At 38.5% G+C, this 576,716-nt stretch overlaps 2 protein-coding genes and 2 pseudogenes across 2 annotated transcripts; 2 read left to right on the top strand and 2 right to left on the bottom strand.

Annotated features, from left to right (window-relative positions):
• Positions 1-140,345: 140,345 nt before the first annotated feature.
• Positions 140,346-140,798, top strand: LOC149153458 (uncharacterized). Its single transcript, XM_089443824.1, has one exon. The coding sequence runs from the start codon at positions 140,346-140,348 to the stop codon at positions 140,796-140,798; it is 453 nt and encodes a 150-aa protein (XP_089299950.1).
• Positions 140,799-142,169: 1,371 nt separating this feature from the next.
• On the bottom strand, positions 142,170-156,206 carry LOC149153457 (26S proteasome non-ATPase regulatory subunit 8 homolog A pseudogene; annotated as a pseudogene).
• A 62,530-nt stretch (positions 156,207-218,736) lies between these two features.
• On the bottom strand, positions 218,737-479,093 carry LOC149153456 (30-kDa cleavage and polyadenylation specificity factor 30-like). The gene is made up of 7 exons (XM_089445456.1): positions 478,189-479,093; positions 401,256-401,666; positions 337,333-337,495; positions 336,783-336,893; positions 292,441-292,509; positions 220,211-220,297; positions 218,737-219,830 (listed from the first exon to the last, which is right to left on the bottom strand). The coding sequence occupies exons 1-7, from the start codon at positions 478,545-478,547 to the stop codon at positions 218,778-218,780; spliced, it is 2,253 nt and encodes a 750-aa protein (XP_089301582.1). The 5' UTR covers positions 478,548-479,093; the 3' UTR covers positions 218,737-218,777.
• Positions 479,094-576,178: 97,085 nt separating this feature from the next.
• Positions 576,179-576,628, top strand: LOC149153455 (inositol-3-phosphate synthase pseudogene; annotated as a pseudogene).
• Positions 576,629-576,716: the final 88 nt, after the last annotated feature.

Genomic DNA, 576,716 nt, shown 5'->3' with positions numbered 1-576,716 from the left:
AGCAGGTAAAGAAACATGTTAAGCAAATATGGAGGAAGAAGATGTATTGCAGTCATTGTGATAGAAGTGGCCATTAAAGAGCCACTTGTTGGAGGCTCCATCCAGAGCAGCGCCTTAAAGACAAAGTGTCGGTGCATGAACCAGGAAAAGCAGTTGTTCGAATATCGAATGTGCCACAAGGAGGCGACCCATTCACCTTGATAAGTGAAAAAATGGTTTTTAGACATGTTGTCGTTTCATGGTCATGCCTTTGTAAATCATTTGTTGCATTTTAAAATGTAAAAGTGATGATGTGTTTTCCATCACTTTTTCGGCAACAATGATGTCTGGTCTTATTTTGAGTTGCATGATAAATTGTGAAAGTGATATCATGTTTCCATCATGTGTCAAAGAAAATAGTGTTTGGCCTTATTTTTGTAAATCATGTGTTGCAGTGATGATGTGTTTTCCATCACTTGTTGAAGTAACAATGATATGTTGGCCTTATTGTCATAGCTGGGGTATCGTGTCCATATTGATGTAAACTTGACCACTGAGTATGTGTTATAAACTAGTGACAAGTGTGGGATGCTTGGGTCATTAGATGGTCATGAAAGTCAAGCATGTAATTTGCAAAACAATGTACTAAAGGTTGCAAGTGTCGGCTCATCGCTTGAGGCTCTGAAGAAAAAAGGTGAAGGAGATGGGAGTGAGATATTTTTAGGATGCTTGTGATGCAGACAAGGTACATAGAAGTTACAGATTATTTTTCATGCTTTTGGAGGACCAAAAGCTCCTTAGTGGGGAGGATTGATCCAGGTGGCTCTAGAGATACATAGGACAAAGAGGGCTTATGAATGCTCGAAAATAAAAGTGCTCAGAATGATTTCAACCCAGGACTAGAGCATAGATCTCGTCATCCTGATCGCGGCGGTGCGAATGGTTCGTCAATCCAAGCTCGTATGAGGGAGAATGATCCAGTCAATTTTTTGGTCAAAGTTGGGTTGTGGGCCAGGTTTAAGTGCCCTACAATTTGACTGCTTCGAGGCATGAAACCTGGCCCCCGAAATCGGTCGAAATGGTGGCTTCTTTAATTTTCCTAATATCCCTTATTTCCGAAAGATATGAAAATCACCTATATGTTAAATAAAAATTAAAAAAAATATTATGGTGGCGGGCCACCACCCCCGCCACCCCCAAAAACCATTGCATAACGAATTTTTTTTTTATTAAAAGGCCGACGGGCCATAACTCTCGCCGGCCTAATTGCAACCTATTGAAAATAGCAACAAGAAATGCTAAATATAGAAGTGATAAAAATAACACTGCCATAAATAGCATTTCGGGATACCTTCCTATTTTAGTTAGTCCCTGAACTAAAATAGAGAAGTAAAATTCGGATTTGATCTTAGCAGTTTGTAAAATAATTAATTAATTCATCTTGAGTTAACTAGTTGTAGAAAATCAAACATGAAGTTTATGTGAGGACATGCAACAGTTATCCCATTAATTGAGGAATTTATCCCTTAGTTAAGGAGATAAGGATGAGTTGTAATTAGTTAGTTCAGTTAACTGAGTTAAGTCCAGTTAGATTAGTTCAAATAGTTTTTTGAACTAATTGTGAGTTCAGTTAGTTAATGCATGCATGCATGTAACTGCTGCACTTCAGATAACTAAATATTATCTCATAAATAACTCATGCATGTCAGTTCAGATAGAGACCCAATTGAGATCAGATGATGGGATAGTGTACTATCAGTTGCAGGAATATTCCATGGAGGATATCTCTTGCATGCAGAAGGAATTCATTCCTTGGAGATTGTGCAGTTACTTCTTTAGTTTAGTGAGTGTGTGATGAGGCCAATCACACAGGTGGCATCATTGGACCCCAAGAAAAATTGCGCAAGGAAATAGGAGGCTTGGAGGGCTGAGGGAAGGCATATCTAGTGTCTATTCAGTCTGTGAGCTGTATTGTTTGATTGCAGAGAGAGCAGGATAGCTTGTGAGCTGATTCTTTTTGTAATTTGAACATATTTTCCACTTGTATGATAATACAAAGATTGGGGTTTTAGGCTGAGGCTTTCCCTGGGTTATTCTTCTATGTTCATGTGTGATTGATTTCTATTCATCTGTTATATTTGTTCTATTTGATCTTGCTCATATTCGATTAAGCTTCTGCAAGTTTGTTGTAGAAGTAGATCTTGTATTTTGCTTTAGTATATTGCATAATCTGTTGATATATAGTGGTAATTTCTACATGGTATCAGAGAAAAGGTGATCAAAGGAGAGAACAATGTACAAGAAGTTCGAAGTTCAAAGTTTGAGGTTCCTGAATATAGAAATCGAGTTCTTATCACATCTCAATTTCACCAATGGTGTTCAACGGTTTAAGACTTGAGTATGTCCTTGATGGTAGCTTGAATTATATAACCTGGAAGGATCACATGGAAGCAGTATTAGAGGATAATGGTATAAAGGAATTCATTGATTAAGAAGTCCCCAAGCCAACAACAACTGATGCTATAGAATTGGCAGAATGGAAGAAATGTGTGGCTAGATCAAGGAGAATCCTCCTGGAGGGAGTTCGAGACCACATTGTCTTGAGCCTCCATGGGAAGGAGACACCGTTTTCGATGTGGAAAATATTGAAAGATCTATATCAGAAAAACAACGATCAGAGGAAGATGGCGCTGAAAGACAAGCTTCGAAAAATCAAGTGTGAAAAGGGCGACACGATCTCTACATATCTGAACAAGCTCACCACCTACAGGGATGAGCTTGGAAGTGTAGGGATCATGACAGCCGATGATGACATGGTGAGTATTGCACTCCTCGGTCTTCCTAAGAGCTGGCATAGCTACCAAGACTCGGTCAATGGAAGAGAAATACTACCAGATTGGGAGTGACTTTAGTCAGATCTGATGCATGAGGAGATAAGAAGAAGCACCAGAGATGGATCCTCATCAAAACAACATGATGAGGAAAATCTAGCCGTAGTGAGTAAGGTGAGGAAGGGGAAAGGGAAGGCGTCTCATTCCAAATCTAGTTCTTCCCATGGTGGGAAGAATTTTGATAAATCGAAAGTGCGATGCTTTCATTGTCATGAAGTGGGCCATTATGCTACGAATTTTCCACAGAAGAAATCCAAGAAGGGATCCTTGAAGGGATCTGATGGTGAGGCACTGGCCTCACAGTTTGATTTGGATTTCTCTCTTATCGCATGCATGGTTTCATCCATGGTGGGATGTGTGTGGTACCTAGACAGTGGAGCCTCTTTCCACATGTCAGGTGACAAGAATCTTTTCAGTACCTTGGAGGAGAAGGATCTCCAAATGTGGATCGAGATGGGCGATGATGGAAAGTACTATGTTTCAGGTGAAGGTACGATTGTGTTTCAGAGGGAGCATGGAGCTCCTCTCACCCTCACTGATGTAAAGTATGTACCATGTCTGAAGAAGAATCTTGTGTCCATTGCTATGATAGAAGATAAAGGCTATGATGTAGTGTTTAGTAAAGGAAAGGTATTCCTGAGGCATATCGACATTGGATAGACTAAGCGAATCAAGATTCGAGTAAAGAATCTCTACAAGCTGGAGATAGACGACTATGCTGCATTGAGTTCCAAAGCTGAGATGGTGAAGAGCTAAGATGTTGGCGAGTTATGGCATAGAAGATTGGGCCACTTGCACCATGGAGCCCTGAAGATCATGCAGTAGATTTCTACTAGAATTCCCAAGGGAAAACTGGAGCAGACAAATACATGCAAAGGTTGTACCTTGGGTAAGTATGCAAAATCTTCCTTTCCAGTTCGAGACAGTAGAGCTAGAGCAATCCTAAAGCGAGTTCAATCAGATGTTTGTGGACCATTCTCTACAGCCTCCACCGCTAAACAAAGGTACTATGTTATTTTTATTGATGATTTTTCTCGTAGATGCTAGATCTAGTTTATGCAAAAGAAGGATCAACCCTTCTTGAGGTTTTGTGAGTTTAAAGCCTTAACAGAGAAAGAATTTGGAAAGAAAATAAAATCCTTGCGTAGTGAAAATGGTGGAGAGTATGTCTCCCAACAGTTTAAGGAATTGTGCGTTGCAGAAGGAATTAAACGGGAGTTGACAACACCCCATAACCCACAATAGAATGGGGCAGCCGAAAGGAAGAACAGATTGATTGTGGAGAAGCTCGAGTGATGTTGCATGACCAAAGCCTACCACTGCATTTGTGGGCCGAGGCATGCAATACAACAATATACTTGCAGAACAGGAGCCCTCACCGTATATTGGGAATGAAGACACCTATGGAGGCCTTTTCTGGGAAGTGACCAAATGTGAGTCACTTCCAAATATTTGGATTATCAGTTTACTGTCATGTGACCAAAGATGCTCGGAAGAATCTAGATCCAACAGTTGAGTTGGGAATACTTGTGGGGTACACTGATACACCACACAACTATCGGGTGTACTTGCCTACCAGTCAGAGGACAATGATATGCAGGGATCTGAAGTTCAACGAGCAGAAAGCCATGCGAGTATCACTTGAGAGGGAGCTTAAGTTGCATGTAGAGGAGGAACTTTCAGTTCCTAAGGAGGAGGAGCCTCAGATTGATGTGGACCAGCTACATGCAGAGGATCCGGGAGTGGAGACACCCACTCATGCTGAGACTTCCAGAGATGGGCGGAAACACTCAAGGGAAGCTGACAGGTTGATGTTGGATGCGCGGGAGAATGTGGGACAACCATCTTCTCAGCGCAGACAGAGGAGGTCGCTCGAGCGGTACAATGGGTACATGGCCCTAGTTGGGGAGTGTGTAGAGTCCGAACCTTCTTCATTCGAGGTCACAAGGCAACAACTAGTCTAGGTTGATGCAATGGTATAGGAGTACGACTCTATCATCCGGAACAGTGTGTGGGATATTGTCCCAAGACCTCAGGACAAGTCAGTGGTGAGTTCTAGATGGCTTTACAAGGTAAAGCAGGCAATTGATGGCAGTGTTGAGAAACATAAGGTAAGGTTTGTTGCCCGTGGTTTCTCATAGGTCGAGGGGATCGACTACGATGAGACCTTTTCTCCTGTAGCAAGGTACTCATCTATCAAATCGATGTTGGCACTATCAGCTCAGATGGGTTGGAAGATCCATCAGATGGACGTGAAGACAACATTCCTCAATGGGAAGATTGAGGAGGAGGTGTACATTGAGCAGCCAGAGGGTTTTGAGACCTTCGATCATGAGTCGCATGTGTGCTGACTCAAGAGGGCTTTGTATGGGCTGAAGCAAGCACCCCGTGCTTGGTACACCAAGATTGACAGCTATTTCACCGGGTTGGGCTTCACCAAGAGTGAAGCAGATGCGAACCTTTACCACATCATGGTAGAAGGTAAGCCATTGATCATTGTTCTTTATGTCGATGATCTGATTTTGACAGGTGATGATCAGATGATCCAGTCTTGCAAGGAGGACCTTGCAAGAGAATTCAAAATGAAAGACATGGGTCTTATGCATTACTTTCTAGGCATGGAGGTGTGGTAGAAAGATGGTGAAGTATTTGTGTCTCAAGGCAATTATGCCAATGAGATACTCAGGCGCTTTCACATGGAGAAGTGCAAACCCATGCAGACTCCTCTAGCTGGGAACTGGAGGAAGGAGGATGCTACTTCAGGTGAGGTAGTAGCTACTACTATTTATCAGTAGCTTGTGGGTTCACTTATGTATCTAGTGAACACATGACCAAACTTATGCTTTGCGGTGAACCAACTGAGTCAAGCTATGGTTCAGCCTACTAAGCTGTTTTGGAAGGAAACGAAGCATGTGCTGAGATACCTTAGAGGCACATCTCATTTCGGATTGTGGTACAGACAGACAGAGGGAGTGAAGCTTCAGGGCTTCACAGATGCAGATTGGGGAGGGAGTCCATCAGACCAGAAGAGCACTTCTGGAGGAATATTCAACCTTGGTTCAACTGCAGTTTCTTGGTACATCCGGAAATAGAGATTAGTTGCACTTAGCTCAGCAGAGGCTGAATACATGGCTGCTAGTTAGGCTGCATGTGAGGCCATTTGGATGCGGAAGATTCTAGTGGGATTGTTTGGTTAGAGGATGGATCCAATTGTGATCTACTTTGATAATTAGAGTTGTATCAAACTCTTTGAGAATACAGTTTTTCATGATAGGTCCAAGCACATTGATATCCGGTATCACCATCTTCGAGACTGTGTGGTCAATAGGATCATGTTGTTGCTGTATGTTTTGACCAAGGAACATGATGCAGATATTTTGATGAAGGCATTGTAAAAATGCAAGTTGGAGTTCCACAGAGACAAGATTGGGGTTACTGATAATCCCTTTCCTGTTGAGAGGGAGTGTTGAAAATAGCAACAAGAAATGATAAATATAGAAGTGCTAAAAATAGCATTGCCATAAATAGCATTTCGAGATACCTTCCTATTTTAGTTAGTCCCTGAACTAAAATAGAGAAGTAAAATTTGAATTTGATCTTAGCAGCTGTTTGTAAAATAATTAATTAATTCCTCAATTAATGGGATAATTGTTGCATGTCCTCACATAGACTTCATGTCATCTTGAGTTAATTAGTTATAGAAAATCAAACATGAAGTCTATGTGAGGACATGCAACAATTATCCCATTAATTGAGGAATTTATCCCTTAGTTAAAGAGATAAGGATGAGTTGTAATTAGTTAGCTTAGTTAACTGAGTTAAGTCCAGTTAGATTAGTTCAAATAGTTTGTTGAACTAATTGTGAGTTCAGTTAGTTAATGCATGCATGCATGTAACTACTGCACTTCAGATAACTGAATATTCTCTCATAAATAACTCATGCATGTCAGTTCAGGCAGAGACCCAGTTGAGATCAGATGATGGGACAATGTACTATCAGTTGCAATAATATTCCATGGAGGATATCTCTTGCATCCAGAAGGAATTCATTTCTTGGAGATTGCATAGTTACTTCTTTAGTTTAGTGAGTCTGTGATGAGGCCAATCACACAGGTGGCATCATTGGACCCCAAGAAAAACTGCGCAACGAAATAGGAGGCTTGGAGGGCTGAGGAAAGGCATATCTAGTGTCTATTTAGTCTGTGAGCTGTATTGTTTAATTGCAGAGAGAGCAGGATAGCTTGTGAGCTAATTCTTTTTGTAATCTGAACATATTTTCCACTTGTATGATAATACAGAGATTGGGGTTTTAGGCTAAGGCTTTTTCCGGGTTATTCTTCCGTGTTCATGTGTGATTGATTTCTCTTCATCTGTTATATGTGTTCTATTTGATCTTGCTCATGTTCGATTAAGCTTTCACAAGTTTGTTGTAGAAGTAGATCTTGTATTTTGCTTTAGTATATTGCATAATCTGTTGATCTACAATGGGAATTTCTACACAACCTCACACAACAAATTTGAAACGGGCTCGAATCCCTCCAACCGTCACCCACTATGATACATTGTATTAATGGGGTGGGCACAGGTCACCTCCGGTGGATCCGACCCACACCCCGAAACCCATATGACATATCCATATTTAGTTCGGGACCGGTGGGGGTCGAACCCACCCGACCCACGTGGCCGGTCCCCAAGCAGGCGGCCCCATAAAACAATACTGCAGCCCATAAACAGTAGACAACCATACCATAAAACAAAACGCGCCATAAATATTAACCAACCACCAAGTTAATGCGCACAGACCACTATGGGTTTCGGTTAGTGTGGGGGACATGGGGCGGGCCGCCCAATGCGGACTTGACCCCTTTAAGAAAAATAAATTTCATTTAAATATAACAAACAACGCATTAAAATGGAGGGGGCGGGGTTTGACCACCCGACCTCCTCCTTACTATTCAGTATGTATACCAATCTGCCCAAACCGTCTCTTTGTTAAATTCATAGGAGAAAATTTATATAAACCTCATTTTTTGTAGTGCACCGGAAGGTGGAGGAACCAAGAGCGGGCACGGATTTCGAGACAAGAGGAGGCGGTGCACGCAATTCAAGGCATAATTTTGCATGGGGGCCGAATTTTCACTTTGTCAGATTTTGACAAATTTTATATGGTTTAAACACTTCTCGACGCCACAAACGCAATGGCATTGTCTTTTTCTCCATCAGAATTCTGCAATTTTAGCCATTTTTTAGTATGCAGGTGGAACCATGACTATTGCAAAAACAGGGAGCAAAACCATGATCCCTGAAATTTTCCCAAGGAGGTAATTTTTCTCCATGTCGGAATATAGTCAAGTTTACAGTCATTTTTCATGGTTTTCCGTAGGTATCACAATGGCGAGGTCAGATTCGCCTTTTGAGTTACAGATTTCCAGTCCACCCATGGAGCAGAATCTTTGAGGAATCGAGGGGGAATCTAAAAGATTCCTTGAGCCCCAGATTCTCAATTTCTCAGAATTCAAAAATTGAACAATCAATTTTGCACTATTCGATGCCAAAAATCTGATGGTGTGTTCAGATTTCTCATTTTCTTATTCTATTCTTCAGCCACTTTTCTAAGTGGAATGCAGGTGCTAGTATTCATGTGCGAGCAGCAATTTCCATGCGATTGATGCCGTGAGATCGATGGCACGAATAGCTTCAGCAGTTTGACATATGATTCTTCAGATGGCCCTTGGTTGTGAGGTATATGCAGTGTGTACATGTACTTCTTTTGCTATGCATTGTGTTGCAAAGATCCCCGTTTGATGTGGGATCTTGTTTATTACTTGTTTTCATGATTCCTGCTTGATGTGACGTGGAATTGTCTATGTGATGTACTTGTGTCATGATTCATCATGTTATGTTTTGAGATCCCTTTGTTGTATGTTGATGGGATACTCATGTTGTCGTCATGCATGTTTGCATTGAGATCCCTTTTATGCCATGTTGGCGGGATGCTCATCATGCATGAGTTTATGTCATACTGATAATTGTCCTTTGACTGAGAGTTCCTGTAGCGGAACATCCCTTAGAGCCACTCCTGCGAGAGGGTATTTTCCTTGTATGACAACGACATCACCTTTACGTACATCATCACTATTGACAACACTTAATGCAATGGCCTACACCATCTTGACACCGGGGCCTAGAGACGTAGTCCCTCCTGGGCGAACTCCGTTATCAACGACTTATGTTTTCATGTGTTGATGTTTGACATGTTCCTCTTCTTTACAACATGTAGATGTATTCACTTATGTTCTTTTAAAAATGAAACTTAAAACATAACGAAAGTAAAAGGTCTTGGAAGGGTCCTTTCTCACACGTAGACCTAGATCATCTGGAGTGGCATGCCAAGTCATGATATCGATGTGGCACTGAATAATAATGTCATGATACAACCCCAAACTAAAGTGGAGACCATCCTCATTCAACGTGGAAAAGGGATCAAATTTACTTGTGTACACAAATCAAACTATATTTATGTGAGTAAATGAAAAAGTTGCGTAGTTGTTGGGTTCTTACCATGTGGTGTGACCATAGGATAAGTATGAAGCGTCATATGTGATCTCCACAATGCTAACATGATAGGAAAATTGTAGGGATTGCAATGTTCGTAACATGGAAAGACCCCTTTGGTGAGAAACGAAAAAATTAAAAGCATGGTCACAATAGTAATAGTAGTAGCAATGATGGTAAGCATAGTAATAACAAGTTGGAGTAATCACATTTCAAGTAAGAGGAGTTTGGTGTAGCAGCAACATGTGTAACGACAGCTACAATAACAACAATCGAGTGTAACCATAACTAGTCTAACAATGACTATAGTAACAACAATAGGGGTAACCACAATCATAAATTAGGAATATCATAGAATATCCAAATAAACAAAGAATGTCATAAACCACCTAGCCCCTTTACATTTAGCCACTAAGTTAGAAGAAGAAGGCGTTCGAGAAATAGCATTATGAAATTGGAGGAAGTGTACCCCAAACTCAAGAGGATCCACCATGTTCCAATTTTCCAAAAATATGAAGGTAAAGAAAGCAATAATGAAATGTGCAAAGAAAAAAGAAAGAGAAAACCTAAGGGAATCAATATAAATAGTAAATCAAATTATAGACTTGATTGAGAAAATTGATAAATGTTTATTAATTGAAGAAGAAACTCTAGAACTAAAAAAGCTAGAAAAATGCCAAACTAAAGATTCCAGAAGAGGCAGAGATATAGCGGAGGCCAAAGAGAAAATATATCTACTTAGTAGAGGGTGAAAAAATATAAATATGTGATTATAGATTTACTCAAGTTTTTTCTTTTAGATATGTGGTTCACGGTCCCCGGATATTGGTGACTGTTATGTCCATGACATATTTTTACCAGGAAGATCAACTTGAAGGGCTCACTTCCTGTCGGCTCATCCTTAGAGCTTGATCCCAAGAGTGTCGAGAGAATTGAACTTATCACCTTTCAATAACAGGGGTGCTTTAACAACGGGGGACTCAACCAACTTAACTAACCCTTGAGGCTAAATTTACTCAAGTTATTTGATAATCAATAAAAATATAAATAAGAAGATGAATAAGGGTGTTTATTTTAGAAAGAGGTTTGTGAAGGGGGTTACTTGGTACATGATTATTAAAGGTCCTCTCTCTTTATTAACTTATTAACTTTATTATGTTCGTTTTATTATTTTCTATCATTGTATTAAAATATTTATTATTTGTATATCTATTGTTTAGTGTAGAATTTTTGTATGTAACATTGTCTTCCTCTTAGAAATGCTTTGTCCTTAAAGCAATCATGAATGATTTCTTCTTCCATTGTAAAGAGACATTTTGATTTTGGATTTGTTTTTGAGTATTTGTGATTTCTTTTAGCATACAATTTTTGTTGCCTCATCATATAATTTGTAGTTATTCCCTTGGCATTTGAATTCCATGACTTGTTCTTGGGGGTTTGTGGCATAGGTTCCCAATGGAATCAACCATTTTTCTCCTAACACTATGTCCATCCCATTGAATAGTAGAGCATAACATCCAGTTTGTAGTTTCGATCTTTGTATTTGTACAAAAACTTTATGGCACCTTCCTATTTCTTTGATTTATCCAGCTTTGATGACATTAACAATGATATCCTTCATATGATATACAAAAAAGTTTAGTTGTTTTGCAAAATTGTTATTTGTGAAGTTGTGTGTGATTTGAGAATCTACAATGACAACAATATTTTTATTCTTTATGTTTCAGTTGAGTTTTAATGTCCTTGGTTCCATTTTTCCTATACTTTTCACAAGAAATATTGTGGGGTTTTCATCCTAAAGGTTCTAGTATCACTCTTGTTTCTTAGATGAGGTGGAGTATATCTTATTGTGTATAGTTGCACTTATTCCTTTTGGATTATAACTTCATATGGACTTTTGGTGCTTCTTCCTTGTGAGTTTTGATAATGCATGCGATTGAAGTCAATCACACATTTGATGAATGATCATCCTCATTAAATTCTAATATTCAATTGAAACCTCTATTGCCATCCCATTTATATTTTTCAATGATTTAAGTGATTAGATGCACATTTATAAATTTGAGCCCACTTATTTTTTTGTAAGCTTGGCAGGAGTACATCTTCAACATGTCCAATATATCACGTCGATTGGGACAGGGAATTGAACCAGTGACTTCACATCAAGGAGTGCCTTAACAAAGCACCTGATCACCGTCTATCCAAGACCCCGTGGACAACTTGTAGCCAACTTTTTACTAAATCTATGATAATTGATGTATTTTCCTTTTACTTCTTCATTAGAGTTGTTACCAAAGGTTTCCAGTTCACTTTAAGCTTTATATCTATATTGTTTTTGATTGATGCATTTGTGTCTAGACAACCAATAATTTCCAAAAAAAGTACATTTTCTCTTCTTTTGCTAATGGGATTCCAAATTGTAGTTATTTTCCTTTCTTATATACATGGATGGGGTAGCTTCCATCATGAACAAGCCTTCTCGAATTTTTGTAATGATAATATTTTGAATTTATCTTCCACAACTTTTCCTTGCATTGGGCCTTTTCCATCCATGTAATACAATTCATTTTAACTTGTTATGATATGTGGATTTAGTTTGCTCACATGGGATTAGATTAATTATTTTTTGATAATCTGGGTACATAGGTAGGCAATGTGTCTTGTTCATGTGTGAATTCATCCACATAACCTTTTTGTTGAATTCTAGTGAGTTACACAAAAAAGTCATCATGGAAGGAACTTGGAATCTTCTAAGAAAATAAATTTTGAACTTATCCCACTCATATGAACAAATTTATTTTTTCCACCACATGTACCAACAATGTGCATTTCCTTCAATATGCATCGAGGCATGCTTATATTACAAAAAAATAGGTTGTTAATGCCTATTTTAACACTGAAACATACTATTTTCTTTATAATTGGCATGTTTACATAGTGCTAAATCTAGTACTACTAAAAAATTCAATTTTTAACTGAATTTTGCACCAATTTTAGTTGTTAGAGTAGCACCTATTTGGTGCCTAGAATAACAACAAGTTTAGCACTTATAATAGCATTGATTTTTTGTTGCACCATATCTTGAATCTAGCTTTAAGTAAATTTTAATATTGACTCTAAAATTTGTGCCAAACATCACAATGACACCCCTGTGTTAATTATGTCCTTTATAGACATTTTGTGTAATTGATAATCTTAGTAAAATATCTAATTTCTAGTAGAAAACTCAATTTTAATATAATGAAAACCATTACTAGTGAAATTTGTTCTTATATTGATCATGGTGCCAATTGTATGAATACTCTGTTTAATCTTTGCTTTAACACTCTAATTAATGTCACTAACTGCGGATTAGTATGTTGATTAAATATAAGTAATTGCATTAATTATATTAGTGTTTTGATTAAATATAATTACATATAAAATCAAGATAACTAAACATGCATGTACATAAAACACATGGAATCACTCGCATCATTGTTGTAACACACCCATAAGTAACGACCAAAACACATATGTATATATGTAAAATATAGTTTGCATACATCATAACATATATTTTGGTACAGTGCCAAAAATTGGGCTCATTTGAATCGTCTTGGTCCACTAGTTGGCTCCACCTCTCTCACCGTTCTTCAACGAATATAAATAGATTCTACTTCAGGTTTATGTGGTGTGACATCTATGTTGTAACAACCCCAGTTAAAAATACATGTAATAAAGTTAATAAAGGCTAAATAAGACCAAGGTCATGGGACACATATTCCAAGTTGAATGTCGGGAAAACCATCCTAGTGGTTGTTCATTTGGGAAAAACATCTCTGTATTCTCTCTCTCTCTCTCTCTCATACTCTTGCACACATAGCATTCTTGGATCACTCTAGCATTGGAGAAAGGAAGGCAAAGGGAGGAAAAGAAAGCAAAGGGAATCAAGGGTTAAGCATGGAAGAGTTGGATCAAGCAGCTATAGCAGGATTACTTGCAGGTATCAAGTTGCATGTAAGATTTCCTAGCTAGTTTTGGCATGCATTGTTATGAAACCAGCTCACAAAAAGATAGAAAAGAGAGATAAACGCCTTAGAATTCAGCCTCTTCGAGAGGGCAACCTCCTTTACATTACACAAATGAACAATTCTTGGATGATTCAAATGACAAAACCTCCTTTCTATATATAGGAGTCTAAGGGGTCACAATATAACCAAGCCAACCTAACAATAGTAATATAAAGGCACAAAAATAACAATAGAGGGATTCTATGGCGCACAATAATAAAAATATGGGGACAATAGGGGCACAACAATATTAATAAGGGATACAACTACAATAGTAATGGGGGCATCACTAGTATTATAGGGACCTAACATGCCCCTCTCCTTCAAAAAAGTGTTGTCCTCAATGCTTGAGTAGTTTTGGATGCTTCTGTATAAAATTCTCATCCTCCCATGTGGAATCTTCTGTGGATAAGTTCTTCCACTTGATGAGATACTCCAAAATGGATCGATTTCGTAACTGTCGAGTTCTTGTTTCTGTGACTGCTTCTGGTTCCAATATAATTTTTCCTTCCTCGTCAAGTTCTAGCAATATTGTTTGAACCGGGAGCTTGTCGCCTATAACCTTCTTTAAACATGAAATATGGAAAACTGGGTGCACTCAAGAAGCTGCAGGAAGCTCCAATTTGTATGCCATAGTACCAATCTTTTGAAACACCTTGTATGGACCATAATACTTTGGTGATAATTTATTATCCTTCTTAGCTTGCTTGAGGGACATTTGTTTATATGGTTGTAGCCGTAGGAATACCCAGTCACCTACATCAAAACTTCTTTCACTGCGATGTTAATCTGCTTGTTGTTTCATTCTATTCAGCGCCAACACGAGGTTACCCTTTAAGAGTTGGAGAACTTGTTGTTGATGCTCGATGTGATGTTCCATTGCTTGAACCTTAGAATTTTCTCTTAAATATGATGTGATGGATGGTGGTTGATATCCATAAAGTGCCATAAATGGGGTCATTTTTGTTGCAGTATGGAAGGAAGTGTTATACCACCATTCAGCCAGAGGAAACCATTTGACCCATTGTTTCTGTTTATCAAATACAAAGCAACAGAGATATCCTTCCAAACATTTGTTTACTATCTCAGTTTTCCCATCAGATTGAGGATGATAAGATGAGCTATGAGCTAACTGAGTACCAAGACAAGAAAATAATTATGTCAAAAAATTTCCATTAAAAATGGGATCTCTGTCACTTACAATAATCTTTTGGTTTCCATGTAGCTTTTGAATTGTTTCCATAAATGCAGTAGAAACTGTACTGGCTTTAAATGGATATGATAATGCACAAAAGTGTGCATACTTGGTAAGTCTATCAACTACCACCATGATGACACTCTTTCCCTCAGAATTGGGTAAACCTGTGATAAAATCCATAGAAACCTCCTCCCAACGTTGGCCTGGAATGGATAAAGGTTTTAATAGACCCGATGTCTTAATTGTTTCAACTTTACTTTGTTGGCAAACCAAACATTCCACGACAAACTTTTGAATATACAATTTAAGGCCATCCCAAAAAAATTCCTTCTTAACCCTGTGGTAAGTTTTTATTAATCTTGAGTGCCCTCCTAAGGGAGAAGCGTGCAATTCCAGAAGAATCTTTTGTTTGAGTTGGGAATTCTTACAGAGGTATAAGCGATCTTTGTACCATAACGAATCATTTGTCCAGCTAAATGTATCAGATGTGCTGGAATCGTGTTGTAACTTTCGAATAAGTGCCCACACTTCTTCGTCATTCTTCCATTCCTCCCTTGCTTCGTTTATCCAATCTGGTTGGATAATAGAAATGGCACACAACAATGCTTCCACATCCTCATCCTTCCTTGACAGTGCATCCGCCACAACATTTTGCTTCCCTTTTGTTAGCGCTTGAAATTTCACCTCAGGCTGAAAAAGGTAAACCTCAAGGCAACATCAAACCATTTAGCCTCGTAGCTAGCCCTATGGGGCAGGAGAAGGCTCTCTCCGGTCAATCTCGGTAGATCTTCGATGGATGAGATGACCAACAAGGTAACACAGATATTAGGCTAGTAAACTGATAAAAGGGTTTTTAATAAAATGACGGGGTTTTTCTGGGCTGCATGGGAAAAATCACAACTTGAACAGAGAAATATAATGAACAACATAGATTATCGACTGAGGCAAGGTAGGCAAGAAATTTAACACCAAATCTATATTTAAATGGGATGGCAAGACTGGTGAGGAGCTGACAAGGGCATAAGAGTTGAATCCTTGTCAAACAGAGGAAAACATTAAATATGAACAAACTTATAGGTAGAGCATGGCAGGCATGAATTCTTACCTAAACACTTCATTTGTTCAATTAGAAATGATCATGTAGTGAAATGAAACATAACAGATTACATATGAAACAAGAGAAAAACGTATGCTAAATTATCATACCACAGGAATCTCAGAAGTCAGAGTTGTGAAATTTCATTAAACTCTCTGCCAAAAACTGTACATGGTAAGCTCTGTTCTCCACCAGCTCTCAGCACTCAGAACTCTCCCCTCTCTTCTCTACTCTCTCTCTCTCTCTTTTACAAAAAATTATTTTTATAAACTATTCTAAAACAAAAACAACAGATCGACCCAACAATCAGGGCGCTGTTTGAACTGCAATTACAATAATAGGAAAAAGCGTTTTCTTCTATTCTAAAACAGAACCGTGTCCCTAAAAATCCTCTGATCATTGGCTAATTAAAAGATAAATACTGGAGCGCAGATCTCCACAGGATCAGAACTTAAGACATTAGTAAAGGATCGGTTGCTATATTTGGACCATTACTTCAGTGACAAGCTGTGCATTGCTTGTATTTGTGAAATCAATTGGATGCAGAGCGATGCCTTTGAAATTATCATTTATGTAACAACCAATGACTGCAAGGCACTCGGACGGAGCCTTTGGATCCCATTCGGCACGAAAGCAGGTCAAGTGACCATTAAAATCATGGCTATCGACGATCTCATGGCTTGTACAGCGCAAATCACCAAAGATAGAATCCTATACACATATCCGGTTAGCTTGGCGGGTAGTTATGATTTTACTGCCAGTTGTTGGCGAAAAATAAGCAGAGTATCCATATGAGGTGAATATCTGGGCCGGAATCGGAAATACCATATTCCAATTAAGAACATATACAGGAAAACTGTGGGCAGTATAAGCTCCGGATACCATACCGGAATGAGGAATAGCACATGCGCTAACACGGTCTGCATAGGATTCTTCCAGTGACATATTTGATCAAACCATTTTCCAACTGCTATCACTCCAGCTAGCAGAGTCATTATGCGGAAAAAGTTAACCTTACTGCGGCGCATACTCCACATTCAGCGAATCTAGCTCATACAAAGGTGATCCTTTCATAAAATAAACGTCTTCAAACATTCCAACACAACCTGAACATTGCAAACCAACAATGCAAACCTGTTGTCGGCCATCTAATTGGTACATCGTGACACCTTTCATAACGCTCGACTTCTTATGACCTGAGCAATTTTTGGACTGTGTATACCTCAGCGCCAATCCAAATTGACTGATTGAGCGCCAGTGGGAGAGGGATATCACAACAAAGCAGGTTCAAGGGTTCGAACATCCAGAAGGCCCATTTGGCTTTACAACTTCTTCAGCCATGGAAGCCCTTGATCCCCATGTAGATGTTCATTCCGATTCCGAAGATGTTCATTCCGATTCCGAGGAAGAGGACGACCAGTGCGAGGATCCATCATTTGAATTGCCCCAAGGCCAAATATCCGACGATGATGAAAGCGGAGAAACGAGCGATGGTGTATTGGAAGATCCAGATGTGCAAACATCATCTCTCTGAAAGCATGGGCTAAGAGTAACAGGTCGAAAGTCAGTTCTTCTTGAACGAATTCAGGAGCACATTTTCCTTGTAGGAACTTGCGCCATTTCTGGGGTGATACAAATTGCTCGAATTGCAGCTATAAAGGATAATCTGATGTCATCTTGTTCCTTAACACCAATAACATCCAGAAGTGCCATGATATTTTCCTCAGGCAATTGTTGTGGTCTAGATCTGGTACCATTTAGATATCCCATTGCTTCTCGATTTCATCCTAATGCCCGGAAAATGTTTTGATAAGGTGATTTTCCCTGAATTTACAAACATATATCATCTTGTCTGTGGAGCATGCGGCAAAAGAGACATCATTGCAGCAATCAACATCAATAATGGGTCCTGAATGAAACTCAAACTGTTGCGTTGATACCCCTATCTTGGCATCCCATATAATCGCAGTTTTATCTGCGCATCCAGTAAGAATGACGGTCTCCTTTCTGGAAATGGGTTCCCCATGCTTGTAAAATGTGTTCCTCGATTCCCACACGACCTGCATAAATCCAGTACCGAACTAAACTCATTAAGTATGAGCTGCCAACCATAGATTTCTTGAGCTGAGCTTTTCCTGCATGGGCTAGAACTATAGCTGTGTGAACGAGCACTGTAAGATTGTTTGATTGACGAATCATGCTAGGCATGCTCGGTTGTATAAAACCATAGCAACACTTCGCAGGCTGATATTAGAGATTATTTGTCCTCTCATACAAAGTCATCTGGCGCCTTGAAAAATGGTAAATTGCCTTGAATAATAACAAATCCATTTTTACATAATGACACAGACCACATTCCTCCAAGAATATGCCTTCTTTCCAAAGTAGAATTATGTTGGGAAACACCTATCCCATACATCCTTCCAGAATTAGATGCACCCAAAAGCACCCGTAGCATCTTGTGCAAGTTCAGCCCTTCGGTTTCATCACAGCTGCCTTCTAGCTGGCTTTTCACCTTTATTCTTAGGTTTCACAAGCATAGTTTGAAACTTATTAACTGTACTTTGTAGAGAGCAGAAGATCATCTTAAGGAACACCCTGAGCTTAGTAAAAGTGAGAGAAAAAGTATATGCCGGTTTCTAGATTGCAGATGATGTTTTGTTTTCTTTTGTTTGTGCAGGGATAGGAGCTTGAAGTCGCTGCTGCCTTTTGAAGAGCTGGAGCATAAATTACATAATGTAAAACAACACATTTAACAATTTCTTCTTCAAAACAGGGTTTTGAAGAAGAATCAATCTCTGACATGAGACGGAGTCTAACATCGGCTCCACTTGGGATGGCAGCTGCCGCTTCGTGGAGGTGCCAAGAACCGCAGAACTTTGGGAGAGCAGACAGTGCCTCCACCCATTGGGCAATGGAGTCATCATCAACACAACTCTTGACTCATTTTCAAACTGAAACTGAACTCAAACAATCTTCAAGCAAACTAAAACAAGATGCTGCCCTTATGGCTGCTTATTTATTTACAAAATCTACTCTAATCTGCTGTACAAACAATAGATCAGGTAATACTAAAATGCCATATTAACCATTCAAGTAAACCTGAGAATGACGCCGGTTGAGAAAGCTTCCACCAGGTCACAGATGCAATTGCTGGCAGCCCTTCATGCACGTACTGAGCCTGGTCACGGAAAATACAGCCTGATCTATCAATCAAACTAAAAAATGTGTCCATATATGCCGCAATAGGATCATAGAAGCCAGACTCTGTTGGCTGCCCCAACTCTGCAACACATACTTCCAGCTGCACATCGTCAATGTATACATCTATGGGCAAGTCTGTTATTTCTTGTTTCAATGGAGGAACGATTTCCAAAAACTTTTTAGGGTCTTGGAAATCATATGACTGGATTTGCTCATCGAGACATTGAATCTCCTTTTTGATTCTTTTAACAACTAACTCACAAGCAACAGTTTTAGCTTCAGAAGAAAACTCTAGCAATTTCAAACCTTGAAGGAAGGTACTGAAAAAATCTTCGTTAATTTCAATATCCACGAACCACTCTCTAACTTTGTTTAGAGCTTCACAAAATGCAGGGTTTACCACATACCCTACCATTGCATAAATGGATCAGCGAGCACTGGACTGTCTGGATCGAGTTGGAGTCGCCAGGTGAATGGTTCAGCCTGCATAAGTGTCTGACTGCTGTCCACCATCAGCATCAGATCTGCACCTTGATTGCATGTACTGGGACAAGACAATCAACCAGTTGAATGTTCTCCCCAGTATGGTCGCCAGTATGTTAGCGCTTGAAATTTCACCTCAGGCTGAAAAAGGTAAACCTCAAGGCAACATCAAACCATTTAGCCTCGTAGCTAGCCCTACGGGGCAGGAGAAGGCTCTCTCCGGTCAATCTCGGTAGATCTTCGATGGATGAGATGACCAACAAGGTAACACAGATATTAGGCTAGTAAACTGATAAAAGGGGTTTTTAATAAAATGACGAGGTTTTTCTGGGCTACATGGGCAAAATCATAGCTTGAACAGAGAAATATAATGAACAACACAGATTATCGACTGAGGCAAGGTAGGCAAGAAATTTAACACCAAATCTAGATTTAAATGGGATGGCAAGACTGGTGAGGAGCTGACAAGGGAATAAGAGGTGAATCCTTGTCAAACAGAGGAAAACATTAAATATGAACAAACTTATAGGCAGAGCATGGCAGGCATGAATTCTTACCTAAACACTTCATTTGTTCAATTAGAAATGATCATGTAGTGAAATGAAACATAACAGATTACATATGAAACAAGAGAAAAACGTATGCTAAATTATCATACCACAGGAATCTCAGAAGTCAGAGCTGTGAAATTTCATTAAACTCTCTGCCAAAAACTGTACATGGTAAGCTTTGTTCTCCACCAGCTCTCAGCACTCAGAACTCTCCCCTCTCTTCTCTACTCTCTCTCTCTCTCTTTTACAAAAAATTATTTTTATAAACTATTCTAAAACAAAAACAACAGATCGACCCAACAATCAGGGCGCTGTTTGAACTGCAATTACAATAATAGGAAAAAGTGTTTTCTTCTATTCTAAAACAGAACCGTGTCCCTAAAAATCCTCTGATCATTGGCTAATTAAAAGATAAATACTGGAGCGCAGATCTCCACAGGATCAGAACTGAAGACATTAGTAAAGGATCGGTTGCTATATTTGGACCCATTACTTCAGTGACAAGCTGTGCATTGCTTGTATTGATGAAATCAATTGGATGCAGAGCGATGCCTTTGAAATTATCATTTATGTAACAACCAATGACTGCAAGGCACTCGGACGGAGCCTTTGGATCCCATTCGGCACGAAAGCAGGTCAAGTGACCATTAAAATCATGGCTATCGACGATCTCATGGCTTGTACAGCGCAAATCACCAAAGATAGAATCCTATACACATATCCGGTTAGCTTGGCGGGTAGTTATGATTTTACTGCCAGTTGTTGGCGAAAAATAAACAGAGTATCCATATGAGGTGAATATCTGGGCCGGAATCGGAAATACCATATTCCAATTAAGAACATATACAGGAAAACTGTGGGTAGTATAAGCTCCGGATACCATACCGGAATGAGGAATAGCACATGCGCTAACACGGTCTGCATAGGATTCTTCTAGTGTCATATTTGATTGAACCATTTTCCAACTGCTATCACTCCAGCTAGCAGAGTCATTATGAGGAAAAAGTTAACCTTGCTGCGGCGCATACTCCACATTCAGCGAATCTAGCTCATACAAAGGTGATCCTTTCATAAAATAAACGTCTTCAAACATTCCAACACAACCTGAACATTGCAAACCAACAATGCAAACCTGTTGTTAGCCATCTAATTGGTACATTGTGACACCTTTCATAACGCTCGACTTCTTATGACCTGAGCAATTTTTGGACTGTGTATACCTCAGCGCCAATCCAAATTGACTGATTGAGTGCCAGTGGGAGAGGGATATCACAACAAAGCAGGTTCAAGGGTTCGAACATCCAGAAGGCCCATTTGGCTTTACAACTTCTTCAGCCATGGAAGCCCTTGATCCCCATGCAGATGTTCATTCCGATTCCGAAGATGTTCATTCTGATTCTAAGGAAGAGGACGACCAGTGCGAGGATCCATCATTTGAATTGCCCCAAGGCCAAATATCCGACGATGATGAAAGCGGAGAAACAAGCGATGGTGTATTGGAAGATCCAGATGTGCAAACATCAGCTCTCCGAAAGCATGGGCTAAGAGTAACAGGTCGAAAGTCAGTTCTTCTTGAACGAATTCAGGAGCACATTTTCCTTGTAGGAACTTGCGCCATTTCTGGGGTGATACAAATTGCTCGAATTGCAGCTATAAAGGATAATCTAATGTCATCTTGTTCCTTAACACCAATAACATCCAGAAGCGCCATGATATTTTCCTCAGGCAATTGTTGTGGTCTAGATCTGGTACCATTTAGATATCACATTGCTTCTCGATTTCATCCTAATGCCCGGAAAATGTTTTGATAGGGTGATTTTCCCTAAATTTACAAACATATATCATCTTGTCTATGGAGCATGTGGCAAAAGAGACATGATTGCAGCAATCAACATCAATAATGGGTCCTGAATGAAAATCAAACTATTGCGTTGATACCCCTATCTTGGCATCCCATATAATCGCAGTTTTATCTGCGCATCCAGTAAGAATGACGGTCTCCTTTCTGGAAATGGGTTCCCCATGCTTGTAAAATGTGTTCCTCGATTCCCACACGACCTGCATAAATCCAGTACCGAACTAAACTCATTATGTATGAGCTGCCAACCATAGATTTCTTGAGCTGAGCTTTTCCTGCATGGGCTAGAACTATAGCTGTGTGAACGAGCACTGTAAGATTGTTTGATTGACGAATCATGCTAGGCATGCTCGGTTGTATAAAACCATAGCAACATTTAGCAGGCTGATATTAGAGATTATTTGTCCTCTCATACAAAGTCACCTGGCGCCTTGAAAATGGTAAAGTGCCTTGACTAATAACAAATCCATTTTTACATAATGACACAGACCACATTCCTCCAAGAATATGCCTTCTTTCCAAAGTAGAATTATGTTGGGAAACACCTATCCCATACATCCTTCCAGAATTAGATGCACCCAAAAGCACCCGTAGCATCTTGTGCAAATTCAGCCCTTCGGTTTCATCACAGCTACCTTCTAGCTGGCTTTTCACCTTTATTCTTAGGTTTCACAAGCATAGTTTGAAACTTATTAACTGTACTTTGTAGAGAGCAGAAGATCATCTCAAGGAACACCCTAAGCTTAGTAAAAGCGAGAGAAAAAGTATATGCCGGTTTCTGGATTGCAGATGATGTTTTGTTTTCTTTTGTTTGTGCAGGGATAGGAGCTTGAAGTCGCTGCTGCCTTTTGAAGAGCTGGAGCATAAATTACATAATGTAAAACAACACATTTAACGATTTCTTCTTCAAAACAGGGTTTTGAAGAAGAATCAATCTCTGACATGAGACGGAGTCTAACACCTTTTTTGTAGTTGATTTCAAAGTCATAACCCAACATCTTTGTGACCCATTTTTGTTTCTCTTCAGAGGATAATATTTGTTCTAAAAAGTATTTAAGGCTATCATGATCCGTTTTTACCTTGAAGTGTCTTCCCATTAGGTAGGGTCACCATTTCTTAAGTGCATGTAGTATTGCCAACATTTCCTTCTCATAAATAGCTTTGTGTAAATACTTTCCCTTGAATGGGGGACTTTCGAAAGCAATGGGTATTTCATCTTGCATTAAAACAACACCAATTCCATTTCTTGAAGCATCACATTCCATAATAAAGGTTTTTGTGAAGTCTGGTGTAGCTAAGACCAGTACTTGGCACATTGCCTCTTTAAGATGTTCGAAGGCATTGTTGCTTCTGGAGTCCATGAAATGCATCTTTCTTCAATAATGTTGTTAGAGGTGCTGCTATTTTCCCATAATTCTTAACAAACTTTCGATAATACTCAGTCAACCCGAGAAATCCTCGCAGATTCTTTATGGATGTGGGGATTTTCCATTCCTTAATGGCTTTAATTTTTCTAGGGTCTACCTTAACTCCTTCATGAGATGAAATATGACCCAGATATTCCACCTCTTGTACTCCAAAGAAACATTTGGATCTTTTTGCATATAATTGTTTCTCCTCCAATAGTTGTAGCACCCTGTCAACATGTTCAACATGATCCTTCCAAGACTTGCTGTAGATTAGTAAATCATCAAAAAATACTAACACAAATTTTCTAAGGAAGGGTTTGAAAATGGAATTCATTAAACCTTGAAATGTAGAAGGTGCATTGGTAAGGCCAAAATACATGACCAAACATTCATAGTGACCCTCATGAGTTCGAAATGTTGTTTTTGGAATGTCTTCAGTCTTCATTCTGATTTGATGATATCCTGAATGAAGATCCAACTTGGTGAAGTAAATTGATCCATGCAATTCATCCAATAATTCATCAATGACAGGAATGGGAAACTTATCTTTAATAGTGAGATTTTTGAGCTCCCTATAATCTAGACACATGCGCCATGATCCATCCTTCTTGTGCACCAATACTACTAGAGCAGAGAAAGAACTTTGGCTAGGTTGAATTATACCAGCCTCTAGCATTTCTGCAACCATATGTTCAATTTCACTCTTTTAGGCATAGGGATATCTGTACAGCCTGATGTTTGGAGGAACACTTCCTGGAATCAAATGAATAGCATGATCATGATCACGAATAGGTGGGAGACCTTTGGGAGTCTCAAATACCTTGGAATGATTGTCCAAGACTTTTTGGAGATCTGGAGAAATAGATGATTTTGATGTGGAAACATCTAGCGAACTTAATTGTGCAATTACACCTTGTTGTTTCTTTTTTAGAAGCTTTGTCATACTGTTAGAGCTGATTATATTTCCTGGTTTCCCTACAATACCCTTAGTTCAACTTCCTTTCCTTCTGCAGAAAATTTCATGAAAAGTTCTTGAAAGTTAAAAGCTATTGTACCCAAGGATTGTAGCCATTGGACTCCTAGTACAACATCAGCACCTCCCATTGGAATGGAAAGCATTGGGCTATTCAATACATATTCTCCCATGGATAGCTTGATATTATGACACTTTCTAGAGAAATTTATGGTTCCTCCACTTGCAACCATCACTTGACACTCTGGTGCTGGATATAGGAAGCAATTCAATTCTTTTGCTATCTTACAATGAATAAAATTGTGGGTACTTCCTGAATCGATCAACACTATTACCTTTTTCTTCTTGATATGTCCTTCTATCTTGATGGTTTGAGGAGTGGTAATTCCAGCCAATGCATTACAAGATATGGTCAGATTCATTTCTTCTTTTTCTAGGCTTTTTTCTTGGAGTATATCCTCTTCTTTTGACCTTTCTTGTTCCTTTTCTTCCTCCTCTTCACAATCTATGTAGAATAATTTCTTCTCAGCACACTTATGACCTTTAGTGTATTTGCTATCACAACTGTAACAAAGCCCTTTTTCTCTTTTTTCTTCCAATTGTTGTGGTGTCAACCTTATAGGTTGTGGAAGGCTAGGGGAAACAACACTTCCATCTTTATAGTTGTGAGTGGTAGGCTTCCTGGTTGCCATAATTTTTCTTTCCATTTTTCTTGCTAACCTGAATGCCTTCTCCAATGAATGAGGTTCCCAAATGTGAACCTCATGTTGGATATTATCCTTTAAAGTCCCTATGAACACATCAATCCTATGCTCCTCTGGAATATATTTTACCCTTATGTTCAATTTTTGGAACTCCTCAATGTGCTCCATCATTGAACCCTTTTGTTTGAGACTTATCAATTGACTAAAAAAAGTGTTGCTTTTTGTATCCTCATAATGTGCTGTCATTTCTTTCGTAAAAGTTGCCCAAGTGACAATTTGTTTACGAGAGCGAAGCCATCGATACCATACAAACTGATTTGGTTCCAAATATAAAGTTGCAATACGTACCTTTTGTGTGTTTTGCACATTATGCAGATCGAAAAATTGCTCCATTTGTAGTATCCATGTTGTGGGATCCTTGCCATCAAACTTCCTCATATCGATTTTTGGAATATGGTGGGTCTTCAATCCAACATTAGAGTCTATGAAATCATGATTAACATTTCTTTTATTCTCATCATGAGTTTCCTTTACTACCCTTTCACCATTAGTGACCATTTCTTGTAGCAACTTATTCAAATTCATCTTCAATTCTTCCATCTTATCATCCATGCGATCCATCTTAGCATCCATGCCATTCACCTTAGCTTCCATGCCATTCATCTTAGCTTATACTCCTTTCTTTAAACCATCCATCTTAGCTTCCATGCCATACATATTAGCTTCTACATCTTTCTTTAAACCATCCATCTTAGATTCTGTTACTTTTTGTGTGAGTGACATTTGTTGCACTTGGACTCGTAATTTTGATATATCATGTTGCATTTCTTCCTCTTCTTCATGAGTCATGCTAGAGATTTCAGGTTGCTTACTAGGTGTTTGCATTTTCTTTCCTCGGGGCATCAATTACCGATAATAATGCTTTACTATGCCTTTTGAATTCCTTCAAACTAATTTTTCAAGCCAAGCTTACGCAAAATTAAAAAAAAAAACTACACACCTTTTTTTTCACTTTGTAGGAGCTCGATATTGAATCTGAAGTATCTCTGTAACGTCGGATCATCCAGTTTTGAAATTGCGACCTGCAGTAGCCCTCCATGTCCTCTTTCTATTGCCACCAGTCTGATCGAATTTAGATTCTCCAAGGCAGAGTTATGCACAATCTCCCAAGATGACTTGATTATATCCCTTTCTAGAAGAGAGAACTTGTATGAAGTTCCACGTGTCATTGTTTTGACCTTCGGATCTAAAAAATATGCACATGAAACTACAGTCTGTCCTCTTTCTATAACTTCTTACAAAATTTCAATCTGATGCTCAAAACAAAAGTTATGACGCTTTTCCCCAGGTCACCTGTTTGGAATGAAATTTGAGAGTTTGCAGAGAGGCCAACTTCCTTAGATCATACCTCCGCAAATATAGCACGAAAAGCTTTGAAATTCGGACCCGATGTTCATCATGACTTCGGCCCAAATGGGTTTTTTTTTTAGCGTCTGAAACATCGTAGAAAAAAAAGTTATAGCGCAAATTCCACGATGACCTGTTTGGAGCAACGAAACCCTAGAATCCAAACCTTTGATACCAAATGTTATGAAACCAGCTCACAAAAAGATAGAAAAGAGAGATAAACACCTTAGAATTCAGCCTCTTCGAGGGGGCAACCTCCTTTACATTACTGTTATAGACATATTTGGGCACATCAACCCCAAACTTATATGTCGATGTATTAGGGCTCATCAACCCCTAAAAGAGTTGTTTCATACCCTAAAGGAACATAGTCATCTGAATACATCATTCCCCAAAAGTTCCATCTGAGAAGCCATCCAGAAATTGCCTAAATTGAACCATATTGATTGCTCCACTGGCAAAGTGCGATGCATACTGAGTGGTACATTGCCAGGGTGCGATGCATACTGTTTAGGCCTTCTATAGGGTGCGATGGGCGAGGATGGACAAATTTCCAGGACAGTTTGTTAGTTGGTTGCTCATGGAATCTTCTAGAAACTTCTCCTGTGCCACTTGCCTCTCTGAATTTGCCCAAGGATGAACAAGGGAACTAGGAAACCATCTCCAATCCCTTCTCTTATGGAACCAATTGTAACAAGTGGAATGACACTAATCAAACCCCATGGATGACTCACACCCTTGCAAAAATCTATAAATTGATCTCCCATCCAAGAGATCAAGGGGTTGGAATATTGTGAATTGCAAGTAAGTGCTGATAGTTTGTAATTGAGGAGAGAGCATTGTATTCTTGTTGGTGTGATCTTGCTATTTCATGAGGTGAAGAAGGATTGAAGCTGGGAGGATGCCGCTGGATCAGACAACTAGGTTGTAATTCTCCTTTCTATTAATAAAGCTCTTCAAGTTTTCTCCCATATGATTGTGAATGCTATCATTCTGTTTATTATATATCTGATTCTGTAATGTTTATGTTGTAATAGATCACGATGCTTTGACGGTTCTCTGTTGTTGTACTTGTGCAGGTACTCTCCAAGCGTGTTAAGTACATGGAGGAGTTGCAGGATCTGCCAAAGGAGAGAGAGATCAAGCAAGGGATTAAGCGGAAGTTCCAGGTTGGTTCCATTATCTTTCTCTTATCTAATACACATAGAAGAAATCATTGAATTTCTTTAAACTGTTGTTTCTAGGGTAGCTGCCAAACCTAGAGGGCCAGCATTCTTGGGAATACTAGTTTTCCCAGAAACAAATTGGTGACTCCGCTGGGGAATGAACATATGTTTGTTTGTTTTTATTGTGTGTTTTATGTTCAATTTGATAAACTATAGATAGAGTCTGAAGCCAGCCAGGTAGCTTTCGAACTGCTCTTGCTTTGCAATTGCATAGTAGATGAATGCTGCTTCAATCAATCTCTGGTTTAGTTTATGAATTAAACATTTGACTTGCAAGCACATCTAGATGCCCTTTTGGTAGCTCAGTAACCTCTCAAGACATTCCATCATACTTTGCTCATCATTGTTCATCAAAACCAAGCTTGATTTCATTGAAAACTGCTCCACATTTGAGCCAAAAACCTTTTCAGTTGCGCTCCCTGGACCATCACACTGTCTTCCACTGTGACTCAGTATGCATCTCACTTCCAGAATGGGTAGGGTGAGATGCATCTCACCCTGTTCAAAGACCAGGTACAATGATCGTACTGTTGTCTCCAAAGGCCAGGTGTGATGATTGATTGAACTCAATTTCCATCTAGGAGTTGAGAGTTTTTGACTTGTTTTCAGATTTGTTTGGTTGTTTTGCTGAATATGAACAATGTCTCTTCGATATGACAAGTGCTAGCATGGACTTGTGGTTCCTGTACCATCGCGTATATATTGGGAGACCCCAGTAGGCTTAAATCCTTTATCCATAGAAAACCGAGTCTGCCGCCTTATCGATCACAATGCATTTAACACAACATTCGGGAAGATTGACTGCCGTACATAAGTCCTTGGTAATTTATCTTTAGTTTATCACCAAGGTGTATATTGCAGTTTTGCGATTGGTCTGGTAAAACTTTTTGTCTAGATTCTCTAGAGTAGTCACTTTCATTCCTTTTCGACTCTTTAAAAGAAAAGGTCCATCTGAGCACTTGTCCTTTCAGGCTCATTAAAAATCGAAGGTGACTAGAGTCATCTTTAGCTTTTTCTCGACTCTTTAAAACTGAAAAAGAAAAGTTGCGTCTAAAGTGTCGTTAAAATTAATTAACTGCGAATAACATCCCTTTTCCTTAGTTGATCTTAGGTTGGAACATATGGCGACAAATTCGGAGTCCACCGATCAAGGAATCCCTTTTGATGGAAATCCTAGTCCTTTTCCTTCTTTCGGAAATATTGGTGCTCCTTATATGGCTACATTGTCCCTTCCGGGATTTACCATTGGCCTACCAGTATGGCTGTTTTCAACCTCTTTGGTTCAAAATGTCGTGATTTCTCCGCAATCGAGTACACCTCCAACTGGACAAAATCAACCTCTAGTTGATCCTAGAGTTGACCCTTTGCCTTCTTCCTCGGTTGTTTCTTCCTCCCCTTCTTCCTCTTCACTTGATGAAAGTATTGGTACTAGTAACCAGGTGGCTAAGAAGAAGAAGAAAGGGAAGAAGAAGAAGAAGAAGCAAATTCAACAGAGGGGCAACCAAGCAGTCATTGCTTTGAATGCAACCACTGATGAGAAACCATCCGTTAAGCCACACAAAGTTCGATATCCATGCATAATTTGTGTGGGAGACCATCTTCATCGAAATTGTCCTTACATTCCTCGGATCTTGGAAGAATGGTCTTCCCGTTCACACCATCCCGTGTCATCAACCTCTGGAGATCATGTTGGTAACACACCATCAACTAGTGATAGTAAAGTTCATGGACAGAAGGGAAAGGTCAAGTTTCCATGTAGGTTATGTGAAGGGAATCACCCCATTCACCTTTGTCCCTATTTGGATGAAGCCAAGAAAGTGTTGGATAACTGTCCTGCTTCACTGCAGCGACTTCCATCTGGTTACAGGAAACTCTCCCTAAATCCTTCATTAGCTGATGAACTGACTGACCAAAATCAACTGCTGACCAAAATCAACTGTCAGTCAAAAGCACTCTCTCTAAAAGTGAATCCTATGAGTCTATACCAGATCCAAATCAACAAGTCGAGGTAACGGTTGACCCGATTTCACCTTCAGCTAACCATACCTTTCCTGAAGAGAGTGAAAATCATACCACTCAAGTTCTTTTTGTTTCCTCAGATTCAAATGAACTTGGGGGCAGTCCACCTGTTCCATAAAGACAGGAGGAAAATCCTCTAGTTCTTGTAACTTAAGGGGTTAATTCTCCCATTTATACGGTACCCCCTCCAAGTAGTCTAGTCACTTCCTTTGATTGGAATCGACTGGCAGGATTCCGCCTTCCTTCTTATGTGCCTTTCCAGATCATAGTACAAGTTTGTAAAATGATTGTATCTGGCACTATTATAGATGAAGGTGCATCAGTGAGTATCCTTTCCTCAACTGCTTGGCAAGCGCTTGGTTCACCACTGCTTATGCCTGTTACACAAAATCTGTTGGGCTTTAACAAAGGAACCAGTCGACCGTTAGGGATCCTTCCTCACGTACCTATCACTATGGGAGGAAAAACTGTTTATCTGAACGTGATGGTAGTCCCAAGACCTTTATATTATAATTTACTTCTTGGGCGTGACTATGTTTATCACATGGGAGCTATTGTTTCAACACTCTTTCAAGTGATTTGTTTCTCACATGAAGGCAGGATTGTCAATGTTGACCAGCTTTCATTTCTCAGTCAAAATATGGCTCCTAGTCAACCATCTTCCCTAAATGGTCCTTTTGTACCAATGGTATCATCCCTGCCACGATTTAATTATGTGGCAACCTGTTCCATACCTACATCGACTGACGATCAATTCAGTGATGTTGTACATTATGTACTGGGGGCATTGGAACCAGATCTCTCCTTCATGACCTCTTATGAGTTGTGATAGGGTCCATGAGGATAGTTCTTTTACTATGTCAACCTCGTTAAAAAATGAAATAGGCCCCCGAGGATAGTTCGTTGTCTTGTGTCAACCTCGTTAAGAAATGAAACCAAGGGTCTTTGAGGATAGTTCATTGTCTTGTGTCAACCTCGTTAAAAAATGAAACCAAAGATCACCGAGGATAGTTCGTTATCTTGTGTCAACCTCGTTAAAAAATGAAACTAAGGGTATGAGGAAAGGTCGTTGTCTTGTGTCAACCTCGTTAAAAAATGAATCAAGGAATCTAAGTAGAGTTCCTTGTCTTGTGTCAAGCATGTTAAAAAATGAAACAAGGAACCTTGGAGCAAAGTTCCAAGTCGAGTCTTTGATTAGATCTCGTAAAATCCCAGTCAAGTCTTTCACTTGATCTCGTAAAAGAACCTTCATTCCATCCACCTGATAACCATGAGTAGTCTACTTAGGTGAATGTAATGAAGCTTGGGGGGCATGCACCTAATGATAAAGATAAGTTTCCCTGTAGGTTATGTGATTGGTCTATCACACCATTCACCTTTGTCTATTTGGACGAAGCCAAAGAGGTGTTGGATAACCGTCCTGCTTCATTGCAGTGACTTCCATCTGGTTACAAGAGACTCTCCCTTTCATCAAAGCTGAGGGCATGCAAACCAACTCAAGCATAATTTTTCGTTTCAAGCTTGTGTAAACATTAAACTGAATCCAAGCATAGTTCCCTATGGTTCAAGCTTGTCTAAAAATGAACCGATTTTCAATTTTTAACCCTTGTGATTGCCATTCTATTAGCCTTTTGAGCCTTGGTTGTGTTCATCCCATCACCACCATCCCTTTGGCCGATCATACGCTTTCACTTGGTTGTTTTACCCTTTTTTAGGAACAGTTGCAATGAGTGGTCTTATTAGCCAACCTCTTCACATAAATCAACATGTTTTGAGAAGTTCCAGAATCATCGGAACTAGTTGCTACCCTAGACACCACTCGTTCCTCAAAATAGAGTCCTCTTTAAACCCTTTTCAGACTCTCTAAACATGAAAAGATAGTCGAGCGCTTTTCTTTTCTGGCTCGTTAAAATATTGGAAACGACATCCCTCTTGTATTATTTTATCCTTTTTCACACCTGAGGGATTATTTTACGAAAAAGAACTTATGGAGTTTCCTTTTCGTCCCATTTCAAACTCTCTAAACATGAAAAGGACCGAGTTATCCTTGTCATTAAACTTGTTTAAAAAAATAGCGACAAACTTGTTCATCTAGATGAGACCGAGTTTCACTGTCGCTAGACTCGTTAAAATATTAAATAGCGACAGGTTTTCCTGAAGGGAAAATTATAGAACAAGCATATGTTATCCTCCTAAAGCTTGACAAAAATAAAGAGGTACTGGTCAGCAATGACTGGGGAAAAAGGGCAAAAAACTTGAAGAATTTATGGTAGCAAGTCGCTCTTGAACATGACTCTTTCACTTCATCTCCATGATTGAGTTGGGTTGGATTATTCCATTCACTGGTCATCATACCATTGGTCTTTCATACCATCCATCTTTTGAGTTAATGTTACCAATTCATCTCAGTGTCGCCGACATGTTCAAGAGAAGTCATCCAGTTAATGTCTCATACATTGCAATACCTCCAACCTTCATTTTTTCATGACTACCATTCCTGAACCTTGTGTCGTCAGTTCATTTTCACCTCTAGAAATCATTTGCTTCATTTCATGTCGTAGATGTGGGATACATCAAGGCCCTCCTACGACGAGTTGCTTCTTGTTAACATCAGCTCATTATCCAAGAAGTTGACTTAGAAACAACCCTTTCAGTGCTTTGAATCTTGCATACATCAATGGAAAGTTTCTCACTTCCAGCGACAAGTTGACATCAATGGCCTTCGACCGAAAGATTTTGCGTGGTGTTCGACATCGGATCATGTATTCACACCATGTGAATTGTACTGTAGTACCTTGAGGATCATTATCATTATCGGTGATTCCTCTCGCGTCTGTTAACAACTCACATCATTGGCTGGTAATTAGACGATGTCTTTCCATGTTCGACTTCAGAACATCTCTTCACATGGTTTGACTTGTACATCGAGCGAAGATTGAACGAGTTTGAAGACCCCGGATCTAGTTTCATCCATCCGGGCTGTGATATATTCAGGGATATAAAAACATCAAATGTACAAAGGCTCTACACAGATGGTCATCCTAATCATGGATTGCGACTCTATATCTGTAGAATCACGAGTCTGTATCTGCAGACGAATATCTTATCTATGTACATGAAATGAAATTTATAAAGTTGAGTATGGGAATTCCTCCCTCAGCTAGATCAAGAAAATCATATTATGATGATGTATTGTATTGTAACTTATGCTGGTCACCTTCCAGTTCGAAACTTCGAATCCTCATGATAAAGCATTTCACCCGACATGAATATTTATGACCTCATGCTTTAGGGGGCAATTGTTATAGACATATTTGGGCACATCAACCCCAAACTTATATGTCGATGTATTAGGGCTCATCAACCCCTAAAAGAGTTGTTTCATACCCTAAAAGAACATAGTCATCTGAATACATCATTCCCCAAAAGTTCCATCTGAGAAGCCATCCAGAAATTGCCTAAATTGAACCATATTGATTGCTCCACTGGCAAAGTGCGATGCATACTGAGTGGTACACTACCAGGGTGCGATGCATACTATTTAGGCCTTATATAGGGTGTGATGGGTGAGGATGGACAAATTTCCAGGACAGTTTGTTAGTTGGTTGCTCATGGAATCTTCTGGAAACATCTCCTGTGCCACTTGCCTCTCTGAATTCGCCCAAGGATGAACAAGGGAACTAGGAAACCATCTCCAATCCCTTTTCTTATGGAACCAGTTGTAACAAGTGGAATGACACTAATCAAACCCCATGGATGACTCACACCCTTGCAAAAATCTTTAAATTGATCCCCCATCCAAGAGATCAAGGGGTTGGAATATTATGAATTGCAAGTAAGTGCTGATAGTTTGTAATTGAGGAGAGAGCATTGTATTCTTGTATGTGTGATCTTGCTATTTCATGAGGTGAAGAAGGATTGAAGGTGGGAGGATGGCACTAGATCAGACAACTAGATTGTAATTCTCCTTTCTATTAATAAATATCTTCAAGTTTTCTCCCATGTGATTGTGAATGCTATCATTTTTTTCATTATATATCTGATTCTGTAATGTTTATGTTGTAATAGATCACGATGCTTTGATGGTTCTTTGTTGCTGTACTTATGCAGGTACTCTCCAAGCGTGTTAAGTACGGGGAGGAGTTGCAGGATCTGCCAAAGGAGAGAGAGATCAAGCAAGTGATTAAGCAGAAGTTCTAGGTTGGTTCCATTATCTTTCTCTTATCTAATACACATAGAAGAAATCATTGAATTGCTTTAAACTGTTGTTTCTAGGGTAGTTTCCAAACCTAGAGGGCTAGCATTCTTTAGGAATACTAGTTTTCCCAGAAACAATTACACAAATGAACAATTCTTGGATGATTCAAATGACAAAACCTCCTTTCTATATATAGGAGTCTAAGGGGTCACAATATAACCAAGCCGACCTAACAATAATAATATAAAGGCACAAAAATAAAAATAAAGGGATTCTATGGGGCACAGTAATAACAATATGGGGACAATAGGGGCACAACAATATTAATAAGGGATACAACTACAATAGTAATGGGGGCATCACTAGTCTTATAGGGACCTAACATGCATGGTACATGCATGTGTGTATTTGGTTTTCTTTCTGTCATTGGCACGGGGTTTTCCTAGTGTGACAATGGTTTCATCTTTTCCTTTCCATTTCCGGATAGCCATGGCGTGACGGGTTCTTTAATTTGGTTGAGATTTGGATTTCTAGATGGTTTTGGAAATGGGTGAGGTGGTCTTAGAAAAATTCCCAAAGGCCTAGGAATCCCTTGACCAGTAATGGAGGGATACACAGTAAAGTTTGAGGTTGGAGATGATAAATTTACTCAAGGTGAATAAATACAAAGGAATCCATGCTTATTTAGGGCCTAGTGATCCCTTGACTTGTTTTGGCGAGATTGCGGTAAATTCTTGTAGTGTATGTTTCTTTTTTTGGGCCAAGAAATCCCTTGAACGGTAATGGCGAGATTATGGTAAAGCCTAGTTGTATAGGTGAGGGTATCGGGCCGAGGAGTCCCTTGACCAGTTTTTGCGAGATTATGGTAAATCTTGAGGAAGCCTTGGTTGTTTTGTTGTGAGTCCCACATCCATGCTTAGAATATGACACAGGTGTGATTGACTGACAGAAAGATTTGGTTGATCCCAATAAATGGTCAGGTGGTACGTGGAAGTCCCTGACTTGGTTGTATTTTCACATGTTAATAAGAGCTCATTTTCCTCATGTATTTCATGAGTACATACTTTTTATTTTGTGGCTTTAATGATTGTTCTATCATTGTTATTATTCTAGTTATATGCTGGGTATAAGCCTAATTTTATGATAGACTCTAGTTATGGATCTCAACATGTTTTGATTAGTAAATGAATGGTTAATGAATGCATGACATAATATATTTTATTGCATCTATTGTGAGAGGGCATCAAACCTTCATGATGATTTTCAGATAAGTATGAGACCCATATGTTCAAATATGCATTTATAACCTGGAGATCACATGTTCACCATGTGTTTGACGAAATTTATGTCATGGTTAGGCCTAGTTAGGTCAATTCCTTTATCAATTTTTACATTAATGGCCTTGTCCTTGTGTTATTCATCATTCTAGAAAGTTATATCAAGTTCTGGGAAGAGGTATGGATCCTAGCCTTAAAAAAGTGGCTCAAATCTTGGGTTGCATGCATAGAACTGGGTAATTTATAATACAATCACAGGGAGGCAAGGTTATCCATGTAACTATATTCTTACAATTGTTGGCTTGCCTTGTTATGCAAGCGAATGGGAGTCCAGGTAAGTGAAAAAGAAATCTATCTTAGGGTGTGGGCACATGGAGTGGTTGTTTAGCTTCTAGGGGTCTTGTAGCTCCTGAGGGAGGTCAATAAAGTTTTGGTTGGATGATTCCATTTCCTTAACTATACCTAGGAGGTTGAGTCATATCATAATGAATATTCATCACATATTTACCCCGGTGGACTGGTGAACTTAGGTAAGTGTGGGAGCAAGGTGTTACATGGTGGTATTAGAGCATGGTTCAACACTTGGACTGGATGGGCGAAATGTGTTTTTCATGCATGCATGTCAGTTGTATATGTATTTTTTATGCATGTCAGTGTCTATATGTTTGTTATCCATGAATTTTTGTGGTCATGGTTGTTGTGCATGAGGTCATGGTATGCAGATGGTATTATCATGCATGAGGTTGATATATTATTATGGTTATACATATATCACGCTAGTTTAGTTGATCTTGCAGACAAGATAGCCTCCGCTCAACTTCACTAAGGTATGTTGAGTATGTTTATATTTTGGTTTATCTGACATGATATGTTTGCAGGAGAAGAAGATCAAATATAATAAGAAAAATGGTGGACTATAATTCACATGATTCTCCTTATAGATCATATGAACAACATGGTGATGAGTACTCCCCTCACACAGTAGACACATTGAAGATTTTGAAAGAAGAAATAAGAAGTTGCAAAACAAATAATGACAGGATCATTTAGTCACAAGAGAGACTTTCCAAGGCATGGGACAAATAAGTAGGGGTTAATGCAGTTATCCTTCAGAGTTTTTCAGACTTGCAGAGACATGGACAACCACATATCAGTTATGGTTCGAAGAACAAGACTAATAGAGCATATGGTAGCAGATCTCATGGTGCGCAAAAATCATATAGAGATGACACGACTAGTGATGGAAGGTTCTTGGATACACCTGATAGGAGAGGTAGTGGACATGGGATTTACTCTAGTTCTCGTTCATACATGCATCATGGTCATCATCGTTATCATCCTTACAAGAGGAGTGATAGGGGATATTTTCCAGATGAGTTCAAGAAAGCCAAGCCACCTACATTTAATGGAGAGTAGAAGAATTTGAAGGATGCAGAGGCATGGTTTCTTGGGACAAAGTTCTTTAAGTTGCATGATTACACTGAGAACATGAAGGCCAGGATAGCTATTTTCAACCTCAAAGGGAAGCATAAATTTATTGGGAATATGTGAAGCATGTCAGAGAAATTAGGACAAAGGAGTTGAGTTGGCATGAATTCAAGAGACTTTTATGAAATAAGTACTTTCTAGAGAGGTACTATGGCAATAAATACAAGGAGTTCTATGAGATAAAGATGGGATCAATGACAGATGATGAGTACAAGACTAAGTACCTGGAGTTATTGAGCTATGTACCTTATCTTAAGGATGGGAAATCCAAAGTTTAGAGATTTTTTAGTGGATTACCGTTAGAATTTAAGGATCAAATTGAGTATGATGAGCCTCGATCGCTAGAAGGAGTCATTGGGAAATTAAAGCATTCTTATTAACAATCGAAGCACAAGAGAGAGTCTCAAAAGGTTTGAAAAGGGAAAGAAAAGACTAAAGGTAAATGGACACCGAAGCGAACAAGACCTCAGGTTTGCAGGTTTGTAGGTTAGGTTGTTTACAAATATGTAGGTTTGCAAGTTTGGTTGTTTATAGGTTTGTAGGTTTGGTTGTTTACATGTTGTTTATAGGTTTGCAGGTTTGGTTGTTTACAGGTTATAGGTGTAGTTACAGGTTACAATGTAGTTAGCTACATCTACTAAGAGAAGAGTTCATCATTGGGTAAGAGCTTGTGAATTTGAGTTAAATTGTATGCCTACATCAACACATCTAAATGTACTTCGATTTAGATCATACAATATTCTTCTTGGCATGGACTGGTTATATCTTCACACGACTAAGGTGGATTGTTATGAAAAGGCTATTGAGTGCTTGGATGATAATGCAAAACAAATAATTCTCCAGGGTAAGAAGAAGGCAACATCAGTCAGAATGGTTACAACTATGCAGGCAAAGCGTAGTCATAGGAAAAGATGTGTGTTATTTACAGTTCATATCTCCAATGATAAAGGTAAGGATGTTGAGGATGTAGAAGCCTTGAAGAGATACCCTATCTTGCAACCGTTTTAGGACGTGTTTCCAGAAGAGATTTCAGAGTTGTCGCCTCACATGGAAGTGAACTTTTCTATTGAGTAGGTACTAGGAGAAACACTCGTATCAAAGGAACTGTACAGGATGAGCACACCAGAGTTAGTGGAATTGAAATTGGAGTTGAAGGAAATGCTTGAAAACGGATACATAAGGCCAAGTGTGTTGCCTTGGGGTGCACCAATGTTATTTGTTAAGAAGAAGGATGACACTCTCTCATTGTGTATTGATTATAGGCAACTGAACAAGGTGATGATCAAGAACATGTATCTTTTGCTGAGGATCGATGATTTTTTTAATCAGCTAAAGGGAGCAATGGTGTTCTTGAAGATTGATTTGAGATCAAGTTATCATCAGGTACACATCAAAGAAGAGGACATATACAAGATTTATTTCTAGAATCAGTATTGGGATTATGAGTTTGTTGTAGTCATTTCGGTTTGACTAATGCTCCGACTACCTTCATGCGTTTGATGAATAGTGTGTTGCATCCTTATTTGGACAAGTTTGTGATTGTATTCATTGATGATATATTGATATATTCTAAGAAGGAGGAAGAGCATGCTGAACACTTAGCAACCATGTTGAGATTGATAAGAGAGCATCAGTTGTCGAAAGGGCCAGTAGTGTAGGGTTTTGTTGGTTGGTGCAACTAACTCTGAACTTGGGTCAGGACCCCCTAAGACAACACCCCAACATTATTTTTCCCTTAGTGCCTTGGTGCAATTTTTCCTCCAAAAACTGCGTTGGGTGCATTTTCAGCCCTTTTTATGTGCCCTAAGGCCCAAAAGGTGTGTTGCGACCGTGAGGGAGAGAAAGGGTTTCCCTTGGCCTAATAAAACCCTATTATGGAAATCTAATCCATAGAAAATGAGGAGTAGGGTTAGGCCACCTACTGAGAGTTGCAGATATGAATTCCAATGGTGGTTGGTTTGTTTGCTATGAGCTTGCTAAGATTTAGGGCCTTCTCTTCCCTTCCAAATTATCCAACAAATCAATGTGCAATGAATTGGATTTGGGGGCAAAAATCCCTTTTATAGGGAAAACCTTAGTTTTTATATTGACCATTACGAGCAAACTGTAGCTCAGTTTAACGAATCGTCGATACCATTGGAAATCTCTCACCGAGAACTATAATGGGTTTCTCTTTGTTTTTGGTAATCTGAATCTTGGCCAGGAATCCATTTTTTCCATGAGGTCTCATTTTGCTACCTATTAAAATCAAATCTCTTCATATGAGTCACCTTTACTTTGGCACCACTTCACCTTTGAACTTGTTGACTTAGGCGTCAAGTTTTGTCGTGAGTTACCATTATTTATTCATGTTTTTGTGGCTCCTTTGGGCTTTTCCCATGGGAAAACATCATTGGGTCACCCTTATTCAGAGCATCAGAGATGAATCACCCTTTCATCCATGGAGTCTATTCAGAGTCCCATTGAGTCCTGTTATAGTACATCATACACTTTCACATCATGTTCATCCCATTTCACTCACATTTGGCCTCCAACTATTCTGACCTATCTTTGAAAAACCTTCGTCCAAGTAATTGACCATCCCCTCTGGAATCTAGTCAATTGCTGCCAGGTCAACCATTCATATTATTCTGTGAAAATGGAATTCATCAATCAACCACTTATATTATTCCTCCACCATCATTCCTGGCGTTAGTTTATCATTCACATTACTATGATCCTCATGCCTTTGTTTAGGAATCCTCATTGCCTCAACTTTGGTGGGCCCTCCTTTGTCGACTTCAACAGATTTATTCCAGGAGAGTGGTTTGGAGGGAAGTGTACCTTGGTTCCAACCTTCATTATTGTTTAGTGCCTTAAATAAAGCAAATGGAATCATCATTTCCATTTGACTTGGTTGTTTCTCGTGTGCTTGACTCCAACCCATTATCGCATAATCGAGAATCGTACACTTGATGGTCCAATGGTCCAACAGATTGTACCAACCTTTACTGGGTATGTGTGAGATGTTCTAGACCTCATGAGGGGGTGGTCGTTCAAGTAGCCCCCCACATGCCCAGATGACAACAGATTATGATCCAACCTTAGGTGCAATTATGTAGGTTTGACTAGCTCAGTTTCCGCCGGTTGCAGTGCCCACAACGTGCATGTCTCCTTCAGATAGTCCATTTAGATCTTCACAGCCCTTTAATATTTAGAAGGGCTTCTTTGGTTGTGATCTTCCCCCTCCTCTTATTTTGGGGGGGAATTATGTCTCATATACTCAGATCAACAAATATTATTGTATCTAGTCCTGGTCTCTTTTTTCCAGGCACATTATGTATATGGGACTCACTATATCATTGTATCACTTTTTGGCACATTGATGCTAACATATCATGTCTCATGTACTTTTTTTCTTAGACCCACATTGTTGGGCACATCATTATTATTTGTACTTAGTTATCTCAGTAGGTATGGGTATGCCTCCCCTACCTCATTTGAGATTATGTACTTACCAGTAAAAGGAGACTTCTATAAGCTAAGTAGGTCTCGCCCCCTCCATTCTCAATCCTTCCTTACCTCTCTCCCTCTCTTTCTCTTTCTCTCTCTCTCTCTCCATGACTCCCCTTTGGTGTCTCGTAAAAGTGCAACCTACAATGTATTTCGGTCATACAATTTTCTCTTGACACTCTTACACTGGGGGTAAATCTATTATCACCCGAAAGATGTTCACCTAGCCATTTCTTCCTAGGTGGATCAAAATACACCATGTAGGATTATTTTTTCCATGGTAAAACCCACTTTCACCATAGGAAATAATTTAGTAAATCATTTTTCTAAATTATTTCTCATTAAAATCCAAAAACCCCATGAAAATAATTAAATAAATCATTATTTATTTAATATTCTCTAGAAATAATTATTAAATCATTATTTGATAATTATTTCTTATCACTTTTGAATCAATCACATTGGAATAATTAATTAAATATTTATTTATTTATTTATTATTCCTTATTTATTCCCAATTTTCCTTTTGAGATATTTTTTAAATCATTATTTAATAATTATTTCAAATTCATATTTTTCTTAATTCTCACAAAGTGATTAATAAATCATTTTTATTTGTTAATTACTTCAACTTATTTGACCATTTTGAATATATTTTCCCTCTCAATAAATATAATAAAATATCCACAACGACTATATTTTGATTTAGTCAATAATATTTTATTATTTTCTAATTCTCAATCTATTCCAATATTTTGTTATAAATAAAGGGTTTTTTCTCCATTCTTCATTATGACCATTTTCATCATCGCCATTATCATCTCATAGCATTTTAGCTCCTACTTGAGTTGAAACATCTTTTCTGCCCATTGCATATCACATATTGAGAGTGAGAAGCACATTGTTGAAGAACAAGGTCAAGAAGGACCCATCCCACGGAGGGGGATCTATATAACCACGTTTATAATTTATCCTCACTAAGTGTATCATTTTGATTAATAAAATTGCTTATTCATATTATCCATTGGGTTGCTACACTTTTTTTCGCTGTTGTATGTTTATTTTTGCACATTATTTTTTGTTGTAGGGTTTTTCTTATGTTTTTTTGCGGATCTGAAGCATAGACACAACCATATTTTGTTAGGGTTATAAGTCACCTATAACTTAAGTAAGGGATTTTTGCTCAGTTGCAGAAAAACTTTACACTAATAGGTGATATTTTTTCTCCTGTTCCCAAGTTAGTTTCTATTAGATTACCTTTATTTGTTGTTGCTACTTTTGATTTGAGGTAGAATATATGGATGTGAAGACGAAATTTCTTCATGAGGATCTGGAATAAGAGATATACATGAAGCAACTAGAAGGGTTTGCAGTGAAGGGTAAGAAAGAATTGGTATGGAGGTTAAAAATGTCTCTGTATGGTTTAAAGTAGTCACCAAGGATGTGGTATAAAAAAATTGATACATATATATGGGGACTTGGCTTCACAAGGAGCAAAGTGGATCACTACGTGTATTTTAAATTAATTGGTGTCTGTTCTATTTATTTGGTGTTGTATGTGGATGATATGTTGTTGTTTCGAAATGACAAAGAAATTATCCATGAATTGAAGACCCAATCGTCCTCTAAATTTGACACGAAGGATCTTGGTGTTGCAAACTATATTTTGGGCAAGGAAATTAAAAAAGATCGAGCAAAGAGGAAGCTCTGGTTAAGCTAGAGGAAGTATGCCGAGAGAATATTCCAAAAGTTTAATAAGCAAGATAGTAAACTAGTAAAGGTTCCTACTCCTCTAGGTGTAAAGTTATCTACTCAACAATGTCCCAAGACACAAGAAGAGGAAGAGGACATGTCCCATGTTCCATATGCGAGTGTAGTTTGTAGCCTAATGTATGCAATGGTCTATAGCAGACCAAACATTTCGGATCATGCAGTGGTATTATTGATCAGGTTTATGTCAAAACCAAGGAAGGAGCATTGGACAACAGTGAAGCAGGTGTTCAGATATTTGTGTGGCACTAGTGATTATGGATTGTGCTACCAAGGAAGACTAGGGTTGGACAGAGTTTTGGACATACATGGCTTTGTTGATGCATATTGGGCTAGAGATCCAGATCAGACAAGATCTATAAGTGTGTATGCATTTAACCTATTTAGAAGAGCAATTAGATGGATGAGCAAGAGATAGTCTGTGGTGGCACTTTCAACTACAAAGGATGAATACATGGCAACCAATCACGCAAGCAATGAAGTAGTTTGGTTGTAGATATTGTGTTCAAGTATGGGGTTCGTACAACGAGCTATAAGGATAGATTGTGACAACCAAAGTGCAATTTTCTTGGCGAAAAACCTTGCTTATCATTTGAAGAAAAAACACGTTGATGTTTAATATCACTTTGTAAGGGATATGGTTGAAGAAAAAAATGTGTTTCCAGTAAAGGTTAACACTTTGAAGAATGTTGTAGATGCATTGGAAAATTTTGTGAGCACTGAGACATTATCTTGGTGTAGAGAAAGAATGGGCATTGCAGCTCAGGAGCAATGATTGCGCACTCCTATGACCCCTTGTGTGGAAAGAAAAATAGAAGTGGGAGAATGTTGAGTATGTGTTATATTCATTACATGACTAGCTGCAGGCAATGTTACATTGTGCCGAGTGCAGTGGGGGTGCACATAGGGGGTTTGTCGGGGGGAAGTAGCCCCCCCTGGATGGGGTCTAGGGAAGAACCCCAAGATTTTATTTTTTATGCAGACCCATGGATGGTGGTTGGACCTAGCCATAGTTTTACACATGGTTTTCGCGTATGGTTTTGGGCATTATGGTTTTTTCCCATGGTATTTTGTAGATACAATAAAGGGAACTATGATTATGTTCTAATATAGGGTTAATGGATTGGGGTTTATGAATGCTACACAACTCTTGAAGATAAGAAAAGCACTTTTGTGAAAACAATCTAATTCTTGCCTTGATGACACTGATTACATGTATTTTTTTGAGGGATTGCGCAACTCTATTGGGTATGTGTTATATTATTTCCACAACTAGCCCTAGGCACTGTTACATTGCGCCAGGCGCACTTGGGGGGGTTTCCCACCCTATTAGGGGGTTTTCATGAGGGAAATAGCCCCACTACATGAGGTATAGGGCAGTGCCACATGAATTTTTTATTTTTATTTTTTTATGCAGACCCAATAATAGTTGGGCGGACCCAAGGATGGGGGGCGGACCCAAGGATGGGGGGCGGACCCAAGGATGGTGGGTGGACCTACTGATGGTTTTGTGCATGGTTTTGGGCATGATGGATTTTTTCCATGGTATATTGTAGATTCGGTAATCCAGGGTTAATGGATTGGGGTTTATGAATGCTTCAACATGTATATAATGTATTGTAACATTGAAAGGAATATAATGAAAAATCAATCTGGTTTTCCCAGTTTGGGTTCCAGGAGAAAATATTTGTGTATATTTTATGTTCTCACCATTGTTTATTTTTCAGTTTTAAGAATTCGTTAGCAGGTAATTTATATACAGGGTTAAAAACTATAAACCCTATATCACATAGAACTACACAACCCCTTTTCAGAGTGTATTGTGCAACCCTTTGAGTCAGAAAACTACATAATCAGCTATGGAAGCAAACTACGCAACCCCTTGTGGTAGTAAACTGCACAATCCACTAAGATAGTGAACTGCATAATCTTTCAAGCCAGTCAACTGCACAGATCCCATAGTAGGCCAACTGTACATTCCTTGAAAATAGGAAGCGGGCACTTTTGGAGGACAACCATGCACACTTATAATTGAAAGTGTGGCACATGTTTCTAAATTCATCATCTTACATGTGTTAGTTAACTACGAGTTGCTCCTTGATTTTAGGCATGTATATTCGAAACCCTAACCCTAATATCATAAGTGCTCACCGATATAAGAAAACCATAATAGAAATACTTTTCAAACTCATCTTTGGATCTCTATTCATTCTTGTGAGCACAAGGAGATTTTGGTCGCAATTGTGTTGCTTTTCCGGGTAAGTTTCTCAACTGTCACTTTTTGCTGCTTTTTCTTTCTCTTTTCTCACTTTTACTTTCGCAAGTTTCATTTTGTATTTATGTTCTTATAAAAAGTGTTTTTTTATTCTATTATTAGCTTCTACAAGTGTCGTTTCAGTCTTTTGAACTTCTTTTCAAGTGTTGCATCGCATTCCTTTTCTTTTAGCCTACTAGTAATTATTGATGCTGGGTGGATTTATGCATGCATGTCCTTTTCCTTTCATCATATTGTTTTCTCGATGTGAGTGACCAGTTTAGATGAATATCGGGTCGATCCACATCCCTCCTCTCTTCAGTCAATAAATCTAGAGCCTGCCCTTCTACCAGAGAAAAGTACGCAATTTTCAGAGTCTTCTTCCCTCCTCAACTGTGCATTGTGAAATCTCTTCCAGTAGTGACTCCCCCTTTCCATTTGCAACTATTCTTTACACAATCGCTAGGCCCCCATCTATGCATTGTGTAATCCCAGTCTGCAGTGAGGTCTCCTTGTCCCTTGCAACTGTGTAGTATAATGCCTCTCTCCATCAACAACTACACATTGCGCAATTCTAGTCCCCAAGCTCTCCCTCTTGTAGTCAAGATCCATGCAATCCTCCCTAAGGCATTATGTAGAAAGCATTTCCAGTGACCAGTGAGGTCACTCTGCGTCACTTGTGCTCCAGCATTGTGCAATCCTCCTTCTCAACAATTTTCTTCTACTTGTGATTGATTAGATTAACTAATCTTTGTAGAACTGATTTTTTGTTGCCATGAGTGATTTTTTTTTTATCATGTACTGTAGATTTGAAACATATCAATATTTCATCATCTACCAGCACTATGCCTCCAAATAAAGGATCATCAAAGGAGGTTATCAAAGTAGTATTGAAGAAGCCATTGACAATAACTTGACATGAGTGCCTATCTTGTCAGAAACCCAATGCTTCATTGATAAATATTCTACTATTACATGGATCACCATCAAGGATGTATTTAGTGAAAAGGAGTTTGCAGAGGATTTGGAATATAGGGATGTTTATGAGAATATCAAGGGATCAGGGTTCCATAAAATTTCTTGCAGATATCTTGTGTTACCTTGTGCTGATGTCATCAAATGGATACTAGAGGGATTAGACACCAAGACCATGGTTCTCAATAGCGTTAGTGGGCAACTAATCCGGATCTTCGGAGGAGGCCCCCAAGATCTGAAGAATTGAAATGCTATAAATAAAATGACAGAACACACAGTAAATAAATTCACAAAGAATTTTTTTATTAAAACAGATAATAACTATAAAGGCTACATTGTGGCGGACAATCTGTCCTTTTACAAATTTGACTTGTTACTTATAGTCTTTTTCAGTTACAATACCACGGGTCAATTCCATGGGTGAATGAATACCATAGGTGGATGTCACAATACCACAAGTCAATTCCATGGGTGAATGAATACCATGGGTGGATGTCATAATACCAAGGGAAAATACAATGGGTGAATGAATACGATGGGTGGATGTCACTTACAATACCATGGGTAAATTCCATGGGTGGATGAATAACATGGGTGGATGAATACCATGGGCTGATGCTATTTACTATTCGGATCATTACTCCCTCCTTAAGAAGTGATGGTCCCCATTGCGTGAAGTTCCCTCCTGTGAATACTTTGTTGAATATGAAGAGCCACTGAAGAGAAGGGTTTTATTTTGTTAACCTATAACCATGATGAACAAAGATCCGAGGATAGAGATACCCTGTAATGCTTGTGACCAACTGTGATACTGACAGTGTGCGACCTAGCAAATGGACTTTGATGAAGTGTGGGTTTGTGGATGACCCATAACCATGATGAATGAAAATCTGAGGATAGAGATACCATGTAATGCTTGTGACCAACTGTGATACAGATAGTGTGAGGCCTAGAAAATGGACCTCGATGAAGTGTGGGTTTGTGGATGACCCATAACCATGACAAACGAAGATCCAAGGATAGAGATACCATGTAATTCTTGTGACCAACTGTGATACTAACAGTGTGCGGCCTAGCAAATGGACTTCGATGACAAGGATTTTGTGCGGTTGACCCATAACTGTGATGTTGGTTGTTGATGAAGTAGCAGGTGCCTACATAGCCTGGGGTGGGAGGGAACGTCTCCAAAGAAGCCAAGCTGAATGCTACTATGATGAAACTGATGAATGTGAAGTAGGTGCCTACTAAAGCGGGGTGGGAGGGCATGTCTCCAAAGGGAACCTGCTCCGAATGTTGCTTCAAAATTAAAATGGACATAACTTGGTCAATATAACTCAGAATATTTATTGTAACCTATTTTTGGAAATAGAAGGACCATTTTGAATCTTCCCATATATTGGAAATCCTTATCTGGACACTCTAGAATCTCATATTCGTGCTGCAACTTTTCTGATGTCACAAAAGTTCTCAAAAAAAACTGATTTTAAATCAACGATATCTCCCACATCCAAACTTCGATTCGAACCACTTTTTTATGAAATGGAGCAATTTTTCGAGAGGAGCTCAGATCTACAATCACTTTTCTAAAATTATGCACCAAAATTGAAAAAAAAAATATAGGAGAGCCGCCGTCCACGAATTGCTGTCAGAAACATTTCTGCAACATAATTGATTTTAAATCAGTGATATCTCCCTCATTCGGACTCCGATTCAGCCGATTTATTTTTTGAATTTGGGTATTTTTTCACAAGGAATCTAGATATGTTATTTATTTTTGTAAAATTTGCACCAAAAATTTCAGATATGATCTGCAAATTCGCTGCCCAAAAACATTCCTGCAAAAAAAATAAAAAAAGAAAAATTCTTCCCGCTTGGCCCAAGAAAATGCTCTGTGGAGGACGTAGCACATTCCTGAATTTTTTTGAATATTGCTACAGAATTTGAAACTGAAATATGCATCAAACCCTCATTCCCATGGAATCGTAGCCTGCTCTGATACCACTGATTTGGATCTTGGGAGGAGACCCCAAGATCTGAAGAATTGCAATGCTAGAAAGAAAATGACAGAACACACAGTAAATAAAAATACAAAGAAACTTTTTATTAAAACAGATAATAACTATAAAGGCTACATTGTGGCAGACAATTTGTCCTTTTACAAAATGCGACTTTTTACTTATAGTCTTTTTCAATTACAATACCACGGGTCAATTCCATGGGTGAATGAATACCATAGGTGGATGTCACAATACCACGGGTCAATTCCATGGGTGAATGAATACCATGGGTGGATGTCACTTACAATACCATGGGTAAATTCCATGGGTGGATGAATAACATGGGTGGATGAATACCATGGGTTGATGCTATTTTCTATTCGGATCAACAACAACTTGCCTCCTACCAACCACATGAATTTCACTCATATTATAGGTTTCTCAAACCTGAGTAGCACTTGGATTATAGGTTTTATGTATCACGAAGTTATTTGAACACCAAGGAAGTGATGAAGTCATGGTGGTGGGAACCAACTAAGTTTCACTAGAAGTATGATAATACCTACAAGACCAAGTCTCTCAGAGTACTTTACCAGTACTTGGTGGCTATGTGTTGCAAGATCTATGGATGAAAGGATACTAAATCCTTCACCAAAGGTTGGATATTCATGATTTACACGCTAATCACTGAAGGGAAAGTATTCAATTGGGTAATTCTCTTATCCCAACATCTGAAGATCAATTTGAAAAAGGCGAAAGAACCAAAACAAGGTAAGAAACCATATTTCTACATGTCTACTTACTTACTGGATGGTATTTATGCTCGCCATGAATTTCTGAGTCTAGAATGGAGGTGCAACCCAAGCGAACTCCCTATCAATATACATTACAAAGCGTTTCCAGAGTACAACTACATAGGAGTATATGACAAGCTTACTGAACACTTCTTCATGGTTTTGTATTAGATGATATTTGAGGAAGAATCCCCTTGCATGTCCCATGATGCTAGGAAAGTAGTAGCATAGATAGTATATTGGTTTTCCTCACCTTAAGGCACATACCTTAGAGTGTTCAGTTCTAAAAAACCTCCACATCTTTTTCCAAGGTATATGACCGATAAAGTGGTCATGCAGGAGGTTACTTATAAACTTAGCATAGGTATATCTTAGCTTCTACAAAAAAAGATTAAGGCACCTTGGCCTTCCTTTCCTCTGTAGGTGGGATCCTATGAGCTTAAGAGCTTGAAGGCCGTATAGACAAAAGTTGAAGAGCTTACTAGCCTTAGGTTTGGTGAGATGAACTTTCATAGATATGATCCAAGAGGAGTATGTAAAAGACATTATGCCAAGTTACATTTTACCTAGGCTTATGAGTCTTATTACTGACCAGAGGAGGATAAGATAAGGAATTGGTATAATTCCTCCCGAGCACATGCACCAGACAGTGAGATAGGCCCTTCCAATATAGTTCAAGAGCAGGTTACAGTACAAGAAGGAAATCAATAGAAAGTGCCCACTCAAGTCAATATTGTTAAGTATAAGATGAATTTTGTGCATAATCCCGAATCAGAGAGGAGCCTCAAGTTTAGAGTAGATATTATTATTCTAAGAGTGGCCATGGTAGCAGAAAAGGAGAGAAAGAATTAAAAAGAATCAAAGAAGAAGCAAAAGGAAGAAGAAATGGGACAGGAAGAGCAACAAAATTAAGAAGAGGAATGGATGTATAAAGAGGAACATGAAAGAAAATAAAGAGAAGACATGCAAAAATACGAAGAGTCACAAAGTAAGGAAGAAGAAGAAACCTCAAGGAAACACCAAGATGAAACATTGCAGAAACAAAGAGAAGAAGAAGAAAGAAAAAATAAGTTTGAAGAAGAAGAACAACAAAAACTATTAGAAGATGAAGAAATAAAGAAAAACCAAGATGAGGAATTTGTAAGAGAAATAGAGGATCAAATACAAGCCTAAGATATAGAGGTTGAATGAGATCAACATAACCAAGAGGCTGACATTGTGCCTATTTATGAAAATATCAACAATCAACCTTCACCTCCCCTTACTAGTGGTGACATCCCATTTAGTGAAATGGGAATATCTCCTCCAGAAGATGACATGGTAACAAATATTTCCAACCTTACCTTTGATCAGTTAAAGAACAAAATTGTGTAGGAAATGTAGAAGTATTTTCCTAATGACCTAGTTCATCCTGTTTCCATTCACACTGAGAGGGTAATTATGCCCAATAACAAGAAGGAAATGAGAACATTTGCAACAACAAATGCAGATTTTGTAGGGGCTACAAAATTAAACAATGATTTCTTGATGGAGGAAAAAAAGCAATTGGCAAAGGATTTAGCTACTGCAAGGCAAAAAATTGATCATCCCCTAGTTGAGAACCAAAGGTTGTCTCTTATTGATTCCAACATGAGGGAGTTTCAAGTATCTATATTTGAGGAGATCGAAGCATTGGGAGACACTATGAGACAACTATATGAGGAGATGATCACCCTTCATAAGGTAGTGGTTCCCTTGCATGCAATGCAAAAGTGGTCATGGGAGAATGTGAAGGTTTTGAAAGTAATTTATGTAGCTATTGATGCAATCCAAGAATGGGGCACTAAGTACATAAATGCACCATCAAAGTTGGTCAAAAAAGTAAGACAATAAGCTAAATTGGAAAGGGCTGAGGTTAGAATGCTTATACAGGGGAATAAACAACTCAATACCTATGTGGCCAACATCATAATTGCCTACTCATGACTATACCATCGGTTGGAATCCTTGGTGAGGGTGCACAAGATACCTTCCATTGGAGCATTTGTAGAAACAAAAGGGATAAATTTTATCAGGCAAGAAATTGAAGAATTCTTGAACAACCTAAGGCATGTGGTCGATAATGAAGATCTAGAAATCACAAGGTAGAATATTCAACAATTTGTAGCCAAACCTACCAAGTTGAATACGAATTTGTTCTTATAATGGAACAATTTCCAAACAGGTTCCAAAAACATCTATCCAGATGAAATGGAGGAAAGAGTTATATATAGGCTAAATCTTCCATCAAAGTTTGAGGACATAGCAACACAGTACATGCCTTGGTACAATTATATTACATCAGAGCTACAATTAGAAGTTGCAAAGCTATAATTTCCTCAAGCGCAAGCGTAATGTATAAAGTTTTGTCTTATGAGGGTCTAGCCACATTTTTTCTTATGTGATTTTGTATTTAGAAAATAATGAGTAATGTAAATGCAATTGGAAGTCCAAGAGCCAAATAGAGAATATGAAGAGTCATTAGATAGAATTAAAAAAAAAGAAGCTCAAGAGTCATGAGGGGGCTCAAAGGTCCCAAGAGGATGTGAAAGGTCACTTCATTTGTTATAAATAAACCCTCATAACTCAAAAAAATGGCTTGGAACTTGGGATTGGTAGCCTTGGCTTCTCTAGTCTAGCATAGGAGTTAATATCTTTTGTTGGGGAAGCAAGTGGTCACTTCATGTTCCACTATTGGGGTTAGTGTCATATCATTGTATTGTATACTTGAAACTTTCACCTAATTATCAAAAGCTCTTAGATCCAACACACTTTCATGCACGTATCGTGGATGTTTTAATACTATTATTTAATGTTTGTGGTATATGTTATTTCATTTATGCTAAAGTCAATGAACTATTTCATTAGCTTTGGTATGTATCTTATTGAATGTGTATTGTATTTTATTTCATGATCATTATTATATTTTGAATTATTTTGCAAGATAACTAACGATTATTTCATATGTACGTGTGTCTCTTTTAGGATAATGCTACTACTTTTCTTCTAGAGTCTTGATGAAAATACCAACAATAAATGTTAAAAATAGCATCAAGAAAAATCCTAATTTAATTTGTCCTTGAATTAAATTAGGAATTAAATTGTAATTCCACATCTCATGACAACTTGTAATAGTTAACTAAGTTAATTTGACTTAGTTAGCTTAGTTAATTCAAGTTGAGGTTCTAACTAGAGTCATGTAGAGTGTCTCCTACAATTATGAGAACTATTTGAGTTATAATTATTTAATTCAGTGCAACTGAGTTAAAATCAGTTAAAATAGTTCCAACTAATGGAGGAATTAGTGGGAGATCAGAAGCAGTGGGGTTTAACTGTTGAAAAGTGTAGCTATATTTGGTATTCATAATGACATATAATTATGATTTTATGTAATGAGATGTAAAGAAGAAAAATAAAATTATTGCATTGACTTGCTTAATGGGTTTCATGAGGAAGAGATTTTATTTTTGAGTCAAGACTCCCATTGAGAGTCTTTAGGATTTATTTGCCATATAGTGATAAAATGTGTAATGAATTCATGTTACACTTTGTAAAAGGTCAATCTTGTCTATGTAAAGTATCCTCCAAGACCTTCTCACTTATCCTCTTCAAGTCAGCCTACAACGATGGAGGAACATGCTAGACGAATTCAGCCTAACTATAAGTAATCATGTCAGCTTAAAGGACATGAGGGGAAATGTATATATAGCCTTTCAGCCCCACTTGAAGGTGAGAAACTCGACAAGATTTCGGTCAAGAAGAAGTGCAAAGAACGGGTGAAGAAGGAGTGTTAAGAAGGGGTTGCAAAGAGAAGTGCGAAGGAAGGACAAGAAGGTTTCTTTTGAGATCAACGAAGGAGAGATTCTTCTGAGATCAGTTAATGAGAGATTCTTCTGGGGCAACAAAGAGAAAATGTTTCTTCTAGGCAAGCAAAGAAGAGGTTTCTTCTGGGTAGGTGAAGAAGAGGTTTCTTCTGGGAAAGCGAAGGAAATGTTTCTTTTGGGGCAGAAAAATAAGGATTCTTCTTGGTCACCGAGATAGAGATCTAGATACTGAGTTTCTCTAGAGAAGTTAAGTGAAATCCTAGAGACTGATATTCTCTAGAGGAAGCCAAGAAGGAGGAGTAAGAAATATAGATACCGAGTTTCTCTAAAAGGAGCCAAGGAGAGTAGTTTGAAGGAAGTAGAGAAAGGGAAGAGGTAGAGCATTAAGGTTAGTGACAAGGTTCTTTGGAGGATACAAGAGTCAAGGGTCTGTGTCATGGTCTTGGTACTCATCAATTGAAGATCTAGAAGAATAATTTTTATCGAGTTTTCCTCTCAAGAGGTGAGAGGTTTTGGCCCTAGCTAAGAAGCCTACATATTGTGTCACTTGTCTTTTATTATTGGTAATTGTGTTGATGAAAAGAACAAAATAATAACATAATGAAGAAAAGATCATAAGATAATAAGTAAAAGTATATCACAAGCAATTATCAAGCAGATAAATCTTTTAACTATCCATGCCCTAGATTTATCAACATGGAATCAGAGATTAGGTGCTGAAGTCAATAAGGGGCATTCAATCAAGAAGACATCAAGCAATGATCGTATCAGATTCAAGGGACACTAAGGACAAGATCTTCAAAACCCTAGATTGAAGAAATCTACACCAACAAGAGTCTTGAAATTATCTTCAATAAGGAAGCAGGAAGAAATATTGAAACCCTAGAAGTACTCCAGGGATAATACATCACCAAATAAATGGAATATCTTCAAATCTAAGGAAGGTTAGATCGAAAGACAATCTTCTCTCTATTAAAACAAGGATCTCATTTGGAAGAAAATCATCCTTTAGAAGGCAATTTTCCCTCGTCGAAGAAAGAATCCTCCTAAAAGGATCATCTGAAGCAACAAGTTCATCATCATCAAGTTGAAGATTCTATCTTCACAAGTAAGTACCTTTTATTATAATCTAATCTAGTAAAAATGACTTCATGTTTCAAGAAGAACCAAAAGTTGGTTGGGGTATCAAACTTCCTTGTATGGAAAAGAAGGATAGACATAGTCCTCGACGTAAATGAAGTCATTGATCATGTCCATGGAAATGTCTCTAAGCCATCTGAGGAACAAGCATTATGTGAATATAGGGAAAGGGATCTCAAGGCTTAAAATATTCTTAAGGAGTCTATCAAAGATACTCTCATTCCCTATGTAGTCGAGTTGGAGACATCTAAAGAAATATATGACAAGTTGATAGAACTTTTCTCTAAGATCACGATAGAAAAAATCATATCACTTAGATATGATCTATATAGATTGAAGGTGTCTAAGGATGAAGGGATATCATCGTGTATTTAAAAAGTATCTCAAATAAAAGGGAAATTGCAGGATCTAGGAGGGATGGCATCTAATAACGAAATAATCTACGTTATTCTAAATGCATTGACTGATGAACAAGGTGACCTCATATCTACTAGGGAAGAGGAAGTTATCCCATTCATAAATTTATGGTCTCTCTGCAAGGCAAAACAAGACAAGTTGAAGAAATAAAGTAACAAAAGATCAGGTAGAAGGGAACAATCAAGAAAAGGGAAATTTGGAAAGTTTTATCCTCTAAAGAAAAATAAGAACACGACTGAGGAAAGATGTTATGGTTGTTAGAAACTTGGGAATTATAGAAGAGATTGTCCTAAATGCAAGAGGGATAGGGAAGAAGACCATATTAAGGAAGTGAAAGAACCTGAGACAAAGAATCTTAAGAAGGAAGAAGCGAAAAGATCTCTATGACTGAGATAATATTCTTCACTAGAAGGTACTTCTCACTTGTAATTTATAGAAAGGAAGAAATGCAAATAAGATAGGATGCATCAGATTAGAAAGTAGCATCGTGATAGAAGCATTAGAAGTAAGAGCTCTTGACATGGGAAGCAGAAAGAATGTATGGAATAAATTTTATTGATTATAAAGAATAAGGACTCTTGAAAACCTCATTGAAACCTCCAACGATACTTATATAAAGAAGTAGAAGTCATCATCGAAGGAGATCATCATAAGAAAACATCTGTTGAGTGAGGATATGAAATATCTTCAAGGTTTATCTAATGGAATCATCGTCAAAGGATTCACCGATCTAGAAAGAAATCAAGAAGTTTCATCAAGAATTCCAACTCGTGGGATTCAAGAGATGATGGTATCATGACATATTGGGAAATAAGGTCTAAAGAATATAGTTCTTTCATTCAAATGAAGCTTCTACAAGAAGTTTAGATGACCAAAAGGAAAGATGAGGTATGTATGCTTACATATATTATTATGAAAGTCATGTCATATGGTTGCAGATAATATAGATCACTATTTCCATCTTGGGAAATATGAAGAAAGGATTTCCTCCTCTGAAATATTGCAGAAAAGCATAAGTCACACTAGATGAAATAAAAATAATATGTTCTCATATGAATCATGATGAAATTGACTACAATTGAGGAACTCTGATTGGAAGCTCCTAGGAATGAAGTGTGAAAAGAAAGGAAGAGATCATATGTAAAAAAGGTAGAAGGCATTCAACATCTGAGACCAAGAAGAGTTGACTGGAATATCTCCCCAAAAGATATGAAGACTCTAATGAGAGTCAGAAAAGGATGGAGACCCTTGAAAATGAATATTCTTGAGAAATGTGTCAATCTGCATGCAGGATGTTGATGCCTATAGGAAGATGTCATCATGAAAGACCATATCAAAGGTAATTTTGACTTAAGTGTTCATTTGTTATTTTTGATCTAATTTCTTTATGGGCTTATGTAGGTCTGCAAAGGGAATATATGTGGATGACTTCCAAGAAGAGCATATTGAGGGATGTAAGATCCTTTCAGAAAATATGGCATGAAAGAAGAATGACATAAAGTAAATCTAGATGGAAAATCTGATGGATCACTTTCTGATGAGATGAGAACATAAATAAATCATGGATGAAAGCGATGGATGGTTTGTTCCCTATGAAGAAGTCCCCAAAATAAGAAGATTCCATAACAAAATAAATTGATGACATTGAATAAGAGAGGAGTTATTCAAGTATTTTGTTGTTCCACATGAGGAGCTACTGAAAGTCCCTAGTTAAAAGGGAGCCTGAAAAGAAGTTTTTTACTTGGAAGAAACTTGGAAATTCCTAAGCCAAGAGGGATCTTAGGTACATTCCTTTTTGGTAGGAATGATTAAATTCCTTATTGGAATATGGCTTGCCTATTTGAGAGGGAGATATAGACATGACATTCTGGTATTCACTTGGGAAGACAAAATGGAGGATTGGGTAATCATTTGGAATCCTATGCTCTTTGAGGATGAGATAGGGCATCCAATAGAAATAGCATTCGTGGAGGACCGATATTATTTGAGGGATGGGGAGTCAAATATAAGAATAGTCCTCATGGAACATACCTTGAGAGAATCCAAGCTGGGTATGTTCTGAGAGAGACAATGATGAAGGTGTCTATAGATCATTGGTCTCACCAACATTGAGCTCATATCTTGTGGAGAGAAGGAGCTGCTAGTCAAGGCCTTGCTATGTAAAAAATTTGGTTGATATGATGCTATACAAATGAGTTACCAATCCGAATTCTTCTTATGAGAAATTCTTCAGATTGAGAAAGTCCAAGTACCATTATGAATACCTCCCTAAATGTGAGGGAGTGTTGAAAAGTGTAACTAGGTTTGGTCTTCATAATGACATATAATTATGATTTTATGTAATGAGATGTAAAGAAGAAAAATAAAATTATTGTATTGACCTGCTTCATGGGTTTCATGAGCAAGATATTTTACTTTTGAGTCAAGACTCCCATTGAGAGTCTTTAGGATTTATTTGTCATCTAGTCATAAAATGTTAGAGTCATTGTCATGTAATGAAGTCATGTTACACTTTATAAAAGGTCAATCTTGTCTATGTAAAGTATCCTCCAAGACATTGTCACTTATCCTATTCAAGTTGGCCTACAATGATGGAAGAACATGCTAGATGAAGTCAGCCTAACTACAAGTAATCATGCTTCCCTAAAGGACATGAGGGGAAGTGTATATATATCCTAAATAAACCTCACTTATAGGTAAGAAACTTGACAAGATTCCAGTCAAGTAGAAGTGCGAAGAAAGGGTGAAGAAGGAGTGCGAAGAAGGGGTTGCAAAGAGAAGTGCAATGGAAGGATAAGAAGGTTTCTTCTAGGATCAATGAAGGAGAGATTCATCAGGGGTAGCGAAGAGAAAATGTTTCTTCTAGGCAAGTGAAGAAGAGGTTTCTTCTGGGGCAACAAAAGAATGATTCTTCTTGGTGACCGAGATAGAGATCTAGAGACCTAGTTTCTCTAGAGAAGATAAGTGAAAAACTAGAGATTAATATTCTCTAGAGGAAGCCGAGAAGGAGCAGTAAGAAGTATAGATACTGAGTTTCTCTAGAAGGAGTTGAGGAGAGAAGTTCGAAGGAAGTCGATAAAGGGAAGAGGCAGAGCATCAAGGTTAGTGACAAGTTTCTTGGGAGTCTACTAGAGTCAAGGGTGTATGTCATGGTCTTGGTACTCATCAATTGAAGATCTAGAAGAAGAATTTTGATCAGGTTTTCCTCTCAAGAGGTGAGAGGTTTTGGTCCTGGATGAGAAGCCTACATACTGTGTCACTTGTATTTTATTATTGGAAATTGTGTTAATGAAAAGAACACAAAAATAAAATAATGAAAAAACTATCATAAGCTAAGAAGTAAAAGTATATCACAAGAAATCATCAAGTAGAGAAATCTTTTAACTATCGATGCCCTAGATTTCTCAACAGTAACCAGTAGTAGTGGGGTGTAACCAACATTAGTGGGGTGTAATGTACTGTAGTGGGGTGGGAATTACTGTAGTGGGTTGTAGTTTACTATAGTGGGGTGTAACCTACAGTAGTGAGGTGTAACCAACACTGATCAATAAACTAAATATTCACTCATAATTAACTCATGCACGTCAGATTAGAGAAAGACCCAGTTGAGATTGGAGTTCAGGGAGAATGTAATATCAGTTGTATAATAATATGAATTTTATAGGTCGTGCATGCAATCAAAGGAATGCATATGAGGATTGCGCAATTCATACTTGAGGAATTTCCACATTAAATAGAGGTTAATTCATAAGGGAACAACGCAAGGAATTAAGAGCTTGACAGACTGCAGAGTTGGCTAAGTACTGGCCAGAGTCAGCTTGTGAGGAAGTGGATAGAAAATACTTGTGCACATTGAGCTCAAGGTTGACCAGTGAATATTTTATTCATCCAGATTCTTTGATTAATGCAATATACAAATAGAAAGGGTTTTTAGCTGTGCCTTTCCCCAGAAAATTATTGTGTTATGTGTGATTGAAATCTTTCTCTTCTATGATTCGTGATTTCATCGATCAATTATTGTTTCCACTAATGGGTAGAGTAGATTCAAGTCATTTTTTTTAGCATATTATAATTTTCAATTTAAATCTACAAGCAATTTATACATGGTATTAGAGCTATATTTGTAGAAATTTCTACATGGTATCAGAGCTAGATTTGTCGAAATTTCTACATGGTATCAGAGCTAGATTTGTGGAAATTCCTACATGGTATCAGAGCTAGATTTGTGGAAATTCCTACATGGTATCAGAGCTGAAATTATGATAGAAGATAAGAATTAAAAGTTTCCCTTGCAGATTGATGGAGCTCTAGTTTAGGTCATATCCAGAAGACCCTATGTGCAGACTTGTTAATGGAGCTAGAAGGCTACTAGTGGGCAGATTAGTGAGCCAATGTTTAGTGACACAAAAAGGAGTTGTGATCATTGATATTGGTATATTGAGGAGCAGAGAGATTTCCCACAGGGAGATCGAGACTCAAAGGGAGTCTAGTTTCAGAGGGATCATCCTTATGGAAGCTAGTACTTCAGGATCTGGGGAGACTAGACTCATTATTGCAGTAGTTGCAGCAGCAGCGCAGAATCAACAACAGAGCAGTAGCAACAAAATTATGAGTAGATCAGATTTAGCTCATGTATGGAAAGCGTTGAGGAGAAAGGGAAAGGTTATAGATTTGGTGGTTGAGAGGGAGCATAAATTACCTCTCAACATGCAGCCTCAGAAGCAACCTCAACAAGTTGTGGAGTAGCCACAATTGGAGAAGTAGAGAAGAGACCGAGTGGAGACATCCACTCAAGCAGAGACCTCCTGTAGGAGAAAATTTTAAGCCAAGTGGGAAAAGGGATCACATGAAACCATACCTCCAGTTGAGAGGTGGGGCGATGTGAAACAATAGTCCCAAGAGTGCAAAAATTTGGGCAAGATCCATTGAGATTTTTTGGATCATTACCTTGCTACGGGGGCCCACAATATTCAGAAGCAGGAGGATCAATGTGAGTCATATACTGAGGAGTGCAAAGTAGTTGTTGAAATATGGCAACAAGAATATTCCAATTTAATTTGTCCTTGAATTAAATTGTGAATTAAAATCGAATTTAGTCTTAACAGCTACTTGAAAATAATTAATTAATTTATTTTAAATTAATTAGTTGGATAAATTCAAGTTATAAGTCTTTCTGAAGTCATGCAAGAGGTATCCCTTAAATGAAGGAGATAAGATTGAGTTATATTTGAGTTGTAATTAGTTAACTCAGTTTACTGAGTTAAGTCCAGTTAAATTAGTTCCAAACTGTTTGAGGAACTAATAGTGAGTTAATAGTCAGTTGATGCATTAATGCACTCAACTAGTGCTACTCTAGTTAACTGAAGATTCCCTCATTAGAAACTCATGCATGTCTATTATGAGAAATACTACTTTGAGATTAATGTTCAAGGACAGTGTACTATCAGTTGCATGTGTTTTCTCATCGAGAAAACTCATGCATGCAGTCAAAGATTCATCCTTGAGGATTGCGTAGTTTTGAAGGCTTGTTTTTCCACTTGGTAATAGGCTAATCATCCACAAGGAACAACACAAGGAAATAGGATCTTGGAGGGCAGAGAGGAAGGCTAGAGAGAAGCCAAGATTTCCTATGAGCATCTGTGAGGATTGTATTGAAAGCTGGCTAGCTATGAGAGCTAAGGCTTTGTATAATTCCTATGTATTTCCACCATGTATGATAATACAATAGTGTGTGGTTTTTATCTGAGGATTTCCCCAAATTATTTTCATGTGTATTGTGCCATTGATTCTTCTTCTTCTGGTTATATTGTTCAGCTCAATCTTTAAGCTTCCGCAAATTGATAGTAGAAGTAGGTTATAGTATTATGCTTTGATTTATATTGCATTATCGGGTTAACCTATCATAGATTTTCTACATGGTATCAGAGCTATGAACAGTATACTGAGAAGAGATTTCGAAGTTTGAAGTTCGGGGTTGTAGATGCAAATCGAATTCATATCATACTTCAAGGTTGGCCAATGGCGTTCTATGGCTTAAGACTCGAGTATGCCTTGGAAGGTAGCTTGAATTACATAGCATGGAAAGATAGAATGGAGGTTGTATTAGAAGACAATGGCTTGAAGGAATTCATTGATCAAGAAATCCCAAAGCCAGCTTCAACTAATGCACAAGAGTTGGCTGTGTGGAAGAAGTGTGTGGCGAAGGTGAGACGGATCATCCTTGAGGGAGTTCGAGACCATATTGTCTCGAGTCTCCATGGGAAGGATACTCCATTTTCAATGTGGAAGAAATTGAAGGACCTCTACCAGAACAGTAATGACCAGAGGAAATTGCCGCTCAAGGATAAGCTTCGAAGAATCAAGATGGAGAAGGGCGATACTATTTCCACATATCTGAACAAGCTCACCACCTGTAGGGATGAGCTTGGCAGTGTGGGAATAACTGCTGCCGATGATGATATGGTGAGCCTCGCTCTCCTTGGCCTTCCAAAGAGTTGGAATAGCTACCAGGACTCTATGAATGGAAGGGAGAAAATTCTGGGTTGGGAACGACTGTGGTCGGATCTTATGCAGGAGGAGATCAGGGGAGCACACGAGATGGTTCTTCATCCAAGAATGATGATGAATAAAATATGCCCTTGGCAAGTAAGGCAAGGAAAGGGAAGGGGAAGGCTGCCCATTTCAAATTGAATTCTTCTCATGGAGGGAAGAAGGATGACATGTCTAAAGTAAGATGCTTTAATTGTCACAAGATGGGACATTATCCAAGATGATGTCTATCTGCTAGAGAAATCGACGAATACGGGATTCATCAATAATCGAATCCCACCTCTGGTTGTTATAGAGAATCACAGTGGTATCCAATGTAAATCCAAACAGCTCACTGAAGAGCTTTCTCAACCAGACTACCTCACACGAGGTTATGCTAGCAACAATATATCCTGCTTCGGCGGTGCTCAAAGCCACCGACTTCTGCTTCCTGCTCATCCAGGATATCGAAGCAGATCCCAAGGTGAAACAGCACCCGGAAGTACTCTTACAGTCCACCACACTGCCTGCCCAATGAACATCAGTATATCTCACATCTCCGGTAGTGTATCTTAATCCATGAGAGATTGTGTCCTGAAGACATCTCAGAAGATTCCTGGCATCAATCCAGTGAGGCTCAACCAAATATGAGCTCACAATGCTAACTGCAAAAAATATGTTCGGACGGAGGTTCACCAAGAACATCAATGCGAATGAGTTTATGAAACTCAGAGGCATTTCCCAAATCTAGTCCGACATCACTACCATATAACTTCTAAAAGTTAAGATCCTCAAGGTAGTCACAGGCTTGCAGTCCATCATACCAAATCTTTCCAATATATTTACCACATATTTCCCTTGAGATAGGAAAATTTCCCTTGGCTTCTGCCATACTTCAAGTCCTAGGAAGCAGTGCATTAGTCCTAGGTCTTTCATTGCAAATTCAGAGGCCAGCGCCCTCTTACATTTGTGAATGAGAGGGTCTGCACCTGTTAGAAAGAGGTCATCCACATATAATACCAGTATGAGAGGCTTGTTATCTTCAACCTTAAAGTAAAGGTTAGGATCGGCTTCACTCCTAGCGAATCCCAGCTTCATCAAGTAGGTATCGATCCTCTCATACCATGCTCGAGGTGCTTGCTTCAGCCCATAGAGAGCTTTCTTCAACTTGCATACATGAGATTTTCGATCATAAATCTGAAATCCTTCGGGTTGCTCCACGTAGACCTCTTCTTTGATCGAGCCATGCAAGAACGCAGTCTTGACATCCATCTGATGTAGGTTCCATCCTTGTGAAGCGGCAAGGGCTATGATCAAGCGGATGGTCGTATATCTGGCAACAGGTGCAAATATCTCATCATAGTCTGTACCTTCCTTTTGGGAGAAACCTCGAGCAACAAAACGAGCCTTATATTTTTCTGTGCTTCCATCTGTTGCATGCTTTATCTTGTAAAGCCATTTTGAAGTAACAATTGTCTTGTCCAGGGTCTGGGAACTACTTCCCAGACATCATTCTCCATAATAGACTCATATTCTACGGTCATAGCATCCTTCCATACTTGATGCTTGACGGCATCTGAGAATGACGAAGGCTCATTTTGTATGATCGTGCTCATGATGGTCAGGTATCCTTGATACCTATTAAGTTTTTTACTTTGACGGAAGGTTCCTCAGGGTGCATCATGTCCTTTAGCATCATCAAGTATCCCCCTAAGCCATGAAGGCCTCTTCCTAGAAGAGGAAGGCTCATGTGGATGAGAATCTATCAGATCCATGGGTTCTTTTACATTAGGCATTGATTCATCATCCTTTTCTTTCGGTTCCCTGGTGTTGGCTTCTTGAGAGCTCCTCAAAGTCGAAAGATTGTTCACCTTGCGGTGAACTTTTCTTTAGGAGTCTTGGAACCCAATGCTTGATGAGGGCATCAATTTTGTACATATACGACGGTGATTGTAGTTTCAGCCCATAGAAACATCAGAAGTCTTTGATCATGTAGCTTGGCCCAGACAGCTTCCATCATCGTGCGGTTCTTCCTTCCCACCACACCATTCTGCTCAGGAGTATGTGGTGTAGTAGTCTCCCTCTTAATGCCAACCTACAGTATGCCTGAGTGAACCAATTGTAATATATCAGAGGTCTTGCTTTGGCTTGAGGGGAATGGTCCCCTTTTGAGCTTTCCTTCAGCACATCCTGGACATACACCTTCATTCTCTATTCAGAATTCGGGCATCCCTATCACCATTTGTCTTACACCGAGTATAGCTTTATAATGAAGGGGGGAAAATCTCTAATGCCAAAGTTCGGACTGAAGAGATGTGTCATAAGACATGACACCTAGCAGACTTCCATCGACCTGATATAATGAATCAATACTAAACCCAAGAGTAAAGGCATCTTTAACATTATTTTTCCATATACATACCTTGCCCTCGCTGAAGGTTACCTTGTAGCCTTTGTCTTCCGTTCCTGAGATGGACACTAGGATCTTTTTGAGGTCAAGTGCATTTAATACATCCTGGAATTTCTGGCCTTCTTGAATGCTTGTCCTCTTCCTTGATTCCCAACTCTCCTCTTACCTTTGATGTTGAATTTGTCATTCCTTTGATTGCCATTAGAGGGATTTTGATCATCGTCCTAGAGTGAGTCCTTTCTATCAGGGCACTCCCTTGCATAGTGACTTGCTTTATCGCAAATGTAACATCGTCATTTTCTTCTAGCCTTAGGTCCAGCCTTTCCTTTTGATTTAGTACCGGAATTATTTCTTTTCTTTGCATGAAAGGAAAAGGCAGCAGGAGGACCTTTAGGCATGGGCATTTCTTACACTTCTTCCCTTGTTTCTTCTTGAATGCATCTAGCCATTAATTCCTTGAAACTAGGAATTACATTATTGTTCAGAAGAGTAGTCCTGAACACATACCATTCAGATGGTAACCCTCCGAGAGTTGTGAGTGCCATTTCTCTGTCAGTAATGTTTTCCCCAATAGATAAGAGATCGTTCTTGATCTCGGTGATCTTTAAGAAGTATGCTTGCATACTTTCATCTTTACCCTTCTTGATTTCCCTCAACTTATTTCTAAGAAACAAAACTTGATTTGCATCATTAACTTTAAATAAACTCACCAGTCTGTCGTAGATTTCCTTGGAGGTGTCTAGATCAGAGATGTAGGCCACCAAGCGCTTGTCGATAGAGTCCCGGATGATCTTCTTTGTTTTGACTTTTCCATTTTTCCATTTGTTCCAGGCAACAGCAGATGCATTTGATGAAGGCTCAACAATATTGCCTCTTACATGGTCCAGCACTACTTGATCTTCAAGGGTTAGATCGATAGACATATTTCATCCGTGATAGTCAGCTTTCTCACGGAGCTTGTCTTCGGCAGGAAAGAGTGTTGAGGAACCCATAATTCTTTTAGGACAGCCTTGCCAATCTTCTCTTCAATGATTGCTCTTGCTCTTGCTCGGGCTTTGTCTTCACCTCAGCTCTGATACCATGTTAAGTTATGGTATGTTCTATGCTTATAACATTTTACTTCTTTTTCTTATTATATTCCACCGATTAGCAATCACATGTACATAAAGTAAAGTGCAGATAGAACATTAAACGATCGACAGAAAACAAGCCAAGACAAGAGACACAAGATGTGGCGGCTAGCTAGGGACAAACCCCACAATGTGTGGGGAAACCCTTTGATCAAATCTTCTTTTATCTTCAATAATTCAGCAGAGAGAAATAGTACAATAAATCAGATTCATATCAGCAGTAGCAAACCCTAGATCAGTACCATCAACATTAGCGGCTTCATTACCAAACTAGGGCAGACCATATCTCACAAACCGACAGTCGGATTGACTTCATTCCACCACCAAAAGTTTCGGCTTTCAAAGGAGGTTCAGATGAACCTACAGTGCAGTTCAGATGAGGAGATCTTCTAGGCCACGCAAGTCAATCTTTACTTCTGCAGTTGCAGCTTCAGTTTCAGCAGTTTCCGGCTTCAAACTAGGGCAGTCGATATCTTGCAAACCGTTCGTCGGATTGACTTCATTCCACCACCAAAAGTTGCGAATTTCAAAGGATGTTCAGATGAACCTACAGTGTAGTTCCAAAGAGGAGATCTTCTAGGCCACGCAAGTCAATCTTTACTTATGCAGTTGCAGCTTCAGTTTCAACAGTTTCCGACTTCACATGTGTGAGAGAGAGAGACCCATTTCAGCGCAGTAGAGAAGAGACTCATATCTGCGCAGTAGAGAGAGAGAGAGATGTGATGAGATGAGTGAGTCTAAATGAGGAAAAGTCCTCTTATATTTATACACAACGTTGGTGGGTGAATAGATGTGACTGTTGGGCTTCTGAGCCTACATGAGTTGTAGGTCGACTTGATAATAATTCCATAATCAAAATAAATTCATATCTCCATGAATACTTATCGGAATTGGATGATCTTTATATCAATCCTAAACCTCTCGACGAGAGGAATCTAATAAAAATATTATTAGCCATGAATAAGATGACCCACATGAAGTTTTGCCTTGGTTGCCAATTTTAACACTCCCTCTCAACCATGGAGAACTTCATCTGCAATCTGTCTATCGGTTGTTACTATTCATCCATCAAATGCACTGCCTTGTACAGCCTGACCCTTGCCCTGCTATGCTCTATTTTGCCTGTTCTGCTTTGTCTTGTTCTGCCCTGCACTGATCTGCACTCTTTTGTTCTGTTCTGCTTTTCTCTTGCATTGTTCTGTTCTACTATGCTTTTGTCCGAATTATGAAGAAGAAGAAATGATCGAGGATGTATCATACTGACTCAAAGTCAGTCTCAGAGTATGTACCACTGGTCCCAGACCAGTCTCAACCAACCCAAATTCAGCGTCATAGTGAGTACAACTCCAATGGTCCCAGACCAATATCATCCTCCACTGGCTTAAAGTCAGTCTCAGAGTATGTACCACTGATCCCAGACCAGTCTCAACCGACCTGAAGTCAGCGTCATAGTATGGTACAACTCCTACCACTGGTCCCAGACCAGTATCATTGATCCCAGATCAATGGAGGTCATCCTAGCGTAGGGAGTACGGTAGTTACAACGATGCGTCCATCGGTACTACTATGGTCCCTAACTTCATTTCCCTACTCATTGATCAGATGAGAGGTACTTCCCATGAGTCCCAGACTGCATGGGTAGGATGCCTCGACAAGAGAACTAATCAATCCTGTCCTCACAGGAGAACACATCAATCCTGCTACAATTTCCATGGAGAACACATCAATCCAAGCCTCACAGGAGAACACATCAATCCTGCTACAATTGCCATGGAGAACACATCAATCCAGGCCGCCATGGAGAACACATCAATCCAGGCCTCACAGGAGAACTAATCATTCTACTACACAGGAGAGCGAATCATCCTGTTCCACAAGAGAGCGAATCATCTTGTCCCACAAGAGAGCGAATTATCTTGTTCCAGTGTGCACCACCAGGGGAGGGTGAGTCACCCTGTGGTCGTATGTTGCTTTAGTAATAACTGCAAGCCCTCAGAGTTCCCAGAGCTCAATGTATGCAACATGCAGGACCCTTGTACAAGGGTTTCTTACCGACACCAAGTCGTTTGGGAAAATCACAGATTAGATCTTTCCTCGGGGCTTTGACAAGGTGTATCAACCTGTACATCATCTTAATGCGATGGAGCCTCCTTGCTCATCAACTTACCATATCCAAGATGATGTCTATCTGCTGGAGCAATCGACGAATACGAGATTCCTCAATAATCGAATCCCACCTCTGGTTGTTATAGAGAATCACAGTGGTATCCAATGTAAATCCAAACAACTCACTGAAGAGCTTTCGCAACCAGACTACCTCACACGAGGTTATGCTAGCAACAATATATCCTGCTTCGGCGGTGCTCAAAGCCACCGACTTCTGCTTCCTGCTCATCCAGGATATCGAAGCAGATCCGAGGGTGAAACAGCACCCGGAAGTGCTCTTACGGTCCACCACACAGCCTGCCCAATCAACATCAGTATATCTCACATCTCCGGCAGTGTATCTTAATCCATGAGAGATTATGTCCTGAAGACATCTCAGAAGATTCCTGGCATCAATCCAGTGAGGCTCAACCAAATATGAGCTCACAATGCTAACTGCAAAAAATATGTTTGGACGAAGGTTCACCAAGAACATCAATGCGAATGAGTTTATGAAACTCAGAGGCATTTCCCAAATCTGGTCCGACATCACTACCATATAACTTCTAAAAGTTAAGATCCTCGAGGTAGTCACAGGCTTGCAGTCCATCATACCAAATCTTTCCAATATCTTTACCACATATTTCCCTTGAGATAGGAAAATTTCCCTTGGCTTCTGCCATACTTCAAGTCCTAGGAAGTAGTGCATTAGTCCTAGGTCTTTCATTTCAAATTCAGAGGCCAGCTCCCTCTTACATTTGTGAATGAGAGGGTCTGCACCTGTTAGAAAGAGGTCATCCACATATAATACCAGTATGAGAGGCTTGTTATCTTCAACCTTAAAGTAAAGGTTAGGATCGGCTTCACTCCTAGTGAATCCCAGCTTCATCAAGTAGGTATCGATCCTCTCATACCATGCTCGAGGAGCTTGCTTCAGCCCATAGAGAGCTTTCTTCAACCTGCATACATGAGATTTTCGATCATAAATCTCAAATCCTTCGGGTTTCTCCACGTAGACCTCTTCTTTGATCGAGCCATGCAAGAACGCAGTCTTGACATCCATCTGATGTAGGTTCCATCCTTGTGAAGCGACAAGGGCTATGATCGAGCGGATGGTCGTATATCTGGCAACAGGTGCAAATATCTCATCATAGTCTGTACCTTCCTTTTGGGAGAAACCTCGAGCAACAAAACGAGCCTTATACTTTTCTGTGCTTCCATCTGCTGCATGCTTTATCTTGTAAAGCCATTTTGAAGTAACAATTGTCTTGTCCAGGGTCTGGGAACTACTTCCCAGACATCATTCTCCATAATAGACTCATATTCTACGGTCATAGCATCCTTCCATACTTGATGCTTGACGGCATCTGAGAATGACGAAGGCTCATTTTGTATGATCGTGCTCATGATGGTCAGGTATCCTTGATACCTATTAAGTTTCTTACTTTGACGGAAGGTTCCTCAGGGTGCATCATGTCCTTTAGCATCATCAAGTATCCCCCTAAGCCATGAAGGCCTCTTCCTAGAAGAGGAAGTCTCATGTGGATGAGAATCTATCAGATCCATGGGTTCTTCTACATCAGGCATTGATTCATCATCCTTTTCTTTCGGTTCCCTGGTGTTGGCTTCTTGAGAGCTCCTCAAAGTCGAAAGATTGTTCACCTTGCGGTGAACTTTTCTTTAGGAGTCTTGGAACCCAATGCTTGATGAGGGCATCAATTTTGTACATATACGACGATGATTGTAGTTTCAGCCCATAGAAACATCAGAAGTCTTTGATCATGTAGCATGGCCCAGATAGCTTCCATCATCGTGCGGTTCTTCCTTCCCACCACACCATTCTGCTCAGGAGTATGTGGTGTAGTAGTCTCCCTCTTAATGCCAACCTCAGGTATGCCTGAGGTAACCAATTGTAATATATCAAAGGTCTTGCTTTGGCTTGAGGGGAATGGTCCCCTTTTGAGCTTTCCTTCAGCACATCCTGGACATACACCTTCATTCTCTATTCAGAATTCGGGCATCCCTATCACCATTTGTCTTACACCGAGTATAGCTTTATAATGAAGGGGGGAAAACCTCTAATGCCAAAGTTCGGACTGAAGAGATGTGTCATAAGACATGACACCTAGCAGACTTCCATCGACCTGATATAATGAATCAATACTAAACCCAAGAGTAAAGGCATCTTTAACATTATTTTTCCATATACATACCTTGCCATCGCTGAAGGTTACCTTGTAGCCTTTGTCTTCCGTTCCTGAGATGGACACTAGGATCTTTTGAGGTCAAGTGCATTTAATACATCCGGGAATTTCTGGCCTTCTTGAATGCTTGTCCTCTTCCTTGATTCCCAACTCTCCTCTTACCTTTGCTGTTGAATTTGTCATTCCTTTGATTGCCATCAGAGGGATTTTGATCATCGTCCTAGAGTGAGTCCTTTCTATCAGGGCACTCCCTTGCATAGTGACTTGCTTTATCGCAAATGTAACATCGTCATTTTCTTCTAGCCTTAGGTGCAGCCTTTCCTTTTGATTTAGTCCCGGAATTATTTCTTTTCTTTGCATGAAAAGAAAAGGCTGCAGGAGGACGTTTAGGCATGGGAGTTTCTTACACTTCTTCCCTTGTTTCTTCTTGAATGCATCTAGCCATTAATTCCTTGAAACTAGGAATTACATTATTGTTCAGAAGAGTAGTCCTGAACACATACCATTAAGATGGTAATCCTCCGAGAGTTGTGAGTGCCATTTCTCTGTCAGTAATGGTTTCCCCAATAGATAGGAGATCGTTCTTGATCTCGGTGATCTTTAAGAAGTATGCTTGCATACTTTCATCTTTACCCTTCTTGATTTCCCTCAACTTATTTCTAAGAAACAAAACTTGATTTGCATCATTAACTTTAAATAAACTCACCAGTCTGTTGTAGATTTCCTTGGAGGTGTCTAGATCAGAGATGTAGGCCACCAAGCGCTTGTCGATAGAGTCCCGGATGATCTTCTTTGTTTTGACTTCTCCATTTTTCCATTTGTTCCAGGCAGCAGCAGATGCATTTGATGAAGGCTCAACAATATTGCCTCTTACATGGTCCAGCACTCCTTGATCTTCAAGGGTTAGATCGATAGACATCTTTCATCCGTGATAGTCAGCTTTCTCACGGAGCTTGTCTTCGGCAGGAAAGAGTGTTGAGGACCCCATAGTTCTTTTAGGATAGCCTTGCCAATCTTCTCTTCAATGATTGCTCTTGCTCTTGCTCGGGCTTTGTCTTCACCTCAGCTCTGATACCATGTTAAGTTATGGTATGTTCTATGCTTATAACATTTTACTTCTTTTTCTTATTATATTCCACCGATTAGCAATCACATGTACATAAAGTAAAGTGCAGATAGAACATTAAACGATCGACAGAAAACAAGCCAAGACAAGAGACACAAGATGTGGCAGCTAGCCAGGGACAAACCCCACAATGTGTGGGGAAACCCTTTGATCAAATCTTCTTTTATCTTCAATAGTTTAGTAGAGAGAAATAGTACAATAAATCAGATTCATATCAGCAGTAGCAAACCCTAGATCAGTACCATCAGCATTAGCGGCTTCATTATCAAACTAGGGCAGACCATATCTCACAAATCGACAATCGGATTGACTTCATTCCACCACCAAAAGTTTCGGCTTTCAAAGGAGGTTTAGATGAACCTACATCTCAGTTCAGATGAGGAGATCTTCTAGGCCACGCAAGTCAATCTTTACTTCTGCAGTTGCAGCTTCAGTTTCAGCAGTTTCCGGCTTCAAACTAGGGCAGTCGATATCTTGCAAACCGTTCGTCGGATTGACTTCATTCCACCACCAAAAGTTGCAGCTTTCAAAGGAGGTTCAGATGAACCTACAGCATAGTTCCAAAGAGGAGATTTTCTAGGCCACGTAAGTCAATCTTTACTTCTGCAGTTGCAGCTTCAGTTTCAGCAGTTTCCGACTTCACATGTGTGAGAGAGAGAGACCCATTTCAGCGCAGTAGAGAAGAGACTCATATCTGCGCAGTAGAGAGAGAGAGAGATGTGATGAGATGAGTGAGTCTAAATGAGGAAAAGTCCTCTTATATTTATACACAACGTTGGTGGGTGAATAGATGCGACTGTTGGGCTTTTGAGCCTACATGAGTTGTAGGTCGGCTTGATAATAATTCCATAATCAAAATAAATTCATATCTCCATGAATACTTATCGGAATTGGATGATCTTTATATCAATCCTACACCTCTCGATGAGAGGAATCTAATAAAAATATTATTAGCCATGAATAAGATGACCCACATGAAGTTTTGCCCTGGTTGCCACTTTTAACACTCCCTCTCAACCATGGAGAACTTCATCTGCAATCTGTCTATCAATCGTTACTATTCATCCATCAAATGCACTGCCTTGTATAGCCTGACCCTTGCCCTGATCTGCTCTATTTTGCCTGTTCTGCTTTGTCTTGTTCTGCCTGCACTGATCTGTATTGTTTTGTTCTGTTCTGCTCTGCTCTTGCATTGTTCTGTTCTACTCTGCTTTTGTCTGAATTATGAAGAAGAAGAAATGATCGAGGATGTATCATACTGACTCAAAGTCAGTCTCAGAGTATGTACCACTGGTCCCAGACCAGTCTCAACCAACCCAAAGTCAGCGTCATAGTGAGTACAACTCCAATGGTCCCAGACCAATATCATCCTCCACTGGCTCAAAGTCAGTCTCAGAGTATGTACCACTGATCCCAGACCAGTCTCAACCGACCTGAAGTCAGCGTCATAGTATGGTACAACTCCTACCACTGGTCCCAGACCAGTATCATTGATCCCAGATCAATGGAGGTCATCCTAGCGTAGGGAGTACGGTAGTTACAACGATGCGTCCATCGGTACTACTATGGTCCCTAACTTCATTTCCCTGCTCATTGATCAGATGAGAGGTACTTCCCATGAGTCCCAGATTGCATGGGTAGGATGCCTCAATAGGAGAACTAATCAATCCTGTCCTCACAGGAGAACACATCAATCCTGCTACAATTGCCATGGAGAACACATCAATCCAGGCCTCACAGGAGAACACATCAATCCTGCTACAATTGCCATGGAGAACACATCAATCCAGGCCGCCATGGAGAACACATCAATCCAGGCCTCACAGGAGAACTAATCATTCTGCTACACAGGAGAGCGAATCATCCCGTTCCACAAGAGAGCGAATCATCTTGTCCCACAAGAGAGCGAATCATCTTGTTCCATTGTGCACCACCAGGGGAGGGTGAGTCACCCTGTGGTCGTATGTTGCTCTAGTAATAACCGCAAGCCCTCAGAGCTCCCAGAGCTCAATGTATGCAACATGCAGGACCCTTGTACAAGGGTTTCTTACCGACTCCAAGTCGTTTGGGAAAATCACAGATTAGATCTTTCCTCGGGGCTTTGACAAGGTGTATCAACCTGTACATCATCTTAATGCGATGGAGCCTCCTTGCTCATCAACTTTCCATATCCAAGATGATGTTTATCTGCTGGAGCAATCGACGAATACGGGATTCCTCAATAATCGAATCCCACCTCTGGTTGTTATAGAGAATCACAGTGGTATCCAATGTAAATCCATACAGCTCACTCAAGAGCTTTCGCAACCAGACTACCTCACATGAGGTTATGCTAGCAACAATATATCCTGCTTCGGCGGTGCTCAAAGCCACCGACTTCTTCTTCCTGCTCATCCAGGATATCGAAGCAGATCCCAAGGTGAAACAACACCCGGAAGTGCTCTTATGGTCCACCACACTGCCTGCCCAATCAACATCAGTATATCTCACATCTCCGGCAGTGTATCTTAATCCATGAGAGATTGTGTCTTGAAGACATCTCAGAAGATTCCTGGCATCAATCCAGTGAGGCTCAACCAAATATGAGCTCACAATGCTAACTGCAAAAAATATGTTCGGACGGAGGTTCACCAAGAACATCAATGCGAATGAGTTTATGAAACTCAGAGGAATTTCCCAAATCTGGTCCGACATCACTACCATATAACTTCTAAAAGTTAAGATCCTCAAGGTAGTCACAGGCTTGCAGTCCATCATACCAAATCTTTCCAATATCTTTACAACATATTTCCCTTGAGATAGGAAAATTTCCCTTGGCTTTTGCCATACTTCAAGTCCTAGGAAGTAGTGCATCAGTCCTAGGTCTTTCATTTCAAATTCAGAGGCCAACTCCCTCTTACATTTGTGAATGAGAGGGTCTGCACCTGTTAGAAAGAGGTCATCCACATATAATACCAGTATGAGAGGCTTTTTATCTTCAACCTTAAAGTAAAGGTTAGGATCAGCTTCACTCCTAGTGAATCCCAGCTTCATCAAGTAGCTATCGATCCTCGCATACCATGCTCGAGGTACTTGCTTCAGCCCATAGAGAGCTTTCTTCAGCCTGCATACATGAGATTTTCGATCATAAATCTCAAATCCTTTGGGTTGCTCCACGTAGACCTCTTCTTTGATCGAGCCATGCAAGAACGCAGTCTTGACATCCATCTGATGTAGGTTCCATCCTTGTGAAGCGGCAAGGGCTATGATCGAGCGGATGGTCGTATATCTGGCAACAGGTGCAAATATCTCATCATAGTCTGTACCTTCCTTTTGTGAGAAACCTCGAGCAACAAAATGAGCCTTATACTTTTCTGTGCTTCCATCTGCCGCATGCTTTATCTTGTAAAGCCATTTTGAAGTAACAATTGTCTTGTCCAGGGTCTGGGAACTACTTCCCAGACATCATTCTCCATAATAGACTCATATTCTACGGTCATAGCATCCTTCCATACTTGATGCTTGACGGCATCTGAGAATGACGAAGGCTCATTTTGTATGATCGTGCTCATGATGGTCAGGTATCCTTGATACCTATTAAGTTTCTTACTTTGACGGAAGGTTCCTCAGGGTGCATCATGTCCTTTAGCATCATCAAGTATCCCCCTAAGCCATGAAGGCCTCTTCCTAGAAGAGGAAGGCTCATGTGGATGAGAATCTATCAGATCCATGGGTTCTTCTACATCAGGCATTGATTCATCATCCTTTTCTTTCGGTTCCCTGGTGTTGGCTTCTTGAGAGCTCCTCAAAGTCGAAAGATTGTTCACCTTGCGGCGAACTTTTCTTTAGGAGTCTTGGAACCCAATGCTTGATGAGGGCATCAATTTTGTACATATACGACGGTGATTGTAGTTTCAGCCCATAGAAACATCAGAAGTCTTTGATCATGTAGCTTGGCCCAGACAACTTCCATCATCGTGTGGTTCTTCCTTCCCACCACACCATTCTGCTCAGGAGTATGTGGTGTAGTAGTCTCCCTCTTAATGCCAACCTCAGGTATGCCTGAGTGAACCAATTGTAATATATCAGAGGTCTTGCTTTGGCTTGAGGGGAATGGTCCCCTTTTGAGATTTCCTTCAGCACATCCTGGACATACACCTTCATTCTCTATTCAGAATTCGGGCATCCCTATCACCATTTGTCTTACACCGAGTATAGCTTTATAATGAAGGGGGGAAAATCTCTAATGCCAAAGTTCGGACTGAAGAGATGTGTCATAAGACATGACACCTAGCAGACTTCCATCGACCTGATATAATGAATCAATACTAAACCCAAGAGTAAAGGCATCTTTAACATTATTTTTCCATATACATACCTTGCCATCGCTGAAGGTTACCTTGTAGCCTTTGTCTTCCGTTCCTGAGATGGACACTAGGATCTTTTTGAGGTCAAGTGCATTTAATACATCCTGGAATTTCTGGCCTTCTTGAATGCTTGTCCTCTTCCTTGATTCCCAACTCTCCTCTTACCTTTGCTGTTGAATTTTTCATTCCTTTGATTGCCATCAGAGGGATTTTGATCATCGTCCTAGAGTGAGTCCTTTCTATCAGGGCACTCCCTTGCATAGTGACTTGCTTTATCGCAAATGTAACATCGTCATTTTCTTCTAGCCTTAGGTCCAACCTTTCCTTTTGATTTAGTCCCGGAATTATTTCTTTTCTTTGCATGAAAAGGAAAGGCAGCAGGAGGACCTTTAGGCATGGGCATTTCTTACACTTCTTCCCTTGTTTCTTCTTGAATGAATCTAGCCATTAATTCCTTGAAACTAGGAATTACATTATTGTTCAGAAGAGTAGTCCTGAACACATACCATTCAGATGGTAATCCTTCGAGAGTTGTGAGTGCCATTTCTCTGTCAGTAATGGTTTCCCCAATAGATAGGAGATCGTTCTTGATCTCGGTGATCTTTAAGAAGTATGCTTGCATACCTTCATCTTTACCCTTCTTGATTTCCCTCAACTTATTTCTAAGAAACAAAACTTGATTTGCATCATTAACTTTAAATAAACTCACCAGTCTGTCGTAGATTTCCTTGGAGGTGTCTAGATCAGAGATGTAGGCCACCAAGCGCTTGTCTATAGAGTCCCGGATGATCTTCTTTGTTTTGACTTCTCCATTTTTCCATTTGTTCCAGGCAGCAGCAGATGCATTTGATGAAGGCTCAACAATATTGCCTCTTACATGGTACAACACTCCTTGATCTTCAAGGGTTAGATCGATAGACATCTTTCATCCGTGATAGTCAGCTTTCTCACGGAGCTTGTTTTCGGCAGGAAAGAGTGTTGAGGACCCCATAGTTCTTTTAGGATAGCCTTGCCAATCTTCTCTTCAATGATTGCTCTTGCTCTTGCTCAGGCTTTGTCTTCACCTCAGCTCTGATACCATGTTAAGTTATGGTATGTTCTATGCTTATAACATTTTACTTCTTTTTCTTATTATATTCCACCGATTAGCAATCACATGTACATAAAGTAAAGTGCATATAGAACATTAAACGATCGACAGAAAACAAGCCAAGACAAGAGACACAAGATGTGGCGGCTAGCCAGGGACAAACCCCACAATGTGTGGGGAAACCCTTTGATCAAATCTTCTTTTATCTTCAATAATTCAGTAGAGAGAAATAGTACAATAAATCAGATTCATATCAGCAGTAGCAAACCCTAGATCAGTAGCATCAACATTAGCAGCTTCATTATCAAATTAGGGCAGACCATATCTCACAAACCGACAGTCGGATTGAGTTCATTCCACCACCAAAAGTTTCGGCTTTCAAAGGAGGTTCAGATGAACCTACAGCGCAGTTCAGATGAGGAGATCTTCTAGGCCACGCAAGTCAATCTTTACTTCTGCAGTTGCAGCTTCAGTTTCAACAGTTTCCGGCTTCAAACTAGGGCAGTCAATATCTTGCAAACCGTTCGTCGGATTGACTTCATTCCACCACCAAAAGTTGCGGCTTTCAAAGGAGGTTCAGATGAACCTACAACGTAGTTCCAAAGAGGAGATCTTCTAGGCCATGCAAGTCAATCTTTACTTCTGCAGTTGCAGCTTCAGTTTCAGCAGTTTCCGACTTCACATGTGTGAGAGAGAGAGAGACCCATTTCAGCGCAGTAGAGAAGAGACTCATATCTGCGCAGTAGAGAGAGAGAGAGATGTGATGAGATGAGTGAGTCTAAATGAGGAAAATTCCTCTTATATTTATACACAACTTTGTTGGGTGAATAGATGCGACTGTTGGGCTTCTGAGCCTACATGAGTTGTAGGTCGGCTTGATAATAATTCCATAATCAAAATAAATTCATATCTCCATGAATACTTATCGGAATTGGATGATCTTTATATCAATCCTACACCTCTCGATGAGAGGAATCTAATAAAAATATTATTAGCCATGAATAAGATGACCCACATGAAGTTTTGCCTTGGTTTCCAATTTTAACACTGTTGCACCAGTGCAGGATAGCACATAGAGGTGTTCAACAGTGCGAGATGCGTGGAGATGTTGCAGTAGCGCAGAGGTTAGAGAGGGAGCACTTGTCAGCAGTAGGTAGAGCTTCAGCATCAGAGTATGTTTCTAGCCCAACAGAGAGGTCAATTGGGAGTTTTTTTGTTCCGAGAGTTGCTGGAGCAACCACACTTGGTAGAAGTGTTGCATGCAGAACATTCCGAAGGTACAGGATTGGGTTCGAGAGGAAGCCTTTCTTGTTGAGAGGGAGTGTTGAAAATGGCAACAAGAAATGCTAAAAATAGAAGTTCTAAAAATAGCACTGCTAAAAATAGCAGTTTGAGTACCAGTGTTGGATTGGGAAATAGGGAATGAAAAATGGAAGTGCTAAAAATAGCATTCCATTTTTAGCAGTTCAGGATGGATTCCTATTTTATTCAGTCCCTGGACTAAAAATAGGAAGTAAAATTCGAATTTGATATTAACAACAGTTTGTAAATTAATTAATTAATTCATCTTGAGTTAATTAGTTAAGGAAATCAAACTTGAAGTCTATGTGAGGACATGCAACAATTTATCTATTAATTGAGGAATTTATCCATCAGTTAAAGAGATAATGATGAGTTGTAATTAGTTGGCTTATTTAACCAAGTCAAGTCCAGTTAGATTGATTTAAACAATTTGTTTAAATTAGTGAGAGTTCAGTTAGTTAATGCTTGCATGCATGTAACTACTATATTTCAAATAACTGAGTATTCACTCATAGATAACTCATGCATGTCAGTTCAGATAGAGACCCAGTTGAGATCAGAGAAGGGACAGTGTACTATCAGTTGAATGAATATTTTTCCTAGAAAGGAAGCTTATCCATGAGAAGGATTTATCTCCTTTAGGACTGTGTAGTTGGATCAGAGGTTAGTGAGTGTGTGAAGAGGCCAATTCACACAAGTGGCTGCACTTGACCCCAATCAAAATTGTGCAAAGAAATAGGAGGCTTGGAGGGCAGACCAGAGGTTGGATAGAGGCCTTTTACTATATATGAGTAGCAGAGGTATTGCAGAGAGAGTAGGATAGCTTTTTTCTTTTTATAATACTGGTTATATTTCCACTTGTATGATAATACAGAGATGGGGTTTTAGGCTGGTGCTTTCCACTTGATAATTCTTTTGTGTTATGTGTGATTGATTCCTTCTTATCAGTTATATGTGTTGTTATTGATGTTGCTCATGTTCGATTAAGCTTCCGCTAAATTTTTTGTAGAAGCAGAACAAGTGTTTTTCTTTAGTACATTGCATTACCAGGTGATCTACAGGTGGAAATTTCTACATCATGCATTACTTCCTTGGCATGGAAGTGTGACAGAAGGATGGGGAGTTGTTTGTGTCTCAGGGCAAGTATGCCAACGAGATACTTAGGAGATTCCACATGGATAAGTGCAAGCCCATGCAAACTCCTCTAGCAGGTAACTGGAGGAAGGAGGTTGCTGCTTCAAGAGAAGTGGTAGAGGCTACTATGTATAGGCAGCTTGTGGGTTCACTGATGTACTTAATGAACACATGACCAGATTTGTGCTATGTGGTGAACCAGCTGAGTCAAGCGATGGTTCAACCTACCAAGATGTTTTGGAAGGCGGCAAAGCATGTATTGAGATACCTCAGAGGCACATCTTAGTATGGATTATGGTACAAATGGATAGATGGAGTGAAGCTACAGGGCTTCATTCATGCAGATTGGGCAGGGAGTCCATCAGATTGGAAGAGCACATTAGGAGGGATTTTCAACCTTGGGTTAGTGACAATTTCTTAGTATAGTAGGAAACAGAGGTTGGTTGCACTTAGCTTAGCAGAGGCATAATACATGGCTGCAAGTCAGGCAGCATGTGAGGCCATCTAGATGCGGAAAATCCTAGTTGGTTTGTTTGAATAGATGATGGATCCAACTGTGATCTATTGTGATAATCAGAGTTGTATCATACTCTTTGAGAATCCAGTATTTCATGATAGGTCCAAGCACATCGACATCCAGTATCATCATCTTAGAGACTGTGTAGTGAGGAGGATCATGTTGCTGCAGTATATTTCGACAGAGGAGCAAGATGCTGACATTTTGACAAAGGCATTGTCAAAGTGTAAATTCGAGTTCTATAGAGACAGGATTGGGGTGGCAAATAATCCCTTTCTTGTTGAGAGGGAGTGTTGAAATATGGCAACAAGAATATTCCAATTTAATTTTTCCTTGAATTAAATTGTGAATTAAAATCGAATTTAGTCTTAATAGCTACTTGGAAATAATTAATTAATTCATTTTAAATTAATTAGTTGGAGAAATTCAAGTTAGAAGTATTTCTGAAGTCATGCAAGAGTTATCCCTTAAATTAAAGAGATAAGATTGGGTTATATTTGAGTTGTAATTAGTTAACTCAGTTTACTGAGTTAAGTCCAGTTAAATTAGTTCCAAATTGTTTGAGGAACTAATAGTGAGTTAATAGTCAGTTTATGCATTAATGCACTCAACTAGTGCTACTCCAGTTAACTAAAGATTCCCTCATCAGAAACTCATGCATGTCTATTCTGAGAAATACCTAGTTGAGATTAATGTTCAAGGACAATGTACTATTAGTTGCATGTGTTTTCTCATGGAGAAAACTCATGCATGCAGTCAAGGATTCATCCTTGAGGATTGCGCATTTCGAAGGCTTGTTTTTCCACTTGGTAATAGGCGAATCATCCACAAGGAACAACGCAAGAAAATAGGATCTTGGAGGGTAGAGAGGAAGGCTAGAGAGAAGCCAAGATTTCCTGTGAGCATATGTTGGGATTGTACTGAAAGCTGGCTAGCTGTGAGAGCTAAGGCTTTGTATAATTCCTATGTATTTCCACCATGTATGATAATACAATAGTGTGGGGTTTTTATTTTAGGATTTCCCCAAAGTATTTTCATGTGTATTGTGCATTGATTCTTCTTCTTCTGCTTATATTATTCAACTTGATATTTAAGCTTCTGCAAATTGATAGTAGAAGTAGGTTATAGTATTTTGCTTTGATTTATATTGCATTATCAGGTTAACCTATCACAGATTTTCTATAGCAGTATTGACAATAGAGAAGGAGGCTGAGTAGCAGAGTCAACGATAACACAATTTCTCCTAGTAGACAGTTGCAGACATAGTTGTTTCAGTTTATTTTGTTTGGGTTCTTTTTTGGGTTTCAGATGTTGCAGTAGCAACAACAATAGTGACAAGTGTTGCATGCAGAACATTCAAAAGGTACCAGATTGGTATAGAGTTGAATTCCTTTCTTTTTGAAAGGAAGTGTTGAAAATAAAAACAAGAAATATTAAAAATAACATCAAGAAAAATACAAATCCTAATTTATTTTTTCATTGAATTAAATTGTAATTCCACATCTCATGACAACTTGTAATAGTTAACTAAGTTAATTTGACTTAGTTAGCTCAGTTATTTCGAGCTGAGGGTCTAAATATAGTCATGTAGAGTGTCCCCTATAATTAGGATCACTAGTTAAGTTTATTTTGAGTTGTAATTATTTAATTCTGTCCAATTGAGTTAAAATTAGTTAAACTAGTTCCAAATGATGGAGGAATTAGTGGGAGAACAGAAGCAGTGGGGTGTAACCAACAATAGTGGGGTGTAAGAAACATCAGTGGGGTGTAACTTATTGTAGTGGGGTGTGATTTACTGTAGTGGGGTATGACTTACTATAGTGGGGTGTAACTTACTGTAGTGGGATGTAACTTGCAGTAGTGGGGTGTAACCAACACAAATCAGTAAATTGAGGATTCAATCATAATTAACTCATGCATGTCATATTAGAGAAAGACCTAGTTGAGATTGGATTTTAGTGACAATGTACTATTATTGTACAGGTTGTGCATGCAGTCATAGGAAAGCCTATGAGGATTGCACAATTCATAATTGAGGAATTTCCACATTAAAGAGAGGCTAATTCCCAAGGGAACAACACAAGGAATTAGGAGCTTGGCAGGTAGCAGATTTGGCTAAGTATTGGCCAGAGTCAACTTGTGAGGTAGTGGATAAAAAATACTTGTGCAGGTTGAGCTCAAGGTTGAGAATATCATATTATATTCATCCAGATTCTTTGACTAATGAAATATACAGATAACAGGGGTTTTTAGCTGTGGCTTTCCCTAGAAAATTATTTTGTTACGTGTGATTGAATTCTTTCTCTTCTATGGTTCGTGATTTCATCAATCAATTATTGTTTCCGTTGATGAGTAGAGTAGATTCAAGTCAATTGTTTTAGCATATTAAAATTTTCAGTTTGAATCTACAAGGAATTTTTACATGGTATCAGAGCTAGATTTGTAGAAATTTCTACATGGTATCAGAGCTAGTTTTGTCGAAATTTCTACATGGTATCAAAGCTAGATTTGTAGAAATTTCTACAAGTTTCACCCTCTTTTTCCTTTACGTGAAATAACCTCTTATGCATTACAATTGATATCACACCAAGTTTACTCATTGTCACCAAAGTTATGTGTATGTCTTATTATGTGTTCATTATAGCCAAGGCACATATTTAAGATCATTGTTATGGAAAATGACTGTATTTCCAATTGGGGCTCCTACTCCAAATGGTGCGGGGTATAATTGGGACTTCATACTGGTCAGACCCCCTTCCCTGTTGCGACATCCAACACCGTCAACAACTTGTTTGACCTTGATCTTAAGAAATGTATTAAAGATAATTTCCTAACAAGAACTCCTTGTTACTAACATATTTTTCATGTGATAGTATAATCTAGTTTGGTTTTATGGCCTGGGGAGTTACTCTTCAATTGCACCAAGTCCCACTACTATTAGTTCTCTAATAAGAAAAGAGACTAGTCAATTTTAGATTAATTATTTATTTTATGAGCTATTTTTTACTCAAGGAATTTAAGTGCAACTTATGATGTTTAAGACTCTTGCAATTAGAAACTTAAGAATATTGATAAATTCATCTCTATAATCTTATCCTTTGGTGAACTTAGTTTCCAATAATAAAAAAACATGAACACTTTCTTTTGGTAATTAAAACACAAGGAAAATTCAAACACTAATGTATTTATGTTCTTTTGAAATTGCAACAATGCAAACCTACCAAACAAGCAAGCTAAGAGAGAAATGAAACCAAAAAACACTACTTTAAAATCCAAAAAAGAAAATTAAAAAGCAAAGAAACACAATTATTTTCTTTTCTATAAGAATGGACCTCAAATGCATGAAATAAATCATAAACATATAACAACCCCTTACTGCTTGCATATTGTAATCCTTAGAAAAATTTAAAAAATAAAGAGAGGAAGGAAGGAAGGAAGGAAGGGAAGAAATCTTGAAATTTTAAACCCTAGGATGTAAATGTACTTCCTATAAATGCAACAAGTGTGTACACACACTTCCTATAAGTGCAATATGCATGTACACACTCCTTTTGTAAGCGGGAAGAGCATGTATATTACCAAGGAAGTTATTTAGGTGGTCTTTTTAGTGATCAAAGTCATAAATATTGTGTGTACCATCGCTAATTGGGCATATAGGACTAGGAAGTGTCAAATGATGCTATAACAACAAGGCTAAAAGTCATTATTCTTTGTGGTGCAATAAGTTGCAATTGAAAAGGGAGTATGATGGAAAGGAGAAGATTAAAACTTGAAACATAATGGTAGCAAAGTTGAAAATATTTTTTTTACATGCATATTGTGCTTTTAATATGTAAAGAATATTGTAGAATTTGAAACAAGTGAACATGGTTGTGAAGGAGTACACTGAGGAATTCTATGAATTTATATAAGGTTTTGAAAATATGAGGAGACTTTGGAATACATTGCTAGGTATGTGAATGGTTTGGACTATGCCATTCAAGATGATTTTGATGTGTGAATTTTTTATTCAATTGTAGAGGTGTATTAAGAAACCTTGAGAATTGAGGAGAAATTGTACTTAAAGTAGTATATCATAAAGAGAGGTCTAGTATTTGGGAGAGGGTAGCATAGAGAAAAGAAAGAGGAAAATTAAGCAAGGTCGAAATCTATAGAGAAATACACTAGACGAAGATTTGATGATGGAAAAGGAAGAGAGTCAACAAGAGGTAGAGGTCAAGGAGGCACATTTGAAGTCATTTTCTTTAGATGTGGAGTGAAAGGCCAGATGGCGTTTAAATGCTAGAATTTCTAAGGGAAGGAATAATATAAGAGTGAAGAACTCATATTGTTGAAGCAAAACTAGGAATAAAAACAAGTGAAGTAATTGCTATGGGGTCAAAGCAAGGGGAGAATTTGATGTTGGGAAAAATATTGTTGCAACTTGAAAAAGAGGTTAACATATAACTATTATAGAGGAAAATTATTTTAGAAGTAAATGAAAAATAGGAGGTAAGTGTTATATCTTGTTATTGATGGTGTTATTTTGGAAAATCTAGTATTTACTAAAGTTGTTTATAAATTGAATTTAAAGAATACACCTCATCTAGAAGAAAATAGAGTGTCATGGCTACAAAATGGGAAGAGGGTAACTATGAGACAACTATGATTAATCAATTTTAATATTGAGGGTTATAGTAATAATATTATACATGATGTTTTACCCATGGTTACTTGTCACATATTTTTGGGAAGGCCATGGTAGTTTGATAAAAGGGTTATGCACAACGGGAGGAGAAATAACAACCCATTTGAGAAATATGGGAATAAATTTAACTTAGATCCTTCAAATGAAGTAGAGAATATTGGGAAAGCGATGTCTAGTATAGTGTCAACATATGCGAAGCAATCATATTAAAGATATATTAGAGTAGCAAGTTGAAAAAATGGAGAGTAGAGCATTGGTGTTACATCAACACTGATTTTGAAGGTGGAGAAGATGTGAGTTTTCCATTTTTGTACGATTTAGTGTGTTGGTATATTTTCAATAAATGCAATAGAGAAAGTGAAAAAAGTAGCCATGAAGAGGTGAACCAGAAAGGAAAGATATGATAGTGCTGGAAATGTTGATAGCAAGAAGAATGGTGTATTTATGCAGTCAATGCAATAAGCGTTAGGAATGGTGCTTAAGAGGGAGGATGGAAAGAAAATGAGAATCATTGCATGAGAGTAGTGTAAGGAAACAAGCACTACTAGGTTAAATAAAAAGGGAGTACTGAAACCTTGTGGATTAGAGCTACAAAGAGTGGAAGAATATGGAGTATATGCAAAGAAGTGTGAGGTTAAAATATTAAAATAAGTGTTATAGATATTAGTAGTAGAGACCAATAAAGGATAACGGTCATTATATAAATTTTGTTCACCTACCTTTTGAGAAAGAAGTTTGTATTTTTCCAACCAATGAAGTTTGATGTAGTATAATCCTTGGGGCTTTGGGAAGCTTGTACACCAAAAAACACTCCTCCTTGGTTATGCATTTTATTTATAGTTTTGTTCAAATTTTTAGCTACATTAAGGGTCCAATATTTTGATTAGCACATCCACATATCTTAGAATCAGATGCTAAATTTTGCATATGTTTTTTAAGATATCATATTATACATTCATACCAAACTTAAGAAGTACAAATGGAGTTTCGATCCTACATCAAAATTTAGAAAAATGGAGTTTCGATCCTACATCAAAATTTAGAATCAATGCGTAATGTTTTCTCAAATTGATTTTTTCATTGATAAATGCCTAGTATTTTATTCAATGGGTTCTCGTGCTTTGATTTAAGGTGTGAAATTTGGATATGTTATATATGCCACCTTCCTCTATATCATCATAAAATTTCATCAAAATTAATTGAGTTTATATACACACCTAGTTTACATGCTCTATATAAACCTTCCTAGAGGCAAGGGTCTAGTACTTTGTCTTATGTGTAACCAATATTTTGAGTTAAGGTTACAACTTTTTATAGGATGTAGAGACATAATTTTATCTTCCATTCATTAAAAAATATTGAGTTCAAAGGGTGCAATTAATATAATTACAAAGCATGACATAAAATGATAAAATTTCTTCCATGTAGTTATTTTTCAATTTGACTTTGAATATTCGAACTATAGCACTTAGATTTGTAAGTTAAAGAGTTAATTATTATCCATTTACTAATTATAACACTATTTGAATTACCCAAGGAAATGAAAAGTATCTAAAATTGAATAATTATGGCATCTTGCATAAATATGAGATATGTGATTTAGCAAAGGGCCTTTGGCTCTCCATTGGTTTGGTCTCCTATAGTTGCTAGTGGTGTTGTCTGATCTAGACATCTCTATATAGGATTTGTAAATTCAATAATCCCTAAGATCATTGGACATTGAGTTAATAAAGTTTACAGAGATCGTGGGTGAAACTATTAGTTGTAATTTTGTTTTTTTATATTGGACAATGTGCATGAAATGTCTATTTAATCTAAGGCATTTGCAATTTTGTCATTTTCTAAGAGTTATTTCGTTGTGTGACAATGATTGTAGAACTTTAGATATTACATCACTAGAGAAATATTATTATGTATAAAATATATCTAAAATTTATTTGATAACAATTGTAAATACAATAGAAAATATTAGATATATTCTTCAAGATTGATGTTAATTAACTTAACCATTTCATCCTGAAATTATGTCAAATCACCAAGAAACACAAGTGAAGAAATATATGGCTAAAAATGAAATACGCAATAGAGACAATTTTGAATAGATAAAAACTTCACATATACACATAAGGATAAATTTCATGTACATATCATAGCCTTATCCCAAGGCTATTGCAATCATCTATCTCTGTAGGTCCCTAGCTACGGAAAATAATGGAAACCCTAGTTCACACCAAGGAGCTCCAATAAGTAAGCATCACACAAGCATGTTCTCTAAGGCAGGATGTGTCTCTCATTCTTCTCTTCAAGAAGTGAAACCTAAGGCTTCATCTCCAAACTCTAATTCATGTCTCCAAGGGATGAAAGCCCAACCCTAACATTCAATATGCTCCAAAATCTCCAACATATCCTATTATCTCCAAAACAAGAGAGATAAAGTACAAATTAAGATGCACAAGAGAGAGGAATACTAATATGCTCCTCTTAGTCACATATCTAACGTAAGATAATGAATAAGAATACGAATCATGAAATACTCTCTCTCTCTCTCTCTCTCTCTCTCATATTCATATATTTATATTTACCTCATATCTATCTATCTATATATATATATATATATATATATATATATATATATATATATATATATATATGAGGTAAGGGATCCCAAAAATACATATATGGGCCTAATTCCTTCTAAGAAATGTATAAAGCCATAAGTAGGCTCACACATGTGGAACACTACACTCCAATAGTACACATGTTAATATTTAAGGTGATTTCATATACAAGTAAGGATTGAGTCCAAGGGAACTCCCTGAGATGTGTCTAATGTTTGTCTTCCAAGCCTTTAATTAATTAAACACTTCTCATAAGCCATGTGCTATAATGGGGTGACTCCCCCTTCATAAACACAATAAAAAGTTGTTAATCCCTAAACAAGCTCCATGTCAACCTTAAAACCCTTTATTAAATCATGTATATTGAGTTATTAATTTTCTATTGTTATTTTGTTATGTCAGCTAGAACCTTTCATTGTACCATTTCATTATAATTGTACACTTTGTCGCTCATTTATATACCAAGGATACCTAGTCATAGGATCATCAAACATTATCTTTTACATTATATTCATTGTAAAAGGAGGGTTACCCCTTAAAGTAGACTATAATTATTGGATTTTTATCATTTTTAAGGCACATCATTCATAACACAACCCAAGCATCCACTAGTCAACTCCAAGCCTCCATGTTGTTTAGGGTTCAAATCCATCCACTATAATGCAAATTAATCATTCTCTAATGAAAGGAATTGTTTAAGTAAACAACCTCATCTATGTGGCCATTTTGTAGAATTTAATCATGTTGCATGACAATCTCCAATGCCCAAAGGAATAATTCCATGTGAGCACCAAATTTATGTCAAGCAACCAATGAGTAAGACATCTCCAATGTGTAAATAAATCACAAACCATTTAGGGGTTGGTCATACACCACATACCTTGAATCTCATGAAGCAACCCAAAACATGGTGTAAACACTTTCATAGTAACTCTGAAAGCTAACATAAATCATATTAAACACTTTCAAAGTAACTCTGAAAGCTAACATAAATCATAACACACACACATATATTCATCACATTATTTATGAAGCTCTATACTACCCTCATGTTAACCATAAAGCTCCTTATTAAGCCATAGATATTGATTTATTACATTTTTATAGTTATATTGTTATGCCAAACTTTCATTGTACCTCATTTCCTACATATACTTCCAAGGGAAACCTTATAATAACATTATCAATTATCATGAAAATTCTTATCATAAATTCATAAACTACATTTTTTATAATCTATTAATTTATATACATTCAATTTGACATGTGACATTGAAGTACTAATAGGATGATATATGGATGAAGCTAGATTTAAATCTATATATAATAAGTATAACGAGAATGAAAATTAATTATGCATACATAATATTTAACCAAATACATATTGAGCAGAAGATGAACCACAAGACTGCTTTGAGTTCCTATTAGACGAGGAACTACTTGATGTTGAACTAGAACCCAACATAAGAAAAAACATAAATGCAATACTTATGAATGAGAAGTAAAAGTATTATAATAATGAAATACTTATGAATGAGATTCAAAAGTATTATAAAAAATATATGATTTTTTCTCAATGACATAGATGAAATTTAGGTTATTTCTAGATTAACTTTTCAAGCGAGATGATAAATACAATGAACTCACCATTATTTATACAATATTGTTATGCAGAATTTATGATTGCAGACAAAAATAATTTCCCTAGACCCGGTGGATTGGTCTAGAACAACAAAAGGCAAAGAATATAGAGTTTTCCTTAAAGAAATTTAAGAATGGGAAATAAGCCTACTTGGAATCTGTCGCAAGATTTACTCTCCTCCTTGCTTGTAAGCTCCAATCGTAGCTCCAATTGCTATAGTTAGAACCTGTACATACAACTAAAACAAGTGAAGGATCCACAACATCTATGTAGCATAATTCAATTACTCTATTCAATGAATGAACAAGGCATTCAAATACATGAATGTAAATTTAGCACAACAAATATAGGAAAACAAGATACTCTTTATATTAATAGAAATAGGAGAAAGTTTACAACCAAGAATAGTAGCTGATCTTGTAGATATCTCCCCAAGTTGACTTGTCCTTCCTTGTCACAAAGCACACCTCAATATCACCCTAATCCATGAAGATGATGTCCCCTTTATATTTAAGGCAACAACAAGAGGGTATAATCAATATCCAAAAGCCAACCCTAATGCTATGGATGACAATAAATTTATAGGAGATGGATGGTAGTTTAGGATTTACCATAATGAGCTTGAGATCCACTTATGATGAGAGGATGAGATCAAGGAATAATAGGTGAAATATCCAAGGTAGGATCAGATAGGACTTGAGCTTCTTATCCAAGGTAAATGGTTAAAATAACCCCTGGAAGCTTCTGGAAGGGGAAGCTTCAGAAATCTTTTTAATTTTCTCGAATTTCTAGAATCAACGCACCCTTAGCAAGGAGAAACTAGTGCTGACCAGTGCTGGTGCAGAAGGGAGCAACTGGCGCTGAACACAAGTGGCTAAAGGGGCAGGGTGCGCTGGGGATAAAAACATTGATTTTGAGAAGTTAACCCTAGAAACTTAGACTTTTTGGAAAGGTCATGCTTAGGGCTTTGTGTAGGGATGATGACAACATGTTCACGGATGTGGATTGATCTGGTTTGTAGGCCTATTTACCAGATGTGACAAAATTTCCTATAATAAATATGAAAACATTAAAAACATTTTTTTGTAAAGTAAATGCTTTTATTTTCAAGATATGAAGAAAAGATGACCATACATGGAAATGTTCATCTTGGACTACAACTACAGAAAATAGATTAGAGAAATAACTACAACTTGAGGAGAAACCATTTAAAAAATTTACTAATGTTCAACAAGGTACTTAAAAAATTTGTTGCACAACTAGGCCGTAGGGTTCATTATCTAAGTGAAAAAAATAAACTTTAAAAATGAAACCCAAAATAGAGTACTGGAGAGGAACCATCATTTGGACTTATTAGAGTTTGAGGCTTCCATTACAATGGGCTCATTTCTTCTACTAGGAGAGTAGCCAGAGCCAAGAGGAATTCCTGGATTCACCTCCACATGACCACGCCTTCGATCTAGGGACTACATAGTGAGTTGTAGTTCTTCCAACATCAATAATATTTCTTCTTTGGCCTCATTCCTATCCAGGATGAATCAACCCAACAAAAGATTGAGGTTCCACTATATATCCATTGTATACATGTATTGGTTTTATTTTCCATGGGTATGACCTATGTCAGGTACCTAGTCTCCAACATCTGCTAAAATCTTTGAATCAATGAGTTTTAGTATGGAAACACATATCATTTGTTATCTCATGTTCTTCCTATTCAATTTCCACCTATATGGGATGCCATCTACTAGGCATGAGAGCCACTATGATCATGGACACATGCCACTCCTCTTTTTCTACATGCTCATTGATGTGACATGCTAGCTAGGAATTGACACTAAGAGTTTTGTCTCATGCCAAGGGGAAGTTCACACATGAGGTTGTAAATTGTAAAGAAAAGGAAAGAAAAAAGAAAGTGGAAGGTTGTGGGGACGAGTAAGGGAGGTTGGCAGAGTGGAATAGGGGTGGTGCAAGTGACAATGAATGGAGGGGAAGATCGAGGAGGCTACCCAAACCTGTTAAGGAAAAAATAAGAGAGGTGAGAAGGTCACCTAGAACTATAACCATTGAGAAAAAGGTTGAAAACGATTGCAAGAAACAAAAATAACATTAAAGATATAAATGAGCTAAGGATAAAAAATCACCAGACTGAAAAGAATAAATATAAATATTGAGAGGGAACTTACCAAAGAGCAAGAAAGATTGGTTGAAGAAGATCTATAAGGTGTGATAATTCTTCCCATATCATGCCCTAAATATGAAAACAAAAACTTCCCTCATGTAGAATGAAGTCACTTATTCATTTGAGTACCATCCTCCATATGAAGTGACAAGGAATCATGAGTAGGATAGCCATGATTGTGGCATTTAGTGGCCATGATCCTTCACAAAATCAATTTAGATGTATGCTAATTCTCCTTCTGCATTGAAACATTAACTCCAGACCAAAGATTGGAGAAAATGGAATTAGATTCAAATGAACTAACATGGTTTTCCATGAGGTTGATACGAATGTTGTGATTTAAGCTTGGGGGTGATGCTTTTTGATGTCCTTGTCCATGAATGCATGGTGGAAAAATGACATTTTCCCCTACACCTATCTAATATTAAGAACCCCATTTAGGGAGCTTTAAAATTTGGTTAATTAAAATAATAAAATGAAATTATTATATGGGTGAGGGTACACAATGTTGAGGGATTAGGGTTATAAGGACCAAGAGACATTTATAGGTTAAGGATTTTAGGTGTTAAGGGTTAAAATAACTAGGGGTGTCAGATATTAGTTGTTAATGATTATGGGATAAGGGGAATCATAGTTCAGTGTCGTTAGGGGAATTTTAAGGATGGACCTCCTAAGGAAAATAATTTATGATTTTTTAAATAAAAAGAAAGGAAATTGCTTTTTTATTGTATTTTTGGCTTATCTACTCATAGGTTTACTCAAATTTCAAGTGTATAAACACGTTGGATGTGAAATTAAATTCCACACCCAATGAGTACCCACTTTGCATACTTTTGAGTAGACTCACATTGAAAAAATGAAAATACATGAAAAAGCATGTTGAACCTGCCTTTTTCATGTATTTTCACTTTTTTATGTGGGTCTACTCAAAAGTATGCAAAGTGGGTATTCATTGGGTGTGGAATTTAATTTCGCATCCAAAGGTTGTCTACACTAGAAATTTGAGTAAACATATAAGGAGATAAGTCGAAAACACAAATAGAAATGTAGTTTTCTTCTTTTCCCTAAAAAATATTTACCCATAGGGATGATATCATCATCTTGAATCCTATTATTTCTTTTAAAGTTAATTTTGTTACTACATTTTTTGTTTTGAGGCCCATTTTTTACCTCAAAATTTCCCTAATTGTTGGCTTGAGGGGGCCTGACCCAGGTTCAGAGTTATTTAGCCAAAAAAATCCCTACATTACTGGCCCTTTTGACATCAACCCACAGAGCGCAGACTGAAGTCTCACCCGAAGTAGTATGGGGGGATGTTGGAACCAAGTTTCCGCACCCTTGAGATGTCTGTGGTGTCGATTTAGTCCAACTATGCCTATCTTCACGTAGGTTACTTCGCGCACTATTCTAACCTTCAATACCTTCGCAATCTGTTATAATCACCTTTCGTGCAGCTCTCAGCCCCAGCTATGGCAGCGAACTGCACTATTTCCCCAAACTACACCGCGAATCTTACTTATCTTCTTACAGATGTTAGTCAACTTTGCGTAAACATATATTCTATCTTGTATTCACTTAATCAGTACCATCATATATATTTGCGCATCTTATAAACAATAGAAGTGCAATTTATACCCAATATATTCAATGCATAAAACAGGAAATAAATACACAGAATTGATATGAAACTTCTCTTTATTAATGCTTTCAACTATTACAAATTTGACTCACCCTACGCACTCAGCTGCAGGGGTCCGCGCACTCAGTTGTGGACTACTAGGCCTTTGCACACTTAGCTGTAGATCCTTCTCCTACTCTACGACCCAAACTAAGCTTTATACTTTCGTTCTTCCACTATGCTTCTATTCCATGTTTTTATTAGATCATTCTTCAATGTCCTAACTACTTAGAGCCTCACTCTATTTATACAATCCCATGGTCCGCGGACCATGGTTAGGTCTCTACAGTCGACATTACATTACAAAATTGTGGGTAGACAACCCTATGACTCTTTTACAAGCTATGCGTTTCGCGCCCATAAAATGCGGAGTATTTACATCGGAGTTACAATTTTTGACCAAAATCTGGGCTCTAAGCCCAAAAACTTCCCTTGGGGGATCCTGCGCCCAACATTAATGGAGGCATTACAAATATAAGGAGTGTTATCTCCCAAGGGATAACCATCTTAGAGGAACACTTACAAGGGTGTATTATTTTTGATTCCATGATCTTTCTAATAATTGTTAGGATATTCCGACACATAGGAAATAATTAAGTACAACTTGGTCTATTGTATAGTTAGGTAAAGTGTGTTTATTTAGTATGTACTTTTTGTAACTTACAATCCGACAGTCACGATATGTTCTAGACATGAAGTGATCTGACAGTTCATTCTCTCCTCAGTATTATTGACACTTGATATGTGGCTTAACACCCAATTGGTCCATGATCTCTATTTAAAGAGCATGGAGGGTCATTTGTTAGGTTACCATTCATGAGAGAAGCTTATGCAAATTTTATTTATTTTACATTAATAGAGTGTCTGAAGTGGCTGTGTTGGCTTAGGCCATGGACTGTTTCCCTCTTTGAGGGTTTTAACCATGTCAACAATACTTGTGTACTAATTTGTGATCTATTTGTGAGAGACGTCCTTTGGTTTTCTATCTAAGGAACTTACCCTCTAAATTCCTACATGGTGTCAGAGCTATTCGAAGGCCACATCTGTTGGTGATCCAAATCTAAAGTTGGTACAACTGCATCTGACTCTCATTTCCTAGATCTATTGTTTATGACCACATTCGGGTTGAGAGGACTACTCTATTGTGTTAGGAGCATTTGTTCCAGTGACGAACCCCTTTTGTTTCACGCGAAAAGGTTTCCAGTAGCCCTAGCTACATCATTTTTAAGATCTGGAGGTACACAGTATTTATTTGCAGTTATACTTAGTTATCTCTCTGCTTATTTTGGTTTATAGTCCTCTATATTTTTTATTACTGGATCTATACCTTTCATTTCTGCGTATTCTCTTTTCCTCGCGACTCTGTGCAATCTAGGCAAACCAGAAACAGAAAGAATTTTATTTTTCTCATGCGTATGCTTTTTTCTGTTGCACCTTAGTGTGATCTCAGAAAATCATAAACATTGAGGAAAATATTTAGTTTCTGGCCAAATCTAACTTTAAGCCGTAAGACTTAGATTACTTTTGCTTGTTCGTTTTGGGTTGTGTGGTCATTTTTTTTGTTTTGTAGGCAAAAAGAGGTTTTCCAAGTAAGCACACACTCCAAAGCTTCAATGAAGAAAAAAATTCTTCCTCCTTTCCCAAAATTACTAACCTTTTAAACTAGCTCACTTGGTCCAAAGTTACTTTATGAGAATAGAGGTCTTGGGTTCAAGTCTTTCATTTTGTTGAGTTACTTTTTCAAAAAACACATGTAGCTTATGTTTTAAAGTTAGTTCATGTAAAAGTATTCTCACCCATTATTAAAAGTGGATCACTTATAATTCTAAAGTCACTTTATCTTTCATTTAAGTTACAATTTAGCGGATAGTTCATAAAGTACCATTGTAAAAGCGACTTCACTTATTTATAAAAGTGGGTTACATAAAGTAATTCTTTTTTTTAAAGTGAGCTAATAAGATTAAGTTTGGAAAGGGGGTATTTTTTTTATATAACATTATCATTCACTTCCCAAAATTCACATAGTTCGTCGGAATCTTCAACAACGTTTTTTCAAAAATCCATAATTTCTTCATCTGGAAGCCGTTTTCAGAGCCTTTTTTTTAATCGGCCTAATTTTTCGAGATCTTTCCATTAGAACACTTAGTTTCAACATCTACAACTTCTGTTTATTTGAAAATGGAAATTCTATGCCTAGTTATTCTTGACAACACCAACTACTTCCAATGGCTATCCTACATTGTGGATTTACTTAGAAGTAAAGGTATTTATAGAATAGCCTCATGCCAAGAGTTTAAACCTAAAAATGAAGATAAGCAAGCCAAATGGGAAAATAAGCAAGATCAAGCATGTGGGTTGACAGGGATGTCTATTTCTCTAGACCTTAGATTCCATATCGCAGAAATTGATATCCATGATGAAGCAATGAAATAACTCAATAAAGTTTTTGGAATTAAAAACTAAATTAGAGCCCATCAACTCAAAAATTAGTTGCTTACGTTGGACCCCAATAATTTTTCTTCCATTGAATATTTTTTGTCCGAGTTCAAGACCCTTAGGCTTCTCTTGGAAAGTGTCAAGGTTAAGAAAGAATATGGTAGCCTTATCTATTCCATTCTTACTAAGTTAGGAACAACCTAATCTATGTTTGTTTCCACCTTCCATTCTACTAGAGAAGCCTTTATTTCTCAAGGACAAGACTACAAGTCCCCCTCTTTTGATACATTTTGTGATTATTTAATAAGAGAGCAAGAAAAAACTCTTACATCTTGGTCTCCTTAATTATGGGAACTCTTCTAAGAAAGCCTTAGCAACCCAACAACAACCAATTTCAAAGAATCCTAAGAAGAAGCATCCTAAAAAGAATGGTCCTAAACCAAACAAGGGTCCTAAGCAATTTCAGTCTCACAATGGAAAATCAACTCAACAAAATGATAAGGCAACTAAAAACAAAGGGAAGAATACTGATAGACATTGCAACTTTTTAAATCGTGATGGCCACTTAGAATCCAAATGCTTTAAGAAGATGGAATCCTTGGAAGCAACAATGAAGAAGCATAACATCTGTTTGGAGCATTCTTCAACTTCAACTTCATCTTCAGGAATAAAACTTTCTGCATGTGGTTGTCAAGCATCTTAGTTTGGTTATGCACTAAATATATCTTCTTCTTCTCATTCTCATGAGTGGCTCATTGATTTTGGAGCTTCTTATCACATGGCCAAAAACAAAGCCATGTTTTCTTCTTTAAATGATTGTAACACCAAAAATATATATGTTAGTGATGATAGATCTCTTAGCATTGTAGGAACTGGAATTATTCATCTAGAAAATGGTCAATTTAATGATGTATTATGTGTTCCTACCTTATCCTATAACCTTATATCTGTATATCAGATAACTCATTCAAGTGAAAGTAAAACCATTGAATTTTCACCTCATGATGTTGTAATTAAGGACCTAAGAGATCCTAGATAGATTTTAGTTACTGGCATTGCTGATGATTCTACAAGGTTGTATACGTTTAACAACTTTGGGTCATCAACTCTTCCCTTGGTATTTCTTTCTCATAATGATGAAGTGAGCAAACTTTTCCATGAGCGATTTGGTCACTTAAACTATCACTCCCTTCAAAATCTATGTAAAGAAAATATGGTGACATGTCTTCCTATGGTATCTTGCAGAGATGGTGCTTGTTCTGGATGTGTACCTAAAAAACATCATTGGGATAATTTTGAAAAATGTGCCTCTTGGCACGCCTCAACCCTTTACAACTTGTGCATAGTGATTTATGTGGTCCACTTCCAGTTGTTTCATTCTCTAGCTACAAGTATTTCTTAATTTTCATTGACGATTTCTCCTGACGCACTTGGCTATACTTCTTAAAACTCAAGAGTGAAGTCTTTAACATGTTCTTGGCCTTTAAGACCTTTGCTGAGAAATAATCTGGACATCAAATTCTTAAGCTAAGATATGATAATGGCGAAGAATATGTTAACAACAAATTCATCAACTTTTGCACTGAGCATGGAATTCAATTGCAACATACTGTTCCATATACTCCACAGCAAAATGGTGTAGTTGAAAGGAATAATCACACCTTAAAGGAAATGACTAATTGTATGCTTCAATCTAAAGGACTTAGACTTAATTTTTGGGCAGAAGAAATTAACTGTGCAAATTACATAGTAAATCACACTCCTTTGTAGCGGCTACAACCACCATCCAAAATTTTGCCTTAGCTTTGTTTTGGAGCCTCCCTCCCAACCATCCTCAGAAGCGTGTCTTGCACTGTTAAGTACACAAGCTTCAGTGGTTTTCTAGTAGCATGACAGCCCCTGCATGATATATTGTTGCATTCCCCTCACAGGCTGCTTCCTTGGACTTGGTCCCACTGCATGTTGAACAACTCCCTCAAGAAATTGCGCAATTCTGGAGGGGAACCAACCTTCCCTCTAGAAATTGCACAATATTGACTGGAAGCCTGCTGGCCTCAGGAATTGCGCAATTTTTCCTATCAACCTTCCCTGGAAAAATTGCGCAATCTAGCCCAGCATGACTGCTCAGCCTAGAAATTCCACAATCCTAGGCAACAGTCAGCTTCTCAGCCCAGAAATTGCGCAATCCTTCTAGGTAGCCAGCCTGGCTTCCTCCCAGAAACTACACAAAAGCTTCCCTCAGTCAGGTAGGCTGATGCATGTACCATCGGATTGATCGGTTCCACTCGGGACCGAGAAAACTTGACTTGCATGCATGGGATGCTTTTTCCCGAAATAGCAAAAAGCAACATGAAAAAAATATCCCTAGATTTTAGGGAGCTATTTTTTGTAGCTGGAGGTTACATGCAAAGATCGCTTTAGAATCTTTCCTCCAAGTGTCTCTTTTTCCTAGATTTGTGGCATGCGTGTCATGAGCCTCAAACTTATTTATTCGATGCTTCAGAGCTCACTTCTTCACATCAATCTTGGAGCTCTGACATCCCACAACACATCCATCTCAGCTATTTACAGGTAAGTCCTCTCAATTTGTCTTTTGTAACATTTATGTCGCTTTTTGTATTTTGGCCTATGTGAGTGTTGTCTGCTTGATTTCTGTGAACGCTTGTTTTTATTTGCATGCATATTAGCTTGTACTAGCATCGTTTCACTTTTTGTTAGCATCTCACTGTTGTTGCATGGATGAGATTGTTTTGCACGAATGGTCGCCGATCCGGTGGCTCCCTTCACCTACATGCATGATGTTCCATTTTCTGAATCTTTCATTCACTGTTTGCATGAATGATCATTCCCTTCTATTTACACTCAGTATCACCATGCATTCACATTCACATCTGCTTTCGGTTTCCCATTGGAGGGTCTGGGCAGCCTTGGCTCGGGCTCTGCCTCACCCAGACATCATTGTGTAATCCTGAGAGGGAAGGTTCTGCCTTCCTCTTAGAAAATGTGCATTTCTTCCCAGTGACTGTCATCTAGTATTGCATTGCACACTTATAAGAGGCAATGAATATCCTCCAGTCTTGCATTGCGCAATTCTAAGAGGCAGTGACTGTTGACCCAGAAAATTGTGCAATGTAGTCACTGGGCCTGCAACCCATGTCAGTTGGAATTGCGCATTGCGTAAGCCCAGCAGGCAGCAGGCCAGTCTGGATTGCGCATTGCGTAATTCCAGCAACTAGCCAGCCTCCAAGCAGCCCAGACTTCCTTTTGCGTTGTTCTGGCAGCTAGTCTCCCAGCCTTCCAGGAAAAATTGTGCAATCCTTGCCAATCAATCCCTAGGTATGTTGTATGTTGTTCCTCAAGTTTGCTTTAGTTTTAGTTGACAGATTTATTGCCATGCATGTCACTATTCTCCAGATCTAGTAGGTGTTCATCTGCCTCTCAATAGTTTAGGATCAATGGCCTCTAAGAGATCAGGATCAAAGGACACTGATAGAAGTGCAATTGGAGCAACAGTTGAGCGAGTGTCTACATTTTTGTCAATCTCTGAAGACACCAAGATGATTGTAGACAAGGACATAAAGTTGAAATGGAAAGAGGTCAATGATGCATTTGAAGGCACATTTGGGTAAGACCTCAAACACCACCAAGTCTATGTGAACATTCGCAAGTTCGGTTTGTACCAGATTGCATGCAAGTATCCCGTGTTCCCATGCGCGGACATGATACATTGGATCAGATCGCACACTGATACCAAGACGATGACATTGAGTAGTGTCAGCGAGATGGAGATTTCTACCTTTAGGGCACAGTACTATGAACAAATGTACCACATGTCGAGGCCCGTGGTCACCATGGAGACACCCTTAAGCTTACCCAGCAACAATTCCAACTCCAGAGATATCTTGCAGAACTCAGAAAAGAAGCCGGGCAAATTTAGGATGACACCCAACCAAATCTACAAGAAGAAGATATTACGGAAGGCGTATCAATACTTGTCATATTTTCATGTCGCTTGTATGGCCAAGAGAGCACGAAAACCTTACCACAAAGTTGGGTGATCATGTTGGACCAACTGGCTAGAGAGGGAAAAGCATGCAATTGGTCCGACATTTTGGATCATTGGCTGAAGGAACGGGTAACAAGAGCTTGACAGCCGCCCAAAGGTCAACAAACATAAATCTACATGTCCAATTACATCTTGGATGCAATCTCTGCATGTCAGGAGTTCTCGATGTACAAAATGATATTTGAATAGGATCCACCCTGCATGTCAAAGGCAGCAGTGGAGGCACTGATTGATATAGAATATTGGTATGCCTCACTATCTGACACCTTCATACGGATGTATAGCATGGAGAAGCCTCCGCATGTTCTACCGAAGTTTTCCTTGGACAAGCTCGTCATGCAGGAAGTATCATACCACATCTCAGTAGGACTATCATCTAGGCTACACCGGAAGAAGAAGGCACCTTAGCTCACTCTTCTGTTGTGGATCGGGTTATATGAGATAAGGAATTTCAAGCATGAGGATGTCAAAGCAGAGGAGATCAAGAAATATCCATTCGAAACCCGAAGCTACAATCCATATGACCCACATTGTCTTGTAAAAGATCATTGCACGAGAGTATAGTTTCAATGGATCCACGAGGCATGTCATTAGGCAGAGGAGGACCCATGGAGATATTGTTATAACTTCTCCAGACCCAATGAAGTAGTCAACATCGATGTGGAATGGTTAGTGAAGTAGCATCCTGGATAGCACCAGCAGCAGAGGTGAACATACCAGTGTGCGACAAAGGAAAGAGGAAGATTGTCGATAGCGTGGAGGAGGAACAAAGCTGCAAGTTTCGAGCATACCCACTTGTGTAGAAACCAGCTTTGGCAATAGAGGCGAAGAGGAAATAACGTGAAAAGAGGAACAAAAAAAGGCAGAGGGAAAAATGGAGAATGGAGGAAACAGAGAAGGAGTTGCATGAGTTGAAGGAGAAACTTCGGAAGGAAAATGAGTTGCGCAGATAGGAGAAGGAAGTGCAGCAAGAACAGGTACAGTAGGGGGAAAAACATGTTCATATGGATGAAACTGCACCTATATAGGTAGTCGACTCATCCGAATAGTTGGCACCAAGCAAACAGGGTGAGCCATCATAGGAGCAGGACTTTGCTCAAGAGGTTGAATAAGCACTTAAGCAGATGGATACGAACATGGAGCAACATGAGTTAGAGTAAGACATTGACCACATGCCTCACCACCAAGAGGTCAATCCACTAGCTTCACCGGATCCAGAAGCAAAGCAAGTCCCAAGCGACCAAGAAGACATAGAGATCCTTGGAGACAATCCAGAGGGAGAGATGCACAACATCTCATTCGATGAGTCCCAACATAGAGTTGTGCAATCTCACAGAGTGTCAACTTTGGAAGATCACACATCTCCTGCACAGTTTGAGGAATGAGTGATCATGTCTGACGTGCGCAAGCATCCAACAACATTGGCCGATGATGCGATAGCATATGTCAAAGCCACTAGCTCGAGTGTTCACTTCCTGATAGCAGAAAACAAGCGCATGGCTAAGAGTTACAGATGGACAAGCAGGGATGAGAACTAGTTACAACATCCTCCCTAGTAGAATTGAAGAAGGAAACACTGGATGAAGTATTGTCCCTCAACATAGTCATGCAGGCGTTGTATTCCAAGTTTAGTATCGTGCATAAGGTAGTTTTCCATCTCAACAGTTGGCAGCAATGATGTGCAAGGAGAGCATGTATCTTGTCGAACATGCATACTGCCGTTGATTACATGCAAACATGGACAATGAGATACAAGGGAGCCTTGTTACACTTGCCAAAGATGATGAAGCTAGAGAAGTTGAACTGAAGGCACGCATCCGGAGTCAGATTCAGAACTATGAAGATATCTCGCATCTCATCACTAGTCTACAGGCTTCCCATGCATGGGTATTTAGGAGTATGGATGTTGTTATGCATGCACATGCAATCCCATCTATTGGGACACTCACCCAAGCAAAGACAAAGGCATAGTTTTGACTAGAGCTTGACTCGTACTTTTACGAGTTGATGCGCATATCTACCAGCCCAAACTTGGTGATCAGTGCAAACACCTTGCATCAGTATGTCATCGGTCTGGCTACACTCAAGATAATGATGCACATGTTATCAGAAGAGTTGGACAGAGGAGCTTGAGTAGTGTGCCTGGATGCTATGGAGTCAAGAGTTGATTTCCAGAAAGATGTCACCTTAGAGTACATAGACACCATCGCGGACTACCAAGGTTGGCATCAGTTTGCTACTATCGACCACCAAGAGGATGTCGAAGAGTTGTTCTTCCCACAGCTATCTGAGTCATAGTGATGTCTTGCATGGCTTGCTCAAGCCTATTTTCTCTCACATGGGTACATGTTCAAATTGTATGTAATGTCTTGTCAAGTGTAAGTTCAAGTGTCAATATTTGGATGTAACAGCCATAGAGTAGATGAAGAGTCATGAGGGTAGGGGAACTGTCACAAAGGGGAATGTCAAGGGTCACCCCACCCTTTTCTATATATAGTCCCTCACAACTCATTGTAAAGGCTTTTGGTAAGCTAAGCTTTCGATAGGAGTATCTTAGAGAAAGCTTGGATAGTATTGTAACAAGCCTTGGCTTCTCCACTACACAGAGCTAGTATATCTCTTTGGAGGAGTAGGTGGCACTGACTGTAACATTTCACTGTCAGAACTAGTGGTTGGTCATGGATGTATTGTATGACTGGAACTTACGCTTCTTAATATAACAGAGCCATCACGTTTCATGCATATGTTGTTATTGTATCTTAGCTAACTTTGTTACTCTAATGATATATGTATTTTTTTCTTACGCATGCATGTATGGACTCATTCTGTATAAGTATGTATGAATCTTACTGTAATGTGTTGTTGGTTGAATCATCACTTTGGATTGTTAGCTAACTTGTTTTCCAGTTTGTGATGCATCTTCGCTCGTGTGTTCCCTTCCAAGCCACATGCTATCACAGGTTTCCAAGGGGTGCACTCACCCCACCCTTCGTGTGTTAGAACCTCTCATGCACCTTCCTTGACTTGCCACATAAGTCACACCCTTGCTACCAATAGGGACATCTTACTTGCCTCTGTACAAAACAACAGTAAAGGAGATACCATACGAACCACTATTGGGACTCCTACACCAAATGGTTTCAAGTCTAATTGGGACTTCTTACCGGGGAGATCTCCTGACATGTTGGCGGGTCCAACACCGTCAACATTTCTGGCGCTAGAAGGAGGGCCAGAAGACAAGTTGTGTTCTCTCATCCTGTTTTGAACCTTTGCACATCTATCATGGAATATGTTACTCTCATCCCTCCATGATGTATTTCGCATGTAAAACCTATCAACATCATGAGGGAGTTTTTGATCTCTTGTCCGAATTCATGTATGATGGTGAAGGTGAAGTGGCCTGGCCTGTATTCTTACATGACTTCCTTGCCATGATTGATGAGGAAGATGGATGTTCTGACAAACAGACCAGTTTGCTACTTGCACATGCACTTCGTGAATCCCCATGAAGATGGTGCTGCAGCCTACTAGCTAACATCGTGCACTCACTTGAGCATTTTTATGATCTCATTGAAGATACTTTCCATCATTTTGATCCAGAGCATCTTGACCGAAAATTGTTATAACAACGGAAGGCCCCGCATGAATCGCCTATGGATTTCTGGCATAGCTTTCATGTTTTGTTGTATGAAGCTCTGAAGAGACAGATGAAATTTCCTTATCTTTGGGATAGATTCAAGTTTTGTCTTAACAAATCAGTCCATCCCAAGAAGAATTTTGAGCCTAAGCCTTGCTCAACATACTTCAGTGATGGAGCTAGCTGTCACAGACAGATATGGTCACTGTCACAAGTGATTTTCCACTGTCCCCTCATAAAATATCTCCACCATTGCAGAGTGATGTGGGAGAACATGCACACACCTTTGTTCAGCTATCACATCCTCCCAACATCACTTCGCTTAATTTTTGCGCAGATTTGGTTGTGAGTCCTTTGAGTTGTCACATGGATTTTGAACCACAACCTTCGTCTTCGTACTCAAATGATCCTCCGGATGATACTATCTTGTGTTCTTACATGCCGGACTCTACACTTGTTGTGAATGAGGATCAAGCCATTGACAGAGTTGATGTTGCACAACCAACATGCACTATCATTCAAGAAGAGTATGACTAGGAGCTTGAGCATCAACACTCAGCGAAGGATGACTCCCTTCTGTTTGAGCCTCCTCCATTCTTTCCTGACATCTTTGGTGAACCTGCCATCCATGATTTTGCATGTGTATCTTTGTCTATAGATGCACCCATTGTTGATCATTCGCAGGACATACCAGATGCCAGTCCTTCATCTGACAATGGAGAGGATAAACTATTCATTGAAAATCCACTTGAATTTTCATCTGCCTTTTCCAGAAACACAGAGGGTGAATTTGTCCGCTTCTCATCTACCCCTCTATTTGATTCATTATATCATGAGGATGCAGATGAAATCATTGATTTTACTGATTGTAGCTTTCGTGATCTATTTACTCCCGTATCTGATCACAATGATGATTCTATTGCCGTTGATTTTTCGAAGCCACCTATTTATTTATGATGTCGATGAAGTCAAAACCGCCCAGAATATCGAGGCACTTCAGCCTGAGCTGATGGTTATGTTAGGCCCTCGTTTTCCTGAGGTTGGTTCCACTTCCGATCAGGAAATTGTTGAAACACCTAAGACTCCTCATCACTCATCTGTATGCATTGAAGATCAATCTCACACATAGATCATGCTTCCTCCACTCGAACTACACTATCCCATTGCTCATGCATTGGAGGAATATTACATTGCAAGCACACGTGCACAACGCAAGTTGTCTTTGTTCCTTTCATTTGCTTTCATGTCACAGTTAAGAGTATGCGTATGATTCACAATTGCACGTAGTGTCACACATCACCATGACAAGTCCATGGATTGCATGTCATGCACTTGCACTCACTTATGTTCTGTGGACACATTTAAACATGAAGTGTGTTTTTCTTCATTGTTATATCTTTCTTGTTTGTTGGTTCGCACAATCGGGTTGCTCGCGGACCATGCCTTCACCAACATGGGTCAACCAATGCGCGGGTGGCTGCATTGGAAGTATCACTTCACGTGATCAGATCCATACACCATTAGCTTAGGAGTAGGAGTAGTGTTTGCTTGCATGCTTGTTTTCTTACTTACCTCGCATGTTTGTTTTTTTTCTTACTTGCTTCTCTTTCGCACTTACTTCTGCTTCTCTTTTATTTTATTTTATTTTGCTTGGTTTATGCTCGTAGGTTAGTTTTGCATGAACCCATGTGTGACACTTGAAACAAGTTGGGTGAAGTACAAGAGGCCTTGTGCAACTATCACTCCTTGGTTATTTGTCGTCTTGCCTCTTTATGAAGAAATTGTTATCTTTAGTCCATAATACGCCAATGGAAAATACGTACTGATTGAAGTGAACCTTGGTGAAAACACAATGCTTGTGCACTAACTAGTGTCACCTACTCTAGTCGGTTGTTTTTGGGTTAACCCTTGGCATCTTAGTCAAGTAGAGTAAGGTGAGGGGGGAAACCTTAACAAGCACATCAGAGGTACGTATAAAACTAATTATCTGAAGGAACAACCTCTTCTACTCTCAATAAGTCAGGATCCCTCTTCTGCCTCTGAAATGAATAAGTGCTATGCACAGTTATGAAAAATGAAAAAAATGAAAAAATGAAAATTGAAAATGAATAAGGCGAAAGAATAGAAAGGCTTCTCATGTAGAGAGGTGATGCAAGTAACTCTGCCGGGGTACTGACCAAGTTCGCTGGCAGCAGAGTGATGCTTGTGTTCCTGCGTGACTCCATCAGGGTATTGTCCAGGCTTGCTGGCAGTGGAGCAACACCAGAGATGAAACTAAAACTCTGACGACCATACTGCTTGTGTACCAATATACCCCTCAACCCCAATCGAAACAACTGTGTTGACTTGGCTTGGAATGTGTGTCAATCGACCAAGAGCTTGGCATATGCTACATCTTACAATCAAGTAAGTGTGGAAACCAAGACAAACAGAGAACTGAACAATACTTCTGGATGTGTTAGAGTTGATTTTCACGAACAAGATCCATCATAGACCTGGAGTTCTTCTAGTGTGTCGCCAAGTGTTGTAGCGGCTACAACCACCCTCAAAAATTTTTACTTAGCTTCATTTTGGAGCCTCCCTACCAACCAACCTTAGCAGCGTGTCTTGCACTGTTAAGTACATAAGATTTAGTGGTTTTCTAGTAGCATGACAACCTGTGCATGATAGCTTGTTGCATTCCCCTCATAGGCCTCTTCGCCGGACTTGGTCCCATTTCATTTTGAACAACTCCCTCAATAAATTGCGCAATTGTGGAGGGGAACCAACCTTCCCTCCAAAAATTGTGCAATCCTGACTGGTAGCCTGCTGGCATCAGGAATTGCGCAATTTTGCCTGTCAACCTCCCCTGGAAAAACTACTCAATCTAGCCTATCAGGACTGCTCAGCCCAGAAATTGCGCAATCTTGGGCAACAGTCAGCTGCTCAGCCTAGAAAGTACACAATCCTTCTGGGCAGCCAGCCCAACTTCCTCCCAGAAACTGCACAAAAGCTTCCCTCAGTCAGGCAGGCTCTTGCATGTGCCATCGGGTTGACCGGTTCCACCTAGGACTGAGAAAACTTAACTTGCATGCATGGGCTTCTTTTTCCCGAAATAGCAAAAAGAAACATGCAAAAAACATCCCTAGATTTTAGGGAGCTATTTTTAGCAGCTGGAGGTTACATGCAAATATTGTTTTAGAATCTTTCCTCCAAGTGTTGCTTTTTCCTACATTTGTGGCATGCGCATCATGAGCCTCAAACTTATTCATTTGACGCTTCAGAGCTCACTTCTTCACATCGATCTTGGAGCTTTGACATCCCACAACACATCCAGGAGTCTTTGACACATCCAACCCAACTATTTACGGGTAAGTCCTCTCAATTTGTCTTTTGCAGCATTTCTATTGCTTTTTGTGTTTTCGCATGTCTGAGTGTTGTTTGTTTGATTTATATGAAAACTTGCTGTCGTTTGCATGCATATTAGCTTGTATTATCACCGTTTCAGTTTTTGTTAGCATCTCACTGCTGTTGCATGCATGACACTGTTTTGCATGAACGGTCGTCAATCCGTTGTTCCATTTTCTAAATGTTTCATTCACTATTTGAATGAACGATCATTCACTTCTGTTTACACTCAGTATCACCATGCATTCACATTCACATCTTCTTTTAGTTGCCCTTTGGTGGGTTTGGGCAGCCTTGGCCCAACCTCTGCCTCACCCAGACAACATTGTGCAATCCTGAGAGGGAAGGCTCTACCTTCCTCTAAGAAAATGCTCATTTTTTCCCAGTGACTGTCCTCCAGTCTTGCATTACGCAATTCTGAGAAGCTGTGACTGTTGGCCTAGAAAATTGCGCAACACAGTCACTGGGCCTACAACCCTTGCCAACTGGTATTGCGCATTGCGCAAGCCCAGAAGCCAGAAGGCCAGTCTGGATAGTGCATTGCGCAATTCTAGCAACCATCTAGCCTCCAAGCAACCGGGACTACCTTTTACATAGTTCTGGCAGCTAGTCTCCCAGCCTCCCAGGAAAAATTGCATAATCCTTTCCAATTAATCCCCAGGTATGTTGTATGTTGTTCCTCAAGTTTCTTTAGTTTTAGCTGATGGATTTCTTGCCATGCATGTCACTATGTCTCCAGATCTAGTAGGTGTTCTTCTGCCTCTCAGCAGTTCAGGATCAATGGCCTCCAAGAGAGTAGGATCAAAGGACACTGACAGAAGTGCAACTAGAGCAGCAGTTGAGCGAGTGTCTACAAGTTTGCCGATCTATGAAGACACCAAGCTGATTGTAGACAAGGACATCAAGTTGAAATGGAAATAGGTCAATGATGCATTTTCAGGCACATTTGGGGAAGACCTTGAAGACCGCCAAGTCTATGTGAACATTCACAAGTCTGGCTTGTATTGGATTGCATGCAGGTATCCCATGTTCCCATGCGCGGACATGATACATTGGATCGTCTTGCACACTGATCCCGAGACGATGACATTGAGCAGTGTTAGTGGGATGGAGATTGCTACCTTCAGGGCACAGGACTATGAACAGATGTACCACATGTCGAGGCTCGTGGTCACCATGGAGACACCCTTCAGCTTACCCAGCAGTAATGCCAACTCCAGAGATGTCTTGAAGAATTGGGTAAAGGAGTCAGCCAAATTTAGGATGACACCCAATCAGATCTACAAGACGAAGATATTGTTGGAAATACTGAGGGGGGGTGAATCAGTATTTCTTTTCAATTGTTACTTTTACCATTTAGATCACTTATATTTATAACACATAATGAACAATAAGAATAAATTCTTTTATTAATTTCCTCTTTACAATAAATCAAGTACAATATATGTAGGGCTCGAACCCTAGATGAAGACACCAATCTTCAATTCCCCAGGCTCCAACCTGTATTCTTCCAAGCACCAACTTGGACTTCCTAAGGCTGCAACCTTGTCACTTTGAGGCACAACCTCTAGGGCTCCAACCCTATCTCTGGTACAGGCACCAACTTGGTCTCTTGAGGACTCCTATCCTCTAAGGATCCAACCCTATCTTCCAAGGCACCAACCTTGTCTCTTTGAGGCTCCAACCTGTAGGTCTCCAACCCTATCTTCCAAGGCACCAACCTTGTCTCTTTGAGGCTCCAACCTCTAGGGATCCAACCCTATCTTCCAAGGCACCAACCTTGTGTCTTTGAGGCTCCAACCCTTAGCTTTACTTCATCAAGATATGTTTGGTTATACTTCACGGCTCCTAATGTATTCTTCAACAAACCCTATCAATCTTTAGCTATGCCTTCACTTAGTCTCCACGTCACATCATCAATGACAACCTTGTTCTTCACATGAAGGTGTCACCACTGCTCTTCATGTTACCCAAACAAAACTTCTTCAAGGTCACCTCATGATGGCTTCAATGCATCATGGTCTTCAATGATCTCCACAAATCTTCAATATGTTGCTTCACAAAGTTCTCAAACTCTGCCCTATTTTGTTCTCAAGAGAAGACTTCAACAAGCTCTATTTGTCCAATCTTAATAAATCAACACTTCGACCACGACAACTATGAAAACTTCGACCACGACAACTATGACAACTTCGACCACGACAACTATGGCAACTTCGACCCCGGAAACTACGACAGCTTTGACCATGGCAACTAAGGAAGCTTTGACCACGACAACTACGATAGCTTTGACCATGACAACTACGGCAGATTCAACCACAGCAACTACGGCAGCTTCGATAATGGCAACTACGACAGATTCGACCATGGCAACTATGGCAACTTCGACCATGACAACTACGGCAACTAAGACCAAGATTTTATGCCCAAATGGAATTATCCTTTTTTCGTCCTAAACAATAGTCTCCTTGTTCTCCTTGTCCTTTTGTCTTCTCTTGTTCTTCATATCTCTAAATTCTTTCCTGAATTACTGATCAAAATGAAGTGTTTAGACATTTATTTATAGATATTTCATTTATAATTGAAGGGACATGTCTATTTGAAGTGAGGCCGACTTGTATGACTGAGTGTAGGTCGGCTCACTATTAGGAATAATTTCCTTAACTTAAAAATTCAATATCTCACAAACTATTGGGAGTTTCGGGGCAAATAAAGGCTCGTTAGGAAGAGGAAGAAATCCTCTTTAAGATGATCTAGGATCCATTTTGAAAGGATGCCTCCAAAGTTTCCAAAATAATTTTTCTTTGTGATTGTCCTTAAATTTTATGCATAAAAATTTTGGGACAACATGAAGAATGTTTGGAATAACGTGGCTTCTTCATTGTTATCAATGTCATAATAGGATCATAGAGTCATTATGTAGGAGTGAAACATCCATGTAGCATGACACAAGAACAATGTCATCATATACTAGTGCAGTCATAGTGCAACATCATTAGGAGAACTCGAAAATAATCTTCCAACCATCAAATGATCTCCAACCATGTTATCAAGACCTCATCAAGTGCCATCATCAGTTGTGGTCACTATCAAGAATATGACATCATCAAATGTAGTCCTCCATATGTCATCAAGGGATTATAAATACTTGGCACTTCTTAAGACTTCTTCATTAGTGACTTGACATATTAATTGATGACATTCTTATGAAACAAGAGTTATGACATCATCATTTGGAACTAGGCATCTCAACAATATTTGCCATCTCAGCTAGTGCCATATTGACATCAATGACAACCTATATTAACAATCTCCCCCTTTTTCATTGATGGCAATATTATTTCCATTTCAACATTCTCTCCCCCTTTGACATCAATGGAAAACGGGGTGCCCAAGTACTCCCCTTGTCAAGCTGCTTCTTTTCTTTACGAATAGTAGTTCTTCATAGGTATGTTACTCCCCCTGTCATCGTGCTCTTCTTTCTAGCAATGTGGTCCATGATAGATGTGCTCAAATTCCTTCATGTGATGAACCAACTCCCCTTGTCTGCACAACCTCCTGTAGCTCATGAAAGATTACCTGTTTAGTGATCAAGTGGAAGACATTTTCAATAGTAGTTCATGGATGAATAAGGGATCATGTTCTTCAATGGAAATTCTCCCAAGAGACGATCTATCAAAGGGTGATTGTCCATGTGGCTCATCAAGGATTTCATAGGGCCCATTCACAGATAGCTTCTGCAAGAATGCTTAATCATCATAAGCTCCCCCTAATTGTATGCATGGTCTTCCTTTTGGCATAGTCTCCCCATCAAATACTTGGAATATCAAGGATGACTTCATCAAGTCAACAACATGTGTTGTTGGCTAGAGTGTTCAAGGGACTTCCGGATTCAATTTGCTTCCTTCTCCATACTTGTATAACTTTCTTCTCTGGCATGGTTCTTCCTTCTGTAGGGGCCCAAGTCAAGTTACAATCACGTGACATATGTCCAATGTTATGACACTTGAAGCACTCTATGTTGTTCATGAATAAGAATTCATGACTTCTTCTTGAAAAATTGCTTCTCGAAGATTGACGGGGACCATTATATGCCCTACAATCTTTTTCCATGTGTCCAAAGTTTGTACAAGCATAACGATAACCAAGAAATATACTTTGGTACTTGGGAGAAGAAGGTTTCCATGATGTACTTATGAAGTCTTTTTTCCTTGGGATTCTTTGATGATAACCATTTCTTCTTGCATCCTTGACACCATCTGCATGTCTTCTTGGAGGAGGGTTTCTTCCATAGTTGTCTTGACTCTTCTCCTTGCCTTTGCTAGAATTGGGAGCATCAACATTTCTTCCAGGCTTCCTCACATCCTTGTTGTTTGAAACATTAGGGTTTGTATCATTCTTGCTTAAGTATTCACCTGCATAGCCAAGACCTGATTTATCGAGGGGAGACCTTTGATGAATGTTGGGTGCGGGATCCCCCAAGGGAAGTTTTGGGGCTTAGAGCCCAGATTTTGGTCAATTTTGTAATTCTAATGTAAAGACTCCACATTTTGTGGGCGTGGAGCGCGTAGTTTGTTAAAGAGTCATAGGGTTGTCCGCCCTTAATTTTGATAATGTAATGTCGACTGTAGGGATCTACCCATGGTCTGCAGACCATGGGATTGCATAAATAGAGTGAGGCTCTAAGTAGTTTGAAATGATAGTCGAAGAATCAATATGAGGTATGCGAGATAGATCTGAGGGGTAAAGTCTAGTTCTGGGTCGTAGAGTAGGAGAAGACTCTGTAACTGAGTGTGTAGAGGTCTAGTAGTCCGTAGCTGAGTGTGCGGACCCCTGTAGCTGAGTGTGCAGGGTGAGTCGAGTCTGTAACCAGTTGAAGTATTAATAAAAAGAACTGTTCTATCAATTCAACGTATTTATTTCTTGTTAAGATAGTCTTCGGCAAAATCACATAACCAATCTTTTGTCGACGCGTTTCGAACCAACCAGTGTGGTTCATCGTCAGGACAAGTTGAAGAACCAATCTGGCTTAGCTAGATTAAATAGAGCGTGCAGAGACTCCAACAGCTATAATGCTATTAGCCGTTAGCATTATAGCTGTTGGAGTCTCTGCACGCTCTATTTAATCTAGCTAAGCCAGATTGGTTCTTCAACTTGTCCTGACGATGAACCACACTGGTTGGTTCGAAACGCGTCGACAAAAGATTGGTTATGTGATTTTGCCGAAGACTATCTTAACAATGTTATGGATCACAGAAGTCTAAATTCCTTAGTATTTATTTCTTGTTTTATGCATCTGCTATATTGGGTATGAAATTCACTTCTAATACTTATATGATGTGTGAATGTGTATAATTGTGTTGATTAAGTGAATGCAAGATAGAATATCTGTTTACATGAAGTTAACTAAGATAAGTAAGACACTTAGCGTAGATTGGGAGATAGCGCAGATCACTGCCCTAAGTAACGCGAAAACATCTCAGCCCCTGGTTAGGGCTGCGCGAAAGACGATTGTGAAACTTCACGAAGGTATCGAAGGTTAGAACAATGCATGAAGCGACCTGTGTGAAGGTAGGTCTAGTTGGACTAAATCGACATCACAGACATCTCAAGGGTGCATAAACTTGGTTCCAACATCCCCCCATACTGCTTCGGGTGAGACTTCAGTCTGCGCTCCGCGGGCTGATGCCGAAAGGGCCAGTAGTGTAGGGATTTGTTTGGCTAAATAACTCCGAACCTGGTTCAGGCCCCCATAAGCCAACAATAACTTAGGATTTCATATAGGGTTTGAGAACTTTTCAAGTTCTTATTCAGCAATTCAACTTCCTTTTTAAGAAAGACAATTTATTCCTTCATTTTCTTGCATTCTTCATCCTTCTTTGATAGAATGATCTCTATTTCTTCCTTCATCTTGGTTACTTCACACGATTGGGACTTAAGCAAAGTGATTTCTGATTTTAACTTGGTGATGTCATCATCCTTTCCTTCTAGTTGGCATATCATGGTGTTTCTCTCCTTTTCTGCTTCATCAACTTGTCCTTCTATGAATGTAAAAGCTTCCATCACCTTCTCACCTCCTTGTGCTTGTTTCCTTGCTTCTTCTAGTTAAGATCTAAGGGAGGAGATCTCTTCCTTGTATTGACCAATCCCTTCTTCAAGTTTCTTCAAACTCTTGTGCCTTTGTTCAAGGTGGCTTGACAAGATATCTTCCCATTTCTTTGCCTTATCCAATTGATTTGTCATAGATATTAATCCTTCATGATGCTTTCTCTTGTTCTGATGAAATTATTCTTTAATCTTGGCGAGATCCTCATCTCTTTCTTGTACTTGAAGCTTAACAAGGTCAAATTCCTTCCTTGTCTTGTCCTAGTCAACAACTTGTGGTTTCTTCTTAAGTTCCTCATTTTCCTTTTTCAAATTGTTAATCTCTTCTATGGTAGCCATAAGTTTAGTGAGGAGATTTTCTTCACAATCTTCTTCATTTTCATCGCCTAGATCTTCTTTAGCCTTGATGTTATCAGTCTTATCTTCAGCTTCCTTGATGGGCTTTGGATTTCCTTCTTGTTTTCCATCATTTTCTTGACTAGAGATCATTGTCAATGCTCCTTTTGAGTGAAGATCATGAAGTTTATCCCATATGCCTTTAGCTAACGAACAGTTTTCAAATTGACCTTCATAGAATCATATAGCCCATTCAAGATTGCTTTCATTACTCTTGTATTATGTTCCTTGGATTCTCCATCCATCATGATATCAACAATCAACGATTTCCAGACTTTGATGCTTTGAGTCTTTAAGAAATTCCTCATTCTTGCTTCCCATATATCAAAGTTTCCATTGAACAATGGAGCCTTCACAAATTGATTGACTTCAATTTCGGTGGTTGAGGGAGACACATTTTTAGGAGGATTGGAGACATTCTTCCTTGGCTTCGCCATTTGTGTTCTAATGATCAACCTTCAAGCTGTTAGGCTTTGAGTGAAGGTACTGGCTCTGATACCAATTGTTGGAAATACTGGGGGTGGGGGTGAATCAATATTTCTTTTCAATTGTTACTTTTACCAGTTAGATCACTTATATTTAGAACATGGAATGAACAATAAGAATAAATTATTTTAGTAATTTTTTCTTTACAATAAATCAAGTACAATATATGTAGGGCTCCAACCCTAGATGAAGACACCGATCTTCAATTCCATAGGCTCCAACCTGTATTCTTCCAAGCACCGACTTGGACTTCCCAATGTTCCAACCTCTAGGGCTCCAACCCTATCTCTAGTACAGGCACCAACCTGGTCTCTTGAGGACTCCTATCCTCTAGGGATCCAACCCTATCTTCCAAGGCACCAACCTTGTCTCTTTGAGGCTCCAACCTCTAGGGCTCCAACCCTTAGCTTTACTTCATCAAGATATGTTTGGTTATACTTCACGGCTCCCAATGTCTTCTTCAACAAACCCTATCAATATTCAGCTATGCCTTCACTTAGTCTCCACGTCACATCATCAATGACAGCCTTGTTCTTCACATGAAGGTGTCACCACTACTCTTCATGTTACCCAAACAAAAATTCTTCAAGGTCACCTCATGATGGCTTCAATGCATCATGGTCTTCAATGATCTCCACAAATCTTCAATATGCTGCTTCACAAAGTTCTCAAACTCTGCCCTATTTTGTTCTAAAGAGAAGACTTCAACAAGCTCTATTTGTCTAATCCCAATAAATCAACACTTCGACCACGAAAACTATGACAACTTCGACCACGACAGCTTCGTCCAGAGCAACTATGGCAACTTCGACCATGGAAACTACGACAGCTTTGAACACAACAATTATGGTAGCTTTGACCATGGCAACTATGACAACTTCGACCATGGCAACTATGGCAACTTTGACCACGGCAACTACGACAACTTCGACCATGGAAACTACGCCAACTTCGACCACAAAAACTTTGACAATGGCAACTATGACAGCTTCGATCACGACAACTACGACAACTTCGACCATGAAAACTACAATAACTTTGACCAAGATTTTATGCCCAAACAAAATTATCCTTTTTTTCATCCTAAACAATAGTCTCCTTGTTATCCTTGGCATTCTCCTGTACTTCGTATCTCTGAATTCTTGCCCCAATTACCGATCAAAATGAAGTGTTTAGACATCTATTTATAGATATTTCATTTATAACTGAAGGGACACATATATTTGAAGTGAGGCTGACTTGTATAACTGTGCGTAGGTTGGCTCATTTCTAGGAATAATTTCCTTAACTTAAAATATCAATATCTCACAAACTTTTGGGGTTTTAAGGCAAATAAAGGCTCGTTAAAGAGGAAAAAATCCTCTTTAAGATGATCTAGGATCCATTTTGAAAGGATGCCTCCAAGGTGTCCAAAATAATTTTTCTTTGTGATTGTCCTTAAATTTTATGCATAAAAAGTTTGGGACAACATGAGGAATGTTTGGAACAACGTGGCTTCTTCATTGTTATCAATGTCATAATAGGATCATAGAGTCATTATGTAGGAGTGCAACATCCATGTAGCATGATGCAAGAACAATGTCATCATATACTAGTGCAGTCATAGTGCAACATCATTAGGAGAACTCCAAAATAATCTTCCAACCATCAAATGATCTCCAACCATGTTATCAAGACCTCATCAAGTGCCATCATCAATTGTGGTCATTTATCTAGAATATGACTTCATCAAATGTAGTCCTCCATATGTCATCAAGGGATTCTAAATACTTGGACTTGGCACTTCTTAAGACTTCTTCATTAGTGACTTGACATATTAATTGATGACATTCTTATGAAACAAGAGTTATGCCATCATCATTTGGAACTAGGCATCTCGACAATATTTTCCATCTCGGCTATTGCCATATTGACATCAATGACAACCTAGATTAATAGATATTGTGGAAGGTGTGTCAATACTTGGTCATCTGTGCATGTCGCTTGTATGGCAAAGAGAGAACGAAAATCTTTCCACAGAGTTGGGTGATCATGTTGGACCAACTGGCCAAAGAGGGAAAAGCATGGACCGGTCCAACATTTTGGCTCAACGGCTGAAGGAATAGGTAACAAGAGCTCAACAGCTACCCAAAGGTCAGCAAGTAGAAATCTGCATGTCCGTTTACATCTTGGATGCAATCTGTGCCCATCAGGAGTTCTAGGCTTGAAGTTGGCATGGAAATTGGTGGAGACCTCTGTGAACACTTAATGTAAAATTTTGTCTGAATGCAGCTTCAGAGGAGTTATCACATAGTTGTCCGATCATTTTGTCACCCCGTTGTACAAGATGATATTTGAACAGGATCCACCCTGCATGTCAAAGACAATAATGGAGGCACTGATTGATATAGTAGATTGATATGCCTCACCGTTTTACACCTTCATATGGATGTACAACGAGAAGAAGCCTCCACATGTTCTACCAAAGTTTTCCTTGGATAAGCTCGTAATGTAGGAAGTATCATACCACATCTCAGCAGGACTGTCATCTAGGCTGCACCGTAAGAAGAAGGCACCTTGGCTTGCGCTTCTGTTGCTGATCGGGTTATACGAGATAAGTAATTTCAAGAATGAGGATGTCGAAGCTGAGGAGATCAAGAAATATCCATTCGATGCCCGAAGCTACAATCCGTATGACCCGCATTGTCTTGTAAAAGTTCACTGCACGAGAGTACAGTTTCTATGGATCCACAGGGCATGTCATTGGGCATAGGAGGACCCATGGAGATATTGTTATAGCTTCTCTTGACCCAATGAACTGGTTGGCATCGATGTTGAATGGTTAGCGAAGCAGCATCCCGGGGAGCAACAACAACATCAACAGTAGAGGTGAACATACTAGTGCATGACAAAGGTAAGGGGAAGATTATTGATAGCACGGAGGAGGAACAAAGTTGCAAGCTTCGAGCAGACCCACTTGTGCAGAACGCAGATTTTGAAATAGAGGTGAAGAGGCAACAACGCGACAAGAGGAATGCACAAAGGTAGAGGGAAAAACGTAGAATGGAGAAAACAAAGAAGGAGTTGCATGAGTTGAAGGAGAAACTTCAGAAGGAATAGGAGTTATGCAGATAGGAGAAGCAAGCATAACAAGAATAGGTACAACAGGGGGCACAACATGTTCAGATGGATGAAAATGCACCTGTACAGGTAGTCGACTCATCCAAACAGCTGGCACCATGCAGACAGGGTGAGCCATTGCAAGAGAAGGACTTTGCTCAAGAGATTGAACAAGCACTTGAGAAGATGGATACGGACATGGAGCAACAAGAGTTAGAGCAAGACATCGACCTCATGCCTCACCACCAAGAGGTTGATCCACCAGCTTCACCGGATCCAGAAGCGGAGCAAGTCCCAAGCGACCAAGGAGATACTGAGATCCTTAGAGACAATCCGGAGGGAGAGATGCACAACATCTCATTCAATGAGTCCCAACATAGAGTTATGCAATCTCACAGAGTTTCAACTCCAAAAGATCACACATCTCATGGGCAGTTTGAGGACTAAGTGATCATGTATGATGTGTGCAAGCATCCAACAACATTGGTTGATGCTATCAGAGCGTATGTCGAAGCCACTAGCTTGAGGGTTTGATTCTTGATAGTAGAAAATGAGCGAATGGCTAAGGAGTTACAGACGGCCAAGAAGGGAGGAGAACTAGTTACAGCATCGCTCGAGCAGAATTGAAGAAGGTAATACTGGATGAAGTATTGTCCCTCGACGCATTCATGCAGGCATTGTATTCCAAGTTTGGTACCTTTCATAGGGTAGTGTTCCATCTCAACATTTGGCAGCAACGATGTGCGATGAGAGCACGTATCTTGTCGAATGTGCATACTGCTGTTGATTACATGCAAACATGGACAATGAGATACAAGGAAGCCTCGTTACACTTGCCTAAGATGATGAAGCCCAGAGCGGTCAATTTGAAGGCATGCATCCGGAGTCAGATCCAGAACTATGAAGATCTCCTGTAGCTCATCACTAGTCTACAGGATTCCATGCACGAGTATTCAGGAGTATGGATGTCGTTGTGTGTGCACATATGATTCCTTCTATTGGGACACTCACCCAGGAAAATACATAGGCACAAGTTCGACTGGAGCTTGACTCATACTTTGATGAGTTGATGTGCATTGCCACCAGCCCAGACTTGGTGATCAATGTAGACACCATGCATCAGTATGTCATTGGTCTGGATGCACTCAAGACAATGATGCACATGTTATCAGATGAGTTGGACATAGGAGCCCGAGAAGTGTACCCAGATGCTATGGAGGAAAGAGTTCATTTCTAGAAAGATGTCACCTTAGAGTACACAGACACCATCGTGGACTACCAAGCTTGGCATCAGTTCGCTACTGTCGACCACCATGAGGATGTCAAAGAGTTGGTCTTCCCACAATTGTCTGAGTCATAGTGATGTCTTGCATGGCTTGCTCAAGCCTATTTTGTCTCACATGGGTACATGTGCAGATTGTATGTAATGTCTTGTCAAGTGTAAGTTCAAGTGTCGATAGTTGGATGTAATAGTCATAAAGTAGATGAAGAGTCATGAGGGTAGGTGAACTGTCACAAAGGGGAATGTCAAGGGTCACCCCACCCTTTGATATATATAGTCCCTGATAACTCAATGTATGGGATTTTGGTCAACCAAGCTTCTGATAGGAGTATCTTAGAGAAAGCTTGGACAATATTGTAATAAGCCTTGGCTTCTCCACTGCATAAAGCTAGTACATCTCTTTGGAGGAGCAGGCTACAGTGACTATAACGTTTCGATGTCGGAACTAGTGGTTGCTCATGGATGTATTATATGACTGGAACTTACACTTCTTAATATAACAGAGCCATCACATTTCATGCATATGTTGTTATTGTATCTTAGCTAACTTGGTTACTCCAATGATATATGTATTGTTTTCTTACGCATGCATGTATGGACTCATTCTGTATAAGTATGTATGAATATTACTGTAATATGTTGTTGGTTTAACCATCACTTTGGATTGTTAGCTAACTTGCTTTCCAGTTTGTGATGCATATTCACTCATGTGTTCCCTTCTAAGCTGCGTGCTACCAAAGGTTTCCAAGGGGCACACTCATCCCACCCTTCGTGTGTTAGAACCACTCATGCACCTTCCTTGACTTGCCGCATAAGTCACACCCTTGCTACCAACAGGGACATCTTACTTGCCTCTATGTGAAACGACAGTCAAGGCGATACCGTACGACCCACTGCTGGGACTCCTACACCAAACGGTCTAAGGTATAATTGGGACTTCTTACCGGGGAGATCCCCTGACATGTTGGCGGGTCCAACACTGTCAACACACTCCTACTAAGGTTTTAAACAATATTGCTCCAGAAGAAGCATGGAGCTCAATTAAACTAGATGTAAGTCACTTTCGTGTTTTTGGAAGTGAAGCATGGGCCCATATTCCAAATGAGAAACATAAAGCCTTAGAACCTAAGAGTGAAAAATGTTTTTTTGTTGGATATTATGATGATGTCAAAGGATATAGACTTCTTCAACCTAAATCGAAATTTTTTATCATTGGAAGAAATATAAAGTTTGTTGAAAATATATCGGCCTATGAGCCTAGTTCGGCGAATGTGCCACCTCTCTCTATCCCTTCTACTTGTAAAAATATTTCTCCTTCAGATGATGAAAGTGAGGATAAAAATCCTCCCCCACCTTCTTGGGATCCTCATTCAACTCCTCATCTTCCAAACTGGGTCTGCGCTACTCGGGAGCAGTAGGTTCTCTTGCAAGTGATCCGACAAATCAGCGTCGTACCCATTGTCAATTTGATAGAGCCTCTTCTTTACTGGCTCAAGCTTCAACGAATTATGATCTTGACACCGTTGAAGAAGCTTCATGCCATCTAGATTGGAACAAAGCCATGAATGAAGAATATTGTTCATTATTGGCAAATGATACATGGGACCTTGTTCCTCTTCCAAAGGGACGAAAACTTGTTAGATGCAAATGGGTTTACAGAACCAAGTTTGGAACAGATGGAAAAGTTGATAAACATAAAGCTCATCTTGTTGTTAAGGGTTTTTCATAAGTTGAAGGAATTGACTATACTAAAACCTTCTCCCCTATTGCCAAAATGAACTCTATCTGCCTTGTTCTTTCCCTTGCTGCCTCTTTCAAATGGGAAGTCCATCAGATGGATGTTAAATCCACCTTCTTACATGGGGACTTGCATGCAGAAATCTACATGGAACAACCTCTTGGCTTTATACAAATAGACTCCAACCTTGTATGTTGGCTTAAGAAATCCCTTTATGGTCTCAAGAAAGCCCCTCAGGCTTGGTATGCCAAAATGGATAACTTTATTTTAGATATTTTCTTTTCTAGGTGTCATTCTGACAATACTGTCTACACCAAGAAAGTGGGTAAGTCTCTTATCATTCTTGTTCTTTATGTTGATGATCTTATCCTTACTGGTAGTGATCCCAACCTTATAAACCATGTGAAATCCAACCTTAAAAAGAAATTTGAAATGACATACTTAGGACACTTGCATTATTTTCTTGGTCTTCAAGTCTTGCAATCCAAAGAAGGTATTTCCCTTTCCCAGTCCAAGTATGCCTTTGATCTTCTATGCCGCTTTCACATGGAAAACTGTAAGACAACCCCTTCTCCCTTTTAGTCTTGATCCAAACTTTCAGTCACTTGTACTTCCCCTAAAGTTGATGCTACCTTATACCGTCATCTTGCTGGAAAAATTTTGTATCTAACACATACTTGTCCTGACATTTCCTTTGTTCTTGGCCTTATTGCTTGGTTTATGAAAAACCCACATGAAAGTCATTGGAAAGTAGCTAAAATAATACTTCACTATCTTCAAGGTACAGTTTAGTTTGGGATTCATTACAGTGTAGAAGCATCTCCTTTGTTGGTTGGTTTCACTGATTCTGATTGGGCTGGTGACCTCAATGATCAGAAGTCTACTGCAGGTTATGTCTTTACTCTTGGTTCTGGACCTATTACATGGGCTTGCAAGAAAAAATTTACATTTCTCTTTCTTCAGCATAATCAGAGTATCATGGTATCATTGAATCTAGTAAGGAATCCCTATGGCTTCGTCAGATCCTGTCAGAGTTTGGTTTTCAGCAGCAGCATTCGACTGCACTTTGGTGTGATAATCAAAGTGCCATTCAACTATGCAAAGATCCATTCCAACATTAGTGCAACAAGCACATTGAAATACACATGCACTTCATCAAAAAGCTCATTCATGACCATATTCTTGAAGTGCAGTATTGTTCAACCGATGATCAAGTTGCAAACATCTTTACAAAGGTTCTCATAGAAGTGAAGTTTACTAAACTTCGATTTATGGTTGGAGTTCAGGAAGTTGTCCCTAAGGGGGATAGGTTCTAATGCATCCTCCCTTCTCCTATTGTGTCATATTTGTACATCCTTCAATCCTATCCCTAGTTATTCTTAAAGGGGGATGTTAGGATATTTTGACACATAGGAAATAATTAAGTACAACTTGGTCTGGTGTATATTTTGGTAAAGTGTGTTTCTTTAGTATGTACTTTTTGTAACTTACAATCCGACGGTCATGATATGTTCTAGACATGAAGTGATCTGATGATTCATTCTCTCCTTGGTATTACGACACTTGATCTGTGGCTTAACACCCGATTGGTCCATTATCTCTATTTAAAGAGCATGGAGGGTCATTTGTTAGGTGACCGTTCATGAGAGAAACTTATGTAAATTTTCTTTCTTTTACATTAATAAATTGCCTAAAGTGGCCGCATTGGCTCAGGTCGTGGACTGTTTCCCTCTCTGAGGGTTTTAACCACATCAAGAATACCGGTGTATTGATCTATGATATGTTTGTGAGTGATGTCCTTTGGTGTTCTATCTAAGGAACTTACCCTATAAATTCCTACAATAATGCAAAAGTATCCAACCATGCATCCCACATCGTATGAAGCAACCTTAAGAAAGATGTAAGAAATTTCAAAGTAACCACAAAAGCTAACATAGTGGAGCTTGTTTTATGTTCCAAATACTTTAGTTTGTAGTATATCTTTAGTATTTGAGGTGCACCGCAATCTATGAGTAGCTGTAAAATGATATAGCAAGGGGAAGAATGCATGAAGTGTAAGCAATAAATCATCATTACCATTGTAACTTGATGCATGAAATAAATTTATTTGTGAACTTGATCTCATCACAAGTTTCAATACATAATGAGATGTCAAGCTAATGGCTGTTTGACACATATTAATCATGATGTATTGATAAATGATTTATGGGGAAAACTAAACATTCTATGTTTTGTACTTTTTCACTAAAATTCAAAAATAAAATTCTTGGTGAGATTGTAATTTTCCATTATTTAAATTGCATTTTTGAATGTGTAAATAGATTTAATGCTACAAAATAACCTAAAATAACTAGATTGTGTAAACTCAACAACTCAAATTTATAATTCTTATAAATTCTAATAAAATGTTAAGAAAAGTTAATTCAAAAATATATTTGGACAACATTTGATTTATCATGAGAATAATCATCATTCTCCAAATGATTTAAGACATATAAATTATTTGCAAGTGATACATATCACTCTGAAAATGTATCTTTATCATATGTGATAGTTGTTAAGTGAAATCATGGGAATTCACATTGTGCATGACATAGATTACTACATGTTATTCCATCCATGTTATAAGACCTTAAAATGCACATTCACTTAATTAACGATGACATTTAATTTAGTTGTCATGCATTTCATTAATATGTTATATATTTAATAAATGTTTGTGACAATGTCTAACTATACTCATTACAATGGCCCAAGATGTATAACTACCTCCTTCCCAATTGTTAAGTGTTGAGAGAAAGTTGATGGGGCAAAATGCACTGCCAACGGTAAGGGGAATTTCCAGGTGTGAAGTCCCAATTAGACCTCACCGTTTTGAATAGGAGTCCCATATGGAATGTAGGCCCAAGTGCCACCATGTTTGTGTCTTTTTATTGGGCCTTGAATGAATAAATGTTAATGTGAGTCAAGTGTGAAATACCCAAAGAGTGAGGACAAATCAACCCACAAACGTTAAACTTTAAATACAAAGTACAAGAGTATAAAAACACATAAATAAGATCAAGTATATCTCAAGAGGAGTTAGTTAGCTAAAACCATCCAAGGCATACAAGAGTAAGAGAGTACTAGAAAATAATTGCAAATTAGTTCTCAACTAATAACTAGTAGAAGGTGTGGAATGAAAGAGAAAAGATTCAACAAACACATGAGAAATAATCCATGAATTAGTTAATCAACCTATAAATCATGTTAAAAAAAACATGAAAACATAATAGAAGTACTAGATAACCATTACAAGCACCATGAAAGTGCACGAGAATCTATGCGAAGAGTGAAGAGCTTCTCATTGATAATGTTGTAATTTCAAGTACATGTACCACAAGTCCATCAAAATCTGAGAGTGCAAGGTGAACTACTCATATCATCTCCAAAAATAAGTCCCTAGCCTCACCATAACTCAGTCTAAAATTTCCAAGACTAAGAGTGATCCCAACTACCTAAGTGCTAACGACTATCTCAATGCCAAAAGACTTGAGTGCTAAAATCCCCTCCCTTAGAGGCATGAGGATATATTTATATTAATGGGTGGTGACTCTTCATCTTCCCATCACCTTTCAATTTCCTTATGACTAAATTTCCATATTCTTATTAACTCCTACATGACTTTTAGCATTTACTATTTTTATAATTATGTCAAAAATATTTACACAAGACCAAAAAAAAAATTATGAGGAGAAACAAAGATCATCGGTGGATATTTTGAGATGACTATTGTTGGTTTTGTTGTTGCAAAATTACAGAATTTTGTATGGGTTTCTAAACAACAATTTTTCCATTGAGTTGCTATAATTGATGTCCATTTTCTTGTTGCCACATTGGTTGTTGAGTATATTGATCCTTGATCACCATCCACACCCCACATCTTAACTGACATGGTGAGATACATAATATAGCTCCGTACAATGTGGGTAACCATGTAAAACTACCCTATAACATCTTGTCCAACTACTGCATAAATAGGCAAGCCATCGTTGTGAACTCCTTTGGAAAAATAACATGATATTCTTGCTTTATTTTCAGATCATGTTATCATAGGGACTTTAAATGCTAAATAAGGGAGGTTTTGCAAAGACATGTTTCTAAGGCTTTAACTTCCTTCTTGATTGTAACCTTGGTCCTTCAACATCAAACAAGCAATCACCCTCTACAATAAATTCCCTCAATCTTTCTGCATTTGTAGCCTCAGTCACTCAATCAAACATTGCATTAAAAATAAAGATGTTCCCAAGTGCTTAAATCAAGGTCTTTCTCTCTATCTTTCCAATGAATACCAATGAAAGCCTTAACTTCTTCACTTTTGATCTAATACTCAACCTTCCCAGTTGGTTCAATTTTTAGTAATCCAATAAATTATTGACTATAGAGGGAGTTAAGGAGAAGGTATGGCTCTTGAAAAACAAGTTCAAAGCTCCAAATCCAAATTTTCCACTATGTGGAAAATGGCGATTTCATCAAGTCGCTATTGCGGAATATTGCATACTCCTGTGAATAAAACTGCCTATGTTGAATCCCAAAAATGTCTCCATATTGTCACTATATTGAGTCAAAGCATCCTTAAATGAAATTTCCAAATTGTGTCCCATGCATTTCTCTTACAAGGCCACTAAAACCTAGGAGACACAATACTTGATTTTATCCTCACGAATTGTCCAACTATGAAAATTTTAGCCATTTGGAGTTCAAAACAATTTCTTGTCCAAATATTCTCACACCCTTGAAAAGTCACTTCAACTTCTCATCACACCTAATTGAATGTGAATACCCACAAAGGATTGTTTCTACCCAAAATTCAAACAATAACTTGATCCATTCATTCGAACCCAATCTCCAACAACAAATCTTAGAGAAACTCTCTCTAAATTAGAAGCATGTATACTTAATGGGTCATGTAATCCATGCACCCTCACAAGTGCATACATATCACTATTTATTCCCACTACTGTTTTAATTTTACAAAGTGCTCTATGTTGCAATAATTACTTAAAACATTTTTGTTCAATTTCAATCACCCCAATAATAGTTAAGCAATTATAGATGAAACAGTAAACAATAATTCACAATAGAAAATAGCCAAGCACAACGAGACACATATAATTTTTGTCAAAGACAAGGGTAAAACCCCACAAGGGGGAAAACCCAAATCAACTCTTCTTCTTCTTCTTAGTCAATCAATGTTCAACATGAGATACATAGTCCGATAATACAACCATGAACTAGTTAAAGTCAAACCTTTGACTACCAAGTCAACCAAGACAAATTCAATCAAATGAGAGAGAGAAAGGTCAATGTTGATAAAATATTACAGTCTCTAACAGAGGGCCAAATTTAGACCTATGGAAGTTCGGTCAACCTCTTGAAACTCTCGGTCAAATACCTCGGTCAAACTTGCAGTCATCTCCTAGTCAAACCCTACGGTCAACACCTAAGTTTTTTCAATGTAGCAGAATATTCAGTCTCTTTCCTTAGTCAAAATCTTGGTCAAAATAGCGTCAAAGTTTCCTGTAATTCTCGGTCAAATTCCTGCAGTCAAATCCCAATCAAAGCATGCAATCAATGAGCTCAGAATAAGGATGAAATCTCAGTCAAAGATAGTCAATAAATCCTACAATTTTTGTCCTCCTTTCACAGTTAAAAATCTCGATGAAAGTAGAATAAAATAGCCCAAGTAAATGTAGGTCAAAGGAGACAGAAGTTGTTGGTCAACTTAGAACAGAAAATACTCATTACTCCTTTGCATGTGTGAACTCCTATTAGGAATTTCATATTAGATGTATGATGATGTGATGGATGGAAAATGAGGGTAAACAATGCCCTATTTATATGTGATGGAGGACGTGGCATTTCACCTTATGGGGATGACATGAACATATTTAGGCCAACTTGGGAAAATTGACAAATATGAATTTTCTTCATGATTTTCCAATGGAAATGCTGACCGAATCTATCATTTTCAACACTCCCTCTCAACTAGGGAGTAATTTTCGGTTGCACCATAAGTCTAATCTTGGATGTACATGTATCAACATAATAGAAGCTCATATAATCTCATCTTATTTGAATAATGATGACTCGACCCATAGAATAAGAAGAATGATCCACACTGACAATAAGTGAGATCGATTTACCACAACCATGTCCATGGTAGTCATAAATGACCTTGGTAAAGATCACACACACCCTATGTCCTTTAACTGATCTTGACCCAACTTGATCCTCATGATCAAGTGGTGGAAAAACTACATTCAATACTTAGGGAGATAAATTTACCTTAACCAAGTCCATGACAATCACATATGACTTTGGTAAAGAATACACACACCTAAGTCTCCTCACCCTCTGGCCAGATGGGTGGAAATCCTTACAAGCTTAGCCATCTGAATATGGCCCTTGTTCAATAATCACATGAAGTTGACTTTCAGTTAGGATGCATATTGAGGTATGTACTCAACCAATTCCATGGCTTCAAGGGGTACCTCACACCTAAGAGCCTCGTTGCTAATCCCCCCCACCAAGTCCATGGCTAGTCGAAATATTGGGGGAAGAGCATATGATCAGTTTTCTTGATCAACAATGTTCCCTCTTAGGGAGGGATACATTCTCCTACACTCTAAGCTACTTTATGAAGAATAAGAACTTCACTTCCGATAAATGCTTGGTGAGAATGTATTGGAGCCTCACTACTCCTCTCTATGCTATATCTTTGATGTAGTAGTACTTAATCTTGATGTGCTTCGACCTGTCATGGAATAATAGATTGTTAATTTGGAAGCTCAATGACAAATTCAAACAATTGCATTAAATTCCACTTTTCGAGAGGACCAAAATTGACTTTTGAAGCACTCAATTCGGATAAGGGAAAGTGGATTTTTGAAGTCAAGCAGAGATCTACAAAATTGTCAAGGTTAGCTTTGGGTAAAATGGCACCTCTCAAGGACAATATGGCACCCCTCAAGTTGCATATAAATACAAGTGACCTCAACTTCATTTTGCAACTCATCAACTCAAAATATATCTTATCTCTCCTCATTTGATTGGTTCGTACAACTCATAATTGTAGGGAATCTCTAACACACGTGAAGGGACAAGTGTCTATTTTAGATTAGTCAAATTTCAGACCTGTTGCAGGGTGTTGAACAACATTGACTTGGGTGTGTTTGGCATGTTTTGACTACGTTTTTAGGTGGAATATCTCTGTCTCTCTAGGCCGCATTGGAGGGCACACAGATTGAGGAAATTTGATTAGTTTGACTGCGATGACTTCATGGATGACTGCAGGTTTTACCATAGAGATAAGTGCATAATTTGACCGGATGTTCTTAGAATTTGAACAACATTCAAGGCCACATTCAATTCTTCTTTGACCGAGCTATTTGGAGGAGTTGACCATTAACTTTGTGGACTATTTAGGGTCACCTTTTTGCTGTTGACTTGGACAAATTTTTAGTTGCTCAAGAATTGAATTTTGTTGCCTCTCTCTCTTGTATCTAATTTGAAAAATTGCTTGGCATTTGGATTTGACTAGTTATTGGATATTGGATTTTTTATATTGGCTAGTTAAAGCTTTACTTTGACTCTTGATGATGTACTCTCTCTGCTAAACATTTGAAGACAATCTAATAGAAGAATATTTGCAAAGGGTTCTCCCCCCTAGTGGGTTCTTTCCCTGGTCATTAACCAAATATTGTGTCTCTTGTCTCTTGATTGTCTTTCATTGTGCATTTGTATAATTTTTCTATCTATTATTACTCTACTGTCATTGGCTAATTGAAGAAGTAAAATTGTTAAATTGGATGTTATTGGATATTATTGTAGTAATAGTTGCACCATAGAACAATTGATGGAAAAATTAACATGGTATCAGATCTGAGGTGAAGACAAGCCCAAGAGACATAGAGCAAGATCATCCATCTTCTAAGCAGTTGATTGAAAGGGGAAAATATTTTGGTAAAAATGTCTACCTATTATTTCAAGAACAATGAAAAGCTAGTTGACTCATATGGATTTGCAGCATGGAAGACCATGATCAATGTCATGTTATATGAATATGATGTCTTGGAGTACATGGACGGAAAAATTTCACCACCACCAAAAAATGCTCCTCAAGCTGCTAAATACAAGTATAAGAAAGGTGAGATTAAATCTAAGAATATTATTATTGATTCATGAAGAGATAATCTACTTTTTTATATTTCATCCTTGAAGAATTCCAAAGAAATGTATGTTAAGATTGTGGGCATGTATGAAGTGAATAATTTGAGCCACATTATGGATTTGAAAAATCAACTCAAGGAGTCTAAGTTGCATAAGGGAGAAATGTGAAATCATTCTTCATAAGAATCATTGAGATTAGGGACCAACTTTGAAATACTCAAGAAACTATACCTGACAGGGAATTGGTGATTATTGCCCTTATTGGCCTTCCTTCATCATGGGATATGTTCGTTAATTCTATCAACAATAGGGAAAGTATCCCTTATTTTGATGAGCTAATATATCTATGCAATCAAGAGGAAATATTAATTATATCTAGAGGGAGAATTCAAATGCCAAATGAAGGAGAGCCGACTACCTTCATTGCTCAAGGGAAGAAGAAGAATGTGAAGAAAGGAAATTGAATGCCATCTAAATCAAGAATACCTCCTCAAACCAATTGAGATTCCAAGGATTCAAGAAGGTGCGATAAATATGTTGAATGCTACAATTGTCATCGAAAGGATCACTATGCTTGAGATTATCCCGAAAAGAGAAATGATCCAAGAAGAAACTCTTCAAGGTCCTACAACAATAATCATGGTTTCAACAACAATAGGTCACATGAAAGGAAAGATGATAGAAGAGATGGAAGAAGGAATGATAGTAGAAGAAGAGACTCTCTCAATGATCATGAATATAACTATCATCCACCAAAGAGGTCAAGAAATTCCAGGTATGAAAGTAATGCTACTAATCAATCCGAATATATTGTTATTTCCGCCTTATCTAATTCATCTCCTTCAGATACTTGGGATAGTTAGTTCGTTGATAGTCGGGCCTCTCATCACTTCTTCGAATATAAGGAGGTTCTCTCTAATTTGGTAGAGAGGGAGTCCAATTTGAAGATTATTCTTTGAGACAACTCCACTCATCTTGTTAAGGGATTTGGTTATGTCAAATTTCATTTATACTCTAGGGACTTTGTTTTGCTTCATGATGTGATATATGTGTTTAGATTAAAGAAAAAATTGATATCAATATCTTCTTTGGAGGATAAATGAATGAGGGTTGCATTCATCAAAGGAAAAATTACTCACTTGGCATGTTGGATCCTATATGCGTATTTCCTTCACATTGGGATATATTTTTGAAGGAATTTATAGAGTGACTGGAAGATCTCTTCTAGCTATGGTCCTGTTGTAGCTTCTACAACTCCCCTCCAAAATTTTGTCCATGCTTTGATTTTGGAGCCTACCTTCTATCCACAAGGACCCATCTTTCACTTTCGTCAAGTATTTCGTCTGATTTTGAAGACTTATCTTTACATGAAGAGCTTGTGATGACTTGATTAACTTGATTTGATCTTAGCTAAGTATTTTCGAACATAAGCCATCTCCCATCTTGATCTCACATCAAATGTCAGTCTTCCCTCTTGAAATTGTACAATTCACTGTATCTGGAAACTGCACTAGGCCTTGAGGATTAGAACTGCACAATCCTTGAAGACAATCAACCCTTGAGTATAGAAATTGCATTGAGCCTCCTCCTCCAGTTAGAAACTGCACAAATCACTGAGGAATTGAATAACATAATCCCTTGTTGCTAGGAATTGCATAGTCCTTTCTGTCAATGTGAATGGACAGTTTCCCAGAAAAAGTTGAGTTGTCATCCCTAGAAAATAAAGATTGCATAATTAATGTCTGGCAAGTGATACTAAGTTGCTAATTTTGATCTTAAGATAAGTGTTGCTTTTTCCTTTATTTTAGGCATGCACGTCATAAAACCTAACCCAAATAGATCTATATAATAGACACCTCTAGATTTCATTTGCACATTTGAACTTGGAGCTCTAGCCTTACCAATGATATCAAGGAGGTTTCAAATAAGTTTGTGATGCTTTTCCAAGAAAGTTTTGCATGTGCCGCTTTTTCTATCGCTTTTGTTGTTTTTTCTTCTATGAATGCTATTTTTCCTGTTTCTTTTCATGGTAGCTAGTGTTTTAACTATTATTGTCTTGTACAAGTGTTGGTTTGGTCCATCATTCATATTTTACTAGTGTCGCATCGACTTCTTGCTTTTTTCCCACTAGTAGTTGGCGCTGCATCATTCTATGTGTGTTCATTTTTCATTTTGCATGCTTGTTTTTGGCACTTAATTTTCACCGATCTAAATACCTCTCACCCAAATATACATTCATTCCTTCCCAACACTCAAATTTCTCACTTTTCTCTCTTCTTCCAAGGTAGATCTACACAACCTTGGCTAGCAATTTCCTCTCACAACTGTGCAATTCACATTCTCAAGGCTCAAGCTTCATGCTTGGACTCTGAGACTGATTTGTATTCACTATGAGTACATATTGTGATACAGGTACTACATCTTTTTTAGCCTATCTCTCTTTTGTCAGTTGTTGTCATCATGCCACCAAAGAGTTCTGCCTCAAAAGACACCACAAAGAGCAGCACCAATGAAGTAGTTGAGAGTACCCCTGTTACCATGATAGTTGTATCAAACACTAAACTCTTCATTGAGAAAGATTAATATATCACATGGAACATAGTAAAATATGCATTCACGATAACTAGTTACGAATCAGATCTTGAAGACAATCAGGTTTATATCAATGTCTAGAAGTCAGGATTGCATAAGATTGCATGTAGGTTTCTGGTCTTCCCTTATGCATACATTATCAAGTGGATCCAATCACACACATATGAAAAGAACATGATCTTCAGCAGTGTCAGTGGAAAAATGCTTGCCTTATTCATGGCACATGAATATCAATTGATATATCATTTTCCCTTGCTAGAATCTTACATGGATTTTCACTTTTACGCAGTTACTAGCTGCACAAGCACTAAAGATGTCGTCAAAGGTTGGGTGAAATATACATCTAACTTCCACGAGACACCCAAAAACAATTATAAGACCAAATATCTCAGAAAATAATTCCAGTACTTGATATTTATATGTTTCCATATCTATGGTCAAAAGAGTATTGCGACCTTTCCCAAAGGTTGGGAATTTTTACTGCATCATCTTGCGAATGAAAGGAAAGCATTCAACTGGTCATATTTATTGGCCCAAAATTTAAATATCCATGTGACTAATGCCAAGAAACCTCCTAAGGGTAAGCAATCCAGGTCATATATGTTCACTTACTTGTTGGATACAATATGTGATCAAAATTATTTTCCTGGCATGAGTTGGACATGGAGACCAAAGGAGTCTGTTGTACATATTTACTACAAGTTTCTTTCAGGGAGTAGCTACAGAGGAGTCATGGAGAATCTAACTAAAAACATCCCCATTGTGCTATAAAATATTATATTTGAGAAATAGCCACCTTGCATGTCTCATGAGGCAATGGAAGCAATAGCAGAACTTGCTGACCAGTTTGCCTCACCGGATGCAACTTACCTCAGGGTGTTTGGTGGTCAGAAATATTCTCATCTTCTATCAAGGCATGCCATCAACAAATTGGTCATCAAGAAGTAGCTTATCATCTTTCCACAGGTTTATCAGGATTCTTGCAGAGCAAGAAGAAAGTGCCTTGGACCACTCTTCCTTTGTAGATTGGATTGTACGAGATTAAGAATCTAAAGGTTGTGGAGACCGAGGGAAAAGAGTTAGATAAATTCAGGTTCCATATTATGGAATACCACCTATACGATCCCATGATTTTTTACAAGCAACATTATGCAAAGATACATTTTAGTTGGCCAAGTGAGACTTATTCCAGACTAGAGGAGGAAAATATCAAGAATTGTTATAATGTCTCTAAGCCTCGTACCTAGTCAACTTTGCAGGTACATCGCTGGTCACTCCTCAACAAGAAGCCACTCAGGAAGCAAAATCATCAGAAAGGTTCAACCCAGTGCGCTAGAAGGGAAAGAGGAAGGTTGTGCATAGTCCGACAGAAGAGCAGAGCTGCAAATTCAAAGAATATCCCATCATCTTGAAAGAAGCTATAGCAGTAGAAAGAAGGAGGAAGCAGGAGAAGTCGGAGGAAGAATTAAGGTAGAAGGAGGAACAAGAACAAAAAGAACAAGAATAAAGACAGAGACAAGAAGAGGAATAAACAACATGGAAACAAACCAAAGAAGAAGAACAAAATCAACTACTTGAAGAAGAAAGCAAGCAGTTGCAAGACAAAGAACTTGTCTAGGAAATCGAAGACTTGATAGTGATCCAAGACATGGAGGTAGAGTTGGAGCAGTAGAATAAGGATGTTGATATCATGCCTTGCATGCAATAAATCACATTCATCTCCCCCTCCTCCTATAGAAGGGAAATCTCTAAGTGAGGAGGAGGAAATTGCTCCTCTTAATGAAGGTATGGTGATGGATATCTATAGTTTAACCTATGATGAGTTGCATAAGAATATTGGACATGAAATAAAGAAGAACTTCCCAAATAACCTCACACATCTTGCTTTTATCAAAAGGAAGGTGATTGTGATGGACACTAGGAAAAATCTAGAAGTTGTTTCCACAACCAACTTGGCTTTCGCAAGAGCCTCCAGGTCAAGGAAAAAATATTTGATGTTCGAGAATAGACAAATGGAAAATAACTTAGAGGTTGCAAGGAAATAGATTGAACAACTCCAGGCAAAGGTTTAGAAAGCCAATACCACACATGTGTACCTAGAAGAACTCAAAGCAACCATACTTGGTGAAGTATCAATATTGGGAGAAACCATGAGGAATCTCTATGAGGAGTTGGTCACCGTTCACAAAGTAGTTGTTCACTTGTATGACATGCAACAAAAATCTCGAGAGAATGAAAAATCACTCAAGGTTGTTCATGCAGCTATACTGTTGTGCATGAATGGGGAATGCAGTATATAGGTGCACCTCCTGACTTGGTGAAGAAGACAAGGCAACAAGCTGAGTTGGAGAAGGCTCAAGTTTGGATGCTTATCCAAATAAACAAATAGATCGACACTTTCATTACCAATATTAAATACTCTTATGCATGGTTATATAACAATGTGGGTTTCAAGGTGAAGTCACACAAGATCTCTTCAGTCGACACACTCACAGAAGCTAAATGCAAAAAAAAGGTTAGACAAGAAGTTGATGAATACTTGGACCAGTTCAGGAAGATTGCTGCCAAGGGGAACCTAGAGGTCAATAGACATGATATGCAAAAGTATATTGGTGGCCCTTCCAAGATCAACACCAAGTTGTTCATGTTGAAGAAGGAAACATAAACTAGCTCCAAGACTGTGTATCCAAATGCAATGGAGACTAGAGTCTACTTCTGGCCTAATCCCATCACAAAGTTTGAGGAAATCATCACACAGTATAAAGCTTGGCATCACTTTGTGATTGAAGAGCTACAAGTTGAAGCAAATGAGCTAGAGTTTCCCCAAACTCAAGCTTGACATGTTGTTTTTCCTATTAGGATTGTTTAATTTTGTTCTATAAGGGCATTTATAATATTTGTATTTAGATATTTTTTTAAGTGAAATTCCAAGTATCAATTTTGGAATATCAAAGGCCATTATATAAAAGGAAGTCAAAGAGCCATGGGGGAAGTCAAAGAGTCATAAAAGAAGATGAATATTCATCTCATATGTTATAAATATACCCTCATAACTCATGTAAAGGGATTTTGGGCGGTATTTTGGCTTAGGATTGAAAGCTTAGGAGTATTGTTGAGAGCCTTGGATTCTCCTTTAGCATAGAAGGATTATCTCTCTTTGGAGGAGAAAATGTTGGCTTCATGTTCCACTATTGGGGCTAGTAGTTTGTCAATTGTATATGTATGTTTGGAACTTTCACTGCTAATAAAATCTCAGAGCCAACACATTTTCATGCATATGTTGTGGATGTAGTAAGACTATTATTATAATGTTTGTGATATGTGTTATTTCATTTACGCTAACACTTATGAACTATTTCGTTTTCCTTAGTATGAATGTTGTTGAATGCATGTTGTTATGTTATTTTGATCATGGTTATCTTCTGAACTATTTTGCAGGTTAACTTATGATTATTTCATTGCTCGTGTGCCCCTTTTAAGCTAAGTACTATTGCATGCTTCTAAGGAGCCCACTCTCTTTCCCTTTGATGTGATGGAACTTCTCATGCATTTCATTTGACACTTCACAAATACCATACACTTGTTTTTACCAAAGTTACATATACATCATTCTATGCGGTTATTGCATCCAAGGCACACTCTTAAAACCCACCACTTTGGCAACCAACCGTATTCCGATTGGGACTCCTACTCCAAACAGTGTAGGATCTAATTGGGACTTAACAATGGGGAGACCCCTTGCACTTGTTGGCGGCTTCTAGCACCATCAATAGGTTTTTGGTACTAGAACATAAACTGTCAACATAACCTATCCATCAAGGTGGTACTTATGTGTGAGACCATTCGATGAAGGTATCATCTAATCATATGTTGTAATAGGTATAACTACACTAATAAAAAACTCCACATACTGAAGCATTGTTCCATGGCATTTTCCAAACTCCTTGCTAACCATCTTTATATTTGATGCATTAGCCTTGGTGACAACAATTGATCCATGTCGAGATATAAGACACAACAAAGGAACTACCAATTTTGGCTCATCTTTTGGGACTAAAGAATCTCTTAGTCTGCTGCTAGACTTGATTAAGGCATCTCAACTCCATTGATGGATTTTTGGCATCATAATGTCAAGACTATCCTTGTGTTCATTTGATACAAATAATTGCTTGCGTATTCAATTAGATATGATGATTTGCTAAATTCTTACTGATCTAGTAGTGTCAACTTTCCTTAAAGGACAATGCCTGATAATGGATAGTTTTCTAGTCCAATTAAAACTTCGCCCAAACCTTGGACATATAAATACGTGAATAATTATAAGGTGAATGTGTACTATATGTTCTCACTGGCTTCCTAAATTAAAGTATTTGCATTGAAATTGATGTCCAATGATGAATAAGAGTTTTAGATTTTATATAGGTTCAAGAATAAAAGAACAAAGCATCGAAAGGTAATGCACACAACCTGGACAAAAAGAAGAACCTTTATGACCATGCTTCATTTGTGAATAGAAATCAGAGATGATTAGAACATTTTGAAGAGTATGTCCATGTAATGCAACAAAAATATCCATGAAGAATTTTAAAAGCAAAAGGTACCCAAACTTTTGAATCTATAGGGTGAAATTTTTTGGGGCGGTGTCATAGTTGCTACAACAATTAACGAACCACTAGTAGAATACAACATCTCTACCTTTGTTTTTTCAAAAGATAGAGTTTTAAAAGTGATGTGAGGAATTATTAAGAATTTGAATGGATAATGTGAGTACCGCTTTGAGCTACTTAACCATTTATAGATGTTCCATTTGTCTATCTCACAGTTAGGACCTATTAGTCTTTACACACCAAACCCAGAGTTCACACACGTAAGTCTTTGAAAATGACACAAATAACATGACAGAGGGTTTATAATTTATAGAACTTAAAAATGATTTTTTGGTGTTGCTCCGCTACCAACTAGTGTCCATAACCCCGATGAGTCACTCAAGGAATCACAAGCATTGCTTCATTGCCAACAAGTGTCCATATCCCCGATAAAGTTGCTTACAAGAATTATTTCTCATGCCTTTACCCTTTTGTTTGTTTTTTCTTTACATGCAATTTTGCATTATTTGGGTTTTCTTTACATTAGGGCAGATGAGTGATCCTGACTTATTTTACGGGTAGAGAGGTTGTTCCTTTTTTTATAGAAGCCAAATATTTTTACTTAGGTTTTCCCTCTTTCCGTATCTCCACATCACGTCTCCAACTCACGGGTGGACATTAAAACACACAAAATCAAACATTCAAGACTAGACCAGAAATGGAGTTTACATTATAGATGCATGTCCTACGATCTTTTAACAATTCCCCATGAGTATTGAATTGTCTTTTCCTCGTTAAAATATTAGACTCGTGAAAAAAAATGTCTAATATGGAGTTCAATACTAGGGTCTACAAGCAATTGCCTCTTGGAGCAACCATCACAACCACACATAATCACTTACAAGATTTTAGCATTTGGGAAAGGCGGGTATGTGAAGATATTTTAGGGTTTTATTTATGTATAGGCTTAGAAGTGAAAAATGATGTAGGCAAGCAATGTTAAATGGAAAAGCAAATGATCAATGCAACATAAACATAAGTTAAGTGTGATGAAAGGGAAAAACAAGGTTGAAAAACAGAGCTAAATGAAAAATAAGTGAACATAACCATGAAAGGAAACAAAAAATAAATGCAATGGAAATAAAAGCAATGCTAGGAAGAAAGGATAAATAGAAAAAGAAAATGAGTAAGGCAAAGGAAATAACTACATGCAAGGAAAAATTGAAACTACATGCAAGGAATGAAACTTTCTACAAAAGTAAATCAAACATGCATAACTATCCTAGTAAGTAAACAAACTAAAACTAGTCCTAAACCTAATCTAACTCAAAAGGAGATCAGGATCATGTGAAATCGAATTTCTAGTGGACCCATTTGAGTTTCTCTTGACCTGCAAACACATAGACATAAATGATTAGTGCCAGTATGAAGTAATGTGCAAAAGTATATATATTTACCTTAATAACATGCACAAGAGCATGAATGTCTTGTTTACTGGTAGAAGAGTTTTCTAGAAAGGATTGTTTTAACCAAGCCACAATTCTATCATGGTATATAAAATGATTAACTTGGGAACCCTGAAATTTTTTCAAATATGAGCATTCATTCAGTGAAGCAATGCTATGATGATAATCTTGTGGAAAAATCCTAATATGATCTACTTATCAATATCATGAGGTCTTGAAATAATCATCAATGACAACTAAAATGCCTCATTCACCTAAAAAGTCTCCAAACCTTCAAATGTTGGATAATCAAATTTTGGTGGATTAGTAAAATCAACAAATGTATATGGACAACAATCATCAAATATATCAACGAGGTCATTGTTAACAATATTACAATTGTTAAATCCATTAGATGCTTGGATTTCCTTGGACTAATCATTCAAAACATGATATTCTTTATTGACCAACAATAGAGATGAATCAACCATAGGGATTTTCATGGATGGCGTAAGTGGTGGAATTATCTTCTTCCCATGCCGAGGGCTGTAAACCAAAAGAAAAATAGATAATGTTTATATTATTTTACTCTTCCAAATGTAAGAACCTATTGCCTTGTACCTAATTACAATCTAACCCAGGAAAATAGGAATATAGAGGATTCAAAATAACTTCTTGGGTCGTTGATTCATCAATCGAGGGTATAAGGAGTAATGAGTTGAGAATGAAAGATAATGGAAAGAATATTTTGAAGAAACCTCAATTCCCATAGGAAAATCTTCTATAATGAGATCTGATTTTAATCCATGATCTTGCACATTTAAATCCTCCCATGGAATCGACAAATCAACATGCATAATATGCTCCATCGAACCATGTGAAATTTCACTATTATCCAAGACAATGTCTTGGTCATGGCAAGGAGGTAAATCACATATCATATCATGAGCATATTTACGGATGATTTCTGATGGAAGATTAATCAAATCAACTTGAATTTCATGAGCATCATAAAGAAGAAATGGTTTACCATTTCAATTTCAGATTGTCCCACTTATAAGGAATTTATCATAGTTGCGAAATAATACAACTTTGCTATTTTTCATTTAAAATTTCCTCATCACCTAGTTTACTGATAACAAAGATTTCACTGTTTGTACAAGAAGTGGTTTAATCAGGTGATGAAGATGAAGGGGAATGAGAGATGTTATAGGTTGAAATTTCCCCTTCCAAGGCTTCATATTTTTCTTGGATCACATCTAAAAATGATGGAAAATTTAGCACGACAAAAGTAGGCATAGGATATTGCTCATTGTTAACTTGTGGAGTATTAGAATCATCTAGTAATTGATTGTCAATATTTAATTCAAATTCAAATTGTTCCTCCGAAATGTAAACCAATCATGGAAACTTTTTTTGCAAATGATCCCAATCCACATCTCTTTCAAGAATTATATAACAAATATTGAGAAATATATTCCAAAAATCTTCTAGTGATTCATTCAGTTTCATTATGAGCTCACTAATTTCCTTAAATAATTTCTCAGGATTGTACCTTTCAAAAGAAGATTGAAACTAATCAATGAATTGTTCCAATGAATGGATAGATGTGGCTGGAAATGTTTCACACTAGGATTTGACACGACCTTCAAAAGTAAGGGTGAAAATTTTGCACATGACATCTTGACCACACACATTATTAGAAACACAATTTTGAATAAATTGAAGAATATGTTCAAATGCAAACATTTCACCATCGCCATCAAACTTGTTTTATGACAAGAGATTAACTGTCTTGATGGGGATTGCGATATCTACTCTAGGGGAAAAAACCCCAAATAAATATTTGGGAAGGACTCATTTAAAACATAATTTTAAGATATATGATCCATAGGGTCGGCTTGTCATTTGGCCCTCCTTCTCTATTTGATGGGGGAAAAATGCACTGCCAACGGTAGGGGATCTCCTCGGTGTGAAGTCCCAATTATACCTCACACCATTTGGGATAGGAGTCTGGTCTAGTATGTGGGCCCAACTTCCACCATGTTTGTGTCGTTTGTCTTGGGTCTTGAATGAAGAGATGTTAATGTGAGGTGAGTGTGAAATACTCTAAGAGTGAGGACAAATCAGATCATAAATGATAAACCTGAAATACAAAGTATAAGAGTATAACAATATAATAGTAAGAACAAGTATATCTCAAGAGGAGTTAGTTAGGTAAAACCATCCAAGACATACAAGACTAAGAGAGTACTAGAAACTAATTGTAAATTAGTTCACAACTAATAACTAGTGTAAGACAGGAATGAAAGAGCAAAGATTCAAAAAACATATGAGCAATAAGCCACAAATTAGTTGATCAACCTATAACTCATGTGAAAACGAACATGCACACACAATTTCAAGTACCTAATAACCATTACAACCACCATGAAAGTGCATGAGAATCTATGCCAAGAGTGAAGCGCTTCTCATTGATAATGTTTTCATTTCAAGTACATGTATCATAGGTCCATTACAATCCAATAGTGGAAGCTGGGATGCTCATATCGTCTCCCAAAATAAGCACCTCACCTCTCCACAACTCAATCTAAAATTTCCAAGAGTATGAGTGCTCCTAAATACCTAAGTGCTAATAGCTATCTCAATGTTAAAAGACTCAAGTGCTAAAAAACCCTCCCTTAGAGGCATGAGTATATATTTATACTAATGGGTGGTGATTCTTCACCTTCCCATGACAATTTCCTCATGATTGACTTTTGGTATTCTTATTTACTCCTACATGACTTTTAACATTTACTATTTTTATAATTGCAACAAAAAATATTTACATAAATGATTAGTGCCAGTATGAAGTAATGTGCAAAAGTATATATATTTACCTTTATAACATGCACAAGAGCATGAATGTCTTGTTTACTGGTAGAAGAGTTTTCTAGAAAGGATTCTTTTAACCAAGCCACAATTCTATCATGGTATATAAAATGATTAACTTGGAAACCCTGAAATTTTTTCAAATATGAGCATTCATTCAGTGAAACAATGCTATGATGATAATCTTGTGGAAAAATCCTAATATGATCTACTTATCAATATCATGAGGTCTTGAAATAATCATCAATGACAACTAAAATGCCTCATTCACCTAAAAAGTCTCCAAACCTTCAAATGTTGGATAATCAAATTTTGGTGGCTTAGTAAAATCAACAAATGTATATGGACAACAATCATCAAATATATCAATGAGGTCATTGTTAACAATATTATAATTGTTAAATCCATTAGATGCTTGGATTTCCTTGGACTATTCATTCAAAACATGATATTCTTTATTTACCAAGAATAGAGATAAATCAACCATAGGGATTTTCATGGATGGCGTAAGTGGTGGAATTATCTTCTTCCCATGCCGAGGGCTGTATACCAAAAGAAAAATAGATAATATTTATATTATTTTACTCTTCCAAATGTAAGAACCTATTGCCTTGTACCTACTTACAATCTAACCTAGGAAAATAGGAATATAGAGGATTCAAAATAACTTCTTGGGTAGTTGATTCATCAATCAAGTGAGGGTATAAGGAGTAATGAGTTGAGAATGAAAGATAATAGAAAGAATATTTTGAAGAAACCTCAATTCCCATAGGAAACTCTTCTATAACTAGATCTGATTTTAATCCATGATCTTGCACATTTAAATCCTGCCGTGGAATCAACAAATCAACATGCATAATATGCTCCACCAAACCATGTGAAATTTAACTATTATCTAAGACAATGTCCTAGTCATGGCAAGGAGGTAAATCACATATCATATCATGAGCATATTTAGGGATGATTTCTGATGGAAGATTAATCGAATCAACTTGAATTTCATGAGCATTGTAAAGAAGAAATGGTTTACCATTTCAATTTCAGATTGTCCCACTTATAAGGAATTTATCATAGTTTGCGAAATAATACAACTTTGCTATTTTTCATTTAAAATTTCCTCATCACCTAGTTTATTGATAAAAAAGATTTCATTGTTTGTACAAGAAGTGATTTAATTAGGTGATGAAGATGAAGGGGAATGAGAGATGTTAGAGGTTGAAATTTCCCCTCCCAAGGCTTCATATTTTTCTTGGATCACATCTAAAAATGATGGAAAATTTAGCATGACAAAAGTAGGCATAGGATATTGCTCATTGTTAACTTGTGGAGTATTAGAATCATCTAGTAATTGATTGTCAATATTTAATTCAAATTCAAATTGTTCCTCTGAAATGTAAACCAATCGTGGAAACTTTTTTTGCAAATGATCCCAATCCACATCTCTTTCAAGAAATATATAACAAATATTGAGAAATATATTCGCAAAATCTTCTAGTGATTCATTCAGTTTCATTATGAGCTCACTAATTTCCTTAAATAATTTCTCAGGATTGTACCTTTCAAAAGAAGATTGAAACTAATCAATGAATTGTTCCAATGAATGGATAGATGTGGCTGGAAATGTTTCACACTAAGATTTGACACGACCTTCAAAAGTAAGGGTGAAAATTTTGCACATGACATCTTGACCACACACATTATTAGAAACACAATTTTGAATAAATTGAAGAATATGTTTAGCACCCCTCCATGCAAAGAAGGTGAGAAAGAAAAGCAGGTCGAAGCCACACAGGGCAGCCCGTCCAACCCTTCATATGCAGAAGTTACAAGGAAAAAAACAATAGAAAGCTCAGGATCTTCGGAGGATGAAGTCTATGAGCGTCCTACTAAAAGAGCTGGAAGAAAATCCCGTAAAGAAATGAGAGAAGAAGAGGCCGAAAGACTTAAAACCCAAGGGAGCCAAGCCACAATAGAAATGTCCATTGGGCGGAATACCAGGCCGAGACCTTCCAAGGGAGGTCCCACCCCTCCACTAAGTAAATAATGAAGTTTGTCTCTTGGAATTGCAGAGGTCTGGGGAGCCCTACAAAACTAGAAGTAGTCAAGGATCTTCTTAAAGCTGAACCCTCAGACATCCTCATGCTCCAAGAGACCAAAATTGAAGGGCATTCCCTTCTAGATATTAGCAAGCTAAAGTGGAATAAAAATACAGGCAAGGCAGTTAGTGCAAGGGGCACCTCCAGAGGATTGGATAATCTTTGGTCAGATAGCACATTCCAGCTCAATAATTATCAAGAAACCCAGCATTGGATATACATTGAATTGACGCACAAAGTTAGTAAGTTGACTGTCTCTCTTTTCAATTTGTATGTTCTGGTAAATTATGCAGAAAAAAGAGAATGCTGGTACTCTCTATCATCTTATCTAGAACAGCATTCCCCAAATAATATTATCATAGCAGGAGATTTAAATATAGTTCTGAAGCCAAAGGAGAAGAGGGGAGGCTCTAGTACCAGAGACCCCATGCTAGCCACGGTGGAGGAGCTTGTTCAGAGCTGGGATCTCTTAGACTTCCCTCCAATCCATGGGTTGTATACATGGTCGAATAATCGTGTTGGGTCGGAACAAATCTCCGCCCGGTTGGACATATTTTTGGTCCAAAGCGGCCTGTTGTTGAACAAAAAGATCGTCAACACAAAAATCCTGCCCAAATTGACTTCGGATCATAAGCCAATACAGCTTCTATTGGTAGATGAAGAAGATCTGGGCCCTATTCCCTTCCGATTCAGCCCTCTTTGGATCGAGAAACCGGGTTTTATTGAGACAGTGAAAGTTGCATGGGTCAAACCCATCACAGGTTCCCCTAGCTACATCTGGGAATAGAAATTGAAGGCTACGAAATATGTGTTGAAGGAGTGGATAAAAAAGCCAGACCCCAATCCAACCAACCAAAGAAAAGAGGCAGTACAGAGGTTGCACTCAATGCAAACGGAAATGGAGAATAAAGATATTACAACAGAACGTCTGGATGAGGAAGTCAAAGCGCAACAATCCACCTACCAGGCCTTCCAAACTGAAGAAGAATACTGGAGATTAAAGTCCAGAAGTTTCTAGTTAAAGGCAGGGGACTGGAACACTTCCTACTTCCACAGACAATACAGAGCTAGACTGTCCTGGAACCATATAGCGGAAATTAAAACCTTGGAGGGACATGTCTGCAAAGGATTCGATCAGGTGAAAGGTGCTGCTGAAGCACACTTCAGGAATCTATACAACAAAGGAATCCAAGGCGATGAAGAGGAAGTCTATGACTTTCTATCTAATATTCCCCAACTTGTTAATGCAGAAGAAAACACAGCCCTATGCAGACCAATCACAAATGAGGAGGTTATCCAAGTTATCTGGTCAATGGAAGCCGATAAGGCCCCTGGGCCTGACGGATTCACAATCCATTTTTATCAATCATGTTGGGAAGTTATCAAAACTAATCTCCTCAAAATGATCAGAGGTTTTATGAGAAAAGCTAAGATAGGAGGTGGCATCAACTCCACCTATCTAGCCTTAATCCCCAAGGAAACCAATCTAGATACCTTTGCAAGATTCAGGCCTATCTCGCTGTGTAATGCTTCTTACAAAATCATAGCCAAGCTCCTAGCAAATCGACTCAAGCCTCTGCTCAAAAAGTTGATTTCCAGCACTCAAGGTGGATTCGTGGAAGGCAGATATATTATGGACAATGTCATTCAAGTTCAGGAGACCATCCATTCAAGAAAACAGCGGGGAGAGAAAGGTATGTTGATCAAACTTGATATGGCGAATGCATTCGATAGAGTGAATCGTTTGTTCCTATGCAAAGTCCTACTTTCTTTTGGTTTCTCTCAGCATTTTGTCCAGCTCATTAAAGCATGCATAGAATCCCCGTGGATTGCCCCTCTCATCAATGGTCGTCCAACCAACTTCTTCCAAGCTTAGAGAGGTATCAGGCAGGGATGCCCTCTCTCTCCCTTCCTGTATATCCTCATGGCCGACTCTCTCAGTAGAAAGCTAGCAGCTGAAAAAACCGCTGGCTCCCTCCCGGGGCTCAAACCTTCTAATGTAGCAACTTCTCTAAACCATGCCCTCTTCGCGGACGATTCTCTGCTCCTTGGAGGCGTTTCCACCAGAATAGCGAAAGCCTTCGACAATGTGCTGAAAAGTTACTGCAGGGTGACTGGTGCTCTTATCAACGAGAGCAAAAGTGAAATCTATAGTTGGAACACTGAACAACAAGAGATCATCAATATTTCGAGGATCCTCGGGTTCAAAGGTCAAGCCAAATGGGACAGCTTCAGATATCTTGGTCTTCCCATTTCCTCAAGGGTGAACAAGAGGTCTCTATGGACTCATATAATCAGCAAAATCAAATCCAAAATCGCTGCCTGGGGAGGATATTGGTTAACAAAAGGCGGCAAATCCATTCTAATAAAATTGTAGTTGTCAGCTTTGCCAATTTATCAGGCAGCGTTTCTCCTTTCCCCCAAACATGTCACGGGTCAGATTGCTACCCTTCTCAGGAATTTCCTATGGCAAGGCGGGAAAGGTAACGATAAAAAGTTGCATTTAGTTAATTGGGACACGGTTAAGAGGCCAATTGAAGAGGGCAGACTTCAAATTCGGGACCCCTCCCTAGTCAACAAATCGCTGGGCGGCAAACTGTTGTGGAAAATAATCAGCGATCCCTCCCATCCAATCAGCATAACTTTACACTCAAAATACACAGATAAAGAAGCGCTAAGCAAAATGCAACTACAGTCTACAACGTCCTGTTCGTAGGTATGGAGGCTCTGTTGTAAGAGCAGTGAGTTCTTCAAAAAACACATGTACAGAATTCCCGGAAATGGCAAGTCCACACACTTATGGAAAGATCGAATTATGGGAAAAGAACCATTGGCGGAAAGGGAGGATATCACTGAGCTCAGAAATTGGCTGGAACGAGCAGGAGTAAATAGAGTTTATGATCTGGCAAGCTGGGACAACCGTGGAGAATGGATAAGATGGGACTTCCATGGAGTCCCAGAGCGCCTAAGAGACCAATTGATTCAGCTCGAGAACCTGCTCGAAGATGCCACCCCAGTCAGCAGATTCAAAAAGGATAGATGGGGATGGGGAAAGTCTGGAGTATACACCTCAGCAGAGGGATATAGGACTCTTCAGGGACACAGGAACAACCACCATACTCCCGCCTTCTGGAAGCAGGTTTGGGAGCCATTAGCTCTTCCAAAAATAATTTTTTTCTTTTGGACCTTGGTACACAACCAGTTATTTACAGGGGACAATCTGACAAAAAGGAAGTTTGAAGGGCCTCATAGATGTGCTCTCTGCAGATGTCATTTAGAAACTGCCCAGCACTTGTTTCTAGATTGCACCTTTGCCAAGGAGGTATGGGGGCTTCTTCTCCATGAATTCCAGATCTCTCTCCCTCAGCAAACCTCTGTATTGGATCTATTTGCGACATGGAGTGCTAGCTACCCCAAAAGCATCCCTCCCAAGTCCTTTTGGCACAGGATCTGGATAGCGCTGCCCAAATTTGTATGCTGGCAACTGTGGTTAACTAGAAATTAGCAGGTATTCAAAGATGTGCAGCACTCCCCGTCTCAAGTTGCTGCAAAAGCTAAGGCCCTTCTATTGGAAGCGGCTCAGCAGCAATATTTCAAGGAAGACCCCCTGCTCAGGCCGGAAGAAAAGAGGTGGCTTGCCCTGGAACCGCATCCCTGAAAGTATAGAATATCACCCCTGAAAGCAAACCCGGATTGGAGAAAAAGAGAGACTAATGACATCTTTCAAAGCTGGTGGAGGGCACAAAATCTAACTACTATTTTCTTTGACGGAGCGTCCAAAGGGAATCCTGGAGCTGCAGGCGCTGGTGGGATCATCTACTTCACGGAAGGGCTCTCCACTGTTTCTTTTGCCTGGGGCCTTGGCGAGAAAACAAACAATCAAGCGGAGATTCTGGGGCTGCTTAAGGCCTGCCACATTGCCAAAGAGAAAAGAGCCAAAGATATTCAAGTTTTTGGAGACTCAGAAATTTTAATCAAAAAACTAATCAGTGAGGAATATTTCAACAATGTTGGGCTCAACAAAGTAATGGACAGACTGAAGATGGTCCTACAGAGTTTTGATTCATACAAATTTTATCATATTCTCATAATTTCCAACAAGGAAGCAGATCGCATGGCGAACTTAGGCAGCACTCTCATGAAAGGGATCTTAAATGTAAATGGCGAAAGTCTTTATCATAATTTGTGAAACTGTCTCTTTCCAAAGGCAACAAAAGTAGGATTACAGCCATGTATGCAGGGCTGCCTCGGCAAAGTCCCTCATTGTTTTTAACATATAAATAAAATTCACAACCGTTTTAGTTAAAAAAAATAAAAAAAAATTGAAGAATATGTTCAAATACAAATATTTCACCATCGCCATCAAACTTGTTTTTTGACAAGAGATTAACTATCTTGATGGGGATTGCGATATCTACTCTAGGGGGAAGGAGTCATTTAAAACATAATTTTAAGATATGGGATCCATACGGTCGGCTTGTAATTTGGCCCTCCTCTATTTGATGGGGGAAAAATGCACTACCAACGGTAGGGGATCTCCTCGGTGTGAAGTCCCAATTATACCTCACACCGTTTGGGATAGGAGTCTCGTCTAGTATGTAGGCCCAACTTCCACCATGTTTGTGTCTTTTGTCTTGGGTCTTGAATGAAGAGATGTTAATGTGAGGTGAGTGTGAAATACTCTAAGAGTGAGGACGAATTAGATCACAAACGATAAACCTGAAATACAAAGTATAAGAGTATAACAACATAATAGTAAGAACAAGTATATCTCAAGGGGAGTTAGTTAGGTAAAACCATCCAAGACATACAAGACTAAGAGAGTACTAGAAACTAATTGCAAATTAGTTCACAACTAATAACTAGTGTAAGACATGGAATGAAAGAGCAAAGATTCAAAAAACATATGAGCAATAAGCCACAAATTAGTTGATCAACCTATAACTCATGTGAAAACGAACATGCACACATAATTACAAGTACCGAATAACCATTACAACCACCATGAAAGTGCATGAGAATCTATGCCAAGAGTGAAGCGCTTCTCATTGATAATGTTGTCATTTCAAGTACATGTATCATAGGTCCATTACAATCCAATAGTGGAAGCTAGGATGCTCATATCGTCTCCCAAAATAAGCACCTCGCCTCTCCACAACTCAATCTAAAATTTCCAAGAGTATGAGTGCTCCTAAATACCTAAGTGCTAATAGCTATCTCAATGTTAAAAGACTCAAGTGCTAAAAAACCCTCCCTTAGAGGCATGAGTATATATTTATACAAATGGGTGGTGACTCTTCACCTTCCCATGACAATTTCCTCATGATTGACTTTTGATATTCTTATTTACTCCTAAATGACTTTTAGCATTTACTATTTTTATAATAGCAACAAAAAATATTTACAAGAAGACAAAAAGAAATTATGAGGAGAAACAAAGATTGTTGTTCGAGATTCTTAGATGACTGTTGTTGGTTCTGTTGTTGTTGCAAAATCATAAAAGATTGTATGAGATTCTAAACAAGGATTTTTCCATCGACCTACTGTAATGGATGTCCATTTGCTTTCCATTTCATTGGGTTGTTGAGTATATTGATCATTGATCACCATCCTCACCCCCACATAGTAGCTGACATGTTGAGTACATTATATAGCTCCGTACACTATGGGTAACCATGTAAAACTACCTTGCAATATCTTGCCAAACTGTTGTACAAAATGGCTAGCCATTGTTGTGAAGTCCTTTGGCAAAAGAACAAATATTCTTGCTTTAATTTGTGATCATGTTATCACAGTAATTTTAAATGCTAAACAAGGGAGTTTTTGCAAAGACATGTTTATAAGGCTTTAACTTCCTTCTTAATTGTAGCCTCGATCCTTTAACATCAAACAAACAATCACCCTCTGCACGCAATGTTGGAAATAATACTGAGAGGGGGGGTGAATCAGTATTATTAAATTAAACAATTTTCATTTTCATAGATATATATACGCCACTTCAGTTATGGGAACCCGCGTATATACGCAACTGTGTCTAAAGCAACCAGCGTATATCAGTGAACTTATGATTAAGTTAATCCATTAAATGTTGATATTTAATTAGTGCATCAGAACTTCATTAACCATAAGAACAGTAAATAGGTGCAGTAAAACAGAACAGATCATCACACACACGAACACAAGATATAAGGTGGAAACCCAATGTGGGTGAAAACCACTTGCTGCAATTCGTCTCTATCTCCTTTTAATAAGAAACTTATTTTTACAATATTTCTGTATTGGTGCAGTCTTATACTAGTACACAGGCTTCTACCTGCAGAAGGCTACAACCTTCTCTCGTTCTCTAGCTTCTCCTGGAAGGGAGCTACAACCCCATTAGCTCTTGTACTAGCTGATGTACTAGTACGTAGGTGCTGACCTACAGAAGGCTACAACCTTCTCTTTTCTTCCAGGGACCACGTTTCATAAATTTTTAGATCGGATCCATAAACAACATCAATCAAACATCAAATGTATCTACATCAACCAATCCCCTTTGCACCAACCAAAACTGAATCAATCAATCACTTCTCTGAATGTTGTAACCAGAATACAGTAACAGTAACTAGACACCAATCCTGAACCCAAAATACTGCAACAATAAACAGAAGTAGCTAAAACATATTTTATGAGACGTACGCTACTTCAAGATGAAGAACCTGCATGCATACGCTTCTGTATTAAGGCAAACTAGTGTATACGCTGTTTTGAATTATTGAACCAGCGTGTATACGCGCCTTTGCTGTGTCGAACCTGCGTACAGATCTATAAAAGACAAATTTCCCTTTTCAAATATTCAGACATCAGTTATACCCATATTATTAGATTTATAGATCAATTCATGTGCCAAATAAAATCACACAAAGATACTACTATTCAAGCCTTGAGATCTTGACCCATCAATAGAACTTATCCTTCTTCTAGCGCTCAGGTTCCTCCTTGGTTCAGATCTAGCTATGCACCATAACCCAATGACCAGTATTCTAGATCTTACTCTTCATAAGATATTCAATACTTGAGTGAATGCCTTTGCCTAATGATCTCCTTCCCCTTTTATAGTCTTAGGCCTTACTCAAAACCATGGTATAAAACCACTTAGAACCAATACTTGGGACCTAATACCGAGGTTCAACACTTCGGACAGAATACCATGGTCCAAAAACCATAGGTCCAAATACCAGGGACTAGATACCATGGACTAAAAACAAGTTTTCCCACATGTATGCGCTTTTCCTTGCATGAAAGTGCATGCATACGTATACGCACCTTTTGATCGGTGATCCTGCGTGTATACGCACCTTGGTTAAGTGGAACCTGCATATATCTCTTTTTCTTTTATTCTGAGAGCCTGAACTGTGATCTATCATCTGAGTGAGTTGCCATCAAGGACAACACCTGTGTCATAGTTCCAAACCTGTGTCATAATGCCAACAATCTCCCCCTTTGGACTTAATGGCAACCCCAAGTAACTCTCCCCCTTTGTCATCAAGGGCAAAGGGTTATGCTCCCCTTGAGTACATGCTGAAATCTCTGCTCTCCTGTGCTGTGCATGCTCCCTCTGACTGTAGGCAAGGGCTGTAAAAAGATGTTCTACAAGAAATACATGACTCTATACATTATAAATGACCTTCTTATCACCAAGGACTCATACATACATCCATCTCCCAACCAAGTGGGTATATACCAATATTGACTCATCCACCCAACCAAGTGGGGATACACCAAAAGTTTACACATGATAAAACAAGAACATTACATCATCCATCCCAGGCATAGTGGGGAAACCAAAATAGGTTGTTACATGACCTTGATAATAAAAAATATATGGATGAAATATCTAAAACAAGACTATGATAGTCATCAACAACTATCATCAGCAGCATCTGTCAATCATCATTCAAACCAACAACCATGTTCTCCCTCAACACCTGTTCCACCTGAAACCAAACAACTGTGAAATTGAACCAAGATCTTCTAAGATAATGCCAACAATGCATTATTAGAAGTATATGCTCCCCCTGAACCTGTGCCAGATGGTCTCTGTCAGACCCATGTCAGACTCTTTTCATCCTAAGTCTGGCCCACTGTTTTTCTTCAAATCAACATATATGCGACTGTATCCACAGAAACTGGCATATGTACGCGGATGCTCCTCATGAAACTCACGTACAACCACTTTTCTCTGAAACAGATAAGTTTCAACAGCAAAATGATGCATCCACTACTCCCAGCTTCTATCTGAGGTATTCAAATGTCTCCCTAGGTAGTGGTTTGGTGAATATATCAGCAACCTGTTCCTTGGAGGGAACATACTCCAATTTGACCTTTTGTTCAAGCACTTGTTCCCGGAGAAAATGATATTTGATAGGTATGTGCTTGGTCTTTGAATGCATGACTAGATTATTTGAAATACTGATTGCACTTGTATTATCACATAAAATGGAGATAGGTGGAGTACAAATGATTTGAAAGTCTTGCAAAATTTGCATCATCCAAAGGAGTTGTGTGCAGCAAGATGCAGTAGCCACATATTCTACTTCAGCTGTAGATAATGCAATTGAACTTTGTTTCTTGCTGAACCAAGATACTAATCTGGAACCCATAAAGAATGCACCACCACTAGTGTTTTTTCTGTCATCCACGCTTCCTGCCCAATCTGCATCTGTGTATGCATGAAGTGTGAGATTTGTATCTCTAGGATACCATAAGCCATAATTTTTTGTTCCTTGTAGATATTTGAAAATCCTTTTAACCGCCTGAAGGTGTGCTTCTTTTGGATTTGCCTGGAATCTTCCAACTATTCCCACTACATGCATGATGTCTGGTCGGGTACCTATCAGATAAGGCAGATTACCAATCATGGATCTATAGGTTGGTTGATGTACTACTGCTGAATCATCATTTGCGCGGAGCTTGCATCCTGTTACCATAGGGGTACATACTGGTTTCGAATCTTCCATGCCATATTTCTTCAAGATCTGCTTGAGGTACTTGGTTTGTGATAGAAAGATACCGTCTTTATTTTGTTGGACTTGTAAACCAAGAAAATATGTCAGCTCACCAAGCAGGGACATTTCAAATTCTTTCTGCATCACCAAAGCAAAGTTTTTACTCATGGCTTCTTCATTGCTACCAAAGATGATATCATCAACATACACAACAAGTATTAGCAATTTATCATTATCAATTTTCATATATAGATTGCTATTTGCCGATCCTTTTGAAAAACCTTGTTGATGGAGGTATTTGTCTAGACGATAATACCAAGCCCTTGGAGCCTGTTTAAGACCATAGAGTGCCTTCTTAAGTTTGCATACAAGTTTTGGATCATTTCCAAGGATGAATCCATCTAGTTGCTCAATATACACTTCTTCTTCTAAGTCTCCATTTAAAAAGGCAGATTTCACATCCATTTGATATACTTTGAACTTCTAAAAGATAGAAAGAGCAAGGAACATTCTTATGGCTTCAAGTCTAGCAACCGATGCAAAATTTTCTTCAAAGTCTATACCTTCTTGTTGAGCATACCCTTTACAAATAATTCTAGCCTTGTTTCTAATAACATCTCCATTTTCGTTTAGCTTGTTTTTGAATATCCATTTGGTCCCTATGACATTCTTATCATTAGGTCTAGGAACCAATTCCCAAGTGTTATTCTTTTCAATCTGCTCAAGTTCTTCATTCATGGCCTTGACCCAGCATTCATCTTTGCATGCTTCACTTACATTTCGTGGTTCAGCGGAGGAGAGTAATGCTAGATAGCTTGAAGCTTCTGTTATAGTTCTTCTTGTTTGAACACCTGCCTCTTTCTGCCCCAAAATTTGAGTCTCTGGATGGTTCTTCTGAACATACCTGGATGGAGTCTTTTCTTCTATTCTTATCTGTTCTTCTGGTGCCTCATACATTTCTTCTTCAACATTAGTCTGGTCTGATGTTGAAGGATAGTCCTCTTCGTCTTCAAAATCTTCAGTTTTTATCTGTTTTGAATTGTTGCCTTCTTCATCAACCACCACATCAATACTTTCAACAATTTTTCCAAGTCTTTTATTGTAACACTTATATCCTTTACTTCGGGAAGAGTAACCAAGGAGAATGCCTTCATCTGCTCTAGGTTCAAACTTGCCAAGATTTTCATTAGTCCTTTTGATGTAACATTTGCTTCCAAAAACCTTGAAGTATTTTACCGTAGGAGTCTTACCATACCAAAGTTCATGAGGAGTTTGAGTGTTGTTTACCCGAACGTTTGTTTTGTTGAGAATAGTAATGACAGCAAATGCAGCTTCACCCCAGAAGGTTGCAGGAGTTCTAGATTCATCAAGCATAGCACGAGCCATTTGTTGAACCATTCTATTCATCCTTTCCACTACTCCATTTTGCTGAGGGGTCCTTGCAGTAGAGAATTCCCTTCTTATTCCATGTTCTTCACAAAAGTCGAAAAATTCATCCGAGGTAAATTCCCCTCCTCGATTAGACCTGAGGCATTTGATTATACGATCTTATTCATTTTCAACCAAGGCTTTGAAAGCTTTGAACTTTTCGAAAGATTCGTCTTTATGCTTCAGAAGTCCTATCCAACACATCCTGGAAAAGTAGTAAATGAACAATATAAAGTATTCTTCTCCTCAAAGTGACTTTTTCCTCGATGGACCACATAAATCAATATTGACAAGTTCAAGTGGCTTACTAGTTTATCCTTCCTTCTCAGGGAAATTAGTTCTGGTTTGCTTACCAAATTGACATGATTTGCATATTGTATTGTCTGGAATTCTGATGTCAAGGAGATCACGAACCGCCTGATATTTGCATGCTTTCCTTATCTGCGAGAAGCTTAGATGCCCCAATCTTCTATGCCATAGCCATTGTTCATCATTCTTTCTTAGATAGAATTGTTGTTTTCCTCCCTTGAGTATGTATAAATTATTTTGAGTTCTTATGCCTTTGATCACTATTTCTCCTGTATCAAGCTCACGAACAATACATCCATTTGATCGAAATATTACCTCATTTCCTTGATCACACATTTGGATAACACTCAATAGATTATGCTTTAAGCCATCAACATATAAAACATTTCCAACTTTGACTTTTTCTTTCAAAAGAACATAACCTTTACCTTTTATGAATGCAGGTGCGTCATTTCCGAATGAGACCTTCCTTTCCTTTTCTAAGGCACTATATGACTGAAGTTTTTCTTTATCACCTGTCATATGTTTCGAACATCCACTGTCGATGTACCACTAATTTTCCTGTCCTTCCACACATAAGGCTATACCACATCTTTCTGGTTGTGGTTCTTTCTTTCTCCAAGTTTTGGGACCCAATGAAGGTTGCTCCTTCTGAGATGTTTGCCAAAACTTACTCCTACATTCAGAATCTTCATGACCGAAGTTGTTACAAATAGAGCATTCTATTTCATTTTCAAGAGCAGAAAATTTATTGTAGGTCCTCTTCATGATCCCAGTCATGCTCTTTTGATTTCGTGCTTCTCGAGTCATGATGGTCTTGTAGGCAACACATTGTGCAGCTTTGTGTCCAAAGTTATGACATGAAAAGCATTGGCCATTAAAGAAATTCCTGCGATTATCAAATCTACCGTCCAGGTGATTGTAGTTTCCATTGACATTCATTCTTGAGGCAAATTGAGAATGATTTACCTGCGGTTGGTTCTAGCTTCTGTTCATCCTTGAAGTAGATTGACCTTGATTTACCTGGTGATTTGCTTTATGCCTTTGTTGACAATTGTCAACCTGTTCACTTCTCCTTGCTGCATCAAGATAACTTTTGGAGATGGATGGCTTCTGTGCTTGAGATGCTTCTTCAATATATCCAAGACCTGTCTTGATTAGAGGAGAACGCTGCACTTTGATAATCTCATCTAAAGTTTCAAATCCTTTAGCAAATCTAAGATTAAGAGCTTTTGTTTTCTCAATATCTTTTCTAAGTTCCACAATTTCACATTTTAACTTTTCATTGTGTTTTTCCGTTTCAGCAAGTTGGAATGTCAGAGTATCTATGATCATATTCTTTTCTTCTAAACAGATTTGAAGTTTAGAAATTTCTTCATAGAGATCATCTTCATCTATAGCATCCAAGAAATCATCATCTTCAAAAGCCATCAAAAGTCTATAATCATTACCATGTTCATCTTCATCACTATTTGAAAGTCCATCGTTGTCTTCATGTGTATAATAACTCTTCTTATTTACGTTCTGTTTTCTGTTCCATTTAACTGGTTCCTTACCTTTATCAAGCTTATCTTTATGAGGACATTTGGCTGCACAGTGACCAACTTTTCCACAAGCAAAGCATTTGAAAGGTAGCTTACCTCTGAATCTTCCAGAACCCCATTGAAGGTTCTTGACGAAGTTTGATTCTTCCTCTCCTTCTGACGTATGCCTTGACTCATTGTATTCTCCTTTGAATGCGGATTCTCTCATGTCTGATGGCCCCATTTTTCTCATTTCGAAAGCAGTTAGGATTCCGTGCAGCTGTGACATCGTAATACTCTGAAGATTCTGCTTTTCTTCTATGGCAGAAACTTTTGATTCAAACTTAGAAGACAAGGATCTTAGAACCTTTTCAACTAAAGTAACTTCTTTTATTTCTTCACCCAAATTTTTCATAAGATTAACAATCTCGTCTATTCGTAAGAAATAATTAGCCAGACTTTCATCATTGTGCATTCTGAGAGTTTCATATTGAATTATGAGAGATTGTAGTTTTGCACGTTTTACCTGAACGTCTCCTTCATAGCTTAGGATGATCTTCTCCCATATTTCCTTGGTGGTTTTGAGCTGCATAACCTTGACGAATTCTGATTGAGATAGACTCCCAATAGAGTATTGACAGCCTTTGCATTTGTTTCATACTACTTTTTACCAGCTGTATCTGTAGGAGTTGCTGATGGAAATGTGTATCCTCCTTCCACTATATCCCAAACTTCTGCACCAAGAGATTGAAGATAGGCTGTGGTTCTTACCTTCCAATAGACGAAGTTGCTCCCATCAAAGATTGGTGGCCTAATGGATGCCTCTTTTTCATAGTTGCTCATGATGATAGATCTTCCTTCAAGCAATCAAGCTTCTTCTGAAGGACCTACTCCGATACCAATTGTTGGAAATAATACTGAGAGGGGGGGTGAATCAGTATTATTAAATCAAACAATTTTCATTTTCATAGATATATATACGCTACTTCAGTTATGGGAACCCGCGTATATACGCAACTGTGTCTAAAGCAACCAGCATATATCAGTAAACTTATGATTCAATTAATCCATTAAATGTTGATCTTTAATCAATGCATCAAAACTTCATTAACCATAAGAACAATAAACAGGTGCAGTAAAACAGAACAGATCATCACACACATGAACACAAGATATAAGGTGAAAATTCTTTTTACAATATTTCTGTATTGGTGCAGTCTTATACCAGTACGCAGGCTTCTACCTGCAGAAGGCTACAACCTTCTCTTGTTCTTCAGCTTCTCCTGGAAGGGAACTACAACCCCCTTAGCTCTTGTACTAGTTGATGTACTAGTACGTAGGTGCTGACCTACAGAAGGCTACAACCTTCTCTTTTCTTCTAGGGACCACGTTTCATAAATTTTCAGACTGGATCCATAAATAACATTAATCAAACATCAAATGTATCTGCATCAACCAATCCCCTTTGCACCAACCAAAACTGAATCAATCAATCACTTCTATCACTGCTGTAACCATAATACAGTAACAGTAACCAGACACCAATCCTGAACCCAGAATATTGCAACAATAAACAGAAGTAACTAAAACATATTTTATGAGATGTACGCTACTTCAAGATGAAGAACCAACGTGTATACGCGCCTTTGTTGTGTCGAACCTGCTTACAGATCTATAAAAGACAAATTTCCCTTTTCAAATATTCAGACATCAGTTATACCTAGATTATCAGATTTATAGATCAAGTCATGCGCCAAATAAAATCACACAAAGATACTACTATTCAAGCCTTGAGATCTTAACCCATCAATAGAACTTATCCTTCTTTTAGCGCTAAGGTTCCTCCTTGGTTCAGATCCAGCTATGCACTATAACCCAATATCCAGTATTCTAGATCTTGCTCTTCATAAGATATTCAATACTTGAGTGAATGCCTTTGCCTAATGATCTCCTTCCCCTTTTATAGTCTTAGGCCTTACTCAAAACCATGGTCTAAAACCACTTAGAACCAATACTTGGGACCCAATACCTAGGTTCAACACTTCAGACGGAATACCATGGTCCAAAAACCATAGGTCCAAATACCAGGGACTAGATACCATGGACTAAAAACAAGTTTTCCCACATGTACGCGCTTTTCCTTGCATGAAAGTGCGTGCATATGCATACGCGCCTTTTGATCGGTGATCCCGTGTGTATACGTGCCTTGGTGAAGTGGAACCTGCGTATATCTCTTTTTCTTTTATTCTAAAACCTTGAATTGTGATCTGTCATCTGAGTGAGTTGCCATCAAGGACAACACCTGTGTCATAGTGCCAAACCTGTGTCATAATGCCAACACGCAACTCCCTCAATCTTCCTACAGTTGCAGCCTCAATCACTCCATTGAACATTGCATTAAAATAAAGATGTTTACAAGCACTTAAATCAAGGTCTTTGTCTCTGTCTTGGCAATGACTCTCAGTGAAAGCCATGACTTCTTGATTCTCGGCCCAATACTCATCCCTCCTAGTCAGTTCATTTTTTGGTAATCTAAGCAACGATTGACTATATAAGGAGATAAGGAGAAGGTATGACGCTTGGAAAGCAAGTTCAAAGCTCCAACTCCAACTTTTCCACTATGTGCAAGATTAATGGAAATTTCATCAAGTTGTTGTTGTAGAATATTGCATACTCTTTTGAAAAAACATGCTCATGTTGAATCCCAAAAATGTTTCTAGCTTGTCACTATATTGTAGTGGTCGAAGCCTCCTTAAATGAAACTACTAAAATGTGTCCCTTGCATTTCTCTTGTGAGGGCACAATACCAGATTTTATCCTCACAAGTTGTCCAACTGTGAAAAATTTAGTCATTTGGAGTTCAGGACAATTTCTTGTCCAAACTATCTCACTCCCTTGAAAAGCCACTTCAACTTTCTCATCATGACTAATTGAATGTGAAATACCCACACCCATAATTTAAACATGTACTTGACCCATGCAGCTAAACCCAATCTCCAACAACAAAGCTTAGAGACACTCTCTCTAAATTAGAAGCATGTATCCTTAAAAAGTCTGCAAGCCATGTAACCTCATAAGTACATATATATATATTAATATTAATAATAACCTCATAAGTGCATATATATATTAATATTAATATTAATATCTATTTCCACTAATGTTCCACCCACAACACTCATATTCTTAGACTTAATTAAAGTTGGAACTTTTCTTGACCGCAATTAATCCCCAACTTCAAGTTGATCCTTAAAAACAATGAATTTCATTTCAAAGCATCATTTGCTTCAGTCTTGTCTCCAACACAAACACAAACCCAACCACTATCTCCAAAAATCGCATTAGGGTTTTGAAATGTAAAGAGCATATTTACAAATGAGTGGCGATTTCAGAAATCATATTCAAAGCATCCTTTTATGACACTCACAGCAACATGAGGCAATCCCCTTGGAATTTTTGGCTTTTCATGCCTAAGAACAAATGCATTATAAAAATTGAACTGTCGATTTCCCATACCAAGGGATGACTCCTGTGAGCATTTCTATGATGCTACTTCCAAATCCCCAACAATCTGTTTCATATGGAACTGGATCTCTAACATCTGCCCCCCCATTAGTCAGGTGCCATGTAACTTGGTATTCCCAATCTTAATGTCAAATCGGAACTTGACAATGGTATCCCCAGTAGCAGCATTGGTATACCACAGTCTCCTATAACGGCTGCATCATGTTCATATGGCAAGAAATTAAAAGGTTTAATATTAAGAACCTGGATCCCTTTAGAATGCAGCCCTATTACATGAGGAATTCAAAGCAGTTCACTTTCTCGTTGATCGGTCATCTTGTGCTGTGGCACAAGAATTTGTTTGGTTGATGCTGCGACACAAGTAATGTGATGAGTCAGCGTTGTTCGCTAGAGATTATGGGTAGTGGGACTACATAGTGGAGTTGTGTTTAATGAGTTTTTTTGACTTTCCTGTGTTAGAATTTGGTGGAAAAATTTAAGGTGAAATTTTAATTTGTGTTATTTAAACTGGTTTTTTCACTATATAGATGGAAATTAGTCAATGTTAAAGTAGAAAGAAAATGGTCAGCTAGAAGAAAGACATTGAGCAATCAATGTTGTCTTGGATGATTCCATATCCTATTGAAGACCATAAAACATATATCCATCTGTGGAAATAAAACATAATCCTGTTCTCTCCATGAGGTCGGAGGAGTTCAAGTATTGCAATTCGTCTACAGATTATCACCTCTAGCATGCCTGTAAACCTTCGATGGTGTTCACCAAACTGCGGAGGGTGTTGTTTCCAAGTCGTTACGCCTTGACTCATGCCCTTCTACCTGAAGTCTTCCGGCCACAACTACCTTTTTTTTCCTCCTCTTCCACTATAATTTTTGACCAAATTTGAGCCATCTGACCAATCCTCTTTCGCTAACTGTATTTGTAGTGTTTTGGAATTTGATAGAGCATGGAACCTCATTGTTAGTTCCAAAATATGAGCTGAGATTTCCACTGGATGGAAAACCAGTTGTTACAACATCTAGCAGGTTTTCCTTTGATGTTGGAGAAAATTCTTTCGCTTTTTGGAAATACACATAGCCATTCCTTATCTCCCACTCTGGATGCTCCTCAAATACATATTCCTCTAATTCCAAATTTGTGGAGAACATCAAGATTTGCTTAGCATCCTGTGGTGACAAATAATCATTTTCCTTCTCACTATAGCCTATAATTCTGTCTCTGACAGGTTTTTGCAAGAAGGTCCATAAACTAAACATAAGTTTTATGTGAAACTGCCTGCTTAGAAATGATAACACGATTATAGGAATCTTCCATGAATGATTGCTGTAATTCCACAACATGCTTAATGCATGGATTCTCAAGTGCCTCGGGTGAAAGGAGCTCCAACGCTGTGTGAAATTTTGTAATTCTTTTTTGCACCAAAAGACAAAGTAAATTGAGTCCCAGGATCAGATATTCCTGAGAAGATGGTAGAATAAGATCCCTTGTATCTGTGTAATATGACTTTAGCTATAAGTAATCCTTCTTAAATTCATCTTGATCTTCAGTTTTTACATTAAGAACAATAACATGCTCAAAAATATCCCTTGCTAGCATTAGTCTACGGTGATTCACAGTACAAGGGAGGAAGGCCTGGAAATCCTCTGGATCAAGGTGGTACTTATGTGCGAGATCATCTGATGAAGGTATCAATGGAGCATATGCTGAAATAGGTATAACTGCACTAATTAAAAACTCCACATATTGAAGCAATGTGCCATGGAACCTATCAAACTGTTTGCTAACCATCTTTATATGTGATGCATTAGCCTTGGTGACAACAATTGATCCATGCTGAGCTATAAGACGCAACAGAGGCACTGTCAATTTTGGCTTATCTTTTGAGAGTAAAGCATCCCTTAGCCTGCTCCTAGACTTGATTAAGGCCTTGTTATGTCTCATAATCCCAAAAGATGTGGCTTGATATTGAAGAGTTTCACCACCAACCATTTCATATAGATGTTCTTCTGTCATATTCTCCATCTAATGGGCATTTTCAATTTGTTGGATTAATTCTTGCAGGAGAAAAAGATCAATACCTTTTCCCTTCTTAAGTTGATTAATGAGATATTGTAAAGGACTCTCAACTCCATTGATGGATATTTCTTGCACCATGACGTGAAGACTATCATTTTGTTCATTTGATGCAAAGGACTGCCTGCATATGCACTTGGAGATGATGATCTACTAAATGCCTGTTGATTAAGTAGTGTCAACTTTCCTTTAAGGACAACACCTGATAATGACAATCTTTCTAGTCTAATTGCAACCTCACCCAAACCGACATAGAAAGAGGTGGAGGAGTATAAGGTGAATGTGTACTATATGTTATAGGTAGAGAGACATCATTAGGATACTTTTTGAGAAAGTATAATTTATAGATTTGTTTATTCAATGTTTATTGTTAATTGCAATGTTAAGAGAACTAAATTTTAGGTAATTCATGAGTAAGTTATTGGTTCAAATCTTAGGAAGATAAAAGTGAGAGTAGCCACCTTAAATTATCCCAAAGTGCATGTAAATTTTATTGAGCCTCACACAATCCTGGCAATAGCAAGATATTCTTCCATCTAATATTGATACTAACCTTGGCCTAAATTTAGTTCGGCTAGAAAAAAAAGAATAAAATTATAAAACTGTAAAAACATTAACTTCAATAACGTACTATATTTTTATTACTTTGTTTTCCAAATCAACTTCATTATTAGCCAACACATCAACGTTATATTGACCAATATGTCAATGTTAATTATCTCTTAATTTCATAGAAGACATGATTTTAAAACATTTAAATATCCAACATCCATGACTATAGCTTTGTAAATCAGTTAAGTGGCGTGACATAACATTTTTAGAGTCATTATGATATTTATTATTCCTCATATTTAGAAGTGTAAAGGAAACTACATTTGAACATCATTGTTATTTCCCCATGTTTCAATCTTCTTAAGGATGATTATGAGGAGATGTGAAATGTAGAGGTTTAGAATCTTGACTTTATTTTTATGGTTAATTTTTTGCCGTAGTTTTATTGTTAATTTGAATTATTTTTTATTTTAATTTTTATTATAAAATTAGATTTCGGTAAAGTTTAAAGTTATTATTTAATATTAAAAAGTTTTAAGAAATGGAATGTAATTAATTTAATGATGATATTTTAAGAATGTTGTTTGATGCAAGAGTAATAAAAAAAAAATTAAAGTTTTGGAAGATTAAGGGATGTAGCAAAAAAAAGAGGGGTTTAAATAGACAAAGCATTTTTTTCTCGATCCATCACATTGAATTTTTTCTTTCCGACTTTTCGAATCATCAAGTGTGATTCATCTTAAGGACCATACTTGATGATTCGAAACCAGCAAGAAAATTTTCAATGTGATGGATCCAGAAAAAGAAACTCAAATTCATTTGAAAATCAAAGGAGTTGTTGAACCTATCCATGAAATGTAGAAAATTATCCATGAGTCAAAGCCATCCACACATATTGTTAGTTAGTAAGATGCATCAAAATATTTGTTGAGGCACAACTTATTCTTTATAATAATTTCATGAAAATAATCAAATTTTGTTTATCATTAGGTTTCTTATTTGGATTTCTACCATAAACAATTATCTTGATTCTATGGTGCACTTAAATTCCTAGTGGTTAATGAACTTCCATTCCCCGGATATTCCTATTCATTTTCCATTTGATAGAGATGTATACACTATTATACTCACCGATTCATTAATTTTATTATCGGCATAACATAAAATGCTTTTCCTAATATATTAGACTAGGAATTTAATTAATGGGTTAGCTACAATTTATGGGTAATTGATTGGACTAGTGGTTCTTTATGTTTTATGGTACTCCATCTTGTTCAGAGACTTTGGTTGTTAACGTGGGGATAATGTATAGTGATATCTCTTAAAAAATAATTCACACATTTTATAACAAAGACGTTTTTAGGATTTTAATTTTCAATGTGAAAGATAATGAAAAAGTGATATTTCCATTTTTTTTCTTCATCAAATAAATTTATAATAATGACATTCTTTATAACAAAATGCAAGTACAATGTGGTGGTGAGATAAATTATCCTTTATATATCTTCTAAATTATGTTTAAAAAAATATAATATTTAATATAAATCTCTAATTTATATATCTTCTAAATTATGTTTAAAAAAATATAATATTTAATATAAATCTCTAATTTTTAAGAGTTTTTCATTTATAATTAATTACTTTAATAGTTATTGTTCTCTTAACCTTGTAATTTTAAAAGTAAATCTTAAAACTATAATTGATGAAACTTTAATATCTTTGGAATACACAATACAGACATTTCATGCACATGCACGATACGATAACATATCTTAAGTGAGTAAAATATAACTAATGATTTTGTTGTATGTTAATTTTTTGGAATTCTATTGTATGCAGAATTTGGATTTGCCCAACATTTTTGGTGGGCTCATTTTTTTGGACAGATGACATCATAATGGATTAGAAAAAAATGCACATAAAAGGTTATAGTGAATATGAAAAGAATGCACATAAGAGATTATAGTGAATCAGAAAATAATGCACAAAATGGTTAAAAAGAATTTAAGAGATGCCAATTACTGTAGTATGAACGTTAACCCACTCCTCATTTCATTGAGTTAATAATAAAAGAATCTCAACCCAGGTCGTTCAAGAGAACACCTCTCGTGCTTTTGATTTTTTTGGTATACTGAATTGGAGGCAGTGTTCAAAGATGTGCCCTTAATCCACTTCTATGTATCTGCATCGCTGGAACAAATATAATTGGACTTTTGTGACCTCAATTAAGGCCCTACTTAATAAGTCACCAATTTATGAAGCATATAGGGTATTGTGAAAAATTGCATTAGTAAGCCCATAGACATTTTCTTTTAAGAAGTAATTTAACCTTATTGACTGCTATGCATATGCAATACACAAAACAATAAAGCTCTATGTTCATAAACAATTTCTTTCCATGATTAAGAGCTAATGATGGGGAAGATGCTAAATATATCTTTCAACAGCGTAATGATGATGTTGTATTTTTTATATGTTTTTCGAGATATTATATTAAAAAAACAAATGATATTGATAGTATACCTTTTTTTCAAATGTTGTTTGCTACTAATGAACTATTTTCTCTTAAATTTGAGAAACATACCAAAGGTATTTGGTCTTTATGTGGTTGGATATACAAGTGGTGGACCACTAAATTCACTCAATGAAACTATAACATAACATGTTTATTAGTGAAATATACCCCTACATTCACTAGACATTGAAAAACACATCTATCCAATTTAAAAGCCACCTAATTTTACTATATATTATAGTTATCCCTTTTTCTCATAGTATTTTTTTAATATCCCTTTTTATTTTTACCCTTATTACTTAGAGGGGACAAAACTCTTATAAGTCCACAAATCACAAATATAAGCCCAAGATAAATGATCAAGTGTAGTGACATCCCAACATAGAGATAAACCAATACAATATAGGCTATGGTTCAAGGGCTTTGTGTTATACTGCATGTATTTGATGGAGAAGGGGTTTATCATTTATGTATATGGATTTCTACATGCATGTGTTGGAGAAGGGGTTTATCATTTATGTATATGGATTTCTGCATGTATTTGTTGGAGACGGGGTTTATCATTTATGTATATGGATTTCTTTCTATAGATGAAAAAATATGAGTCACATCAATTTGTAACTCTTTGTTCCTTATATCTAAGATCTCATGGTTATTTAAAAAAAAATATCTATCTATCTATCTATAAAACTTGTCTTTGTAGTAATCTTTAGGCAAGTGATATACTACATAATCCATTCTTGTTTTGTTATCATTCAGATTTAAAGGCACTTTTATTAGGAAAGATGCAAGAGAATGTGGCAAAGGGTTCAATTTAACTTAGGGGTATTTTTACTATCCTTTAGGTAGAAAACGGATACCTATAAACTTACATCAACTAAAAAATGCATCCCCCCCTTTAATATTTGTTTTGTTTACTAGCTTGCTTGTGGCTTGGGGGACTAGCTTTAGACTAAGAAATCGCGACCCAAGATCATTGAGGCCATCAAAATCACTCGAGGATCACACTTTGCCCAATCCACACCAACCCTTAACATGGATGGATTTTTTCTACCCATGGGGTTTCAAACTAACAACCTTCACATAAGGAGTGCCTTAACACAACACCCTGTCGTTCATTGTTATACATCATCTCCCCACCTTAATATGAAACAATATATTGATTTGATTTTTCAAAATTTTAAAACCACCTTTATCAATAAACAAAATAAGATATTCACTGACAAGTTAATCCCCCATGTGGTGGACTTGGGAAGAGTATATAAGGTATTGTTATTTCTATTGAGCTTAGGTGGGATCCTTGATATTAGAGCTCAGATAGGGTGAGACACTATTCTCAAATTGAGATCATTCTACCATTGATTTCTAGAAGATGTTGATGGTGCTAGAACCGCATTCATGGGATCACCCCAGTATGAAGTCCCAACTAGACCTCACTCCATTTGGTGTGGGGGTCCCATCCGGTATGATGACCCGATTTCCATTGTCTTAAGGATTTGCCTCAACTCTTGCTTGTCAGCACAAGAGAGTGGTTCGCTTTGTCTTAGAGAAGTGAGGTTCGTGTGCTTGGTGAGTGTAAGTGTACATGTGTCAATGGTTATTTCATTGTGAGCGGAAAAAGGTGAAGTTGAGCTGTAGGTTGAAAGGGATTAGTCCCAACTCGGCTAGGAACACACAACACAAAGGACATACACAGCTTCCGATGGAGCAGTCCACTAAGATGCGGCAATCACAACATACAAGGTAAGATAACATGTACATCACTCATGGATCAGTTCGATATGAGTGCAACGGTTGTTACAGCAAGGTTCATGTGAAAGGTTTGTCTGATGTTCGACAGAGCAGTCGACACAGATGGGATAGCATTAACAACATATACAACACATTTCCATTAATAGATTATGCATTATAACAAATGAATCAGTTCATATGCAGAACACATGGTTAAAGAAACATGCATTACAAGTGTTAAAGATCAGCCTTACAAAAAATACAATACATGTGTGAAAATGTGTTGGCTTGTTGACAGGCTTCTGAATTAAGCAAAATTTCCAAGACACATTGCTACACCATACATCACTAACCTCGTCAGTAGGGCGTTGGAGCAACTAATTACTCCTCAAAGAAAATATTATAGACTCTCTTGGCTATGTGGGAGGAGCTGAGGTGAAAATACCCTTCATGTACAAATGAGGGGGGTATTTATAGCCAAGGGTGAAACTGACCCCTGTGGTTGTTCGACTACCTTCATGATTGTTTGAATTCCACGACTTTCTGACTTACATGACTCTATGTTCACAAGTGGGTCTCTTGGACTTCCACGTTACATCACATTGATTAACAACAAGCCCATAGTTGAGATGTGGGAAACATGACTCATGACTTGACTCGACATGACTTGACAAGACAATGATGGTACATTTGTGCTGCTGCTGGAGTGCATGTTGAGCTATAGTGCTGCTAAGTGAAGGATATCTTCATGGTGTATCATAGCTTCACCTCCCCATGGCGAAGTGCATAGAGCCTTTGATGGTCCTTGGTTCACCTGATGAAGCTCTAACATGTTGTTCCTTGCTTTCATGTTGGAAGGCTTGACAGGCTCACTTATTCGCGAAGGTGCATGTTCGTCACGTTTGTCCGCTTCGCATGCTTCATTCGTTCGTCCGCTTCACATGCTTTGTTTGTTCATCTGTTGGTGAACCTATCCATTTGTATGTGCTCCCTTCTTTCATCTTGTTCGTCGTCTTGACATGTTTGTGGATGTACCTGTACCTGCATTCACTCATGATGAAACAACATCAAATCCAAAACCTCCTAGTTTACCATGACACATGATCATTCGGATGCAGGTGACCGGGAGACGCAACAGGGCTGTGATGCAGGATGATGGCTCTGGGAAACTGCTAATGAAAACTGCGCAAGAGTCACTGAGGGATGGAGACAGACGATTTGAATCAACAGTGATTGTCTGCAAGGTCTTGCTCAGCTAGGAGGCACAATTGCGCAAATTTTAGGAGGGACAGTCCAGGGTACAGGAGGGCAGGGCAAGCATGCTTTGCACATTTTCTGGAATGAACAGTCAACAAGGGTTGAACAACCAAATTTGCGCAATTTTCCAGAGGAATGGGTGGAGCTGCATGAGGTGTCAGTAGGCAAGGATTGTGTAATTTTTCTGGGGAACTGCCCTGAAGACTGATAGCCAGATCTATGCAATTCCCAGAGGGAACTGCCAGTTGGTTGTTGGGGTCACTGGAAACCAAATCTACGCAATTCCCAGAGGGAACTATCAGTTGGATGCTGTGGTCACTGGCAGCGAGATTTATGCAATTCCTAGAGGGAATTGCCAGTTGGCTATTGGGTCACTGGCAGCCAGACTTGTGCAATTCCTAAAAGGAACTTCCAGTTGGCTGTTGGGGTGACTGGTAGCCAGATATGCATAATTCCCAGAGGGAAATTCCAGTTGGTTGCTCAGTCACTGGCAGCAGAAACTGTGCAATTTCTGGAGGGAACAGGCAGTCTACTGCTAGGAGATGCTGGCTAGGAAAATTGCATTAAGGCCGGGAGGTCGACCTGCTGATCATCTTTACGCAATTTCTGAGCTGAGCTTACTAATGGGCAGCGAGAGGCCTGCTCATGAGCACTACGCAATTTGTGAGATGAAAAGTCGGTCGACTGTCCGGGTGGCCAGCATGAGTGCTGATTGAAATGCCTGCGGGCAACACAACTTGAAAGAACTAGCTTGGTGCTTCTGTTTTGTTTTGGTTAACTGTTGATCAAGTCGAAAGTAGGGTGATGGTCTGGCTTTCAGTGAGGAGTCTGGTCGTCAAAACTTCAGCAAAATTGACTAAGTGTGTGAACAGTTGAAAGATGGATAGGTGATCATACAGACACACACTCGCATGACTTGATGACGAATCGACCAAACCATCCGAACACACATGTTCAACATGACTGACCGAGGGTGCAAGCAACAAGCACGACACTCGTGATTGATCGTTCATGATAGAGATGACGCTTGTGTGACAGTGAATATGACTTTGTGTGTAAGTGCGACAGATGCCTTCATGGTGAACACAACAAACACATACGAAGCAAAGACTTTGAGCATAACCAGAACACGGTCACAAGCATGACTTAGACATCAGCATGCAGAGACTTGAGTGCAATAAGCAAGCAAATAAAATGTAAAGACTCACATGAGCTCATGGAGTGAACCTGAGTGTGTGCAGTAATCAAGTGAAACTCTCCAAGGGAGGCTCCGAAATTGGTGTAGGCCAAAATTTTGGAGGGTGGTTGTAGCCGCTACAACACTTGGCGACACACGATAGAACTCTAGCTTCTTTGTTTCAGTTCATTGCTAGCACAGGGCATTGGTATTTCAGGAAGTATTGAATCGTTGTGTAGGTTACTTTAGTTTCCCCACTTACCCCATGGACATACATGGTTCACCCTTTTCCAACTCAGTCAAACACAATCAAAAGTTCATCTTAGATCTCAGTGTTTCGAATCTGGGAAGGGTAGTTTAGCTCGCGAGTTGAAGATTTTCAGAGTATAATTTTTCATCTTTGGTGTTGCTCCGCTGCCAGCAGGCCTAGACAGTACCCCGGCGGAGTCACGCAAGAACACACACATTGCTCCACTACCAGCGAGCCTGGTTAGTACCCCGGTGGAGTTGCATGCTTCACCTCTCTCCGCATGAAGCCTTTCTCTTCTTTCGTCTTTGTATTTTTTAAGAGAACTATGCACAAGCATTTCTTTATTTTTTGGGAGGAAGAGGTATCCTGACTTATTGAGAGCAGAAGAGGTTTTTCCTTCAGAGAACAATGTAAGACCTTTGACATAGGTTTTCTCGTTTAGATTTTTCCCCTTCTTTGTTTCTACTAATTGGATTAGCTTCAACACATAGAGCAGAAGGTTGAGTATAGGCATGGGGTTTCCTAGTGTGGACACAGGTTCACGGTTGGACCAAAGATTCCCTTACAGACGGTTCGTATTTTCCATCAGGACTTCATTGGCCGAAGGTTATAACCAAGCACCGAGAAAATGGACACACGACTAGCCAAGTGCTGCAATGTCACAACCCTCTTCAAATTTCAACCACATACTCTATTTAAAAGCTAAAATGTAGTAGTTGGCAACACTTATTTCTAGAAATGAAAATAGTAATATAGCAAACAAACAAAATGCATGTGAACAAAAATAGTAATCATAATAAAACAAAGCAAAATCAAAGATAATAAGAAAAACAAACCGAATGAAACAACAAGCAGCAAGCAGACTATGTACAAGGCACGGGCGCGGCCCGACCTACTAAACTAATGTTTGAGGACTTGGCCGTTTGACAGGAATATTATCAATCCTCCCATCGAGTGATTGCAAATGATAGGTGTGTGAGCCAAGTGTCTCATGGACTAGTGCCAATCCACCGGGCTCCTCTACCGGAACCTAGTGGCATTCCAGAAAATCTTCAAGTGAAGAAAACACTATTGTCTCATGTATTGTGTGCAACATGGGCTTGGATGATGGCATGGGGTAATTGTTTTTACTCCGGGAAGGGTTCAAGTTTATGACGTCAATGCGTAAGCGTATCTTCCCAGATTTCTTATGTGGAGGATTTAAATCAGAAAACCGAGTGTGATGACGAACTTTGCAAGTAATCCAAACACTTAAAATGTTAATCAATCTATTCGGTGAAAGGAGTACAAACAACGTGTATGTGTTACCTATTCTTTGTTGTAATGGCTTATCTTCTCCTTTACCTGGAGTCTCATGTCGGATTGTTCGCATATAGTGGGTACTCAGGTCATCATCTACTCGTGCAGGCCCATCTTGGTACTGTTCGATCAAGCAGTCAACGATTGGTCGCCACTGCATTGTGTAACTTGTACCGATATTAACCATCTTCGGATCATAGTAGATCCCCAAGTTTCTCTGTTTGTTCATAGTGTTGGTCTTTCATGTGTTCAGCATGAGTGCTTCAGCATCATTGTTTGTGACTCCGAACTTAAAACAACTTGAAATCGTGCATGTTTCCTTGTTTTGGATGACTGAGATGCACTCGGTCCTTGAGTCATCATGTGTTCCTGATTTATCAAGACTCATGGTCCACAACTTGTCTGTACATGGACCATTTGGCGTGCTGATACTGTTGCTACTACTGCTACTATTAGAAAAACAAATTGTACAAGTTTCATTACCATCAGTTGGGCGAGGAAGGAGTCCTAACTGCTTGTCTGATGAGGTTGGGGCTAGTCGTGTAAGATAACCCTCCAATGTCTTTTCCAGGAAACAATTGCCAAACATGAGATGGGAAGGCCAATGATTTGTTTTCATCGTTAAGGGGAGTGACATTGTGTTACATATACCTCTCGGATAACACTTGGATTTGGTTGCATTTTCCCTTGTACGGAAGCCACAGGTGAGACTAGTCTATAGCAAAGTATCCATCTAGCTTGTTGGACCAGTCTCTATTGAGCAGCAGACCATATGCTTCCGGTATGTCCACAACAATTATGTTGATGCACTGGTGGACTCGACTATCATGGGATAGTCGGATGATCACGTCTCGTAGTTCACCAATGGTTGGTACTGATGTTCTATCAAGTTGGATGATTCTCGCGGATGTTTCGCTCCATCATGCATTGATCTTCTTAGCAATGGAGAGTGGCATGACATTGGCTGCCGCACCAGAATCAACCAAACAGTTGTGGACATTGTAGTTGAAAAATTCGAATGAAAGCAGGAATGGGGGGAAACCTGAGTTTTCTTCTTCCATCCGAAGTGTATTGAGCACAATGGATAGTGATCCGGGAGGTGTGCATGCTCCCTTGCTGGTAGAGGCCACGTTGTCTGTTTTCTTTTGTCCCCATGCATGCAACATGATGTCTCACTGGCTCTAGACTTTGGTTAACTCGAAGAGACTGATGTTCACTCGAGTTTTCTTCATGTCATCAACTATGTTGTAATCCAGAGGTGGTAGACTCATCGAGGTATCTGGGATGGGATGGATGCTCGTGTTGTCTGGTGGATTATTTTGCAACATGTTGCTCATGAATGTGTTCTTATCCATCGTTGTCTTCCCAGACTTGCTTTGCATTTGTTTCTTTGAGGCAGCTGGTGGGTCGGTCTTCTTTATCAGTTGTCTCACTTTCTATTACATCTACTCAAGTGTAGGGGGAGCCCCTTTACTCCTAAGATGGTAGCGATCATTTTGCTTTTGGGGTTGCTTCTCAGTGTTAGTCTTCGAGACTACTTGCGAGCACTGGTATGCATTCACCACATGCCCCGAACTTGGTTCTTCATCAGGTGCAACCTCTTTGTTATCATCAATGTCTTCCAACTACTCCTGCATATCGCCATCTACATCGAGTGTATGAGTACATACAAAGGTAACAACTCGCTTCCAATCTGAACAAGAGTTCTCGGGGTGAAATTCTTCATGGAAGGAACAGTACTTAGGATCAGTGCATTGATCAAGTTGGAATATAGGCTTCTACATAGATTTGGAGCCGAACTGGATGTTGCTTGATGAGCTGGTTGATGAACTACTTGCATATCTCTATCTGGACGGATGACTGTTCGTGAATGTGTTCGTCTTCCTTTGCTTGAGTTCAGACATTTCAGTGGTCAAGTTCTTGACAAGGCGAGTGAGGGTCTCAATGTCAGCTGCTTCCTTGTCTTTGCCTTTGCTCGCCGTTGCTTGGGGCTTTCTGCTCACATCCTTAGAGTATTTCATTGATTCGTCATCCTTCATGACTCCAATGGTGCGCATGTCATTCTCAACAGTGATAGCCTCTTCGCAGCTTTCTAAAAGTGTTGGATTCACAGCTCGCTTAACGAACTACGCACTGGTGGTTGGCAGTGTAGATGTGTAATAGTTAATAGTGATGGGGTCATGAGGTTTGGTGTCTGCTACAAACTTGTTCAAAATACGCATAAACCTTTGATTGAAATCTTTCACTTTCTCTTCCATCCTAAGGCTTCTTAATTCTTTGAGTAGCATCACTGGGGTCTTATCATCAGAAAAATTTTCAACGAACATATGTTTGAAAGAACCCTAGTTCTGTATAGAGTTGGGTGGAAGGCTGTGATACCAAGTAGCTACTCGGTCGTCCAAGGTACATGGAAACAATCTGCATGCTACATTGTCATAACGTACCTCAAGGGTCTGCAGCTATAGGTATAAGTTGTCTAAGTGGTCTTCTGCCTTCACCACGCTGTCAAGGTTGAACTTGATGTTCATTCTCTCTGCTCGCTTCGACATCTTGTGGAGAACATCCAAGAGAGCCAATGGTCCCTGAGTCATCCATTCAAGATTTGGGTCAGCCATCTCTTCGTCCTCTTCGTCTTCTTCCTCTCCTTCAGAATCTGATGGTTCTGTATCTGAGTATGTTGGTTTGTCTCCCCCTCCACTTCCTCTGTTGCCTTCACCTCCACCTCCTATACTGGAGTTTGATCCCAAGACTATAAGAGTGCCTTGTTCGTCTTCAAAGAAGATTGTAGATTCCTCTTCGTCTTCAATAGCTTCTTCCAAACATTCAAGAGCAGCAAGGACTACTTTTTCCACTGCTAATACAACAACCCCTGTGGGATTGGTTTTCGGCTTCTTAGATGCGTGTGGAAGATACTATATGCCTGGGATCAGTCCGACTGCTTTCACGAACTAGCGAGTGATGGGACAGACGGAGCGAAGGTGTTGATATGAAATCTCATGTTCAATTATGGGAGGTGAGGAGTAACCAATTGTTGAGTCATGAGAGAGGGAGTACGAGTTACTTTCTTGACTAGATGGTTGATGAGTGAGTGTGAGGGGAATTTCAACCATGTATAACTGGCTACCCTCCTTCTAGCACCAGAAATGTTGACAGTGTTGGACCTGCCAATATTCAAGGAAAAACTCCGGTATGAAGTCCCAACTAGACCTCACACCGTTTGGTGTGGGAGTCTCATCCGGTATGATGGCTTGATTGCCATTGTCTTAAGGATTTGCCTCAACTCTTGCTTGCCAACACAAGAGAGTGGTTAGGTTCTTCTTCAAGAAGTGAGGTTCACATGCCTGGTGAGTGTAAGTGTACTTGTGTCAATGGTTCTTTCACTGTGAGGGGAAAAGGGTGAAGGTGAGTTCTAGTTTGAAAGGGACTAGTCCCAACTCGGCTAGGAACACACAACACAAAGGACATACACAGCTTCCGGCAGAGCAATCCACTCAGATGCGGCAGTCACAACATACAAGGTAAGATAACACATACAACACTCATGGATCAGTCCATGACAAGTTCAACGATTGTTACAGCAAGGTTCATGTGAAAGGTCTGTATGATGTCTGGCAGAGCAGTCGACACGAATGGGACAACATTAACAACATATACTACACATTTCCATTAAGATATTATGCATTACAACAAATGAATCAGTTCAAATGCATAACACATGGTTAAAGCAACATGCATTACAAGTGTTAAAGACTAGTCTTACAAAAAATATAATACATGTGTGAAAACGTGTTGGCCTGTTGACAGGCTTCTAAATTAACCGAAAGTTCCAAGACACATTGTTACACCATACATCACTAACCCCATCAGTGGGGAATTGCAGCCACTACTTACTCCTCAAAGAAAATATTACAGACTCTCTTGGCTATGTGGGAGGAGCTAAGGTGAAAAGTCCCTTCATGTACAAATGAGGGTGGTATTTATAGCCAAGGGTGAAACTAACCCTTGTGGCTGTTCGACTACCCTCATGACCGTTCGACTTCCATGACTTTCCGACTTACATGACTCTATGTTCACAAGTGGGTCTCTTGGACTTCCACATTACATCACATTGATTGACAACAAGCCCATAGTGGATATGTGGGAAACATGACTCATGACTTGACTCGACATGACTTGACAAGACAATGTTGGTACATTTGTGTTGCTGCTGGAGTGCATGTCGAGCTATAGTGCTGCTAAGTGATGGATGTCTTCATGGTGTATCATAGCTTCACCTCCACATGGCGAAGTGCATGGAGTCTTCAATGGTCCTTGGTTCACTTGATGAAGCTCTAACATGTTGTTCCTTACTTTCATGTTGGAAGGCTTGACAGGCTCACTTGTTTGCAAAGGTGCATGTTCGTCGCGTTCGTCCGCTTCACATGGTTCATTCATTTGTCTGCTTCACATGCTTCGTTCGTTCTTCCGTTGGTGAACCTGTCCATCTGCATGTGCTCCCTTTGTTCATCCCGTTCGTCATGGATTACCTATACCTGCAATCACTCATGATGAGATGACATCAAATCCAAAACCTCCTAGTCTACCATGACACATGATCATTCGAATGCGATTGACCGAGAGAGGCAGCAGGGCTGTGACACAGGGTGATGGTTCCAGGCAACTGTTGATGAAAATTGTGCAAGAGTCACTGAGGGATGGAGACATATGATCTGAATCGACAGTGACTGTCTGCAAGGTTTGGCTCAGCTGGGAGGAAAAATTGCGCAAATTTTAGGAGGGACAGTCTGGGCTGCAGGAGGGTAGGGTAGGCATGCTCTACGCATTTTCTAGAATGAACAGTCAGCACGGGCTGGATAGAAAAATTTGCACAATTTTCCAGAGGAACAGGCCGGGTTGCATGAGGGGTCAACAGGCATGGATTGTACAAGTTTTATGGGGAACTGCCCGGGAGACTGGCAGCTAGATCTGCGCAATTCCCAGAGGGAACTGTAAGTTGGCTGCTGGGATCACTGCTAGACAGATCTACACAATTCCTAAAGGGAACTTCCAGTTGGATGCTAGGGTCACTTGCAACCAAATCTGCGAAATTCCCAAAGGGAACTACCAGTTAGTTGTTGGAGTCACTGGCAGCCAGACTTACATAATTCCCAAAGGGAACTGTCAATTTCTTGTTGGGGTCACTGGCACCCAGATCTACACAATTCCCAGAGGGAACTTCCAATTGGCTGCTCAGTCACTGGCAACAGAAACTGTGCAATTCCTAGAGGGAACATGTAGTCTGCGGCTGGGAGCTGCTGGCTGGGAAAATTGCATTAAGGCCGAGAGGCCAACTTGCTGATCATCTCTGCGCAATTTCTAATCTGAGCTGACTAATGGGCATCGAGAGGCCTGCTCATGAGCACTGTGCAATTTCTGAGATGAACAACCGGTCGACTGTCCGGGTGGCCAGCATGAGTGCTGATTGAACTGCCTGCGGGAATCACAGCTTGAAAGAACTAGCTTGGTGCTTCTGCATTGTTCTGGTTGACAGTCGATTGAGTCAAAAGAAGGGTGATGGTCTGGCTGTAAGTGAGGAGTCTGGTCATCATAACTTCGGCAAAATTGACTAAGTGTGTGAACAGTCAAAAGATGTGTAGGTGATCATATGGACACACACTCGCATGAATTGATTATGGATTGACCAAACCATCCAAACACACATGTTCAACATGACTGACCGAGGGTGCAAGTGACAAGCGCGACACTCGCGATTGATTTTTCATGATCAAGATGATGTTTGTGTGACATTGAATATGACTCCATGTGTGAGTGTGATAGATGCCTTCATGGTGAACACAACAAACACATACGAAGTAAAGACTTTGAGCATAACCAGAACACAGTCGCAAGCATGACTTAGACATCAACATGCAGAGACTTGAGTGCAATAAACAAGCAAGGTGAATGTAAAGACTCACACGAGCTCACGGAGTGAACCCGAGTGTGTGCATTCATCAAGTGAAACTCTCCAAGGGAGGCTCCAAAATTGGTGCAGGCCAAAATTTTGGAGGGTAGTTGTAGCCGCTACAATAGAAGCTTATTCTATACCATTTGTTGTTGTTTATTGTCAAAGGTCATTTTAATGAGTTGTAAAGAGCATTTAATGCACTAACTGTTGGTTTGGTTGATGACAATATCTTTTGTTAGAAAATTATATATTACGGAGCAATGGAATACATAAAATATTGCAGAAATATAAACACAGAAAACGCACAAAACAAGAAAGACACAGATATACGTGGTTCACCCAGTTTGGGCTACGTCCACCCCGAACAGCCAGTCCTTCCTTTCTATTATCCAGCAAAATGAAGAGATACAACCTACAGCAAAACTGCTGTAATATCCTCTATTTTCTCTCACAGTCTCACCTCTATGTTTCTCGCTCACCGAATACACATCTATCTCACAGCCTCAAATACAATGCCCTCATATAAAGAGAGGGGTTGCCTTCTAGGGCAAAAAACCCTAAAATAAACATAAGTTCTACCATCAGATCATCCGCCTAATGAACGGCCCAGATTGACTAGAAATTACTATACTTTTACAAGGCAATTTTACAGCTGTTAGCGCCCCCGAAACCCCCCGCCAGGGGGGGGCTCCCAAAAGTCGTTGCCGCCCCCCCTGGACCCCCCACGGCAGCGATTATTTTACGGGCGGCGTTGCTGCCCCATTTTGAACTGGGGTCCAATATGCCGGTACTATAGAAGATAATCAGGCTCCACACCCAACATCTTTGAGTTGGGGGGGCAATCACAATTATGTTGATTTGTGGGGTCAAATTGCACCTTTGATTGAGCAAATATTACAACCTTCTATTAGTGGGAACAAGAATCTATTTCATATTGACATCCTCATCATAGAGATAGAATGAAACCATCTAAGAGTTAAAAACATTAAACCATATAAGAGTTAAAAATCTTGATATGGTGCTAGTGATGCTTACTTAGGCTTTGTAAAAGTGGTATAACAGGTAAAAACTTAAACCAATGTTAACAACTAGAAATGGTTGTGGTTAGGTTGATTATTGTTCATGGAAACGTTTGAACAGGCGCATGCCAGAGTATCATATATAGTGCATCATTCACTATACACTCATATAAATATCATATTTATTATCATTGATTAATTGTTGTTTTAGTCATTGCGGGATTCTTTTATAGAACAATGTTGTTGATCTTGTTGGGATGTATATGCCAAACTTAATGTTGTTGAGAAACCATAAATGGTTTTTATTGGCCCACAAAAATTAACATAGTTTTTTATGATAAGACAATGAGGGGAAGTTGAATAAGTAGTAGGGAAGGCCTAAGGACTTCCCGAAACGATGATGGACCAATGAACTACTTTTTAATACACATTGGGAAATTAAAAGGATTTTGAGGAAATGAATTTAAGTTTGTTTTGTTTTTTGTTTTGTGATATATATATATATATATATATATATATATATATATATATATATATATATATATATATATATATATATATATCACAAAACAAAAAACAAAACAAACTTAAATTCATTTCCTCAAAATCCTTTTAATTTCCCAATGTGTATTAAAAAGTAGTTCATTGGTCCATCATCGTTTCGGGAAGTATATAAAGGAAACAATTATATATTGCATTAAAAAATTATGGTTTGAAGGCCAGAACCTTTTACATCATATGCCAAAAATTCAACTTCTAATGTCCAAAAACCCCATGAAAAATTGACACAATTAACTCTTGGACTACTGATAACTATTATAAACTGGTTTTCTCCATGCATTCACCAAAAGACTCCAAAAAACACTACAAATTTACAAAGCATAGCAAAAAAATATTAACTATTGGGAAAATCACTACATGTCCTTCATGTTTGGGGCGACCTAGACTCCCTGTTCTTCAAGCTCGAGCTGGAAAGAGACAATATCATGTCTGTCACCATAACCAAGGTTGCGCCTGCTTTACTTTTTCTACTCAAAGTTCCCACACTGCTCCATATTGTCCTCAAATACTCCAAGATTAACCTCTTCATCATTAACGCCTTCTGCCTATGCTAGATTTCCCACACAAAATCTTAACATTTCATTATCTAAATGCAGATAATCCATTTTAACCTCCAATATGCACATTGTCAATGTTAAAAGATCACTCTATCAGGATCATCTCTGCATGCCTTGAAATCGATTCACTGAAAAATTCCAAGGCACCTGCCAATTTAACTAGCAAATTGTCGAGCTCCTCCTTTGTATCATTGATGCCACGCTCCATAATCATAATCCTATGCTAGACCTAATGACAAACTTGACGAAAAGTGGTTTAGATCACGTACTCTTATCTTCCATATATGTGTCGATTTTCTATATATATCGAAATGCTAACCTTTCTTGATTTGAAGCCTTTGCATTCATATTTAGTTTTGCCTTGTTCTACAAGTACCAATCAACTAAGGAAATCAAGATCCACAATGGAAATATTTCCTTCGAAAATAAATTCCATTGTAGGATGGAATGCTTCCCCCATTTGAGGTTTTCCTTTATTTAATGTTGGAGAAATTACAATTTAGCAAGGAGTTTATTAGATGGATCTAAGTGTGTATTGGATCTCCTTGGATAGCCCCACTAGTAAATTTTTGGCCCACATCTTTTTGCTCAGGTTCCAGAGGGATACGACAAGGATGTCCCTTATCCCCTCTTCTCTATATCATCATTTGAAGCCTTTTCAATTCGAAATAAATTCCATTGCAGGATGGAATGCTTCCCACATTTGAAAGGTTTTATTAACCTTAATAAAACTAGTCCATTTGTCATGTTCCCAACACATCATGACGAACACTGCCTAGGTGTTTGCAATTGCATGCCCGTCCATGATATACCAAAGTCACCACCAAGTTGGGGGAATTAATGTGTTTTCTATATAATGTTTTTTCAGATCATACGATGAGACTTGATGCCTTAATCTCGATTTAATATTCATAATTGTCAAAGACAAAGAAATAATATTGTTCCTCATGGGGTTGCCTTGATTTGTAGATCCCCTTCATCAATATTTAAGACTCCTTGTTCTAAATGAGTTCCATAGTTAGCCAATGAGTCAGCCACTATGTTAAGGTTTCTCTTAACATGATAAAGTTCAATCAAATCAAATTTATCCAATAATAGTGTATCAACCCCTGGTTGATTTTCCATGTAAATAAAATAAGACTAAGGTCATGGGACACATATTCCAAGTTGAATGTTGGGAAAAAAACATTGTAGTAGGCATCACTCATGATTAATAATGGCTGGAAATTAGCAAAGGAAAAGAGGTAATAATTGACGATTATTTATGAAAATAAAGGAAAATAGGAGAAAAGGAAGGTGAAGAGACACAAATTTGCATGCAAGGGAAATTAGAGGAAAAATGAAGTAAACTGAATAAAATATAGACATCAGTGATCAAAAGGCTTCAGAGAAATAGGTCGTAGCTTTTGGCTTAGCTTTTGCTAGTTTAGCTTCTTAATAGTTTTGTGGTGGAGCTCTAGTTCACTCTCATTCTCTCATACTCTTGCACACTTAGATTATTCTTGGAGAATTCTTGGAGAATTTTGGTGTTCACTTGGATTTGGAGAAAGAATGCAAAGGAAAGAAGGGAGCGCAAGGAAACAATTGGATCAACAACTACAACTGGATTTATTTGCAGGTAACAAGTTGTACATGTCATTTCCTTGTTGATTTTCGGATGCATGGTATATGCATGTGATTCATTGGTTATGTGTTATCATTGGCATGTAGATTTTCCTATATTGACAGTGGTTTCAGCCTTGCCTTGCCATTTCTTGGATAGCCATGGTGTTGTGGGTTTCCCACTTGTTTTTCTGGTTGGTGCTAAGGCTCCCTATGGCTGTGGGTTGGAACTAATGCTCCTGAAACCTTGGAACAATTTGGGTTGAGTTACTAGTTCCTGGAGTTGTAGGTTGGGAAAAATGCTCTAGAGCCCTTGGTGGGTTGAATTACTAGTCCCTAGAGTCACGTTTGGAGCAAACACTCTGAAGCCTTGGAAGCATGTGAGTTGAGTTACTATTTTCTGGATCCTTGGACAACTTGGGTAGAGACCGATCTAGTTGATGTTAGTGATTTCTGGACCGTAGAGGTGGAATCATTGTGATTGAGGGTTGAGGTGTTTTGGCCTCTGGAATCCCTGGTTTGTTTTTGTTTGGTTTATCCCATAATATCCCACATTCATACTTGGAATATGGTGTAGGGATTGAACCCAATCTATGGGCGGGTGGAAAGTGGAAGTCCTTGACTTGGTTAGCATTTTCATAGGTGAATAAGAGCTATTTTCCTACTATGATTTATGAATACTTGCATTGGATATGATGTTGATATTATGGTTGATTTTCCATGATTTCTATGTTGGTTATATGATGTAATCTATATATGTCTCTTGACATGTTTTGATAAGTTATTGATTGGTTGATGAATGCATGGACTAACAAGTTCTATTGCAACTAGATAGAGAGGACTTAGAGCCTTCCTAGTGAATCTCAAATGAATTTCAGAAGTTTACAATCAGATATGCATTCATGACCAGTAGCTTACATGTTTATCATATGTTTGATGAAATGTATGTTATGGATTAGGCAATCTAAGTCAAGTTCTTGCCTTAAGTTTGAATGTTTGGCATTATCGTCATGTTAATTATAATTCTTGAAAGTTATAGGCAGTTCTGGGCAGTGAGGAGGCTAGCCTGAAAAAGTGGCTTAGATCTCATAATTGTTGGCATTGAACTGGGGATTTTAGGTCATAACCGCATGGAAGTAGGCTTGTGCATGCAGTTTGGGGCCTCATAACCAAAATCTTGCCTTGTTGCGTGTGTGGTTTGGGTGCTAGGTCAGAGAAAAAAAGGTTCCAACTCAGGGATTGATCACCTGGGGTGGTTGTTCATCTCCTGAGTGATTTGTAGTCCCTTGTAGGATGTTAGTAATTGTTCAGTTTGTAGGCCCCACTTCCTTAACTGGAACTGGGAGGTTGGTTCATGTCATAGGAACATTTGTCTCATGTTTACCTCGACGAGCTTGTGAATTTGGATAAATGTGGGAGGAGGCGTTACAGGTGGTATTAGAGCTTCCAGGTTCAAACACTTGGACAAGATGGGATTGATGTGATTGTTATGCACGCATGTTAGTTGTTGATATGGTTTCTCAGGAGGCACAAACAGTTGGAGATTTTGGACAAAGTATTCCTTGGATTTATACAATAGTGGATAATGGGGAGGTTGATAATCATGCATCCATTATTGATATGGAAGGTAAGCTTTGTGATGAAGTTGTTTCTATTTTGATTAACCCTTGATCTAATTATAGTTATAGTAGTCCTAACCTGGTCGATAAGAATTGCTTGAATAAATAAGTACATGCAAAATCTTGGTTGGTGCATTTGGCTACAAGGAACAAGAGAAGAGTTCATCATTGGGTGAGAGCTTGTTCATTTGAACTAAATGGTATGCCTGCATCAACACATCTAAATGTGATTCCTTTGGCCTTATATAGTATGTTGTTGGGCATAGATCAGCTGCTCATTCACAGGACCAAGGTAGATTGTTATGAGAAGGATATTGAGTGCTTAGATGATGATGGGGAAAGAACAATATTGCAAGGAAAGAAGAAACCAACATCGGTGAGAATGGTTACAACTATGCAGACAAAGTGCAGTTGCAAAAAGGGATGTGTATTGTTTGCATTTCATATTTCTAGTGAAAAAGGGATGGATGTTGAGGATGATGAAGTATTGAAGAGGTATCCTATTTTTCAAAAATTTCAGGATGTGTTTCCTGCAGATATTTCAGAGTTACTGCCTCATAGGGAAGCGAACTTTTCTATTGAGTTGGTATCTTGAGCAACATCAACATCAAAGGCACCTTACAGAATGAGTACTCCAGAGTTGGTGGAATTGAAGTTGCAGCTTAAGAAAATTCTTGATAAGGGATACATTAGGCCAAGTGTATCCCCTTGGGGTACACCATTGTTGTTTGTGAAGAAGAAGGATGGTACTCTCAGATTGTGCTTTGATTATAGGAAACTGAACAAGGTGACCATCAAGAGCAGGTATCCATTGCCACAGATTTATGAATTGTTTGATCAGTTGAAGGGAGCAACAATATTCTCAAAGATTTATTTGAGATCGAGATATCATCAGGTGCGCATCAAAGAATAAGATATTTACAAGAGTGCATTTTGTACCAGGTATGGGCATTATGAGTTTTTAGTGGTTACTTTCGGTCTTACTCATGCTCCAACTGCTTTCATGTGTTTGATCAACAATGTGCTGCCTCCTTATCTAAACAAGTTTGTGATAATTTTCATTAATGATATATTGATATATTCTAAGAATGAGTAAGAGCATGCAAAGCACCTAGAAGCAGTGTTAAGATTTATGAGAGAGCATCAATTGTATGCCAAGCTCAACAAGTGTAGTTTCTTTCAAGATAAAGTTCATCACTTGGGACATGTTGTTTCCAAGGAAAGGATAGCAATGGACCAAGAAAAGATTAAAGCTATCATCGAATAGCCAACTCCTAGGAATGTGGATGAGGTCATATCATTCATGGAACTAGCAGGTTATTACAGGAAGTTCATCAGGAACTTCTCAAATATTCCCTATCCTATTACATCTTTGCAGTGAAAAGGAATGAAGTTTGAATGGATGGCAGAGTGTGCAGTTAGTTTTGAGAAATTGAAGCATTTTCTTACAAATGCTCTGGCTTTGAAGATTGCATATCTTGATAAGGAGTTTGTGGTATGTAAAAATGCTTGAAAGAGAGGAATTGGTGGAGTCTTGTTGCAGGAAGGACAAGTGGTATGTTATGAGTCAAGGAATTTGAATGAGAATGAGAAGAAATATGTGACTCATGAGCTTGAGTTAGCAGGTATCATTCATGTCTTGGAGATGTGAATGCACTATCTTCTTTGTAGGAGGTTTATTCTAATGAGTGATCACAGTGGGTTGAGGTACTTGTTTGACCAACCCAATATGAATGCCAAGAAAGCTAGATGGTTAGCTACTCTTAGTGAGTTTGAATTTGATATTAGATACATCAAGGGAAAGGAGAACTGGGTTGCAGATGCTCTCAGTAGGAGATTGTAGGTTAATCATATTGAAATAGTAAATTCTTATGGGACAAATTTGTAGGAACAAATCTTGTAGGCAAGGAAACATGATGACAGGTACCAGCAGTTGAAGCAGAGATTACAATAGTAGGGTGAAGGTGATAGGGATGAGGAGTATCACCTCAAGGTAGATGGCTTGGTAAGATTCAGGAACAAGATTTATGTGTCAGATAATAGTGAGTTGAAGAAGCTTATATTGAGGGAGTTTCATGTCAAGTTGTATTCAAGTCACCCAAGATATTAGAAGACATTGACAACAATTAAGAATTTATTTCATTAGTTGAACTTGAAGAAATAAGTAGATGATTTTGTCGCTAGATGTTTGGACTGTCAACAAGTGAAAACAGAGTGTAAGCATCCAACTGGTTTGTTACAGCTGATTCTGATCCTAGAGTGGAAATGGGAGGTCATTTCCATGGACTTCATTACATGTTTTCCAAGGAAATCTAGGCAACATAATTCCAGCATGGTTGTGGTTGACATGTTAAGTAAGGTGGCTCACTTCATTACAATTAATTCTATTAATTCAACTAGTGAGGTAGCTCAGATCTTCATCAGGGAGATAGTGATATTGCATGGTGTTCCTAATAAGATTATATTAGATATACATGCCAAGTTCACTTCCAGGTTTTGGAAGGAGTTGTTTGTAGGTTTGGGGACAAAGTTAGCTTTCAATACAACTTGTCATCTATAGACAAATGGAAAGACAGAGAGGGTTAACAATATTCTTGAGGACATGTTGAGGATGTATGTCATGCATCAATGAAAAAGTGAGAGGATTATCTTCAACTAGTGGAGTTTGCATATAATAATGGGTATTAGGATTCCTTAAGGATGAGTCCATTTGAGGCCCTTTATAGGCAGAGTTGTAATACTCCTATCAGTTGGAGTGATCCAATGAATACGGTGTTGATTGGACCAGATATGTTAGCTGAGATGGAACATGAAATGCAAGTTAATAAGAGGAATTTGAAGGAAACACAAGACGGATAGAAGAGTTATGCAGATAAGCATAGAGAATTCAAGGAGTTTCAGGTTGCAGAGCATGTGTAATTATGCATCAATCCAAAGAGGAGCTCCTTGAGGATTGAATCATGTGCCAAGATGACACCTTGGTATTTTGGGCCTTTTGAGATCCTTGAGAGGATTGGACCAGTGGCCTACGGACCTGCACTATCACCAACAGTTAAAATCCATGATGTTTTCCATGTTTCATTGCTTAAGAGGTATGTCCAGGATGTTGATCACGTGATTGATTGGTCTATATTGTAGGTGGAACTAGAGGGATAATTCCAGCTAGAACCACAATGCATATTGCAATGGAAACAACTCATGCTTTGAAACCGAGCAATCGGGCAAGTCAGAGTGCAGTGGAAGCAGTTTGGGTCTGATGAATCTACATGGGAGATAGATGATCAAATGAAGGCTTTGTATCCTTATTTATTTTCTAGTTGAGCAGATGTGTTTGGTATATACATTTTTTTTATGTTTATATATGCATATGTGTATTGTATATACTATAATGAGTGGTGTTATAAATCTCCAATGAGAATTGTGTTGTAAATATTGCATCAAGTTGTGTTATAAAGATCCAATAAGTAGTATGGTGTTCATGGTTTCAACAATTTAGTATGATGTAAATGTTGCATCGAGTTGTGTTATAAAGCTCCATGGGAAACATGTTTTGCTGGTTATAAGCATCATTAAAAAATGAGGATGGTGTTACTCCAAGGGGGAGGGGTTTGTAACAACCCCTGGTGTATTTTCCCTATAAATAAAATTAGACCAAGGTCATGGGACACGTATTCCAAGTTGAATGTTGGGAAAAAAACATTGTAGTGGGCATCACTCATTATTAATAATGGTTATGGAAATTGGCAAAGGCAAAGAAGAAATAATTGACATTTATTTATGAAAATAAAGGAAAGTAGGGGAAAAGTAAGGTGAAGAGACACATATTTGCATGCAAGGTAAATTAGAGGAAAAGTGAAGGAAAATGAATAAAATAGAGGCATCAATGAAAAAGGCTCCAAAGAACAATTCACAACTTTTGGCTTAGAATTTGTTGGTTTAGCTTTTTTACAGTTTTGTGGTGGAGCTCTAGTTCACTCCCATTCTCTCATTCTCCTTCACACTTAGAGTATTATTGGAGCATTCTTGGAGAACTTTGGTATTCATTTTGGTTTGGAGAAATAAGGAAAAGGAAAATATGGAGTGCAAGGAAACAATTGGATTAGCAACTACAACTGGATTTCTTTGCAGGTAACAGGTTGCATATGTGATTTCCTTGTTGATTTTTAGATGCATGGTATATGCATGTGATTCACTGGTTGTGTGTTGTCATCGGCATGGATATTTTCTTAGATTGACAATGGTTTCAACCTTTCCTTTCCAGTTCTTGGATAGCCATGGTGTTTTGGGTTTCCCACTTGTTTTTTTTATTGGTGCTCAAGTTCCCTATGGCTTTGCATTGGAACAAACACTCTAGAAGCCCTAGAATAGTTTGGGTTGAGTTACTAGTTCCGAGAGTCACAAGTTGGGACAAATACTCTGGAGTCCTTGGTGGGTTTAGTTACTAGTACTTAAATTCGTTGTTGGAACAAATGCTTTGGAGCCTTGGAAGGTTGTGGGTTGAGTTACTAGTTCTTGGAGACTTGGACAACAATGTTAGTGATTTCTGAACCATAGAGCTGGAATAATTGTGGTTGAGGGTTGAGGTGGTTTGGCCTTTAGAAGCCCTAGTTCGGTTTTGTTTATTCTTTCCCATGAGATCCCACATTCATACTTGGAATATGGCATGGGGGTGATCGACTGAAAGAGAGATTTGGTTTAGCCCAATCTATGGTTGAGTGGTATGTGGAAGTCCTTGACTTGGTTAGAATTTTCATATGTGAATAATGAATACTTGCACTAGTTATGATGTTGATATTATGGTTGATTTTTCATGGTTTCTATGGTGGTTATATGATGTAATCTATCGATGGATCTTGGCATATTTTCATCAATTATTGATTGGTTGATGAATGAATGGAATAACAAGTGCTATTTCATCTAGCTAGAGAGGGATTACAATCTTCCTAGTGAATCTCAAATGAATTTCAAAAGTTTATAACCAAATATGCATTCATGCCCTGTAGCTTACATGTTTATCATATGTTTAACAAAATGTATGTTATATCCTAGGCAGTACGGGTCAATTTATTGCTTCAAGTTTGAATGTTTAGCATTGTCATCATGTTAATTATGATTCTGGAAAGTTACAAGAAGTTGTAGGTAGTGATATGGAGGCTATCTTGAAAAAGTGGCTCAGATCTTAGAACAAATAGCAATGAACTGGGGATTTTAGGTCATAACCATATGGAAGCAGGCTTGTGTGTACAGTTGAGGTTCTAGGTGAGAGGAAAAAGGTTCCAAATCAAGGATTGATCACCTGGGGTGGTAGTTCAGCTCCTGAATGATCCATAGTCTCTGTAGGGTGTCAATAAGTGTTTAGTTTGTAGGCCGCACTTCCTTAACTAGACCTATGAGGTCGGATCATGTCATAGTGACACTCGTCGCATGTTTACCCTGACAAGCTTGTGAATTTGGGTACATGTGGGAGGAGGTGTTACAAATAGTTTAATTCTATGCACAATATAAGTTAAAGTCTACTCATCATTGCCTTTAATTTTATTCACCTACTGAATAACTTTCATGGAATCACCGAAAACCATCAATTATCGAAGTCCTCTAGAGAAGGCCAACTCCAATCCTTGCCATATGGATAAATATTTAGCCTGCTTATTTGTAGAGGTCCCAAGTCCTCTATAAAATTGAATCTTCCTCTCTTCATTGAGGTGAAATATAACCCCTGATGCTCCTGCCTCCCCAAGATTTCCTTTTAATGCTCCATCAAAGAAAAATAGATAATATCCCAAACTCTTCTTCCATGTGTGAAATTCATCAGGTTATAATCTTATTGAGAATGATTTTTTAATCAAAATTTTAAAATTGAAGTTGCCAACATGATCGAAAGGCTTATCTAACTTAAGCCAATTCTTTTATGTCAGATAAATATCATCAATTTCCTTCAAATCACATCTTTTAGTTGGAAACATCTCAAAGAGCATTGGTAATGTTTTTTATGCAAAGGAGGATGCAATTGGTTTTTCTTCCTTGAAAATTGAATGATTCCTAGTGATCCATATTGTCCAAAAGAGGTATTTCGATAGGGCCATCCAACATCTCATAACTACCAAATTCACCTTCCTTTTCCATGGGATTCTATGCTTCCAAGTTTCAAAAATTTCTTCCCAACTCTTCGGGATGTAGGAAAGATTAAGGACCTACATCAAGGTCAATTTCAAAACCTCCAAAGCAAATGGGCACCGATGAAAGAGATGAGGAATATCCTCTTTTGCATCATGGCATAACACGCATCGGGAAGGACCCTGGATGTTTCTTTTCTTTATATTCTTAGCAGTTACGACTTCTTCGTGAACCAATTCCCAACAGAATAAGTTTATTTTCGACATCCCATAAGTATTCCATATTCTTCCACATATATTGTTATTATATGAAGGGGGAACCTTTTGAATAAGCATATTATATCCTTATTTTATTGAATAATTACTTGTTTTTTTGCTTCGCCATATCCTGCGATCCATCCTCGATGTTATTACTAGTGCATACCCCTTTAATGCTTTAATCAACAAATCCCAAGACTATTGAAGGCTAGGAGGAATATTATCGCAATTCCATCTGACCCAATGACCTTGGGGGTCCCACTGAGAAATGTTGGCAAGCCTCCTAAGTCCCGCATCCTCCATCCATTTTATTAGATCCTTTAACTCTTCATTGTCTCTTACTAGTCCTGCCACTGGGGTGCAATCCTTCGACAGATGGATACACACTCCATTCCTTGTTTTCCAACCTAGATTTTTGATGATAATAGGAGCCACTTCTTTACATAACCTCCATATCTTCAATCCCTACTCCTGTCAATTCTCTTGCTCTGGCTTGAGAAGCTTGTTCTTTTGAAAAAAAATTAGATGAAGGCATGTTTCCACCATTCATTTGAATTTGATAGGATTTTCCATATTATTTTTGCTCCTAATTCCAAATTCATTAACTAAGGCTCCTTGATTGCTAATCCTCCAAATGTTTTAGGAAATCACACAATGTTCCATTTTACGAGATGAAATCTATTTTCATTATGTTTTCCTCCTTGCCACAAAAAAATTCCTCAAGAGACCACTAGTTTAATGGATGACATTTTTGGGGCTAACAAACCTGATCCCATATATATTGGAAGAGAGGACAATATAGATTTAATTAATACCACTTTCTCGGCGACATTTAGCCATTGAGCTCCCAAGGAATGGATTCTCCTTTTTAACTTTAGCAATACTTCCTCTCACTCCTCTAGATTAGATCCTCCTAGAGAGATGGGAATACCCAAATATTTGAATGCCCTCCAATCAGGGATGGTTGGGAATTCAAATATTTTCGCAATCTTGAGTATAGTTGATTATGCACAGTTCCATCCATAGACTTGACACTTCCTCTTATTTACCAACCCATCAGACTAGGAAAAATAATAGTCCAATACTTTCTTAAATAGTGTTGCAACTATCTTCAATGCTCCCCCAATAGAAGAGTGACATATATGAACTTAGAATGGTTTACCCCCTTCACATTTCACGCTATAATTAAACCCACTAACTTACCTTCCTGCCTAGCTTGCTCCAAATTTTGACTTAAACTCTTTGCCATGATGATATAGAGAAGAGGGGGATAATGGACATCCTTGTCGTATCCCTCTGGCAAGGAAAATTTTAAGGATGGAAACTTTTCTTGAAGTTTAAAAACATTGGCGAATCTCAATAATCCCTAATATGAAAACTATAAAATTTTTATTGATATATTTGTAAAATTATTCAAATTTATAATGATTTTATATAGTCTCTATATAAAGTTGGCAATTTTTAAGGTAAAATAATGTTATATTCTAAAATTTGGGTGAATCATCTTTTATAAAAATTGGAAATTGGCGAATCTTTTTTGTGGAAAAATCATGGAAAATTAGCCAACTGGGCGAACATTAGCCCCTAAAATTTTCCATGCCCTCTGGAACCTGAGCAAAACGATGTGGGCCGAAAATTTTCCAGTGGGGCTATCCAAGGAGATCCAATACACGCTTAGATCCATCTAATAAACTCCTTGCTAAATTGTAATTTCTCCAACATTAAATAAAGGAAATAATGTTGCACCCAATCGAAGGCATTTTCCATGTGTCTAATTTGATTACCATTTCCTACTCGCTTGCTTCCTTTCTTAAGTGTATTACCTCCAAAACTAATATGATATTGTCCAAAATTTGCCTATGTTGCATGCAACCCCTTTGATTCTCAGAGATAAACTCTAGAAGCACCTTCTTTAATCTTGATGTAATGATTTTGGTGAGGATTTTATACGCTGAGTTACAAAGGGATATGGGGTGGAATCTAGAAAATTTTGTAGGATTAGATTCTTTAAGAACAAGGGATAAAAAATATTAGTTGGTGGCACCTCCCAGCTTGTCCTTTACTTCTGAGTTATTAAACATCCTTAACAAATCATTTTTTATCAAGGTCCAAAACTCCCTGAAAAAACTAATAGAGAATCCATTCGATCCCAGTTCCTTATCAGGATCCAAGCTCCAAATTGCCTCAATTGCTTCTACTTCATATATCTCTCTCACTGGGGATGCATTCATAAAATTTGTAACTATAGTGGGGATGCATTGAAGGAATTTCTATGCTAGAGCCTAATCACCCTCACGATATTCTTGATAAAGAGCTCGAAAATGTCGATAAGCTTCTTGTTTTATTTCCTCAAAGGAGGAGATTTTTGCCCTTTCCTCTGGGACAATCTCCTTCACTCTATTCCTTAGCTCTCTTTCTTTAGCCTGCTTATGGAAGAAGGAGGTGTTTCTATCCCATCCCGAAGCCATAAACTTCTTGACTTGAGACACCTAAACTCCTCCTTTTTTCGGCTAATCACAAAGATTTATTTTGTTAATCCCATTTCTCTTTCAAAGTGCCACGATTCTACCTTACTCTCTTCAATTACGCTTTGGTGATGTTCTAATTTATATACTAATTCGTTTTTCTTATGTACCACATGCACATACTTATACTTGGGTCAATTCCTCAAAGTCTGGTTAACCAATTTTACTTTGGATTCCTACACGTGCGTTGGCCATCCAGTCACCGAAGTTACCCAAGTTCACTTGATTAGATCTACCACTCCCTTTATTCATATAGGATTGTATTTGAATGGAATGGGACCCATATTTTCCTTTTGGACAAAAGGCAAGGAGATAGGATGATGATCTGACTCCCCTTGAGTGAAAATTTAGGAAGTGCATTTATCCCCTGCAGCAACCAATTGTTATGGATAAGGAACTTGTCAAGGTGAGAAACAATATGATTGTCCCCAGTTCTACAATTTGACCATGTAAATTTTTGAATTTTGGGAGGAATATCCACCAAGTCCTAATCACTAATGAGGTCTTCCATCCTCTCAAGAAAGGGATCATGAACATGGGATCCTCCTTGCTTCTCACCAGATCTAAGAATCATATTAAAGTCACCCCCCCATGATGCTATTGGAATACTGAGAATTGGATTTAATAGAATTGAAAGTCCCAAAAATAAGTGTTTTCTCCATACAACACAGACCCAGATAGATTTGCTCTAGTGAGATGGCACCATTTCTACATATTGAAGCACCTCAAGGGCTAGGGTAAGCCCTCATGGGACCTGCGGTTGTCTCTATCTTCCCCTCTTTCACTACTATCCTGCATTTTTTTCTTCACGGTTGCAGTGTGCGGACAACCTCTTTCCCTGTCGATCGACCGTTACTACTCCATTGACCTCGTTCGCTGCTGTCGGAATGGACTCAGAAGTTGTCAACTATTCAGCCGATCTAAATCCCTACGAGGATATTTGGACACGCACACACGTCATGTTAGATTTTGGCTCATTTTGTTCATCGTCTTTCTCGCAGTTTGCTCAGATACCTGTCACGGACCTCCCTGGGCCATATGTGCCCTACCTGCAGGAATCAACCACTTTGGATGCATCTTTGGGTTTGGATTGTCCCCCACTCTCCCTTTCTACTCTCAATCTCATCGTGGCATGCATCCCTCCCTCTCCATCCTTTGACTCCCCTCTCCCTGATTTCCCTCACCCTTCCGCTCCATCCGGCACCCCCCCATCCATTGGAATATCTATGTCTGGGCTCACATCCCCCTATTTCACTTCTTCGATTAGCACTCCTAACCCTAACCCTAAATGTCCACCGATCAGCTTCCCCATACCCTTGATTTTATTTAGTATACCTGTACCTAATCCTAAGAGTTCTTCTCTATCTCCGCAGGCGGCATAGCAAGGTAGCAAGGGTCCCTTCCGGGACCACTCGACGACTCCTAGGTCCAACAAGGTAAAGAAAGGGAAGTGTGTCAAGGCGATAGACAAGGACATCAACCTCATGTTGGGGGAAGATCTCGCGATGGGAGAGGTGGTGGATACGGCCAACAGGGTTTTGGTGGGATGAGTCCGAGGACAAAACTACACAGCGGAGCATCTTTGGCTCTGGACTATGGAAATTTGGGGATCCCTTATTAAAGAAATGCCCTCGATTACTGTTCTCACTCGTGGGTGGTTTTCTCTCAGATTCCACAAGAAGGAATATATAGACTAGATCCTCTCGTGATATTGGCATATCAAACTTGCCCCGATGTTGCTAAAATGATGGAGCCCCCTTTTCGACCCATAAAGGGAGCAGCTTGGCGCAAGACTGATTTGGGTTCGTCTACCGGGGTTACCACTGCACTACTGGTCGGACGATATGTTTATTCACATTGGAAACACAATGGGCACTTATCTGGATCATGATGAGACATATGAATCTTCGGGAAACAAGTCCATGGCATGAATCCTTGTCCATTTGAATACTTGGGAAGGATTGGAGGAGAAGATCACCCTTCACTGGAGACATTTTTCTCACAAGCAAATCCTTGATTACAAAGGGGTTCCCTTCAAGTGCTGAAGATGTCACAAGGTAGGGCACCTGTATAAGGAATGTCCTCTTGTTTCGCCATCATCTCCTCCTATAACAAAGGGCAAAAAGCATCTGCAGCCAGATGATCCACAAGTGGAAGATCAACCTTCACTCTCTGCTAGTTTGAAGGATGTGGAGGGGGACTCAGCTTGATCGTCTTGTTCTGTCAAAGTTTTGCCTATATCCCCGCCCATGATGAGATCCTGGACTGCTGCAGTGGCTGCTCCTTCCACGGGTACATCTCCTCCTCTCAATTCCTCTATTTCACATTTTGGTAATATTTTGCATTCTTTGTCTGCATTTGCATCCATCCCTTGTATGATCTCCACCCCTATCAATTGTTCGCTAGATCCCCCGCCGGCTATCTATTCCACCACCCCTCCTACTGTCTATAGCTCGGGGCCGTCCATTCCATCTAAGCCACCCACTTCTTCACGAACTCATTCATATAACCTCCGATCCTGAGCCCCTGATCTTCATGAATCAATTGGATTAGGTATCTCATCCTCGACTATGGAGACCAAACCCTCTCGGGGGCATCCTTCTATGATTTCTAAAGCCATCATGCTTGTAGGGGTCAATGTGGCCCATGGAAGACAGAACACTATTGACAGGGTACTTAGAGCAAAGGATACCCTAGCTTCAGTTCCCCCATGAAGTGGTTATCTTTTAATTTTATGGGTTTAGCTAGTCCCTCTAAAAAACTAGCTCTCGAGAGGCTCTTGGACTCTGATCCTTGTGACATTATCTTTATATAAGAGACCTTAGGTTTGGTTGAGCAAATTATCCAGATTCTACGCTCCTTGATGCCCGGTTGGGGTTTTCATGCATCATATGTCAGTGGGTGATCGGGGGGTATCACTCTGGGTTACAATTCCCGTACCATTAACCCTATCTCTGCTTGGGGGGGCCATGGGTTCATGGGAATGGACATTTTCTCCTCGGAGATGGGCAGGAATATCCACATTATCAATATATATGCACCTAATCACAATAGGTTGGAATTCTAGAATAATCTATTAGGGCTCTCTCTGATCAACAATATCACCATATTGGGGGGAGACCTTAATTTCAGCATTGGCCATGAATAATCCTAGGGTCATCACTCCCAATCGGATCCCCTCTCTGATCAACTAGATCTATTATTGGAACAACATCACCTTATTGATATCCCTATGAACCGAAAGATTCCTACTTGGCATAACAAAAGGATTGGAGATGCGGCATTAGGAAGAAGATTGGACCGATTTCTCATTAAAGAAGAGTTGTTAGCTTCCTTTACGAACTACAGGCAATGGGTGGGGTTTGGTGGGATCTCAGATCACTCCCCCATCTATCTAGAACTGGCTAGAACTTCTCATAAGCCCAAGGCTCATTTCAAATTCAATTCGACCTGGCTAAAGGACTCGGATTACCATAGATTAGTTACTGAGTATTGGAGAAGCCACCCACCTTCAAATGATCATTGTGTGGCAAAGGGATTCTGTCGAAACCTAGTGAATCTTAAAAGACTCTCCATAAATTGGGCTAAAGCCAAAAAATCCAGGGATGATCAGACTCTCTGTGACATTGAATGCCAGATTGATGAGCTGACTAATGACCAAGGCAGGGGGTACACTACCATTGAAGCAAAAGCCACATTAACGGAGTTGGAGGCACAGAGATCCAAGATTGTACTGGAACGAGAATAGACATGGAGACTCAGAAGTAGAGCTATCTGGCTTCAAGGAGGGGATGACAACACAAAATTCTTCCATAATTTTTTCAAGGGGAGGTGGGCTAGCAACACTATATGGCAGATGTCGAATGAACACAGGCAGCCAGCACATACATTTCATCAGCTGGCACATATGGGGAATACTCACTTCCAGCAGCTCTTCAAAGCCCCCATCGGTGCATCACTTGCAGAAACCATTCGAGTTGCTGGAAATTTCCCTAGATTTGTGGAGCCAGACTTAGTTGAGGATCTTATCAAACATGTATCTATGGGAGAATTGGAGAGCACATTGAAATGGTTCAAGAAGGATAAAATCCCGGGTCCAAATGGATGGTCAGTGGAATTATATCTATCCTTCTTTGAAACCATTGGACCAGACCTTCTAAATGTTATTGAGGAGTGCAAATCTTCTTGGAGATTATATGAAGCCATTAATACTACTTTTATTGCCCTGATTCCTAAGGTGGACTCCCCACAATCCTTCAGTGATTTCATGCCCATCTTTCTCTGCAACTGTTTGTACAAAATCATTGCTAAGATCATTGCAAACTGTATCAAGTCAATCCTCTCTGATAATATATCCTCTGAACAATTTTCCTTTCTCCACAACTGTCAGATACACGAAGCCATCGGTACTAATCAGGAATCCTCCCACTCCATCAAGCTGAAGAACCTGAAAGGAGCCATACTCAAAATTGATCTTTCAAAGGCTTTTGACTGTGTTAGATGGCTCTACATCAGGATGTTATTAACACACCTTGGGTTCCTTGTCCCCTTCATCCGATGGATCATGTGCTGCATTACATATGTCTCTTTCAGTGCCCTCATTAATGGCTCTGCTTCCCACTTCTTCCATGCAGAGAGGGGACTCAGACAGGGATGTCCACTCTCCCCTCTTCTCTTCCTGTTAGTCATGGAAGGATTAAGCAGGCTTATTTCTTTTGAAAAAAGGGCTGGGAGATTACAGGGTCTCAAGATCATGAACCAATGCATCCTTTCTCACCTCTTGTTCGTGGATGATGTGCTTATATTCCTCAACGGAGGCATTCAGGATTTCAACACTCTATCTGATGTTCTACGATTATTTTGCACAACAATGGGGATGGAAATCAATAGACCTAAATCCACCATTACTTTTTCAACCTGCTCTGCACAGGAACATCGTCATGCATACCAAAATTTTCCCTTCCAGAGGCTACAGCTGGAGGATGGACTGAAATACCTGGGCTTTCACATAAAATCACATGGATACAAAATTGCAAATTGGACCTGGTTGGTGACCAAGGTGGAAAAAATGCTGAACAACTAGAGCCATCAATTGTTATCCAGGGCAGGGCGTCTGGTGCTTATTAAATCAGTTCTTGAAGCCACCCCAGTTTATTGGATGTCACTTGCCTGGATTCCTTAAGGAATTATATCCAGAATACAAAGGATTTGCTACAACTTCTTATGGAAGGGAAATAAGGAGGGTAAACCCTTTGCCTAGGTCAAGTGGAGCCACATTGTTGTGCCTAAAAAATGGGGCGGTCGGGGTCTCAAAGACCTACCAGCCTTTGCACATGCATTGGCGGCCAAATTGGGATGGCTTCTCCTCAAGACCAAGAGCTTATGGACTGAAGTCGTCACTCATAAATATATTTGGCCTCAACATATCATGGATTGGGTTTGATTACCTTCTTGGAACAAACATGGCATATATGTCATCTGGAAAGTTTTCTTACAAACTCTCCCTACCATTCGGAGTGGACTTACTCGGCGAATCTGCAATGGTTTAGTGGTTCGCATTGGGGTCAAGCCTTGGATTTGTCGCAGCAATCTGTACCAACTTCCCCCGGATCTAATTGCTTTTCTTAACAACAGAGGCATCGTCACAATGAACCATATCGTGGATCAGCTGAATACAACTATTTTTCAACAAGCAGGAAAGTTTGCAGCGATTCTCGGGCATCCCTGAACTATGGACTCAGGAGTGGAGGCAATATACAATTCCATTATCAGAATCTCATGTGAGAATTAGGGATGACGAGGATGAATTGATTTAGGCCCCAGAAGCTCATGGACCATACACACCCAAAGAGGGATACCCCATAATCCACGCTGCACATAAGCCCATTGTTCTGGAAAATTGGTGGTGCATGATATGGAAACTTAAGGCACCGCCCCGCACTCACCTGTTCATGTGGAACACGATCATGAATAAGAAACACATAGGCTCTAACCTCATGAAAAGATATTTTCATGGCCCAACTTGGTGTGTTATTTGTCGCCAGGAGGAGGAAACGAATGAACGTTTATTTATGTCTTGCACTTCGACATAGAAAATATGGGAGCAGATTATGTCCTCATTAAATATTACTCAGAGATGGGAAGGGCACGACATAAAGGAAGCATGGAACAATTGGTGGATTTCATCTCCCACTATGAAAAATCACAATCTCCCTTTGATCCTTTGTTGGAATATCTAGTTATGCAGGAACAAAATCATTTTAAAAAACATGCAAATTAGGTGGTCGCTGATTATTTCAAGGATATGTTACTGCTACAATGAAATCTCAGAGGATGACCAACCCACCTTGATCTGATTTATTACCCCTGAAGTTATTGATCAGTCTCACCCCTAGGCCTATTTTGATGGTTCAGCTCAAGATCACAGGTGTGGGGGGGGACTCCTTCACCTATCTGATTCCCATTTTTTCCATATCTACATGGGCCTGGGTGTGGGCACAAACAATTATGCCGAGCTCATCTCGCTTCGTCATCTTTTCTAATTTGCACTAAGCCGAAATTGTAGATACTTACAAATTTTTAGGGATTCTAAGATTGTCATAAATTGGTTCAATTGCACATCTCCATGCCATATTCATTCACTCTGAAACATTTTGGATGATGCATTGCTTTTAAAATCACAATTTGATCATATTACATAAATACATATTTACAGGGAGCGCAACCAAACTGTGGATCAGCGTTCAAAAGAGGCAGCGCATCAACCTAGAGGTGAATGGTTGATTTAGGAACAAAGACAGGGATATGCCTATCAGTACTATCATAGGCCGTACATGGATCAATTGCAGTAAAGGGCTGATAGGCCTAATTTATCATAGACTTTTTGATGCAGCAGCCATCAGAAGATCTACAGCAAACATTTTTGAAATTTTGTAATATTTTTGTATAAACTTTTTTTGAACTTTGAAGATCCACCCTATTCGGGTAATATGTACAGACTTATATACTCTCCGGTGACTACGGTCACACTTATAACATATGTCGTAGGCATCTACAACATGTAATTTTCCATATATAATAGAAAATTATGATTTTTCCCTGGGAAAAGAAATCACAGAACCATATAAGTTAATCATATTAATTCGTTATTTTGTATCCTTTCATTCAATAATGACTGCTATCTAGTATTGTGGTTTCATACTATCAATTATTTGTAAGTGCATATCAGACCAATGCATACCAAGTCCTCCTGATGCTACTCTTGAGTCTTGAGCTATTCCTATGTAACCTTTCCAAAACGATTGTGTTGCCTTGTTTACTTTTTTCTCTTCAATTTGTATCTCCTACAATAGGAGTACCCAAGGCTTTTCTTGCTGCAAAAGTTCTCAGTTCGCCTAGGTTTTAATGGGGATCCCTAGAGCCCTCATATTCCATGATATGACTATCATTTAGTAGGAGGATTTTGAGATGAACCCCCTATTTTTTTCTAAAATATTCGATCCTTTAGGGCCTTTCAATTTTAAAATATCTAAGATGACCGTCTAATTTCCCATTTTCTTATTTTGTTTTGCTTCTCTCTCTTAGATCACTTTTTTTTAGGTCTTCCTTGCTTCTTCTTGTTGCTTTCTATCTCATGATCGTTTCCATCCTCAACCTAGATTAGGATTTCAACCATACTTTTGGTGATTACCCCTAAAGGGCGAGGGCCTCCTTCTGCATCACTGAATCTGGGGGGTAGGACTCTCATTGTTAGTTGATACAAGTGGGGAACTTCATGTGGTAGATTTTATTGAGGATGGATTGCATGATCTTCAATAATAGGCTCTTCCTTGTCCTCATTTAATTCTCGTTCTTCATGCTCTACAGAATTTGGCTTTGCGTTTTGTAAACCATGATTAGGTTTCACTTGATCCAGAGGTATTAAATTTTTCATTTGAAGAATCTATAAGAAGAGAAGGATTTTGTAGGTTTTCCTCTCAAGAGATTTTGGCCCTAGCTAGCAACCTACATCTTGTGTCTTTGTGTACTATTGATCATCATGTTTTGGTAGGTCTTTGATGATAATAACAACATAATAATAAGAAAAGGAGAAGGTAATAATCAAGAAAAGTAAAAGAACATCACAAGAAGTTATCAAGTCTAAGAGAAATCGCGTCATTTGTTTCCATATATTTGATTTCTCAACAGCTCTGTTCTTGGATTTGGGCCTTTTATAGCTGGAGCCTTTTTGCAATCTCATGCAAAGTGGTCGTATTCATGGCAATAGTGACACTTGAACAAGATTTTCTCATAGTCTAAAGTTTGGCAGTGTGTCCACCCCCTGAGGGTAAGATTAATTTTTGAAGGCAACCCCTTTTCAAGATCCACTTCTACATAGATCCTGGCACAAGAAAATTGAGATCCCTTTGGTTCAACTCTGTCTAGATATCACCCTACCCCATTTCCTATAGCTCTTAAGAAATCATCACTCCAACAAGAAAGGGGTAGTCGGGGAAGTTTTACCCAAAAAGGGATCATTGTTGGAATATCCTCATCTGGATTAAAATCCAATGACCACTGATTCAAGTACATACCCCTGGATTCAAAGAAATATGGACCAATTCTGAAATAACATCTCTATCTTCCTTTAATTCAAATAGAAAAGAAAAAAAAACCATTGCCACATGCATAGAAATGAATGTTTCCTTTGATCTTTGATCTGCAAGTTTGCTCGACCCAAGTTTGCATTGAGCACGGAGATGGCTACATTCTCGTGAATTTCCCAACGAGAGCATGCTCTAAAAATGCCAACATTGTTCTTATCGCTCCTTTAGGAAGGGCCACCGACCGAATGGATTCAACTCTTTTAACAAATTTGGTCCGCAACTCCTTGCTTCCAGGACTGTTTGAGGAGCGGCCTTAGTGATAAATCCTAAAGTTTTTTTATTGGTGATGCTATAGCCTCACATGACATGCACAATATGTACATTGCATATGCCCAACACATTTTGCATTTTGCAATCTTCTTATAAATGGGTGCTTCATTTTTTAAGGGTGTTTTTTAGCACCACTCTTCCACTCAATGACAATAGGCTCATCTTGAAACCTTAATGAATGTAAAATCTATGTAAACCCCATATTTTTCTCCGCCCATAATGCAATCCAAAAATTTGGGTCTTACATACCATAATTTTCCCCCAATGTTTGGATTGTCCCTTGGAACTCAAGCCCAAAATAGAGCACCATGATAGCATAATGATGTACAATAAAAGAAATCACTACCACTCTTACAAGTGCTTTTCCCAAATCCAAGGAAGCATAAATATGGGAAAATGTTTTTCCCAAATAGAAAAAAACATAAATGTTTACATTAACCCATTACTTACATAAGAATATCAAACACGATTATAAATTGAACTTGTGTCCCTATCCAAGATTCCCCATAATCACACATATCTTCCTCCTCCATCCCCTTTATAGTTGCATGTTGAATTTCCACAAGTGAATTTCAAAGAAGAAGAAGGCTTACTTCCTATGGCTTTAGATGAGACATCTAGATAAAACCAACTGTAAAAAAGTAACGAAATACAAGTAAAAATAAATATGAACCATAATAATCCTACTTAACTATTTAAGATTTTTCAATACTTATTATTCTTTATTTTAGAATATGAACCTAATTGAAAAGTAAAATATAATTCTTTCAAAATCGATTTCACTATTAAATTTACTTCAAAAACATCATTTAACCTCCAACCTACAGAGAATAGATACTTCCTAAACATGACATAAATGTAATTATATACATAGGAAACTAAAAGTTCCATTTAATTATAATAATTAGAACAAAAAGATAAAGAAATTTATTTGATAACCTATATCATTCTAATTCAAAAGCCATTGATCAACTATATTTGAAGAACATTTGACCCATAACAAATTTGTAAGTTAGTAGATAAGATACTAAACTCTAATGTGTACATCATACAATGATGTTTTACATTTATGTATCTATGATATAATGGTAAGGTAGAAGATGCTTTCACATTGTTTTTTGGTTACCCATGTTGGAAGGTTATCCTTTTGGAGAAAACATTGAAAAATATAATAAATTTTAAAGTATAAATGAGATATGGATCAAATCTATGTCAAATTTTATTGGTGGCTTGTGTGAATGATTGAAAATTTACAACATGGGTGAGCTACAAAGAAGTGATGCTTGTTAGTAAATGATGTATTCACATCATTTACTCAATTGCATTTTGTTATGAATGTTGGAAGGTTGTGATTTTGGAAAATCCCTTCGAAATATATATATATATATATTCATTATTTTTGGATGTATGTGAAAATAATTGAATATTTACAACATACGGTAAGCTAAATGACAAATAAACCATCCTTACATTATTCTTTTTAATGAAAAAAGTGTATTGTCGTAAAAGATTATAATATATAATCATAGTGTATTCCAAGATAGTGAATAACCAAAACATTTGAAGGTACCTGGGTTTATCTCTCAATAATGGATAGATTAAAATATATTATTAAGGCACATGTATGTTGGGAATAATATTTACCAGTAATTTAGGGACATATCCCAATATAAAGTAAACAACTAATTTATATGTATTCTTGTTGCAAGTTGAAAGAATACTACTTATTATTTTATTAGAAAAAATAAAAAATGTAATAAAATTATAAACAATACAATATAATTTTAAGGTTATAGTCAAGCTAGATACTAAATTGGTGAATCAAACCTTCTTGTTTGTAGGACAATGGACACCCACCTCCACTGCCCACACCCATCTCTCAATAATTTGATTACTAAAGTTTATGAAGGTGTACATACTCTACCCTCCTATGAATTTGAACTTGTGACCACTTGGAAGGAAACACATGTTCCTAACAATAGACCCACTTAAGAATGTCATGGATTAAGACATGCAATATCAATGAGATTGTTCTTCATTATAATCCCCACAACAAGGCACAGAATAGACAATAGGATGTTGAGATCTAGATCAATCAAAGAAAATATCAAATTTCCATGTCACATTTTCACTCATAAACGTGAATTTATCTTCTTATTCTTTGTAATGAAATTTATTGGAAAGCGGAAGCATAGATCTGTCTTTTGTTTTCTTTCCATATATAATTGATGGACAACGATTTAAAGTATTTAGGATATTTCTTGAAACCCAATGATTACAAGTCAATTGGTTCTAAATTTTTAAGAAAATTGAAGACAAGATTAACAATTCATGTTTCAAATGCTTTTCTATAGGAGGCAGACAAATTTTGCTCAAAGCAATGCTAGAAATCATCTAGATATATTCGATGTCTCTTGCACATGTCACTGAAAAGTATAATGGACAACATTAGAAGGAAATGTTTTAGTTACTTATGGTCTGGCCAAAACATGAGGAGAGCATTTCTTTGGTGAAGTGGAAAACTGTTGAGAAATGGCAATAAGAAATTCCAATTTAATTTGTCCTTGAATTAAACTGTGAATTAAAATAGAATTATTTTCTCATAGCAATTTGAAAATAATTAATTAAGTTTAATTAACTTAATTAATTTAGGAAATTTGAATTGGAAGTCTTTTAGAAGACATGTATACGTTCTCCCTAACGTATAGGAGTTAAGGATGAGTTATGAATGAGTTGTAATTAGTTAACTCATTTTATTGAGTTAAGGCCAGTTAAATTAGTTCCAATCAGTTTCAGGAACTAATAATGAGTAAACAAAGAGTTGGGACACTAGTGACCTAATTAGTGCTACTCTAGTTAACTGAAGATTCCACCATCAGAAACTCATGCATGATGATTCTAAGAAAGACCCAGTTGAGACTGGAGTGCAGGGACTGTGTACTATTTGTTTTAGATTTTTCTGAGTTGCATTGATAGTGCATGCATTCAGGAATTGATCCTTGAGGGATTGCACTATTCTTAGAGGCTTTATTTCCCTTTAAATACAAGCTAGTCTCCATAGGAATTACACATTGGAATAGAGACTTGGAGAGATTGTGAATTGGCTAAGCTTTGGCCTTGAGCTTGCTTATGAGTTTGACATTGAATTTGCTGAGTGTTGGGATTGTTCTAGAGAGAACAAGCATTGTAATTTCATCTTGATTTTCTGGATTAATACAAAATAGATAGTGGGGTTTTGAGTTGTGGCTTTCCCCGGATATTTATTGTGTTATGTGCCTTTGATTCTCTTCCTCTATTGATTATTGTTTGCTCGATGTTTATGGGCTTCCACTGTAAAGAGTAGAAGTATATTCTTGTCTCTTTTTTTAGTAGATTACATGAGCTTGTGAATCTACAGGTTTTTCTACAAAAACCTTAGCAAAACCATAAAAAGGTAGATGGGCATTAAAGATTTTTTATTTGTTCAGAGAAGCCTCAGTAGCGAAAATTTTATGGTAGCTTTTGTTCTTTGAAGGAACATGGGGGGGAATTATGAAGAAAAAATAATTAAGCTCTTATTCTCCGGAACAATGGATTAGAGTTGATCCAAAGTTCATCGGTGATGCCTCGAACATCTAAAAGGGCTTGATCTGAGCCTTTTCGGTTCTTGGATGTTGGGTGGCTTGGGAAAGTAAGCAAGGGTGACCACATACATGTGGGAGAGGACCCATGGGTTAGTGATGCAGATAACTACCTTCTTTATCAAGATTTAAGAAATTAATTAAGAGAATTTGGTTTGTTTTAACTTGTAGATATAAGTAAACAGGATGCTCAACCTTGGCTCTAAGAGATTTTGGTTTATTATGGGATTTGGTGCAAGGATGAACGGTATATATTCAACACCTAGTCCATAATGTAGTGGTTCTAAACGAAGAGTAAGATTAGCTGGTCTAGATGTGGAATAAGGCCACAAGTATCATTACTGCACAATTGGGGTATGAAGCTCTCTCTGCCTCTAATGATTAGTCGACAATCTTATGGAAATGTAAAAGTCCTGTAAAGGCCCAAATTTTTATTTGGACGGTGATGGAAAACAAGGTTTTGATAGGATATTATGGGAAAAAGTGTCATTTGCAAGGACCAAATAGATGCTCATTGTGCAAGGTCGAAGAAGAACTAGTGAACCATCTTTTTGTTTCTTGTTTTTTCTTTTTGTTGCTTGTTCTTTTGTTATGCAGGTGTGCCAAGAGGTATTTTAGACATTTAACTATCTAAAGTCATGGAATCTTCAGTAGATTAAGCAATATATGTGGCACTGGTTAAAGGATGCAAAAGGTTAGATCTTTCAAGGAGCTACCTTATTATGTTATATGGGGTTTATGCTTATATAGAAATTGTACTTTCACTGAAGTAGAAAAAAGTAGCCCAATTCTAATGGTGCATGTGGTTTGGGTTACTTTCACTGAAAGAAAGAAGGATGTTGTGGCTCTTATGGCTAAGCCTCGGCATGGTCCCCTTTAAACAAGATTTACCATGGTAGTTTTTTAATAGGGCATGTCAACGATTTCTACGTCTTTGTGGAGTCGGTATAGCATTTGATCTCAACTCATATCACAATTTCTTGTTTTAGCTAGGAGCTAGTAGTGGAACAAATCCTTGAGCTAAACATGTTGCTCTTTGGGTTCTTCTATAATTTGCAAAAAACAAACGTATATGATCTCTTCAGGTGGTTGGAGATTCTAGAGTCATAGGAGACTGGTTCAAATGTACAACACAATGGGACAACCTAGTCGCATGACCTTGGCAACAACAAATAGGGGAGTTACAAGAGTCCTTTGATTTGGTCATTGAACATATTTATTGAGAATTTAATCATCATATAAATGTTCTTTTGAAGGAACTTATTATACTATCTAAAGGGTTTTTGGTTTGTAAAGTGCAATGACAAGAAGTGCTTCATGAGACTCAACTCTTATTATTCTGATATATTTAGATAAGCATGAATATTTGACCGGTATTTTTGTATTTTGATATCATAAACGAGCAAGGAATGATAGTCTATATCTTTAGGCCATATTGAACAGTTGGTTATGTTGTGAAGGTTAATAGCCAAAAAGTATGGCAAATAGCTTTCAAAGGGATTTGGATTTGGGTGCTCTGTCTGAGTAGATCAATCAATGTTGATTTCTACTTGAAATACCAAATATATGGAAAAATGGGTGATTTAAATGGAAAGTAAACCACCTTTACCTTACCATTTTTGAGCTGAGAGGCTCATTCTACAACCCAGTGTGAAGCAATCCTTCTTAAAATAAAAATAAAATATTCTCTAAATAAAAAAGCAATGTTCGCTATAATAAAAAAGAAAAAAATAATGCTATTCATATTTAATTGGTTGTCCATTTTACTTAATATAATTTAATATAAAGTAATTAGAAGTTTAAACCTTATACTTTTCAAAAATATTTTAACATGTGATATCAACTTCATATAGATTATATATTTATATATACAAAAAATGTTAAAAGAAAATATGTTAATGTTGTATAGAATAAAATACCCAATGTGGTTATGAATAAAATATTTTAATATGAATTAGTATTGACATATACTTAAAAATATACTAATAATGATGTTATGTAATCTCTATAACATTCAAAAATACAATTTAAACAATAAAAAATTACACATTGTTTTTTGCACTCTAAAATAAGTTTACACCTAAAGAAATTTGATCCCTCTCAGCTCATGTTAAATCTGTGGTTAATGTGGATCTATGTTGGTAATTAAAAAATTATATTGCTTGAAAATATTATAATATATAATCATACTGTATTGCAAGATAGCAAATAACCAGAGTATTTGAATGAACCTCAGTGTAAATAAAAGATTGATTAACATAAGTTATTAAGACACACATATGATATGAATAATGCTCACCAGTAATTTAGAGACATGTCCCAATACAAATTAAACAACCAATTCATATGCATTGATTTTGCAAAGTTGAAAGAATAGCAGCTACAAGTTCATTAGAAAAATTATGACACAATAGAAGACTGTAATGCATTGATACTATATAATATAGTATCAATGAGATTATTCTTCAATATAATCCATAACAAGGCGATGAACAACCAATTGGATGTTGAGATTTGGATAAATAAGAGCAGTATCAAATGTCCATGTTACATTTTAGTTCATAAATTGTTCATTGGCGTTGTCATTGATGTCAAAAGTAGTCATTGACAATCAACATAAAGAGTGCATCTTCTTTGGAAGTAGTGAAGGGAAGAAGGAAAGTCTTGACATCTACACTTTAACTTGAACACTTTTAATATACATAAATGGACTACAACAATAGGAAGTACCAATGGAGAAGAAGCCCTGGAAGAGATGGAAGCCCAAATCCTAGAAGCCCCAACAGTGTGATCAAGATGCCCCACATTTTTTGTGGTAAATGAATGGGAAGAGTTGTGAATTTGCAAGCAATACCATCATAGGTTGATAGTACTCGTCATGTCAGTTCCAACGATAGGTGGCACGTCACATGGTTCCTCACAGTTGACAAGATATTCCCCCTCAAAATATGAAGCCTCACAGTGCTGGTCAAGCTGCCCAAAACGAATAATAAAAATTCCACAATCAACACCAAATTTATGAAAGAATGTGCATATTCGATGTGATATAGATAGCATGGTCACGGAACAAACTTTAAGCAACAGCAGCATAACTAAAAGTCTCTCTCGTTGATCACCTAACGTCTTTTAGTTTTCCTTTTTATTATAGGACGTTTTAGGCATAAATTTGGGTTTTGACATCAACTTTGCACAAATTTTAATATGGATATGTTTCGTTGGTTTAATTTGTGCTTGGTGGCAATGGTCAAATTTATTAGCAAGAAAGTTGAGGCCAAGTCAACCTCCTATGATCTCAAACCACCCTAGAGTATAAATATCCATGCTAGCATGGCAGAGATTAAGAAACAACTTGTGTAAGTGAATACAACACATGTTCTAATATCAAGTTCGAGGTTAGCGAGGAGTTTTTTCTATTCATTTTCTGAGGTCTGAGTCTCGAAGAAGGAAAGGGGTTCTATTTATAAGTCAAAGATGCATGGTGAAGTATCAATACAGATTTGATTATGGTTGTTAAAATTGAGTTTGTATCAATATAGTTTTCTATTCCTCAATTCATTTGTGTCTAGGCCGAGAATATTCAACACACGGACTAAACTGAACATCACGAAACCATAGTGCTTGGCCTCTACTATAATTGAATTAATTCGAATCTCATATTTTCGACCAAACGCATGCAAATGGCCTTTTAGACTATTTCTTAGGTCTACGAAGGTTCCCCAGCTTGGGTGTGTCAAGTAGCCGTAAAACACACACAAATGGCCTTTAAAACGAAATTCCACTTCGAGATCATTGTAATAAGGTCGACACAAATCATGCAATTGATTGTAGTCAAGGACACTAAGTGGAGCAAGGTTGTAGAGGTTCGATTCGGTTGAGGTACTAGCAATGGTTGAACTCTTGAATACAATCAATTGCATGATTTGTGTCGACCTTATTACCACGATCTCGAAGCAGTTGAAAATATGAGATTTGAATGAATTCAATTATAGCATAGGCCAAGCATTATGGTTTCATGATGTTCAGTTTAATTTGTGCGTTGAAGATTCTCGACCTAGACACAAATGAATTGAGGAGTTTGGACTAGCGATAAATTTTGGCTAAGTTACATATCTACTTAAACTACACCTAACATGTTGCTCTAACGATAAGTTCAGTTGGTATGCTCCACAAATGTTGAACATCACCATGAATAGAAATTGAACAACACATTGACTAACGCTCGGTTCTTATATCATGGATAGTCACACACCATTGTATATAGTGTAAGCAGAGTCATAGGATTTTGAAATCAAGTCGCTACAAAGTTATCTTCTCTCTGGTGGGTTACAGTTTTGGTTGACTTCATTGTTTCTTGGCTTATGAGTCTATGTATGCCAAGATCGAACAAACCAGAGTTGTTGTGATGAGAAGGCCAACTGGTGATGAATCCAACTTGATGTGAATGGACATTGTAGGCACCAATATTGAATAGTGATAGCACACTAATTGGTAGGCTTGGTTACAATAGTATGGTTGGTGCTTCACTTTACAGAGGTCACAATGCAGAGATAGGGAAACATCAAATGGCTGACATGACGTGGAAAATATATTATAAATTGGCCTTGAATGTAATTCACATGCAAAATATACACAATACACGTGAATGGTGATTGGCATGAGTGATATGGTGAGTTGGAAAATACGACAATTGATATGAGTTAAGTTGTCCGCAAAATTTGACTTGTCGATTTGGAATTAAAATTTGATATAGGACTGTATCGTTGAATACTTTTAGGAGATTTGTCGGGCGTGCATGTCATGTAATATAATACACATTTGGTTGTTGTATGGATTGGACATGGTTGTTGTATGGATTGGACATGATACATTGGCCTAGGAAAAATTGCCCACGCTCAATTGGAGTTAAATTTATAAAAATGAAAGGGATGTGAAAAAATTGTTATGCAAGCATCATTGGATAGTTGAGTTAGTTGTTGGCGCATAGCTGGTCACCAGAGGTCTCGAGTTCAATTGGTATTGATTATAGGTCTTAAACATATTATTTTTTTGTTATGGAGTATATTTTATTAAATAGATTAGTAGACCAACAGTCTACATCTTGTAGCTCTAGTGTAGGTGTTTGACCAATTTGTATGACACGCTTGAAAAGGGGTATTATATAGAACATTCAAGTTTTATATAGTTTATTATGGTCATTCTTGATTTATGGGAGCATAACTTATCCAATCGAGATCTGGAAGATGTTGTACGATCACAATTTAGAGACGGATGCAACTAGAAGGGTTTGACAATGTTATGTCAGCATATTAGTAAGTGGATATTGGATAGAAGCAGAGGCAATGCAATGACAGTGTGTGTTTTCGTTAGTAATGATACCAAGACTATTGGCAGGAGTAGTTGGACAATGATCAATGAAATGATTGAGCAGGGTGTTCAATGTGATATATCATATTCATTTATCTTTCTTTCTCAAGGGTGGTAGGGTGGTGCAAGGCGGAAATTGAAGTCTCCTTCAGGTTGGAGTTTGAGAACACTTTAGGGTGGCACAGTGGTGCTAGGGTAGGTTGGTGTTGGTGCAGCGGGTTGATGCTTGTAGGGTGTTGGTGCATCCTTTTAGTGGGAGCTAATAAAAATAAAGGTTTCGTGCCTCCTTGATCCAGGTGGATATTGGTGGCCACCTGCCAAGTCCACCTGGACCCCCACCATTGTCTTTCTCAGCATTTTCAGTTTCCTTAATTGTAGCACAACTTACTATTTTTAGCAGTTTTTCGGGTCCTGAACTTCCGGAGCCGTTTTGAGGCCCTAAACAACGTTTTTTGGGGAATCCGGGGGCAACACGAGTCCATGTAATGGACTGGTGTTGCCCGTTCCAACAATGATAGTGCTCGGATAGATCTTTCTAATGAGCTATTGTACGCGTCAAACGAAGATCATATGCCAAAGTTACGACCCCGGGAAGTTGATGTACCAACTTACCCCCAAACGGGGCCCACAGTTTGGCGTTTCATCTCCTAGGGTTAGGTTTTGGAATGTTAAGGGTTTTTCCATTGTTTCTCAACAATAAACAGGCCTTCGAGCCTCATTGTAACACAGTTCAGAGACATGTAGCCATCACATTTCTTCTCAGAGATAAGCTACCATCGCCCTAGCTAGTTTATTTCCATTTCTGTTTGTAAGCATATTTCAGTATTTTCCATTAATGAAATGAAGGATTATTTCCGCTGCATGTTTGTGTATATGGTTATCTCTGTAATTTGTTGCGTTCCTGTTTAAATCTGGATCAGTGGTGTCAGAGCGGTCTGCTTTTTCTCTGTTTTTCTTTGCATGTCCCCAACAAGGTCGGGATATAAGGAGTTAGGGCTTGAACTAGTTGAACCTTTGCAAGACCAGCCTCGCAAATCCCGACGGCCTCCCATGGCGGACGAGAAGAAAGACGAGGGGGCAGGAGATCCCATCAAAATCTTGCTCGAAGAAGCGCTCGAGCGACAACGGAACGCGATGATGGACAGCTTTGCGCAGATCCTTCAGCGGCTACCCAGAAGCGGCGCATCGGCTTCCAGCAGCTCCTCTGGAAACGCCACACCCTTTAAGGTACAAGTTAATTTTGAAATCCCCATATTCGAGGGTCAGATAGACGCCGATGCCATAGATAAATGGTTAAATCTGCTAGAGGGTTATTTTTCTGTTCATGAATTTTCGAGTAGGGAAAAGATTGTTTTTGCTCTTCTCAAAGTAGCCCCCCACGTCAAGGACTGGTGGGAAACCTACTGCGAACAGAAGGATGAAAGTACTGGCTCACTATTTTTAGCCGCACCCACCTGGGATTCGTTCCGGGATGCCATCAAGGAGCAGTACTACCCTGTCGGAAGCTATGAGGATGAATACATAAAGTGGACCACGCTGTGGCAGGGAAGGGACCAAGATGTGGCGGAGTTCACCAATCTTTTCCATACCCTTTGCACAAAGTTGGGTATCAAGGATTCGGAGCAATAGTTGATACTCAAATACCGTGGTTGCCTGCACAAGTACATCCAGGAAGAAATACAGTTCCTAAACATCCCCTCGCTCGGCGCAGCATACTGGTATGCCGTCAAGGTCGAGTAGAAGTTTAAACAAAAGAAGCGAGACTTTGGATCTGCGAATCCAAAGCAGGGGAAAGGTGCCCCTAAACCACAGAACAAAGGACAAAGCCAAGGCGGGACAGCCCAAGACAACCAGCCGAAGCTACAAGCAAAGAGCAACGCCGCGAAGCCGAGAAAGGACACTGGAAAATGGTGCGAGTTCCATAAGAGCTCCACTCACAACACAAGTGAGTGTCGGGCCAAGCAGTCACTGGTGGCTGAGCTAAAGGTTTCAGAATCAGATGCATGTTCCGACTCTGAGTCAGAACCTGATAAGGGGTATGAAAAAGGGAAGCAGATCATTGATGCGGATCCCAGCGCCACTGTTGCTACCGCAAAGATCCAGAAAAATGAACCCGAAGATCCAGAGGAGGAGGAGCGTCTCTTCCACTCCCAGATGTGGGTAAAGGGCTCCCCGATACAGTTCATTGTTGATAGCGGGAGTCAAAAGAACCTCATTTCAGCAGAGGTCGTGAAGCGGTTGGGCTTACCGACCACAGCACATCCACAACCATACACCATTGGGTGGCTTCACCAAGGGCGAGATCTTCGCGTGAGCCAGCAGTGTCGCCTTCCATACAACATCAAGCCCTTCACAGATGAGGTATTGTGTGACATTGCTCCCCTTGAAGTTTGTGATGTATTACTAGGACAACCATACTTGTGGAAGCGACATGCTGTGTATGAATCAAGGCCCCGTGCTGTTATTATTACATTGGGAAATAAGTTGTTCAGGATACCAGAGGTAGCACCACCTGCCGCCATCTCTTTGATTACTGCGAAACAATGCAGTAAGATCATTTCCAAAACCAGGAAATTTGTTTTCCTGATGATACGCCCTCAAGGGAAGAAGAAGACAGTGGCCGCGGCCTCCAAACGGGGTCCCTCTGCACGGCAGCTACAGATGGACAAGATTGTGGAGGAGTACGAAGACATCTTCACCTCCCCGGCAGGGGTTCCTCTGCACTGTCAAGTCAAGCACTCCATCGATCTGACCCCAGGTGCGCCGCTACCCAATGGACCAATTTATCGGTGCTCCGTTCTGGAGAACAATGAAATCAAGAGGCAGATTCAAGAGCTCCTGCAGAAAGGTCACATCCGTCCGAGTTCTTCGCCCTGTGGGAGCCCGATAGTGTTGGTACAGAAGAAGGATGGGACATGGAGACTCTGTATTGACTATCGGGCGCTGAACAAGATCACTGTCCATAATAGGTACCCGATCCCGCGGATTGATGACCTCCTAGACCAACTAAAGGGGGCGAAATATTTCAGCAAGATCGATCTGAAGTCAGGATATCACCAGGTACCAATTGAACCCTCAGATGTGTGGAAGACTGCCTTCAAATCCAAGGAGGGCCTCTTCGAATGGTTGGTCATGCCTTTCGGATTGACGAATGCTCCTACAACCTTTATGAGGCTAATGGATGACATCTTGCGGCCATTCACCAACTCCTTTGTAGTAGTATACTTGGATGACATTCTGATCTTCAGCCAGAGTTGGGAAGAGCACCTCCAACACATCCGACAGGTTCTCCAAACACTGCGGCAACACAAGCTATGTGCCAATTTGGAGAAATGCACTTTTGGCATGACCGAGGTTCAGTATCTGGGATACATCATTGATGAACAGGGGGTGCATGTCGATCCAGCCAAGGTCCAAGTCATTCGGGATTGGCCCTCTCCAACCACTCTAACAGAGCTCCGCAGCTTTCTAGGTCTTGCCAACTTCTACCGCAGGTTTGTGTTGGGATTTTCTCATATTTCTTGGCCCTTGAGTCAAGTCACCAAGGGCGGGGCGAAAGCAAAATTCTTTTGGTCTGAATCTCAACAGAAGGCATTCAGGGAGTTGAAGGATCGCCTCTGCACGGCACCAGTGCTCGCGTTACCAGATTTACAACAACCATTTGAGGTCGAGACAGATGCCTCTGACTATGCTATTGGGGCAGTCCTTACTCAACATGGACATCCAGTGGCATATCACAGTGAAACACTTTCAGACACAGTCCGGAAGTACCCCACTTATGATAAAGAGATGTATTCCATTGTACAGGCCTGCCGACAATGGAAGCATTACATTTTGGGGAAGGAAACGGTCATCCACACAGACCACCGACCTCTGCAGTTCATACAGACCCAAGGGAAATTGCAGAATGATCGCCATCAAAAGTGGTCTACATACCTGCAACAGTTTCACTTGAATATCAAGTATAAAAAGGGCAGCACCAATAATGTTGCAGATTGCCTCAGTCGACCACCGATCATGGCGCTAACCACCGTGCTCAACTCTTGCGGGCACGAGACTTCTGATTGGCCACTTCTCTACAAAAGCGACCCAGAATTTGGCCACACATACCAGACACTCTTGGAGGGTCGGCAGGTTGCAGATTTTCACCTCCAAGATGCCCTATTATGCCACCTCGGTCACCTTTGTGTTCCTTCAAGCGAGCGTGCCAAGATGATTTGGGAAGCACACTACAGTCGGGCTGCTGGGCATTTCGGGGTCGAGAAAACAGTGGCAGTACTGCAAAACTATTTCTATTGGCCGAATCTTCGACAGGATGTTGGGAAGTACATCCGATCATGTACTGCCTGTGCCATTGCCAAACCGACCATTAAGAAGCAAGGCCTCTATACCCCGTTGCCTACCCCTAGTCGACCTTGGGAATCCATCTCCATGGATTACATGTCAGGCCTTCCTTCCACTAAGCATGGAAATGACTGTGTTTTTGTGGTCGTCGACAGGTTCTCAAAGATGGCCATTATGATGGCCTGCAAGAAGAATATCACAGCAGAAGCCACTGCTAAACTCTTCTTTGAACGAGTGTGGGTGCACTTTGGGATCCCACAGTCTATCATCTCAGATCGGGACAGTCGGTTTCTCAGCACCTTTTGGTCCAGTCTCTGGTCAATGCTGGACACCAAACTCACGAAGTCCACAGCCTTCCATCCTCAAACTGATGGCCAAACAGAGGTTGTCAATAGGATGATTGTGCACATTCTGCGCATGTATAACTCAAAGCATCCACGCACATGGGACGAGAGCCTCCCCTACGTTCAGCACAGCTACAACCGAGCTCTTCACAGCTCCACTGGCCATAGCCCTTTTCAGGTGGGTTTGGGATTCCAGCCACTATGCCCCATTGATGTGGCCATGCCACTTGCAGCTACTCACATGAATTCAGCTCATGTCCAGTCCGAAACAGATAAGGCCACCAGCTTCATTGAGCGCAACCAACATATTCGCCAGCAGGTCCATGACATTCTTGAGAAATCAAATGCCAAGTACAAGCAGCGACATGATCAACATCGGGTGCCACACAAGTTTCAGGTGGGCGACAAAGTCTGGTTGCATTTGCAAAAGGAACGCCTTACTGGAGCCTATCGGAAATTGAGACCACTCCGATATGGTCCTTACACCATTACTAAGGCTATGGGAGACAATGCATTTGAGCTCAGCATTCCCCCATTCCTTGGCCTGCACCCAGTATTCAATGTGGACCGCCTTCGGCCATACTTTCCATCATTGCTGGACACATCCGACATTGCAGAACAGCTCAAACCCACAGAATTAAATCCAGATTGCATGGAACAAGCTGCAACTGATCAGATCATGGACACATAGATCAAGAACACTCGCCAACAGAATATCCAACTGTATCGAGTTGTCAAAGCGGACCAACTCCTTCAGCAGGGCAAGTGGCTCACCAGGGAACAAGTTCAGCAGAAGTTTCCTCATCTCATGGAGGAGCTCAACGCAATGGGGACCATTGCTTCCTAAGGGGGGAGGAATGATCCAGGTGGATATTGGTGGCCACCTACCAAGTCCACCTGGACCCCCACCATTGTCTTTCTCAGCATTTTTAGTTTCCTTAATTGTAGCACAACTTACTATTTTTAGCAGTTTTTCGGGTCCTGAACTTCCGGAGCCGTTTTGAGGCCCTAAACAACGTTTTTTGGGGAATCCGGGGGCAACACGAGTCCATGGAATCGACTGGTGTTGCCCGTTCCAACAATGATAGTGCTCGGATAGATCTTTCTAATGAGCTATTGTACGCGTCAAACGAAGATCATATGCCAAAGTTACGACCCCGGGAAGTTGATGTACCAACTTACCCCCAATGATGTACCAACTTACCCCCAAACGGGGCCCACAGTTTGGTGTTTCATCTCCTAGGGTTAGGTTTTGGAATGTTAAGGGTTTTTCCATTGTTTCTCAACAATAAATAGGCCTTCGAGCCTCATTGTAACACAGTTCAGAGGCATGTAGCCATCACATCTCTTCTCAGAGATAAGCTACCATCGCCCTAGCTAGTTTATTTCCATTTCTATTTGTACGCATATTTCAGTATTTTCCATTAATGAAATGAAGGATTATTTCCGCTGCATCTTTGTGTATATGGTTATCTCTGTAATTTGTTGCGTTCCTGTTTAAATCCGGATCACTCCTTCCAGTCATTGCTAGTAAATCATGGAAGTTGGTGCTTCTTGTTGATGTAATATTTAAGATATATATTAAAATCACTCCATGGTTTTCTCCCATTTTGGTTTCCATGTAAAAATCTCGTGTACTGTGTGTGATGTTTTGTAGTGTTGAATGGTGTTGTTAACTATTAATGTTTACATGATATAATTAAAATTGTTAAAAAGTGTTTAATACTAATTCACCCCCCTCTCAGTATTGGTGAACATTACAACCATTGCTATCAGAGTGGGTTCCTTCAATTGTAGCCTAACAGTTGGAAGGAAGATCTTAGGAGAACAGAGATGGGAAAGTCAAGGAATCATGCATCCAATTGATCAAAGCAAGTCATTGATATTGCACTAGTTCCAGAATATGGTATAAATGATGAAGAGAAATAGGTTGGTCTAGCTCCTTTGTTTGATAGAACAAAATATGAAATATGGGAATCCAAAATGGAATTCTATTTGAAAGCTCTTGGATATGATGTATGGGATTCTGTTATTTCTGGAAACACATCTACAGATGAATCAAGAAGGTACAATACAAAAACAATGAATGTCATTCTAAATTCTTTCCCAAATATTATGAAAACTAAAGCAGATCAATGCTCATCAGCCAATAAGCTTTGGAAGAAGCTTCAAAATCTTTACTTAAAGAAGAATGCATATCAAGATGCAAATGATGATGATAATAATAACGATTCAGATAGAGCATTCGTCATGGAATCAACATTGGAGAAATTTTGAGGTCTAAAATGGGTCTCCTAAGGAATATTATAAATTACCAATGGAAATAATAAAATAAGATTAGATGACATCATCAAATTTTAGAGGGAAAAAATAAAAAACTATTTTTTCAACTCGTATTTTCAACTTATCTCCCTATGGTTTTATTCATATTTCGAGTAGGAGAATTCGTTGGATACATAATTTAATTCCTCGTCCAAAGAGTAGCCATGTTGCATACTTTTGATGGACCCTGCTACACGAAAAATCAAAAATACATGAAAAAATGTGATTGCAATCCAAGGAAAATTTTAAGGATGGAAAATTTTCTTGAAGTTTAAAAACATAGGCGAATCTCACTAATCCCTAATATGGAAACTATAAAATGTTTACTGATATATTTGTAAAATTATTCAAATTTATAATGATTTTATATATAGTCTCTATATAATGTTGGCGATTTTTAAGGTAAAATAATTTTATATTCTAAAATTTGGGCGAATCATATTTTATAAAAATTGGAAATTGATGAATCTTTTTTGTGGAAAAATCATGGAAAATTAGCTCACTGGGCGAATATTAGCCCTTAAAATTTTCCATGTTGCAATCACATTTTTCGTGTATTTCTCATTTTTTCATGTAGTAAGGTCCATCGAAAGTATGAAACATGGGTACTCCTTTGATGAGGAATTAAATTTTGTAACCAACGAGTGCTCCAACTTGAAATTTGAGTAAAATTGTAGGGAGATAAGTTGAAAATACGAGTTAAAAAAAAAAATAGTTTTTTATTTTTAAATCTTTTCACTTTTTTACTCCAAAAATGGTGAATGATGTCCATGGTTGACATAATCATCTTGAATCCTATTGGTTCTTATAAATTTGATTTTGGTTGTACATTTTTGGTTTGTTTTAGACCTCAAAATTTCCCTAATGATACTAAAAACAAACAACCTAGTGAAGAAGAAGAAGAAGAACCAGAAGTGGACATGGAGAGAGAATTGATCAATGCCTTGATCATAAGAAAACAAGGAAAACCAAATAGTAGAAGTAGAAGTTATTCAAAAGAAAAAGGAGCTTGAAACAACTCTAGTTGCAATAAACAAGCTCAAGGAATGACAGAAGAAGTAAATGCAGGATGCTGAAAAGAAAAATCGCATCATTAATGAAAAGGAACAAGAAATTGTTCACTTAAAAATGAAGGTAAAAGAAGCAGGTGAAGCTCCATCCAATGAAGGCACAATTTCCAATCCCCCAAAGAGAAAGGTTGAAGAGAAACCTGAAAGCAAAGTCATTGTCCTTCAAAGGACGAATCAAAGTGAAAGCTTGAAGAAGATTGAAAATGTTGCCACTCCAAGGAGTTATCATAATCAATAAAGGACTGACCCTCCTCTAAGGAATAATGTCTTCAAAGAATGAACGTCATCAATGCAAGCCCTCTCATCTAGGTACCCTAGTATATTTTTTGGTTATTGTTTTTCATGTACAAATTTTGGACATAAGGCTAGGGATTGCAAAGCTTATGACATGGATGATTATCAAGGTCATTATCAAAACCCTAGAAGCAAGTTTGCAGGAACACAAGACAGATGCTCAAATGGCCTCATCAACAGAAAGTATATGCCAGTTGCTTTGTCATTCAAGCATCATAGAATGCTTCAAATGCCATAACTATGTACACATAGCTCGTGATTGCAGAAGCATGATGAAGTCTTCCATGAGAGAAAACATTGATATCAAGTATAAGAAATTTTGGAGAAGAAAACAAAAGCAAGAAGAACATGTGAATGAAGAAATCATAGAGGTCATGCTCATAAGATTTGTAAATTCGCAAGACCATGATGAATCCACAGATGAAAAGGAAGATATCAAGATTAAGAATGATGATCTTGGAGTAGAGCATGTTCATACATTATTCTGAACAATCTAGCTCAAAACTCCCAATCCTGTGAATGTTAAAAAAGGGGATTCTAGGTAGCAGCGATTACAAATTTGAAGATCTATTCTTTGGTAGTTTGATTTGGAAAGGCAAACTCACACAGTTTGATTGCAAATGTGAAGAAGTCATCAAAACAATGATCAACATTATGGATAAATTAATCAGCATTGTGTATAATGGAGTAGTAGACTTGAAAAGCAGAGTCATGGACAATTTTGTGGCACTTCAAGATCAAGCTCGAAAGAATTGCATAAGGACTCGTTGTCATTATCATAGAGGTAAATTTTCAGTAAAGCATATTGACAAGTGGAATCAAAATGGCAAGCTGTGAGAGGCACAACAAGACAGGGGGAGAGACACTGTTAGGGGAAGAAAGACAAACTACATGAAGACAGAGGAAGATACTTCATCAAAGGGAGTTACCCTTTGCCATTGATGTCAAAGGGGGAGGAAAATCAGGGGAAGATCATAATCATGGAGACAGGGGGACCAATTATCGTAGGGGGAATACGAGTGTTGTCATCAATGACAAAGGGGGAGATTGTTGAATAGTGTTGTCATTGATGTCAAAGGCAACCAATTGTGATCAACATAAAGAGTGCATCCTCTTTGGAAGTAAGGAAGGCAAGAAGGAAAGTCTTGACATGAACATTTTTAATATACGTAAATGAATTACAATAATTGGAAGTACTAATGGACAAGAAGCCCCATAAGAGAAGGAAGCCCAAAACCTAGAAGCTCCAACATTGCGATCAAGATGCCCCACATTTGTTGTGGTAAATGAATGGGAAGAACTACAAATTTGCATGCAAGACCATCATAGGATGATAGTACTTTTCATGTCGGTTCGAACAGTCAGTGGCACATCACGTGGTTCCTCATGGTTGAGAAGATATGCCCTCTAAAGATGAAGCCCCAAAGTGATGGTCAAAGTGCCTCAAATGAATAATAAAAATTCCACAATTAGCACCAAATTTATGAAAGAATATGCATATTTGATGTGATATAGATAACATGGTCATGGCACAAAGGCTTTAAGCAGCGTGAGTAACTGAAAGTCTCTTCCATTGGTCACCTAGCGCCTTTTAATCGCCCTTTTTATTGTAAGAGGTTATAGGCATAAATTTAGGTTTTAACATAAGCTTCGCATAAATTTTAATATGGAAACGTTCTGTCAGTTTAATTCATGTTTGATCACAATGGTCAAGTTTATTGGCAAGAACGTGGATGTCAAGTCGGCCCTCCTATGGTCTCGGACCACCCTCAAGTATAAATATCCATGCTAGCATGGTAGAGATTAAGAAACAATTTGTGCAAGCAAATACAACACATGTTTTGATATCAAGTTCGAGGTCAGCGAAGAGTTTTGTTTCTATTCATTTTCTAAGGTCCAAGTCCCAAAGAAGGAAAGTGGTTCTATTTATAAGTCGAAGATGTGTGGTTAAGTCTCAATATAATTTTGATTATGGTTGCTAAAATTGAGTTTGTAGTGAAGGACGCCAAGTGGAGCAAAGATTGTAGAGGTTCGGCTGAGGGGAAATTCCTGAAGTGGCTAAACATCTGAATACAATAAGCGGCATGATTTGTGTCGACCCTACTACCATGACCTCAAAGTGGACAAAAAAACTAAGATTCAAATGAATTCAATTACAGTAGAGGCCAAGCACTATGGTTCCGTGATGTTCATTTCAATCTGTGTGTTGAAGATTCTCGTCCTAGACACAAATGAATTGAGGAGTTTGGACCAACGATCAAGTTTGGCTAAGTTACACATCTGCTTAAACTACGTCTGACATGTTGCTTTGATGATAAGTTCATTTGGCATGCTCCATAATTGTTGAACATTGCCATGAATAGAAATTGAATAGCACATTGACTAATGGTCAGTTCTCATAGCATGGATAGTCCCACGTCGTTGACTCTAGTGTAAGCAGAGTCGCGGGCATTTGAAATCAAGTCATTGTGAAGTTATCTTCTCTCTAATGGGTTACGATTTCGGTTGACTTCACTGTTTCTTGGCGTACGAGTCTATGTATGCCAAGATCGAATAAGCCAAAATTGTTGTGATGAGAAGGTTAAATGGTGATGAATCCAACCTGATGTGAATGGTCAATGTAGACACCTAAATTGAATGGTGATAACACGCTAATTGGTAGGCTTGGTTACAATAGTGTGGTTGGTGCTTCAATTTGCATATGTCACAACGTGGAGATAGAGACACATCAAATGTTTGATATGATGTTGACAATATCAAATTGGCCTCGGAGACAATTCACATGCAAAATATACACTACATGTGAATGGTGATTGGCTTGAGTGATATGGCGAGTTGGCAATTCTGATAATTGATACGAGTCAAGTTGCCCACAATTTGACTTGTCAATTTGGAATTAGAATTTGACACGTGATTGTATCGTTGGATGCTTTTAGGAGACTTGTTGAGCGTGCATGCCATGTAATATAATACACATTCGACGATTGGTTGTTGTATCGATTGGACATGATACGACGACCTTGCGAAAATTGTCCACGCTTAATCGGAGTTGAATCTATTAAAATGAAGGGATGCAAAAGGATTGCTATGCAAGTATCACTGGATAGTTGAGTTCTCATAGTTGGTCACCAGAGGTCCCAAGTTAAATTGGTATTGATTATAGGTCTAAAACAAATTTATTTTATTTTATTTTTGTTATGGAACATATATTTTGTTGAACAAAGTAGTAGACCAATGGTCTACATTTTGTAGCTAATATAGCTCCAGTTTTGATGTTTGACCAAGTTGTATGATACACCTGAAAAAGGGGTATTATGTAGAACAATTAAGTTTTATATAGTTTATTATGGTCATTCTTGATTTTTGGGAGCATAACTTATCCAAATCGAGATCTAAAAGATGTTGGACGATCGTAGTTCAGAGACAGATGCAACTAGGAGGGTTTGGCAACGTTATGTCAACATACTAGTGACTATTGGACAAAAGTGGAGACAATGCAGTGACTGTGTGTGTTTTTGACAACAGTGATAACCAAAACTATTGACAACAGTGGTTGGACAATGATCAACGCAGTGACTGAGCAAGGTGACCAATGTGATATATCGTATTCATTTATCTTTCTTTCTCAACAGTGGCAAGGTGGTACAAGGTGAAGATTGAAGTCTCCTTCAAGTTGGAGCTTGAGAACACTTCAAGTTGGCAGGGTGGTGCTAGGGTAGGTTAGTGCCGGTGCAACAAGTTGGTGTTTGCAACGTGTTGGTGTTTATAAAACCAGAGGGTTGGTGCCTCCTTCCAATCATTGTTGGTAAATCTTGGAAGTTGGTGCTTCCTGTGGACGTAATCTTTAACATATATATTAAAAGCATTTCATGGTTTTCTCCCATTTCGATATCCACAGATTTTTTGTGTATTGTGTGATGTTTCACATTGTTGAATGACGTTGTTAACTATTAATGTTTACATTATATGATTAAAACTGTTAAAATGTGCTCAATATTGATTCACCCCCCTCTTAGTAATGGTGAATATTCCAATAATAAACATGAATTTATCTTCAACTATCGTAATCTGGTAATCTATCTAGGCTGTTGAAATTTTTTAAAACATGGTATGTTGGAAATATCTTGCATGAAGAGACAAGCATTTTTCCCTATCTCACAGTTTTGGGAAATTCTAATGCACCAAGCATTGCTTTTATACTAAAACAAACACTCAAAAATAAAATTTTAAGAAAACCACATCATGTTAATTTAATATCATGTATGGGCTTGGGAAATTCTAATGCACCAAGTATTGCTTTTATACTAAGACAAACAAACATCAAAAATAAAATTTTAAGAAAACTAACATCACGTTAATTTAATATCATGTACGGGGATAGATTCTTCAAGTTGCTTTAATGATCACTTTGTTAATTTAATGGGTTGAGATAGATTATTGAAGTGATTTAATAAAAGCACAAGCAGATTTGTTGTTAAAGTGATTTAATAAGAATGTATTAATATAGCATCATAAAGCCGGAATAGACTGTTAAAGTGATTTAAGAAGTAATCAATTGGACATGGCCATCGAATTTACAACATCTTCTCTGCAGCTAATCATGGTTGGCATGTCTGTCCCTATACACAGTCCTATTTGACAACTTCTAAGCTCTTTCCTAACTAGTTTTGAACCTGAAAGAGGATGGTGTAAAAAGCATTTCCAAAGTAGTGCTTCCAACTTTTATGGCCAATCCAAAGTAGCCTTTACTTTTAAGACTGGGAGGTATGACGAAGGGTATTCTATTCTGGAAGTCCATAAACAACCATTCTGCAAATTCAGTGAGATGGATTCTTGATCTCCCAATGCAACTCTTACTACCTTTGGGCAATCCAATCTATACTCCTGTTTGACACCAAAGTGTTGTGGTGGCTATACTCATGTTTGACACCAAAACGTTGTGGTGGCTATAAATCACTGGCAACGTTGGATTTGATTGGTTCTCATGGTTCCACTTTATGATACATGTTGCCCAACGCTGTGCTGAAGATGTCGACTGTAGAAAATGCATTTTTAATGAAAGGATGGAAGCATGCTAGTGTAGTCCATAAATGAAAGAAGAATCTTTCTTGTCACACTGCTAGTAGTCATTGGCTAAATATCTAAAATGGCTATTTAACCTGTGCATGTTTTGAACTTGCAATTTTCACTGGTTTGATTGATCCTCAACCCTTTATACCTACGTAGATCTTTGCTATCTAGCACAATTTTAAGGTCAGTCCATGCATCAAGTTTAAAGCCCTTCTACTGGTATTGCAGAAGAACCTGTACTTTCTCAGAATTGTAATTGTACAAAAGGAAAAAGTAAGCTACTTTCCAAGTCTGCATCCATCTCCTACTGGCTTGCATCGTAAGCACAACAAAATGTCCAGCATTTATGAAGTTCACTGTTCAGCAATCCTAATTCAAATACCACAATTCTATCTTTGTCAAGAATGTTAAATGATGACGTCATTGAGTGCCTTGGGATGAATCTAATATAAGGTTTGGGAGTGTTATGATTCCTTAAAGGAACCAACGGATTGAGACTACTTTGAACAGAACCAATGAATTCATATAATAGGGAGTTGCGCATGAAGGCAGCAGGCCTAGTGTTTTAGGTTGATGTACTAAAATAATTTGTACCTGATGCATATGGAACACTGCAGTCTGCACTTAACTTAAAGATTCTCCTGTAAAGATAATGCCAGAGGAGGAGCAGAGAAAGTATAGAAACAGCAAATCGCAGTTCTAGACTCCAAAATTCTAAGAGAAGCAACGCTGGAGTATAGAAAGAAATAAGATTGTAATCATCACAGATGGGATATTATTATAGCTCTTAAAAAGAGAGAAGAAAAAGGCTTGGAAGGTCACTAGCAATGCCCAAAAAAGTGTGGGTTCTCTTATGCAAAGATTCTACAAGTAAAAGCAGCTCAATATGTACTTGTGACTATTAAAGGGCCATAAAGATGAGGATTATGCACATCAGAAGTGTCCTAAACATGCAAGCTACTAACATTTATTGATTGCCTTGGAAAATTCTCTGTTTCTCCACACCTTTAGTATTTAGTTTTACCATAAATAAATGGGACATACTCGTACAAGGAATGCCAGATAAAAATGAGGATAAACAAAATCACACAGAAGGCAAGAGTGGTAGAAAGTGACTTTTACCATTACATGTTATGATTTTTCATTGAAAATGTTTGAATTATAAAAGAAAACAGTGTAACCTAACATGAAGAGAATTGTATTTTTAACTTATGAGCCACCAAATTTGGTAGAGATATCAAATTCAACTCTTTAACTTTACAATCACTATTTATACTGAGAAACAAGAGGAAAAATGAAAAAATAATAAATATTCCACGACTGAATCAAAAAAATATAGAGTATAACTACCAGATTAGCATCAGATAGCTATGACATCCTTCACCTCCTGTACACCTTGTCGAGTCAAAGTAAAACAATAGACCAGAGAAAAATGACATATCTTTCTTCACAACAAGGGAAGAACTTTCTTCAATTTTTTAGTACAATAATATAATGGGATCCATAGGAAAGTGGATGCCCAATATCTTTGTGTGGTTGAGCTCCCCATCCATTTACCCAGAGTGTGAACTCTAATGAAGGGATAAGAATGCGTTCCAATGTGGCAATTTTGGCCATCAGCTACTTTTCCATGTTACACATTATTTGAAATTTTCAATTCTCAAAAGAAGATTACAAAACTGTACAGCAGATCACAGGAAGTGAGAACACGTTCTCAATTAATGAGCAACACTTTTCCTTCCATCATGGAGAATTACATCTAGAAAATCCACCTGATTATAACCTGCTATAAATAGCAGAATATAAAAAAGTAAAAATATGACCTTTAAATCGCAATTCCCAATTTGCCAACTTTGGCCATGACCTACTTTTCCATGTTACAAATTTGAAATTCTCAATAGAAGATTACAACCGTACAGCAGATCACAGGAAATGAGAATAAATTCTCAATGACTGAGCAACATTTTTCTTCCCATGGTGCAGAATTTCATTTAGAAAATTCACTTGATTATAACCTGCTATAAAGAGTGGAATATAAAAATGTCAAAATATGAGCTTTAAATCTCACTTCCATACTGGCAGGAGGGTATGTCAAATTATCAAAGACACTATTGGGTGCATTTCTGACAAGGTCAACCTTACATCTGAAGTAACTGCAATGAAGAATCGGAGAAATAATGAAGTGGCTAGTATCCAGAATCCTCAGCATTTCCTGGTGCCACAGGCAAGTCACAATTATCACCTTGATCTGCCTCTTCTCCATCCCAATCACGTCTTCTCTTCTTGCCCTCACCATGCCTGGACCTTCGAGGGGCTTCATCTTCGCTTTCGCTTTCATCATTATTTGCAGTGTAACTATTGTTCCCATACTCATATCCATCACGATGGTGAGTCCTTGAAGGACCTTGATACTCTGGTTCCCTATCAACTTCCAATGAAGTTTGTCTCTGCCAAGCCTTTCCAGAAGTCCTTTGATCCAGCCCTGAAATTACCCTATCACTACCAGCATTATTCTCAGCCTTGCGGCGTCTCTGATCTTTCCTTCCTCTCCCACTATTTCCCCCTTGAGGTGGTCGATATGGCATGCCTTTTGCCCTATTAGGACGTCCAATTGACCCTGGTCCACCCATGAAATTGGACCTTCCAGCTCCCACTGAAACATATTGACTGCTTCCGGCCAAGAGTGGTGCATGAGTAGCACCAGAAGGCATCATCACTGGTCCACCATGAGAAAATATTCCATTTGGTGGGTGGGGTCTTGCCTGGAAGACCATTCCAGGTGTAGGTCCTGACCCATCCATTGGTGCAAACATCATCCCTGAAGCTGGGCCAAATCTGGGACCTGGTTGGCCATAAGGAGGAAATCCTCTGCCTTGACTCGCTGGAGCAGTAAACATATCTGGCATTGCAAACCCATCAACAGGGCCCATTCCAATCCTGTCAAAGCCGTAAGTATCACCAGGAACCATACCTGGATGAAAGCCCAAAGCCTTTGATCCTGCCATTCCCCTGCTACCCCTTGACATTGTCCCACGCCACATCATTCCTCTTCCCTTGCCTCTTCCTTGGCTTGCACTCCAAGTCTGGCTTGAGCTTTCTTGTTCATCACTCTCTTCATCATCCTGATCATCATCATTGTCTTCAAAGGGAACGATATTAGGATCTTCGCTCTCATGGGCTGAAACTGCACCATGTGCTTTTTCATCCTCACGTTTTGATTCAGCAGCACATGCTACGGCCTGAAGAAATGGTCAGGTGAGAATCGATTACTACAGTGGAATTATGATTTCATGTCTCATAGGAGAAGATGCAAATTCAACATCTCAGCATAATGCCATTCTTGAGCATAGTGCAAGAATGCAACAAACACTAGTCATTCAACAAAGCTATGTAGAAGGATGGCTGCATGTATACATGCATGCAGGCATTTGACAAAGAGAAAATATGAATGTCAAACAAAAAAACAACTGCACGTAGCTTTAATGAGTAAAATCCTCACAGGAAAGCAATTGGACAGAAGCCATAAAAAATAAAGGTTCCTTTTCACAATCAATCATACTGATAAAGATATTAATTGTCAATTTTCTCGAGTCTTGATTGAATATCACAGAAAGCATACCATGAGTTCACTATCTGGTTCAAGATAAAGAAGTGAAACAAGCTGCTCCCCAATGGAAACCTCCAATTCCTGACAGTCACGGCTGATCTGCAGAAAATTTAATGATATATGTTGAATTTTGTAATGTTAAAAAGGAAAAACCATTAGCAGTAATGAAAATTTTATTTTCGACCCTTGCAAATAACATCCACTAAAAGAGCCAATGGGGTGTAGCTCAATTGGTAATCGTCTTGTTATGAAGTAATATGTAAAGCATGAGATTCAGAGTTCAAATCCCCGTGGTTAGACCAACAAAAAAAACATCCACTAAAAGCATTAGAAACTGCACTATGTTAACAAGAGAATCTAGAATGTTTCTTTAAAATGGATTTCTTAATAAGAAAATCCTACACATTAAATACTCACCCACTTGCTTCAAAAGGTGCCAAAAATAAAATAAATGTAATATAGCTTATATTCCTGAATGATTGGCAACCTTACATAAAGGCATATTACACATCCATTCGGAGATTTTAGGAATATATTTCAGTAAGGATGTCTTAAATATTGAACATAGACTAGCTTACTTTAAAAGTACTACACATAAGATGAGCATGATTTATTCTTATTCATTGCAAGTAAGGCCATCCCTAAACAAGCTCATACCTCTGGGGCCTGAACAATAAGGAACCTATAAATAGATGTAACTCCATAAAAAATGGGCAGGTAATGTACTGGGATGTCATCTCTATACCAAAACATTCCAAGTCTATAATACAAATCAGTTTGATTGTTTGATGCAAGATCAACAAAATTACTACATTATAAATCTCGCATCCACAGCATGGTTGCTGTAAAATATTGTAAGATGATCCAACAGTTCTGTTACAACTTGAAAAAGATGAGAAGATTCAGGTGGCTTTCAATATGATCTATCAATGATGATCACGGATTAGGAAATTCAATAACATCAAAACTATACCAACACAACTCCAAGAGTATGAAATTCCTATATGAAAGCACATAATAATGTTGCATTAGTCAGTTGAGGGTGACATGCTGATGTATATGCCACTAAAATACTAAGCAAAACAATGCGTCACAAGAACCAAAAGCAGGAAGATTATAAAGCCTGAAAAAATGATCAGAAAACACAATTTTTCAGGAAGGAAAATAAAATTATGAAAAAAGCTATAAAATCCCCAATTAAATTACGAAGATAACAACATGAACTGACACATACATCATCAGACATTAAGAATGGACTGGAATAAAAATCAAAAGAATAAAAATAAACTCACAGAATCCTGGATTTAGATAGCTAGATTAAAGATCTAAATAATATTATAATCACCAGCTCCACTTGAGATATCACTTCTTTGCTAGTATGTTTTCTCTATATTCCCATATATCATTGTCATTGCCAGCTCTTTCCCAACTTCTAAGATTTCCATCTGTTGTTAAATGCATAATCAACAGAGGCCTCAGTGCAGATCATGTTACACCAGAGCATGCTTTGCTCTGATAACATTTGCTAAAACATAATACATTATTGAGATGCTCTAATATCATCTAGTTCAACATCAGCATTAGAACATCATATCTACATAGTCCTATGTATGCAGTGGAAATAAAGGTAAACATTGGAACAGAGATATGCAACAGTAGTTAAATGCCAAGAGCATGCCACCACAGATACAAAGATGATTTCAGTACAATTCCTTGCCATTAATATTCTATATCAGTGCCGATATGCCGATTGAGAAATATACTACATCTTGTTACGTCTTGACTTCAAGACATCAAGACACACTTGCATACAATTCAGACCATGCATTAAGAGTATTTATACAGCAAGGCAATCTAAACACCTTATCAATCCCCTGTCAGCTATAGTGGGTGGTTCGAGTCCTGAATATCTAGATCAGGATCTGAACACGTTCCTCTGGACACACTCTCCTGGACCTTTTGGGATCTCTGTGATCAATCATACCAACCAAAATTCCATCAAATGTGTTGACTTGTTCAACATGTGTCGACCAAAGTCAACTTGTTGCTTCCAAGTCTTTCCTCACCATCTGTATCCATCAACAGCCACTCAACAGTTAAATTTGTCAACTCCCATGAAGTCTTTGCGCAACTAGAACTTATTCAGAGCATAGTTTTAAAAACCAGAAATGGGTTTCGAACTGGCCACCTATCTAACCGGTATTCGAACCAGAACCGGATCAAGCTGGATTCAATAAACCGAAATTGAAAAAAATACATAAAATAATTAATTTTTAATGAAGAAAAAATATTAGGATTACAAACCATGATTCCAAACCATTAGAGACAAAATATGCAAATTCTTCTCATCTATATACCACATAAGGGTGCATATATCAAAATAGCAACAAGTGCAATACATATCATCAACAAAATACATAACCAAAGAGGAGGCTCTAAATGGCCTCTAGAGTCCAAAAACAATGCTACAACTCAAGCTACTAGGCCACTAGCCTACTACAAATCACTGATCAACATGATCACTCATCAAACTTGTTACCGCTCAAACTAGCAGGGGACCTAAAGGGCAAATGCTAGGCCAAGGGCAACAAATGGAGACTTAGCCCATTGTCACCTCAGCTAAGACTCCCTTCTAATTATGAGCTTTCACCGATGGGAGGAGACCCGGCGCATTATGGAGTCACCGATGAAGGATAAGTCAATGAAATGATGTGGAGTGACCCAAATAATCCCTTTCCTGCAAGAGTTAGAAAGATATTGTCTTCTAGGGAAAGGAAGGAAGGATTTGAGGGTTAGGTTTATGGGATATGACTTATGAAGGAATTTTTCAATCCCTAAAATCCTTATTGAAATTGGTATCCCGGATGGCTCTTGAAGAATTGTCTTTTCAAAGGAACGGGACCACACAAGACCAAGTGGACCCAGCTTAGGGTAGGGGAGAAGCGTATGGCAACCAATGATTATCCCTAACCTGGACAACATATGGAAATGGATCAAAGAAGGAAAATTCACTTAAAGGTTTGAATTGATCCAGTAAGGTACTAGCCTTTGGGGATGCAAGGGCCAAGTTTGATCTCGAAGCTAGGGCTTCTCTTTTCTCACAACTCACCGTCGAAATGGCCTCAAATTTGGAGGAGGTCTTGAGGAAACACCAACGCAGGAGACCCTAAGAGATCGAACTTTTTGGATGAGTAGTTTATCAGGAAAATGATGCCCTAGGTGACCCAATTTGGCTAGACCAGGGAAAAAGTGAAAAATATGTGATTTTAGGCGACCACCTCTTGGTAGATCAGTGCCTTAGTCTTGGGACAATGGATTGTATGATGAATACAAGTGAGGACCTTTGGTTCTTGGTCAAGGAGGCCTCAAGACTACTTCGTCAGCCTTCTAGGTCAAAGAGAAGCAATCTTGCAGCTTTTATACTTCGATGCACAAAGGAGATGGTTTATAAAGGTCAATTCGTTGTTAGAACTACCCCTAGGAGATTTCGTTCATATTAAATGGCCCATACATTGAGAGAGGATATGATAGAGGCAAAATTCCACAATTTAAAGCAGTAAATGCATGCAACAATTAGCCATAAAAATAGCGAGAATCCCAATCCAATGTATATGACAAAGTAAAACAATAATGACATTAAAAGCATGTACTTACATGTAACAGAATATACCTAACCATCCACAATTGACAAGAAAGAAGCTACAAGATAAGATAGACCAATATCCACACATCAAAATTCATCCATAAAGCTCTAATTCATCCTCTAGAAAAAGTGTGAAATTCTCAAGAGAGAAAAGATCCAATCCAAAGTGATGATGAGAAAATGAACTCATCTCACTTGTATTTATACACTAATTAGGAGTTTGAATTAGCCTCCTTAGCCTACATGAGCCCCAAAAATAAAATAATGTTCTAATAATTGAACTTTTGTTAACAAGCCCACCAAATTTTCTCATAAATGAAAAAATAAGCCTCTCAAAAGGTCAAATAATAATCTATGCATGTCATAGGTCCCTCTAAGAGGCCTAATGAGGTCCATGGGTGCCACAATGAAGAGTAGAACCCTCAAAAGAAGTGGCCAAGGGGTTAGCCCCTTATAATAACCTGTGGTGCTCCAAATGACATATGGGGGCACACAAGTGTCCTCATGGGTCTCCAAACAAATCGAAGATGCATGTAGATTGCCTGCAAGGGCTAAGATGATGGTGTAGGTGATGCCACATCATCATGCAAGTCCTGGATCATTTGCCAAGTGTATGGTGCAAGTCTAGGGTCAGTTGGGCATGATGGATCAGGTGCATCTTCCTCGTCCAATAAGTGAACCACGAGCAATCTCTGAATGGTTGTGGGGATCCATGGAGTGTTGTTTGTTGCTGTGGAGGCCCATGGCCCTCAACGCATACCCTACATGTGCCAATGTAGCCCTCTAGAGGATTAGGACCCTATATAGGGCGACCAAACCCAAAATGGAAACCCTCTGCAATCTTGCATAAGATCCAATGCGTCCCCTAGCCTTCTAGTACAACAAGTCATTTGAGAAATAGAGTAAATGAGCTTACCAATCATGGACCGTAGGTGGGGACTTCATAATGGCCTTCCCTTCCATAATGGGCTTCAAGATGTGCCAATGTCTCCTAAACTCCAAATGGGGTTAACCAAAAATCCTATTAGGTGGTTTCTACTTCTAAAGGGGATAATATATTCAAGGTACATCCTTTTAAAGGTGGTGGCATGTGACAGATAGTTGAATGAGGTCACATGTTGGGGTACAAGGGTAGCTAATAATGTATAGGAGGGAGCAATCGTGGTACATGAGGTGCCTCGGCCTTGATTTTTCCACCCTTTTTTATATGTCTTCTGCCTTTTTATGATTTTCTTTGATTAACTGCTCGGGGCTCAAAGGGTAAGAGCATAATGTATAAGATATAGCAGTGAATACCCCCTTTAAAGGTAGGGCGATTCATTACCCACCAGGGGGGTGGGCCAATCATGGGTTCATATATAATGAAGTAGGTTCATAGAACTTGTAGGAACCAGGGTGATGGCCATGATGATGGGGTAGAGCTCATGTATTGGCTTTTGCCCACATGCTAAATGTGTCTGTCCCAGCCATATTCTGCATTTTGTCATACATTTTCCTGTTGAATGTGGCCAAATATGCTTTTATCTTTTCTTTTTAACTGCATCAACCTCCGAACTTCATTCCAAGTCATGACCCAAGGTGTGGGCAAGGGGAAGGGGCAAGTTAATCCTATGTGGACCCAGTGGAGGAATGTGGACCCAAGTGGGAGAAATGATGAATGGAGTAATAATGAGTGGAAGGAGGGTAGATAAGGGAGCAGGACCACGCAACCAAAATCAGGGTTTCCCATATAATACCATACCTAGAGCCAAATGGTCAGTAAAAGAGATCCCATGGGACTAGAATGCAAGGTTAATATCAAAAGGGGTCTAGGGGACAAGGGCACAGACGTAACCCATTCTTTCTACCAAATCCCCCCATTAATCCATGCCTGTAAGTGTCCATGATAAGCAAACTACAATACTCAATTACCAAATGACAAGGCATACCTTTAGGTTCGGGAGGCCCACCTTCAAACATACGATCATGGCAGATAGGCGAGGGACCACATGGTTGTCTTAGGTGGTGGAGAAATGGCACAATATGCTATCTGGTAGCTGCAAGGGATTGTCGGTTGAGGACCATCTTGGAGAAAAAAAATCTCCTATGAATATCCCCCTCAAAATGGTGGGTAACAAAATTCATCACCACTACTACACATGGGATCATCACCAGGAGCTACATAAACATAATCTAGTTGAGGACTCCTCAAACTCTTCTCCAGCCTCAATAGCAGTACTAGCAGTAGCAAGAGCAACAACACCATGGCTAGGAGAACTAGAAGCACGAGTTTGCCGAGTTGCACGACTACTTCTTCCTTCACCATGTGCCATGCTTGGTCATGTTGGTTCACTTCCTTCAACTCTTGGTTGAACTACCAGATCTGCATTAGGATCAACACCCCCCAACTCCATGGCATCAATATCAAAATCAAGATCAAACTCAGCTAGTTGAGTCTCCTCCACCCATTCTGAAGTTGGATCAATATCATCCAACACAATAGGATTTGTATCAAGTCTTCTATTCATCAACTAGTTGCGCATTAGTCGAAGGTTGTACTACACAAAGACAAGATCATTTAACCATTTTTGTTCCAAACGATTTCTTTTCATGTGAATCCGTTCAAAACTAGACCAATTGCACTCACACCCAAAAGCACCACAAGTTTGGCTAAGAACTCTAACAACAAACTTTTGAAAAGGACATTGATTGGCAAACGATTCCCACCAATGTGCTACAAAGACAAAGACTAAAGTTAGTTCATTGTTCAACAATTTAGATGGTAAGGTTGAACTTTGGCTAACAGTATTTACAAATTACAGTTTGAATAACAATTAAACTTCAAAAAAAAAAAAATAGAATTACTTACATGGTTCATCCACACCTCTTGCAATCTTTGCCAGCTTTTTGCCAAATGTACTTGTGGCTTGTTACCGCTCAAACTAGCAGGGGTCCTAGGAGGGGATCCTATAGAGAAACTACTAGGTTAAGGCCAACAATGGAGCGATAGCCCACTGTCACCTCAGATAAGGCTCCCTGCTCTTTACGGACTTTCACCGATGGGAGGAGACCCAGTATAAGAGGAATCACAATAATGGATATGTCAATGAAAGGATGAAGGGTGATTCCCAAGGCGTATTCACAAGAGAGACTCAATTATATGGCTTTTTTGCTTGAAAGCAAGGTGATAGGCTCTCTAGGAAGGGCTAAGAGGATTCTCAAGGCTAGGGTTTGGGGATGTATCTTGTAAAGATGATTCCTAGGCCTAGAAATCCTTATGGAGAATTGGTATTTATGTGATCTTTGTGGAATTGGAGTTGTAAAGTTGTGGGACCACACGGGACCAAGTGGACCCAGAATTAGGTCAAGGATGTGGAGTTGATCAACCAAGGAGGGGCTTGACCTAATTGTGGAAGGGAAGAGGATCAAAGGACAAATATTCTTAAACTAGAATGCAATGATCCAAATGAGGACACTAGCCAAGGGAAACCTAGTGCAAGAAATGATCCTTGAGCTAGGGCTCGCAATATCTTGAGATCCCACCGTCGAAATTTCTTGAAATTTGGATGCCCTCTAGAGGAAACCCTAGCTCAGTAATGGACAAGAGATCGAAGTCTTTTCATGTCTAGAACGTGAAATAAGTGATGACTTATGGAGGCTAGGCCTAGAAATAGGAGAGGTGAGAGAAATATTCGTTTAAAATGACCACCTATGGAAGGACCAATGCCTTGTCCCTTGGGAGAGAAGGAGTCAAGAATTTATGGTTTGGAAGATGTTTACCGAGTCAAGGATGTCTTCAAGCAACTTCGCACAACATTAGGGCAAGAGAGCAGCCATTTGAGATCGGTATACTTCGATATGCAATAATTGATGACTTGTCAAGATGTATTTCAACAAAACAATCTCTAGGAACATTCACCTATTCATACATGACCCATGCAATGATGAAACGCTATAAAAGATCAAGATTTCTACAATTTCACACAGGAAAGTAGTAAAATTTAGACTTGTATAGCAAAAATCCCAAGAACATTCATGTGACAAAGTAAATAACAAGAATAAGGATGAAAAGATTAGTTACATGTACAAAAAAGTATATCCAATCATCATATTATGCCAATAATGAAGCTCCAAGACAAGATAGAGATCCAAACATCAAAATTCATCCATAACATCCAAAACTAGTCCTCCAAAAGGGAATGTGAAATTCTCAAGAGCTACTAAATCCCAATCCAAGTGATGATGAGAGAAATGAATCACCTCTCAACAATTTATATGATCTCTAAAGAGTTTGATTTTCCTAATTAGGCCTAATTAAGCCCCAAATAATAAAATGATGTGCAATAATAACATCCCTGGGTGACAAGCCCACTTAGATAGCTCAATAACATAAAAATAAGCCTCTCAAGAGGGAAAAATAATCAATATAATGAGTTGTTGGCCTTTGAGGAGGCCTAATGAAATCCTGAGAGTGCCATGATGTGAGAATGGGCGGGGTTGGCCCCTTGTTTTCCAAGCAAATCCATGTGACGCCCCCAAATGGGTTTGAGGGGCACAAGGACATCCTCATGGGTCTCCAAGTGGATCGAAACTGTCTGTAAATCATCTGTAAGGGCTAGGAAGATGTCATAAGCCCTCCTCTGGACCCCGGATCATCTGCCAAATGTATGGTGCAAGTGTGGAGCCGATTGGGCATGGTGAACCAGGTGCATCATCCTCATTCAAAAGGTGTAACACAAGTAATCAATGAGTGGTGTTGAGGACCCATGAACTACTCTCTGCAATGTTGGAGGTCCATGGCTCTCAACGCTCACCCTACAAGTGCCAACATGGCCCTCTAGAGGACCAAGACACCATATAGGGAGACCAAGCCCCAAATGGAGACCCACCTGCAATCTTGCATAAAATCCAATGTGTCCCCTTGCCTTCCAATACAACAAATCATTAGAATAATCAAGTAAAAGAGCTTACAAATCATGAGATCAATGGCGTATTTCATGGTGGCATGCCCTTCCATAGTGGGATTTGGCATGTACAAGTGTCTCCAAGCTCAATAGGGAGGTTAATCAAGGACCCTATTAGGTGGTTTCAACCTTTAAAGGGGGTGGCATGTCCATGGTACATCCTTCAAGTGGTAGGTGGAAAATGATATAGTAATGGAACAAAGTGGGGATCAAGGGAATCATCCAAACCACATGTCATGCTACAAAGGTAGCTTTAATAAGGGAACCCCACACTTGGGTATATGAGTGTAGGAGGGAGCAAAATGTGGTACATGAGTTACCCCAACCTTTGTTTTTCCACCCTTCTTCATATGCCTTTTGCCTTTGATTGATTTTTCTTCATAACTGCTCAGGGCTCAAGGGGATGAGAGCAAGTTGTGTAATATATAGCAGTGGACACCCCATTAAGGTAGGGCAGTTCATTGCCCACAAGGGGTTGGGACAATCATGGGTTCCTTAGTGATGGAGGGGCTCATCTAGGGCCCATAGGAACCAGGGTGATGGCCATGGATGAGGGGTAGAGCTCATACTTGGATTTTGCCCACATGCTAAATTTGTATGTCCCGGCCATATTTTACATTTTGTGGTACATTTCCTATTGAGAGTGGCCAAATTATGCTATTTCTTTTCTTTTTAGTTGCATCAACCTCCGGGTATTGTTTCAGGCCCGACCCAAGGTGTGGACGAGGGGAGGGAGAAGCTAACCCTATGTGAACCCGGATGGGAAAAGAGATGAATGGGGATAAAATGAGTGGAAGGGAGTGATGTATATGGTGTCGATAAACGGGGCCACGCAACCAAAATTGGGATTTCCCATGTAATGCCAACCCTAAAGCTAATGGTCGGTAAGGAGATCCCATGAGGACTAGGATACAAGGCTAACCACAAAATCAGGCAGTGGAGACAAGAGTACAAACCTAGCCCACTCTTTTCGTCAAATCCCCCCACCAATTCATGCCCAAAAGCGCCCATGATAAGTAAGGAAAATTACTCAACTATACCAATGAAAAGCCATACCTTCGGGGTCGGGAGACCCACCTTGAAACATACAATCATAACAAGTGGGTGAGGGGCCACATGGTTGGCTTAGGTTGCAGAGATAATGGCACGTCGAGCTATCTGGTGGCTGCAAGGGGTTGCTGGCTACCGGCTGAGGACCATCTAGGAGAAATTTTTTCTCCTATACATAGTATCCACTGGTGGTGGGTAACATGGCCTTAGTGAAAGTAGTGAGTTGTCGATGTATTTCCAAATGGTGTGACTCTTTAAGTACCATGCTCTCCCAACACTTATACAACCCATCTCTGACCTCCCCATTTTGATCTTCTCCTAGGTAAGTTTTATAATGATACTTTTGGTTTAGGAAATACCCAGCTGCATATATAGGGCGATGGAGTTGATTGTTCCATATGTTATCAATAATCTCCCAAATAGGCCCATATTTACTTACTCTATCCTTGTAGGTTGCATATATCTGCTCCTTTGCATGATCCATAGCCTCTTAAATGTAGCCCATGGCCAATTTTTCCCCATCCATAAACCACAACACCTTAACAAGGGGCTTACCAATTTTCACAAGCTCTACTACTTTTTTCCAAAAAGTGTTCTAAAAAAATTTCTTTTTTGTGTATTTTCCATCTACTCTGTGAGCCTACCGAGATGCATTCCAATCATCATTGGAAAACATTTTCTGCAAGTTTTGTTGTTAGAAAGTGAGAGATTGCAATGTGAGGAAGTGAGTTGCAAATCTCGTGATGGCAAGCCTAACAAGCTCCTTGCCCCCAATGTTTTTCCTCATTAGGCTCAATACTGTAAGAGGTTGTAGACGTATTTTGTGATACACTTAGCATACTCTACAATGTTCTTTACCACTCCACCTTTCTTATGTCCGGATGAAGTTGGGCCGCTATTCAAAAGGTACTTTGATAATTTTGAAATTGGGTGCTTATACTTGTTTGTCTTGGGCATTTAATATGGATAATGAGATGATCTAATAGATTGACAAATCTTGACCATAATTTTGTTCTCTCACCTTACTTGGGGGGTTAATGTTTAGCCCTAGTCCAGTGAGATCTCCCTTGAGGCCTTGGGGTTTAAGAGGGGCATTACTGGGAAAGCCAGGATTGAGATAACGAGTTCCATTTTCCACTATACCATACTTAACATTTTCCATGCTACATTACAAGCCCCATATCTCACATCCATTCTTCGGGTACAACTTGTCACTGGTTCCTTGGGATTTAGCACTCATATGTTCACATACCTTAAGTAGGGCCAGAAAACTTTGCCCTAGAGGTTGATGCAACTAAAAGAAAGGAAAAAGCATATCATGGCCATAGCAAAACAAAAGAAGAAAATCAAAATGCAAAATATGGCCAAGGACATAAAATTAGCTCATGGCTAAAGGCCTAGCATGAGCTCTACCTCCTCATTAACCATCACCCAGTTCCTGAGCACTTGATGCTCCATTACATCAAAAGGAACCCTTGCATGTCCCAACCCTAATGAGCGATAAACTAACTCATCTTAAAGGGGTAATAAAACCGCTACATCATAAAAAACAAGCTGTAACCCTTGAGCTATATGTGCTAATACAAGGAATAATCAAGAAGTAAAAGGCGCAAAAGAGGAGTGGAAAAATCAAACTGAGCAGGGTAACTCATGCCTCCATGAATACTTCCTCCTTACATCGATACACTCGAGATGTGGACACCCCCATCAGCTGGTCCCTCTGACCATGAAGTCTTCTCCCCTCCATTACCACATCATTGTACACTAACACCTATCAATTGAAAGGGTGGACCCAAGAACTGTCACTTCCCCTTAAGGGTTGGAAGCACCTAACAGGGTAGACCATTAGCCACCCCTACCAAGGGAGAAAACACGTTTGCAAGGACTTGATCCTAATATTGGAATGTGATCTTTGTTTGAAGTATTAACTTGCCCTTAACATTCAAGTTTGGTTCACTTAGAAGCATTATTGATCTTAGTCTGTGATGGATGGTTGCTTTCGCTAGAATCCATGTTTTTGTTAGGTGGTTCAGTAGCCCAAGCCTTGAGGGCACCCACTCCACAGGTACCCAAGCCCTCAAAAAAGTACATGGCCTAAGCAAATGCAGCATTGAGAGACTGCAACCTCCTAACAACATTAGTAGATGACACACGTCCCAGAGTACCTCTAGAACCTAGAATGTTTGTCGAATTTGACCTAGCTTTGAGGACTCTTCATGATGACAACAACATAACCGCAGGTCGACCTTGACGCAACTTGATGGACAAGAATTGATTCATGGCCCAGATGAGGATGGTCTCCCATTGAGAGACTAGGAAGGGCTTGTTACACTAGAGGAAGCCCCAACGCTAGAGAGGAGGAGGCCTTGTTTGAGAGTTGGAGACCCATGGAGACCACTTGATGGTGTCACCGCCGCTCTTGGGACCCTAGAGGAGGATTTAAGGGCCATCCCTCAAAATTAGGATCATCCAAGCACCTACACCCATTTTGACACCTCAACATACCTTGACATGGCATTTGGAGCCTTAATTAAGCATGACATCAACACTTAGAGAGGCTACGACTCGCACATGGGCTAATTTGGCTTATTTTGTCATTAGCTAATGGGTTGGCTTGTAACCCAAGTTCATTTGAGATCAAACTTGTTTTTAGGGGCTTCATTAGGCTAATTTAAGTGAGATAAACCTCATATAAATAGAGGTTACTCACATTTCATTTTCATCATCACTTGTGATCTAATTCAGCCCTCCCATAGATTTCAACCTAGTTGAAATGCACCTCGTATCTTGTGGAGATGTGATCTATTGAGGCATTTTGCTTATGGACTAAGTCACCTGACACGGGGATTCAGGATTCGTAGGATTCGGGATTCGAGTGTCGGATTCGGACACATTGACCCGCCGAAACAGGACACGTAGGATTCGTTATATATTATTTTATTAAAATATATATATATATATATTAAAAATTAGATATTTTTTACACAAATTCTAATTAATGATACAAATTCATTGATTTCAAACATAGATCTTCATCTATAGCATGCATAGTACATACAAAATTCAAATACATGTCAGTGGTCACATAAATCATGAGTCATAATTCATAAATGAAAGACAACTTACAACTACAAGATAGTAAGATAAAGACACTGACAACTGTAGTTTTCTCATTAAGTCATCAAATCAAAATGTGTTACATAGGTAGTGTTGGTGCAATGCCAATGGCAAATAGAAATAGAAAATATAGAACAACTACAGGTATACAAGCCTCAAGGCAATAGGTAGTCATCAATCGTCAGAGTCATCATTAGAATCAGCATCAATGTCCTCATCATCATGGTCACCACTGCTCTCCTCTGCACCCTCCTCCTCCCCTGTATCCATAGTTGCCTTTGCATCTGCTGGTGTGGCGGATGACCCCTCTATGTCATCAAATCTAACAAGCTCTAGCACTGGATCATTGAGATCCATGTTGACCAATGCCAACTCAACACTGTTGTCCAAACCCATATCATCAGGAAAAACATCCCACATCTTTGTCTTTCCCCTCAACCACTCTTCCCTCTGCCTGTAAATAAGACGAAGGTTGGTGTGCACATACACCATTGTCTCTGCCCTGGACTGCTCAAGCCTACTCTTCTTCACACTATACAAATTCCCATATGTACTCCAATTCCTCTTGCAACAAGAGGATGAAGTCACCTGAGAGAGGAGCCTCATGGCTAAACGCTGAAGAGGAGGGCTTGTTGCCCCATGATTTTCCCACCAAGAATAGGGCTTCTTAGCCCCCTGTCTCTAATCACATCATATTCTGCAAATCAACCAGTGCCAGTGGAAAACTCTGCAAAGGCATCCTCCACCTCATCAAGCATGCTCTATCCTGAAAAACCCGCCTAAATGCATCTTTCCTCCCCTATGAGATTTCACCATCCATGTGAGGAGGGAATTTGCGAGAAGGTCCACCATTCAGCCACTCATGGTTGTAGTATTTTGGCTTCAATGAGTGAGCCAAACAATGTAAAGGTGTACAATTCTTGTCCCATCTGCTGACAAGAATATCCTGTATAGTATCACAGAAGGCCTCTGGTGATGTCTCATACTCGGGGCACTCACTCTGTAGACTAATGCTCCTCACAAACTCAATCATGGAATCCCATCCCTCATAAACCTCTCCTAGGATGGGTTTGTCTGTATCTGCAAATATAAGCAAAAAAATGATAGGGTCCATGATCCGAATAATTAGATGTACCCTCTCCCACCAAGCATCATCTAGCACTGTGTCCTTCACTCTTTTAGAGGCTACCTGATCTGTCTTTCTCCAAAAAGACCAAAACTCAGAAATAACCATGGACCCAAGAGCGGTCTTGACCTCCCTCAACCTCTTCAACATCATGAATGAAGAGGCAAACCATGTATCAGCAATCTTCAACAATGATAGATTAGTGTACTCCTTGTAGATAGTGAGGGAATTTGTATGATTTTGCACAAAGTTACGGATATGTCGTGCATCCTCAATAATGTTACCAATCCCAAGCACATCAGAAGCAATGGATTTCAATGCTAAGTTCAATGAATGGACAATGCAAGGTGTCCAAAACACTTGTGGATATTTAGCTTCCACAATCATGCCAGCAGCTTTGCAAACAGGGGCATTATTTGTAATGATTTGCACACAAGAATCAACACCTACATCTTCAATAACTTTAATAAATAACTCACCAATAAATTGTGCATCCTTGTATTCTACAAATGTATCCATTGGTTTCAAGAAAACTGGACCATTCAAGGAAGACACCATGAAGTTGATGATTGGGTGTTGTGCTGGATCTGTCCATCCATCAGAAACAATGCTAACCCCAGATGTTGGCCATGATGCTACAATAGGCTCAAGCATTTTTTGCACCTCTTTTTTTACCTTCGTCAACAATGTGGTTCTCAGCTTCTCTGACCTAGGAGGCACATACCCTGATGGAGCCGCTTGAGTTAGAGCTCGGCACATCTCAATAAATAGAGGTGAGCGTGCAACATTAAATGATATGAAGTTTTGATAGAAGAAGAAGGCAATGGTGAGATCAAGCTCTTCCCGTCTCTCTTTTTGGAAAATCTTGTCCATTGGACCAAGTGCAATTGCTCTTCTTTTTGTTGCTTGTCCCCCAACAGAAGTAGAACTCTCAAATGGAAATTTGGTGGTGCCTTTCCTCAAAAATGGAAGGGGGTCTTCATTCTTGGTTTTTCTTGATTTTGCAGCCACATTTTCCATACCAACATTGGACTCCTTGTCCATTTCTTTCCTCTTTTGTAAAGGAACAGCTTTACAAGCTCCAATTCCACAACCTGGTAAAGCCAACAAATGGCCTTTCACATGGAAATATGTGCTTTTGAAAGAAATGTGACAAAAGTTGCATCTCCATTGCACATTGCCTCCTCCCTTCCCCTTGGTGCTTGTCCCATCCTCTCTTGTGACATATTTCCACAAGGGATATTTCTCAATGTTGTCTTTAGGTCCTCCTCTTCCCTCAACATTACTTGCAGCAAACTCTGATGATATTGGGGGAGGCGAGGCATCTCCAATGGAGACATTCTTCCCCTTCCTTTGCCCCCTAACTGCTGCCTTTGATTGAGCCATGAATACTATAAAAAAAATGAACAAAACATGCACAAATTTGTAAACAAAAAATCATATACAAACTGTTGTAATAGAATAAGAAATGCAAAAAAATTGAGCTGAAATGCACTTACCTGGTGCATGAATCTCCTTGCTAAACACTCTACTAGCTTAGCTCCTTGCCCACAGCTCAAACTATGCAAAATGAAATGAGAAACAACATGAATGAATAAAGGAACACCGTGTTTTAATACCCACGGAGGTCGTTTTTTTGGAATACGAATCCCAAAATCGGGATTCGTTGTGCCCGTACAGGATTCGTATGGGATTCGTACGAATCCTGTACAGACACGTCAAATCTTGTACTGGGATTCGAATTCCCAGCGAATCGAGATTCGAATTCACCAGGGGTTTTCAACAAACCCAGTTACATAGCTTATGGATCTATTCTTTGGTATTGTAGATGTCATTTTGGAGGAAGAAAGGATTGATTCATGCATTCTATATTGTAAGTTTTGCTTGTATTACATAAATCTTTGTATTTTATGGCTATTGCATGGAATGGTTGATTATCTAGCGTTTTTATGTGCTAGTTATTGCTGAAAATTATTCTATGGAATCTTCGTAATGGTATTGTATGTGTTACCCAGTGATAATATCTGTATGACAATCCCCTGAGTGAATCTTTCAACTAGCTCTCCTCATTCCCTTTGCTCCCTCACAAAAATGTAGCGATGGTTTGAAACCTAGGGTTTGATATTCCCTTACTCCTTGCAAGGTTTAGTATTTTCTCCTAAGTAGGAATCCCTTAGACTCCATCACACAAGTTCAAGGCACTGGCCTTGGTCACATTGTTGATCACACCAAAATTCTTTTGAAATCACAACTTTCTTCCCAAACCTAGAATTTTGGCCTCTTAAGGAAAGCCACTAGCTAGGGTTAGGGCATCTATTTCAACTAGGGTTTGCAACGTTCCTTATTGGAGGGATTCAACACTTTGTTGTGAGCTATTTGCCTCAAAATCAACCTCTTTTAGTGGTTAATTCCTCCATTTTAAGGTAAACATACCCTAGGTAAACTTTGCCCTAGAAAAGCCCTAGTTTGCCTTAGGCTTCAACTTGAGGCTTATTGAAGGTTTATTGTGCCATAAATTGATTGTTTACATCCATTTTAAGCATGTTTCTGGCCTTGTGACTCTAGATAAGCATGTTTACCTTGCTTATTATCAAACCCTAGGTCACATTGTGCCCCGATTAGGTCTCTTGAAGAATGTGCATTGCCCTAATTGTTTCTAAGAAGAGCATCTCTCCTTGGCCTAATTTGTCACCTTCATCCCTTGGACTAGACATATCCTTTAGGTGACCTAATATAGGGAAGCCTCCCTTGTGGTGAAAGTCCACTAAAGAGTAGGAGGTACTAGTGGTGGTGGCAATGGGCCACACCTCATAGTGTTGGCTCTTAGTCTAGCTTATGTCTTATGATCTCCCCTCACAAGACCTCTTAGATTTTAAGGCAATAGGTCCATGACTCTTTAAACTCATTCAAATATTCTCCAATGGAGGAAACCTCTCTTTGCAAAAAAGCTCCCCTCAAGCCATGCATATTAGCGCCTTTGAAACCCTTTCCTGTAGCTATAGCAACATCCCACATAGCTTGGCAATAAGGTGAGTAGGCAACATTAAAGGGGATATCTACATCATACCACCATCTGGCAATGTATTCAAAAGCAACTTGTTTGCATTGCTTTTTCCAATGAGCATCCAAGGTGGGTTGAGTTAGACTTGGTTGGGAGGCAGCAACACTAGCAGAGGCAGAGGTGGAGGTGTAATGTCCTCTCCAAATTGAGGACTTATGAAGGACGTAATAGTCTATCTGACCTCATCGGCTATAGTCTTCATAAAGGGGTTACAACCCAATTTTTTCCAAATTGGGGCAAAAGTTGGGCCCACTAGGGCAAAAGAACTCAAAACTAGGGGTTGCATCCACAATCCCTCACATTTTGAAGCCCATGGAGAAATCCATAAATAAGAGGGGAGTTGAAATCAAATCATCATCCTTTGTAGATAAAATCATTTGTTTCTTGAGCTTAGCTCTAAGGGTTTTAAGACCCCTTTTCTCTTCTATCAATTTCGGTGGTGAAAGTTTCCACCCTAGTTGATATACATAAGTTTTATCTCTATCTTTCATTTGTTTTTCTAGTCAAGCACAACAAGGATAAATTGTGTTTGAGGTTTCGAACCCTAAGATTGTCATCTGAAGTATTGAAGATCAAAAAGGAGGGACAGACAAAGTTTGTGGCATACTACGCATTTTCATAGCAATTGAGTCATTTGGGATTGAAGTCTAGAAATCGCAGCGTCCATAGTAACATTTGTGGTAAAGGATCCAAATTTCTGAAGTTAGGAGAGGCCTTTTGCAATAGAATCCTTATATTTTTTGTGCAACTCAAGTACCCTTTTCTGTGGAAGTGACATTTCTATGCACAACCTATGTTAAATGCAAGGTCAGGAGAGAGCTTTCAAAGTCCAAACATAAACTTTTGTGTGGTACAAATGCCCCTTCGGTGGAGAAGACAAATTCTATAAATTTTGTGTTGAATGCAAGATCAAAAGAAGCTTTTCGAAGTGCAATCATAGACTTCTGAGTAGGTCGGATACCAATCAATGGAGGGGACGTCTGCGGTGCAAGCTTTGTGACATATTAGAATTCCTTTAAGAAGCCTTGAATTTCTTTGAGGCTCAAATCCTGCAACAAAGATAGGACTAGCATCTTTAACAAACTCGAGATCACCACAACGGTTGGAATAGGGGGCACGAGAGCAGCATCTGAAGCAGTTTATCTATACAAGTCTTACATAAGGTTTCCCGATTATGGACAACTATTTGGCTTAAGTATTATGTGCATTCAATCAATTTTGTTTTTTCTCTACTGTATACAACGATATTACGTGTATAGGAGGATATCCACTAAGTGGAATTACTATTCTTCCTGTTGAGAACAGAGTTTACTGTATGACCGAATAGTGGTTTTGTTGCACATTGGCATTGCATTGTTTATTGTATGAAATCTATTTATTTACTGTACTATTGAAGAATTGCACTGTCAAAGGAAGAGTATATCTTAATTCGATCAAGGAAGAATTTTTCTAAAACCCTAGAATCCTAAGAAACCCTAGGGCAAAATTGACCTAGATCACTACAGTGGTACTAAACCATAAGCATCCTGCCAACTTGTGAGTTCATGAGCGATGTATGCTTCTAATAGACACCAACAACGTCGCAGTAAGAAAGAAAAGGAACACACATCGTCCAACCATGTAGGCAGAACAGGGTAAGGAGAACAGGATCCTAGTGTTCTACTAGTTGCAATACTCCATGGTCAGCAACAAATGACCGACATGTTGATGCAAGGGAAACAACAAAGTCAACAATTAATTCAAGGGAAATCAGAATTAACACGAGTGTTAGCTCAAGGACAACAACAACTCACTCAACTGATTGCTCAACTCATAGGAAACCCAAATGTTGCTGGCAACAATAGAACCACTACTGAAGGTACCGGTAACCATAACCCTGGTCCAGTTGTTCACACTAAAACTAGGGCAACCAATGGAAAAAGTCACTAACCATTACTATCACAATTTACAAATAATCCAAAATGGCAACCCAACAAGCACTGGATCTGAATAGACTTCTTCATGAATACTTTCAGGAGTATGCAACACTAGAAGAAAACACTCAGGCAACCATGACTTTCAATGAATACAGTAACTTCATATTCAGAAATAGACCCCGGGGGCAACTTAACTCTGATCTAACACACAAGGTGAGTAAACTTTCCCTTCGCTCATTTGATGGCACATCTAATGTTCAACAAGAATGTGGGTGCAAAAATTGGACACCTACTTCAGGCTCAACCTTATGTCAGAAACATATGCCATCCAATTTGTCACACTACATTTAGAAGGAGAAGCACATGAATGGTGGTATCATGGATTTGGTCACGCTGGGACATGCAAACATCACTTCGTATGTAGACTTTACGCAAACGTTGATGAACAGATTTGATCAGAAGAATCCAGATATACACTTCAGAGAATTGGCATAGCTTAAACAAATCAGAGCACACGAAGAGTTTATTGCAGAATTTGAGTGAACCGCAGTAATGGTGACGGACATATCTGAAGAACGGTTAGTCATGCTTTTCATGGAAGCATTAGACGAACCCATACAAGGTTGGGTCAAGGCATTCATCCCTGCCACCCTTTAGCAAGGCATCAAGAAGACTCGGGATATGGGAAATAAAACAACTAAGTCTAAAGCTCCATCTAAGCCCTTAATTCGCCAAAAAGATAAGGAAAGGAGGCCCTTTCAACATGATTGGCCCAAAAGGAAAAATTAGATGATGAAACCTGATGTGAACTAAGGAGGAAGAAGCTATGTTTTACTTGCAAGGAACCATGGGAACCTAGACATCGTTGCTTAGATAAGGGGAAGATTCACTACATTGAAGTGCTCTCTGACGAGGAGGAAGGAGAAGAACCCACACTCGACAATGAAGAACACGTTGAACCTAGGAGTCCCAAGGAAGAACAACCACGGGTAGAAACTAAAGAGGAGGAAAGACTTCGTGAAGAAAAAAAATCTCGACCACAAGTTAGAATGAGACTCTATCAAGAACACCTAGATATGACACCATTAGGGTCAGGGGAGTCGTCAAGGGACAACGCATCACAACTTTGATTGATGGGGAAGCTACACATAACTTCATTGATGTAGCATTAGTAGCGAAGAGAGGGCTTCCTATAGAAGAATTCGAAGGCCTTGATGTGATAGTAGAAAATGGGTACAACTTGGATTGCACATGGATGAATCCAGGTTTGAGTGTAACACTTGGCAATTACACTTTCACTAGTGACTTTTACATAATAGATCCTCTAGATATTAATACGGTATTGGGGGCTAAATTGTTGTATTTGTTAAGAAAACACACTATGGACTACCAAGCATTGGAAATGGAATTTCAAGCACCCAATGGAAGTAAGGTAGTTTTGAGAGGTGTGGCAAATGGTGGCCCACAAGTCGGTTCTGCCAAAAGAACGGAAGCAATATTTAGGCATGGAGATGTAGCATATGCATTAGAATGTAGGTTTACGAGCCAACAAACTCCCAACAATCGCAAACCACAGTATATAGCAAAGATTCAATGAGTGTTGGACATGCATGGTCATGTATTTGGTGATATTCCCCCAGGATTGCCTCCTAAAAGAAGGTTTGAACATACTATAGAGATGGAAGAAGGGGCCAAGCCGATAATCACCCCACTATATCAACGCCCAAAGAAATTTAAGGATGAGATAGAAAAGACTATATAGGAATTGGTAGCAATGGGACACATTAGGCCCAACTCAAGTCCATTCGCCTCATCAATGGTTTGGTGAAAAAGAAGGATGGCATGTGGAGAATGTGTATTAATTGTCGAGCTCTCAATAAAAAAAACCATCGAGAATAGGTACTCTACTCCTAGGATCGATGTTATACTAGATGAGTTATATGAAGGAGTATACTTTTCAAAGATTGACATACGATCAGGTTATCATCAAATCCAAGTTCGAGAGCAAGACGTGCCAAAAACAACATTCTGGTGCCACTATGGACACTTTGAGTTTTTGGTCATGCCATTTGGGCTAACCAACACTCTTGCCACTTTCCAATCTTGCATGAACAATATTTTCAACAAGTAGTTGAGGAAGTTCTTACTAGTATTCTTTGATGATCTTCTCATATACAACAAGACATGGGATGATCACTTGGGGTATTTGGATGAAATTTTGAGCATAATTCGGAATTGTCCCTTTATGCCAAGGCATCAAAATGCGAGTTTGGAATGACAAAAATTATTTATTTGGGACATATAATTAGTGCAAAAGGAGTACAGGTGCATCAAGAGAAGATTTGGGCAATATTGGACTAGCCCACACCTAAGAATTTGATGTAGTTACACGGATTTTCGGAATTTGCAGTTATTACTGTGATTTGTCAAAGCATTGTCTCAATTAAGTGCACTATTAACATATTTGACGAAGAAAGAAACATTTAGGTGGACAGAAGAATCTGACAAGATGCTCAACAAGATCAAAACACTGATGAGCTCATCTCTAGTCTTGGCCCTTCCCGACTTTAGTCAACCTTTCGTATTAGAGTGTGATGCATCAAGGGAACGAATAGGGGTTGTCTTAATGCAAAAGGGTTACCCCATTGCATTAGAAAATGAAGCTCCAAGATACAGAGAGACTTTACTCCATATACGATAAGGGGATGCTAGCTATCATGCATGCATTGGCAAAGTTCAAACAATATTTGGTGGGTAACAGGTTCTAGTTAGGACAAACCACAACAACCTGCGTCACTTCTTGGAACAAAATGACCTAAATGAACTACAACAGAAATGGGTAAGTAAGGTCCAAGCTTATGATTTTGATATTGAGTATGTGAAGGGAAAGAAGAATATCGTCGTCGATGCACTCTCCAGGAAACCGACAACATGTTCCCTCATGGAACTTGCAGAAGACTGGAAGGCTCACCTCTCAACGAAATATGCCAAAAACCAGTTTGCCTATGCATTGATCGACAAACTCATAAATAATGACAAGTACAAAATAGTCAATGATACTATTTATTATAAAGACAAAATATACTTGGTTGTTGAATCCACACTCAAGGAAAAGATTTTGAAGGGTACACACAATATTTCATCAATTGGACACTAAGGGTTCTTCAAAACTTACCGGCAAATTGTTGGAAAATGTAACTAGGTTCAGTCTTCATTTAATGTATTTGAGTCATCTTGTAATGTACTTGTAAAAAGAATAAAGAAAAGAATTATTATTATTATTATTATTATTGTGACTTATTAAAGCATGGGTTTCATGCTTAGGTCACCATGTTTTAGGTCAAAATCCCCATTGAGGACTTCTAGGATTTATTTTGAGTCAATAGTCATTGTACTCTTAAAGAGACCCTTCTTGGCTTTTGAATCATGTAAAAAGGTTAAGTATTGAGTCAAATATAATTTATGTATCCTCCACATCAAGTCGTTCTAGAATAGATCAAGTCAGCCTAAGGACCCTAATTCGAACTCACATGGAGCCTATAAATACAAGCAAATCGAATTCATTTGGAACACACTCTCTCACAAGAAGTTCGATATCTCTTGTAGCTAGGAAAAGTGCAAAGTCAATTGTCGAGAAGCCAAAGTAAGTGCGAGTTTGGGGACGTCTAAGAAGAAGAAGAAAATCGAAATTTTGGTGCCTCTCTCTCTTTGTTTCGTGCCCTAGATTGGGAGATCCAAGTTTTCCAAGTTTCACTGTCGCGGGACGCTGCATATTGTCAGAAGTTGTTGCCTAGTCAAAGTTGTTGGAAAGGGGTCGGAGATCTAGGAGGTTGACTTGGTGTAGAGGGAAGGTCTGGTCTTTGTCTAGGGTGAAGAGTCTCAAAGAATACTATTGAGAGGAAGAATTTCTTGACCGGGTTTTCCCCTTGAGGGGGGTTGTGCCTTGGCATAGCACCTACATCTGGTGTCTCTATTGTTTTATGTGTTGTTGCTTTGGTAATTGCTTGAAGAACTAAAAGAATGAAGATATAAAGAATTGTAATAACAAGAAACATCACAAGTAATTATCAAGAATAAGAAAATATTTATGCCTTTCTAATTTTCTAACCATTCAGAAGGATTATCTCAGGGAAGGAGTCTATTATAATCAAGGAAGATGTCTAACACAATCAAGGGAGAGAATAAACTTGAAGGAGCATCAAACTACAGGTCCTAGAAGAAGAGGATTGACCTCATCCTTGAAAAGAACAAGGTACTAGACTTGGTCAAAGGAAAAGTAAAGAAGCCTAAAGAGGATTTCAATGACGCTAACAAAGTGAAATTCAGGGAACTAGAATAGGTGGCCATGACTCTAATGGTAGAAGGAATAAAGGACAACCTTGTCCCATTCATAGCGAACATCGATCATGCTCAGGAAATGTATGAAGTCTTGTCAAATTTATTTACTATTAAGAACATTGGTCAAGTAGCAAGTTTGAAAAATGAGCTAAGGACCACAAAGATGACTAAAGAAGACACACTGGCCTCCTTCTTTGTGAAGATAGAAAGAATCAGGGACAATCTTTTGGCCATTGATGAAATTGTTCCAGACAAAAAACTCGTGATCACTGCCCTATTAGGATTGGCACCTACTTGGGGTGCATTTACTGTAGGACTTAATAGATGGAAGGTAGCTCCCACCTTTGAAGAACTATGGATTGCCTGCAGTCAGGAAGAATTGAGGATCTCATTAGTTGTGAATCCTGAAGGAGTGCCAAATGCCTACATTGCTCAACATAAAGGAAAGAAATTGAAAGGACCAAGGAAGAAAGTTGACATGTCTAAGGTAGAATGTTATTAATGTCATAAGAAGGGTCACTATAAGAGTGACTGTCCCAACAATCCAAGAAACAAGAAGAGAGAAAGAGGTCAAGCCAACATTGTTGAAGAAGGAGACACAAAGAAAGTCAAGCCCAAAGAATTTGACATTAGGGACTTACACTACTAAGTCCTTTGCTTTTAGTCTTAGATATACTATTTTTTGTATTTTTGATGTTTAGGATTTATAGGTTTTAACATATTTTGGAAAAGATATTTTTTGTTGTTTTTGTAAGTTTGTAGGTATCCCTCAAGCTTTGGAGGGAGACCCCAACAACTACCAAAGATAAGTATCTCATTCCCTTTCAATTTTTGGTTTCTTGTACTCATTTAAGTTTTGATTATATTAATACTAATCACCATTCTCCCTCTATAGTTTTGATTAGGAAAACATCTAATATATTCTCAAAGAGTATGAAAGAGGACCTCTTAAGATAAGGTTTATAAAGGAACAAAGGTATGCTTTAAAACATTAATTTCTTTATAATAAATGTCTATTCATTTGACAATCTATTACTAACATTGTTGTGACTACCTAAAGTGAATCATATTGATTCTTATTTTGGGTGATTCATCACTTCATAAATCTACCCCTCCTATTCTTAACATATTTTATATAACCCTAGAAAGGCTCTCTAGAAAACCCTAACCTAAGGGTATGCTAATGTGAATGTCTGAAACCCAAAGGTATGCTTTAAAACATTAATTTCTTTATAATAAATGTCTATTCATTTGACAATCTATTACTAACATTGTTGTGACTACCTAAAGTGAATCATATTGATTCTTATTTTGGGTGATTCATCACATGATAAATCTACCCCTCCTATTCTTAACATATTTTATAGAACCCTAGAAAGGCTCTCTAGAAAACCCTAACCTAAGGGTATGCTAATGTGAATGTCTGAAACCCTAAACTGCTTAGGGATATTGTGAAATGCTATTTGAAATTTTATTGATGATATCATGTTTCGGATTTCGGTATGATCAGAAAACCTAACTTGTTAGGGTTGAATGATAAGGTCTAAAATCCCAAACCTTTGAAGTATTGGTAATTTTTTGGTTTGCTATGTTCCTATATTGAAACCCTAACTCATTAGGGTTTGGTGGAATATGTAAGCAAGACCCTTATAATGTCTTAGAAATGATTTCCTTGGTATGTGTGTGTTTGTCTGATCAAACCCTAGTCTAATCAAGTTTGTTGTATGTCTAACTCTTATTGATATTTTGTGAAGTTGGGTTTGACTATCACATGATATGAAATGCCTTTGCATGATGATGAAACCCTAGGTATATATAGATATGTCCTTTTGGTTGAAACCCTAGCTTGGTCTAGGTCAGTATATGTCTAATGTATTAATGTTGTCGAACATATGATATGCTTATGCATGGTAATGATTTCCTAGATACATGTGTTGACCTAGTTATTGATGGTCATAAGTCTTAGGATTTAATATAAGTCCTGTTTGAGATTCTAGGATGATGATATTTAGAAATCTAGGGTTTTGCAGCTAAACCCTAGAAGGAATTAAATTCTCTAGTATGTGTGATATAACATTCTGAGATCTATTTATATAATGATTGTTGAGATTGTGAAAATGAAATTTTAGGGTTTTGGAGTTAAACCTTGGTAGAAATGAAAATCTCTGATGTATAATGACAAAATTATGATTTGAGATTTGTGTAAGCTTGTTGAAATCTGAGTTTTGGTTAAGATTGATGGTTGATTGAAAATCTAGGGTTTGCAACTAACCCTAGTGAAAGTTGGTCGTGTCACTGACTAAGTTGTGATTGGTTTTTATTGATTCTCTTGTATGAAATCTAGGATTTGTATGAAACCCTAGTGGAAAATCTAACATATGAATTCAAAAAGTTGTTAGATGCCTTGTAGATCTTTATTTGTTTGAATTGTTTCTAGGGTTTGCTATATGTTTGTAGTAGGGTATATTACACCTTTGAAAGAAACATTGAACCCTGGATGGAATGAAAGTTGTTATGAAGTAGTTTAGGGTTTAAGACAAAGCCCCTAGCAAGATGTTGAAAAGTATGTCTCTTGCTTTGGTATCTGATATATGTAAGGTTGAAATGCTTCCCTAATCTGATATGGCTAACTTCATGCTTCTATAGATTTGGTTGTACGTGCTATCTAAGTTGTGCAGATACACAATCTTCAATATGGTGAAGATGTTCGTTGATGTGATAAGCATGATGAGGATGAGGATAGCTCTGAAGAAATGGTTGGAATCCACGAAAGATTCCCCAATGACGAAAAGAAGAAGTTGATCTCTCTGATGAATCCTGAATAGAAGAGATCTACCTAAGATTAAGAGGGAGTCTTGAAAAAGAGATGATCCCTGATTGAGAGGGAGGGCATAGCTGCGCTTTTGATTGAAGAATGAATTTCGGAGGATATGTTGTTGCTTGAGTAGGAAAATAAAGTGTATGATTGAGGAATCTTCTATCAGAGATTCAGTTGATAGTCCTACTATGAAAAGTTGAAAAGCAACATTAAGTTTTCTGGACCCTAGAGGTTTATATTTAATTATGTACATATGAAAGCATATTATCGATTGGGGTTATGTTTGTACAAGTGAATCTCTAGAAGGATTTGATAGCATGCTTGTTTGATTAGGAGACATTGGTCATCCACCCAGGCACGTTGTGTTGATGTCTAGGTCCCGAAGCTGTAAAGGTGGTGTTGATTATAGAGCTTTGTTTTGGATACACGCCTGGATCTTTGGGTTGGTGGTTAACAAGTAAGCTTGATGGTACCTAGAGGGGCTGAAAGATTGAGTCCACCTTATTCCCAATTGGATAGATTTCCTGGTCAGGAATCTAGTCTATGGCATTACAGTGCCTAAATTGTTAAGAGACCAATGGATAGATTGCCCTGGTCAAGAATCTAGTCCATGGCATTGGTTCATATAGTTTGAGATCTTCCATTGTACTTGTATATGATGAATACCTCCCTAGTTAAGAGGGAGTGTTGGAAAATGTAACTAGGTTTGGTCTTCATTTAATGTATTTGAGTCATCTTGTAATGTACTTGTCAAAAGAATAAAGAAAAGAATTTTATTATTATTATTGTGACTTATTAAAGCATGGGTTTCATGCTTGGGTCACCATGTTTTAGGTAAAAGTCCCCATTTATGACTTCTAGGATTTATTCTGAGTCAGTAGAGTCAGTGTACTTCTAAAGAGACCCTTCTTGGGCTTTTGAATCATGTAAAAGGTTAAGTATTGAGTCAAATATAATTTATGTATCCTCCACATCAAGTCGGCCTAGAAGAGATCAAGTCGGCCAAAGGACCCTAATTCGACCTCACATGGAACCTATAAATATAAGAAAATCGAATTCATTTGGAACACACTCACAAGAAGTTTGATATCTCTTGTAGCTGGGAAAAGTGCGAAGTCTGTTGTTGGGAAGCCAAAGTAAGTGCGATTTTGCGAACATCTAAGAAGAAGAAGAAAATCAAAATTTTGGTGCCTCTCTCTCTCTGTTTCATGCCGAAGATTGGGAGATTGAAGTCTTCCAAGTTTCACTATTTCCAGAAGCAACCTGTTGTCGGAAGGTGCTGCCTAGTAGAAATTGCTGGAAAGGAGTCAAAGATCCAGGAGGCTAACTTGGTGTGGAGGGAAGGTCTAGTCTTTGTCTAGGGTGAAGAGTCTCAAAGAATACTATAGAAAGGAAGAATTTCTTGGCTGGGTTTTCCCTCGAGGGGGGGTTTTGCCCTAGCATAGTGCTACATCTGGTGTCTATTGTTTTATGTGTTGCTGCTTTGGTAATTGCTTGATGAACTAAAAGAATGAAGATATAAAGAATCATAACAACAAGAAACATCACAAGTAATTATCAAGAATAAGAAAATCTTTCTGCCTTTCTGATTTTCTAACACATATTAGGGAATGGTTTTCATGGAAAGGTCTCAAGGATGATGTGATGAAATACGTCAAGGAATGCATGACATACCAACAAAATAAGGTTGAGCATACACACATGGCAAGTCTTCTCCAACCTTTGCCAATCCCAGAACAAAAATGGGAGAGCATTTCAATGGACTTCATCATAGGGCTGCCTAAAACGAAAGTCAAATATTGTATCTATACTGTGGTTGATAGATTGACGAAATTCACACACTTCCTTGCAATCTCAACTAACCATTCAGTGAAACAAGTAGCATAACTCTTCTTCAAGGGAGTGTTCAGACTCCATGGACTACCTAAAAATATAGTCAACGATCGTGACAACAGGTTTAAGGGTGCATTCTGGCAGGAGCTTTTTAGGCTAGTAGGGACAAAACTAGCCCTTACCACTAGTTATCACCCACAAACAAATGGATAGACAAAAATCGTGAATAAATGGATTGAAGGATACTTACATAATTATGTGACAGGTTAGCAAAAAGCATGGATCAAATGGTTGTACCTTGGGGAGCATTGCTACAATACCACTCACCATTTATCCATTGGGATGACATATTTCAAAGCGCTATATGGATATGATGGACCATCCTTTATTGACAGGATTTTTGGAGACAATAGGGCACCAATTGCTAAAGACGGGATACAAGAGAGTCGGGACATTCTCAGGGTACTCAAGGAAAACATGCAAGTTGCTCAAAATCGGCAAAAGATGTATGCAGAACAACATCAAATAGAATGCAGTTTTGAGGTAAAAGACCTCGTCTTCTTAAGATTGCATCCCTATATACAATCTACACTCAAGAAAAGCGATGCAAAAAAGATAAAACCAAGGTTTTATGGGCCTTACAAAGTTCTTCGAAGGAATGGCAAAGTAGTATATGAGTTAGAATTGTCGAGCAACAACAAAATCCATAACGTCTTCCATGTGTCACGTCTTAAGAAGGTTGTGGGACAGCAACTCACCACCTCTATCGAATTGCCTCCATTAGACTAAGGACAGCTAGAATTGATTCCAAAAACAACCATGGTTGTAAGAGAAAATAAGTTAAGAAGACGAGTAATTCCAGAATACCTTATCAAATGGAAAAATTTACCAAAGGAGGACGCCACTTGGGAAGGACAACAAATTTTATAGCACCCAAGTTCGCAATTGCTTGAGGGAAAGCAATTTCGTGAAGGGGGGACTGTAATGTCCTCTCCAAGTTGAGAATTTATGGACGACGTAATAGCCTATCCGACCTCGTAGGTTGTAGTGTTGATAAAGGGGTAAAAACCCAATTTTTTCCTAATTTGGGGAAAACGTTGGGTTGACTAGAGCAAAAGAACCCAAAACTAGGGGTTGCATCCACAATCCCTCACATTTTGAAGCCCATGGAGAAATCTATAAATAAGAGGAGTTGAGATCAAATCATCATCATTTGTGGATCAGATCATTTGTTTCTTGGGCTTAGCTCTAAGGGTTTTAAGACCCCTTTTCTCTTCTATTAATTTTGGTGGTGAAAGATTCCACCCTAGTTGATACACAAAAGTTTTATCTTTATCTTTCATTTGTTATTTTGTTCTGGAACAACAGGGATAAATTATTTTCTGTATTCAAGCTTCTGTGATCCATAATGAATCAAAGTCTTTCAGTAGAAATGACATAAGAGAATTAATTTTTTTTGGCCGAGGAGTTTTGAACCAACAAATGTGGTTCATCATCAAGACCAGATTGGCGTCTAAAGTATTGAAGGTCAACAAGGAGGGATAGACGAAGTTTGTGGCTTACTACACATTTCCCGAGCAATCGAGTCATTTGGGATTGAAGTTTGGAAACTACAGCTTCTATAGTAACATTTGTGGCAAAGGATCTGAATTTCTGAAGCTAGGAGAGGCCTTTCGCAGTAGAATCCTAATATTTTTGTGCATCTTGGGTACCCTTCTCTATGGAAGTGACATTTTTGTGCACATTATGTGTTAAATGTGAGGTCAAGAGAGACCTTCTGAAGTGCAAACATAAACTTTTGTGTGAGATGGATACCCCTTCTGTGGAGAAGATGAATTTTCTAAATTATGTGTTGAATGCAAGATTAGAAGAAGCTTTTTGAAGTGCAATCATAAACTTCTGAGCAGGTCGGATACAACCGGTGGAGGGGACATCTGTTGAAAAGTGTAACTAGGTCCGGCCTTCATAATGACATGTAAATTGTGATTTTGTGTAATTGATGAAAAAGAAGATAATAAAATTATTTTTGTATTACTTGAATCATGGAATTCATGATCAAGGAATTTTATTTTAGTTAAGGTTCCCATTGTGAACCTTTAGGTTTTGTCATCACGGCATAAAAATCTATAGAGTCAATGTCAAAGACCCATGTGGGCATGTTACACATTGTAAAAGGAAATTTATTTGTGTCATAAACCATCCAAGACCTTGTCACGAAGGCCCTAAGATGTTTCCAAAAAGGCATGTCGGCCCAGACACATGATCAAGTCAGCGTATTATGAATGCACTTACTACTATAAATAGGCAGCTCGGCCTTCATTTGGAGACTCACGATTTCGGTCAATTTGGAGTAGCAAGAAGTGCGAGTAAGAAGAAGGAATACAACAATATAACTAGCATTAAGAAGGAAGGAAAAATCGAAGCATTTGGCACTGTCTTTGGGCTAGTAACCTCACACGTGTGGCTAAACAGCTAGGGTTTCTGTAGTGGTATCATAACAGTCCAAGAGAAGGTTATCTAAAGGTCTCCAAATCAGCTCTACAGCTATCCGAGTTCATCTAGAGAAGTCTCCAAATATAGCGAAGAAGAGAAATACCTCCAAACTTGTTCCTACTCCTCACACCTATGAAATTGCTGTAGTATGAACTGCAGATCTATGGAAAAGAGGTCGAAGTTTCAGGGTAGCCAAGAAGTACAGTGAAGGAAGAAGTTTTGCGTTGACTTGTGTAAGGAGAAGCAACAAAGAAGGATTTTGTGACTTGGTCTTGGAGAGGTCATTTTGTCAAGGGTCTAGGTCATGGTCTTGGTGTTTGTCAATTGAAGTTTCTATAAGAAGAAGAATTCATTTGGGTTTTCCTCTCAAGTGGGAGAGGTTTTGGCCCTGGTTGATAGCCTATATTCTGTGTCTCTTGTCTCTTTATGGTTTATGTATTAGTAGTTGTTTGATGAAGAAGAACACTATAATAACATAAGTAAAAGAAAATCCTAATCTAAAAAGTAAAAAGCATTCACAAGTAGTTCTCAATAGAATAGAAATCACCTAATCCTAATGCCTTAGATTTCTCAACAATGTCTATAGTGCAAGCTCTATGACATATGCAAATTCCTTTCAAAAGCCCTGAATTTCTCTGAGGCTCAGATCCTACAACAAAGATAGGACTCACATCTTTAACACTCTAGAGGTCACCATAGAGGTTGGAACAGGTGTTGCGAGGGCAGTGTCTGAAGCAATTCATCTATACAAGTCTTACATAAGGTTTGTCGATTATGGACAACCATCTGGTTAAGGTATTTTGTGTATTCGATCAATTTTGATTTTTCTTTGCTGTATACAACTATATTATTGTGTATCAGAGGACATCCACTAAGTGGATTTACTATTTTTCCCATTGGGAACTAAATTTATTTTATAATCGGATTGGCATTTTGTTGAACATTGACATTGCATTGTTTACTGTATGAAATCTATTTCTTTATTTATTGTAATATTGAGAAATTGCGTTGTCAAAGGAAGAGTATATTTTAATTGGATCAAGGAAGATTTTTTCTAAAAACCTTGAATCCTAAGAAACCCTAGGGCCAAATTGACCAAAGGTCACTATATGACGAAGGTGTGAAATAGCTCTTAATGTTCATTCTCTTTTACCTTTGGCTTGTATTTGAGACTGAGAGTGAGACCCAAGAGGAGGAACATAATAGAAGGGGTCATGGACATTGGTGGAAGGGATAGAGGAGTAGTCTTCAAGGTCAAAATCATCAAACCCACTTGCTTCTCTTCTAGCCATAGGTTCTACAAGTTCCTTCTTCCTTGCAATTTTTTCTTGTATAGCATTTTTCCTAGTCTTTGCCTCCTCAAACTTCTCAAACTTTTCAAGGTATTAAGCCCTAATAGACCGTATCACTTTATATGGGCATCACAAGGGGTTAGTTGACCTCTTATACCAACCAAGTGTTGTTTCAACCTATAAATAACCCCATAGTCCCCCCGCCCCACCCCACCCCACTCCACCCCGCTACCTCCCCTCCCCTCCCCTAATGGGTGGTTGCAATATTTGCACAACATTTTGCCATCAACATCATAGTGAACCCATGCAACATCTTTGGCTTTTAGGGCCATGGTGGATGATGAAATTGTTGAGAAATCTAGGGCATTAGCATTAGGTGATTTCTCTTCTATTAGTGACTGCTTGTGAATGCTTTTTACTTGTTTATATGTCTTCTTCTTTAGATTATTAGTGTTCTTCTTCATCAAACACTAACCAATGCATGAACATAAATAGACACGAGACATAGAATGTAGGCTATGAGCTAGGGCCAAAACCTCTCACTCTTTGAGAGGAAAACCCACACAAATTCTTCTTATAGAGATTCCAATTGATGAATACCAAGACCATGACCCTTGACCTATTAACCACCCCAAGACCAAGACACAAGCTCTCAAGATAGTCAGCCTTCTTCTCAACTCTTCTTCCATCTCAATCGTCCTCAATACATAGCACTCAAACTGAAATCATCTCTACCATAGCAACGAACTGTCATATCAGTGTCTCCATGCATATGAACTTCAAAGATACATCTAACTTGTCTCTTATTTTGTGGTCCGAATTCTGGGAGAGATCTGAACTTCATCTTTTACTATGATCACCCTTAAAACATATCCTTGCTACCTACATCATCTGAACTCATTTCAGTACTGGAGATATGAACTTTTGTTTAGCCCATCTAAGAACTTTAGAGAGATATGTCCTCGTTGTCCTTAGACATATCCTCGCTTTCACTTAGATGTCTCTTCAAAATTTGTCTGAACTTTCCTCCTTTCTGTGGTATATATGAACTTATTACTGCCTCCGAAAATCTTAGACATCTGAACTTCTTTTGTGTGAAATCTCAGAGATATACAAAGTCTGAATTGTCCCTTCTATGTTGACCCTAGCTATGTATATAGTGGTTGGACTATATAATAAGCCGGAGTTAGCATTTGAATGGGTGTCTCCTTGAGTGAGCCGACATGAGCCATTACTTCATCTTGTGGGCCGACATGAAGAGAGGATTGTGTACTTGTCATTGGAGGGCTACATAGACTTATATAAAATTCACACATGCTCAAGAAGAGCTCTTCATACATGACATTGACTCTTTGACTCAATGATAAATCCCAAGGCTCTCAATGGGAGCCATCTAAATAAAATCTCTTGCTCGCGAAACCCATGAAGCAAGGCATTACAAAAATAATTTTATTTACTATTTTTCATCATTTACAAATATCATAATTGCATGTCACTATGAATGAACAAACCTAGTTACATTTTACAACACTCCCTCTTAACGAGGAAGGTATTCATAATGCTACTTGGTCATTTTCAATCTAAAGAATTTCTCCTAAGAAGATTCAGATTGGTAACCCATCTTTCTAGCATCATATTCATCGACATTGTTACATAGCAAGGCCTTGCCTAACAACTCTATCCACATGATCAGAGCACAATGTTGGCGAGACCAATGATTCATAGACACCAAAATTATTATCTCTCCAGGTACATACTCCACACGGGTGTTCACAGAGTATGACCTTCCATTGGACTATTCTTATCTTGGGTAGCTAACCCTCAAAGAATATCGGTCCACGACTACTCTTGCCTTGAATGCCCTACCACATTCTCAAAGTGTATTGAATGCCACCAGATGGTTACCCAATCCTCCATTCTTTCTTCCCAAGTGAAGACAAGAATGTAGTGTCTATCTCTCCCTCTCAATTAGGGAGGACATATCAATTCCAATAATGGAATGTACTCATTCCTATGGAAGGAATGTACCTAAGCTCCCTCTTGCTTAGGAATTTCGGGCTCCCTCTTAATTAGGGACCTATAGCAACTCCTCAACCTACTGCATGAAGAGCTCTTTCCTTTGATGTCATGAATTTCTTTGTCAAGGAGTCTTCATCTTTCGTAGCTTCTTCATAGGGCACATACCATCCATTACTTTCATCCATGGGTTAGTCATGTCGTTATTCCTTTCATCATAAGTCTTCATCTGGCTTTGCTTCATGTCATGTTGCCTTCTTCATTTCTTTTGGAAGGATCTTACATCCTTCTACATGGTCCTTGGGGAAGACATCCACAGTTATTCCTTTGGCAGTTCCGCATAAGCCCATCGAGTGATTTGTTCAAAAATAAAGAAATGAACACTTAAATCAAAATTACCTTTGTGATAGTCTTTCATCATGACATCTTCCAGTGTGCATCAGCATCCTGCATACATGTTGACATATCTCCCAAAGATATCCATTGTCAAGGGTCTCCATCTTTTTCAGACTTCCATTAGAGTCTTCATATCTTTCTAAGAAATTTCCTAGTCAAATCTTCTTGGTCTTTCAGATGTTGATTGCTTTTACCATGGTTGCATATCTCACGATCTCTTCCTTTCTTTCTTCACATATTTCATTCCCAGGAGCTTTCAATCAGAGTTCCTCAATTTTAGTCAGTCATCTCATACTTCATATGAGGACATATTATGTTGATTTCATCTAGTGTGACCCATGCCTTCCGGCAGCCTTTCATAGGAGGAGATTCCTTTCCTTTGATCATGCTTCTCAAGATCGAGCAGTGATCCATGTTACCTGCAACCATACAACATGACTTTATAAAATCAAATATAAGCATACATACCTCATTTACCTTTAGGTCATCTAGGCTTCTTTTAGCAACTTCCTTGATTGACAAGATCTTCAACCCCTTGATCTGCTTCATCTCTTATGTCATCATACCATCATCCATGAATTCCACAAGTTGGAGTTCCTAATGAAACACTTGCTTCCACTCTAAATTGGTGAATCCTCTGATGAGGATTCCATCAAAGAATCTTGAGGATCTTGCATATCCTTATTCAACAAATGTTTCCCTTTTGACTGATGTATGATGAGACTTGTCCTAGATGACTTCTTCCTTTGATCTTTCAATGAGGTCACCAAGAGCTATATCCTTCATATTTGATTATCAGACATCCTTCATATTTCCTATGGTGATGTCATGAGATCTTACTTCTAATGCTTTTCCTCTTACTTGGACTTCCTTCTTTCAGCTTCCTCCACTTCTTCAGTGAAATGGACTTCTTCCTTGTTATTTCCCTTGAACTTAGGACAATCTTTCTTGTAGTGCTCATAGCATTGAATCTTAGCTATGTTCTTCTATCCTTTCGACAAATGCCTAAATACTTTTGCCCTCAACCTATCTTCTTCTATCTTGCATAGAAACCACAAGTTGAATGGGATAGCTTTCTTATCCTCATAGACATTGTTACCTTGTTCATTAGTTAGCGCACTTAGAACAATGAGGATTATCTCTCCCAGATCTTGCAATTGAGATCTTATGAAGATAACCCTTTATCCTTTGATTCCTTCAATTTGAGTAGATCAGATCTAAGTGATGTGACCTTCTTTATCATGTCTTCAAAGAATAGCTCTACCATCCTATCATATATACCTCTTTGATGTCTCCAATAGTGCTATAAGGGGGCCTTTCATAAGAATCCCTTTCCATGTATTCAGATTTCAATGACTTCACTTTCTTCGAGGACTATACCTATCCTCATTTTCCATGCAAGGAATTTCGATGGCCCAACCAGCTTATAGATCACCTTGCAAAACAAAGTCATTTTACCAAATTTGATTATAGAATGAAAGATACTTACTTGACAAGTGAAGATGAAATCTTCAATTTGATCACTTTGGTGGTGGATGAAGAAGATGTATTAGTGCTCCTTTTGGATGATCTTCTTCCAAACAAAATGCCTTTCTTCAATAAAGGAGATTGCTCCTTTTATGATGTCAACGCCTTTAGATCTAGCTTCCTTTGTTGATGGTGATTGATGAGGATGTTTTTATGCTTCCTTGGATGACCTTCTTCAAGGATAAGGATGAGATCCTTGTTGCAATGATAGGGAGCTTGCCTTATAGCTTTTGAAGATGATAATACCTTCTCGCCTTCAAGATACTTCGACTTCTTTGGTGGTGAATGAGTGTAGATCAGAAATGCTTCTAGGGTTTTGACTCTCCAAGATGATGTGATCTTCGTCTTTAACTTTGAGCTACCTTGCTTTATAGATAACTTGATGAGGGTCTTCGTGGTCTTTTAATGATGACTTAGAGGATACAAAACTTTTGTTGGTGTAGACTGCTTCTTCGATCTTGTTGATTTAGGGTTGTTTCTTCAATGAGATCTTCAACTTTCACTTTGATATCCTGCAACTTTCTTTGATGCCTTTCTTGAAACTCGATTCTAGAGTGTCTCTTTGATTGCATGCCATTTTCTTAACTTTGACACCTTAGCTCTGATACCATGTTGAGAAATCTAGGGCATTAGCATTAGGTGATTTCTCTTTTATTGGTGACTGCTTGTCAATGCTTTTTACTTGTTTAGATTAGGATCTTCTTCTTCTTTAGATTATTAGTATTCTTCTTCATCAAATAGTAACCAATGCATGAACATAAATAGACAAGAGACATAAAATGTAGGCTATGAGCCAGAGCTAAAACCTCTCACTCTTTGAGAGGAAAACCCAAACAAATTCTTCTTATAGATATTCCAATTGACGAATACCAAGACCATGACCACTGACCTATTAACCACTCCAAGACCAAGACACAAGCTCTCAAGACAATCAGCCTTCTTCTCAACTCTTCTTCCATCTCAACCTTCTTCGATACATAGCACTCAAACTGAAATCATCTCTATCATAGAAACGAACTGTCATGTCACTGTCTCATACGAACTTTAGAGATACATCTAACTTGTCTCTTATTTTGTGGTTAGAATTTTGGGAGAGATATGAACTTCATCTTTTACTGTGATCACCCTTGAAACATATCCTTGCTACCTAGATCATCCAAACTCATTTCAGTATTGGAGATCTGAACTTTTGTTTCTTCAATAAAGGAGATTGCTCCTTTTATGATGTCAATGCCTTTAGATCTAGCTTCCTTTGTTGATGGTGATTGATGAGGATGTTTTGATGCTTCCTTGGATGATCTTCTTCAAGGATAAGGATGAGATCCTTGCTGCAATGATAGGGAGCTTGCCTTATAGCTTTTGAAGATGTTAATACCTTCTCGCCTTCAAGATACTTCGACTTCTTTGGTAGTGAATGAGTATAGATCAGAAATGCTTCTAGGGTTTTGACTCTCAAAGATGATGTGATCTTCGTCTTTAACTTTGAGCTACCTTGCTTTGTAGATAACTTGATGAGGGTCTCCGTGGTCTTTTAATGATGACTTAGAGGATCCAAAACTTTTGTTGGTGTAGACTGCTTCTTCGATCTTGTTGATTTAGGGTTTGATTCTTCAATGAGATCTTCAACTTTCGCTTTGATATCTTGCAACTTTCTTTGATGCCTTTCTTGAAACTCAATTCTTGAGTGTCTCTCTGATTGCATGCCATTTTCTTAACTTTGACACCTTAGCTCTGATACCATGTTGAGAAATCTAGGGCATTAGCATTAGGTGATTTCTCTTCTATTAGTGACTGCTTGTGAATGCTTTTTACTTGTTTAGATTACGATCTTCTTCTTCTTTAGATTATTAGTATTCTTCTTCATCAAACAGTAACCAATGCATGAACATAAATAGACAAGAGACACAAAGTGTAGGCTATGAGCCAAAGGCCAAAGCCAAAACCTCTCACTCTTCGAGAGGAAAACCCAAACAAATTCTTCTTATAGATATTCCAATTGACGAATACCAAGACCATGACCATTGACCTATTAACCACTCCAAGACCAAGACACAATCTCTCAAGACAGTCAGCCTTCTTCTCAACTCTTCTTCCATCTCAAACTTCTTCGATACATAGCACTCAAACTGAAATCATCTCTATCATAGCAACGAACTGTCATGTCACTATCTCCATACATACGAACTTCAGAGATACATCTAACTTGTCTCTTATTCTGTGGTCAGAATTTTGGGAGAGATATGAACTTCATCTTTTACTGTGATCACCCTTGAAACATATCCTTGCTACCCAGATCATCCGAACTCATTTCAGTATTGGAGATCTGAACTTCTGTTTAGCCCATCCAAGAACTTCAGAGAGATATGTCCTCGTTGTCCCTAGACAGATCCTAGCTTTCACTTAGATGTCTCTTCAAACTCTGTCCGAATTTACCTCCTTTCTATGGTATATACTTATTATTGCCTTCGAAAATCTCAGTCATCCGAACTTCTTTTCTGTGAAATCTCAAAGATATGTGAAGTCTGAACTGTCCCTTCTGCATTGACCCTAGCCATGTATATATAGTGGTTCGACTGTATAATAAGCCGACGTTAGCATCTGAATGGGTGTGTCTCCTTGAGTGAGCTGACATGAGCCATTACTTCATCTTGCAGGCCGCCATGAAGAGAGGATTGTGTACTTGTCGTTGGAGGGCTACATAGACTTGTATACAATTTACACATGCTCAAGAAGAGCTCTTCATACATGACATTGACTCTTTGACTCAATGATAAATCCTAAGGCTCTCAATGGGAGCCATCTAAATAAAATCCCTTGCTCATGAAACCCATGAAGCAAGGCATTACAAAAATAATTTTATTTACTTCTTTTCATCATTTACAAAGATCATAATTACATGTCATTATGAAGATCGAACCTAGTTACATTTTACAACAGAAATTTCATATTTGAAAGGAAAAAGATCTACAAATAAAAAAGAAAAATGCAAAACCTATGATAAATTTCAAAATAAAAAATGAGACATATTTAGCCTATAAACAGGGGTTTCTTTTTACTTGAAAAGGGGGAAAAAATAAAAACAGGGGACAACAATCAAATCTGAAAAATTTTAAGAGAAAAATCATACCTGGGAATGAAAACCAATTGATAAAGCTTCCCCCCAAATATGCTAACTCCACTAGATAGCTCCAAACCAGGTCCAAGATGACAAAGAACCTCCATACTTGCTACTGTTGCTCCAAAACTCAATGTTGTTGCAGAACTATCCAAGTTTTCATATGCTCACAAACACTAGAAATCAGATGTGAGACAAATAGGTGGTTAGGCATCCCTTTTACAAGCTTAGAGGGGCGTATTTAGGAGGGAACCTGACCATGGTTTGCAAAAAAGCACCTACAAAAACCACCTATGGGTCTCATCTAGTCGCCCATGTTGAAATTTGGCAGCTCAGGTAGAAATTCCCTCCTTTGGTAAGCCCCCCTCATCCTCTGGAGACCCCACAAGCCCTTGGAAGAATTTAATTTGCAAAAGGAAAAATATTATTTTTGATGTGAAACCCACATCTACACAAAAGGAGGCAACTTGAGAAGGAAAATCGACCTCTTCAACCACATAAATACACATCATGTCACATCACTTGGGGGATCATCAACACATCACAACTTCTCTTGATATGTTTGTACAACTTTGAAATTGCAGTTCCAAGTTCACACGTGCAAATGAGAGGCATTTTTTTTGTCCAGTGTTGACTTTCTGTTTGGCACTGTTTTGACCAGCATTGACTAAGGAGGAATTGACTTTATTTGACTTGGATTTTGACCTGTTTTGGGAGGCCGAGTTGACTAGGTTTTGGACCAACATTTTCTAGGCATGTTGACTGCCTTTGATCGCAGACTTTGACAAGGTTTGATCGCATACCCTTCTCTCTCTTTTGACTGAGGTTTTGACGCTACTTTGACAGGGTTTGACTGAAGGAAGAAGGCCGCATACTTTGACTGGTTGACCGAGTTCTTGGAGGTTGATTTGACTGTTTACTGTTGACTGGTAGGGTTGCTTTTACTGCTGTTGACTTTGACCAAAATTCGGAGTTTTGACTTTTTGGCTCATCTTTGATTGAATATTGGATTGTTGGTTTGGATAGTCAAGGCTTTGACCTTTGACTCATTGATGCACTTGGATTATGTATCTCTCTACTAAACATTTGATGACAATCTAATAGAAAAAGAACTTGAAGAAAGGGTTTTCCCCCTTGTGGGGTTTTTCCTTGGTATTTGACCAAATTGTTGTGTCTCTATTGTTCTTGGTTGTCTTCTAATGTGCATTTGGTTTACTGTTCTATCTGCAATTGCTTATTGTTGTTGGAAGATTGAATTTATTGGATGAAGTGATAGCTAATTGAAGAAGATAAGTAGTTGTGTCAGCATAAGAACATTGAAAATTAACATGGTTTCAATGTTGAGGTGAAGGCAAGCCCAAGGAGACAAGCACAATCATCTTTGAAGGAATTTGATTTGAAGAAGTTTATTTGACTTGGTCAAGATGTCTACCTAATACTTCAAGATTGAAGAGACGTTGAATGACTCATCTAACTATGTTGTTTGGAGAACCAGGTTGGATGTAACTTTAGATGAGAATGATGTTTGGGAATATGTGGAAGGAATGGTTACCTGAGCCTCCTGGGAATGCTTTTGCTGCTATCAAAGCCAAGTACAGGAAAGGTGAGATCAAAGCTAAGAATATTATTATTGATTCATTGAGAGATCATTTGATTATTTATATTTCAAAGTTGAAGAAGTCCAAAGAGATGTATGATAAGCTAGTTGAGTTGTATGAAGTCAACAACTTGAGCCACATTCTTTCTTTGAAGAATCAACTCAAGGATATCAAGATGAATAAGGGGAAAATTGTACAGTCATACTTCATGAGGATATCCCAACTCAAGGATCAACTATTGTTTGCCGAAGAAGTTACTTCTAATAGAGAGCTAGTATTAATTGCACTTGGAGGTCTTCCTCCAATTTGGGAGACATTTGATACAACCATAAGCAACAATGACAGGTTCCCTTCATTTGATGAACTCATTGGCAAGTGTACTCAAGAAGAGACCAAGATGATTTCTAGAGGGAGAATTCAAAAGCGTGAAGGACAACCCTCTATATTTGTTGCTCAAGACAAGAAGAGGAAAGGAAAAGGAAGACCATCTAATTCAAGAAAGCCTACTCCTGAATCCAAGGACTCCAATAGAAGATTGAGAAAAATAGAATGCTACAATTGTCACAAGCATGGTCACTATGCCCGAGACTATCCGGAAAAGAGAAGTGCTCCCAGGTCCAACTTCAACAACAATCGTGGCTACAACAACAACAGGTTCAAAGATAGAAGAATTGAAGCTCTCGCTGATCAAGAAGAAGGCCATCATCCTCAAAAGAGATCAAGGAATTCAAGGTATGATAATAATGCAATTGCTACTCAGTCTGAATATTTTCTTATTTTTTCTCTATCTAGTTCCTCTCCTCTGGATTCGTTTGATAGTTGATTCATTATCGTGAAGTCCTCTCATACCAAGTCGAGAGGGAGATAAATTTGAAGATCATTCTTGGGGATAATTCTACCTATCTAGTGAATGAATTTGATTCTATTTCATTTCATTTGGATTATGGTGAAATCATACATCTACAAGATGTCTTATATGTGTCAGGATTGAAAAAGAATTTGGTATCTATATCTGCCTTGGAGGACAAGGGTATGAAGGTTGCTTTTATAAAAGGAAAGGTTCTTACTTGGCTTATGGAGTCTAGCTTGCGAGATGCCTTCACTTTGGGATCAAGAATTGAAGGCCTTTATAAAGTCAATGGAAGACCAATCTGAGCATCGATTCATGATAGTAATCATCAATGTGAGTTGTGGCACCATAGATTCACTCACCTTCATTATGAAGTCTTGCCCAAGGTGAGGAGGATGGTTTCTAGAATGCCTGAGATTCAAGCAAATCATGATGGAGTTTGTTTGGAATGTGCCAATGATAAGATGTTGAAGGGACCATTCCCTTCTAGCAAGAGAAGGTCTATTGACATTTTACAACTCATTCATTCTGATCTGTGTTGACCTATGCCAATCACATTTGTTTGTGGCTACTTATATTACATAATCTTTGTGGATGACTTCTCTCACAAGACATGGATACTCTTTTTGAAACACAAAGATGAAGCATTTGATATGTTCAAGGACTTGAAGGTTCTAATAGAAAATCAAACATGAAAGAGAATCAAGTTCTTAATGTCTGACAATGGCGGAGAATTCATTTCAAATGAGTTCATTGGCTTTTGCAAGACAACTGGAATCAAGGAGACCATCATACCTTACAACCCTTAACAAAGTGGAGTAGCTAAAAGGAAGTACAGGACCATTATGGAAGTTGCCTGAGCCATGTTGTATGATCAAAAGTTGTCGAAGATTCTATTGGGAGAAGTTGTTGACACTGCGTTCTATGTTCAAAACAGTACCCCTCATCAAGCCTTGGCTGACAAGACCCCCGAAGAAGTCTTCACAGGTGTGAAGCCCGATGTTGGACACTTGAGGATCTTTGGTTTTCCCCATATACTTTCATGTGTTGAAGGACAAAAGGAAAAGCTAGAAGCTTGAGGGAAGAAAGGTATATTTGTTGGATATTGAGAAAATTCTAAAGCTTTTAGTATGTATGTGCCTAGTCAAAGAAATATAGAGTTTAACATGGATGTGACATTTGATGAAGAAGTTGCCCTTCGGAAAGCAAGGGACACTCCTCCCCCTACCAACATTGAAAAGAAGAATGATGCCATGGATACACAAGAAAGCCCTTCTATGCCTAAGCCTGAGAGTGATGTTGCTGCTGATCCCATGGAACCCATGGATCCCTTGGATCCCCTTTCGTGTGATCCTCTTACCAAGAAGAGACCACTATGTCTTTGTGACACATTACAGGATGCTGAGAAACACGCTACTGCAAGAGGAAACTTCAAGGAAAGTAAGAAGCCATGTCAATACCAAGGATGTGTTGCAGCCATGAGCAAAATCATACAGGCCGAAACACACACTTTTGAAGAAGCAATGAAAGAACAAGTATTGAAAGATGTTATGGCCAAGAAATACGAATCCATCATGAAGAACAATGTGTGAGAAGTAGTTTCGAGACCCAAAGGGAAGTTTATTGTGACGTCTAAATGGTTGTACAAGATCAAACATGGTGCAGATGGAAGTATCGAGAAACATAAAGCGATGTTTGTAGCTAGAGGTTCCTCCCAGAAAAAGGGAGAGAACTACACTAACATTTTTGCACTGGTTGCTCGCTATACTATTATTCGATCTATTGTTGCCCATGTTGCTAGCCAGAGATGGACTCTTCACCATATGGATGTGAAGACCGCATTTCTACATGGAATACTTAAAGAAGAAGTATATGTTGAGCAACCACAGGGCTTTGAGGAGCAGGACAAGAAGATTCATGTGTGCAAGTTGAAGAAAGTGCTCTGTGGATTGAAGCAAGCCCCGGGGATTGGTATGCCTGCATTGGTAGCTACCTGATGAAGCTTGGATTCACAAGAAGCAATGTTGACCTAGACCTCTACTTCAAAGTTGTCCAAGGTATGCCCCTGATTTTGGTATTATATGTTGATGATTTATTCTTGATAGGTGGAGAGCCTCTTATTCTCGAGTGTAAGAGGGAGTTGGCCTCTGAATTTGAGATGAAAGACCTTGGATTGATGCACTACTTCCTGGGCTTAGAGGTGTGGCAGAGACCTGGTGATATTTTCCTTTTGCAAGGGAAATATGTTGTGAAACTACTAGAAATATTTGGTATGGTGGAATGTAAGTCCATGGCCACACCAATGGAAATGAATTTCAAGAAGCTATGTGGAGAATTTGTAGTACCTGACTTGGAAAATCCCTCTGAGTACTGACAGCTGATTGGGGCATTAATGTTCCTTGTGAACACTCAAACGAACATATGTTTTGTAGTGAACACTCTGAGTTAATTTATGACCAAGCCTCTACATGCACACTGGGTCACTACTAAGCATGTGCTCAGATACTTACATGAGACTATTAATCTTGGATTGAGATATACTACCGAAGATGTGAGGTTACAAGGATATACTAATGCTAACTAGGCTGAAAATATTATTGACAGGAAGAGCACATCAAGGTGGTGTTTTAGCATGGGATCTGCCACGATATATTGGATGAGCAGAAAGCAGAAGTTTGTTTCCCTTAACATGGTTGAGGCTAAGTTCTAAGTACATTGTTGCTAGCATGACTAGTTGGGAGGTAGTATGGTTGAGGAAGATCTTTGGAGAGTTGTTTGAGCAGGTTTTGGATACAACAGTGATATATTGCGACAACAAGAGTGGGATCTGATTGGCAGAGATTCTCATGTTCCATTATAAGTCCAAGCACATTGCGATTAGATATTACTTCATCCAAGATATGGTGCAGAGAGGAGTCGTAAGACCCCATCACATTTCAACTGACGAGCAGATAACAACTATTCTTACCAAGCCTTTGCTGAAAGGGAAGTTCTTGGTCTTCAGAGAGCCTCTTGGATTGGTGGATGTGACCCTCCTGGGAAAGCGTCACAATTGATCGAGAACACTGAGCTATGCTCTTCCCCCTTGTTTGAGCTCCCAAGGAGAGGAATTGAGTCAGAGAGCTCTTGGGGTTGAGGGAACTTTGGACATAGGATAGATTGTGATCCTTGCCTTCCATGGTAAGTAGTATCCTACCTATTGTCACTATAGGGTGTGTGTGATCCTTGTCACTTGTGACAAGTGGGTATCTCCCCCTACCATCAAGTCTAGGACTTGACAGAGTATACCCTAGTATGCATCCTACCCACAAGTTGGGCTTGTTGGGATTGCCACCCATCTGGCCAATGGGTGAGGAGACTTGAGATAGTGTGTGATCCTTACCATTTATGGTAAGTGGTATCCTTCTCAAGTGATGGGATGCAGGTGTTCTACCACTGACTCTTGAGGGTCAAGATGGGAAGATTAGCGAACAATAGGATAGACTATGATCCTTACCTTCCATGATAAGTCGTATCTTTCCTATTGTCGGACAATAGGATAGTGTGTGATCCTTATCTCTCACGGGAAGTGGTATCTTGCCTATTGTCATTAACTATAGGGTGGTAGATGGATCTCCCCTATGATGATTCTCCTTTAAATTCAAGAGTGTTCATGCAGATGAGTAGAGAGGAGATATGGTATGATACAGCAATGGTGATGACGAGACATTTGAGATGAGACTTATGATGCAGTCGAAAATTCCTCCCTAGCTGGAGGGAGTGTTGAAATTTGGCAGCTCAGGGAGAAATTCCCTCTTTTGAGAAGCCCTCCTCATCCTCTGGAGACCCTACTAGCCCTTGGAAGAATTTAATGTGAAACCTACTTCTACACAAAAGTACAAATCGACCTAGGCAAGGAAAATCGACCCCTTCAACCACATATAAATACACATCACTTGGAGGATCATCAACACATCACATCTTTTCTTGATTGGTTCGTACAACTCTGAAATTGTAGGTATAAGTTCACACGTTCGAAGGAGAGAGAGGCGTTTCTGTTTTGTCCAGTGTTGACTTTTTGTTTGGGACTATTTTGACTAGCATTGATCAAGGAAGAATTGACTTTGTTTGCCTTGGATTTTGACCTATTTTGGGAGGCCGAGTTGACTAGGTTTTGGACTGAAATTTTCTGGGCATCTTGATTGCCTTCGACCGCAGAGTTTGACAAGGCTTGACCACAAATCAGTGAAGGTTTGACCACAAACCCTTCTTTCTCTTTTGACCGAGGTTTTGAGGCTACTTTGACAGGGTTTGACTGAAGGAAGAAGGTCGCATACTTTAACTAATTAGGGTTGCTTTTACTGTTGTTGACTTTGACTAGAATTTATAGATTTGATTTTTGACCAGATTTGATTTTTTGGCTCATCTTTGATTGGATATTGGATGGTTGGTTTGGATAGTTAAGGCTTTGACCTGTGACTCATTGATGTACTTGGATTATGTATCTCTTTGTCGAACATTTGATGACAATCTAATAGAAAAAGAATTTGAAGAAAGGGTTTTTTCCCTTGTGGGGTTTTTCCCTGGTCTTTGACCAAATTGTTATGTCTCTACAATGCATCAATAAGAACAATCATCACATCAACACATGAGAACACCAAATACACGTGTAAACCCTTGCGGGAGAAAACCACAAGTCTTCTTATCTTTTCTTCAATCTTTGATTACAATAGTTTATTGGCACCAACCCAGAAAGATATGCAAGCACCAACTTGTTGTAGGAAAATCACTCCTACTTGCCCTGTCCAAGGAAAATCTCTCTTAGCTACTACCACACCTCCAAACCCAAAAAGTAGTGCATCAAGCCAAAGTCCTTCATCTCGAACTCTAAAGCAAGATCCTCCTTGCACATCCCTATGAGCTTCTTCAATCCTGAGAAGAAGAGATTGTCCACATAAAGTACCAAGATGAGTGGCTCGGCTTCAATAGGTACATAGTACACGTTGGACTCCACCTCACTCTTGGTGAAGTCCAAACCAAGAAGATATGCATCGATCTCGACGTACCATACATGTGGAGCCTGCTTTAGCACATAAAGGGCCTTCTTCAACCTGCATACATTAGGCTCTCCCACATGCACCTCAAAGCCCTGAGGCTGCTCAATATACACCTCCTCCCCAATTACCCTATTGAGGAAAGTAGTCTTCACATCCATTTGATATATTCTCCATCCCATCTCTGAAGCAATGGGCATAACAGAACTAATGGATGCATATCTGGTGACATGTGCAAATGTCTCCTAGTAATCCACTCCCTCTGCTAGGAGAACCCTCTTGCCATGAACCTCACTTTGTACTTCTTGACACTACCATCGGCTGCATGTTTGATCTTATAGATCCATTGAGAAGTGACCATAGACTTTCCCTCAGTATTGGCACTATGTCCCATACATCATTCTTCATGATGGAGCTATACTCCTCCACCATGGCATCCCTCCAGACCTGATCATTTGCAACCTCCTCAAAAGTAGAAGGTTCGGACTCGCTGACACTACCTGAAAATGCCAAATAACTGGAAAATCTTGTCGATGGTTTGCTCTACCTAAGGGTACTGCTAGGAGCCTCCACATGCTCCTCAACATCCCTCAAGGTTTGTTTGGCCCATCTCGGCCTCCTCCTAGTAGAGCTCAAAGGAATATCTAGCTCATCCTCTAGATCTATGGACTGTGTCCTTATTGTTGGTGTTATTGGTCCCTGTTCAGCCTTAGGAGCTTCTCACTCCCGATCCTCTACCCTTGTTGGCTCTTTCTCATGAGACCTCCTAAGGGTCCTACCCTCATCAAATTTGATATCTTGACTTAAAATAACTTTCCTCTATCCTAGAATGTAGACTCGATAGGCCTTTGAGACCTCACTGTAGCCCAAAAATATGTCCCTTTTTTATAAGGGCTCCAACTTAGTCCTCTTCTTTGTGGGAACGTGGACATAGACTAGACTACTGAAGATGCACAAATGGCTCACATTCGGTTTCACTCCTGTAAGCATTTCCTCAAGAGTCACATCCTCCAATATCCTGTGAAGACTCTTTTATTGCACATATACAATTGTATTACAAGCCTCTGCCTACAAAAAAATAGGCAATTCTTGATCATAGATCATTGCCCTCGCTGCCTCCATTATGGTCCTATTCTTCCTCTTGGCAAGCCAATTTTGTTGAGGGTTGTAAGGTACCGTGAGCTCCTTAATCCCTGATGCCTTGCAAAAATATTGGAACTCGTTGGAGGTATACTCACCCCCATTATTTGATCCCAACACCATAACCTTCTTCTCAGTCTAGTTCTCCACAAGAGCTTTGAACTCCTAAAATTGATTGAAGACCTTATCCTTGGTCTTCAAGAAGTAGATCCGTTTTTTCCTAGAAGAGTCGTCTAATAATGTTGCAAAGTACAAAGACCTTGTGATCGATGTCACGGACATGGGACCACAAATATCTAAGTGGACCAAGTCTAGTACTCCCTTAAACCTGGTCTTGTTGTGAGGATACACAGCCTTGGCCTACTTGCTAACCACACACCCTTTGCACACTCCATCCTACTCAACTCTAATCTCTAGAAAACCTGTAACCATTCTCTGCAACATAGGGAGAGCTCTATAATGCAAGTGTCCCAACCCCCTATGCCATATCTTGTTGATTTGGGGTAGCATCGGATGTGCTCTAGCCATGAAAATTGGTGGAGAGGCTAAAGCACATGAGATCTCCAAGACCTAGAAATGGTTTGGGCAGATTCTAATCGGTTTGGGAGATATTAAAATGATTAATATTTTTAATGGAGTTCCTAAGTCTAAATTTAGGAAAAATAAAATAGTAATGGGTATTAATATAAAACTGGGTTAGAATGGTCCAAAAGTCGTGGATCAAGCCAAATCTAATCTTAGCCATTGATTAAAGATTTAATCTCGGCCATTGATGTACCAACGAGAAAAGTATAAGAGGAGGCTTAAGGGTCAGTTGGAGAACACACCAAGAGAGATCAAGAATTCGATTTTCTGGGGTAGGGTTTGCTGAGGAAATCAAGTGAGTGATCTGAGTTGCAGCTAAGGGGCAGTGAATACATAGCAGAGAAGCGGAGTTAGTACCAGGAGGATCAGCGCAGAGCCGAGAGAGGTTGACGCAGAGCCAGCCAGTGGCCACGCAAAGGCAGCAGGGGCTGCGTAGAGCCAGAGAGGGCCAACGTGTGAGACGCAGAGGGTCTAGGGGCTGATGCAGAGGCTCCAGAAGCTGACGCAGAGCCTAGAGAGGTTGATGCAAAGGCCCCAGAAGCTGACATAGAGCCCAGAGAGGCTGATGCAAAGGCTCCAAAAGCTGACACAGAGCCCAGAGGGGCTGACGCAGGACCAGACAGGCTGACGCAGGGCCTAGAGGCAGTGCTGGGAGAATTTCATGGGACAGACTGGGCACTGGAGAGCCGGATAGGGTGACACGGTCCCTATCAAAGTGACGCAGAGCAACAGAAGCTGCATTGTTGTTGTGGGATCGTTCATCCAATGATTTAGCCAGAATATTTGTCTCCGACTGAGAGGTACTATTGACGAGGGCATTTTTTATTAAGTGAGCCATTTCTGGCACCCAGGTTGTATTTTGAAACTGCATAATAATAAAACCCTCTGAATAGCTGCACTGGTTTTCCCGCATTGGGTTTTTTCGGGGACATTAGTCCAAAAACAACAGTGTCACTTGTGTGCTTGTTTACTTTCAGTTGATGATCTGTATATGTTGATATTGTACTTGTATTTATTTTCAGTATTTACATGGTAAATAACTTGTTAAGTAATTGAACAAGTAGGAAGAAATAAATCAGATAGTACAGGAAGAATTTCTAACGGGTTAAACTTAGAAATTCCAACATGGTATCAGAGCGTGGTTGCAGATCACAAGATAACTGAAGGCATCAGCTAGCAGAGCAGTAGCAGCAAAAACAATTGTCCCGAGTGACAGAAGTTGTTCCTAGCAGAAAGCAGCAAGGAAGGGGTGACGCAGAGAGCCTGCATCATCAGTTCGAGCCAGGAGGAGGATCAGCGCAGAGGCAGAGAGGAGCAGACCTGACCTATGCAGTGCCTAGTCATCTTTCTCAGTCAAGAAGGATCAACGCTGTGGCCAAGAGGTGCAGATTTTGCCAGTGCCAGGATTGCGCAGAGCCTAGAGGCTCAAACCTTCAGATTGTTCGGGCATAGACGGCTGTGGGTAATTTACGGAGCGAAGCTAGTGGGGTACTATGGTCAGAACAGTTCCTAACAGGGCAAGACCAAGGAGGAGGGAGTTGTTGCCGAGGCGGATTTCTAGCCAAGGAATCCGGATCAGTGGTGCAGCTGCACAAACGATCGGAGTGGGGCACCTCGACATTGGCAGTGGGGTTTTCAGAAGGGAAATCGAGACTTCGAGGGAGTCAAACCGAGAACTTCCAGATGGGAAGTTGAGAGACTCAACAGGAGTCAATCAGAGGACTTCCAAGAGAGACTCGGAAGAGTCGAAAGAAGAGCAGCAAGATGGCAGTGAATGGGTTGGGAAATCAGGATAAACTAGACAGAGCTTCCAACTTCGTAGTCTGGAAGGCCAGGATCTTGTCCATTCTAGACAGGTATCGCATCAAGCACTTCGCCTTGAAAATGATAGCAATCCCAATTGACCCAGCTAAAAATGAAAGGTACGAGGATGCAATGGCCAGGGCAAAGTGCATCATCCTTGATGGGGTCAAGGATCATGTGGTACCGCATATTGCCGAGAAGAATACAGCAAATGAGATGTGGGAGGCCTTGAAGAAGTTGTATTAGCATACTTCCGTGCAGAGGAAGATGTTACTTGAAAATCAGTTGTGGTCATACCAGATGCATTGGGGAGAGTAGATAGATATCTTCCTTGGGCGATTGACGGAGATCTGGGACCAGCTGACTTCCATAGGGGCCACGCCGGATGAGGAGATGTTGGTGAGGACCGCACTGAATGCAGTCTCAGAGGATTGGGAGGTATTTGTCCAAAGCTTACTCGGCAGGTCGAGCCTTTCGGATTGAGAGGAACTGTGGGCAGCTCTTCGTCAAGAAGAGATCAAACGACTGACCAAGGCGGGGAGTAGCGGTAAAGGGGTCAGAATCAAGGAGGAAAAACTGGATGCGGCTCTAGCATCTGCGAGAAAGTAGGAGAAACGGAAGAAGAAGGACCTCTCCAAGGTCAAGTGCTTCCATTGTGGGGAACTGGGTCATTTTTCGAACCAGTGTCCTAGGAAGAAGAACAAGGGAGAGGCTTCTGAGACCAAGGCAGCGCCAGCAAGGGCGGAGAAAGAAGTCGAGACAGATGATGACTGTGCCATGAGTCCTCATGTGCCACTTGAGAGGAAGTGGGGAGACATCGAGCTGTAGTCAAACAGACTACAGACGATAAGGGGCAGGATCCTTGAGGTACCCAACCTCTTGGATTATACCTTGCTACGGGAGCCCCAAAGAGGAGTAGCAGGATTGGCGGATGTCGGTAGAGACGGATGCGGATGGAGCGATAAAGAGTGCTACAGTGCAGGAGTCCCGGGACAGCGTGACGCAACAGTGCGAGATGCAGCAACGCAGAGGTCAGTAGAGGGAGCACTTTTCAGCGACAGAGGGAGCTTCAACATCAGGAGTGTTTCTAGCCTGACAGAGATGTCAAATTTGGGAGGATCAGTTACTTACTTCTCAGTAACTGAGTTGCAGTGCAGCAATTAGCAGTGGCAGTGCTATGGGCAACACAACGCAGCATGATGAGAAAGGATGCAGTGCGGATGCAGCAGTGGCAGTGGCAGGGCCATGGGCAGCAGCACGGATGTAGAAGGAGTTGTCGTACAAATGCAACAATGGCAGTGGCAGGGCCATGGGTAGCAATACATGATGCAGCAATGCAGAGGATGTTGGGCGAGGATGCCTAGCATTAGTACAGGGACCAATGTTGGATGATCAGGGTGATACTCAGTGAAGAGTATTACTAGAGCACGGTCCTCACTAAGAGGGAGTGTTGATTTGGGGTAGCATCGGATGTGCTCTAACCATGAAAATTGGTGGAGAGGCTAAAGCACATGATATCTCCAAGACCCAGAAATGGTTTGGGCAGATTCTAATCGGTTTAGGAGATATTAAAATAATTAATATTTTTAATGGAGTTCCTAAGTCTAGACTTATGAAAAATAAAATATTAATAGGTATTAATATAAAACTGGGTTAGAATGGTCCAAAAGTCATGGATCAAGCCAAATCTAATCGTAGGTGTTGATTAGAGATTTAATCTCGATCGTTGATGGACCAACGAGAAAAGTATAAGAGGAGGCATGAGGGTCAGTTGGAGAACACACCAAGAGAGATCAAGAATTCGATTTTCTGGGGCAAGGTTTGCTGAGGAAATCGAGTGAGTGATCTGAATTGCAGCTGAGGGGCAATGAATACATAGCAGAGAGGCGGAGTTAGTACCAGGAGGATCAACGCAGAGCCGAGAGAGGTTGACCCAGAGCCAGCCAATGGCCACGTAGAGGCAGCAGGAGTTGCACAGAGCCAGAGAGAGCCAGCGTGTGAGACGAAGAGGGTCTAGGGGCTAACACGGAGGCTCCAGAAGCTGACGCAGAGCCCAGAGAGGCTAACGCAGTGCTAGAGAGGTTGACGCAGGGCCTAGAGACAACGCTGGGAGAATTTTGCGGGACAAACTAGGAGCTGGGGAGCCGGATAGGGTGACGCAGTCCCTATCAGAGTGACGCAGAGCAGCAAAAGCTGCATTGTTGCTGTGGGATCGTTCATCCGATGATTTAGCCGGAATATCTGTCTCCGACTAAGAGGTACTATTGTCGAGGGCATTCTCTATTGGGTGCGCCATTTCTGGCACCCAGGTTGTATTCTAAAACTGCATAATAATAAAACCCTCAGAATAGCTGCTCCATTTTTCCCGCATTGGGTTTTTCCAGGGACATTAGTCCAAAAACAACGGTGTCACTCGTGTGCTTGTTTACTTTCAACTGATGATCTACATATGTTAATATTGTACTTGTATTTATTTTCAGTATTTACATGGTAAATAACTTGTTAAGTAATTGAACAAGTAGGAAGAAATAAATCAGATAGTACAGGAAGAATTTCTAACAGGTTAAACTTAGAAATTCCAACATATCTCACTTTGGCTATCACTCTCATGTATGAGAGCCTACATCGGTTGTCCTCTCAATAGATAGAGATCCTTCTCCCTTCTTCCAATTACTCGCTTCTTGTTGGGATAAGTTCCTTTCAGCCCAACAACCACTTCACCTCTAGTAAAGTTGACTTCTAGTCCTTTGTCTTCTATGGCCAAAACTGAAAGGAGATTCTTCTCTAGACCCAGTACATATAATACTTCGTTCACCTCCATGATACCACCTGAGTCCATTTGAAACTCAATACTACCAGTGCCTTCTACTGCATACTTGACCTTATCACCAAGCTCTACATGTATATCCCTAGGCTCCCTGGTCATGTTGGTGAAGACGTCTTGAGATCCTGTCATGTGACAAGATGCTCCACTATCCACAAACCAAACACCTCTCATGACAGTTCTTGAAAGGCATGACACAAAGGAAAAAAATTATTAAACATTTCAGCCATCTCATCCATCTATGCAGTGGATGGCCATAATTGTCTTTCCCTTGCCCTTCTTTTTTGGACACTGATTAGCAAAATGCTCGAACTCGTGACATGCAAAGCACTTGACTTTGTTCATGCCCTTCTCTTTTTTATTCTGTGAAGGTCCTCCTCCACTCTAGTTATGTTTGGCCTTCCCTTTGCCCTTTTTTTCTTGTGTAGGAAGAGCAAGCTCATCTTTCTCCTCAGTACCCTTTCGTTGTCCTCAGTTAGTGAGTTCTCCCGGATCTCCTTTTCGATGAAGTCATCCCACAATCAGCTCCAATCTAACCCGGATCCCATCCACAAAGGTGGTTCAATGCTTAACACAAGCCTTCAAAGCAACTTTCACCAACTTTGAATCAATCACATTTTCCCCAATAGTTGCAAGCTCATCAGAAGCCTACTAGATCCTCATGAGGTAAGATGTTACAGTTTTAGATTTGTTCATTCTGATGTCATTTAATTTATCCCGTAGCACCATTTTCTTGTTTCATTTGTGCTATGATAAAGGCCGGTCAAATGTACCCACATTTGACGTCCAGTGTCCTTCCCTAATATGTGGGAAAATATGTGATCCCTCACACCATCCAAAATTATAAACCTTTCTTTCATATCTTTGAGATTGTGCTCTACTGCAAGGTTTGGATTTTAAGGAACTTGAATATCTGTGTTCGCAAGATCCCAAAGCCATTCATTTTCAGAATCATGGTAATTCGCTCATTCCAGCGACTAAAATTAGCAGCCCCATCAAACCTATCTTCATATCGCAAACTACTCAGTGATGCCATCTTCACAGATTGACCACGGCCACAAAACCCAACAGCGAAATTTAAAGATAATTTTGCGGCCATAAAAAAAGAAGAAACTCATTGTTGCAAACCCTAGTGATTTCAGATCTCTCTCAGAGTTATCTAGAAAGCTATGTTGCCAGGAAACGTGGGTGCGAGGACGGGGACAGCATTTTTGGAAACAAGGTGCGTGGGTTCGTCGGGTAATATAATAATATTAAATTTTAATAATTATATTTTATAAATTATAAATTTATAATTAATAATATATATGAAATTTGAATTTGTATATTTTTTCATCTTTAAATTTTAAACAAGAAAACTTTAATGATAATCATTTAAACATGCATATTATTAATTAATATTTCATATATATATAATTAACATATATATGAAATATATTAAAGTTCAAAAAATATAATTAATAATATATATGAAATTTGAATTTGTATATTTTTTCCAAACCCATTCTGATAATGCATAAATGGACCTGCTTACCATTTTCATCTGATGGCAGTCTGGCACATGCCTTCAGAATAATAGTGAAGATCACCTGGTTTGGATTTATGCCAAACCAAAGCATTCTGCCACAAATTGGAAAGCATCCATGCAACAGTTGTGGTCAGCATATCCTGTTGTCATTGAGTTCCACAAAACCGCATACCACGCAAGCATCCTATCAAATACAGTTTTGCAGGTCAAACTTGTTCCCTAACTCTATATTGCCATATTAACATTGCAGGCATCATTGTTTGTCTGATCACACTGCTATAATGTCCATCCTTTTCCATGCTTCCAATTTCTCTTCCTATGCTTATCTTTCATTTTATTTTGAAATTTTCCAAATCCAACAGAATTTCAGACCTTTCTCAATTGTTATGTTACCTGTTTGACCCTCAAACACAAGTCCCCAGTATTAGCTACCATAAAAAAGAGTGAAGATATTAACTATTGTTTTATACAGACAAGCATAACATCTGTTGCTTGATGCAATTAACTTATTCAATTTAGAGCTGCACCATATTTTCATCCAAAAATGAAACACATGAAATCAGTACAAAGTCAATTATACAGCTTGCTGGCAAGCGTCTTTTGTCAAGCCAACATATGGAATAATACATTACAGCTATAAACTATAATTCTTGTGTGCATCTCTCTATGTCCATTAATGTCTGTTCTCTCTATGTCCATTAATGTCTGTCTATGTGTATGCATCGATTTGTGTGCATACATCTACATCTTATATGTATTTATGTGAGATTTGAATTTCAACACTTCTCATCATGACCAAAAATAGAACAAGAGTGTCTCTGAAAATGCCTTTACTGCTATTTATAAGTCATTACCTGAAGCTCCAAGGAAAAAAAAAGTCTCTAACTGAAGCCCGATCCCTATTCTGCCCAGACAAGCTCTCTGCAATCATATATCCAAGGAGGTCGACAGTCCACTCACATCTTTTGTTCACTTGAATATCTTGATGTAACTTCAACCTAAAAATTTTGAAAATACCCATGCTACTTCAAACTTGTTGTATGGGCTCTTGTCCTTGAGGAATGCCCTAGGGAGATATAGCCTTTGGCATGATACATGAAAACAGTGAACAGTCCTCAAACCTCCACTCCCTTTGTAGAGACACCAACAGAATAATATAGCACTTCCAGCTAACTTATTTTACTTAAGCCTCAATATAAATCCCAAAAAAACAGAGTTGAGGAAATAATGAAGTGGATTAAATCACTCAGGACAGTTTCCTACATGGTGACCTCATTTATGAACTTGGCGGAATAGTGGCAATTACGACATATGCGCTTCTTGCGCTTTTGATGAGACTTCAGTGGTCTTTACAACTTGCTGAAAAGCACAAACAAAATATAAGATTCTTCCTCTTGTAAAACAATGCAGATTCCCACCACTCCTATTGCACATCATGTGATGATCACTACCACCTGCTCCTATTTCTTATCATGCAGCATAAAGTGCACATCAGGTACATCCCCTGCTTCCTTCATCAACCCTGTCAGTCACTGCAATTCTGCATAGATCTCCTCTGTCTGTGGGTGTGATCTATCTCCTACAACAAATGTATGCACTTTGTTCTTAACCTCAATCCAACTATATATTATTAATTATATTTTTAATATAGTTTTTTTTATGAAGAACCCAAAGAACCTGAAGAACCCAAGCACCCGAAGAACCCAAGAACCCGTTAAAGGAAAAGAACCCAATTTTTTTTTTTGAAGAACCCGGTTCTTTTGGGTTTGTCTGGGAAGAACCCGTACCTGAATCCGGTACTTGGGTGCGGGAACCCGGGACGGGTTCGAGAACCCCACCCCCGGGTGCGGGTACCCGTGCAACACAGCTATAAAGCTATGATACCATGTTAAATCTCCTAATACCAGGCCAGATTTATTTTCTCATGGAAATTCAAATCATTAATTCCCAACAACTTATTTAATTAACAAAATAAATCCTAAATTACAAAAAAAAAAAAAAAAAAATCACTAGTATTTTAACATCTAGAAATATATGCAGTGGAAATAAATCAGAGAGATCATTCAAAAATTGCAATAGATTAAATAATTCACCAACAATAATTCTCTGCCATTTATTACTCTGGAAAATCATGGCTTCAACCTACAAAGAATTACAAAGAAAAATACAGTGACTGGAACCTACAACTCGGCCCCACTAGAATAATTCAGCCTAAGGAAAATTGGCCAACTAGAAATTGACCTCTGAAGACATTTGGCTTGAAGAAAATTGTCCCACCTCTCACCAAAAAATCAGCCTCTACACCCGAAATTTCCCTGCACTCATCCTCCAGTGACTGGAACCTACAACTCGGCCCCACTAGAATAATTCAGCCTAAGGAAAATTGGCCAACTAGAAATTGACCTCTGAAGACATTTGGCTTGAAGAAAATTGTCCCACCTCTCACCAAAAAATCAGCCTCTACACCCGAAATTTCCCTGCACTCATCCTCCCTTTTCTTCAATCTAGATGAGCCTCTCGATTTGGAGAAAATTGCTTCCTCCCCTTCAGAAAATTTCTCTCTCAATGTCGTGTAGCTATGCTGTCTTCACCTCTCCATTAGGCCTCAATGATAACTTCATTAAGCCAAATCCCTAACCCTAATCTCCTAAATGATTAGCAGTCGACATTAGATGTCACCTCACTTGAGATCAACAATTGAGATCATATTTAAGTCACTTAAATAACTTTATTATTTATCCTTACTACTATGGCTTAATAGTCCACAATAATTAAATAACTTTATATATTGTACTTTTTAAGACTTGCGAAAGAAGTCATAAATCACTTACTCCACCAACCAAGCACCTAAAGAGACAATCAACCATATTCTACATGCTAAGACACCAAGCTCATGTAGAACACCTTCCTAAGCTACCAAGAACTTCAACAAGACATGATTACCCTTTTGAACTTCCTTTTTCTCTTTCCTCCCATCAACTATTATACTTAGCACCTGTTATTTACATGGTTAAGAGCATCTTTTCTTTGTTGATTTACAACCTCTATTTGCAAATATGTGTTTTCTATTCAAGAAAGTCATAGGGACACCCCCTAGAAACTAGCATGCATTGGTTTCAAAGCAAGAGTACTTTTTCTTAGGTGGTAATTCAACCTCCCTATTCCTAGCAGACAACTTCGAATGATTATGGGCATGCATTGTTGGCCTTCTATGAAGTCTCTATGATAGTTTATACTATATATTGATCACGTCTCCATCAACCATGTTAGACTAACAAACATGTGTGTCCATTAAATTCAACCTACACTAATCCATCTAAGGATAACATAACAGCACACCTTAACAAATCACATGCAGGCTTGGCAGCTTCTTAATATTTCAAGATTGGTTATTTGTGAAAAAAATGGTTTCAAAAAACTATGAGTATTCATGTCAAAAACGAAATTTTCTACATTATAATGATATGGTTGCTAACATAGTCAATGAAATGATTATTAAACTCAATGCAACAACCATTTAGAAGCACCTGGTAGTATATATTTAGAGTTTAGAGCTAATTAAAAATGTTCTTTCTTGCAAACCAGATTGTGATTGAGCAGTGAAGTTGGTGGCATATATGTCTACCCACCAACTCAATTTACCCAACGGCACAAACAAGTAAATAGGAACAAGTGTAAATACTAGCCTACTAGGTGATTTTGATCGAAGAGTACCATTCTCGCATGGCATCTATGCCAAAGGAAATGATTGTGATTAGTGATTCATGCTTCGAGGGCTATCCCACTCGTGAATATGGGTTGCTTGTGGTTCCTAAGCTGTTGAAGGCAATTATAACTATAAGGCTTTTGGAGTTTGAAAGAAACCTTTTTTCAAGAAAGAGATGTTCCTTTTTTCTTTTTCATTTTTCTTATATGTTTCATTTGACTTCTTAGAGTGGAGATCCATCACCAAATCCAAATCACATATAGATGACAGGATCCAACTTCGGATTCATCCCAGATCTGTCTCCATTGTGGAGTCATTGAAGAAATGATCCTAAAAGAATCAAATGGGTGCAAGTGGAGCACTGGATTAAAAGAAGGATCAAGTAGATGTTGGCATCCAAATTTTTACCCTGTAAACAAAAAATGAATGCCTAGAAGGATCAATTAGTATCATTAAGATCACTAGAGCAAGCACAAAGAAGGACAATTTTGTTACAAGAACCAGTGTTATGTATTGTTGGTAATAATATAATGAAGAATGTGTTGTAGGCAATTGACTATTGATGATTAGTGTTATTGTTAGGTATTAAACAATATGGATGGTATAAATATGACATCATAGTTGGATGGAAAAAGGATAAATGTTGTAATGCAAAGACACCTCAAAAAACCTGAATATAAGGAATAGGGGATGGCACCCCAGTTGTGAGGGACACGTGTATTTATCAAAACTAGGAAAGAAACATGCCCCATTAAAATTGAACAAGCAAGTGGATGCTCCCATAGCAAGCAAAAGCTTCTCAAAGCAATAGTTGGGCTTGTTTCACTTATGCAACATCAACTCGACAAACTTATCAACATATATATGATATCATGAAGTATAGTTGTTGAGATCTAGTATAATCATTAAATTCCCCTACAAAACGAAATCCACCACATCTGACTAATAAAATTAATCCAAATTTAAATGAAGAAAAGAATCACCATCAACATGCACTCCAAAGTTTCATGAAGTAGGCCGAAAATAGCAAATAGTCACACAAACATCTCAAAAAGGGGCCCCAACAAAGTGACCATAAACTACAAAAATGTCCATGGGAAAATTCAGATCTCCAAGGGCATGTATTGACGGTGTTACCAAAATCAGGATTAAATCCCGATAAAATAGCTAAAGAAGATTTTATCGGCCAAGTTTTTGGCAAATTTTCTGAAATTGAAAAAAACGAGATTCAATTGTAAAAATTGTGAGTCAATTGAAAAACTCGTAGGGGTTCGTTCAGGCTGGCATTAATTCAAACAAGATAGAATTTTTTTTATCATTTGGCACTGCTAGCTCATTAAGTCACTGGTTTGACCTGTGAAGAGAACAAACCAAAATATAAGTGCTAAGGAGGAGGAAATTTGCTATATTTATCTCCACTGCTCAATGATTTATTTCCAACAACCATAGATTTGTAGGCAGGTGCCAAAATCTCTAATGTTTTATTTAGTTTGAATGGGGGATCAAGGTTCCAAATGAGTGTTGGGTTCAATTTATTTGTGTCCAAGCCACACAAAGTTGCAAACCATGAATATTCAATATATTAAAACCCACAATGCGGGTGTTTTTCTGTGAGGATTTTAATGTTGGGTGTTTTAATGCCAATGAAAAAAACTTAATTGTGAGTGTTTTAATGTTGGGTGTTTTCCTTCAATTGTTAACCCAATCAACCGATTCAACCCTTCAAGCCATGCATTCCATGAATCTATCTGCCTATTTGAGCATGGCAACATGCATGCATATGGATTTTTATAATTTTTTCAAATTCTCTTTTTGTGCCCTAGGTTTAACTTCAAACAAAACACCGAGGCACTTGGACCCTATGCAGGAATATGGTTCACTGAATGTTGTACCCGAGGGAGGGGGTTAATAGACAATATTTGACTTGCATTTGTCGAGGGGCATCAACCGATTGAAATTTCATTTGGGGTAAATTTCGGGACAAAATATAGAACTTTGCCCATCGACAACTCCAAAACTCATCCGTAAGGGCATTAAATCACTACGAGGTAAAGATGACACCAAATATTATAGGGTAGCGATGCGAAGTCAAATTACTGGGGGAGGAGTGGGGAGAAGTGATAGTACTTCTTCAGTATCACCTTCCACATCCACATTGCCCAACCCCTCAACTGTCTCATCTTTTTTTGTTCCTAGAACCACACCTAGTGCACAACCTAGCATCAAATTGGCAGTGTAAAAAAGGAAAAGGAAGAAGCTGACAAGTTGGTGGGTAGGTGTCTTCTATCGAGTGATGTTCCTTTCGGCATTTCCAAGACCAATCCATTCTACCAACCTATGTTTGATGCAGTTGTTATTGTTGGCCCGGGGTACAAAACCCATTCCTATGAGGAGTTGAGAGGGCCTATTCTTCAAAATGAAAAGGTTGATTGCACTACTAGATTGGAGGAGTTTAGGGCATCATGGGAACACACTGGATGCATTATGATGTTAGATGGTTGGACTGATCAGAAGGGTAGGACCCTTCTTAACTTCTTGGTTAGTTGTCCCAAGGGGACAATGTTTATGAAGTTTGTTGATGCATCTACACATATTAAACATGCAAATTTATTATGTGAGTTGTTGGACACCTTCATTCAAGAGGTAGGTCCACAAAATGTTGTCCAAGTCATAACAAACAATGCTACAAATTATGTTGTTGTTGGCAAGTTGTTTATGGAGAGGTATCCTAACTTGTTTTGGACACCTTGTTCTACACATTGTCTTCACTTGATTCTAGAGGATATAGGGAAGATTCCTTTTGTGAGGGATATTATTGAATCATCCAAGAGCATAACAAAATTTATACATAGTCATGCATTTGTGCTTAGCTTGATGAGAAGATTCACTAACAAAAAAGAGTTGGTACGGCCTTCCATTACAAAGTTCGCCACTAGTTTCATATCCCTTCAGTCTCCATTGAATTCTATGTGGGATGTGAGGACCATGTTTCTTTCGCCAGAATGGTGTGCTTTATCTTTTAGCCACAAACTGGAGGGAGAGGACATATGTGTTAATTTTTCAAGACCTTCTAATCTGATAATTATTTTTGATGTTTTCTTAAATTAATCCTTCTTGCGTTCACATTTATCATTAAGCAATTACACAAAAGATCTCAACAATATAAACAATAATGACAATAGCATCATAAAGAGAGTTAAACACGAGACACAAAAATTTATCCTAGGAAAACCGTAACCAGGGAAAAACCCAACAACATTTTCTTAGAGAAATTTGTCCAATTCAACAAGAGATATAATTTGATCTTCTAATCAAAAACAAAGTCAAACTGACCACAAACATACCCAAGTCAAACCTGGTCAACCAAAGACAAATTTGGCCTCTGGCGCTTTCCTCAGAAATTTCAATCTGCTACCTTAGAAATCATCCTTCTAAACTCCCACATGTGAACAAAAGATGAATATGAGTAATTTGAATTGGTGCCAACTTGCTAAGAGGAGGACGATGAATTTCCTTTATATAGTGATCTAATGAGCCCGAATAGGTGTCTTTTGGGGCTGGCCGACTTGAACTTCTTGGATTCGACCTTAAACAAATTAATTTAATTAAAATGTTAATTTTGATTTTCCCTCCATTTTAAATTTCTTTCATGACCGAATTGGAGTAGTTGGGAATACCAACCACAGTTACCCCAAAATTCAACATACCCTCTTAGCTAGGGAGGTATTCTCTGTGATTTCTTCATATGATCTCTTGTTGAAAAAAATCGTTATCCCAAGAAAAGGTTGAATGAGCTAGTTATGTTGATGAATCCATCCACCTCATGTTCTATACCAGAACCACGTGGAAAGCATCATGCATCAACATCATGCAAAGGAATCTAGTCACCCACTAGATAGATCCCCTCTGCAAAAGGATCTAGTCACCCACTTGCCAAAGGCCTTTTGGGGTCCCACTATCCAAATATCTTTTGGCCTTTTAGGGTCAAGACCAGTCCTTGTTTCACCAATCCACCAAGTCATCACTTGAAATTAGGCACCCCCTAACACATGGTGAAACCCTGGGCCCATTTAACATTTCCACATGTTGTCACATGCTATTGAATGGGAAATCACTTGCCCGATGCTAAAGGCACTCACTCAACCCACCTGGGGAGCACTCTGGCCCTTGATGCTCTCTAGGCCATTCTCCCTAGCCACATTACATGGCCCCTTGTCAAAACCCACAACCTAACAGTATCCTAACCTAGGGAGAATGTTTGCCTCTTGATGCTACAACATCAACACTACCTCTAACTAAGGGAAGCATTCTCAACTAATCTAATCTTGTCCCTGAAGTATACAAACTTCACCCTAGGACAAAGGCTTTGTGAGAATGTCAACATCTTGCTTGTCTGTAGAAAAATGTATTGGAGCCTCACTGCCTCCTTTTGTGCCATGTACCAGATGTGGTGGTACCATGATCTCGATGCACTTTGACATGTCATCATGGTTGTCTCATGCACCTAATCAAACAATCTCGCAAGTATCTTTCGTAGCCACACTAATTCATAACTCACCAAACTAGTTGTAATATACTCTGCCTCTGCAGTCCCGAGTGCGACAAACGTTTTCTTCTTGCCCAAGTAGAATCCAAATGGAATCATCATCCTGATGTGCTCTTCCTGCCTTCAGCACTCTGCCCAATCTAAATTTGTATATCGTTGCAGTTGTACTTCTCAATTCACATCCAACTGTACCATGCTGGTAGCTCAACACATGTTGTGCCAAAGCTACTTTCCGGTCACGCTAACTGAGTGCTCCTTTTGACATTGAAATAGATCCTATTGTGGCAATCCTGGCTTCTCCCTCTACCACTTAGCTTCTTCACATTTGTTACCATGGAAGTGGCCATGGACTCGCTGTCCATCATCCCAAATCTCTGAAGGATTGTGATAATATACTTACCCGACGTCTACCACACTTCTAGTTATAAGAAGTAATGTATCCAACCAAGATCCTTCAACTCAAACTCATAGGTCAACTCCTGACACTGAAACAGGGCTTAATTGCTCCCTCTGTTACTTAGTCCTTGTTCTCCCGTCAAAAACAAGTCATATGATAAAAGGATCAACGAAGAATTATAAGATATTCATCAATCTAAGAATATCATGCCCAAGGTTCGTAAAAAGACCTCTTTAGTCAGGAAATATGAGATCCCTCTAATGTACCTCAAAGCCCTAAAGTAGCTCCATGTACACTTCTTCCTCAATTACTCCATTGAGGAAAATGGTCTCCACATCCATCTAATGTAATTTCCAACCAATAATAGAAGCACCAGAAATAACAGTTCTAACAAAAGTGTACCTGACAACTCGAGCAAATGCTTTTCACATAGTACTCTTCCTCTTTCTGGGAGAATCCTCACAATTCTTGCTTTGTTTCCATCTACCGCATACTTCATCTTGTAGATTCCCTTGGAAGTCACCACTGACTTGTCTTTAGCACAATTTTCTGCATCATGGCATCCTTCAAACTTGCTGGCCTGTTTGCTCCCTTTGAACTAGGATCTCTTCCGATCATCAAGCACAGTTCTAGATGTTAGTACAATTTTCTCCCTCTTGAACACAAATCACTCTGGTAGAATCCTCTAGTCACAAGCTTTGCTTCGTTCTTCCCAATTTTTTCATCTGCTGCCAGAGCCTTGACAACCTTTACAATGTCCCTACAACCCTCACTAGGAGGTCATGGAAGAAACGATTATAATTTAGCAAAAAAAAAACAAAAATAAGAGGCTAACCAAAATTAAATTAATAATAATAATCAAGGAATAAAGATACGAAGTACTTATCTTTTGAGGATTCAAGGAAATTTGTTATCTCCCTCTTAATCCTTGCCTTCTTGCAAAAATCATTGATAGCCATCTACACACTTATTATTCTCGATCTCATCATCAGCTAAGGTTCCTTCATTCAGCAGAATTTGTCCATCTACATCAAAGAATCAGCTGCAAGACAATCAGCTCTTTCTAGCATTCAACATCATTGGACACATTCTAGGGTTTCACAAACCTTTATTCAAAGTATATCCTTGAGGTCTTCTCTAGGGTTTACAAAACCCCAAGACTACCAGCTCTTCTAAGAGGGAGGTCATTCTTTAGCATAAATAGTATGACTTCCCTTGTTTTATGAGAGAGTCCTTCAAATCCCTCTGACTCTGGAGTTACTTTCTTGAATCATATCTTAAATGTTTGAAGAAAATTTTGTCATATACTAATCTGATCCAACAACAACAGGGATCAAGCAATGGCACCCTAGCATCGAAAACAACCAGACATAACAATCCATCCACATTGCTTTTGCAAACAATAACGCCTTCCAAGCTTGCCTCATCTACCCTATTATGAAAGATCATAAATCATGTTACACGTTTGTAGACAAGCAAACGATCAATAGAAGAATTATCTTCTATCGCGCAAGTTCTTTGATATGCTCAAATCAAAGACAATAGACAAGACAACATTAAATCGTGTTTATACCAACAACCTTGCAAAACATGGGTAGTATTCTCAGAAAAGTTAACATGTAACACATCATTTAGTTGTAGATCAAACTGCGTTTGATAATTCGTATTGTCACATTCATAGATTCCGAGACGTTTGGTTTACTTGCCTTTACACAATTAAATTTCTTATATTTGTTCTCAAACTTATACAAGGATATCATTCTTTAGAATGACTACAAGGCCCCTGTTATTTTGAGTTTGAAATGCCCTATGTTTAGGTACCAACTGATTGACACATGCTTCCTCTCTGTATGTGCAAATTTTGTCATAGATTCAAATCCAATTCACTTGCCCATTTACACCTCTGTTGGAACAAGGCCTCCTGAATCTCAAGAAGAGCCAAAAGGGCCAAATGATCTAGTGGAACCTCTGAGGGTTGTTGTTCCAGAAATCAAGAAGAGACTTGCATGGCTTCGAAATACTCCGCAGGATGCAGAAGTATATGCAGCTCCTCGTGGCACGTTTAGAGAAAGCAAGCGTCCTAAGAACTACTCAAGATATGTTGCATTGATGAGTCATATCATTGATTCTGAGCCATCCAACTATGAGGAGGCAGCAAATCAACAAGTTTGGAAAGATGCCATGTTAGAGGAATACCAGTCCATCATGAAGAATGACGTATGGGATATTGTGCCAATACCTAAAGGGAAGTCAGTGGTAACTTCCAAGTGGATATACAAGATCAAGCATGCAGTGGATGGCAACATAGAGAAGTACAAGGCAAGATTCATGGCAAGAGGGTTCTCCCAAAAAGAGGGAGAGGATTATGAGGAAACATTTGCTTTGGTTGCCAAGTACACTTCTATTAGACCTATCATTTCTATTGCTTCTGTTATGGGTTGGAAATTGCATCAAATGGACGTGAAGACAGCTTTCCTCAATGGGTTGATTGAAGAATAAGTGTACATAGAACAACCTCAAGGTTTTGAGGTACATGAGAGGGAGACTCATGTTTCCAGACTAAAGAAAGCCTTGTATGGACTCAAGCAGGAACCTCGAGCTTGGTATTCTCGAATTGATGGATATTTGTTGAGTCTTGGTTTTACCAAGAGTGATGTTGATCCAAACCTTTACTACAAGGTTTCTAGAGGTGAACCTGTGATTTTATTATTATATGTTGATGACTTGTTTCTGACAAGAGCAGAGAATCTCATTGATCAGTGTAAGAGGGAGTTGACTGTTGAGTTCGATATGAAGGATCTAGGCTTGATGCATTACTACTTGGGATTGGAAATATGGCAGAAGCCAGGAGAGATCTTTCTTGGTCAAGGAAAATATATTATTATGATCCTTCAAAGATTTGGAATGATGGAATGTAAGTCCATGTCTACTCCCATGGTGACGAACTTGAAGAAGCAGAGAATCTGAGTCAGATTTAGTGGATCCCTCTATGTATCGACCACTGATTGGTTCATCGATGTATCTGGTAACTGGTTAATACCAGACCAATTTGCTTTGCAGTAAACATTCTGAGTCAGTTCCAGGTGGAATCGAGGCATGTACATTGGATTGCAACAAAGCATGTTTTAAGATATCTATGTGGCACAGTCAGTTATGGTTTGAGATATGTCTCAAATGGTGGAGTACAATTGCAGGGATTATTAGATTCCGATCAGACAAGGAATGTGGAAGATAGGAAGAGCACATTAGGATGTTTCAGCTTGGGATTTGCTATGATATCTTAGATGAGCAGAAAGTAGACATATGTTGCACTCAACACTATAATGGCAGAGTACATTGTAGCTAGTTTGGCAACTTGTGAAGTAGTATGGCTTCAGAAGCTACATGTAGGATTTCTTGATTAGGTGTAGGATCCGACCATAATATATTACGACAATCAAAGCTATGCGCTTTCAGAAAATCCAGTTTTTCATGATAGGTCTAGACAAATCGAGATCAAGTATCATCACATCCGAGAAATGGTACAAAAGGGAGCAGTGAAGCTCTAGTACATCTTTACTCATCTCTACTGATGAGCAGGTTGTTGACATTCTCACCAAGCCTCTTCCCAAGACGAAGTTTGTATACTCTAGGGACAAGCTTGGAATAGTTGAGAATGCCTCCCTCGATGAGAGGGAGTGTTGATGTCATTGCATCAAGGGGCGGACATTCTCCCAAGGTCAAGATATAGACAAGTCAAAGTAATGACCAAGGGCCACAAAATGTGGCTAAGGAGAATGGCCCAAAGAGCATCAAGGCCCAGAGTGCTCCCCAGGTGGGCAAGTGAATGTCTTTAACATCGGGCAATAGAGTTACCATTCAATCAACATGCAGGAATGGCAATAGCCTAGGGTATCACCATAAGTCACAACTGTTGACTAGGTTCCAAGTGAGGACTTGGATAATTGGTGAATTGATCCAAGTGACGACTTGTTGAACATGATGCTGATACAGGGATGCTTTCCACAGCTAGTGGAATGACACATCAACATACCTAGCTCATTCAACCTTTCCTTAGAGAAATTTTTCAACAAGAGAACATCTAAAGAAGTCATTATGAATACCTCTCTAGCTAATAGGGAGTGTTGGAATTTTGTAGCTATGGTTGGCCTTCATATTTTGATAATATATGTAATGATAATTTTGGCATCAAGAAAGTCAAGTCGGCCCAGCCTTATCGTGGCACCCATTCGGCCTCCCAAGAATGCTATATATATTCCATTCGACCTCCTCCTCTTGACACTATTTGACCTCACAAGAGATAACATCTTATGATCCACGCGAAGAAGAAAAAGGACAAGAAGGACAAAGACAAATCCAACATCTTCTCTCTCTAGTTTGACCTCGTACGTGTGTCTTTCCCTCTCTGTTGACTTCGCACGTGTCTTTCTCTCTCTGTTGACTTTGCACGTGTGACGAGTTTCTAGGCATATCCTGCAGTAGGTCCGAATTTTCATGGGTACAGGAGGAGGCCAAAATTCGGCCCTAGCAGAGCAGATCAGGCAGAGTCTTTTGGGCAGCATCTTGACTTGTTAAGAAGACACTTTGACCAGGTTTGACAAGGGCTCTCTTGCTGCTCTATTTGACTGTATCTTGACTATAGAAGATCAGTTGTATATCTTGTTGATATGAGGAATTTCTCAAAGGAAAAGGTTGCTGGATTTTTCCCCCAATTGGGTTTTCCCAGGGTAAATCTTGTGTTATCTTTGTGTATCATTGCTTCATTGTGATCTCTACTGTCCTATTGCATTTTTTGTTGAATACCTGAAGTATAATTGCTTAATGGTTCACTGGAGGTGTCAAAGATTATCATCATATCATTGGAAGTAATTATCAGTTTTAGAAATAAGTGCTAGTATCTATTGTACTTGTAAAATCAACAGTCCCTAATGTTTATACCCATTGTTCTAACCTGTAAATCTGCAACAAATTATAGAAAAAATAGCAGAATAATGATTGTTTTCCCAGAGTTAGTGGACAAACAAGTGTGTAAAATTTCCTAAGTTTAATGCGTGGAATGGTCCTTTGCAAATCAGCTTTTTATATGTGAAAGAAATAGAGTAAGAAAAAGGTGTATCTTAGTGGCTTGTTGCCCAAATAAATAGCTAAAGTAATACTGTAATTCTTAATAATTTGCACAAAATGTCATTGAATCAAGCCAACCAGAACAAGTGGATCAAAACTGAATTTTATTCTGCAAGAGTCAAAAGGTTGGCTGCACCAAGGTGACTATCACAGAACTTGAATACAATATATCCAAGATTCCAAATACAAAATAATGAGAGCTCGAAGAGAGAGAGAAGAATGATGGAGAGAAGAGAGAAGGCTGCTTGCTTTGGTCAAGATAATTCGAATTGGAAGGTCAGCCTTCCCTTGTATTTATGATAATTTCCCCCTTCAAGACATACTAAGAGGAGGAGGTCAAATTTTCCACTATTGGCCATCATTGTGCATGGTTGACTCAACTGAGTTCTGATTGGAGAAGAATTTAGTTAAGTGGCCCGTCCTTGAGTTAGATAGAAGTATCTCCAAGTTGTCAAGTGATAAAAATATCTCTGAGCATAAACATGGCTATTTCAACATGGGTAACTTCTCCTTATTTTTGGCAATTTTTTGTGAGTATATCCCAAGGCGATTTTAGCAACTCAACTTGCCTAATTTCTCTCAAGTAATTCAACTTAGCATAGTTTTCCTCCATCAAACCATCCTTAGAAATTTGATTTGGCAAATTTTATAACGTTGAGTTGGTATGCTTTTTTGTGGAAGAAAAAGGGAGTGAGACAAGGACGAAAAAAAAAGGAAAACGGGAGAGGAAAATGGAGAGAAATTGGGGGGATAAAGGAGAGTACAAATAGGAGGGAGAATAGAAGTGGGAATAGGAGATAAAAGAAGAGTGAGTAGGAGAGGAAAGAGAGAATGGAAATGCACTAGGAGAGAGGATATACAATTGCCTCAATTGCCATGTCAACTTGTGCTTTGCCACCTCATCGATGACTCATCGGACCTCCTACCACCTAACCACTCACAATTGTTGCCATGTGTCAACCTGTCAAACTACCACCCCATGCTACTAAAAATAGACATGCCAAACATAACAATCCCCCTAAAAATAGAAATATCACTACATGCCCACAATATTATACTTATTAGTCTCAAAATTTGATGAGGAACCCAGATATGTTGTCAACACTGCCATGCCAAGACTGCTAAAAATAGAAAGCCCTCAAAATCAGAAGAAACCACCACCACTGGACTCAGAACTCAATGGGGAGTCCAAATGTGCAATCAAACCTGACATGCGACCATTGCTAAAAATAGGAAGTACTCAAAATCTCATCAAATTCATCTTTCAATAAGGAATCCAAATTTGTAATCAGAATCGACATGCAAATATTGCTAAAAATATAAAGTGCTTGCAAGTCTCCTGTAAGTAGCTCATCGAACTCAAAATCTTGCAAGGATTCTAGATAGACCATTATATCTAACATCCAAGTCTTTGGACAAAACCTACTAAAAATAGTAAGTGTCATGCATGTTACTCGAAAAAACCTCATTGGAATCTTGAGTTCATAAGGAATCTGGATATGTGATCAGTATTGCTGTACCATCCCTTGAACTCCATCTCCTAAAAAGCAGAGAACTTGCTAAAAATAGCAACTGTCTCCAGTCTGTGTAAAACTATCTGAATCACCACTGAACCAAATTTGCAGCAAGTCTCCCTGGGAACCAAGCCCCAGCCTGTATCTGTATATGTCCTGAACCTTCAACCTAATGAAATGTGTTGGTCTTTGACCCTCCAAATTTGAAAGGGACAAATTCAAGGTTCAACAATTCCCTAGAAGGGGAAATGGAGGATGCTTATGTTTTCCACATCCATTATCATGTTCAAGGATCTCTTCACTTCTCCATAATCTCATCTTGGACATCTTTCACCTTTGGCTTTCTCAGCATTTTAGGCTTCAACAACAATGTGCATTTAAGATTTTAAATCAGCCAAGACACATAGGTAAGGTTTAACTTGCTCTTGAATGTGTACAAAGTGGGATTCCGCATGTGTAATATGTATACAATACCTACACCCCCCCTCCAAACACCATTTTCCTTCTTACAATGGTTGCATGTAAGCTTCCCCTCAAACATTCGCAATAATTCCATGCAGCATCTTTTTATCTTTTGGGAGCTATAAGAATGCCTTTAATAGTTAAAAAACTGCAGATTAAAAAACTACACTTGATTAATTCCTAGAGAAGAAATCAGCAAATTCACAATCTATGAGAATGAGTGTTAAAAATGTTTTAACATACCTTCAAATAGACACAAGAATCAAATGTCAAATCTCCAAATCTGTGGAAATTTTATAAACCATTGATGTATACAAATTCTCCACTGAAATCAGGCACCAAATCAACTTTAACTTCACTTTAATTAGCTCTCTTAGCTACAGCTCCAGATTCTTGACATGCTCACAAATGCTTAATAAGAACAGTGTGAAGCAAATGTGGGAGGGCGTCCTTAAATAGAATTATGTCAAGTTTTAAGAAGGGTCTATACCTTTCTTTTCTTTTCTTTGCTGCTTGGGTGGTTTTTAGATGTTATTGGCATGTGGATCAGAGCCATATAAAACTTACAGGTTTGAGTTCCATTTAGAACTGACTACTCCAAACCTGCCCAAAAATGATGCAGAGGACCAGTCCAGTTGGTATTGGGTCGAAATGGTCCAAACTGACTGCTTTAAATAACCATGGCCATGCTAGTTTAAATTCCATGTTATTTCAATTTTTTAGAGGCCATGCTACTTAGTCAAAATATTTCAAGGTATGGAATTCTACCTATATCAAATTTTAGGGGTCAAGTTACTTGTTGACCACTCCGTGTCAACGACCCCATAGAAGCACACCCCCTTTTTTTGCAAAAGGGATATCGCCCAATCGATTTGTCGGTGCCATCCAGTTATCATCATGAGCCTGATCGTCAGGTTATAATATAAACCGATTCTGCATGTATATGATGTAAATAATCTCAACAGAACCGTGTCATGTATGTAACAACCTAGGTAAACCTACCTTTCTAGTGATGGTCTTCATTCTGGGAGGTTTTCTGTCTCACCAATCCATTCTCGGATGGTCTGCCGAGTTTTCCCCTCCAGTCTTACCCCAAAGTTGGAATGGATTTTGTCGCTAGGATCTTAAGCGAGTCCTAGTATTCTAGATCGAGTCTATGTAAAAGTAATTAGGGAATAATCCTAACTATTTGGTTAGATTATTTTATTACAAATTACTTGGTTTGCTAGATTATATTTGTGTCGCAGAAATAGGTAATCTGTGAGGGTCTTTACAAATAGGTTTTCCCCCTTATGATGTAAAAATATGAAATCATGATGTAAAATGTCTTGAGGGTTGGAAAAATAATTTATCCCCTCATAGGTTAATTAATTAAATTTTCTGGCCAAAAATTAATTAAAATCCTAAGCCAGAAATTTAATTAATTCTAGGTTCTAGATAAATTTAAATTCTCCAAAAGCAAAATTCGTCGGTCCTAAAAAAAATAAATTTTAAAAGATATCAAGACTAAGGTAAACTAATTATTTTGATAAATTTTAAACCTTTGATCTCTAGGGGTTAAGTCAAAGTCAAAATTTTGGGGAAAATAACTCAAAATTTTAATTTTTGAGTTAATTAAAATGCATTTAAATGAAAATTTCGAATTTCCTCAAAATTTAAATGTTTCGACAAATAAGATTAAAAGAAATTTTGATCTTCATCAACAGTCGATCTTACTTTGATGAGGATCACTCGAACTAGTTGTTGGAGAATTTATCTTTAAATAGGAGGTCATTTGTCAGTCGACCTATCCAATCTTTGAATCGTATACTAAGCTCTCAAACTCTCTTGTCTATTTTCTGGAATAAATGCAAAAGTCTTTGGGCTTTAAGATTACGTTGGTGTTCCTCTTCATGAATATAAGGTAACATTGTTTTAATTTCTGCTTAAGATATGTGCATGATATATGGTAACATTGTTTTAATTTCTAAATGTGCATTATATGTCACTCTCGATTTCATGACTTACAAGGGATTTCAAATTCCATACAAAACTCAAACGGTTCCATATGTTTGACAATTCTTTAATCTAGTTCTTATCATGTTTTAAAATTATGTCAGTTGAAACATGAAATGTCATAAAACATTATACCTCATGTCCTATTTAAAACTGAATGCATAAATAACATGCAGATGGGCATTCTTTTCTGGTCTGTTCTTTTCCTTTTACGTTTTTTAATGGGGAAGAAAAGAAGGTTCACCCCACATAATATTTAAAAGCAAAACAAAATGATTTAGATATGTTGAATGTATTCAGTCACCTTGAGATATTTATGAATACTTTAAACGCAAGTGTGTAGTATGACACATCAGATTCCAGAACCAACCAACTGAAAAAGAATTATAAGTAGCAAAAGAATCAACAAAATAAGCATGACTCTTTCACTTATTCAAACGAGGAAGCAAATACCTTCACGGGCAGGTTTTCATTGAATGGGTTCCTCAAATGGTGAGTCTTGTGAAATGATAACTCGCAGAGCTGCACAAACAATCAAAATAAATTAGGATCGTTTCATCACAGTAAATCTATTCTAAATTGTTCATAATTAGACTTCATCTGTTGCATGAAGCATCTTTTTAATTATTTGATATCTGTCAATTTGTTAAAGTAAGTCAACAGTGCACTTACAAAGTACCTCTCGAGGTACAATACGAAATTTCTTTGTGTGTACTTTAAATTGTTAGCCAAAATGATAGTTATAACATATGTGGCCATATTTGGCCCTCAGATACAAGAATAATCTAAAATATGAATACACCCCTATCTGGGCATTGTTGGCCATATTTTGTCTGGATTACTTTTTCAAATACGGAGTATGGAGTATACGACCTTATTTTGGTCATATTTGGTTTATCCAATTACATAACTTTTACATATCAGAGGTCAAGGACACATAGGAGTCACAGTGAAGAAACTGAAGCAATGTGAGGTCCCATAACACAGAACAACAGCAGGGAAGCAACACCCATTACAGCATAATTTTCAAGACAACCAAAAAGTTCTGGCACAGTTTTCAAGATAAACACAACACAAAATTCAAGACATTAGCACTAAATTAAGGTGTTGAAGAACTTGATGGATAAATTTTGAGGAAGCTTACAGCTCTCATTTCCCCACCTGAATCTGGGCACAAATCCCAAGATAAAATATCCTGGGTGAAACAAAATCTGGGAATCCATCCCAAGAAATCTAGAAGCACATCACAAGACAGAAGATTTCGAACAGCAGAATCTAGGTGCAATTTTTGAGGCACAAATTGCTGACTGTAGTGCCCACTCTAGTTTCCTGACTCTAATATGACAATATCTTACATACTTTAGTCTATGAGGAACTCAGGCTGAGGATCCAGAAACGTGACTCTATTATCAGTGAATGTGATGGTTATGTACGTCCTCTATTAATATTATGATTATGATATAATGAATGGTTATGTGTACTCTATTGATATCATGATGGTGATAGTAGTAAAGGATAGACATGTTTCTATTTATGTTATAAATGATGATAGCTTTGATCTATATGTATGGTCCCATTAAGGTTATGATGATGCTAGCCATGATGGAGGTATCCCCTATATTAACTACTTACATTAGTACTGGTGCACAATGAACAATGATGTGAATGACCAAGTGATGGTAATAATGCTATTATGACAATGACTAACACTGAAAAACTTGGTTACTGATTATTATTGAGTGTGGCAGGAAACCACCAGAGACACTCGCACATGACGAGTTGACGACACCTGGTTTGATGAAAATTCATATTATTTTTATCTTTGGAAGTCTAAGTCGATCTTGAAATCTGCCATATATGTTTAACTATATTCTGATGATATGTTAATGGTTGCAGGCACAGATTAGTTGCTTGACCGAATGACTCACATATGGGTGATGGGGTTGTAAAAGTGGATGGAACTACATGGGAGGGGTGGGACAGAGTCCCTGATCTCACCCACTAGCACTCCTGCCATGACTTGGGCTGGAAGGGTTGAAACACCTTCGCCTTGAAGATCACGATGCCATGAGGGCAGGTCCCAAAGTTGGGTCGCTCATGAGGACTTTACCGGGGGGCACGCATCAAGGCGGATTCCTTGATCCCCGACACCATTAGTCTCACTATAGCAGGCAACACAAGAGATGACAGTGGTCTATGACGTTGCACTATAATTTCCCCTCGTAGTCACTGGATGCTTGAAGGGCAAGTGGTGTGGCACCCTTGGAACTTCTAGGGAAGTTCTTGAAGGGCACAACCAAACTTGGCACCCTTGGCATCACAAATAAACTATTAGGTGTGGCACCCTTGGAACTTCTAGGGAAGTTCTTGAAGGGCACAACCAAACTTGGCACCCTTGGCATCACAAATAAACTATTAGGTGTGGCACCCTTGGAACTTCTAGGGAAGTTCTTGAAGGGTACAACCAAACTGAAACCCTTGACATCACAAATAAACTATTAGGTGTGGCACCCTTGGAACTTCTAGGGAAGTTCTTGAAGGGCACAACCAAACTTGGCATCCTTGGAATCATTAAAAATAAATAATAATAAATAAATATAAGCAAGGAATGAAAACTAGGTAAATTTACATCAAGGGTAAATGATGATTAGAAACCAATGTAATTAAATCAAAAATAAAACTTGGAATAAGGAGGATCATAGGAAGAATTAAAATAGAGTACCTTAAAAACTCTACCCTTCCCATGTTGGAAAATACTAGGAAGATTATGTGGTTTAATTAGGAAAAAGGGGAAAGACAAACATAATTGTAAGGATAAAGATTAATCCTAAACTAATTTAAACCTAATTAAGAAAAGAGGAAGGTGAATTAAAATGAGAATAATAAATTAAATTTAGAGAAATGTAGAGAAGCTCTATGTGTCAACAACCAACATAAGAATATCCATCTAAGAGATAACCTGAGTTAAATTAGGGAGTAGATTGGGGATAAAATCTTGACTCATTAATTGACTTCAAGTAATGAACACAAATTAAGGAATAAAAGGGGGGAATAAAGAGACAACTAGGAGAAGAAATAGGAATCTTGTTGAGGTGAGGAAAATATTAGTTTTAAATAAAAAGTTAAGTAAATAATTTTGGGTGACCCTTGATGAGAGAGTGACACATGGGTGGGTGAATAATCAAACTATTGAATTATAAAAAAAAAATATAATTATACATGACATGCCAAGTGTCATCTAGGAGGACTCTTATAAAAGAAGGGGCAAGCCATAGGAGAAGGGGACTGGGTGGGATCCCTATTGTTGGATGGATGAGATGATGTCAGAGCAGTGATTACGAAGCTATAGTGAGTTTGGTGAGGTAGAGGATTTTAGAGAGGGGACTCTTGAGCCAAGGTGTGCTCTCCTCTACCAGCTAGTGCTTTCCTCCATTGTACAACCCCATTGCAGCTCGGGGGTCCGCGGGGAAGAAGAGTACCCAAGGAGTAGGCTGGGAGGTTAACCGGTGGGTCTTCGCATTCGGATCAAGTGCGTCATCATTCACTCGCGGTGGCTACAAGGGAATACCAGTAACAGCAGAGCAAGTGGAGTCTCGCCTTCTGGTGAACGGTACATATGTATTTCATTACTATTGATCTTAGTTAAAAGTATGAAAATGTTATGATATGTTTCCTGAAATGAGTGGCAGGAATGTGTGTGCTAAATAAATTTGAATTTCAATGCGTTTCTTTTCTGGTTGTATTTGCTGTTTAAAAAAAAAAAAAAATGTATATAGTCTCAATGTGGTCCTTACACTGACAAAGAATCCCAAGGGGGCGAAATCCAGCACAAATCCCGAGGATCATGTGTGCAACAACAGTCACCGTGAATAAAATTTTGCTACAACCATGAATCTGAAAATTAGCTTTTATATTTTGAATTTAATTTTCAGCCTCTGGTATCATGCTGAATGGAGTGATAATGATGTCTCCAAAGGCCTCCCTTGCTGTGACAATACCACCTGACAAAACCCTCTCAATGTCAAGTGAAATGATCAATCATTAGGGTCAATAACCATAAATCCATCATAATGGACAATACCTAATGCTAGGGACACAATAATACTTCACACAAAGCTCACCTTCAAATATATAACTAGATCAAGTCCCATAAACAGGTTACCTCATTATGCTACAGACAGTTAGATGGATAACCCCATTAGGTGTTTCCAGCCCCCCAGGGGAAATGACATGTAACAAGTTAGCCCATCAATCCATATGTGTCTGTCAGAATGGTGGCTGCAGAGTGGGAAAGACTTCAGGGCAAGGTGCCATAGCCATGTGACCAGCTAATGGAGGTCCAAAATCCTGAGTGTATAGATGCAAGGATGGAACAATCACAGAGGCCTGTTTTTCCCACCTCTTTGTTGCACCTTTTACTTCTTTATGATGTGCTTTGATTTGGTTGCATAGCCTAGGAGCCAAACTTGCTTTTGAAATTTTCCATTACCCCTTGAGGATAAGTTTGTTCATCAATCATCAAGATTGGGACAATACAAGAGTTCCCTTTATGGATTAAGCATCATGTGCTTAAGGTACTAGGTGGTGGCTAATAAGCAAGGTAGAGCTCATGCTAGGCTTTTGCCCATGTGCTAATCAAATGTCCCAGCAATCTTCTGCATTATCTTTTTTTTTCATTGTGGCTTTCTTATGCTTTTATCTTTCTTTTAGCTACATCAACTTCCAAGACAAAGTTTTCCAGCTCAGACTCAAAGATGAGGATGAAGGTTGTCAATCCCAATGACCAATGACCACCAGCCCGATGAATGGAGATGAATAAAGGGAAAGATGGAAAGTGATAAGTATGAAATATCATGAACACTCTACTTCAATCAAAGTCTCCCTAGTATTGCCCTTCCTAAGACAAAAAGGCTTTAGAGAAGGTCCCACTAGACTATAGTCAAAGACTAACCTCCCAAGTGAAGTGAGGGAACAAGAATGCAGTTAAGATTGTTGATCATCGAGTTTCCCTTTGATCCATATTAGTATGCACATGGTTGCAAAATGGTTAAAGTACCCTCCAACGGATGACCCACCTTCCTTCAAGAAGGAAGGTAGGATGGGAGAGAGAAATCTAATCAATGCAAGAAATGGAGGATCCTGGAATTATGTTATGTGTTGATCAGATAGGGCTACTAGCTGGCTAGCTATGCATGGAGTAAAAAAAGTTCTCCTATGGATTACCCACTTTTGGTGGGTAATATTTGGCTCCAACTTGGGAACATGTGCTCACCGTAGAGCCCCTAATCCATGTGCTCAAACGATGAATGCATGAGAACTCCAGCAATTCGTAGGGCTCGTAAACCTATTACCTACACACTCACAAGTCATAGCCACTTGTTGATAGCAACTAAGCAAGATGCTAATCATCACCCTTATGATATAGAATAAAGATAATCCTAAAAATAAATGTAGGCTAAAATAATGCATGATATCTAACTATTATGCAAACACATCAGCATGAACAATATTAAAAGGAGGATGTACAAACAAGAATGCAAAACACACAAAAGCAATGCAACTATCTAATAATGAATGTGTCAAGTTCCACTAAAACAGGCAAGGCACTTGCCCTCTACAGGTGATGACAAGTGCTCCCCATTGAGGTTAGCAATGTAAAAGTAACTTACCCCTACTTTATAGTGGACATTACAAGGATGAGAGTTTACATCCACAAGTACCAAATCTCCAAATTGGAAATCCTTTCCTTGTTTCTGGACCCATTGTTTTTTTTATTGTTTTGGAACTTTTGACTTCTACTTTTGGAGGAAGGAATAGAGTTGACATACATCTCCTCTTATTTTCTCAACCATGTTAGGTCTTTCAAGGATCTTTGGTTCAAAGTGCTTCAATTCCACTTGCAGGTCTAAAGGATACTTTCTGTCCTACTAGGATGACTAGGGAAAGGGAAAGGGTCAATGTCCTCAACATGCATGGCCATTTGTGGCTCTCGATATAGGATGAATGATTTCTCATTTGTGGTAGGTATTTTAGTATATGATAGATCCATTTGCAAATCCCTGCCCATAGATGTTGACCATTTTCTTGATAGGGCATGCCCTTGGTATCAGTTACATCTATGACCACTATGTCTATTAACACATACCTCTTTGTTAGTGGCCAGAGAAATCAATGTTCCACCAAGTTTCCAGGACGTGGGGGCGAGGGAGCAGGAATACACAGGAGCGGCCTATGCAAAAGATCCCCACCAATTTTTGGGAAACGTGGAGGGACGCGAGGTCTTAAAAACTTATAAATATAAAAATATATGATATATCATTGAAATTTTAATATTTAGAGTGTAACTATCTTTATCATTATATAATATATAACACTTACATCATGAAAGATAAATGATGAATCGAAGAATCATATAACTAAAGTCTGAAACAAATTTAAAACGAAAAACATGATATCATATAATCATACATCAGACACGTAAGTTTGTAACTGTACAGTGTAACTACTAACAATGCACAATGAAAATAAATGTTTAAAGTTCTAAATGTTAAACCATATTGAAGTTCCAACTATGAATATTGAATATTGAAATAAAAGTAAACTCTGATACGTCAAGAGTCAAATTTGTATAGAGTCAAGACTCAAGTCTAATATATCATATATCAAGATTCAAAATAAACTTTAATCTACAACTGAAGTCTGAAACAGAAAAGCAAATAAGTTAACATAAGAACATATCAAATGATAAATCATAAATGAGCATAATTGCTCAAGGTAATTCCCCCCCTGCTAGTCTCTGCATCCAGCTATTGCATGAATATATTAGGATCAACCATGAAAAGACAAAACAATGTGAAATGAACATTGAAAATAAAGTTTAAAGTTTAAACCCTTCCTGGTTCATAAAAATTAGGATATTTTGGTTTCATTAAAAAAAATTGTGATTTTTATCTACGTAAATGACCCCTTTCGCCTAGGAAATGAACCCATTTGGAGGATTCGACCCCGAAAATCGAGGAAACGCCCCCTTACAAGTTTTTGCGCGTACCCTACTTTTTGGGAGCATGGGGAAATGACCCCCAGTCATCCCCAAGACCCCAAAGCACGAAGGAGCTAGGAAATTCGACCCCCACATGGGGGAACGCGCCCCCGTGGAACACTGAAAGAAACCTTAACATCCTTGATTAAACCATGCATCTATATGGACCACTGTTGCGAACATTGTGATATCGCGATTTGATCGCCTAATCGTGATTTTTTCAAAGCAGTGAATTTATCAACCGATAAAATAAGGTGATTCTTTCTAAATGAAAAAATTATGATTTTATTGTAAAAATAACCAAAATATTGTGAGTCGAGGCCAAAAAATTGTTGACATGTGGAACAACTTTATAAAAAAAATTGTGGATTTTGTTGAATTTTGTAACTATGGTCGGTCTTCCTAATTAATATTTTAGCTCTTTATATACTGAAAATGTAAGACATGTTCTTCATGTCATTTTATTGTTAGCCCTAAAAATGATTAATGTGAGACATGTTCTTCATGTCAGCTTCAAAAGAGAAATTTTGAAATTTGAAATTTAAGTTATTTGCCTCCAAATTCAAAGTCGACCCTCCAAGAAGTCAATTCGGCATGCCCCTATCATCATACCCATTCGACACTCCAAGAAAGATCTATACATGGGATCCGACCTCCTCACTTTGGCATAACTCGACTTCACAATATAAAGACATCTTCTGAGCATCCAAACGAAGACTAGAAGGATGAAGAAGAAGGCGAAGTATTCTCTCTCTCTCTCTTGCTTGACTTAGCATGTGTGAGTTTTCTGGGCAGCAGTCTCTCAGCAGGGGTCCGAACTTTTGTTGACAACAAGACCTAATTTTGGTACATAAGTCGAATTTTGGCCTAGACAAATCAGATCAAGCTGGGTTTATTGGGCAGATTGATGACTTGATCTAAGGGCAGTTCACTAGGTTTGACCTAGCTACAATGTTGGTCAATTTGACCTTGTTTATGATTAGATGTATCTCCGTTGAACTTAATGATTTCTCTGAGTAAAATTTTGTTGGGTTTTCTCCCATGTGGGTTTCTCAAGGTAAACTCTTGTGTCTCTTGTTTGGTTGTCTTTCTATGATCTGTTATACAACCAACTCAAAGAATAGAAAAAAAGATAGATCAACAACTTAGAAACCAGTCTCTTCGAGAGGGAAACCTCCTTTACATTACATAAATGAACAATTCTTGGATGATACAAATGATAAGAGTATATATAGAAGTCTAAGGGGTCACAATATAATTAGAGCCTACATAACAATAATAATGTAAGGGCACAACAATGACAATAGTGGGCTTCTATGGAGCACAACAATAATAATAGGGGGCTACACTAACAATAACAATAAGGGAATTCACTAGTATTATAGGGACCTAACATGCCCCTCTCCTTCAAAAAAGTGTTGTCCTCAACGCTTAAGTAGTTTCAAATGCTTCTGTATAAAATTCTCATCCTCCCATGTGGAATCTTTAGCAGGTAGGTTCTTCCACTTAATGAGATACTCTGAAATTAATCAATTCCGTAGTTGTCGAGTTCTTGTTTCCAAGACTGCTTCAGGCTCAAATATGATTTTTTCTTCTTCGTCAAGTTTTGGCAACACTGTTTGAACTGGGAGCTTGTCACTGTTAAACTCCTTTAAGCATGAAACAAGGAAAATTGGGTGTACTCGGGAAGATGCAGACAGCTCTAATTTGTATGCCATAGTACCAATCTTTTGCAACACCTTATAAGGACCATAGTACTTGGGTGATAATTTATTATCCTTCTTAGCTTGCTTGAGGGACATTTGTTTGTATGGTTGTAGCCATAAAAATACCCAATCGCCTACATCAAAACTTATTTCACTGCGACATTGATCTGCCTGTTGCTTCATTCGATTTTGCGCCAGGGTAAGGTTATCCTTTTAAGTGTTGGAGAACTTCTTGTTGATGCTCGATGTGATCTTCCACTGCTTAAACCTTAGAATTTTCTCTTAAAGATGATGTGATGGATGGTGGATGATATCCATAAAGTGCCATAAATGGGGTCATTTTTGCTGCAGTATGGAAGGAAGTATTATACCACCATTTAGATTGTCGTCAGATTGAGGATGATAAGATGATTTATGAGCTAATTGAGAAACCAAGACAAGAAAATAATTCCGTCCAAAAATTTCCAATGAAAATGGGATCTCTATCACTAACAATAATCTTTGGGTTTCCACGTAGCTTTCGAATTGTTTCCATAAATGTAGTAGCAAATATATTGGCTTTAAAAGGATGAGATAATTGACAAAAGTGTGCATACTTGGTAAATCTATCAATAACCACCATGATGACACTCTTTCCTTCAGACTTGGGTAAACCTGTGATAAAATCCATTGAGACCTCCTCCCAACGCTGACTTAGAATGGCTAAAGGTTGTAACAGACCCGAGGTCTTAATTGTCTCAACTTTATTTTGTTGGAAAACCAAGCATTCTGCCACAAACTTATGAATATCAAATCTAAGGCCATTCCAAACAAATTCTTTATTGACGTTGTGGTAAGTTTTTAAAAATCCTTAGTGCCCTCCTAAGGGGGAGTTGTGCAATTCCAAAAGAATATTTTGTTTGAGTTGGGAATTCTTACAAAGATATAAGCGATCTTTGTATCATAATGAATCATTTTTCCAGCTAAATGTATCAGATGTACTAGGATCTTGCTGCAACTTTTGAATGAGTGTCCATACCTCTTCGTCATTCTTCCATTCATCCCTTGCTTCGGTTATCCAATCAGGTTGGATAATAGAAATGGCGCAAAGCAATGCATCCACATCCTCATCCTTTCTTGAGAGTGCATCTGCAACAACATTTTGCTTCCCTTTGTTGCTTCAAAGTCATAACCCAACATCTTTGTGACCCATTGTTGTTGCTCTTATGAAGATAGTCTTTGTTCCAAAAAGTATTTAAGACTATCATGATCTATTCTTACCTTGAAGTGCCTTCCCATTAGGTAAGGTCTCCACTGCTTTAGTGCATGTAGTATTGCCAACATTTCCTTCTCATAAATAGGTTTGTGTAAATATTTTCCTCTGATTGGACGACTTTCAAAAGCAATGGGTTTTCTTTCTTGCATTAAAACAACACCAATTCCATTTCCCAAGGCATCACATTCCACAATAAAAGTTTTTGTGAAGTCTGACGTAGCTAAGACAGGTGTTTGGCACATTGACTCTTTAAGATGTTCAAAGGCCTAAGTTGCTTCTGGAGTCCAAGAAAATGCATCTTTTTTTAGTAATGTTGTTAGAGGTGTTGTTATTCTCCCATAATTCTTAACAAACTTGCAATAATACACTATACACCTGAGAAATCCTCGAAGATAATTTATGGATGTGGGGATTTTCCATTCCTTAATGGCTTTAATTTTGTTAGGGTCTACCTTAACACCCTCCAAAAATTCCACCTTTTGTACTCCAAAGAAACATTTGGAGGTTTTGCATATAATTATTTCTCCTCGAATAGTTTGAGCAACCATGTCAACATGTTGAACATGATCCTTCCAAGACTTGTTGTAGATTAGTGTATCATCAAAAAATACTAACGCGAATTTTCTAAGGAAGGGTTTGAAAATGGAATTCATCAAACCATGAAATGTGGAAGGTGCATTAGTAAGGCCAAAAAGCAAAACCAAAAATTCATAAATGAGTCTAAATGTTTTTTCATAATGTCTTCAGTCTACATTCTGATTTGATGATATCATGAATGAAGATCCAGCTTGGTGCAGTAAATTGCTCCATGTAGTTCATCCAACAATTCACCAATGACAAGAATGGGAAATTTACCTTTAATAGTAAGCGTGTTCAGCTCCCTATAATCCGCATACATACGTCATGATCCATCCTTCTTGTGCACCAATACTACTGGAGCAAAGATTGACTACGTTGAACTACGAACCTCTAGCATTTCTACAACCATATGTTCAATTTCACTATTTTGGGCATAGGGATATCTGCAAGGTCTGATGTTTGGAGGAACACTTCCTGGAATCAAATGAATAGCATGATCATGACCACGAATAGGTGGGAGGACTTTGGGAGTATTAAATACCTTGGAATGATTGTCCAAGACATTTTGGAGATCTAAAGAAATAGATAATTTTGATGTTTGAACCTTTAGTGAGCATAATTGTGCAATTACGCCTACTTGTTCTTTCTTCAGAAGCTTTGTCATGCCATTAGAGTTGATTATCTTTCCTGGTTTCCCTACGATACCCCTTAATTCAACTTTTTTCCTTCCCAAAAAAATTTCAAAAAAAAAATTGAAAATTAAAAGTTATCGTCCCCAAATATTGTAAACATTGGACTTCTAGTAAAACATCAGCACTACCCATTGGAATGGAAAGCATTGGACTATTCAATACATATTCCCCCATGGTTAGCTTGATATTATGGCACTTTCCAGAGCAATTTATAGTTCTTCCATTTGCAACCATCACTTGACACGCTAGTGTTGCATATAGGAAGCAATTCAATTCCTTGCCTATCTTACAATGAATAAGATTATGGGTACTACCCGAATCAATCAGCACTATTACCTTTTTCTTCTTGATATATCCTTCTAAAGAGTGGTAATTCCAGCCAATGCATTACAAGATATGGTCGGATTCATTTCTTCTTTCTCTGGGGTTGGTTCCTAGTGTATATCCTTCTCTTTTGATGTTTCTTGTTCCTTTTCTTCCTCCTCTTCACAATCTATGCAGAATAATTTTTTCTCAACACACTTATGAACTTTAGTGTATTTGCTATCACAGTTGTAACAAAGCCCTTTTGCTATTTTTTCCTCCAATTGTTGTGGTGTCAACCTTGTAGGTTGATGAAGGCTAGAAGCAACAACACTTCCATCTTTATAGTTGTGAGTAGTAGACTTCCTTGTTGCCATAATTTTGCTTTCAACATTTCTTGCCTCCCTGAATGCCTTCTCCAATGAATCAGGTTCTCAAAGACGAACCTCATGTTGGAGGTTATCCTTTAAAGTCCCTATGAAGATGTCCATCCTATGATCTCTAGAAGATCAATTACCCTGATATTCAATTTTTGGAAGTCCACAATGTGCTCTGCCATTGAACACAATTGGCTAAAGAAAGTGTTGTTCTTTGTATCTTCATAATGTACTATCATTTCCTCTATAAAATTGACCAAGTGACAAGCGGTTTACAAGAACAAAGCCATTGATACAATACAAACTGATTGGGTTCTAAATATAAAGATGCAATGCGTACCCTTTGTGTGTGTTGCACATCATGGAGATCAAAATATTGCTTCGTCTATAGTATCAATGTTACCGGATCCTTGCCATCAAACTTCCTCATATCGATCTTTGGAATGTGGTGGTTCTTAAACCCAACATTGGAGTCTCTAAAATCATAATTCATATTCATTTTTTCCTCATCATGATTTTCATGGATTACCTTGTCACCACTGGGAAGCCTTTCTTCTAGCAACTTTGCCAAACCTTCCTTCAACCCTTCTATCTTGACATTCATCATTGCTTCCATGTCTGCTTTTAAACCATCATTCAAAACTCCCATGTCCCTTTTTATACCATCTATCTTAACATTCATCATGGCTTCCAATTCATTTTTTGTTACTTTTTGCGAGAGCAAAATTTGTTGCACTTGGTCTCGTAATTTTGATATATCATGTTGCATTTCTTCCTCTTCTTCATGCGTCATGGAAGAGCTTTCTAGTTGCTTACTAGTTATGTCCATTTTTTTGTTTCAAGGCATTTTGGAATCAAACAATGATATTTATGCTTCACTATGCCCTTTGAATCACTTCAAATTGATTTTTCAAATAAAAGTTATGCAAAATTTTAAAAAATACACACATTTTTCTTTCTTTTTAGGAGCTCAATATTGAAACTATTGTAACTCTATAATTTCAGATCTCCAACGTCTGAAATTTCGTCCTTTGGTAGCATTCGGAGCCTTCTTTCCAACCCCATAAGTCAAACCAACATTGGATTCTTCAAGAAAGAGTTATGCCCAATCTCCCACGCTGGCCTAATTATAGACTGGTTCAGTAGAGCGAACTTGTACGAAGTACCACATGTCACCGTTCCAACCTTTGCCCCTGAAAATGATACAAGGAAACTACAGTGCGTGCACTTTCAATCATTTTTTAGGAAATTCAAATCTGATGTTCGAAGAGAAAGTTATGCAGATTTTCCCTAAGTTACCTATTTGAGATGGAATTCTAAAGCCTGCAAAAACCCTAACTTCCTCGGATCACATCTCAAAAAATATAGCGAACCAAGATCTGAAATTCGTAGAGAAAGTTCACCAATATTTCTTCACCATGTGGTTACAATTTCAACTTCTGAAGCCTCGTAGAAAAAAAGTTACAACCAAAATGCCAAGATGACCTGTTTGAAGAAGCAAAACCCTAGGATTCAAAGTTCTGATACCAAATGTTATGCAACCAGCTCACAAAATAGAAAAAAAGATTGATCAATGACTTAGAAATTAACCTCTTCGAGGAGGCAACCTCCTTTACATTACATAAATAAACAATTTTTGGATGGTACAAATGATAAGACCTCTTTGGCATATATAAGAGTCCATGGGGTCACAATATAATTAGAGTCTACATAACAATAATAATGTAAGGGCCCAACAATAACAATAGTCGACTTTAATGGGGCACAACAAAAACAATAGTAGGTTTTAATGGTCACAACAATAACAATAGTGGGCTTCTATGGGGTACAATAATAACATGGGGATACATGGACACAACAATAATAATAGGGGACTACACTAACAATAACAATAAGGGGAATTCACTAGTATTATAGGGACTTGACATGCCCCTCTCCTTCAAAAAAGTGTTGTCCTCAATGCTTGAGTAGCTTTGGATGCTTTTGTATAAAATTCTCATCCTCCCATGTGGAATCTTCAACAGGTATGTTCTTCCACTTAATGAGATACTCTAAAATTAATCGATTCCATAGTTATCGGGTTATTGTTTCCGTGATTTCTTCAGACTCAAATATGATTTTTCCTTCTTCGTCAAGTTCTCGCAACACTATTTAAATTGGGAGGTTGTCACAGTTAACCTTCTTTAAGCATGAAACATGGAAAATTGGGTGTACTCGAGAAGATGCGCACAGCGCTAGTTTGAATGCCATAGTAACAATCTTTTGCAACACCTTGTAAGGACCATAGTACTTAGGTGATAATTTATTATCCTTCTTAGCTTGCTTGAGGGACATTTGTTTGTATGGTTGTAGCCATAAAAATACTCAGTCACCTACATCAAAACTTCTTTCACTGCGATGTTGATCAACCTACTGTTTCATTCGAATCTGCGCCAAAATACAGTTATCCTTTAAGATTTGGAGAACTTGTGGTTACTCCTCGATGTGATCTTCCACTTCTTGAACTTTATAATTTTCTCTTAAAGATAATGTGATGGATGGTGGATGATATACATAAACTGCCATAAATTGGGTCATTTTTGCTGCAGTATGGAAGGAACTATTATACCACCATTCAGCTAGAGCTAACCACTTGACCCATTGTGTTTGTTTATCAGATACAAAGCAACGAAGATATCCTTCCAAAAATTTGTTCACTATCTCAATTTGTCCGTCAAAATGAGAATGATAAGATGAGCTATGAGCTAATTGAGTACCAAGACAAGAAAATAATCAAAAAATTTATAGTGAAAATGGGATCTCTATCACTTACAATAATCTTTGCGTTTCCATGTAGCTTTTGAATTGTTTCCATAAATTCAGTAGCAAATATATTGGCTTTAAAAGGATGAGATAATGCACAAAAGTGTGCATACTTGGTAAGTTATCAACAACCCCCATGATGACACTCTTTCCTTCAGACTTGGGTAAACCTGGGATAAAATTCATTGAGACCTCCTCCCAATGCTAACTTGGAATGGATAAAGGTTGTAAATTTGTAATAGACCCGGGGTCTTAATTGTCTCAACTTTATTTTGTTGGCAAACTAAGCATTCTGCTACAAACTTATGAATATCATATTTAAGGCCATCCCAAACAAATTATTTCTTGACCCTGTGGTAAGTTTTTAAAAACCCTGAGTGCCCTCCTAAAGGGGAGCTGTGCAATTCCAAAAGAATCTTTTGCTTGAGTTGGGAATTCTTACAAAGATATAAGCAATCTTTGTTGGAAATAATACTGAGAGAGGGGGTGAATCAGTATTATCAAATCACACAAATTTTCATTTCCATACTCAGATACATATACGCTACTTCAATGAGGGGATCCTGCGTGTACACGCAACTGTGTCTAATGAAACTAGTGTATATCCAGTAAACTTATGATTCAGTTAATCCATTAAACGTTGATCTTTAGTTAGTGCATCAGAACTTCTATTAACCATATGAACAGTAAACAGGTGCAATAAAACAAAACAGATCATCACACACAAGAAGCACACATGAACACCATGATGTAAGATGGAAACACAATGTGGGTGAAAACCACTTGCTGCAAGTCTCTATCTTCCTTTAATAAGAAACTTCTTTTTACAATATTTCTGTACTGGTGCAGTCTTATACCAATACACAAGCTTCTACCTGCAGAAGGCTACAACCTTCTCTCGTTTTCCAGCTTCTCCTGGAAGGGAGCTGCAACCCCCTTAGCTTTTGTACTAGCCGATCCGTTTACTAGTACGTAGGTCCCAGCCTACTGAATGCTCCGACCTTCACTCGTTTTCCAGCTGCTACTGGAAGGGAGCTACCACCCCCTTAGCTCTTGTACTAGATGATGTACTAGTACGTAGGTGCCGACCTACAGAAGGCTACAACCTTCTCTTTCTTCCTCTAGGTACCACGTTTCATAAATTTTCAGACTGGATACTCATGGAACACAACATCATAATCTGAAGGCCACGTTTCATCCAATTTTCATACTGGACCCATTAATATCATTGAAGCACACAATCAATCAACACTAGCATCATCAATCTCTGAATCACCCAATATTGAATCACTGAAACCCTGTCAACAAACTGCAATCACCAGAACACAGAGCAGAACACAGAACTCTGCAAAAATGTTCAGATCTAACTGTATCATCAAAAATCATGCATCAGAGTGCATACACTACTTGGAAGAGCCGAACCAGCGTGTATACGCAACTTCACCAAAGCAAACCAGCATATATGTCATCAATTACTTTCTCATAACTTCGCTGCACTTCCTGACTTCTGACATACCCAGATCATTGCATATACAAGGATAATACGCATGTTAGCAACCAGATCTAGTCCATCAGATCACATAAAGATAAGTCATTATGATCTTGATCCATTATAGATCTCATCCATCAACACTAAAGCTAAACATAATCAACCAATCTGAATATGCAGAATACTGACACTAGTAAACAGTCACCAGAACTCAGACTTTGCATCAACTACCAAAACCACCTGTAACTTCAAATATCATAGTGTATATGGTATACGCTACTTAGATGTATATAACCTGTGTATGTACGCGCTTTTATCAAAGTCAACCAGTGTATACATCTGTAAATATTCATTCATGAGTTGCAGCTATTTCAAACTTAAGTTATACCCAGATCAGAACATTACATGCGTCAGTATACAGATCTAGAATAAGCATAATCAAACCATATAGAGATGATTCATTCCAAACCATTTGATCCTGATCTATCCTTAGATCTTGTTCTCCATCAACTGGTGAGATTCCTCCTTAGCTCAGATCAAGCAAAGCATCATGAACCCATAACCTGCATACTGGATCTCATACTTCATCAGATATTCAAGACTTTTTCAGTGCCTTTGCCTAATGATCTTCTCCTCCTTTTATAGTCTTAGGCCTTACTCAATACCATGGTCCAAAACCATAGAGAATCAATACCATGGACCCAATACCTGGGTTCAACACATCGGACGAGATACCATGGTCCAAAACCATAGGTCCAAATACCAAGGACTAAGTACCATGGACCAAAACCCAATGTACGCGCCTTCCCTTGCATGAAAGTGCGTGTATACGTATATGCACCTTTTGGTCAGATAACCTGCGTGTATACGCGGCTTTATCAAAGGGAACCTGCGTATATCTCTTTTTCTTCATTCTGTGAGCCTGAATTGTGATCTGTCATCTTAGTAAGTTGCCATCAAGGACAACACCTGTATCATAATGCCAACAATCTCCCCCTTTGGACTTGATGGCAAAGCTGACTTGCCATACTAAGAACTATCATTTTAATGAGTTGCCATTTGTACATTACATCTGAACTGATTCCTTTGAGCTGCCCTACATCGCATGTATCTTGTCACATCTGATATCTCTTCTGTAGATTCATCTAGTTATATATTAGTGAGTTGTTCTGCTACAAGTGGGTTGCCATCAAGTACAACACATGCATCATAATGCCAACAATCTCCCCCTTTGGACTTGATGGCAACAACCATACCAAGTCACTCTCCCCCTTTGACATCAAGGGCAAAGGGCGGACCAAGATATTCTCTTCCTTGATATACATTCTGTTGTCCATACTCCCCCTGAGTACCTGCTGAAATCTCTGATTGAGCTCCCCCTTTGTATATGCCAAGGTGTACCAATCTGTCCATGCTCCCTCTGAGTACATGCTAGAATCTCTGCTCCACTAAAGTGTGTTGTTCATGCTCCCCCTAACTGTAAGCAAGGTCTGCAAAATGATGTTCTACAAGAAGAACATGACTCTATCATAAATGACCTTCCTATCACCAAAGACTCATACATACATCCATCTCCCAACCAAGTGGGGATATACCAATATTGACTCATCCACCCAACCAAGTGGGGATACACCAGATACCAATTTTTTATACATGACTGAAATATTACATCATCCTTCCCATGCATATTGGGGGTATAAATTCAAATTACATCATATGACCAAAAGGGATTCATCAAATGACTACAATAGATAGAGAAAAACTATTACATCATGAGTCTTGATATGACCTTTACATTGAATGACATACATGACATTTATAACAGAGACCAAACATCTAAATAAGATCATGATAGTCATCAGTAACTATCATACACAGTGTATGATCTACTCCATAAGCATCTGTCAACAGCATCTAGACCAGCAACTTGTATATGTCCATTAGTGTAGATAGCATCAACCTGTGACAAGATATGTCTGCATATAGATATCAATTCATCCTCTTGATCTTGAGCATTATCATAGCCTTCCATGAATGAATTCTGCATATGACATACAAAATCATTCACATTATATCATATGTGAAAGACACCATAGCCATCTCATCAACATCAAGATCTGCATGATCTTATATATCATCCATGTATCATCACTCGGGGACATCCCTCATCTGTATCAATCAACATATGTAAGTATCAACCTGTCATCATATGGGTAAGAACTCATCATCATCATGTCTCCAACAATGAAACTTTGAGTAATCATCCATGTATCCAACATATTGTATGTAGCACTATGTATCTTGAGCTCAAGATCTTTTGTCAAGACTTCATGATATCATCAACAACAACAATCCTCATCCATATGAGCGCCAAGAACTATAGGAATCCTGCATCATAACTGTATTATATGATCTTTATGCATATGACGACAGCTGCATATGAGTAAGTAATGAAATTGTGTATTCAAGCTTTGTACTTCTTCTTATCCTTATGAAGATCACCATGTAAGCACCATATATGCATCATGAGAGAATCAACCACAAAACTGATCTGAACACCAACTATGTAACCCCAAGAATCATATGAGATTTTATCATGGACAAGTCATAACCATATCATAGCAAGATGTATCATTTAGCCATATAAGCATCATCACCAAGGACTACTAACCATAATGCCAACAATGCATTATTAAAAGTATATGCTCCTCCTGAACCTATGCCATCTTGTTTACTATCAGATCTGATCATGCATATATCAGCAAGAAGTATCGAGGCATCATCATCATCAAGTTAGGATCAAACACTTCTAAACATCTTACAAGTATCAAGACATTTCCACACATCATCAGCGAATTGTAACCATTATCAAACAGAGCAAATAATGGACTGAATCATATCAGACCCTCTTCCTGAGCCTGTCCCACTACTTTTCTCAAACTGACATATACGCGACTGTGTATTGTATAACTTCCCTCTGAGTCTGTTATGTCTGTACATTGTGTTGTGCCACATTTTCCTGACTGTACTTCCTTCTTCTTCCATATCTTCAAGTGTGATGATGTTTTCTCATTTTAATATGGTGTCTGTACTTTGTCCCTGCATTCCTTTGCTATATGTCCCAGCTTGTTACATGCATAACATCTTACATGTTTCATATTTCTTCTGTAGCAATCAACAACTTTGTGACCAAACATATTGCAAGAAAAACAATATCCCTTAAAGTACCTGGAACGTGAAGATCTTTCTGTGTGATAGTCTTGAATCATTCTACTTCTGCATCTGGTTGCAACATGTCCAAGATTATGACATACATAACATTCAACATTATTCATCGGAGGAGTAAAAGATTTTCCTTGAAGAATTTCTTTCCTTGGTTGTTGATGAGATTGACCTCTCATCTCCTTGTTGAGTATTTCAGATTGTGCATTAGAGTTCCTTGTCTTAATTTGTGAACTATATTCACCTTCAACAGATTCATAAAAACCAAGACCAGTTTTGATAGCAGGAGACCTTTGACCACAAAGAATATCATCCAAGATCTTAGTACTATCTTCAAATCGTAAGAGCTTATCCTTTTCTTCTAAGTTGTCTTTTAGAATATTTACCTCAACCTGATGTTGCTCTTCCTTTTCACGATACTGCTTCTTCATGTTTTCTTCAGCTTTTCTTCCTTCTTCCAACTGATGTCTTAATTCAAGAACTTTGTTTTCTTGTTTTTCAAGAGCTTGGAGTAGTTCTTTATTCTGCTTATTTGATTCTTCAAGATCTTCTTTTAGCGAGAGGATCGTAGCTTCAAGACTTTCATAGTAACTGGATATTTCTCTGAGTTTCTTGATTGTTGTGCTTCTTTCATTTACTTCATTTCTTAATGATGTTACTTCATCCTACAACTTTTGACATTGATCTTCATTTTCCTTGAATAGCTTCCTTACCTTGTTTCCTTCCTCTAGTTGAGCTTTTAGTTTGGTAACTTCTTCTTTGGAGATACATTCCCTTTTGTGCAATAGATCTTGTTGATCTCTAATTTTGTCTGTAAGCCTTTTAAATTCTGCCTCTATTTGATATCTTTCTTTCTCACCCATAAGAGAAAATTCAGTTGTTTCGCTATCACTTTCATCATCTTCAAATGGATAGATAAATGTGTCACCAGAGGATAACAAATTCATACCTGATAGTTCTTTTGCTTGTTCATCTTCATTCTGAAGTGATTCTGAATCTGAAGTGCTTCTTCCACATATTCCCCAATCAATTCTCCCACTGTCATAGTTCTTCTGAGATGTCTTCTTCTTTTTAGGCGCTTTCTTCTTAAGCTTCTTTCCCATTGTTCTACGGATCTCCTTCAAGCAATCAAGCTTCAAACAAAGGACCGGCTCTGATACCAATTGTTGGAAATAACACTGGGGGGGGTGAATCAATATTATCAAATCACACAAATTTTCATTTCCATACTCAGATACATATACGCTATTTCAGTGAGGAGAACCTACATGTACACGCAACTGTGTCTAATGCAACTAGCGTATATCCAGTAAACTTATGATTCAGTTAATCCATTAAATGTTGATCTTTAGTTAGTGCATCAAAACTTCTATTAACCATATGAACAGTAAACAGGTGCAGTAAAACAGAACAGATCATCACACACAAGAAGCACACATGAACACCATGATGTAAGGTGGAAACTCAATGTGGGTGAAAACCACCTGCTGCAAGTCGTCTCTATCTTCCTTTAATAAGAAACTTCTTTTTACAATATTTTTGTATTGGTGCAGTCTTATACCAGTACACAGGCTTCTACCTGCAGAAAGCTACAACCTTCTCTCATTTTCCAGCTTCTCCTGGAAGGGAGCTGCAACCCCCTTAGCTTTTGTACTAGCCGATCTGTTTACTAGTACATAGGTCCCAGCCTACTGAATGCTCCAACCTTCACTCGTTTTCCAGCTACTACTGGAAGGGAGCTACCACCCCCTTAGCTCTTATACTAACTGATGTACTAGTACGTAGGTGCTGACCTACAGAAGGCTACAACCTTCTCTTTCTTCCTCCAGGTACCACGTTTCATAAATTTTCAGACTGGATACTCATGGAACACAACATCATAATCTGAAGGCCACGTTTCATCCAATTTTCATACTGGACCCATTAATATCATTGAAGCACACAATCAATCAACACTAGCATCATCAATCTCTGAGTCACCCAATACTGAATCACTGAAACCCTGTCAACAAACTGCAATCACCAGAACACAGAACTCTGCAAAAATGTTCAGATCTAACTGTATCATCAAAAATCATGCATCAGAGTGCATACGCTACTTGGAAGAGCCAAACCAGCGTGTATACGCAACTTCACCAAAGCAAACCAGCGTATATGTCATCAATTACTTTCTTATAACTTCGTTGCACTTCCTGACTTCTGACATACCCAGATCATTGCATATACAAGGATAATACGCATGTTAGCAACCAGATCTAGTCCATCAGATCACATAAAGATAAGTCATTATGATCTTGATCCATTATAGATCTCATCCATCAACACTGAAGCTAAACATAATCAACCAATCTGAATATGCAGAATACTGACACTAGTAAACAGTCACCAGAACTCAGACTTTGCATCAACTACCAAAACCACCTGTAACTTCAAATATCATAGTGTATACGGTATATGCTACTTAGATGTATATAACCTGCGTATGTACGCGCTTTTATCAAAGTCAACCAGCGTATACATCTGTAAATATTCATTCATGAGTTGCAGCGATTTCAAACTTAAGTTATACCCAAATCAGAACATTACATGCGTCAGTATACAGATCTAGAATAAGCATAATCAAACCATATAAAGATGATTCATTCCAAACCATTTGATCCCGATCTATCCTTAGATCTTGTTCTCCATCAACTGGTGAGATTCCTCCTTAGCTCAGATCAAGCAAAGCATCATGAACCCATAACCTGCACACTGGATCTCATACTTCATCAAATATTCAAGACTTTTTCAATGCCTTTGCCTAATGATCTTCTCCTCCTTTTATAGTCTTAGGCCTTACTCAATACCATAGTCCAAAACCATAGAGAATCAATGCCATGGACCCAATACTTGGGTTCAACACATCGGACGAGATACCATGGTCCAAAACCATAGGTCCAAATACCAAGGACTAAGTACCATGGACCAAAACCCAATGTTCGTGCCTTCCCTTGCATGAAAGTGCGTGTATACGTATATGCACCTTTTGGTCGGATAACTCGCGTGTATACGCGGCTTTATCAAAGGGAACCTGCGTATGTCTCTTTTTCTTCATTCTGTGAGCCTGTACTGTGATCTGTCATCTTAGTAAGTTGCCATCAAGGACAACAGCTGTATCATAATGCCAACAATCTTCGTACCATAATGAATCATTTTTCCAGCAAAATGTATCATATGTGCTAAGATCTTTCTGCAACTTTTGAATGAGTGTCCATACCTCTTCATCATTCTTCCATTCATCACTTGTTACAGTTATCCAATCAGGTTGGATAATAGAAATGGCACAAAGCAATGCTTCTACATCCTCATCCTTTCTTGAGAGTGCTTATGCAACAACATTTTGCTTCCCTTTTTTGTAGATGATTTCAAAGTCATAACCCAACATCTTTGCGACCCATTTTTGTTGCTCTTCTGAAGAAAATCTTTGTTCCAAAAAGTATTTAAGACTATAATGATATGTTTTTACCTTGAAGTGCCCTCCCATTAGGTAAGCTCTCCATTGCTTTAGTGTATGTAGTATTGCCAACATTTCTTGGATTACTTTCAAAAGCAATGGGTCTTCTTTCTTGCATTAAAACAGCACCAATTCCATTTCCTGAGGCATCACATTCCACAATAAAAGTTTTTGTTAAGTCTGGCATAGCTAAGATGGGTGCTTGGCACATTGCCTCTTTAAGATGTTCAAAGGCCTAAGTTGCTTCTGGAGTCCAAGAAAATGCATTTTTATAGTAATGTTGTTAGAGGTGTTGTTATTCTCCCATAATTCTTAACAAACTTGTGATAATACCCTCTCAGCCCGAGAAATCCTTGAAAATGCCTTATGGTTGTAGGGATTTTCCATTCCTAAATGGCTTTAATTTTGTTGGGGTCTACCTTAACACCCTCCAAATATTCCACCTCCGATAGTCCAAAGAAACATGTGGAGGTATTTGCATATAATTGTTTTTCCTCGAATAGTTTGAGCACCATGTCAACATGTTGAACATGATCCTTCCAAGACTTGTACATGAATATATCATCAAAACATACTAACATAAATTTTCTAAGGAAGGGTTTGAAAATGGAATTCATCAAACCTTGAAATGTGGAAAGTGCATTAGTAAGGCCAAAAGGCATGTCCACAAATTCATAATGACGCTTGTGAGTTTTGAATGTTATTTTCGGAATGTCTTCAGTGATATCCTGAATGAAGATCCAACTTGGTGAAGTAATTGCTCCATGTAATTCATCAATGACAGGAAAGGGAAATTTACCTTTAATAGTGAGCTTGTTGAGGTCCTTATAATCCGAACACATGCGCCATGATCCATCCTTCTTGTGCACCAATACTACTGGAGCAGAGAAAGAACTTTGACTAGGTTAAATTATACCAGCCTCTAGCATTTCTGCAACCATACGTTCAATTTCACTATTTTGGGCATAGGGATATCTATAAGGTTTGATGTTTGGAGGAACATTTTTTCGAATCAAATGAATAGCATGATCATGATCACGAATAAGTGGGAGGCCTTTGGGAGTATCAAATACCTTGGAATGATTGTCCAAGGCTTTTTGGAGATCAGATGATTTCGATGTTTGAAACTCTAGTGAGCATAATTGTGCAATTACGCCCCATTGTTCTTTCTTCAGAAGTTTTGTCATTCCATTAGAGTTGATTATCTTTCCTGATTTCCCTGCGATACCCCTTAATTCAACTTCCTTTCCTTCCCAAAAAAAATTCAAGAAAAGTTCTTGAAAATTGAAATCTATCATCCCCAAAGATTGTAACCATTGGACTCCTAGTACAACATCAGCACCACCCATTGGAATGGAAAGCATTGGACTATTCAATACATATTCCCCCATGGTTAGCTTGATATTATGGCACTTTCCAGAGCAATTTATAGTTCCTCCATTTGCAACCATCACTTGACACTCTAGTGTTGGATATAGGAAGCAATTAAATTCCTTGGCTATCTTACAATGAATAAAATTATGGGTACTACCCAAATCAAACAGCAATATTACCTTTTTCTTCTTGATATATCCTTCTACTTTGGGAGTCTACGAGGTCACAATATAATTAGAGCCTACATAACAATAATATTGTAAGGGCACAACAATAACAATCGTGGGCTTCTATGGGGCACAACAATAACAATAGGGGGCTACACTAACAATAACAATAATGGGAATACACTAGTGTTATAGGGACCTAACATGATCTTATTGGCATTTTGTTTCTGCTGTTGAGGTCTTCTATGTAATTGCTTTACAATGAATTTGAATGCAAGAAAAAATTTATGTAAGAAATCACAAGTAATTAGTAGTTAAGAAGATCCTATGAAAATTCAATAGTTTTTTGGTTTCATTTTGTAAACAAAGGGAAAGTGAGAGAGCTAAGGAGGAGGAGAATGAATCTACTAGGGCGAGAGAGGAGAAAACTGGCGGTATTTAAGATCCCAAGCAAAGAAATTTTGATTTTGGACGGAGTTTCCTCAACATGACATGGATTTCAGGTATGGGCATCAAATTTGGCCCTATTTTTTTTTGCTGTTTTCTCCTTGTTTTTCCTTGAGTTTCGGTCACCCATTTGTTTTCCATGATTTTGCTAGGGCAGAGAGTGTGTTTCTTTTCCATTATTTTGTCATTGAGTAGAGAGGGCTTTTTATTGTCAAAAATTTAAAATGTTGATTGTTAATTTTATTTTTTTAATTCTTCTTGCGCCATAGGTTCAATATTGTTGAAGAATGGTAGAATAGGTCAATATTTTCATCATGCAAATCAAAGAGGAAATTTTGAATTTGTAATTTGGTTAATAACCCCACAAGTGTCAAGTCAACCCCCTTGATCATGTCAGCATGCCCAAGATGTAGAAGAAAGTGTAACTAGGTTCGGTATTTGTAAGTGTAACTTTGTTCTTTGTACTTGCCAAGAAAAAGAAATATTTTTTTTGTAAATTATTCAAATGAGTTTCTTACTCATTCCATAGGTCTAGGAAAGTCAAAGAATCAAAGTCATGGTAAAGAGCTCTTCTTGAGCATGAATATGGGTCAACCTAGTGTCATGTAGCCCTCCAAGACAAGCACCATCCTCTAAAGAAGAAGACTACCAGCAAAAGATGTGAAAGACAGTCAAGTCGGCGTCAAGGTATATATAGATGAAATGTCAGCTCAATAAAAGGACGCAACGGTTCAAGTCGACTTACACACTAAACAGACCACTATATATATACCCAAAAAGGTCTTTGCAAAAGGGAGACAACATATCTCGAATTTTCTTTGTAATTCTTCGTGGGTACAGAATAGAGTCTCGGACATTTCGCAACTTTCGATGTGATCAAAGTGATTGAGGACAGTTCTAAGACCTTGCAATCTCAGAGGGTCTTTGTCCTTCGAATAGGTAAGATAATGCAGATCTCAGTGCAGTTAGAAGAACACACTCACTCTCGGCATACTAAATGAAGTCTCTAATCTCAATAATCGCACAGTGCACTCTCGACATGTTATCTAGTCACACGCTCTGACACGACATACAATCTTGACATTACTTCTGAGTCAACGCATAACCTTGATCACTGATATAATCTTTGTCTCAACATAATAAAGCCTTGACTTAACTACGATGAAAAGAATCTCGATGATCTCACAAAAGCATACTCAGTCTTGGTATATTCACGATGAATAGAACTCACAGTAATGCGCTATGGCACATCATACATTCTAGACGAAGTTATAATCTCAGTCTATGTTTTACGAAGACTTAGTAACAAGTATTGATTATGAAAAAGATCTTCGTGAAAGATCTCATTGTTATAGCGTTGATTCAAGTGAAGACGTGATCTCAGTAACAAAACAATGAAGATCACAGTAACAATGTAGCAGCGTTCATGATCTCGTTGTTAGAATTAATATCTCAGTGAAGATGTAGCAATAATGACCTCCATGAAGCAGCAATGATGATGATGATCTCAATAGCAAGAAGAGGATTGGTGTCTTGGTCTTGTAGTGGCCTAGCAAGTCAAGGAGTGTGGTCTTGGTGTTCGTCAATAGGAATCTCTATAAGAAGAATTTTGTGTGGGTTTTCCTCTCTAAGAGGGAGAGGTTTTGGCCCTAGCAGAATGCCATATCTTGTGCTCTTGTCTCTTTGCTTTGATAACTATTTGTTGAAGTACGAAATACACACACTAATGATAATAACCAAAAGAATGTGCTAATAATCTAAAGACAAAATGCCTCACGAATAGTTATTATGCAAGAAGAATATCATTAACTACATTAGCCCTAGATTCTTCAACATGGTATCAGATCTATGGTTACATTCGAAGGAAGGGCAAAAAAGAGACATTCAAGGATCAAGTTTCTAGCAAGGCATCAAATCAAGTTGAAGGACATCAAGATCTATATTGCAAAATCAAATCCTAATCTTGATCAAACCCTAGATCAAAGAGCAGTCTACAACAACAAGAGCTCGTGTCTCCATAGTCATCCTCAAAATGCCATCAAGACACTCATCAAGTTGTCCACAAAGCAAGGTAGCTCGAAGGACCTCAAAATGAAGATCACATCAGCTTGGAGAAAGTTGAAACCCTAGAAGCAGTTCTGATCTACAAGGCAAAGCATATTAAAAGCAAGAAAACATTGTCATCATCTTCAAGAAAGCAAGGATCATTTCCTTACCCTAGAAGAAGATGATTCAAGAAGAAGCCTCCTTTAATCTTCATCATCATGATCAAGGTAAAGATTTTGTCTTCACAAATCAAGTAAGTATTTTTCATTAATCAATTTGGTAAAATAAATTCATGATTGCAAGGAGATCTATAGGTCGATAAGTCTTCGAAAGTCCCTGCATAGAGGAGGATTGTTATAATCCTCATAGAAAAGAGAAGTCATTGATGTCTATGGAAAGGTCTCTGAAAGTCAAACATTGTTTGAAATGCAACAAGAGACTCATAGGAAATCACTCAAAGGTCCTCTCATGCCTATGTAGCAGAAGAGGAGACATAAAGAGAGATATATGAAATGCTAGAAGATATACTCTCTGAATTATAGTAAAGAAGGTCACATCACTTAGACCTACACAAAAATAAAGGTATCAAAGAATGAAGGAATATCTTCATGAGATCTCAATTGGGAGATCTGGGAAATATGATAAGAAGGTAGTCATCATTGATAAGCAAGGTAACAAATGTTAGTGAACAAGAAGGTTACCCCATCCGGCAATTTGTGGTCTCTATAGAGAAAGACAAGTTGCAGACAAAAGTATTTCAATCATGTGCAAAAAGGAAAGGAAAGTTTAGTCCTCAAATAGTATAAAGTTCAATGTTGTGAAAAGAATATGGAAAGAAGTTCATATCACCAGAAAGATGGAGGAAACTGAAGAAAAGGGCCAAGGAAAGAGGGAGCAACAGATCTCCACTATGATTAGATGGCCTCCCTCACAAAAGGGGTCCCATCATAAGCTCCTAAATCTTTAGATATGGCTATGAAATTAAGATGCATCGTGGCATCATGAAAGCATTAGAAGCAAGAGCTCGTGGCATCACCATGGAAATCATGGAAAACAAAATCCATGACAGTCGAACATGAAGGACATAACTCTTGAAACCTCATTGGAAATTAAAGCAAAGGAAGAAGTCATCTAGGACAGGTCTCATCATACATCAAGTCAAAGGGGAAACATCTCCCATATGAGGATATACAAGATCCTCAAAATTCTTTGATAGAATCCTAGTTGGAGGTTCACTAATCAAGAGAGGAAGCAAGTGTTTCATCAGGAACTCCAACTTATGGAATTTATGGGATGATGGTATGATGTCATAAGAGATGAAGCAGATCAAGGGATTGAAGACACTTCAATCAAGGAAGTTGCTGGAAGAAGCCTAGATGACCTAAAGATAAAATGAGGTATGTATGCTTGTATTTAATTTTTATAATGTCATGTCATATGGTTGCAGGTAATATAGATCATCACTTCTATTTTAAGAAGCATTATCGAGGGAAAATGATCTCCTCCTCTGAAAGGATGCAGAAAGGCATAAGTCGCACTAGATGAAATCAACATAATATGTCCTCATATAAAGTATGAGGTGGTTGACTACGATTACTCTGATTAGAAACCCCTAAGAATGGAATGTGTGAGGAAGGAAGAGATCGTGAGCTTTGCAACCATGATGAAGGCAATCAACATCCAAAAGACCAAGAAGAGTTGACTAGGAAATCTCCCTGAAATATGAGAAGACTCTGATAGAAGTCTGGAAAAGATAGAGACCATTGACAATGTATATCTTTGGGAAATGTGTCAACAAGTATGCAGGATGTTGATACCTACAAAAAGATGTCATGATAAAGAGCCATCTTGAAAGGTACGATTTGATTTAATGCTATGTTTTGATTTCTTGAATAATATCTGGATGAGTTTATGCAGGACTACTGGAACAAGAGTTGTAAGCACAAGTACAACTAAGCATCCATGTGGTGGATGGAAATTCCTGAAAGAAGCACGAGAAAGAAGTAGCCATATGATGAAGGTTCCAGATATGTATCAAGAAGGCCACTTTCCATGAAGAAAGGAGTGACATGATAAACCAAGAAGGAAAGTGATGGATGACCAAATCCCTACAAGAAAGAAGCTCAACTAACTTTCATGACATCAAGGAGAGAAGTTGATCAAGTAGCTGAAGGACCCACGAAGAAGAAGTTGTTGATGTATTGAAGAGTCCCTAGCTAAGAGGAAGCTCTAACAGGTCCCTGATCAAGAGGAAGCTTGAATTAGATCACCCTTGATTACAAAGGAGTGACAGTTGTGTTTTCCTATTTCATGTGTCATGCACTAGACCAGGACTAACAGCCGTAAGTCTAGGTGAAGGCCATGAATGGAAATGTAGACACAACATTCTTGTCTTCACCTGGGAAGAAAGAATGGAGGGTTGGGTAATCATCTGGCATCCGATACTCTTTGAGGATGTGTAGGGCATCCAAGATAAGAGTAGGCAAGAGGACCGATATTCTTTGAGGGTTGGGAACCCAAGATAAGAATAGTCCTAGAAGGTCATACTCAGTGAACACTTGGGTGGGTATGTACCTTGAGAGACAATGATGAAGGTGTCTATAAATCATTGGTCTCGCCAGCATTGTAGCTCATGGTCTCGTGGAGATATGGAACTGTTAGTCAAAGGCCTTGCATTATGACAATGTTGGTTGATGTTGTGCTTTACATATGGGATTACCAATCTGATGCTTCTTATGAGAAATTCTTCAGATTGAGAATGACCAGGTACCATTGTAAATACCTCCCTAGTTAAGAGGGAGTGTTGAAGAAAGTGTAACTACGTTCTGTATTTGTAAGTGTAACTTTGTTCTTTGTACTTGACAAGAAAAAGAAATATTATTTTTGTAAATTATTCGAATGAGTTTCTTGCTCATTCCATAGGTCTAGGAAAGTCAAAGAATCAAAGTCATGTTAAAGAGCTCTTCTTGAGAATGAATATGGGTCAACCTAGTGTCATGTAGCCCTCCAAGACAAGCACCATCCTCCAAAGAAGAACACTGCCAGCAAAAGATGTGAAAGACAGTCAAGTCGGCTTCAAGGTATATATAGATGACATGTCGGCTCAATAAAAGGATGCAACGGTTCAAGTCAGCTTACACATTGAACAGACCACTATATATATACCCAATAAGGTCTTCGCAAAAGTGAGAGAACATATCTCGAATTTTCTCTGTAATTCTTCGTGGGTACAGAACAAAGTCTCGAACATCTCTGCAGCTTTCGATGGTAATCAAAGTGAGTGAGGACAGTTCTAAGACCTCGCAATCTCAGAAGGTCTCTGTCCTTCGGATGGGTAAGATAATGAAGATCTCGGTGCAGTCAGAAGAACACACTCACTCTCGGCATACTAAATGAAGTCTCTAATCTCAGTAATCACACAGTGCACTCTCGACATGTTATCTAGTCACATGCTCTGACACGACATACAATCTCGGCACTACTTCTGAGTCAATGCATAACCTTGATCATTGATATAATCTGTCTCAGCATAATAAAGCCTCGGCTTAACTACGATAAAAAGAATCTCGATGATCTCACAAAAGCATACTCAGCCTTGTTGTATTTGCGATGAATAGAACTCACAGTAATACGCTATGGCACATCATACATTCTAGATGAAGTTATAATCTCAGTCTATGTTTTACGAAGACTTAGTAACAAGTATTGATTATGAAAAAGATCTTCGTGCAAGATCTCATCGTTATAGCGTTGATTCAAGTGAAGACATGATCTCAGTAATAGAACAGTGAAGATCACAGTAACAATGGAGCAGCATTCATGATCTCGTTGTTAGAATTAATATCTCAGTGAAGATGCAGCAATGATGACCTCCATGAAGCAGCAATGATGATGATGATCTCAACAGCAAGAAGAGGATTGGTGTCTTGGTCTTGGAGTGGCCTAGCAGGTCAAGGAGTGTGGTCTTGGTGTTCATCAATAGGAATCTCTATAAGAAGAATTTTGTGTGGGTTTTCCTCTCCAAGAGGGAGAGGTTTTGGCCCTGGAAAAATGCCATATCTTGTGCTCTTGTCTCTTTGCTTTGATAGCCATTTGTTGAAGTAAGAAATACACACACTAATGATAATAAGCAAAAGATTGTGCTAATAATCTAAAGACAAAATGCCTCACAAATAGTTATTATGCAAGAAGAATCTCATTAACTACATTAGCCCTAGATTCTTCAACACAAGAGACATGTCTTTTCACATGGATGAATAACTATAAATAGAGCTTATTCGCTCTCCTCCAAGACACACTTTGATCTCTTTGATTGTAGCTCTCTGGAACACTTCTGATTTGTGGCTTCTCTGGAGCACTTGTGATTTGTGGCTCCTTGTCTATGTGGAAAAACAAATATTCTGTGGATTATGTGAAATCTGTAGCACCATATATCTATGGCTTATGGAATTTTGTAGCACCATATAATATATATTTGTGGCTAATGCGAGTTCTGTGGCATAATATATTTGTGGCTTATGTGAGTTCTTTATCACCATATATCTATGGCTTATGCGTGTTCTGTAGTACCACATATCTATGGCTTCTATGGCACCATCTTTCTGTGAATTATGTGAGGTCTGAGACTATGGCTAAAGCAAATTTCAGACCTAGATGAAGGAATCTTTATATTGATATTGGAGGGCTTTCTTGGCACTTGTGGGAGGTCGTCTCGCTGGTCAGTATTTGCCTATATAATCTTGTCAAAGATATGCTATCTTGAGTGATGTACAAATTGGATTAAATTGAACATTCTCTCATAAGGAAAGATTTGTTGGGATTTCCCCTCGTCGTTGACCTAAATTTTGGTGTTTATTGTCTTATTGTTTACTATGATCTCCATGTTGCTCTATTGTTAATGGTTGAATTTTTTCATGTATAACTGTTTGATGATTGGAATTCTCTAAAGAAGTCAAATTGTATCATTGGAAGTAGTTATTAGTTTGAAAAATTGTACTAGTCTTGATTGCACTAGAAAATCAACATGGTATCAAAGCTATGGTTGAAGAGCAGTTTTGAAAATGCCTCCAAGTCCAATGTAATCAATGCCTTAAACAAGGTATGTCCAATCAATGAAGAGAATCAGAAGCTTTGACCTTGTGCCAAGTACAGGAAGGACACCAAATCTAATCTCAGATGAAGATCTAATCAAAAATCTCAATAGAAGGATTAAAGTCTTATTTTATTGATGAAAGAAATCCATGTAGCAGGAAGATTGAGATGCCTCAGGTCCTTATACTGAAGAAGCCATGTTGTCGCCCGAATTATACACCAAAAGCGACAACGCTCAGAGCAGGGGTTGTCACTCTGATCCCTGCCCTCTCCATTTAAGCTATCTCCTAAATGCCATAGGGTCCAAAGTATCCGAAGTTCGCACATAGGGCATCATGTATTGTATCTCTAACCCTAGGTATAGGAGACCAAACTCATTCAGGGAGCATTTTCTTCCTTCCATCCTTGCTAGTAAACCCTTGGGGGGTATTGTACTTCCTTCCAATTCAATTGGTAAATGTGTATGTAACCATACATAACAAAGCTTGTTTGGATGACATATTTTGTGTATTGTCATTGATGTGATGATGTTTTATGATTCTTTCTGTTAACGCTCTGAATAATTAAAGAAATAAACTAACCAATTGTAAAAATCAGGGAAATATTGATTCACCCCCTTCTCAGTATTTCCAATAGAACCAACCAACTCGCAAGCATAGAAGTGAAATAACCCACATTAATCTCTTCCAACAACTTATCAATCGAAAAAAAATTGAAGGGATTTTCGTTGCCATTGCTTGAAAACATTCTATATTTCAAAATTTATCTCTCTATTATTGTGATTTAACTAAATAATTTGGCTTCTTTTAGAGCTATATTTTTGTTTCCCAAGAGTGGAGTTATACTCATAGTCTTTGGGCTAACAAATTTGTAAAATTTGCAAATATTTTGTAAATTTCCTAACCCTCTTTGTATATACTTCGTTTTTCTCTCTTTGGCTTACACAGATCTAGCTGGAAAGGAAGGTTTTTGGCTTGGAATTTTTCATAGTTTTCATGCAGGTGAACGCAAGGGAATTTAAAGAGATATACATCAAAACAAATTGAAGCCTCGAGCCGACAATTGTCCATGATTTTGAGCCATTTATTTTTTCATCCAAACCCTTGCGCAGCTCTGCCTCTAGGAGGCTAAACGACTGGGGTTTCAAGCAAAAATTTTGAGAAGATCTCACACACTAAAGCTTGTAAAATTTAAATTTAATTTTTTTGGGGATTTTCCTCCTTGGTTGTGAGCAAGAGAGGGCCATTCCTTCTCTCCGTTATGCAAATTTCTTCCATATTGGACATCTAGGGTTTGAGGGTTATTTCAAGTCCAACTTTGGAATCATTTAAGGCTTATAAATCAAGATCAAATTTTTTGGCAAGTCGCCCTCTATATTGAAGCATTTCCTCTTGGTCACAAGCATAGGAGAGGCCTTTCTCCTTTCTCTTGTGTGAAAATCCCTTTGGAGCTTGAACGAGAAAAAAAATTGGCAGATTTTACATTGTCATTTCATCATAAAATTTGTAAATAATTTTCTAATATTTTCCTAGTTCTTTTAGGAGGGTATTAGCTTAATGAAGCACTATTCTTGTAAACCCTCACTCTTGTGCAAGAGGGTTCTCTTTGTAATATTAAAAAAAAGGACTTTTCCTGAGGGAGCATGGGGTTTTCCCCATGGTATCCCTTATCATCATTTGGTCGGAGATCTTCTTGATTGATTGATCACTAACTTGCCAGGTCAGTTTAGTTTCTTGCATTATCTAGTTAGTAGATCTAGTTTTTAATCTTCTAATCACTTGACAATTAGTTAGCTTCGTTTTATTTTACTACTTGAACTAATTTGCAATTGAGTAGCTCGTCTTGATCTCATTTGCATTTTCCTTGAAGAAGTTTATCTAACATTTAGATCTAATTAGCATAGTTTTTTCTTAGAACTAATTCGCCTCATCCTGTAGCTTGCATGTGCTCTTTTGATCATCTAAGCACTCTAAACGCACATCAAATTTGATCATTTAAGTGAAGCGTATTTACTATTGGCATATCTAAAGCATTTCACAATTTGAGCACTTTGATTTATGTTGTTAATCTCACTTGAAGCACTTGTTTTACAGTTTACTCTCATTTTCCATTTTAAAATTTACCTCCAAGCATAAGTTTGGTTGATAGAAATTTTAGAATACTTCCTTAACTGTCATTCAATTCTGTAAATTTGAGTTGGGAGCAAAGGTTAAAACACGCGACCTCGCAATTCTCTTGTGGCTGAGGCCTTGTAGGAAAGAAGGCACGTGGGTTGTCTTGAAGTCTAGGTGGGTATCACTAATGAAGAACAAGTGCTTCCTCACTCTATCCTTCTTGCAAATCACCGCAACCCTTACCAAGTTTTGAGGAATTGAGGGGAAGTCTCACCATAGAATAGGCTTTAACTAAAATTTACCAAGACCACTTTGCCATCACACACTCACTTAACATTGTTCCATCTTACAATTGGTTGTTGTACAAGTTATGTGTGAGCATTTCATTTTACTTGCAAGTATCACATTTTATTGTTATTACATGCTCATTGTCCTTTGATATCATTCTATCCTTTGGGAACATTTCTCTTTAATACAAGTATAAGTTCTAGTCTTGTTGTATTTCCATTGCTCATATCTCAAGTTGTGCATAATCTCTTGTGATTTTATTTCACTAACCCCTTGCTTTGCAACTCATCCAATTGTGCAACTTATTGATTTTCTTGATATATCTCATTTGCAAGTATTGTTGATTCATTTGTGAGCATATATTTCTTGCAAGTATATTTGGCATTGGTCTAAACATATTTGTCTTGCAGGATATCTAGTGAACATAATTGATTTATCTAAATTGTTGATTGTTATATGCTCCTAATTGTTCATACTTGCTAATCAATCTAATCTTAAGATCTAATTCAAGTTGCTAAATTGGTGAAGCCTTAACTAATTCAATTAGCATCGTTAATCTCCTAGAGCTTGCTAATCTTAGCAAGTTTACTTCTTAGAACCATCTTTAGGGACCACCTCCCCTTGGTTTAGCTAGGAGAGAACCTAAATGGAGAGAGTTGGGAATAGGTGACAACCCCTTCTCTGAGTGTTGTGCCTTAAAGACCACACCTTGTGGGGTTGAAGACTTTTCCCACATTAATCTAGGTGTGCATCTTAAGCAACAATAGTACCATCATTTTGATTTTAGAAATATATATTGTATACATATGACTCAATCTCTTAGGTTTACCAAAATCATTAGAAAGAATGACTAATTCCCATGTGATCAATAGGTAGAAAAATTGATTCACAATGTGTTGGACGATTTCTACAAATTCGTGTTCACAGTTATTTCTTTTAAGCATGTTAGTCTTTTGCTATGAATGTTTGAGATTTTCACCTTTTGTCTTTTTTTGTATTTTTATATGAAGTAGTGGAATAATCTTTTCTAACACTTCAATGCATGACTGAAAAATATTCTTCAACCAAATTTCTTTTCTTTCCTAACCTTCTAAATATGTGGCCAAAGTCAAACACAGTCTAAAAAGTGAGCAGCCAAAGGTTAGGATCAAAGAATCTCAATAAAATGTGGGGCCAAAGGCCAGGGTCAAATCATTATCTTCTATATAACGATGGATGTGTCTTGGAAGGGGCTCTAATATGTAAAAAACGTAATAGTACTAATAAAAAAATAATACTTTAATGAAACATCAAGGGTCACACACCCTTTCACCTTGTGACCAATCAGTGTACATTTATACACCATTACGAGGGCCATTGTAACCATCAATTATTAATTACCCAATATTGTACTCGCAAAACTATCCTGCCCATTCCATGATAAACAAGAACTGTCTATTTCAATTGGTATCAAAGCCATTGATTTGGTCAAGGGTTAATTTTGCAAATAATACCAGCATTCAAGCTACCCTCAATCGTTATTCCATACACTAGCACTCCTTTATAGCCGCCAATTAGTATGTAGAATTTTAAATTAATACAAATCGCTACAAATTTTAAACAACTTTGGTGTCAAACATACAACTCCAATTCACACATTGCAACCACTAATTTCACATTCATATGAGTCACTTGTGATCCCGTACTCAATTGTACTAACAATTTCCTACATTGACACGATTGTTTTATGCAATTTTCTTACCTTTTTCATTAATTATCAACCATCATTCGTCTAGCAAACAAACAATCGTATATCATATGTACAACCCCTGACATCCTTCTATACCACTACATCGTCATTTGCCAGCCATCAAATACAACCCTTGCATCACCACCTTCCCCCATACTACTATACATAACCACCAATTTTAAACTATCAATTCAGGAAGACCATACGAGGGACTAACTTCTCAAAAGAATTCATACGATTAATATGTCACTAGTCAATACAAATTCACACTACCATTTTTCAATTTTCATATGCTTGTACGTGCATTCACCTTTTCCTCAAAGTCATAACCCCCTAAAGCTTTACCCAATTTAATTTTTTTCCATGGGAAGACATATTTATAACCATATATTTATGCATGCCCATGGGGCGTAGAATAAACGACGACAGGGTGTTCTGTTAAGACACTCCATGGTGAAAAGGCCACAAGTTCGAAAACCCATGGGTTAAATTCAAGCCATGCTAAGCACTAGTGTGGCCTACACCAGATGCGATCATCAGGTGATTTTAGCGGGTTAGACGACCCTCTGTCGCTGCTACTCAAGCCACGGGTTAGGCGTGCCAATCATCTCAGGAATCACTTTACCTAACAAACAAAAAAATGCCATATACTTATGCACATAGTACATCGATTAAAGTAAATTGGACCACACAAAGAAGGTGGCCCGTCAAAATGGCTAGCAATAGAAAACTATAGTTAGAGGTTCATCATGATGAAGATAAATCCAATAGCATCACACAATTTATGGATAATATTGAGAACTCACAAAGGATTAGGGGGCAAAATTGAAAAGTCAATCAAAAATTCCAATAAAAGATGGCTATAATTAATAATGGGTATCAATGAGAAGGGAAAAGCATCAAGGATAGCTAATGATCATAGAGAAGGGATTGATCAAATCACTGGAAGACGAGATAAATTAAGCATAGAACCCTTAATTTACGAAAATGTAATAATATGGTTGAATTTGTCATTCACAAATCACAAAAGAAATAAAGGTAGAACAAGTCAGCCCAATAAAATCAAAATCTAATTACCTAACACTAGTAACAACACAATACTAGAAATATCATTAGCTTCAATCTCATGCACCCAGTATAGGTTGTCCCAAAAAGAAACTACTACTAAAAAAAAAAAATACAAGAACCAGCTATAAAATATACCCCACCTCATATAAGGAAGGTTGAGAAGACAAGAAAAGAGAAAAGTGATCCTACAGTTCCACTTGCAATCATGGGGGGAAAATACAAATAAGACCTTGAAGCTCAAAGAAATCATAAAACATAGAAATGTGATGATTCTCGTATATTCCAACAATAGTCATAATTGTATAGATATCAATCTTAACACTTTCGTGTACCACACCAAGGACCTCACATTTACAGTCATTGATGGACAAAAGGTCAAACAAGTAGGAAGATGTCATAAAATCTTAGTTCAAATAAAATAAATGGAACTAGAAATAGGGTTCTATGCTCTAACATTCAATGAGACAGATACAGTACTCGACATTGAATGGTTGATTTAAGTGAGCACTTATTCCTCCAACCTCAAAAAATAGTTGACAGAATTTAACTAAAAATGACAAAACTATAAATTGTATGGCGTTGAATGTTCCACTCTCAAGAAAAGTCAGTTACAACTAATGAAAAAAGAACAAGAAACACAAATCAACATACAACAATGGAAGCAAGGGAAGTTTGTTAGAAAGGAGCATCAAGTTTCAACATTCAACAAACAAGTCAAAAGACTTCAAAATGGGATGTACATTGTAGATGCTACAAAGTATCTTGCCAGCACTCCAAGCTGGAACCAAATCAAAGCCTTCCAACCAAACAAAGACAAAGATGATACCAACAAAAAAACATGTTCAACTATATAGAATCATATTTACTATGATTTGAGGACAAAGCATACTTTAAGAGTGTTAGCAAACATAATATTACTAACAATAATAATAGAAGCTTAATGAGACATCAAGCGTCATGTTGACCACACTTTATCAACAATCCAAGGAAGCAGAATGCAAAGACATGAAGATATTTTTTTTCAAAGTTCAAAGCCATCGGCCAGCACAGCGTTATAATTGTAAACCCAATTTATACAAGTTCATTTGTAAATTATGCTAGTATGACCGTTTGATTATGTAAAAAAACTTAAGTAAGCCTCTGATTTTGGCAACATATTTCATCCTAGGAAGTTTTTCAATCTCCCATAATTATGTGTGTTTAGAAACATGGATAATCGACAGAGTTTTTCTTCTAGCTTAATCCCCAAAGCTAGGGTGGAATTCATTAACAAGGTTTTAGATGAGTCCTAGTGTTATATCAAGTCTTTGTAAAAGTGGTTTCAGAATCATTTAAGCACATTTGGCTAAATTATTTTATTACAAATCACTTGGTCTGTACTAGATCATATTGCGTCTCAGAATTGGGTGAACTCATGAGGATCTATATGAAAAGGTGTATTCCCCTTTAAGGGTTGAATTAATTGTAATATCTGATGTAAAAAATATTTTAATGCATGGTACCTCATACTTAGACACCATGGCTAAAATATTTGAGGGTGGAAAAAACATTAAATCCCCTCTAGTGTCAGTTAATTAATTTTTTTGGCAAAATTAAAGTAAATCCTAAGCCAGAAAATTATTTAATTTTGAGTCAAAAAAATAATTTACCAGAAATTAATATTTCTCCAAGTGGAAAATAATCAAGAATTCGTGGGTCAAAGGAAAGTCAATTTTTGGAGGTCCCCCACCAAGGAAAAAATGGATATTTTAAGAAAAATTAAGCCCTTGGACCTTGATAGTTAAGTCAAAGTCAATTTTTTTAGGAAATTAATCCAAAATATAATTTTTTAGATTAATTAAAAAGTGGTTTTAAGAAAATTTCGAATTTTTCTCAAAATTAAAAATTCAACGGTGCAGATTAAAAGATCATCAAGATATTTTCAATGGTCAAGATTATTTTGACGGGGATCAAGCCAACTAGCTGTTATTTTCCCCTTGGAGGCATTTCCCTATAAATAGAAGTTATTTTGCTTCTATTAGACATCTTTGGATGATGCAAATTTTGTAACGTTGGTATTGAGCCATTGCTCTATTGGAACACTTATGTATCATAATTGAAAGACTTTGGGGTTCAGATCATGGTGTTTTTCTTCCATTGATCTGTGGTATATGTTAGTTATGTGCTTTCCTATATTGTGCTAAAATTATTATGAACTTGTTATTTCATTTGTCGGTGATAAGAGCATTTTATTGGTAAAATAAATTTTTTTATCTTAGGTGATCTGATTCACCATATGATCTAATAATTCTACTTGAGAAAAATTATAGAGATTTGCAAGTACACTAGCCCTTGGGCTCCAAGTTCACAGACTGTGGGGAAGAGCTGACTATGTTTGGGCTCTAAGATTTCTATATGGTATTTTAATTTTGCATAAGGGTTTTTGGCCAATATTCAAATTTTTCAAAAAATGGATTCATCCACTGCTATTACTCAAAAATATTTCTCCAAAGAAAATTAATTTGCTACCACTGCATATTTGTAAATAAATTTGTAAATTACTTGTAAAATAATTTGTAAATTATTTATAACTTTTGTTTTGCGGCAATTGGAGTTTAACTACTTTTGGGGTTTTATTTTTGTGTATATATTTAGGGTTTGGGTATTTTTTTTATTCAATTGTGCAGGCAATTTAAACTTAAGCCAAAGGATTTTTTGGGGTTTTGAGGCAGATCTAGCCCTTAAGAAGGCAAGATCTAGCCTATGTTCATCCTCTAGGCCTAGTGTCCAGCATTTTGGCAGCAAATTCATGGATAAAATTTTGTTTGCAAGTTTCTGGAAAAAAATTGGCCCTAAGGCCTAGCCGTCCAACCCTTCTAGCCTAGCCGCTAGCCTTTCTAGACCTAGCCACAGCCCTTTGAGGCCTTTCTAAGCCCTCGACCTCCCTTTAAGGGAGTCGTCCAACCTTTTGGAAGGCTCGGCCCCCTCCTTTACCCCCTGTCGCAACCCTTTTAGGGCTTATCCCTCTAGCGGCAACTCTTTAGGGCTTGGCCACAACCCCTAAGGGGTTCTTCCTCCTAGCCATGACTCTATTTGGGCTAGTGCCTGCCTTTCTAGGGCTTTTTAGCCCTAGCCGCAGGCCTTAGAGGCCTTTTCTTCCCTCACCGCAGGCCTTAGTGGCCTTGCAGCTCTAGCCGTTAACCCTTTTTGGCCTTTTCCTTCCTTCTTTGGGGTTTTTCGGGAGTTTTGCGGTCATTTCAGCCAAGTGGGGTTTTACAGCAATTCTTCAGCTAATTTTTTTGTGGTTGCAGGCTTGGAACATCATTGAAAATTATTTGGCATTGATTTATGGTAATTTGCACCAAAAAATTTGAGTTTGTTTGGCTAACACTTGCTTTTGCAGCTTAACTAACCTTTTGGGCTAGGGTTTCAAGGGCTAGAGTTGACAAGCAAGGCCTCAACCAGCCATTGGTGCACTAATTGCAGACATAAGAGGGCTGATCCATTTATTTTCGGCTGACAAATTGTGTTGCAGGTCATTGGTCCAAGTCTCAAGTCATTTGAAGGACAACTAGTCATCAAACTAGGCCATTAGGCCTAAGGGTTTGCCTCTTTCCTGTTGAAGAAAAGTGTAACTAGGTTCGGTATTTACAAATGTAATTTTGATCTTTGTACTTGTCAACAAAAAGAAATATTATTTTTGTGAATTATAGAGTTTCTTGTTCATTCCATAAGTCTAGAAAAGTCAAAGAGTCAAAGAGCTCTTCTTGAGCATATATGTAATGTATATAAGTCTACCTAGTGTCTAGATTAGCCCTTCAAGACAAGCACAACCCTCTTGGAGAAGGTAGCAAGCTAAATGATGTAAAACGCAGTCATGTCGGCCTACAAATGAATTAAAAGGATGTCATGTCGGCTTGCATTAAAGACACAACTCTTCACTGACTCAGGTCGGCTAAATATGGAGGGAAAACCACTAAATATACCCAGCTAGGGTATCTGCAAAAGTGAGGCACAGAAAATCAGATTCCTCTATGATTTCGGATGGGTACAGGATCTCGGAGGTCTCTGCAACTTTGGTGGTGATCACAGTGAGAAATTACAGTCAAGTAATTTTCACATTTACCTCTGCAACTTCAAATGGCTCAGAGCTACAGGATTCTCGGATGAAGACAGTAGATCAGTATTTCGAAAAGTGAATGATCTTTGTGTTTTTCGGATGCCTCTGTTATTTCATGGGTTACAGCAAGCAATGGTATATCTCCTCGATGGTGACAGTCTTGATCAGGATCTCAGTGCAAGGAAATATCACAGTATTACGCTCCCAATATGTTTATGATGAGTAGGATCACGATGATCCCACAGTTGCATATACAGTCACGGCTTATTTGTTATGATGAGGATATACCCTCGGATTGCTCACTGTCTCAGCCTCAACATACTAGACAGTATCATACTCTGTCTCAGTACTCTTTCTAAATGCAGTAATGAAGAAATCTAATGGTGACTTACTCTATCTCGACATACTAGACAATATAATCATAATAGATTCTATTATGATCTTGGTATAATCATGATCCTGATGAAGACAAAGGTATAAGGTGAAGATCTCAGTGATGGGGCAGCAACAATGATCTAGTTGACATGATGAAGATCTCATTGAAGGAACAACAGAGTTGCAGCAGTAATGAAGATCTCAGAGGCACAGTAGTGATGTCTTCAGTGTTGCAGCAATGATGATGATCTCAGCAGTGACAAAGAAGAGGATTGGTGTCTTGGTCTTGGAGTGGCATAGTAGGTCAAGGATCATGGTCTTGGTATTCGTCAATTGGAATCTCTATAAGAAAAATTTTGTGTGGGTTTTCCTCTCCAAGAGGGAGAGGTTTTGGCCCTGGCAGAATGCCAACATCTTGTGTTCTTGTCTCTTTGTTTTGGTAGCTATTTGATAAAATAAGACGCGCACTCTAATAATGTCAAAGAGAAGATTGTGCTAGTAAGAAAATTAAAATGCCTCACAAATAGTTATCAAGTCAAGAAGAATCTCATTAACTACATGTGCCCTAGATTCTTCAATATTTCCTCTTATTTTTCCTCTCTGTTTTGCTACAGCTACTTTATGTAGTCATATAACTCAAATTAAATCATTAAAATTAACTGAAAATCATCTAATAATCACTCAATCTAATTAGCTAATCATTGGAGCTATTGTGGCATTAATAATTTGGCACCTTGTGGGTTTCTTAAGGACTAAATCACTGATTTTCTGAATTGTTTCAAGTCTGATATACATCATTTTGAGGTCTGATCTGAACATAATAAGTTTGATCTATAGCTTCTAAGCAGTCTCATAAGCATTGGTAATCATTGGAAAGTTGAATGCATGAATTTTCTAGCTTTTTTTGAGCAGTGAACATTGTCTTTTGACTGCTGGTATAAAATTGCAAACCTCTGAATACAAGGTTGCATCAGTGATAAAACAAATATAAGCCTCTAAATTAGCTAATAAGCTCTCATAATTCATAATCATTAATGGTTGAGGTGATTTGGGCTCAATTCTAGTCATTGGCATCTAGTTTCACTCTTGCATCCTCTCACACAAGTGCTCTAATCAAGTTAACAAGTGTTTGATTTAATTTGGCAAAATTGCTCTAAGTAACATTGTAGATTAATGCTTTTAATGCTATTATGATCATTGGTCAATTAGATATCTCTTGTGGATCCCATAATCAAGTTAATTCATAAGTGTGGTAACAGAATCTAATTGTGTATCTTGGCATATTGCTTATTCATTGATTTTAATCTTGAAATTGCTAATTATATTGAAGCAGCATTGATCTTGTCTTTTAAGCAATTGTCTATTGATATTACTTGTCACATTTTCTTTAAGCATTTTTCTCTTGTGGTTGAGATAGTTATTCATCTAATTGTCTAAGTATTTCATTGTTAGTAATTGAAAGATCATTGTAATTGAATCCGTAAGTGATTGAGTAATCTCACCTTAAGGGAACTTACCCATCTCTTGCACTTGCATAATAGGAATAGTATCTTCCACTAATTAATTTACTTCCAAGCATAAGCTTTGTTGATAGAAATATACGCCCACCTCTCTCATCTAACTTGACGAGTCTAGAAAGTCTTTAGTGGTTAACCAGTGACCTTGCAGTCGTCAGAGCTGCAATCTTTGCAACATCGGAGGCATCAGGTGGTTGGAACCCCAAGGCAGGTATCGTTGACCAAGCCTCAGCTGGCTTCCTCCTAGTTTCTCTCTCACAACCTCTTCTAGAGACTAGCTTCAAAACAGTTAAAGGAGAGAACACACTTAGAATAGACATATAACCTAAAATTAACCAAGATTCTGCATTTCACCTAGTTTGTAGGATTTACATTTCATATAGGATAGTGGAGCATCCTCAAGCAACAACTATTCATCTGGTTACTTGGAAATTAATTGTAAAAGCAAGTATTTGACTCCATTTACAGCACTGGTCTTCCAAGTTAAATTTAATCTAATCTTTAAAGAACTCGCTAATTCAAGCAAGTGGTTAAGCCATTCAGTTGTGTCTTCCGGACTTGCTGGTTTCCAACACGTCTTCCATCTTCACATTTCATAGGGACTACCCCCCATAGTTTGTTGTAGGGAGACAACTAGAACGGAGAGGACAGGGATCAAAGTGACAGCCCCCGCCCTAAGTCGTTGTCGCATTTGAAGTGTACAATTCAGGCGACAACACGTCACAGACCCCTTTACCTTGTGACCAATCAATATATATTTATAGTCATGAAGCTCATTGTAACCATCAATAATTCATTATTCAAAATTTTGCTATACACTTGCAGAAATACTCTATCTATTGCACAATAAATACAAATCGTTTATTCTATGATACCAATGTAATGAACCAGTTACCAAAGTCGTTCTTATATGGAATATCTAAAATAAATAGGACAGGAATGAAAAATCCATATAGGATAAATTTGACATACTGATGGATATAAAATGAGAGATTATTACAATAGCATATGACATTTGTAAAAGTATACATTGAGAAGACATGTGCCCTTTGGTTATGTAATAGTATTATTCTTATAAATGTATTTATATTTTTTATACGGTGCATGATGCCTCTCATGATGAGCCAAACTCCCAGTCTCTTCACACGCCTTTGGCTACCAACTTCAGCAGGTTTTGACATTCTCTCTCTCTATTTTGCTCAATAATGAGATTTCGGAGCCTCTCAGTTTCCAGCATTCTAGTGTACCAGCACCTTATCTTAATCTCTCTCTTTTAGATATTCATTTTTTACATGACATTTAGTGGGTAGTCTCTGTCGTGCTCTTACATCTTATTAAATTTCTGCTTTCCACAATGTTTTATATATGGCAATCCCACTTTGTACCAACAACAGATGTACTATCTTAGTTCCTTTGACCTACTTTTGTGTTATTTTGTTGGACATTAATTAAATTATCTTGTCTTATTATCTATATAACAGATTCATCCCTAAAATTGAACTTTTGCAATTTAGGAGTATTACCTTTAACCATTTAAGACGAAAGTTCCGGCCGTAATGTGAAGTCCCATTTGCATATTTCCATCCTGCTCCACCAACTACTCCACCAATTTTAGATGTCATTCTTGCACATCCCTGTGTGGTGATGGACATGTCAATGTAACACACAAGGCAACAAAATATCTTTTAAAAAGTATAAACCAGCTTTATACAAACTATAATTAGAAAGCATTCCATTTTGTCCAAGCTTGAAAAGTTTTTTTTTTTTTTTGGTTCAGCTTGTGAGGCATGTCCAGTGGGGATTCAACTTCCGATCACTTGGATTCACAAGAGCTTGCCAACATGCTTTCTGCCAATTGTGCTACCACCCATGGACGTCCAACCTTGAAAAGTTACTAATATGGCTTTTGCATCCTACTCAAGAACTTATAGTGCACTATGAGATACAAAAAATCCAAGTAACAGTGCAGCTCCTACTTGATCTTGTTAATTAAATAAAGGATGGGATATTCTAACAACCACATCTAGATGAACTGCCATTAAAGGTTTCTAAGAAAAGATAGCATGCATATACCTGAAAGTGGCGGGTTCCATTCACAGAGAATACAAGAATAACATTATCACATGAGTCAAAAGCTTCATTCAATTTCCCCTCATTATTTCTATGAGTTGCCCATATTCCTCGTTGAACAGAGAGTTCCAGGTTCTCTAGATTGCTACTCTTCACTATAAAATACCTGCAATCCTCCAGAGGTTAAAATTTATTAAGTACTCAATAGTGTTCAGAGATATCTAACACTGACGTGAACAAAAAATAGCAATCCAAGAATGTTCCAAAGATGTATTTATAAGGTAATAACATGTCCAAGTTTATCATTCACTATTAATGATCAAATGGTGTAATCAACATTAATAATTTAATTTGCTAGGCTCAAAAGCTTTCCTGATATTATCACATTAAGTCTTCACATAGACAATTTTTACAGAAAATTTAATTTAAGAAAACAAAAAAAAATATTGTATGCATGTATGTCTTTAAGAAAAAAGACACTATTTGTTTGCATTCGTCACTGATAGAGAAAAATGTTTCAAATATCACGTTTGTTTTCTAATACGGACTACGGAGTATGATACTGTCAAATATAATACAGAGTATTGTTCTTCTAATGCCTTCTTTTGAATATCTCTACTATAAAACAGGCACCATGTTTAAGAATGAGAGGAAAAAATGCAAAGTTACAAACAAACAAAACACTTTAGAGCAACTTAGTGCTGGGAGTGCACCTTATGGTTATTTACAGGTAAATTCACATGTTTGATACAAATCAATTTTGCATTAAATATTCCAGCGTTTTCAAATATTTCATTGATCCTAAATCATCCTTGTAATAATCACTATTTAATCGAAATTGTTGGGAGGTTTTCCTTTCTAATAACATGTCATTAGGTCCATTGCAAGCTTTAATTGTTCTATTGTTTTGTGGAAGTTCTTAGTCCTGACACTAAGAAGGACAAGAAATTGCATTCCAAAGATCTACAAGGATATAAACATCAAGTGGCTATTCATCTTGCTCATATAAAGAATGTTAGCATCTTTAGTTAGTACATTTACATGTTATTTCCTAGGTTGTTCACCACTGAGTCAATGCTTGAATGTTGAACTACAAGAAATTTTGAATAGAATTGGATAGGAATGTTCTCCCTACAAAATATATAACTAACGTATTATTATATGGTTCACCAAGCACCGCACATGGCAGGAAGGAGGGTTAGTTTCAAGGACAGCTGGCAACATGGGATGGCTACAAGTGACAACATGGATCCTCCCCCACCACAGCCTCCTCCCCACGGAAAAAAAGAAACCCCCAAACATGAATAGACATTTAAAAATAAAAAGTTTAGTCAAATAGTTAATAATTGGAATCACAAATATAGGCACAGCTACATTCCATTGGACAAATTCAAATAGGATAATCATTGTTTTCTCATTCATAAATCAAAATTGATAATACAATGATACATCCATACGCTAATAATGTAAAAGCTAGGCTAGGCTTAAAGAGACTGTTTCATTTTCTTCCATGAACTCCAAAAATTCTTCAACATCATAGATTCTAAGCTACCTTCACTATGACTTTCAAACTCTTATGGCTCATCAGAAATGCTCAATTGCACCCCAACCAAACAAACCATGTTAAAACTCTGCACACACATCACCATCCCGTCCTGACTCCAAATCCCTTGAAATACTAAAGCATTTTACAATAATGAAAAAGGTAACCAAGCACGAAAGCTAGCTTTTTTGCTCACTTAAATGGAGTTTCATTCCTCCTAATTAAGTAGATAATTTATAGATGGACCAAATCCTCTTACTAGAAAAAGAACTAGACATCTAAGATAGTAGACCAATATAAAGCTTCCAGAGCTTTGGAGCTCCATACCCTTCCAGGATCTACCATCCAATCAAGTTCTCCTAGCCTAGTAAGGTATTGAAGTGACCACTGTAGAGTAGTAGTAGCAAAGAATTTGACACAAGGCTGAACCAAAATCTATTGCAATTGAAAGAGTAGAGAACTTAATTACAACAAACTACCCTCTCTACAAACATCAACTTGGAGCTAAAGAAAATAAATAACTAAATCATTGTGTCCTATCAACAAGTTAATGCATATGGATAGCAAACCAAAAATGCTGAAAATGAGATCACCATACTGCACCGCGTAGTTCACAACAACAAACAATTCTTACCATGAAAAATCAAAATATTCATTCAATTCTATAATCTAACTAGCAAATTCTTCGAGCATGGTGTAGTATGGCATGTAATGTTTCAACCTCGAGCCCTTAGTACTAGTTACAAAGCAAATAAGCATTTGTTAAAATTGGCAGCTACAGGATGAATTTGCCCAAGGAGAAGCCCAGCCACCCCAAATATGAACCATTCTTCTAATAAAATTTCAAATTGGTCAAATATTATTTCATGTTTGACAAGTTGGCCTAGCGAAGACTACAAGTCCGCCCCACCAAGGGAAATTCACCCTCCAAGACCACATATAAATAGACCTTATGTTGGAGCTCATTTGGACATCACCACACATCAGAAACAAGTTTGACCTGTTCTGAAATTGCAGGAGACATTTCACGCATGCAAAGGAGGAGAGAGAGAAAATTTGGACCTGCGTTGACTTTTCTGTTTTGGGTTATTTTGACCTGCGCTGACTTCTGTTGACTGAGCTCTTTTCTGCTGTTTGACTGAGCTATTTTGGAGGCTGAAGCATTGGTTGAGGTTGACCAAATCTTTGACTCTGTTCTGGGCACTTTGACCAGCATTGACCACAGGCTGGAACTAGGGTTTGACCATAGGTTGACTGTAGAAGTTTGACCGAATTGCAGGAAGGAATTTTGTGTTACGAATATAAATTACATAAAATTAGATAAATGTAAATACCAAATAATCAAGTAATGATTATGTTAAGAAGTCATTAGTCAAGTGAACAGACATGTCTAAAAAACATGCCCAATCGTGAAGGGACACTTGCCTAGTATATATGCGGGTCTTCATTGTAACATTATACATCACTTGTATATTTTATATATATAATAAATTATTATTACAAATACCTTTGAGTATTTTTACATTTAAGTCAACAAGCTATAAGTTTTGTTGCTTCAGTGGTATCAAAGCCATGCAAGACTTTGAACATTATCCACCGCACAATATAACCATGCAAGTCCTTGAACGTTGTTCACCGCACAATATACCATTACGTTTATGTCTTGAATTCATTGAGCAGTTTAGTAAACTTCAAGAAAAACTTCAGCAATGGGAAAAATCATATGCAAAAGTGAAAGCACACCTAGAGGAAATCGATAATAAGGAAGATGATAGCGACGGGAAAATGAAACAAAGTGAAGCAAGAGAAGAAGATTTTGACCAGAATGATGATAATGAGAATGAAGATGCAATAGATAATGATGAATATGAAAATGATGTCGATGAAGATTATGTTGATCAAGATGAGGATCCAAAAGAAGATGATGTAGATGAGGATTATGTAGATCAAGATGATGATGTAGCAATTTATGATGCAGAATCAAGAAGATTAAATGAAAACTTAAATTCCAAGGATGATGAGTATGGCAGTAATGATGAAATCATAAAAAAATCAGAAGCAGGCAAGGACACATACAACAGCCTCCCACTCTGTGATTTTTCTTCGCGAAGGTCTATGCAAATTGGGGGACTCTTTCCTACTGTCTCTCCTTATCGGGGCGCACACGGGATTTCATTAATGCAGAACAAGATATCGAGCACAATCAATAAGGGCATGGACATCCAATGTCCAACGCTACGCACTTTATTGCTGCGGAAGAATGAAGGTATCACATCAATTTCTGAATCCTTTTTTAACAAGTTGAGATATCTGGCTGTCTTAGATTTAAGTGAAACTGCCATCGGGTCATTACCCAAATCTATTGGGGATTTAAAGAGCTTAAAGTTCCTGAATTTGTCCAAAACAAAGATACAGAAGCTTCCTAGATCCCTGAGTGGTCTCCGAAACCTCCAATTTCTGGAAGTTAGTCACTGTGAGAATCTAGAAATGTTGCATTCAAGGATATCAGAACTCCGCTCTTTAAGGACGTTGAAGTTGGGAGACTTTGCAGTGAAAAGGAAAAACACAGGCAATGCATTTCAACTGACGGATGTCAAAAATTTGACCGCCCTGCAACACTTATCATTAGCATTTAACCAGGAATCAATATCAACACATTTCCCCGAGTTAAAAATATGGTGGGACCTGACAAAGATGAGGACGCTCTCCTTGGAATATGTTCCTTCATCTGTATCTGATCAGTGCTGCAGTATTCCAAAGGGCATGTGTCTGAAATACATGGAAAATCTTGAAATCCTTTGGTTACGTAGATGTAGGCTGCTGCCGCCTGAACCTGAACATGATTAGATTTCTCAGCTTCGAAAACTCAGGGTGCTGGTGTTGGATGGAGATGACAGCATTGGGGCAAATCATTTTAAAGCCCTCCAAAATATTCCTAACCTGAAAATGCTACGCTTGTCAAACAATGAAAGTTGTGAAGAGATTCCACGGGAATTGGGACAACCTAATGCATTTTCTCGACTGAAAAAACTCGAAATAGAAAATTTTAAGGGTTTGAAATCCTTTCCATCCATAGAAGATAAAGCATTGCCCAAGTTAAAGCAACTGATAATCAAAAATTGCAACCAGTTGAATAGTGGCCTCTCAGGATTACAGCGACTCCCTAATCTTGAGAAACTGGAGACGGACCAACGCTCACTGGTGGAACTAGAGAAAGTCAACTCATGGAAAATTTTGAAACACAAAATTAAGATCAAAGCAATAGCAACATCAGAACCGGCATCATCTTTACCCAACATAGAAGCGTTGGAATTTGAAGGGGAAGCAGAACCGGAATCTGAAGGGAAAGCAGCATTGGAACTGGAGTTGGAGCCGCAATTGAACGAGAACAACCTCCACCTCAACGTTGTGTTGTTGATTCTCATTCTTATCTTTCATTCCCCGACCAATCCACACCATTATGCCAAACATCGATCGTTTCCCCTCCATCGTCCATCACCATCCTTCACTCGGTCCCGACACCGCTCTACAGGGCCCAAACACACTCTAACGTCGTGTTCTTGCCATCTGACACACAATCACCGATCCACAAGTCCTCTGCAACATGGATGCCACCACTAAGGAACGACGTCAACCGGCTGGTCTGACACCCTCGCTCCCCCGACGTTGTCTATCATCAAGTAGTCGACACCTTCCAACATTGTCTATTCCTGTACATCTGCCTTGTGTTTTTATCTGTCACCGGTCAATCGATCAAGTCAAACGGTGCGTCATTTGATTTTTGGCCCATTTAATTATAATTACTATATAATATATATAGTTATATTATAAAGTAATCATTACATAATTTATTTATTTTATAAAATATATATATATATATTAAAAATAAAAATAAAAAATTGAGTTATTTGAGAAAAAATAAAAAAAGGGCGAGTTAAAAATTAAAAATTAAAAATTAAAAAAACCTTAGTTCCAAATTAATATCACCGGCAAATTATACATGTTGAGGTACCAAGTGACCAATCACATTAATCCAAAATGACGTAAGCAAAGTGAAGACAATTGTTCGAGACTAAGGTGAAGAAAATTGTCAACGTTAAGCTTTGAGGACAAAGCTTTGAAGGAAAGGGCAATGTTACGAATATAAATTATATAAAATTAAATAAATATAAATAAATGTAAATACTAAATAATCAAGAAATGATTATCTTAAAAATTCATTACTTAAGTGAACAGACATGTCTAAAAGACATGCCCAATCATGAAGGGGCACTTGTCTAGTATATACGTGGGTCCTCATTGTAACATTCTACATCACTTGTACATTTTATATACATAATAAATTATTATTGAAAATACCTTGAGTATTTTTACGTTTAAGTCAACAAGCTATAAGTTTTGTTGCTTCATTTTGTCACTATTTTGATTGAGTTTGACTGAGCAAGGAAGGCTGAATTTATTGCTAGGTTGACTAAACTTTTCTGGGCAGTTTGACCTTTGACTTTCGCCGACACTTGGCTAGTATATATGTGAGTCCTCATTGTAACATTCTACATCACTTGTACATTTTATATATATAATAAATTATTATTACAAATACCTTTGAGTATTTTTACGTTTAATTCAACAAGTTATAAGTTTTGTTGCTTCCTTTTGTTACTGTTTTGATCAAGTTTGACTGAGAAAGGAAGGCCGAATTTATTGTTGGGTTGACTGAACTTTTCTAGGCAATTTGACTTTTGACTTTTGCAGACTATCGACTGTTGTTGATTGTACCTCCACAGGCTGAAAATTGCACACTGGTATCTCTCTCATTGCAGACTGTACCAAATTTGACTATTTCTCTCTCATTGGATTGGTTTTGGATTGGTTGAATTGGATAGTCAAAGATTTGACTTTGACTAGTTATTGGATGTACTATTGGACTGATGTATCTCATGTTGAACATTGATTAACTAATAGAAGAAGAAGAATTGATTAAGGGTTTTCCCCCTTGTGGGGTTTTTCCCTAGTCTTTGACCAAATCTCTATGTCTCATTGTGCTTGGCTATCTTCTATTGTGCATTTATTATTTACTATTCTATCTATAATTGCTTATATGTTATTGGGGTGATTGAAGTTGAAAGAAATTGTTTAAAGTGATTATAATAGCATAGAACACTGAAAAATTAGCATGGTATCAGAGCTGAGGTGAAGGTTAGCCTAAGGAGACCAGAGAGCACCCCTTTGGGACACTCTTTTTGTTGATTGGTTATCAATGTTTTTGGGCAAGATGACTACATCCTATTTCAAGATTGAAGAGAAGTTGAATGATGCCTCCAACTTTGCAGCATGGAGGGCAAAATTGGATCTCAAACTTAAAGAGAATGATGTGATGGAATATGTGCAGGGTCAAGTAGTTGAACCTCTGGAGAACGCCAATGCCAGTGACAAATCCAAATACAAGGGTGAGATCAAGGCCAAAAAGATCAGTATCGATCCTCTCCAAGATCATCTCATCACTCATGTGTCCAAGATGAAGAAGTCAAAGGAGATGTATGACAAATTGATTGGGATGTATGAGGTCAACAATCTAAGCCAAATCATCTCTTTGAAGAGTCAACTTCATGACATCAAGATGAACAAGTTTGAATCTATTACAGCCTACTTCATGAGGATCTCTCAAATAAGAGATCAACTTCTTTCCATTGGAGAAGTCATATCTAATAGAGAGCTTGTTCAGATGACCCTTGGAGGACTCCCCATGTCTTGGGGGACATTCATCACAAGCATTAGTTGCAGGAAAGAGCTCCCTACATTTGATGAACTTTTGGGAAATTGCACTCAAGAAGAATCCAAGCTCATTTCTAGAGGAAGAATCCAGAGAGAGGAAGGAGAGCCTACAGCCTTTGCAACCAATGTGAAGAAAGGAAAAGGGAAAGGAAGACCTTCCAAATGGAAGCCTAAGAAGCTATCCCCACCAGTCAACAACAATAGAAGAGACTTTTCAAAAGTCCAATGTTATAGGTGTGACAAGTTTGGCCACATTGCTCGAGATTGTTCTGATAGAAGAAATGCTCAAAGGCCTATCAGCAACAACAACAATGGCAACAATAACAAAATGTTACGAAACCAGCTCACAAAATGATAGAAAAAATAGATCAACGCCTTAAAATTCAGCCTCTTCGAGGGGGCAACCTCCTTTACATTACATAAATGAACAATTCTGGGATGATTCAAATGACAAAGCCTCCTTTCTATATATAGGAGTCTAAGGAGTACAATATAACCCATCCGACCTAACAATAATAATATAAAGCCACAAAAATAACAATAGAGGGTTTCTATGGGGCACAGTAATAACAATATGGGGACAATAGGGGCACAACAATATTAATAAGGAATACAACTACAATAGTAATGGGGTAATCACTAGTATTATAGGGACCCAACATGCCCCTCTCCTTCAAAAAAGTGTTGTCCTCAACGCTTGAGTAGTTATGGATGCTTCTGTATAAAATTCTCATCCTCCCATGTGGAATCTTCAGCGGATAAGTTCTTCCACTTGATAAGATACTCCGAAATTGATCGATTTCGTCGTTGTCGAGTTCTTGTTTCTGTCACTGCTTCTGGTTCCAATATAATTTTTCCTTCCTCGTCAAGTTCTAGCAATATTGTTTGAACTGGGAGATTGTCGCCTATAACCTTCTTTAAACATGAAACATGGAAAACTGGGTGCAATCGAGAAGCTACAGGAAGCTCCAATTTGTATGCCATAGTACCAATCTTTTGCAACACCTTGTACGAACCATAATACTTTGGTGATAATTTATTATCCTTCTTAGCTTGCCTGAGGGACATTTGCTTATATGGTTGTAGCCGTAGGAATACCCAATCACTTACATCAAAACTTCTTTCGTTGTGATGTTGATCTGCCTGTTGTTTCATTCTATTCTGTGCCAACACGAAGTTATCCTTTAAGAGTTGGAGGACTTGTTGTTGATGTTCGATGTGATGTTCCACTGCTTGAACCTTAGAATTTTCTCTTAAATATGATGTGATGGATGGTAGCTGATATCCATAAAGTGCCATAAATGGGGTCATTTTTGTTGCTGTATGGAAGGAAGTGTTATACCACCATTCAGCCAGAGGCAACCATTTGACCCATTGTGTCTGTTTATCAGATACAAAGCAACGAAGATATCCTTCCAAACATTTGTTTACTATCTCAGTTTGCCCATCAAATTGAGGATGATAAGATGACCTATGAGCTAACTGAGTACCAAGGCAAGAAAATAATTCTGTCCAAAAATTTCCAGTGAAAATGGGATCTCTGTCACTTACAATAATCTTTGGGTTTCCATGTAGCTTTTGAATTGTTTCCATAAATGCAGTAGAAACTGTACTGGCTTTAAATGGATGTGATAATGCACAAAAGTGTGCATACTTGGTAAGTCTGTCAACTACCACCATGATGACACTCTTTCCCTCAGACTTGGGTAAACCTGTGATAAAATCCATTGAAACCTCCTCCCAACGTTGGCTTGGAATGGATAAAGGTTGTAATAGACCGGTGTCTTAATTGTTTCAACTTTATTTTGTTGGCAAACCAAACATTCTGCCACAAACTTTTGAATATCTGATTTAAGGCCATCCCAAAAAAATTCCTTCTTAACCCTGTGGTAAGTTTTTAAAATCTTGAGTGCCCTCCTAAGGGAGAAGTGTGCAATTCCATAAGAATATTTTGTTTTAGTTGGGAATTCTTACAGAGATATAAGCGATCTTTGTACCATAACGAATCATTTTTGCAGCTAAATGTATCAGACGTACTGGAATCTTGTTGAACTTTCGAATAAGTGCCCACACTTCTTCGTCATTCTTCCATTCCTCCCTTGCTTCGTTTATCCAATCTGGTTGGATAATAGAAATGGCGCACAACAATGCTTCCACATCCTCATCCTTTCTTGAGAGTGCATCTGCCACCACATTTTGCTTCCCTTTTTTGTAGATGATTTCAAAGTCATAACCCAACATCTTTGTGACCCACTTTTGTTGCTCTTCAGAGGATAATCTTTGTTCTAAAAAGTATTTAAGGCTATCATGATCCGTTTTTACCTTGAAGTGTCTTCCCATTAGGTAGGGTCGCCATTTCTTAAGTGCATGGAGTATTGCCAACATTTCATTCTCATAAATAGCTTTGTGTAAAAACTTTCCCTTGATTGGACAACTTTCAAAAGCAATGGGTCTTTCATCTTGCATTAAAACAGCACCAATTCCATTTCCTGAAGCATCACATTCCACAATAAAGGTTTTTGTGAAGTCCGGTGTAGCTAAGACTGGTGCTTGGCACATTGCCTCTTTAAGATGTTCGAAGGCCTTTGTTGCTTCTGGAGTCCATGAAAATGCATCTTTCTTCAATAATGTTGTTAGAGGTGCTGCTATTCTCCCATAATTCTTAACAAACTTGCGATAATACCCTGTCAACCCGAGAAATCCTCGCAGATGCTTTATGGATGTGGGGATTTTCCATTCCTTAATGGCTTTAATTTTGCTAGGGTCTACCTTAACTCCTTCATGAGATACAATATGACACAGATATTCCACCTCTTGTACTCCAAAGAAACATTTGGATCTTTTTGCATATAATTGTTTCTCCTCCAATAGTTGTAGCACCCTGTCAACGTGTTCAACATGATCCTTCCAAGACTTGCTGTAGATTAGTATATCATCAAAAAATACTAACACAAATTTTCTAAGGAATGGTTTGAAAATGGAATTCATCAAACCTTGAAATGTTGAAGGCGCATTGGTAAGGCCAAAAGGCATGACCAAAAATTCATAATGACTCTCATGAGTTCTAAATGTTGTTTTCGGAATGTCTTTAGTGTTCATTCTGATTTGATGATATCTTGAACGAAGATCCAACTTGGTGAAGTAAATTGATCCATGCAATTCATCCAGTAATTCATCAATGACAGGAATGGGAAACTTATCTTTAATAGTGAGCTTGTTGAACTCCCTATAATCCGGACACATGCGCTATGATCCATCCTTTTTGTGCACCAATACTACTGGAGCAGAGAAAGAACTTTGACTCGGTTGAATTATACCCGCCTCTAACATTTCTGCAACCATACGTTCAATTTCACTCTTTTGAGCATAGGGATATCTGTATGGCCTGATGTTTGGAGGAACACTTCCTGGAATCAGATGAATAGCATGATCATGATCACGAATAGGTGGGAGACCTTTGGGAGTCTCAAATACCTTGGAATGATTGTCCAAGACTTTTTGGAGATCTGGAGAAATAGATGGTTCCAATGTGGAAACATCTAGCGAACATAAATGTGCAATTACACCTCTTTGTTCCTTTTTTAGAAGCTTTGTCATACCGTTAGAGCTAATTATTTTTCTCGGTTTCCCTGCAATACCCCTTAATTCCACTTCCTTTCCTTCCACAGAAAATTTCATGAAAAGTTCTTGAAAATTAAAAGCTATTGTACCCAAGGATTGTAGCCATTGGACTCCTAGTACAACATCAGCACCTCCCATTGGAATGGAAAGCATTGGGCTAGTCAATACATATTCTCCCATGGATAGCTTGATATTATGGCACTTTCCAGAGCAATTTATTGTTCCTCCATTTGCAACCATCACTTGACACTCTGGTGCTAGATATAAGAAGCAATTCAATTCTTTTGCTACCTTACAATGAATAAAATTGTGGGTAGTTCCTGAATCAATCAACACTATTACCTTTTTCTTCTTGATTTGTCCTTCTATCTTGATGGTTTGAGGAGTGGTAATTCCTGCCAATGCATTACAAGATATGGTCGGATTCATTTCTTCTTTATCTAGGCTTTGTTCCTGGAGTATATCCTCTTCTTTTGACCTTTCTTGCTCATTTTCTTCTTCCTCTTCACAATCTATGTAGAATAATTTCTTCTCAGCACACTTATGACCTTTAGTGTATTTGCTATCACAACTGTAACAAAGCCCTTTTGCTCTTTTTTCTTCTGATTGTTGTGGTGTCAACCTTATAGGTTGTGGAAGACTAGGGGCAACAACACTTCCATCTTTATAGTTGTGAGTGGTATGCTTCCTGGTTGCCATAATTTTGCTTTCCATTTTTCTTGCTAACCTGAATGCCTTCTCTAATGAATCAGTTCCCAAAGGCGAACATCATGTTGGATATTATCCTTTAAAGTCCCTATGAACACATCAATCCTATGCTCCTCTGGAATATTTTTTACCCTTATGTTCAATTTTTGGAACTCCTCAATGTGCTCCATTATTGAACCCTTTTGTTTGAGACTTATCAATTGGCTAAAAAAAGTGTTGCTTTTTGTATCCTCATAATGTGCTGCCAATTCTTCCGTAAAAATTGCCCAAGTGATAATTTGTTTATGAGAGCAAAGCCAATGATACCATACAAACTGATTTGGTTCCAAATATAAAGTTGCAATACGTACCTTTTGTGTGTTTTGCACATTATTGAGATCGAAAAATTCCTCCATCTGTAATATCCATGTTGCGAGATCCTTGCCATCAAACTTCCTCATATCGATTTTTGGAATATGGTGGGTCTTCGATCCCACATTAGAGTCTATGAAATCATGATTAACATTTATTTTGTTCGCATCATGAGTTTCCTTTACTACCTTTTCACCATTAGTATGTATTTCTTGTAGAAAATTTGTCAAATCTGTCTTCAAATCTGCCATGTCTATTTTCAAATCTGTCTTCAAATCTGCCATGTATCTCTTCAAATCTGTCTTCAAATCTATCTTCAAATCATCCATCTTAGCTTCCACGCCCTTTATCTTAGATTCCACACCATTTATCTTAGTTTCTGTTAGCTTTTGTGAGAGTGATATTTGTTGCACTTGGTCTTGTAATTTTGATATATCATGTAGCATTTCTTCCTTTTCTTTATGATTCATGCTAGAGCTTTCAGGTTGCTTACTAAGTGTTTTCATTTTCTTTCCTCGGGGCATCAGTTACCGATAATAATGCTCTACTATGCCCTTTGAATTCCTTCAAAATAAATTTTCAAACCAAGCTTAAGCAAAAATTTAAAAAAATCTACACACATTTTTTCACTTTGTAGGAGCTTGATATTGCCTCTGATGTATCTCTATACTTTCCAATCATCCAGTTCTGAAATTGCGATCTGCAGTAGCCCTCTGTGTCCTCTTTCCAATGCCACCAGTCTGATCCAAATTGGATTCTCCAAGGAAGAGTTATGCGAAATCTCCCACAGTGACTTGATTATAGACTAGTTCAGTAGAGCGAACTTGTATGATGTGCCATGAGTCACTGTTTCAACCTTTGGCTCTGAAAAATATATACAAGAAACTACAGTCCGTCCTCTTTCTATACCTTCTTACGAAATTTCAATCCGACGCTCAAAGAGAAAGTTATGACAATTTTCCCCAGGTCCCCTGTTTGGAATGTAATTCAGGAGTCTACAAAAAGACCACTTCCTCAGATCATATCTCCGCAAATATAGCGCGAAAAGCTCTGAAATTCGGACCTGAGGTTCAACGCGATGTCTTCTCAAATGGGTTTTTTTTTTAGCTTCTGAAACGTCGCAGAAAAAAAGTTATAGCGAAAATGCCACGATGACCTATTTGGAGCAGCGAAACCCTAGAATCCAAAGCTCTGATACCAAATGTTATGAAACCAGCTCACAAAAAGATAGAAAAGATAGATCAAGGCCTTAGAATTCAACCTCTTCGAGGGGGAAACCTCCTTTACATTACATATATGAACAATTCTTGGATGATTCAAATGACAAAACCTCATTTCTATATATAGGAGTCTAAGGAGTACAATATAACCCAACCGACCTAACAATAATAATATAAAGCCACAAAAATAACAATAGAGGGATTCTATGGGGCACAGTAATAACGATATGGGGACAATAGGGGTACAACAATATTAACAAGGGACACAACTACAATAGTATTGGGGTAATCACTAGTATTATAGGGACCCAACACAAAACTTCAACAATAGGAGGAGAGGTCCTGCTGCCCCTGCAAGTGTTGAAGAGATCCAGCGCCCTCAAAAGAGGTCCAAGAACACAAGGTATGACAATAATGTTGCTAATACTCAATCTGAATATTTTCTAGTCGTTGTCCTTTCTAGCTTGTCTTCTAATAGCATTGATAGTTGGCTGGTGGATAGTGGGACATCTAGACATTTTACTAGGTATCGTGAAGTGCTCTTAAATTTGGCTGAGAGGGAGACAAATTTGAAACTTCTACTTGGGGATAATTCTTCACATCCTGTCAAAGGGTTTGATTCTATTTCTTTTCATTTGGATTATGGGGAAGCCATTCATCTACAAGATGTGCTATATGTGCCAAGCCTAAAGAAGAATCTTGTCTCCATTTCTGCTTTGGAAGATGAAGGGTATAGAGTTGCATTAATCAATGTAAGAGTCCTTGCTTGGCCAAGGAGATCTAACCTGAGAGCAGCCTTCACACTTGGTGTCTGAAATCAAGGCCTATACAAAGTTTATGGACGACCAATCCAAGCATTGGTCCATGATACCACTAATCAGTGTGAGCTTTAGTACCAGAGATTTACACACCTTCATTACAAGGCTTTGCCTGACTTGAGCAAGATGGTTACAGGGATTCCCAGGATTTAGGTTGATCATAAAGGTGTATGCCAGGGATGTGCTAGTGGAAAGAATATCAAGGGACCATTCCCTTTTAGCAGTCGTAGATCCAAGTGGATCCTTCAACTCATTTATTCTGACCTTTGTGGGCCCATGCTGATGACATCACTTGGAGGATGCTTATACTATATTATCTTTGTTGATGACTTCTCTCGTAAGACTTGAATCTTCTACTTGAAGACCAAGGATCAGGCTTTCAACATGTTCAGGGACTTCAAGGCACTTGTGGAAAATCAAACATGAAAGAAGATCAAGATCCTGAGTACTAATAATGGAGGTGAATACACTTCAAATGATTTCAAAGACTTTTGCAGAGATGTCAGGATTAAGAGGGAGGTGATTGTTCCATACAACCCTCAACAAAATGGAGTTGCTAAAAGGAAAAACAGGACCATCTTGGAAGCAACCAAAGCCATAACTCATGATCAAAAACTTATGATGTTTCTGTGGGGAGAAGCTACGAATATTGTTGTGTCTGTCCAAAATAGGTGTCCTCATCAAGCCTTGGGAGACAATACTCTTGAAGAAGTTTTTACAGGGGTGAAACCAAAAGTGGGACACGTGAGAATCTTCGGCTACCCTGTCTACTTTCATGTGCCAAAGGAGAAGAGGTACAACCTAGAAGCTTCATGAAAGAAAAGTGCATTTGTTGGCTATTGTGAAAATTCTAAGGCTTACAGGATATATGTGCCAGGTCATAGAAACATTGAGTTTAGCTGGGATGTGACTTTTGATGAAGATGTTGCCCTTGGGAAAGCAAGGGACTCTCTTGTCCCCGCCAACAATGAGAGAAGAGATGATATTATGGATGAAGATGCAAATCCATCCATGCCCACCTCGGACCTTGCAGGTGAACCTATGGCACCCATGGATCCTTTGGATCCTCCTCCCTGTGATCCTCCCACCAAAAAGAGACCTCTATGACTTAGTGACACATTACAGGATGCAGAGAGACACTAGCCCTGAGAGGCACCTTCAGAGGGGGAGCAACCTCGTAGATATCAAGGATATGTTGCATTGATGAGTCGCATCATACAATCTAAACTTTGTAGTTATGAAGTAGTGAAGGAATAGCTTTGGAGAGATTCCATGGTCGAGGAACATGAGTCCATCATGAAAAATGATGTATGGCATACTTAAGGAAGAGGTGTACATGGAACAACCGCAGGGCTTTGAGGAACATGATAGGGAGACCCGTGTTTGCATATTGAAGAAATCCCTCTATGGTTTGAAGCAAGCCGCCAAGGCTTGGTATGCTCGAATTGATGGATACTTGACAAAGTTGGGATTCACCAGAAGCAGTGTCGATTCGAACCTCTACTTCAAGGTTGTCCAAGGTATGCCTTTGATTTTGGTTTTATATGTTGATGACTTATTCTTGACGGGAGCAGAGCCTTTGATCATCCAATGTAAGAGGGAGCTTGCCTCCAAGTTTGAGATGAAAGATTTTGGATTGATGCATTACTTCTTGGGCTTAGAGATGTGGTAGAGACGTGGAGAGATTTTCCTTAGCCAAGGGAAATATGTTGTCAAAATCTTGGAGAGATTTGGAATGGTGGATTGCAAATCCATGGCCACACTGATGGAGACAAACTTCAAGAAGTTATGTGGTCAAGCTAGGGGACCAGATCTAACAGATCCTTCTTTGTACCAGCTATTGATTTGGGCTCTGATGTTTTTAGTCAATACAAAACCAGACATATGCTTTGCTATTAACACCTTGAGCCAGTTCATGGTGGAACCTTTGCATGCTCACTGGGTGGCCGCAAAACATGTGTTGAGATATCTACATGGGAAGATCAACTATGCACTGAGATATACCTCTAGCAATAAGTTGAGACTACATGGCTATACAGATGCAGATTGGGTTGGGAGCGTTACCAACAAGAAGAGCACAACAGGATGTCGTTTTAGCTTGGGATCTATTGTGACCAATGTAGATAATATTGTTGATATATTGGTGATATTTGAAAATATCGCGATATTTTCGGCAAAACGATATATTTCCGAGTAAATATCACGATATTTTATGTTTTGAAAATATTGCAATATTTTCAAAATATTGCCAAAATATCACACGACGATGAAAAAGATCATCGAGCGCATAGGAGCCGACCTACAAAAGTGTTTTTTATGGTTTTTTTTTGCCATTTTGCTTTGTTGGTCTTGGAGAAGGATGGGGAAGAGCTTTGTGGTGCTTTTCAAGGAGCGATTGAGGATCAAACAGCTATTATCATCACCAACCAAATTATTTTTTGTGGATCAAAGATTCAAGAACATTGACACATACTTCATTTCTTCCATTAACAGGTATGTTCTTAAAAACCCCTATGTTGGGCTTGCCTCTTTGCCTACCAGCATTTTGCTTCTTTGTTTTTTTCCATTTGCTATGATTCTCATGCCCATGAGCCAATGCAAGGGTTTTCTCCATATTTGGACAGCAACCTTTATTTTTCTTTTTAACTTTCTTATGCACCCTCTTATTGTCATTTTTCATTGCAAGTAATGTAGTAAAAAAAAAAAATGAGGTGGCTGTTATTTTTTGTGTATGAGAATTTAGGCCAATTTTTTGTTTTTTTGGTGCCCTAGGTTTGAATTAATCTACTACAAATATGCCAAAGCCTTTGGACCCATTTTGGGAGTATGGGGAACCTGATGGTGGGACAAATCGGGCATATATAATATGCAAATTGTGTGGGGACAAGATGACAGGAGGGGTTACGCGATTGAAATATCATCTGGCTAGACTCCCTCAATATGAAGTTGGGCATTGTTCGGAATCTAGTGTGAAGCTTATACAAAAAATTCTTCAAGCAATTGAGGAAAAAGATAGAAAGAAAGAAGAGGCAGAAAGAAACAAGGTTGAACGTGCTAGTAAATCTTTTGGGATATCTTTTTCTGATTTTGAGGCTGAGGGTGGTGGGAGGGTAGTGCTAATGTTGTTGGGAGTGGGAGGTCATCCTTTTTTGTTCCACGAACTAGACATGGAGCACAACCTTCCATAAAATCAATTGTTAAAAAAAGGGAGAAGAAAGATGCAGATAGAGTTATGGGGAAGTGTCTTTTCTAGAGCGACTTACCTCTCAGCATTACCAAAACCAATCCATTTAGGCAATCAACGTGTGATGTTATTGCTATTGTGGCCCCAGGATACAAAAGTGCTACATATGAGGATTTGCGGGGGCAATCCAAGCAGGACATCAACTCTAGATTGGCAGGTGTCTGGTTGCACAGTGATGTCTGATGGTTGGACAGATAGAAAGGGTAGGACCGTTCTAAATTTCTTGGTACATTGTCATAAAGGTACCATGTTTATTAAATCAGTGGATGCATTAGCACATATAAAAATGCAGCATTGATATGTGAGTTGTTAGATGGGTTCATCCGGAAGATTGGTGTGCAAAATGTGGTGCAAGTCATAACAGAAAATGCAGCTAATTATGTGTCTGTCGGCAGGATGCTTATGGAGAGGCACTGCATATTGTTTTGGACTCGATGTGCATCACATTATATCGATTTGTTGTTTGAGGATATGGGGAAACACTCCTTCATCAAAGAGGTGATTGATATGGCTAGGAGAGTCCCCAAATTTATATATAACCATGCTTTTGTTCTGAGCCTCATGAGGAGATACACTAGAAACAAGGAGTTGTGACGTCCTACAATCACACATTTTGCCATCAACTTTATTACTCTTTAGTGTTTGCTTCGACGCTAGTTTGAGTTGAAGCAAATGTTTGTTTCTGATGAGTGGTGTGATTGTAGATACAGCAGGAGACAGGATGGGAGAGCCATTGCAAAAATGGTGTACACTAACACATTTTGGCAAGGAGTAGAAGAAATGTGCTCAGTTAGTGAACCTATAGTAAAGGTTTTGAGATTGGTAGATGGGGACAAGTCTGCAATGGCTTATTTGTATGAGGCCATGGATAGGGCCAAGGAGGCCATTCGTGCTTATTATGTAGAAAAGGGTTATGCTGGGCTTAATAGACAGATGATGTTATGGGATGCAATTGATAGTCGGTGGACAAGGATGCTTCAACGACCCATTCATGCAGCAGCACTCTTCCTCAACCCCGCATTTTCATACAAATGCAGCTTTGATTTTGATGGTGAGGTGATGGAACGGCTCCATTCCTGTATTCACTGAACGGTACCTGATCCTGAGCCTCGTAGCAAAATCAATTGCAAGATACAGTTTTATTGGGATTGTGTTGGCCTATTTGGCTTTAATGATGCTATTAGGGAAATGACCCCCTTCATGCCACGTAAGTGACAAGTGATGACTCATTAGAATTTACTTATTTATAATTCTAGATTTTTAAAATTCAATTATGTTTTATTTGAAAGGTTAATTATGTTTTAACTTTTTAACTTTTTTATTTCTTTATTTTGTTGCAGATATTTGGTGGCGAAGCTATGGTGCAAGGGCACCAAATTTGCAGAAATTGACCATAAGAATCCTAAGTCAAACATGTAGCTCTTCAAGGTGTGAGCGCACTTGGAGTGTCTTTCATAAAATACACTAAAAAAAACATAACAAGTATAACTTTGAGCTTCAACCTTCAGTTGAGCAATAACATTTATTGTAATTTTAATTTATGACCCTCAAGTCAAGAGTCAAGACTCATTAATTTTTTTGACATTCTTACAGGTTGGAGTTCTCACACCTCAATGATTTAATGCATGTGCATTACAATCTACGACTTCGAGTGAAGCAAATAGAAAAACCAATGGATCCAGATACCATTTCCTTAGACAATATTGATATATTGTCTCAGTGGATGGTGGCGTCTAAGGTGCCCATCTTGGAGGAGTCACCTACATGGTTAGAGGAACCATTGGAACAGGGGCAACAAGAGGAGAACTTGGGGGAGGAGGAGCACGAGGAGGAGGAGCGGGAGGAACAGGCGGAGGAGGCTATGGAAGCGTCAGCGTCAGCACCATCCATTATAGATATAGGAAAGCGCAACTTCATACCCAACATTCATTATTTGACATTAGGTGCAGGGTCAGGGCCTTCTACTGCGAGGGGTAGGCCTGGAAAACAGCCCATTATGTTTTCCCGTAAAAGGGGGAGAAGGCACTGATCTCAGATAGCTAGTTGCTAGTTTTATTTGTTTTGTTACATATAACACATGATGATGTGATACTTTTATACATGTGATGTTATTTTGTATTGGTTCTCCACATTTGATTCCTTGATTGGACAATTATCAGGGATCAGCAAGATTTGGTATTGCCTTTGATGTATCATTTTTATTTTACACCAACTACATCATATATATTAGTGCTTTCTTCATATTTATGTGCCAATGTGTTTATTTCATGTTGTTATTTCTTTATATGTAAAAAAAATGAAGAAAAAAATGAATATATTATGCATTTTTTATGTTTGCCGATATTTTCGCCGATATTGCCGATAAGATGCTTTCAGGACCCTCGCCGATATTTTGACGATACCAATATTTTCAACACTGGTTTCGATTTCCTAGAAGAGCAGGAAACAAAAATTTGTCGCTCTCAGTACAGCAGAGAGAGTACATTGCAGCTAGTATGGCTAGATGTGAGGCAGTGTGGTTGTGGAAGCTCTTTGTAGAGTTGTTTGAGCAAGTGCTTAATATGACCATGATATATTGTGACAATCCAAGCGGGATCCGACTTTTAGAGAATCAAGTATTTCATGACAAATTGAAGCACATCGAGATCAAGTACCACTTTATCAGAGATATGGTACTACAAGGAGTAGTGAGGCTCCAACACATCTAGACTAATGAGCAGTTACAGAAATTCTCACCAAGCCTTTGCCAAAAGTTCTTATTCTTTAGAGAGAAGCTTGGAGTGTTGGAGAATGTATCCCTCCCTAAGAAGGAACATTGTTGATTGAGAACATTGGGCTATGCTTAGGCCCCCAGTCTTTTGACTAGCCATGGACTTGGTGAGAAGGGAAGAGTAAGAGAGCTCCTAGGTGAGGGTACTTCTTAAAGCCATGGACTTGACTAAGTACATGCCCCAGTTTACATCCTACATACATAAAGGGGTTGTGGACTTAGTTAAGCTTGTCGGGATTGCCTCCCATCTTAGAAACATGGGAGAGGAGACTTGGGTGCGAGTGATCTCTACCAAGGGCAAACACGCCTGCCATGGACTTGGTTGTGGTAAATTGATATCCCCTAAGTACTAAATGCAGGTGTTCTACCACTTGATTACTAAGGATCAAGTTGGGTGAGGGTCAGTCAGTGGACATAGGGTGTGTGGTCTTTACCAAAGGTCATTTATGACTGCCATGGACTTGGCTGTGGTAAATCAATCTCCCCTGTTGTTGTGTGATCATTCTTCTTCTTCTATGGATCGAGCCATCAATTGTTCAGCTAAGATGATATGAGATAGGATGAGATGAGATGAGCTTCCCATATGTTGATATTGTTAGAAAATGTAATTATGCTCGGTCTTCATAATTATTATATTTATTGTAAAAGTGTAATGTCCCCATTTTTATTTTCCTCCATTGTATAGCCAGGGTGGATTTCCAGGGCAAGGGATGGCCACGTCATTGGAGCAGATTTATGTCATCAAGGGTTCTGAGGGAGTTTTTATGAGTTTTTATGGGATCTGATGGCATTCGCTTGGCATATTTCATCATCTGCACAGTTTGTCTTTCATTCCATCGCATTTCGACAACTTTCAAAAATTAGCATTATTATGGGGCCTGACTTAATTAATTATGCTCGAGATGGCATTCCAAGGAGATTAATTGATGGAACACCTCAGTGTAATAGCTCGTTGGAACCAGAACGAGAAGATCTACAGGATGGGACGCTGAGAAGTGACTTGCAGTGGTCAGAGAGTGTATGGTGGCCAATTTACAATTTTCCCGCATTAAAAAGATATTTTAATTGAGGGAAATGTGCTCAATGATTAAAATAACAATAAAATAAGAGCTTCTAAAGGGGTCCATCAGATCTATAAAAAGAGGAAGAGGCCATTGGAGGACATCTTGGATTTGACATTACTTCTTGTATGAGAGGTTGAGAACCCGATTCTCTACTTCATGGGTAGCCCCAGGACGGAAACCCTCGGGTGATTTTGGTGAGAGTGGACAGAAACCCACCTCATCTCCTTGGTGGATTCAGCCAGAGTTCACAGGTGCAATGATTGATTTCAGTTCAGTTTTGGGAGGCCGGTGCAGCATTGGAACAGATTTGTCAAGGCCAGCTTTTCATCTCAGCTATATTGGTTGTATTTGCATGTAACCCAGTTTATCTATCATAATAAAAGCTGAGATTATTTTTTGCTTATCGTGTTATGAAATTGCATGCACTCTATCTATTATATTTTACATGGCAATCTTCTGTTAATAGAATGTTGATTTTACGGTGAAATTTTGGGTTGAGTAAATTTCTGCATAATTAGCATAATATCCCGTTTGGGACATTACAGTGGTATCAGAGTTGGTTTTCCTACCAGCCTGAGGGTTTATTGCAGAACGAAGATTTTGGGTTGTTTTCAAAAGTACCAAAGAGAAACCTATCTGTCCGGGAGACATTTGGTTTTTTTGCAGGGATCCCAAATTATTGTAAGAAGTCAACTATTATTTCAGAAAGGCCGAATTGATCATTCTGGTGGACTGCAATTTGTTGGAGTCTGTGTGACATTGAATATATGATCTGCAAGTGTGCATACATATTTGTAGTTTGATCAAATACACACCTGCGAGCTGAATTTTGCTGAGCATTGGATCGACTTCAGCCTGAGTTGCTGAGCATCTTCGGGAGTTTATCGTTCGCAGGCCGAGATACCAATTCAGGCAAGTCCGAGCCCTGCATACCTGGATTTTAATTAGCCAAACGAACAAACTTGTCACAAGTTGCTGAAATTGCCAGTCAAGGCACAGGTAACTACTCGAGACAAGGGGAGTCAAGATCATCATGAGGAATTCACGTGTTTAGACTATCACAGATCCCTGTTGCCAGTGTTAATTTAATTTGTTGTGTGCCATCGTGTAATATCATTTTCAAAAGACTTTGCACAGCGTGTCATGTCTGCCAGGTGGCATTTCTTCTAGTTCTTGGTTTAGTTTTGTCCAGTCTTATGTGTCCTCAGGATAATCTGTTGGTCAGTTGGTCTAGTCAGGATAAACTGTTGGTTTTGGTGTTGGTTTTGGTCGGTTGGTCTAGTCAGGATAAACTGTGGGTTAATTTTTGGATATATTCTGGACATATCTTTGGACTGGTTTCCCCTTTGTTGGGGCAGTCTCAGACAACTATCATGGATGCGTGTTGATTGAGGCCGGGTTCCTTTGTGGCCAAGAATCACTGTAATTACTTTTTTTGTATCATATTAATAGATTAACCTTACTTAGAAGAATAAATAAATAAATAAATATCATTTTCAAAAGACGAAGGAAATAGCGCGAGTTGAGATGTGATTTGATGCTGTGCAAGTGGGTAAATCAAAGGTGTGATCAGCCCGCTTGTGAATGAAGTGTTGATCGATCTCTATGCCTAGAGCGTGTGATGGTCTGCTAAGTGCATGAATCAGGGTCAAGTGTGAGATAGATACTCTGCATACATATCATCATAATTCGTGGGCTGGCAATAACTCTGCATGGTTGTCATTATAACGACCATCGAGCTGGTTCGTATAGAGTCAGATTGTTGCAAGCAGAATTAAATCACACAAAGCAGCATTCAAATTCTTGAGCATTGACAAGTTAAATCCTAACCTATAAAAAATGACGGTTGTGTTACTGTTGGGGCCCAAGTCCAAAGTTTCTTTTCAAACCCAAATTTCATAAAAAAAAACGTTGATTGTCTTGGAAGATATGCAACGAGCCAAGTGTATATTTTTTCAAAAAGCGGAATTTAAATAATTAGTTGGGGGCCCGAACTTTTTTTAGAACAAATTATTTTTAAGGCCAATGTTTTATTTAGAAGGCCTGATTCACTGATTACTGGAAAAAAGGAGCCAACCCATATATATAGTTTGGAGACCCTGAGCAACAAGTCCCAATTCCACATGGAATTACGAATTGCCTTCCCTGAGATCTAATATGGTTATATGCAGTCTGGGTTTTGGTATTGAAGAGTCAAATTCAAGCCCAGATTATTTTCTGGGAAATTGAGCACCATTTTTTCTGAGGGCCGAATTTATTAAAAGGAGGTTGAATTCTCAAGTTTCCAGCAAGATAATCTGTGGGTCGTAATTCTACCTTCAGAGGTTCATTGCTGCTACAGTATCCTTCAGAAATTGTTTCAGCATTCAGACTTGTCCCTTTGGAGCCACAATTTCGCCATTACCAGCTTGTCTATAGGAGCGAATGCCTCAGACCTCAGATCAGATTTCTTCTGAAGATTATGAGAGATGCTGGTGGCTTGCAATTGTATTATCAGGGGGTATTTCGAGTTGGGTGAGCAGGAGAAATTGTGATTGAGTTTGTGCGTATTAACTCCTGTAGCTGCCTGCATAAGCTATTATATTATTAAACTTTCTCTTGTTGGAACGTGCCATTAATAACATCATCACTGCCTTCACTCCTGAAAGAATTGATATTCCTAAGAAGTCTTGTGGAAGAAACATACCACGGGCTGCTATAGATCAAGTTGTCGTTACTAAAAATCCAGATGATGTTGTTGTTTGAGTCTATTTGAATTACCATATCAGATTTTTGTGGGTCAGATTTCTAGTAGGCTGAGATATTTGTTCTTAAAGCCGATTTGGTATTCCAAGTTGTTGCAGCCAAGGATTGATTTTTGGAAGTTCCAGACCATTTGTTTGTATCTTGGAGTCCGCATGAGTTTCCTAGCAAGGACACATTTGGCACAGACATATTTATTTCCCATATCAAGTTGAGCCCGTGGGATACTCTCTAGCTGGCTGTATCATTCTGGAGGCTTGCATTCATCCCTGGCAACATCCTGAAATGAGATCTTCCCTGGTGTGTTCCCAATATACTGCAGAATTATTCAGGAATTGCGTGCCAACTCAAGGACCAAATCTGGGTGATTTTTGCTGGAGTATAAAGGTTGCCATAACAAAGGAGCAATGAGGAGATAAGCTAATAAACCAGGTTCCATTTTTCTGCTTTCCTGACTGCTATTAAACTGTGTATTTTTCAAAACTTGTTTTTTGTGGTGTTGTATCCGTCACTGTGGTAAAAGTTACATGTATATCAGCTGTATGCAATTTCTGGCATTGAATATATCAATTTGAATTCCATGAAGGCTACATTTGGGTGCATTTTATTCACTGTGTATTTTTCTTCTGAGATGGTAATTGTAAGAAATCACCTACAGCAGTGCACAGTTAAACTGTTTGACAGAAGGCAACAGTGAGAAATTTGAAATACGAACCCAGAAGTTGTTAAAACATTGAGACTAGTCAGGAGGAGAATTTTACAGTCAACAAATTGTTTTCCAAAACACTTCAAACTCAGAAAACAGTGGCCCATTATCACAAATGTACTTGCCACCATTAAATTTGAACACAGATCAAAACTTCATCAACTCCAATAAATTTGCAGCAACCATCAACAAGTCATTTTCCAAGGGAATACTTTCTATGCTACAACAGGGGCAGCCACAAGAAGAGCATGAATTGGGACACAATTTTTAAACTTGGGACAGATTTGAAGTACATGAGGTCACATGGAAAGTTCTTTTCAAACTTGATGAACTAGATTCTCTCATTTCTAAAGTGAGCCAGTTAAAAGGGAAGAAACTAATTTGGGCTCTAAAACCAGCTATGATTGCTCTCATACAACACAAGTTCTTGGAGGAACCTAGTCAAAGGGTCACACTTAGATAACACTGTTGGTCTTACCTTTGGGAAAAAGCTCCGAATTTTGGAGGATATGGCCAAGCTCCGAACCTATGACATCATGTTTGATCTAGAGTGTGATGCCCTGATTCTTCAAATGTTCCAATCCTTTTTGAGCATTAAATAACATCACCCTGACACGGTCAAAACAAACATGTTGTCCATTTTGTCTTCAGTTATGGGAGATCGTGATGCCATTTGCAGGGAGTTGCGGGCTAGATTGTTGACCATTTGGAGGAGAGAACAGCTAGTTTCACCTGTTAGTTATGAACTGGCCGAAAGGTTGGTTGAACAAAACATGGGGTTGTTCAGCAGACAGTTGACTAGAGAGGAGCTGCTCAAGTTTGGTGAATCATGCAGCAAGAATGCGCTGAGAAGGAAGGATCTTGGGACCTTGGGGGCCTGATCACTCATTCTTGAGTGACACTAAGGAGATGATAGAGGTAGAGCAGGACTGAATCTCAGGGTGAGGATTCTTCCTTGGACAAGTCCACGAGTTCATTCAAGGATGCCTCTAGTACAGTTATTTGTACACTCACGCTCTCAACATTCAGAGTCATTGATACGAAACATAGTCATATGTAATATTTTTTTAATTGAATAATGATTGGATGATTACATGGCTAAGGTGGTTCTCCTTATATAGGAGTTGACATGTCTTTTGACTAATGCCTCTTCAAAACTAATTGAGTAGCTTAATGTTAATTTATTTATAGATTATTAATTTATTAATATTTTATTATTTAATTTATATATATATATGAATATTTAATTCATAACAGCCTCTAAGGAGCATGAGTCATGTGGAGTTGTTGACAGCAGGCCAAATTTATATTCGGGTGTGTATGGTGAGAAATCAATGGACCCTATGGGAGACATTTAGGATGATGAGTCACCAGTGATGGTTCAGCGTGAGCAGCATATGGTGGAGCATGAGTCGGCTGAGGAGGAGGATGTGTACAGTATGCATGATGAGTGTTTTGGGGAGAGCCAGTTGAAGGTTCATGTTGAGCCCATGATGGAGGAGGATGAGCTGACATCCTTGGGGCCAACCGTTGGGAGGGAGCAGGCAGATGTGCAGGCAGCCACCAGGGAGGTAGTGTTTGCAGATATTAATCATCAGGAGGTGTTGGGCCCTGACAGGACAGTTTTGCAAGTGACGAGTAGATCAGAGGAGTATGGAGCTTTCAGACAGAAGAGAGACGATCTTCTAGAGATGGTGGTGCACCCATCTTTGGGCCTACCCATTGATGAGGTGTCGATAGGTGCAGTGGCAACCAGCAAAGCTACCATGTTTCCAGGTAGGAGCCCTCTCCAGGAGTACATAGATAGGGGTGCAACATAATTTGGCCACTCATACCCATTGTAGGGAGAGAGGTTGGGTTCTCTCAGTGGATATTGTCAATGGAACAGGTAGAGCAACATGAGTTGAGCATGGACCAGCATCAGCTAGTAGACTTGTTCCTTGCACCGGAGTCCACGCCTTAGATTGGCAGGAGATCATGAGTTGGTATCCTTTTGATGGAGTATCAACCTTAGTCCGGGGCACAATACAGCAGGGACGCTTAGATGAAGGGGTCACCACATGTTTAAGTGGGCAGTGGGATGTGGACCGACAGTTCATCAGTATTTCTACAGCACTAACCCAACATCAGCGAAGTGGGGTTGACCTTGACCCATGCCAGAGGCGGGATTGGAGAGAGGTGACGAGTTGGTATTCGTTTAATGGAGCAACAGCTATAGCCAGAGATAAAGCACAGTTCGACCCATGGGGCTTGGGCGATGATTGGCCATGGTGGCATTGGGATCCAGGTGGATCTACCAGGTACAGGTTGAGTCAGAGATGGGCATGGGATCCATGTATTGGGGGATCCAATCTTGTTTGGATTGCTTGGAGGCATGATGGGACCAGTGGTTCATATGGGATCCTAGTATCAGTTCGTAAATGCCTCTACAGTGGACAAGTGTGGATTGCATGAGGGAAAGCAATATTGGGGTTGGAGGATTTGTAATTATTGATTTGGGGTAGCATCGGATGTGCTCTAGCCACGAAAATTAGTGGAGAAGTTAGGGCACATGAGATCTCCAATACTCAAAAAGGGTTTGGGCAAATTCTAAACAGATCGGGAGATATTAAAATAACTAATATTTTTAATGGAGTCCCTAAGTCTAAACTTAGGGAAAATAAAATATTAATGTGTATTAATATGAATCTGTGTTAGAATGGTCCAAAAGACATGGATCAAGCCAGATCTAATCTTAGTCGTTGATTAGGGACTTAATCTCAGCCGTTGAGATGTCAACAGGAAAAGAATAAAGAAGGCTTGAGGGTCACTTGGAGAATACACAAGAGTGATCAATGATTTTATTCTCTAGAGCGAGGTTTGCTAAGAGAGATAGAATCAGTGATCGAGAGAGCAGTTGAGGGGCATTGAGTACAGAGAGGCAGAGATAGTGTCGGGAGAGCAGCAAAGTAGCCAGAGAGAGAGACGCAGGAGCAGCCAGTGCTCACGCAGGGCCACACAAAGGCAACTAAGTGTTGCGCAGAGCACTAGAGGGGCCAGGGTAGCTGACGCAGAGGCTCAGAGAGCTGACACAGGACCTCTTGGGGCTGACGCAGGCCAAGATAGGCTGACGCAGGGCCAGCGCTAGGCTAGGAGAGGCTGACGCAGTCCAGATTGGGCAGACGTTGGGGTTCCTGGGGCAGATTGGTGCTGAGTAGCTGTCGGAAGGATTATCCGGGGCTTCAGCCAATAGATTTGTTAGAAACTGAGAGGTATTACTGCCAAGGAAATTCTCTGTTGGGTAGGCCAGTTTCGGCACCTAGATTGTACTCTGATATTGCTTAATAAGAAAACCCTCAGGTAGTTGCACCGATTTTCCCACATTGGTTTTTTTCTGGGGACATTAGTCCAAAAATAATGGTGTCATATGGTGTGTTTGTTTCTGTTTCTTTTAGTTGCTAATCTGTAATATATTGAACATGCACTAGTGTTTATTTTCAGTATTTACATCGTAAATAACTTGTTAAGGAAAATAACAAGTAGCTAGGAATAAATCAGATAAAGTGCATGAAGGGTTTCTAAGTAAACTTAGAAACTTCAACATGGTATTAGAGCATGATTGCAGATCACAAGAAAACTAAAAGGCATCAGTCGAGCGGAGCAATAGTAGTAGAAAACAGTTGTCCCAAGGTGACAGAAGTTGTTTCTAGCAGCGCAGAAGCCAAGGAGTGTGACGCAGAGCCAGCCAAAGCCACGCAAAGGAAGCCGGGAGCTGCGCAGAACCCCAAAGGGGCCAACGTTGCTGACGCAGGGGGCCAGAGGGCTGACGCAGGGCATCCCAGGGTTGACGCAGACCCATCCAGGGTGATGCAGGGCTAGCGTGAGGCAGAGAGGGGCTGACGCAGTTCACAAAGAAGTAGTTGCTGGGGTCTAGAAGGTTGCAGGAATATTGCAGAGTGGAGCTGGTGAGGTACTGTAGTCAGAACAGTACCTGACAGAGCAAGGCCAGAGGAGTTGTTACCGAGGGTTTCTAGCCGAGGAACCTAGATTAGCAGTGCAATTGCACAAGACGATCAGAATAGGGGGCATCTCGACAAGCGGCGGAAGAATTTCCGAGAGGGAAATCAGGACTCAGAGGGAGTCCAGAAGATAACTTTCAGACGAGAAATAGAGACTCAGAGGAGTCGAACAAAGAACTTCCAGGAGGGAAGTAGAGGAGCATCATGGCACTATACGGAGTAAGAGACCAGGATAGACTGGACAGAGCATCAAACTTCGCAGTCTGAAAGGCCAGAATCTTATCAGTGCTCGACAGGAATCGTGTCAAGAACTTCGCCTTGAAGGTAATAGTTGTCCCAGTGGACCCCAGTGATAATGACAGGTACGAGGAGGCAATGGCGAGGACCAAGAGCATTATCCTTGACGAGGTCAAGGATCATGTAGTACCACACATAGCCAAGAAGGAAACGGCATTTGAGATGTGGGAGGCTCTCAAGAAGCTGTAGCCTGTACCAGCATACTTCTGTGCAATGAAGAATGTTGCTTGAGAATCAAATGAGGTCGTATCAAATGAAGAAGGGACAATCGATTGACACCTTCCTCGAAGGACTGAATGAGATCCGAGACCAGTTGACTGCTATAGGGGCGACATCGGACCAGGAGCTAATGGTGAGGACAACCTTGAATGTTGTCTCAGAAGACTGGAAAATATTTGTCCAGAGTATACTGAGCAGAGGGACACTTCCACCCTGGGACGAGATGTGGGCATCTCTTCACCAGGAAGAGATTAGACAGATGTCAAAAACGGGTAGCATCAGCAAGGGGATCAAAGTCAAGCAGGAGGAGGAAGACATGACCCTAGCATCTGAGGGAAAGCAGGAGAAGCAGAAGAAGAAAGATCTCTCCAAGATCAAGTGCTTCCACTGTGGGGAGCTGGGTCATTATGCGACCCAGTGTCCAAGGAAGAAGAGCAAGGGAGAGTCTTCCGAGACTAACGCAACGCCAGCACGGGCAGAGAAGAAAGTTTTGACAAACCATGACTGTGCCATGAGTGCACACGCACCACTTGAGCGGAAGTGGGGAGACATCGAGCTGTAGTCAGGTGGACTACAAGCGATGAGGGGCAGGATCCTCGAGGTACCCAGCCTCTTGGATTAGACCTTGCTACGGGAGCCTCGACGAGGAGTAGCAGGATTGGCTGATGTAGGTAGAGACGGATGCGGATGGAGCGACAGAGAGAGCTACAGTCCAGGAGTCCCAAGATAATGTGAGGCTAGTAGGCTGCAGCAGTGCGAGAGGCACAGGAGTGTTGCACCAGTGCAAGACGGCACAGAGAGATGTGCAACAATGCGAGATACAAGGAGTTGTTGTAGCAGCGCAAAGGTCAGAGAGGGAGCACTTGTCAGTGACATAGGGAACTTCAGCATCAGTGGGTGTCTCTAGCCCAACAAGGAGGTCAATTGGGAGATCAGTTACTTACTTCTCAGTAACTGAGTTGTAGTGCAGCAGTGGGCAGCACGATGCAGCGCGATGAGAGGAGGTGCAGTGCAGATGCAGTGTTGGGAGAAAGGACTAGCAGCAGTACAGATGCAGAGGGAGTTGTCGTATAGATGCAGTAGTGGCAGTGACAGAACCATGGGCAGCAGTACAGGAGGCAAAAGTGCAGAGGATGTTGGGCAAGAAGGCCTAGCATCAGCACAAGTACCGATGCCGGATGATCAGAGTAATACTCAGTAAGGAGTATTGCTAGAGCACAGTCCTCGCTAAGAGGGAGTGTTGATTTGGGGTAGCATTGGATATGCTCTAGCCACGAAAATTGGTGGAGAGGTTAGGGCACATGAGATCTCCAATACCCAAAAAGGGTTTGGGCAGATTCTAAAGAGATGAGGAGATATTAAAATAATTAAAAATTTTAATGGAGTCCCTAAGTCTAAACTTAGGGAAAATAAAATATTAATGTGTATTAATATGAATCTGTGTTAGAATTGTCCAAAAGACATTGATCAACCCAGATCTAACGTTAACCGTTGATTAGGGACTTAATATCGGTCGTTGAGATGTCAACAAGAAAAGTATAAAAGGAGGCTTGAGGGTCACTTGGAGAATACACCAGAGTGATCAGTGATTCTATTCTCTAGAGCGAGGTTTGCTAAGAGAAATAGAATCAGTGATCAGGAGAGCAGCTGAGGGGCATTGAGTACAGAGAGACAGAGAGGCAGAGATAGTGTCGGGAGAGCAGCAAAGCAGCCAGAGAGAGAGACGCAAGAGCAGCCAGTGCTCACGCAAGGCCACGCAGAGGCAGCTAAGTGTTGCACAGAGCACCAAAGGGGCCAACGTAGCTAACGCAGAGGCTCAGAGAGCTGATGCAGGACCTCTTGGGGCTGACACAGGCCAAGATAGGCTGACACAAGGCCAGCGCTGGGCTAGGAGAGGCTGACGTAGTCTAGATTGGGCAGACGCTGGGGTTTCTGGGGCAGATTGGTGCTGAGTAGCTGCCGAAAGGATTATCCGGGGTTCAGCCAGTAGATTTGTCAGAAACTGAGAGGTATTACTGCCAAGGAAATTCTCTGTTGGGTAGGCCAGTTTCGGCACCCAAATTGTACTCTGATATTGCTTAATAAGAAAACCCTCAGATAGTTGCACCAGTTTCCCACATTGGGTTTTTTCCAGGGACATTAATCCAAAAATAATGGTGTCATATGGTGTGTTTGTTTCTGTTTCTTTTAGTTGTTGATCTGTAATATGTTGAGCATGCACTAGTGTTTATTTTCAGCATTTACATTGTAAATAACTTGTTAAGGAAAATAACAAGTAGGTAGGAATAAATCAGATAAAGTGCATGGAGGGTTTCTAACTAAGTAAACTTAAAAACTTCAACAGTAATGTCCCCATTTTTATTTTCCTCCATAGTACAGCCAGGGTAGATTTCCAGGGCAAGGGATGGCCAAGTCATTGGAGCAGTTTTATGTCATCAGGGGTTCTGAGGGAGTTTTAAGGAGTTTTTATGGGATCTGATGGCATTCGCTTGGCATATTTCATCATCTGCACAATTTTCCTTTCGTTCCATCACATTCTAAGACCTTTCAAAAATTAGCATAATTATGGGGCCTAACTTAATTAATTATGCTCGAGATGGCATTCCGAAGAGATTAATAAAAGGAACACCTGAGTGTAATAGCTCGTTTGAACTAGAACGAGAAGATCTACAGGATGGGATGTTGAGAAGTGACTTGCAGTGATCAGAGAGAGTATGGTGGCCAATTTATCATTTTCCCACATTAACAAGATATTTTAATTGAGGGAAATGTGCTCAATGATTAAAATAATAATAAAATAAGAGCTTCTAGAGGGGTCCATCAGATCCATAAAAAGAGAAGGAGGAGACCATTAGAGGACATCTTGGAATTGGCATTATTTCTTGTATGAGATGTTGAGAACCTAGTTCTCTACTTCATGGGTAGCTCCAAGACAGAAACCCTCAGGTGAATTTGGTGAGAGTGGACAAAAACCCACCTCATTTCCTTGGTGGATTCAGCCAGAGTTCATAGGTGCAATGATTGATTTCAATTCAGTTTTGGGAGGTTGGTGCAGCAATGGAGCAGATTTGTCGAGGCCAACTTTTCATCTCAGCTATATTGGTTGTATTTGCATGTACCCAGTTTATCTATCATAATAAAAGCTGAGATTATTGTCTACTTATCATGTTATAAAATTGCATGCACTCTATCTCTTATATTTTACATGGCAATCTTCCATTAATAGAATATTGATTTTACAGAGAAATTTTGGGTTGAGTAAATTTCTGCATAATTAGCATAATATCCCATTCGGGACATTACAAAAATCAAAAAGAAAAAGAAAAATATAATTTTGAAAGCATGGGTTTCATGCTCTATTTTTATTAGGTCAAGCATGTTCTTCATGCTCTAGGGTTTATTGAGTCAATATAATCCTTGTCATATGTATAAGACCCTTATGGGCACATTGTATCAAGAAAGAAAGATTAATTTTGATTTTAAAGTGTCATTTATGGACTACCAACACCAAGTCCGCCCTACCAGTAAAGTCGACCCCAGAGAAGCCCATTCGAACCCGCAAGATGAAAATATATTAGAGAAGAATTTGATTATTGTGGCATCAATCATCAAGTACGTTTTGCACTCCAAAACGAATAAAACCAAGAGCGAAAACAAGGAGAGAGAAGAAGAATCCAAGCAAGAAAGAAGAAAACCTAATTTTGACCTAATCAAGGACACAAGTGTGAAATTTTCTTGGGATCTGTGGGAATTGCTAGACCGAATATTGCAAACTTGAAGCAAGAAGCTGAAATCAAGAAGCTGAAATATTTGTCAAGTTGCAGAAAAACTCTTTAACTCTTGTTGAATTTGATTCTTTAAAGGAAGTCATTGACTCATCAAGAGAGAAGAATTTGACTCTTCAAAAACGGAAGACTTTGACTCTTTGAAGGAAGACTTTTTTACTCTTGAAGGAAGCATCTTTGAAGGAAGACCTTGACTTTATAAAGAAGAAGACTTTAACTCCTTGAAGAAAGATATTGAAGAAGGAACTTTGACTCCTTTGAAGGAGGACATTTTGGAGGTCTGACTTGGTCTGTGGTGGAAGTCTTGGTCAGGTACTAGCTGTCTCATTTTGATTTGGTTCTATAATAGAAGAGTTTGATTGGATTTTCCCCTAGAAGAGGGGCTTTGCCCTGGCTAAGAGCCTATATACAGTGTTCTATTGTTCTTATGACCTTCATGTTCTTTTTTATTTGATAGTTGCTTGAAGATCATTTATCATAAAGCAAGGAAAAGTATAAGAAGAAGCTCTAAGAAGAGAAGGGTCATCATTCAGAAAGGCTACTAGACTAAGAAACTCTTGAGAACATCTTGGAAAATCTTTTGTGGACATTGGAAGACATAATTCACAAGTAGGTCTTGGGATCTTCATTGAAGTAAGTTTGAAAAAGTATCAACAACCATTAAAGGAAGAGTAACCAGTTTCAAAAACAAGATAGAAGAAAGACTTCTAACATTAACAATTACACCTATGGCATCATCAATGAAATTTGAGAACAAACTTCAAGGAGCTTCAATCTTTAGAACCTAGAAGACAAGGATGGATCTTATCCTTGCTAGGCACAAAGTCTTAGACATTGTGCTAGGAAAAGTAAAAGAACCTACAAATGATGCTGGAAAAGAAAATTCAAGGAGAATGATATTCTAGCCATGAGTCTCATTGTGGATTCAATCAAAGACAATCTAATTCCCTACATATCCACTCAAGATACCTCAAAGAAAATGTATGAAGCTCTCTCTAAACTATTCACAATCAAAAATATTGGCCAAGTTGCAAGCCTAAAGAATGAGCTTCGAACTATCAAGATGACAAAGGAGGATACTATATCTTCATATTTTGTGAAAATCTCTCGTATAAGAGATGAACTCCAAGCAATTGATGAAATTATCCCTGATAAGGAACTTGTAATATCAGCCATTTTAGGTTTGCCCAAATCATGGAATGCCTTTGCAGTTGGCATCAATAGTTGGAAAGAAACTCCATCATTTGAAGAACTATGGTTTGCATGTACTCAAGAAGAAGCTCGACTTGCTCTAATAGGAGGAAATCAAGAAGGAGAAAATGATATCTCAAATGCCTATTCAACCCATTTCAAAAAGAAAGGAGGAAATAAGAAATCTGACAAAGGTTCAAAGAGGAATCATCACAAGAAGACCGATCTATCAAAAATTCAATGTTTTCAATGTCATAAATTTGGGCACTACAGAAACCAATGTCCCGAAAAATCAAATGATAACAAGAAAAGAGAAAGAGACCAAGCTAATGTTGTTGATACTAAAGAACCATCAAAGAAAGCCAAAGGAGAAGAGACCGAAGTCAAAGACTTGTACTATTAAGAGACTTGAAGTCTTGAGGACTGCTAGTATCATGTATCCTTTAATTCTAGGTCTATAGTTTTTGTGAAAAACACCCTTTATATATCATTAATGCCTTTACTTGTAGCTTTAGTTTACAAGCTTTGATTTGTAAATCTAGTAATAAGAGAGTGTGTCCAAAATTCCTAGACATGTTCTAGGATAAGATATATCTCAAGGTGTCTAGATCTATTCAAGATCAAAGGGAGTTGTTGCAGTTCACAAAAAGATAAGCAATGTTCCACCAAGGTTCCGAGACAAGGGAGCGAGGGAGCGAGGATACGCGAGAGCGGCCTATGCAAAAGCTCCCCACCAATTTTTAGGAAACGTGGGGGGTCATCAAGGTCTTAAAAACTTATAAATATAAAATATAATTTATTAATTGAGTCCACTATGACAATTGGGTTTGAATTGAAAAGCTACAAAGCATGATCATTGATATGAATATCATTATCTAATATCATATAAATTTAAAATTCTAATTTATAATCATACATCATACATTATGATTAAACTTTAAACTTTAAACCATATTGATGTTCCACTTCCTACTATGAACATTGAATACTGAACAGTGAATATTGACATAAAATTATAAAAGTCAAGTCTGATACATCATACATCAAGAGTCCAAATTTTATAGAATTATAAAAGATTAATGTCAAGTCTGATACATCAATAGTCAAAATTTTATAGAGTCAGAATAACATAAGAACATCAACATATCAAAAGATAAACGAGCATAATGAAAAATATGCCTCAAAGTAATGCCCCAAGGTAATGCTCAAGCCTCAAGGTAATGCCTCGCTAATCTCTGCATCCAGCTGCTGCATGAATAAATCAGGATCAACCATATCACCATCTGAATCTGAATCACTAGCATTCTCAAACATGCTAAGTGGCACACCAACCAACCCCATTTGTCTCTCATCAAGTCTCTCCTCCATATCTACCTGTGCATCATCCTCTGGATCAACATCCCATCATGTCGCTGGTCCCTTCAAATACTCAGGTGTCTTCCTATGCTCAAGACGTAGGGCATTGTTCAAACTTCACAGCAACTAACTTCTCCGCTCTTTTAGAGCTAATCTTGTTCCTCTTGATAGAGTGGATGAAGCTATATGTGGACCAATTCCTCTCTGCTGCAGAGGAACTAGCAATCTGAGACAACAAATGCATGGCTAGATCTTTGAGCTCTGGAGCACCATCCCCATGCATCCTCCACCAACCAATCGGGTCATCTTGGGCTAGATCTATGCGATCTGCCCGAGCACCACGTGTGTTGAAGGGGCCACTAAGAGATGCAAACTGAACAAACTATCTTCAAAATCTTCACCCCTCCTCCTCACTGTACATCTTTGCAATTGCATCTACGAAGCCATTCTTTACCTCTGCATCATCAATAGGAGGCGCCCTCCCAGGTCTCTCAACATACCATTTTGGGTTTAATGCATATGCTGCCATGTGCAAAAGTGTGTTCATGCAATCCCACCTATGCTGAATGATGGGTCGAATCTGGGAAGTATAGAACTCTAATGAGGGCTCCCTCTGCTAAATGGCTACCTTCACACGACCCAACATGCTATCAAACGTCTCATAGATTTCTCTAAAACTAGGAGCATCTGAATCAATGTAACGAATGACCTCCATAATAGGGCCCAAGAATGACACCAAATAAGAACAATTTGCCCACCAATCATTGTCCAACACCTGAAGCCTGACCTTCTTCCTAGTGTCTGTCTTTGATTCTGACCACCTTCCCCACTCTGAACTCACAACCAAGGATTGTAGAGGTGCTTGTACCTCTATCATCCTCTCCAATAAGAGAAAATAGTTAGCATAACTAGTATCAGTGGGCTTGAGGAATTCCTTCCTTGTGTGAGCCCTGTACATAGCCAAAGAGATGTGGTGGTTGCAGATAAACATTTACACATCTCTTGCCGTTGACACCAAGTCTAATATCCACTGAATCTTGCCAATGTCTTTTAGTGCATTATTGAGTGCATGCACACAACAAGGAGTCCAAAAAATGTGTTGATACCTGTTTTGAATCAATAACCCAGCTGATCTACAAACTGTTGTTGCATCTGTCACAACCTGCACCACACTATCAGGCCCAACATCCTCTATAGCTTCTCGAAGAAGCTCAAATTGGAAAGATGCATCCTTGCGCTTTCCAGAACAGTCAACAGCTTTAAGAAAGAATGGACCTTCTAAAGATGTCACTATGATGTTGATTAGTGGGCGTTTTCAGATGTCAGTCCATCCATCCATAACAATAGAGCAACCAAACCTCAACCATGTTTGTCTCATTCTCTCTTTCTGCACATTAATTTTGGACACTTGTCTATCTAAAATTGTTGTTCGTAGTTTATGTTCTCCGGGTGGTACATATGAAGGCCCTATTTTTGCAATTGCTTGGACCATTTCCTTGTAATAAGGAGAACGAACAACATGGAAGGGAATTCCATTGGCAAAAAGAAATTTGCCAATTGCATCATCTGTGTCATCTCGATCTAGAATGTTGTACATCCCAGACACTATACCACCCATTGCACAAGAACAAGATGCACCAGTAGAAACCTTTGTCTTTTTTGATGAAGCACTGGATGGAGGAATATTTGTGGATGGATCAACATGTTTACTAGAAAACAATCATTTTCCAGTGGCTTCCCTTTCTAGCCTCCAAAGTTGCTCTCTTTGAGCTGAATTCAAGTTCTTTGAGGGACACATATTGACTCTTTTACCTGTAATAGCCAAATTGTGTTGCTTCACCCTAGTATAGCTGCCAACAAAGTGATGCCCACAAATATTGCAGACCCAATCACGTGAGCCACCACCAACTTTTGGATTCTTTTTCCGTAGTCTAGTTGCATAGATTACAAGTGGTTTTAGAGGATTAAATGTCCCCTTTGCAAATTTTTCCAGCTCTCTTGGTGGGCCTCCAGAATCTACACCATGCCTATTCTGGTATCTTGCCCCCTTATGACCGCTTTCAACTTCTTCTTGTGCATCTTGTGGCTCACTACCACTGTAGCTACTGTCACTGTTCTCACTATTCCCAGAAGAAGTTTGACTCTGACTCATAGTTGTAAGTTGTAACTTTGTAAGTTGAATGACAAATCAAAATGTAAGTTGCAGCGTATAATGAAAATTAAAAAAATAAATAAAAATTAAAAACATTACACAGGCTAGTAGCTACAGCACACACATTGAAGTTTTGAACACTGATTTTTTTTTAATTTACAAGAAAAAAAATTAATACACAGTCAAAAGTTATAAACAATTTTAAAAAATTAAAATTTACAAAAACAGTTTCAATTTTTTTTTAGAACACAGTGAAAGCCCAAAAATTAAAAAAGAAATGAAAAAAACGCAGCCTAAAAAATTAAAAACAAATTAAAATTTACAAAAAAAAAAATGAAAAATTAAAAAACAGTGAAACTGAAGTTTCTAATTTATTATTTTTTTTAGAAATCAAATACATTATACAGTAAATTTTAAAAAAAATAGGAAAAAAACAAACAAGAAACGCAATTACAGATTTCAGAATTACAAAAAAAAATTAACAATGAAAAAAATTACTAACAGTTCTGGTACTTCCCTGCAGCAGTTAGCGTTCAAGCAGGGCCACAACTTGCAAGTGACACTGGATAGCAATGGTGGACTGTTGCTCAACAGGGTGCTACTCGACGGGGAGGGGTGTTGCCTGTGATGGAACGCTGGACTACAGTCTGTTGCTCGCTGCTCACTGGAGGAACAATGCTGGACTGGAAGTTTGAAACAATGCTGAGGAACCTTCGAACCAATGCTCGCTGGAGGACTACTGCTCGACGGAGGAGTCAGGACCGTGGAAGTGGACTGTTGCAGCGCTGCTCGACGTACTCGTAGGATGTTGCTCGACGAAGGACAAGAGGAGTTCGAAGTTCCGAGTGGAGCGAACGCAAATGGTGGGAGGTCTCAGGTGTGACAGTTTACACTTTAAAACATAAAACAATGAAACGCAAAACCCTACGATGTTTAAGTTTTAACAATTAATTAAATTAATTCAAGTTTAGTTTTAATTTAAACCATTTTTTTTAAATCGTGTTCTCGTCCCCCCCACGACCCCCCTCGTCCCCCTTTTCAGAAATGACCCCTCAGGACAGGGAAACGACCCCCTGGCATGTCCCCCTGCGTACCCTGATTTTTGGGAGCGTGGGGAAACGACCCCTTCTCGTCCCCAAGTCCCTGGAGCATGGGGGAGCTAGGAAACTAGACCCCTGGGGGGGCAAGTCCCTGTGGAACACTGAAGATAAGTATTCTATATATTTCTTCTTTCATATCATTATTTTTAATTTCTTCAAGTTTATCTAGCCTTATTTCTCCTCAATTATAACCCTCTCTTTATGCTTTCTCTGCAAGAGATTGTAGGCAAAAGAAATCAAAAGATTATGGCTAGATTCAGAGGGAGCAATCCAACTCTCAAGATAACAATAAGATTAGAACTTATGGAAGCATTGATAAGAAGTATCTTTTGTTGAAAGAAATCATTTGGTAAGGCATCTAGATCACTATATACAGCAATATTATGGCATCATAAGGATCACAAGGATCCTCTACTAGAATGGAATTGCAACATGAAGTCTTAGAAAAACAATCCAAAAGGAAGGAGAAGATTGCTTAAGGTATGTTTTCTATATTATGATTATTTGAAAATATTTATAATATGGGGTTTTTGAAGCTATTTTATAGAACTTGAGTTTAGGGTTTGCTTACATTTAGTGAACCCCTAGATATGTTATATACCTAGGGGGGATAATATGGGGTACCAAGGGAGGTACCCAAGGCAATAATGTAATAATGGGATGGGCCATAGTAATAAATAAGGTGGTTAACCCATGTCATGTAAGGGACCACAAGTAGTTAATAATAATGTAATGGGCCCATGGTATTAGTTTGATGGTATGAGGAAACCATGGTAATGATCCATGGTATTGTATGTATGAGGCCTATATAGAGGCTAGAGACTCCACATGGGAGATAGTAAAGGATTATTGTATGAACTATGAACAGGCATATGGCTTGTGGACTGTTCTCCTTCCTTAAGGAGTGAATGTATGGTGTTGCCCTACCGTAAGGGTTTTGAGCTTAATAAAGAAGCATTTATCTATATTTGATCTTGTTATTCTTGGGTTTATTTCTATTATCTTATATTTTTGGATCAGATCCATCCCCGAAACATGGGAAGAACACAAATAATAAGATCTACTCAAAAGAGTAGTCCAATGATACCATGCACGTGCATCTAGCCATCCAAGAGAAAGGTGAACCCTCGATCTCGCTGGTGCCTCGCTCGCTTGAGATGGAAGTTGATCGTGGCAGCTCTTCTGTGTTGATGTGTAGTGGGTGGATCTTCTCTCCTCGCTATCCGTCATGTGACTACTTGGTTTCCATCTTGATGGTTGTCTTGCAGGGTGATGTGGGTGATGATATGTTGAAGTTTTAACCCACGATGTCTTTTTCTTTAATTCACCCTGCTGTGGTGCCTGTTGTGGTGTCTTCTTTTCCAATATGACTTCAACCACTGAACCCTCATCAGATGTGTCAGCACCTGTTACCTTTTCGGCTTTAGCCTCTGTTTGTGTTTGATTGTCGACCATCAACTGCTCATCATCTGATATGTCAGTCCCTGTAACATCTTCTGGTTCAACCTCCTTGGACTCTACCTGCTTATTAATGGAAATATCCTGTAATGTAATTTTCTTCTTTTTATACCAGAGCTTCAGGAATTTCTTCTGCACATTAATATTTATAGCACCCACTAATTCCATCCAAGGGTATCCCAAAACAACATCCATGTTATCCATATCTGAAGCATAAAAATCACCATGAAACACATACTTATCCATAGAAATCTTCAAATCCTTATACAATAGAACATCCTCATCATCCACCTGTGTGTTTTCAATGTGTTTTTCTGGAACTTGCAATTTTTTTACCAAATTAACATTGATAAAATTATGCTTGCAACTAGGATTTATAGAAACAATGATCTTCTCTTTCTGAATCAATTCATGAACCTGCAATAAGGATATACCAGTAGGAAATAGCCCCACATGTTTCTCTTTATCTTGTTTTCTGGCATGAGACCATCTGTCTAAAAGTAATTTTCAAATTCTTCATCGGGCAAGTCGGAACACTTCTTTTGGTTAAGTAATCCCCACCATGTGGTTGCCTCATCTCTAAAGTTAAACACTACAAAAGTTCTCCAATGATGTGTCCATAATAACTTGTGTGTTTTTATGCATTCTTCAATAGTAGGACCATTTTCTTTTCCTGTAAAACATAGAGCCTTGCTAGAAGCCATGAAGAGAGTTTTGGAAAAAAAACTTACTTGGCGAAAATTTGAAATTGTCACAGTTTCGTCAATATTTCTCAGAATTCCTATTATGACCTGTTTTCAGAAATGGAACAATCATTCTGCATCTACCCATGTGATAGAAATCTTGATCCCGGTGCTTAAAATTTCAGATCTGCGCTGCAACTCTCCCGCCATCACCAAAATTTCTGCAAAAAAGAGTTGATTTTAAATCAGCGATATCTCCCTCATCCGGACTCCGATTCAACTGATTTTTTTTTGAAATTAGGTATTTTTTCACAAAGATTCAAGATCTACAATTAGATTTTGCAGATCGTGCACCAGGACGTCCAGATCTGCGCCGCAAACTCGCTGCCCTGAAAAATTGTCTGCAACCCCACTGATTTTTAGATCAGCGATATCTCCTTTATCCGGACTCCGATTCAACCGATTTTTTTTTTTTGAAATCGGCTATTTTTTCCCAAAGAATCCAGATCTACAATTAGATTTTGCAAATCATGCACCAAAACATACAGATCTGATCTGCAAACTCGCCGCCCCCGAAATCCTGCAAAAAAAAATAAAAAAAATCTCCACTATTTGCCCAAGAAAGTGCTCTGATACCACTTGTTATAGATCTAATCCGGAATATTATAGATCTGATATGATAATATAAGAGAATACAAATATACCCAAAAATAAGATAGAAATAGATAGAAATGCTTCTTTATTGATCAAAACCCTTAAGGTAGGGCAACACCATACATTCACTCCTTAAGGAAGGAGAACACTCCACAAGCCATATGCATGTTCATACAATAATCCTTCACTATCTTCCATGTGGAGTCTCTAGCCTCTATATAGGCTTCATACATACAATACCATGGGTCATTACCATGGTTCCCTCATACCATCTACTAATACCATGGGCCCATTACATTATTACTAACTACTTGTGGTCCCTTACATGATATGGGTTAACCACCTTATTTATTACTATGGCCCATCCCATTATTACATTATTACCTTGGATACCTCCCTTGGTACCCCATATTATCCCCCCTAGGTATATAACAAGATAGAAGTAAATCCTAGAAAAACAAAAATTGTAAGCCTAGTGCATTGTCTCCTCTGTGGATCCCTAATTCTTAGGATATGACTTGTAGGGTTTTCTAGAAACCCTTGTAGAGTTTTCGAGTAGGGTTCTAGGGTTTGCAATAAACCCTATAGATGGGATGAAGATGGATCTTAGTAGTCTATGTCAAAACCCTAGGACAAAAATATTTCCTCTATAAGCAAAAACCCTAGACTAACTTATTTGACATCATGTTCTTGTATTTGTATATTGTGCTTGGTTGTACTTGATGATAATTGCAGGTACATAAAGATGGTCTTCAAAATTATGAAAACTAGATGAGAAAATGTAAGAACAAAAATCAAATCTTGTGCTTGATGATGACCTCATGATGATGATGAGCATGATGGAAAGAGGGAGCTACAGAAACTCTGATAATATTGAAAAGAGCATATTAATGATTAAAGGATGGATCTCACTATTAGAGGACCCCGTGTTTCATGTTAAGAATTAAGCATTTTATGGTTGGTATAAGATGGGAACGTGAAGCTACAGAATATTTCGGCAAGATCGGCAAGTACATGATATTTTGACTAAATCTGTATATTTGAAAAGTATGCATAAATTATTGATATATCCTATTTTAAAGGAAGTGATGAGTTGTTGTACCTTAGGTTGATCAGCCTGTATGATGGTACTCAGGGTTGGTATTTTGGCAACTAGCCTAGATGATGCCTAGACCCCTGCTAGGGTTGTTACCTTGGCAGGTAGCCTAGATGGCACCTAGATCCCTAGTGGTATTGATGACACCTGGAACCCTGTTAGGGTTGGTGTCTTGGCAGGTAACCTAGATGACATCTGGATCCTTGTTAAGATGGTGTCCTGACAGGTGGCCTAGATGACACTTGGATCCTTTTTGAGTTGGTATCTTAGCAGGTAGTCTAGATGATACTTGGAACATTATTAGGGTTGGTGTCTTAGCAGGTAGCCTAGACGACACCTAGTGTCTTGGCAGGTAGCTCAGGTGACACCCGGATCCTTGATATGTTAGTGTCTTGGCAGGTAGCCTAGATGACACTTCGATTCTCAGAAGTTCCTTGGCAGGTAGCCTAGATGACACTTCGATTCTCGGAAGTTCCTTGGCAGGTAGCCTAGTTGGTACTTAGATACCTTGGCAGTGAGCCTAGATGGTATCAAGATCTCTAAGTATTGCATATGCTGGTTATGATACTCTTCTTAGAACATTTCAACTTGACGTCAACTTTGTACTACTAGTTTAATTATGAATACCTCCCTACTTAAGAGGGAGTGTTGGAAAATGTAACTATGCTCGGTCTTCATAATTATTATATTTATTGTAAAAGCAAAAAGAAAAAGAAAAATATATTTTTGAAAGCATGGGTTTCTTGTTCTATTTTTATTAGGTCAAACATGTTCTTCATGCTCTAGGGTTTATTGAGTCAATATAATCCTTGTCATATGTATAAGACCCTTATGGGCACATTGTATCAAAAAAGAAACATTAATTTTGATTTTAAAGTGTCATTTATGGACTACCAACACTAAGTCGGCCCTACATGTAAAGTCGATCCCAGAGAAGCCCATTTAAACCCTCAAGATGACTATATATTAGAGAAGAATTCGACCTATTGTGGCATCAATCATCAAGTTTGATCTGCCTCCAAAAACGAAGAGAATCAAGAGCAAAAAGAAGGAGAGAGAAGAAGAATCCAAGCGAGAAAGAAGAAAACGTAATTTTGACCTAATTAAGCACACATGCGAAATTTTCTTGGGATTTGTGTGAATTGAAAGGCCGAATATTGCAGGCTGAATTGCAGACCTGAAGCAAGAAGCCAAAATCTTTATCAAGCTAAAGAAAAACTCTTAGACTCTCGTTGACTTTGATTCTTTAATGGAAGTCCTTGACTCATCAAAAGGGAAGACTTTGACTCATCAAAAAGGGAAGACTTGGACTCTTTGAAAGAAGACTTTTTGACTCTTGAAGGAAGACCTTGACACTATAAAGAAGACGACTCTAACTCCTTGAAGAAAGATACTAAAGAAGGAACTTTGACACCTTGGAAGGAAGACATTTTGGAGTGGTGAAAGTCCTGGTCAAGTATTGGTTGTCCCATTTTGATTTGGTTCTACAATAGAAGAAGAGTTTGAATGGGTTTTCCCCTAGAAGAGGGATTTTCCCTCGCTGAGAGCCTACATATGGTGTTCTAATGTTCTTGTGATCTTCATGTTCTTTTTGATTTTATAGTTGCTTGATAAAGAGAAGATAAAAGAAGACAACATTAAATTAAAGTTCTCACAAGCGATTATCAAAGTAAGCAAATATTTTCTGCCTTTTGATTTTCTAACAAATATATGGACATCCGAGATGAGACTTATGCTACAGCTAGAAATTCCTCCCTAGCTGAGAGGGAGTGTTAAAATTGGCAGCTACCCTATGAATTTTCCCAAGGATAAACTCGGCTACCCCAAGGAGGAACCATTCTTATTCTAATAAATTTCAAATTGGTCAAAGGAGAATTATTATTTCTTGTTTGAGAAGTAGGCCCAGTGAAGACTACAAGTTGGCCCCACCAAGTGAAATTGACTCTCCAAGACCACATATAAATAGACCTTATGTTGGAGCTCATTTGGACATCACCACACATCACAAACAAGTCCGATCTGTTCTGAAATTGCAAGAGACACTTCACACGTGTGATTCCATACATTAGACAATTTCAAAATGAAAATCTTCAACAATAGGCACTTACAAGATAAGATGTATTATATCCATCAATTCATCATAGAAATAGCTCGAAAGACAATATAAAATAGCTTACACACATCAAAATGCATCCAAGATATTCCAATAACCAAGAAGGAAACAAGTGTGAATTCTTTTAGAGATTTGAATTCTCAAAGTGATGATGATGAGAGATTAAAATAATAAAATGATCTCCCTCCAATTTATACATGCCTAATGATCTCTAATTTTAGCCTAAATCCCCTCAAATTGTGAAATAATGGGCTTGATACTAGGTGAGGTTACAAACCAACCTCATATCCAATGTAAAACATAAGAAATAACCAACAAAAGAAGTCAAAATGCTATCATCATGCATGCATAGGCCCTTCTTGGGCATGTGTTGGGCTCCTCTAGTGCCAAGCCAAGTCTAGAACATAAGAAATAACCAACAAAAGAAGTCAAAATGCTATCATCATGCATGCATAGGCCCTTCTTGGGCATGTGTTGGGCTCCTCTAGTGCCAAGCCAAGTCTAGAGGGCTCCATGAATCATGATCTAGGGGTTGGCCCCTCAATATCCATGCAAATCATCCTGTGGACCCCAGATTTTTGTTTGGGGCACAAAATGGGTCTCATGGATCTCCTGGTGATATAATAGTTTGGTTTTGCTCCAACATTGAGGGTTCAGGGGATAGTACTAGCCCTCCCATGTCTCAATAGTGAGAAAAACTTCATATGGGCCTCAAATCATCTAACAAAACCCATGTACACTGCAACCTACTAAGTCAGCTAGGGGCATGCTAGTCCAAGTGCATCATCTCACGAATAATGTGGGGCAAAGCGCAAATTGTTGGGGTGTTGTAGGTGCCCATGGAATGGAATGATTCTCTATAAGTGATAGGAGTCCCATGGCTCTCAAAGCTTCACCTATATAGTGTCATATGCTCCTCTAGTGGACTTAGGCCCCAGTTAAGTTGCCTAGCCCATGATGAAAACCACTTGCCAATCACACACAATGTCTAGTATTGCATCTTCACCATGAGGTGCAATTAATCATTAGTGCATTTAAGTGAACCAAGTTTGTTAATCAAGGAAAAATTGACACTTCATACGGCCTTCCCTTCCAAATTTAGGGCTTTCATCTTGCAATAGTGTTACCTCCCTATGTAGGAGTGGCTAATAAACGATCCTATTAGGTGTTCCCAACCCCTAAGGGGAAAAATAGGTCCCTAGTACATCCTTCAATCAATAGGTGGAATGTGAGTAATGATGGAACGAGATGGGGATAAAGGGGTCTCAAAGCCACATGCCTTGGGCCAAGGGGTAGCAATGATAAGGAGATCCACATATTGGGTATATACATGTAAGGAGGGAGCAATCGTGGATGCATGAGTTACCCCATCCTTCGCTTTTCCAACCCTCTTACTGCCTTTTGCCTTTTCTTGATTTTTCTTTTTTGTATTACTGCTCGAAGCTCTAGGAAATGAGAGCATGTTGTGTATGAAGTATAGTAATGTTTTACCCCCTTTAAGGTGGGGAAGTTTATCGCCCACGAAGGGTTGGTACATGCAAGGGTTCCTTTTAATGATGTAATAGGGCAACATTGGCCACAAGAACTGGGTGATGGCCATAATGATAAGGGGTAGAGCTTATGTTTGGCTTTTGCCCACGTGCTAAAATTAATGTCTCGACCATCTTTTGCATTTTATGATTTTCTTTCTTTTGTTTCTTGCTTGTGGCCATGATATGCTTTTAATTTTCTTTTGGTTGCATTAACCTTCATGGCATGTTTCCAAGCCCGACCCGGATATGTGAACAAGGGGAGGTGGGTTTGTCAGCGCCCTATGAACCCAATGCACATGTGGACCCAGAGAAGGGAGATGATGTATAGGGCTTGTAATGTGCGGAGGGAAGTGAAAAATATGGAATGGGAAAACGGGACCATGCTACCAAAATTGGGGTTTCCCAAGTAGTGTCCTTCCTAAAGCCATAGGCCAATAGAGGAGGTCCCACTGGACTAGGATTGAAGATTAACCCCTCATTTAAGGTGAGGGAACAAAACCACAGTCAAAACCCTTCCTTCTTCCAAGTCACCCAATAATCCATGTCAAATGCCCAAATGAAAAACAAGCATAAGCACCTGATTACACAATGAATAGAATACCTCTTAGATCGAATTGCCAACCTTCTAACTTGCGTTCTTGATAAATGGGCGAGGAAACATATGATTGATGAAAGTGGTGGAGATAAAATGGCACATCACATTGTTTGCTAGTTGTTAGGGGTTGTTGGATGTCGGTTGGAAGAAGATGCATAGGAGAAAAGGTCTCCCAAGGGTACCCACTTTTGGTGGGTAACAAGCTCAACATAACAGAAGAGATGCCAAGGCGAGGATAATCATTTTGGAAGGAGTCAAAGACCACATTATTCCTCACTTGATCAGAAAGAAGGCAGCCAAAGCTATGTGGACGGCCATTATTGACCTCTAATTGACCTCTAACAGGGTTCGAGCGAGGCTAGAAAGCTAGTGTTGAAGGATAAACTAAGGACTATCAAAATGTCCAAGTTAGATTTTGTGGTGTCTTACCTCACCAAGTTTACCCAAGTAAGGGACGAGCTGGCTGGTGTGGGTGAGATAGTTACAAATAGAGACTTGGTGAGTTTTGCCCTGATGGGTTTCACCAAAGCTTGGGAAAATTTTACAGACGAAAAGTGTGTCAAGGAGAAGCTTCGGGATTGGGAGCAATTAGGGGGTGATTATGTCCATGAAGAAATTCGCAGTAATGCTCAATCAAGGTCTCGTGTTAAGATTGAAGATGAAAAGAACTTTGCCCTAGCTAGTAAAGGGGGAAAGTCAAAGGGCAAGAAGAACAGTGGTGGTGGTGAGCCGAGCTCCAAGGGAGAAAAGAAGAAGAAAGATCTCAACAAGATAAAGTGCTTTTCATGCCACCAGTTTGGGTATTATGCTACTAAGTGCCCTAACTGGAAGAAAGGGTCCAAGAAGGACCAAGTAGCAGCCTCTGCAAAGATAGACGAGTTTTCTTCTCACTTTAAGGATTTCTCACTTATTGCTTGCATGGGAAGCTCAGTGGCTACCAACATATGGTACGTAGACAGCAATGCATCCTATCATATGACAGGTAACAAGAGCTACTTTAGCAAACTAACAAAGAAGGTCATGCCGTTCCATATCGTGATGGGTGACGGGAGGTACCAAGCCGAGGGCATTAGTGCAATCAAATTGAGAGGGAGTCAGGAAACCCTTTGTTCCAGGGCTCAAGAAGAACCTCATTTCAATTTCAGCGTTGGAGGATAAGGGGTACCAAGTGACCTTTAGAAAAGGTAGGATTTTCATAAAACCCTCAAACTCTAATGTGGCCAAACACATTACGATTAGACAAAAGAACATATACAAATTGCAATTTGAGACAGTTGCAACATTCACCAATAGAGGGAGTCGTGATTCAGGCAGGGAGCATCGGGAGTTATGGCATAGGCACATGGGGCATCTCGACCATGGCACGCTGAAAACTCTCAAGGAGATAGCGACAGGGATGCCATAATGCAGCATGCACCAGCATGAGGTGTACAAGGGATGCACACTTGGGAAATATGCCAAAACCTCTTTTCCTAGCAAAGCCAACAAGGCCAAGGGCATCTTAGACATTGTTCATTCAAATGTTTGCAGGCCCTTCTCTTCAGTATCCCTCATGGGGTAAAAGTACTATGGCAAATTCATAGACAAACACTCGAGAAAGACTTAGATATTCTTCATGAAGGGCAAAGTATTCTCGAAGTTTCAGGAGCTTAAGGCCTTGGTTGAAAACTAGACTAGCAAGAAAATCAAGGTGTTGAGGTCTGATAACGATGGGGAATACATCTTATATGCATTCAAGGAGTTTTGTGCAAAGGAGGGCATTAGGAGGGAGTTGACCAACCATATAACCTTCAGCAAAAGGAGGTGGAAGAGCACACAAATAGGGCCATAGTTAGAGCAACCAAAGCCAGGTTGAATGATCAGAGGATGCCCAAGTTTCTTTGGGTTGAGGCATGCAATACAGCAGTTTTTTTGCAGAACCGAAGCCCACATAGAGTGTTGGGGCGAGTTATACCAGAGGAGGCATTTATAGGCACAAAATCAATTGCATCACATTTCTGAATATTTGGCAACCTGGTGTACTTCCATATACCAGTAGAGAAGAGATCAAAGTTGCAGCCCACAATGGAGAAGGGCATCTTCATGGGCTACAGCGAGACAGCCAAGGCATACAGGGTATACGTACCAACACTCAGGAAGACAGTCATCAGGAGAGATGTGAAGTTTGAGGAATAAAGGTATTTGAGAAAGTTCTTAGAGCATGAGTTGTTGAATTTTGTAACTATGGTCAGTCATCATAATCTATATTTGGCCACTTGATGTATTTATATTGATTATTGTAAATCATATTTTAAATGCTAAAATCAAAAGAAAAATATATTTTGAGTCATCTCCCACTGAGACTTTTAAAAGAAGAAAATTTGAATTTTTGAAATTGAAATTTTGGCTCCAAGATTGCCAAGTCGGCCTCGGGTAAAGACACACCCATTCGACCCAGCCAGAACACTATATAAAGGCAACTCGACTTCCTCTACAAGGCCAATTCGCATATCATTTCATAAAGTATCTTTTGGGCAAGCAAGCGAAGGACAAGAAGGACAAGGACGATGAAAAGAAGGACGAATTCATCTCTTCTCTCTCTCTTCTAGCTCGCACGTGTGGATAGACTCTCTCTCTGCAGTGCACACTTTTCTGGGTAGTTTCTGTTGCAAGGACCAAAATTTCTAGTCAATTGCTGGGGGTCGAAATTCTGGGATTTTGGCAGTTGCAAGAGGACCAAAATTTTGGGTCAGATCAAGTAGCGCAAAGAACTGGATCAAGTTGGGAGACTTGACTTGGAGGTTTTCACCAAGTGTGACCTTGTTAATGACTAGAAGGTCTAGGTGTGTCTCTTGTTGAACAGAAGAATTTCTCTATTGAAAATGTTGTTGGGTTTTTCCCCTTGGTGGGTTTTCTCAAAGTAAATCTTGTCTTCTCTTTGTGCATTGTGATCTCTACTATTCTATTGTTCTTATATGGTTGAATTTATGAAGTAAAATTATTGAATGATATATTGGAATAATTTAAAATAAGATCAACATCAAAAGTAATTATCAGTTTTTCAAAAATATTGTGCTAGTCTCTATTGAACTTAGAAAATCAACATGGTATCAGAGCCTTGGTGAAGGAGGGAACACAGAGAACACCTTTGAAGGAACCCTACTTTGAGATTACTATTGTTGAAGTCCCTCTTGTTGATTTGCATCCATGGTTTTTTTCTATGAAATTTGAGAACAAGTTGGAAGGAGCCTCAAACTTCAAAGCTTGGAACCTTACAATTGATCTTATTCTTGCAAAGAACAAAGTTTTGGATGTTGTGACAGGAAAAGGTTGTAGAACCAGCGAATATTGCAAGAAAGGAAAAGTTTAAGGAGGATGACATCATTGCCATGAGTCTTATTGTGGACTCCATTAGAGATCATCTAATTCCCTATATTGCAAAGCTTGATACTTCCAAGAAGATGTATGATGCCCTAACTAATCTATTTACTATCAAGAATGTTGGTCAAGCCATGAGCTTGAAGAATGAGCTTCGTGATATAAGGATGACAAATGATGACACTATGGCTTCATATTTCGTAAGGATTTCACAAATAAAAGACCAAATTCAAGCAATTGGAGAAACTATTTTTGAGAACGAACTTGTGACTACAACACTCAATGGTCTACCTAGATCATGGGATGCATTTGCAACAGGTATAAGTAGTTGGAAGGAAGCTCCTTCATTTGAACAACTATGGACCTCTTGTACTTGAGAAGAATCAAGGCAAGTGACAAGAGATAAAAAGGAAGAAGTTTCTCGAGCATTTGCAGCTCATTTCAAGAATAAAAAAAAGAAGAAGTTTGGCTTTCAACACAAGAAGTCAGGAAGAAGATCTCCTTCTTCCCATAAGAAGGACATGTCAATGATTCAATGTTATGGCTCTCAAAAAATTGGACATTATAAGAGGGATTGTCATGAGATGGCTAATAACAAAAAGAGTAAGGGAAAACAACATGCTACCGCAACCGACGTTGACGATGAACATCCAAAGAAACCTAAAGGTGACAAAGATTTATTTTACTTTTCTGCTCTAACAGGTTCTATTGCAGATGATGATGATATGTGGCTAGTAGATAATGGTGCATCAAGACATATGACTGGAGATCGTGGAAATCTTACTAACATGATGGAAAGGAGGTTATCCCAAAGGGTAGATATTGGAGACAACCACAGCCATGCAGTCAAAGGAATTGAACAAGCATCCATTAAGGTGGAATTTGGTAACAATGTTCATCTCAACAACATTCTATATGTACCAGATTTGAAAAAGAATCTAGTCTCTATTTCATGTTTAGAAGATAAACGAGATAGAGTAGCTTTTGTGGATGGCAAAGTACTTGTATGGTCCAAGGGCTCTAGTATAAATGATGCTAGGGTTATTGGGATTTGTGAAGGAAGATTGTATAGGCTCGTGAGTCAACCAACTCAAGCCCTAATACATGATGAAATCAATCCAAGTGAGCTATGGCATAGAAGATATGGTCACCTTCATTATAGAGCATTACCTAAATTGAATCAAATAGTTTCAGGTGTCCCTGAATTGTAGATAGATCATGAGGGTGTTTGTAAAGGTTGTGCACTTGGAAAGAACATTAAGAAACCATTTCCAAGTAGTGACAATAGATCTAAAGAAGTTTTAGATTTGATTCACTCTGATGTATGTGGTCCAATGCTTGTGAGATCGCTTGGAGGTTCATTATACTATGTGACATTTATTGATGACTTCTCTCGAAAGACATGGATCTCTCCTGAAGACCAAGGATGAAGTCTTCAATGAGTTTCACAAATTTAACTTTGAAGTGGAAAACTTGACAAGTAAGAAGATCAAGATTCTGAGATCTGATAATGGAGGAGAGTACACCTCGAAAGAACTTGTTGCTTTCTATAAGAATGATGGGATTAAGAGGGAGTTGATTGTTCCCTATAATCCACAACTATGTCACAGGGTTTGGTGAACCTGAAGGTTCAGGTTCGAAATTCGGCGAACCTGAAAAAAAAATTGAAATTTGTTCAGGTTCGTCGAACCTGAACGAACTTCAACGAACCTGAACGCGAATTTAAACAAATTTTTTAAAGTGCGATTTAGGGTTCGCCGTGTATTCAACATTTCATGGCTTCCCTTTCAATTGTACTGAGTAATCTTCTGCCAGTCTTAATCCTTTTATACAGCAGTAGGCGGTTTATAGCCACCATTTGTAAACCATATTTGCAAAAAAAACAATGGTTTTACTTGCTGGTGCCATTTATAACCATATAAAAGTAACAGAAACACAGTCACGTCAGTCAATGGATCCATTGACCAGACTGGCTACAAACAAGCTTTTTTTTGCTCAAGATATGCAGAGCGTTCAAATTTTGTTGTAAATATGTGTTTCTTATGAGGAATTTTTATAACTGCACTGCTAAAAACATATTGTACAGAAGTTGTGACCATGATCATCCATATAAAGTTTTTATGTAATTCATGAATTTTAATTTACCTGAATAATGTACAAAAGATTGTAGGATATTCTGTTTATGTGCATATATAGTTGATTTCAAGTCCCACTCATGTTAGATTCCTAAAGGAATTAATCTCAAAATTGGTTGATCTTGGAGTTGTCAGCCTAAAGTTTCGTTAAAAGACCCTTGTCAGCCTAAAGTTTCGTTAAAGCCTTCAACTACACTCCAAATTTACAGTTTCAAGCCTATTTTTATTAGGCACGTGATTATCTTTGCACACAATTAATTATATGTTCACAACATTCTGATTAAGTATAGATTATCTATGTTTTTTTAATTTCCTAGAACAATTTTATGGATTATAACCACTTGGCAATGGTCCTTATGACTTCCTTATTATATTAGCATTGATGGTGACTCACTAGATGAGCCAAATGATGGAATTCCATGTGTTGATGACTTTGATGATATTATGACTTTGATGATATTTAAAATTTTGAAATTTGAAGATGTCCTACAATGAGTTCTTAATATAGTTGTATTGGAATGTGTATGTTTAAATTTTGATCATGTTTTGATTATGTGATTTTTTAAAAGATTACTAGTATTTGACATTCATTTAAATTTTGAAGAGTGAAAATTATGTCATTTCTTTTTGCAAACTACTATTGTGTATGTTTACATTTAACTAGATGTTAGAATGATTACATTATTCATGTATGTTTACTAATAAGAATTTGTATTCATGTGTTTATGGATCGATTTTGAATTTTCTATTATTTTGTCATATATAGATATATATATATAAATATATATATATATATACTGAAAAATATGTATAGTCGAACCTAATGCCGAACCTCATTCGAACCTGATCAGAAAATTCAAATTTGAATCGAACTTAATCGTTGTCGAACTTGAATTCGAACACGAACCGTGTGACATAGATCCACAATAGAATGGTGTGGCAGAACAAAAGAATAGGGCCATCGAAGAATCTGTCAAGGCTACGATGCACGATCAGGATTTGCTGATGTTCTTATGGGAAGAAGCATCATTGGCAGTGGTATATATTCAAAATAGAAGTCCTCATCGAATTTTGGAAGATATGACTCCTGAAGAAGCATTCTCTACACGAAAGTTAGAGGATTGACATATGAGGATCTTCGGTTGCCTAGTCTACATTCATGTTCCTATGGTACAAAGGAACAAGTTAGAACCTTCAGGAAAGAAAGGCGTATTTATTGGTCACAATAAATCAGCGAAGGCCTATAGAATCTACATTCTAGAACAGTAACGGATTGAGCTTAGTCAGGATTTCACTTTCGATGAGAATGTTGCATATTGGAAGTCTAAGGAAGTCTCTGTTGAGATTGGTAGTTTGGGAGGTACTCCAAACGCTAAGGTACATGGTTGTGGAGGAATTTGGCACCACAAAGTCACTTGTGGGCTAAGTACCCAAGCTGTGGGCTTTGCACCTAAGCTTGTGGTTGTGAAACCAAGGAGAGATTTGATGACCTAGCACTTGGAGATGATAGAGCACCCTTAGAGGAGTAAGGGGTTGCTTCAAGCACCAAGAGAGTCCTTGTCATTGTGGAGATATTAAATTTTATATGTCAAAGAATGGGTTTGTGGCAAAAGTATCAAGTCTGCCTAAACTTAGAGGTGCCCTTCAAGGGCTATTCGTCACACCCTAGTTTCCGAAATGGGTACGTTTAGAAACGTCACCTCCCAAAAATGGAACATCTGGTGAAACATCGGTTGACATGTCATATATGTATATACATGGAAAAAAATTATAAATAAGTGAATAACACATTATCTTATAAGAAAAAGAGGAATAAGAACCATAGATGACAACTTAGAAGAAAAACCAAGTCTATATTAACTCTCATAGATGACTACATGATCACCGAGTTTTGGCCAAGTTTCGGCCAAGCTCTGGTGTTTCGTGTACGGGTACAGCTCGAAACGTCGGGCTACTAGAAGTTTCGTGCAATCTAGGTTCTATGCAACAATAATATAACTGGACTAGTCCCAAAAATGTGAACTGAACTAGAACTGGAAAAAAACTGAATGAAAAAACTGGTTGAGCAAAAAATACATAAAATATTCAAATATATATATATATATATATTCATGTGCATCGTATGAATCGAAACCATTTATACACATATGGAAAGTTTCTCATTTCTATAGAAGTAAGAGTGCATATCACCATAATAACACTTAGTGCAATACATATTTGAACCAAAATACATCAATAAATAGGCTCTAAATTGCCTCTAGAACCCAAAAATAAGCATAGTACTACTAATGACTATCATAGAATCCTCATCCTTCTCATCTTCAAGCTTAGAATGATTAATCTTTACAGTGGCATTCCAACTTGATTCCCTTAGCCCTTAAGGTAGTGATACCTCTCCCTATGGAAGTGGGTCCAAGTCCATCAAAGAAAGGTCTTCATTGTCAAATGTTGGTGTTTGACTCTCCACCACCCACTTTGATGATGGATCAATGTCACCCAAAACTATGTTGCTTGATCTCGGGGTCTTGTTCAACATTTGGTTATGCCTCAACCTAAGGTTGTAATTATTATAAACCAAACATAAACCATGTCATTCGCCTGCTTTTTCTCCAAGCAGTTCTACTTCTTACTGTGTATAAACTAAAATGTGTTCCAATTCTATTCACACCTCGAAGCACTACATGTATGGCTCAATATCTGAATTACTTTTTTTTGCAAATCATGGCACTGACTAACAAACTATAGCCACCAGCAGGTTGCAATAAGAGTTGAAAGCAAAGAAGCTTTAGCAGATGACTTTGACACTTCGATTCACAACACTCCCTCTTAGTGAGGAAGGTATTTCCATCACTATCTAGAAGTGACCCTGTCTTCGAATCTAATCTGCAACCACGTCTTTTCAGAAGAATTGGATCTTTGAAGACACCATCCTTGTAGAAATCTCCAGCTCCATGACTTTCCTGGCATGGCCATGGCTTCCCTTACATGTGCCACGACTTCTCTTGCATGATCATGACTTTACTTGCATGGTTCATGACTATCCTTGCATGCATGGTTTAAATTTTAATGGGTATTTACCCATATTTTCCTTATTTAACCGTCAAATATTGACCATTTTAAAATCTACACGTCATTGACAACGATTGCATAATTTTTCAAACCATCAATTTGATGGGCGACTTAAATACTCATATATATATAAGCAAATTCAAATAAAATTATATAAAACAAAAGAAGTTAGTGATTTGGTTTGTTGAGACTCCAAGATAAGTATCACACTATGCAACACCCACAATACTAAGACTTTAAGATGAGACTTCAAGATAAGCATAGATTCATCCATAGTGGATCTTTGAACTTATTAGAAAAGTTGGTCTTTGTCTTCAATCACACCATGTGATCCTACATTGTACACACTTAAGCATAAAGCATGAACATTGAAGCCTGAAGCTTAAAGGTTGAGACTCACATGACATGTCCACACCCATGGGCCATTAGTATTCTATATAAAAAAAATTGATTGACTTTTCTTGTTTATGTAGGTGAAATAATTGTTTTTCTTTTGATTTTGTGAGTTTTATGTAGTTTCTTTAGTGTTGGCACTTTCTCAGTTTTTATAGAGTGGATCAATTTATTAGTGTCATTAGAAAGAAAATCTATTTTGTGGTTGGATATGGAAATTTCAAATGGGTGGTTATCAAGCCTATAATGCTTTTGATACATTCACACTTATATCTAAACACAACTGGGTTTGTGGCAAGGTTGCACGAAATGGGGAAACGGGTACGAGTTTCCGAAATGGGAAGCGATACGAAACGCGACCTCCCCAATTTTTGGAAACGGGGAAACGCGAATATATATATATATATATATATATATATATTAATTAGGACATTTAAGAAATATGTGCAATCATAAATCATATATGATACATTCTAATTTATTACATTATGATAAAATTGTTAATTGTCAATGCATAAACTATAAGTATCTAAATTTACATCACATTTACTCATGAATAATCACATTATGAAAACAGAAATATCCAAAATCAGCCACGAGAAATTTCTAATTTTTTGTCTCGTGCTTGATTGGGAGTCTCCTCCTACATAGTCGAACGACCTTAGTGCTCTTGATTAAATACAAGTTTCATACCCTAGTACCCTACATTCTCTTGATTATTGGGAGTCTCCCCTGCATAAAGGGCTTTGTTCTCTCGATTAAATACAAGTTCCATACCCTAGTACATGATAAAACCCAATGGAAACATTGCAATCCCCCCAATCCTGAAATCCTGAAAAACAGATAAGTCTGGTGGATTTTGAGTGAGATCTAAAATTCTACTTTTTCCATATGAAATCCAATGAGGGCGAAACCACTCTCAAACATCCTGAGTCATTTCATGGTAATGTTAAAAATTTAAGTAAAAGGATGAAAATGAAAAATAAAGGAGAATATCACTTTTACTTTAAGAATTTAACATTACCATGAACTGCATATCAACACTAAGGCAAAAGTTCACTTTTATAACTTTAGACAGGCATCTGGAAGCAACTCGAAGTCACTAGGCTAACGTAAGAATAAATTAGAAAACAAGTTTAAAAAAAACACAAGTAAATGTTGAAATGTGGGTCGTACGGCCCTGAAACGCATTTCAGGCCGTGCTGGCCACGTTTCAGTTTCGTGAAACATGGCAGTACGGCCTGAAACACGTTTCAGGGCCGTACCAAACGCGTTTCAGCGTTTCATACTCGTTTCCGTACGGAAACGCCCTCCTACCCCACGTTTCCTGCAACATAGGTTTGTGGCTTTTAGGTGTTAATCTTGTCCAATGGAAAGCTCTATTCTTCTTCCTTGTCAAAAGATTATGAATTTCTTCAAAATCCATGCCTATGTATTATTATTGCTTGAAATGTTAGAATCTTCGAAAATTCTTATTTAAAAATTAAAACTTGTATATTATTTATTAGGTCCTCCTTAAGTCCAACTCATCAAATTGAAGGCTAAGATGGATTGTTTTTATTCAAAATACATTATAGTTAATGGATTTGACCAAGCTACTTGAAAACTTTTCAAGAATGGTTTAGCATAATTTATAAAACCTTTGAAATTACGTAAATAGTGACTATACATAATTACACCAAATCATTGGCTAGTTTGGCATTAGGAATGAACATGGTTGAATATGTTTGATTTTTTTAAAGTAATATAAAATATATACATCTATGATATTACTCGGTTGAAGCTTATTTTATAGCCAAGCCAAAATTTAAAAAATTACTAACACAAAACTTATATTAACAAAAAAACATAATACATGAAATGACAGGGAAAAATAAAAATCAAACACCATGTGAAGGGACATTTTAAAAAGAAACCTGTCATAAAAAATTTACCTGACAGGTAGGAATGCCTGTCAAATTTATACCCTACTTGCATGTACCTTGACTTTCCTTGCATGCACCATGACTTTCCTGGCATGGGCTATTACTTTCATTGCACGTACCACAACTATTCTTGCATGGTTTGTAACTTTCCTTGCATGGCCTAGAAGACTCCACTCTCTTGCTTGAATCTTGAAGGTTAGACTTCCATTAGGCATCCAACTCTCCTTTGTAGTCTCCCTCTGAAGCCAGACTCCCTCTGAGCCTACACAACCTCCTCTTTGCTCACTTTGTTTTTCCTCCCGAAAAGTGCTACAACTGAACTTGTTTCCTTTCAAGGTCAATCCCGAGCTGCGATTGAACACTGGGCCTAGTTCACTCTAGACCACCGCAACTCAACTCTGCAGGTGTCCTCATCCTCCTGGGTCAAACACCTCATATGCACATGGACCCACTGTCGGATGTGCAACTTTGCAACCCAATGAAGATATTATATCACAATTAACCTGCCATCCACACGAAGCTACCTCGTCCATACCAAAGCATTCCTTACTAAGGCACCTAAGTTATATCAACTTTAACAAGTCAACGAAAGACCATCAATGGTGTCAGCAATCCGTCACACAACATACTTCTATGCACCAAATTCTCCACCAATCCACCAGAACTCCCACCTTACCTTGTCACCAAACCAGTCAAGACCACATCTCCAAAGCCTTTTGCTCCATGTCTAGCCAACTCACTGGGCAACACCACTGCTTCTTGGAACAGTCTCACAGCTCCCTACTAGAGCTGACACATGAGCACACTCTGATCTAGCTGCCCTAGCTCCCTACCATGTTGGAATGTCCATGCACCCTAAGTTTGGTCTATGCCCTAGCTACGAACACAAACACACTAAAGATGCCCAACCAAAAACAACTTTGCACAATGAAATATAACAACAAGAGATCAATAACAGTACACAGTATTTATGTCCCAAAACAATAAGAAATCCTTAGGGCTCTCTACTAGGGATCATGGCCTTTTACAAACCCTAGTACAATACTAATATAAATAGTCAATCCTTTGACCAATACAACTAAGGTTGAGGCCTAGTCCATCAGGCTCTCATTTGCCCAACATACAAATACAATTAGTTTTCCTTTGCCTACAAAACACAACTAGCAAGATACTTACTCACCTGGACTAGTTCCTTTAGCCCACAGATGCTAGTGTCACTTGTTGTCCTTGTTGTAGCCCTCTTCCTTCGCTACTACAATCTAATTTTGTCCACACAGTCTACTCCTTTAGGTCTGTGTCACCTACAGTTGTTGATCATACCTCTGTTAGGCCTGTTACATCCCTTAGTCTGCCTTTACCAGCCCTTCACTAGGCTCTGTCAGCACTTCCTTAGCCCTCTTGTAGCCTTTGCCTCCTTGATCTCACCAGTTGATGCTATTTTTGCCTTGTGGGCTGCTCCAACAACCCAAACCACCCTTGATCATCCTCCCCAACAGGCCTACAACCCTCAGTCTATTGCTTGTAGTCCTCTGTGGCCCTAACCAGGTCACCTTGTGCCCTCAGCCAGCATTCAGTCCAGCCTCGACATGTCTATCCTTGGATCCGGACACTAACTAGGTCTCTTAAACTTATGTCCAACCTACGGCCTTGCCCTAACCAAGCTACGACCTTCACAAAACAGGCCTTCCACACTACATCTAGCTCTAATCAGTCTCTAAGGCACTCGATCCTGCTCAAATCACCTTGGGCCTATCTTACAAAACACAAAACAGACCTCTTCGCTGCCTAAACCAACCTCGACCTTCCAAATCGAAGCCCCATCCTCTTCTTTCAAACTTAGACATCTATGGCTAGGTCTTTTACTCGGCCTCCTTCTCCCTTTTGGCAACGGCTCCTTTAGGGAACCAAATCATAGAGAAGCTCGGCCCTACTTCGCTGGACAAGACTCAAGAACACGGCCTCCCTCACTTGGTTGTGGCTCCACTAGGGTTGATCTTCTCCAAAATGAATTCCTTCTCACTTGTGATATAAGCCTTTCCTTTGGCCTATATTTATAGTTGTCCATAGGTCACTTAGAGAACCCCTTGGTCCATTATGATGTTGCCCACTCAACCTCTTAACATTAATTAGAATATTAAATTCATATCCTTGGCCTCTAAGCCCAGTGTGTTCGGTCAAAACCTCAAACCTTGGGTATCTTGCCCACAAGCTCTCTTTTTGAGGGTTTTCTCCACTCAGAAATACCTTCCAAGCAGCCAAATTTCAACAAAAAGAGAAACAAAAATGGGACTAGTAGATGTGCATAACATATTCAGGTATGGAAGAGAGCTAGCAGATCTTATAGGTTTTAGACTTGTTCGGAATGGAGCTTTTATAGAGGAATGTTAAGTTCTTGGATAGAAAATCCAGCTTTAAATGATGTCAAATCAGTTCTTCTCATCACTGCTAGGAGAATATGGCTCACTAAAAATGGACCCCTTCAATGTGTTGTTCAAAGTAAGTCTATCCAATACCGTTTTCTCCAGAACGGAAAAGAAGAGTCTACAAAGCAGTTGTTGGTGAAGCAGATAGATAAGTCAGGAGTGTCGGCATATTTTGATGGAGCACATCCAGGCAAACCTCATACATGCAGAGTTGTAGGTATAATTCACCTAAATAATCCCCATTGTTTAAAGTTTAAAGCTAGCCTTAGAGGCGTTTCCAATGACAATGCCCAGCTGATGGCTCTTATATTATTGTTGATTCTTGTTGAAAATAAGGGTACCAAGGAGGTGTTTCCTAGCGCATTTATCCTTTTGGCCTAGGAAGACACATTAATGAATTTTTGTCTTGGGACATTACGAGTTTTATTAATGTCATGGAGCAAACTTACTTTTTATGGGTTATGTACCATGCACTTTAATTTATTAATGTCACTTGTGTCATAAAGTACCTTTATGAGAAAAGTACATAGTACACTTTATAATATTAAAGTGACTTTTATGTTTTAAAAGTGACTTTATGAAAGAATAAGTGCACATGGTACAAAAACATAAAAGAGTCTAGGAGGCTCATTAATTGAGGGGGGGCACATGAGGGAGGGAATGAATACCACCCTTGATCTGGAGCTGAGATTTAATCTCAGCCATTTGATCTAAGGGTAGGGTTCTCTTCCATTGAGATGATAAAAAGGGAAAAAGGAGAAAGAGGCTCATTCATTCTCATGAGATTTGAGGAGAGGAGAGCAAGGAGGAAGGAGAGATTGCAGAGAAGGAGAAGGCAGAGTACAGCTAGGAGACAAACCCCGAGTTTTCTGCTGTAGCTTTCTGGCATGCATCCCTAGATTTTTGGGCTACATTAGCAGCCTGTGTTTGCAGGAGTTTGCTGGCCGAAACAGAAGGGATATTCATCGCTGGTTAGGAGGGAGGCTGAGAGTGATTCTCAGTGCAAAATAAGGGTGAAGGGGGGTTGTTTGAAACCCTTGTCTCTACCGTAATCATAGTAGTTGGGCCATGAATTTTAAAGTTCAGTCTCTGCTCTTCATTCATGGTCCGAGAGCACAATTTTTGAGGCTCCAAAGGCATGAATCTCGAGGCAGCAAGAAGAGGGCAATTGCATGAAATTCTGGGAAGATTTCTGCTTAGTTTGATACTAGTTTCAAGGCACTGATGGGTGGCAGCAAGCACAGAATTCCTGGCATATCCCAGGCTGTGTTTTATGATTGTTTGGGGCATGAATTCCTATGTAAACCTGAGCAGTGACATAACCTAGAAAAAGGAAGATAAGCTGTCTTATTTCTGCGGTGTAAATAATTTCCTTAAGAGCAATTAAATCCTCCTTAGAACTGGTTTACCCCTTGAGCATTTTTCCAGTGTCATTAGACCAAAATCTTTGTGTAAAATTTTTCAGTGTACTTGCTTGTATTTTCTTACATATCAGCTAAAAATATGTGTAGTAGTAGTCTTTAAATGTTTCAAATGAATAGCATTAAATGTTTTGTTTCAGATAACTGTTTGGGTGAGGGCATTAAACAAATATGCTAAAAAACTTGAAACTAAGAAGGGCAAACGGCTTGCAAAATTTTCTACATGGTATGAGAGTCAGAGGAGCTTCAGACCTGAGTTTTTCATCAGCTAATAGAAGGGACCAGCAAGCTAACATCTGCCATATCAGTGAACAGAAATCACAAAACCTCAGTCAGAAACCCAAAGATTTATTGGTTGAGAGGGAGGAAGATTGCCTAGTAACAGAGCGGCTTGTTTGTGTTGGTTGTGAGGGTCATGGCAACTGGTTTGAGGGTGGAGAACAGATTGAGAGGGGCTGATAATTTTGGCCCCTGGAAGGAGAGGATGATGCTTTTACTTCAAGAAGTTGAAGATGTTGAGAAATCGCTAGGGGCAGCAATTAGGGCTGATTTCTCTTTACTTTGATAATTGCTTGTGATTATATCTTGACTTCAAGGGTGACAGGTTCACAGAGTCCAGCACCAACAGGCGCAGGATTTCAGAGTCCAGGTTCACCACAGACCACAGGAGGGCCTTCCTCATCAGGAGGAGAGGCTCCATTTGAGGATTTTCCCATACCAGTTGAGGAGGATACTATAGGGAAGAGGAAGCCAAGAGGTACCACTTCATCAGAGGCTGGGTTCAGAGGGGACTGTGAAGCCTGAGTATATAGCCACTGATGAACAGGTAGCAAATATTCTCACCAAGTCATTGCCAAAGGGCAAGCATGTATATTTCAGAAGACAGGATGGGAGTGGTGAGAAACACCTCCCTCAATAAGAGGATGTGGTGAAAATAAGGGTACCAAGGAGGTGTTTCCTAGCGCATTTATCCTTTTGGCCTAGGAAGATACATTAATGACTTTTTGACTTGGAACATTATGAGTTTTATTAATGCCATGGAGCAAAGTTACTTTTTATGGGTTATGTACCATGTTTATTTTTGCATTGTAAATAATTTCCTTAAGAGCAATTAAATCCTCCTTATAATCCTTAGAACTGGTTTTCCCCTTGTGGGTTTTTCCAGGGTCATTAGACCCAAATCTGTGTGTAAAATTTTTGAGTGTGCTTTCTTGTGTTTTCTTACATATCAGCTGAAAAGAAGTGTAGTAGAAGTAGTCTTTAGATGTATCAAATGAATTAGCATTAAATGTTTTGTTTCAACTAACTGTTTGGGTGAGGGCATTAAACAAATATGCTAAAAACTTGAAACTGGGAAGGACTACGAGCTTGCAAAATTTTCTACAATTCTCTCTGCAGAAAAAGAAATCACAAAAATTGAAATTTTGTTGATTCAATGATGGTTGTAAATTGGAGGAAGGGCATATGCAATCTGAAAAACTATCTCGTAAGGCCTAAAGTTAAAGTTAGGTTGCATGAAACATTGTAAGTTGAAACATCTACTAGTTTCAGAAACATAAACACCTAGAAACACGAACCCCCTTCCCCAAACAGGTATGTGGGGGGAAACGCAGTATACACATATATACGTATGCATATGTGCGTCTGTGTCAGTGTGTATTAAATAATACATTATGCAAGACAGCAAAAACAATAGATTGATTTATTGGCAAGTTTAGAAACGAATTAGACATTAATGTGTCTCCATTTTCTGTAGCTTGGAGTTTTTTTCACGTCCTATGGATCCCCTGCCCCTCATGGACATTTCCTAGAAGTTTTTGGGGCATTTCCAGGTTCCAATGACTTTCTGGTACTGGTAGATGGGCAGTTTAGTAGTTTCGTGCAAAAGATATTGAAGAGATCCAATTGTTTAAATCCATATTTAACTCAATTTCTTTTCTCCATATTTACAAGGAAAGGAATGATGAGATGGATGGTCTCTTAAAGGCAGGTTTGCAGATGGAAGCAGGTTCATAGCATGCTCAAGAATACAGGGATGGCCAGCCATCTGAATATTGCCATTTATTTTTCTTCTGATCTATGTTTAAATTCTTTCTAATTGGAGACAGCATAAAAGCACATTCTGTACATTTTTGGGTATAGATGTAATGAAGTCAGTGATCTTTCTGCTGCTTTTGATGTAATAACTGCTCTGCCAGGACAGCTTTTGACTGCAGAGTGATTTCACCTTCAGTTTAAAGCTTTTTAAAATGCTTAAATGCAGATTAAGGAATGTAATTTTATCTTTCATTCATATAAAATTATAATTTTTGCAGAGGGAAAAGAATAGTTTAGTACTTATTATATGATAAGAATATTCCTTCACAAATCATGATATCCCACACTTAAAACAGAAGAAAAATCATGTCAACAAACCTGGAATGGCCTGGTGGTAGAGGTGAAGCAGAGGACACTCTGTTTGGCTGACCTGTCAATCCATTTCCAGCAGGGTTCTCTAACAATGGCTGCACTTGGTTATGGCTGCCATATTCTTGAGGGTGATGCTGTGTTGGTCGCTGCTGCTGACTCGAAGAATCCTCCCCCAAAGAAGAAGTAGCACGTGGCTTCTGAGAAACACCAGTCACAGGTGGCTTCCGCTGTGGCCCTTCCTCTTTATTATGATTGTGATGCCTTTGCTGGGAAAATCTGTTTGAGTATGTTCCATTCACAGAAGGATTCAATTGTTGAAGTTTTTCAAAAACTTCCTCTATAGAAGGAGGTGGGCCAGGGAGCTTTACATGCCTATAGCGACAATCAGGTCCATTAGGACAGAAACCAAGTTTGTACCTGTTATAAGAATATCACATGCAACAAACAGTAAGTATCCAAATTGCACCAACAAAAATGCCACACACCAACCCCTCACTAAAGAGAAGTCTATATAACTAAACTCTCTGAAAACGAATGAGATCCCCAAAAATGCTACAATAGTTATAGATGCTTTTTTTCTATTTAAATTTATGGATGTGCATTTATAACCAGTTTATATAAAGATTGTCTTGAATATCAGAACATCAGATTTACAGAAGCAATCAGAAAACGGGATGAAAGTTAGCAGCCAGATTTACGGAAGCAATCAGAAAACCAGATGAAAGTTAGCAACTTTCATAATTAAGGTGTTTGCAACTAGGATTCATACACAAGTTACTGGCAGAAAATTATTGCACACAGATTATATATGTTCATGAAGACCATCGGCTAATGGTTTTAATTTTAAGGATGAACCCTTTGTTGATTGTTAGAATGATCAACCAGTATATTACCATATTCACAAAGTTTTGCTACAATTTCTGTTATTTTGGCTGCTCCACCAATCATATCCACAGCCTTATCTTGCCTTGAAGCCCTAGAGTTGGCTTGTCTCATAACAGCTTTGAAAAAAATCAGGTTCATGCATGCAATCAGTTTAACTCTGATGCATAGGTCAAGTATCTGTATCTCCATGGCCAGTGATTGGAAATCTGAGGTTATACCTCTGTTACACTCAGAACCTTGTCCACATACTTTCTATTGTCCAGGCCTCTTAAGTATGAAAAAGCTAATAAATCATGTCTTAGCTCACAAAAAGACATGCTGATACGTTGTGGAAGTGTCATTTCTGTCTAGACTCTAGACATATTATAGAAATAATGCTTCAATATACAGCCTGGCTACCAAGAAAAAAGCAGTCAGAAGTACTGTGTCTTCTCTTCACATCAATCTATCCATTGTTCAATACTGTCAGACAGCACAGCAATACTGCACTTGTTTGAATTGAATTCTGCATCGCATACAAATTACATGTGTTAAGGATGATTTAGAATAATTTTGTGCATCGTCAATATATTTTGGAGAGAATAAACAAATGGAATGTGCATGGCAGTCTGATTCATGGAAGCCACAAGAAAAGGAGCTATCCTTGAGTTGCTGAAACAGTAACTTATTTTTGGACAGTATGACAATGATAGACAGTGGTTCGTGGGAAATATTTATGAATATCCAACAAACAGACTTCATTATATATAGACAGTTTGAAGTGAATGATATATGAAAGTAACTCATCACTGGATGTTATGGTGTTCCATTTGTTTAATGAATATTGAAAAATGATTATTTATGTGCAAATAAAACACATGATAGTTATTATTTAAAAATTCAAAAAAAAAATGCAGTGATGAAAGCCAACTTATGTGTGATGACTCTTGGGCAGAAATGAACATCAAGTGAAAAAAACTTCTAGGTTGCAGGCAACCGAATAACCTGTACAATCTGGCCATCCAGTGTACTGCTTAAGTGTGCTTTAATGTTGAGATGGGAGAAAGAGCTATCTGTTATCCCAGGGTTGCAGCCCGCGGGGGAGCAGCCCCCCCCCCCCGAACCTGCTCCCTGAGCACACTCCGCTCGGGAGCGGTTTGGGATCGGCATCAAGAGTGTGCTCCCTTAAAAAAAATTGCTCCCTGGATTTTTAGAAGTGAACAAGAGAGCGTTCAAGGAGCATTCGCTCCCTAACCGCTCATGTTCGCTCCCAAAGCGAATTTTTTTAGGCAGGAGCGATCGCTCCCGACCTCTCCCGCCTAAAAAAATTGCTCCCCGTGGGCGAAAAAGGCGCGACCGCGCAAGGGAGTTTTTGGAGGGAGGGAAGGGGCAAAAGAAATAAAAGGCTCTCCTCCCCTCCCACAATTCACCATTTGCATATGAGGGCTTTTGGAATTGGAGCAAAAGTTGAGGAAGATTGAAAGGGTTGCTTGGGAGCTTGAGGAGCTTGCAAGGGAGATGGAGGTTGGGATTGAAGGCCAAAGAGGTAGGATCTAGACTCTAATCTAGCATTTGTTTTTTTTATATGTTCATTGTTAAATTAAAATGTTGTCTTCTCATTCTCATTCCTCCATTTTATTGCAGGCAAGAAACTATAACCCCACCAAAGTTCAAAGAATCAAAACTTCAAATATCATGGCTATATGGCTTGGCATTCTCTTGATGTTGGTTCTTTTTTTTGTTATTATGGTGTAGGAGAGTAGGAGTAGGGTTGATGAAAAGGATGAATTGGGTAGTGGTGGATTTGAAAATCTTGGAGAGGAGGAGTACCTTGATGAGGAAGAGAGTGGAGATGATGATGGCACAAAAACCAAATCAGACTAAACCCCATTGTGGAAATATGTTTCTAGGCCTAAAGGAGGGAAAGGTGGTGGAACCACTAAATTTACATGCCTCCATTGCAAAAAGACTTACACAAGTTTATCCACCCATGCCAAAAAGCATCTCTGTGGGAAAATGCCATGGGATGGAAATAAACAAATAGCAATAAAAACTTGTGGAAGCGTTTCATAACATCAAAAAACCAAATACATAAGGGGAGAGGAGGAAGCCCAATACAAATCTAAAAGATCAAAGGATGACTTTGAACATGACACCACTAGCCCACAATCACATAGACTAAGAACTCCATCAGCACCTCCCATGGCAATGGATATGGAGGCATAGGAACAAACATCCCTTTAAGGTGTAGAACCATATCATATTTCCTTGACGAAGGTGTAGGAATGATGTGGATTCAAAAATGTATGTGTTTCTCTATGCATGTGGGACACCATTCAATGTTTTTCGCTCACCTTATTGGCGTGAAATGGTTTCCACCATTAATAATGCCCCCAAAGGATACAAAAGCCTTGGGTATGACAAGGCTAGAACCCTGGGACTTGATCATGAAAAAGCAAAACCAGCACATTGGGTAAAATGACAAGTTCTTGGAATGAGCATGGGGTATCCCTTGTATCTAATGGTTGGACAAATGTAAAAGGAAAGCCATTGATAAGTATTCTTACTGTGTCTACTAGTGGTGTTGTCTTCCTTTCAACATATGATTACTTAGAAAAGTTCAAGACTGCCATCAACGTTGCAAAACCATTACTTCAAACAATTGAAACAATTGGTCCATACAATATCATCCAAGTCATCATTGATAATGCTTCTAATTGTAAGGCAGCGGAAGCAATTATTAAGGATAGATACCCCAACATATTTTGGTTTGGGTGTTTGGTTCACATAATGAACGTTTTGATGCATGATATTATTAAGAACAAACACCCTCAATACAAATGGATTGGAGATTTGTACAAGAGAGGAAAAAGAATGATAAAATTTATTGCCAATCACAGCAATACCCATGGCCTTTTCTGCAGTCATTCATGTTTGGAGTTGTTGAAGATTGTGAAGACTAGATTTGCTAGCTATTACCACACCTTCAGGCGCCTTTTGAAGGTAAGAGAGTCATTGCCTAACATGGTATCAAGTCAACGCTGGCTAGTATTAAAGGATAGGCCTCCAACCGCAGTTGACAAGCAAAGTTTTGAAGAGATGGAGAACGCCGATCTTGATGGTTTGTTTTAGGCACGTGTGAGGGAAGTTTTGCAATTCACCAAGCCCATTTATAACATGATTTGTTTTGCAGATAGTAAGATACAGATGCACTAATGATTGGGGAGGTGTATGAGCAGATGGATAACATGTTGGGACAAATAAAAGATATTGTTCAAGAATAAGATCCCAACTTGTATGATATTATTCACAAATTTGTGAGTGTGCAGTGGGATAAACTTAATGTTCCACTACATGTCTTGGCATATATCCTTAAGCCAAAATAATACTCTCCATCTTGGTTGGGAAAACCTGCACCTGGGGGTGGGGTTAAGGCCAGACCCCTTACAAATCCATAGGTACAGAATGGGTATATGACAACATTAGACAAGTTGGTCCCTAACAGGAAGGAGTGTGCTATATTGCATCTTGAATTAGGCAGATACTTCACTAGCACTGGAGTGTTTGGCTCTTTGCATGCAATGGAAGATAGGAACAAATTTGATACTATCACATGGTGGGGCGCATATGGTAGCCAGGAACTTTTGTCAAAATTGGCAAAAAAAGTCCTTTCAGAGGTTGTAAATACTTCTTCTGCAAAGAGGTATTGGAGCACCTATAGCTTCATCCATAATGTGAGAAGAAACAGACTCAATGAAAACCATGCAGAAAGCTTGTTTTATGTGCACTACAACTTGAAGTTGTCGAGTCATTATTGTGATCAGGCTCGAGATGATACATCATATACAACTTGGGACAACAACCCAAAGGAAGATAATTTGGAGGATGGTGCTCTACATCTAGAAGAATTGGAAATAGAACTTTTGAAAGAAGATGAAGAAGCAACAGCAACCATGCCACCCCCATCATCCAGTAGTAATGCTCGAGTTCCACAATCTTTGCCTTTGTTGCCGCCACCTCCATCTACATCTACATCCTCACATGGAGGTCATGTGCCTTCTAGTTCTGGTCGTCCGACTATGCGGGAGGAGACTCCTAATAGACCACCACGACCTTCTCAAAAATTAGACATTTCTCGTGGCGGCAAGAGGCCCAAGCATTAGCAATAGATAATAGATTTACTTGTCTTTTCTAGTTTCTAGTAGTTTTTATAACTGTTGACTCTTTCATATTTATTATGCTATTTTTTGTAAACAATATATGACAATTTAAGTTTTTAGTTTGCAATTATAACTCATTGGTAATAGTTTATGAATATGATGCTTTGTGAAAGTTGAAAGTTGAAACATTTCATTTCAGGTTAGATATTCTTTGTTATCATTTGGTTATTTGGTAATGATAATGGTTACAAAACTACAAGTTACAACTTTAGTGATCAATGATAATAAATGTTAGATATTGAATTTTGAAAGCTTGAAACTTTAAGATTAATAAATCATGAGACTTGATAAGTTGTATGTTACTAAGTTGTGGACGTGATTGATCAAGATTATAACTTCTAGATGATTGATGTTTTTCGTTCAATCCATGTTTAATGCTTTTTATATCTAATTCATCATTTGTTGACATATATGCATCAAAATATATACAAATATATATTATATAAAAATTCGCGCCCGATCCAATCCAGAACCAGGAGCTTTTGAAAATGCCACTCCCCGCTCCCGCTCCCACTCCAAAGTAACATTGTGCTGTACAAGAAAGGCAAAACAGGGCCAGCCATACTGCTGTAGCTATTCCTTCTTCTACGCAGGGCATACACTTACGTTTACACTGGTTTAATGACTGTACAGCTGCTGCTTCAAAGCAGGCTGCAGAAGTCACCTTGTAAGATTTGATCAAAGCAATGAAAATCTGATTTGACAGGGAAATCCCTGTGTATGTGTTTTATTTCTTCCTCTGTTCATTTTTCAACCACTGTGTGACGGATGCAATGTTTAGAAATTTAATTTTCTGCTCTTAAATAAATTTTGTTTTGTTATTTAATGAAAGAACGATAGGACAGCAGTCAACTAGGCCCGAAAAATTTACACTTAAACAGTATATACATGAGTACACTTTGTATATTTCACCTCTAATAGATTGAAATTTTTGGAATATTATTTTTCCTTAAATTTTAATATTTTATAAATTTTTAGAGACCAAATTATAAAATTTAAACCGGTCTGATTCTTATCCAAGTCCAAGCGGACCCTTGACCGATTCAGAGTCCTAATCCAAGTTTTAAAACTTTGATGGACTGAGAGTTGTTGTAACTTGTAAGTTTCATGTTGTAATAATTGGCTCCATCAATGATAATTTGGCACTGAGTTCTTGCCCGTGATATTAGGCCAATGTGTATAATTGCTTTATGAATTCATTTTTGTGTCAATAATGCCATAGATTAGTGACTCTGTATGTTAGTTGAACTTGTCACAATTGTTCTTGGGGTTGCACTAATTCTACTAGCACACATTAGGATCAATGTGGTTTCATATCATTGCAATTAGTTGTTGGGGTTTATTCACAATCACAAATTATGGCAAAGACTTTGACACAGAAATAAATAAAGGAAGAATTGTAGAGACACATAAAATTACTCGAGGTAGGAATTGCCATAATTTTAATAGCAAAATTGAGAATATGGAACGAAAATTGACCAATATCACTCGTTTGCTGTAGGTGTTAACATGCGATGTTGCAACATTGCAAGTTGTTGTCTACCAAATCCCTTGAGAAGTAACCCACAACCAAAATGTTGTGGTAGAGGAGGAAGTTTATCATTGAATCTAGGCTCTCTCAGTTCTGAAACCAAAGTAGAAATCTCACTTGATATGGCCAAAGGGACACTGACCAATATCACTTGTTTGCTGTAGGTGTTAACATTTATGTTGCAACATTGCAATTTGTTATCTACCAAGGCCCTCGAGAAGTAACCCACAACCCAAAATGAGTGGTAGAGGAGGGAGCTTATCATTGAATCTAGGTTCTCTCAGTTCTGGAACCAAAGTAGAAATCTCACTTGATAGGGCCAAAAGGAGTACTGAAACCAAAGTAGAAATCTCACTTGATAGGGCCAAAGGGAGTTCCGAAACCAAAGTAGAAATCTCACTTGATATGGCCAAAGTCATTTAGAAACAGACTTGATTGGTGCACAATCCCTTCATCGCTAAGAGGGAGTGTTGAAAAATGTAGCTCAGGTAGGAACTTCTTCAACAGATTGAGTGTGAACAAGCAGGAAGTGGATCAACATATTTCAAGAAGTAACTCACAACCAAAATGGAGTGGTATAGAAGGGAGTTTATCATTGAATCTAGGTTCTCTCAGTGCTGAAACCAAAGTAGAAATCTCACTCGATGTGGCCAAAGGGAGTTCTGAAACCAAAGTAAAAATCTCATGTGATATGGCCAAAGGCATTTAGAAACATACTTGGATTGGTGCCGAATCCTTCGTCACTAAGAGGGAGTGTTGAAAAATGTAGGTCAAGCTTCTTGCACAAATTCAGTGTGAACTGTGAAAATTCTATCACTGTAGCAACTGATTTATTTTACCTACTTATTTTCCAATAAGTTATCTACGAAAACCCTTCAGCAAATATTAAAATAAATACTATTGCAGATATCACACCATAATACAGAAACAAATACATGCACAAGAATCAAAACACATCAACACAGATATTTTAGGACAATTGTCCTTGGAAAAACCCAATGCGGGAAAACCAGTGCAGCAGAAGAGGATTTTATTATAAAACAGCTTTTCTGAGTACACTGGGTGCCAAACTAGCTCACCTGATTGAGATAAATTCTCTGGCACCTCTCCTAGGCTTAGTGTCAAACCAGCTAGCCTCTACGCAGCTCCCAGACACTCTACGTCAACACTCTGCCTCTCTGCATCAACACTCTACCTCTCTGCGTCACCCACGCAAGCCCTCCAGTGACTATGCAGTCCTGCTGCCTCTGCATCTTCCTGAGTGGCTCTACTTCTGCCTTTCTGACCTTTGTGCTAATCCTCTGACACTGTCCCTACTTCTCTACTCCGTACTCGCTACCTCTTGCTGCAATCCAGACCTCTAGTTCGAATTTCACAGCAAACCCCGATCCAGAAATCGAACTGACTGGTCTCCTTCAGTATATCTCCAACTGACCCTCAAGCCTTCTCTTATACTTTTCATGTTGATGAATCAACGGCCGAGTTTAAGTCCCTAATCAATGGCTAAGATTAAAATAGATTTGATCTTCGTCTCTTAGAAGCTTCTCATCCTTATCTTTATTAAAACCCATTAATATTTTTATTTTCCTAAGTTTAGCCTTAGGACCTCATTAAAAATATTAATTATTTTAATAACTTTTCATTTGGATGGAATTTTCCAAAACGATTTATGGGTCTTGGAGATCTCATGCTCTTTAGTTTCTCCACCAATTTTCATGGCTAGATCACATCCGATGCTACCCCAAATCAACACTACCTCTTAGCGAGGAATGTGCTCTAGCAATACTCCATACTAGGCATCACTCTGATTATACGGCACCGGTACCTGTGCTAATGCTAGGCCTCCCTGCCCAACATCCTCTACACTGTTGCATCATGTACTGTTGCCCATGGCTCTATCACTGCCACTGCTACATATGTACTGCAACTCCCTCTGCATCTGTGTTGTTGCTAGTCCTTCTTCCAACACTACATCTGCACTGCAATTCCCTCTGCATCTGTGTTGTTGCTGGTCCTTCTTCCCAACACTACATCTGCACTGCAACAAAATACCCATTTCTGCAACTGAAATGGATTCTTTATCATCCCCATATTCTCCCTGAAATAATCAAACTTTGTTCTTCCAAGGGCCTTGGTAAGGATGTCTGCCACCTGTTCTCCTGTAAGAGTGTAGCTCAACTATACAGCTCCTCGTTGGACACAGTCTCTGACAAAGTGACACCGAATATCAATGTGCTTTGACCGTTCGTGAAATACTGGATTCTCAGAGAGCTTGATACAACTCGGATTATCACACATGATCTCAATCGCTTCCATCTTCCTTCTGAATAGGTTCACAAGCAATTTTCTAAGTCATATGGCTTCGCACGAAGTTGTGCTTTAGGCCATATATTCAGCTTCAGCTAAGCTCAAAGCTACGAATTTATGTTTCCTACTGTACCAGGAGGTCATTCCCGATCCAATGTTGAAAAAGTACCCAGAGGTACTTTTCCAATCCACTGAACTTCGAACCCAATCTGCATCAGTAAATCCACTCAATCTGATATCCTTACTCTTGGTGTACACGAGTCCATAATCGATTGTTCCCTGTATATATCTGAGAACGTGTTTCGTTGCTGCCCAGTGCGCCCTCTTCAGTTTCACCATGAACTAACTGAGGGTGTTGACAGCGTAACAAATGTTTAGCCTGGTATTGACCAAATACATCAGGGACCCTATGAGCTACCTGTATAAGGTGGGATCAACATCCTTGTCTTTTGATGCATCAATTTTCTTCCAGTTGATGATCATTGGAGTAGCCATGGGTCTACAGTCTTGCACCCTGAATCTCTTCAGAATTTTTGTAGCATATCTCCCTTGTCCAAGGAAGATCTCCCCCTTTTGCTGCCAAACTTCCAACCCCAAGAAATAATGCATTTGTCCCAATCCTTCATGTCGAATTTTGTGGCTAGATTCTTCTTGCAGTCCTCAATGAGCCCGGATGATGCTATCAAGAAGAGATCATCCACACATAACACAAGGATTAGAGGCTCATTCTCTACAACTAGATAGTAGAGATTTGGATCTGCGTCACTCTTGACGAACCCCATCTTCTACAAGTAGCCATCAATTAGACCATACCACACTCTAGGTGCCTGTTTCAACCCATACAAGGCTTTCTTCAATCTGCATACATGAAACAACTTCTCATGTGTCTCAAAGCCTTCTGGTTGTTCAATGTATACCTCCTCTTCTATTACCCCATTCAGGAATGTCATTTTGACAGCCATCTGATGAATCTCCCATCCCATCTGTGTTCCAAGAGATATCACGGTTCTAATAGATGTATACCTAGCTACTGGGGCGAATGTCTCTTCGTAGTCAATTCCTTCCTTCTGAGCATACCCTTTAGCCACAAACCTGGCCTTGTATTTCTCCACACTGTCGTCTGCAACGTATTTAATCTTGTAGATCCATCTCGAACCTACCACTAATCTGTCTTGAGGCCTAGGCACTACCTCCCAGACATCGATCACCATTATAGAGTTGTATTCCTCTACCATCGCATCCAACCAAACCTGATGTTGAGCAGCCTCCCGAACACTGGAAGGCTCCCCATCCTGAGCTACTAATGCTTGATATCTATCTGCCTATTTTCGCTCCCTTTTATTGTTTCTTGGTGCACCGATGAAATCTTCTTCATCTCGCAGAATCTACCGAAGTTCCCTGCTCGTTCTTCCTCTGGTAGCAGGTGTTTCTGTTAGCTTCTCCTCCTCTTGTGATTCTTCCTGTTCTGAGGAAGAATTTTTGGCTTTCATTGGTTGAAGTGGTTTGACCAACACTCATCTTTTGACTACTCCTCGAAAGGCATTTCTCAAGATTTTTTGAAGGCCCTATCTTCCATGAACTTCACATCTCATCGAACTACTACCTTCCTACTCCCTGGAAGATAGACTCTGTATGCCTTAGCGTTCTCGCTATATCCCACCAGATATCCTTTCTCTACAGTTTGATCTAACTTCTTCCTTTTCTCCTCGGGTGTACGGCAATATGCTAGGCTCCCAAATATCCTGAAATGGCTAACTTTAGGAGTCTTTCTGATGAAGACTCTCTGGAGTAATCTTGCCCAATACCCTATGACGAGTTCTATTCTAGACATAGACTGTCGTGTTGCATGTTTCTGTCCATAGAAATTTTGGCATATCCTGATCATACATCATGGCCTTAGCTGCTTCCACGATAATCTTGTTCTTCCTTTCTGCTACTCCATTTTGATTCGGATTGTAAGGAGTTGTCCACTCTCTTCTGATGCCCTCCTTAGCGCAAAAATCAGTGAAGTCCTTATCGACATACTCTCCACCATTATTTGAGCACAAAACTTTTATTTTCTTCCATGTCAGGTTCTCCACCAGAGCGTTGAACTCTTTGAATCAACAGAAAACCTCGTCCTTGGTTTTCAAAAAATAAATCCAAGTTTTCCTTGAGTGCTCATCAATGAATGTGATGAAGTATTCAGCGCCACTAAGAGCTTTGGTGGACATAGGTCCGCAGATATCTGAGTGTATCAATCCGAGTACACTCTTGGCCCTGTTTTTACTTCTAGGAAATATTGTTTTGGCATACCTACCCAGAGCACATCCTCTGCATACATCATTTTCCTGAGAATTCTCAGAGCCCCATGGTGCAAATGTCCCATTCTTCTGTGCCATAGTTCGTTCAAATCCTTGTCTCCATTACCGCCTATCAATGCCATTGGTGATTCTAGTTGTAATCTGTACAACCTGTTACTTCTGATTCTGATCTGCACTTTCTTTTTCCAACTTAGGTGTTTGACTTATACTTTCTCCTTGATGAAGAAAACGTCACAGCCCTTGCCTTGAAGTTGAGATATGGAAAGTAAGTTCATCCTCAGTCCTAGTACATGCAGCACATTGGTAGCACGGAACTGTTCTCCCGTTTCTATTTGAAAAACTATGGTACCCTTCCCTACTGGAGTTCACTTTGCCTTATTCCCCATGGCGATCTGAAATTTCATCCTTTCCTCCTAATAATCTGAGAAACATTCTCGAATTCCTGTCATATGCCAGGAGGCTCCACTGTCTATATACCATACCTCTAATGATGCAGAGCTTGTCACACAATCAACTTCTTCTTCCAATCTGGAAGCCAACATAGAGAAATTGCAATTACCGTCTCTTGTGCAATTTTCTGAAAATTTGCTCGAGTCTCTTGACGTAGATGCCTTTGCATCACGGTCTCGACCCATAATTGATTTTCCCTTCCTGTCTCTGATTACTTCCTCTGATACCATGTGAAAATTATATCACTGCAGCGACTAATTTATTTTACCTACTTATTTTTCAATAAGTTATTTACGAAAACCCTTCAATAAATAATAAAATAAATTCTACTGCAGATATCACACCATAATACAGAAACAAATACATGCACAAGAATCAAAACACATCAACACAAATATTTTTGGACAATTGTCCCCGGAAAAACCTAATGCGGGAAAATCAGTGCAGCATAGGAGGATTTTATTATAAAACAGCTTTTCTGAGTACACTAGGTACCAAACTAGCTCACCCGACTGAGATAAATTCTCTAGCATCTCTCCTAGGCTCAGCGTCGAACAAGCTAGCCTCTACGCAGCTCTCAGACCCTCTACGTCAACACTCTGCCTCTCTGCGTCAACACTCTGCCTCTCTGCGTCAACACTGGGCCTCTCTGCGTCACCCACGCAGACCCTCCAGTGATTGCGCAGTCCTGCTTCCTCTGCGTCTTCCTCAGTGGCTCTACTTCTGCCTTTCTAACCTCTGCGTTGATCCTCTGACACTGTCCCTGCTTCTTTGCTCCGTACTCGCTATCTCTTGTTGCAATCCAGACCTCTAGTTCCAATTTCTCAACAAACCCATCTCCAAAAATCAAAATGACTGGTCTCCCTTAGTATATCTCCAACTGACCCTCAAGCCTTCTCTTATACTTTTCATGTTGATGAATCAACAGCCGAGATTAATTCCCTAATAAACGGCTAAAGATTAAAATAGACTTGATCTTCGTCTCTTAAAAGCTTCTCATCCTTATCTTTATTAATACCCATTAATATTTTTATTTTCCTAAGTTTAGACTTAGGACCTCATTAAAAATATTAATTATTTTAATAACTTCTCATCCGGATGGAATTTTGCAAAACGATTTCTGGGTCTTCGAGATCTCGTGCTCTTTAATTTCTCTACCAATTTTCACAGCTAGAGCACATCCAATGCTACCCCAAATCAACACATGCAGGAATTTGATGAACATATTTCATTGGTAACCACCTTGGAAAGGTGGGCACTAATTCCATCTTATAATTTCACTTGAGAAATAAATATAAAAGTGAAAGTCTAGTGTTTTGAAGTTATCTTAGTCTTAGGAATCTAAATGAAATGTTCTATAAGTTCTAGAACATTAGTAACATAAATTAGGATTTAATCCTAGTTGTACATAACAAGATTCAAATAGGTGGCAACTAGGATTGAGGATATTAGTTACTTCTCTCAAAGAGCAAAGAGGACATGATAGGAGAGGTCGATCTCATACATGAGAAGAAAGCATGAGAGCTAGAGGAAGTAACAAAGCATTAGGAAGATAAAGGAGCAAAACTACTAAAGACACCAGCAAGTATAGCAGACCATATAATTTATACCACCATTGTAGTTGTATTTTCTTTATACCTAAGCCATACATCTCCAGATATGGCCATACGGTGTACTGCTTAAGTGTGCTTGAGTGTTGAGAGGGGAGAAAGAGCAATTTGTTGTCCAAAAAAGGCAAAAACAGAGCAAGTCATACTGATGCAGCTATACCCTCTTCTACACAGGCCATAAACTTTTGTTTACACCGATTTAACAATTGTACAACTGCTGCTTCAAAGTAGGCTACAGAAGCCACCTTGTAAGCTTTGATCAAAGCAATGAAATGTCGATTCAAAGTTGAAATCCCACTCATTTTGCCTTGAGGTCCTTTTCCGCTTGATCTCTTTCCTCCATAGAGTCAGGGCTTACAGAGACTCTACTACCGCAAGAGAGATATACCCCTATTTTGCACTATGTACTTTGGAGGTCATCGCTTTGGATACCCCCCCAGGTCATGCTCGTGGATGTTTTGCAGAGGTGTCTTGACTCCTTCAATCGGTGGCCATCTCCTTAGATGGCCTTCCTCCATTTAGTTTCTCCCTTGACAGACCAACACATCTCTTACCGACTAGGCAAAAATTAGAAATTGAATTAGGCCATCAAAGAGGACATCTACAAGTTAAACATCTTGGTCCTTCTACCTGGAGCATTTTTTGGAGTTGCAGGATGGCCTCATCGTTCACCCCCCTTATACTCGCAGGCACTGGATGCACTCACTCAAGATCCCACTAGGGCAGCATCGAGTTAGGTCCCATCGACATCGAGTGGAGTTGGAACACCATATTTCCTCCATAGAGTTAGGGCTTACAGAGACTCTGCTACTGCAAGAGAGATATACCCCTATCTTGCACTATGTACTTTGGAGGTCATCGCTTCGGATACCCCCTCAGGTCATGCTTGTGGATGTTTTGCAGAGGTGTCTTGACTCCTTTAATCGGTGGCCATCTCCTTAGATGGCCTTCTTCTATTTAGTTTCTCCCTTGACAGACCAGCACATCTCTTACCGACTAGGCAGAAATTGAATTAGGCAATCAAAGAGGATATCTACAAGTTATACATCCTGGTCCTTCTACCTAAAGCATTTTTTGGAGTTGCATGTATACATCCTGGTCCTTCTACCTAGAGCATTTTTTGGAGTTGCAGGATGGCCTCATCGTTCACCCCCCTTATACTCGAAGGCACTGGATGCACTCACTCAAGATCCCACTGGGGCAGCATCGAGTTAGGTCCCATCGACTTCGAGAGGAGTTGGAACACTGTATACCACGATTTGATAGGGTATACTAGTTGTGACACATATAGGAGTCAGAGACTGAGATGCACTTCATTTTAAGTGCCCCCGATACTATGAGATCAAAGAACGATATCATTGCCTGTATAGAGACTTTGGAGGATCTCGCTTTACCTTCTTCTGGAATCCTGACCAGAGATGCCTAGCCCTCTTCATTAAAAAGGTATTTAGACACAGATCTCCGATCCTACATACACTGCGTCACTCGAGGTCCGGGGACGATTCGAACAATAAAATCATACTTTCAACCTTCAGGTCAATCCGACTAATCGGAGCAATAAGCGACTAGCTAAATTCCAGGGTATTTCAAATAGTTGAGCAATCCCCTCAGCCACACCCCACCCCCCCAACACCCCCTCCCCCTTTAGGAGGCCAACCGGTACCCTTGAGATTGTTGCGGAGGTGCCAAATAGCACATCAGTTCACTCACACCCAAAGCATCAGAGGGTTTAGTACCAGACAATTTCCAAACAGACCCCCCTGTTGAAGAATGTAACTAGGTTTGGTCTTCATAAATGTATTTAAGTCACAACATAATGCAGTTGCCAAAAGAGAGAAAATGAAATTTTATTATTATTAAAATTGACTTATTAAAGCATGGGTTTCATGCTTGGGTCAATTGTTTTTAGGTCAAAGCCTCCATTGTAGGCTTCTAGGGTTTATGTCAAGTGCCTTTGTCTATGTCATAATGTAAAGAACCCTTCTTGGGAAATATTTGTTAAGAAAGAAATTTATTTTCTATTAAAATAAATCTTCTAGCCTCCTCCACCAAGCCGGCCTCAAATTGGACAAGTCAGCCTAAATTGGGTAGCAAAATCACCATATAAAGGCAACAACTCGACCTCATTTGGGACTCACTCACAACAAATTATATCTGCAATTTCTAGGGCCAGAAAAAGTGTGAAATTCAAGGAAGAAGAAGAAGAAGGATAGCAAAGGAGGACTCTTTCAATCATAAAAGTCAAAATTTTCTCTCTTTCCCACACATGTGAAGTTGTGCAGCTACTGGAAGAGGACTGAAATTCTGCAGTTACTGGGGGCCGTAATTCTACCTCTGGGGTCGAAATTCTACATCTGTAGGGTCGAAATTCTGGATTGTTGCTGGGGTGAAGCTGCTGGATAACAAGAAACTACTACATCATCTTGGAAGGCTGACTTGGTGGAGAAGGAAGGTCTCTTGGTCTAGGGTCTTGGTCCATCTCAATTTGAATTATTGAAGGAAGAGTTCTTGACTAGATTTTCCCCTATATAGGGGTTTTAGCCCTGGATGTCCGCCTACATCTGGTGTCCTTGATCTTCATATTTTGCTTTTGATAATTCCTTGATGAAACAAAGATAAAAGAAGAACATAAGAAAGTTAATAAGAACATAAAAACATCATAAGTGATTATCAAACATAAGAAAATCTTTCTGCCTTTCTGATTTTCTAACATGGTATCAAAGCTAAGGTGAAAGAAGAAAAAAGGCAGGCTGAAGATCTATTGAAGAAAAGATTCAAGAAAAGGTCATTAAAGAGGATCATATAAGAGGATAAGTCTACCATCTACAGGAACAACGACAAACTCAATTAAGGCAGACAACAAACTAGAAAAAGATTCAAGAATAGGTCATTAAAGAGGATCATATAAGGGGATAAGTCTACCATCTACAGGAACAATGGCAAACTCAATGAAGGCAGACAACAAACTAGGAGCCTCAAACTACAGGGCTGGAAAAAGACAATAGATCTAATTCTCGAAAACAATAAAGTCTTAGACCTTGTTCAAGGAAGAGTCAAGAAGCCTATTGATGAATCAAGCAATGCAGATAAAGTGAAGTTTAGAGAACTTGAAATCGTGGTTATGAATCTAATAGTAGATGGAGTTAAGGATAACTTAATTCCATACATATATAACATAAATTATGCTCAAGGAATGTATGAGGCTTTTTCCAAGTTATTCACAATCAAGAACATTGGTCAAATAGCAAGTCTCAAGAATGAACTAAGAACAGTGAAAATGACAAATGGTGATATCGTTTCATCATACTTCATAAGGATATCTAGAATCAAAGATGAACTCCAAGCAATAGATGAAATTGTCCCGGAAAAGCGTGGTTATGAATCTAATAGTAGATGGAGTTAAGGATAACTTAATTCCATACATATATAACATAAATTATGCTCAAGGAATGTATGAGGCTTTTTCCAAGTTATTCACAATCAAGAACATTGGTCAAATAGCAAGCCTCAAGAATGAACTAAGAACTGTCAAAATGACAAATGATGATATTGTTTCATCATACTTCATAAGGATATCTAGAATCAAGGATGAACTCCAAGCAATAGATGAAATTGTCCCGGAAAAGGAGTTAGTAATTACTGCCCTTCTAGGACTACCTAAATCTTGGAGTTCCTTTGCATCAGGACTCAACAGTTGGAAGGATATGCCAACATTTGAACAAATGGGGAATGCATGTAGCCAACAAGAAGCCAGAATATCGATGGTGAACAACAAAAAGGAGAATGAAGAAGAAAACACCTCAAATGCTTACTTTGCTCATCACAAAAAGGGAACCTTCAAGAAGTTCAAAGGACCAAAGAAGAAAATGGACCTATCCAAGGTTGAATGTTAAAATTGCCACAAGTTGGAACATTACCAGAGTCATTGTCCTGAGAATCCAAGAAATAAGAAAAGAAATAGGGAACATGCAAATGTTGTTGATGAAGGACCACTAAAGAGAAATAGATTGAAGAAGAATCAGAAGTCGAGGACTTATACTACTAAGTCCTCCCTTACACATATCCCTTCTTGATCTTCTATTCTAAGTTTTGAATTGTTTTCATTTATGTTTTTATCTCTAGAATTTGTAGGTCTAACAGGTATTGTTAGAACACCTTTTATTTTGATAAAGTTGTAGGTATCCCTCAAGATTGGATTAAGAGGGAGCCCTCACCATTTTACCAAAGATAAGTATCTTACTCCTTGTCTTATCTTTTATGTTTGGTTTCCCTCTCTTATCAAGATGTGTTTGTATTATATGTTAATAACCTTTCTCTTTATATTTTTCCTTGGCTAGGAAAGCTTGTTAATTGCTCAAGGATCGTGGAGAAGACTTCAGAGGATAGACTTGAAGCATGGAAGGTCTGCCCTTCAAGAATTGTTGTCATACAAGGTTTGTTAAGGAACAACTCGAGGTATGTCTTAAAACTATAAGTTTTGTTATAAAATTCTCTTCATGCAAAAGGAACAGTCATTCTTTCTTTTAAATTTTGTTGTACATTACTAACATCGTTATGTCTAGGGTTTTGAATCATAAGAGATTCTTGTTTGGGTGATTATCATTAGATTGAATCTACCCTCATTATATCATTCGTATGGAATCCTAAAAGGTTCTCTATAAAACCCTAACCTAAGGGTATGTCCATAGTTATGAAAGTTTGAAACCCTAGTCTTCTTAGGGTTAATGATGAAGTCTAGAAATCCTACTCTCGTGTTTAGAATTTTGGTAGTATTATGATAAAAACCTAGTCTATTAGGTTTTTTGTTAATGGTTTAATGAAACCCTAGCCTTTTAGGGTTTGGTAAATTAGGGTTTATGGCCAAAACCTTTGTAATGTCTATAGTAAGATTCTAAAAATATAACCCTAGGAATATATTCGTTGCTATGACCAAAACCCTAGTCTATATAAATTATTATATGTCTAACTTTGATGTATTGACATCTGTGTCCTAGGTTTACCTAGTAAATATTGATAAGAAATGCATTCTAGATATGTATATTCGAGTATGCTAAACTAATTGTTGTTGCTCATGTAATTTCTAGGGTTTATAACAAAGCCCTAGTAGAAGTTTGATATTCCAAGATATGATGATATTGTTTTCGATATGATGATTAGATCGAGGGTTTGAAACAAACCCTAGTAGAGTCTAAATTGTATAGTAGAATTGTTATTTGATTGAATTACTGATATCTAAGGCTTTATGTCTCTAAGATGGAGTCTAGGGTTTGTGATGGATCGTAGTAGAAATTGTCATATATCTTTGAAAATAATATTGAGTCCCTTGATAGAATGAGACCGATCCAAGTTACTTTATGTTGTAGTCTAGGGTTTGTAACAAAACCCTAGTAAAAAGTTGAAGTTTAGAAGTATATGTCTCTTACTGACTATGAACCTAAGTAGGTTTATGTGTTTGATGTCTAAAAGTATTTAATTGTTTTGATGCTTGCATTATATGGACATAACTTTGATATTGTTAACTTCATGCTTCTATATATATATTTGGTTGTACTTGCTATTAAAGTTTTTCAGGAACACATATAAGCATGATCAAGATGACTTTGATGAAGTTATGAAAGATTGATGCTTCTCTAATGTTTTAGAAGAAGAAAGTAGTTGATCTCCCTAAGATAAGAAGGAGCCTGGATAGAAGAAAGGGTACATCTCCCCAATTGAGAGTGAGGGCACATTATGATAGTAAACAACTTGAATTAGAAGGGACCCAAGAAGATCTAAAGATGTATTTGGATAACTTGGTATAAGCAGCATTTGAATGAATGAAGACCCCGAAGGTTTGTATATATTTGAAAGTTTATTACTAATTGGGGTTTGTGTTTGTATAGGGAAATCTCTCCATAAAGAGGTTGGACACTCTAAAAGCATGCTTGGACAAATGAGTATATCTAGTTTGATAAAGAGAGTTGAAGCATCTAATGGTGGATGCTTGGGAGGACATCTGGTTGGCCTATGTGTGTTTGATGTCCTGATCCCGAAGAGGGAGGGTGGCATTGGTCTTAGAGTTCTGACCTTGGATACACACCTAGATCCCTGGGTTGATGGTTAGTTAGTAACCCTGATGGTACTTAGAGTGGATGAAAACTTTAGTCCATCTTAGACCCACCTGGATAGATAAACTTGGTCAGGTATCTAGTCTGCGGCACTGAGTGTGCTTGAACTCTTCGTAGTTCATATTAGAGATCTTCCATGTACCTCTATATGGTTGCAATTATGAATACCTCCCTAGTTAAGAGGGGGTGTTGAAGAATGTAACTAGGTTCAGTCTTCATAAATTTATTTTAAGTCACAACATAATGTAGTTGCCAAAAGAAAATAAATGAAATTTTATTATTATTAACATTGACTTATTAAAGCATGAGTTTCCTGCTTGGGACAATTGTTTTTAGGTTAAATCCTCCATTGTAGGCTTCTAGGGTTTATATCAAGTGTCCTTGTCTATGTCATAATGTAAAGAACCCTTCTTGGGAAATATTTGTCAAGAAAGAAATTTATTTTCTATTAAAGTAAGTCTTCTAAGCCTCCTCCACCAAGTCGGCCTCAAACTGGACAAGTTGACATAAACTGGGCAGTGGAATCACTATATAAAGGCAGCAACTCAACCTCATTTGGGACTCACTCACGAGTCACAACAAATTCAATCTGCAACTTCTGGGGCAGACAAAGTGTGAAATTCAAGGAAGAAGAGGAAGAAGGATAGCAAAGAAGACTCTTTCAAGCATAAAAGTCGAATTTCTCTCTCTTTCCCACACATACGAAGTTGTGCAGCTGTTGGAAGAGGGCCAAAATTCTGCAGTTACTGGGGGGCCGAAATTCTGTTGTTGGGGGTCGAAATTTTGCATCTGGGAAGTCCAAGTGTTGGATTGTTGTTTGGCTAAAGTTGTTGGATAAGAAGAGACTACTACATCATCTTGGAAGGTTAACTTGGTGGAGGAGGAAGGTCTCTTGGTCTAGGGTCTTGGTCCATCTCAATTTGAATTACTGAAGGAAGTTTTCTTGACTGGATTTTCCCCTATATAGGGGTTTTAGCCCTAGATGTCTACCTACATCTGGTGTCCCTGATCTTCATATTTTGCTTTGATAATTGCTTGATGAAAGAAAGATAAAAGAACATAAGAATGTTAATGAGAACATAAAAACGTCACAAGTAATTATCAAACATAAGAAAATCTTTCTGCCTTTCCAATTTTCTAACCCCCCCCCCCGAGACAAGTTCCTCCCCAGCCCTAGGGAAGCAACTAGAGACTTATCCTAAGCTTCTTTCCTTTGGCCTCAAATGTTAGGAGTGTTCCTCACTCCTACATCCCCAAGGATCATACAACCAGACTCCTTGTTGGATTAAGAAGACTCCAATAGCAAGCCAACACCACCATCACCCTCCTCCTCGTCAGCTATCAGACTCAAGCATTCTTAACATCATCGACCTCCAACCCTGGACTTATTCACTTAGCCTTCTACATGATCCGGTTATATACATGTTTATGAGGTTGTCCTATTATTTTGTCCTTTTTTAACTTCAATTTATCCTAGATTTCGCTTTGGCATTCTTTAGGAGTTGCATTTTCACTCCCACATTGTACTCATATGAATTGTATCCTTCTATCCTATTGACCTACTTATTGCCATTCATTGAACATTAATAAAATTATCTTATCTTATCTGTTCATTTTTCAACCGCTATTTGGTTGATGCAATGTTTAGAAATTTAATTTCGATCCAAGTCTGAAGGGACCCTTTACCAATTCAAGGGTCCTAATCCAAGTTTTAAAACTTTGATGGACTGAGAGTTGTGGTAAGTTTCATGTTGTAATAATTGGCTTCATTAATGATAATTTGGCATTGAGTTGTTGCTCGTGATATTATGTCAATGTGTATAATTGCTTTATGAATTCATTTTTGTATCAATCATGCCAACGATAAGTGACTTTGTATGTTAGTAACTTAGTTGAACTTGTCACAATTTCTTGTGGTTGCACTAATTCTACTAGCACGCATTAGGATCAATTTGGTTTCATATCATTGCAGATAGTTGTTGGAGTTTATTCACAAATTATGGAAATAAGACTTTGACACAGAAATAAATAAAGGAAGAATTGTAGAGACGCATAAAATTACTTGAGGTAGGAGTTGTCATAATCTTAATAGCAAGATTGAGAGTCAGAAAGAAAATTGACCAATATCATGATTTTGTTGTAGGTGTTAACATCCTATGTTGCAGTATTGCAAGTTGTTGTCTACCACAACCCTCGAGAAGTAACCCACAACCAAAATGGAGTGGCAGAGGAGGAATTTTATCTTTGAAACTATGTTCTTTCAGTTCTCAAACCAAAGTAGAAATCTCACTTGATATAGTCAAAGGGACATTCTACAACTTGATAATTGGTTGAGACAAAGACTAGCAATGCACAAATGAAGACAAGGTTTCCCTTGTAAAGCTACACATCTGTAGAGAAGCTTCACCATGGCGACAGAATTTGTGTCAGCATCGACAAATACTTGACACACCCAAGCAGTTACATGGGATGGTTTCAAAACCTCTATCGCAAATAAAATTTACCTTGTCACTTTATGGAATGAACAACAAAAACAATGGCAATACTTTTGACAAAATTCTAATTAAACAATGTACATCTATATCCAAAGGTTCAACCATTATACAATTCGACTAGAGTGAAGGACAAAGAAGCAAAGCTGGTGACCAAATCCATTGGCGTATTGATCATGTTAATTTAAAAGGAGCTTGAGATGTTCGACATTTACACTCATGAAGACCCCTTTAAACAGGGTACTTTTGCAGACACTAAGAATAGCTGGAGGAATCCTAACAATTCTACTCATGCTAATTGCAATCACAGAAAGAAAATCATTGCAAAAGATGGCATGATCAAGAAGCCATTCAACTAGACCACACAACAAAACACTAACTCCAAACAGCCCAAGGACGAACAAAACATGTTGAAGAAGAAGAATGTTCCTTATCGAAATCATTCCATGCAAAAAGCCATGACAACTATAATTGTTGGAGATTGCATTCATAGAAGCTCCATAAGTTGATTGTGACAAATCAGGGACAACAAGAGATTACAATAGTTGACTTTGCTATAAAAGAAATATCTTTGATGACAGTTGTTCAACCAAGTCGAACAAAGTGTGAGGTCTTATTCTCCATCAAGATCCAAATCAAGGAGGAGCTTATGATGGTAGTTTTTGACACTAGCATAACCTTGCATCCTCTCAAATGCTATAGTGAAGAAGCACAATCTACATATAGTCATGCAACCTAAACCCCAGTCCTTGGGTTGGTTTAGCAAGAACAAGAATTTGCACATCGTACACAAATGCAAATAAAGTTTGCCATCTTCACAAACTTTATAGATGAAGTGGATTTTGACATTGTTCCTTTGGATGTGTGTGGAGTGTTAAATTTCTAATACTAACCTGATTTATTTTCTCACGACAAATTAATTTATCCCCAACAATTTATTTATTTACCCACATAAACATTGATTTGCCAAAAAATAAAATCACTAGTATTTTTAACTTCTAGAATTAAAAATATGCAGCGGAAATAAACCAGAGAGATCAACCACACATTGCTAAATTAATTAACCCACAATCAATTCTTCATCAATGTTATCAAAACCGAATTGGTGATCGAACTGAAAAACCTTGTGCATATAAACAACGAAGATAGAAAGAATTAAATAAAATAAAAAATAAAACCATTTACCAAAAACACATAAAATATTCATATTCTAAAGAAAAACATATGTATTCATATGCGCATCCATATGAATCCAAACCATTTATACACATATGCAAAAGTTTTCGTTTACATAGCATGTAAGGGTGCCCATAACCAAACTAGCATCGAGTGCAATCCATCTCTGAACCGAAAATACATCAACATATAGGCTCTAGATGGCCTCTAGCATCCAAAAAAAAATCATGCTACAACAAATGCCTACATATCATCAAAATCATTGCCTATTTTGGGGTCTTCGTCATCATTATAACCATTTAGGCATTAAAATAAGATAGAAAAAATGTAGCATGTCATGTCGAGATTTTGTTTGAGTGACGGTTACATATTTAGTAGAGTCATGATAGAAGAGTTCAACAACCAATGCCACTAACATCAAAGTACATAGAGGGCTTGGTGCTCTTTATTAAATACTAGTTCCATACCCTCGTACATGACAAAATCCAATGGAAATGTTGCAAACCCTCCAATCATGAAACCCTGAAAAACTATTAATTGGATTTTGAATGAAATCCAAAATTCTATTTTCTCCATATGAAATCCAATGAGGTTGGAACCACTCTCAAACATCCTGAGCCATTTCATGGTAATGTGGAAAATTTAAGTAAAATGATGAAAATGAAAAATAAAGGAGAATGTCACTTTTAGTTTAAGAATTTAACATTACCATGAATTGCATAGCAATATTAGGGCCATTGGCTTCATAATTACGCTGAGGGCCATAGGCTTGAATATTAGGCTAGTCTAGGAGAGAATTAGAAGTGGGTCAACCAACTAAAAAGTCAAAAAATAAAAAAAGGAAATTTTTTACATTGGTCTGCATAGGTCAAACTACACGGAATCGATCTTGAACCGGCCAGTGCGGTGAAATAGGTCGGTTCGGTACCAAACCGGTTGATTCCGTTACAGAACTAGCATTTCGATATCAAACCGACCTATTCTAGTTCAGAGGCCCGGTTCAAACCGGTTTTGGGCCAAAAACGGTCAGTTTTGCCAGTTTCAGTCAAGTTCTAATAACATTGTTCTCCGTCATTTCATTATCTAGAAAGTCTGGGTTTTTCGACCCACAAAGATATAAGGAGAAATACAAATCTAGAACCTATAACTCAGCTCCCTCAAGATGAATTTGGCCCAAGTAAATCGGCCTCAAGGAAATCTACCCCTAGATGAAATCGCCCTGAAGAACTCAGCCTCGAGCAAACCGATTTGCGCCCTGCCACTAATGCACACTGAGAAAACCACAACACTCCAGCAACTCGGCCTCCTTTAGATAAATACAATCTCCCTCCAGCAACTCGGCCCTGTAATCTCCTCCTACTCGACCCTCCTAGGTTCGCACAAACCCACTAACACCTCTCCTTCTCTACACACTAGTCACTGAGCCACCTGCACTACAGAGAAAATCGCCCTCTTCGTGATGACTCACTCACACAATATGTGCTCTTCATCTTGTGTCTTCACCTCCTTGCTAGGCTCCCTTTATAATCTTCATTGAGTTCAAATCCTTAACCCCAATCTCCCTTCTAGAACCATCTTAGAAGATTAACAGTTGAGATTATTTCTAAGTCACTTAAATAATTAAATTAGTTATCCTTAGAAAATAACTCAACAGTCCACAATAATTAATTGACTTTAATTATTGTACTTAGGAAAGAAGACATAAATTACTAAAAGAGGCAAATAATGTCTTCCACGTGCTAAGACACCAAGTCGATGTAGAAGACCTTCCAAAGCTACTCACATCAACACTCCCCCCTAGCAAGGAAGGGATTCTCCACCACCCCCAACTTATCTCGATACTTCAAAAACTTTCCCTTCACTAGAGGCTTCGTGAGAGCATCTGCCACCTGCTCCTCTGTAGAAATGTACTGCAATCTCATAGCACCCTTTTGGACCTTGTCTTTGATGAAGTGATATATGATGTTGATACACTTAGACCGATCATGAAAGACAAGATTCTCAAAGAGTTTAATGCAACTCTGAATATCATAGTGGATCATTTTTGGTCCCATTTGCAGATCAAATAATCCTGCGAGCATCTTACAAAGCCAAACTGCCTCACAACTCACCATACTCGCTACCATGTACTCTGCTTCTGCTAAAATGAGTGCCACTGACTGTAGCTTCCTACTAAACCATGAGATCATGGTTGATCCCAAGCTAAAACATCCAAATGTGGACTTTTTGTCCACGACACTAGATGCCCAATCAGAATCTATGTATCCTTGCAGCTCCACTCCTCAAGCTCTAACATAACTCAGTGCAAAGTCTATTGTCCCTCACAGGTATCTTAACACATGCTTCGCTACCACCCAATGGACCTATCTTGGCTCCACCATGAATTGGCTGAGTGCGTTCCAATGCTATCAGAACCAGACCGGTCATTGAACCAATAGACCCCCGAACTGGGAACCGGTCAAACTGAACCGGAACCAGTAAAAGAACCGGACCAAAAAACCAATCAACCAAAACACATCAAGAATTCAAATTTTAAAGAGAAACATATATATTAATGTGCATACTGCATCCATATGAATCCAAACCATTTTTACACAAATATGCAGAAGTACTCATTTATATAGCATGTAAGGATGCACATAACCAAAAAAACATCAACTGCAATACATCTTTGAATCAAAAATACATGGAAAAACGGGCCCTAGATGGCCTTTAGCATCCAAAAAAGATCATGCTACAACAATACCTACATATCATCAAAATCTTTGCCTATATTTGTTGCACAAAAAATTGTCACCTTGACATTCTACAATCTGTGTGAGCCCATTACCACTCATACTTTCCTCCTTTGCAAGTCTTAAACCTCAGTTCCTCATACCAAGCCTTGAAAATAAGAGAAAGCCCTCAAAAGTCTCTAAAACTCTGGTTCCGCACTTTCTCTTTACATTACCTGCGGTCCCGCACCTAATGGTCATGTCCCCTACGTACCTGACCGCTCTGTCTTTGTGTTATGGATGCGGACCCCTGTAAAAGTTAAAAAGGCGCAAGTATATTCTTAAAAACTCACTTTGAGTCATTTCTAGCAGCTTCTAGAAGGAATATTGAGGTGGCAAGTTCGCTCCCTTAAGGTTCATGCATCCCATACCTTAAGGAGCTAACCCCTTGATGTGAGGAGCTTATCTCTTTGAAGGAGGACTCTATCCCTTCATAGGTGGACCTGTAACCTCCTTCCTCTGCACTATAAAATGAAGCATTGGGCTGGTTACTTGGGGGTTGAAAGCTGAATATTTTTGAGGTGAAATGCTGCTGGAACTTAGTCTTCTTAGTTGAGTTTTTATGATGAGAGATTACATACCTCTAAGATCTCATTTGGAGGAGTGAAAAGCTTGTCAAAGTAAAGGAAATTCCTGTTTCGAACCCCAGGAAGAGCTTGTTCAACATCAAGGCTAAAAAGGTTGTAAGGTTCTTCTACTTCAAAGTTAATACAAATAAGTTTGTTTTTCTCAATAAGCTATTGTTTTATGGTTTATTTTATGGATTCCTTGATCACCATAATGGACATGATTTATGATATTAGCTATGCAGGTGTTATTTGATGTTTGTTTGTTTGTGATTGCAAGTTCTCAAAAGGAAACTCTTTCAGACGGTTGAAGGATGGCTGCTACAAACTAGCGTTGGACTTAAGGTAGGGTCTTAACAACTCTATAGTTTTTATTTATGAATTGCATATGTTTAGAGAAAGATAGATTTGTTTGTCTGCTTGTTGCTAGACTATCTTCTGATACTAGGGAGATCGGTCTTGTCCACAAGATCGATTTATTCGGCCAACAAATTGGCGACTTCGCTGGGGACCTGAATTTGGTTTTCCTTTGTCTTTGACTTGAGAAACTTGTTCTCGTTTCTGGTTTTTGCTTGATGTGTGTTGGATTGGGTAGTTTTTAGAATCTCGATTTTTTTTGTTTTTTTCGAAGTTTTCAGGGGACCGCACTTTCTCTTTACAGACAGTGCAGGCATCTTCGCACTCATCCTTTAGTACACAGAGCGGAACCGCATCTGTTTCTTCTGGAAGCCTGCGGACCCTGTAAAAAAAAATTTAAAAACCTAAAATGTTTTATTCCAGTTAAGTTTAGGTTTCATTTATGACTGTTATTGTCTACCCAGATCTGCATGTGTTCTGTCAAAAATCTCTTGTGAGTGAGTTCCATTGGTATTTTTGTTTTAGATGATTTTCTAAAAGTTTTGCATGCCTGTAGTGGTTTTCACTTGGTCTTTGTAGTGACTCAAAGATTAGAAGCTTGAGAAACCTTAAATTATCCTGGTGTCTTTTTGTCTTCTTGATGAGTCTGACTGGGTTGTGAAATCTGTCCTTTGTGAGAAATAGATTTAGTTTTCTCTTTGCAAATCTTTGAACGAACTTGGTTATAAGTTTTGAATTTCATTTTTATAAAAGAAAACATATTTGGATGTTTTTTGATTGATTTGTTATTCTGAACGAATGAATCCTTAGTTTACTGAACAACTAAGTAAAACGTCCTCAAAAAGAATTGAAGCTTTTATTCAATTAGGTTTTTAGAAGTTTTTAGATCTCAAGATTAGTTTTTGTAGTTTTGAGTGTTTTCTAGAAATTGTAGTTCTCTTTTGAAGAAATTGTTTTTTGTAGTTTCGAGTTTTGAAAAGGAAAAGGATTTATTGTGAGCATAATTAATAGTCTCGTTTTGAGTTCTTATTGAAAAAGACAAAAAGATTTTCTTTCCATTTACATGTTGAAAGAAGGATTTGTTTCTTAAAGAATTGCATTCTCGAACTCTTTCTTTTAGCTAGAATTTCATTGAAAGAAAAATGAATTGCTTATCATTTTAGGTGCATTTTTAGTGTTTTTGGAGTCGAGTCTTCACACCATCAAAGTTTTGTTTCCATACCTATTGACTTAAAGAACAATCCATAAAAGCAACGCTTAATTAAAATTGATCTAGTAATCTTTTTTATTTCTAGGGCTCTTATCACCAATATAGCTTAGGCTAGTATCTTGGAGTAGGGAGTAATTAACTCTCCAAGATAGTTAAAACAAACAAGTAGCTATATCTTGCGGTAGGAAATAAATCCAATTGTAATTGATACATTCTGGGAAGCTTCTCTTAAAGGAGTCAATCACGAGATCATGTCCGAACCTTTGAGACAATCAAGTCTATTTCATTGAGAAAGATAGATGATTTGCACATATTATAAACGGTAAACCTCGGATTGACCATTGTCGAAGAGCCTGGGGTCACTTGTTGGTAAACCTCGGATTGATCATTTCGAGGAGCCTTCAAGGGGATTGAGCTTTGTTACTCTGCCCTTGCGCGTAGATCGGATCGTAGACTATTCCCCCACTTGTATTTGTTGTTGTTGGTAACCTTAGTGTCCATAAACTTAAGATTATTTCCTAAGGTGACGGTGAAGGACGGGTCTCACTGTACCTGGAGCAGACGTCAACTAGACTCACTTGGACTCTCTGGGGGGTTCTCTTCACTCGAGATGGTTTTGTGAAAAAACTTGTGCTAGTCTGTTTCATTAAGCAGGTTGTCGGGGTAACTGTTCCAACCGCCCTTTCTGTATTAAAATTCTACGACGTTGGATTTCATCACCAACTAGTGTTTTTAGTACAGGAAGTTACTGTTTGTGTGTGGTTTGAACTCTTAGATTTTTTAGGCGTGTGATTCAGTTGTTTGTTTCTTTAGAGACTTTAGGTGCTTTTATTGAAATTTTCTTTGTTTGTGTGTGATTATTTTCATCCTACACCCAGAGATTATTATCTTTGATCAAGCATGTCAAGACAGTCATCTGTGTCTTCCCAATCACCGGAAACAATTTTATATGGCGGTCCTACTGTTCCTTTGGGGTACCAGTCACTTTCTGGTATTTTTTCAGGAGCAACTCCTCGACCGACTGAACATCAGTTATCAGCTGGTAATAATGGAACTAAAACGTTGAACGCAAAACAGATTTTTATGACGTCAGGTAGTATTCCAAATCCTCAACCTCAAGGTAGTCAGTTACCACCTAGGGGGCAAGGTAGTCAGTTAGCGCCTGGGGGGCAAGGTAGTCAGTTAGTGCCTGGGGGGCAAGGTAGTGAGTTACCACCTGGGGGGCAACCTCAAGGTAGTCAGTTACCGCCTGGGGGCAACCCCAAGGTAGTCAGTTTCCGCTTGGAGGGCTACCTCAAGGTTTTCAACCTTCAAGACAGTACATACCCCAAGGTCAACCCCAGACTCAGTATATTCCTCATGGTGCTTATCAACCCCAGATTCAGTACGTGCCTCAGGGTTATCAACCTCAAGGTCAGTACCCAACTCAAGGTTTCCAACCACCTTCTGGTCAATCATTTTTACAAGGAGCTAGAAATGTACTGCTTAATTATCAGCCCTATGTTCAACCAGGTTATGGTCCTCCATATGCACAACCTTTTATGGGTCATGGAATGAATATGGTGTGGGATCCGTCTCAAACTCAACAAGCTTTGCAACCTAATGTGCAATTATCTAATCAACCTGGACAACCTTTGGTTTCTGGTTCAACCCAGCAACCTGTCCAACCTATGGTTCAAACCTCTACACCTGGTTTAGTTCAGCAGCCTGGGCCTAGCTCACCTCAGACTCCGCCTCGAACTACTGCTGCAACTGCTGCAATTTCTATTCAACCTACCACACCTGTTTCTGGAGTATCTGTAGCTCCGGTTTCTACTATCCCTGCATCAGTGCAAACTCCTCAAGTCTCTGTGCCCCAGTCAGGACCTACAGTTCAGACTTCGGTCCAGATGCCTGCAGGACAAGCTGGTCCAAGTACGATTGCTACAAGTCAACCGTAATTCACTTATCAACCGTACCAAGGACAGTATCAATCCGGTCCTACTGTACAAAACCCAGTTTATCAGAATCAACCGTATCCTGGCTATACTTATCAACAGCCTCAACAACCCCAGTTTGGTCCGGTTAATCCTGGTTTTCCAGGAGGTTATAACATTCCTAATGCAAATCCGATTCCAGGTTATCCTGGATATCCTCCTCCTGGAGCTGGTCTCATTACACAAGGTTTTCGCGAACCTAACCATCAGTTACCATTTATTGCAACTTTGGATTTACCTGATTTGTCGCGCCTTATGAACGATCTGATTTATTATCCTCCGTACTGACCGCCAATGCCTAATAAGTTGCCCAGTGATATCCCGAAATTCGAGGGTAAGTCAGGTGAGGATCCGTCAAATCATGTTATGACTTATCACCTCTGGTGTGCATCTAATTCAATCGTTGATGATTCAATTCGATTGCGTCTTTTTCAAAGAACTCTTATTGGTCTTGCCGCCAAATGGTACATTGAGTTATCACGAGTCTCTTTTTATGATTTTAGTTAGTTAGCCACTTCTTTCTTAACTCATTTTCAGTTTCCTGTCAGATACGACAATGGCACGGAACTATTAACTTCACTAAAACAATCCACGTCCACATATATTTCTGATCATATTCATGAATGGCCACGTAGAAGGCGTTTAGTGAAAGTTTTCATTCCGAGTCAAATTTTAGCAGAATGGTTCGTTAAATCATTGTTACCTAAAATCATTGAAGATGTAGCTAAGACAAGAGTTGTCGCTGAAGAGCAAGTCATTGCTCAGGCTCAGTACCTTGAACTCGTTTATACGCAGTCAGGTACTTTACACGAAAAAATCCCTGATCTTCCAAAAACTACAGCTCCTTCAGGGTCTCATGCCGCTGATGGTATGATTGGTTCAATTAGTATTAAAAGCAAGAAGAAATCTTCAAAGAATTCTTCTCCTACAATAACTTTACCTGATTCCCCGAAAGGAGATTCTTCCGCTGAAGTTTCTGCCGACGTCCATGTCATATATTCATCTACGACCAAATCCGGTAGTAAAGAGAAGGGGAAGAACAAAACAATCAAAATTCAAAAGATAAAACAAATAAAAATGAATCTATTGACGAAAAACGAAAACCTCGCTATCCTTGTTTCATTTGCAACGAGGATCATTTTACCAAAGAATGCCCATATCGAGCAGAGTTTTCAAAATTCATTAAAGGTTCTCAAACGCCTGCTGTGTTGAAGGATCCTTCTCCTACTCAAGATAATAAAGTGGTTCCTTCTTCCTCGAATACCTCAAAAGAACCCATTATGACAATGTCTCATGTTAGGATTGCGACACGATCGCAAGATTATGGTAGTAAAAATCCTGTTGATGGTAAAAAAGCAGAATCTTCTAAATCAAACACATCAACTTCACCAACTCATGGTTCCGGTCCACTACAGATCGAGGAACCAAACCCTGACTTAGTAATCAAACCCTCTGCTAAAGGTATATTTCGGAAATTTTCTTTCAATCCACATGCGAGAGCTGCTCAGAATTATAACATTGTTGAAGACCTGGCCATTGCCCCTTCAGCGATGTCGGCTTTGGAAGTGCTGCAATCATGCCCAGCACAGCATAAACTACTATTGTCTGCTATAGGAGCTGTTGATATTTAGGATTCGAACCTAATAATCTTCATTTAGAAGATAGTACACCCCGCCTTCCTCATCAAATGGCTTTCCAGATTCCAGTGTTAGTCAAAAACAGGCCTTGCTTCCGAACTGTGATTAATGAAGGGGCTTCTATGTGTATTATGTCGATCCAGTGTTGGAGATCGCTTGGTTCTCCTACACTCAATCAGTCTCCGACAATTCTAAAGGCTTTTGATGGCCGAGAGTTCCATCCTTTTAGTATTTTGGAAGATTTACCTATAGGGGTCGAAGGCAAAACTGTAAATCTAGATGTAGAAGTGGTTGATGCCCCTCTAGAATACAACCTTCTCTTGGGTCGCAGTTGGTCTTATGCTATAACTGCCATTGTTTCATCGGTCTTACGGCTTATTAATTTTCCTCATAACAGAAAGATCGTTACGATAGACCAACCGAGTTATTTCTCATCCGACCCAGCCTCTACAATAATGTTCAACACGTCGGTAAAACGACTATCCCTTACAAGGATGTTGGCGTAGGTTTGATTAAAGATTCTGGTTTATTAGGAACTTTTTCCTTCCCTCCTCCTAATGTATCACCTTCTATTGCAAATATTCATATGATTTCATCAAAAACTGGTACTTTTGATGATCCTCAGATCGTACCTCCCGATTCTGAGGTGGATTCATTTGATGGCGCGATGCCTTTGAGTCCCTTTGAAATTGCATATCAGGCTGTACAATCATTTTCTGATTCCTGACCTGTCGCGAGGATAGTTTTTTCCTATCTCAACCTTGTTAAAAAATGAAACCGGATGTTTCGGGGATAGTGTTTCCTGTGTCAACCTCATTAAAAAATGAAACCGGATGTTTGGAGCATAGTTCTTTGTCTTGTGTCAAGCTCGTTTAAAAAATGAAACAAGGGTTATGAGCATAGTTCCTTGTCTAATGTCAAGCTCGTTAAAAAATGAATCAAAGGTTTTAGGGCATAGTTCCTTGTCTTGTGTCAAGCTCGTTTAAAAATGAAACAAGGATTTTGAGGATAGTTCTTTTCCTGTGTCAACCTCATTAAAAAATGAAACAACTCCCTTTCCAAGTCGAGTCTTTTCAAGATCTCGAAAGTGAACCTTCATTTCATCCACCTAGTTGAATGCAATGAAACTTAGGGGACATGTACCTCGATTTGCGTCGTTATGCTGGGGGCATGCAAACTTATAACAAGCATAGTTTTTCGTTTCAAGCTTGTGTAAACATGAAACTAAATCCAAGTAGAGTTCTCTATGGTTCAAACTTGTGTAAAAATGAACCTATACCCGATTTACATCTTGCGATTACCGTTTTTATCCACTAAATTCTGCTAGATGAGCCTTGGTTGTTTTCATTCCATCGCCACCATCTCTTTGGCTGATCATACGCTTCCACTTGATTGTTTACCCTTCCTGAGGGACCGCATTTATGAGTGGTTTTATTAGCCAGCCTCTTAACCATTACACGTTTTGAGCAGTTCCACCATTGTCGGAACCAGTGGCTACCCTTTATACCACTCGTTCCTCTAGGACGAGTCTTCTTTAAGCTCTTTTCTGACTCGTAAAATATGAAAATATTGCTGAGTTTTTCCTTTTAACTCGTTAAACATAATAAAAAGGCGGTCCACTTACAGCGCTTTTCTGACCATATAAACATGAAAAGATCATCAGACTTTTGTCGTTTCAAGTTCGATATTGGTTATAAAACAACGTGTCTTCGATCACTTTTTTACTTTTTCGGATCGGGGCCACTAATTATGAAAAGTACTCCTTGATCATAATGGTCAAGCGGTTCTCTCAAATATTATTTCATACATTTTCGAGCTCGAGAGACACAAATTAACAAAAAATGACCCCCATGGAGTTTTCCTAAGTTTTTCTTCTGACTCCCTAAAATTGAAAAACACTGAGTTTTTCCTATACTGAACTCGTTAATATTTAACAGTAAAGGACCTATTCAATTTTAAACAGGAACGAACCACTCCTTCTTAGGGTTCGAATTTTAAACTAAGTTGGACTCATCCGAAGGATGAGCTTATAAACAAGCAAATGTTATCCTCCTCGTAAAATATGAAAATATTGCTGAGTTTTTCCTTTTAACTCGTTAAACATAATAAAAAGGCGGTCCACTTACAGCGCTTTTCTGACCATATAAACATGAAAAGATCATCAGACTTTTGTCGTTTCAAGTTCGATATTGGTTATAAAACAACGTGTCTTCGATCACTTTTTTACTTTTTCGGATCGGGGCCACTAATTATGAAAAGTACTCCTTGATCATAATGGTCAAGCGGTTCTCTCAAATATTATTTCATACATTTTCGAGCTCGAGAGACACAAATTAACAAAAAATGACCCCCATGGAGTTTTCCTAAGTTTTTCTTCTGACTCCCTAAAATTGAAAAACACTGAGTTTTTCCTATACTGAACTCGTTAATATTTAACAGTAAAGGACCTATTCAATTTTAAACAGGAACGAACCACTCCTTCTTAGGGTTCGAATTTTAAACTAAGTTGGACTCATCCGAAGGATGAGCTTATAAACAAGCAAATGTTATCCTCCTCAAGCTTGTCAAAAATAAAGAGGTACTTGCCAGAAATGGTGGGGGAAAAGAGAGAAAAATGAATTTGTTTGTTACACTTTGTGTTTTAGAAAAACCATTAACCACTCTTGAACACGACACTTTTTGTTCACCTGGATTAGGAAATCCTTTGCCTAACAGATAATCAAACCATATTGAAAGTCTTCACCTGGTTTCTGGGTATTAGCTTTGGGTCAATTGTCACCAAACCATCTGCAGTGTCATTATGTGTTCAAGAGGTCAGTTCAAATAAACCATGCGTCTGCAAAATATCTGTCATCCATTTTGACCATCCCTAAGTTAGTCATTGCCAATATATTTCTTCAAAACTTAATCTATGATTTCGTGAAGTGGGCTTGCCTACGACAAATCGTTTTCTATCGACTTCAGCTCATTATCTAGAAAGATGATCTAAATATCGTCAGTACCTTGGAATCTGCATGCTCTAATGGCAAGTTTCTCGCCTTCGACGATAGGCTGCATCATTGACCTTCGATCAAATGATTCTATGACATGTTCGACATCAGCTCATTTATTCACATTTGATGGATTGTACTGAGTACTTTGAGAGCCATTGACATTACTGGTGGTTTCTCTCACACTTGTTAACAGTTCACATCATTGACTAGTAATCAAGTGGTTTCTAGCATGTTTGACTTCAACACATTCATTCGCATGGATAGAATTGTACTAGTTCGGGAAACAGAAATCAAGACCCTGGATCTAGTTTCTGCCATCCAGGCTGCAAGGAATTTTGTTATTCATTATACAGTGGACTATTCATAAACAGATGGTTGCGCCCATACTGTGTCTACATATGTCTATACTCTTGATGTATTACAAAATTATTCCTGTGTCAGGATAGTTTAGTCAGTTTTCTAGTCAGTTTTAATCTGAGTATGGGAATGCCTACCTCAGCGATGATATGTTCACATATATATATTTTGCATTGAATGTTTTTACAGGTTCCGACTGGGGTGTCCACAGGATGATCCTTGAAATGATAAAGTACTTCACTCTTCATAGATGACAAACTCTATCTTCATCTATTACAGACTTCGCACTTTAGGGGGCAATCTGTTGCACAAAAAATTGTCACCTTGACATTCTGCAATCTATGTGAGTCCATTACCACTCATACTTTCCTCCTTTGCAAGTCTTAAGCCTCAGTTCCTCATATCAAGCCTTGAAAATAAGAGAAAGCCCTCAAAAGTCTCTAAAACTCTGGTTCCGCACTTTCTCTTTGCATTACCTGCAGTCCCGCACCTAATGGTCATATCCCCTACGTACCTAACCACTCTGTCTTTGTGTTATGGGTGCGGACCCCTGTAAAAGTTAAAAAGGCGCAAGTATATTCTTAAAAACTCACTTTGAGTCATTTCTAGAAGCTTCTAGAAGGCATCTTGAGGTGGCAAGTTCGCTCCCTTAAGGTACATGCATCCCATACCTTAAGGAGCTAACTCCTTGATGTGAGGAGTTTATCCCTTTGAAGGAGGACTCTATCCCTTCATAGGTGGACCTGTAACCTCCTTCCTCTGCACTATAAAATGAAGCATTGGGCTGATTACTTGGGGGGTTGAACACTGAATATTTTTGAGGTGAAATGCTGCTGGAACTTAGTCTTCTTAGTTGAGTTTTTAAGAGGAGAGATTACATACCTCTAAGATCTCATTTGGCGGAGTGCAAGGCTTGTCAAAATAAAGGAAATTCCTGTTTCGGACCCCAGAAAGAGCTTGTTCAACATCAAGGCTAAAAAGGTTGTAAGGTTCTTCTACTTCAAAGTTAATACAAATAAGTTTGTTTTTTTCGATAAGCTGTTGTTTTATGGTTTATTTTATGGATTCCTTGATCACCATAATGGACATGATTTACGATATTAGCTATGCAAGTGCTATTTGATGTTTGCTTGTTTGTGATTGCAGGTTCTCAAAAAGAAACTCTTTCGGACGGTTGAAGGATGGCTACTACAAACTAGCGTTGGACTTAAGGTAGGGTCTTAACACCTCTATAGTTTTTATTTATGAATCGCATATGTTTAGAGAAAGATAGATTTGTTTGTCTGCTTGTTGCTAGACTATCTTCTAATACTAGGGAGATCGGTCTTGTCCGCAAGATCAATCTATCCGGCCAACAATATTGGGATCTTTGTCATCAATATTACCCTCTGAGCACTAAAATAAAATAGAAAATGGTTAGCATGCCAATTCAAGATTTTGTTTGAGTGATGGGTACATTTTTAGTAGGGTCGTGATAGAGGAATTCGACAACCAATGTCACTAATATCAAGGTACATAGAGGGTTTAGTGCTCTTGTAAATACGAGTTTCGTACCCTAGTACATGACAAAATCCAATGGAAACATTGCAATCACCCCAACCCTGAAATCCTAAAAAACTAATAAGTCTATTGGATTTTGAGTGATATCTAAAATTCTACTTTCTCCATATGAAATCCAATGAGGTTGGAACCACTCTCAAACATCTTGATTCAGTTCATAGTAATGTTCAAAAAATTTAAGTAAAAAGATGAAAATGAAAGATAAAGGAGAATGTCATCCTTTTACTTTAAGAATTTAAAATTATCATGAATTGCATAATAATAGTAGGTCCTTAGGCTTGAATATTTGGCACCTGTTACTGGCCAATAGCCAATTAAGAGAAAAATAAATAAATAAAAGCAAAACAGGCCCCACGTACTGCATTGTACATGCATTTTGGTACCAACCTTGTCGATTTGGTGAAAATGGATAGTTTGATATTGAACCAATCTGTTCCATTACAAAACCAGTTGGTTCAGTACCAAACCCACTAAAAACGTTTTAGTAGGCTAGTTTGAACCGATTTTTCCCTCCAACCAGTTCAGTCTAGTTCTGATAACATTAGTGTGTTCACAGCAAAACATATATCTGGCCTACTGTTGACCAGATACATCAAAGAAGTTGCCAGCTACCTATGGCCCTATACAGTGTGGGATCCACTAATTTACCCTCAGAAGTTCTCAGCTTCTTAAGGTTAGTGATCATAAGTGTCGACATAGGCCTACGCTCCATCCTGAATCTCCTCAAGATCTCTGCTACATACTTGCCCTGCCAAAGGAAAATCCCTCCTGGTTGCTGCCACACCTCCAATCCCAAAAAGTAATGCACTAAGTCGGTGTCCTTCATGTTGAATTCCAAAGCAAGATCCTCCTTGCGTATCTCTATGAGCTTCTTTGATCCTGTCAAGATCCTCCTTTCGTATCTCTATGAGCTTCTTTGATCCTGTAGGTGCTCTAGCATGGTCCTCTTCTCTGTAGGCACATGGACATAAACTGGACTACCAAATGTGCAAAAATGACTCACATCCGGTTTCACACCTATTAACAGTTCCTCAGTAGTCACATCCTCCAACACCTTGTGATGACTCCTATTCTACACGTACAAAATTGCATTGCAGCACTCTACCAACAAAAACACAGGCAACCCCTTATTATAGATCATTGCCCTTGCTGCGTCCATGATTGTCCTATTTTGCATCTCAGCGACCCCATTCTGCTGAGGATTGTAAGGCACTGAGAGATCCTTCTTGATTCCTGCTTCCTTGCAAAAATCTAGGAACTCGTTGGAGGTATACTCGTCCCCATTATCGGATCTCAACACCTTAATGTTCCTTCCTGTCTGGTTCTCCACAAGAGCCTTGAACTCCTCAAACCGATCAAAGACATCATCCTTGGTATTCAGGGAGTAGATCCCAATCTTCCTAGAATAATCATCTATGAACACCACAAAATATAAGGATCCTGTGATCAACGTCACAAACATAAGACAACAAATATCAAAATGCACCAAGTCTAACACACCTTTTGACTTGGTCTCACTGTGAGGATATGCAACCTTGGCCTGCTTGCCAAGCACACCCTTTGCACAATCCATCTTGCTCCACTCGGATCTCTGGAAAACTAGTAACCATCCTCTGCACCATCGAAAGAGCTTTGTAGTGTAGGTGCCCCATCCTCCTATGCCAAATCTCACTCTGGTTGTCACTCTCATTATTGAGAGCCTTCACCAGCTGCCCTCGCAACAGATAGAGATCCCTTTCCCTCCTATCGATCACCTGCTTCTTGTTGAAATTGGTCCCCTTCGACCCAACAGCCACTTCACCTCCCGTAAAGTTGGCCTCTAGTCCTCTGTCTTCCATGGCCGAAAATGAAAGGAGATTCTTCCCCAACCCCGGTAAATATAATACCTCATTCACCTCCATGATGCCACTTGAGTCCATCTGGAACTCAATACTCCCTGTTGACCACTGATGCGTACCTAAAAATTTTGTAAGACTCTATGCCCAAGGATGTGACAGAGACTAAATGTACCATCAAAGTTCACTATATCATCAGAGTTTTTTAACTCTTTCTTCTTCTCATCTTCTTCTCATGTTGTACTCAAATTCCACAAGCCTTGCGAAGATGATGTAAAGTGATGTTAGTGTGATGAGTTGATGCATGTAACAGGCCTAGGTAACTTGGGACCTTATCATCAAGTGAGTTTATTCTGGAAGGTTTTTTTACTTGGTTAATTATCAGGTTTTTTTTAGGACTTAATAATTAATTGTGTTTTTTCCTCCAAGCTAGCCCCAAAGACGGAGTGCGGCTTGATGGTGAGACCTTGGGTGAGTCTTAATGTCTAGAGTCATTGTATATTACCATACTAGATCACTCGTGAAATTTTGTCGAATTTGAATAGGTCTAATAGTCAGTTTTTTTTTATTTTTTAAATTTCCCGCATGGCGGAAATTTGACTAAATTATGAATATATAATGTAATAAGAGATGTCTAGGGAAGTTGTATGGAGTATGTGTGCTCAAAATTACATTTCTCACCCTCAAGTTTCTACTATAACACACTTTAAGGAATAAAAAATAAGTTCTAGGCCCTCAAAACCCACTTTTCCTGAATCTAGTGGAAAATGTGGCAATAAATTGAGCCAACAATTAAATAAATATCCATACAAGCTAAATGATGTGGAAATGAGCTGGAAAATCATCAGGGAATTGAAGCCAAGTTATAAAGTGATGTGGACCAAGAATCAAGGAAAAACATGTGACAAAAAAGAAAAATCGAATTTCCTTGAGGGGACCACGAGTTTCACAAAGGCAAATCGCATTTTTTTATGAGGACAAGTCAAGGAAATGACTCACCAATTGGTGGCCTTTGAATTGGAGTTTCACAAGAGATGAGTGGAGAGTGGTCTCCTACCACTCCACTCTCACATACACATGTCCCTTCCACCTCAACGAGTTCTCCTCCTCAGGGATTGCGTGGGCCTCTCTTGAGGAAATCGAATGGCCACTTTGGGAAAATCGAATTACATGAAGGAGCAGTGGAATTGCCACCCATTTGCATTGGGATTCTCACCATTTTGCTTTGGGATTGGCTCTCGCATTGATATTTAAAAGAGTTTTGGGCTCTCACTATGGATTCATGAGTTATTATGCTCGAAGAAACTCTGCCATTTTGTACTTGCAATTTGCTAATATAATAAAAGACTTTGGGGCAATTTTGGTGTCGTTCTCTAGGCATTTTGAGGTGATATCCTTCCATAATCTTGTTATTATGCTTCAATTTTCTTGCATATTTGAATGTTGTTAGCTTCTATTTGGCATATATTTTGGATTGATATGTGCAAGCTATCTTCCACATATCCTTGATTTAGAGTAGCATTCTAGGAGTGAGCTTGCCAATTTATTTTTGGAAGAATATTTGGTCTATCTCATCCACTGTGTTGTTCTATTCCATTTGCAAGTTAATATTTGTTTCAAGTGTGTAGGGAGAAATCTATTTAAATTTGTGTGTAAGAATCCATTTGGGCACGGGAGAAGTCTCACACTTTCATCCAAAGTGGAGCAAGAGAGGAGTTTTTATTTCTCATTATCTACTTGAATCATCCATTTACTTAAATTAGATGTTTTTTTGATCTAGAGCTTTCAAGATTACATAAGCTACTTAAGAGCAATTTTCTAAGCTAAACAAGTATGGGGGTTTACTCCTATTACTCAGTTTGGTTTCTTGTATATTAGTATGTACTATATTTTGTTTCCTTTGCATGCTCTCTCCGCTAACAATCTCTTTTGTTTTGCAATCCATAGTTGGAGCTTTTGGCAACAAGAGTCTTGAGGAGAAACTTTAGAAACTTCTAACAATTTTTTGCAGGACCTCTCACACTTGAGCACCAATTTCAAGGAGGTCGTGAGCATTAGAGGACAACTGCAAATTAGCTAAGTCGTGGCCCTTTGGTGCTGATTTAGTCCTTGTAATTTTTAGATTTTGAGAGGTTTCCATTGGCCATTGCGATTGCCAATTTTTTGAAGGAGACTCTAGTCCTTATGGTTCCTATTTTGTAAAAGTTTCTCTTTCATCTTTTGGGCAGCCTTCTAAAAGGCTTTCTACTCATTGTAAAAAATTAATAAAAGATCAAATTTGCTTGTGAAAGCTTGGGATTTTACCCATAGCATCCCTCCTCCTCATTTAGAGGGAGGACTTTGTGGGTGGATTGACTTGCATCTCATTTTCCTAGTTTTCCTACTTATTTCATTTGCATGTTTAATTGGGAATTAACACAACCTCACATCACATTTCATTTGCTAATTTTGCTATCTAAGCTCTTGCATGCCTAATTTTCCACATTGACAACTTGTTTCTTGAGTAGTTTCATTTATGTGCAAGCACTTTATTTTGGTTGACAAGCTTTGATTTATTCCATTTGCACTGACTTATTTAAATTGTTTCATAATTATTTGGATACATGCTTCATTATTGTGTCAACTTATGCTACATGTTTTGGTGATTATTGAAGCATTACATTTCATTTGAAACAATTTTATCTCAAGCAATTTATTTGTCTTATTTCATTTAGCTTGTATACTTTCGGTCAATCGATGATAATTTCCACTTTACTTCTCAAATTGAAATCATTATTGCAATCTTAAGTTGAGCACTATCTCATGGTTCTTATTTTGAAACATTGCAATGAACATTTTTGTTGGAAAAAACTTACATGTATCTCATTTAGGCATATTAGCATAACTCGCATTTCTTAAAATTTATCTTCAAACATAAGCTTGGTTGAATAGAAATATTAGCACCAAGATTTTCTTGGAAAGTTCTTCCAACTGGTACAGAGTAAGGTGAAGTGTATGACCCTGCAGTTATGAAGGTGGCATTGTCCACTTATAAGAAGGCACACATGGCTTGTAAGGATTAGGGGAAGGGTATCGTTAACGAAAACAAGAGCTTCATCGACCCCTCTTCTTTGCAATCACCCCAATCTTTACCCTTTGGTAAGAGGTTGAAAAGGGAATCTATCACCAAGAGTATGCATTTAGTCTAAACCTTACCAAGATAATTGCATCTCACCTTAACTAAGTGCATATCATTTTAACTTCACTTATTTTTTTAAAGCAAGTTACTTGCAAATTTATATCATGTACTTGTTATGGTGAACATCCATTGAAGTTATCATTTTTATTGAGATATCTCATTGAGCAAGTGAAAAATCTTTCTTTGGCAAGTAAAGTTTTGGTTCATTTCATTTCATTTTGCAAGTCATTTAAATTGTTATTTCACATGCTTTCTGAATCATGAGTGATAGTATCTTTGCTTAAAGCATCTCTTTAAAGTGCAATTTATATCTTGCAAGTTGACATCTCTTTATCTAACATTGATTTGTTTTGCAGGGCTACTTATGATCTCATTTTGAATATTTACATTTGAGCAAGTCTTTACCATTTTTGAAGCAATCACGAAGGCATTGGTTTTACATGTTTATCTTTTGAATGACGTGTTTATGATCATTGAGAATATCTTTATTTGATTCTTGAATCCATATCTTGCATTGTTCATCATATTCACTAAGCTTGCTAATAATTGTGAAGTAGTCCCATTGATTTAGGATCTCCTAGAAACTCAGAGCATTTTCATCTAACCTTTCATTAGGGACCACCCCCCTTAGCTTGACTTAGGAGAGAGCTTTAATAGAGAGAGTTAGGAATAGGTGACAGCCCCATCTCTTAGGTTTGCCACCAAGCTACGCCTTGTGGGGTTAAGGGCTTTTCTCACACTAACTTGGGTCTATGTGTCAGGCGGCATCAACACTCCCAATGCCCTCAACTACATACTTGGTCTTATCACCAAGCTCCACATTTACATCTTTGGGCCCCCTGGTCATGCTGGTGAAGAGATCCCAAGATCCCCTCATATGGCGAGATGTTCCACTATCCACGAACTAGACACCTCTCTTGATGGTTCCAGAAAGGCAAGATACTAGGGCAAAGTTTTTCTCGAACTTCTCCACCATCTCCTCCATCTGTGCAGTACCTACTATAGCAGTCTTACCCTTGCCCTTCTTTTTGTTAGGACACTGACTAGAAAAATGCCCGAACTTATGACAAGCAAAGCATTTAATTTGCTCGTGTCTTTTTACTTCTTGTTCTGTGAAGATGATCCTCCACCCCAGTTCTGCTTGGCCTTTGTTTTTCCCTTTTTCGCTTGTGCAGCCAAAGCAACTTCATATTTCTCCTCACCAAACTTTCGTTGTCCTCCGATCAAGGAATTTTCCCAGATCTCCATTTGGGTGAATTCATCCCATAACCAACTCCAATCAAGAAGCTACTGATGAGCAAGAATTCCATCCACAACAGTGGGCCACTGCTTCGCTTCGCACACCCCTTCAAAGCCACTTTGACCAGCTCTAAATCATGCACAGTTTCCACAACAATTGCAAGCTCATCACGCGCTTGTTGGACTCTCGTGAGATAAGATGGCACAGTCTCAAATCTGTTCAATTTAATAATGTTCAACTTTCTTTCAGCGCCATTTTCCTATTCTCATTTGTACTTTGATAAAAATTGGTCAAAGCCAACCACATCTGTCTTCCAGTGCCATTCACTGATATGTGGGGGATTATGTGATCCCTCACACCATCCAAAATTATGCATCTCGTTTTATATCCTTTGCCCTATGCTCGGCTGCAAGATTCAGATCTGAAGGAACCTGCACGTCTCTGCTCACTAAATCCTAGAGAGCATTAGACTTCAGAATCCAGGTAATTCACTCCTTCCTGGGGCTGAAATTTGATACCCCATCCAACCTGTCTTCATATTTCAAGCTAAACAATGATGCCATCTCCACAAATCAATTGTGGCCACAAAACCCAACTGCAAAATTCAAGAAATAATTTGGTTGTTGCAAAAAATGAAAACTCGTTGTTGCAAACACTCGTCATCTCAGATCTCTCTTTCAGAGTCTTCTACATAGCTTTGATACCATGTCAAATTTCTAATACCAGCCAGATTTATTTTCTAACGGCAAATTAATTTGTCCCCAGCGATTTATTTATTTATCCACATAAACATTGATTTGTCAAAAAATAAGATCACTATTTTTTTAACTTCCAGAATTAAAAATATGCGGTGGAAATAAACCGAATAGATCAATCACACATTGCAAAATTAATTAACCCACAATCAATTCTTTGTCATTTCATTATCTGGAAAATCTGGGTTTTTCGACCCACATAGATACAAGGAGAAATACAAATCTACAACTTGCAACTTGGCTCCCTTGGAATGAATTCGGCCTAGGTGAATCAGCCTCAGGGAAATCTGCCTCTAGATGAAATAGGCCTGAAGAACTCGGACTCCAACAAATCGATATGCGCCCTCCAACAACTCTATATGTGCCTTGCCACTAATCCACACTGAGAAAACCCCAGCACTCTAGCAATTTGGCCTTTTTCAAATAAATACAATCTCCCTCCGGCCACTTGACCCTGCAATCTCCTCCTACTTGGCCCTCCTATATTCACATGAACCCACTCGCACTTTTCCTTCTCTGCGCACTGGTCACTGAGCCACTTGCACTACAAAGAAAATCGCTCTCTTCGTGATGACTCACATACACAACTTGTGCTCTTCGTCTTGTGTCTTCACCACCTTGCTAGGCTCCCTTTATAATCTTCATTGAGTCTAAATCCCTAACCCCAATCTCCCTTCTAGAAACATCTTGGAGATCAAGGGTTGTGATTATTTCTAAGTGAAATAATTAAATTATTTATCCTTTGAAAATAACTCAATATTCCACAATGACTTTAATTATTGTACTTTTCCCAAGTTAGACTTAGGTAAGAAGACATAAATCACTAAAAGAGGGAAATAATGTTTTCCACATGCTAAGACACCAAGTCGATGTAGAAGACCTTCCAAATCTACTCAAATCAACATGGAGTGATTTTTTGACAACCCATACATGTGGGATCATGATGCAATCTATCAATGGGGCCTAAACCAGTACAAACATGTCAAGAATGGCCAAGCTTTCTCGTGACAACATGGAAAGGTCCAACACTCTTAGCACTCGTCTTAATGGCTAAACCCACCAAATTAATCAAAGCATCAAGGAAACTTGCTTTGTTAATTTTGACACTATAAAAGGAGACAATGACACTCTCTAGCTAGCTCTATGACCCCAACACGTCATCATGTACAAGTCTAGTTTGTTACAGACCTACAAACATACGCTTGCACATGAGGTTACTTTATTGATGCACCATAGTGTTCAGTTTTCAAATTTAACATGTTCAATTTAGAGTTAAAGGATTTTGAGCCTTTGTTCATTGGGTTTGGAACCTTTTTCTACAATTGCTAGGTTTGAAAGGGCAGATCCTTTGGTGGGAGGTCATTGGTTTGTTGCACTATCAAGTTAATGAGAGGTTGGGGCAAGAGATATCTTGGAGTTGTTGGTGGCTCGACAAATTTTGGAGGAGGTTCACACTTTTATTGAGGACACTCATAATACCACTCTTCAAGAAGGAGTTGTAGAGAGGCTTATATAGGTGAGGATCCTAGGCTTCATTCTTGTCTCCAATAGATCCAGATGGTGGATGAGGGGTCCAAGTTTTCTTTTGACTTCCTTAAATGGAAGGTGGTAGCAGATAAAGTGCTTGGTCTTCATCCGCTAGTTGTTTCTCTAGTTGAGGATCCCTTTGAGGTTCATGGTGTGGTTAGCTCTCATTTCTAGTATATTTTTTCCCTTTATGATTTGAAAAATGGTGTTCTACTTGCTTAGGATGTTTTTGCCACTTTGACATTTATGTAGAATGGCAATTCCCAGGGGATTGATGGTTTGCCTTGTGAGTTCTATAATGTTATGTTGGATTCCATAAGTAATGAATTTGTAGATTGGCTTTAGAGGTATTTACATTTGGTCACTTGCTTGAGTTTCTTAATTAGGGGCTAATTAAAGTTTTAAACTTATCCCAAGAATGCAGTGAGAGATACCATTAGGGTTTGGTAGTTGATTACCTTGCTTACAATTGATTATAAAATATTGGTCAAGACCCTGGCTACAAGGATTTGGTTAGTGCCTTAGTGTGTGGTTTGGTTGGAATAGGTAGGTTTTGTTTAGGGGAGATTCCTTCTTGATATTGTGGTTTTAACTTGGGAGGTTATCTTGGACCCCTCATCTCCCTCCTGGATCTATTGGAGACAAGAATGAATCCTAGAACCCTCACCTATATAAGCCTCTCTACAACCCCTTCTTGAAGAGTGATATTATTGTTGGCATTATGACACAGGTTTGGCGCTATGACACAGGTGTTGTCCTTGATGGCAACTCACTCAGATAACAGATCACAGTTCAGGCTCACAGAATGAAAGAAAAAGAAGTATACGCAGGTTCCCCTTGACCAAGCCGCGTATACACGCAGGCTCACAGACCAAAAGGTGCGTATGCATATACACGCACTTTCATGCAAGGAAAAGCGCGTACATGTTGGAAAACTTGGTTTTGGTCCGTGGTATTTGGTCCCTGGTATTTTGACCCATGGTATTGATCCAAGATATCTTGACCAAAGTGTTGATCCCAGGTATTTGGTCCTAGAATTGCTTCTAAGTGGGTTTTTGGACCATGGTATTGAGTAAGGCCTAAGACTATAAAAGGAGAAGGAGATCATTAGGCAAAGGCACTCAAGTATTGAATATCTAATGAAGAGCAAGATCTAGAATACTGGTCATTAGGTTATGGTGAATAGTTGGATCTGAATCAAGGAGGAACCTAAGCGCTTGAAGAAGGATAAGTTCTATTGATGGGTCAAGATCTTTAAGCTTGAAGAGAAGTATCTTTGTGTGGTTTTGATCTTTTATAATTGGCGCATGTCGTAATTTGTAATCTGATGATCTAGGTATAACTGATGTCTGAATAGTTGTAAAGGTTAAATCATCTTTTACAGATCTGTATGCAGGTTCAGTATAGCAAAGGCGCATATACACGCTGGTTCAGCATTTCAAAACAACGTATACGCAGGTCTGCCTTCAGATAACAGTGTATGAATGCAGGTTCGACACATTGAAGTAGCGTACGTCTCATAAAATATGTTTTAGCTACTTCTGTTTGCTGTTGCAGTGTTCTGGGTTCTGCATTGGGTTCTGGTTACTGTTACTGTGATCTAGTTACAGCATTCAGAAAAGTGATTGTTTGATTCAGTTTTGGTTGGTGCAAAGGAGATTGATTGATGCAGATATATTTAATATTGATGGATCCAGTCTGAAAATTTATGAAACGTAGTCCCTGGAAGAAAAGAGAAGGTTGTAGCCTTCTGTAGGTTAGCACCTACGTACTAGTACATCAGCTAGTACAAGAGCTAAGGGGGTTGTAACTCCCTTCCAGGAGAAGCTGGAGAACGAGAGAAGGTTGTAGCTTTCTGCAGGTAGAAGCCTGCGTATTGGGATAAGACTGCACCAATACAGAAATATTGTAAAAAGAAGTTTCTTATTAAAAGAAGATAGAGACGAATTGCAGCAGGTGGTTTTCACCCACATTGGGTTTCCACCTTATATCTTGTGTTCTTGTGTGTGATTGTCTGCTCTGTTTTTACTGTACCTGGTTACTATACATAGATTAAAGATCAACAACTGATGAATTAACTAAATTATAAGTCTACAGGATATATGCTAGTTTTCTTAACAACAGTTGCATATATACGCAAGTTTCATTAACTGAAGTAGCATATACAAATCTGATTGTGAAAATAAATATTATTGACTTGCTAATACTGATTCACCCCCCTCTCAGCATTATTCCCAGCAGTTGGTATCAAAGCAGGTCCTTCAGAAGAAGCTTGATCGCTTGAAGGAAGATCTATCATCATGAGCAACTATGAAAGAGAGGCATCCATCAGGCCACCAATCTTTGATGGGAGCAACTTCGTCTATTGGAAGGTAAGAACCACAGCCTATCTTCAATCTCTTGGAACAGAAGTTTGGGATATCGTGGAAGGAGGATACACATTTCCATCAACAACTCCTACAGATACAGCAGGTAAAAAGCAGTATGAAACAAATGCAAAGGCTGTCAATACTCTATTGGGGAGTCTGTCACAATCAGAATTCGTCAAGGTTATGCAGCTCAAAACCGCCAAAGAAATATGGGACAAGATCATTCTAAGCTATGAAGGAGACGATCAGGTAAAACGTGCAAAACTACAATCTCTCAGAATTCAATATGAAACTCTCAGAATGCACAATGATGAAAGTGTAGCTAATTATTTCTTACGTATAGATGAGATTGTTAATCGCATGAAAAACTTAGGTGAAGAGATAAAAGAAATTACTTTAGTTGAAAAAGTTCTAAGATCCTTGTCTTCTAAGTTTGAATCAAAAGTTTCTGCCATAGAAGAAAAGCAGGATCTTCAGAGTATTACTATGTCATAGCTGCACGAAATCCTAACTACTTTCGAAATGAGAAAAAGGGGTCCATCAGATATGAGAGAAGTTGCATTCAAAGCTTCAGGAAAAGGAGAACTCAATGAGTCAGGACATACGTCAGAAGGAGAGGAAGAATTAAACTTTGTCAAGAACCTTCAACGGGGTTCTGGAAGATTCAGAGGTAAACTACCTTTCAAATGTCCTCACAAAGATAAGCTTGATAAAGGTAAGGAATCAGCAAAATGGAATAGAAAACAAAGTGTAAATAAGAAGAGCTACTATACGCATGAAGATAGTGACGGTTTATCAAATAGTGAAGAAGATGAAAATAGTAATGATTATAGACTTCTGATGGCTTTTGAAGATGATGATTTCTTGGATGCTTTAGATGAAGATGGTCTCTAGGAAGAAATTTCTAAACTTAAAATCTGTTTAGAAGAAAAGAGTATGATTATAGATACTCTTACTTTCAAACTTGTTGAAAGGGAAAAACACAATGAAAAGTTAGAATGTGAAATTGTGGGTCTAAGAAAAGAAATTGAGAAAACAAAAGCTCTCAATCTTAAGTTTGCTAAAGGATCAGAAACTTTAGATGAAATTATCAAAGTGCAGCGTTCTCCTCTGATAAAGACAGGTCTTGGATATACTGAAGAACCATCTCAAACACAAAAGCCATCAACCTCCAAAAGCTATCTTGATGCAGCAAGGAGAAATGAACAGGTTGACAATCGTCAGCAGAGGCTTAAAGCAGACCACCAGGTAAATCAGGTTCAATCTACTTCAAGGATGAACAGAAACTATAACCAACCACAGGGAAATCATTCTCAATTTGCTTCAAGAATGAATGTCAATGGAAACTACAATCATCAGGTCAGTAGATTCGATAATCGCAGGAATTTCTTTAATGGCCAATGTTTTTCATGTCATAACTTTGGACACAAAGTTGCTCAATGGGTTGCTTACAAGACCGTCATGACTAGAGAAGCACGAAATCAAAGGAATGTGACTAGGATCATGAAAAGGACCTACAATAACTTTTTTGTTCTTGAAAATGAAATAGAATGCTCTATCTGTAACAACTTCGGTCATGAAGACTCTGAATGCAGGAGTAAATTTTGGCAAACATCTTAGAAGGAGCAAACTTCATTGGATCCCAAAACATGGAAAAAGAAAGAACCGCAAATCGAAAGATGTGGTATGGCCTTATGTGCAGAAGGACAAGAAAATCAATGGTACATCGACAGTGGATGCTCGAAACACATGACAGGTGATAAAGAAAAACTTCAGTCATATAGTGCTTTAAAAAAAGAAAGTAAGGTCTCATTTGGAAATGACACCCCTGCAGTTATAAAAGGTAAAGGCTCTGTTCTCTTAAAAAAAAGGTCAAAGTTGGGAATGTTATGTATGTTGATGGTTTAAAGCATAATTTGTTGAGTGTTAGTCAAATGTGTGATCAAGGAAATGAAGTAGTATTTCGATCAAATGGATGTGTTGTTCGTGAGCTTGATACAGGAGAAACAGTGATCAAAGGCATAAGAACTCCAAATAATTTATACATACTCAAGGGAGGATAGCAACAATGCTATCTAAGCAAAAATGATGAACACTGGCTATGGCACAAAAGATTGGGGCATCTAAGCTTCCCTCAGATAAGGAAAGCAAGCAAATTCCAGGTTGTTCGCGGTCTTCCTGACATCAGAATTCCAGAAAATACAATATGCAAATCATGTCAATTTGGTAAGCAAACCAGAACACATTTCCCTGAGAAAGAAGGATCAACTAGTAAGCCGCTTGAACTTGTCCATACTGATTTATGTGGTCCATCAAGGAAAAAGTCACCTTGTGGAGAAGAATATTTTATATTGTTCATTGACGACTTTTCCAGAATGTGCTAGATAGGACTTCTAAAGCATAAAGACTAAGCATTTGAAAAGTTCAAAGACTTCAAAGCTTTGGTTGAAAATGAATCAGATCGCAAAATCAAAAGTCTCAGATCTGATCGAGGAGGGGCATTTACCTCGGATGAATTCTTCGACTTCTGTGAAGAACATGGAATAAGGGAATTCTCTACCGCAAGGACTCCTCAGCAAAATGGAGTGGTAGAAAGGATGAACAGAACTGTTCAACAAATGGCTCGTGCTATGCTAGATGAGTCTGGAACTCCTGCAACCTTCTGGGGTGAAGCTGCATTTGTTGTCGTCACTATTCTCAACAAAACAAATGTTTGGGTAAACAGCACTCAAACTCCTCATGAACTTTGGTATGGTAAGACTCCTACTGTAAAATACTTCAAAGTTTTTGGAAGCAAATGTTACATCAAAAGGACTGATGAAAAACTTGGCAAGTTTGAACCTAGAGCAGATGAAGGAATTCTCCTTGGTTACTCTTCCCGAAGTAAAGGATACAAGTGTTATAATAAAAGACTAGGAAAAATTGTTGAAAGTATTGATGTTGTGGTTGATGAAGCAGGCGAAAATCCAAAGCAGGTAAAAACTGAAGAGTGGGAAGATGATGAGGATTATCCTTCCACATCAAATCAAACTAATGCTGAAGAAGAAGAAACCAATGAAGCACCAGAAGAGCAGATAACGACAGAAGAAAAGACTCCATCCAGATATGTTCAGAAAAATCATCCAGAGACTCAAATTTTGGGACAGAAAGAGGCAGGTGTGCAGACAAGAAGAACTATTACAGAAGCTTCAAGCTATCTAGCATTGCTTTCTTCCATCGAACCGCAAAATGTACATGAAGCATGCAAAGATGAATGTTGGGTCAAGGCCATGAATGAAGAGCTTGAGCAAATTGAAAAGAATAATACTTGGGAATTAGTTCCTAGACCTCATGATAAGAATGTCATAGGAACCAAATGGATATTCAAAAACAAGCTGAATGAAAATGGAGAAGTTATTAGAAACAAGGCCAGACTTGTTTGTAAAGGGTATGCTCAACAAGAAGGTATAGACTTTGAAGAAACTTTTGCACCTATCGCTAGACTTGAAGCCATAAGAATGTTCCTTGCTCTTTCTAGCTTTCAGAAGTTCAAAGTATATCAAATGGATGTGAAATCTGCCTTTCTTAATGGAGACCTAGAAGAAGAAGTATATATTGAGCAACCAAACGGATTCACCCTTGGAAATGATCCAAAACTTGTATGCAGACTCAGAAAGGCTCTCTATGGTCTAAAACAAGCTCCAAGGGCCTGGTATTATCGTCTGGACAAATACCTTCATCAACAAGGTTTTTCAAAAGGATCAGCGAATAACAATCTATATATAAAAATTGACAATGATAAATTGTTAATACTTGTTGTATATGTTGATGATATCATTTTTGGTAGCAATGAAGAAGCCATGAGTCAAAACTTTGCTTTGGTAATGCAGAAAGAATTTGAAATGTCCTTGCTTGGTGAGCTCACATATTTTCTTGGTTTACAAGTTCAACAAAATAAAGATGGTATTTTTCTATCACAAACCAAGTACCTCAAGCAGATCTTGAAGAAATATGGCATGGAAGATTCTAAACCAGTATGTACCCCTATGGTAACAGGATGCAGCCTCAGCGCAAATGATGAATCAGCAGTTGTACATCAACCAACCTACAGATCCATGATTGGTAGTCTACTCTATCTAACAGGTACCCGACCAGACATCATGCATGCAGTGGGAATAGTTGGAAGATTCCAAGCAAATCCAAAGGAAGCACACCTTCAGGCAGTCAAAAGGATTTTCAAATATCTTCAAGGAACACAAAACTTTGGTTTATGGTATCCTAGAGATACAGATCTTACACTTCATGCATATACAGATGCAGATTGGGCAGGAAGCGTGGATGACAGAAAAAGCACTAGTGGTGGTGCATTCTTTATGGGTTCCAGATTAGTGTCTTGGTTCAGCAAGAAACAAAGTTCAGTTGCATTATCTACAGCTGAAGCATAATATGTGGCTGCTGCATCTTGTTGCACACAACTCCTTTGGATGATGCAAACATTGCAAGACATTCAGATCACATGTACTCCACCCATCTCCATTCTATGTGATAATACAAGTGCAATCAGTATTTCAAAGAATCCAGTCATGCATTCCAAGACCAAGCACATACCTATCAAATATCATTTTCTCCGGGAACAAGTGCTTGAACAAAAGGTCAAATTGGAGTATGTTCCCTCCAAGGAACAAGTTGTTGATATATTCACCAAACCACTGCCCAGAGAGACATTTGAATACCTCAGACAGAAGTTGGGAATAGTTGATGCATCATCTTGCTATTGACACTTATCTGTTTCAGAGAACAATGGTTGTACGCGAGTTTCATGAAGCGTATCCACGTATATACGCCGGTTGCTGTAGATACAACCGCGTATATGTTGGTTTGAAGAATATCAGTGGGCCAGACTCAGGATGAAAAGAGTCTGATATGGGTCTAACAGTGATCATCTAGCACAGGTTCAGGGGGAGCATATACTTCTAATAATGCATTGTTGGCATTATCTTAGAAGATCTTGGTACAATTTCACAGTTGTTTTTTATTCAAGCGCAGAGGGAGATCATGGTTGCTGGTCTGGATGGTGATTGACAGATGCTGCTGATGATAGTTGCTGATGACTATCATAGTCTTGTTTTAGATATTTTGTCTCTATGTCATGTATATCTTTTATTATCAAGGTCATGTAACGACCTATTTTGTTTCCCCACTATGCCTGGGATGGATGATGTAATGTTCTTGTTTTATCATGTATAAACTTTTGGTATATCCCCACTTGGTTGGATGGATGAGTCAATCTTGGTATATCCCCACTTGGTTGGGAGATGGATGTATGTATGAGTCTTTGGTGATAGGAAGGTCATTTATGATGTATAGAGTCATGTTCTTCTTGTAGAACATCTTTTTGCAGACCTTGCTTACAGTTAGGGGGAGCATGATCAGCACACTTCAGCATATCAAAGAATTCAGCATGTACTCAAGGGGAGCATAACCCTTTGCCCTTGATGACAAAGGGGGAGAATGACTTGGGATTGCCATCAAGTCCAAAGGGGAGATTGTTGGCATTATGACACAGGTTTGGAGCTATGACACAGGTGTTGTCCTTGACGGCAACTCACTCAGATAACAGATCACAGTTCAGGCTCACCAAAAGAAAAAGAAAAAAAAAGTATACGCAAGTTCCCCTTGACGTAAGGAAAAGAGCATACATGTTGGAAAACTTGGTTTTGGTCCCTGGTATTTTGACCCGTGGTATTGATCCAATATATCTTGACCGAAGTGTTGACCCCAGGTATTTGGTCCTAGGAATTGCTTCTAAGTTGTTTTGGACCATGGTATTGAGAAAGGACTAAGACTATAAAAGGAGAAGGAGATCATTAGGCAAAGGCACTCAAGTATTGAATATCTAATGAAGAGCAAGATCTAGAATACTGGTCACTGGGTTATGGTGAATAGCTGGATCTGAATCAAGGAGGAACCTGAGCGCTTGAAGAAGGATAAGTTCTATTGATGGGTCAAGATCTTTAGGCTTGAAGAGAAGTATCTTTGTATGGTTTTGATCTTTTATAATTGGCGCATGTCGTAATCTGTAATCTGATGATCTGGGTATAACTGATGTCTGAATAGTTGTAAAGGTTAAATCATCTTTTACAGATCTATATGCAGGTTCAGTGTAGCAAAGGCGCGTATACACACTGGTTCAGCGTTTCAAAACAGCGTATACGCAGATCTGCCTTCAGATAACAACATATGAACGCATGTTCGACACATTGAAGTAGCGTACGTCTCATAAAATATGTTTTAGCTACTTCTGTTTGCTGTTGCAGTGTTTTGGGTTCTGCAGTGTTTTGGGTTCTGCATTGGGTTCAGGTTACTGTTACTGTGATCTGGTTACAACATTCAGAAAAGTGATTGTTTGATTCAGTTTTGGTTGATACAAAGGAGATTGATTGATGCAGATATATTTGATATTGATGGATCCAGTCTGAAAATTTATGAAACGTGGTCCCTGGAAGAAAAGAGAGGGTTGTAGCCTTTGTAGGTCAGCACCTACGTACTAGTACATCAACTAGTACAAGAGCTAAGGAGGTTGTAGCTCCCTTCCAGGAGAAGCTGGAGAACGAGAGAAGGTTGTAGCCTTCTGCAAGTAGAAGCCTGCGTACTGGTATAAGACTTCACCAGTACAGAAATATTGTAAAAAGAAGTTTTTTATTAAAAGAAGATAGAGACGAATTGCAGCAAGGGGTTTTCACCCACATTGGGTTTCCACCTTATATCTTGTGTTCTTGTGTGTGATTGTCTACTCTATTTTTACTGTACCTGGTTACTATACACATATTAAAGATCAACATCTGATGAATTAACTAAATTATAAGTCTACAAGATATACGCTAGTTTTCTTAACAACAATTGCGTATATACGCAAGTACTGAAGTAGCGTATACAAATCTGATTGTGAAAAGAAATATTATTGACTTGCTAATACTGATTCACCCCCCCTCTTAGTATTATTTCCAACAATTATGAGTGTCCTCTACAATAAAGTGTGAACCTCCTCCAAAATTTGTTGAGCCACCAACAACTCCAAGATATCTCATGCCCTAGCCTCTCATTAACTTGATAGTGCAACAAACTAGTGACCTCCCACCAAAGGATCTGCCCTTGCAAACCTAGCAATTGTAGAAAAAGGTTCCAAACTCAATGAACAAAGGCTCAAAATCCTTTAACTCTAAATTCAACATGTTGAATTTGAAAATTGAACACTACGGTGCATCAATAAAGTAACCTAGAGAAAAAAGGTAAAAAATCAAAAGATTATCAGACCTAGTCACATCCATCAACACATCCACTAGGCGAAGTTTGTTAGAAATAACTACTCATCATGAGGGCCATAACAGTAGTCCAATTGAACCTAAATTGTATCATGTCCCTACCTGTAGTTGGTCCAAGTGAACCAACCCCTATATTCAAGACCCTTTTGTCTCTAGCTAGGATAAAAAATCTATAAAGTTGCCTCGCACCAACACCAAGTCTGCTTCTCTGAACCACTAATCACTTTGTCATTGCCTCCACTCGAGTATCCATCCCGCTCCACCATAAAAATCCTCCCCTTATGAACCATGATCCTGCCCTAGCCTCTCATGAACTTGATAGTGCAACAAACAGTGAACTCCCACCCAAGGGTTCACCCTCGTAAACCTAGTGATTGTGGAAAATGGTTCCAAACCCAATGAAAAAAGCCTCACAATTCCCTAACTCTAAATTTGACATGTTCAATTTGAAAACTAAACACTATGGTGCATTGGTAAAGTGACCTAGAGAAAGAAGGGTCTAAAAATCAGAAGATGATTTGACCAAGTCATATCCATCAACATATCCACTAGAGGAAGTTTGCTAGAAAAGGCTACTCATCCTAAGGGCCATAAAAGCAGTTCAATTGAGTCTACACTCTATCATGTCCCCAATTATAATTGGTCCAGGTGAACCAACATACATAGTCAAGACCCTTTTGTCTCTAGTTAGCATAAGAAATCTATAAAGTTGCCTCACACCAACACCAAGTCTACTTCTTTGAGCAACTGGTCATTTTGCCTCTGCCTCCACTCTAGTCCTAATCCCACACCACCATATTAACCCCCCTCACCCCACCCACAATCCACTCTATAGTGGCAAGAGAGGAGGCCCTCCAATCCCAAAGGGGACTCCTCACTAAGATTAAGGACTTATGCTACAAGAAAAACTTTAGACCCAATTATGGATCAAAAGAGTGACCCAAACACACCAATCCTCAACATCTAACCCAAACACACAAAACTCTTCAAGGACAAAGAGACAACAATCACCACCCCTCCACTCCCTTGACAATAGTCCAAGGCCCAAAAAAGGCCATACCAATAGTAGTTCAACAACGCCTTCACATCTTGTAAGAATAACACATCTAATCGAAATCGTCACAACACCCTTGTAAAAGTTGTTTGCGACTAGGAATCATCATCCCTCACACATTATAAGATCATGGAGGGAACTTCCTTCCAACAAGAGATGAAGTCCTAAACTATTGTATCGGTTTCCCATCTCAAAACCCTCGGGCATCAAACAATCAAGTGAATGAATCATCCCATCCTTATAGGATTCCATTTGTTGCTATAGCCTCGAAGCACTAGTCATCTTTTTCACATGCAAGAGGGAGGAAAACACCTTTCGCTTGAGAGACTTAACTTGCCAACCCTACCTAATCTCCATACTACTAGACCCCTAATGAACAGTAGTCCCCATAGCCCTAGGGACATGAGCCCAAGGCACAATAGGTTGCCTTATCACTAATGAAGTACCAAGAAGGAAAGGTTGAACTGCCTAACCACTAGAAGATTGAACAACACTAGCACCAACAAAAGATAAACCTTTGCACCGGCACCTAAAACACTAGACTTCAACCACCAAGACTTGCACTAAGACTACTTGCAACAATGCCACCTACTTCTAAACATGTACCACCACCCAAGGAACCACCTCTTCCAAGACCTAAACCCCTTGAAGACCCACTGCCATCAACATCAAGCTTCAAAGCCACAAAGGAGGCCCCACCCTTGCACCATAAAAAGTGTGTCACACCTACACCAACACTTGCATACTCCTTGTGCATGGATCTATAAAGAGGGAAATCCCAAATTGAATGATCCTAAGCCTAGCAAGCAAAGCAAGCATTTGACAAGTTAAGATATCGTACTTTCCACTACTTGACTCCATGAATAATGCATACCAAGATGTACAGGGGAAGCTTCCACTTCAAGCCTACTTCAACACACACCCTTAGAATAACTTTGAATGAATTATGTGGACCATCGAGGATGAGAACTTTACCAAACTTTTGTGTAAACAAATCAACAAAAAGCCACATATCAAACAAAAGGTTGGAGAATTCTAACCAAAATGGATAATTAGCTTGACCACAATCTTCTAAATCAAAATTCGCCCTCCATGACTAAGCACAAGAAAGAGACACAGCGATGTTCCAAGTATTATACTATAACACCTAGAGAGTTACAACATCTAAGTTAAATAGAAGGTATGCATATTTCGAATCCATGCCTCAAAATGAGGTCAAGGAAATACCCTTGGCCTCCCAATTTAGCAAAGACCAATGACTAAAAGCCTCTTCATCCAACATGTGGCATAAAAAAATGATTCCCCAAATCTTCAAATGCATATCCCCCTCAAAATAATCCTTGTTATCAACAAGGAAGAAGTTCAAATCATCAAAGCCTAGATGGGGCAAAACATCAATTTTTATTGAAGGCTAAAAGGGAATCGTAATCTCCTTAGGCAAAAAATCCACAAGAGGCTGATTTGGTTTCACATTAGAAGCTTGCTTCTCTTCTCCCATCACTAGATCCTCCTCCACCACCATCACAATGTTGACCCCATTAGACACTATAATCCCTAAACCTTCTACATGTGTAGGCATCCCCTCAAAACACAAAAGCTCACCACAAGCATCAAGCTTACCATAGTCTAAGAATCAACAATCAAGCTAATCACAAGCTCACCACCCACAGCGCTCACATTGTGTTCTCCAACAGGAATAGAGGAACCCTTCTCAACACCAAAGGAATTGGCATTCAAGGAGCGCTCCATAGCTCGAACTCCACCCTCAATCTCAAACAGATCTAGAGGATCATAATCAGGGGCAAAACGCTCCCTTGAATGGCTTCAACGCTAATACACATCATCAAAGCCAAGAATTCTTGCACACCCAAGAACTAAAATATCCTCGGCCTCATTAACATTTGAAACCCCTTGCCTATTACCAAGAATCAAAATGGTGCCCCACAAAAGTGGGTGGATTTATAGCTAAATATATATACTATCACGAATCATATCCATACAATACATCTGTGAGTTTCTTCCAATGCCCAGTCCCTTCTCTCTTCCATTTTTGACCTCGACCATAAGTTTTCTTTCATAAGATGACGCAAAACTACTTAAAAACCCTAAGCTACAACAATCTCGCTTGTACCCTCCTCTAGCTCTATTGTACAGCTCTCCCACACGTCTATATGGCCTTCCGTACTACAAGTCCACCCATTGTTGCTTCCTATCATCACAGCGTTCCTCAATCATGTCCTCCCCCAATCACATTGGTTATCTTTATATTAAAAAAAAGTTGCAGCTAGAAAGTACAATTGAATATGTGATTTTGTTTTACAGAATGCCTTGAACAACTTATTATGTGGCATTCAAACATTTTGAACCATGATACAAGCTTGAGGGATGATTAAGTTAGGGAAGTAGCTTATGATCCAAGGTTATGTTCCTTCAAATTCACAGGTGGTCAGCATGAGATGTTGTGATAGCATCCTATGATGGATGGGTAACAATTCCTTTTCAAGAGATAATGGTTTATTCCAAAACTACAACAAGTATAGATTTGCAAATGGTAGGTTTGGTGGATTTGAAGAGGGAGTCAAAAGGTGTCAGTGAAAACACTTTCCTTGTAAAAAGGGAGTGTTGGATTTTAGAGTTCAACCATAAGTATTTACACCATGTTGGGGATGCTTCGTGATGCTTGGGGATGCTTTGGGGTACATGGTGTATGATTAGCCCCTAGATGGTCCCCGATCGATTTGCACGTTGGAAATCACTTACTCAATGATTGCTTGACGTCAGTTGGGTGCTTGCATGACATTCTTCCTTACGACATTAAAGATTTTCAAACTTGGTGGCATTCTATATGTTGGCCACATGAAGGAGGTTGTTTGCTTGGAGAATGCCTTGCAATGGAGGAGGAGAATTTGGCATTCAGGAGAAGGCATTGAGCCTTAGACAAGATGGGGTAGGTTGGATGCTTACATGGAGGTGTGGAGTTGACTTGGGGATTTGGGGACACCTAAGATGCAACAATGTTCTTGTGAGAGGAGTGTACCCAATGGAGCACATTGCTTATGAGAAGCATTGAAGTCCTTGGAGGCTTCAAGGAGGAGCATTCAACACATCTTGTGGAGCACTCTTGTACGGAAACCTTGTTTGTGTACAACATCACCTTGAAGCTTCACATATGTTGTACCCTTGGAGTGTAGAGCTTAATGTGTGTGAGCCTACTCATGCCTTTGTAGGTTGCTTGTAAGGGTTTAGGCCCATATATGTATTGTTGGCCTCCCTTACCTCTCATGCATATAGAGGAAGGAGAGTCATTTCATATTATTAGTCTCTTCCTCATCTATCTTAGAGATGCTAGGGTTCATGAGAAAACCCTGGGAATAGATAAGGGGAGAGAGAGTTGTCTTGGATCTTCTTTGATAAATTGATATTTTGTGATGTTGTGGCTTGCTCTTATGATGACTAGTGTTTGTACTATACACATAAGCCCTAGAGAAGAACGTGATGTTGAAGATGATGATGGTTCTTATGGTTGTAGTTGTAACACTAGGGTTTCTACCCTAGAAGATATGGAGAGTGGAGCTAATGCCTTGCATGAATTTGGAGACTTTTTCAAATAGGACGTAAGACCAGGGAAAGATCATGGAGTTCTTCTATTCTTGATGATCCATGGAGGTCTTGGTGATAGTGATGACGCAAAAGAGGTAGACTTGGGGTTTGAGGATTCAAACCCTAGGGAGGACATGTAGATTTGCAGGCTAGCACTAGAGTTGTCTTACCATGTACCTGTGTGATACAACATGGCTAGGATTTGCAAACCCTAAGACAATTGTGCCAATGTGGAAAGCTAGTGCAATACAAGCTTGTTATTGAAGCCAGTGAGGACTTGCCAATGTTGATGCTTGCTCGTGGACAATCTTTAGTGGAGCCAGAATTTTCTTGGCTTTTCCTTACTAGGGTTTTGTTAAGCTAGAGGATTGTACTTGCTTTGAGATGAGGCTATAGCTTCGTCTTTGTGTGTGTGAGTGTGTGGAGCTTTCAGTTGTTCAACAATTACCTCTATTGCAAATTTGACTTTCCACAATCTATTTCTTCATGGTTTGGTAACTTCCAGCACTAGTATGTCTTGCTGGTTCAACATAAGTTGAGGCTAAAATTGTTAAGTAATTTAACATTAATTTTGAACAAGATCAGGCAAATTTACTGCTGTAATTACAGCTGTCATAAAATGAATTTCAGCTCTGATTTCTGCATGATAAGATCGCCCTAAAAGGATGAAACTTTTTGGCACATTTTGGTACCTTTTCTCTTGAATTGTCTTGTTGATTGTCCATTGTTGTTGTTGGTTTATTTGTATTTCATAACAGCCCTAAGGCTGAAAATTCACAGGTTTAAGATCCAAGAAACCTTTAGGAAAGATGTGAAATTCCTGAAGTTGCATTATGCTTTACTTCAGAAAATTTCTACAAGGTTTACCATTAGACAGAACACTTCAAAAAGAAATATAGGAAGATCAAGAAGCTTAGATTTGACTTTATACCATCACTGAGTAGACTAGAGAGAACGCATTCAAGTTCGACTTATGGGCTTTCATTGAGGATTCAGCTAGTCTTCAATGTGAATCCCCTTAAGCTCCATGAATCATTAATGTTGGGCAATGATGATGAAGAATATGTCTCCTTGATTCTTAAAGAGCTTGCCACTAAAGTTGGTGTGAATCTCGAAGCATATATTCTACATTAGAAAGAGTAGGCAACCAAATAAGAAGCCCTGAAACTTTATCAAGTTGGGATCCTTGAAGTAAATTCAAGCTAAGTTTCCCCAACTAGTAGGACAATTATTGGAGGCCACTCATAAGCAAGGAGGTTTGATGCCAGAGGGAGTCAAAGATCAACTAGGTCCATGATTTAAGGAGCCAAACTAATCAAAAATTTAACTTAACAATTTTTCTAAGCATGGCACACAATTTTGGTCACTATTTTAGAGGTACATATTCATGTAGAATCAACACAAGATGCACATTGCAAATACCAACTTCAATGTGGATCATAGTGAGAGCTTGGCACTATCTCAGACTTTCTATTAAATTCTCGTGAACCTAGCAGCTGGCACTTTATTAACCTAGCAGATTATAGATCTACTAAATAAATGCACAAATAGGTTCTTAACACAATTAGAGGAAGCAAAATTACATCGATCTCAATCACATGTGACACATACAGATTTTGTCCAATCAAATCAGTTCTTCATTAATAACTCAATCAAAACGTACTTGGGCTTCCATCCTAGGATAATGACCCAACTAAAGAAAATACAATTACAACATACCATGTATTTGATCCAACTGACCAGGCCCTAGATCTCCAAGGCTGATCTAGATCTCCTACACTACACTTTTGCACTTTTCTCATACCCAGCACACTAGAATGGAAGTCCTTCTCCACTCGCCATTGAGATGCCTCCCTCAATGTATTGTGTTGATGTATGGTGTCTTTCCCCTCTCCTTAGATTTGCTTTTATAACTTTACATTGAGCTAAATCAATAACCCTAATCTCCAAAGTGATTGACCACTGAGATTAGATCTCGCCTCACTTAAGATTAAAACATAATAACTAGAGAAAATTACTTTACTTTTCCCAAGTTTCTTTGGCTCAATAGCCAACATAATTAATTATGTGTTTTTCCTAAGCTAGACTTAGGCTAAGTTACAATAGCAACTTACTCTTACTTGAACATGTGTCCTAAAAAGACTTTGGGTGACTTTTGCACACCTAGCCACCTAGGCCTATGTAGAAGTACCTGCCCAAGCTACAAACATCAACACTTTCTAGTATCTTAATGGAACAATTCTAACCCTGCAAAAAGATGGTCGAGACAATAAAATTTAGCACGTGGGAAAAAGCAAAACATGAGCCTTACCCCCTATCATTATGGCCATCATCCTTGTTTCTAAGGCCCTATGAGTACTCTTGCATCATTAAGGAACCCATGAATGTCCCAACCCCTGGTGGACGATGAACTGCCCCACATTAAGGGGGTAACCACTACCATATCTTACACATCATGATCTCATCCCCTGGAGCCTTGACCAGTAAAATAAAGAAAAATCGATAAACGGCAAAAGGCATATGAAGAAGGGTGTAAAAATAAAGGTCGGGGTAACTCATGTACCACGATTGCTCTCTCCTGCATTCATATACCCAAGGTATGGGCTCTCCTCATCATAGCTACCCTTGTACCATGGCATGTGGCTTAGAGCCTTCCCTTTGTTCCCACTCTGTTCCGTCACCATTTAACATGACACCTGCCATTTGAAGGATGTGACTTGGATATGTCATTCTTAGAGGTTGAAACCACCTGATAGGGTCCTTCATTAACCACTCATACCCAGGAAGGTAACACTATTGCATGTTCAAAGCCCCAAATTCGGAAGGGAAACCACTATGGAGTTCTCATTTCTGCCCTTGGTTAACAAGTTTTTTCACTCAATTGCACTAATGAATCATTGTATTTGTAGGTGAGGAGACACATTGGATCTTATATAGGAATGTAGATGTAGGTGGGTTTTCATCTTGGACTTGGCCTCCCTATACGAAATCCAAGCCCTCAAGAGGATAACAATGGCATTTGTAGGGTGGGCATTGAGAGCCATGGGCCTCCATTCATGCAAAGCATTGATTGCAACACCATGGGCTTCTTCAGCACCACCATTTGTTTGTTCATGCCCCAGTTATTCAAGTTGAGGATGCACTTGGACCACGTTGCCCCAATTGGCTACACGTTGCACTTGACACTTGGCAGTTGATCCAAGGCCCAGAGGAGGTTATGTCTTTCCTAAGGAGACATGGGAGGGCATGTGTCATCTTCTAGCCCTCATTGATGGAGCATTGACTTGATTTTGAGCCACATGGAGACCCATGAGACCCATTTTGGAGCCCCAAACCCAAAATAGGGGACTCGGAGATGTTTTACAGCGTACAAAGGGCATCACCCTCTCCCACATTTTTAGCACAAGAGGCCTCAACGCTACCTCTCTAGGCCTCCACGCATGCATGACGTCAGCCTTGCGTGGGCTTTGGAGAGAAATAAAATATTTTTTAAAGCTATCATGGTGGCTTGTAACCATGGGTGGGTTACATAGCATTTAGGCATGTTAGAGGGGCTTGTTGTATTTGTTATTCGAACTCCTTATGTCATGTATAAATTGGAGAGACTCTCTCCCATTTCAAACCATGAACTCTTGGATTTTCAGCCTATTTGGCAAATTCGGACCTGCAATTTGTGGAGAGTTTTGGAGGATTATGGATGAATTTTGATGTTTGGATAATCTTGTCTCATTTTTGGAGCTTCTAATTGGCATTGTTATGGATGGATATACTCTTCACTATCTTGTAAGTGCTCTTTATTGATAAATTTCTGAATTTTGCTAATGTCTAATGCATGGAATAATGTCTCAAGGTTATTAATATGCCTTATTTATTGAATATTGTTTGAAATTGTAACTCTTGAGAATTTGTTTGCATGTGTTACTCATTACATAGTGTATGAATGAATGTTCCTAGGGGATTTTTGCATGTTATCCTTGAAACTCCATTAACAAGTGTCTAAGAAGTATAAATATCTAAAGGGGGGGGTGAAAGCCTTAACCTTTAGGTCTCCTTGAAGAGCGAGTTGCCCATATTAAGATCTTTCATGACTCCAAATCTCCCAATGGCTAGGCACTGATCCTAAATCCTTGGTGGTCATCAAAAAAATCAAAATTGTCTCTCTTTTAAACCTTTATTTCTTCGTCCCTTTAAGGATAAGGAGGCTCTCCTAGGGCTTGGTGCAAATTCCAATAGAGGAGGAATATTTGAGTTTGGCTTGGATAAAAAACTTCCTTTGTATCTCCTCTAAAGTTGCTCCAGTTTTGGTGGAATTCCCATGGTGGATTCTCCATAAATTTTGATGCCCTAGTTGTCACATCAAGAGGGAACCCTTGAGGCTAATCCTTCAACTTAGGGATTCTTTGAAGGCAATCTCTTTAGTGCTAGGTGAAGTAAATCATTCATTATCTTTTCTCTCTCCTACCTTGACCTTGGATGCCAATATTGTTGAAGAATGTAACTAGTGTCAGTCTTCATAATTGTATTTGTCAAAGGAAAAAATTTATTGTAAAAGAAAAAAATTGAAGCATGGGTTTCATGCTCTTTCATTTATTCTCTAGGTCATAACCTCCATTGAAGGCTTCTAGGTCTTGTCACGAGTCAAAAGAGTCATTGTCATATTTATTTGACCCTTCTTGGGCTTTTGTAAAGAAATTTATGTGAGTCAAAATAGTCATTTTGTCCCTCCTCACCAAGTCGCCCTTGTCCTGGAGAAGTCAGCCCTATTGGAGGCAATTTGACCCTAAAAAAGCAATATAAATAGAGGCAACTTAACTCACTTGGAAGCAAACTCATACAAGTTCAATCTACAAAGAGAAAAAGGATGAAAAAAGAGTGAAGTGCGAGAGAAGAAGACCTAATCCAAGAAAGAAGAAAAATCTAAGTTTTTGGGCATCTCTCTCTCACACGTGTGAAGTTTTCTAGGGTTTTTGGAGTTAAGCTAGGGCCGAAATTTCTAAATTAATTGTAGGTTTGAAATTCTGAAGTTGGGTGCCGAAATTTATAAATTAATTGCAAGTCTGAAATTCTAAAGTTGGGGGCTGAAATTTCTAAATTAATTGCAAGTCTAAAATTCTGAAGTTGGGGGCCGAAATTCTGAAGCTAGGCGCCGAAATTTTGAAGTTGGGGGCCAAAATTCTGGATTGACGATGCATTTGAAGAGCTGATACTTGGAAACTTTAGCAGAGGCCATCTACTTAAAGGGAGGGTTGACTTGGTGATTGGAGGAGGTCTTTGTCTAAAGGGTCTTGGATTGTCTCATCTTGATTTGAATCTACTAGTGGAAGAGTTGGACTGGGTTTTCCCCCAGATAGGGGTCTTTCCCTGGTTGAGTGCCTACATCTTGTGTCTCTTGTTCTTGTGATCTTCATATACATTTAATTTGGTAATTGCTTCATGAAAGACAATATAATAAAAAAGTAAAAGAAGCCAACATAAATCACAAGTAATTATCAAGAAAAGAGGAATCAAACCCTAATACCTTCATGCATTGATTTCTCAACACATATATATCGTGTCAAAATTCAACCCTAGTCTCGTGTTTTCAAGGGGTTTTCCATGGGAAGTCCTAATAGCTTCTCCCAAAGCTTGTGCTTTTGTTGAACCTTTCCATTGAATGAGCCATCTTGCCTCACTTCAAGCCTATCGTAGAGGCATATATCACAAGTGAGTAATATTGGGAGTCCTCTCATCGATGAAAATCCGAGAACAGTAGGGGACTTCGGCTGTGGTGATAGTGAGCCTCTGTCGCAAGTGTTGTTGTGCCTTCTAGCTATTGTCTATTCACAAGGCCTGCTAGTTTGTGCAACAACAGGTCCCGCACTTCGTTGCATACCACAATCCCAGCTCAATACGAGTGTGTTGGTGTGATAGACAATTGAGCAAGCAATCCTACACAAGAGCCCAATAGTCATTGTGGAATGTCTACCTCTCTCTATTTCTTCATCATCCCAAATTTTATACACATGTAATCACTGTTGAGAAAACAAATCATTTTGTATTCCCTAGGTAGATTATTTATACACCACCTTAGGATTGTGAATGGGTTGGTGGTTGTCGTAGGTGCCCTAGGTAGATTATTTATACACCACCTTAGGATTGTGAATGGGTTGGTGGTTGTCGTAGGTGGTTAATAGTGGAATGAGACATAGTCAATGGGTTCACCACATTTGAAGGTTGAAATTTGAATTTAGGCAAATCTGAAACCCAAATTTGAAATTCGGCAAAATTTTGTCCAAATTTGGCATGTGTACAATCAAATTATAATGCCCCTGAATTCAAACAAGAACCCAAACCAGGTGACATAGGAATGAGAATTGTAAGTTTTTCATAATGTTCATATCTCACTATACCAACTTAATCAAAGATTCGGAGCCAAGTTGGGTGTCCATATTATTGCACCAATGTGTATAATTGATTTATGAAGTCTTTTTTATTCTGTCTAATCGGTTAAGCATTTATTGTGCCATAGAAGAGTGACTATGTAGGTAATCTGAGCTCGTCACAATTGTATCTGTGGTTGCTCAAATTCTGCTAACATATATCCAAACCAAATTGGCATTGCAAACAGTTGGAGTTTATACATAGTTCAAGGTAAAGACTTACTCTCAAAAGAAGAATCGTAGAGTTGCATGAAACTACTCAAGGCAAAAGTTACTAATCTTAATAGCAAGGTCAGGAATAGGGAATTGACTAATATTGCTTATTTGCTATAGGTGCTAACTTCCTCCATGACAATGTTGCAAAATGTTGTCCACCATAAAGCCTCACGAGGCAGCCCCAACCAAAAATTAAGTGGCGTTGGAGGATGTTTGTTTCCAAATTGGTTTATGTCAAAGTTGGAACCAAGGTGGAAATTTCACCCGACAAGTGACCAAACAGACACTTTGGGACTTGATCATTGGCTAAAGTTGTTACACGACTATTATGAAGTGTAATAGTACATTGATGAAGACAATATCACCTTTACAAAGTTATGCATGTGCAAAGAAGTTGTTTCTAGTGGGAGAATTTGTGTGTGTGTTGACAAGCACTTGACACCACCCAAACCACGGCAATGGAACAATGTCAAACTCTTTGCCAAGAAAAAATTCAATCTTGTCAACTATTGGAAGGAACTACAACAATAGTTGCAGTACCTGCAACAAAAATCTAACTAGATGGTAGATTCCTACATCTAAAAGTCCAACCCCTATACAATTTGGATCAAAGTTATGGTGAAGAAGCAAAGTTGATCACAACACTCATTGGTGGGTTGCTCATGCTAATTTTTTGGAAGCTTGAGATGATTATCATCCACACTTTTGATTATGTCAATTCAAAAGGCTAAGTTAATAAAGGCTAAGAATTGTTGGAAGAAGCCTAACAACTCTAGCAGTGTTAATTTTCCAACACTATTGTTATGGCACAAGTTTCTATAACAGAATTACTATAAATAGGCAAAATTACAAAAGAGCACTTGTTTACTTGTCCTTGACGATTAATGATAGATTCCTATTATGATGTGTTGAAATACATAGATAAAAACAAGATTACCTTCACAAAGCTATGGCGAGAGAATTTGTACGAGCAACAACAAACACACGATGCCATCCAAGTCATTGCATAGGTCAATTTCAAACTCTTAATCAAGGATAAGTTCAACCTTGTCAACTACTAAAAGGAATGACAACAATAGTGATTATACTTGCAACAAAAGTCCACATAGATGGTAGGTGCCTATACCAAAAGTTCAAATACTATACAATCTAGATTGAAGTGATGGATGGAGAAGCAAAGTTGGTAATTGAGTTCATTGGCAAGTTGATCATGCTAATTTTAAAGAATCTTGAGATGTTCAACATCCACACCCTTGAAGATGTCTATCAAAATGCTATGTTGGCAAAGGTAAAGAACGATGAAAAGAAGCTCAAAAACGCTACTAGCAATAGTTACAACACTACTATACCAACATATGTTTCTATAACATAAATCCTATGGATAGGAGAAAATACGTAAGAGCACTTTGTGTACTTCTCCTTGATCATTGGCCATAATTTTAGTATTCGAATGACTTGATCGTTTAGGGTACAATATAAGTTCCAATCCTAGTTTTAACATAAGCCCCCCTGGAACAATGCCTTTGCCTGATCTACTAGTGTCTTGTCATTTACTCTATTTTCTTTGTTGCATCCTCTTCTCCATATATAGAATATTTTTATGTTACGTTTTCTCAATCCTTAGCAATTTGCATTTCTTTGAAATGAATTCCTAGGTATCCTCCTCAATTTCTTAGAAAGGGTCCCCCTTTAACCTCTCACTCTCCCCTTGTACTAAAGCCACATGGCCTTTTTCTAACTGGAAACCCTCATCGCCTATCATGAATCTTTTTCCTTGAAGGCTCTCCTCTCTAATCATTTTTTGGACTTCCCACTAGCCTTCTACTTAGAAAATAGAGAAATTGGCACATGTTTTATAAAGGGTTCATTTTTTATCCATTTCCCCAAAGTTTGGCATGATTGATTGCTTTAAGTTTCAAGTTGATTAGTGTTCCACCAAGTTTCCAGGATGTGGGAATGCAAAAATGTGGAAACCTATTTGGGGGATGTGTGAAGTCACAACCATAATTTTAAGGAATGCCACAAGCGATGTACATACATGCATATGTATGTATGTATGTATTTGTGCACACACACACACCAAACACAGCGTAAGTGGACCTAAAGATTAAAAACACCGGTTTTCACCACGAAGGTCACATGTTGAATTCCAAAGGTGGGTAGGATATGTAAATGTTAGCAAACCCATTGGCACTAATTACAACACCTAACCCAATAGGGCAACAAGCTTGTTAGTTTTTTTAGTAGCTCGAACAAGTGCTCTAGTCTTTATTGTTGTCTAAGAGGCTAAGGAACATAGGAGGATAATTTTCTCTAAGACCTAGAAAAAGTTTCTAAGGAAAATTCCTTAATTAAATTAATTAGCCAATTATTAAATATTTTCCTAAGTCTAAATTAGGAAAACTGGTTAATTAAATCAGATTAATTGAGGTAAATCGATTTCGCTCTAGTGACTTGTAGAACAGTCATGAGAAGGGGTCAAGATGATCTTAACCATCAACTATGATTAGATCGTGGGAGCAAAATGATGGGGCTTTTGGAGACACACAAGGGAGTTCGAATTACCCAGTTGCAGTGAAATCAAGGGCGCATTTTGAGCAAGGAAGACACCGGCGGAAGGGTTTCAGTAGAGAAGATTGGGGAAAAATCCAGAGGAATTTTCTCGAAACATTTCAAGATTCCAATGAAAGGAAGGAGGTCAAATTCATCAGCATAAGAGAGGTTGAATTCACAAAAGTGAGTAGCCAATTTGCCAGTGCATATGACAAAGGCTCGATTTACTTTCCAGTTGTCGAACCAGTTTCCCAAAGGAAGTGCAAGTTGGTTAGATGAGTTGCTAGACGCAAATTTTCTTGTAGGATCATTTTCCCGAAGGAAGTGCGAGTTGTTGGAGCAGCCAATGCAAATTGCTAGGAGCAACACAAATAGCACAGAGAGGTCGTGATTCTACAGAGGGAGACTTTATGGTTTCCAAGTCGATTTGGTCAAGAAAAAAAAATATTGGTCGGAGATTTGCCAGTGGGAGGTAAGCATATTGTAATTCTCAATTTTTGCTAAAGATTAATAATAAAATCCTAATCTACAAAACTAGTTTTCCCCACACTGGGTTTTTTATGGATAATTTGTCCATAAATATTGGTGTTCATTATTTTGTGTGTGTGGGTTATTTATCAGTTCCTGTTATTATTTATGAAAATTGCAGTAGTGATTTATTTGTTATTTGTCGGGATTAATTTCTGAAGACAAATAATTTGCATATGATAGAAGAATAGATTTCAGTAACTACAATTAAGGAAATTTCAGATGGCATCAGAGAATATCTAAAGCGAAGAGGGTTTGTGGGAGTAAATCAACGCAGGGCACAAGAAAAGAAAAGTCGAGGGTTTATAACCCGGTTTGTATTCTTTAGATTTATTTGGGCTTTGCTATATTTCCATATTTTCAGAGATAGTCACAACAGGTTTGGGAGATCAAGACAAATTGGATGGAGCCTCTAACTTTGGCGTTTGGATATCCAGAATGTCTATTTTATTGGACAAGCATGGATTGAAGGAGTATGCAACTAATGATACAGTCGTACCAACAAATCCACAACAGCTAGCAACTTATAGAAAGGAGAATGCCAAAGTGAAGAGGATTATCCTATGGAGTCAAGGACCCTATAGTCCCTCATGTCATAGAGAAGGACACAGCGAAGGAGATGTGGGATGCAATTGTAAATTTGTACCAAAATCCTACGAAAAATAGGAAATTGATTCTCAGAGAAAAGCTAAAGACCATTAAAATGCTCAAGGGTGAAGACATACTTTCCTATCTTACCAAAGTTCAACTTGTCAAGGACGAGTTGGCTGCAATAGGAGATAATCCAAGTGATGACAAGTTGGTGCAAGTGGCCCTGAATGGGTTTTATAGGCAGTGGGATGTCTTTATCCAAGTTATTAATGGACGAGACCAGTTACCAAGTTGGGATCTCCTATGGAGCGATTTCACTCAGGAAGAGCTTAGGCTCAGCTTAGTCAATGACAATAGCAGCAGCAGCGAAAAGACTCCAAAGGGTGAGGAGAAACAAGAAAATGTAGTCCTCGAAGGAAAAGGGAAGGCAAAAAGGGGTCCAGCAAGGGAACAGGCCCAAAAGGAGAAAAGAAGAAGAAAGACTTGAGTAAAATAAAGTGCTTTGGTTGTGGTCAACTAGGACACTATGTCAACCAATGTCTAAACTGGAAGAAGGGAGAAAAGAAAGGGAAGCAGACAACAGCTTCAGCAAAGATTAAGGATTTGTCTTCAAGGCTAGAGGACGAATTCGCTCTCATAGCTTGCCTCTCTAGCTCTACATCCACAAGCATCTGGTATATCGACAATGGAGCGTCAGTACATATGACGGGAGTTAGAGAATATTTTCCCATTTATAAGGAAATGGGAGGTCAAATTCCAAATCCATATGGGAAACAAGACTAAATGTACTCCAATCACGAGAGGGACCATCAACATTCAGAGAGAGTTTGGCAAGAGCACGAGTGTTACAAATGTGTTGCACGTGCCAGGTTTAGGGATGAACCTGATTTCAATTTTTGCACTTCAGACAAGGGTTATGATGTCTATTTTGTTGGGCAGAAGGTGTACATCAAACACCAAAGTTGGAAGAAGGTCAAACAGATTGGAGTTAGGAGCAACAAATTGTATAAGTTGCAAATCGATACTCCAAAGGCACTAATTAGCAGCAACAGTAGCAGAGATATAGGAGAACTATGGCATAGGAGGATGAGACATTTACATCATGGAGCACTCAGGTTGCTCGGGGAGACCGTAACAGGAGTTCCAGGAATCAGTACAGAACATGATGATGCTCGCAAAGGGTGCGTGCTTAGAAGTTTACGAAAGCAGCATTCCCAAGGAGTGACAGTAGAGCCAAGGGTGTGTTGATACAGCCATATATGTGTAGCTCATTGTCCAAAAATCTCTCAGGGGTTATGAACAATCCGTAACCTTTATCGATGACTTCTTCATGAAAACTTGGATCTATTTCTTGAACACAAAGGATGAAGCCTTCAGTCGCTTTCAAGAGTTTAAGACTCTTGTGAAGACATGACAGGAAGAAAGATCAAGGTGCTTTGGACAGACAATGTAGGAGAGTACACAGATAAGGCCTTCAGGGGGTTCTGTGTGAAGGAGGGCATCATAAGAGAGTGGACAACTCCATACAACCCACAGTTGAATGGGGTTGCAAAGAGGAAGAACAGGATGATAGTTGGGGAAACAAGGGCGATGTTATATGACCAGGACATGACTAGATTTCTCTGGGCAGAGGCATCTAGTACAGTAGTGTATATTCAGAACAAGGTTCCTCATAGAGCATTGGAGAAGATGACACCAGAAAAGGCTTTCACAGTAAAGAACCCAAAGGTTGGACACTTCATAATCTTTGGCAATATAGCTTATTTTCACGTGCTAGATGACAATCACACCAAGTTGGATCACACTGTAGAGAAGGGTTATTTCGTTGGGTACAGCGAAACGTCCAAGGCATACAGGATCTATATTCCTGGTAGCAGGAGGATTATCGTGAAACGGGATGTTAAATTTCAAGAGGAGAAAGCCTTCAGAAAATCTCGTGAGTTACCAACAGATGATCAGAGTGGGCCAACAAAAGCTCCAAGAGTTTAATAGTAGTCGCAGGGACAGCAGAGTACAAGTACAGTTACCAGTACGAGCACTAGCTCAAGTGCAAGTGCTCCAATGAGTTCACAACAGACATAGCAGTAGGTGCAGGAAGAAGAGCTTGAAGCTCCACCCACAATCAATGGAAGAAGAAATAGAGAGGTGTTACAGACATTGCGAAATGCGCAGGAGTCCATGGGAGTTGTTAGGGCAAGCACCAAAGAGCACAAACACCCAGACAAGTATAAGGTGTTTCTGACAGAGGTTATTGACAGAGAGCCTTCTAGCTATTAGGAGGTTGCACAGCATCAGGTGTGGTCGAATGCGACGGTGGAGGAGTATAACTCCATCATGATTAATGATGTGTGAGAGGTCATGCCTAGCCCAGTGGACAAGTCAGTAGTTGGCTCTCATTGGATCTATAAGATCAAGTATGTTGCAGATGGTTGCGTGGAGAAATGTAAGGCTAGGTTCATGGCCAAGGGTTATGCACATAAGGGAGGCATAGACTGTGAGGATACATTTACTCTAGTGGCTAGGTTTAGGGTCATGATATCTCTAGCAGCATAAATGGGATGGCAAATTCACCAGATGGACCTGAAGACAGCTTTCTTGAACAAGTTGATAGAAGAGGAGGTGTATATTGAGGAGCCAAAAGGATTTGAGACATCTGGTAGGGATACTCATGTATGCAGGTTGAAGAGGTCATTATATGTACTCAAGCAAGCTCCCAGAGCATAGTCAGATCAACAACTACTTGCAGTAGATGGGCTTCGTGAAGAGCGAAGCAAGTTCTAACCTCTAGGGTCATCAGGGCTCAGAGAGGACTATAATAGGGACTTGTCAACTGAGTTCGAGATGATGGACTTGGGACCGATGCATTATTTCCTAAGACTGGAGATATGGCAGACAAATGGGGAGATATTCCTTGGACAATGGAGATACACTATGGAGATCTTGAAGAGATTCAGGATGCAAGAATGTAGAGCCATGTCTACACCTATGATTACCAACTGGAGGGAAATACAAGCAATAGAGGACGCAGCAGTGGAACCAACCTTGTATAGGCAGCTAATCGGATCTCTATGTATTTGGTCAACACAAGGCCAGACATTCGTTTTGCGGTCAATACTATCAGTAAATTCATGGTGGAACCTAAGAGAGTACATTGGACAATCGTGAGACATGTATTGTGGTATCTACGAAGTATAGTCGTGTATGGTTTGAGATATGCTCGAGGTGATCGTGTCAATTTGATGGGATACACAAATGCAGACTAAGCAAGTAGTTCAGTGGATCGAAAAAGCAACTCAGGGTGTTGCTTCAGTAGTGGATCAACAGTTGTCTCTTGGTGCACCAGGAAGGAGAAGTTTGTGGCATTGAGTTTTGTAGAGGCAGAATACATGGTAGCAAGCATGGCCACATGTGAAGTTATTTGGCTTCGAAAGTTGTTAGTACCACTGTTTGGTCAGTGATTGGATTCGATCGGCATTAACTATGACAATCAGAGTTTGCATCAAGCTCTCTGAGAATCCAGTGTTCCATGATAAGTCGAAACATATCAACACCAGATACCACTTCATCAAATATTATGTATAGCGTGGATCAATTTGGCTACAGTATGTTCCCATAGATCAGGAGGTTGCAGATATTCTCATGAAGGCCTTGGGTAAGGCAAAGTACGTCTACTTCAGGGATAAGTTGGGAGTAGTGGGGAATACCTTCCTCGCTAAGAGGGAGTGTTAGTTTTTTAGTAGCTAGGACAGGTGTTCTAGTCTCTATTGGTGTCTAAGAGGTTAAGGAACACAAGAGGATAATTATCTCCAAGACCTAGAAAAAGTTTCCAAGGAAAATGCCTTAATTAGATTAATTAGATCAAATGCCTCTTAGGAGAATTGGTTAATTAAATTAGATTAATTGAGGTAAATCGATTTTGCTCTAGTGACTTCTAGAAAAGTCATGAGAAGGGGTCAACATGATCTTAGCCACCGAATGTGATTAGATCGTGGTCGATGGTTGCTCAACGAGAGATTATAAGAACAAATCGATGGGGCTTTTGGAGACACACAAGGGAGTTCGAATTACCCAATTGCAGTGAGAGAAAGGGCGCAGTTTGAGCAAGGAAGACACCAGTAGAAGGGTTTCAAAGGAGAAGATTGGGAAGAAATATTCTGGAGGAATTTTCTTGAAAGATTTCCAAATTCTAGTGAAAGGAAGGAGGTCGAATTCATCAACAAAAAAAGAGAGGCTGAATTCAGGAGTGTGAGTAGCTAGTTTGCCAGTGTGTGTGACAGAGGGGCTCGATTTACATTCCAATTGTCAGATCAGCTTCCTGGACGAAGTGCGAGTTGGTCAGACGAATTGCTAGAGGCAGATTTGCTTGTAGGATCATTATCCCGAAGGCAATGCGAGTTGTTGGAGCAGTCAAGTCAAGTTTGCAGGTAACCAATTGTTGGGAGGAGTGCAAATAGCATAGGGAGGTCATGATATTTTGCAAAAGGAGACTTTGTGGTTTCCAAGTCAACTTGGCCAAAAGAATTATTTGTCGGAGCTTTGCTAGTAAGAGGCAAGCATATTGTAATTCTCAATTTTTCTGAAAATTAATAATAAAACCCTCATCTGCGAAACTTGTTTTCCCCACAATGGGGTTTTTCCAAAGATAATTTGTCTAGAAATATTTGTGTTCATTATTTTGTGTCCGTAGATTATTTCTCAATTCCTATTATTATTTATGAAAATTGCAGTAGTGATTTATTCGTTATTTGTCGTGATTAATTTATGAATACAAATAATCTGCATAAGATAGAAGAATAAATTTCGATAACTTCAAATAAAGAAATTCCCCATATATATATATATGTGTGTGTGTGTGTGTGTGTGTGTGTATTTATAGCCTAAGTGGGCCTAATGATTGAGAACATGGGTTTTCTCCTCAAAGGTCACATGTTCAATTCCGAAGGGCAATAGGGTAGGCATATGTAAGCAAGTTGTTGTTTGTGGATATTAGCATGGGGTTGGCAAGGTACCAACACTCTCTCGCTTACACGCTAGAGAATTAGACAAATTGTATTTCTCAAGCGACCCCAAACCTAGAACTTTGTCACTTGGATGTAGCTCATGTGGTTGTGAGGAAAAGTTGCTACTCTCCCCACTCAAGTTCAAATCCCACTTTGTGACATGTTTGCTATTAGTGAGCCAATTGTTGATGAGCTTATATACAATCTATTCATAAGTTGTTGAAGTGACATTTTGCCCTAAAGAATCTAGGGTTTACCTTGGGTGCCATCCTTAGAATGAGGGGATATGCTAGGGTGATTTCCTCTAGGATATGTTATCTAGAAAAAATATGTGTATGTGTGTGTGTGTTCTACGGAAAACCCCACAAGGAAACCCAAGGGATGGTTCCCACATTGATGAATAGCATCCCTAGTAAATGCTTTGGTGTAGACTAGAGCGCCTAACCCCAAGACATTTGAAATAGGCACCTGCTAACACCACTTGAGATTATGCTTATATATATATATAAAGAGAGAGAGAGAGAGATGTCCCCACTAACATGGAACTAGCCAAATGCCTAAGAACATTGAAGATGACCAATTGAGCTAACCCCTTGAGCACAATTGAGAGAGAGAGAGATGTCCCCTCATATCATGTTTCAAGGGTCAACATGTCCCAACGTCATGTGACTTAGGTTATCACAAATACAGCAACATTTGTCTTATTTGCAGGGTTAATGATTCAAAATATGTACAAGAATACACTTTGGACATCATGTATGTATGTGCTGGTTATTGCACTCAGATATATTGACAAGATTCCTTGGATCACCCACATTATTTGAGCACAAGAGAGGCACAAATGTTCATTTGTAACTACCATACCTCTTTAGTTATTTATAGCATGCATGCAAAGGGTTCTTACAGCCAATTTATGAAAAATATGCAACCTTCTTCAATCTTCTTGAGCATATAATTGAGGTGCAGCAGGCCTATAATCTAATGTTAATAGCAATATGTGGTCTAGATGGGAAGAATCCGAAAAAGAGCAAGAAAGGGAAGTAAAACAAATAATTTTGGGTAATGATAGAATGTTTCCTTCACGTCTCCACTAGCAAGGAATCAGTGGTAAAATATGCAGGTTCTGATTCGCCTAGCCTTGGGAAAATATACAAAGGCAATTGATAGCACTACAAATGGAAAAATGGAAATTAAAGGTGCCCTTCAGGAGGGTACTTGGGAATCGAGATCCATAGTGTTGGCTAACCATGGTTTTCTTTCAGTGGTTTCTTGTGTGAGTTCATCTATTTACAGACATCCTATCTATTACACTTTTGTATGAATTGTGGGAGTGTTACTATGTGACTTTATTGTGAATGCACTTTGTATCTGTTGTTCATTCACAATTTCTCACATTGTCTCCAAGCATGTTTGAAGCCTGAAGAAATGTGAACAGTCTTAAGACAGAGTCTGAACACCTCTCTTCCATTATGGTTTAAAAAAATTAAAAAAATGAGGATGCTGCTTCCAGAATCTCTTGCTGGCTGGGTGGTATGCTGGTGACTGTCAGGAGCAGCGAATAATTGTCATGAATAGTTTTCCGCTTGTTTAGCGTTGAAGGAGACCATAAAATGTATCACGCCGTGTTAGAAGATAGACTTTTTGATACGATAATTTATTTATCATGACTAGTAATCATAATATACAGTTGGCATCGACTATTTTCTATTCAATGTGGATGCTATGCAAGCTGGTCATTTCAGGAGAGAATCAGTTTCATCTTCAGATATATTTCAATCACATAATTTGTACATTCTTCCATCCTCTGTAATCACAGTCAGCACACTAGCCACCATTTTTGCAAAGGTTAGGTGAAATAGCTCTTATCTGGTCTACGAGGTTTTAAACAGGTTATTGTTTAGTACATATTATTTGTGTTCATTTTACCGAACCAAAACAAACCCTGTGCGCAAATTCACAAAAACATTATATCCATCATCTTTACCGCAATGTGGCCAGAAATTCACATTCTTAAAAACCAACGTTTAGCAAAACTAACCAATTCGATCGAGGTCATGGACTAGAGTCAATTCACGTTGACAATTTCAAATTTATTCTTTTTATTCTCTAACGCTGCCATGCCTCTCTTCACGGATTGCATCTTGTCTTAAAAAGGAAAATTTATATTAAACAAAGGAATTCTAATAACAGAGACCTGTGCCATATCCTATGTCTTTTGAAAAAGATAATTTCAAGTTTTCCAAGATTCATGTGACAAAAAGGAAGGTTGTAGTGGAAACTTACATATTGCACTCCCTGATATCATCATTAGTGTGCTTGTAGATGCAGTCAGGTTCGCGGCACTCTCCACACTTAGCAAAAAACCTGCAGATGGGCATTCTTACCTTGTCAAGCTGATGAAGATACCCGCAATAATCCCCCTTCATACACAAACCCCTCAGCCAGTGCCTGCACACTGTCTGCCTGAAATTCCTCTTGGAGATTTTTTGCCCGGCATTTGAGTTTGGAACTGGAAGAGGCCCCGCGGGGTTTTGAACAATCGACGTCCCGTCTGGGCCTAGAGCCGAAGTACCGCCTGCGGCGGCTCCCGTTTCCAGCCCGCCCTCGAAATCAAAGCTCAGAGCGCCCTCTCCTTCCTCCATTGCTACGCTTCGCTGCAAGGACTGAAACGAAAGGTAAAGCCAAGCCCTAAAATCTCAACACCCTGGCTTGTAGGGAGGAGCCTCCTTCCATTGAATTATGAACAGCTTTCTTAACAGTCGAACACTTTGTGAATGATGGAAATCTATGTAAAATTTTGCAGGAATTGCGAAAGCTTGAGAAGCTTTAATATTCCACCACTTATAACGAGTTTGGACTCTTTCGAAAAGTCTTGAAGAGGTCCGGATGATGCCAGAACTCTGAGTTCTAATGTCTCCTCTGGAGAGGGAGTTGGACGGAAGCAGAGTAACCCTCTTCTGTGTAAAGTTATTTTGTGTGTATCTATTTACTTTTCTCTGGGCATTGAATCACAACAGTCACTCCATCGTGTGCTCGGACGCCGGCGTGACTGCTTTAATATGTGCTTCCCTCCGTCCCGTCGCTGGGACGCGGCCGTGACTGTGCTCTTATATGCTTCGCAGCCTTGTGGACTGTGAAATCCACCAGGATTTGAGAGGGGCGGTTAGTGACGTGTGTTCAAGTTTTGTGAAGAATAAAGGACTAAAAGGATCAAGAACCACTTGAAAACCAACCTAAGACATTGAAGAAGGAGATACGCAAGGTTAATTCACCATCAAGATTTTATAAGCATAAATGACCGTGGGTAGTACTTTATTTGTTCATCTATTGGTATAAGTTTAGTTTCTGATATATTGTGATTTTATGTTGAGACAATGATAAAGAAGTGCCCCTCTAATATTCAATGATTGACTAATGGTGAAGTAAATATGCTCTTTTAAGTGCAAATATGTTTATAGTAAATATGCTCGTTTAAGTGTAAATATGTTTATTTGTTGTATCACATATGTTTAATATCTTTAGTCTAAAAAGATATTAAGTATTAAGTTTTGTAATATGATTTATAGTTATTTTTGTTATTCTCGATGGGGTGATTAACTAAGTTAATGATGATACTGAGGTAACGCGTGGGCATTTATGAATATCACATGTTCAAAGCCGTGAGGACTGGCTTCCTCGTCTTCTCAATGCACTTTGTGTACGGGAGATGGTAATGTAACTTGTGTGAGACCTCAATCAGTCTTGAAACTCGTGGGAGGTGGCGTCTGTCGATGATTTATGGAGGGTGGTGAGGTTTGCTATCAGACATTATGGGTTTGGTCTTGTTATGGTAAATGTAGTTTGAGCTTTGAGCAAGGGAGCGGTTGTTTCCAAGGGCACCCTGTTTGGGAGAGGTGGCGTATTCGTCGTCAACGTCCCTTCCTCCGCTTACGAGTGTGTATTCTTGTTAATTACCAATTTGGTATTTGGTTTATGGTCATCACACGCAGGGAAGGATTTGGTCTTTTGGCTTTGGTTTTGTTATGTTGGTCCTGTTGGGGTCTAGTGGCATCCCCTACGCACTGGAGTGAAATTTTGCTCACTGCCTTCAGTGGTCCCCTCTCGGGGTCCTGCAAGGGTAAGCGATGTCTGTGGAGTGTGTGTGCTGGATTTTGGGTGGTTTGGTTAGTAGGGGTCCTATTCAGGGAGAGGGACTGTGAATTGCAGACCCAGGTCCTCGTTGCTGGTTTGGAATTGCGGTTCTTTGCGTTCATCCTGGGTTGGTTGGTTGTGGTCCCGTTAGCAGGGGTGGGGTGTTTCTCCTCGATGACAGTTGAGGTTTGTGAAGTCACCCGCTGGTCAGCTTCAACTCATCCCAGTGGTGTAGGGTCAATCATAATGCGTCCGACTCCCCGTTTGGCTCGTTCCTCTTCGCAACTTAAGCCCAATTCGGGCAGCCCAGGGGGGTTGTGCATCTCCCTCGTAGATGGAAATGGCAACCACTAAGCTCTGGGTGGGGCGGTATTAATGCAAGTCACTTAGGACGGGTGGTCTCTGGCAGTCGCGGTGGCAACAAGGCAGGTCATTCTGGTCGGGTGGCTTCTGAGGCTTGTGGTGGTCGCGGTCGTGGTGGCTTGATGGCTGGTCATGGGAGTCGCACCCCACGAAGCCAGCAACAGGGTGGGACGATTCGTCGCGGCGGTTCGAGGCAATGGGGGAAGGCTCGTAATTTGGGACGCGGTCAGAGACAAGATTGTTGTTTAGAGCACTGTCAGGATTTGATTCAGTCAATACTTGAACACTTGGAAACCTCGGAGCGGGTGAGGCAGGAGGAGCATGCAAAGCTCATTGCCACTTTGAACAAAATGCACTACTTCTAGTGCCATGTCCGGGAGCGCGTAGTGGTGGTCTGGCGAGGCCAGAATATGTTATCTGAGAAAGTAGAGAAGTTGGAGGCTTGGATGGCCCACTTCGAAGAGCATGTTCAATGCTCCTTCCGTCATCCTCCTCCTCCTCCAGGAATAGCTCCGGACAACCCAACCTCCATCACTTCTAATGACTAGCATGGTTATAGGTGTTTTACTTGTTTTATGTGTTTACTGGTGCTTTTGGCCTCCTAAGTTGTGGATTGTGTCTTTAGATGTTTTTTTGTTTCTTTGTCATATGTTGATCGTGGTAGTCAACAAACCTGTTCAGGGTGAGACTACCTACATTTTGCAATTGTTGTACCTCTTTTTTGAAGAATGAATAGAATCTTGATTTACAAAACAAAACAAAAAAATTGCTAGGTTAAGATTTTTCCTTTTTTTAGTATAAGGAAATAAGTTAATAGCCCAAGACTTAGAGGCATTTGGAAAGAGTGAAAGCATGCTCCCTTATGGACAATCAATGAGTCATTCTAGGCGGTGTGGTTTTCCTTGTGTGACAGTGATGAATCAATTTGCATTGCGAATAACAACTGATGATGGCTATCCCCACTATTGGCTTGACAAACTAAGTTATGGTAAGTTTTTCCACTATGTAAAAATATAATGAAGTACATTAAAACCCACATGGTGGAAATCTTTTTGTGGAGTTTAAAATGGAAGAAAAGGAGTTAATATATTCCTCATAGGACACTTTAGAGACATTTTGTGAGGTCGCATTTTCTCTATCTAAGAAGAATTACTTAGTGCATGGAATATCAAAATGATAACCTAATATGTTTTAAAAAAAAATTAATCTAGATAGCCTAATATGCTAATTGAATATTCATTGGTTTGATAGAGGAATCTAAGGTTTTCTTTTTTAACTTGATGAAGGGGGGGAACCTAGGGGTAATGGCTATGGAAATGATTTCACGAGGAATGAAGTGAGTGGACTTATGGTGAAAATGCTCTATAAGATACTTGGTAAAACCAAATCATGAAGGAAATGTAGGACATGATGGGGAAGATTTAAAAAGCAAGTGTCCTCAATCCAGATGATGGTTCATCCTTGGGGTATCCAACCACTGTAATCAAACCATCAAGAAGCATCATGGTAGAGAATGGTCACCGTCAAAGTACCATCACCGAAGAAATGGCATTCATTAAATGGAAAACCCTATGTCAAATAATGTTGGGCTTTGGTCTCTCTCTAGAAGTGTGGCCAGATGTGAGTCTCCAAAGGATTAATAAATCAAGGATTTAGTAGGATCGGGACTTCATCCAAAGTTCATGATGTTGATCAATTCATGTGGTGAGGATATATATATATATATATAGAGAGAGAGAGAGAGAGAGAGATATAAAGAGAACGAAACTAGTAGGAGAACAATGTTGTGTGGGTAATCTTTTTGGGGTGGGTAAGTTCGATTTACAAAACTCCCTGAAGCATTAGCCTTTCAATACAAAGTTTGGTGACTTGATGTTTGATGAATATCACGTTGCAAAAAATATAACTATAATTGTGAGCAATAGAACATGAGACAATATTTTCAACTTTTTCCAACGACAATTATTGGGTTTCCAATTTTTAGTTGAAATTTTCACATTCTTTCAAGCATTTTTGTGTATTAAATAATTTCACCTCAATTATAAAATTACAATAGTCAAAATATGGGTTGATATATTGGTCGAAAATTAAGTCTAGAGGATGGTTGAGTTAGGGTATTATAACTGTTGAAACAAGGGTAGAGATGGTGGTCGCTAGGAAAGTTGAAAGTGATGTAATATAGGTCAAAAATTTTATTTTTATATGACATAATTAGCAATATTTTAGCAAATTAAATATCTGTAATGGGGAGGCAGATGCAAGGGCGGTGGGAGGGGTGTAATCTTTCCCCTGAATGAATAATTGAAGGACAATATGCATGACAACTATGAGTTATTTCCATCAATTTAGCAAGAGACATATGCTCTTCTACAAGTCATCATCCTAGCTCATACATTTCATTCATGGCATCTTCATGTTCCAAGGGACTTATTTATCATCATAAGACACGTGAAATTTGGAATAAAGGCCATAGATCTCATATTATTAGAAGCGATTCTTAGCATAATTAGAACTTCAATTGAAAAAATGAACTATAATATTCAATGGTTCCATGTGTGATGACATAACAACAAATTGGTTGACCCTCAAGCCAATTTGGCTCCCCAATTAGGAAAAAAAGTTTTGTTTTAGTTAATAGTCAACTTGTCAACTCGCCAATTCCCTGATTATAAGGGTCTCAATGCTTTTGTACCTAGTAAATCTATGATTAAATGGTATTTTGGGTAGTTTTGAAATTGTGAATTGTGAATATAAAATTGTTGCTTGCCATTACAAGGATTATTATAACACACCCAACCCCCTATTGTTGTATTAGGGTTGTAGGGTGTAATTAGACCCAACCTTTAAGGTTTATTATGAAGATGGGGTTATCAAAATTTCCTCTTCCTCCATCATCTCAAATCATATTTCTAATACCACCATCATCTTCTAGTCATTGGTAGCTTTATAAAGATATAAATTTCATCTCATTCTAAGCTCCAGTCACATGTTATGTGAATTTGAAGTTTTACCCCTTTTGAGGCCACATTAGCATCATACAAGCCACTTGGCTAACAAGTGGTGGCCCCTAGTCATGCATCGTAGTCCACGTTCGCTGACAACTTATCATATCAGTGCCTCGCCATATCAGTGATTCTATAAAATATGCATTGTCCAAATCCTCAGGGGTTCTAGTGTTCTAATAAGTCGGTAGACTCCAAAATGTTGATATGTCAATATGATTAAGTTCTTATGATGTACCAATATGTGATATCCTCCTATACGAAATACTGAGATATTGATGAATCCCTTATTACTACAAATCTTTGCAATAGTTCAATGACCCATAGGATAGTTCATCACGCCACCTCATTTTTCCAACAACCAATCATCATCTAGCATGTGGTAGATGTTAATGTGCCTGACATGTGGCACTGTCGATGTGTATACCAATATATTGAGATATCAAATATTTTCCAGGGCACGACCCTCATGAAGTGCTAATATGTTGATATGACAACTTAGCATGCAACATCATTCTCCAAAATGCAATTCTCACTTGACATGTGGTAGGTGTTATCATGTCCCCTACCACATGATATTGTTGATGTGTGCCATGTGTCACTCTTGTTTTCTTGGTTAGCATGCCAAAAACACCAAATCTAGGTGACGCATGTCCTCCACCTGGTGTTGCCATGTCACCATTTCTAACGTCATCATGACATCATCCTTCAAAGGTCTTGGGCTCCTATAGTCTTGTGCCTTTTGTTGATTTTCCCGGTCAATAATGGATTTTCTGTTAACAATTGGTTTGTCTACTAGAACTGCATCACATCGAACAACTTCCAAAGGCATTTCTTTTTATTCTTCTGGGGTCTGGTATTCCAATAATCCCCCTTCTAGTTGGTTCTCAGTCATGGCTCATGTCGACCCATGTGACTAGGGGCTAGATTTGAGACTTCCCGAACTCCGAATTTTAAATACAACCCATAAATTTTGCCCAAGTTACTTCCAAGCTTTTCATCCCCTTCCAAAGCTAAGAGAATTATCTCCCCTTAACTAGGCAGTATTCAAACTTCCTCATCTCCATCACTTATACAACAAAGAGATTGCATGTTGGGTTACCTCTAATAGCTTATAGAGCCTTGAGCTCCTACAAACATACAAGTCTCACTTCACCATTATAGTATACAAAGTGATTTAGCCTGAAAACATTCATGAAGAGGAAATATATGTATATCCGGATACAACCATTACAACCCAAGCCAACCTTTCTATTTGTAATCAGATGTAGTGCCCACTCTAGTTTCCTGACCCTGATACGACATTATCTTAGACACTCTATTCTTCGAGGACCTCAGATTGAGGATCTGGACCCATGACACTATTATTAGCGATTGAGATATTCATGGTTGGGATGTTTATGAATGCTTTCCATTGATATTATGGTAGCATGAATGGTTATGTATCTTATCTATCAGTATTCTGATGATTGCAATATTAATAGTTAAGTTGGTCTCTATTTGAAATTATGATGAGGGTAGTAAAGAATATGTATGCGCTCTACTAAAAGCATAATGAGGATAAATTTTTATGGATAGGTATATTTCTACGATGTTACGATGTTGATAGCTTAATGAATATGTATGTTTCCATTGATGATTATTGATGATAGCCATGAGGGATGTGTCCCCTATGTTACCTATTTCCTTTAGTTCAGACTTACAATGGACAATGACGTGAATGACCAGGAATTGTTAATGATGCTATTATGATAACTGACTAACATTGAAAAACCGTGTTACTGATGATTATTGAGTATGGCAGGAAACCATCAGAGGCACTCGCATATGACATGTCGATGACACCTGGTTTGATGAAAATTTATATTACTTTATCTTGAAAGTCTAAGTCGATCTTGGAATCTGCCATATATGTTTAACTATATTCTGATGATATATTGATGGTTGCAGGCACAGATTAGTTGCTTGACCGAATGACTCACATATGGGTGATGGGGTTGTACAAGTGGATGGAACTACATGGGAGGGGTGGGACAGAGTCCCTGATCTCACCCATTAGCACTCCCGCCGTGACTTGGGCTGGAAGGGTTGAAGCACCTTCGCCTTGAAGATCACGATGCCATGAGGGCAGATTCCAAAGTTGGGTCGCTCATGAGGACTTTACCGGGGGGCGCGCATCAAGGCGGATTCCTTGATCCCCGACACCATTAGTCTCACTATAGCATGCAACATAAGAGATGATAGTTGTCTATGACGTTGCACTATATTTTCCCCTCGTAATCACTGGATGCTTGAAGGGCAAGAGGTGTGGCACCCTTGGAACTTCAGGGGAATTTCTTGAAGGGCACGACCAACTTGGCACCCTTGGCATCACAGATAAACTATTAGGTGTGGCACCCTTGGAACTTCTAGGGAAGTTCTTGAAGGGCACAACCAAACTGGCACCCTTGACATCTCAAATAAACTATTAGGTGTGGCACCCTTGGAACTTCTAGGGAAGTTCTTGAAGTGCACAACCAAACTGGCACCCTTGACATCACAAATAAGCTATTAGGTGTGGCACCCTTGGAACTTCTAGGGAAGTTCTTGAAGGGCACAACCAAACTGGCACCCTTGACATCACAAATAAGCTATTAGGTGTGGCACCCTTGGAACTTTTAGGGAAGTTCTTGAAGGGCACAACCAAAGCTTGGCATCCTTGGAATCATTAAAAATAAATAATAATAAATAAATATAAGCAAGGAATGAAAACTAGGTAAATTTACATCAAGGGTAAATGATGATTAGAAACCAATGTAATTAAATCAAAAATAAAACTTGGAATAAGGAGGATCATAGGAAGAATCAAAATAGAGTACCTTAAAAACTTTACCCTTCCCATTTTGGAAAATACTAGGAAGATTATGTGGTTTAATTAGGAAAAAGGGGAAAGACAAACATAATGGTAAGGATAAAGATTAATCCCAAACTAATTTAAACCTAATTAAGAAAAGGGGAAGGTGAGTTAAAATGAGAATAATAAATTAAATTTAGAGAAATGTAGAGAAGTTCCATGTGTCAACAACCAACATAAGAATATCCATCTAGGAGATAACCTGAGTTAAATTAGGGAGTAGATTGGGGATAAAATCTTGACTCATTAATTGACTTCAAGTAATGAACACAAATTAACGAATAAAAGGGGGGAATAAAGAGACAACTAGGAGAAGAAATAAGAATCTTGTTGAGGTGAGGAAAATATTATTTTTAAATAAAAATTTAAGTAAATAATTTTGGGAGACCCTTGATGTGAGAATGACACATGGGTGGGTGAATAATCAAGCTATTGAATTATAAAAAAAAAAAAAATTAATTATGCATGACATGACAAGTGTCACCTATGAGGACTCCTATAAAAGAAGGGGCAAGCCATGGAAGAAAGGACTTTTGGGAACCCTATTGTTGGATGGATGAGATGTTGTGAGAGCAGTGATTACGAAGCTATAGTGAGTTTGGTGAGGTAGAGGATTTAGAGAGGGGACTCTTGAGCCAAGGTGTGCTCTCCTCTACTAGCTAGTGCTTGTCTCCATTGTACAACCCCACTGCAGCTCGGGGGTCCGCGGGGAAGAAGAGTACCCAAGGAGTAGGCTGGGAGGTTAACCGGTGGGTCTTCGCATTCGGATCAAGTGCGTCATCATTCACTCGCGGAGGTGACCAGCTACAAGGGAATACCAGCAACAGTAGAGCAAGCGGAGTCTCGCCTTCTGATGAACGGTACATATGTATTTCATTACTATTGAACTTAGTTAAAGGTATGAAATGTTATGGTATGTTTCCTGAAATGAGTGGCAGGAATGTGTGTGCTAAATAAATTGAATTTGGTCCTTACATTTTCAGTGTTTTAGTTGTAGATTTATTATAATGATGGGATGAACTATGTAGTGCCCACTCTAGTTTCCTGACCCTGATACGACATTATCTTAGACACCCTATTCTTCGAGGACCTCAGATTGAGGATCTGGACCCATGACACTATTATTAGCGATTGAGATATTCATGGTTGGGATGTTTATGAATGCTTTCCATTGATATTATGGTAGCATGAATGGTTATGTATCTTATCTATCAGTGTTCTGATGATTGCAATATTAATAGTTAAGTTGGTCTCTATTTGAAATTATGATGAGGGTAGTAAAGAATATGTATGCGCTCTACTAAAAGCATAATGAGGATAAATTTTTATGGATAGGTATATTTCTACGATGTTACGATGTTGATAGCTTAATGAATATGTATGTTTCCATTGATGATTATTGATGATAGCCATGAGGGATGTGTCCCCTATGTTACCTATTTCCTTTAGTTCAGACTTACAATGGACAATGACGTGAATGACCAGGAATTGTTAATGATGCTATTATGATAACTGACTAACATTGAAAAACCGTGTTACAGATGATTATTGAGTATGGCAGGAAACCATCAGAGGCACTCGCATATGACATGTCGATGACACCTGGTTTGATGAAAATTTATATTACTTTATCTTGAAAGTCTAAGTCGATCTTGGAATCTGCCATATACGTTTAACTATATTCTGATGATATATTGATGGTTGCAGGCACAGATTAGTTGCTTGACCGAATGACTCACATATGGGTGATGGGGTTGTACAAGTGGATGGAACTACATGGGAGGGGTGGGACAGAGTCCCTGATCTCACCCACTAGCACTCCCGTCGTGACTTGGGCTGGAAGGGTTGAAGCACCTTCGCCTTGAAGATCACGATGCCATGAGGGCAGATTCCAAAGTTGGGTCGCTCATGAGGACTTTACAGGGGAGCGCGCATCAAGGCGGATTCCTTGATCCCCGACACCATTAGTCTCACTATAGCAGGCAACATAAGAGATGATAGTGGTCTATGACGTTGCACTATATTTTCCCCTCGTAATCACTGGATGCTTGAAGGGCAAGAGGTGTGGCACCCTTGGAACTTCAGGGGAATTTCTTGAAGGGCACGACCAACTTGGCACCCTTGGCATCACAGATAAACTATCAGGTATGGCACCCTTGGAACTTCTAGGGAAGTTCTTGAAGGGCACAACCAAACTGGCACCCTTGACATCTCAAATAAACTATTAGGTGTGTCACCCTTGGAACTTCTAGGGAAGTTCTTGAAGGGCACAACCAAACTGGCACCCTTGACATCACAAATAAGCTATTAGGTGTGGCACCCTTGGAACTTCTAGGGAAGTTCTTGAAGGGCACAACCAAAGCTTGGCATCCTTGGAATCATTAAAAATAAATAATAATAAATAAATATAAGCAAGGAATGAAAACTAGGTAAATTTACATCAAGGGTAAATGATGATTAGAAACCAATGTAATTAAATCAAAAATAAAACTTGGAATAAGGAGGATCATAGGAAGAATCAAAATAGAGTACCTTAAAAACTCTACCCTTCCCATTTTGGAAAATACTAGGAAGATTATGTGGTTTAATTAGGAAAAATGGGAAAGACAAACATAATGGTAAGGATAAAGATTAATCCTAAACTAATTTAAACCTAATTAAGAAAAGGGGAAGGTGAGTTAAAATGAGAATAATAAATTAAATTTAGAGAAATGTAGAGAAGTTCCATGTGTCAACAACCAACATAAGAATATCCATCTAGGAGATAACCTGAGTTAAATTAGGGAGTAGATTGGGGATAAAATCTTGACTCATTAATTGACTTCAAGTAATGAACACAAATTAAGGAATAAAAGGGGGGAATAAAGAGACAACTAGGAGAAGAAATAGGAATCTTGTTGAGGTGAGGAAAATATTAGTTTTAAATAAAAATTTAAGTAAATAATTTTGGGAGACCTTTGATGTGAGAATGACACATGGGTGGGTGAATAATCAAGCTATTGAATTATAAAAAGAAAATAATTAATTATGCATGACATGACAAGTGTCACCTATGAGGACTCCTATAAAAGAAGGGGCAAGCCATGGAAGAAAGGACTTTTGGGAACCCTATTGTTGGATGGATGAGATGTTGTGAGAGCAGTGATTACGAAGCTATAGTGAGTTTGGTGAGGTAGAGGATTTAGAGAGGGGACTCTTGAGCCAAGGTGTGCTCTCCTCTACTAGCTAGTGCTTGTCTCCATTGTACAACCCCACTGCAGCTCGGGGGTCCGCGGGGAAGAAGAGTACCCAAGGAGTAGGCTGGGAGGTTAACCGGTGGGTCTTCGCATTCGGATCAAGTGCGTCATCATTCACTCGCGGAGGTGACCAGCTACAAGGGAATCCCAGCAACAACAGAGCAAGCGGAGTCTCGCCTTCTGGTGAACGGTACATATGTATTTCATTACTATTGAACTTAGTTAAAGGTATGAAATGTTATGGTATGTTTCCTAAAATGAGTGGCAGGAATGTGTGTGCTAAATAAATTGAATTTGGTCCTTACATCAGACAACACACATATGTCACATTTAGCATATGTGAGAGGCTCTCATTGCATGCAACTTTCAATCATAAAAGAATGCATATAAACATTCAAGCAAGCCATTTTAGTTACTCAACACACTAATCATACATATTCAATATGACAACACAACAACTTTATGCTTACCATTGTAACATTCCCTCCCACCCCCTTGGACTAATCTAGGTTGAATGGGAAGTGTCACTTTTAACTAACCCAACCTCCATGGTCTCACTATGGAAATGGAGTTACTTAATGTCTTCCCACCCAATTTATGTGGAACACACTTTGGATAACACCATCACATCTAACTTGTCATGAGCTTTTCAATGATACAACTTTTATCTCAATCTAACCTATATATTAAAAGTTGCACCCGTTTGAAATTTTGCCCCTTAACCCTTGCGACATCAACAAGTATTGCCACATCACTTGCAATCCAACATCCTCTCAAAAACCCACATGGGATCCACATAACCTTACATGACCTCATGGCATTTGCCACCTCACCCTAGATCGTGGGTCCCATCGGGTCTTGGTCCTTCGTGCAAAACAACGCTTCTCGTTATATGATAATCGTGTTTAATAACAGTTTTTCCACATTATCCTACGCTCCACCTTTCCATCCCTCGTAAAAAAAACTTAACTCCATCCCACACCAATATATACTTATCTTCATCCCCAAGGATAGACTTACCTTCACTTCCCACACCCCTTGTTAACATTGCGTCCCCTTTCCATTATCATTCATCCATGGCATGATGAGAAAGTTTGTGTCATGTAATGGGAATGCTCCCATGATGTGGCTTTGATCTACTACAACTTCTATCAACTCCATGCTACGTTTATAAAGAAACATTGTGAAACATCGTTGGTGAGACAAGTTCTACGATGACATGGCCCTAGCCACATAGACTCCATGCTAACTCCACATGGCATTCCCAAGCCTCGTGGCACCACTAATACACTGCCACATTTCAGGTAGATTTGGTCAATTCAACCTTCAAATGTGTGCATTTCAGCTTCCACGTGTCAAACTATCAATGTGCCATGTCTTATGATCCACATGGCCAACTGTACAAGCTTGAGTTCCTCCTCTAACGTGTGACTTACCGATTACTTACAAAATGGATTTCATGTCGCACCCTCGTGCCTTTTGTCAATAGCACTTATTTTCATAAAGTGCTTGCACAATACTTGGCATAACTCGCGCGATGCTAATTAGCATAAAGTAAAGTCACTAAGCAGTAGATTAACCCAGCGATTAGTGGCAATTCGCATGGGTTAATAAAACCCTTATGCCTTTGTAAACTTTTGAACTTCTTTACAAATTTAACAAGGCTTTTTCGGCATCGACCGAAAACATGTTACTATGTAGCGCTCAGGCTTCAAGTCTTGAGGATTTCAACGAACTAACCAAACCTTTTTTTGAGTCAAGCATCATTTTGTACCTCAAAACCCTCACAAGGATCAATCCCCTGTCCAACACAGGTCATTCAATATATTATGGACAACCAAGCACATGAAATGGATTCACCAATCAAGCCACAATCACGCAGTGCAACAAGCTCATCCACATTGTCATTTCATTTCAGTTTCAATAACATCATATCAAACCACGCAATGAATTCCAACAAGTTCCATCAAACCATGAAAATGACACATTGCCATAGTCTAGCGTGCATCAATAAGTCATCCATGACAATGAAAACAGCTTTTCTTTTCATAAACATATTAGCAAACATAGAGCCCTCCAAGCCACTCACCACCCATAATAGGTTAGCTAAAGCATATCAAGCAACCATGCTTATATATATAGGATAATAGTAACCCATAGATCCATAACTCTATTATGACTATGAAAGCATATGAAGCAAAGTACTCACTATGATTAAATAGAGATCTCAACGACCTTTCTAAAGCGAAACAATATATACACAAAACACACAAATTTAAACTACTAATGAGATCACCCACAAACATGGTCACGATAGTGGGCTTCCCAAAGTTATAAATATATAAAGATGATTGAGACTTATGAGGTCACAGTTTGTTTTGTTTAGTCTCAAATTACCAATCAGAGACATATCAGACAACCTACAAATGACTAAGAGTGTTGACACAACATAACTCAAACAATTCAAAATTACCATGGATATACGAATTAGTTGGTCAACCATGACAAATCAAACCTTCTTACATAAATGACATAGGATCAATCATTGGCCATAAGCATAGTAAGGCAAATCCTAACCTATAGTCTAACATGCATAACCAAGAATACTTATTTGAATATATTGATTCCACTAGCAACTAAAGGAGGGACTTCCACTCTCCACCCAACCATAGACCACCTACATTACAATATTTCTTATTGTTGACCACCCTCGAACCCAATTCAAAGTCTGAGGAGTTAAATGCTCAAGGGTATTCACCTTGATAATCAACTAGGCAAGTAGCCAAGAGGAGTCTACTATTTAGGTGGTTTATTAACTACTCTCAAGAAGTAAACACCATAGTGACTCACTTTATCTCTTAGAAAACAATCACAAGGTCTCAACCAAGATTCAAGGAAGACTCTCTCAATCCAGGAACCTAATCTCATTCTAAAGGGTGCTTTCTTAGCCCCAAAGAAAGCACCGAGTGAAACAGTATTTCCATAAGCCCTCTCAATCAAATTAACAGCAATACGCAAACAAGGTCTCACCATAATGCAAGGAGTGATGACCCAATCTCACCACCCTAGGTATTTTGTAGTTGCTCCTCCTAAGTGCTACCACTCCTGCACATATACTCTCCTTTCACCACCCTGCTTTCTTGTGCGATGACCCAGCTTCCCTCCACTCATGTCATGGGGGAAACCAACATTCATGGGAAGTATTCCTACCTAACTGTTCTCCTCCCCACATCATCAAGCATTGAGTGTATTTTATTATGCCAACAACTCCCTTCCACCACTTCTTTAGCTTTTGCTTCTTCACATCGCTTCTCTCAAGTGTTGACTTCCTCAACATGTCCGATGAAAACAAGGACAACATGGGCTCATCCTTTGTTGTACGCTACCCATAAACAACTTCAATGTTCGAACTAGAAAACCATTTAATTTTCTAAGGAGATAGGTGGGGAATTAATGAAGTGCCTTGTGTTTACACTTAGCACATCCTCCTCCTTAGTCTCTGAATTCATGTCCACTCCTACAACTCAACCATATTTTCATTGTCACATAAATTCATATGAAAAAATATACATGGTGGCATTTACATGGGGGTAGAAAAAAGGGTTGTCAGATACCCAAACTCCTTAGAGGAACACCATCTTCGGTGTCCTTATACCCAAAACACAAAATTTCAATAAAAAGCTTTATACACACAACTCCTTTCACATCTACTTATACAATTAACATAAATGGGTAAGACACCCTCACTCGATTAACCATTTTCCAAGAGGCTTCATTTGGTCCAACGTGTTTCCATAGCACTTTGACATGCTAACTCACCTGATTCCAGAGCATGATTCACCTCCAATTCATAATGCACTGTGGCTCAGGCTCCTTTGAGGAACAAATTTAGCTCATTGCTTCATGGGACATACCTAATGCATCTATGATCCCAATGGGCATGAACATGACTATCTAAAAACCAATTCACTATTCAAGTTATGGCATCCCCTTCTTTGCTTCATTAGTCCCTCGAGCAATCTGTTTCCTCTTTCATGCAGTCACTCACCTTCCAAGTTCAGGCATCCCTTGCCATGCTTCCTCAGTCCCTCAGGCGATCCATCCCTTTCAAGGCTTCCTTGCACATGAAGAATCTTCACAGTTAAGGCATCCCTCTACCTTGCTTTAATAACACATGACGTGTGTCACGACATACCTCAAGGTGATCAATGCATATCATAGGGTTCCAGTGTCACCACAATGGCCCAATTCCTAAAGTCTTAAGCTCCATCATGTCATTGCTACACTTTCTGATACTATTAGGTTGCTATTGTTTAATTTGCATTTGGCTTCACCTACTTGTGCTAACCAATTCAATAGTTTTGCTACATCATAAGCATATGAGACTTATAAGTTTCAGCATAATAATTTCAAATAAAAAATATACCTTCATCAACAGATTTATTTATGAGGTTAACCATAAAATTTAAAATCAATTAAAATCATAACTTTAATAAAGAAATTCTTCAAACTGGTAATTAATACTTATCTCTTTGACTCTTTGCTTCCTTGACCTTGCAGGCACTGAATAGTTTGTCAAACTTGCAAGCCCTCAGTAGTGTATGCTCCATAGCTCCATGCAATCTCTAGCTTTGTCTTTAATTCTAGCTCATTGAGTGGTTTTCAGCCCCAAGACAAGCACTTAGTGGTGATTATACTGCTCCGTAGCTCCACACAATCTTATGCCAACTTCGTCTTTAAATCTAGCTCAATGAGTGGTTGTTAGCATGAAGGTAAGCACTCAATGGTAGTTACACTACTTCATGTATTATTTTCATGCAACTCTGTCTTCAAATCTAGCTCACTGAGTGGTTCTCAACCGAAGCAAGCACTCAATGGTGGTCACATTGCTCCACATAGTCTTTTCATATAGCTCCAAATAGGATTCCTCATGCTCAAATCCCAGTAAGCATGTGTATATTTCTTCTCCCACAAGTTACTCACCTATCCAAGTGATTTAGATCTTGGGAGGGGCCAATATTGGTAGAGGACAACAACAACACAATATTCAAGATACGCACAATGAATACATAAATAATATAACCATTAACCATTTATTAAATAAAAATAAGCCTTTGGATGCTACATTGTGGAGGACCAATTTGTCCTTTTACAAAATGAGGCTTGTTATTTATAGCCTTCTTTAAGTAACAATACCATGGGTAGGAAAATACCATCGATGGATAATACCATGGGTGAGTTATTTATAGCCTTTAGTTACATTACCATGGTTAAACACCATGAGTGAATTTCCATTTGGATCATCCCTCCCCCATTAGGAAGCAATGGTCTCCATTGCGTGAAGTTCCCTCCGAAGAAGCCTTTGTCAAAGATGAGTTGTGGATGACCAAGTGTTATTGAAGACAAGGGTTTTGTGTGGTTAAACCATAACCTAAGGTTTGTGGATGACCCATAACCATGATGCACGAAGATCCCAGGATAGAGATACCCTATAATGCTTGTGAGCCGCTTGGGAGAACTCTTGGATGGAGGCCAAGATCATGCCGTCCGGCTTCAAGCTCTTCTTGAAGGCCAAAGCCGCCCTTGATTGATCGTTACGGGTCGATACTTTGTCATTTTCTTCACCCATTTATGATTGTTGTCGCTTCTTGTCTTGCATGGATGCAAGCAAAGGTTGATCTTAAGATTGTTGAGTGTTATTCTCGTCTTGAGTCTTTGTGTGAAGCTTTTTCCCTAAAATGAAGGATGTGGGAATCGATTTACGGTGCGCCTCCCAACTTAGCAGATGAGAAATATGTAAATAAAAATAATATTGAGGGCATTTTTGTAGCATGAGTTCCATCCACCTATCAAGACCAACAAAAGCATAGAAACATAGTCGCCCTAAATCACTTGGAAGAGATGGAGAAAAAAGCTCCATAATCAATGTCACGAGCCCCTAGTTTAATATATAATGTTGGTAGTGTAGTATGAATATGATAACATGAATAGAATCTCGGGTATGTCCATTAACAATGTTGCATTATTAAGCAGACCAACTGCAGAAATGTGGGCCCATCTATTGGTGAGGGTTTGAGATGGAATGGCTATCGGGAAAGAACTACTCTAATACCACTGATCCAGATCTTGGGAGGGGCCAATATTTGTAGAGGACAACAAAAAAACAATATTCAAGATACACATGATGAATACATAAAGAATATAACCATTAAACATTTAAGCAACCATTTATTAAATGAAAGAAGCCATTGGTTGCTACATTGTGGAGGACCAATCTATCCTTTTACAAAATGAGGCTTATTATTTATAGCATTTTTTAAGTTACAATACCATGTGTGAGTTATTTATAGCCTTTAGTTACATTACCATGGTTAAACACCATGGGTGAATTTCCATTCAGATCACCAAGCCTAGACAACCCCCATTCTAGGCAATCTCCCTGTCCCAAGCCTTTTTTGTTGCTGTGTAGGCAATCCTTTATGTGGACAAAAATGATCTCTCTAGTCCTATGGGAGGATCTAACAACAAACTAGACAAATATGTGCAAACTTTCCTAGTTTATATCAGAAAATACAAAGGAAGATAGATGACCTACCTCACTTTGATACTAACACCCGTTGATGTCATTCTCGATCTTCTCGCTTCCAAATTCATTCCTCTCTATGTTGTTCTGGATGAATACCTGCAAGGAAAATAAGAAAAAAGACGACAAAGGCATACATAGCATAATTCATTCTAACATAAACTATGTGACAGATCAAGGAGTATCACCCTAAATGAGTAATGATTTACACACTTATGGAAAGCAGACATATGATGTATTTATTAATAGAAAATGAGGGAAGCATACAACCATATGAGCCTTGATGTTGGAAGCCTCCTTTGGATGAGTTTCCAAGTACAAGCCAAGACCTTCAAGCACTCCTTCTCCTTAGCAAGATGGTCAGCATTTAGGCATAGTTTCAGCATAGGAATGCAACCAGGCAATGACCAACCAAAAGCTAACCAAAAGTAGATGGTAGGGGTTTGATTTATAGCGAATGAGAGGGAGTTGAGGATCCATAAAAGCAGGGAGAGGTTCCACATTTCAAGGGGAAGATCCATGAAAGTAGGATCAAGAACCAGGAATGGGAGGTATTGCTCTAATCTTCATTCAATTGCAACCAACTCACTATTCTCAAGACTTCTAGTAGGAGAAGATCCTCCTCCATTTTAGGAAAAACTGTCTAAAGAGGGCCAGCACAGATTTTCCTATCAAAAGGCGTGCTTCCAGTGCTAGTCACTAGTTAGACAAAAGGTTACCAGCGCGGGTTTGTTTGCTAAACATAGCACTGGACATGCAAAACAAGGTTTTGGACAATTTCTTCATAATTTCTTCAAGGCAAGTCTTCTTCTTCCTTCAGGGATTCTTATGAACATGTTTCATGGTAAATACATTGTTTTTTACAGCTTTCATCACTTTGCGAAATTGCTACATTGACGACATAGAGTGTGACACTTAAGATATGAGACTGGGAGTGCGACAAAATATTGTATAACAGATGCCCCCTAAAGCATAAACTCAGAATGGGAAGTGATGGATGAAATGCTTTACAAATCAAGGCAAGGACTTTGGAGAAACACCGTCAGGAGACCTATAAATCAAACATAATACAATATATCTGACATCTCTGATGTAAGTATCCTCAAAGTGTAAATATCTAACAATACTTAGATCCACGACATGGACGCAACCATCCGACTAGAAAGGATAATGTTCATGGATCCGCGACATGGACACAACCATTCGAATAGAAGGGATCATGTGTATGAATCCACAACATAGCACAACTATCCGAATAAAAGGGATCATGTGTACAATCATGAATACTTAATAACTCTACGCAGCCTGGATTTATCATATGAAACCGAGGGTCTTCATCTTTGTCTTGATCCAACTAAAGTACGAATCTAACCATGTGAATAAATGGGTTGAAGTCAAACATGGTAGAAACCACATGAGTACTGATCAATGATGTAAACCGTTCACAGGCATGAGAAAAAACATCATTGATGACAATGGCTCTCAAGTACAACAACACAATCTATGAGTGTAAACAATGAAGTTGAAGTCGAGCACTCACATAATCATTCAATCAAAAGCCAGTGATGTGAACCTATCATCGAATGCAAAGAACCTGGAATTGAGGCATGCAAGCTCCAAGGTACTAAAAGGGAGTTTCTAGACCATCTTCCTAGATAATGAGCTGGAGTTGACAGGGAGTGATCCGTCGGAGGGAAATAATGTTTCCCACATCATCGACCAAAAACATAGGATTTATCACAGTTGGTAAGAGTGATTCAGGATTGTTGCAAAAATGTCAAACAAGGTATAAGTGGTTTGAATTGCAGATGGGACTTCCCTTGAACATATCGGTCACACGACTTTGGAATTTGGCATCATTTGACTCAGCATAGGGCTAGAAGTCATGATGAAAATAAGATATAATCAAACGAGGGGAAAATGGATTCCCAAAACCCAAGAAGGTAAGTGATGAAGTGAGGCTAACCCAAACCTGACATGAGATACAGACAAGTGTCATGTTCAAGAGAAACATGTTGTCTTTATACAAAATACAAGATATATGTTTCCTTCCATTCCCCCCCAACCATTTCTAACGAGTACCTCATTATTTTTAATCTCAAGCTTGAGGAGGATACCATATAATTGTCATATAAGTTCATCCTTCAGATGAATCCATCCTAGTATTTTTAACGATCCCTAGGAAATAACATGTCTATCTCATCACGGTGACAAGTCCTTCATCATTTTAGTTTTATGAGTCCGATGGAGGGGTATCTCGACATCTTTTCATGTTTATAGAGTTTGAAAAAGAGGTGAAAAAAAACTCCAGAGGTAGTTTCCCTTTTCGTAGATAGTCTCTCGAATCCGAAAAGGTAGAAAACAATATTCAAGAGAACCTCTTAGCCATGTGTGACCAAGGTATTCTTTTCTTGTAGTTAGTCTATCTCAGTTTGGAAAAGGGTTAAACTTATACTGAGTAGACATCTTTTCATTTACTTTTACGAGTTCTAAAAGACAAGTGCTCGACAATATTTTCATATTTTTGGAATCTGAAAAGAGCTAAAAGAGGACTCCACCTAGAGGAATGAGTGGTATAAAAGGATAACAACTAGTTCCAGTGATGATGGAACTGGTCAAACAATATAAAGGTTAAGAGGCTGGCTAATAAGAGAACTCATCGCAGATGTTGATCAGGCAAGGATAAAACAACCAAGTGAAAGTATATGATCGACCAAAGAGATGGTGACAATGGAATGAAAAAACTAAGGCTCATTTGGAAAAAATAGGCTGATAAAAATGGCAATCACGAGAGGTAAAGTGGGAATGGTTTCATTTTTACACAAGCTTTAAACATGGGAAACTATGCTTGAGGATACTTGAAGATGGTTTCATTTTTACACGAGCTTGAAACATGGGAAACTATGCTTGAGAATACTTGATGATGGTTTCATTTTTTCACAAGCTTGAAACATGAGAAAAAACTATGCTTGGATTTGGTTTCATTTTTACACAAGCTTGAAACAAAGAAAAACTATGCTTGAAATTAGTTGGCATGCCCCCCACATAATGACTCAATTCGAGGTACGTGCCCCCCAAGCTTCATTTCATTCACCTAAGTAGACTACTGGTTAACAGGTGGATGGAATGAAGGTTCACTTACAATATCAAGTGAAAGACTCGATTGGGAATTTATGAGATCTAATAAAAGACTCGAATTGGAAGGGGATTTGTTTCATTTTTTAACGAGCTTAACACAGGAAAAGAACCATGCTCATGACACCTTGTTTCATTTTTTAACGAGCTTGACACAAGTAAAGGAACTCTACTCCGGGAACCTTGATTCATTTTTTAAGGAGCTTAACACAAGACAAAGAACTTTGCTCCGACACTTTGTTTCATTATTTAAGGAGCTTTACACAAGACAAGGAACTCTGCTTCGAGAATCTTGATTCATTTTTAAGGAGCTTGACACAAGAAAAGGAAATTTGCTCTAAGAACCTTGATTCATTTTTTAAGGAGCTTGACACAAGAAAAGGAACTCTGCTCATGACACCTTGTTTCATTTTTTAACAAGCTTAACATAAGAAAAGAACCATGCTCATAAGGACCTATTTCATTTTTTAACGAGGTTGACATAGTAAAAGAACTATCCTCATGACACCTTGATTAAGGCCTATAAGAGGTCATAGCTTCCAAGAGGTTCTCCTCAGATGGGAGAACAACGCTATGGAAGGGATACATGTCAAGTGATCTAATGAAAAGATAGTTACTGGCCAACACTTTGTCGTTTTCTCTGCCCATTTCTAAGCGTTGTCGCTTCTTGTCTTCCATGGATGCAAGCAAAGGCTGAGCTTAAGATTGCTGAGTGTTATTCTCATCTTGGGATTTTGTGTGAAGCTTTTTCCCTAAAATGAAGGTTGTGGGAATTGATTTGTGGTGCGCCTCCCAACTTAGCAGATGAGAAATTTGTAAATAAAAATAAAAATTGAGGGTGTTGTTGTAGCACGAGTTCCATTCACCTATCAAAACCAACAAAAACATAGAAACATAGTCGCCCTAAATCGCTTGGAAGACATGGAAAAAAAAGATCCATAATTAATGGCACAAGACCCTAGTTTAATATATAGTGTTGGTAGTGTAGTATGAATATGATAACATGAATTGAATCTCGGGTATGTCCATTAACAATGTTGCATTATTAAGCATACCAACCATAGAAATGCGAGCCCATCTACTGGTGAGGGTTTGAGATGGAATGGCTACTTGGAAGGAACTACTCTAATACCACTTATCCAGATCTTGGGAGGGCCCAATATTCGTATAGGACAACAAAAAAATATTCAAGATACACACAGTGAATACATAAAGAATATAACCATTAACCATTTAAGGAACCATTTATTAAACGAAAGAAGCCTTTGGCTGCTACATTATGGAGGACCAATCTGTCCTTTTACAAAATGAGGCTTATTATTTATAGCCTTTTTTAAGTTACAATACCATGGGCGAGTTATTTATAGCCTTTAGTTACATTAACATGGTTAAACACCATGGGTGAATTTCCATTTAGATCACCAAGCCTAGACAATCCCCATTCCAAGCGATCTCCCTGTCCCAAGCCTTTCTTGTTGTTGTGCAGGCAATCCTTTATGCAGACATAAACAATCCCTCTAGTCCTATGGGAGGATCTAGCAACAAACTAGACAAATATGCGCAAACTTTCCTAGTTTATATTAGAAAATACAAATCAAGATAGATGGTGTATTTATTAATAGAAAATGAGAGAAGCATACAACCATATGAGCCTTGATGTTGGAAGCCTCTTTTGGATTAGTTTCCAAGTCCAAGCCAAGACCTTCAAGCACTCCTTCTCCTTAACAAGATGGGCAACATTTAGGAATGGTTTCAGCATAGGAATGTAACCAAGCAATGACTAACCATTACCTAACCAAAAGTAGATGGTAGGGGTTTGATTTATATGGAAGGAGAGGGAGTTGAGGATCCATAAAAGGAGGGATAGGTTCCACATTTCAAGGGGAAGATCCATGAAAGTAGGATCAAGAACCAGGAATGGGAGGTCTCACTCTAATCCTCATTCAACTGCAACTAGCTCGTCGTTCTCGAGACTTATAGTAGGAGAAGCTTCTCCTCCATTTTAGGAAAAAATGCCTGAAGAGGGCCAGCGCGAATTTTCCTATCAAAAGGCGTGCTTCCAGCGCTAGTCATTAGTTAGACAAAAGGTTACCAATGCCAATTTGTCTGCTAAAAGTAGCACTAGACTTGCAAAACAAGGTTTTGGACAAGTTCTTCATAATTTCTTCAAGGCAAGTCTTCTTTTTTCTTTAGGGATTCTTCTCAACATGTTTCATGGTGAACACAATATTTTTGATAGCTTTCATCACTTTGCGACATTGACAACACAAAGTGCGACACTTAAGATATGAGACTGGGAGTGCGAAAAATATTGTATAACAAATGCCCCCTAAAGCATAAAGTCAGAATGGGAAGTGATGGCTAAAATTATTTACAAATCAAGGCAAGGACTTTGGAGAACCACCGTCAGGAGACTTGTAAATCAAACATAATACAATATATTTGACATCTCTGATGTAAGTATGCTCAAAGTGTAAGCATCTAACAATACTTAGATCCATGACATGAACGCAACCATCTGACTAGAAAGGATCATGTGCATGGATCCATGGCATGGACACAACCATCCGAATAGAAGCAATCATGTGTATGAATCCATGGCATGGGAGAAACTATCTGAATAAAAGGGAACATGTGTACAATCACGAATACTTAATAACTCTACGCAGCCTGGATCTATGAGATGAAACCCATGGTCTTCATCTCCATCCTGATCCAACTAAAGTACGAATATAACCATGTGAATAAATGGGTTGAAGTTGAACATGGTAGAAACCACCTGATTACCGGTCAATGATGTAAACCGTTAACAAGCATGAGAGAAACCACCAATGATGGCAATGGCTCTCAAGGTATAACAACACAATCTACGAGTGTGAACAAGGAAGTTGAATTCGAACACTCACTGAATCATTCGATCGAAAGCTAGTGATGTGAACCTATCGTTGAATGCGAAAAACCTAGCATTGAGGCATGCAAGCTCTAAGGTACTAAAAGGGAGTTTCTAGACCATATTCATGGATAATGAGCTGGAGTCGACAGGAAGTGATCCGTTGGAGGAGGGCCATAATGTTTCCCACATCATCGACACAAAACATAGGATTTAGCAGAGTTGGTAAGACTAATTCAGGATTGTTGCAAAAAATTCAAACATGGTCTAAGTGGTTTGAATTGCAGATGGGACTTCTCTTGAACGTATCGGTGATGTGACTGCGGAATTTGGCAGCGTTTGAATAAACATAGGATTAGAGGTCATGTTGACAATAAGATATAATCAGATGAGGGGCAAATGGATTCCCAAAACCCTGGAATGTTAGTGACGAAGTGAGGATAACCAAAACTCGACACGAGATACAAACAAGTGTCATGTTCAAGAGAAACATGTTGCCTTTATACAAAATACAGGATATATGTTTACTTCCATTCCCCCCCAACTATTTCTAGCAAGCACCTCATTATTTTTATTCTCTAGCTTGAGGAGGATACCATATGCTTGTCGTATAAGTTCATCCTTCAGATGAATCCATCCTATTATTTTTAACAAGCCCTAGGAAGGAGCAGCTCGATCTCATCATGGTGACAAGTCCTTTGTCATTTTTGTTTTACGAGTCCGACGAAGGGGTAACTCGACATCTTTTTCATGTTTAGAGAGTTTGAGAAAGAGGCGAAAAGAAAACTCCAGAGGTAGTTTCCCTTTTCGTAAATAGTCTCTCGAATTCGAAAAGGTAGAAAACAATATTCAAGAGAACCTCTTACCCATGTGTGACCAAGATATTCCTTTCTCGTAGTTAGTCTATCTCAGTCCAAAAAAGGGTTAAACTTCTACTGAGTAGACATCCTTTCATTTACTTTTAGGAGTTCAAAAAGACAAGTGCTCGACAATATTTTCATATTTTTGGAGTCTAAAAAGAGCTAAAAGAGGACTCCACCTAGAGGAGTGAGTGGTATAAAAGGATAGCAACTGGTTCCAGTGATGATGGAACTGCTCAAAACATATAATGGTCAAGAGGATGGCTAATAAGACCACTCATTGTAGATGATCCTCGGGAAAGGGTAAAACAACCAAGTGAAAGCGTATGATCAACCAAAGAGATGGTGACGATGGAATGAAAAAACCAAGGCTCATATGGCAAAAACAGGCTGATAAAAATGGCAATCATGAGAGGTAAAGTGGGAATGGTTTCATTTTTACACAAGCTTGAAACATGGGAAACTATGCTTGAGGATACTTGAAGATGGTTTCATTTTTTCACAAGCTTGAAACATGAGAAAAAACTATGCTTGGATTTGGTTTCATTTTTACACAAGCTTGAAGCAAAGAAAAACTATGCTTGAAATTAGTTGGCATGCCCCCAACATAATGACTCAATTTGAGGTACATGCCCCCCCAAGCTTCATTTCATTCACCTAAGTAGACTATTGGTTACTAATAGGTGGATGGAATGAAGGTTCACTTACAAGATCAAGTGAAAGACTCGACTGGGAATTTACGAGATCTAATCAAAGACTCGAATTGGAAGGGGATTTGTTTCATTTTTTAACGAGCTTGACACAATAAAAGAACCATGCTCATGACACCTTGTTTCATTTTTTAACGAGCTTGAAATAAGTAAAGGAACTCTGCTCTAGGAACCTTGATTCATTTTTTAAGGAGCTTGACACAAGACAAAGAACTCTGCTCTGACACTTTGTTTCATTTTTTAAGGAGCTTTACACAAGACAAGGAACTCTGCTCCAAGAACCTTGATTCATTTTTAAGGATCTTGACACAAGAAAAGGAACCGTGCTCCAAGAACCTTGATTCATTTTTTAAGGAGCTTGACACAAGAAAAGGAACTCTGCTCATGACACCTTGTTTCATTTTTTAACGAGCTTGATATAAGAAAATAACGATGCTCATAGGGACCTATTTCATTTTTTAATGAGGTTGACATAGTAAAAGAACTATCCTCATGACACCTTGGTTACGGCCTATAATAGGTCATAACTTCCAAGAGGTTCTCATCATATGGAAGAACAACACCTTGGAATGGATACATGTCAAGTGATCTAATGGAAAGATCAAGTTACAATGCCCCCAGTAAATGACGCACTATATCATCAGTAGATGCAGGCACATAACAAGTGGCCACATAATTAACATGTGGTGGGGGTGATACCACTTGCATACAAGGACCATTTAGGGAAGATGGTTGATTAGGAGTCAAATTAGGACCAATGAACGAAAGCTGATCAATGGCCACAATTCTTCCTTCATGCGGGAAACATATGACACGAAAGAGACAAGAGACAAGAGCTCCCATGACATAAACATAGTCACAGCCGAGGAGTAAATTAAAATCTAAAGGGCCTTGGACAACCATCACGTCAAGATAGATGATTTTTCCTCCCAAAGTAATAGGCAACTTCGGAAGGATCCCTAAGGGTTGACTGGTTCCTCTGTTAAAAGCTAACAGATTCTGGGTAACGGGCACAAGCTGTGGAGAACCTAAAGCTTTCCAAGTAGTTGAGGACAAAATACTAACATATGCACCTTCATCTATGATTATGCCAAGTACGGGTATATTATAATCCTATACTGTGATCTGAAAGGGCACATAGGAAGGAAGATGATATCCTACCAGTCGACTCCAATCAAAGAAAGTGACTAAACTACTTGGAGAGGGTGCCATCGGAATGGGAGGACTACCCTCTTGCGTTATGGGAACATGAGGATCCTCCCCTTGTACCATGGGAATAGGAGGATCACCCCCCTATACTGTGGGAACAAGAGGATTGCCCCCTGATTCTTTGGAATCTGAAGAAACAAGAAGAACTTGAGTGGTACAAACTTCACCCTCTACAGGATAGATACGGTAAACTAAAAGCGGAATCAGGTCAAAAACTTTTTTGACCAATGGCTGGTCGGAAACAGACTCATGGGATTCACTTTCGAAGAGAGTGGATTTGAACATAGATGAGTTCTGATCAATCACTTGATCAACTAGTGGAGGATCAAGGGAAAGCTTCTGATAACCACTTGAAAGACGAGGTTGAGAAGCAGTAAGGTTATCCAACATGTTAGAGGCTTCATACATATAAGGACAAAGGTGAATAGGATGATGGCCTTCACATAACCTACAGGGAAATTGATTTTTCCCTTTTTCCCATGGGCTTTACTATCACTAGTAGAAGGTTTAGCACCAACATGATCTCCAGAGGTTGATGATAAAGGTCGATGTGAACCTGTGGACCACACTTCTAATATCTTGGGAATACCAGGACATTCTCAAAGAAGGTGGTCACCCTTACAAAGCTTGCAAGGGAATTTCACTTTACGGGGTTGATTGGAAGATTTTCCAACATCAGTTGCATCTGTAGCAATGGTCGCTTAGTTGGCCCTTTGCTTATTTTTCTTCTTCTTAATCTTCCTTTTCTTCTTCTTCTTATCCACCTAATTACTAGCTTACGGGCTTTCACCAGACGAAGAGGAAGAAGATCGAACAAGCGAAGAAGGTAAAGAGTCAACTTTAGGCTCAACCAGAGGTCGATAATGTTCAGGTGGAGGAGAGCCCAATTGAGGAGCAGTTTGGACATTCGGAACCATAGGGGTTGAAAATAACCAAACTGGAAAACCAATGGTAAACCCAGGAAGGGACAATGTTTCCATATAGGGAGCACCAACATTTCCAAAAGAAGGAAAAGGACCAGGATTCCCATGAGAGTGGTTTCCTTGGTTGGTGAACTTGGGAACTGTTTCCTTTAGTCTCAACTTGAGATCTACTAAGGAGTATTTCCATAGGAAGGATGCTTTTCCTTGTTCAATTAATTGATTTTATAACTGAACAAAAATAATTCAAAAGGGGTAACTAGGCAAAAAGGTTTACCAAGCAATCGTGAACTGCAATATACACCTTGGCGAACCAAGGACTTCACGTACGACAAATAATCTCCCCGAATGTTGTGTTGGGTGTATCACGGTATATAAGGTAGCAGAATCAGTTACCTATGGATGGATAACAGCCTGTTGGGGACTCCCAAAATATACACGATGGTACGTGGGTGTGCACTCCGTAGTAGTGTTGTCTAATGGGTAACCATTCGATGAGAGCGTTACCATATACTTACCATGCATGGAGCACCTCTGATACACCCGAAAGTATTGGAGAACGGTCCTATACACTTCTGTACATGGAACGGGATTTCACCCCCGGGATATAACGCTGGCAAATAATGACAGCTCCTACGTTTAACGACGTCGGAACACATCTCTAGCCTAAACCTCTAAATGTTTTCGTTAATGTTCCAAATGCTCATTAGATTAACTGAGGTAAATTTTAACATTGATCTTGGATTAAGTTTTAGTTTTAAGGCTTAAAGATCGATGTCACCTGAACAGACCTATGATGCAACTAATGTGAGAAAAGAGGATTCTTTTCATTTCGATGAAAGCTATCTAATGTAGGGAAAAAGCGCAAACATTGATGCAACAATCAAGTATGCAACAAACAAATCTTCCTAACTATTCCAAGGCACCTACCAAAAGTGAAATGATTTTTTTTTTTACTTTTCTTCTCAATGGATGGAAATGCACTTTTCAACTTCAACACTAATCAATGTAATCTATGCTCAATGATAATCCAAAAAATGACTTTTCAATGCAATGTAATCTAATGCAATTCAAAAAGTAAACTTTGAGATGAAAGCTAAGTAGATGCAAATGTGATTTCTTCAATGGTTCTCAAAAGAACTAATAATGCTTTAATCAACAGAAAATCAGTATTCCTTCCACACATACAAGCAACAGATAATAAATTCAATTCAACCAATAACTAAAGACTCAACCAAAATTCATTTTCACTACTTCAAACAATGGGATGGGATTTTGCAAACTAATAAGAAATCAACAAAAATAATAGAAAATTCTATGCACATAGAGCAAGAGAACACTTCAGAGATCAAGACACACTAGACCTTTATGATAAAAACCCTAAAAAATCTCATTTTTAGGATATGCGCTACTTTTATGGTCAAAATCCGCGCTGATAAGGTGGATCAATGCTACTTTTATGGTCAAAATCCGTGCTGACAAGCTTGCAGGCTATTCAGTGCAACTGTAATGAGCAAAATCAGCGCTGACAACACAACTATTTCTGACCAAAAGTGCACGGAGTGAGAAAGAATTAGGAAAATGAGGAGAAATCCAAAGAGAGATCTAGACTTAACACTCTAAAGAATGTACTACTCAGAATGCAGACCCATAATGACTCTAAATTACAGATCACTAGGAGGTTGGCCAAACTAATCACAAAGACCAAAATTAAAAAGGAGGTTTGAAGGGCTATAATTTCCCCAATGGAGTCACCATTTTGTTGTGCAGGCAATCCTTTCTACAGACAAAAATGATCCCTCTAGTCCTATGGGAGGATCTAACAACAAACTAGACAAATATGTGCAAACTTTCCTAGTTTATATCAGAAAATACAAAGTAAGATAGATGACCTACCTCACTCTGATGCTAACACTCGTTGATGTCGTTTTCAATCTTCTCACTTCCAAGTTAAATCCTCTCTATGCCATTGTGGATGAATACCTGCAAGGAATATCAAACAGAGACGACAAAGGCATACATAGCATAATTCATTCTAACATAAACTATATGACAGATCAAGGAGTATCATACTAAATGAGTAATGATTTACACACTTATGGAAAGTAAACACATGATGTATTTATTAATAGAAAATGAGGGAAGCATACAACCATATGAGCCTTGATGTTGGAAGCCTCCTTTGGATGAGTTTCCAAGTCCAAGCCAAGACCTTCAAGCACTCCTTCTCCTTAGCAAGATGGGCAACATTTAGGCATAGTTTCAGCATAGGAATGCAACCAAGCAATGACCAACCAACAACTAACCAAAAGTAGATGGTAGGGTTTGATTTATAGGGAAGGAGAGGGAGTTGAGGATCCATAAAAGGAGGGATAGGAGGGATAGGTTCCACATTTCAAGGGGAAGATCCATGAAACTAGGATCAAGAACCAAGAATGGGAGGTCTCACTATAATCCTCATTCAACTGCAACTAGCTCGTCGTTCTCGAGACTTCTAGTAGGAGAAGCTTCTCCTCCATTTTAGGAAAAACTACTTGAAGATGGTCATCGCTTATTTTCCTATCAAAAGGTGCACTTCCAACACTAGTCACTAGTTAGACAAAAGGTTACTAGCACAGGTTTGTCTGCTAAAAGTAGTGTTGGACTTGAAAGATAAGGTTTTGGGCAAGTTCTTCAGAATTTCTTCAAGGCAAGTCTTCTTCTTCCTTCAGGGATTCTTCTGAACATGTTTCATGGTGAATACATTGTTTTTGATAGATTTCATCACTTTGCGACACTTGTGACATTGACGACACAAAGTGCGACACTTAAGATATGAGACTGGGAGTGTGACAAAATACCACATAACACTTGCATGGGCCCCCATCAGCTACTCACATATCGAGGCCCAAGCAACCACCAGTCTAGATAGTTTACCTGTCCTAAGGCTTTCCTGCATTGGGTATTCCTTAGAAATTTACAACCCAATAGCCATTTGGAATTCTCTAATGACATGTGTGTGGACTCTTATAGTCAAGTACCCATCTGGCATGCTCCACTCCACTAGTCTTTGAGTCTTGTAGTCAAGGTATTGATTATGACTTGCTCCCATGAGATAAAAAAAGTGACATAGGTCGTAATGCCCTTGCGACCATGTTCTTCCTAGTCCGTAAACTCCATCATTTCACCTGTGTCACAACATTTAGTTTTCCAATGAGATATATTCAAAATTTCAAACCAAAATTTTAATTTCCCAAACTTTGATTCACCCAGGAGCTTAATCTCACAGGCATGAGATTTATAGTCATGTCATTGTGCTCCTTTGCAAGTGTTGTTGATCTATCATAGTGGCTTTGGTATCACACACCATTCCAACACTTTTCCTTCAACCTGATCTTTCAATTAGCCAACACTTGTTAGTGTTCACACACACACACACACACACACATATATAAATAGTCTATTTATTGCAAAAAGTGACAACAACCTAATGTGACTTCAAAATTATTACACTCATAATAATTCTATCACTCGGACTAATTTCAAATAAATTGAAATGATAATGGCATTGTACTATACATGTGCATCAAAATTATTCCAAGCATTTCATAATGCAATAAAATTTATTTTAGCAAAGCAATGAGTTAAAAATAAGAAATGCATAACTCTAAATTCATTTTCATTTTAGTTTTTCATTTCACTCATAATGTATTGCAAAATTTATTACAAGGTTTCATACCAAAGACTCTCTGCCTTCACCATACAACTTCCTTGTATCCATGCAAAGCATGCATTAATTTGAAACAATGGTATTTAAATCCACCTAAAGGAATTCTTACCCAATTCTTTTCCTTTACCCCCTTTTACCTTGGCTTGTTGTTGCCTTATTCTCTTGGCTGTCACTACTAGCAGTTTCATTTGAATCCTTTTGATGGGTCCAACTAGTTGATAACATTTATGCTGTTGAAATACTCAATAGTTCCTTAAATGATCTCAACGTCACATGTTATTCATAATTTCATCAACTCACTTTTTATAGACTTTAATGAAAACTTCATAAAGACATTTTCATTGGTATCCAACTCCATCATGTTCTTATCCATGCTATTTGTATGCTGTCAATTTCCACCCTTTATCATTTACATTCATGCTCACAACAAATGTCAAGAGCATTAGCATAACATATCACTAATGGTAATTATCAGTAGTAGGTCATTCTTGCCCACTTATCCAATGGATATTCCATATGGCATGGAATCCAGCTTCATTGTGTTACCCAAAACATGGTAAGTACCAATTTTATTTTCATACCATTCATGTAGTGATCATTTTTTTAAAGATCAATCACTTATCTTACTACCATGGTGGTTCTCAACTAATGACCTTTCGAACCAAATGGCATCATTATACCTTTATTTCACTTTGTCATCTTCCTCATATTCATAGAATATAGAATACATCCATATATATCATCAATGCACAGTCTCAGTTATGGAAACTTCCTTCTTATGCTATTTTCATAGTTGTCATGCCACTATCCATTTTGTTCATGTGGACCTAGCCAGGGCCACTTACCTATTTTGAAATATTCTTCTACCTTTTGTTATCATCCATCTGATGTACAAGGTTTAATGAGGGTTTTGAACTTTCAGTTGGGTTTTATTCAACTATTGTCCAGAGCTCCTTTTCTTTCCTTTACCACACCCAACAAACCACCAAGACTAAACCATAAAGGCAACAAGAAAGAATGAAAACATACAAAAACAATAATATAAACACTTGGCAAAATGTAAAGTAACACGACCATGCTCAAAGTCAACAAACAAAAACAAGAAGAGAAATTGTAGCCAACAAAAACAATAAAGACATGTAAACATTCCCATCATTCATTAGCCCAAAACAAATTCAATCTCTTGAGTTCGAGTGTTCAGTGTGTCCATCACCAATATATGCACAAAATTTTAGTCAGAGTCCTTTCCAAGGTTTATAACAACCTCAAAATTACAACACCCTCCTAAATAGTTCAAGAAGGGACTTTTCAACATTTCAGAGAGCTTGAGGGGATGTTCCCTCATCTCTTTATGTATTACAGATTGCTAGTTCATGTGCATGGAATTCACATGAATTCTTCTTCTTCTTTCATTGTTTATTAGGACAATCCTTTTTCAAATGTTCTTCTATGTAGTTCCAACATGAAATTGGCTTTCTTTTCTCTCTAGCCCTGTGATGTTCCCTTCTAGCCTTGTCATCATGACATTCCCCTATATCTTCAGAGGTTGATCCATGTTGCAACAATTCTTGCATGTATGACACGTGTTGTAGCAACATTGTGTTCAACCTTGCCTGTTCATTTTTATTTCTAATGAGCCTTTCATTCTTTGCCTTGCAGCTCTTTAGCTTAACTTTTAAGCTTCTGAAGGCTTATGCTCTATCAGGGGAACTTTCCCTTTCTTTCTCATGATGGACTTGGTCCATGGTATGTTTTACCATATTGTTGTCCATCTTTTTATTTATTGTTGCAAATGAATCTTCTTATGTGATGTCACACACACATATCTTTTAGTCATATTAGCATAAACAAATTGACTTGTTGCCTTGCCATGCCAACACCAAGCATGTTGATTTAAAGCATGTTAATCTGTTGTTGTTCACATATCTGGAACTCATGTTAGCCACATATTCCAAGAATTACAAGTGCATATCAACATGTTTATATTCATATCATTGCTAAGTTTGAAATCAACCTTTAACCAAGACTAGTAGAAATCAACCTTCAACCAAGATTAGTAGCCATGACATATGCAAGCTTAAAGGCCAGCATGTGTGCACACACACATACATAGCAAACAAATTATCATAATATAATTTTTGATCATCTATGTGAGAGCTTCTTTAGGGCTAGTGTTGCACCTAAGCTCTGATTCTAACTTTCTCTCTCAAGGCCTCTGCAATCTGAGTGTTAAACCAAACTTTGTTAGTCAAATCAAAATACAAATAGACATTTTTATCCATCACCTTGACATGTTTAAAATATGGATGTTGATGTGAAACTAATTGAAACACCACATCTCCAGTTAGTATGCTAGTTAGAAAGAAACTAACATATCAGAATATGCCATTCCTTTCATTTCACAATCCTGATATCAACACATGCATACAACACACAATCACCAGTCAAATTCTACAATCAGCACATATTTTCACATAACAAACAATCATCCTTTAAATATTGCACTCTATAGCAGAGTGCCAACTTTCATCTCAAAGGTCTAGTGTAGAACCTTCATGATGATATTACCATGTAATAGAACTCTAAACTTATCCTCCTAGTCCCATTCAGGGTGAGTGTTAAACTTGTGAGCTCTCATACTAATTGTAATAGTCCCTCCCACCCCCTTGGGCTAATCCAAGTTAAATGCGAGGTGTTACTTTTAACTAACCCAACCTCCATACACTCATTTTGGAAATGGAATTATTGTATTCCTTCCCACCCAAGGTGTGTGGAACGCATCCAGCTCGTCATGAGCTTTCCAATGATATAATTTTTACCTCAATCCAACCTCTAGATTGAAAGTTATGCCCATTTGAAATTTGGCCCCTTAACCCTTGCCACATCAAAAAGTATTGCCATGTGGTAACTTAAGTGTCCAAGTGACAATGCCACATCACTTGTAATTCATTGTCCTCTCGAAAACATGCATGGTAGCCACGTATCCTTACCTAGCCTTTGTTGCATCTACCACCTCACGCTAGATCGTGGGTCCCAATGGGTCCCAATCCTTTATCTAAAGTAATGTTTCCCATTATATGATAACCATTGCTATTTGTTGTTTTTCCACGTTATCCTACGCTCCACCTCTCCATCCCTCGGAACAAACTTATCTCTATCCCCTAGGATAGATTTACCTCTGCTTCACACGCCCTATGTTAATTTCGTGCCCCCTTTTTGCTATCATTCTTGGACGACTCGATGAGAAATTTTGTGCCAAGTAACAAGAATTTTTCTCGTCTTGTGGCTTCTATCTGTTGCAACTTTTGTCAAATCCACAATTCATTTTAAAGAAGCACTATAAAACATTGTCGGGGAGATGAGTTTTGTGGTGATGTGGCCTTAGCCACGTATACTCCATGTTATCTCCACGTGGAATTCCCAAGCCATGTGGCACCACTAATCCACTCCCATGTGTTAGGCAAATTTGGTTGATTCAACCTTTGAAAGTTATCATTCTAGCTACCACATTGGCTACCTTGCCACACCATTTGATTCACGTTGTCAATCATACAGCCTTGAGTTCCTCCACTAATGTGTATTACCATTTACCGAGGCAATGGATTTCAAGTTATGCCTTTGTGCTTTCCATCAATATCGTGTATCTCTGTAGAGGGCTCACATAGCACTTGGCATGACCCATGTGGCACTAATTAGCATTAAGTGAAATCACTAAGCAATGAATTACTCAAAAATTAGTGGTGATTCCCATGGGTTAATAAAGCCTTCTTCCCTTGGTAAAATTTCAAACTCCTTTACGAATTTAACGAGGCTTATTGGCCTTGATTGTACACTTGTTACTCCACAACACTCAAGCTTGAAGTCCCAAGGAGTTTGATGAACTAACCAAACCTTTCTTAGAGTTAAGCATTGTTCAATACCTCAAGACTCTCATAGGGATAAATCCTCTGTATAACACACATCATTCAAGATATTATGCACAATTAAGCACATGAAATGGATTCATCAATCAAGTTGCAATCATGCAATGCAACAATATCATCCACACTATTATTTCATTGCAATTTTAGTAACATCATATTTAATGACACAACGAATTCTAACAGGCTCCATAAGACCATAAAAATCATGCACTACCACAGTCTAGCTAAATGCATGAATAAGTTGTTCATGACCATGAAAACAACTCTTCTCTTCATAAACATATTAGGAAACACATAGGCCTCTAAGCCACTCACCACCCATAGCAGGTTAGTTGAAGCATATCAAGCAACCATGCTTATTCACGAATATATATAACTCTAAAAACCATTAGGATAATAACATCCCATAGATACATCACTTTATGATGACCATGAAGGCATATGGAGTATAGCACTAACCATGATTATACAGAGATATCAACAACCTTTATGAGGTAGAACAATCCGTACACACAACACATATTTAAACTACTAATGAGATCACCCACAAACATGGTCACGACGATGGGTTGCTCAAACTTATAAAGATATAAAGATGACTAAGACTTATGATGCCACAATTAGTCTTGATTGGTCTCAGATCACCAGTCAAAGACATATCAGACAACCTACAAATGACCAACAATGTTGCAACCACACAACTCAAAAAATTCATAATTACCATGGATATACAAACTAGCTGGTCAACCATGACATATCAATCCTTCATACATAAATGACAAATGATCAATCATTAGCTATAGGAATAGTAAGGTAGATCCTAACCTGTAGTTTAACATGCATAACCAAGAATACTTATCTGAATATATTGATTCAATTGGCAACTGAAGGAGGCACTTCCACCCTCCACCCAACCATAGGGAAGATACACTGCAATATTTCTTGCAGCTGACCACCCTCGAGCTGGATTCAAAGTATGAGTATTTAAGTTCTCAAGGGTATTCACATTGATAATCATCTAAATAGGTAGCTAAGAGGAGTCTACTATTCAGGTGGTTTATTCACTGCTCCTAGGAAGTAAATACCATAGTGACTCACTCTATCTCTCTAAAAATAATCACAAGGTCTCAACCATGATTTAGGGAAGCTTCTCTCAATCCAGGAACTTGATCCCACTCTAAAGGGTGTTTTCTCAGCCCCAAGGAAAGGACCAAGTGAATCAGTATTTGCCTGAGCCCTTAGTCAAATTAACACCAATGCACAGAAAAGGTCTCACTAGAATGCATGGAGCGATGTCCCAATATCACCACCCCACGTATTTTGTAGTTGTTTCTCTTGAGTGCTCGCGCTTCTACGCATAAGTTCTCCTTTCACCACTCTGCTTTCTAATGTGACGACTGAGCTTCCCTCCACTCGTATCCTAGGAAAAACTAGTAGTCATGGGCACTCTTCCTGCCCAATCGTTCCCCTTCCCATATTGTCAATCCTTGAACATTTTTTGTAATGCCAAAAACTCCCTTCCACCACTTCATTACTCCCACTTCTTCATGTCTCTTATCTCGTTTGTTACTTCCCCAACACATCCTACGAGAATAGGAACAACATGGGCTTGTCCTTTTTTGTAGGTTTCCCATACACAACTTCAATGTTTGCACCAAAAGAAAATTTAATTTGTTAAGGAGATAGGTGGGGAATAAATGAAGTGGTCTGGGTTTACAGTTAGCACGAGCAACTCCTCCTCCTCAGTCTTTGAGTTTGTGTCCACTCCTCCAGTTTAGCCATATTTTAATTTTCACATAATTTCATATGAACAAATATACATAGTGGCATTTACACAGAGGTAGAAAAAAGGGTTGTCACGACCATTGCATATATATTTAGTAAACCAAGAAGCACTAACATTCCATTTACAAATAAGTGATTGCATTTATTTCAATTGAATTTTGGTTGAAACTGAATAAGGGACAACCACTCTCCACCTAACCATAAGCAAAGCTACACTACGAATTTTCTTGCTTGCCACCCTAAGCAAAATCCAACGTTTAAAGGATGCTCCACTCAAATAATTTCAACCTAGGGTCAATTTAGAGTATGAATGTTATTCTCCTTCACTTGTAGGAAACAAGGATGTTACCTCTGAAGCATTGAGTTGGGGATAATCACACAACAAAATATGGCCACTTAAGACCTACACAACATAAAAGGAAATCCCTTCACTACACCCTATGGTCCCTCAACAATTCTCCTTCTTTTACTGATTCATGTACACACAAAAAACTAAACAATCAAGTTTCTCTCAGTCTACCCGACTCATTTTGAGGGCCTCTTATTTGGTTTCCTCAACTAACACAATTCAAGCATGGCCTTTGTAATCCAACTTTCGATCACATGCTTATCACTGGCACGCTCATGATGGTCTCACAAATTGCTACCACTTTGTGGCATACAATGGGTTCATTCACATCCATAGTCATTCACAATCTCCCCAATGCTTGACCTCGAACTGATTTTGCGCATTCCTCTTACCTCTAATAGATACAATGGCATAGTCCCCTTCCTCATGAGTGTTGCTCACATATAAGAGGTTGATAATCCCTTCTTAGGATATGGAGTCAACTGAGACCTGTCGCATTGATGCCTTCAGTCTCCTTTAACTATTTTTTCCCTTAATTATGGATTGATGCTCTTCAAAGTCCTCCCGAGAGATCTGAATCTCACATTGAAGTCATAACTCTTTGTGGAAGCAGTGGTAATGAAATTCAAACTCGAAGTTTAATGCTTATTACACTTTTTTTAGATATCAACCCCCAAATTTAATAGTGTAAACCGAAATTCTAGTGCAATCTAGAATCAAGGATTTGAATGGATTTATTATTGTTCGCAATCCAAAGATATGGAGATCTTTCTAGTTGCAATAGGACCAAATGTTCGGATGATATTCCAACCTAGATATATTTTCAATCATGAAACTTCCTCTAGCCTGGATATCTCTTTAGTCCATATATCTCTTCCAACACTACTAACACTTTGATATCGTTATCTGGGATCCAACTTAAACCTGTGGTTAGAATATTGTTTACAAACTAGATAGTCAGAGGCCTAATTTAGTTGTCGGGTAAATAATCCAGATGGACGGTGACCTGTGATCGACACTTTCACATTTTCGTAAACTAATGAACCAAAAGGAAAAGGTCCTAATTTGTTAAAAGTTTGTGATATAACAAATTCGAGCCTGGTATGGTCTAAAACTCTTGAACTACACTATAACCAGATGGTGTTCTACAAACCCCAAACCTCTAAACCATAATTGGTTTCCCAACTACTCAACCTATGATTTTGATCCTTCCTACAACTAGTAACGAAAAAAAAAACATAAATTTACACTCACCAAGATATAAAAGTAAAACCATATCGAGAATAAAGACACTATTGTATTGATTCCAAGAAAAGGGGAATATTATATATTTATAATTTGAGTAAAGTTTTCCTTGGGTTGGATTTGACCTCTTCCCTCTGATTCTTAAAAACACTTCTCCTCTCTCTCTAATCTCTCCAACCTCTCTCAATTACATAAAAAAATTTATCTAACATAGAGCTCTCACACCCAATTCAACAAATTCAATATGTTATTCTAGATTATTTAACAAATTTCTAATTTGGCTAAGCATGTTCCTCTACATAGCAACAAAATGACACTCATCATATCCTCTCTAACAATATAGATTCCTTCTAGATTTTTAACTAGGAAAATATTAGAATTTAAGTAAAATTAGGGAAACCATCTTCCTTTAGTAAATGGATTGACCTAAGAAGGTAAAAAATGACTTTTATTGGTATATGCTTCTCTTCAAACTCTCGGGGAAGAAAATAATTGTTCATGAGATTTTCAATGCTTGTGCCATACTTGCAGATATCATTTGTTGTCATCCAACTGGCATATTTCATTTACTGATTTCTCGATTTGACTAAATATTAAAAATATTCTTCACCCCTAGTTCTCTTAGCTACCCTTTGAGTCAATACTATTCCAATCTCTTTTTGAACTATTTTGCTAGTTGTTTCTTCCATCCATTGGTATGATCTTCCTCACTTACAGGTTGATCTACTATAACACTTTTGTCTCCTTAAAGGGATACAAATCTGCAACATTCAAAATTGGAGAAATCCCAACATCATTTGGGAGTTCCAACTCACAAGCATTAGACTATTTTTTTTCTTAAAATCTTACATGGACCAATTTCCATAAGTTTTATTTTATTGTGTCTCCTTGGAGGAAACCTTTCCTTTTTTATTTATGCCATCACTAAGTCACCAACTTCAAATTTTAGTTGTCTTATTTTCATATCAACTCTTTGCTTATACTTTTTGTTGTTCTCTTGCAATGGTTGTATAACTCTTTCCTTCAACTCTTGCATGCTTGCTTCAAATTCTTCAACATCAACACCTCTTAATTCATGCTTTCCCAAATTTCTTAATTAATAATCTCCTCATGGATGCATTCCATACAAAATCTGAAATGGACTCGTCCCTATGCTTCTATTGGGTGAATCATTATATGAAAATTCAGTTTGAGCAAGTACTTGGTCTCACAGTTTAGGATGTTAACCTACCAAACTTATCAAGATATTTCCTAAGCTCCTATTTACCACTCATGTTTGCCCATTAGTCTATAGATGTAATGTTGAACTGAATTTTAAGTTAGTGCCTAGTTTTTTCTACAGTGTTCTCCAAAAATTCCCTACAAATCTTGTATCTGTATATGAAATAATACTTTTAGGCAAACCATGCAACCTTACAATCTCGCTAAAGAACAAATTAGCAACATTGGTTGCATCACTAATCTTCGTACAAGCTACAAAATGTGACATTTTTTAAAATATGTCCACAACAACATAAATAGTATCATTACCCCTTTGTGTTCGAGGTAACCCCAAGAGAAAATCCATTCTTACACAGTGCCATGGTCTGCTTGGAATCGAAAATGAATGATATAAACCTGCATTCCAACTCCTTCCTTTAGCATGTTGACATATTTTGCACCTTTCATCAAACCTTTTTACATCAACTTGCATACATGGCCAAAAAAAAAACATTCAACAAAGCAAATGTTTTATCCTGTCCAAAATATCATGATAATGTTGAAAATGCAACAAGATGATGGAGCTCAGTGGAAAGAAGTTGCCTTCACTAAGTGGGCCCGCAGGCTATTTTTGGCGCAAAGTCTATTTTTAGACATATGGATCATGGTCTATGAGTTGCAGGATGCTATTTGTGGATGATTGGTCATGTTGGTAAAAATATATGGACTTCTATTTTTAGACATATGGGCGGTTTCTATTTTTAGACTGCTTTCCCCGGGGTTTTCAGCTATATGCTTTCCCCGGGTTACATACTGTGTTAATGTGCACATGCAATTGATGTTTCATTGTTGTTAATTCCGCAAAATTGATGATCAACGTAGAGGAGGTTATGTATTATGCATGTATTCCGCAATAGTGTATAATCGGGATAATCTCTGTGAATAAGTGTCATTATTCAAAATTTCTACATGGTATCAGAGCTGTTGATCATCAGATCTACTATTCAGAAAGTGTTTACATTTTTATTTCTTCAGGCAGAGTCTGTAATCAGGCCAGGTAGCCTCTGGATTCATGCTTCCTTTGGAAGGTGAGATATCCGGTAAAAGCCAATACAGTCAATCTCTGTACGAGAAATACTTTGTTCTCACGAATTTTAGATCAGAGGCGGTTGAGTTTTGAGCTGGTGGAATTCGAATTTGCAGCAGTGTTTTCTTGGTGTCAAAGTTGAAATGTCTTTCAACGGATTGCGATTGGAGTATGCTCTTGAAGGAAGCTCGAACTATATTGCATGGAAAGATAGGATGGAGGCAGTGTTAGATGACAATGGGTTGAAGGATTTCATAGAGGCTGAGGTCCCAAAGCCTACTGATGCTGCTCACGTTGAGGTTTGGCAAAAGAAGACAACAAAGTGTTGAAGGATTCTGTTGGAGGGCGTGAAGGATCACATTGTATCCAGCCTGCACGGAAAGGCTTCTCCATACTTGATGTGGAAAGTGTTGACAGATCTATTTCAAAGCAAGAGTGACCAGAGGAAGTTGGCGCTCAAGGATAAACTCAGAAACATTAAGTGTGAGAATGGAGACAGTATGCCCAGGTATCTCACGAAGTTCTCCCAGTGCTGGGATGAGCTGGGAAGTGTGGGGGTGACTGTCGATGATGAGGACTTGGCGAGCTTGGCTCTCCTTGGTCTTCCGAAGAGTTGGCATTCCTATCAGGACTCTGTCAATGGTCGGGAGAAATTGCCAGGATGGGAGAGACTTTGGTCGGATCTTGTGCAAGAGGAGATCAGGCAGAATACTAGGGACGGATCTTCATCAAAGGCATCTGATGAAGAAAATTGCACTTTGGCTGCCAAAGAAAAGAAGGGGAAGGAGAAGGGTTCTCTTTCTGAATCCAGTTCTTCCAATGATGGGAAGAAGGTTGACAAATCGAAAGTGCGATGCTTTCGTTGTCATGAGGTGGGCCATTATGCTGTAAATTGTCCACGGAGGAAATGCAAGAAGGGATCTGGGGAAGGATCTGAAGGTGAGGCACTTGCTTCACAATTTGAGTTGGATTTCACACTCTTCGCATGCATGGTTTCATCCATGGTGGGAAGTGGTTGGTTTCTTGACAGTGGAGCTTCTTTCCACATGACCGGTGACAAAAGTCTGTTCAGTACTTTGGAGGAGAAAGATCTCCAGATACTCATAGAGATGGGTAATGATGAGAAGTATAGTGTCTCAGTTGTAGGCACGGTTATTTTTCAGAGGAAGCATGGAGCTCGCCTTACCTTGACCGATGTCAAGTATGTACCAGGACTGAAGAGAAACTTGGTGTCGATCGTGATGCTGGAAGACGGAGGCTATGATGTAGTCTTTAGTAAGGGAAAGGTTTTCCTTAGACACATCATCACTAGACAGGTGAAGCAGATTGGTTCACGGGTCAAGAACCTGTATGCTCTTGAGGTTCAAGATGCATGCAAAGCCTTGAGTCGCGAGGCAACTAATGGAGACTTGGTGGTTGAGAGGGAGCGTATATTACCTCTCAACATGCAGAGCCAGAAGAAGTCTCAGACGATTGTGGAGGAGCCACGATTGGTGCAGCAGCTTCAGGAGGTTGTGGAGCAACCACAACAAGGGAAGCTGAAAGGAGATCGAGTAGAGACATCTACTCATGCAGAGACCTCCAGTAGGGGGAAACTTCGAGCCAGGTGGGCTGAGGGATCACATGCAGCCATACCTCCAGGAAGGAGATGGGGTGATGTGGATTGATCGTCCCAAAGAGGAGGGGCAGGATCCTTGAGGTACCCAACCTCTTGGATGAGACCTTACTACGGGAGCCCCGATGTGGAGTAGCAGGAACTGACTGATTGGGTAGAGACAGATGCGGATGGAGCGGTAGAGAGAGCGACAGTGTATGGAATCCCAGGATAGCGTATAGCTAGCAGGCTGTAGCAATGCGAGAGGCACAAGTGTTTTGCACAGTGCTAGGTGGCACAGAGAAGTGTGCAATGGTGCGAGATGCATGGAGATGTTGCAGTAGCGCAGATGTCAGAGAGGGAGCACTTGTCAGCAGCAGGTAGAGCTTCAACATCAGAGTATGTTCCTAGCCCAACAGAGTGGTCAGTTGGGAGTGTTTTTGTTCCAAGTGTTGTTGGAGCAAGTGGACCGGGAAAATGTGTTGCATGCAAAATATTCCAGAGTTGCAGGATAAGGGTTGCAGATAATCCATATCTTGTTGAGAGGGAGTGTTGAAAATGTAACAAGATGATGGAGCTTAGTGGAAAGAAGTCGCCTTCACTAAGTGGGCTCGCAGGCTATTTTTGGCGCAAAGTCTATTTTTAGACATATGGATCATGGTCTATGAGTTGCAGGATGCTATTTATGGATGATTGGTCATGTTGGTAAAAATAGATGGACTTCTATTTTTAAACATATGGGCAGTTTCTATTTTTAGACTGCGAGGCTAAAAATAGAACAGTCGAATATTATTAGCTCATAATAATATTTGGACTTTAAACATTATCTTATCCTCTTGGGGCACTTCAGTTCAAGCTACGGATGTGGCACATGCAGTTGTCAGAAGGAAATATGCTTTTCTTGTGGGTCAGTTGAGCTATTGCATGATGGACTTCAGTTAGAACTCATGTGGTTGAGTTTGGTGGAGTTGATTGAGGAGTTGATGGAGTTGTGTTCAGTTTGACTTGGTTAAACTAGTTGTATTTAGTTTAACTGCAGAATACACTAGTGATGAGTGATGTGAATTAATTATTAATTAATTCACTAATTATTAACTCATAAAGCAACTAAAGAATACATCAGTTAACTCAGTGCATGGACAGTTCAGTGGAGACAGGTGTTAGAGGTTGAGACTGCTGTCAGTTGTGACTATAGTTGTGCATGAGATTTGCACAATCAATGGATTGAGTATTGCCAATGAGGATTGCGTGGTTCAGCCAAGGGAAATACGAGTTTGGATCAGCCATACTCATCTATTCTCATGCAGGATTGCGCAGTGGAGGCAGGCAAGCAGCGGAGGAGATTTGAACCTGTGATCGATTCAGATTTGAGCTAGTTTTGTGTGTAACAGGTGGTGATAGTACTGAGTACTTGTGAGGAGTATTGTACTATGTATTGTTACATGTTCTCAATCATTGTAATATACAGATAGTGTGGGGCTTTCAGCTGTATGCTTTCCCCGGGTTACATACTGTGTTAATATGCGCATGCGATTGATGTTTCATTGTTTTTAATTTCGCAAAATTGATGATCAACGTAGAGGAGGTTATGTATCATGCATGTATTCCGCAATAGTGTATAATCGGGATAATCTCTGTGAATAAGTGTCATATTATTCAAAATTTCTACAGATAATCTCCCACTATGATTTTCCCTTATCAAATTGTCTCCCTTTGAGCATTTATTATGCATAGTTTGTTATCCTTGGAGAGTAATCCTTCTTGAATCATATAAATCAACCACTGAGTTAGTTTTCACTAACCATATTTTCACATGCTATGTATGCATCCTTAAAGTATGCATCACCTTTGTCTATCTATTTCATGTCATTAAACCTCAAAACATTAACTTGAAATTTATGTAGGATTAAACTAATTGTACTCAATGCATCAACTACCTTGTTTGATGAACCACTTGTGTACTTAATCACAAATTTGAAATTTTACAAAAAATCTACCCTCTTAACATGCCTTTGATTCAATTTTGGTCGAGCACTGATATATTGCAAATCATGGTTATCAATATACAAAACGAACTCCTTGGGCATAAGATAGTGCCTCCATTTCTTTAAGGCTCGAACTATGGCATAAAATTCTTTATCATAAGAGGAATATTTATGTTTTGCTTCATTCGATTTTTCAGTGAAATAAGCAATTGGTCTTCCCTCTTATCTCCAATAACAGTTCCACCCGCATATGTCTTAACTTGAATTGTTTTATTATCAAAATCTAGTAAGGCCAAGACAAGTTGTTATGCTATCTTTTGTTCCAACAATCTAACATTTCAATCAACTACTACAATCCATTTGAATAGTTGTTAGCTTTATTTAATGATCTCTATAATAGGAGCACAAATGCTCCTAAAGTTCTTAATAAACTTTCTATAAAAGCTTGCTAGACCATGAAAACTTCTCACCTCAAAGACATTCTTCGGAACATGCCAATTAATGATAGTTTTAACTTCAAATTAATCATTATTTAATCTCATTGCAAGGCATTTAGGACTAACGCGAGATGTCTCAAATGCTACTCCTTTGTTTTACTATATATTAAGATATCATCTAGACATACTATCACGAAATTGCTTGTAAATTCCTTTAAATCCCCATTCATCATTCTTGCGATATCCCTTGACTTGGAGTTTATGTTGTAGATTTGTATATATGGTTAAGTGTGATTGTGCTTTAAATTTAAAGATTTATTTGGAAATATTTTATTAGTGTGATAAAATTGATAAAGGTTAAATGTAAATTTGTATTTATGATGTTGTTAATAAAATAAAATATCTAGAAACTGATGTTGAAGTTACACCTGGCTGAATGAGTTATGGCTGCAAGTTAATTATTGATATTGATTACCACTCATTAAGTCAGAATAACCTAATATAAATGATTAGATTATTAATGATTGTGGAAATAATTGTTCATTAGTTTCCCTAAAAGACAAGAGTTTGTCTTTGAGAACAGGGAAGTGGAGCTCATAAATGAGCTAGTGACTACCTGCTACCTATTGGATGAGGTGGAGGTAGTTACCAACTACCAATTAATTGGTAAGGGGGTAATCCACTTTTTGTCATCTTGCTGGAAAAATAGAGTCACACAGAGCTAATCTAGTGGGAGTCAAGAAAAGGACAGAAGTGAGACAGAAAGGAAAACTTGTAGACTTAGTGCTCGGGGGGACACATTGAGAATAGTGTCAAAGGTTGGGTGGAGTTGGTGAGCTTCAATGTTAGCTCCCTATTTCATTCTAATTATTTTTCATAATGATGTGAAATAGTATGATGTTTTGGTATTTACTGATATGTTCAATTAAACATGCACTTATGCATGGCTTAGATACTTAGTGAAAAAAAGATTAAGTTAGCGAGCTTAAAAGAAAATCACTTTCTATCATTTATATTTAGTGAATGCAAGTACAATAATCTTTGCATGCAGAGAAAGAACATGTGATTGAATAGAATTGGCTCAGGTTAATATTTAAATTGTATTTATATTTGCAAATATAGATATGTGAAATTGTGTTGGTTTGATTATCTATACAGAGTAAATTCTAAGGATAAATAATACTTAATATGATAGTGTAAGAGTAAATCATAATGTAAATACAATAGTATTTAAATACAAAAGTTATTTGTTTTGAGAAAGAGAACAAGAGCATACCTCTCTCTCTCTCTCTCTCTATATATATATATATATATAAAGACTTGTAATAGAAAAGAGACATAGATATGTAAATTTCTTAGAAAATAATCTTAGAATGTTACAATAAAAACTATCTATAGTAAGTATGAACAAAAAAATACATTAAACACAAGTATTTAAGCATGAACAAAAATTTGTTTAAAAGGTATATTTATAATATAAAAGAGACAACAATTTCTAAAAAGAAATCCATATACATAACTCGGTAACATATCAAAGTTCAATAACTTGGAAGTCATTGTTAAGGGAATATAGTAGTGGTCATAGATATTTCCAATTAACAAACACTATAAATATTTCCAAAATATGGGATATAGTTTTCCCATAATCCCAGTACATCGCAGGCTTACATGCTTTAAATAACAAACTTCCTAACAAGAAGTAATTTTGGAAAAAAACAATTTTAACTAATATATATCTATAACTGAAGAACCCTGGTTTCTTGCTCCCGAACACAACAATCATGCTCAAGTAGAAGAGGAATCCAAGGTTTTGGACAATCCGACCAAGTAAATGGTAGTTGAAATTTCCACAAGAGAGGAGAAGACTTTAAATTTCCCTAGCAAAGGAAAAGTTTCCAAAATTGTTCAAGAGATGTAAATACCTGAGAGAAAAGACCAGTAATACACACACACACATATATATGTATATCTGTGTGTGTGTGTGTGTTAAAATAGCTACAGGAAAACTATACAAATTGCGGAAATATTTTAAAGGATTTATACCTGAATAAGAATTCAAGATACATAATGCTCAACCATACACCTACATTACAATATAACTAAATGAGTAGGGTTAAATAGAAAGAAATCTATAACTTTGATATAATAAAAACAAAATCTGTGCATAATGAAAACAAAACATCAGATGGAAATGGAAATTCTATGGAAAAATCCTATCTTATGATTGAGAAAAGAATGAATACAACGATACATAAAGATTTATGTATACAATCTTTTGTACGCTTAAAACCCTAGTTGGAAAATTAACAAACTTATGTAAACAAAGGAAAAACATAGATAAATTCCATGGCTATATGCTTGTATGAGTGGTTGAGACCTATGTTTAGGTTTGAATCAGTCAAAAGATAAAGAATGTCAAGACATACCCTAAGAGTTAGGATTTATAATGGGAAAACCCTAAATTTTAGTAAAGATAAAACAAGGAAAGTCCATGGTTACAACAAATACCCTAGTCATGGAGAAAAAATTATTATGAAAAAAATGGAAGAAAAATACTTGCTTTATTCTAAATATACCTAAACAATTGAGCCATTTTGAAAGGAACTGAGAACACAAATTCCTAGAGATTAAAAGGTAGAGCCAAAAAGGATGATAGCCAAATAATCCTGAAAACACCTACAAAGAAACCTTGGAGTTAAAAACCCATTATTTTAACCTGGTAACAATATCAACAATAGAAAAATTGATGAAATATCATTACGAGAATCACCATTAAAGAGAATAAATGGTAGGAACACTGTCATTTCATCCATGACATAAATTCTCAAAGCGAGAGTGAAACTCTGTAATTTATCCCATGGTCAACGACCTAGGTTAGATAATGGAACCTATATAGATAAAAAATCCTCGAATGTACCTGCAAAACCAAGGAAAAAAAGAATGGGTGTATTTGGAAGCAAATCCATGGTAAACTATGTAAATGAAAATACTAATCTAACTGTTGGAAATGAGATCATGATGTTGATAACTTCTGGAAAACTGTGTATTCTATTCATTGATGTGCCTAATGTTTCAAGTGAATGCTTCACCCATATTTAAGGATAAGAAGATTGATAGGTCACCTTCGACGAAAAAACTCCATAAGATACAAGGGTTCACAATTTTTCCTTGAAAGTTTGATGAAAGAAGGCTTGCAAAGTTAGGATTCTCACTTTTTAGTTACAGGCACATAACTGTAAAGAGTCAAAGCAGTTTAGTCACGAAGCGTCAGAGTCTTGCTAGAAAACCATTGAATGAATGAACATACAAACAATGGTCGAGATATTCATGAACATAGAGGAAAACCCTAATTCAATAAACATTGTTGATCTAAAGAAGTTTCATCTCAATCGTTGAAAGGTTAGGTTAGTATGAACCATCATGTTAACACCACGGAGGGACACATATGTTCGTCAGTATGAATCTCATCCTTAGAACAATTTGGAAAACCTCTGCATTATAATATACCACATGGAAGTCAAGTGTAAAAGTTTTACAATATATATCATGAATCGGTAAAACAACCGTTACGAAAACAATGTCTTCGGTAGTGAACAATAGGTATATAAACTATAAATAATGGAAAACAAAATGAAATTGAACCATCAGTTAAATACACCATAGGTAAGCAAAACACATTGCACAATAGTTGTTACACACACACACAATTTTAAAATGAATAATAAGTCAAGGCCAATCAATATGGCGAGGACATAAAAGATTGCAATATAGGTTCAAAAAATAATACATGATCCATAAAGCATATAACAAATTTGAGTGCCAAATTCTTTTTTCTCCACGACATGGAACATAAGGATTATGATAAATTGAAAAGGACTTGATATAATATCAAAGATATCAATGAGGGGAAACAAGTGTATGTGGTGTGCCAAAATGTCAAAAATTGAGGATAAACCGATTCGCACATATAGGTGAGAGAGTTAGAGGAATACCTTAGTACTATGATCAATCATGTAAAATGTAAATACATTAGTAAGTCTATGATTTATAAATATAACTAGGATGTGTAGATCAAGTCATGAAACAAGGAGTGAAACTAAAAGAAAGACCTTGTACTCAAATATCAAGAATCAAGACATAGTTATTTGCAAAAAGTTCTCTGTAGAATTATTACGAAGTAACAATTAGTCATAATTTGCTAAAATATAATCAAAGAATACAAGAGGAAATAATTGTACATGTTCTATTTATAAAAGAAAAAAAAAATAGGGTGTATATAGGGATGTGTTACAATTCTCATGAAAGTATGAGGGGCATTAGTGAGACCAAAAGGAATCACTAACCATTCATAAAACCCAAGATTTGTTTAGAACATTTTCTTCCATCCATCCCCTTCTCTAATCTTAATCTGATGGTATCCAGTCTTCAGATAAATCTTGGAAAAAATATTTGGCACCACTCAAACACTTTATTAAATCATCAATTCATGGTAGTAGAAATCTATAGTTGATTGTAATTTTATCAATGGCTCCAGAATCAATATACATTCTCCATCCTCCATCCTTCTTTTAGTCGAGTACTGTAGGAATAACACATGGACTCAAAATCTTTGTGATGAGACCCTCATCCAACAACTCTCGCACTTGTCTCTTCACTTCTTTGTTCTCTTTTGGATTCATTATGTATGTTGTTTATTTGGAAGACTTAATCATGGGATTAAGTCTTTGTAATGACTAATGCTTCTAATAGGAGGTAAATTACTCATCAAATCATCAAAAATGATATCGGAAAATTCATTCAACATGACTTTGAATTCTTCAGGAAAATCATCTAAGCTTATGCTAGTAAGAATTACCTTGGGTTTCCCAACCAAAGCAAAATGCACTTATTATTTCTTGAGTTGTTGCAATGGCTCATTTCTACTCATTAGCAACACATTAGGACCAACTTCTTCATTTGCTCCTTCATCTTGAAAATGTAACAAGATGTGTTTTTGACCATTTTTCTCAAGTGCATAGGTGTTCCTCTTACCAACATGAATAACATTTCTATCATACTGCCATGGTCTCCCCAACAAAATGTGGCATACATCAATTGGAATTACGTCACATAATACCTCATCCTTCCCAATCTGAAACTCCACCTTACACTATTCATTCACCAAAATTTGATGTCATTTTTGTAGCCATTACACTCTATAAGGAGTAGGGTGTGGTATTCTCTTCAAGTCTAATTTTATACCATCTCAGTAGAAACAAAATGATTTGTACTACCATTATCAATCAAAACTTTGCAACGGTTACCCTTTGAATTGCATATAGTTATGAACAAGCTTTTCCTTTGGACTGGTTCCTTAGCTTCCTTCTCTAATTTGACGAAAAAATTCTTCATCAATAATGACTCCCCTACTTCAGGTGTTTCTTCAACTGCTATTGAATTTACACTTTCTTCTCTTGCTTCTATCACATGTGCACTTCTTGGAGTTTTTGGATTATTTTTTGGAAATTCCCCTGACATGTGTCCCAATTTTACACATTTGTAACGTTTGGGATTATAATATTGCCTTTACCCCTACCACTTGAGAAATATATTCTTCCTCCAGATTCACCTCCTCTTGGTGATTGAATAAATGAACTTGCACCTTCCTCTCTCAACGACTGAAATCTTCCTCTTCCATTTTGTTGTCCCTTTCCTCGTTTAGGACTTCTCCCTCTACTCTTCTAACTCTGTTTTCTAGTTATCTTCTCTTTTACTTCTAAACCAACTTGATACACATCTTCAACTGTCCTCAAGGATAATACAGAAATCTCATATTGATTTTGATACCTCAAATCAATAATATAGTGACCTTTTCATCATCCTCTTCAATATGACCAACTCCAATGTTTAATTTGTAAAATTCCTTAGTGTATTCCCTTTCCGACATAGATTATTGTCTAAGCTTTTGAAATTCCGTGGAAATATTTAATTGGTAATCTTTAGGCATGGAATTACTTTTGAATTTAGCCACCATTTTGTCCCAACTCTTGATGTTGGACTTTCCTTTCCTCTTTTTATATGCTTGTAGTTCATCCCACCATAGGGTTGCATGGTCTTTCCATCTTGTCTCTGCATACTTGAGTCTTTTCTCTTTTGTCCATGGCATTGATGAAATCCATCAATTTGTCAGCATTCAAATTATCTTCACATACAGATACTTCCATCTTTGTTTTAACATTCGTCTTATCTATCATTTTCAACATTTTTTCGTTCATTTATTCTTCGACTTCTTCTTCACTACAAGATTATTCTTCTGCCTGACCGACATATCCCTTGTTAGCTCCTCTTTTCTAGGTAGTATCCATCACGTCCAACCTTGTATTAATGTGCCTTATCTCTACTTTCACGACTGCATTTTCTATAGACCTTCCTTGACTTGCTGCCATGGCTACTCCTCTACATCTTTCTACCATATTTAAAAGCAAATACTGTGCTTTGATACCAAAACAGATGCCTTCAATCTCCTTGAACTGATTTTTTACTTTATTGTGGACTGGTGTTATTTAAAGTCCTTCTAAGAGATATGAATCTCTCACACTAAAGTTGGAATTGTGCATGGAAATAGTGGTGATTAGCTTCGAACTCAAATTTTAGTGCTAATTGCACTCTACTTAGATCTCAACCCCCAAATTTAATGGTGTAAGCCCCATTTTCTTGCGCAATTTAGAATCTGGGATCCAAATGGATTTATTGTTGTTCGTAATACAAAGATTTGGATATATTTATAGTCATGATAGGATCAGAGATCCAGATGATCTACCAATCCAGATATCTTTTTGATTTGGAACTCCTCTAGTCTAGATATCTCTTCGGTCAGGATATCTCTTCCAACATTATTAGTGATTCGATATAGTTATCTAGGATGGTTGGACTATTATTTACAACCCAAATAGTCAGAGGCCAGATTTAGATGTTGGGTAAATAATTTGGATGGACGAAAATTCATGGAAAACACTTTCATGTTTCCATCAACTAACAAACCAAAAGGAAAAGGTATGGATTTGTTAAAAGTTTTCATTATGAGAAATTTGGGCCCATTCCTGTCTAAAACTCTCAAACTACACTGTAACTAGATGGTGTTTCGTGAAACTTGAAACTTTGAACTAGAATTGGTCTCCCAATTGTTTGACCTGTAATTTTGACCCTTCCTGCTACTAGTAAAGAAAACAAATCTAGGTCTACACTCACCACGATATGAAATTACAATCATATAGAGAATAAACACATGATTATATTAATTCAAACTAAAGGAGAAGATGATAGATTTATAGTTTGATTATAGTCTTCCTCATGTTGAATTTGACCTCTTAACTCTAATTCTTACCAACACTTCTCCTCTTTGTCTCTTTCTAGTCTATCCAACTTCTCTCAATTACACTAAAAAATCTCTTACATAGAGTTGTCTTACTCAACTCAACAAATTCAATCGATTTTGATAGATTACCCAATAAATTCCTAATTTGGCTAATTCCATCCCTTTACATAGCAACTAAATGACACTCATCCTACCCTTCTAACAATATAGATTCCTTCTATATTTTCAATTAGGAAAATGTTACAATTTAATTAAAATCAAGGAAACCAACTTCCTTTAGTAAATAGATTGACCTAAGAAGGTCAAAAATGACTTTTATTGGTATATGCTCTTGCATCATGCATGGTGTGGAATCCATGCTTGGTGCAGTCCAGTATCCCTCCCCCATATTTGTCACAACTGCTTGGTAGTTAAGTAGTTCAGTTAGAAGACCAAGGGTAAAAAATGTTAATTTCAAGAAATATAGGAAACTTCCCAATTCCCTTACGAACTTCCTTAAGCAAGCCATCATTGTAGACATCTAAAATGGTATAATTTGGTCCTCCTCTTCAACTTCAACATTTTATCATTTAATTAGTAGAATATTTACATGAAACAGTTTTGGCAAGCTATCCATGTTGGTCATCCAACATTATATTCCTTTAATTATATTACCAAACTTTGGGATTAGAAAAAGGGTTGTTACAATTATTTACTTATGTAACCCATCCATGTGTATTTTCCACAATCTTTTACATAAATAAAATTTACCATTGTAAAAAAATTAAAAATTAAAAACATCTAAAAGTTATTTTGGGAATTGAAGGATAATATATTTTGTCATAACTTTCTAATTTTTGTATAATTTGTCCTAATTTATCATAATTGTAAGCTTCTCAAATATTAATTTGTCTTATATTATTACAATATCATGCTCATTTAATTTGTACAGATATTATAATTTGTTGTAATGCTATGAACATCCAAGTGTAATTCATTGTAATAATTATGCTTATCTAGTAGTATTTGTCATCTTTTGTCATAATTTGTAGTAATAGTTTTGAGCTACATTATGGAGTATGATCAATAGTTGGTGGATTATTTAGAATATTCTTTATTTGAAGATCAAATATTTGTTACCTATCTAGGTATATCTTCCCTGATATAAAAACTTGTTGGTAGTGTGGTGGGGGGGGGGGGGGGGTGTGAGTATATGAGGAGGGGTGCCTTATCCACACTTTATAAACCTATAGGCAAGGGTCCCAAAGGGGATGCAACTACCTTGTCATATACAAAGACCCAACTATCAATACATCCAAAGTGAATCAATGTGGGGACAAGGCCTTGAACAAAGTATATACAATTACATCAATTGGTTTCACTTATGGGAAGAAGTAATGGCACTATTATTGAGGGTGTACATCTCAATTTTCCATTAGATCTAGAAATTTCATGATGAGGGGCTCACTTAACAATTTGTTCCTCTTATATGCAATTCGTGGTTTCACCTAATTCAAAAGAGATTAGTGAATTGAAGGAGATGCTTGGTGTGTATATTGTTAGGGATAAATTATATTTTGATACATTGATTGAGCACAAACATTCATTAGATTGTCTAGGCGGAAAGAAGAAATTGAGAAAAGTTCTAAATAAGATGACAATTGGAGCTTATTTAGCCTCAGGGGATGATTAAAGGTGGAACAAATGTTTCCTTACTATGATAAGTCATTTATTGATTAATTTCTAGGTGGATATTTGGCAATGGGAAACTCAAATGACTAGATTCAATGGCATGGGCTTCTAGTTATACGATTTTCCATGTCACGTCTCAGGAGTATCTAGATGCTATTTTTAAGATAATGAAGGATGCCAAGATTATCTTACTCAAATCTATCCTTTAAACCTTGGCATCCATGTTTTCACTTGAGGGTATAAATAGTGACAAAAATACCCATTTGGGTTAAACTACCTAGGCTACAAGTCCTTGTAGATATCAATAATCTATCCAGAAGCATAATGTTAGTGAATGGATCCTACAAGTTAAGAATTTTTGAATTGGTAACATGAAAATTGGTTAAAATTTATATAAAGGAAGGTTTATATGACTCAATTAATGTGATGATGGGGGTATATAAATTGTAAGAAATCTGCTATTGCTAATGAAATCGAACTGAAATCAAGCAACACAAATTTCTTCTACTATTCTGCGGAAAGGAAAACCCATGATAGAAACACATGCCATGACATGCAACCATTAAAACACAAGGAACATAATTATTTTATAAGGAAGCCCAACTGGGAAAAACCCCTCCGCTGATTTGCATTAAGTTAGATGAAAAGAGAAACAATTACAATGTCTTGATTCGAATCTGAAGCACACCCTACACTACAATCTTGTTCTCCTGCTTCCTAACTTGCTCTGGCCAACACTTAACCAATTCAAGCCTCATCCAACCTCCTATTTCCTTGCGCAATCCTGGAGGAATTAGCCCCTAAAAAATAGGAGAATTCCCTATTTCCTTGCACAATAGCTTGAGGAATTGATCACTTGCTCAGTGCAAAAGCACTATACACTCAATAATATACAAATATAAATACAAACATGCCTTTTCCTCCACTTCAACTAGGCAATTTGAATTCCATGCATGATTGTGTCTATTTTTAGTTAATTGACTAGTTAACTGAGAGATCAGTGAGTTAACAACAATCTTAACTACTCAACTGACCTTCAACTGACTCAACTAGTGACTAGAGCTCAATTAACTGAGTTCAACTAACAATAACTCAACTAGATTGCTAAATCAGAGTAATATTTACATGCACAACTCTACTCTTAGCCTACTAATTCGAATTTACTCATCTAACTAGGTGACACGACCACGTCACTCTAGCTAACTAAAATCCAAGTCATCTTGTTGATGTGGAAAATCGAATTACTCAATTTGACTAAGGCACAAGTCAAAATTTAGCCTTTTCTCGCTACATTTCTAACACTCCCTCTTAGTAAGAAAAGGGTTTCACACAATCCCAATCCTGTTCATGTAGGAACGTACTGTAACACAACTCCCTCTCACTGTTATTGTTGCTACTGCATCAACTGCAACTAAGAAGCATCAAAAAAAATATTGAATCATTTGTGTCTCTGCAACTATCTACTGGGAAAACTGCACTTTTGTTGATTCTACATTGTGCCTCCTGCACTACTATCAACACTGATTTGTGTTCTCTCAGCATCTGACTGCACCAAATTTCACTGATTCTTCTACTACTGAATATTGTGGGCCCTTGTAGTAAGGGCAATGATCCATGAGAATAGTATACTGCAATTGTTGTTGCTCTCATATGGATCCTACCCAAATCTTTGCAACTCTGGGACTAAGGCTCTACATCACCCCACCTCACTCTTGGAGGTATAACTACATGCATGGAGAAATCTACCTCTAGCTTGTAGATATTTTTAAATCAAACACCAATTTGTTTTACTTATCCATTAACAACATGCTTTAAATAAGATTTTCCTTTACTGAACAACACATCATATCCCTTGTGTTTAAGTACAACCACAAAAACTGTATTCTTCTTAAGACCAGGCACATACATAACATCCTTTAAGTGAATATGGGAGCTTGAATCCCTCTTAAATGTGATAGTTTCAATCCCTTTGGTACTATACCTTCCATTATCTCCAAGATCTATGTGTAATTGTAAGCCCTTCTCTTCTAGGATGTTGAAGAACTCCTTACTTCCCTCCATATGATATGAGGCACCAAAATCTAGGTACCACTCACTCCGTCTTACTTTTCTTGCCAAGCAATCAATGAGAGTGAAAATCCAAATCGAATTGTGATGCATGGCAGTGAAAGTATTTAATTTTATTGAGGTATTCTTCTTGCCATGGTTATGGATGGATTATGCCTCACCTTGGGACTTCATGACTTTGGCCTTCTTTCCTTTTCCAACTATAGCATAATATTCTTCCTCATCTGAAATGGATGTGACACCATCTCTAGTGTTTCTTTTGATCTCCTTTTGCACCAAATATGACCAAAGTCTCTCCCAATATGGTAGCTTGTCTCTTCCATTAACTAAATCCTGATAGGTGTGTCAATATTTCGAGGGCCAAGGAGTGTTAAGCTCACAAGTTTGGATGATGGCACATTTTCTCCTACTTCTCCAAGTTCATATCAAACATGACTGAATCTAGATAGGTTTTGTGGAATGGTTTCATTTTTCTACATTCAAATGCTCCCGAGTTTATCTTTCAATGCCAATTTCCTTGCATCACTGCTGCTTTGGAAGAGATCTATGAGAGTTTTCCACATTGCAAAAGGAGTATCCTTTCCATGAAAGTTTGAAACCACATGATCTGTGACACCCTCCAGAATAATCCTCTTGGCTTTTGTTGTGCCTTTCTTCCACTAGGCAAGTGCTTGTGCATTTGATGTTGTTGGTTTTGGAATATTAGTTTGTGTATATTCCCATACTCCATTACCATATATGACAACTTCCATTATGTCTTTCCAAGCAAAAAATTTGAGGTTCCCTCCAATGCATACTCCAGCCTCAATCCTTTGAAAGACATTTTTCCTACACTGAAGAGAATCTGCACCAAGAACTCTGCAAATCGAAATTTCTTTGAGAGAAGATCTGGAACAAGGTTTCCATGTAGTCTTCTGATGCTTCGATACCATGTAGAATTTGCAAGAAATCTGCTACCACTAATGAAATCGAACTAAAATCAAGATACATAAATTTCTTGTACTATTTTGCAGAAAGGAAAATCCACGATAGAAACACATGCAACCATTAAACACAAGGAACATAATGATTTTACTGGGGAACCCAATTGGGAAAAACCCCTTCGCTACTTTGCATTAAGTCAGATGAAAGGAGAAACAATTACAATGTCTTGCTTCGAATTTGAAGCACACCCGACACTGCAATCTTGTTCTCCTGCTTCCTGACTTGCTATGGCCAACACTTAGCTAATTCGAGCCTCAACCAACCTCCTATTTCATTGCGTAATCCTTGAGGAATTAGCCCCTAAAAAATAGGAGAATTCCCTATTTCCTTGTGCAATAGCTTGAGGAATTGATCGCCCGCTCAATGCAAAAGCATTGTACACCATCTTAAATCAAGAAGAAAAAACGAACATATGATTGAGAAAATGGCCTTTACAAGGTTTAATGGCGGTGCTGAGCGCACAAATGCAGATTGCATTCCTCAGCTTGCTCCGGCCATGACCCAGGCGAACCCATCTTGTGCGCAACTGTCAATCTTCTATGGCAAAAGGGTTTATGTATATGGCGATATTCCAGCTGATAAGGCGGTTCATAGGAAGGCATGCAAAGGATTCAAACCCACATCGTTCACCAGCATTCATAAGATAACCTTGAAATTCAGGGTTTGTTACCCCAGGCAATGGGTCCAGATCTTGATGGCAAGCGGGTCGGTTGTAGCAATGGGAGTAAGGGGAATGAAGCAAGGAATGTGGAAGACACTCTACTTACAAGCCGTGGATGTACCTGTATGGTATGCAACCCTCACTGGTATGCACATTTCTTTTTTTAAATACAGTTATTCGTTTGTGTATGTACAACAAAACGCTCGCCGGTTAGAAATAGGCAATTGCCATGCTTTTGCTCTTCCACAAGGCCTCCCTGTCGGAGTCTCTGTCGGGATGTATTATTATACCTTTTTCTAGACAGAGGCTATTTTTCATATCTTATTTAATTACCAAAAGGAGATGCCACAGGTGGACGGGCTTCACCATTCCCCCAAAAAAGGACTTGTGTTGCATGCAAGGCAATTCACCTCTTTCACCAGGGCTTCATGCAGAACAGGTTCAAGGCAGCAGTCACCAAGCGAGAAAAGCAGAGAATTAACCCCAGATCCAGAGAATCTATATCAGATCTTTATCAAAACCGTATCTGGGAAGTTGATAATGATATGGGTTGCAGAAACAGATCTAGGGATTGATCTGAAGCAAAAAGCTCAAGAGGCTACAGGTATTCCAATCCTTTCTCAAAGTTTGATTTTCTCTGGGAAAGTATTGCAGGAAGAGATCCAACTGAAATATTATGGGATCAAAAGGGACTGCACTATTATCCTGAACCTAAGATTAAAAGGCGGGGCTACAAGAGCAAGCACAACAGCAAGGGAAAATCCAAACAACAAAGGTCAAGCTTCATTCAAAGACGTACTAAGAAGGAAACATACAACACAGGACAATCAAGTCCCAAATCTAACAATTCCAGGACCATACATTGTAGAAAAAATGGAAAAAGCGCCAAATCTGTCCATTGAATTACCATAACTAAGTGATCTATTCACAATTTTACACTCGAATGCCATCATTTGTCATTTTAATGGATTTTGGCCAAAAACTGAAGAGCTTAATGAATGGATTTACCAAAACTGGACTAGAGAATGTGATATTTACCTGTGCGCAAAAGGTTTTTTTGTGGTTCAGTTTGATACCCAAAAAGACTACAACTACGTCATTAATGATGGGCCATGGTTCTGGGGAAGGGTCGGGCTCTTTGTTACCCCATGGTTCTCTAGTTTTGATGCAAATACAATGGTGGTCACAAAAATGTCGGTATGGGTGAGGCTTCATAACCTTCTGCTCCCCTTTTGGCACCATCAGGTTCTAGAAAGCATAGGGAATTCCCTTGGAAGGCACTTGAAGATAGATCGAGAAAGAATGGACAAAGGGCTCTTCACATTTGCACGCATCTGTGTGGAGATGGATTTGAGTAAAGGCCTTCCTGACTGCATAAAAATGACACATAAAGATTTTAAGTGGATACAATGGCTTGATTTTGAAAATACAGCCTTTAGATGTAGGGTATGCCACCAAACAGGGCATTTACAAAATATATGCAAAGAAGCAAAACAAAAACAACAAAAAAGAGAATGCAAAAGCAAAAAGGATGGCAATTTACAGAACCCTCTTCATCAGATGATGAGGAAGAGGAACAGGATAAAACCCATCAAAAACAGGAGTCAGGAAAACAACAAGGTCCACATGAGATGGGAGATGAGAAGGAAGAAGATCAGAAGATGCAACCAGAGAATCCAAACAACTCAGTGGTTAATCCAATACTTGAAAGCCAAGTAGAAGGAAATAACAACAACCAATGTACTGGTGGAAATAAGCGACCACATTTTTTTGAAAGCTCTGATTCAGAAAAATAAACCTCCAATCTTACAAGTAATAATCAACTAGAAATTGTCCCTACCTCTCCACCACTGGGAGCCTGGCAAAAAGTTCAAAAGAAAGAAGGCAAAAAAGACAAGTCTGCTTTTGCTGGAAATATGTAGTTTTAAATTTTATTTTTATTTTGTTCTCTCTTATCTTTTCTTTTTATTTTCCTAGGTAGCTCTGCTACTTTGTTTGCTTCATGCACACGAGTCTTTCGGGACAATCTCTGAAATGCTTCAATGCATATACTACAATGTAACTCTCTGTTTTTATTAATAGAAGGTTGCTGATTTTTTCTTTGGAAAAAAAAGCATTGCATGCCCAACATTATACAAATATAAATACAAACATGCCTATTCCTCCACTTCAACTAGGCAATTCGAATTCCATGCATGACTGTGTCTATTTTTAGCTAGTTGACTAGTTAACTGAGAGATCAATGAGCTAACAACAATCTTAACTACTCATCTCACTCAACTAGTGACTAGAGCTCAGTTAACTGAGTTCAACTAGCAATAAATCAACTAGATTACTAAATCTTAGCAATCTTTACATGCACAACTCTACCCTTAGCCTACTAACTTGTATTTACTCATCTAAATAGGAGATAAGGCCATGTCACTCTAGCTAACGGAAATCCAAGTCATCATGTTGATGTGGAAAATTGGATTACTCAATTTGACTAAGACACAAGTCAAAATTTAGCCCTTTCTTGCTACATTTCTAACACTGCTCTTAGCAAGAAAAGGGTTAGGTACAACCCCAATCCTTCTCATGCAGGAATGTAATGTAACACAACTCCCTCTCACTGTTTTTGTTGCTATTGCAATGACTGCAACTGAGAAGCATACAAAAAAATACTGAATCATTTGTGTCTCTGCAACTGTCTACTAGGAAAACTGCACTGTTGTTGATTCTACACTTTGCCTCCCGCATTGTTATCAACACTGATATGTGCTCACTCAACATCTGATTGCACCAACTAACACTGATGCTTCTACTACTAAATTATGTGGGCCCCTATAGTAAGGGTAATGATCCATGAGAAGAGTATACTGCAACTTTTGTTGCTCTTCTATGGATCCTACCCAAATATTTGCAACTCTGGGACTAAGGCCCTACATCGCCCTACCTCACTTATGGAGGTATAGATGAATGAATGGCGAAATCTACCTCTATATTGTAGATATTTTAAACTCGAAAACCAATTTGTTTTACTTGTCTAGTAGAAACATGCTTCATATAAGCCTTCCCTTTATTGAACAACACATCATATCCAAAGTCTTCAAGTACAACTACAAAAACTAGATTCTTCTTCATATCAGGCACATAGACTACATCCTTTAGGTGAAGATGGCAGCCTAATTACCTCTTAAAGGTGATAGTGTCAATCCCTTTGGTATTATACATTCCATCGTCTCCAAGCTCTATGTGTAATTGTGTTGAGAAATGACAATAAGAAATACCAGTTTAATTTGTCCTTGAATTAAACTGAGAATGAAAATCGAATTCTATTCTCATAACAACTTGTAAATAGTTAATTAAGTTTAATTAACTTAATTAGATTAGGAATTTCGAGTTGGAAGTATTTATGTAGTCATGTATATGTTCTCCCTAAATTTTAGGGGTCCAGGATGAGTTTATTTGAGTTGTAATTAGGTTAACTCAATTTACTGAGTTATGGTTAGTTAAATTAGTTCTAACTGTTTGTGGAACTAATATAGGACTAACAGTCAGTTGGTGCATTGGTGCATCCACAAGTGTTACTCTAGTTAACTGAATATTCCCTCATGAGAAACTCATGCATGTCAGTTCAGAGAAAGACCCAGTTGAGACTAGAGTGCAGGGACAATGTACTATCAGTTGTATGATTTACTGAGTTGTAAATATCATGCATGAAATTAGAGAAGGACCTATGTTTGGATTGCATAGTTTTGGAAGCATGAATTCCCTTTAAATATGGGCTATTCATCCTAGGAATTACGCAAGGAAATAGGGGCTTGGCAGGCAGTGGAAATTGGCTAAGTGTTGGCTAATAGTGGGCTTGTGAGGTAGAGAGTTGAATATACTTGTGCGGAATTGTTCTAGTGAGAACAAGCTTTGTATCTTCACTCATATTTCTGATTTAATGCAATACAAATAGGCAGGGTTTTGAGCTGTGGCTTTCCCCAAGAAAACTTATTGTGTTATGTGCCATTGATTTGTCTTCTTCTTGTTCATATTGTTTTCATTGATCTATTGGCTTCCGCTGGTTGAAAGTAGAAGTAGATTCTTGTCCTGTGCTTTAGTAAATTGCATGAGCTTGTGAATATACATGAAATTCTACATGGTATCATAGCTTAATTCAATATACTAGAGGAGATTTCAAAGTTTGGAGTTTTGGGTTACAGGTGAAATTCAAATTTGCAATACATACTTTAGATGACATTTTACGATATGCGGCTCGAGTATGCCTTGGAAGGCAGCTCAAATTATATAGCCTGGAGGGACAAAATGGAGGTTGTGTTAGAGGATAATGGCTTGAAGGAATTCGTTGATCAAGACATTCCTAAGTCAGCAACATCGGATGCACAAAATCTGGCCAAATGGAAGAAGTGTGTGGCAAAGTCGAGGTGGATAATCCTTGAGGGAGTTCGAGACTACATCGTCACGAGTCTCCATGGCAAGGAAACTTTGTATGCTATGTGGAAAGCATTGAAAAACTTGTATTAGAACAACAGTGACCAAAGGAAATTGGAATTGAAGGAAAAACTGTGAAAAATCAAAATGGAGAAAGGTGAGACTCAAAAATACTTGACCAAATTCACTCAATGTTGTGATGAACTTGGAAGCGTTGGAATCACGGTTGCCGAGGATGATGTGGTGATCCTTGCTCTTCTAGGACTCCCAAAGAGTTGGCATAGTTATGAGGACTTTGTCAATGGTTGGGAGAAGCTGCCATATTGGGAATGACTATGGTCATATTTGATGCAGTAGGAGATCAGGAGGAACACTACGATGACTCTCCATCAAATACTGATGATGAAGAGAACTATGCCTTAGCAACTAAGGCGAAGAAGGGGGAAAGGTTCCCATTCCAAATTAGATTCTTTCCATGGAGGTAAGAAAAAAGACATGATGAAAGTTAAGTGCTTTGATTGTCATGAGTTGGGCCATTTTTCTTCAAATTGTCCACTCAAGAAGTCCAAGAAGAAGTCCTCAGGAGGAGTGGTGGGTGAGGCTTTGGCCTCTCAATTCGAATTGGACTTTTCCCTCATTACATGCATGATGTCATCAATGATGGGAAGTGTATGGTACTTAGACAGTGGAGCTTCATGCCATATGACTGGCGACAAGGAGTTATTTAGTGACCTAGAGGAGAAAGATCTCCTGATGCATATCGAGATGGGTGATGACGGGAGGTATAGTGCTACTGGATTGGGCAAGGTTAATTTTCAGAGGGAGCATGGAGCTCCACTCACATTGAAGAATGTTATGTATGTGCCCAGGTTGAAGAATAACTTGGTATACGTTTCCATGCTTGAGGATAGAGGCTATGATGTGATCTTCTCGAAAGGAAAGGCATTCCTTCAACACATAGCCACGGGTCAAGTAAATAAGATAGGGATTCAAGTGAAGGATCTCTAAAAGCTAGAGGTAGAGGAATGTGCTACTTTGAGCACGAAAGCAGAGATGGTGCAGAGCCGATACATTGGTGAGTTTTGGCACAGGTGATTGGGCCACTTGCATCATGGGGCTTTGAAGATCATGAAATAGAACTCCATCGATTTGCCCAAAGGTACACTTTGGGTAAATAAACCAAATCTTCCTTTCACAATAGAGACTCTCGAGCAGAGGTTATTCTAAAGCGAGTCCATTCAGATGTGTGTGAACCATTCTCGACAGCATCCGTGACTAAACACAGGTATTATGTTATATTTGTTGATGACTTTTCTTGAAAATGTTGGATATTTTTTATGCAGAAAAATGATCAAACCTTCACAATTTTTTGTGAGTTTAAATCATAGGTGGAGAAAGAGTCAGGCAAGAAGGTTAAAGCTCTATGGACTGATAACGATGGTGAGTATGTCTCAAACGAGTTTAAGAACTTCTGTGCAGTGGAAGGGATTAAATGAGAGTTGACGACACCCCATAACCCTCAAAAAATGGGGTAGAGAGGAAGAACAAAAGCATAGTAGGGATAGCGAGGGCGATGTTGCATGATCAAGGTCTCCCACTACACGTGTGGGTTGAAGCATGCAACACAACGGTTTATGTTCAGAACCGTAGCCCACATCGAATACTTGGGATGAACACATCATAGGAAGCTTATTCCGGTAAGAGGATAAATGTTGGTCACTTTAGGATTTTTGGGTCATTGGTATATTTCCATGTGACCAAAGATGCATGAAAGAAGCATGAGCTGACAACATAGTTGGGGATATTTGTGGGCTACACTGATATGCCTCATAACTACTAGTTGTACTTCCAACCAGCAGGATGACAATGGTTCGCAGCAATGTCAGATTCGATGAGGAGAAGGCCATGCAAGTTTCCCTTGAGAGGGAGATTCAACTACATGCGGTTGAGGAGATTTTAGCTCCTAAGGTTGAGGAGCCTCAGATTGATGTGGAGCAGCCACATGTAGAGGATTTGGGAGTGGAGACATCCACTCAGGAAGAGTCTTCCAGAGATGGGAGAAATCACACCAGAGAGGTGGATAGATTATTGTCGAATGCTAGAGAGAATGTGGGAGCACCCACATCACAATGCAGACAGAGGAGGTCACTTGACAAGTACACTAGATACATGGCTCTTATGAGTGGATGTGTTGTGACAAAGCCATATTCCTTTGAGGAAGCAGTGCAACAACCAATTTGGGTTGATTCCATGGTGGAGGAGTATGGCTCCATTGTTCGTAACAGTGTTTGGGATGTGGTCCCAAGACCAAAGGATAAGTCTATGGTGAGCTCCTGTTGGATTTAGAAGGCAAAGCAAGCTGCAGATGGTAGTGTGGAGAAGCATAAGACTAGATTTGTGGCCTGTGAATTTTCACAGGTAGAGGGGATTGACTATGATGAGAACTTTTCTCCTATTGCAAGGTACTCATCGATCAGATATATATTGGCACTATCAGCGCAAATGGGTTGGAAGATACATCAGATGGATGTAAAGACAACCTTCCTTAATGGCACGATTGAGGAAGAGGTGTACATAGAGCAACCTGAAGGTTTTGAAACCTTTGACCGTGAGTCGCATGTGTGTCGGTTCAAGAGAGCGTTGTATGGGTTGAAGGAATCACCTTGTGCTTGGTACATTAGGACATACAACTACTTCACTGGGTTGGGCTTCACGAAGAGTGAAGTAGATGAAACCCTGTACCACATAGTGGTGGAAGGTAAAATGTTGGCCATTGTACTTTATGTTGATGATCTCATACTGGCAAGTGATGATAAACTGATCAAATCTTGCAAGGAGGACCTTGCAAAAGAGTTTGAGATTAAGGACTTTGGGCTCATGCATTACTTTCTGGGCATGGAAGTATGGCTAGGTGATGGGGAGCTGTTTGGGTCTCAAGGCAAGTATGCCAACGAGATACTTAGGAGGTTTCACATGGAGAGTTGCAAGTCTATGGAGACTCCTCTAGTTGGTAACTAGAAGAAGGAGGATGCTACTTCGAGAGAGGTAGTGGAAGCTACTGTTTATAGGCATCTTGTAGGTTTACTCATGTACTTGGTGAACACATGACCAGATTTATGCTATGCAGTTAACAACCTTATTCAAGCGATGGTTAGGCCTACCAAGCTGTATTGGAAGACGAAAAAACATGTATTGAGATACCTCAGGGGTACTACTCGATATAGATTATGGTACAAATGGACAAAGAAAGTGAAGCTGCAAGGCTTCATGGATGCAGATTGGGTGGGGAGTCCATCCGACCAAAAAAGCACATTAGGAGGGATTTTTAGTATTGGGTCAATGACAATTTCTTGGTACAACAGGAAACATAGATCGGTTGCACTCAATACGATAGAGGCAGAGTACATGATCAAGTGCTTAGTATTTAGCTCAAAATTCAAAATTCTTAGATTGGCTAAAAAACTGTATGGCTACGTTCGTCTCGTTAAGGCGATTGCAACGCAATTCGTTTCGTTGAAAATGGAGTCCGGATGAAGGAGAAAAGGCCTGCTGTTCATTTTCCTAAACAACTAAAAAAAAGTGCACAATGGGACAGAATGATGACATGGTAGTCCAGTCAGCAAGGGGAATCCTCTTTAGTTTTCACCCAATAAGGCTGTGACAAGTGTCACCTCTGGATTCACTAGTGTGGTTGTGTGCAAGGGGAATTGCCTAATTGGCCTCTAAGGTGGAATTCAAATTTATTTTTATTTAAATATTATATATAGTATTATTTATATTATATAGTTTTTATTAACTCTATATATATATTACATATATATATAAATATTAAATAATAATTATTTAAATACACATTTCATTAACCCAAATTCCAAATTTATGGCATATAAATTAAAGTTTCGTTGTATTGGCATATATGTTAAATATCAAATGGTGCATGTTCTCATGCCTTACCAACGAGCCACGAACAACATAATTGAGTGGAGGGCATGCAACACAGATTTTTAAGCCTTAACTTGATGCCAATGACGAGGAGCCAGCCCTCACCCCATATGACCTAATCAACACGACCAAGGGCCAGCCAGTGGAACGCTAATCCCGCTTAACTTAAGTTAAATCCATTTAAATATTAATTAAGCATGCTTAATATTAAGTTGGCGGTGGATTTGGCGGCGCGCCAAATTAGGGGGACACTACCGGTTTTGGCAGACTTAACTGGAATCTCTCCAAATTTAGTGGAGGTTTCCTACGAAAAATTGAATGAAGCATAACTTGCTCAATTTTCGACCAAATGGAGATCAGAAAGAAGTGTTCTTAGATAATTTGGACCTTATGAACACATTGGTGCAAGTATAAAGAGCCATAGAGCTTTGTAAACAACAATTTTTTTTTCCACATTGAGCTAATATAGAGGCCCAAGCCATGGAAGTTGGACCAAGGAGATGTAGCCCAGGAGGGGTGAAATCCTTCATAAAAACACTGTGTTAATGTGTCTCTTTGATGGTTTGCTGTAATGTACATGTTTTCTATTCAATATTCATTTTTGAAGCTATTTTTCTCATGAATGTCTTGTTTAACTTAAGGAAATTTACTTCTTTGTAAGCACCAACAACTAAGGAAACCTCAACACAAAAAGCAAGAAGCAAGCACATGTTTATTAATCTATAATTGTTATTAGCACAACAAAACTAATCATACAAATACAGATCAAGTTGGTATTAGAGCACAAGATTGAATTTCTTGCTTGCATGAGTTTGTGCAATTAGGGTTTTAATGGTTGCAAAATTGTGATTCTTACAAGGTTAAAGTTGCAGAAAGGAGAAGGGAAGTTATTGGTTGAAACTCCTGAGGTAATGCCCAGAAGAAGGAAAGCCATAAGGCCACAATCTCCACCCTCAATTTTTTCCTTCAATTGAGATTGATGAGGTACAATCAATACAAATTTTTGAGCCTGAATCCATAGCCTTTATGTCTAGAGAAAGAGAGCCCGAAGGTCCCTCTTCAAGAGAGGAATAATTCAAGAGAGCTTTCTATACTTTGATTGAGATAGTTAAGGTCCTCTATGAAGAGAGGAACACCAGAATGGTTGGAGAGAGTTCTAAAGCTCCACATGGAGAAGGAAGCTCAGAGGACAAAAAAGATGAGAAGAAGAATTCCAAAGGGAATGGTGGAAAGCCACCTCCATCTCCACCATCCTCATCATCTTTACCATCTCACACAGAATCATCTTCCACTACCACCATTGAAACTTCCCATACTCATTCAAAAACCCGAAAATGAAAAACACCATTGCTGAAGTTGGATATAAAATTTGAACTTCCCATGTACAATGGAGAAGTGAATGCAGAAAAATTAGACAATTGGATTCGGCAGTTGGAGGTATACTGCAGAATTTAGAACCTTCAAGAAAATGACATAAAGATCCAGTTGGCTTTAATGAGGCTAGAAGGAGCTGCACTAGTTTGGTGGGAAACAAAGACTCAAGAGGAAATGAGAATCCATGGTAAGATATCCATCACTTGGGTTGAATTTGTTTCTGCAATTAAAAGACAATTTTATCCTTTAGTCTATATGAAAAAATCCATTATGAGTTGGCAGAATTTTAGGCAGCTGAAAGGCCAAACAGTCCAAGATTATATACAGGAGTTTAGAAAAAGGGCTTTGTTATTAGGAGTGAATTTGAATTCCCAAGATACACTGCTGAAATATATTGGGGGTTTACATTCCTATTTGAAACATATTATCCTTATGTTTAACCCAAACAATTTAGATGAGGTATGTGTGCAAGCCATGCACCTTGAATCTAGAGGAAAGAAAATTCAAGAAGAGGGTAGTAAGAGGAAGCCATTCAAGGGTAAGGATAAGGAAAAGGGTGGAAAATGGAAGGGAAAGAAGAATGCAAGTGTGAAGAAAGAAGGGGATAAATCACATGCAAACATTGTTCCAAAGAGGGGCATGATGAAGCCCACTGTTGGAAACTACATCCCGAATTAAGGCCTAAGAAACAAAACAATAAGGGAAAACAAAAGATGACAACTACCACACAACATGACCTTGGTTCAAATTCTGGTGATGAGACCAAGATTTCAGCCATGGTTACAAAAGGAAAATAAATTGTTTCAAGCACTAGTTCATCACATAGTCAAAACAACACTCCAAATGAAGAGTCAAGAATAGAGTTGTTTCATGTTAGAGTGATTTCAAATCATACAAATATTGATGCATTATTTGATAGTGGGTCACAATCAAACTTGATTTCAGAAGACTTGGTTAAAAAACTAAACCTTGAAACTGTACCTCATCACAAGCCATATCCATTGGGTTGGATAATAAACAATGCAAACTTACAGGTTACAAGGAAGTGTTTATTCAAGTTCACCATTACTAAAAAGTTCATTGATGAAGTTGAGTTAGATGTAGTTCCACTTGACATCTCAGGAATCATTTTGGGTAGTCCTTATTTGTATGATAGAAAAGCAATATTTTATTGCCATGACAACAAATACATATTGCTCAAGAATGGGGTGGAGTACATAGTGAGAGCCCATTGCAAAAAGCTGAACATTTCTTTGGTTAATGCAGGGCAAATGAAGAGACTAGTAAATGAAAGTAAAATTTTTGTGCTTCTCATGATCAAGAAAAAGAATGATATTGATTATGAATCTTTTGAAGGTTGTGATGATAAATTGAAATCTGATTTGTTTGATGTGGTAAGCAAGCATGGCGAGATGTTTTAGGAACCAAAGGGGTTACCTCCCAAGAGGGGAATTCAGCATGAGATTCAGTTGCAACAAGATGTTCCACTTCTGAACATTGGCATGTATCACATGTCTATTATGGAGAGTTCGGAAATAAAAAAGCAAATACAAAAATTGCTGAGCAAAGGTATCATACGCCCATCTACTTCGCCATGTGGGTCTCCCATTGTCTTGGTGCCAAAAAAGGATGGTACTTGGCGCATGTGTGTGGATTTTCGTGCACTAAATAAAATCACAGTAAATAATCATTATCCACTCCCAAGAATTGATGATTTCCTTGATCAGTTGAGGTATGCAAAGTATTTCACTAAGTTAGATTTACGAAGTGGTTATCATCAAGTTAAGATAGCTAAAGAAGACATTTGGAAAACTGCATTTAAAACTAAACAAGGATTGTTTGAGTGGCTTGTTATGCCTTTCGATCTTACAAATGCTCTAGCTACTTTCATGAGAGTAATGAATGATGTATTGAGACCATTTCTAGATGATTTTGTCATTGTCTACTTAGATGATATCCTCATATTCAACAAGTCAAGAGATGAACATGTCATGCATGTAAACAAAGTACTTGATGTCTTGAGAAAAGAAAAATTGTTTTTAAAGATGTCGAAGTGTGAATTTGGTAAGACTTCTTTGGTGTATTTGGGACACATTGTTGGAGGAGGTGAATTGAAGATAGATCCCTCTAAGGTTGAGGTCATTCTGAATTGGCCCAAGCCCAATACAGTTATAGAGGTAAGAAGCTTTTTGGGGGCAACACAATATTGGAGAAAGTTTATTGCTAATTTTTCTTCTATTGCAACTCCATTACATGCATTGACAAGTGTCAAGAAAGTCTTCCATTGGGGAGATGTACAATAGAAAGCATTTGATGCTTTGAAGCAAAAGATAAGTTCAACACTAGTATTAGCACTTCCGGATCTTAGACAACCATTCGAGATTCAAACATATGCAAGTGATTATGCCATGGGAGCAGTTCTATTGCAGCATGGTAAGCCCATTTCATTTCATTCTGAAATTTTTAATGGAGCTGTAACTAACTATCTGACATATGACAAAGAACTTTATGCATTAGTACAAAGTGTTAAGAAATGGAAGCACTACTTGATGGCGAAGGAGACCATCATCCATACCGACCATCAACCATTGTAGTATTTACAGTCACAATCAAAGTTGCAGCAGTCACGCCATTTCAGATGGATGGGTTTTCTACAACAATTTCATTTGGTTATTAGAAATAAAAAGGGAATTTACAATAAGGTAGCTAATATGCTTTCAAGGCCTATTGTAAATTCACCTGTTCTACTCAAACATAATTCTGTTTTGCATGAAAGTTACATAGAACAATATGGAAATGATAGTGACTTTCAGGAAGTATATGCAAGCTTGAGTCAAGGAAACCAAATGGAAGAGTTGGATTATCATGTACATAACAGTTTGTTGTATCACTTGGGCAAGTTGTATATTCCACAAGGAGAAAGAAACAGTATCATAAGAGAGGTGCACACTTCATTGATTGCTGGACACTTTGGTGTAGGCAAGACAGTAGCGAATCTTCAAAGGTATTGTTATTGGCCACACATGTTGGATAATGTTTCTTGTTTCATAAGAGGATGTTCTTTATGTGCTACAAGTAAGCCTAGTAATAGAAAACTTGGTTTATACACTCCACTTCCAGTACCTTCACATCCATGGGAGAGTGTCTCAATGGATTTTGTAGGAGGTCTTCCATTGTCGAGGAAAGGTCATGATTACTTGTATGTGGTTGTAGACAGGTTCAGCAAGATGTGCATACTAACACCGCGTAAAAAGCAAATTACCGATGAGCAAATAGCTCATCTTTTCTTTCAAAACATTTGGGTTCATTTTGGTCTTCCTACGTCCATTGTAAGTGATCGAGATTCTTGATTTGTTGAGAATTTTTGGTCAAATTTATGGGACATGATGGACACGAAGTTGAAGAAGAGTACAACCTTTCATCCACAAACAAATGGACAAACCGAGGTGGTCAATAGAACTGTTATTCATCTTCTTAGAGGATATTGCAGCAAACATCCCAAGTTGTGGGATGAACAGTTGCATTGCATACAACATGCATACAAAATGGCAAAGCATTCTTCCACAAACACATCATCATTTGAGGCATGTTATGGATATTTGCCAAGATCGCCATTGGACTTCATCTTTGAGAAAGATGTTGTAATGGAAGGTTACAATGACATCGATAAGGCAAGGAAGTTCATAGAGAAAATTTAGTTGATACATCATACAATGCAAGAATAACTTGAGAAAAGTCAAAGTAGTTACAAGGCAACGAATGACAAACACCAGATTGATCACAAATTTCAAGTTGGTGACGAAGTTTGGTTATATATTAGCAAAGAGGGACTTCAAGGGGAAGGTAAAAAGCTGAAACCAATATGTTATGGTCCTTTTAAAATTTTGGAAAAGATTGGTAATAATGCATTCAAGCTTGAATTGCCTCCTTACATGCAAATATACTCTGTTGTTAATGTTGATAATTTGAGATTGTTTGAGCCTCCTTTGATTGATGATCAAGGAGAGAATGTTTAGCTGCCATCAATATAAGATTTCTCGCCAGAATATCTAGATAAGCTTCAGCAAGATCTCATACTTGACAAAAGAACCAAAACTTCAAAGAGAGGGGATGTCAAATACCTTAGAGTGGGACTCAAGGGACAAAAGCCTTCTCAATCCAAATGGTTGTAGACCGAAAAGGTGAGGAAGATGTAACCTCACTTGTTGAACATTTGATAGTATCTTTTGGGGTCCAAAAGGCTTCTAGTGGGGAGGAATGATTAGGTGCTCAGTATTTAGCTCAAAATTCAAAATTATTAGATTGGCTCGAAAACTATACGGCTGCGTCCGTCTTGTCAAGACGATCGCAACACAATTCATTTCGTCGAAAACAGAGTCCAAATGAAGGAGAAAAGGCCTGTTGTTCATTTTCCTAAACAACTAAAAATAAGTGCAGAATCAGACAGAATGAAAACATGGCAGTCTAGTCAGCAAGGGGAATCTTCTTCAGTTTTCGCCCAATGGGGCTGTGACAAGTGTCAACTGCGGATTCGCCATTGCCAGTGTGGTTATGTGCAAAGGAAATTGCCTAATTGGCCTCTAAGGTGGAATTTGAATATATATATATATATATATATATATATATATATATATATATATATATATATATATATATATATGTATATATATATATAGATATATAGATATATATATACATATATATTATTTATTTTATATAGTTTTTATTAACACTCTCTCTCTCTCTCTCTATATATATATATAATAATAATAATTATTTAAATCCACATTTCATTAACCCAAAGTCCGAATTTATGGCATATAAACATTATGGCCGCATTAAACAAAGTTTGGTGGCATGTATTATATTAAAGTTTCGGTGTATTGGCATATATGTTAAATATTGAATGGCGCATGTTCTATGTATTAGAAAACGTGATGGGTGGAGGGTTGGTTTGAACTCGTAACCTCCCCCTCCTATTCTCATGCCTTACCAGCGAGCCATAGACAACGCAATTGTATGGAAAGCACGCAACACAATTTTTAAAGCCTTAATTTGATGCCGACGACGGGGTGGTGGGAGCCAGCCCTGCGGGCCAGCCCCCACCCCATATGACCTCATCCACACGACCAAGGGCCAGCCAGCGGAGCGCTTAGCGCTAATCCCGATTAACTTAAGTTAAATCCGTTTAAATATTAATTAAGCATGCTTAATATTCAAATTAAGTTGGCGGCGGATTTGGCGGCGCACCAAATTAGGCGGAAACTGCCAGTTTTGGCGGACTTAACTGGAGTCTCTCCAGATTTAGCAGAGGTTTCCTAGGAAAAATTGAATGAAGCATAACTTGCTCAATTTTCGACCAAATTGAGATTAGAAAGAAGTGTTCTTAGCTAATTTGGACCTTCTAAACACATTGGTGCAGGTATCAAGAGCCATAGAGATTTGTAAACAACATTTTTGCCACATTGAGCTAATATAGAGGCCCAAGCCATGGAAGATGGACCAAGGAGATGTAGCCCAAGAGGGGTGAACTCCTTCATCAAAACACTGTGTTAATGTGTCTCTTTGATGGTTTGCTGTACTGTACATGTTTGTTGTTCATTATTAATTTTTGAAGCTATTTTGCTCATTAATGTCTTGTTTAAATTAAGGAAATTTACATGTTTGTAAGCACCAACAACTAAGGAAACCTCAACACAAAAAGCAAGAAGCAAGCACATGTTTATTAATATGTAATTGTTATTAGCACAACAAAACTAATCATACAAATACAGATCAGTACATGGCTGCAAGTCAGGCATGATATGAGGCCATCTAGATGAGGAAGATCCTGGTTGGTCTGTTTGGTCAGCAGATGGACTCGATAGTGATTTACTACGATAATCAGAGTTGTATCAAACTCTATGAAAATCTAGTTTTTCATGATAGTTCCAAGCACATTGATATCTGATATCATCATCTATGAGATTGTGTATTGAGGTAGAGCATGTTGTTAGAGTACATTACCATAGAGGAGCAAGATGCTGACATTTTGACAAAGGCATTGTCAAGATGTAAATTTGAGTTTCACAGAGAGAGGATCGGGGTAGCTGATAATCCCTTTCTTGTTGAGAGGGAGAGTTGAGAAATGGCAACAAGAAATTCCAGTTTAATTTGCCCTTGCATTAAACTGAGAATTAAAATCAAATTCTATTCTCATAGCAACTTGTAAATAGTTAATTAAGTTTAATTAACTTAATTAGCTTAGGAATTTCGAGTTGGAAGTCTTTCTGTAGTCATGTATATGTTCTCACTAAATTTTCGGGGTCCATGATGAGTTTATTTGAGTTGTAATTAGATTAACTCAGTTTATTGAGTTATGGTCAATTACATTAGTTCTCATTGTTTTTGGAACTAATAGAGGACTAACAGTTAGTTGGTGCACTAGTGCATCCACAAGTGTTACTCCAGTTAATTAAGGATTCCCTCATGAGAAACTCATGCATGTCATTTCAGAGAAAGACCCAATTGTGACTAGAGTGCAGGGACAGTGTATTATCAGTTGTACGATTTACTGAGTTGTAAATATCATGCATGCAATCAGAGAAGGACCTATGTTTTGATTGCACAATTTTGGAAGCATGAATTTCCTTTAAATACATGCTATTCATCCTAGGAATTGCACAAGGAAATAGGGGCTTGGAAGGCAGTGGAAATTGGCTAAGTGTTGGCTAATAATGGGTTTGTGAGGTAGAGAGTTGAATATACTTGTGCGGAATTGTTCTAGTGAGAACAAGCTTTGTATCTTCACTCATATTTTATGATTTAATGCAATACAGATAGGCGGGGTTTTGAGTTGTGGCTTTCCCCAGGAAAACTTATTGTGTTATGTGCCATTGATTTGTCTTATTCTTGTTCATATTGTTTTCATCGATCTATTGGATTCCACTGGTTGAAAGTAGAAGTAGATCCTTGCCATGTGCTTTAGTAAATTGCATGATCTTGTGAATCTATAGGAAATTCTACAAATTGTAAGTCATTCTCCTCTAGGCTGTTGAAGAATTCTTCACTTCCCGTCATATGATATGAGGCACCAAAACTTAGGTAACACTCACTCCCTCTTACTGTGCATGCAATCCAAGAAATGAGGGTGAAATCCAACTTGAATTTTAATGCAAGAGAATCTCCTCCTATTGCTATTGCAGGCTCCTTACTGGATTTATTATGGGGACACTTGGTTGCATAGTGTCCATATTGATGGCAGTGAAAGAATTTAATTTTAATGAGGTCTTTCTTCTTGACATGGTTATGGATGGATTTTTCCTTTCCTTGGGCCTTATTTCCTTTTCCAATTATAGAACAATCTTCTTCCTCATCTATAATGGATGCGACACCATCTCTAATGTTTGTTTTGATCTCCTCTTGCACCAAATCAGACCAAAGTCTCTCCTAATATGGTAGCTTGTCTCTTCCATTAACTAAACATTGATAGCTATGTTGGGACTTTGAAAGGGCAAGGAGTGCTAATCTCACAAGTCGGGATGATGGCGCATTTTCTCTTACTCCTCCAATTTCATCTCGAACCTGAGTGAATTTGGATAGGCATTGTGGAATGGTTTCATTTTCTGCATTCGAATGCTCTTGAGTTTATCTCTCAATGCCAATTTCCTGGCATCACTTCTGCTCTCAAAGAGATCTGTGAGAGTTTTCCACATTGCAAAAGGAGTCTCCTTTCCATGCAAGTTAAAAACTACATGATCTCTGACACCCTCCAGAATAATCCTTCTCATTTTCGATATGTCTTTCTTTCGTTGAGCAAGTGTTTGTGCATCTAATGTTGTTGGTTTTGGAATATCAATTTGTGTATATTCCCATACTCCATTGTAATCTAGGACAACTTCCATCTTATCTTACCAAGCACAAAAAAATGAGGTGGTCTCCAATGCATACTTTAGCCTCAATCCATTGAAAGACATTTTTCTTGCACAGAAGAGAATCTGCACCAAAAACTCTACAAGTCAAAATTTCTCTGAGAGAAGATCTGGAACAAGGTTTCTATGTTGTCTTTTGATGCTCTGATACCATGCAGAAATTATAAGAAATATGCTACTGCTAATGAAATTCAATTGAAATTATGAGACACAAATTTCTTCTACTATTTTGTGGAAAAGAAAACCCACGATAGAATCACATGCAATGAATTGCAACCATTAAAACACAAGGAACATAATGATTTTATAGGGGAACCCAACTAGGAAAAATCCTTTTGTTACTTTCCATTAAGTCAGATGAAAAGAGAAACAATTACAATGTCTTCCTTTGAATCTGAAGCACACCTTGCACTGCAATTTAGTTCTCTTTCTTCCTGAATTTCTCTGGCCAACACTTAGCCAATTCAAGCCTCAACCAACCTCCTATTTCCTCGCACAATCCTGGAGGAATTAACCCCTAAAAAATAAGACAATTCCTTATTTCCTTGCACAATAGCTTGAGGAATTGATCACCTGCTCAGTGCAAAATCACTGTACACTCAACAATATAAAAATATAAATACAAACATGCTTTTTCCTTTACTTCAACTAGGCAATTCGAATTCCATGCATGATTGTGTCTATTTTTAGTTCATTGACTAGTTAACTGATGAGTTAACAATAGTAATAACTACTCAACTGACCTTCAACTAAGTTAACTAGTGGCTAGAGCTCAGTTAACTGAGTTCAACTAACAATAACTCAACTAGATTGCTAAATCTTAGCAATCTTTACATGTACAACTCTAATCTTAGCCTACTAACTCGAATTTACTCATCTAACTAGGAGACAATACCGCATCACTCTAGCTAACTGAAATCTAAGTCATCTTGCTGATGTGGAAAATCGAATTAATCAATTTGAATAAGGCACAAGTCAAAATTTAGCCTTTTCTTGCTACCTTTCTAACATGGGGGCTATGTGCACATGCAAACATTAGATTATTCTAATGTACCATTTGATTTGTGCAATGTTATAAATATGGCCATGTCACTCATGATTTTGGGCTACCTTTTACAAATTGTATATAGAAAAATGACTCCACTGACACTGGGTAGTATAGAGGAGGTAAGAATGCAAGTCCAATTTCATAGTCCCATAGCTTAGTTCCAACCCACAAATTTGTCAGGTCACATAGATAAACTCTGAAGAGAAAAAATGTGAGGTTCTATCAATGGGAGAGATTTTGATGTCAATCAATCAAGCTTATAGCTTGACATGGGTCCACTTTTAGGCTGGGGTAGAGCTCCCTGTGATGCAAGGCCTGATTGCAATGAGCACCTTGAAGTCATATGTAAGGGTCTTGCTTTGACTAATGAGGGAATTTTATGTGGTAAGCCACCTATTTCTTCCTCATGTATTTATGATATAGTCTATGATCATACAACTTCCAAGTCACCCCTTATGATACTTCTAAAATTTCTAAAAATAAGAGGAAGGACATTTAGTGAATTGATTTTGAAACTTAATGAATATATGCATCTTTATTCATAGGTACAAATACAAGTTCAAGGTTTTCCCTAGATGGAAGGGGGAAGGAAGACTATTACGGTGTGCTTATAAGCTCAAGGGGTGGCATTATGATTTGCGGCCTAAAAAATATAAAACTGAAGCAGGGGGCACAATTTCTAAGGGGTTATGGAAAGACCCTCTCTGGGATTTGGAAACAACTTATGCGAGTAGGAAATCATCTTTACAACATATTGAGGAAAATTCCGTTGTGGCAATTCAACAAGGGTAACAATGCTCTTTACCTAGGCTTCTAAGAGCATATAATCTCCCTAACACTTGTTTAAAATGATAGGTTTGTTTATGAACATAAGGGGTCTATGGGAAAATTGAAAAATTGGCTATTAGGCATATAATTAAGGCTAAAAAGCCTGATATAATGCTAATTCAAGATATAACGAGGATTGTTGATGTACTAATTGGTGAATAAAAAAGATTAATGGCTAAATGAGAATTTTAACAAATGATTTTAGAGGAATTTTTCGAGGACTTGTTAGAAGTTGGACTCAAAGTTCAATCCTAACAAATTCTTATGTTCTTTTCTTAGGTATGTTCACAAACTTTTTTAGTAAGAGTTTTGGTTGTCCTATAACTATATTAAACATGTATGGACCATAAAAGGAGAAGCAACCCATTTAGGATAAGATATTTGGTTCAACTTGTATATGAGATTGTAACTGATACTAGGGGGGTATTAAAATTTCAATTTAAGCAAAGGGGATATTTGGGATGTAACTACTAGATTAGATAAGCTTATTTATTCTTTTAATTTTCAACTTGAAGTTGCTAGACTTGTTGATATTAATCACCTTTCTATTGGTCTTACATAGAGGAACCATAGGGCACGAGATATTTTTGCCTCTTAGAGACTATACATATTTTTGGTGTTAAATCTAGTTTGCAAGGGGTTAAATTACCACAGGTCTTGGACGGATTCTAGAAATTTCTCTTCTAGAATTGCGTCACAATAATCCTAAACTAGGGGTTCCCTCTAAATAAAACCTTTGATGGAATGGGGAGAAAGAATTTTAATCTTTAGTAAAGGAGAATCAGAAAGATCAACATTTAGATTTATCTACATGGGAGAGATTTGAAGCATCACTTTAGGTGGTCAACAAAAATGTGGTTCTTTGGGTTGGGGGAAGATTTAATGATTGTGACGAGACTTTGAAGGAAGTAGAATTAGATTTAAAGAAGATGTTTGTAGGAAATATGAGTGATATTTTAATAATGAAGGGGCACTATACTTTTCTAATTTCCAAGATTGAGAACAGGGTCACATTCTAATACAATATATTGCTCTCAAGGGGAGATCACCTAATCAATCAATCAATCAATGATAGAGGTCATAACTAGCTATCAGAATACCTTTATACATATTCAGAAAAGAATTTTGGATAACATTTGAAAACTTTCATATAATTTCCTTAGGAAAGGAGGCTCTCATAGAATTGAGACTCATTTAGCAAAATGGTAAACTATACCTACAACTAAAGATGAGGGAAGTTGGGGTATTGAAAATACACATGATTTTGGCTTATCTCTAGTAGAAAAATCTCCATTGAACCTAATTTCAAAAGAAATCTTTTAAAAGGAGATATCGTACAAAACTATATAGTTGTTAGATTAGATAAGGAGTGAAAGGAAGAGTATAAAGCATGTTTCTGATCAGTGAAAAGTTGTTACACTAGCCTTCCCATTGATCAAGACATACTTGGCTTGGTAGGAGTTGATGTCATTCTGGTCCGTGGAAATTGGGTTTTTATTTCCAATGAATTCACATAGGTGCTACATGACCAAAGTAGGTACCCTTTAAATTTGGTAGGAAACTACAAAACCACATATATATGGCATAAAGTGTGGATGCCTAGAACAAGATCTTAGGGCAGTGAATAAGCATGCACATTCTTGGGGTGTTTTTCAATTTGAATTGATAGGGCACATATAATAGTAAAAGATAATCTTAATGTCCTAGTGAAAGTTAGGAACAAGGTAGGAGGGGATTATACTGGGAGGTTGAGATACAAATACTTACATTAAAATGATGGATAAAATGTCAAATGATGATGGACTAAAATCTAGAAAAATACGATTCTAATGAAAACAAATTTATTCATCTGATTACGAAAATCCAAGAGAGTCCTCACTTGGGAAATCCTATGGAAGAGAAACCAAGAAGGTCCCAACATCTACTTATTCTGTAGGTTGGAGGTTGAAATGACATCTCATTTCTTTGTGGATTGTATCCACTCTAAGCATAGTTGGAGGGACATGGTATCTGGATAGTTATAAACAATGTATGGAATAAGTATAGATATGAAGCTTGTTTGAAAGAAAAGAACTAAAGATGTTTAAGATAATACAAAAATTAATATTGCAAGGAATTTGGATAACTAGGAATCTAATGATTCTTAACAATAAAATGATTCCAACCTTCCAAGTAATTTTGTAAACCTTCTTTTATTTATTAGTAGTGAAAACCCTAAAGAAAAGTGGAGTTATTAGGCAAGTGGGAGAGGCATTAGTAGAGAAATCTTGTTGTTTGGGGTACTTTAATGGGGCCTACCAAGGTCCTAACTATAACTGTAACATGGGAGGCATACTCTATTTCTCAAAAAATCAATTCATTCAGTTTAAAGATAATTTTGGTGAAAGAACTAATAACTATGGTGACTTCATGCCCCGAGAGTTAGCTCAATTGGTTAAGTTCCCATTGCTAAAACACCTCGCCATTGGGAAGTCACGGGGTTAATTCTCCTCAATGCCCTTGGAGTTAAGCTTTGATTAATTTTCCCGATAAGATGTGATCCCTTCAATTAGATTTGCCTGAATTTTCATCAGAAAATAAAATTAAATAAATAAATAATGAATTCACGGTTTTAAAATATCACTTGCTTTGAACAAAGATATTCTACACCAAGTTCATGGAGATTTCTTATTAGCTATAAATTAGATGAAAAATTTATTCCAAATTAAAAAACATAAATCTTCTTCCACTAGTTAGACCAATCAAGGAGAATGCATGCCTATTTTCTTTGATCATGTATACCCACGTGTGTAGAGAATTGAACACAATAGCAAAGTCTTTGTTTAAAATGAGTTTAATCTTGCTTACTAATATGCTCTATCTAAAAGAGTTCTAAAAGAGTTTGCAGATGAAACTATCACCAAAAGTCTTCCAAATTTTTTAACATAATAAACTAATTGGACTTAATTAGACTTTGATATCTCATTGATCACTTATATTTGGATTACAACAATATATCATGTATTTGTAAATAGTAAAGGGTCTTAAACAATTTTTCATAAAATTATTTGGCTCATAGTTTAGCTAGCTTAGTTGGGTCATATTAGTTGATCATACAATATCACGTAGCTTAGCTACTACGATATATCTTATGCCCAAATCACTTTAAGAAATCAAAGATGTATTTTTTTCCTTTGAAAATAAATTTTTTAACTAGTATTATACTTACCTAAGCCATAAGAATATTTAATTTGCCACGACTTTGTGATTACAATATAATGTTTTGTAATTTTCAGGTAATATTATTTTCTATACAATATAAACTTGTTGACTTTGGTCATAATATTATATTTTGAATAGACTTTTCTATCACATTGAGTTTAATTAATAAATTTTTTGAGTTGATATTTTGAGCTAGTAAATTTGGTTTATTATTAAGACATTGATGAGAAATTTGATCAACATCATAGAAAAATAGATGAGAGATTTAACGGAGAAAATCTAAAAAGTAAAAAAATGAACCTTAGATTAAATAAACATCCAAAAGGGCGAAATTAAAAATAAACTAAGCATATGATCTCCTAAAGACGAGATGGATCCTATACTTGGTTTTGGAATCTACCTTATTCGTTGTTCGTGTGACAAATCTTATATTGGCCAAACAAGCAAGTTTTGTATAGCTCATTTGAAGGAGCACATTGTCGACATAACTCATAATCGAGTCCTAAAATTTGCATTGGCAGAACACTTTTCAACACAAAGCACCTCTTTAGCTTCAATCAAATTAAGCTCTTGGTTCTTGCCCCCTTCCAATCCTTTCGCTGGATTTGAAAGGCCTTAAAGATTGAAAAACACCTTAATAACTTAAATAGGGAAAGTGACTCCAAACTTAACCACTCTTAGAAACTCCTTAAAAATAAACTTAATCATTTATTTCATTTTCACTACTTAATTTTTCATTCCTTATTTAATAATTTAATTATTATTTAGTAATACCTTAATTTATTAAAATACTTAATCATTATATTTTAACGTTTTAATCTCTAATCTTTATTCTTAAATATCTTACTATCTAATCTTTATTCTTAGAAAATCCTAATCTTTATCTCTTATAAATCTTCTTTCATAAAATATGTAATCATTCTTATCCCATTTAATTTACTCTCATTTGATTTTATTTTAAAACCATATTTATTAATTATTTAGTTATTCACTTATTTAATGACTTTAGTCTTTATCTAAATCTTCAATATTCATTCTTATAATTTTTTACTTACAATTTTTTTTAAGATCTTTAAATAAAAAGATCTTTTAGTTTATCCTCCCTTTTAATGTTACTCTTTAATATATAAATTAATTTTATTAATTTGTCATGTGGTTACATGTTATGAATTTCTCACATGGTAATAGGTTATGAATTTATGAAATTGTGTAGTAATTTATGTCTTTGAAAGCTTATTTTAATATTTAATATTTGTTATTTATTAATCATTATTTTAATACAGTAAAATTTATTATTTATTTATTAATAATATTTAATATTTTTTAAAAATTAAATTTTAACGAATTTATTAATTTAATTGGTTTTATTTTAGATTTTTTTATTACTTTTTTTTTTTTTTTTTTTTATAACTAATTTTGATCTTTTATTACATTTTTTATTTTATAACTATTTTTTATTTTATAACTAATTTTACTCAGTTATAAGTTAGATTTCATAATTTTAAATTCTCTAATTGTCTTAATATTTATTTTAATATTTCGACATCTAATTAAATAGTTTAATGTACAATAAAATGGTTATTCTATTACAAATATTTTCTTATTTTAATGTTTGTTTGAGTCAAATTTAAAATTGGGAATATTTATTAGTTTGAACTTCTAATTCAAACTTTGAACATTAATATTAACATTCACATTATTGTTTACGACACCTATCTTATCTATTTAATCTTCTAGGCACTCCTTTTCCAATTCATCTAGATTTGCTTTTGTCCCTAATGATGGGTGGTGAGTCCACTCGAAATGTTGGACAATCTAAAAACTATACACAGTTAAATTTTAGAAGATTGACAACTAATATGAGGAATAATTGTGGAAACATACACCATCAAATAGACTTGTTCCAGTTCACCCAAATCCCCCAACAAATGATTAATGACAAACCTCTAAAGGTTTTGGTAGAGGGTGAAGAAAGCCATCTTTGTCAATGTTAAGAATCTTTACATTTATACTATTTCAGTCACATGCATGTCCCAAATCCATTAAGCAAGGATTCCAAAGTCGTAGAGTGAATGGGAAATTAATGAAGATATGTGTAGCAGATTCCCCGTTCATTTTGCATAGTGCACACTAATGTAGACTTACCTTGCATCTTTTTTTGTATAACATCCCATGTGGGAGCTTTGTTCCCTAATAAATACCACGTAAAAGTTCGAGCTTTTGCTAGGCATTTAGACCACCAAACCTTCTTCCACCACCATTTATGATTTTCAAGTGCTCGAACCGTATTTAGATGAATATACCCTAGCTTAGGAGTGTAAAAGCCGGAAAGGGATGAGGCCTATATTAGTTCATCCTCTTGTCCGACAACCTGATATGACCTTTTGTAAGAACTCTTAAGTACACATTCTAGGATTCTATAAAATCAACCTCTATCCCTTAATCAACTACTAACGTCCAACCCTAAGACCATAACGTCAAGGCTGCACACTTATCTATCTGAGAGGGCTTAGATACCCCATTTTCATAGAGGAAGTCGATGAGGGTTTGTGGTCGGAGGTGTCTTTCTTCATATGCAAGCCAAGAATCAACACCTATCCTCACCCTGATACTATTTCCAACACGTCACACAAGACTTGTGGAAATAAGGTCAAAGGAGTTTAGGATCACTCTCCAAAAAACTAACATGTTTGATTGAGGCTTGTCCTGTATTCTTATCCAGTCCTCAAGAGAACTTGGAGTAATGTACTTCTGAAAGACAACCATGGTCCAAAGAATTTGAGTGGAAAGGAGCGCCCAACCACACATTGCTGCTAGAGATTTAGAGAGAAGAAAAATATTTTTCTCCCCAACCTCCAAGAAGTTTTGGTGAAACAATGTGGTCCCACCTTACCTAAGGAAGAACCATATGATCTTAATGATCTACCCAAAAAAACTTGAAACAAATTCTTCTAGCCTTTACCAAAATGTATTTAGGAATCCAAGCTAATGACATCTAGTAGACTAGAATAGGTTCAAGTACAAATTTTACTTATGCCAGTCTACCCGCCCTGGATAACCATTTGCGGCTCTAGCTTTTTAATCTTTACTCTAACTTTGCTATAAGCCAATTTTAGTCTGTAACAACCTTGGTGAAAATTCCATGTAATAAAAGTTAAAAAATAATAACCACGATTGATGGGACACTTATTCCAAGATGAATGTTGGGCAAGACATCCTAAGGGGTGTTCATTTGGTTATTTATGGTTAAGGAAATTGGAAAAGGAAATGGCTAAGGCTTTCGAAAGGAAAAATGACATTTTTGGCACATTTATTTATGAAAATAATGGAAATTAGGAGAAAAGGGATGTGAAAGGTCACAGGTTGCATGTGAGGAGGAAATTGAAGGAAAATAATGGAAAATAAAGAAAATAGAGGCCTCATTCATAAAAAGGCTTCCGAGGATCAGTTATGAACATTTTGTCAGTTCAGTTTTGGAGCTCTCTGATTGTTCTCTCTCTCTCTCTCAATTTTGGACACTTAGAATTTTCTTGGAGCACTTTGGCATTGAAGAAAGAAAGGAAAAGAAGGCAAGAGGAAGCAAAGATCAAGCAGGGAAAGGCAGGATCAAGCAACTACAATAGGATTCATTGCAGGTATCGATTTGCACATGTATTTTCCTTGTTGTATTTGGCATGCATGGTGTTGCTTGTGGTTGTTTCTGTCTTGGCATGGGTTTTACCAGGTGTGACAATTTTCTTTAGCCTATCCTTCCCATTTCCTGATAGCCTTGATGAGATGAGTTCTCATACTTGATTGTCGAATGGATTTGAAGCTGAGTGGGGTGGATATCCGAAATGACAACTGCATGGCCTAGTGGTCCTTGAACCAGATTGTGGATCATGGTAAAGCCATTGTCCTAGTAACCCTTGAGCCAAACTATGGGTTGCAGTAAAGCTAGGATTGTGTGCCTCGGTGAGCCTACGAATCCTTATTGGTGAATGGCGGGATATATGGTAAAGCCAAGAGGTATTTTTCTTCGTTGGGCCTAGTAGTCCCAGGATGGGATGTACGATAAATCCTGGAGAGTGGGTCTCGTTGTAGGGCCTAATGATCCCTGGATTAGACTGTGGATTGTGGTAAAACCTTAGAGACTAGGAGGAACTCAAATTCCTAAAGGTGTAGGCTGAGAACTTCAGTAGCATCCATGCTTGTTTAGTTCTTTTCTCTTTGTTATGAGACCCACATTCATGCTTGGAATATGGCACAGGGGTGATTGGCTGAAGAGAGACTTGGCTCAGCCAATCTATGGTCGGCTGGAACGTGGTAGTCCCATCTTCGGTTGGTTTTTGCATTCATTAATGAGAAATTAATTCCCTTGGTTTTCATGTGTAAATGTATTGGTTTATATGTAGATTTTATGGCTGATATATTTATGGTATTTCTATTGTTACTATACTGGTTATATGTATGTTTTATGACAACATTTGTGTATGGCTCTCAGTATGTTTTTACTCGTAAATGAATGAACAATGTATCTATGACCTAATAGATGATAATGCAGCAAAAGACACGAGGGAACAATGGTTCTTAGTGATTATCAGATAAGTATGAGATCCCTATGCTTAATTATGTTGTTTACACATGTAGATTACATGTTTGCAATATGTTTGATGAAATGCTTGTCATGGCTAGTAAGGGTCTGGTTAAGGGCTTGTTTAACTAATTGCTTCTACTTCATTGTTTCCCTATTATTTTACTGCTATTAAGATATCATTCCATTTTGGGCAGTGACATGGGCTCTAGGCCGGAAAAAGTGGCTCAAATCTTGGGGATGCTGGCACGGAACTGGACAAATTGGTCCTTGGACACTTGCATGTAGGCTTGTGAGAGCGTCTAGAGGTCCCTAGATGCTGGCATGCCCATAACATGAGTTTCCAGAGGTCAAGTGATCAAAAGTTTTAGTGGGACCCATGGGAAAGTTGCCTGAAGTGTTGGCATGGTTCTCAGGGGTCCTATAGCTTCTGTGGAAGGCTTGTTTGTTGTGTTTCCATTGATTCCATTTCCTCAAGGTCACATAGGAGGTCGAATACAACCATAGTAGCCTCTCATTGCATGTTTACCTTGATTGGCTGGTTACTTGGGTAGATGTGGGAGGAGGGTGTTACAGAGTGGTATCAAAGCATGGTTCACCCCTCAGACTAGATGGGTTGTGTGTTGGTCATGTATGCATGTCAGTTGCATGTGTGTCTCTTACACTTGCATTTCATGTGCTTGTTGCATTGCATAATGTTGACCATGGTTTTAGTATGTTGTCATGAGGAAGTTGATGTTGCTATTGTGGAATGCATCGTCATGAGTGTATGACTGGCTACATGTTGTTATATGTCGTTTGGTTACATCCTTGTATGTTAGGTTGCATTCTTGTATGTTTGGTTACATGTATCAATATTGTAAGTTTGGTTATAAGTATTGTTTGCTTATGCTCGAATACATGCATTCATGTGTATTTGTGGTTGATTATGCATTGCTTGTGCATGTTCATGGTTGCATGTGACAATGTGTACAATAGAATAATGGTTGTTGTCATGCATGAGGTCATAACATGCACTATTGATATAGTCTTGCATTGATGACTGGACTCTAACTAGAATGATGTTTATGTGTTTATGCACTTATTTGTATATGTCTATATGATGCTATGATTATGTTATACATGTATCACGTTGATTTGGATGATCTTGCAAATGAGGTAACCTCCCCAAATTATACTAAAATATGTTGGTTTGTTATGATTTGGTTTTTCTAAAATATTATGCCTTGCAAAAAGAAGGTCAAAATGAATAGCAAGATGGTAGACTACAAGGCCTCTCCCTATGAATCAAATGAGTAATGTGGTGAACACTCTTCTGATTTGGCAGATACGTTGAGAAGCCTGAAGGAAGAAATGAGGAGTTGTAAGGCAGATAATGACAGGATCATACAGACACAAGAGAAATAAGCAGAGGTTAATTCATTACTTCTTTAGAGTTTGTCATAATTGCAATGACAAGGGCCACTTTGGATCAGCCATGGACAGGAGGACATAACTAATAGGGCATATGGTAGTAGGTTTCCTGGTAGACACGGGTTGGATAGAGTTGACACGGTGAGAGATGGAAAACTGTTGGGGATGTTGGGCAGAGTATTCCTCGCATTTATGCATCCGTGGACAATAGACAGGCAGAGCACCAGACATCTATCATTGAGATGGTTGGTAAGATTTGTGATAAAGTTATTCCTATTTTGATTGACCCTGGATCTAATTATAGCTATGTTAATCCCAACTTGGTGGATAAGTGTGGTTTGAGTAAGGAATTGCATGTATAATATTGGTTAATGTAGTTGGCTACAAGTATAAAGAAGTGAGTTCATCATTGGGTAAGAGCTTGTGCATTTTATTTGAATTGTATGCCTACAACCGACATCTGAATGTATTATTGTTGGGATCATACAGTGTGTTGTTGGGCATGGATTGGTTGTATCTTCATAGAACCAAGGTAGACTGCTATGACCAAGCCATTGAGTGTGTTGATGACAATGAGGAACCAAGAGTCTTACAAGGTAAGAAGAAAGAAACATCAGTTAGGATGGTGACAACTATGTAGACAAAGCATAGCCGCAGGAAAGGGTGTATGTTATTTGTAGTGCACATTTCTAGTGATAAGGGTAAGGAGGTTGAGGATGCAGATGTGTTGAGAAAGTACCCAGTTCTACAACAGTTTCAGGATGCATTTCATGAGGACATTACAGAGTTGCCACCTCACAAGGAGGTAGACTTTTCTATTGAGTTAGTACTAGGGGCAGCTCCAACATAAAAATCACCTTAGAAGATGAGCACACCCTAGTTGGTGGAGTTAAAGTTGTACTTGAAGGAAATGTTGGACAAGGGATACATTAGGCCAAGTGTATCACCTTAGGGCGCACCTGTATTTTTTGTGAAGAAGAAATATGGGATCTCAGATTATGCATTGACTACAGGCAGTTGAACAAAGTGACCATTAAGAACATGTACCCTTTATCGAGGATTAATGACTTGTTCGATCAAATGAAGGGAGCCGCAATGTTCTCGAAGATTTATATGAGATCAGTATACCACCAGGTACGCATCAAAGAGGAGGACATTTACAGGACAACTTTTCGGACTAGGTATGGGAATTATAAGTTTGTTGTAGTTCCATTTGGCCTAATTAATTCTCCAATTACGTTTATGTGCTTGATGAATAATGTGTTGCATCCATATTTGGATAAGGTTGTTATTATGTTCATTGATGATATATTGGTATATTCTAAAAATGAGGAAATGCATGCCGAGCATTTAGCAACAATGTTGAGGTTGTTGAGGGAGAATCAGTTGTATGCTAAGCTCAACAAGTGTAGTTTCTTTCAGATTTAGGTACACTACTTGGGAGATGTTGTCTCCAAGGAGGGAATTGCAGTGGATTCAAAGAAGATAAGGGCCATCATGGAGTGGGTAGCTCCTAAGAGTGTGGATGAGGTGATATCTTTCATGGGGTTGGCAGGCTATTATAGGAGGTTCATCAGGAATTTCTTGCAAATTGCTTATCCTATCACATCATTACAGAGGAAAGGTAAGAAGTTCAAATTGACAGAGGAGTGTGAGGCTAGTTTTGAGAAACTTAAGAAAATGTTGACACATGCACCAGTGCTACAGATTGCAGATCAAAACAAAGAGTTTATAGTATGCATAGATGCTTTCAAGAGAGGCCTTGGTGGATTCCTTATGCATGATGGACAAGTGGTATGCTACGAGTCACAGAAACTAAACAAGCACACATGAACTTGAGTTAGCAACGATCATACATGCATTGAAGATGTGGAGGCACTATCTTCTTGGCAGGCGGTTTGTACTGATGAGTGATCATATTGAGTTGAGGTATTTGTTTTATCAACCGAATCTGAATGCCCGATAGGCTAGATCGTTGGCCACAATTAATGAGTTTGATTTCGAGATCAGGTACTCCAAAGGTAAAGCGAACAGGGTGGCAGATGCTCTTAGCATATGGGTACATGTAAATCACTTAACATCTATGAGCTCCTATGGGACAGAATTACAAGATAGGATCTTGCAGAAAGGTTAGCAGTATATCAAGTATATGGAGATTGTGCACAAGTTGCAACAAAGTACTGGTACAGGTTCATGTGATAGTACATGTGGTAGTACAGGGTAGTATGGATACAAGTACAAGTATAGGTATAGGTACAGATGCAGGTGCACGGGATGTGGACTATTGTCTTACGACAGACGAATTGGTTAGAATTAGAGACAAGATATATGTGCCAGATAACAGTGAGCTCAGGATGGTGATCTTGAGGGAGTTTCATGTGAAACCTTATTCAGGTCACCTAGGTTATCAAAAGACATTGGCTGCAGTGAAGAAATTTTATTATTGGCCGAATCTGAAGAGGTATGTAGCATAGTTTATGACTAAGTTTTTTTATTGTCAACGAGTAAAGGCGGAGTGTATATAAGTATGAGATACCTATGCTTAATTTGTTGTTTACACTTGTAGATTACATGTTTGCGATATGTTTTAAGAAATGTCTGTCATGGCTAGTAGGGGTCTGGTTAAGGGCTTGTTTAACTAATTACTTCTACTTCATTATTTCCTTGTTATTTTACTTCTCTTAAGATATCATTCCATTATGAGCAGTGACCTGGGCTGGAAAAATCGACTCAAATCCCAGGGATTATGGCACATAACTGGACAAATTGGTCCCTGGGCACTAGTATGCAGCCTGTGAGAGCGTCCAAAGGTCCTTGGACGCTAGCACACCCATAGCATGAGAGTGCCCAAAGGTCCTTGGACGTCGGCATGCCCATAACATGAGAGCATCTAGAGGGAAAGTGAGCATATGTTTCAGTGGAACCCAGGGGAAAGTTGCTTGAAGTATTGGCATTATTCTCAAGGGTCCTATAGCTAATGTGGAAGGATTGTTTGTTGTGTTTCCGTTGATTCCATCTTCTTAAGGTCGCACAGGAGATCGAATCCAACCATAGTAGCCTCTCGTCACATGTTTACCCCGACTGTCCAGTTACTTGGGTAGATGTGGGAGGAGGGTGTTACATAGCCCTCACTATAGCTATTTGGTTTAAGACGAAAACCTAGGTACTTTAGTCCTTCTTCAAGAGGTTTTATTTGAAAAGGAAAAGAACCCTAATGTGTTGGATTTATCTTTCCTCTAGATAGTAAAAAGAAATTGTGGATTTCTTGTCATTGATTAACATTCCATTCCCAAAAAGAAATAATATATCATGAAGATTAGTTACATCTCTTTTGGAACTATTACAAAAAATAAGAACATTGTTGAAAAAGAGAAAGTGAGTGATGGCTAAGGCCTGTCCAATAATAGTAACTTGAAACTCACCTCTTCGATTTGCCTTAATCAACATCCTACTAAGGCCTTCTGTCACCAAAAGAAAAGAAAAGGGGAAAGTAAAAAACCTTGACGTAGTCCCCTCTGAGCATGGAAAAAAGAGTAGTCGAACCATTAATAAGCACTGCAAATGACATAGTTTGTAAGAAACTCATAATCCAGACAATAGCTCGTGAGGTGAAACTTATGTGTCCCAAAAATAATATGATATATAGCTAGCTAACCCAATCACAATCTTTTGAGAGATATATTTTTAGGACTTATCCTTTTAACTTGTGGACCTTTAGATTGTGTAAACCCTCTTGGGCCACACCAATGGCCTCATGAATCTAGTGTCCCTCCAGGAAACCAAATTTTTCTTTTGATATGCTCTTTAGTCTCCTGACGATCACTTTGGCTATGACCTTATAGATACAATTGCATAGGGATATAGTCTGGAAGTCTTAGAAGGAAAGAGGATTATCCACTTTTGGAATGAGTGCAATGTAGGTGGAATTAAAATTTTGGAGAATCCAACCCTCCCTCCTTGATTCTTTGATGACTTGTAGTAAGCCATTCCCAACTATATCATAAAGCCTTAGGAAAAAATCAACTGACCAACCTTCAGGGCCTATACTTTTATCATTTTGAAACAAATGAAGAACTATCTTAAGTTCTTCCTCTGAAATTTCTTCCACGATGTTCCTGTTTTTCTCCTCAACAAAATTGGGAAAGTATCGAGCCACTCGAATGATTTCCATAATGGATACCCCTTCCGCCACTCTGAAAAGGCCCTGAAAATTTGCCTTCCCTAAATTAGCCAAGTCTTTAAAGCTTGATAGTTCTTTCCCTTCCCCATCCTCTAGCTTCCAGATGGTGTTACATATATTTATTACATAGGCGAAAGCCTGATTTTTTTTTTTCATCCCCACATTCCAAATAAAATAACCCTACTTTTAAGTCTCCATGATGCTTCTTTTGTTTCCAAAAGAGCTCTTATTTTTGCTTTCAGTTGAAACAAAGCCTCCTTTGATCTCATTAATAAAGCCATCCACTCTAGAATTAGAAAGAACATGCCTTTCTCTCTCCACCTCTTTGAGTTATTGATCCTCTCTTTGTCTCTTCTTTAAAGGGTAGTCCTTAACAATTCCTTTTATAAGTTTATGATTGTTCTTTAATTGTCTTGCAACAAAAATCTCCTCTTGAGGATAAAAAACTTTTTAGTGTTGTTTTACAAGAGAGATGAAATCTTCTTCTTTGAGTCAAGAAGAGTTCAATTTGAAGGGGCTTGCAGGATTATATTTTGAACCTTTGAGTTCCAGAAGAATCAAGGAGTGATTAGATTCCCCACCATTTTCTAACCATTGTCGATCTACTAGAGACTTAAAAATAAAAAATTGGACATGTCTCTTGTCAATACACTCTTCACCCGCACGACGATTTCTCCAGGTCACTTTGAACTTTATAGATTTAACGTCAACAAATTTTGTATTACTTAGCTTTTGGAGGAAAAAATAAGCTAGTGGATCTAGCCTAGATCACAGATTGGGGACCTCTGAGGACACCAGAGAGATATTAAGGCCCCCCTATAATAAGTGAGTTTGAGTTCACAAAATACTTTCCAAATTTTTTTCCCAGAACTTTATCCTATTCAGATAGGGTCCATACAGATTGATGATCATTAAATAGATTCCAAGATCTAAGAATAAAAATCAAAAACTTGACCACCGTAAAAAAATCATTCATTAGGGACTAACAAATTTTGTATGCCACCCAACAACCAAGCCCCTTGAATGACCCCTTACATATAGTCCAATAAAATTCCATCCGCTAAGCATGGATTCCAAATTTTTTGAAAAAAAATCTCCATCTCACAAGGTTTCTTATAATAAAATGATGTCAGGCTTGTTTAGACCAACTAATCTTGTGAAAGGACATTTTTTTTAGGGACATGCTAAAACCTTGCAATTGAAAGAGAGAGTTTTCATTGGGGAACTCCTCTAAGGGATATCATTTCTTTAAGCGCTCCATGAGTAAATTGTGTTTTCCCTACTGCAAGATCTTGCTGTGCCTACTCTTTAGCTCTAGATAAATGATACTTTATTTCCCTTCCTCTACCCCTTTATAATGAGATGTAAAGTTTCCCCAATCTCCCCACAATACCTTTAGAGCTTGGAATGATTGCACAAGACGAGAGATTTTATAATATGTCCTCCTCCATATCATCTTCCTAACAAAATTTAGAAATAGAGACCATACAATAGGTGAAACATGATTCGATACTTGGACATAGGTAGATGGCCATTTGAGATGAGGATTGGGAGACTACAAAATAAGGAATGGGTAAAGAGATACCAAAGAGGTGTGAATTCCCAACTTCCCCTGAAGCTAATAGAGATTTTTCCGCAAAAGAATCAGGAAAAGAAAAATATTAGAAACCACAAATGGAGTAGTATCTTCCTTAGGAGCCAGTAATGTACCCCTATTCTCCTCTTCTGTGAGCAAATTTTCCTAATAAGTAGAAACGGAAAATTGTTCAGGTAGCTTGTCTGTTTCTTCTTCATGTTGAGTCTAAATGGGGGCCTCCACTTGTGATTTTATCCTTGAGATCGAGGAGTTTTTTCCACATAATATTAACTTGATTTTCCCAAGGGAAGAGGCCTTCTCACAATATTTTACCAACTGACCATAGTTGTGGCATATCCTGCACCGAAACAAAACCCCTTCATAATCGAGAACTTGTCATCTTTCCTCCCCTACACCGATATCCATCATTTTGTCATCCCCTTCTGGAAGGTCTAAATTCACAAGAGTATTGGCTATGGATATATCCCTTGTTTCTTCATATGACAAGTCATGATCTAGATAGGTGCCAAGAGTGTTCCCCAAAACTTTGAAAAGCAACTTACCCCAATAGTTTGAAGGCAAGCCAGGTAAATGGACCTAGGTGGGAACACTATCCATTCTCTCCCTACTAGTATCGAATAGAGGGGACCAAAACTTGGAAATAAATAGAGTTTAGTCAATCTAGAAAGCTTTCTGGGAAGTCCATAAAGCTTCATAGTGATCCTTAAAATTTAGTTGTATCTATCCTTTTGCAAGCAATGTAATTTTGGGAGGTGAATTTATATGTGGATTCAAATATTTTTCTGCCCAAACTCGTATTATGCTTAAGTTGAATTTCCATCCATGAGCACAGCCCACCATAATTTTTTTAACCAGATCAACTGTGTTCTTCATTACCACTTATTCCCCTAATACCAATTTCAAATTTGGACATCTTGACTTCTTCTTCAAAGAATGACACTTCTTCTGCTTTAGACCCACAAAATTTCTCTTGAAGTATTAGATCCTCCCACATTCCTTGGATTATTTTCTTTGTTCATTACTTCATCTCCACTTCCTATTGAGTTTTGACCCTTCTCACCTCCAATCACCAAAATTTGATTGAGGAAATTAATAGATGTTGGTTGAAGGACCTTAGTCGTAGAGAGGACTAGATTGAAAGATTCAAGGTGTGCCAAAGGTAATGAAAAACCTTTTGCCAAAAAACCCTTTGAATGAAAAACAAAACATATAAAATAAAACCCCATTGAAGATCCGAGAAAAAACAGTCCACGTTGTTCCTCGAAAGAACAAACTGGGGCAACATGTAGAAAATTTGAAATAAGAGGATGGGCCAAGAACAAACCCCATGAAATACTTGAGCTAAATTGTTCCCGAGCCTCAACTTCTAGTGTTATACCTTGAAGTAACCCTAAGTTGATAAGGTCCCCAGAAGAATGGACAACAATCGAGCCTCCTTCCAAACCTCAGGCCTCATCCAAGATTGAAGGAATGGCTTATGAATGAAGTAGAACCCTCCAATCCCAAATACCTGTCTCCAATCGACTTTTCCAAAAAAGTCTTGGTCGGAAACCCAGATTAACCCATCTCCATAAACCTCCAGTTTGATGTCAACTAACTCTTCATCCTGTAGAAATTAATAGAAATTTGCTACTACTGATGAAATCAAACTGAAATCAAGAGATTACAAATTTCCTCTACTATTTTGCAGAATGAGAATCACAATTTAGAAACACATGCAATGAAATGCAACCATGAAAAACCATAAGAACGCAATGATTTTTTAATCAGATGAGAATGAGAAAGTATTACAATGTCTTTGTAGAAATTCCTTGTAGATTCAAACTACAGATTGTAATATGCTAAAACAATTGACTTGAATCTACACTACTCATCAGCTGAAAAAATAATTGATCAATGAAATCACAAAGCATATAAGGGAAATAATTCAATCACACATAACACAATGATTTTATGGGGAAATCCACAACTAAAAACCCCTGCTATCTATATATTGCATTAATAAGAAAATATGAGAAGATTACAATGCTTTTCTCAAGCCCGAGAAACCTCTGCACTATCTCTATCTATCTCACTGCTTCCTAGATAAGCTCATGCCAATACTTAGCCAAATTATTGCTTTCCCAAGTCCTTATTTCCTTGCGTTGTTCCCTTGGGAATTAGCCCATATTTAATTGGGAAATTCCTCAATTATGAATTACGCAATCCTCATAGGCCTTCCTTTGATTCCATGCACCATCAATTTAATTTGGATGATTTTACAGTTGATAATACAATGTCTCTGAAATCCAATCTCAACTAGGTCTTTCTCTAATCCGATATGCATGGTTTAATTATGAATGAATCTTTAATTTACTGGTTGATCACTATAGACAGTACCACACTACACTTTAGGCAACACCCCACTGAACTTTAGGCAGCACCCCACTGAACTTAAAGCAACACCCCACTGAATTTCAAGAAACACCCCACTACTATAGGCAACACCCCACTACCATAGGCAACACCTCACTACTGCAGGCTGCACCCCACTATTGGACCTCCCACTAATTCCTCCTTCAGTTGGAACTAGTTTAACTGAATTTAACATAGTTAGAATGAATTAAATAATTACAACTCAAAATAAACTCAACTAGTGCTCCTAATTGTAGGAGACACTCTACATGACTCTAGTTAGACCCTCAACTCGAATTAACTGAGCAATTAAGTCAAATTAACTTTTTTAACTATTACAAGTTGTCATGAGATGTGCAATTACAATTTTATTCCCATTTTAGTTTAGGGATGTTAAACTCACATGGAATGTAAACAGTCACAAATGATAGAACATTAAGTTGCGTCTATTATTCACAATGATACATATATATATATATATATATATATATATATATATATATATATATATATATAGAGAGAGAGAGAGAGAGAGTACGTTGGTGTGACCCTTGGATTCATATTCCAAGTGGTCCCTTGGACTCCGATGGATGTTCACATTCCACACCAACTCATATAGGATTAGGTGTCCAACATCCCCCCCCCTTTAATCCGAAGGGGTATGTATGAGTCCAAGAGGAGAGGTGTAATACAAAATGTGCAAAATTATGGATGACATCACTAGGCTGAATGTGCTCTCTGAAATGTTGGTATAAAGGGGGTGGTTTAAGGATGACCACCAACACTGGAACACTTAGTGTAGTTCCCAAAACTCTTCCAAATCTGGCATGAAACTGAGCTCTTCTGCTAGAGGAAGTGATCCTAATGTTTTGAAGAGGGAAACCTTCAACCTTGAAAGGGAGGTCTCACCCCAAATAAAAAGGGAGAACCTCAACTTGTAAAGGGATGTCTAAACTTGTGATGGTTTAAGGATGACTACTGACTCTGGAATGCTTAATGCAATTCCTAGAACTCTTCCAAAACTAGCAAGAAGATGAAGTATTCTGCTAGAGGAATTGCTCCTAATGTTTTGAAGAGATCTCTCAACCCCACATAGATGGTTTAAGTTTGATCATCAACTGAAGGCATGCTTAGGGGCATCTTTGTCTTTGGCTACAACTTTGAATCTGGTATGGCAAGTTGTGGCTCAAGCTCGCTTGATGTGGCTTTGAAGCTTGTAGATGACCATAACTTCCCCCCATGTCAGATACAAGGTGAGATTATGGACAAAACTCAATTGCAAGACTATTCAATACTCTAGAACAAGTTTGGACATATGACTGAAATATCTTCTTGGATGTTGAAGCCCATTTCCAAGAAGCGATCCATCCAAGATGAATCTTTGTTCTCGCAGGAGGCTTGTTTTTGAAGCATCTATTTGAAGAATGGTTGGTTTTATGAAAATTCTTACACGAAGGAAGATCAAAACAATGATATTTCATATGGCCAACTCAGTCACAATGGTGGCATTTAACAACTTTTGACTGTGAATGTGGAGGAGAAAAATCTGGAACAGGTGAAGGTGAACCATCAAGAAGAAATCCAACACTCTGAAATTTGATGGGCTTTGAGTAATTTGGAATATGAAAGGACATGTCCTTTTGATATCCAAGACCAATTTTTTGCTTGTTACGGACAAGCTCTTCCCAAGGTCTGATGACTGTCTTGGGAAGTGTAAACTGAACTTCTGTATCTACCTGCAAATGTGCTTCTGAAATGAGCACTTGATCTGAATCAACATTATTGACTTGATGACTTGCTCGCTGTTGATAGGATCCAGTTTCAAATTCAGATGGGGGATTTTTCTGAACAAAAACAAGTTTAGAATGATGCCTTTTCTGCTGTAACTCATCTTGCTGAAGTTGAGATTCAAGCTGCAAAAAATCAATCTTTTCTTGTGCATTTTGCAAGTAGGTTCGAATGTCTGTGAGAGTGATTTTTCCAATTTCAATTGTATCATGAACATTGGAGTGCATTAAAGTATTTAGCAACTCTAATAACTCAGTAATTTTGACCATTTTTCAAGCTCAACCAATAAGTGCAAGTAAAAATTTTGGCCTCAAAGATGGAAAATGATACCAACACAAAGTTTTTTTAGGTGTATAATTCAACTCAACAAAGATGTGAGAGGGAGATATTACTGCCTTGTACAGGTCATGTGATCAGATATTGTTGCTAAGGAGGATTTTAGAAATAATATTGACAATAAAACTCACAACTAGCACTTCAAATTCCACCCTCTTACACCAACAGAAGCTCAAAACCTTTGAAGTGGTACCTCATTTTGAGATGTTTGAATTTGACCACATTGGTTGAGCCTGCCCTTCCTTTTGAAACAATATCAACTCTATAAACCTGCCAGAAACTCAGTTGACTGTACGTAGATGTTCGCTGCTGGTAGTGGCACATATAAATGGCTTGACTTCAAAGCTCAACGCACATGGATGCTTTGGCAACAAATACGATACAAATAACGTTGACTACAACATATAATTAACTAACACGCATATGTATTGAATCTCAAACTACAATTATTCAAATAGCTTGAACATAATACATAATCAGCCTCAACCAAGATATATGAATCACCTCTCAGCATCTGAATGGAACCCATAAGGCGCACATATATATAAATGTTTGAAGACATTAATTAAACAACTTTTAAACACCATTGCAATGCGCATTCAATGCACCATTTCTATGCACAAAATTCAAGACTCCATTCCAATGTAGATAACTAAGCCCATATGACATCTAATCCAGGAATAAACTCATTGTTCAGTATAACACGAAACACTTGGGCTGCATTGGTGGTTGTGACAGGATCCTCAGAGAGTTGATCGACATATGTGGGACAGGTTCTCGCAATTCTTTCACTGGTTCATCAAGGGGACAACAACCTATACTAGCTCCACGGAACAACAGAACTCAAGCTCCTGGGAACAACAGGACTAGAAATTCTAGGTAGAGTCTATGTCTGCATTGTAGACAACCAGGTCATAGTTCCAATGAATGTTCGCGGCAAGCTCCCCAACCTCAAGGGCGTCAAGTTGGTCATAGTTCGAATGAGCTGCCTCGACAGCCTCAAAGGCATAGAGCAGGTTCTACTGGAACACAAGAAGGGCTTGGTGAGAGATGCCAAATGCCTTGTCCTTTGCGAACTGCCAACACTGAAAATAATAGGGGAAGACGATTCTATACTTTCTAGTTTTGGGAAGATACAACATATCCAAGATATCAAATATTTTAAATCGAAAACAAAGGTGGACAAGGTAGTCATACTGTGGACTACTAATACCGAACGATACATCGATGTTATTGTGGGTTTAAATGACACAAAGGAAACCCTGCTTGCTTCTCTGGAAAGAAATGAGTTTGAATTTGTATGGCTTGGCCTGTGTTCAAGAGAACGTTCCCTTCATAAACGATAGTCCTCAAAACACCTTCGTTCTAGGATTGATTGATTTAGCAATTACAAAGAACAATATCATCACAGGAGATGACTTCAAGAGTGGGCAGACAAATATGAAGTCAGTACTCGTGGATTTCCTAGTCAGTGTCGGTCTTAAGCCAACTTCGATTGTGAGCTACAATCACCTCGGTAACAACGATGGGATGAATCTGTCAGCTCCCCATACTTTCCAGTCAAAGGATATTTCAAAGAGAAATGGAGAAATGGCAGAGGTGTTTTTGCTATTTGAGACAGTGGATAGAGAACCCAACACGAATCTAGCTGAGAGAGGTCAGCCAGACAGTGCGCAACATGGAATAGGCATGCACACAATAATGGCAGTTTTACAAGCAGGAATGAAAAACTGACATGCACAGAGAGGTCACAAAACAAGTGGCTCAAATCTGGGCAAGGAAGGAATACACCTGCAGCTCTGATACCATGTTAAACTCACAT

The sequence above is a fragment of the Pinus tabuliformis genome, chromosome 9 (genome assembly GCF_031772625.1).
Source record: "Pinus tabuliformis cultivar Carrire ecotype Pingquan chromosome 9, CPIR1, whole genome shotgun sequence".
Taxonomy (NCBI): domain Eukaryota; kingdom Viridiplantae; phylum Streptophyta; class Pinopsida; order Pinales; family Pinaceae; genus Pinus; species Pinus tabuliformis.
The sequence above is the reverse complement of the archived record's forward strand: the minus strand, read 5'-3'. Positions and strand labels throughout refer to the sequence as shown.

Coding starts and splice junctions, on each gene's coding strand:
- LOC149153458 (XM_089443824.1), top strand. CDS start 140,346: ATGGCCGACTCTCTCAGTAGAAAGCTAGCAGCTGAAAAAACCGCTGGC.
- LOC149153456 (XM_089445456.1), bottom strand. CDS start 478,547: ATGGAGGAAGGAGAGGGCGCTCTGAGCTTTGATTTCGAGGGCGGGCTG. Junction 337,496..401,255: donor CTACCACCAGGCCATTCCAG/GTTTGTTGACAT, acceptor GGAGGATTGCAG/GTATTTTATAGTGAAGAGTA. Junction 219,831..220,210: donor AACCAGATAGTGAACTCATG/GTATGCTTTCTG, acceptor CCATTTCTTCAG/GCCGTAGCATGTGCTGCTGA.